Source organism: Melospiza melodia, chromosome 5, assembly GCF_035770615.1.
Source record: "Melospiza melodia melodia isolate bMelMel2 chromosome 5, bMelMel2.pri, whole genome shotgun sequence".
Taxonomy (NCBI): Eukaryota; Metazoa; Chordata; class Aves; order Passeriformes; family Passerellidae; genus Melospiza; species Melospiza melodia.
Genome location: NC_086198.1, coordinates 60,026 through 636,741, shown reverse-complemented (window position 1 = coordinate 636,741; position 576,716 = coordinate 60,026). Strand labels below are relative to the sequence as shown.

Below are 576,716 nucleotides of genomic sequence, written 5' to 3'. Positions count from 1 at the left end.
ATCTTGAAAGACATCTAAAAGGTGCAGCTTTTGCTTTACAGCTGTTTAATGCTGTCCTCCAACTGCCCAAGCTTTAGTACTATATTGAATTTTCCCTTTATGCAGGCACAATGGAAATATTAATTTTGATGTAATTCTATATGAATAAAAACTTAATAATGTGTGTAATTAAATAAGACTTTGTATAACTCCTTTCTTTAATGGTTACTATGGTATATACTGTAATTGGTTAATGATAAAATGAAAAAAAAATTATCTTTCTTACAAGGATCCTGATAGGGAAAGCTGTGCTTTTAATGGCTTACTGATCATACAAATACTTCACTAATTTTCTAAAACCAGCCCTAGAAAAGAAAAATATTTTTTTAGCTTACATCTCCAAGTATGACAAGGTAATAATTTTAATATTAATATGAAGTTAATTTCAATTATTTAGGTTGTGAGTTTATAGTTCCTCTAGCAAAATCATTATTATGTGTTCCTAGGCTGCATACCCAGAATGTCTACTGAAGGCACACAAATATCATGACATGAATCAGAGAAGTGACCCGAGCAAGGGATGCCTGGAGTGCTAAGCTCACTTCTAGATGAAGAGTAGTTTACTCATCTGGTGCATTAAGCAGACAAACTAAAACAAACCTGACCACTGCGTCCAGAAATGAGCCTTTCAACTGGAGTGTCTCGGTGACCTTGCTCTTCTGCTTCCAGACAGCATAGGCAGAGCTGTGTGCCTTCACCTGCTGGCTCATACACCCCGGGCAGGGGAGCTTTAGATCTATACAAGCTTGGAAGTGACTCATGGTCACTGTGAGGGCCAACGTGGGGATGCAGCATCAAGCAGTTAGTGCTGTAAATGACAGCCCTGAATTCTGCATACTAACACCTCTGTGCAGGCAAGCTTTGGTAAGTCTTTTAATATGACTGCCTGGGTGAAAATGTGTTCAACTCCCACCTTGTTTAAAACATCTTTATCCAGGACTTGGCACAGACCTGAGCTGTTAGTGGCAGAACACAAAAGCACACAAATATCTCCACTTTTGAGGTCAGGACATAGGTGCTCATTGACTAACATCTTTGATAACTCAAGTGAAGCTGGATGGGGAAAAGTCTTTCTTTACAAGGATAGGTTGCCAGTCTGCCAAACACCTTCTTCTGTTACATACTGTTGCCCAATAAATCCTTTACATTCTCGACGTGACATAAGAGCTTCCCTGGAGGTGACAAAGTTTCAGTCTCAAGTAGGCTTCTGTATGCTTCACCTGACTTTTATGGCAAGTTACAAAACTTTTCCAGTGAAGAGATTCCTCCTAGAGTTAAGCCCCCTTTTTTTTCTTTTTGCTTTTTTTATCTTTCTTCTGTATTTGTCCTTAGGTTTTGCATTTCTAGATAAGACAATCAGAGTTTTCTCTGCACTCCAGGTTTTGATTTTCTCACTCAGCCCTGATGACAGCATGGTGCTACCTAGGAAAGGTTTCTTCAACATTTGCAGAAATACAAACTGTGACTGTTTAATCTAAACAACCCTACTAACACAGGTTTCTAATTATATCAAATATAGAATTTTTGCTGGATATATAATACTACTTGTTCACTACTTGAAATGGCTTACTATATTGTTAAAAATAAAGTAATTATTTTTTAAACCTTTCACAGTGTTGTTCCTACTCAGTGCTGCTGTTGTCATTGTTTCTCTAGCTGTGGTTTTTTGGGTTAGCCCCCACAGGCAGCTCAGTACCCACAGCTGCTTGCTCAGCTTCCCCATCCCAGTGAGATGGAGAGAGAATCAGCTGTGCGAAAGTGAGAAAAGCTGTGGGCTGAGATAGAGACAGTTTAATAAGCAAAGCAAAAGCTGTGTGCCGAGAAAAGTAAAATAAGGAATTAATTCACTTCAGCAGGCAGATATTTATTCATTCAAAGAAAAGCAGCCCTTTATCACGTGTAACAGTCATTTGACAGTACAAATATTATAACTCCGAGTTACATCTCTCCTTCCTCCATCTTCCCCCAGCTGTTTTGTTGCTGAACATGGTATCCTGGGGTACAGGAGATCCCTTTCATCACCTGGGTTCAGCTTCTGGGGCACCCCAGCCTGCGGCCTGGCAGAGCAACATGAGAAGCAGAAAAGGCCTCGGCACTGTTCATCCCCATTCAGCAAACAACAAAATGTCCCTGTGTTACCAAAGCTGTTTGGATCACAAATGCAAAACACAGCAATGTACCAGTAACTGTGAAGAAAATTATATCAATCTCAGCCAAAACCAGCACAATCTCTACTCCTTATTCCACACCATTTAGGTCATCCATAGGCCCCACCTGTAAGTTTTCATGAACCATCAATCCCTTACCATCCTTTGATTTCTGTAGATGTCAATCACCTAATCTATAAACTACTCCTGAAACATGCCCACTGAGTTCTTTTAGCCTGTGACTTGGGTCTCCATCTATTCTGGTGGTCACTTGGGACGGGAGAGGTGATGTGCTGTGTCATGTTCCTGACACCAAAGCCAGCTCTGTCCAGTTTACTGCAGCACTTCCATTGCTCCTTGTAAGTCCTTCCCATTACTATAGTGCATGGCACCTTTAGCTGGAAGCTGGAGCGTAGGCATACCTTGAACTGTTCACAAAACCTGTGTCAGCGATCTGGCTGACATTCCTGAGCCAGTTATACAGACTGTGCAAATTTCTCATGGGTACGGAGAAAATGCCAAATTTCGTTTCTTCCATTTCTATAAAACTGGAAACAGGCCTGTAGAGAGCATTCTATGCAGATGATTGCTCACGTGAAGAATTTTTGACTAGTCTTAAATGCTCCCAACAAACCAGGTAAAAAGTAATCATGGGCTGTGATTGCAAGTGAAATGAGTATTATTTAGAAAAACACTTTCATTTTATGAAGAAACATGGAAAACTGTTGAATGTGCTCATCACTAGTAGTGAGCATTTATAAAAATACTTTAAAAGTCCATGTGGATCCCTTATACCAGGCATTACAGGAATTAAGAGAGGTGTGAGGGAAGAAAAAGGTACCAAATGTTTCATTACTATGTTTTCTTGAAAACAAGAGGTTTTATTTATCTTTACTTGGTAATACTATATGAATTGCCAATGAGGTTGCTAAATTGGATGCCAACACCCAAGGTTTGATGGAAGAGAATGGATTTGAAACTGTTAGTTAATTATTTATATACAGAAAATGTCTGATCAAGCATCCCTCTCTCTCTTCCCTACCCATTTATCCTTCTTCCCCAAAAAACAAAATTGTCTTGTAGAAAGTAGATGTTCCCTGTTATCACTGTGACCACATCTGCTTTTTTTTAAGTATAATGCTTATAAACAATTTGCACCACCTTTTTTAAAAGGCAATTTAGCTCTATTTTTTATGATTTGCATCAACATTATTTTCAGTTCTTAAATGTGCACCTTAATATAACCAGCAGTAAAATTTCTGATTCGCCAAACAACCAAATAATGATATTAAAGCAGAAATTTTGTTCACAGATTAACAATTTCTTAAAATGTATTCTACAATAGATTATTCAATTAATAATTGAATATGACTGAATTATTCCTAAAAATATCTTTGTCTTTACCAAGGCATAGTGCTGAAATTTAAGCTGCAAACCATGTTTTAAATGTTTCCTTTTTGTTGATTAATTGAATTATTTCTCCCACCAAAAAAATATTTAACAGTAATTTCATGTACAGCTAACCCTGGCATTATAGTTTGCAGGAGAAAAATGGCACTGATTGCATGTTGGTTCTGTAGTTCATGTGAGCCTTTTTTGGATGTGCATGCCAGCTAACTGCCAAGGAAAACTTCCTTATTTCTGGCTGGGACCCCTCTGAGTAGGGATGTGTACGCAGGTGCTGTGGAGCATGCATGCAGTCAGACTCATCCCTCCTGTTGGAGTCAGACCAGCTAGGCATCAACTGCAAATGTACAGAGAATTTATATCCCACTCCCACCCTGAGCAAGTCAAATCATTTGTGCAATGCCCGTGCGGCTGGTGTGACATTGGTCTCACTGTGGCTGCACTGTACGGATAAACTGGTCACACAGACATGATCAGGCATTTGCAAATTCAATAGCAGAGTGTCATTGTCCTGGCATGTGTCAGTGCTTCACATTCCCTCCTTGTTCCATACGAAAATTGCAAGTTTGAACAGTAAAATGAAAGAAATCTGCTTTAAGTTAATTTCCCTAATGACTGACTCTCACCTCTAATAATACAGCTTCAGCCTAAAAAGGTCATAAACCAAAATTAATTTGCTAGATTAATGTAAAGTGTTCTTAGTTATCAAAAAAAAAAATCACCCTTAATGTAATCTATTTTTTGTGGGCAGGGCTTCTGTAAACTCAACATACTCACACTTTGCTGAAGTCCCTTGCTCTGTGCAGTTATAAACCCAAAATGACTTCTGAGCATGATCTACAGCTTCTATAGGTTATATTTAAGTGCTTACAACTTGCAGGGAAAAACAGAATTCAGCAACAGATCAGGATATGCTGCACTAGATTTGAGGCAGAAATATTATATCCTGGATATAAATAATGGCCTGAACACTGCCTGAGATCTCAGAGGAAAAATGCCAACACCTGAACAAAGAGCGTATCTAGATGAACTAAGCTGCTGGCAAAGTTGTTTTATTTGTTCTCCTTGGAGCAGATGGCTTCAGTTGTTTTTCAACCTTTGTAAGATGGGAAGCTTTCCTAGTAGCTGGTCTCTGCTGCTTCATCTGCAAAGCCTTAAGAACAGTTCTGAGAAGGTGGAGTAAAACACAAAGCTCATGAATGTCTAAGATAAATATATGCAAATTAGACCTTGTTGTCAGACAAATGTCTACTGCATCACTTAATACAATCTGGGTTCTTGACTCTACATAAAACTAGACAATGGCTACACACAAACAACCTGCCTGACTAGTTTAAAATGAAAATTGCACACTATATTTGAAAGGCTTTAATAGATAAAAATATTATCTGCACATCATGTGAACTGGGAAGCTGCTGAGTTACAAAAGGGAAAACTATCAGTTTACACCTTCTCAAACAAGTTTAAAAACTGTTTACAGATACATGAAGTGCAGCCTGTAAGAGCTGCACCTGTATCAGCAAAAGAGAAATAAGGGCTACTGAGCCTTTCCCTGGACAGGGACATATCACAATGACTGTCAGATCATTATATATAAGCAATGAAACTTTTTTCCTGACTCTCTGGAAAAATCCAATCTTGTGAATAGCTTCTCTAACAGACAGAAGCCTCAATTTGAAGATGAAAGGTTTGTGGAAACATCCTGGCCTAAGAAGTTCCTGCCTTGGCAAGCTGTCACAGCTCGCTGTCCTCTGTTCTGTGTTTTGCTGGATTCCCCTGTGGACTAAGGGCAGCAGAAAATATAAGAGTACAGAGACAAAAAAAAAAAAAAAAAAAAAAAACCAAAAAAAAAAAGGAGGGAGGGAGGAAGACGCAGCAGTGTTTAAAGAGGATATTTTGGTCCAGCTTGAACCTGGCCACGCAGTAATTTGGTTTGAAACAGCTGACAACCTACCAAGCTGCAGGAGAAATAACAAGAGCAGGCACAGCGAGAGTTTGGAAGGTGACAGGAGCTTTTGAAATCAGCATTGCCACCAGGGCCATTCATCCAAAACTAAAAGAATTATTTTCATATCACAAGATGTGAATGATAAAATGAGAATCGAGTGTTATGGCTCAAGAGAAAAACCTCCTACCACTTAAAGATACACATATAAGGAAATGAAAGAAGGATAAATACAATTTCATTAACAGCATCTGATTTTAAAATTACCTAAAATTAAAATAGCCTCACCTTTTCATCCAAAATCAGCCATGCTCCAATTATAAGACAGACAATTAAAAGTTAGTAAAGAACGTGATTTATTTACCTGAAAGTGTAATTAATCCATTGTACAATCTTCATTTTTAAAAATAAATATAAGAATTTTGCAGGCAACTTCAGAATTTACCATAAAATCTTCTACAGTTTCTTCACATAAAATTTAAATAATCCATTGATATTTTCATGCTCCAGGACATGTGCAAGAACTGACTGAGGAGAATTGAAAAAAAAAGCTTCTAAAAATAGGTTACCACATTGTTCTTGCATTTTTCTCAAATTTACACTGATTGTTCTCAGGCAGAATACATTAGGTTAGAATGATCAGCATTCTCATCTACAGCACTACTGGAAACCAGCCCATAAATGTCATACAATGATTTTCTATGTGGCTTCTTATATGACTTATTTTGCTTAAAATATAGATGTATCTTCTTGCCTCTAAATCTAAAGAGACTATTTAAAAAAACATGAAAATCTGTGCAAGTCAGTCTGTTGCCCATCTAGGACCATAATTAAGTCAAGGAAAACAGGTACTGTAATGGTTGGGGAGCAAAAGTTGCATAATGGCAGATTCCTGAATGTATTCCTAAGAAAACTTCTATGATTTCTACCACCAGCGCTATAGGCTGCTTGTCTCGAAGGAAACTCAGCAACCCTGAGTTACTTCTGTGCAGAGATGTGTTTAAAACCTGGCATAGTCTTAAAAAGGCCAGGTGATAATAGCTGCTTTGGTAAGTAGCAAGTTTTTTGAAAAGTGCTAAAACTAAATTAAGGACATAAAGTAAATGTGTGAACAAAAATCCAAATTTGGAGCAAAATATGTTGAACAATACAGGGGACACACAAAGTAAAATATTCCAAACAACCAACAAGTAATGAAGTCTAAGTTTCAGTGCAAGATATACTGAATGTACTGCCAGACAGTATCACTTGGTTAAAGATTCAAGAAAAATCTGTGCTGTCTTTAATGAATTCCACTGATCTCATCTGACTGATGAAGGATCTTATGAAAGCCAGGAGAAAACTTACTGGCTTAGGGATTGTCTAACAAATGTTTCTTCTGGTAGTTTGTAGTGACGTAGAGTTGCACGTCAGCATATGGATATGAAAACCCGTGTGTGTGCACAGATGTTTCTCAGAAAATTGATTGCATTCTTCATCCCTGCTGCTGAAATTTCCCAACAAGTCTAGCAAAGTTAGGGAAAAACAAAACCCAAATGTTTTCTATGTAGATTAGCGATTCTGCAGATTCTGTTCTGCTTAGAGGTAGAAAAGCTTTATTTTTATACAGTACCTGAGACCTGAAACTTAAATAACTAAAACACTTTGAGAGAGATTTTTATTGGATTTCTTTAGCTCTTTTTTCTTCCCTCTGTGCACTGAACTAGACTTTCAGGACTGCTGAGTGATGTCATTTTACTTAATAAAGCTAGCTGGAGGGTCTTTGAAATTTTATGGCTTTTGCAGCATAAAAAAAATCAAAACCATGCAATTTTCCCAGTCCTTGGTAGGAGTTCCCAGAGGAAGGAATTAGTTTTCACTTAACCACAAGGGTGCTTAGGTTGTGGGCAGAAAGACACAGGGAGCATCAAACTGAAGTTTGTTTCTGAAAATGCTGAGACTCGTTTGATGTTTCCTACTTTGAAGAGAAGCTCGGCTTTGCTGAAGATGGAAGCTGTAGTGAAGGATGACAACTTGTTCAGAGGTGCTTTGAACAGAACCTTAGCACTAATTACAGCAAAGGCCAGGCAGAGACCAAGGCACTAACATTTTTGCTAAAGATGCACAGCAGGAACTAAGGATGTTTTGAAACTGAATGCCAGAGGAAAGAATTTAGTCTTCATGTTATGTAGCTTCTGTTCTTTTTTTGTTAGGATTTTTCCTTTGTTTTACTGTTCTGATGGCTTGAATGGCTTTAAATGTTTCTGCAATAATTTCAAGTAATATCCTGAAAATTATGGGAAAAAAATGAATAAAGTCTGTAAGTTGCATTTTAATACATTTAAGCTACACATCCAATTCTGATTAATTTTTTCTGCTACCAGTTTCTGCTGATTTTTCCTTTCAGTGTTTGAATAATCCATGTAGTTTTGCAAGAAAAATTATGTCTAAGATAGAAGACTCAAGTCTATCAAATTAAGGAGACAAAGGAGAACTCCACTGCATAATTCATTTTGACATTTAAACTCTGAAATATCATGGAGCAGGGAAGAATTTCTTCTTGTGTAAGAAAAAAAGATCGCAAAAAAAGGAAGTGTTGCATTACTGGAATAATCAGGAGCTAGGAGGGGTCTCTGCAGTCTAGTCCTGAGACACGACAGCTCAGTAGAGCTCTTCCCAGACTGACCTGCACCCGTTTTCATGGCTCTTTGTGCTCCGGCTGAGAGCCTCATTCGTTCAGAACACCACTCCTGCAGTACTCAAACCTCCTGATTTTAGGTGAATTTTGTTGTGATCTGTTCCACACCCTTGTCAGCCAGCAGCATCATCATTTAGTTCAAACAGTTCTCCCTCCCAGAACATACTTACTACCAAATCAGACATGTCGTTTGTTCATTATTGTCTTAGGGTTTTTTTCATTGAATTTCCTACGAGGGGTTAGTTGGTCCTCAAAATCTTGGAGGATTATTTCTAATTGAATTAGCAATGAAAATATCTCTATCCTCATTTCTTATAGTCTGGAACTCTATTCACCATTTCCCCCTGTTAGGATAAAATGAGATGAAGGTTTCATTTTGTCTTTTGGACTGTATCCATATAAACTGAACTGCTAATGACCACTTTTCCTCCATTCTGATTTTATTTTTGTGGCTTGTTTTTTCTATGTAGAGCATTTAATGTTTACTCTTGATTTTAATATTGCACAATCAGTCCTACTTTAGGCTATATTTATTTTATCTCTGCAGTTCTTGATCTGTAACATTCAACTTTTTTTCAAAAAATGAAACTTTTCATCCTCCTTTTTCTAAATTCATTCTGTAATCCTATCATGACCTGAAGAAGGATCTGGAATCTATTTAAATTTCTGATAACATTTTTACCTTGCTAAGAAATCAGATTTCTTCGATTTGAAGAAATTCTGAACCTCTTCTAAATTCAAGCTCTTAAGCTCTTAGTTCCTGTCATTTTACTAACCAGTTCTCTTCACTAATGAAATGTGAGCATCTGAAATTCAAAAATTTATCAAAGAACTCTATCATTCTCCTATTTAACAGAAATAAATTTTGATAGTTGATACCACTTTCCTCTCATCTCTCTTTCATGCCAATCACCATTTTGATCACATTTTAAGATCTTACTGAAATTACTTCTGGCATTATTTTTCATTATTGATTAGCTGATGAAAAACTTTGTCAGCTATGAGATTCCAGAATACAGAGACCTGTAACTGCATTGTCAGGTCTATCATTAGGAGATTAAGGTCTTCAGTACAAATATAATCTTCTGTATGTATTCTCCAGCTTTATTTCTGTGTATTTTCTTCCTATCCAAAGCCAATACTGTAATGAAAGGGACTTCATTACAGTACTACACAAACACAACCTGCTTTATATGCCTTAATAATCCTAAAATGATTTTTTTTGTTAAAGCAGGTTTTAGTTTATTCTTGGCTATCCTTTTATTATTTGCATCTGATACAGAACCAATTGCAGTGGTATTTATCATGTTTAGTTTCATATCTGCCTTTCCAGAGTGGTTTGTGTCAGGCAGTAGCTCTGCTATGGCACGATTGCCACATTAACAAATGCTTTCAGTAATTCTGGTGGCACTATTTGGTGTCTGAAGCCCTGAACAGGGCACAAACCCTGCAAGTACTGCTTGCTCTTTTTGTGTCCCATCCAAGCTTTCACTACTTACATTACTTACCTGCAGTTCTCACCTATACATTTTTCTGATATCTAATCCTGTGTTATTTTCTGCCATAGCTTCATTTATCAGCTCTTCTCTGCATGTTTTATGGTCATGTGTAAAGTTACATACATACCTCTCAAAATTCTTATATTTTTTAAGCTTTTTTTTGCCAGTATAGACCAAGCTCAGCCGAAATATTATTTCCTTAGGCTGTGAAGTAAGCAATACCTTCTCTAGTCACACTTGCAAGCTTTTAAGCTTTCTTCTAACTCCCTTGAAGATGAAGACATTTCTTCAACTTCTTTGTTGCTTTTCCCTTTACTCTCACAGGTCAAAAAATTCCACTGAAGATAAAAATTTTCCAGCTTTAACTATCTTCCCTGCCTTACCCAATGGACAGTTTCCATTTGATCAGGCAAGTTGTAATAAGCATTATTTTCTGAAATCTGCTAAATTATATCTTGCAACAAAAACTCTGGTGTTATGTCTTGGCTGGTGACAAACAGACGTGTGTTTTGGTAGGAATCTAGAAACTTCTCTTCCTTCACTGCTATATTCAAAGAGAGAAGTTTCTCTCCAGCTCTCAGATGAGAGAATGCAGAGCCTTATCTTGGCAGAAATAATCTCTGGTGGAACAAGGTGTGCTTTTCTCTGACTGGGCACAAATCTCTTTCATAGTCTCACCTTCAGCTTTCAAATTCATACCACAAGAGACTAAAGTTCATTAAAGCCAATGAGAAACTTTGTCATATTTTCAGTAAGGGACCACATCCATGCCATTTGTAGGGCTTAGCCTTCTCCTGCAAATGTACTTCATTTACAGTGTATTGTCTTCCAGATTCTCTTAATGTTATCTTTCTGAGTGAAGGTCTGACTATGTAATTTATATCTCCATTTTCTTGTTTTATTCAGCATACTTATTGCATGCCCTTTGGTTTACCTCTTGTCTAAAGTAACTCATCCTATGAAATAAATTCTAAAAGAAAATGTTAAAGACTGTTCATTTCTTTTCAGCTATCACAGAATAACAGGATGAAAGCAAAGCTGATGAAAGCATCTAACAGACATTTTTAACAGCTGCTATGACTGGCAGAGATGTACATATTGTTCACTACATCTTTAATCTTTCTTTTTATTCCTTCAGATTTGTCTAGCTTGATTACCAATTTGCAATAACTAGTGTCATCCTAAAATGGGCAATTCCTGAACAGACCAAATACTTCAATCATACATAGGAGTGACACAGATTTCTCATCTGGCTAGCATAAGTTTACTGACTGCAAGTACCTAATTTGCCATTTTGGTTTGCTGCTACAAAAGCAACAGCAGCAGCAGGAAAAAAAAAAAAAAAAAAAAAAAACCACCAAAAACAAAAAAAAACCCTAAATTTTTATTTCACCATCTAGACTCGCAAAATATCAAGAAATATATATGTGTAACCCACTAAGACTTGTGGTTAAGCATTAATTCATCAACACACAGTATATCAAACAAAGAGTCACAATATCTACACTACATTGGAGGTATCAGTGAGCTCTCCAGCTAAAGTTAACACGGGGTACAGAGCTCTGTATTACTAGCTCAGGGGTATTCAATGGGCATAAATTTCTCTCCTCTTTTATCCCATCTGAGTTCTCTAAAAGAGATTATATTAAGGAACTATCCTAACAGCAAAAATTCAAGTAAAATGTTTTTTTCTGTGAAGTCTGAGAACTATTGCTGAAGACAATGTCAGAAACCTTCTGTGACAGGATAGAACTCTTATTCAGTGAAACTAGACAGATTCATAGAGTCTAAGAACTGGCCCCTGAGATTGCAAATTTATCTTGCCTAAGATCAGATTCTGTCCTGCTCACCATCCTTTGTGTCATGTCTTTTGGCCAGGTATTTTTGATCTAAAGGGACAGTTAACATAGTTTTTGTGCCATCCTTGCTCCAAATTGGAAGGTATATTGGAAACTTGATATAAGTCAAAATATTTAGCTGTTCTCATCTTTAAGTAAATGACATGTCATTTCCCTAATTAAAACAAAGCCAAAACAGATTTAAAAAACAAAGCAAAGAAAACATTAAAAAAAAAACAACAAAAAAAAGCAAAACAACAACAACAACAAACTCCCAAATTTACCTTAGGTCACATCTCTAAATGTTAGCAGGGGATCAAGAAAATAAAAGGTCTTTTCTCAATGAAGCAGTTGCAAATGATTCTTATTAACCCCAGCGCTTGTTTTAGAGAGCTTAAATTTCAAGACAGAGCCTGAGGCAAGTCGGTGCCATGGGATGGGATATTGCTACCCAGCAAGCTGAGTGGGAATCCACTGAGTTAATAAGAAATACCAGGCACAAGAACTGTTCTTCAATTTCCCTCAGGCAACACTCTATCCATCACCTCAATCCCCTAAAAAAGATTCCTTATCCTTCCTCCTCCTCCCCTCCATTGATTTGACCAGAGTGATGTTTTTCACCTCCACTTCCCCAATGTGTCACTGGAGAGGCTTCTCCTCCCTCTCCTAGCAGTCCCTGGGAAGACAAAGATTAAGTCTCAGTCTCAGCGTTCGTCCGCTGCAGGGAGCAGAGCCACTTTGCCAGGAGTGCTTTAGGTACCAGAGGAAAGTCCTGTTCAGCATGCAGAAGGAAAAAAGTGTTAGCTGATCACAAGTGCTCACCACCTTTCCCGAGCTCTTTTTCAGCTGGGGACGCTGTGCTGGTTTGCAGCCCGCAGGAGCTGCCGGTGCTGCAATCCTCTGTCTCCAGCCTGGAGAGAATGGGCCACTGAGCATTTCTGCTGGGTGAGCAGGGCTCTGGTACTCACCAGGTTTTGTCTCTTGCTCTTGGTGTCCAACGGCCCCAGCTTGCTCTTTGTTTTCCTGCCAGGATCTCTCACTGGCCTCGATCTATTGTTTGGATCCATCTGTCCCTCACTTTCTGCTGCACATCTCCTTTGTTCTTTGTGTGCTGGCAGTCTTTCTTTTCTGATCTAGGTTTCTTAGAAAGCTGAATGTAGATGTATGGTAATATTCATGACCTTCTCAAAAAGATGCTATTAACGCAAGCCAATTTTATTCTTCTACCCTTCCTTCACTGCCTCCAAACCCAGACTTCCCCATCCATATCTCAACATTTTGACCTTTTTCTATCTGCTTGTGTAGACGGAACAGACATTTAACATTTGTCATTATGTTATTTTAAATGGTAATTATTTCAAAGCAGCACATTTTAAAATTGTGCTGAATTAAAAAAAAATAGTTCCAGGTTATTTGATAAAATTTTGGAACATACCTATGCATCAAAAGCTTATGCTAAACATTCACTTTAGAAAACTGGATTCTCAGCATATTTCTGTGACTAAAACTCCATTTCGTCCCCCAGGGGCTGAAGGATGAATCTGATATCCTTTAGGTCTTTCATGAAACTCAGATATTATTTTGGAATTTTGCTAGCTTTCTTTCTGTGTATGTTGATTCAGCAGAGCCCAATTTACAAGGTGGAACTTTAACAAGATCAGCTGTAAGTATAAAAGAAAACCAATGTCAGATGGCTTAGGCAAATTTTCCCCGGCCTATTCTTTCTCTATGTATCAGTCACCTTTTTTTTTTGACTCACTGAGAATTAAAAAAAAAAAAAGAAAAAAGAAAAATCTATTCTAAACTCTTCCTAATGTACATTATCACAGTCCTCAATTTTGTCTCTGAACTTACCCCACATCTAATCAGTACCACCAACTACTATCAGAAAAGAACCACAGCAATAGCAACAAACAAGGGAAAAAGACAATGAGAGATATCTTCATACATTTTCTTCAGTTCTTCATGTTTAGAAGATTGAGCTGTTTTACCAAATTCCACTCTTTGACTAGACAGGTGGCTGTGTTAACTATATATTAAAATTTTAGCAAATAGGCTTTAAAGATTATTATTCAATATATATTGATAAGTTCTCTTTGTGTATGCTATATAAAAACCCCAAAATTTTTATAATATGAATGGCTATAAGAATAATGCAATTCTGCAGAAATGATATAAGCAGAGGCATGATTATCACTTTGATAAAGTTTCAAAAGTGGTCTTGAGTGATTTAATATTTTATCAATATTTTAATAATATTTTGGCTCTTAAATGTTCATAATAACATTGTATTTGCTCATATAGCCTTCCATTATAAGTGGTTTATCTAAGAGAAATTTTCACATTAAACCTCATGTTTTTGAAGCTGAGGACTTAGAAAACACTTAAAGGCTTTGATTCAATGTCCAACCATTCAATTCAGCTATTTGCAAATGACTGCCTATCATGTTAAAACTGCAATTAAAGACAACTTGGAAAATATCATCTATTGGTATTTCAAGTCAGTTTTAGATTTTTTTCTTTCCTTCTATGAGGAAATGTTTAAAGAAATTGGTTTGATACATTTCCTAGTCATGACTAACTCTTTCAGTGCAGTAAATGCCTAATATTGTTATGGACCTGATCCTAAAAATCCATTTAAAAACCACTTTATAGTAAGATATTTAATTTTCTTTTGTAAGATATAGGAAAGAAACTTACTATGTCCATGTGCTTTACAGGCTTGACTAGAGGGAATCTTTTCCTTTATGAGTGCATGGGATGGGATCCCATGGGGGTTTTCAAGAAAATGGTTACACCTTAACACTTTCAGCATGTTAGGCATCTTCAACATGTTCTTGGGAGAATCAGGCATTATTTAAATTCAACATGAAATGCTAAAAAAATAAAGAAAACATTTTTTTTATTAGTGTTTCTATCAGACTTTTTGCCCATTGACTCTGTACAGACATTTGTATAAACGGATGAAACTGTTATGTTTCTGTTTCAGTAAGTAAAATGCTTCCAGGAAGCATCAGGCATATTGAGATTGTTTTGTACAGATGGTGTGTTCATGCACTGTAATTGGAAACCTTTGGGATATGTCAGACTTATTGTACATACAATCATAAGAAAATAAAACTAGAAGGAATATGAGGAGATCATCTAACCTAGTGTCCTTTGTAAAGCAGGATCTGTTTCCTGACAGGTGCCTGTTTAACTCGTTATCAGTTATTGCCAGTAATGAAGATTCCAGTCTCCCTCAGACGCTTTTCAGTGCCTTGCAGGACTGATACCTATGAAAACTTAACCAGTGTCTGACAGAAAACCTCCTGCTGCTGCTTAAGGCCATTCCTTTTCATCCTGTTTACCGCAGACTTGGAGAACAGTTCATTCTCTCTCCTCTGTGGTAGCTTGTACACGCCACAAATGGTTTAACCCTTCCCAGTTTTGCCAGCGCATGTCACCGCAGTTTATCTGTGGCGCAGTCAGGGCTCCAGACCGTGCTCTCACTGCACGTGTGCTGCACACCTGGGCTTGTTTCCACTCTTGCGACGCTGCTGTGTCCTGCTGTTGTGCAGGCAGTGCCCGTGCTCTGCAGAGCCTCCCTGTGCGGTGCGTGTGCCCTCTGGTGAGACACGCGTGGCGAACCGTGCAGGCTTCCATGGATCCACAGAGCTGCCTGAGCACTGAGCTAAAGGACACCTGGAAATCCCCAGCACACACTCCAAGCTCATCCAAAGCAATCCTGCACAGGAGCAGCTGCATGGGAGGGCCCAGATGTGTGGCAGTCCTCTCAATGGAGCTAACACTGCTTTTTTAAACTTCTGGTTGTTTAAATATACAGACACACACCTACAATACACAACAATAAACTTTCTGGTAAAGATGCCCTATTTTTGATGCTCCACTCTCAGTATCAAGCCAAAGCTGACAAGGGAAAATATGTCCATGTACATGATGCTGCAGAGAGATGCCAGCTCGAATATATAGACTTAGAAATTCATTTGCAGCTTTGCCAGTAACATTTAATTAATGCCCTCATTAAGGACCTATATTCAGTCCCTGGAAATTCTAGGATTTTCAGCTATATGGGTTTTATCTCTTTGATCTTAAGAGTGAAACCTCTCCTTTCTTCTGTGCTTCTTGCCCAGTAAGCTGAAATTTAAAGTGAAACACTTTTGCACTTGTAAGATGTAGGATTGAAACTTGCTATGTCCATGTGGTAGCAAACACTGTGGTAGTTTTCAGTAATATTGATTATTGTAACTTCACTGACATTTATCAGTATCTCAAACTAAAGGAGAGTAAGTGGAAATTTTTAGTTCAGCAAAGAGGCATAGATAATTAACTGAAATAATTTCAGTTTGAAATCACCATGTGTCCTGGTTTAGGGACATTCACAACTCAGTGAAGGGCAACGCTTTAAAATGTTTTTTAAAATATAAGGAGGGATGTTTTCAGTCTTGTTAGGATTTTTTTTCAGAATGATCATGTTTATGTGTGAAACTTTTGAGATGAAATGATTTTTCATTTCAGCAGGGAAAGTATATTTGGAATGCTAGAATTTGGAGCATATGGAAATGAAGCTTCCCAAGTAGACAGCTGAAAATGGCACATCCAGAGAGCAACAGAGATCTATAGGAGATGGTTAGCTGCCAGACTCTTGAGAATGTTTCAGGATAATCACTGGAGACCCAAAAATTCCTGTCAGCATTTGCTGAAAATATGAGATATGAAATAAACAAAATATTATGAAACAGCATCCTAAACAACTTATTTCACCAAAGTAAAAATTCTCCACCTAGGATTCATTGTTCTATATTAAGGATATCCTTTCTCCAAAAAAGTTATTGAAGATCTAGTTTTATGAGACAGAAATAAAATAGCAGAAATGTGATGTGTTCTCTGCAATCAATAGGCTACATCGCCACTAAACATGTGTCTAGCACTGAAATTGTGCAACAAGATAAAAAACAGTTACTCAAGGTTCCTGGCAAAGTACCACACAAATCAGTGAAGGAAGATCTATATATAGAAATCCATTTGATGCCTAGTAAAAGTATGCTGGCAGGAAAAATCACTTTGAAATGGCAAGTGAGACTTTGGAGTTTTTTGGTTGAAGTTCATCCTCTTTCTTTTCATCCACCCCCTTACTGTTTTTCTCAAACATTCCCTACTCCATTCCTTCCTGTTTTAAAGCCTTCAGTTTTACAAGGTTGTTAATAAGCATTTTTCACAAATCTTCTTCTTGGGGCTAATTTTGGTATAACATTTAGTATTTACTTAATTCTTTTTCAGTCCTCCCAAATTAAAACCAATAAAACTTATCAAACTCATCTAATATTCAGTGATGTGATGTGAGATAATATTTCTGTCTTTATCCATCGTTTATTCAGGTCATTTCAGGTCATATTTTGTTCCTCACTGAACCAAGTCTTAACTTTTTTGATTTCTCCCATAGAAATAAAGATAATGAGTGTCATCTCCAGCTTTTATTTGGTTCTGTACTGAAGCTGGCTTCACCAGGGTATTGGGCAGAGCTAGAGGATGTGGTTGCCCAGAGCTGTTGGTGTCACAGCTTGGCCAGGGTCTGTGATCAGAGGGACTGTGAAGGGTGCTGTACTGTGAGTTTAGTGTCAGTAGAGCGCAGGCTACCCCACCTTTTGCAGGGGAGGTGACCATCTTTTTCTCACACACAATGACAACAGAATCTTCTAACTCACATGGGGAAGGTTTGACCCATATAAATCCACTTGGGTGCCTAAAATAAGCAATATCTTGCCACAGTTCTTTTTCAAAGAAAAAAAGATAAATACTCTGAACATAGAAGAGCAGGAATCCAAAGGCTGGGGTACCCTGCTTCACACCACACAAACTGTGGTATTGGAGCTCTTCAGAACTGTGGTGAGTGCTAATTCCATCTTTTATCTGCCGTTTTCCAAAACAGGCAGCAACAATAGCATTTTCAGTCTATTGAGTGCCTCCAGCTGAGAGGGGGAAGTGGGGAAAGAGAGCCAGATTCTGGGAGCAGCAGGGAAATGAGGCTCTGTACAGGAGTCTGGTGAGGGAATTGGTGCTTGGCACTGCAATTGTCTGATCATTGTTCCTGCACAGCAAAGGGACTGTCAGGAAGTGAACTGATGTTCATGGATTTTATAGCACAAGAGTCCTACATGGTTCTTCAAATAGATGGAAGTCCTTGAAGGAAAGAATTGTAGAACACTTTTTCTCCCTCCTTTGCTGATTTACATTACAAAAAACCCCTCAACATTTTAATTCCTATTCACTATTAAACACCACTACCTCTCACCTGGTTCTTAGCACAGCACAATTAATATATCTCTATGTACCTCCTTTTCTAGTTACAAAGAATTAGAACACAGACTTTCCCTTCCAGGGCTGAGTTTTAAACATCTTCCTTAAATCCAAAGCTACTTATTTCTAGTGAGAACAGAGTTTGAACATGGACTGAAATTCTATACTTTGTGAATTCACATTCACATGAGTGGGATTTGAGTAAATGTGTATCCAGCACTTCTCTGTCATCACCCTGAATTAGAGACCAGCAGGGTACAATGGACACCAAATACTAAACTTTCAGAATAACTCATGGAAACTTGGATGTTCAAGTGGTATTATGGGGATAGACTTTCAGCACCTAATTTCTCCACATCTTTGGAGTTCTTATTCTTCATTATAGTAATTTAAGCATGGCTGTGGACTGATGGCTGCCACCAGTCCTGTTAGACTACATTCCCTACTACACCAAAATATCTGTTTTGTAGACCCATACAGAAATTCTTTTGGGATCCCAATCACTAACATTTGATCTTTATTAATTGGTGGTAGTGAAGGGTTAGAACTTATCTATAGGAAGAAACTGGAATAAGAATTTAACTGAAAAGAAAATCTTGAACTTTTTCACTTCATTCAGTTAATATCACTTCGTATTTGGAGATGAAAAACAAATATGAATAAAAATATGCCTATAAATACAAAAAAGCAATTCAGACCAGGCTGTGCTAACAGAAATATCAACAATTTTCCTCAAGGTCTCCAAAACTGAGAAATTAATCATGAGAAATTGATTCAGTTTGCCAGATTAAGGTACAGAATAAACAAGCAAAAGACTTTTTATAATGTGTTATTTGAGAGATTCAATAAATGTTCTGTTTTGAGAGATTCAATTCATGTTCTGTTTCAGAACATGAGATTTCCATTTTGAATTAGTTTTAATATCCATATCTATAGAAAAAACAATCTACTATTCTTCAATATCCAGCAACTTACCTCAGACTTGTACAATGTCTTATTTTCCTCTCTTATTAAACACACATTGCAAAGAGAAAAATGCCCAAGTCTTGAAATCAGTGTGTAAGAGGATTTTAAACCTTACACCTTCCACTTTAGCAAGGATAATTAGGGGGGAAAATGTAGGAAGTGGGATGAGAATTATTTGTGTAATTAACACAATAAATTGATTAGGATTCATCTTTTGTTCCTGTTCTTATTTCAAATAAGAAATTGAACATCTTTGTGCTGCAAAACAATGAAAGTTGGATAAAAAACCTTACAGTGCTTTATATATCATCTAGTCTTCCTTCTCTGATATCATAAGAGCAGTTTGATAAGTCACCTTTTGCTAGACTATTATAACTGATAGAAGCTTCTGTGAAATGTGCAGGACAGTCTCAGCACAATATATATTCTTAAACATCCAAATTTTTCAAAATTTTATGCTGAAAATATGAATATTTGTGTAAAAAATCCTTGACAAATAGTTTTATACGTGTATCTTAATTTCAATGAAAAAACATAAATTTATTCATTATGCTAAGCCTTCAATAAGACAGAGATCTGAGTTCAGGTCTTCCTGCTGAAAGCTATGTTCCTTTCAACACTTCAGTGAATATAATTGACATGGAAATATCTCTGATCATTTAGAGACAAGGTATAAAGGCTGTGTTTGCACAAGGTGTCTATACTACATTTTACTAGACACAAACACATCAAGCATATTGTCACTGATCATATTGATCAGCTCAATGACTTATTTCTTTAGAGTATCATCAAACAGCAGGATTATGCAAAGTTAGGGTAGGATCATGCCTTTGTTCCAGTTTTCTCTTTGTGTCTGCTCATCAGGTTACAGCACTCATAGCTAGGAATGTATCTCATCAGTTTAGAGTCTGGGAGGATTGCAGGCTCACAGAGCAGGTGTAAACAAGTCTTTCATCCTAAAATTTCCTGAAAGCCTCTTGTCTTCTGAAGGCTGGGCTTCTTTCATGCCTCCTTCATCTGCTCTTAGGCACTATTCCCTGAGTTTGTTCTTGATGTATGAGGGAATACTCCAAACTCCTTGTCAGCTTTCACATTTACAAAATCCCCAATCTTATAACCTTTTCCCTGAACCTGAGCTCTCTTTTCCATCCAGTCCTAAAGACTGCCTTATGTAACTTTAGTCTGAGCAGATTATCATTCTCCTTTCCTGTCTCTGATGCTAACAAACCCTTCACCTATTCCCCTTCCTCCTTTGTGCTTTTCTTAGGGAACTGCTATTATTTCTTAGTTATTTCCTAGCATTATCTGGAAGTCTCTCTGTCTAGAACAGTAAGTGAAAAATCAACAAAAGAACATGGAGTTGAGTTCTTATAAGAAGATCACAAAAAAAAGCCTGTACCAGAGATTAAAAAGTCTCAGGAAAGGGAATAAAAAAGTGAAAGTTCTATAGAAAATACTAAGCTCTGAGAGTGTTAGGATGTGTTTATTGGTATGATGAAAAAAAAAATTTGAGCTTGAACTTTCAGGGATTTAGTTATTATGTCCCTCTTAATGGACAGAAATCTTTAGCTCTTCTCTATAAATAATATTAAAATGTTAAGAATCCTATCAATTAGGCCCTTAGAATTCAAAGCATAGATAAATATTATGTGATTTTTGAAAATGACAGAAATAGCATAAGCTACAAAAAATAGCATAAGCTACTACTAGCTTACCTGTTAAATCTCATTCACTTTTATATTCGGGGGAGGAAATTTGCTAGAATAATGGAAATGTCCTAAATATTTTATGAAGCATCCTACAGAAGTCATTAATGAATTTCTTTCCTCCTGCACAATTTTTGAGCCATATAGAATATCTGAAACAGATTTGGGGGAAGGGGACTGGGTGGAAATACCTCTAATCTATACATTTTCAGACCATTGGCAATATTCTGTTACTCTTTATATGATAATCATGTTTTAATCAGGAGAAAAATCTCCAAAAGAACTGCATCACTTTATGGCACAACTTCTGTAGAATTTTGCAATAGGCCTGCAAAGTTGCTTTTGTAAATTGATGTTACGGATTAGTTCAATGTGCCACATAAAGCAATGACAAAAAGGTGCTTTACAGCACTAATTGTTTTTTTCGGGGCGGGGGGGGGTGGCATTTTTGTGGGGTTTTTAAGCATAATTAGTACTAGTAACAGCATAATACCAGCCACACTTAACTATTCATCTCCTGAAAATGTGATGATTTTGTCAGACTAATGGATGCAGTGTAGCCTATTTTCTATACTTGCTCCAGGCTAATAATTTTTTATGGCAAAAAAAAAAGAACCCAAAAAACCCCCAAAAACAACGAAAAACCCCAAAACAAATAAAAAACAAACAAACAAACAAACAAACAAACAAAAACAAACTCATAAAAAACTAACAAACCCCCCCCCAAAAAAGGAAAAAAAGGGAATCTTGTCTTCTCCACTCAATCTGTTGACTTTCAACACATTCTTAATATTCTTGTGATCTGAATCTTTCTGATATGCAAACAACACTTATGGTTACACCAGCACTACTTAATAAAAGCATCAGGTGGTGAACCTGCCATTTTAACCACTAGGCACATGCTAAACTGACACACACCCATCAGAGGTTCATAGGCACCATTAATCCAAGCTTTTTACTGCTTGAAAGCCATGCATCCAGAAAGCCCTAGGGATCCCTTATTTTAAGAAAAATTTGGAGAAATAGAGCATGATGGTGCATAATCTCCAGTGTGCATACACAGCAATGTGCAGCAAGGAAACAGTGGGCGGCCTGTTGAATAGTAACAGAGGCACAGATGAATGAGAAGAAATGTCAGCAACCCGGTGCTGCGGTTTCAGCTGGGTGAGTTTGGGCTAATACTGCCATGGCTCGCTCAGCTGGCTCTCTGCAGCTTTAATGGTGACTGATCCCTGTTGTTAGGAAGCAAAATTCAGCTGAAATGTACCACGAGACTGTGTGCCGAGCCTGTACACTGCTGGTTCGGATTTCTGCCTCCCTTTGGTCTTCATGCCCGTTTACTGGTAGTGTAACCAGCTGATTAAATGATCTCATTTAGACTTTAACAAACTCACTGTTAGATGACACAAGATGCATCCTAGATCTGAGAGTCTTTTTCACTTAGAAAAAGAGAACTTTCAAGAACATGTTGATAACGAGCTAAACAGAATCTAGCTTCTAAATTTCACCGAGTTCTTATTGCTGCAGTCTTTATTATAATGTCACAATTAAAAGCCTATCAATAGACAACCACATTCTTTGCCTCCAATGCTCAGAGTATTTCCAGCCACGGCAGGAAAAACCTACAGGACACAATTATGTCAATCATTCAGAATGTTCTAATACTGACAGAAAGTCTCTCTCCTATAAGGGTTCTACATGAAAGTTTATTTCTCTCCAGATATCAGCATTATATCCACAAATTCTGAAGTGCCCTTAAACATTTAGGTATATTATGACAAACACTCAGATAAATCCTTTAGCTCTTATGTCTAAGTATAGCCTTAGGATGTCTATGTAGTTATAGAGATCTCTATAATTATGCTTATAAAATAAACATGAATTGACCTTTGTAGTATCACCTTTGACTAATTATTGTAAGAATACTTTTCCAAGCTATTGTGTTGTATAATTATGTTGTTAAGGGAGGAAAGAGGTAAGGAAATCCCACTTAGATGCTAATATTTCCCATTTTCTCCACTTGTTGACATTTTGCTTACAGCTTGACATTCAGAAGAGCTTTTCCTTGGCTGTGGTGTGTGATTCACTTGTGAATAATTGTTTAAATACATGTCTCTTTACGTTACTCCTATGTAGTGTCTTTGACTTTTCAAATTTCAATTTTATATTTATTAAAATTCTTTTTATATTCCACATGTTGGTCTGTTCTTTGATATTTTATTGTCTTTAATTGGCTGTTTCTACATGGAATTGGTATCAATATGTATAATTTTTTCTATAAAATAAAATTGATTTTCAGGAAATAGAATAGTTCTGTTTAGTCAATGCTCCCAAATCTACACCTTTAAAAATCATGTTCTCCTACAAGTAATAATGTATGTAAATCCTTTTGAACACTTGGAGATTATATTTAAAAGGTATCTCCAGTGAGATCTTGCAGCCATAAACAGAAGTTAATAAAACGGGTTTTCTATATTTTAAGTGAATACTAGAAGTATTATAAAATCATTGAAATCCACAGTGCAGGGCTCTATGGAAAGATACAGCAACTGCATCAAAACTTTCCTGCAGTACTGTCATAGGAGCTCCATAAAATTGTTAATAACTTCACAAATATTTTCTCTAGATAACTTTTTAAGTGAAATACTCCAGCAATGTGTGATAGCAAATGATTATCCATATACTGCAGGAGTAATTTTTCCTTTTTAGGCCTGATTCAGCAGGTAGGAGTCCATTTTCAGTCTTCAAGCATCTTCAAGGAATTTCTCCTTGATAATGAAAACAGCATCACAGATTTACAGTATAGTTTCTTATTTAATGACACAGCAGTCCTTTATTTTCTATGTGAGTTTCTAAAATACACTCTTCAGACATATTTCAGGGAGGGCTACAAAATATATTCAGGCTACTGCTTTCTATTTCTTAGAAACAGCAAGTTTTATTTCACTCTCATCTAACAAGCCAATTTTGAAGTGATGATACTATAATTCAGCAAATGTAGGTTTTGAGACGTCAGCCAGGTTCATGACACATAAATTATATAACTTAAGATGGAATGCAATGTTACAACATTACACTAGAGCTAAGTCTATTTCCTGGGTTGTAGAACAGTCTTGTCTTCTGTCAGTGCATCAGCAGCACGATAGGATTTTTTTATGATTAGTGACTCAGTATCATATTTTCTCAGATTGTAGGCAAAAAATGAAAATCTTCACAGCTGCAGCCCCGCACCTGCATCTCTACCCTGAAATTTCAGACGCAATATAACCTTTAAGGCTGTCCCATATTTACTGGTAAAAAAAAAAAGATCCACAAAGCTAAAGTATCTTTGCACTTTCTCCTCTCTCTATTAGGTTGCACAGGTGTAATAGAAGGTAGAATTTTGCACCATTAATGGAATTTAGTTAACACAGCTGTTGAAGATGTATGAAATGGAAACCCCTCCCTAGCTTATTATTCAGCTATTTACGTCAGTCCTGTTACTTTTGTGTCTCGCTAAGGTAACCAGGCGTAGAGAGTAATAATGGTTTATTTTCTCCTCTGAAAAAGTATGATGGAGATCTGAAAACCTTTGAATAACAGGACTTGGAAGGAGATGTCATTGTTACACAAATGCTTTACCAGTTAAAAGAGTGGAAAACCGTGTAAACAAAACTGCTCAAAGCATCCAGATTCCATGAGCTACAATGTCCAGCTTCACACAGCACTAGGAGAAGATGATCATACAGTAATTTTGGAGCATATAAGTGTGTAGTTCATGGCAAGAAAACTGCATCTTTGCAGTTTAAAGCTTGTCCCCATGGATATACACGGAGTTCAAATTATGACTGATCACGAATTTATAGCTAAGCATCTATTTTCCCTCTTCTCCCCTGTGAAGATATTCCAGCTATAGAAAAAGATAAACTAATTTTGAATTTGCTTAGTATCTTTTCTGATGTGCTGCATGCTGAGGGAGCAGTAACAGAGGTAATTATTACGGTATTTAATCTGACAGGAAACAGGAAGTCTGTTGGTTAGGAGAATGAGGTGCCTACAGGCTGGATCTCAGATTTACAAAACTCAGTTCTGACACATCCCATTTCCAGTACTCCCATCCATAAATGGCTTTAGTAGAAATATTTAAACTCTTGGTTATTCTGGCTTGAGCCCTTGGGACTTGCCGCCAGCCCTTCAGTGGTGCCATGGGCTGCAGGTGCTCCCTCGGTGTCGGCACACGGTCCCAGGGATGTGTTCACTACCTCAGCCAGGTGCCAGACCAGGGTAATTGAGGCCTCAAGCACCTGCAACACCATTGCAAAGGATATTCTGACAACCCTTCCAATTCACCAACTGCTGCTCCAGCATGAGGTTCCTCTAGTCTGTGTGTGTTTCAGTTTTGGATATTTACCCCGTCCTTACACATACTCTCAGTGATCTGCTTAGTGTTCACAATTGAAACTTTTTTTTTTTTTGCCTGTGATACTGGGTCTGCATGGTTTAAATGAAAAGGCATTTCAAAAGCAAATAATTGGTAGATGCCAGAATCAGTAAAGTCTTCAAAATTTGGAAGATTTTATAGGGTTGTCACCCTTTATCTTGCTCTTTGGAGAACAGCCTGCAGGGACTGCTGACCCACCTACAGGAGTGCTGGAAGAAACAAGGGACTACTACAAATGAGAATGTTGTGCAGCACATACTAGGACAGAAGGAAGTACAAAATTTTTATATCCTTTCGCTGGAAAAAAATCTACAGTCAGCAGCTGCACACATAACAAACTTTTAATAAGATTATACTTATTATTGGTACAGAAATGGGCCATCAGATATTGTTGTTTTCCCCTGAAGAAGATGAATAATTGGTCCAAAGTCGTTTGATATTATGGGTTCAGAATATTTAGTGAAAGAATTTCCTAGTGAGAAAACAGTGAAGGGCTCAGATTTATCATGTCTCATCCTGTAACAGTGATGGACATAGAGGATATATGGCAAGTGGCCTATTTCTGAAGCTGCTGGAACCTCAGAAAACTGATGAAAAGTTCAGAAATATAATTTGGGATTAGTCAGCTCTTGGGTAGCATTGAGAAGTTAGATAATTAAAAGCTTTTGGAAGTGATTACTTCTATAACAGAAACACCTGAACCTGGAAGAGTTTTACAAATGACTCAGATCTTGAACAGTAATGGAATATAGTAAAAGGCAAATTATGGGAGATGCTACAGTTAGTCATTACAGCATTACATAGAGAATGCTGCAGCCTAATTACATTAGTTCCGGAACCTTATCAGCATATCTGATTTCCGTATTGATTTCTGGAAGCTAAATGCAATATCTGGTTCAGATGTACATCCAATAGCTCAGATTAATGGAATGCTACTAGGCTTGAGTAATGGCCAATATGTAACTACACTTGACTTAACAAGTGATATTTGCAGATGCTTTTAGCTTCCCAGAGCCTAGAAGACCATTTCCTTTTCTATACTCCATGAGGAGTGTTGGTTTTAAAAGTCACCTTTGTTTACAATAAGCTCCAGCAATACTGATAGAGAAAAGTAATTTTTCTTAAACAGAGAAGCACAGTTTGATGCAGTGATCTGTATCACTCACTTGTCCAGATACAGGAGGAACACCTGCCGAAGATGTAAATGTCCCTGGAACATTTTAGGATGCTCATGTTGCCCTGCTGCCATGGTTAAATGACAAAATGTGCGCACTGAGATGAAATACAAGGGAAATATATTTTTTAAAGGGAAGGAATGTGCTGGGTTTCACTGGAAATGAGTACATTTCTCTTATATCAGCCCCTATGGCACTGTGTTTTGGATATGTGATTAAAACAGTCTTAATTGTTTGGTTTATTCCTAAACAATGTTTGCACGCACTGAGAGCTTTGTCTGTTTCACACCCTGCCACCCATAGCAAGTAGGCTTGGCAAGGAGCTTGGAGGAGACACAAGCAGGACCCATCCAGACTGACCAAAGGAATGTATAAATAATACATCCAAGGACAGAATCTGAGGAGAGGGTATTCTGGGGGAGGTAGCCATCGCATGGGAGCTGGCTGGGCATCAGTGTCCTCGAGAGGCAGGGAGTGAATGCCTTTGCGTTGCCTTTTTTAAGCATTTTTTCTTCCCTCTCTTGCAGGAGGGGGAGTGAGCAGGTGACTGTGTGGTGAATAGTCACTGGCTGGGGTTAACCCATCACAGACTGATGAAGAAAGGGCTTCCACAGGGTGCCCCATTCTTACCAGTAACCAAAAGGGGTTTTTTTTATATTTATCTAAGTATTGACAAGTTATAGATGTTTTTTGCCTTGGGAAGTTTGTTCTAGAACAGTGCATTCTGGAAGGTATAATCAGCAGCTTATGTGAGTGCAGCAAGGGGAGAGAACATGAATCTTTTGCAATGCCTTCTTTTGTATGTGAAGACTTTTATTGGACCCTCAGAGCTAAAAGTGCTCCAATCCATTCCTTGATCTTCTTTCTCTTCCATGGAAGAGCTATTACATGGTGATAGGCATTGACTGTCTGCTCACACAGAGGACAATTAAGACCTTAAATACCACCTGCTTGAAGTGTGTTAAGTGACTGAGATTTACCCATTAAAATACTAGAAAGTTATCCATGCGACAAACCCCTGACTGCCTGTGTTATATCTACAGGAAAGACCCTGGCAGAGTGACATTGATTAAATGTCACATTATCAAAACCACAAAACTAAAGCCCTCCTAACGTCCTGTGGCTGTAGGTCAGTTCCTGGATGTGCATATTACTTCTATACAGCAGTCATGTTAGATAATGCAAATCAGAGCCAGTTACAAAAGTGTGACACAGCTCGGCAGCATGTGAAAAACAAACAAAAAAAAAAACAACAGTTGTATAACTGCATTATTGCAGGGCCAAGCCACAGCTAGCATTGCTTTCATAAGCCCAAAAATGGTATTGCATTTGATTCTTGCATCTCTGAGATGACACAGACTCTTGCACGTCTCTGCCAGACTTTGCAATCAATGTTGAGTCTCCATCAAGCCTTTGAACACAGTTAATCGGTGCTACACTGCACCTAAGAAACCCCTTTTATTCTAAAAATAAATAAAGTTTTTAGAACAACTCAGAACTAAACAGGTGACAAAATATGCATATTGAGTTCTGCTATGGGCAATCTCTTGGGACCACACATAAATTACACTGAGCTGGAATATATGATGGAAAGAATCTGTACACAGCAGAAGAAAAAATAGGATAGAGAAAATCAGCTTTAAAGGTGGACCTCAGCTCTTCCATTACATTTCCTGCCTTAACTGAAAGCCGTTCCATTTTATATAGATTAGTAACATGCACACATGGTGGCCACAGAACAGGGGCTGCAATCCCCTTCCTTGTCTCCTGTGTAGGAGCTTGTTTATGAGACTACAACCCCGTGGATGTAATCTAACAAATACCTTTATTTCTTAGTTGATGAGTATAAAATCTGGGACAGATCCTGTTCCCTATCACTGCTTTTGCTCTGGGGCAAATGTTTAGGCATTAAAGAAGGCAGGTCTGACTGGCTTACAAGTGGCCATGAGAGGTTAAATGAGCTCCAAGCACCTTGACCATACAACTCCTGAATGATGGAAAGGCAGAGAAAAAGAATGGAGCTGTCCCTGCTGGGGAGACAACAGAGAGACAATGGGTGACCCCACTAAGGGGCTGTCTCAAACTCATGGAAAGGAAACAGTCAATGACTGCTATTACTCTGTCCACAAGTTGCTTAGAGAAATAATATATGTATTTCTTCCTACCTCCTGGAAAAATAACTCCAGCTTTTGCATTAACCCTGAGATGAACAGGACCAAGTCATTATTGCAATATTACCATTAAGGTTTCATTGAATTTTTCTATAAGGATAAAAAAATCCTTTTGAGTTGGGAGCTCCATTGAGACACCCCTTTTTTTCCCCTGTCCAAACTTTTCCCACTTCATTTTTTTGTGAATTGTATTGAATCCATCATGATTATGAAATACACCCATTTGATCATGATCTATGTGTCCTTGAGCACACTTAGTGCTTTTCTTGGTAAAAAATACACGTCTGTTCTAAGCCCAAAGTTAATAGAAATTAAGACATTTTGAAAAGTCTTTGGTCAGATGCTTAATGGCTGCACATATGGAAGGCTTAATAGTTTACGTTCAACGTGACTGTGAGAAGTAAATAAACTCCAAGCAATTTCACATAATTTAATTCCTGAAAGAAACTTTGACCTTGATATTCCTTGTTATGTATATAAATAAAAATAAATTAAGATGCTTTGTGCTGAGCCGACTGGGGGTTCTGGAATAGCAATGAAGCTCTACATTGAATCAAGGTGTTCCATAAACCTTTAATTTCCTTGAAAAAACAGTAATTTATTTCATGGTAATCTCCTTTTTGCTGAACAAGTGGTTGCATTTTCTCAGTGGGAAAGTAAACCAGCTGGAGATTTAATGTAAGGAGTAACTCAGCGCTGCAAAATACTGTGTGTATAAAAAGATTTGCAGTTTAATTCAGAGGTCAAAAGATATGCTGCTTCCTAATGATATTGGAGAAATAGCTTGGAATAATGCCCCTTCCTTAATTCTGAGCAGTAAAGAACAGACAAATTAAAATGTCAGTGTACTGAATTGAAAACTGTTTTATGATAAGACACTTGAGCCAGCAATCAACTTTGCAAATACCACACGTGAAAGTAGACTTACAGTTCTTGATGGGAAGTTCTTGATGGGAAGACCAGTGCAAATTTCAGCATTCAACACATCAGTGAGGCAGTGCTCGAATTCAGTGCTCACTTTTATATCAGACTGGTATTTAAAACCCAAAAAATCCTAAATTAGGGTAGATATGGCACGATGATTCAGAGAGCAAAAGCTAATTCAATTGGAAAGAACTGAGTTTACTTGTTGCAGGCACTCATATCTATAGTGTTACTGTAAGATGCTGTAAATAACTTCATAATAGCTTAAAGAACTGACAGAAAAATATTGTATTTGAGACTGAATTAAATAGATAGCTATGAATTTAAAAAGAATAAATTTTTCCATGGCATAAGATGATGATGAAACAATGGTATTTTAGTAATTCTGCTGTGAGCCCATAAATTCTGAAGATATGTATGCTGAGCAGATTCCTTTGTTTAGCTCTGAGTTCAATAAGCTTTTTACTTAATAAGAGTTGATTTGGAACGCAAGTATATTTGGAGTATAAAATCCAAGAGTGATGGCTCAGTCAATATTTTCATTGGCTAAAAAAATTAGCAGTTGATTCATAGCTTTATCTTCTACTTCCCAGGATAAACTTGTTCCCCCAGGACGCCTGAATATGCCTAGATAATGGGATAAAAATACTGTTGTTAGCTGAAAAAATTTTGTATTTCCACGCTTTCTTAAGTCCTATATTGTACTAAACTCAAGCAGTTGAAGTTCCCATACTTTTTAACCACTACAACCACTCATCTTGAGAATGGTTTTATCAATTCAAATGCAAATAATGAAAGAACACAGCACATTTTTCCTCTGCAAATTTGGTTGTTCCTTTAGAACTTCTTTGTCTCCGCTCTCTCAGCAGATTATAGGCATCTAAGTGTCCATAATCTTGCATCAAAAGTTTCTAGTCTTACTGCTATCTTCAAACTCTGGTACTCTCCTCTGCACCGGGACCCAGAGGGGAAATGCGCGCGTGGCAGGAGGAGCAGCCACAGAAACAGCTGCAACAGGAGGCGACAACATGAGAGTAAGACATGGAAAAACATTTAATCTCTGATGCTCCAACCACAGCCTGCCAATTCTTCTCTCCTTAGGATAAGGGGCAGTTTCCTAGTAGATTCACCATCCCATTGTCAAAACACCATTAATTCCATTTCAGTCCCACAATTGTCTTGAACTGCCTAGGATAGAAGTGTGTCCATCACAAGAACCATGTGCTTACACTATTTAGGACTAACTAATACCAGGAGGAATGTTTGGCACTCGTCTGAAGAAAAATATCTCTTCTACAACCTGGGGTTCTTGTAGAAATATCCTAATCTCTGAACCTCCATGAATAATTTCTGTATTTTTTCTCTTATTTTTGAAAATGGTATTAGACATGTTTTTCCAAAGGATAGAGTCACAAATCAGTTGTTTATTAGCAAATCTATTTAACAGAAGTGTTCCCTTCCAAGAGAGAGGGATATTTGGGTATGAAGAGCTTGGAACAGGGTTTGCTGTCTGTTTATGTTACAGGTGGATATATCAAGAACCAACCTAACATTACACAAATGAAGACCAAAAATAAGACATGTATTTTATGAGTAAGAATAAATCATCTCTGAAAACTTTTTTCTATAGAGGACATGTACCCTCAGCTCCATGCAGAACCTAAGTCAAGATAATTTGCTATTTTTCTAAAATGTGTTAACTGATCCAGGCAATGGATTTGAGATAACAACTCCCCAGTATTCTCTGGTATTCACTAATACAGAACGAATATTCTTAGCGACCCCCTCTAGCTATAAAATCTATGGGTGAATGCAGAAAATTACATTTCCTGAGAAAGTACATTCATTTCTCCTATTTGATATGGAAATGATTTTCATTAAAAAAAACATGATGCTCCTCACCTGAGACTTTCAGTTCAGTACTTTTTATGTACTTGGCCAAGATAGAAAGAATTGGAGGGTCACCACTCTTCTGTTGTGACCATATACTTGCAGGCTTTTTGCTATCACATGACATCAGGTGACAGGCAGCTCCTGTTTTTTCTTTCCTATCACATATGAATATTTCTGTTGGGAAATTAGTCAATTTGCTGGCAGAGTAAAAGAGAATAGCATCCTCTTAGCATTAGTAAAGGGAGCATAAATAATTTCTGCTGATGACAATGTTTGAATCCACTCTTCCACAATTAGGAATTAAAGAAGTTCCTTAGGTACTTCTCTCTGTAAGCTGCTGGCAATTGCAGACTTTAACAGCAATCCCAGCACCTGGAATTAGGTCAGCTATTTGCAGTGTGCCCCAAGGGCACCTGGCCAGTCAGGTGTTCCACTGCCCACCTATCACTGCTACCCATCCAAAAAAAACCCACAAGTATATGTGTGCTATATGCTGCTGTATTATCATTTTTTCTCTACCTCAGTCATCTATTGTGCTTTTTATCAGGTACTTTTCTGCCCAGCTGGATGATAATGTAGCCTTTGGCCTCGGCTGATCACTGTTTGTGTGGAACAGCCGTGATGCCAAAGGAAGAAAGCAGCTCAGTCCTGTTTGTACACGGTAAAGTGAAGGCATGTTCCAGTGTCAGAGGTGTGAACGCCACCCCAGTTCTGCAGGGTACCCACTAAATTTCTCAATAAATATGTTCACATACAACACATCTGTAAAAAAATGGTGTTCCTGAGAGGAAATATTAATCTATGGTAAACACAATCGCTAAAGTGTATTTTCTATTAATTTGTATTCTTTTTCATTGAATGTCTATTTTCTACGTAGGTTTTTTTCCCAGGGAAAATGTTGGCTCAGCTTAGGAGGTGACTACTATCCTCTGACATTTAAAAGAAGTGACACAATCTTCTGAGATCGTGTTTCAAATCTATGCTTAGCAATACAGACATCATTTTAAGACCTTCTTATTCTCCATTTTTAAAGGTTTGGATTTTGGTCTTTGTCAAACTCCTAATCTCTTATTATGAACCCATTGGATGCATGCTTTGATTTTTAAATGTTTGCAGTGGGATGATTTTCTGCTTAAAAATAGAAAACTTTTAGAGGCCAAAATGAAGCATTTCTCTAGTACTAATCACCTTATGCCTTACTTCAGAATATTTTATCCGCATTTTTTGTTACTTATTTTTTACATTTTATCTTCCTCTTTTGTCATTAATGTAAAATAATCTCATCAGTTTACTTTCTTCAGATTTTTGTTTTGTATGATGAGTTATACACTTTTAAACAGCATCATGAAGAAATTGAGATGTAAAGTTGGGAGTCAGAGATTAATTCTATTAAAACGGATGAGTCTTTGAATCTGGTATTTTATTTCAGAGTCTTCTCAATTTTGAGCCAAATAATTTTTCTTTTTTATTTTCAAATATGGCCTCATTGAGGCATTCCTGAAAAGCAAGAAGAGTAGTGATTGGCCTCTCATTATTAGACCATGCTAGATTTGACAGCACACTGAAAGGCAAAAATACAAATAATGAAACAACAAATATAAAATTATCTTTTGGGCCTTCAAGAGAAACATTCACATTCTCTTTAATTTGCTCAACTTGTGTCTTCTTTTGGGGAAAGCATCTTGGAAAGATTCAGCTGAAAGTATTAAAAATGCTGGAAGCATGAAACTTGGATGGACAATGGTTAAACTGGTTCCCTCCTTTACTCCTCCCCTTCTAACTGCAATAAGAAATTCTTTGGGCAAGAGAGACGCACCATTAAGCCAGCTAAAAGATGTGAAAAGAAATATCTATTAAATTTCTGAGTAGGCTTTCTACAGACTGGAACTGAAGGCCATTTTACTTGCTCACAGACTAACACACGATCAATATTAATTACCAACAAAAAGAGTTAATAATACTCTTGTGATAAGATCAGTACAGAGTAATGAACTGAAGCAACATAAAAGCATTTTTCCATATAGTGAACTCATACATGACATCAGAATTTTAAAAATAGGTTAAAAAAATCTCTGAGATCAGAAAGCTAGAGACTAGGCTGCACATTTTTGTCTCTCTGAAAAGTTAGATACAGCATACTCTGTAGTTATCGCAGAGAATAAATAATAATGGCACTCTGACCGATGTTTTTTCAGCAAGCCTCTATTCAGAAAGGAGAAGCCCATTTCAGTTTTTGGCTCTAATTCTGCATGAAGTACCAAGAATCTCAGTGTTTTACAACACAGCATAATCAGTTGTTTAATCAACGTGATCTGCCAGAACATGCTGTCATAAAAGGCATTCTAAAATAAAATGAAACATCCTTCACTATGCATTGTTAAGCTCTATAATCTGATCATTTTCATCAGTTGTTATGCACTGCATAGCAATGATAATCCACTTTGCTAGGTAACAGCCTGGATTTGGTGGGAGGTGGAAAAAAAGGAAGACTTTCATTTCTCAAATTATTGTGCTTCATTTAATATTAAATGAGTGCTGATTAAACAGCTAACGAATGCAAGACAATTGAAAATTGATCACATTTGAGCTTGATTCATTCCACTGAGAGGAGTTTCCTTTTCACAGGAATTTAGGAGACTGTTTTTGTCACACACAAGTGTTGAGAATGTGGTGGAGATATATCAGTGTTTGTATTGATCTGGACTACAAAGCTGGGGAATGAATTGAGTTGCTTTTGTGTACAGACTGTGCCCACTCAGCACAACCGTGATCTGTCTGGGTAGCGTGCAGTAGTGATTCAAGGGGTCTGGGCTGTTCACACATCCTACAAAAAGTGTTCAATGCAGCTGCCAGAAATACCACCTTGAACTTCGAGTGCTTTATCTCAGACTCTATATTGTTCAGAACATTCAGTCACACCATTCTAAATCAGATTTTTATGTCAGTACTTTTATAGATTACTACCATATTGCACTCGCAGCAAAACTGACACAGTGCTGCAGATCTGAAATCTTTAGGTGGGATGAAACATGTGAATTACTGAATAGGAATGCTACTAAAAGATTATAATCTGACCAAACAAGAATACTCACCAAATAATGTTCCACTAAATCACAGCGTAATGATACAAATTTTACTTTTACAGAAGTCCTTATTCAAAACACAGCACATGTCACACAATGTAAGAGATTATATTGTGTTTATCTACCATCCCAGAAAACAACTACTTTCTTGGTTTATAGAATGGCTTGAAAGCATTTGAATAATCAAAGGGAAGAATTATACTGAAATCTTTTCAAAAATGGCACAATCTCCTCACCATTAAATGATTTTTATTTATTTGTTTTCCTAAAATATCAATTCCAGTTTTCAGATGCATGTAACTGGATCTTATTTTTTTTTTAATTTCACAAAAACAACAGAAAATTGTGGCTAGTATTACTTAGTAGAAAATATTTTGTATGCAGTTTTCGCTTTTCTTTTGGGATAGCTCTTTTATTCTTCCATAGTGTTTAAGAGAAAATTCCAAGAAGACTGTAGTTTTAGCTCTTGCACAATCGGTCTTGACTGGTAAAATTGTGGATTCTTGTATCTATCTATCTTATCAGACTGTCAGGGATGTTGACCCCTCGAGCCATAAATGCAGTAGTGCAGGACTGACTATTCTTCTGGACTGTGGATTCGCCGGGCAGTGTCCGCCTTGTGTCCTTACTTCGACAGAGCCCCTTCCCTCATTCCTGTCGGCCAGAGACCAATTCAGCACTGGAATTTCATTCTGTACAAATTGCAGAGGGATATACAGCTCCTTTAGGGCTAACCCTGCAAGATATTCCAGTCACACTGGAATCTTCGGAGAACATTGCTGCTTAGGGCGTGGAAAGTTCCAACTCCTCAGCTGCCCAAGCCCATATTTATAATAGAGTTGGTGAGAAATTGGAATACTTCCAAAGAGTGATTGTGGTCTTGGAAAACTACAACTTGTGATGGCAAAATGGGCAATAGTTTTCTAAAGTTCTAATGTGGGTCTTCCATCCAAAATAGTATCATTATTCTTTTCAAAAAGAATGTACATTTAACAGGGACACCAAATAAAGGTGTATTTTTTTTTACACAAAAAATGTTCACTTTGTTATGACTGCATTTACTCTTACCTATTTATTGTTGTGATATTGATTATATTGATTAAGACAATGTTCTTAAGACTTTCTCTCTCCACAAATTTTGCCTCATGGCCCAAGAGAGGAAAAAAAGGGTCTGCTTTCTGTTATATATATATATATATATATATATGTTCTTTCAGTATTTTGTTTCTAGAGAAATATATCCAACCAGTACGTTTCTCACTACAGAATTTTTTTTGCCCAAATAGGCACCAGAAAAAAAAGAATATTAATGCAGTTTGGGTATTCTGAGGTGTGGTGCCTGCTGTAGTTCTTGAACAAGACAGAAATTATACCCATTTACAGGATTACTAATACATATCAAACTAATATACCATGAAGAAGGTGTAAAGACTATAAATAGTAAGATAATTCTATTAGCTAATAGAAAACATTGTGGTTATTGTACAAGTTCCTGCTGAAGCTCTATCTGGAATACCATATATAAAGCCTTTCACCTATATTCAAGAAAGATTAATTTGTACCAGAACAGCTGCTGAGAACTATTGAAATGCTGAAGGGAGAACTAAGCTTCTTTAGTCTAGCAAAACATAGAGCTTGAAAAGGCATTGCATTGTTCTCAGCAAGTACCTACAAAATACAAATACATGGAGAGAAAATTCACATATAAAATTATAATAAAATTTGACAGAACAAATGCATTTTAACAAGAGAAGAGTAACTTTGGAAAAGACTTCTAATCATGTGACTGCTAAAATTGCAAAATTCTCTATGCAGGAGCCTTCAGCCTACTAATAAATGAACTCAGAACTCTAGTAGCTGCCATCCAGGTGTGCTGGCTAGACCATTGCACAGTTTTCAATTTTACCTCACAGAGCATCACTCACATTTGGGTACTGTAAAATCAAAATCCTGCGCTGCTTCAGTTTGGACCAGAGCAGGGAGCAAGGGTGCCAGGGCAGAGATTCTGACAACTCCACTTTCTGGCTATGCCCAATGTACTCAGCTGAGCAGATAAAACTATTGTGCTCCTACTTAGCCCAGGCAATAGATTTGACTAAATGCTGAGTCAAAACTGAAACACACTTCAGTAGTTCATTCTTTGCTATAGTAGCAAAACTGCAATAATTATATCATTGATGGAAAATTTTATTCACTCACCCTTAAGCTGTACAGTTCATGCAGAATTCATGCCAATAATCTTGTCATTCTGTCCTTATAAATAGTATTCATTATACCTCCCTGCGTTTCATATAAGAACTGTTCATGTGAAAAACACATGAACAATATAATTTAATTACAGAAACATAAAAGATATTAGGGATGATAAATGTATTTTATGACCTTTAGAATGAAGACAGACATCATTCATTCATTTCTGCCTTTTTATGCCTTGAATGTCTTTAGTTTCAGAAAATCCCCCAAACTATTTTGATGGAAACTGATTCTTACTCCACATCAATGGGGATTTGCATTGCTGGTGCTGTGAATGATACATCAGTTTTACAGTCACCACTCAAGGTGCTAAGACCAACTTTCTCCAGGTCCTGTCATACAAAATTATATTAGAGCACACAGAAATTATTAATTTAATGACATATTAAAATTCAGCATAGTTCCAAAATGTATTGAAATCAGTAGGTATGTTTGAAACCAAAAGGAATTAAAACTATAAAATGCTATCTGCAGGTGATACTCTAATAACTATGCATATATTTTATATAGCAATATTGAATTCTTATAGTAATTTACAATTTCACCGTCAATATAAATCTTTACAAAAAAAATATCTGCCAAACATTGAGTTCCAAAAATCACAACTATGGCTGACTAGGACTGTAAAATAAAGGTTATATCAATGCTTTCTTACATTCCAGAAGTTTATATTGTTTTTGTCGTCCTGTTGTTTCTTTTTTCTTCTAAAGAATGCAATGCATTCATTTGTTAACAAAATTGAAACTGCAATAGAGAGGACTAAATAGCATGGGCTGGCTCTATTACACCTGGCTTAGAAGTAATCTAGATTTGTATCAGAAAATACAATTTGGTGCAGAAATATTTCCATTTCTAGATGGTAGTGCTAATGTTAACATATCAATGATAAGTAATGCAACACTATTTATATAAAAATTATTTCTTATATACTTTGACTACTTCGACTTTACTAGCATTATTTCCATTTCAGAGATACTAGCAACCAGAGTTTTAGAATATATTTCATATGTTACGTTTTTCTTTTTGTCCCCCCCACAGCAAGACCACATCTTGAGACGACCTGATTACCTTAGTTCATGTATCATATGTACAGTATATGCAAGGGTAAGTAAAAATCTCTCCTGATAGCCTACAAGTTTAATTTATCACTTGGACTGTTTTGTTTCTGATCTGCTGAAATTTAAAAAAAGCATATCAGTAATGATATCTTTTTGCAGATGTTAAAATTGTAACTATGTGGTAATTATTAGCTTTGAATGTTAGGGTAAAGATATTAGGTATGTTCCAAGTAACAAGCAATACTGGATTTTCTTTATTTTTTTTCCAATTCTTTTTTCAAGCCCAAGGCAAAATTGTTGGCCCAGCACTGAAAGAAGATTAAGTACCTCTACTATTATTGCTTAGTTGTTATTGTCTGGTTGGATAACAAAAACAGGAGAGAAATGTCATGGTGAGGACTTCTAGCATGCTCAGGGATAATATACTCTGTAATTAATTTATTTTTCCTTTCTTAACTGAAATTCACCTTGAGGTCATCAGTCATCAAATGAACTTATTTTTTATTGTGTGGGAAAGGAGATACTCAGTGTATCATGCAAGTGATTCAGGTAACTGCTGGCATCCAACTGTAGTTTTGGTTATTGTGGCTATTTAATTTGATAAATAAAAGTTTAGCAAATTTCTCTTCTCTTTTGCATATATTGTGCCTGAGTCAATCCAGACTTCCTTTGGCTTTACTGTGCAAGTCTATATTTACAGCAGACAGAAACCCACGTGTTGATCACTTACTTTTATTATCTCATTTTTGTTATGGTGTAAGTATATTACCTTTTCTCTCTGTGGATAAGCACTTCACTCATGAGCTGTCTGAAGCTGTGCTGTAACTGCTTAATTCTGCTTATAACCTAGTTTGAGGCTCTAAATTCTACTTGTAAATTGATTTTCACAGTGTCAGTGAAAATCTTTCCCTGATACCTTCTACTCCGAAGTCAGGGCAAGCATACTTTTGTTTCTTAAGTCATTGCTTGTGATAACAGTTACCATCTCTCTATAGAAAGGAAAATTTCACTTACCTTGTTCATGGGATCTGGATACACATCAGTCCGACTTAGCTGTTAATTTAAAGAGCTAAACATTTTATCACCTCTTCAAAATAAAGAGGTATTCAGTTGGAATAAATATCAATATATCCTAAGGTCTGGAATACCACTTCACATGAATACACCTTTGAATATTTGATTACATGCTAAATATACCAATTACTAAGATCAGTGTGAAAAACATGATTTTCACTCCACAATTAATGTTGTGTAAATGTACACAGTAAGGGAATTAATTATCAGAATAAAAAAAATCCTTATTTCTAGAGTTGCAGAGAAGGGTATGATTTTTCTGTGTAAAGTCTACCTTACAATATCTAATATAGTTGTATACGTAGCATTAGAAAAAGGGGATTTCTGCATTAACTCTAAGTAAGATTTGATTCATTTATATCCACTGAGGTTTATTCACCCTACCAAGCAAGCTTAAAGATTCCTCTAGAACCTCAGGACCGAGTAGTTGGGTCCCTCTTCCTTGCTTCCACCCTGGAACTTGGATCCCTTTCCTTTTACTGTATAAAAGTGAAAATGATGAACAATTTCACCTATGCAAAAGGCATTCCTTAGCACCTGCATCCTCCTTTCTTGATACACTACCTTCTTGTGGAAGTCTGTGCAAATTTTGTGTCAAAGAGTAGAGGGGGCTTTTCCACCAGCTGTTGGTGCCGCACTGTAACTACAGGGGTGAACACGCACTGCAAATGCTCTGGAATCACAGCAGTGAAACAAATTGAATTATGCTGATCTCTCCTTTCCTACCATGTTCAAGATAATGATGAAGCTAGGCCCCTTCCTAGATTCTTGGAAAACATTTGAGAGCCTGTACATGGTCTGTTGTCATCTTATTGCAAAACTTCCATACCGTCTCAGTGATTTCTTATGGGCAGCTCCTCACAGCACTGACTCCTCCTCCACAGCACAACCAACAAACCCCAGCCCTTTTGTAGCACTCATCATTGTTGGACACAGCTGTGGCCTGTCAAGGGCAGGCCTGTTCCTAATGGTGATCTGTACAGCTGCAGCTCCCCAGGGGTGAGACTGCCTTCTGCACTATCTTTATTTTCTTACTTTCTATCCCTCCACAATGGTCAGCTTGAACAAATATTTCCCGGCACTTGATAAACAAGGTTCATATATTTTTGGAAAAAATAAGCCCAAAGTAACATAGTATCTATCTGAGTGTAATAAAAAGGAAGAAGAGGAATATCACTTTGGGCCAAGACTAAGAAGCTTGAGGGAAATCTTTATAACCAAAGTTTTAAAAAAATATCTTTAAATCCAAAATGGAGCAGAATAGTGAAGAAAGTCATAAGGAAATGCAAGAAATAACATCATTGAGAACAGCAGCAGCTCAAAATGGAAGTTAACAAGATAGTAACCTATCTTTCCAACTCACAGAATAATAAGACTAAAATAAATATGTCATAATCAGGATAGATTAAGACATCTATTTAGATGTATGATCATAGTAGTTGCCCCAGTTTCCTTATTTTGAAGATGTCAGCATTACTTCCCTTCAAGTTGGAATGCTGTGAATTTGTGGGGTTATTTTTTCCCCCTACCATTAGCTGTTTTTTCGATTCATGAATATCTTTCATTTTGGCACATCTTTTCTTCTCATCTTAACAACATTTTGCAGTTGTTGATACAAAAACGTACATGCTTTGAAAATGTATGAATATATGGTACCTAGGTCAATGGTCACTTAACTGGGACACTTGGGGACTAGAAGTATAAAAATAGAGGAGGAAATAGACTTATCCACAGGCAAAGCAATCCCTCAAGTGTAGATCCATCAAACTGCAAAATTTTAACTAAAATCTCTCCCTTAGCTATAAGTCATGTGTTAGTTTTCAAAATGGATAAGTCATTTGTAGGCAGGAGTTTCAGTTTTATGAAATTTTTAAAGCATGGAATTAAACACAGAGCTCAGGTTCAGAGCAGATAGGCTCATGGCATAAAATTCTGGTTTTAGTCTAGATTTACTTATTGCAGCTATTCCAAAGCATGTAAAAAAACCCCTACTCTTATTTTTAATAAATAATTCCAGTCAGTTCCTAATATTGTTAGTACAGCTCATTAATATCAGCTGTCTCCTGCACTCTCTTCCACTTTCAAAATTAATTAAGCTACTGGCACATTAACTGGAAGGAAGAGGCCATAGCTTTTTTCATGCAGAAAACAATAAGAGCATAAATCAAGAGAAGCAATCCTAATGTTTTGGAATTGACCTTATGAAGGGGTACTTTGCCAAGTGACAACAGCATCTGTTCAAATGGAAAAAAAACAAACATAGCAAGTGAAAGGAACAAATCCACTTCTCTCTCAAATATTGTGGAAATATTGCTCCTTGCTTGCAATCACCTACCACATCAAAACCCCTCTTTTGTGCCCATTATCCCATCCATTGTACCATTAGAAGTCAGCTTCCTTTTGCCTTGTAATTTTTCACCCACCAACAAACTTGGAATCTTAATTTGAGTACGAAGAGACATAATATTATTATGATAACTGATGCAGTATTTCTCATTTTGCCTGCTAATATTTTTAAAGTAAAGTTAGCCTTCTGGACCATATATAATATACATATAAATATCCATATATTTATACACGAACACTACCACTGAATCAGATTAAAACAGCTGCAGAAGGTTGACACATTAGATGCAGAAGCATGGAAAATGACTGGGGTTTTTTTCTGCAGCTGTTAAAAGAGTTGACAGCACGCATCAGAAAGAAGTGTTTGTGAAAACTGACATTTCATTGGATTTTACTCACAGGTGGAAGGTGTCCCACGGGCAGACCCGCGCTGCGGGGGCCCTGAACTCTGAGCACAACCTGAAGGGTGTTGGGACCTGAGTTTTCACCAGCCTTTCGTCCTGAAGCCGAGGATCAGGATCCCATTACCGATTTCCAAGGGTCCCTGTTGACTTTTCAGATTTATTTCTACATGCAACCTGCATCTAGTCTCCCCAGTTATCCCTCAGGAGGAACAAGATTCCTGATTTGTAATTAAAACACTTTGGATGATGTGTCAGACAGATGCTTACCAAACCTTGGGGACTGACTTTGATCACAGGTTCTGAATATACTGCTGATTGATATTTAAAGTAATAATTCAAGAGACCCTTTTCCCCAGAAGCTTACATGCCTTTGTAGATCTGTAAGAACTGATTATGTTCAGTCTGTACCCTTGTGATCTGTCTTTTGTGATTTAGTTTAAGTGAGGAGTTGACAACCTTTCTCCTCTTTCCCATGACACAGCCCTCTCTTTCTCTCCCTCTTGGCTCCATGTCACCTGCCCCATGTAAAAGCACCTGGATTTCCGCTCAGAACCAGGCCTCTCTTCAGTTCCCCCATTTCTGAAAGCACTGATGATATCCACAGAACACACTGAAAAAAAATGCCAAGCAGATGATACAATATGGACTCTTCATTAGCAGAAAGTATTTGAGAAAGTTATTGTTCTGGTAACCAAGCTATAAGACTTGTTTCAGCAGTCTGGGTGCTGGGTGTCACTGAGAGCACCCACTCCAGTGTGTGACCTTCAACAGAGTTCTCTGCAGCAATACTGCTCACACAAAGGCCTGAGTTTACACTTGGGTACAAATTTGAATTTATGTAAGAGGCTTAAGGTTGCCTTCCCCTTCCCTTAAAGGACTTCCTGCTGGAAGACTGTGGCAAAAGTTGACTGAGGCAACTAACGGAGTTTTTGCCAAACACAGCATGTTCTGTTGATTCCTCAAAGGTATCAAACATTCAGGATAAAAAAAGGCTGATTGCTGATGCACCTGTATTATTTAGACCTTTTAATGTTGCTTAGCCAGCTTGCGCTCTGAGAGAGGCCTCCCAAAGCACTTATCACTCCACTCTTCTAGCAGCCTTTCAGCCCACCATGTTCCTTCTCTTATGAAACAGTGAAGGTGTTTGGACTGTGCATGGCTCCTTGTGTGTTCTTTAATATGGCCTTGAGACTAATAAAACTGGGATGCAGCAGATAATAAGCACTTTCTTGTTCCCTTACGATGACACATTATCTTGGCACTGCTTTTAATGGATCTAATCATGCAGCCTGCCACCTCCAAAAAGCTACCAAGACTTTTAAGATTGGAATCCTGCTTTTACTTGAGCAAAACCAAACACTGTTAAAAGTATCTTTTAAAACAGAACAACCTGTGAGTAGCTAAGAGAGGCAGAATGAAGGGCGTCCCAAACACGCACCCTAAAGGGCAGCCTCTTGCAGGTTCCCCCTCAGACTGGAGGCCCTTAGGGCCCTCCTGCTCTGTGACCATGCAATCCACATGCAGCTCCACACCATGTTATCTGCTTCCAGGAACATCATGTTTTTTCCCCCATCATGTCCCAGAGTTGGCGCCACCCTTGACTTGTCTCATCATTTCTCAGTGTTTACAAAGCCCACTCTCCCCTGTGAGACACATCCTGCCCTGGGCAAGCTCCCCCTCCCAGCAAATCCAGCCAGCACCAGCAGCATGCCAGGGGAGGGAATGGGACAAACAACAAAAATTCCATTTTTATTCAGGAACTTACCCCTAATCCAAGCATTTCTTACTCAAAGATAGCAGGGACAGCAAACAGAAGAAGCAAGTGCCGTGTATCACTGTTCTAAAAATGAGAACAAAATGTTCTGAGTTTATACATACAGATGTTGATGTAAATATAGAGGCATAAATACATATATTTGGCACATATGCAAAATGAGATATATTGCTATACATACAACTTCTAAAGCAAAAGAAAATAACTGTAGACAGGACTAAATATTTTTGTGATAAGAAACAATAACTTTATTTCTATTTTGAAAATATTTTGGGGAAAAAAATTACAAAAAACCTGATTAAAGACCATTTATAGACCTGAAGGATGCATATGGTGGTGCTGATGACAGCCATTCTCTCATATATTCCAGACCCTGTGTTTTGTAAATCCCTCTGTGCCTACAACCCATGGTGCCTGACCCAAACGCAGTTACCCTCAGACTTGCCAGATTTTCTGTACCTCCAGAGTATGCTAAGTACCTTTCAATACAAAACTCTAGGGTAAGCGAGTTTCAGTTTCACCCGGTGATGCTTTTCTAATTAAATATTCAATGGCTGAGAGAGACAACAGCACATCGACTTCATTGTGGGGCATATTTAATTGAAACTCTTGTTCTGAATATGATTTTCTTGTCTCAAATCCAAACATCCATCTGAAAGATATTTAAGAGGCATCATTGGTTCAGTATCTGCAGTTAGTAGAGGCCGCTGGGCTCAGAAGGCAAAGTCTGTCATAGCTGGGGGAATGAATGAAGGCCAGGTAAAGCCGTCAGCTCCTGGAGTCAGCCCTGATGCACGTCCAACACTCACAGGGTCACAGTCAAGGGGAGGTGCTGAGTGCAACCACCCCAATATACACCACAGGGATGTGAGAAGGAGTCCTTGTTACAGCATGGGATTAATACCTTTCAAGCAGGAGAGAAATTGATTTTGTGCTTCCATCAACCAAGATGAATGCCCTAACCAGGCAGGAAGAGAAAGAAACAGATTCTGTATCACTTTCTTCCAAGCTTTATTAATCTAGTCTTTTCTCTTTTCTACCTTTTTTTTTTTTTTAGTAGAAGAAACCATGAAATTATTTAAGTAAACTGGTCTATTTTTAAATTATTATTTTATCAAGAAGGAAAACATTTCCTGTGTTACACCAAAGCTCCTGCACTGAATATAGGGAGTAAACTGATTTCTCCCTGAAAGATTTTTCAACTGTTCTAAAATTTTATGAAATAGGACACTTAAAGTCCACTTGTGCCAGATTGTTACCCTGTCTTTCAGTCCTAACAGTCTTCATAAACTCCTTTTAACAATTCAGGCAGCCTACAGCAATACACCATTGGAGCACAGTAAATCACATAGGACTCACAAAGTTAACTCAGTCTGCCAGATAATCTCAGCCATAAAATAATGATGCTACTTCATTAAGAAATAATCCATTCATTTAAAGGCTAGGTATTAATGCACTAAATGGTTTTACATAGAATTCATATTACAATGAAACCTTTGAATTTCTTGCTCTCTAATATTTAATAATAATGAAATGAGCACAAAGTATCCTTTTAAAACTTTCGGTTTGAAGTCACGCTTAAGTTGCAATGAGACATCTAGCAAGTTTCTCAAAAGTTTAATTTAATTAAGTGATGAAAAGATTATTTAAGTTTCAAGTGACATCTATCACAATTACACATAAGCACTGACTCCCCCTCACCACTAAGATCAGCACATTGTGGATGATAACTCCTCATTGAGATATACCAGTAGGAGACATTTGAGGACAAATATTTATGAACAGGCAAATTTTCGTTTAAATGAATGAAACACAATATTTACAGCAGCAAAACTTCTGACCTTCATAATTCAACTTCTTCCGTTTTTTTTTTTTTTTTGTGTTCTAATGAAAATGAGTACTTTAAAATACATCCTGTTTTGTTTGTAAACAGATTCTTGTAAAATATGGTTTTTCCCTCTAAAAAAAGCAGAACCAGCTTCAGTCAACAAAATTCTTTAGCATAACCCAAGCACAAGATCTTTGAGCCAAACAGAAGATTGGAACTTTATCATATTGGACAGGGAGCTTTAAGGCTGCAATTCAGTTGTCGCTAACAATAGCTTTCACTGTGGAAAAAACAGCAATAATAGTAAATTTCATTTATGAAGTGCTGCTCTCAGAGTTCCAGGGAGTTTTGCATCCCAAGCAAGTAAAAGCAACACAGGAAATAGATCTTTTAAATTCTTCTTTAAAAAGCCAAGTCCACAACAGCTTTCCAAATATAAATAAGAATTTCATTCCATTGTAAAACATACAGTAAAAGCTCAGACACTCACAATCTTCAAAGTATTTTTAGGACAAAGTCATGAATTTGGATATTCTTACCTAAAAATATACCAATATGAAAGTGAATAAAAGAAAAAAATTAAGAACTAGGACTCAATATTGCCAGAGTTGTTATAAAAATAGAAAACCAAATGCAAAATTTTAAAATTGAAAACATAATCAAAAGAAGGAAACCATTACTTTTTTTGTTTCTTTCATGCACTTTTCTTATTTCTATAATTCTGAAGAAAAATCTTTATAGACCATACCATATTATATATTATTATATATAATATTGATGATATCATTTTATATATTACATTATGTTATGTTATATTACATTATATTGTCATAATATATATATGTGTCACTAGTGAGTTCTGCAGGGCTCCATCTTAGGACCTGTGCTCTTCAACATCTTCCTAAATGACTTGATGCAGGACTGGAAGGGATACAGATCAAGTTTGTAGACAATACAAAACTGAGAGAGGCCCTGCAGAGGGACCTTGATAAATTAGAGGACTGGGCAGTCACCAACCAAGCAAAGTTCAACAATGAAAGTGCTGAATTCTGCATGCTTGACACTTAAAGTTATTTCCTCTTTTAAAATAATTATTTTCCTAAAATCTGCCTTCTATGAAGTCTTGAAAGAGAACAGTGTGAGATTAAAGTGAAATATATTATGCAATTAATAATTTAAAAATAAATATTAACTTTCAAAACCTTGCTTATTAAAATAAAAAAGAATAGAACTGTCTCTTTTTATTAAAAAAGTCAATTAGATTGCTTTTTAGAGCAAGGTGTTTCACAAATTGTGCCTAAAGACAGCAAGAAGTACTTGTCCCCAAAGATAAAATCAGAAATGCAGAACCTCTGCTGTGTTGTACTGTGTTAACGGTGATTTTAATTTCCCAACCAACACAGCAGTTGTTCATTTCTTCATCAGAATAATGAGCAACATGTCCACTGACCTTTCTCTGTAGTTCTCTGCCTGTAATCCTGGAGCAGATATTGCATTGTATCGTACTCTGGTTTACAGGGTGGTCAACTGTGACTGCCAATGTGGATATTCTAAACCATTTAAAAAGCATCTCTTTCAAAATGTGAGTAGTAGTGTTTTACATGAGACGAAGCTTTCTGAAGCACTGACACCAGGCTGACGAGGTGAATAAGGGGTGGTTCACGTGAGTAATGGCACCACTCCACGAGCTGCTGAACGCACGCACAAAATGTTCTCCATATCCCTCACTGACACAGACCATTGGATTGCAAATGTGCTCCCTGCTATTAATCAGTAGATTGTTAATCCTAGTATTGTCTTGTGTTGTCACTAGACACTTAAATAAATAAGCAATATAACAGGGAACTTTTTCCACAGATATGCCAGTAAATGTGCATTAGCTGTTTCTGCATGCAGTGAAAGACTGCAATAAATATAAATAGAACAGAAAAACTCATCTGGCAACATCACAAAAAATGTAGTAGTCTTGTGTACAGCTTCCAAAGTTTTTCTACATAGTTTTAAGACAGAATCCAAAGTCTGCTGAGTTTCCATAAGACCTGCATTTTTTCTTATCTTCAGGTTTTATGATAGAAGACAGAAGTGTGTCAGTAGCTCCAGTAGCTCTAGAGTGTTACATTTTTCTTTGCCACCTCTTTTATTTTAACAAGTGACTTCATGGAATAGTGAATTTTAATTTGAGAGACAACAGGTATATCACAATAAAGAAGACATACAGCTAGGATTTGGTCCCTATTTTAAAAAAAAGGTAAGTATTTTGGGAATGGTATGAATTAATTATTTACTTGTAAAGAACACATTTCTAACAAAAAGAATATAAAATGTTCTTGGCACAGAAAGACAGGATAAGCATAAAACAAACTTCCTGCATGATCTTGTTATTATTGTAAGATATAACCTTATTTTACCTCAAACCTTGTTGCTTGTCTCCACTCCACCCTTCAACCTGCTTCAGAAGGTGTGAGAGACTGGAGGGAGCTGCTGGCTTGAAGCATTTCAGGTTTGTGTGAGGGGAAGGAGAAGGCTGGGTCCTGCTCTGGCAAGGTGATGCTCACGAGCCCAGGCCTGTATCCCAGCCACGGCAGGAACTGCCAATCCCTTCATCACCTTCTGTGCCACACCTTGATACCTTCCTCTTGCACCTTTCTGTCCCCTGCAGCCTCCTTAGATTATCAGTTCTTATGAATAAAGGATCTGGAAATACTTTACATTAGCTACATTCAGTAGATGCCCATAGATCTTGCAATATAGAATCTGAGTTGCATTCCTTGCGTGTTCTTCACCATCTTTGAATCTTATCAACATCCGCAGTAGATTCCCTAGTCAATGGATCACCTCTTCCATAACACTAATTACATTATATTTCCTTTATAATCTAATTGTCTTTTACTCCTTTTCATCAAATAATCATTTTGCTTTCTTTTAGCTCTTCGTAATTTGTATTGGGTATTTTTCCCCCATCCTTTTTGTTGCACTCTTTCAACATGATCTTTTGCTTCTTCAGGCCTCCTTCTCTTTTTTTTTTTTTTTTATATAATAAAACTATGCTTGGCGTAAGTATCAAGATTAAGGGAATGAAAGTAATACATGCAATTATTTTAAATTTATTATTTTCAACAAGGAGTAATTTAAAAAAGAACCTGAATGCATTTTAGAACAGTTTAAGCAAATTGCAATTTATGCCCAGTTGACCCAATCTGTTGCAAATATTAATTCTTTCTGTTCTTGCAAAAAAAATACAAAAAGATTTTTCTAATTGTCACCGCAAAGTTAAAAGGCAATGCCACATCTGTTAGAGAGCTATCATGGCAAAAAATGAAGAGGGTTATTCCATAAGTTTATATTTCTTTGCATGAAATTATTGTCAGAAGACCCAGTGGAGGGTTCAGCTGCTGCCTGTTTGGTTTGGATCCTCTGACGTGGGTGAGGCAAAGCTGAGGCCAGTGGGGAGGACAATAATTTTTTCAGCACAATTGTTCTGAAGAATTTCAGCCTGATATTCACCAATGTCGCCATCCCAGTGCATTTTGCATCTTACCCAAAACTTCTGCCTTCAGTATAAGTTTGTTCTGTTATGCACAAGCAAAACCTTGAGGCAGGGAGGTTTTTGTGGCTGCTTAATCTGTTAGCTGTGCTTGAAAGTTAAAGCCAAGGGAAACAGAGAAACATGAACGTGTTCTTCCTTTGTAGGGCTCTTTTGCAAAATGTATTTGCAGAAGGAAAAATTTCCCACACCTTAATGAGATAGATCTTGCTTAGATTTAAGCAGCCAAAAATAGTAAATGCCATAGGTTAGCCTTATGCTTTGTGCTCCAGCTGTGGTTTAGCTCATTAACAAGTTTGCTAGAGGAAATGATGAGAATTTACTGTTAGGAAACTTCTTTTCTAAGGTGATTTTCCCAGCTTTCTCCCTATTATTAGGAGCTACCATCTATCTTACCTTAACATTTAAGCCATTGACCTATTCTTATTCTCTGTCAGAACTTCTTAATAATTTTATTTCAAATGGAAAATGAAACGAAAAGCAGAAGGAAATGAAATATCAATATTCTTTTTTCTTATAATGAAAAAGGAGATAAAATCTAAAGATAAATTAATAGACACAGTATCTAACTTATTGCAGTATCCAAATAAAAATTTTAAAACATGACAGTGTCTTCTTTCAAAAATGCTGAACCCAGTGTCTACTAAATCCTGACTCCAGAAATGAACCATTGGGGCACATATCTTTCAAGGAAATAGAAATCACTCATTTTTCATCTAGATCAACTCAAGAAATCCAAGTACACATGCATGGATTTTGTTACTGACCTAATGTTATTGCAGGAAAAGATGACATTTAGTACGATGTGACAATCAAAGAGATAAAAATTAGTGTCAGTATGAAAGCCAAAAGTGCATGTGTAACTAAATGGAATATGTCAAAATATTTGAGCATAATGACAAAATTTTAAAATTGACATCTGTATCTGTAGTGTATATAAAAGCAATTGAATGAGGACAATATATGAAATAAAATATCTGATGTCAAAGAATTAATGGTGATTACTGGGGATAGTAAATATTTCTGAAAGGGTTTAAACTCAAGTTCTGTTTATAATTGAATAGAAGTAAAAATTTCATCCATAGTTTTAAGTATCTTATGTCTACCCCAAAAGCCACAAACCAACAGGCAGCTTGTATGTCTGGGAGGGAATGGAAAAGGCAGTGATGTTTTGAAAATGGGGGAAAATAGGCAGGGCAGATGAACATCCACCAAGTTTTTTAAAAAGTCAAAATATTTCAAATAATATATGAAAGCCACAAACAATCAAAACTAGACATAGTGTCAGTGGGAAGCTTCAATGGAGAACATATTTATGTGAGAGCAAACAGCAATGCTAGCTCAGGAGAAACAGCAGTTTTAGCCACAACAGCTCAGCCAGACCAAATGTACAGACCAACTGTCTATAGAGATTACAAGTAGGAAAAATATCAGTGGGCGAAGTTTAAATGAAAGGGTGATGTATAATTCAGTGTAATATCCATAGAGGCACGTGAACAATTGCTCTTCTGAAAACTCTTCACATCTGGCACAAGAAGATTGCCTGGTCACAGAGGGGAGAGACTACACTGAGGACAAGGGGTAGGAACAATGATCACAGATAACACAGAGAGTCTATTTTGCATGGAAAATTCAGAAATACCCCCAAGGCCTGATCCTAAATTGAGCTTGGCTCTTTCATTAATTAAATTAATAGCTATGTAGTAAGCATTCCAAGTATACCAACACACAGCAGGTGATTTACTCAAGGGCAATGCAGATGTATTTGATCGTAAAGGCACTGTTCTGTTGAATATAAATCTCAGACATGAACCACCACAAATCTTTCAGTAATTCACCCCTCTCTCCTCCTTAGGCATAATTTTTACATGGGTATCTCATATGGAATGAAAATAGGAATAACAGTGAAACAAACTGTAAATTAGGAAAATATTCTATGGGAAAAGTGATGCTGTAAGAGATCAGCAGCATCAATAAACATACAGTGAAACCAGACTTTTACAGACAATAGTTGCAGTGCAACTAGTTACACTGGATTGTAGTTATTTTTTATTGCATAAGACTTTAACACTCGGTATGAAAATCAGAGATTTGTGTAAAGAGCTTTAAAAATTAGAAAGAATTGGGAGACAGGGATTTGCAGTACTGTAATTAAATATTTTGGGGTCTATATGAAAAAGTATGATACTGGGGGCCATATTATATATTACAATTGGCTTTCCAATTATTGTTGGAAAGACAATAATGTATCTTCTCTGCACCAAGTCTAGTCAGACACAGAATCACAGCTACAGGGTTCAATACCCTACTTACGTTTCACTAGAAAATACTAACCTACTTCTCTGGATATGGGAAAGGATTAATCAGGAGTGAGGTTATATTACCTCCAGTACAGGACCTGTACCCAGGTTCTGCATTTATATACCCAGGAGCAGTGTGTTTGTGTTGTTTCATACTGTAATTGTATGCATGGAGTCTTGTATCTGAAGGAGAGATTCATCCACTTAGGTTTCTGAAATGATTAAATTACATCGCCTGTGTTATCTTTTTAGCACGCTTGTAGCATAAAATCTAAGCATTCTCGTTGTTAGCATTATGAGCATTCTGGATGTCATGGATTTTTTTCCTAGTTATACAGGGCATAGACCCTTTTTTAATTTAATTAGATTATTTTTGTCATAACCAAATTTTGGCAAGGGCAGACAGAGAACTATTGGATCCTTTAGGAGCTAATTTCCTCTTATCTTGATAGTTTTCTCTCTTTCAATCTCCTTACTCCTGTGCATTTATATAATTGTTTTCATAAAGATTTTTTTAAATTCAAGCCTTGTTATTAATATTTATTTCAAGCAAGCTTCTTTCCATTTGGTCCTTCATCCTAAATCTAGAAATGTTAGAAAACAACTGTATGAATTGTCCTTGCTGAAAAATCTTGAAAGATCATGAGACAAAATTCAATTCCATCATGAACAAACTTACGTTCAGAAAAATGTTACAGTTTCTACTTTTTCAAATACGGGTTCACACTTTTGCAAACAACTTAGCTTAATTTTAACCAAGTTATATGATGAACAATATCTGGGAAAACCAGCTTAATATAAAATATTCATAAATTACATTTTTCATAAATCATGTTTGATCAACTTATTCTCTTCCACAATAATGTAATAATATAATACTAATGGTATTGGTTGAAGTGAGAAGATTGGTAATAATTATTATCATTCCCCTTCTACTCCTAACTAAAGAGGGACATATAGACCTAAGTAAATTTTGGTCTGCTTTTCAATTTCTCTTTATATGCTCTTCAGTCTCTCTTTATATAACACCAAACAGCAGAAATACACCCCTCCAACTACATCCACAAAAAAACCATAAACTATTTCTTATGAAAAAGGATTGATTCCATTAGTGCAGAATTCTGCTTAAATGATGAACTTATTGTACAAATTCACAAGTGTTACAGCTAATCTTCCCTACATCACAAAACAACCCAAACTGCACACAGATTAACCCTTAAAATATTTCTATACTTGCTGTCATCTTATTGCAAAACTTCCCATACCTTCTTGGTGATTTCACACAGCAATGACTCCTTCTCCTTCATCACAGCTCCAACTCTCCTCACCCAGCTAAGCCACCCTTTTGTAGCACTCATCATTGTTGGGCACAGCTGTGGCCTGTTTAGGGCAGGCCTGCTCCTGATCTTTGGTGATTGGCACAGCTGCAGCTCCCCAGGGGTGAGACTGCCTTCTGCACTATCTTTATTTTCTATCTCTCCTCATATGCTATCACCAGAAGAGAAAGCAGATACATATATACATATGTATATAATGTATATGTTAAAAAATTCTTCTGCTTGCTGGTTCTCTGCTCAGCAGCTTGAAGATGCTTTCTTGGAAGGCATCATGCCAGTTCAATAAGGGCATTGCCAAACAGGTGAAATGTTAACCGATGAAATTTCCCAAGACCGAACCCAAAATATTTCCTCCTTTTTTCTCTCTCTCTCTCTCCTTTTTTCTTTTTTTTTTTAAGGATCACTTCTAGGCATACTTTAGGTATTTTATCCCCTGAATCTGCTCCAGCAGTCAGCTAGAAAGCTGAAGTGATAAGATTAGCACGTGCTTCTTCCCCCTGGCTTGCAAACATTGTGCCATTTGGTTTCTGACCTCTAAAATGAAAGGTGGAAAATTTATCATAAAACCTTAGGGATTTAATTTCTCAGAGAGGTTATTTTATTTGAGGAGATAAAAGGGATAAGTATTATCTAAAATTTTTAAAAGACCTGAATAAAAAAGGCAACTGCCCTGTAATATTAATATATGACAAATAATATCTTAGAAGTCTCATACATTTTGACATTTTTGACTTACCTTATGGGTGGATCTTATTTTCATGATTGGAGAGCTTCTTTTTATGGTGATCTCAAGTTGTGAGCTGTATTTGCTGCTGTGTGTGCAATACTGCAGCTTTATTAACAGCATTGCTCTATGTCCTCGCTGGCCCACAAACACACTTGTGAAAGTTCAGGGGGTTTGGAGCCACTCTCCACAGCCAAATACAAACAGAATGAAGGGGAATGAAGGGGGGCAGCTCAAACTGTCTCCCCGGCCTGGGAGTAGGTTGCATTATATTAAAATAACACACATGAGACAAGAACATTACGTGATGTCACTACTCTGACTCCTTTAAGAACAAGTGAAGTGAGGTGTTTGTAGCTGAGAATAAAATAGAATCATTCTGACCTGCTGCAGCCATTTTTATAATGTAAATTGTCCTTAGCAAGCTCTGGAATGGTATGACTATAGGTTGGCTAACCTCCTCCTAGCTGCATCAGAATGGACTTTTCACTTGGGTGAAGATCTGACTTTTGTTTTAAATGAAACCTGAAAAAGATTAATAACAATTTCTACCTGCTATTCCCATTTCCTTTCATATATTTTACCTCCACACAACTACTAAATTATTGAATCATATTCCACCCATCATGACACAGATCTCCTCGCAAAGCATTTTCCACAGAAATTATTCCCCACTTTGCATAGGACAAGACATATTTCATTGTCTCAGAATCAGGTCTTGAAATTGCTAAAGGGAAAAGGTTCACAAGCTTTACCATAATCTTCTCAGCTGGCAATTATTTCAAAACGCCTCCAGCTCTTTAACTGTTTCATTTATAGCTACAGCAAATGTCAATAAAGTTAATATGAATGGTGGAACATTTTTTTTTAAAGCATTTAAAATTATAGCAAAGAACAGTGTTCACAGGAGTGCCTCAACAGAACTTTCATTGCCATAAAATTTTATTGTGGATTCTGTGTTATATGAGGCCACTGTATTGCCTGAAATTAGGTCCCACCTGTGCTGCTGAGTGAGCCAAGTCAGCCAGGCCCTTCCACAAACACTCTAAAATATTGTCTTTTTTCTGCACTGCCAAGACTCAGAGATGCACTGAACTAACCAAGAAAAGAATCAAGGAGACCACCAAATAAATCAGTCCTTTGGAATAAATTGTCTTTCATGTGATGACATTTTTTAGGGTTTGTATTGCATCCTATATGTATGTCACATCCTATGGGCTGTTCCATTCGGACCCTAATGGAGAATCAGGTGAAATCTGTTCCCTTTAAATAAGGATTTAAAATTTTTAAGGCCTTGAAGCTATGTTTTCTTTGTTTGTTTATACTGTTAAATATCTCTGTTGGAAACTTTTATAGAAAAAGTAAAAAGTTATAATAATAATGCAGCCTGATGGAACCTTTTGGCAGGAGCAAGTAGAGCACAGGCAGCAGCAGTGACTTAGGGTCATTATTTACATTCAAAATGTGCTTTCATCTTTTGAAAATGGTATTTCATAGGAGATATTTCCTCTCAGGAATTTCATAAAATGGATTTCCATGCTAGAAGAGACAAGCAGCAGTGAATAGGAGACTGATACTCATGGTCCCAATCAACAATTTTTGGAATAGTGATTTGTATATGGATCATTTAAGACTGCTTCGGACTAAAGGTGCACTTTCATCTTTATTACAAAGAATCATTTAAGATATAGAATGGAAACAAAAAAAAGACTCTATATAAGAAAATGGGTTTTATTATCTGAGTGTATTCCAGTGAGAAGTAAAGTATTTCCCTAAAATATTCAGGGAACTACATGTATTCCCATCATAATCAAACCAACAACTCAAATTGTTATTGCTCTTTGCTTTGTGGTCACTTCTACTCTCAGTCTCAGGTACTCCTTGCTTTCAGAAGTTTATTGGTGAAACCTATGAGTGGTATGGTCTAGAGCCAGATTTCAAAATATAGCTCTTGTCATCTAATAGGAAAAGTAATGCTTTTTCCCTCCTTGCAATGCAAGGCAAATTGTTTTAAAGAGAGCTCTAAAACTAACCACATAAAAGCAGCCCTTGCAGACAATAAAACCCACATGATGGATGTTTATTCCCAGTGCTACTAATGATAAAGATTCTTGCTTTGAATGATAAGTGGGTTCGGTACCTATCACTAGAATGTCATCAGCTTAGAGGGCAGATTTTATCTGAAAGGACATGGGTTTCTGAAGACCTTCACTCATTAGTTATTGCTTGTTCACAAGGTTAAATCCCATTATGGACTGCCATTCCCTGTTCTGTGTTAATCAAATTAATAGTTAACATCAATACTGGAAATAAAGCTTACATGCAGCTGTGACAAGCAGTTAACAGACTGAAGAGGGCATAATGGGCTGATGGTATGGGAGCAATCACTAGGAGAATGTGGAGTTCATATCCAGTGGCTGACTCTTCAGAAATAATGTGATTTGTGAAATAGCTTCAATTTTCTGTGGGGAAAAAAAAAAAAAAAAAAAAAAAAAGATATCCAGGTAGTTTTAAATTTAGAGGAATCCAAGCAAACTTATCCGATTGGGATTATACGGCTGATTCCAGCAATGATATAAATCTTCATTGCTACTCCTTTAGGACAGGGAGGATTTCCTTTCAGGAGTTTGGTTCATCAAATTTTAAATATTAGTAGCTTGAAAGACACAATAGAGGTTAAGGAAAAGTAGAAATAAGAGAAAAGTGAACTGTATGATCTCACCATGCTGCACTGCATGTGAAAGTTCTGACTCATCATTTTCTAATGACTGCTGTAACATCATGCTAAATTAATTGGCTTTAGGAATCAGCTGGGGAATAATACACAGGAATTCCAGCAACTGGCATAAGTAATGATGAGAAGTTTTGTATGAAAGCAAAAAACATATTCCAAGAAGTAAGGTCTACTATTGGTAAGAGATAACAGAAAATATGAACATCATGTTACTTGACATTTAGGAATTTGGCCTCAGTGACATTTAGTGATATGTTATAAAGTTGGCCTATTTTGAAAATACTGAATACCACAGTCTAGATACTAAGTTTTCAGCCAAAATAAATTAGCATAACACTAAGCTTTAGTGGATTGACATGGGCTCTTACTGATGACAGCTCTTTCTAGCATGCAAAAATCTGTGTAAGGCAAGACTGTAATCCTGCCCACAAGGGCGGAGATATCCTACCTTGTCATTATTTTGATAGAGGAGAATGGCCCTCACTGTGATCTCTAGAAATATTTTCTGGTTTTAGTTTTATCTTTCATGGATAGCAATAGTACTTGAATTTTAGTTTTGTTACATTTTCATACTAGAGAGCTACTGCTTTGGTCAGTTCATATATATGGAAAGAGCAAAATGAGCTTCACCTGTGTTTCGTGGCAGGAAGGAGGGGCATGTTAAACCCAAGAATTTTATACACAGCTTTTGTATCTGTAGATACAATTTACAAAATGGCTTTTACACCTTCTTTGTCATGTGGCCTCTACCAAAGTAAAATCTGCAGTTTCCTTGGAAACAAAATTTCGTGCCATTCAAGACTTGGAAGATAAAAAGGATTCTCACTCCTTAGTCACGCAGCATTTTGGTTCTGGAGTCAAACATGATCTCTTTGATATGACACAAAAAATCCAAATGGAACAGAAAACTAGATAATGAAAATGAAAGCTGACATCTGTGAGAAATCTGAATTAGGTGAAGCTTCGTGAAATTGCAAATATTTTTTTTTGTTATATGCCATATTTAACTTTTTTTTTTTTAGTTATCTGCCACATTTACTTTAATTCAGTAATCAGTGGGCAACAGATATGGACTAGGACACAGAAACCCATGCTTCATACCTATCCATACTTATATTCATGTCCCTAATAGAAATTTCACCTGTTAATTGAGCAAATTACCTTACTTCTCATAAAAAATTTTGAATCCTTCTAACCAGAAGTTTCATTTGGAGGAGGTTGAATAGTTTAAAATTTTTTGGAAACATCAAAATAGCTTGCACTGGCAACCCTGAAAACTTTTCCATGGTAATAAGAAAAAGTATAGTCTAAATTCTCTAATTCATTAGAATACAAACTCCATCATTTATTTAATACAAAATTTCCTGGAAATTAATAGAATCTCTCTCCATTCTCCCCTCATCCTGGAGGATGTTGGACTTTTCATTTTCATCCTTTAATGTTTTGCATAACATCTTGATGTGGATTGTTTTCTTTGCTTTCTGTCAAAGATATTCCATCTTACATGGAATACTTACCTATGCATTGAAAAGGAGAAATAATTACTCCAATAATGACCAGAAACAGCAGAGTTTTATGTCTTAGACTTTTATACAGAGTAGAATTTAAGTCAGCACGAAAAAAGGCAAATAATCTAATTTCACTCCCTCTTACTAGAGGGAGGGAGTACTCCACAGGCTACTGTGGAACTTGGTTGGTAAAATGGAGTGAAGATAAAAGAAAATTCACTCTAGGAGATTTCTGTGAGATAAAGTGTAGAAAGGAGCAACACCTCTTCCTTAGAATGGAGCAAGACATATTCCTTAGAAATGAAAAAATAAATTTAGTGCTTTATTCATGGCTTTCCTCAAAAATATATTTTTCATGTGTTGAACAAAGCATAGTTCTCAATATAAAAGAAATACTTTTAAATCTTTGATGAAAAAGAATTTTGTTTTCAGTCCACGCAGCTTAGGGCTTTTTTTCTTCAGTCCTTCCTTAGAAATTATTATTCACACTTCTGCTGAGTCTGCCTCAGCTGCTCATCTTTAATAAGTACTTAACAATACTTCTTTCTTCTGCTGTTTTCCATCTATTCTATTTAAATGATAACCTTCCAAGAGCAGAAGCTATTCCTTATTTAATTAGAGGCATTTATAGCATTCTAGTCTCAAAGATGGCAACTAGACCCTATTGTAGCAAATAAGGAAAGTTTATCTGGGAACAGTGGGTTCACACAGAGATTTCACTGGAACAGCTGATAACCCACAGCAACACATCAAAATTGAATGAGATGAAATGGGGAGACTGTTGGTATGCAGTGCAATCCCTGTATAGCTCCATAAGGTTTTAGTTGCTCTTCCAAATCATTAAACCTTTCAGGGAATGGAGGGAGGGGTGTTGGAAGATAATGCTGTAGCAACTATTCCAAGGTGTTGTCTTGGGAGGAGACTGTCCCAGCCAGGATAAGAGTTTTGTGATAATGAATAATAGCCAAGAATCTAAACCAAATTATTTATTAATTATCTGTTTTACTATTAAATTAATGAGAATGCTCAATCATAAGAACTCCTTTTTCCATACTTTTCAGATTTACTGTTGGCTTCTGTTTGTTACCTATTTTTTACCCTGTTAATTGTTTGTTACCTATAATGAAGATTTACTTAATTGTCATGACTATTACTCATGGTGTGTCTCAGGAGAGACACAATCAGCAACGCCTGGAAATAGGACACCTCTCACACCTGTGAGGACTTCCAGAGACAATAGACAGCTTAATTCATTTTCTGATCTTTTTAAAGGTTGTTCTACACCCATTTTCCAGCAATTTCTGAGAGTTCTCAGGCCTTTTGAAAAGAAGCATATATTCAGAAGCATTAATGAAATGTACGTAACTTTTTTGCTTGAAATTGATGCATTAAGTACATCAAAGAGGAAATGGAAATGTAGCTATTCATATTTTAACCTATTCTAAATTAAACTTAGAGCATGAAATCTTGACTTAAGTTTATGAATTATTTTGTAGTATATAATCTGAATACATATTATCACTGTTGAAGAACTCAGCACATCAAATTCTAAAATTACAGTTTCTGTGACATTAGTGGGGATAGTATTCAATCAAGGCAATAAGAACCTACGTGCATCTGTCCAAGGGTGAGCATGTCCAGAGTCATTCTCCGTGGGATGATACATGTGTCTAATCCCTAAGTGCAAATTTAAGCAACTGGGCCTGTTAATGTCATAAATGAGCAAAAAGAAATCTTCTAACAGAATTTAGGAAAAAAAGTAAATACAAAATTTAATGGAGCACCATTAACTACGATATGGGATAAAAATCATTAATATTTGTCTTAAAAGGCTAAGCAGAAATATATCTAATCATGACAAAATAATTACAATTTAGGCTGATATCTGGCTTGCTTTAATGTCCAGCTTTTAACATTACAAAAATAGAGATATTCCAGCAATTCCAGAATTATACAAACGAATGAAAAAGAACATTTGAAATAAGAGACTTCAATTTCTGCTGTGGGCTATGCATGAAAGAGTAAAATGATGGAAAGAATTTACTAGCCAAACACCTAGCACATATCTTGAAAGACTTCAAACATTAAGATTGCATTCAAGTCTGCAGTCATATACTATCTTTACAAAAGCCTTCGACCACAGAAGCTCAACTAAAAAGCATCTGGATCAAACAGGAAACTCAATCCTTCTGACAGTCCCAAAGTTGATTTCCATTACAATGAGAAAAATTGTCACAAACATACTCAGCACATTTAAAAGTCAGTGTTTCTGCCTTAATGCCATGGTGTAAGATATACGGTTTTAGAAGTCTGTATAAGACACACACTTCTTGAAACTCAGATGTTAGGAAGGACCTGAACCTGATGTTAGGAGATACTAGGAAAGAGCCTGAAATGCTAGGACTTTTATTTTTTGCTCCACTGCCTCAAGACACACATCATGATTTTGAGGTTAGGTGTGATTTTTCTCCCTCCTGCTTTGGCCAAGCTGCCTTACTTACAAACAGTTTTTAACACCTTGGTATTTCAGTCATGCCCACCAAAAGCCTGGTGTACTTTCTTAGTTGCGTTTGGAAGATATAAATAAGGTTGTGATTGATCCAAGCAGTTGTTAAAAAAAAAACCCCAAAACCTACCAGTCAGAACACAAAAGCTTCAAGGGAGAAATCCAGTTTTAAAACATATTTAATTACCACCAGTTAGATAAAGAGCAAGCTAATATGCCCCTAATTTGAAAGTTTGCCAAGAAATGAGAAATCAAAAAGGAGTGTAATTGAAACAGCACATAAGGAAATTTAATATTCACTGATCAGCCTTTCTCAGTGGATGGGGAAAACATGTTTCATTGCAACCACAGTCTTTTATAATAATCTCACAAATCATGTTGTTTATATCTAATAGGGATTACAAAATAATGAATCTGGGTTTGTATCATATTAGAGAGCTTTTGTTGAGGAATGCACTCAGTGCTGGTGGCTCCGTGAGCAGCTGCAGGGCCAGCTCCAGGCTGAGCTCTGGTGGTGAGAGCCCAACAGGAGGCCATGAGCTGGAGCCAAGCTCTGCACAGCCAAGGGCACGGGGACCTGTGGTGCCAGCCGGGCCCTGGGCACTCAGGGACACGGCAGGGGCTCAGGACCCAGCTGGAAGAGCCCAGACCTGCCTGCACTTTGTGAGGGTATAAAAGCCCAGGGGTTCCTTTGCTCAGGGCCCCTTCCCAGAGGCAGCAGCTCCAGCTGCTATTCTGTTGTTACACCATGATTAAATTACTGAATTAAATTACTCCAGAGGTCTGAGACTGTGCCATGGCAAGGCTGGGGCCAGGCTGGTAAGGAAACCCGGTGGGACCGTGTGAGGGTGGGGTGTGTGAGGGACAAGTGGGGCACCCACGGGGTCACTGCAGCCACCAGGTCACTCAGTCCCAGCTCAGGGGCTGCCAGAGGGGCTTGTGGATGGTCCAGGAAGCTTTCCCCAACACCTCCCTGGTTTCCCCTAGCAGGTACATCTCGCTCTCCTGCTCTCTTCAGTAGTGCTTATAAAAGGGGCTTGCAGACATTTCCCAAAGGTTATTGCTATGTAATATGCCCATGAGGAAGAAAAAAAGAGTGCTTTCCCATCTGACGTACCAAGATTTACCAGTATTGTATGGTTTTTTATCCTTTTCCTACAGAAGCATGTTGCATTTCATAAATATTTAATTATATGTAGCCCTCCAAGGCTTTTATGTAGATTGAGCATTTTTTCCCTTCAACATCCCTAAAACCACTATTTCCCTTGACATCGTCATTCATGTTCCCATTCAGTCTATTTTCCATCTGCCTGTGCACTGACTGATTTACCTGATACAAAATCTAAGAGGAACATGCTTGTGCAGTTGATTACCTCACTGAGATCAGAACAAAGTGAGCAAACATTTTGGACGGGAATGGTTCTAGACTAGACCTCCAAAATTTATGTGCTTTAAAACAAACTGGAAAGGATCAAGAAGGAAAAATTTAGAGTGTTTTGATTTTTGCAAGAAGTAGACCATTGGAAGAAGCAAGAAAGGGCATTTTGTGTAATTTGTTAGATGAGAGCGACCTGTAGAGGCATATCTTAGGCATGTTTAGTGTGACCTCATCTACAAAAACAAGAGTGTATATGGATTGTTTCCTGCATTTGCCTTTATCTTTAGTCAAGTACAGAATTGCCAGGTGATAGACCAATTTCTGTATCAGCTTAAAAACAGCACCAGTATGTGAATTGTTTCAGACTGTGAAATCACACTGAGTCAGAGGCTTAAATGAGCAAACTCTAGAGTACAAGCAATAGTAGACCGAACTTCAATGAGTCATTTGACCAGGCATGGAGTGCTTAAGTCCCACATTTGAACAGGAAAAGGCTTTTATGAACTTTGTGCACATTTTGAGTAGTTGAAGCAGGCTCCCAGACAGGCAATTCTCAATTTGTGCACTAAACACTTGAAATACTGCATGCCCAGTGCAAGACATGGCAAGGAGCAAGACTTTTTGCTTCGGTGCAACATTAGTCATTAATATTTACATTAATGCTTTCTTAAATCTAGAAAGTATCTGCCAAAACCAGAAAGAAATCAGATATTCTGACTGCTGAATGGGGCAAATGTATGTCCATTTGGGACAGGAGAATTCCAAGGGCTGAGGTTCTGGTGAGAACCACCAGATTCACAGCATCAGCTGGTCCAAGGGTGCCAGCTTAACCAAATTATGCCAATGCTAGGCACATGTCAGTCAGAGCCTAGCCAACTGCATCTATGCAAGAAGGCTAGAAATCAGGAATTCACTGAGAATCTTTCCTGCTATGACTGCACATCACTGTACAGGAGCATTATTTCAGAGTATGTTCTTATTCAAGATAGTTACATTTATTATTGCTGAATAAAGCAAGGTCAGAGAACAAGACAAACCATGGGAGCACTGGCTATTCTCTCTTTTTAGTTGTTAATGTACTTCCTGACTTCAAGACAGCATTTACCAAAAGAAATTATGGTGAAGATAGAAGAAGGTTCCTTTCCAGTGAGAGAATCTTCTGTGCTATCCCAGGAGATTCTGCAGCCTCAAGTCTCCCACATAACTCCCACTGTATGTCACAAAATCTATGGGGTAGGTAACTCCACTCTGTTGTGTTGCAACACAGCTGCCAAATTCATACGAGGCCCTCTGGACTGAAAATATCCACCCCAGACGCAACAGATGGTAATTCTCCTGTAGGAGCATATGAGCACAGGAGCCTGCGGAAAGACACGAAAATGTTCAATATACCATTAATTCACCCATTCAAGCTCCTTTGCACACAAGACCTGACAACAGTCCATGGTCCTCTTTTTTATTTAAAAGGGCAAATTTAGCTTAAAATTTTCAAGATTGCCTCCAGCAATGTGCCGCGGTAAAACAAATTAGGAAACAGCAATATGGAAGTATAACCTAAAAACAAAATAGAAACCAAACTCCCAATCAAAAACCAGCAAAAAATACAAATATGTAGATTGGGATCAAGAAAGAGCTAATGAATACATAAGCAAGTGAAATTAAAAAGATATAAAAAATAAAAATGGGAGGCAGGTAAAATCTAAATAGTATGAACTTAGATTAATTTAATTATCTTTTCAATAAAATAGAACAAGCAGTAAGAATTTGCTCTAAATGCAAATGAGAGCAAAGTAGGAGTCATTAGCTTAATTATTGGAATTATTTAATTGGAATAGTAATCTATCTTTTCACATGTGCTTCTTCTTCTGCATGTACAGGAAGAATAAATTCTTTGGTTCAGTTTCCAGCTAAATAACAACTTCATTCAAAGCTGTTAAGTCAAATAAGATCAGGAAGAACTTTTTTTCTCTGTTTCAGTCTGAGACTATAATAAGGCATGTGGTACTGAGATTTCAGACACGTGTGAAACCATAAAGAACTCTCAGGGACATTTGCCTTAAACTGTTTGAATCATTTTTTGGTGTGTGTGAGTGTGAGGCCAAAATATAATTTGACATGGTGTTGGGAACCTATTCCTGTCAGATATTATCCTCCTTGTGATTTTTCACTGGACGGATCAATAGTTTTCTGAAGTTTTACAGGGCCTTTTGGACTCATGCTCACTGAGTAACTGAGAATTCTTGGGTCTGATTTTACACTTGGATGGCAGCTTTGAGCAGCATTGCCAATGTAAAAAACATATAGGGAGCAGCTGCAGGGCTTTCCTGGCCAAAAGGGGCTGCCAAATTATCTTTGTTTTCTTCCAAACAACACTGGCAGGCGGTTTTATCAGGTAACAAATACTCACTGATATCACCTCAAATTGATGCCTTTTTCCATTTCCTCCTTCCCTTCTGCAACAGGGAACACTGGAGATGAGAAGCATTTGTTGCCTCAAGTTTAGAAAAGGAATCTGTCCAGAATCACCACAAAAGCTTCTGAGAATTCTTAGTTCATCTGAGAGCGTAAAGCAAAAGGAGAATGAGCAGTGTTATTATTGTGAAATACTTTAAAGCAGCAAAATTTTGAAAGAAAAAAAATCCTCCCTGACATCTATGAAACCAGAAAGATTATTAGGGAGTTTTGCATCTTGAGTTCTGGTGGCAGAATGAAGGATCATGATTGATTTTGTGTGAGCAAGTTCATTTCTTTGAAGACAAATTATAAATACATTTTACCACTTCACACAGAAAAGCTGTTGAGAATGATGATATGGGAGTGAGAGCTTCTGCATGTAGTACAACACTATTACTTTTCTGGAGCTACAACAGTATTGTGTACACCTAAGTGAGAATTCTCAGGCTGTACTCATCTTTCTCCACTCTGGTAATGATGTTATTGTGTGCTCATATGGGCAGGATGTGGCAGAGATTCCTCCTAAATCCAGACACAGCACAGGTGAGAAGAAGAGGCTGTGAAGAGGCTGTGTCTCATTTCTCACTGACTAACTTCATAATTCTGTTTCATGAAACAGATTGTTAAGGAAACGTTCCTGTCTGTCCCTTGAGGAGAGACTGTCAGTGCCTCATGCCACCTGAGCTAGGACTCCTTTGCAGTGGGAGGCTCTGTCACTGGATTCATTGGGAGGAAATTAAACCCTCTAGCACCATCTTTTATGTGTTAGTGAGCCAGGCATAACTTTATTCTGAACAGGGTCTGTAGCGAACCATTCCTGCTACACATACACCTTTTAAGATCTTTCATTTTTTTATATACTTTTAGCAAACAAAGAAATTAGTATTCATTTGTCCTAAGTTATATAATTTTCATTAATTTGTATTGTATCCCCTGTTGGTTATTGATTTCTTGCACTTCATGCTAATGTGGTCCACATTCTTCAGGGTTCTTATTGTCCTTTCTCAGATGGGGAGTATTCTACTCTCATGCTGCACTGTCTTTATTAATGTCCTCTGTATCTTCATGTTAGTCCCCGTGCCCTTGGCTGTGCAGAGCTTGGTTCCAGCTCATGGTCTCCTGTTGGGCTCTCACCACCCGAGCTCAGCCTGGAGCTGGCCCTGCAGCTGCTCACGGAGCCACCAGCACTGAGTGCATTCCTCAACACATCCTCCCTATGCTTTCCCAGAATCTGCTCTGTCTGTGCCTATTTGTGCCTATCTGGATCCAAAGGAGCCCGTTGTCACCATTTGTACCAAAGACACGTCACATAAAAAATGGAATTACGCCTGAATCTTTTAATTCTGAGGTTGTTTGTCCTGCAGGTTTGTAACGCACTGAAGCTGGAATGACCAGTCCTTTGTCAGGATTTGTATAGAGATACAGCACAACTCCTCCTGATGAGGGATTCTTTTTATAGAGTTATTTTACAGCATTTTCTGATATCTTTAATAGTAATAAGGTGCCTAGATACCAGCTGTCTAAAAATACCTAAGACAGTCTGATAGACTGAATAGGCACAAAGCGTGAAGTCATGAAGAAAGAACTGAAAAACAAAATAAAGGATTTGGAAAGCAAATCAAATATTCCAGCAACTACAGTTTGATATAAAATCTTGAGGAAAGAGCTAGAAAGGACATGGAAAAATGAAGAAAACTTATTAAAAGGGGGAAAAAACGGTGAAATAATGAAGATTTCAGAATGTAAGTAGAGATGTGGGAAAGTGTTAAAATATGAAGCAGCTGGATGTACAATCTAAGTGCAGTATGGAAACATTAAAAACATAACAACTATAACTTTTTAAGTCTGTCTTCTTTAGCAATGCTTAACTCTTTACTGAAATATAGACCCACAACTGGCTGTTTTCTGGAATTTTTGCATTCCTGCATTCGACATGCTGATGCCTGTGGATCTTATATTCATCAAAGACTGAATATCATGTGCTCTTTTTGATCAATAATAAAATAATAGCAAGAAACAGTAAAAAAAGTTTGCATACAGTTTAGATTATTTTCCATCTTCTTCAAAGAGAAGCCATTGGTAGATCAACTGGTATTTGTCATAACATGTATTGGCAGATTGAAATGTAAGACTTAATCATATTCATTTTCAAAGTGCTCAGGGGCTTTCCAGCACGCAGACTGCCTGAGATCCCTGCAGATGGTGGAACATCTCTGGTCAGCAGCTGACTGCTTCCTATCCTCGTGTGGTAAATCTGGCAGAGCCCCCTCCATCAGCAGGCAAATCTCCGAGCGCTGCTTTGCTCATTTGTTAGTTCTACATTGTGATCTTTGACCACATTGACAACATTTCTTCTTAACTCTGTATCTGGCTGAATATCTGTTTTCATTGCACTGATCCTGCTTGCAGACTCCAGAAAAAAGCCCCATTCCCTTTCATTCTTTTCCTGTGGGTTGTGCAAAGTTAAAAACTGGAGAGTAAAGGACATGAGCCATCATTTGACAGTTTAGCTAAAGGGGAAGAGAATGAGGAAGTTAAATATATAATTTTGTGCTCTACTCAGGTTTGTTCAAGGATTATATGAAAAGAAAAGAAGCAGTTCCTTGATGGAAGAAGAGATGTGATTCAATATATATAAAAATTACTTGTAAAAGACAAATAAAGCAAGTCAGTGTAATTGCACCTATTTACACGAGGAACTTGCAGGATGAGTAAATCCCTGTATATAATGAACTTCTTAGGGGTCTTGGAAGGTTATAAATCATTCAGGGACAAATTATAAGCAATGTTTCTCTAAATCAGGATGCATTTGTCAGCTAATCTGGGAAGCTCCACTCTGCTGGCAGCTCTTTAAAGTGAGACTTTTTTCGCTGTACACCCAGAGATCATCTAAGAACAGTAAAAACCTGCAGGTGCAATTTGCCATCTACAAGGCACTACAAATTTCAAGATTCCCCACAGAAACTCAATTTGGGAATGTGCTGTAAAGGTTTCTCCTAGTGAGACATTGGTATCCCACTGAACTTTAATGATTGCTTGTGGGTTAAAACTAGAGGGGTATATCAACTCTCAGAAAAAAATTGAATCAACTTATCAAGAATCCTGGAGATAAAAGGCCTCCTACTTATCTCTGATAGACCTAATTGTGCCTTATTGTTTCACAGCTTTAAATATTCCCCTCATTAATGGTAAAATAATTATCATTCCAACAACTCTGACAAAGCCACCATTTTTCAAAGTAACATTCCCTACAAGAGAATGTGGAGAAAGAAAGAAAACATTTAGACAAGACTATTAATAAGATGAACTTGCACATGAATTTTGAGAGCATGAGTCTTACTCACTTTCAGTTCTAGTTTAATTTAGCACCACTACACGTCAGCAGAAGTTTAACACATGTTAATCAGAGCAGAAAAATGGACAATTATTTTTTAAAATCCTATGTCCAGGGTATGCCTGACAGAGTGGTGGATAAGCTATAATTTGAGTAAGTATAAATGTATGTATGTACACATGTGCACACAAATACACACACATTGGGAGGTGTTTAAAAGATCTGTAGGTGTGGCACTTGGGGATATGGCTTAGTGGTGGACCTGGCAGCATTAAATTTATGTTTAGACTTGATAATTGTCAAGGTCTTTCCCAACGTAAATCATCCTATGGTTCTAAGCTATGCAGATGGCACCGTGCAGGGGACAGCAGCTGCTGTGCTCATCGTGCAGATTGTGCAGGGCTGCCGTCCAGAGGCTGGGGAACGGGGCAGTGGCGTCCTTACAGAACCCAGGGAAGGCACAGTCCTGCGCCTGCACAGAAGCCTCCCCCTGCAAGGACACAGCCAGGGCACGGCCAGGATGGGGCAGCTCCCTGGAAGGGGCTCTGGAGATGCTGGGGGCAGAGCCCAAGCAGCAGAGAGGGCCAACCCTCCTCATGGGCATCAGCAGGGGCACAGTCAGGTAAAGGAAGGCGTCATCTCCCTCTGGAGAGCACTTGGGTCACCCTCAGGACATTTCCCCCAGCTTTGCATTTACTAATGTGTAGATTAGATTATTTTTAAATCAATAAGGTTGGTATAAGATAGAATGTAAAACTTCACTGCATTTCTGGACAAATATTCTCTTTATTTTCATAGCAAAAATATATATGATATATAAAAGCACCTTTTTCTTTCTGTAAAGCAAAAACCTGTACAACAAAAGTGCAAATCCAGAGGATAGTGACCAAGCTGGGAGGGACTGGATCACTCAGCTTCTAAGCAGAGGCTGGATGACCAGAGCTTGTTCAGCCTAGAGAATTGTGTGGGAGACATTCAGGGATGTCATGGAGAAGATGGAACCAGGGTCTCCACAGTGGTGCGTGGATAAGAGACAATGGGTACAAACCAAAATGAGATGTTGAGATTGGATGTAAAGAGGAATGTTATCCCCACGAGAAAAGTCTGCCAGGTCAGCCCGAGAGCTCAGGCAGGTGTGGATTGCTTCCAGACCAGCCTGGGTAAAACACTGAGCAACCCGGACTCAGCTCTCGCCTAAGCTAGGCCATGATACTGTACTGTGCTATATATTCAAGCTCTCTATTAGTGTCTGTATTATTAATAAATTTGTTAGACAAACTAGTTGACTAGATTAGATGGATTATACTAGTAGACTATGATAAATTATACAGAGAATTTAATTACAAAGACAATGCAGGAAAAGTTCTCAAACCAGCCGTTTCCCCTAGGTTCTACAGGGGCTTGAGATTGAGAATAATTTTATATATTCATATCATTTACTGAAATCAACAGGACTACTCAAAAGGTGAAACAAGGCACTCCAGAGCATATTGCTGGGCTAGGGTCCTTTATTGTGCTCAATTCCACAGAAACTGTTTCTGAAAGGCAGGATGGAATTTAATGTTCACCTACTAAAAATCTGAGCAAAAAATACTAACAAGCACTATGAAAAGTGCTCACTTCATCAAATGGAGATATTTTAATATACAAAACCAGAATTTTTTGTACTTGGACTTTTTCATAAACTGATAAAACACATATTAACATCATTATATTTGAAATTTTATATGTGGTGTTTTAAAACATCTCTGATAGAAAATTAAAACTGATTTCCTTTGTCTGCATAAGCAAAAAATAATTTCCATTTGCTTCCAAGAACAATGTCAATAAATAGTCAGCCAAGCAATACTTAGTCAGAAATGACATAATTTTTGAAATATCCATGCAGATATGAATAGAATACATTATGTATTCTCAGATCTTATATTTCAGCTTTCATTTAAACATTATAAACAGATCTAATAAAGAAAAAAATTACTTCAGTACAAGAAAAAAAAATCAAAAACCAAAAAAACAACACCTCCAGGTAATTTCATAAAGCAGAATGCTCTTCTGTTCACCTCTGCATTTTTCATTTCATTACTTTTCTATGATCTAGTTTATATTCCTTACAGCTTATGCCCAATGGCTGAGACAATGGAGCTAGCCAGAAGATAGTTGCAAGAAGTGTTTAAATTAACACATATTGTTATGTGTATAAAATCAATTGCAAAAATTATTGTTATAAGGTATTTTAAAGCAAAAAAAGCAGAGTATACAGTAAAGCCAGATTTAGGGGGAGAACTAGCCCACTTTTTAAAATATATTTAAATAATTATGGATTTAGTCTTATGACAACAGAACAAAATCTTGCTCATGGGAATAGTGCTGCATTATTTAATTTGGGTTGCTGAGAACCAATACAAGCAAGCAGCTGATGGATTGTGCTTTAGCTTTACAAAAAGGTGTTTTTATACATAATATATTTTTTTATGAAATTAAAGAGAATATTTGTCCAGTAATGCAATGAAGTTTTACCTTCTATCTTATACCAATCTTATTGATTTAAAAATAATCTAATCTATGCATCAGCAAACACAAACAAAACTTCCTAGAGGAGAGACTATAATTAGATCATGCCTCATGAAGGCACTGCCCTCTTTGCTACAGGAATCTCTGATGACATGATAGTAAATGCTAAAACCATTGTTGGTCAGAAATCAGTCTTAAAACTGGTCCTACTCTGTTCCTATTCTGTTATCTCTGGTTCAGAGAATATATTTACCCTTGAAAATATGAACTTAGGGATCACTTTCAGAAATTATTATCTTTTTTAAAGACTTCTTCCTTCAAGCTTTTAGGTATAGCTTGACATATTTCTCTTTTTCAAAAGGGAATAGACAATCCACTTACTTGAAACAATGATTTAATCAAATTAAAGTTAGATTTGGAATGTCACCTAAACTTCTGTGTGTTATCCCTTTCAAATCATATTAAACAGCACAAATTTTAATGATTCCTGTGCTTGGGTTGTTTCATGTTAACTTGTCCCTTGGAATGTTACACCTGGGGTCTGTTTCACAGAGCACTAATACCTAACTCGTTCATTTAACTGAAGAGTAGACTCAGTGTAAATAATGTTTCTTCAACCCCACAAAACTTTGAAAAATCTGAGCATAAAAAAAATTAAACTAATACTTATTTTTCTTTTTAAGAAATCTGTCAGAGACCAGACATAAAGGCAGAAATCAAAAGGCAGGATCCAGTGAAGCCAGTAGATGAATGGTTGAAGAATGCACCAAAGACAGAAAGAATCAATCCCCCTAACTGGGATGGCAAGCAGGGATATGGTCTGTCTTGGCATAATCAGGAATTTGATTTCCCATGAAAGGAGTGAAATGTGAACTCTGAGATTACCAAAATGGAATTGCCTTGGAGAAAGGCACAGAGGAGGGGAGCAGAGCTGCTCTAGCTGAGGCAGAATCAATTCACACCATGAAATTTGGTTCTGTACTAAGAATCTGCTAAAGCTGACACAAATTGGCATCCTGAACAAACAGGTTTTGGTAGTTTTGCACATGTACTTTCTGCAATACAATGATAATTAAAGATTTTTATTTTTTTTTTTGCTATGTTACAGCACTAACTGTGCTGCTGGGAAAACAGATATCCATAAGGTATTCTCATGATGGCATGTGTTCTTTGGACCTTGCACTAACTTGGGTTTTTGGATGCCCAACATCCTTTACTCTGGTGTGCTTACTTTGTCTATAGATCACATCAGAGAGAAATCACGTTTGTGGTGACCACGGGCTGTGATGCAGCTCAACATGCAATTACAGCCAAGTGTAACTGATATATAATCCTGATGCCATAGCACCACTGATTTTTTTAATCTCCAATGGTCTCCACTGAGCGTGTACAACACGGCTTTGCAGTCAGCAGGCATGTCCCTATTCTGCTACTGAGAACAGTCAGGAAAAGGGAATGTTAGTGTGTTGTAAGCTTCTCTTTTGTTTCGAGTTCCAGTGATGTAGAGATCCCAACCATTTCTCCACCACTCTTATTACAAAGTACTTTTTAGTCTGTCTACCTTTGAATTTTCTCCAGATCTGCATGAGGACCTTTCTGCCAGTGAAACTCAACTACCAGTGGATTTTTAGAGTGTGTATAAAACAATGCATAAAGGTACCTCCAAAATCCCCATTAATTTGAAATAATATTCCTTTTTCCAGTCACCTATGTGTACTGCAAAGTGCTTGAAAGCTACCAAGTAATCATCTGTCACCTGACATGCTCCAGTGCACAGTGTAAGGCAAGAAACCACTCTCCCTCAACAGGTGCAAAAGAGCTGCCTGTATTGTTATTGATTTAAAATCTGTTTCAAATCAAGGGTGAAATTGATTCATACATTCAGTAACATATTTTGGGTATTTTTTTCCAAAGTATTTCCTGTCTCCCTGGTTAGAGACAGAACAACAAAAGACAGATTTCATTCTTCAGATGTTCATGCAGTGTTTTTAGCTAAATATTTGTCAAAAAGCACCTTTCTCATTGTTTCTTCCCTCAGCTAAATTCACTATTCCTATCTTTTTAATCCTTTACCCCTGAGACATTCCATACAGCTTGGAAATTCCTTTGTCATAGAACTTGTTATCTATTCCAGAAAAAACTTGGCTTTTCAAGAACCTTGTTTCAGCCTCTTTATGAAAGGACTGACTCTCAAAAGCTTCTATTCTTTTGGCTACCTCCAAATAGGAAAATTTAGTTGTTCCTTCATTTAACCTGAAAGAGAATTGATCTAGCATGCTATCATCTTCAGTGATAGGTGATGGTTGATAGATTGAATATGTTATTATCAAAAAACAATATCACAAAATACAGTGAGAGAAGTGTATGAAAAGCTCCAATTTTTTTTTTACTAGAAAGCAGAACAAAATGAAAATGGTTGGGGTGTTATTATTATTTTATTTTATTTTATTGTCTTAAACTGTGTAGGTAAGAAACTGGTACACTTTTGGTACATAGGGTTAAATAGGTATTTATTTTACATTTTAATAATATCAATAAATAACACTATGCAATCCAGAATCACTTGGATCATAAAATATCACTTTAATAATTAAAGAACTTATTTAATAACTGCAAGATTGATTACATTATCCAAGTGTGCTTTCTCCAGCAATGTTATCAGGAGGACAAAGAAGGAGAAGACAGATAAAAATGTAAATAATCCCATTCTCCTAGAATGAGTATTTTCTCTTGTGTGAGGATCTACACATTTGACAAGGTTGTTACTGGCAGACAAGGTTAGGTGTTCCCTGTGTGTCAGGGAGCTGGTTCACAGCAATTTCTTTGTGCTTAATAACAGGTGTCAGTTCTTGAGAAATTATTTTTCTTTGACTTTGGTATGACTGATGACCACATATTTATTCATAGTTGAATACCAACAGTTTGAAACTCAGGCCAGGTAGCTCCACTGGCCACATCCTGCTGATTCAATCAGGGGAGCATCGTGGTTCTGGCTATCAGTGCTAGCACGTAAAATAAACTTCTGGGAAAAACATTTCTCAAACAACTCAGTGTAAGCGTGCACTGAGGAGCAGCAGGACATGAACACCAGGGTTACTAATACATGTAAACCTCCTGTACATGCAATTCACACAATATGACTGCCAGAGTCTGTGTCAACACCATGTGCCATTTACTTGTCTCTCCACAAGGACTCTAAGGTATTTGGAGTGGTTAAATCTTTCACAGAATATAACAATTTCTTGGATTTTTTTCCAAGTGCAGATGAATTTCTACAGTCATTCAGAATTTTTTATCCTCATTTTTTTTTTCTGACAAAATAATTGATTTCTTTTCCTTTTTTTTTAATGTTGAGAGAGTACTTTACTTTTCAGCTAAAGTTTTTGATATTCTATGTGAAAATTTACAACAAAATGGCATTCTGAAATGTAAACAGTGTGACATTTTGAAAATGTTTTATTGGAATCAATTTTTAGAAACAAAGCATTTCACTATCTTCAGTGAACTCATTCTAGCATAATTTTTTGGCATGTCAAAATTGTTATATTTCAAGATGAATCATTTCCAAAGAATTCTTTATGGGGCATGAATCCTGTTTTTCACACTGCTCTATCTTTTCTCTTTAGAGATCTTTCTGACAAGTTAGTCCTCCTGAGAGTTTTCCATCTTTTTCTTCCCTATCTCAGTGTTTCTCCATTGAGCAGCAATTTATTAAGTTATGGTCAGAATTGTTGCTTTATTTTATGACCATAAAACCTCTAACCTCTGTGAAAATCTGAAAAATCATTCTTTTACAGGGGTAAGACTGAACATCCTCATAAAAAATATAGTTATTGATACAGACAAGTAATTTTATGCCCTGAGTGAGTTCCATCATAGTAGATTGGTTTACTTATCTCAGTAAAGTAGTTGTATGTATATTTTCAAGTCTTTAGGTGTTGCACTGTTAAAAAGTCCAGTCTTGGAGCTGAGAAATGTGAAGAACAGGAGCTATTTTAATTTTCCTTATAAAGTTTGAAATTTACCATTGTATTGTATTATCTTAGTTTATATATTTTACATATTTTTATGTTTATACACTTAATGTATTTTTATATATTTTAATTGCATTTGCATAATAGTCTACTAGCAAATGCTTCATGAAGACAGAAATAACCCAAACCAGCACCAACTCCGCCAAACATCTCACTACCAGTGGAACAAGAAGTCCTGGCCATTTTAGGACTCACTCCCACATGAGTTTAACAAGTCTTCACCCCTTATTAGACTGAAAAACATTATTCAGTCACTTCAGAGTAAGTGGGGTTGTTATTCAAGTTAATATGCTATATAATATACCTCTAACCTAGAAATGGTAAATATTTAGGCTGTGAGTTTGTCCTTACAGGGACAATGTTACAGTCAGGGTGTGACATTATTTGGAATAGAAGGAGGATGCTGCTTTAAGAACTAGCAGGGTTCAACGAACACTAAGATATATAATTTTTAAATTGATATGTAAGCAAAACCTGTTATTGAAATAACAGGATTTAGAAATTTTTCAATTATATTATGTGAAGCATTGTTAAACAGAGATTTTCCTTTAGCTCAAGATATTATTAAGCACCAAAAGAAATATATTGCACATATCAAAATAAGGGTTATAAGACTTGAAACATTTTTGTTAGTAGATCCTATGGGCATATTATTAACATAAGGCATAATATCAAAGTAAAAGAACATTTGAAAGAAAAATTGTGGCCAAAAAATGCTATTTGCCACATATTTAGATCTCTTCAGTGTTGACTGCAAAGCTTTGGATTAATTACTTCATGTAATATATTAATTTGGCTAGCATCACTATGGTATAGAGTCATGGATTTTTTCCTATTTCTTTCCTTATTTATGATTTTTAGATGTACCTTATATTATCAGGTCATTCTGATTTAGTTGTTTAAAAAAAGCAAAAGCTTAAGAGCAATCTCAAGTTTTAAACTTAGCAGATTCCAAGGTGTTCACTTAAAATTCAAACTGCCAAAGAAAACCCCCAAAAATGAACAGCAAAGTTTATTTCTATTACTCTTCTGAAAAATATTGGGGCATTCTGTAAAAACTAAGAAAGTTAGAGTTTCTTATAAATATTGATTATTTAGATAAGTAGTGATACACATCTTTGAACCCCTGATCACAAATGGCAGAGAGGCTTAAATATCTTGAATTCTAGACCAAAGTCACTTTCATAAAACCATGTTGTCTGTCACTCTAATTAGGGAAGGTAAGACAGAAAGATGTATTTTGCTGTTCACAATAATTTGCCTAATAACATTCAGTTCACTGAAGCAAGCAATAAGACAAGGGGCTTAAAGTAATAAACACTAATACCATGCTAAGATAAATGCTTCAGTGGCCTCTTCTAGCATTTAAAGTCTTCCTTAAAAAAACAAAAAAGTTTGAATGACAGTGAACTTTGAGCATATTCTGTATATTCAAGCCCACATAATTTACTTGAGTTCTCTGCGCTAGTGATTTCCTTAGGGAGGAGTTACACATGACTGTACTGATAGAGCACTATTTCAGTACATGTTGTCATCTGCCTCTTTTAAATCCAATCCTCTGGTCAAAAAAGATAAGTGAATAAAGCAAATGATAGTACAAGAGACAAAATCCCATCTGCTCTTACTGCGGAAGACAACCCCTGCTTCCAAAGTTTTGCAAGTTTTCCCACCTGGGCTGACTTAGAACTGTGAGCAGATGCATCTTTCATGGGTATCCTAGGTGATGCTGACATGAGTAGGGCTGGGAGAAAATTAAATAGATTTATAAAGCATGCTTGTTTATACTATTCTTTCTCAATGTTAATTCAACATTCTTGAAAATGCTTTGTATCCTTAGATATAAAGCAGATTCTATTTTCACACCTTGCACTGCAATCTCTTTGACACATGCTGGTTATCTGTGTCCAGAATGGGCAAAGTCAGTGACCCATACTCCTTAGTAACTGATGTTCAAGCTTTCTATTGCATTCTTAAAAATGAATGTATTTCAGTCCTGACCTCCATCACTTGTTCTGATCCCAGCCCTGAACCTTTTCCAACCAGAGACTAGCAGCGATAAATAATGTGCTACATTTTGTAGTGGCTTTTTACTGTGAAAAGAATATCACATATAAGTTGAATGAGATCACTGGCTGTATTTCTACTTGTGCTGACAGAAACATGGCTCTCAAACCTGAGAGTGGTTTACATGCTTTACACCCAGCCCACCCAGGTCAAGCACTAAATACAGCTGTTACAAATGAAGAGTCTTCATATGTTAGGAAAATGAGTAGTGGAAAAGTTAAATAATAGAACCTTTGTTAGTATAATTCATAGAGAAAAGTTCAAAAGAAAGTACCTGGGTAAGCCCTATGTATGATGAGGCTTCTCTGCATGTCTTAAAGAGACTTTGTTATCTTTATGCTGATTCTTAAGAAACTGGAATAAATTCACTGTTTTCAATGACAGCATAAGATGGTGTTGCATGTTGTGATCTTATAATCAGTCAGAAGGTTCTAAGGTTCATACTGTTCTATGTTACCCTTGATCCAAACATTCTTATACCTACAGGTATAAGAATAAAGGAATACCTTTATTCTTATACCTGTAGATATGCATAAGTATGTGCAGATTTGTAAGCATGCTCATATATGTAATGCATTTCACAAAGGTGAAATACTGAGTTAATAAGAAACACAGAGATTTTCAACAAATGAGTTTGTGTGCATTTCTCCAGTATCTACATCCGCTTCAAATTCATACTCAATTACTTTAAAAAATGTAAGAACTGTACCTTTATTCTTATTGAGGTGAGTTCAAGACATTTGCTTTGCTTTCACATCAGACTAATTAGAAACCTAGGAAATACAAACACTCTTCAGATAACATTCTGACTTTTGAATTAAGATTAAGGAAAAACAATCTTGACATTTTCTGTAGCTAAGAAAATTATGGAATGTATTGTAATCAAGTGGTCTTATCTTAAAGGAATCAATGGTGTTGGATGCACTCAAGAGTGCAGAGGTGTGTTAAAACCAACTGGATTCCACAAACTAACTGAACAGTTGAAGTCATAGAAAACCATATAATTCAGAAGAAGGTCCAGATCACAGTTTGCATAACTCAGGGCTAGTGAAGTTTCATTACTGCTGATTTATTGTGGCCTCAGGTATGCAAAACACAGGCAATGAAAGGGCTTTGCAATAGCTCCATTCATAGAGCTGAGCTCTGCCAAAGAGAGAGGTCCTGTAAATCAGCCTAACCCATTATAACCTACCTAACCCATTATAAAAACACAGGAATTAATCTAAAAATTTGATAGATTCATAAAATCATAGGATTGCTCAGGTTGGAAGGGACTTTAAAATCGTCTAGTTTCAACAGGACAGGAGGGACACCTTTCACTAGACCACTCATAATATATAAAATATTGAAGTGTATAAACTGCTATCGATAACTTTCTCTATTTTAAGGTAGATTATCTTCCTGACAAATCTTACTTTCTGGCCCAATATTCCACCGAGCCCAAGAACATCATCTTTGCTGTCACAAGCTCCAGTTTATGAACACTTCAGTACATGAGAACTATGGGCATCTATGCAGCCAATTTGTTTCCTACTTTTTTTTTTTTTTTTAATCAGCATGATTATCTTTCAAGAAACACAAATTAACTATTAACTAGAATTTGAGAGTGCAAACTTGCTGAGTAAAGAGGGGTTTATTATTTATGACACTAATTTAAATATAAAAGAAAGACCCAGCTATGTTGCATTAAATCTGAAAACACAGCTTTACAGACAGTAACTAATCCTTCAGACCACCGAGGTACTGCTGGCAACACGAGGTCCTACTCCCCAAATGGTTCTCTATGCTCCCCTCTGCATAATTTTCTGCAGACTTGCCATTTCCCCCAGAACTTCACCCTAACAATCAGTAAAAGCTAGTCACTCCTCACGTTCTGTACTTTTTTTCAGATTCTCCCTTTGTTTTTTGTTATGTCAAACAATTTCTGTTCAGTAGTTTCTCATTTTCTGTTCAGCAGACCTCAGGCCAGGATCCCCTGCCTGGGTTCTTTACCAATGTTCCCCCATGAAGAGGAAAAATTAGTAAGCCAAAGAACTGCCTGTGGTTATCTAAGCTCCCCTAGAAATTTTCCAAAGAGCAATTAAGTCTAGTATTCTTCTAAATTTAACTTGAGTTGACAACATTCCACTTAGGTATTTTGTACATGCTTTTTATTCTCCCTCAAAATCTCACTCTTATCCCTTCCTATTGTTATTGAATCTACTAGAAGAAAGTCTGACCTCAAGAAACTCCCCAGTGCCTTCATGTTTTCATCTGTCTGATGCAAAATACCTTTATTAGCAAGTGAGCAGAGGGAATTGACTAGAGGCTCCTACAAATGGTTTTCAAATTCACAAACAGTCATCACTCATGGTTTCCAGGGGTAGAATGAGAGCAGGGTCAGCCCCAAGCTCCAGCTGGTCAGGGCCAGGCCCTCCTTCCAATGTCCTTCATCACCATTAAGTAGAATTGATTCAACTAAACTCAAAAACAACTCTATTCTTCCTACCCTCATGACACACCACCTAATGGCAGATTGCAAAAATTCACAGTTTCCCAAGATAAAGCCAAATGATAACAAGTAGAGACAGCTTCAGAGAATGGAGGTAAATTATATTGGTTAATAATGGAAAAAAAGTAAATACATGAAAATACATGAAAAGCAGTGGAGAAGTAAATTCAATAAGATACTAAAAATGTATGAAACACAAAAAATGCAGAAGCGTAAAGGAGGAATAACACCATAAACCTTTCCAGTGAGAAAAGAGGAAGAGAGAGCTCATAATATGGGAAATTAAAAGAAAAATCTTGCCAAAATATGACATAATATATGGAGTGATAGTTGATCAGTAAAGGGGGAAAGATCTTGAGAGGAATTATTTTAGATGAAAAATCAAGCAAAGAGGCCTGTTTCCCTGGAGTAGAGATTATAGTTGTCCTCCTAGTCATAAAGATTTCAATAATGTTTGTTAAAATCCTAAGCAGAAAATATAGCAGGAAATTAACCTCTAATTAAGGGATGAAGGGTTGTTTTAATTTACCAGAGTATATTTTAAAAAAGCTTTCTTCTGAACTGAGAGTGTGCTCAGCAATTTTTAAGTCCAGATTATAAATTCAGTTCTTTAAGAAGAATGTTAAAATGAATCTCCATTATCAAACTTTTAGAAATCCTTTAAGACATTTTTAGCCCTCTGAATCTTAAAACTGGTTTTTCTATCAGTTAGTTTCAAGTCGGAAGTTAGGTGTCATGAGGAAGAGCACAATAATCATAGTCATGCTTAAACTTTTCTACCTCTTATAAGCCAAATGAAAATTTGTCAGTTCTAAAATAAAATAAAATATAAAGGTAGATTTGACCAGAGGAATTTAAAATAAAATATTATATTTTTTAAAGGGACTGTTGATAAATTCTATAAAGAAATGGAACAGCAAAACTTACCTTACTTTCATGTAAACTTTGTTTTGCAAGACAGCATTTTTTCTTATATGTGACCCAGCACTTTCAATACCTCTAGAATGCTGAGGGAATATTTTTTATAGGACTGTCATCATCCTAAAAAACACTATGAACTCTCTCATAATATTAGGTAGCCAGAGGTTTCATATCGAAATCTAAATGTCCAAGAATGCAACAGAGCTTTAGCTCTCACTAAAGTTAATTGAATTTAAAAATCATTAAGTAGGCAAAAATATAAAATATTATATTTATACCATTTATAAAATATTACCATTTTATATGTCCCATTAATATTATTTATAATAATAAATAAATAGTCCCATTTTAAAATCAAGAAAGTGGAGAAATAAAGAATTCCAGCTGTGTTTGCATTTCATGGATAAAGGTAGTAAGGCAATGTGGACATGGTTTACTGAGAAGGGAAATCATATTTCATTTATATCAATTCTCTGTTTCTTTAATAAATCACGATTTAAAAACACACATACACACACAAACAACTTTTATTTATATTTAGGCCTAGCTTCCAGTCTATTTTTCTCTGTCAGCAGTGCCAAATTAATCGGAAAGCCATTCTGAGGGGTTAAAACGCTGGGGGCGGAGACTGTCCAGGTTAAGCGGGCTCCTCCAGGTGGCAGCGAGTCAGTGAATCGCAGCCGCCACCACAGCTCCTCGGTATCATTGAGAACGCAGTCACAAGCACACAGGTCGTGTGTGAGAGTGCGCAAAAACAACTTTTTTTTTTTTTTTTTTTTTCTTTTTTTTTTTTTTTTTTTTTTTCCCTTGGCAGACAGCCTGCCTGCCTACTGAGCAAAGAAAGTTTAACATTCAAGGAGGGCAAATCTTTAAGGCTGACACTCTGGAAGGAGATTATGACGAGCTGTCAGTGACCCTGTTTTTATTGCTCCTAGTGAAAAAAAAAAAAAAAAAAAAATCTTAAAAAATCTTCTAATGGGTAGTTTCAGCCTCTCGCTCTGGAGCAGGGACAAGCGTGCCACGTCTCCCGCAGAGGAATTGGGGGGTGTCCGGGGCTGCACCAGCATTGCGGCTGCACCGCGGCCTGCGAGCCTGCCGGGGAACCAGCAGCTGCTGCTGATGCTGATGCTGCCTCTGCTGATGCTGATGCTGCTGCTGATGCTGATGCTGCTGCTGATGCTGCCTCTGCTGCTGCCTCTGCTGATGCTGATGCTGATGCTGCCTCAGAAAATGCTCCCTGCAGCTGAGCATCTGGGGCCCGCCACCGCCGTGCAAAGCCTTGAAATTGTTGTTTGAAATGGCGAGGGATGTGGCGCTGGGAATTGAGCACTAAAACGTTTCCCTTACAAAACACAACAAAAATGTTTAAACAAAGACAAATGGCCCTGAAAACGCTAAGCGCCGATTTGTTTGGAATAATAGAAGTTATAAAAAATTGAGCATATCAAGTGGTTTTCCTTAGCTCTTTGCAGCAGATGGGCGGTTGTTCAGTTCAATCCTGATTATTTTGGCTGTAACTTGCCAATAAACAAACAGATACTAAATCTTACCTAGTGATAAACTGAAGCAATTTCTATGATGAGATTATAAGTCCCCCCCAAAACATATTCATAGCTAAAAATAAGTTCTGAGGAAGGCTGGCCATGGCCAGATTTGGATGCCTGAAGGATTATTCTGAGTCACAAAAGTATGACATTTCCACCAACTCAAACTTTCAAACAAAACCCCCAAGATTTAGGGGGGGTCTTCATTAGGGTCTAAAATGTGAATGTAAGAACTGAAGCCTAGATTTTGTTTTAGAGGTTTTCTGCTCTTGGCTTGGAGGTGCAGCAGCACTCAGGAAATGAAGATATAAAAATAGCATTGTCTTAGTCAAGGATTTGGCCCATAAAAGTAGATACATCTTCCAGCTCATAATGATGTATTTAACTGATTAAAAAAAAAAGAAGTCTCACAAAAAGAGTCACATTTATTTCCATCATACATGTTCCAGAAAAAATGTGCTATAAGTGTTTTTATTTTGCATGAATATTTGCTAACTTAAAGCTGCCTGAAGTACTGCTTTCAGACATACTAGAAATTAGTTTTGTTCTACTGGTTTCGGAGTTATTAGCATTTTTTGCAGCAAAGCTATGCCCTGACACAGCTACTTTCCTTAGCAGCAATGAAGCTGTTAGCCATGGGAGGGAAGTCCATTGGAGCTGGAGATGCCTTCTTCAGCAGCAGCACCCAGGCTTGAAAAGTCATTACCAAGGGACACTGGGATGAACACAAACCTTCCTGGTTTCAAAGCAAAGCAAAGTAATGCACTTCCTTGGCTTATCTCTCCTGTCACTTCTCCAAATGAGAGTGAAAAAAAGGAAGAGGAGAATAAGGAAACAAAGAGAGTAACAAAAACAAAGAGAATTAAGGAACAGGGTAAAGGCAGTAAATAGTCTGCCTCTCCTTTAAAATTATCCTCACTGAAAAATTAAAACCATGAACTACACACAAACCATTATCAGCCATGAGATTCAAAACTTGCTTAAGAACATTAGAAAGTGTCCAGAATTCATAATTTTTGGCAAACTAGAGTATCCAAAGAGACAGCTTCCCCCACTTCTAACTGTAACATGACAAAGGATTATTGGGTTTCAGGACCAGAAGTAATAGACTCATATCATTTGAAGGTACACCCAGATCAGGTCCATAATTTTGATTTGATTGGCAGTGTGACCATTAGAAAGACCATTAGGAATGTATCACACACTACAATTAGATATGTGAGATCTGATGTGCTCTCATCTTCTGGGCACCTGTGATTTGGACCATTTTTGTGGTCTAGAGGGTGCACTTTTGTTTGCATTATCTGAATTTTATTTCCTGTTGGTTTTTGTCAGTTGCGCGCAGTTCAACATCTCTTACATTTTAAGTTGTTTCACAGACTTAAGCACTGCATCTTATCAAGCAGAATATTTGCAATTTTTTAAAACATGTAAGGTATTTCAAATTCTCTTTAACTTCAAGTGAATGGAGAATTATCAGATTAGTGCGTAAACAGAAAACTGCTTCTGTTTTCTAACTGTTGGATATTGCGCTTTGCTCCATTCATGGTCTGTTCATGGAGGGTTTTTCCAGATGTAAAATACAATACAAAATTAACCAGGTCCCCATCAATTTGTCTTGGTGTTACACAGATGAAATGGTAGTGTCTTCTCTCTTTTCTCTTTATATGTCCCAATTGTGATATTAATAAGATAGCCAATGAAAATATTGCATTGTTATATAATTTTTTAAATTGGCATTTCATTTAGAAGATGTTGCGAGGAGTTGTCAGGGAGGCTTTAGCTACAAGAAAAATCAGTATTTCTAATTTAGAGGACATCTGCTTCTTCATTGAACTGTACACATTCACGTAGAATAATTTGATGAGGCACTGCTTTCTTGCCATGATCTGAAAAAGGGGGTTTCTTTGAAAGTCTTAAATTCAATTGGAAGTCTCACATTTTCAATTGTTTACTTTACTGGAGAACATGACAGTATGTCTCTCACTGACTTTTATGAAGATTAAATGTTTAATCAATTGACATATACAACCATAAAATTAAACACCGTTAATGTAATATTTTGTTTTAATAATACATTTATTTAAATATTTCCATACTCTGGAGATAGGAGGTCTTGTTTTCTGATAAACAGATGTAGACACATATATTTAAATACCTACTTTTAAGGCTGGAACTGAAGACTCAGACAGGACAAACGCTTTTACCAAAAGGATTGAAATATTGAGAATGATTTTGCATGTCAGAAAGCAATCCCAGAAGTGACCTGTATTCTGTCAAGTAGTCTGTAGCAGGGAAGTTCAAAGTTTACAGTTTGCTGGCTTGGTCAGCCATGGAGACCACATACAAGCAGGATGGGATTTAGATCACATCAGTTGATGCCAAGTTACTTTCAGAAAGCAAGGCATCAAATAGGAAGAGTTCCTACCATTCCTACTTCAGCTGGGTAATTCTTTTCAAGCCAGACTCTGATCTGATCCACCTCCTCTTGCAGGAATGTAGTGGAACAGTTTGATATTATATTTTAATTATTAATACGCAACATTCTCTCCCACTTCCCACAGTAGTATGACTGTGCAAGTAATATGTGACCCAGTCCTATGAAATGCACAGTGATTAGATGTTCCAATTGCTGTATCAGAACTTCATTATTCCTATCCCCATAAAGATGCAAAAGCAGTCTGGATGGAATGTTGATTCATCAGTTAATCATCAGTTAAACCTAAGCAATAACTCACTGTATGGCAGAGAGTAAACATGGCAAAAGAACTTTTATATCTATGCTTGTGATTTTTTCAATCCATTTTTCATTGATCTGACTGTAATTAAATCAAAAAGCCATTCTGAGTGGTAGTATTTTCTTAAAGTAGAATGTTGTTGTGAATCAAGTTTTTACTTTTTTGCATCAGGGAATAGAAATATTTCTTGGATGCTGGGAGTTCACACAACAGCCCATAAGTTTAGCAGATTAACACATGTGCATCTGCCCTATTTCTTATCCATCACTTTTTTTTTTTTTCAATTTCCTCTTTAGGATTATCTATAACCTCTATTGAGTTACTTACTCTGCATATTTTATTTCAGTATTTTTCACTTAAACAGGTCAGGGCAAGTAAGTTCCATGATGAAGAAAGTGGCCTGAGAAATTTTTATCTTCTTAAAAGCACAATATAGGGATGATCATCCCACGGAATTCATCACTGGTGTAGCCTTCCCTGGAGTGCTGTGTGCAGCTCTGGACCCCACAACTTCAGAAGAACGGGAGGTTCTGGAGAAGAGCAACAGAGCAGGTGAAATGGCTGGAAGGCCTGTGCTGTGGGATTTGTCAGTTTTGGAGAACAGGAGGCTGAGAGGTGACCTCACTGCTCTCCACAGCCTCCTGAGGAAGGGGTGTGCTGGATGAGAAGGGGCTGAGCTCTTCTCTCTGGTGTCCAGTCACATCCAGTATGGGAATGGCTCAAATTGCACCGGTGGAGGTTTAGACTGGGCATAAGGAAGGATTTCTTTACCAAGAACATGTTCAAACACTGGAATGGGTTTTCTAGAGAGGTGTCCATGCCCCAACACTGTCAGTGCTTAAAAGATTTTTGGACAGCACACTTAACAATATCCTTTATCTTCTGGTCAGAACTGAAGTGGTCAAGCTGTTGGACTAGATGATCTTTGTAGATCCCTTCAAATGGAAACAACCCATCCTACTCTATTCTCTGATGAAATCACAAAGTATTTACTCTGATGTGAAGAAAGGTCTTATTAATATTTTACATTTTGCCTCTCCTAATGATGTTTTACATTTCAAAAGAGATACTCTGGATTTTAAGGAAGAGAAAATTTGAAAAAAACGCAAACTATTCTGCTGCATTGGAAATTAAGTACTACCTCCACATGTTCCTGAAAATAGTCTATACCATAGTTCTACGTATGTAAATGCTTCTTGTGATCACCCCAAGACCATTGCAACAAGTTTAACGCTAGTCTTGAACTTATTGTATTTAATAACCATCTCTCTCTTGGAGACATTATTGGAGATATTAATTCTGTTGTTTATCTGATACAAAGGGAGCTCAAACAATGCAAAACAATAGCTGACATGAAAGTCCATGAGCATGACATTTTCTGCTGGACCAGAAAGTGTTCAGAAGTAACCCACACTGCAGTTAAATTGACAATATAAAAACAGAAAAAATCCTCTTAGAAAGGAAGGGGTACTCAGATCACAGCCTCATTTGAAGTGCACTAGCCATTACTTTATAGACTGTGTGCGCACCCTTGTGCATCTCCAGTAAAATAAGTTCTCAGTTCTTCACTGTGACACTAAACAAATTCAGGTCGTGTGCAATGAGGGGCCTGGCAGCCTCCCACTATGCAGCGCAGCCGGAGATGGGAGCAATGCTGAGCACTGACATGCACAGTACTTGCTTTCCAGAATTTTATTTAATGCTAGCTGCAGCCTGGCCCTGAAGGACTGAATAGCCATCAGTAATTGGAGGGAAGAAAGGTACTCTTGGAATACATTTTCTACTTTCTTGCCACCCAAAGGGGCAAGAGGAAAAAACACTTCAGGACTTTCAAAGGAGCCAACTGGAATGACAGCGCTGTTACCATTGTCCAGAGGGCTCCATACAGAGACACAAGGAAAGGCTCTTCAAAAGCATACCCCCAGTCCAAAATCAAAAAAGTAATGAAGAAGCACCTGTAGAAGCATTATTAGATGCAGAGTTTAATCCACCCCAACAGCTGAAGGCCTTCTCGGCTTGGGTTAGTGATGTAATTAGATAAAACAGTGGTGGTATCAGTGGTGCCCTGTCTGGCTGCCATTTCGGGAGAGAAAACCCACTGTGCACCTTAATGAAGTCTTCTGTACAAACACTTTGTGTGCTGTCTGGTGCCTGCTGTACTCACACTTGGGAATACCTGCCAAATCTGGCTGTTCAGAGAATTTAGGCATATGTTTTGTGATCAGATCCTGAGAAACAGGCCCTGCAAATTTCCTGTGAAGTTGGTTTGGGAGGTTTTCCAGTTAGTGGGCAGGTTCTTCCTGTGGCCTTTAGCAAACCACTGCCCCAGGCAGACAGAAGGTGTTGTGCCACCTCCTAACCTACAGTCATGCAGCCTTTTATATGGTACATATACTCCCAGTAAAGAACAGGATGGGGAATTCATTGTTTTTTCTTTTTTTTCCCTGAAAATATTTACTTGAACCATTGCAATGGGGGTTGGAATTAGGTTACTTAGAGTATCAGGAACATGCATTGAGTCTGTCCTATACTTTCATCAAAACCTCAAAATGAGATAAGTAAGTGTGTAACAGAAACTTTTAAAGCACTTGAAGCTAAGCTTTGCTGACTGTAAATAAAAAGAGACAAGCAGGAAAAAAATGAATAAAAGTTGCATTGAAAAGGAAGTAAATCTTCTGGTTTCCTTAAGCCTGGATCTACTGGAGGTATGCAGGAGTATGCTTGTGCAACCAATACTTCAAAAACGAAACCTACAATTTCCCCATTTTTTTAATAATCTGAAACCCACAGAGAAAAAAAAAACCTCAATGTATCCAGGCAACCCAGAAATCTCATCTTTTGTTAACATTTTTAAGTCAATATTGATAAATATTCAATAAGTTAACAACATACAAAATGCAAATATTCCCTTACTTTATCTATATTGAAACATAATAGCTTCAGCCAGCTTCTTACTTTTTCACTGCTTGCTGACATTGTAATTTTATTTAAAAGTTCTTTTAAATTTTTTTTACTCAAAAATTGAGAGCGGTAATCCAAGTGTTAGCATTGCTGTTATTATTGTTATCTACATTTATGTCTAATTTGTTGTGGAAATATCCACAAAGAACCTCTAAGGCATCACACCTTCACTGTTTCAATTATTCAGGGAAAGCCTCAAAATCAGTCCTGGCAACTGCATGACACAAAGGGTCTGTCTTTAACAACTTTCATATGCTTGTGGCTTTAAAATTACATTAGTAAACATTGCAGGTCTCGGAATGAGATCTTGGTTTGTTCTTAGAATTTTATTTTTTTTAAATTTATTCAGGATAATGAGTAAAATATGATTAATTTCTAGCTATAGAAAGTCCTCTAGTCTCCTGATGTGTTATTTACTCCAGAATTTCATTTTAATTAGCGAGAGCCATGGCATGGGCACAGGGGAATAAATGAGAACAGAACTATTAGGCTGTATATAGATCAGCACACAGATCTTGGCTGCTGGTGGATCACCTTTTCCAAAAACCTAAAAAACAATAACATGAGCAAGATTCTACTGATTCTGACTCAGCATTGCTGCCCTGATGGACAGCAGAAAAGAAAATAATTTGATTTTGGAAAAGAACATGTGGCAATCCAAATCGGAGGTGACATGTTTTTAGCTTTTTTTCAACTCTTCCCTTTTATCAAACCAAGAATGTGGTTCATTTAGTACAAGCTGAGCTTGTGACTGTGAACATATACCTAAAGATGGTAATGAACAGTTTTTTCCTGCACCACAGAAGATAATCTTATGAATACCTTTATTGTCTATTTTATCTAGCTTGGCAGAATCAAATCTCAGCTTCAGCAAATAAAGCCTCAAACACACTGATGAGGTACACTTTAAGTAGCTGTGATTTATGATAAAAATCAGACATTTTATATTATATCGTCATTTTGTAGATTTGGGAATCTAAAGTGATACCAATACTTAGGGAGTTCATTTTTTTCACACAATTGGAGATTTCATATCTGGAATCTTTCATTATCCAAAGGCAATGAGGAGATGAGGGTAGTTTAGAAGATTGTAGTCAAATTGGTTGAATTGCTACGTTTGTTCCAGATCAAATTGAAATCTTTACATAGGAAAGCTGGTTTGAAGATCAGCTGAGCTCAAGCAAAAAGCAAAATAAAGGAAACATGTCTATGTCATACTTCTGGGATAGTAACAGCACACACTTCTCAATCAGCATCTGTCACTGATGAGACTCCCTCAGAGGAAAGTCTGCAGCAGAATATTTACTTCATCAATAACATTAAGTTTTAGTGATGAATGATAAGACAAAATACATAGATACTGCAGTGCAGTAGCAAAAAACCTGGAAATTAGGAAAAATTGTTTTCATGTTTTCAAATTAATGAATAATTTCTGACCCCTCCTTTTAATAGCATAAAATTACTTTTTCAATATTCTTGTTCCCAGAAACACACATATTTATGTTTCAGTAATATTTTATCATTTCATAGCATGATAAAAACAATCTAAAAAAGAAATACATATCATAAAAACAAGAGGAGATGATGTATTTCTAAGATTCTATATAAATATCCATGTCAACCCAACCTTTAGAATGATTCTATGAATATGATCTCTATAAATTATGACACATATAAATATATGTAAAGTATGAAATGACCAAAAGAAACAGGCAGGCAGCTTTGGGGTTAATTGCTACATGCCTTTTGAAATGTCCTCTCTATTGACACATCTTCAATATGATGAGTACTGTTTATTTACAGCAGTGAACTCACCAAAGAGGTATGGTTTTGGACATAAAGGTCAGTAAAAGAGAATGCAAATGCTGGGAAGAGTTTCTCGTGTTTCAAACCCAGCAAACCTCACCAGGTCTCAGCAGAGCTGTACCTGGATGATTCAAGGGAAAGGTTAAAAGGAGCCTAAGTACAAAAAAGTTGCACCTCCCTTGGTACAAGCACTGAGTGGTTGGTAACCAGCAGTTAAGGACTTCTTGATCTTGAGATTGTTCTCTGGACATTTCCTCCTACTGATGCTTGAGAAACCTATCGTATATTAATGTCCCAATTCTTCTTCTAGCCCTATTATTGTGCTTTATCAATCCATGAAAACTGCGACTACGTTGTGTTGTATTTTATTTTATGATAAGAACCCTCCCTTTGATTTGTTTTCAGCTTGTTCCCTAACAATTTTGCTACAAGTTAAACTTTACTCGGTTAGAGTATTTGTATTGTTTGAGATTTTACATCACCTTTTATCCATTCCTCCTATCAGACAACTTGTTTCCAAAGCGAAGAGTACTTTTAATCTCCAGATTTCTAATCTGATTTATCCTCTACATCTCCAACTACCGTACTTCTGCTGCTTTTTTTTTAACAAGGATGATCAGAATTACATCCACAAGATGCAGATTCACCAGACATATTGTCATAATGACAATTTCTGTTCTTTATTACTTTCCTAATACTTCCTAAATTCTATTTACCACTTTAACTGCCTCTGATCATTCAGCTGATACTTTCAAAAATCTACTTATAATGACTACAAGATCCTTCAGAGCTCATTATTGTGCATTTACAGTAGGTTATTGTGTTTCTCCTACCAAATGCATTATTTTGCATTCATTGGCATTGAATTTTATCTGCCATTTCATTCCCGTTTCCAGAGCTAATATCACAAGATATTCCTGCAGGTCTTCACAGTCAGCTGTAGATTTTAACTCACTATTCTAAACATATCTTTTACTCACACCACTGACTCTGTCAAAGGACTCCAGTAGATTTGAGAAGCAAAAATTATGTTGCAAATCACATTCCCTTTACATAAAGTACACTGACCTTTTCTAATGTATTATGGTTACTTCACCATCTAATAAGCCTGTCTTTCTCACAACATTTATTTATAGTCTCAGCTTTGAAATCAAGCACCTAGAAATATCTAGATACCTCTTGCTGCCCTTCAGAGAAGCTAATTTGACTGACAGATGGGTTACCATAGTCAGTATTTCAGCAATTTGATATTTGAATTTCCTGAGTTCTCCTAGTTAAGAAATGGTATTGATGTCTTGCTACAAGGTATTCTATTGAACTATTCTGACAACTGACCCTTCAATATGAGATGGTTGCTCCCTCCTCCTCCTTCTCATTCTTTTTGTATTAATGAAAAAAATTAATTTAAATATTATGCTATGGCCTTGTCTTTCTGAAGATCAGTCAGTATGTTTCCATAGTCTATTAAACTTTATTTCTAGTTGGATTCCTGCTTCTGATATGTTTGAATAAAACTGGGGGTTTTCATTTTTATACAAGTAACAACTTCTTCCTTGAAATCTCTTTTCACCTTTATTGCTAGGGGCTTATATTTAGAAAAATAAGTTTGTATTAATGGATTAATGTTTCTATGTTATTTCATATTTTTCTTCTTCTAGGCTTTAATTTTTGTGAAAATTCTTTTTTTTTTTCCTATGACCTTCTTTTACTTTGCTGTTTTAGTAAAATCAGTGCCTTGCTTGATTGCTTACTTCCAATTTTAAGGGAAATTTTGATAAGCAAAGTGCAGGATAATGTGTAGTGCTAAGTAGTCTTCACTCTGTCATTAGCATTTTACTCTTCTAGCTGTTCCTTCTCATATCTCTAGTTTCCAAAGAAATGGAGAAAAACCCCAAAAGAAAAGGAGTAGCATGTAGTGATACACCCCTAGACTCTAAGCATTGTGGGTCTTGGGTTTCCCAAACAAAGGTTATTGTATTTATCTTTTGATTTTCTCCACATATTTGTCAAGTACATTTTTGACTCATGTACTGCCTCCTTTTCTATGCTTCAGACCCTCAGATACCAGCTTCTACTCCAAAGCATTTCAGTAACAAGCATACAGATGTAGAAACCAAGACCTGTGTGCCTACACAGTTCTATCTTTTATGAACAGCATTTTTTTTCCAATAATCACAGAGAGAAACATCCTGAAGTTTCTGCTAAGGCAATAAGGCTGGGTGATTTGGTAGGATTAAGTTTCTATTTATTTATTTATTTGCATAATCCTGGGTAAATGACTGGTATTAAATGAAAGATGTTTGATCTAATGATTGTAGCATATTTAGTTGAGACTGCAATGTACTCACTACACGTAGATGAACAGAGTTTAAGACCATGTAAAATTGAGATAGTTTAATAGGATTGCCCCTGAAAGACCTCTTAACACATCTTTTATTAGCATCAAAATATGTGATTATTTTGACCATTGCAATTTTGGGTCCATTAGGAATGTCATAGAAAGATTATGTTAAAGAGGACTGCTTCTTAAGCTCTTGACTTCTCTCTGAGTCAGCTCAGCAGGTTTTTGAGGCTAGTGACACTCAGTCTTTTGGTCACAGCAGATACTTTTTTTGAGGAACTGAAGAAGGAAAAATGTTTCCAAATCCAGAAGTTTATGAGATTTTTTTTTCCTCACTGCAATCCTGTATGGCTTAAAAGCCAATAATTTTTCAGCTTTGAAAATCAGCTTTCTTAAATCCATGCCCCGGCACCGCGAGGCAGCGTGGGCAGCAGCCAGCAGCTGTGGCTCCCAGGGACTCCTCCCCGGTCAGAGGCTCTCTGCACCCCATTTCTGGGAAGAGGAGGCCAGAAGGAAACCAGCAGGAATTCTGTGTGTTATTCCTGCTTTGTGTTCGGGTCGTGTGAATTGTTTTGATCTGATTTATTGCTTTCTTATCTTGCAGCATTTGGTTGTTGCCAAAGCAGGGTTATTAGCAGAGCATTAGAAACTCAGACTTCCTTCTTCACCTTAGGGTTTAAAATCATACATTCTGCTGCTGGCATTCAGCTTGCATCAGGAAAAGAGGGTGTAGAGTTTCATCAGCAAAAGACAGTAAAAACAGTTCTATGGAGTCTTAACAGAATATTTGAAATGTCTAAAGAAGTTCTGTGGGGATCCACAGGCAGAATTAGAGATCCTGTGAGAGCAAGGTTTAAATATTTTATTACCAGAACTATTGTTTTATGTAAGGATGATGTGCTCAAAAACTACACAGATGTTGTTTTAATGACAGCTTAAGCAAAAGATTGCTTCCATTCTTTCCATAATGTGACTGATCCCACATCTGGGATAAATTCAGTGCTTTTTCCAAGAGAAATCCTCATGGTTGTTTCCTAATTCCAGCAAAAGCAGAGTAAGAAGGTAGGCACTGCTGCTAGGAGGCATCAGAAAGAACCAGATGGGGGAAGCATGGAGAGAGGAGAGGCTGGATTTCCACCTGTACACTTCAAGTGGCTGACTGAGCTTGATTATAACTTCTATTAGAAGGAAGGGGGGAGGGAATATATATCTTTTTGCAAAGCTTCTGGATTTATTCTCTCTTTGTGTTGACTTTGCGTTTTTTACAAGACTTTCTTTGGACTTCTGGAGCTGTCTCTGAAACTGCAGGAAAGCCAAAAATCCTCCAACAACATTTTTTGTGTTAGAGAATCAAGACATTACTTTATTCTGGCCAGGATGTGCAACAGAAATCATTTCATCCACACATAGCCCACTGTGTAGAGAAAATCATTGGAGTATGACCCATGACTCTTTACTACATTTTGTCAGATACTTATACAGTCAACCCCATAGAAATTCACTGGTTCAGTGTTTGCTCGTCCCAAATTGTACAGTTCTTAGTATCTGGTTTCCTATTGGCTATCAATCTCTTCACTTTTGATGTGAATTAGGTTCTCACTCTTGGTTCTCTTATGTTTCCTTTCCCAGGCCAGGTGTCTCTGACCATGCCAGGGGTGATATTTGGAGCTGATGGTCATTAATGGTTGTTGATGGTGGTTACCTTTTGTGTATCTGACTAAAGTTATATAAAAAAAATTAAACTTGGTATGTTTTCCAAAGGGGCCATGATGGTTTTGCTTTGCATTGGTTGGTTTGGGGTTCTTTTTGCCGATCAAAATGCTTCCTTCAAGCTGTTTGACCACTGCCAAGGGCCTCTGGTTTATTTCTCTCCACTGCAGTGGCTTCTGTTCAGCTTGCTGAATGGCAGCCTGATTCCTGGCAGCTACTTTAAATCTGCAGGACCAGAAAAGTTGGGAGGATAAGACGGAGTGAGGACCCCCATGTGCTCTTTCAGAGGTAAAATCTATTCAAGTTTTATAGATGTTTTAGGCGTGAATGGATTTTGAATATAGCTAATTCATCTATTAATATACTGCAACAAAACAAAAAGAGCTTAGTTTCTACAAGCTATCAGAGCAGTTACTACTTGTAGTCTATTTTACATAATACAGAAAAAATGTTACACTAAAAGTTTTTACAACTCTGCATTTAACACCTTTTGCATGTTTCTTTTCTTATTTTAAATGATAAAAAGTATATAAATGAAAAAAAGTGTTTAAATAACTTCCAAACTGCATTTTATAGTTTAAATGAAAGAAAAAATAATCTGTTTTTAAACTACAGAGCCTGTACTCATGGAAGCTTGTGACACTTCATGATAAAGTCACCTGATCCTTGCATCAGGTCCTTTAATACAAGCACCAAGTCTATGATGCTGCACAAATTCCTAGAGCTCTGCTTTGAAAAGAAAAACACCTTCAGAGGAAGCACAGAAGAAATGCTCTCAGCTTTTGCCCAGAACAATGAATTTGAACCCATAATATAGTGCATCCTGATGTCTGTTAGCCCTCCTCATGACAATTCCTGTTTGGCCTCGGAAAAGAGCCTGATAATTTTGCTCTTTTGAACCGGTAAGCATAACAGGTACCTAAATATCTATTAAGTACCTATTATGTACCCATTAGGTAGAATAATAGCCCATCTGAATATGGCCTTAATTGCTTCTGTGTAAATGTTCCAGAAATTTGTGTGCTAACAACAGTAAAGACTTCCACTGCTGAAAGAAAACCTATGAGCAAAGTCACAGCTTCTTGATAATGGGCCATTATCCATTAACTGTACTCACATAAAAAGACATCTCTTTCGTAAAATGCCCTTTCAATGGGACTGCAGCTGAGAGATGATACTTCCTCTAACAAGTGTTGTCTAATCAAACAGAGGCAGCAATTTGCAAAGGCTAGAAGGGCAGCACAGAAATTATTCTGAAGGTCCAAAAGGTGAGTCAGGTGCCAGGAGGATGCCTGTAAAATAAGGTAGGAAAAGATGACGGATTCTTAAGGCAGGGAAACCTGCAGGAATTGGTGAAGGCAAAGAAAAAGCCTCCTAAGAGAACACGGTCTGAAAAAAGCCTGGAGAGGAAATTGAGAAAAGAGTAGCTGTAACATAGGGAAGTGTCCATCTTCAGGCTTTTTCCTGCAATAGGGACTACATATTGTCATTCCTCTGTGTTCACTCATAACTTGCCTTCTTAGGGACATGACAAATAAGAGAAAAGTGAAGCCTTTTCACTGGCTGTGAAGGAAATGCATTTTCTTTTTATGTGACCAACACTTTTAAACCCCAAGTCCATCAAGCCCTGTCTTTACAGTATCCAAAATAACTTGCAGTATTTTGCATGCAGAAATTGAACTCTTCATTTCTGTACCAAGAGGAATGGCAGTCAGAAGATCTCAAGCACGAGTTGAAGGCAAAAGCCAAGGAAACAGATCCTAAATTTTGCACATTTTCTCCTAAACACAGATGCTGCAACTTTTCTGTACGAGTTTGACATGTACTGTGGGTAAAAGAGCTCCAAAGAGGTTTCTCTTCTCATCTCAGTTTTATTCTCAGTGATATGGGGGACCAAAGAAAAAGTGCTACTATACATGGGGAACAGAGGAGTTACCACAAGTCCTGTGGTATAGTATTCCATGGAGTCTTCATGCATTTCTGTTGTTTAGACTGAACAAAAAGCCATAAGGACATTTGAATGAGATAAAGAGCATTCTGAAGTTTCTTGTGTTCGGATGATAAGGAGTTCTCTGTATCATCATACATGTATTCTCAAGTAGTTTCCTTATCATGGCAAATCCCAGTGTTATATCTTGGCTAGGAAATGGATTGTTTTCATTTTTCACCTAGGGGCTTCAAACAACAAGAACTAATTAAGCATAAGAGTGATGTGAGACTGACAAGCAGAACAATTTCTTTTTTGCTTCTGACCATTATCTAATGAGATTTTCTTTTCTCTTACTGAAAAAAATAGATTGATCTTTAATTAAAAATGCCACCATTTGAATAACTCTTGATGACAGTGAGGTTAAAGAACATAATTTCTGGCAGCTTTAATCAGAAAGCCATGAGACCATCTTACATGAATAATACAGTCAAAATAATAGACTATGTGCTAGCAATAATGATTTAATGTTTGACACTTGTTTGCCTAATTTTGTTTGTGTTTATGCAGAAAGAACTACTACATCTATTGCTAATGCCATAAATAAATGCATTAACTTCCAGCTCTTGTTCTCATGGTATCTGCAATATAATGGAGCCATTACTGCATTGCACTACTGCTGCCCAACTCCTGGCATGCAGATTGATCTATTCCCCAGGTGATTCATCATGTTATAAAGTTTGTTTCTGGTCCATAAGCAACACACTGTAATAAAATCTGGCTATAGTTGTCAAAGAAGTTGAAGAGTCCTGTTTTATATCACCCTTAGGCTAGCTAAAAATGCAGAGTTACCTGCCATCTGAGGGATTGAGTAGAAACTCCTCAAGTAGTCAAATGGTTTTCTGAATTTTTGATTCAAACATTATTACATAAAAAGCTAAAATTGAAATTTAAAAAAAATCCTTTACCAGGAAATTCTTCTATTTTGTTAATTTAAGACTGCTGCCTCGCACAGCGCTGCATAAGGAACACACATGGGAGCTTTTCTCTTGACAACATTCCCCTAAGAGGTGAGGAATGACCAGCCAGGGTAGGTAATGGATGTATTCTATGGAGCCATCACTTCTGGTTTTTTACTAGGGGAGTAAAGACTAGAAAAATACCAAGATATTAATGCACATATTTTCATCATCAGGATCTCTTTTATATTAATTTATTCCAGCTGAATAAAGTTTGCATTAATTTATTTTAAATTCAGTTTTTATTAAAAAAAGAAAAAGAAATTGTATACCTGCCTGAAGTCTAGCACATCTTACTCCTGACTTTAAAAATAAAGTGGTGCAAAACTGAATTATTTTCTTTATTCAATAGCTCACCTAATAAAGTGCTGTACTGAAAATTAATTATACAGACAGAACTGAATGCAGCACAGTTACAAAATAATCTATGAATGAATAAAGCTTGATAACTTTAAGGAAGTTTTATCAAAGTGATGAGAAGCTAGACTTACCTCTGATGGTTATCTTGTCTTTCTACAAATGTAGAAAGACAAGATAACCATCTTCGTCTTTTGAGATAAAAACTCGTATAGATCCTTTCTGAACAGATTTTATAGGTTCTTTTTTCTCTCATATGTACTGCTACAGCTCTGAGTGAATGATGGGTGAAGCTGGTGAGCAAAGTAGTTGCAGGCAGCCGAAGATGAATTTGAAAAATTTTTAAGTCTAATTTCTATTGGGCATTTCAAACCCAGATCCTAGGTTGGGTCATGCTGTGAAAGACTGGTCAGAGGCTGAGTAATGGAAGTGGAAGCTGAGGGAAGATCTTGCATCAATAGACAAAAAAAAAAATCAGAATATCACAAACTGAGAGAGGAGAGAGGCTTAAGAGTGCCTTTTGGAAAGGAGAGTTAGGAATTCTAAGCAGACCAAATGTCTTAAGCTCTCCCTGTTCATGAAAAAAAATCATATCCATCAGCTGATGGTAATGACAATAATGGGTAAAAATATCTTACATCCAAGAAATTCCATCATCTTATTTCTTTGAGGATTTGTAACTCAGAATCAGAGATTATCTCAGGGAGTTGTTTTTTTTTCCATATACAAAACTTTATCAGAACAAACAACTTTGAGTCCTGGGAGCCACTTAGGCTCCTAGGAAGACCAAGGTGGCCAGCATTTCCCATTTCCAAGAAGCACATAGCTTGTGCTCACTCTGCCTGGTGGCCATTGCTCTGGGCAGGGCTGCAGGATGCTGAGGATGCATCCAGCCCTTGCTGCCACGGCTTGGGAATGCCTTCTGCTGCCAACTGGCTGGGGAGCTGAAGTGTATGAACAGGGAGCATCACCTGCAGGTGAAGGAAGAGGCAGCATCAACTGCACAATGGGTGCGGTGTTTGCCCCACTGGGCAGCCCTGAGCTGGAGGGGCAGCTTTGGGAAAGGGCAGCTGGATTCTGGCACAGATCCAGCCGGCCCTTGTGCGAGGAGGAGATCAAGACTGGGAGATATTTTTCTTGAATCAAAGGAAGGTTTCCATAGAAACTTCTCTTTTATTTTAAACAAATTTAAAAGAGAAATTTAGCAAACTATAAAATCAAACTTCCAGAGCCCAATTTAAGCTATTCCTTATTGATTGCAATACAAATGAACATAAAAGCCTGCAGCCTGGAACTGACAGCAAGAGACAGACTTCTGCCAGCTCCCTTGTTCCTTCCATCAGTGCATAACCTCTATTAGTTGATAGTGGCAGTGACACACACTTTCTAGCACCCTCCATTTTATAAAAGGAGCTTTCTTTAGAGTGTCTCATCTAAAGGCTCTTTGTTCGTTAATGAAAACACATTTCTTGGACTTAACATGCAATGCAGGCATCACCCTTATTCTGAACATCTCTTACTTTAAATTCAGTTATTTACAAACAAGCAGAGCAGATGCAAAGTGGCCATTTCACCACTACACAACACCTCCTGGAATACCAAAATACAGCACTGAGGCTCCAAACACCTCTACCAGCTGGAGGTATGGGAGATGGAATCCCTCTTAGCAAGTATCTGATGCAGTGGAGAGGGTATCCAGAGGAAGCAAATAAATAAGCTTCTTGAACTCAGCCACACATACGGCTTATTGCAACAAAAGCTTACTAAGGTATCCCTTTGACAACCATTAAGTATTGCACATGTCATTTTAAAGCCAGACCCAATTGCCCTCCCCCTCACAGTTTTGTTTTTTTAGCAACCTCTTTAATATCCAACTTACAGTACAAATGGAGCCCTTTTAAATATCCTTATTTTCTTAAATAAAAGTGTCAGGCTTTTAATCAGTATTTACTGCAATGAAAAGGATCCAACTTGGTTGGTCAGGTATAACTACAAAACCTTACATGTTATTTTAGAGAAGTCTTGCATGCTGGCAGTGCCTTGTGTACTCCAGTAAATGCATTGCTGCCATTCCATGCCAATCCATTCAAGTCTGTCATGAATGAGTGGCTTGGCTGCTTAAAGAAACATTGTAGAAAGTATTGGCAAAAAGAGGGTTTCACATGAATTTGTGAAAATGTGACTTTACAGAGCTTGATGGCAAGGTTCACTCTATTATGCACAACCCAGATCAAAGTATAAAAAGGATGATCAACTTAGAAGTAATTTGGAATGATTTGCACGGAAGCTTGGAATGTAAAAGGGGATAAGGGCGCAAAGAATATGGATGTAAAGATAAGGGTGCAAAAGGGTTTAGCAGCACTTAATTATTGAGTAACATTTACAAAGCAATTTGATAGGGTTTACTACAATTATAACAATGACTTAACTACAGATTTGAGATGGTAACGCTCAAATCATAACCAAATCACACTCACACAAGTTAAAGCAATATGTACACCTATTTTTTTTTTTTTTTTTTTTTTTTGTGTGCAAAGGTACTTGTAAAAATTCCCCCTCAGGTGCAATGAAATACTCATAAAAAATTCCTCTGCATTTCCCAACAGGCAATGATTGCAGCTCAAGGAGCATGAAGATGTGCCACAGGTATCAGCCCAGGGCTCATCTTTAGAGACAGTTTGTTGAATACTGCAAACTTGAGCGTTTGTGAGCTCCAAGAAGCATCCCACTCAAAGGGAGATGCTCATTCAGCCTGCTGCGGTCCAGAAAAGTTCAAAGAGCCTCTCTGCTGTTTATAGGGTTGCAAACTGATTAACTCTGGCCATCAGTAAGCTTCCATCCTGGCCATAGCCCAAGTTAATACCTACTACACGGTTTTTTTCCCAAAGTGCAGTAACAATGATATGGGTTCCTCTCAAACTGCAATTCCCAATAGTGCCACTCCATTCAGACTATGATTCAGGAAAATGGTTTACCAAAGGTACAAATGATAATTGCTTATCCTTTGTTTCCCACCTAGGCTGGGCAACTGATATTTCTGATTGTTACCACCTTTAGCATGCAAGCTCCTGGAGGATCAGGGAATGCCTCTCAGACTGACTAGTATGGTAAAGGGATGATTAACTGCTCAGCTGCTTTGGCTGAGGCTTATCAGGGAGCGTCTGTGGTCATAGAAGAGGCCTGAGGATGAAGCGGGATTCAGACACAGCGCCACAAAGGCAATGCTCTCTTTACTGGCTTCATAAAAAAATGGTTAAGTTTTCATTAAAGACATGATGGACCACTCCATTTGCCATGGCAGTCATGGTCACACAACCTTCCAGTCACCCAGCAAAAAGGTTGTTCTGCATTTCTTTTTTTTCCAGAGAAAATTAAAAAAACCTACATACTCTATAAAAGAGGGGCTGTTTTTGATCCTGGAATGACACAAATATTGGAGGTTAGCACATTTTCCCCTCGAGCACATTTTCTCCTATATATAGGAGCTGCTTTGCACCCGCTCTGACAAAAGAGGAGTCCAAACTTGCGTCTTCATGAGTGACACAGCACCCAGTAGGCTGGAAGGGCAGATGGCACAACCTCTCAGCTGCACAGAGGGAATGAAGGATGGGATTGCCAGTACAGCCAGTTCTTTGTAATTTGGCACTGCTACATTTCTGCTGCTCTCTTCCCTTCATCTTGTGAAAGGACCCTGAAAATTGGAAATATTCCCACTTTTTGCAAGGATAAAACAAGATACTGGTCGGAACATTTCTTTTTCTTTCATTTAATCGTAAAGCTTGGATTTCTACCCTAGAAGTCTGCTGCCAGGTTTCTGATGTGAGAATAGCTAGAAATAACTGAAAGATGGGGTAGCAACAGTATAAAGGGGGTTCTGGGGGTACGTGCTACTTGTGTTCAGGAGGAATCATCTTACTCATGTATCATGAAAACAGCCAAATAGATTTAACATTTCAGAAAAGAGCAGTGCAATTCAATCTGCTGCTACTCCACTTTTTGTCCTGTGTGAGTTTAAATCTTGATTCCAAGTTATAAAAGACAGAACAGGTTGGAAATCACATATGCTGACTCACTGTGAATTGTTATGAGTAACTTAATAGCTTAGTCATCAAACATAGAGATACATTTGCAAAAATATTGAAATCTGTGAAGAGGAATGAAGTGCAACAGAGCATAAATAAAATGCTCTTGTGTTTTTCTGAGATGATGGTTTTGATTTTCATCTGATATCTGACAATTGTAAGAAAAGTACTGCCTCAAATATTGAAAAATAGCAGTGATACAAAATAATCTTTTTTATTTCCACCTAGAAATGAAAAAAGAAACCCTGAAAAATAAATGTCCTCCAACATTTCAGTTATATCTCACATACCAACAATTTAAACCTATTGAAAAAGATAAACAAAAAAAATATAATAACCAGAATTTCAATATTTTTATCCATTTGTTTTAAAGTTAAGAGTCAATAGGATGGGAACATATTGTTATGAGCAAAGATCATGTTTTCATTATCAGTTTGTGCCAAGGATTCCTGGCTATATGTGAGATCATGTGTTCATAGCCATTGCCTCAGAAGACATAAGCATATTTACACATAAAACCAACTTATTTCTACATTTTTGCTCCGTCTGTATTTACATGAAAAAAATATTATAATATGATCTTCATATGGATTATCTTTAGATGATTAACATTTACTTGCAACTGGACTTACCAAATAGCATGTCCTGCTGGTGCAAACAGGAAAATTGATGTATTAGGCCACCCAGGCACTGTGGCTGGACACTGGGCAGGAAGCAGACCAAAGACAGGCTGGATGCTGCTCTTACAGCTACCTTAGAAGGTCAGTGTATCAGAGCAAACCAGCTACAACCACTGACCACCACGACAGAAACGCTTAAAGTTTCCAGCTAGCATTTCAGATGGAGGAACTCCTGAAGGTGCTATGTATTTGTGTTATATAAATATCAAAGAAGATAATTTCATATTTGTTCATAACACATTTCAGCATGTAGACTTGAATAAAGTCAGAGATATTTCAGAACACATATGTATTGCTATTACTATTATTAGATTATTTATCTGTTCCTAAAAAATGGAAAAGTATATTCCTTGGATTTAGAGCACTAAATTTAAATAGGAGGAAAAGATGAAAAGAACTAGCAAAAAAAAAAAAAAAAAAAAAGAAAAAGGGAAGAGAGTAGAGCAGGATATAAAAAATCTCTGAACAGGCCATTGGAATACATATTTTAAACAAATACATATTTTGCATTGGATTTTCTTTGGTGGTTGTCTTTTTTTTTTTAATTTTTTGTTCCTTAGCACAAAACTTTACTTTGGAAATGTCTCACAATTTTGATCCCTGAAACTCCTAACCCCTGCCAATATTCTTCATACAAGGTAGGATTAATCCCTTTGGAAAAGAAGTGAAAAAAAGTAGGCTAGGATTATGGAAAAATATTAGCAGTAGCATAGAAGCTAGTAGCACAGTTAATACTCTGTCATTTCTGGATTAACTTTCCATATCAAGTTTTGCACAGTTTCCTTTCAAAAGTGGATGACTACTACGATCAATCTTTGCTGTCAGAGATAACCCCATGCACACACTCTATATATTAGGACCTGAATGAATGACTCATAAAAATCAGATAAAAGAACAGATGTTAATAATTTATTTAAATAGAGCTTTCTTGAAAAGGTTAACTTGTCACATTTCATCTTCAGTCATAAACCCCCTATTTTTATAATCAGCAATATTGACTATCTGCTTTCCTCTTATTGGATGGGAAAGAACACACAATAAGTATTAAAAATAGCCTAAAAATTGAGCCTTTCCCCATTTGTGCAAAATGGTGTCTTGGCAATTATGGTAAAACTTCTTAACATGTACAAAAGTGCTGTAATTAAGCTCTTTCTGCCACCTCAAAATCCTTTATTTCCACCTCTTAGTTCAACCCATTCAAATACTGTGCCTCTAAAACTGCTGTGTGCTGTGAAAAAAATTCAGACTCTTAATAAGAGTTGCTGCACATGGAGTGCTCTTGAACTGTCCTGGCACCTTATTTACATTTTGTGTATCTCAAAGAAAGACTTTTTGGCCATCAAGGCTTTATATCATGAAATAAACTGTGCTACTCAATCCTAACTCGTGCATGTTGCTTTGTTGGGAGAGCATGCTCTGCTATGCCGTTAGTTTGGTACTAGTAGGTGGTCATGTTCAGTTTTGCAGCTGCTATGTGCTTATTAGTCCAGAGCTCTGTGCCACATACCTCTCTCAGCAGTCACCAACAATCATTTATAAGGACTGGGTGTGAGAAAACAGACCCCGCAGGGAACTAAAAAAACCTCTTAGAACAACTTAGCCATTTTTTGTTGCAGGTTTACTAAACATTAAGGAGATGTGTACGGCAGCCTTCATCTGCCTTAAGGCGTTCAAGAAATTCTCAGCGTGTGGATGAGCTTGGGAGGAATGGGGAGACTGCAGAGCACTTCCCCATGAAACTCAAGAGTAATGCCTCACAGAGATTAATCAAAATGGCTTCTTTCCAGACTTCATTTCTTAGAACAAAGAGTATCTCCCTCCAGCACTAAGACTTGATTATGCCCTCAGATATGCACAGCACTGAGAAGAGGAATAATTTATGCATTGAAAGGCTGGCTGCAGCCTCCATGATGAACTGTCGTTCCTTAGAGATACTGTCTTCCAAGAAGTGGTGCATTGTGCCGGTTATGCACGGCTGCTTCTGCACTTCAGTATTTCCCTAAACGCAGGATAAGTTTGACCAGATGCAATGTTATGTTTCTACATTTAATTTTTTTAAAATGTTCTCTTAGATGAATATAACACTTTTTAAAGTTGTTCTTGTGCACCTTATTTTGTACTGAAAGAGGTACAAAATATCCATGATTTCTGAGTGTAGTTCCCTCACTACACCATTTCAGCAAACTCAAAATTCGTGCACTAAGTTTCAGCAGTATGCTAGAATACACATCCAGTAGTAACTTAGACCAATAACTTAATATATTTTAAAAATAAATTATCTGTGTAGTTTTTGTATTACCTCAAAAGACATATATGGGAACTCCAGCCTGTGCCTTCTGATAGGACTACAGGACTACAGGATATGGCCAGCTGCATTCAGTCCAGCCACAGAGATTTCTTTTTTTTTTTTTTCAATAAGACACAGAACCAGATTCCAGCATTCCCTAATATAACTGACATGCTATTATTGTAACAATTCTGTAATATAAGAATATAGTAATTATAGCAATATAATATAAAAATTGTACAGCAAGAAGTTATCTGACAACTGCACCTAACAAAGCCCCTTTTTCCATGGCTTTTTCTTATACTTGACAGACATTGTAACTGAATTAGTCAAAGGCTGCAAGATGAGCTCACTCCTAACTAGATAGCAGAGAATGTAATGAGAAGATAAAGGTAACTGCAAATAAAGGGTTTTGCCAGATTGTTCCCTGTTACATATGAGAAGATCAGTAAGGGGCACCAACTTTGACTGAGTAGCATCTGCTCTCATGTCTGCATATTTATGCATAAAGCTCCTTAACTGTTTCCCCGCAGATTTCTGGACACCTACTAAAGTACACTGACTTCATCCTGCAGTTGTCCTTTTAGTGAAGGCATTAGCACAGTCTTTGTTCTGTCCTGTTTCAAGTTGTTTGCTTTTACCAACAGGTGGAGGATCTATTTACGACTTCAATGAACACAGTTTGAAGTTGGTCATTACGTTCAAAGGTTGCTAATGGGGCTCAGAGAGACGTCTGTGCACACATATAAACATGCAGCATCTCAAACTGCAGAAATCTGATTTACAAAATGTAGATTGCCAACACACAGCGCCCAGGTGTACTTGGTATTACTCTGAAATAGCTTCAGTTAACACCGTAACACTGTTATGATGACATTCAAATCTGTAAAGTAACATGGTTTTGCGAAAGTACGCTCCTCACTCAGAAATATTATTAATATTTGTGTATTAAATATTAATGTATACATATATCTTTGCATGGCACTTTTCAGATATTAAAAAGAAAAGGTCTCTGTCCTCAGGAGCTTACAGTCTAAATACCATTGTTGCAAAAAGCACTTGCCTCCCGATGAAACTGAACTACCCTGAAACAATTTCTTTCCTATGGAAATGTCCAGCTCCTCTAAGCAGTGCTCTGGAATATCAATGCATTTTTCCCACATGAAGAGGGATTTGTTTCCTGATTCACAACACTTATTTTCATTATAGCTAAAGATTTACAGGTTTTTCAACCTAATAATATATTTGCATATTTACGCATTAAAGTGCCCACTTTGCTTGCGAGAGATCAGTGAATAATTTTGCTAAGAAGTTTAGCTTTTCAGGAATCTATATGCATTAAAAATATGCACATGGATTATACATAATTAGAATATCTGAAATTATCTAAGATGCAGAAATATTGTGCTTTGTTGTTCTGGAAGTGTGAACATTCTTTTTTGAATACCCAAACTGTTGTGCTGAAATTTGGATTATTTTGTGATAATACTTTGTAGAGTCTTTAATTCATAAACTTACACAGATGGATGAATATAAATTCCTTTATCTAACAACTGTGGAAATGGATGCAATATGGAATAAGAGTTATTGAATTAGATAAAGTCACAGAGCAGGCCATTGGCAGAGCAAAAGCAGTTCTTCTAACTATGTCATCCCTCTGTTGGATTATTCTATGCATAAATTTGATCTCTTGGAGCAATTTGGTAGAAAATATGCCTTTTCATGAAAAAGATTACCTCATTTTTGTCCTTAGTAGAAAAAAAAATTCTTAATGCCACCATCTTTCATTTTCTCCAAACATCATATTGCTTATTGTGTGTTAAATAAAGTTCCCTTGTATCAGCTTATAAAAAGGCCTTATGCTGGAGTATTCTCATGTAACTGTTTAACACATGAAGTTAGTGGTGGAGGCTTTGGAAAATGAAAAAGAAAAAAAGGGATGCAGAAAAAGGGGAAGAGTTATTTGTATTGGGTGGAATGGTGAGAAAGGCAAGCAAAAAAGTTTTGGGAAGGAAACACCTGACCTTTTCCAGTCTAATTCAAGTCAAACAATTTCATCTCCTAAGGCTTTTCTATTATTAATTTGATCTAAATATTGCTTTTATTTCTCCATCTTTCCTATTTCCCTTCAGATTTCATTCACACATTTAAAAGTTCTGTAAAGTGTTGTAGTATTATGAAGGGTGGCCTTGAAAAAGTTACATAATCCTCAAGTTATAGAGCAACACGATATAATGCTGCCACTATATTCATTTGTATCCATGATCAGAATAATTCCAATTCAATGCAAACTCAGACCATCAATCACAATGTATCTTTAAACATATCATTTTTTTGATCAATATAAAAGTATTTCTGCAGTGAATGGAAGAATGGGATGAGCCTTAGACCTTTTTGTTACCAACACATTTATTTGCTCACATGATAATGCTAAACGTAACAGCTAATGGGAAATACTTATTTGTTCTCTGCTCTGTTTTATTTATTGTAGAGTTCTTCTTTACTCTTATCTCTCTTAAGCCCCAGGGCATAGCAATGGTTTACAGGCCCCTCTGCAGCCTTTTCTAGGCCAAAGAAAGTTATTCCTTCTGGCTTGAGATGGATTCTGAAGCATGGAAGACAGTTTGGTTACCTTCAGCCCAATTGTTTTATGTTACTCCAACTACTCTTCCTGAGAGGGAACTATAATGTAACATACATATACCTGTGTCAGCCTGACATCCATTATTAACAACAACAACAAAAAAACCCCAAAAACAACCAACCAAACAAAAAAAGTTACATGTTGTAGAATGGCATAAAAAAAGGCATGGTGTTTAAGAGCTATATTAATACTAATCTGTTCTCATATTTGATGCTGAATGTATATCGTTAGCCTAAAATTATGGGTTTGTGGGTTTAGCAGTTTTGGTGGGTTTTGGTTTCTATAAAATTGGAAATACCTATAAAATGTATCAAAAGAGTTGTATTAGGTTTTGAATTAGTTTTCCATTTTTACTAACAGTACATTAAGAAAATTGTTCTCTCTGTTTTAAAAGGATGAGAAATGAGAAAGACCAGCACCTGTGGTTTCACTATGAGAGATTCCATAATTTTCCATGGTTTCATAATGATTTTTTTTTCATATGCATATGTGTAACTGTGGCTTTAGTTGAACTGTACTTGTATGAAGTTACTGAGTATGTGGCTCTGGCTTCAGTCATCTAAGGAACTCCAGTGCAGTCAGAAGGGAACAGTCACTTCCCAAGATGATTCACACTTTTTTTAAAGAAGTGGTGTTTACCTGCCCACATGGGCTATCTGAGAGCTAAAAGCAACGCAGTAAGTCATCCATACCTAGAGAAGACAAACCCACGCAAGATGATCTTCTAGACGACCCTGTCTTGGAAAACCCTCTATTTGAGAAAAAGTGTCTCCCAAGGATGAGACAGATGTGCTGATGGGACATCTGTGTCATTTTGTTTGGGACATCATGGTGCTCATCTCTTCACCTCTGGAAAGAGAAAGAAATCGTGATAGCTATCTAGTACTGAAACTGGTGTGCCTGTTTAAAAAAGCGTGAGTCCTTGCTGAAAAGCTATGCTTTCTCACTGCTCCCTGCACAGATTTGAATGCACTTGCTCAGCGTTTGGATGTACCACAGGGGGAGTTGCAATCTTTACATTAGCTTGCTAACACCTTATGATTATAAAAAATGCTTTTGCATATTTAGGAAAATATGATCTCCTGTTGTTTACATGCAGTCTTAAATAACTGCAGAATTTTATTATTTTAGGTTGAGGAGAGAACTTTTCCTTATTGGATAAAATGCTGCTCTGATCTGAGTGACCATTGTGAAGTCCTCCATATGTTCTCGATCCTGCCCTTGCATTTCAGAATCAGGACAACGAAAAAAATGTACAATGCAAAACAGGAGAAAACAGGTCTTTCTAGACTAATTAAAAGAAAAAAAAATACCAGTCTAGAAGACTAACACAAAAAAAACAACCAACCTTTAACCTTAACCTAACCTTAACCTAAGTCTAGTACTCCAAAGTTAAGCACACTGTTTTTAAGGATGCTTATTCTTCAAGGACTCTCCTGCCATACACCCTTTAATTATATCCAGACAACACAATCTTTAATTATATTTGATTTATAATATTTAATTATGCTTACCAGAAATGCCTTCCTTACCAGAAAGGCTGGGGACAAGAAAGGCATAGGACTAGGCAGTGAATGACATTTTCACAACGACTTATTAGCAGGAAAAAAACCCAAAACCTAGAAAAATTATCAGATGAATGCAGGAATAGAAGTGAAATAGTAGCTAAGGTACTGGATTTACACAAAATATTGTAATTCCTTCACTAGTCTACCACAGGTTGACCTGCTGAATCAAGGATCAAAGTTACTGCTTGGTGAGCTTGCAGACTGCTGCTTTCTTTGAGTTTTTATTTCCAGACACTCATCTGCACCAGGTTCAGGTGTCATTTTCAGAGCTCAGGTTCTAATTTGCTTAAAGGTTTTCTGGCTCCTTTTTGGATCTAGCCTTTGGTTTGGTTACAGTTCTTCTCTATAATGAAGTTTGCAAAATTTTATCATGACGCTTACGCCAAAAATGGTTCTTAACAGTCCTGAATGAATGAAACAGAAAGCATTCTTTAATGAAAATAATAATTCCACACCATGTGCAACAACTAAGACACAGGGCCATGCTTGAATAAGGAGGATGAAAATGCCAGCCCTGTCTTGTGAATTAGAGCCCTGCCAAGAGGAAAGAAATGCCTTACAGATTATACACAAGATAAAAAAACTAAGATATCTGAAAGAACTAGAAGTTTGGTATTAATCAAGTTTGGCATGCCTGCCTTAGCAGCAATAAACCCGAAATTTTAAAGTCACTCGTTAGGCTATATTAACTCTGAGGAGTGAAACATATTTTAAAGTATTATTCAAGGAACTGTCAAAATCAATTTCTTTTGTCTTGTTTACTAAGGAAGTTAGGCTTATATGAGTGTCTTGTCAATTTTTCTTGTCTCTTCACTGAACTCCTGACTGGCATCAGCCAAATTCAGCAGAGGATTCTCAAATATATCACATTGCCACAGATTTTGTGCCAATATCAAAACAAATTGAAGAATTCTAGATGAAAAAAATTCCAAAATGTAGGAGCAACAAATCAGCAGAAGATCAAGGTACTGCAGGTCTTTGGCCTTCTGTTTTATAAATTTGCATTTTGTGCAGTTACTTGTTGATCGGTTAAGTGCCATGCAAACAGGCATGGATTTAGGGAGAAGCTCAGGAATCTTCTGGTTACCCAGTGACACCGGCCAGGGCACCAAGGTGCTCTCATGATGTGTCCCCCGGTCGGTTTCACACAGTGGGGCAGTCCTTTCCTCTACCCATCCCGCTTATTGGCACATTTTGAGACTTTGAAGCGTCTTCTAAGAGATCTTCTTTCTCCAGCATGGTCTCTTACACAAGTCTCTCCAGGTTTCTCATTTGGGGAATGGGGGGATATAGTGGTATTTTTCTTTCAGGTGAAAACACTCTTAAATTTATATAGGTCCTACAATGCTTCAGTGTCTACTTTGACAGTCTTTTATTTGGACATGAGCATTTTGGTTTACATGGGAATGCCAGACCAAGCGTCCAACCTTTACCAACTGCAATTCTAGATGAACGATAATAACAACACTTACAATGCATTCACAAGGAACCTAGAAGCCACGTATGATTTGTGCAAAAAGGAGAAATGTCATTTGCCTGCATCTGCCTCGCATCTGTAGTTGTCCAGAAAATGAGGGCTATATCCAGTCTTCAGAAACAGGGCTTCACCCTGGGTTTAAGCTTATACTAACCTTGAAGCGGTGGAAGCTGCAAACAAATCTATATGGAACCGGAAACTGAGTGTATACTTAGAGCTATTAAGTTACCTTACTTAAGTCAAATTATCAGGAGTATTAATCCTATTTAAAGCAGCGTATAAAGCAGGGGATAGTACTAGAAAGTGATAATTCTGAACTTGCCATGAATGGAGTTCATAAATAAGGTCCCCAAAAGACTGATAGCAGGAAGCCAAAAATCACAAAAATCTTCTCCAAAACTGCAAGTGACAGATTTATGAAAAAGGATGGTGATAAAATCTTGGCGGGGAGGAATATGAATTTTAAAATCTAAGTTTGGTTCTCTTTAGAGTGATCTGAGAACTAGAAGACAGTGAATCCGTTGGAAAAGGAGATTAGTAAAAGTAACGACCTGAGAGTCTCAGACTTAATCCACGTGCTATCAGAAAGGCTGCTCCATCACAGCTGCAGCCCATCAATGATACACTCAACAGCTGCACAAAACTGCACGCTACAAGCGAAAGACTAAGTTCCACACCACTTTATTAATTTAGACACACCTGCAGATATATATATATATATATATATATTTTTTTTTTTTTTTTTTTTTAAATACGGAACGATACCTAAGTATCACACGAAGCAATTACAAAACAGATACAAAGCAGCGCTGGTTTTTAAACTGACCATGGTGCTGCTGTTGCACCCGCCGGGGACCAGCGAGAGGAGCCCTCGGGATGGCGCGGCAGCGGCCGGGGGAGGCGGAGGGGCCGCGGGGAGGGCGGCGCTGCGAGCCGGGGCTGCTCGGGGAGGAAACGCCGCTGCTCCGGAGCTGAGAAATCCCCCGCGCCAGCCCAGAGGAGGGAGTCAGTCACCTGGCGGTGAAGGACAGTAAAACAGGGACGGAGAGGGAAATCTCTGCCTCTCTCTCCCTTCTCTTCTGCAAGAGATCCTCCTCCTGTTTTCCTCCCAACTCTTCCAGCATAACCTTCAAAGAAGACCATACCGTACAGACTTTCTTTTATTATATATATGTGTATGTGTTTATACATTACTATTATTATTACTATAGACTATCTTTAGCTGCATAACAATTTTTTAGCCTATGCAGGACTTGGGGGATTTTGTTATCTTGCCAGCGAAATTGTTCATCGCTAATGTCTTGCGCTCGCAGGGTGCTAAATTAGCTACCAGACTACTCTGGTAGCATGACGGGGAAAGGCTTTTATCATAGACTGTTCTCTTCAGTTTAAACACATTTGCTTAAAATTTGCTGCATGATGCTGTCCAGGGAAGAAGGATTTTTTCCTCGGGATACAGCGATTCGCCGGTTCCTGAGCTTATTGCAGAAGAAAAAAAATCTTTAAACTGAGTGGATTTTTTTTTTTTTTTTTTTTTTTGCTGTCTCCTTTCATTGCCAGAAGACGCCAATCTCTTTCACCAGGGAAGGATCACCTGTCGCTTTAATCCTTAAGGGAGTTATTTTTTAAAAAAGTGAAATATTTTATTTATTTATTTATTTATTTAAACCGGTGGAGGCGTGATCGCGGAGAATGAGACTGAGGGGAGCTGCCACGGTTTGGAGGACAAGGCTGAGTTTAGGCTGGAAACTGACAGACTAGATTTCCCCCCTCCTCCCCCTTTTTTACCTCCCCCCCCCCCCCCCCCCTTTGTTCCTCTTCATTTTTTGGCACAACTTCCGTAGTTTCCAGTCCGCTCCATTCAGTTTCGCTCTATGGACAGATCAGCTAACCTGGACACGGAGGAGCTCAAGGTAGGCAACCCGCCGGTGCCGTGGCTGTGGCCGGGGCTGGATCGGCCCTGCCCTCACGGCGGCGGGGCCCGCACGGGGCGCTGCGCGGGGCTCCCGCAGCCCGGGCGGGGGGCGCGCAGCCGGCGGGAGAAGCGCGGCAGGGCGGCTGCCCCAGCCGAGCGCGGCTTCCCTCCTGCCGGCGCGGCCCGCAGCACCGTCATGGCAGTATTAATAATAATAGTGGTGGCGGTGATGATGGTAGTGCTCATGGTGCTCTCGGCTTTGCATGAGCACTGGGGGCAGCGCCGGGAACAGCTGGGAGGAAGCGGCAACTGACCCGCGCCTTTCCCGGCAGAAGTTGGCTCTGGAACCATTCTGGCCTGGGCATCTCCTCTTCTTCCTCTTTCTCCTCCCCTTGCCGCCGGGAGCGACGGGGAAACCCTTCCCCACCCCTCCGCCCCCCCTCTCGGCTCGCCCCCGGCGCGGTGTCCGGTTCCCCCAGCCGAGCGAAGCTGAGGCAGCGGCGGTGGGATGCCGAGCCGCTGGGCCGCGGCCCGGGGACCGCTGGTACGATCAAACTTTGCATGAGGACGGTGCGAGCTGCGAGGATTCGGCTCCCCCCGCGCCCCCCGGCCCAGCTCTGGCTCCCTCCCCGCTGAAGGAGCATGCCTGAGAGCGCTGAGCATGCTCCTTTGCGGAGACGGAGCCTTCCTACACCTGCTGCCAACCCCCCGGCCCTGAGCGGAATTTGGCTCAAACCATCATCATCATCTCATCATCATACTAGTGATAATGATATAAATCTCTCTGTCCGTCTATACGCGGTAAAGAGGGCGGCTGGCTCAGGAAGGCAGCAGAAGGGGAGCGGGCGCATGGGGCGAGCTCCGCGGGGCCGCTGAGCCGGAGTGGATCGCGGGCCGTGCCGGAGGGGCGGGACGCACATACACCTCGCCAAGGTGGTGGCGGAGGTACCGCCAAAGAAGCGATGAGCGGGGCAGGGGAAGGTAGGCGTCCCTCACCGCCTCATGCACGGCCGTCCGCGGGACGCCCCCTCAGGGCGCCGGCTTCCTCGGGCCGCGGAGAAGGGCTTGCCTTTGGGAAGGTAAACTGGCGAGCGCTGAAGTGCTGCTTTCCTTTTCCTATAAACCAGATCTGAAAGTACTGAATATTCATCCCCCCCAGCCTTGCTTGGAGCTCCTACTAATCTCCCAGGGAAAGGCACCCCCGGACTGCAGCGCTGTTTGAGTATTTGAGGTGACGGAAGCGCAGGAGAGGAAAGCCCATAAAACGATTTGCTTGGGAATCGCTGATCCTCGCAGCGCTTCCAGGGCTTCCCCGCCGCAAACGCTGCTTGCCTGGGCTGCCCGGGAGTCCTCTCCCTGCAGCCTCAGCCTTCACAGGATTCACAGGAGACAGCTGTGAGTGCTGTGAAATTCACAGCTGCGTGGAAGGCAAAAGACGAGTGTTCCGATTAAGCGGGCGAAAAGTTTTATTGTACCGGATTATTTTTAAGGGGTCTTTAAAGAAAATGTGTTTTATGCTACAAGAGGGCAGCACTTCGCATGAATTGTCCGTAATGCCTGAGGCAGGTCCCGCTGTGAGCAGCGCATCCAGCCTAAGCTGAAGAGCAGGGGTTTCCAGTTATCCCGTAGTTATCTGCGCTGCAATTCGGACTGACTCGTGTTGCAGCCTGTATAGGCTGAGTGACCTTGAGCAAGGAAGCAGCTGAGAAGTAAGCATCGGCACTTCTCTGCTCATAAGGACGAGAGGAGCTTTCAAAGGAGGCATTTCTGTTAGGGTCTGGGCAGCTCTGGGACCAGCCGCTTTGGCACGATGCGGTTCCCGGCTTTCCCGGGTGTTTTATTGATGCGCGGGCGCTGGGAGAGATCCCGGGCGCCGGCAGGGCGCCGCCGGAGCGGGAGCGGCCCCTGCGGCCGGCAGGGGGTGGTGCGGGCCCGGCCGCCAGCGCCGCGCCGCCGGGAGCCGCTCCCCGCCGGCAGCCGTGGGCCTGCCGCGCCGCGGGGCCCGCACCTCCCTCGGCGGGCCGGGCTTTCCTCTCAGGGCGAGCCTTCCAGCCGCTCTGCCAGCGCCAGAGTACAAGGTGGGGGACAAAGCTCTTGGGGGTAAAGGAAGTTCCCAGCTGGTGACCTTGCTGCAGTTGGGCGCAGTAAAGAGCATCTCCCACACTGCTCCAAGTCGTGAAAGGTTTCATCAGTTTCTGGGTAGTTTCAGGAGGGGGGAAGTGCTCCACTCCTTTTCTCCTGGGCCGACACAGCCGCTTGCCAGGCCCAAGGGACAGTCAGGGCACACAGATAGGAGGCAGACAGAGGTGCTGAGGTGCTGAGGGAACTCTCTCCCACACCACACTGCGTGGAGGGCTCATGTCAAGAATGTCAAATATGGTAGCAGCTTGTCACAGCACAGCTTGCCAAGAATTTTGGAAACGGGCTGGACACTCTCTTGCTACTGGATTTCCTCCGCTAAGACAAATACATGCCAATAAGCCTAAAAAAATACTGACAACTTCCCTACTAATAATAAGAAATAGGTTGTCTCTAAAGAAAATAGTAATAATGACGCTGAAAACACATACTATGTTATAAATGAAGATTCCATACACCTCAAAACATTCAAAATTTCTGTGTTATTTATTGCACTGATTGTAATAGATTCTGAATTGTTTATGTCCATAATAGACATTTTGAAAGGTGATTTTGTGAAAAGCTCAACAAGTATCATGTGTGCAACACCTGCTGATGAAGATGGTTGTGCTTTCCCTTACTAGCCTGTGCATAAAACCCTGAAGAAAGTAATCAGTATGGAAAACAGACTGCTCTTCCAGAGGTTTTGAGCTGTTCTGGTTTTCCTTTGATCTCTCTCAGCTGCGTACAAGAACTTCCCTCTGACTTTTCAACTCACAAGCCTGTGGGGGTTTTGTTTTAAAGGAGTAGTACACAAACTAAACAATTATATCATAGTTGCATTGTAGTCTTGGGTTTAGTGTTGTGAAGGGCTTTCTGTTACCTAATGTATATGCAAGTCTTTACCTACATTTTGAACGTACATGAAATGGTATGGTTGTACAAGTATGAATTTTATAGGACTCTGTAGTTTGTATATGCAAAAGATGATGAATTAACTTGTTTTGCATTTAGTGTATTTAAAAACTGTGTTGAGGCATGTAATTGCTTGAAATTGAACATCATTTGCAAAGAAGAGTTAGGAGGCATTGTGTTTGCTGGACCCTGTTGACTTGTGATTTGCATTGACATTGGATGGATTATTACAGATTTTGTCCTTCACATTTGCTCATTCATTTGACATATAATTCCTCTAATGTGTATCATGACTGTTCCTCTTATGTTTGTTTAGCAACCACAATTTGTGTACAGTCTTAGAGGGAGATAGTATTCCTTGTAGTGTGTAAACCACTGATACTTCTCTGGAAGAAAGTTGCTTTGTAATTGAATGTATGTTAACAGTGAGATTATTATTATGATGGATTAAAAAACATCCTGAAAGCCATTTATTACTTGAAGGCACTGGTTCAGTGAGAGTTCTTCATTATAATCCCAAAATGTTTGATTAATAGTGTGCTTAAGTGTCTTGAAATTGCCACTTTTAATATGCAAAAGAATGAAACACTTTATTTCTGAATCATCTTGTAAATATTAGCTGATTTTTTTTTTTTTTTATTTAGCTCATGAGAGAATATTTCTAGTCTGTTTGCAGTTTTACATTTCCTAGTGATATAAAACTACTGACACAACATAGCATGAAACTGGTCACGGAAGAGGTTTTTGTGACAATAGTCTTCCAATGCAATTTATGTGATTTGTAAAATATCTGATAAAGAAATTCAAACAAGGAAACCATAAAAATTTGAGCAAGGACTACTTTTATGGTCTTAAACATGTAAATCACTTCAGTATTTAAGTTAACAGGAAAACGAATACCCTGATGAATTCTGTAATTTTTAAAATTTATTTATGTTTTAAAAGAAGGAGCCTGAGAAATTGATGTGCTTGGTGTGGTGTGGGAGGACTTTTAATGAGTTTAGGTAGGTAGTTTTATTTCTTTTTAAAGTTAGTCACTCATAACAGAAAGTGTAGTACTCTATAACACTCAACAGCCTCTTATGAAAGTCTGTTTCATTTATTTAAGTCTTCTGCTTGGGACATGGAGATATTAATGTGGATATTAAGGGATTTGTCCTTTTAATGCAAAATCTTCTCTCTCCTATCCTTCTTTAGTACGTCCCTCCAAGAAACCTTCATGGTTTACTAGGGTCCTTTCAGCAATACTCAATAAAGACAATTAACCTTTGCATTCACATTCAAAGCATTCATCCTTTAAACCATTCTTCATGGAAGGTCAAGCTGAAATGGTTTTAAAGTAATATACATGCAAATTTCTTTTCTCTGTGTTCTTATTGTGGGATTTCCTCTCCATCTCTCAGTAGGTATAAAGGCTAGACATAGTTCAGGAAACTGGAGAGAATTCTATGCATAAAATATAGTTGTTCAGCAGACATAGAAAAAAGGTCAAGACAATGGCAGTGCTCTCACTATACACTTAGAAATCATTCCTGTACTCTCACTGCAGAGAATCCATATAATCTGTGACTGAGCTTTTTGACATTGTACATTGCAGCTTTGCTAAGCTCAACACTCTTTAAAAGAAAAGTGCATAAGAATCTGAATGCTTGGGTAAAAGGAAAAAACATCTTTGTCTTCCTGTTTTTCATGGTTTTGGGAAAAATATCGTGTTTTCCTCTACCACTGTATTTTGCACTTACAAGAAATAGATGAAAGAGATTTACATAAAGGTTAGCAACACATTTCTTTCTTCCTGAACTGGAAGAGGTTACTGTGTGATGCTACTGTAAATTGGGTTGTTTCTATAGGTGTGAATGTAAGATTTGAAGTCAATGTATAACTCATGCTAGAGCCTTTCAAAGATAAATCTGTAATGTGAAGACACATTTGTGACTCCCAATCATGCTTTTGTACTACGTTCCTTAACCTTTTGGAGGTTAATACTGTTTTCCCATCTTCCTGATAAGGCCAGTAGTAAGATTGCTTACTTAAAGTGTTATGGCAAAAATGCTACAAGAGACATTTCCTGTGAAATCATTTCACCTTGTGGTATTACATATAAATTTTGTAAGTCCATATCTGACATATCTGTTCTATGTCCTCTAAAGATACAGCATTCCAAAGGACAAAGATAAGGATTCAAATAATAATAATACAAAAGGCACTCTGGGTTACAAATAGACACTTTTCTTACGTTGACATGGAAGTTCCCCATAGGGAAAGTACTGTCATTTTCTTCTCTCCTTCAAAGAAACCTGGAGAACACGGCTTAGAAGCTGTACTCTTTCCTTTATTTTGAAACACTTTGTACTTTTAAAGAGCTTACAGAAATGTTCTTAACGCCCTGTTGTACTTCTGACTGCAGCCATGTATAATGCATTGTAAAGCCAGAATTACTTAGACCAAGAAGGAAGACACATTTATCTACTAAGCCATCTGATCCTTTGTTAATTCTTAGATATTACAGGTTAACTCTTTGATCCACAACAAAACCCTTCTTTGTGAAGAAAGATGTTGTGTGGTTGCTATCCACAAGCAGTGGGTTTTGTTCCTTGTCACAGGAAGGAATGACTGTTGGCTAAGCCATAACAGTGAGAGACACAAAATGTGAGGCTTTATTCTCAGCAGTATTACTGCAGCTAATCACACAAGGCCAGATTTACAGAGGTACTGAGTAAGTCAAAGCAAGCTTCTGGTGTTCAGCAACTTCAGTTTAAAAAAAAGTGTTCTTTCTGTACCTTTCTTATACCTCTAGCTAACGCATTAAGGAGGATTGTGTGATATAAGCTCTGTGTATTTGAAATTGAAAAGTAATAAATGAGGACAGAGTATCTTTTTCTGCAATTTAAAATTAGCAGTACTTTGTGGAATCACTGCAGTTACATCAGCAGAAGCACATCAGTAATATGCCTGAAAATTGGTGCCATGAGCAGTAGAAAGCCTCAGCCATAAAAATCTGGCCTTCAGCCATATATCTCTGTTTTAGCAGTTCAGTTCATGTGGGCAGCATGGTCTGGAATTTATAGGTTCTACCTTCCTGCTCCTACAACTCTTGAACAAATTGTGTTAGTAAACAGAGGCTGCCTCTACTGAAAATCACATCCCTTCTAGTTGGTATTAAGGTAATAGTGTATGTTTAATGGTAGCACGTAAATTGAAAACAGAATGAATTTTAATTTGTGCTTTCTAAATGTATTCTTTGTACTATTATCAGGGTGGAGAGTCCAAATTGTTGGATCAGATCCACAAAGGCATTTTTGTTATTTTCGCTCTTCAAGATGGGGATTGATGATACTTCAGCTTCTCAGTTGTGTAGGTCGTCTTCTACACTAAATTGTTCATTAGTTATTTTGAGTGGGATTCAAGAAAGGGGCAAAACTTCCTTGCTTCCCGTTGAACACAAGCAGTGCAGTTGCCCAGGTATGCTGGGACCTGTAGTTGAGAAAGTAATGCTGTAAGCCACTGAAATTACAGAAAGCATTCTTTCTAAATGAAGTTAATTAGTATTACTGAATTTTATTATTTCTAGTTAAAGCTAGTCCACATGCACAAAGCACTCTGTAAAGCTCTGCCTTTTAACTGAAGACAAGTAAATGAACTTTGTTGAGGAAGGTTTCATGTTTGCTCAACTTAGGCTTCCATTTGAAAAATTTCAAGCATATGTGAAACAAAACTAAAAGTAAAGAATCAATAGAACCTTTGCTGCCATTGTAAGCTAGTAACTTTCTGAACATAGATCAACAGATGACAAAGATTGAAAGGCAGTCTAAAACTTCACGGGGTACCTATAATAAAGGGGAAAAAGGGGAAGAGAATAGTTGAATTAAGCCTCAGAATCTGGGTTTTACATCACTTTCAGTTTAAAGCCTTACATTGGAAAAGGTGTTAAACCTGAACTCAGAAGGGTGCTCAGCTGCCACAGGTCCAGCCTGCCTGCTCTGTGCGGAGGGGTCAGGGCTGGGCAGCCCCCTCTCCGATCTGTTCCTCATTGCACTTGAGGCTTGAGCAAAACACTTGGTTTGGTTGTAGGTAGCTTTGGAAGTAGTCAAGCTATTACTAGGTTCACTGTGAGAGTTCCAAGTCCTGTTTGCCAGGAACAGTCATTATTTCCCTTTGGAACTGCTGCAGGGAAGGTGCCTACAGTGCAACAGAGACTCTGTGCTGTAAAGGAATCCACAAAGACCCCACTTCACGCACAGACACGAGGAACTTTTAGTTTTCCCTGGTCACGCTGCTTTGGCCAATTACACTAATTGTGCATTTGCTTGCATATTTACGATCTGGACTGAGGAGTATTTTATGATTTTTCCTGCTTTAGTGCCATTGATATCCATCCCCCAGATATACTGAATTCTCCTGGCGTCCCCAGTGAGGGTGCTCAAAGGTGATTTCTTTGCAAACCTGAGTTTAGCACACAAAAGTGACCCCAATGGTTTTCACAGAGGTACCTGTGTCTTCCTTTTAATGTGGAATTTTTTTTTTTTTTTACTATTAACTTAAACTCCATGTATCTTAAATAATAAAAAGAGTCTGTAACTCTATTCGGAGGGGTTGTTTCTATTTTGAAGGAAAGATTGAGCCAGTTTTCTGTATTCAAAGTGATTACTTGGTCATCCCAGTCCTCTAGAACTTCTAAGGATGTGAATTGCATTCCATACAGAAAATTCTGACAAGGTTCTAAGGCTTTAGGAGATACATAAGGATTCAGTCTGTGCTTTTTTTTTTTTTTTTTTTTTTTTTTTTTTTTTTTGGTAATTTGTCTTGGCTAATTCAGGAGTCTCCCTGCTGAGCAGGCTGGCTGTTGTAAATCCCATTCACCACATAATATATGTGTGAGGAAGGAAGTTGAATAATCTATGCCTCAATAAATAGCAGAGAGAATTTCAGAATGCATTACAAACAGACTGGAAGTTTTTCCAAGAAGATTACTTAGCCTTAAAGCTGAAACTCATGGCATCATTTATTACTATAAATAGTTTTAGAATTAGCTCTGAATAAGTACAAACTAGGAGACACTCCCTATAAAAATCTATTCTTCCGAAATGACGCAAAATCTTAATCCTCTCAGAAGTTTAGAACAGTTCAGACAAAAAAAAACCAAACACCGAAAACCCAAAAAAACCCCAAAAACCACAAAAAAATCACAGAGTAAAACAAACAAAAACAAAATAAAAAACCCACACAAAAATTGGGATCAAGATCCATCTGTGTTTTTTTAGCTTGAGTCATCACCAACAGATGGTAAATAACTCTGTAGAAATCACTCAGCTGAGTTACTCCAGTTTATGGAGTTCCTAAGGCATTTACCCTTACTCCTAAACTCTAATACTCTTTGTCAGAACCTCAGTTCCCTCTGAAGGTTCTGACAAGTGCCAGCACACAGACTTGTGTGAAATTATGCATTTCGATACAGCTTGGTAATACTTGTCTTCCCTTTTATTTCTTCTGAAACAATAGGATCTAGTCTTAGCACAAGACTGCCTAGCTGTGTCAAGCTTTATAGGTCGTTGCAGAAATAGCTGGCAACAAGCTGGTATCGACTGTCACTTCCTGTAGGACTCGAGTTGACATCTACTATTTCAGATACACATCAGTTTAGAAATATTCTATGTGCCATTTCCCAATGATTCCTGCAGTTCCTGAGCAGATGTGAGATGAATGCAAAAACTGTCCATCGTATAGACTCACGTTCCCACTTAATTTTTATGCAGAGAAAATTATTCTTCTATTTCATCAATGTTTTATTAGATTTTCCTGAAAAAGCTGGCAGAAGAATATAATTCTTCAGAGACTAACAAGTTACTTTGAGTCTGCTGCTTTCCCAATACTGGAACTGACATTGTAATTTCTGTAAGTATATCTTGTTTTCAGGAGAGTGAGTTACTATTTTTAGAGTTGATCTCATACCTTTCTTCATTTCTCCCCAGCCCACTAGGTGCAAGTGAGTATGTGATTAGAAAATGATCTGCTTGTTCAGAAGAGACCTCTCTCTGGTTAAACTCCCTGTTTTGTTCAGTATTGTTTTAGATGAGGTGGATGGCATTCACTGTTCATGCAAATATGTTATCTACTCAGTCTAGTGAGACCACTTGCACTATTGCTTAATGAAATTATGAGATTGCAAGTAGTCACTGTGTCTCATGATAGAATTCCCATCATACTGCTGACAGGCATGAAACAGCCTTTGCTGAGGTCCTGTCTATCCTATTGAACTGACTTTTGCAAGCCTTGATCAATCAATGAATGTACCTAGTAGGCAGAAAATTGCAGCATGATGAGCAGAGCAGAGAGGGGGCACTAGGGGAGCTGTGCTGAAGCCTATCACTTGATATGTCAAGAGTTATAGATTATATTGAGTAAAATATATTTTGGTTTTGGGTGTAAGCTGCTGCATCACACTATAATGCTGTTATTTTGTAATAGACATGCAGAGCTTGCCAATGCAGTTTTAGGACAGCCAACTAGAATGTAAAGATTTGAAGGTGAAAGGGAAGGCTGAGGGGTGCAGTAACAAATGACAGCACAGTGACAGAGTGCTGAGGTGCTGACAAACTGGATCAAAAGGGCTGTGTAGCTCTCTGCACTGTTGCTGATGCTGATACCTCATGGACATATCCTAATTATTCACATATTATTACTGTATATTGAAATTTTTAATTCAAGCAGAACCTTGTGTTCTGTGCTAATATTACTATTTAGTAAGTAATGTGTCTGTGGCATATGCAACATTTGAAGCATGTGGAAAAAATGAGTGAAATTTATTTGTTGAGGTGCCAGAAAAATCAAACTACTTACTCAGGTGCAGAGGAGGTGATTGGGCTAGAAAAATCTCAGAACTGATGAAAACAGATGAAATTACTGTTGCAGAGGAATGTTACCACTGAATTGGTATGCAAAATGTCTTATGGTTTGCTTGCAGTTGACAAGGCATCTTTGAGCATGGACTCATTTATGTTTTAAATTATGGATTTTTAAAATAATTGATAACAATGCCAAAATATCCTGTAGCATTGATACGCACTTAATGCATCTTGTGACTCCTCCCTGATAAAGCCAGTAGCATGAAGAAGGAAACAGGAGAGATAACAAGAAGCCAGTCTACTGGAAGAAGCCAGTAGCACCATGTGAGCCAAACGAAGGTGCCTTCCATTGTCCTACCAAAGCCAGTTCAGCACAGTTCTGTGCTCTTCTCTCAGCCCTGTTTGACCTGCCAGCCAGTTGCACAGATTGTGCAATTTTTCTGGAAGAAATAAAGTGCCACAAATTTTAATTTTAGGGGATCCAAACACTTTCAAACAAAACCAAAATTAAAATACGGCTGACTCAGCAGTGGTGCAGAGGTACCGAGCTCTGTTGGGGGGCTGGCAGTAGCAGCTGGTAGCTGGAGCATCTTCAGTTGGATCATCCCTCACAAAGCAGAATGGTTGTAATAGTGTTAGCTGCTCAATCTGTGTGTGTGTGTGATATTTTACAGACTTGTGTATGCTGAGTTGCCACTATTGATATTATTTCAAAATGAGGCCCATTAATCAAGAATCAGAAATTCCCAAGAATTTGCCCCCTCATGCCATCATGAGGGCAGATGTTTGGATCACAATACACAAAGTTCCTGCTCCAGATGGTTATGATGGCAGTTTTATTTCTTGCTTTTATTTTATTATTTCCCTTAATTTTTGTTCTTCTGATCTTGAAAATAAATTGTGACAGTTCAACTATGAAAATACTGTTTTCTACATGAGTAAGTTAAATACTTATTTCCAGCTCAAATAAACCCCACTTCCCCTTACCTTGCAATGATTTGGTGCTCACTCACACATATTTTTACCCCAGTAACATACAAGTAATTGTTTTTTACAAAATGATTATCTGAAAGATATTTAAATGTAACCTTAGAGCATAAAACATGACACAAGAAAACAAAGTTAAACTTTTAAACCAATCAGTTTTATTCTGAACATAGCAATTGCTTCTGCTGTCAGCAGGAATAAAGTTTACTGCTGTTGGAAACTTGTAAAAAGTCAGATGTGTTCCTGTAAAATGCCTTGTCAACTGCAAGCCAACCAGATCACGCATGTCAAAAACCAAACATCTCCTTATTTTAGTGTCTGTAAGATTTGTGTTCTAAACACCTGCTTAGAAGTAGTTTCAACAATGTGAATTGAACAAAGAGAAGGAAATGCTGTATTTCTAAATGACAAAGCTAAATGACAAAGAAATCCTGCTTACTGACCTTCTGAACTGCCTCAGCCAGAATACACAGGATTCAGTTCTTTATCTCATGGGGAGCCAAGGCCTGCTTATATCCAATATTGAACTAAGATTAATATGAATGTCTTTGTAATTATTACATCTAAGTAAAACTAATCCTTATATCAATACAAGTTATATCACAATTAAATCTTAATGGCAGGTACAATCCCAGCTTTTTATTGGAAAAAGAAAAGTTCTGTGACCTTTCAAGGGAGTTGAAGACAGAAGATGGAACAATTATTTGTCTGCTCAATTTGTTCTATTTGAATCTAGAACCAATTAAAATAACTAATGTTTTAAAATCTTTAAAAACATTTAAAAACCTTTAAAAACATACCTTTTAAAAGAAAGGTTAAATTGTAATGCATCCCTCATGCAACAGTCTGTATTCATATCAGTTTGATGGGTAGTTTGCTTCTATTGGCACCTTCTGAAAAGACAAAACAAATGAAAACCTCAAAGCTGTGTACTTCCACAGTCCAGAGCTAAGGATGAAATAGTAGTGCTGTTTAGTGGGATAAATCAGGTGTTACTAACAAAATTTAGGTACCAAAAGTTAATAATATCATTATCAGTAGTTCTTGAAAGAGACTTGGCTGCCTAAAGGCAGCCTAATTTTAAGCACTGAGACAAGTCAATCAGTATACTCCTAAAAATATGCAGAGGGATGCAGTTTGCATACATTAGGAGCTAGCTTTTTCTTTCTAACCTGTGAGATCTTGAATTCTTTTGTTTGCTTCTTCAGGAATGTAGGCCCAGATGCATTACTCTGTAGGGTATGGGTGGTTTTTGCTGGTTATTGGGTAGAGACAGACTTTGCAGGGGAGGTACAGGATCCTGAGAAATAGCCTTCTACTCAACATTCCATGCTTTCTGTCCTAGTGTTAAAACATCTTTCTCACAAGACTGTTTGTCTGGAGATAGGGGGATGTTGATGATCTGGAAATGTAAATGTCTGCTTGGCCAGTGTCCACTGACTGCCTCCTGAGAGGTTAGGAGGTGGGCCCATTTCCCATATTTACATTTTGCAGCATCAGTATGCTGATAGCCTGTAGCATTTTAAGTGGCTGAGGGCACAATGGAAAGCAAAATACTGAGATGTCAGTAAAGCTATCTCAGTGCTTTTGGGAGCACTGTCCTGGATCATGACTAAATGGATGTTTCTGATGTTTCTGATTCTGACCAAATGGCAACAATTTTGGCAAGGGATGTATCAAGGACAAAAAAATCTATGGAATTTAACCTTTTTTTTCTTTTAATTAAAATATCTTTTATGAGCTCCAGGTGTGTTTTTGTGTTTCATGATGCAGGTAGGAACCCATTTTCACTTGACACTCTTTGTTACACCTTGTGCTTTGAATATGCTCTGATAAGATTTATTATGTAAATATCAACATAGGCTAGTAGAAAAGGATCTGTTCATGATCACAAGTGTAATGAAAAAAAGTATTATTTCCTGGAGATCTATTTTGACTGTAAACCTCAGAGAGAAAATAACTTGTCCTTTTAAGTCACATTGATGGATATGATTTATGGATGAGAGCATAGTTACCCATTGACTCCTGGAAAGAAATACAGCAAACCTGATTTTAGATGTGATTCAGAACATAGACCCCATCAAGATTCAAAGGTCTTGAAAATAATGGGCAAGGGCACCTCAGTTTTTAGCAACTGCTGTAGCCAATAATCACAGTGAGCATATTTTGATTTAATCTTTTCTCAGCCAGCATCTTCCTGAAGAGGCAGGGGGCTTGGTTAGCAGCCCACCTGCTGCTCTGCAGCATGCCAGGGACAGACTGACCCGTGCTCCGGGGGAGCTGCTGGAGGGCAGTCCTGGCTCTGCTGCAGTGCCAGTGTTTCTTCAGCTGCCTGTGCTAAGAGACGCTTCCCTTCTGCCTTGTAAAATAGCTCTGCTGCAAAGACAGTGGCATCTCAGGCCATATTAGTTTCCTTTACGATATGTGTAAAGAAAGGCAGTCCCTGTTGCTGCATTTCATTTAGCTTGAGTCCCATGAAGCATTTTCTTTCTCAGAAGACTAAGTTTCAGCTCAGCTTTAACTTGGAAGATCAAGATCAGGCATATATTTTACACCTTTACCACTGTAAATAGTTACAGTGGATGTAAGAAAATGTAGGCTAGCTATCAAAATAAGGGGCAGCGTTACAGTTTTTGCAGCCATGTAATCAAAAATATTCTTTCATTTTTTGCACGGAGACACTTGCAGTCTGTAATAGACGGAAAAGAGATTTTATGTTTCCTTTTCCTCCCTCAGTTTCCAGCAAGGAAAACAAGTGCTCTGCTTCAGCAAGTGAATCCACCCATGCTTGTGATACACATAGTGGCTGTGTGTGAGAATTATACCAATAATTACTGTTTAGAAGTGCTCTGCATGCAGATGCCACAATAGGGCATTGAGAATGCATCACATAGTTATGGGAAACACAATAGGAATCTTTCTGTGAGTGAAATAATTATATTTTACCACGTTGGAACCAGATAATCTAGCTAGCTCTAAGTCTTTATTCTCATGTAAAAAGATCATTTATGCATTGTAATGCACCCTTGTTCAAATAATTGTGCTGGAATATTCTATGAAAGTTTCTGAGCAGCTCTGTAATAGCCATACTGTTGGGTGACAGCAGTATCATTAGTAACCTACATAAGTATTTCTAACCATGTGCAAATTCATCTTTTATTCCATTGTAATTTATCACAGTGTTTTCACCTCCTATGTATTTCAAGAGAAATTATCTTCCCTTGAAATGCTTCCCCAGCCCAAGCAGCTCCATGCCTAGGTTGGAGGATGCTGTGTTGGTGCAGGAGAGAAGACACTGTTTGCTGCACAAGGTCCCACATTTGCAGGAGATGCTGAAGGCCGGGTGGTCCAGAGGAGGATTGCTGCTCAAGGTCTTTTGTCTGGACAGGCACAGTGCTGGGTAAGGCAGCCACAGGCAGCTCTCCAAGATCTCCTGCCCGTTTGAAATGCTTTTAATGAGGTCCTTTAGCAAAGGTTCTTAAAACCTTTAAGCATAAAAATCCTCTAATAAGCAATAACTGAATAAAAGAGAGGACATGTATTCTTCTGCAGAAATGGAAATAGATGGAAATATCCATCCAATGTAATAATATTTAGGGAAATACTTATCCAGTCTTTATATGGTGTCTCCAAGTAACTTCCTACAATGATCCCTTATTTGTCTGATCTGCTGCAGCTGTTCTTGTGGTCATAAATAAACAAACAACATTGCTTGTAGTGCCTGCATGAGTATCTTGAAAGAGTAACATCATCAAAAATACCTCCCCAGTGCAAATCTGAATAAGCTTGGCCTGTTTAATTTAACAAACAAACAAACAAACAAATGAGACTGGATAGAATGCAGGGCAACTTCAGCATGTTACAGGACTTCATTTTAGTGGAGAAGGAAATAATAATAGGTGCACAGGGCATGTGTACATCCCCATCAGGCAAACAAATGTGTAAAAGGGAGCATGATTAGCTGCTGGAGTAAATTTACCAAGATAGAGATGAATTGTCAGTCTGTTGATGTTTATAGCTTGAGACTGAATGCCTTTCAAGATGATATGCCTAAGGCAGTCATAAATTATGCTTTAGTCTAATTTATGTTACCAGCTTAATGTGAGTAAATAAGGTAAATGGGGGAAATAAACCTGTGACATTGAGAATACTCCAATGTTTCTTAAGAAATTAAATATCTGGAAAAATGGAGTAGTCTAAAAGTCTCTGACTAAATCATTAACAAAATGAAGCAATGTTTGTGAGTGCCATAAACACATTTTCAGATGGTCTACAGAGTTTTTAGTATGTACATGCAGAGATTAATTTTCTCACTTTTTATTTTGACCTAGGTTTTGTGGAAAAGATATACTTAATTTCTGAAGGTAGTGTAGCCATGCCAAAATGAGTTGCATGTATGTGCTGCAGCACCTTTGAGAGGTGAATATGTATAGTATCCAAATGATAGTCATGGCTTGAATTTGATTGCATATGTTGTGAGGATCAACTTCTTCCTAACTTTTTCAGAAGAATTTTAACTGTACAAAGATGTAAAAAATAGATTTGTAGGATATTACCTAGTCAAAGAGGCTTAGCATCATCTTTTGTGTGGAAAATCAACCCTTCTGTCCTTCTAGAATCTACTAGAAAGTGTTTTCAAATGGTAATAGTATTCTAGGCAGAAATCCAGACCATTATATTTGCTGCCTGAAACTATAATGTAGGAGTTGTAATATATTCCCTAATTAAAAATATCATGCACAGTAGTGATTTTATTATTCATTTATTATCTGGATCATTGAACTAATCTGAAGAAAAACAGCATTCTCAGGGGCACAAGTGAAGAGGTTCCCTTTCTGTTTTTCCAGCAAAAGGGACAATATTTTTTGCTTGAAAAATGACTTCTCATGACGTGCTACACAATTATTCTTACACTTCAGATAAATAAATGTTATATTTCTTGTCTGAAGGAACATTCAGGATTACTTTTGTGACATTTATGTTTTGTGGTATATGGGTAATACTTCATAAATATAAATAAATAGAAGATTGAGAAGCAAAAAGAAATTGGAGATTGGAAAATAATCTATAAAATGTAACAATCCTTAACTGTGAGGGTAAAGCTAATTTTCAGTCATTTAGAAGAAATTGAAGGACATAAATCCTAAAAATCAGAATCAATTGCTCTCCAGTTATTTTCTTGTTGCACCAAGCTTACAAGTATAGGCTTTTAGCTCACATAGATTGTAATTTTTTGTCCTTGTCAGTGACAAGTGGAGTCAAGCTGTTGCAGATTGAGGCTGCAGAGATTGGGCTGTGAAGCAGTAGACCCAGGTGGAGTCTGCAGGTCCCCAATCCAGTCCCAAAGTAATAAATAGACACAATCTTCTAAATAACAGAATACACCAGTGAATACTATACAGTACAGAATAGATAGTGTTTGAAATCCACTGCATACTTTGTAACGACGTGTCCTGATTTTCAGTTGCGTTATGTATGATGCATGATGTTGGTCAGTTTTTTTCTAAAGCATCTATGCCTACCAATGCTACTGCTTGTGCTCTTATGAACTTTCAGATGCCATCTATATTTCAGTGACACTAAGCTAGAAAGAACAAAGTGTTTTTTCTTCTAAATTTTATTAGACCTGCTTTACATTTTTCAGACTTCACCCTGATCATGGGTTTTGGATTTTTGTGGCTTTTTGACTACACATCTTTTAAATCTTTCCTATCTCTGCTCTCCAAAACCTTGAAATCAAGAAGGAGAAAATCACTTTACTGTAAAACATGCAGTCCATTTTTAGTTTCTTAGTAAATCTGTACAGAGTAGCACTAGAGATTCAGGACAAATAGTCTGGAAAACTAAAGCCTGAACCCTAGAACTGAGCAATGCTGCAGTGATAACTGAGTGGTCACTTTTCTTTTTTTAGATTTCCAGATGCTGAAGCTTCTTTACTGGAATTGAAATATAACATCAAGCATGTATATGTTCTCAGACCTCTTTCTTTTGGAAATTTATATTATTTGCATTGCAAAAATTTCTGCTCAGTTAATTTTACTACTTGTTTTTGTTGTACCATACATGTTTTTTGCTTTATACTACTACTTCATTGGTCTATACTACAAAAACAAATATCCTTTTTTTATAATATAACCAAATTATTAATGATGTGCATATACCTGAGTTCTTATTTTAATTTTGTCTATCTGACTAATTCATGTTCCAAACTATTTCTTCCAGAGTGTTTAACTCATGGCATGGCATTTTATTCAACAAATGCAGCATAAAATGTAAGGATTATGTAGACAAAGCTCAAAGGTGAACTCAGTGTTCCACTCTGCTGACAAAACTTCCTTATTTATCTTAAAATTCTGAGCTGTTATACTTCAATAATTCTGTTTTACACCGCAGAATAAATCTAGAGTATTACACAGCATTTCTGAATTTTCTGTTGAACACAGCACAGAAATTGTTGTGTTCAACAGAAACACAACATTGCCTTTGATTTGCTGAGTGCTGTCTCACAAAGAAGGAATATGATACAGAGAGAAGATCTGGAGCCCAGTGTATGGTTATAGCCTCTAAGCACTTCAGTTTTTCTCAGCTTGAGTTTGCTAATGCACATTGATTCATATTGATATTCAATAATTCATATTGATTGGTGTTCGCATATAATCACTTTGCCATTAGGAATCCATTACTCCATTCAAGCACAATTTTAGGAAGATTATCTCACCATACTTTCAGTTGGCACAGAGTACTTTTTATTTCCTTGGAAAAAAAAAAAAAGTAAGCCCATGCAATACTGGAATAGAAATGCTGGTTGTAAAAGGTTACACAGACACATGTGTACCAAAACTTTTTACAGTTTGTGCATTAATAAAATAAACTTATATATATATATATATATCTTAAATCCATTACTACATACAGTTTTACCCTCAGAGAAAACCAGATTAAGCCATTTACTGTTGTCTAACACCAGGTCATAAACAGCAATTTTTCCTTTCATGATAAAGCAACTTAATCTGTTAATCCTTACGAAAAACATAAATGTTTATATTAGTCAATTAGAACAAGACTTTGTTGTGCTCTTTCTCTTTCAATATATACCTGATTTATTATTCAATACATTTTTTTTCTTTTACATTTTTTATTTCTACACTATAACTTTGCTGCTTGAAAATCCAGATGTATGTTCTAATTGATACTAGGAAAAAACAGGTTTTATTTTGGCTGTAAATTTTAAGCAAGCGTTATTACTTTCAAATCTGGATTTCTCGCTATTTTGGATTTTTCTAATGGAACAGCTAATAGTTATTGATCAAAGGTTTGATGTAGTTACTTATCCTAGCTGCCAAAACACACAAAATAATTGCAATGTCAACTTCATTAAACTTCCCAAAATGCAAAACTGTGATGGAAACCAAAATCTCAGTGTGGTGAGGTGAAAAATTCTTGTAGAATTCTAATTAAACAAAGGAAAGCCAGGGAGAATCATCTTAAAATGGTTTAAGATGGTGTATTCTTTTATATCAAGTGAAAATGGAGGGAGGATGTCTGCAAGTATTTTGGAGGAGATGTTTAAGATCTAAAACAATCTTGTTAATTGGTATTTTGGTCTGTAAAGCAGGATGCAGTTCAAGCAGGACAAAAGGAAATTATTGCACTTCAGTAAAAATAATCAGCTGACGAATGAAAGGTAGAAACTGCCTAGCAAGCCAAAAAGTGAAAAAAAATTGGAGATGTTTTATTGAAGGCAACACCAGTTGTCAAATTTATATTGTTGTAAGAGGAAAAAAAACCCAACCAAACCCCGCACCTGGTATCCTGGTTTGGTTATTGCACTTCAAATAAAACACTGGTCAGCTGAAGAGATGGCAGAGAAAAGCGGAATGAACCAACAGTGAAACAAGGGATTTACAGACATTAAGACATATTTTCAAAGATCTGGGGCAGAGTGAAGACAGCTGTTGTGGAGTATTCAAGAACAGATATTTTTACTGAATGGCCTACACAAAAGCCTGTGAGGGTGGTTTTGTCACAGTTGATTCTGACTTAGGAGGAAGAAACAGAGAGAGATTTTTAGGAGATATATTTCCGGCTTGATTTTGTGTGGTTAGTAAATTTGGGTATTCCAGCATGGAGTTACATAAAAGAAAGAGTAATCTTAAAATAAAAGAAAAAAAAAAAGAAAAGAAAATCTGCTGCTTTGAATTATTTACATGTTTTTAAATTTAGGATTAATTTTTTTTTTTACTTATGACCCTCCTTGAATAGCTTCACTTCACCTTTTATGCAGTCTAATTCAGCTTATGCTTTGCCAGTCAAACTGACATAAAAAGTTATTGCACATTTTTCCTACATATTCCCTTCTGCATGATAGGAACTAACCAAAGAAATCTATAAAATATTATTTTATCTTTCCCTGCATCTCGGCTTAAAACTTATCCAGGCTCTGAAACTTACCCAGTCTTCAGTAAGTTACATCCTTGAATCTTGTTAGAAAAATTATTTTGTTGCTTCCATGGAGAGAACCCTTCTCCCCATCCCTTGCCCTTTCTGCATTTATTACTTGCAATGCACCAGTATGTCTTCAGATGCATCAAGAATCTGAAAAATCTCTCAAAGTACTCTCTCAGGCCAAATGCCAATGTTCCAGCAGGAATGCCCACTGGCTTTTATCAATATTGCTGTAAAATCCAAGTCTCAGCTTACTTGAGTTTGTGTCTGTCAGCTGATTTATGTTTCTAGTCAAAATGTATTGAAAGCATAAAGTGAAGCTGAATGGCCTTCAAAAAAGTGGCATAAAATTGAAATGCTGAACATAGGAAAAGGCTTTTAATCTTAGTCTCTTTCAGACTGCATTATTTCTACATTTTATTCTTCATTGGCCATGTTTTTAACCTTCTTAGGCTTTTTTGCCTAAGACTAGAAAGAAAACTGTTTCCTTTGCCGTTTCCTTAAACTTTAGAAAGAAAACTGTTTCTGTTGCCGTTTCCTTTGCAAGATGACCTTGGGAAACTAAATTTTCATATACTTTACTACAATTAACTCAAATAGTTCTTACATTTTAGATTGCCTATTATTTTCTGTTGAGAAAATTCTAGAGAAATGAAACCAATGAAAGGAATTTCCATTTGTCAACCTTTCTGATTCAGTACTGGCATTAAATAACCCTCTCTGGTTCTTTAGCTCACTCTGTTCTCCCAAGGTCATTGTAGTTCTTTCCTTACACTGCGCCCCAAAATCTTTGAAACAGGAATTGCAGCCCAGTTCTGTGCCTGCCGTTCAAAGTCAAACCCACGTCACATTTTCCCTATTTTGTACACCGTCCCTGTCCCCATGTGCTCAGGCAGGAACGGAGGTCCTAGAACTAAGTCCAAAAACTGCCTTTCATGCATCTCAGCATCTTCCCTGCTTGCTCTTCACAGATGTTGTCCCAGGTACAACTTCTGCTCAACTGTGATAAATCTCTAGGCAGAGGAAATACACTTATCCAGTAAGCCTATATAGAACATGAGTTTTAGAAGCACATTTCTGGAAGAAAAGGTGGAGAGGAGTAATGAAAAAATGGGTCACAGGGTTGCTGATGCAGAGTAGGACTTCTGTGTTATATCACACATGCTTAATGTCTTTAGCAACAAAAGCAAAAATGTTTTGCTTCCCAAGGCAGTGGAAGCATGATATCAAGGAAAGAAAGCGAGAGGAAACTTTTTGTAACGCAGTTCCTTTTTTATGGACGTCATGAACAAAAATATTCCATAAAACTGAATTTCTCATTCATGGCCTCTGTTTTCCACAGATGGATAAAAAGTGGATAACTATAAGTGAGGAAGACAGAAGGCCTGGTGCTGTAAGAACCATTGCTGTGAGTCATGAGCCTGGAGCACATTTCTTTATGACAACTTTGTATATCTTACTCTGCCCATGAGGTTGTTATTCCACAGTAGCTATCAGCAGCACATTGGGTCAGTGGTGTTCCAAATATATTCTTTTCTAGTACAGAAGAAGATGATGTCATCATGAACAGACCTTTCTTTGACTTTGGAGACTGCTTTAACAGATAATAAATATTGAACTTCCATTTCAGACATACAGAAAGAATAAGAGATTGGAGAATATTTCTGATATAGCATCAAGCTTTACTTACTCAGTTCCTTCTGCAAAGGGGAACTAATCAGCAGGCCCATTATCGCAAACAATCTTTCCCCTTTCACTACCTAAGTGTAATTTGCCAGCTGGTTGAAAACTTGATCATCTGTTAGAAATTTATGTGGTTTTATGTTGTTGGACTTTTTGAAACATTTTTTTAAACAGACTGACATATTTTTTTCCACAGTCACAGATATTGAACTAGATGTCTGAGGCACGTACCCAAGTTCAAAAAATACCCAATTCCCAGCCTATAAGAATATTTTTCTCCTCTACTGGGAAAGAACCTGCTGTAGGGGGATACAATATAAGAAAATAAAGGTAGTATAGTAATTAAGCTTACCCCATTAAGGTAATTTAATTGGCAGCTGAGCCAATTATTAGAGATTGGGAACAGGCCTGACTTTAACAGGCCACAGCTGTAGCCAATAAGAAGAGTGTTATAAAAGAGTGGATTGGTTGTTTGGGAGTGGCTGGAGTCAGTGGCTGCTGTGAGGACATGGCAGAAACAGGGCCTACAGGAGCTGCCTACGGGAAACACCAAGGAGGTACGAAACTCTGGTAATATGGAACCTATGCAATGTAATGGCAATAGAACTCTTGCAATATGATGACAAAAGCCTACTGCTCTTGGTTTATAATCTCTTTATAATTTTATCTCCAAGCTTGTCTGAGTCAAAAGCATCACCCAGGCTCCTGGCCCCATGTATTGGTGTGGTGTGGCAAGGCTTTGGCAGCAGGGGATCCACAGGAGTGGCTTCTGTGAGAAGCTGGTGGAAACTTCCTCTGCATCTGATGGAGCCCATTGCAGCTGGCTCCAAGATGGACCCACTGCTGGCCAAGGCCAAGATCAGCAGTCACAGCAGTAGCACCTCTGGGATAATGGATTTAAGAAGGGGGGAAAGCTGTGCAACAGCAACAGGAGGTAGAGAGGGGAGTGAGAATATGGGAGAGCAGCAACTCTGCAGACTGCAGGGTCAGTGCAGGAGAGGGAGAAGGTGCTGCAGGAGCAGAGGTTCCCCTGTGGCCGTGGTGCAGAGCATGGTGAGGCGGCTGTGGAGTGCCACAGTGGAGCAGAGACCCGTGGGCAGCCCTTGGAGGAGCCCAGCTGGAGCATGTGACGGCCTGGAGGAGGCTGTGAGCCCTTGCCAGGTCTGTGCAGGAGCAGGTTTGCTGTCAGGACTTGAGACCTCAGGGAGGGCCCACATCAGAGTAGGCCGTGTTAGAGTAGTCTGTGCCTGAAGGACTGAAGTTTGTGGAGCACTGTGTCCTGGGGAGCAGACATGTTGGAGAAGGGGGAGTGTGAGGAGCAGTGGCCATGTGCGATGAACTGACTGTAGCTCCCATTCCCTATCCCCCTGCCCTGCTGGTAAGAATGAGGTAGAAAATCCAGGAGTGAAGTTAAGCCTAGGAAGAAGGAAGGCATGGGGGAAAGCTCTTTTAAAATGTAGTTTTTATTTTTCATTCCCTACTCTTTATTTTGGTTCATGATAAATTGAACTGATTTCCCTAAGTCCAGTCTGTTTTGCCCATGGTGATGGTTGCTGAGTGATCTCCCCCTGCATTTTACCCTGACCTGTGAGCCTTTCATTGTGTCTTCTGCCCTGTCCAGCTGTGGAGAGGAGTTATGGAGCAGTGTTGATAGGCACCTGGCACGCAGGTGGCCCACCTCACTCCAAACTCGTGAATTTGTTGAGTTTGGCTGAGGCATCAGTACTGACTCTGTAGTACTAATCAGTAGAACAACATTTTTAAAGCAATAACAAGCCTTTGTTTCACTCTGTTCAATCTATTTTATTCAGTTGTGGATTCAGAAGTAACTTACAAGATATAATTGTGGTAAATCCTTTATTGAAACAATTTAAAATTCAGGACATTTGATAATGTTGCTGTTTCTGGTGACATTTTGGAACAAGATGAATCAAAACAAAGCAAACTCTAGAGTCTACTGCATTTTTCCACCAAGGACTTTTAGAATCCAAATGTAATTCCTTGCGTGCAACACACACCTTTCTCACCATGAAACTATGACGAAGTTTTAGAAATTATTTTCACAGTTTACCATATTTTTCTGTTTCTTCTTGAATATTTTCATGTAATTCAGTTGCGCTAGACAAATGACAGTGACAAAGATCACAAATGGTGCTCTTGCTATTTTCTGTTTTGCTGTTTTCCCCGATTTTAGACCCTAGACTGGTCATTGAGAAAGACACATTGAAAGAGCTACACTTTTGAAGTTATTTTTCTCTATAGAAGAGTATATAAATCTTTTTGCTAAGGCAGATGTATTGACTGACATTCACTCTTGGCTTGTTGGTATATCTGGAGCAGCAGAAGCTGCACACCACCAGGCAGCTGCAGGGCAGGCACTCTTGAGCAACAGTGAGCAGCTTGACTTCAGTGTCAAACAGTTCACTGGCTGTATAACTCAAGAAAGTGAGTGGAATGTATGCCTGAATAACCACGGAGTCAAAACTTTGTAAAAGTGTAAAATTCACATTTATTGGAATAAATGTCAAAAGACAGCAAATTTTAGAGTTCATATAACTTCCAGAAATAAAATAGCTTATAGAGATTACTCTACACATTGCACTTGAAGAAATTTATTTTGCTGAACTTAGGGAAAAAAATCAGCTTTTGTTTAATTGTATAGTCAAATAGTAATCTAATGTATAATTGATAGGAAAAAGACTGAAGAAAGGAGATAAAATTAAATCGGTTGAAATATAGACATAATATATTTCTTGTGGAAAGAAATGAAAAAAGGCTGTTTTCCCCACTATTGGTGGTAGAATAATCTTACCCAGAAGAAAAATGTAGCCAATGATATTTGCATTACAATTAGCAAAAAAATTGCAAGAAATTAAATTATTCAACCAGCTTGCTCTGCATTAGATTCTTTGATGATAAGATAAAATTAGGAAGCTACAGAGTAGTGTGAATTTCTTAGTATCCTTCTTTTCATGCTTAGCATATATTAAATAGCCAAATAATCAAAATTGTCTACTCTCCTGTGTGCTTTTAGTTCATCAGCTTATTTTAAGCCTGTAAGCATACCTGGAAAAATGACTAGAAACCTTTTAGCTAGACTACTTGCGTGTTTTACATTACTGTTGATTTGGCAATTGACTTCAATTATTATTCTTGTTACAATTTTCAGTGTAGAGTATAATCTGTTAATATTGCCTGCCTAATGTTACTGAAAGCTTGACTGTGTTTTTCAGTTTGTTCAATCACTGGTGAGACATTTCATTATGGTGTCTTTTGTTAGATTCAGAACTAAAAATGACTGACATGAAATGGCACAATTTTTTTTATAAAAGATGTTAAAAGCCTGTACTTCTGTTTTTGAAAGTGAGTCCAAAAACTTACTGGATGTTCATTTAGAACTAAAATTCTATGACTGCAGTACCCCAAGTCCTAAGGCAGAACTTCTTTCTGCGGGAGCAACGCTGATAAATTGGTGGACTCCTTTGAGCTATAGTATGTGAGGTGAAACTTGTGTAAGTTTGTATTTTACCAAGTTCTTCTTCTGTATTTTACCTAGTTCTTCTGTCACAGGGAGAAAAAAAGGGTGTTTCTCCTCCTTGTCGCTTTTATCCTAGCTGGCAATTCATTTTATATAATCAGTTGTTACATTTTAATCTAAAGAGAAGCAGCAGGAAGTGTGTTTAAAACTTCACATAAAATTTACTTTTCAGATTACAAAAGAGCTCTTCAAAAGGCTTCAACAGGAAAAGAACTTACAAATGTACTTGTTAATTGGTTGTGGTAGAAATGAGTGCCTAATTTCTAATTGTAATATGTGTCACTTTAGCTTCTAACCTTTGCTTCCTGTTTCATTTTCTCAGCTAGATTAAAGAACTCTTTACTACCTACCTTTTTTCCTCTGTGAAGATACTTTCATAGAGTAATCAAGTTATTCCTGTTATGTTCTGTTTAAGGAAACAGCTTGAGCTCATTAGCTATTTAATTGTAAAATAGATTCTTAGGTACTAAAATTTTATTTGTGTTTTTCTTTCAACATATTTCCTAATCCTTCAGAATCCATTTTGAGAAAGGAGCACTCAGCTGTTGAGATCTCTCTGATGAGCTGCAAAAATGCATTGCAAGTCTACCTCAGAGTATATATTAACATGATGTATTTTTAAAAAATATATATGTTTGTATGTAGGTGTGTTTCTGTGTTTAGTCAAAGGTTTTATTAGTCCTTTTTGTCTTGGCATTTCATGGATGACCTGACTTCCTGAGCATATTTTCATTGTTGGCCGGAGCACTAGTCCATTCTTTTCTCTATTTAGTCTGTATTTGCATCTTTAGTTCGTAGGTATGTATGTGAATTCTCTTTTAGTTAAATTGGCACAGTCCAGGGGGCTCTGTCCCTTGCCGAGGCCAGGATGACAGCTCTGGAGGTGACACCCTCCAGCTGTGTGGTGCGCTGTGCACCATTCATCCCTGGGCAGCATTATTTCCTTGCCCGTGTGGGCCGGGAGGCTGACACGGCATCTTCAGCTGCGCTACCAAGGCTTGACAACATGGAAAGTAACAGTGCCTTGACTTCTCTGATAATTAATATAAGCCTTTAGGGTTTTTCAGTTTTTACTTCCATGGGGAGCTTCTTAATACATAATCTCAGTAAATTCTGGATTTTTACTAGAAGATGATATAAAAGATCTTAGAGAACCCAAACTTTTGAGTGCTTCAGTGAAATAACATAAGCAGCAAGAAAACTTGATACTGTTCTGGAATCTGGCCCTCAGCAAAATAATGCACTAAAGCAAATGAGAACACACAGCAAATGAGTTTCAACTACTGAGTGATGCACATATCATTGATCTGTTTTTTAAAGTGCCTCTATATTTTTCATAGTATTCCTAAAGTTATGAATAAATTATGAAAACTATCACTATGCATAATGCAGTCACATCATGACTGCAAATCTTTAAACCCTAACACCACAGTTATCATCTAACTTGTCACATTTACTGTAATATATTCGCCTTCAGTTGTGATTATGTGTAGGTTCTGTACAGACCTTTTGGAATTATGAAGTGAAAATGTAGCTACTGAAATATTGTACAATATTTGAAGTTCAAATATTGAGGGTTCTCTGTTTTCTTGCCTTGTACAGATTTCAGCAGTAATATGACATATTTAATAATAGCATTTAATAACTCTACAATATACTCCCTGCAGTACTTTGTAGCTCTTTATGAGCCAAGAAAATATGGAAGGCATTAAGTGAGTGAATCCTTCCTAACTGAACACCATTGCTGTGGGGCTAACATATTAAAACACATTAAACACATTGAAATTAATGAAGTACTGTCTCTCCATGTCCAGTGGGCCCTGTATTAAGATTTTTAGGGACATATAGAGGTAGATGTACAGAAACTGTGAAAGAATAATAAACTTAGATTACTTGGATTAAATACCAGATGGATGGCTACAAGCATAATTCCTGTGCTTTTTACCATGTCAGAAGAACTCTGTGTTCCTGCTCCTTCAATTTCAGTATTGCAGTCTGCCTCCTGATTTTTGGCATAAAGCAGATAAACAGATTTCCTCCAAAGGAATTGGTCTAATTTTGTCAGGGCCACGCAGGAACTGTGGAATGTGTTGCATACTCCAGTATCTGTGCTGATGATATCTATGGCTGAGCTGTAAATGGTGTTTCCCTTCACTCCCAAGAGGACTGAAAAAAGACATGTGTTTATTTTATATCAAAGTTTTGGGAGAAATACAACAGGTGGAGGCTGTCCTCACAGTAAAAAAGTTTTTTTTAAATATCAAATTAGGTAGGCTTTAGGCATTTTGTTATTTCTCAGTGTGTGTTACTCAGTCCACATACATAAAACTGTTTTCTTTTCAGGTCTTGTTAGTCAGGAAAAGGTAGGTAAGAATACAGTTAATGTCAGAACTGAGAGTCCTGGGACTTCAGTATATAGGACAGTCTTTTGCAAATCTTTGTGGTTAAATCTCACAAGTCTGAGTGATCAGGTTTCCCCATGGCAGAAATAGCAGAAGTAAAGCCCTTAATGTGTTGTGAATAACTTTTTAAAAAAACTTTACCAGAATTTGGAAGTGGTTTTTGGCTCAAATTGGTGTGTTTAAAACATTTCTTCTTGCATGTAGAAAAGCTTGAGACAAAAATTCCCAGATCTTCTCTAATGCAATTGTCCAGATGCATTTGAGGTAGTGTCATGGGTTTGTTGTGAAAGGGCAATTGCATAGGTGAGCTTTTTTGATCACTGAACTTAAAAATTATTACTGAAGCAAGGAAGCACACAAAAGAAACTGGAGCATGGAAATATGATGGATAATTTCTAAGGATATACAAAGCAAATTCACTACAAAAACACTCAGGACATTAAAAACATTAATACATAGTAGATGACATGCACTAACTGGATGTATTTTTGTAAACTTGGGCTATCTGTTTTCTATTTTATTCAAAAAGCTACTAGCCTGGTCAGTGTGCTGTGCTGTCTTTGCAGTGCACTGTAACAGTACTTGGAACGTGGTAGGTGATAAATCTTAAATCAGACTAGGAGCTAACAAAGCGTGGTTTCCTGCAAAATGCCTGCACAGTGTGTGTGACCTGCAGTTCACTGATGGACCTCAGAAACCACGTGCAAACAATTCAGTGAGCAGGTACACTGACCATCTGATTTAAACACTGACTGATTTAATGGCTTTGCTTGTTTCAGCTTTCATAGGCCTAATTATGGGCATTATGCATAGCTGCATTTCCATCCTAGTTATATGCTGGCTCAGTGATTTCTGATGGTTTAACTGCCAAATTCTAACCAGTGGCATAGGACTGCTCATTAAATAAAGCATTCTCAAATGGCTTGTTCTTTTAACTTTTCATTTGAAATTTAGGAATTCCAGAATCAAATAGTATAATCCAAGTTTTTCTCTGTATTACCTGCTATCTGGGTCATATTTAAATCAAAAATAAAGCTAATTTCCATGGTATGGTGTGCTGGTGTGAAAGAGTGCAATTTTCAGTGTTAAGCTCAGTGACAGAACCTGTTTTTCTAGAAATGTTCTGACTCAACTTAATTTCAATTAGTATTTAATGTGTGGTTTTATGTCTGTGACACAGTGCAATTACTGCACATTAGATTTCACGACCTACAGAATTTGTCAGGATATCTGAGTGACTGAAGTAAAATCTCCTATGCACACGCAAGTAGAATTAGTGAATTTAGGGAACCACCTTCACTTAGGAATCAATGAATATTTAGTGAACATTTCTTAGTTTTAATTGCATATCAAACCACAACATTTGTGCTTTGTCCTTTTAGGCTTCCTAGACTTCTTCTCAGAGGACATAAAAACCCTTGTCTTTTTTGAATTTAGCACTCCTTCTTTGTGTACTCTTGACTTTCCAAGGGCCTGACTGCAAGAATTTTGTTTCACTAGCTCTAAAGGAGCGCTTGAGCTTGAATATTTCTACCAGACATCTGGACCTGAAACTTCTGCTAGATTTAGTACTTGGAACTAAAATAGTTTAATGAGTTTGAATATGTATAGATCCCAGTAAGTGAATAAAACTGCCAGAGAGAACACAATATCAGCCAGCAATCTGCAGGATTGGGTTCTAACAGAGTTTTCTGGTGTCCACTTTTAATGACTTCAGATGCAAACAGATAGTGAGTGATTCTGTACTCTGTAGTTCCAACAATTAAAAGCCAATGCTGCTGAAGTGGATTCAACCTAGTGTCTAAAAGTAAAAATACTTTCGAAGAGATTGAGCATCATAGATAAGTAAAAGGTTTACCATCAAATACTTAATTCTTTAATAGAGCCTTGGTGTTATTGTTCTTCTTGTTTGGTCGGTTTTTACAGAAGAACCAAAAGAGGATACCCTTAGCAAGAGGTGGGTGCTGAAAACAATAAAGGACATATTTGTGACCTGAAAAACCGGGATATATTGATGACTTGGACAAAATGTGGTTGTTTATGATTTTTTTACTCCTGATAAGAGACCAGAATTTTTATCTGAATATAATTTTCCATATTGCTCTTCACCAGGTTGGCAGTTGTTATTCCTTTGAAAATACTTATTTCTGAGAAAGCACTGCAGTTTGATATCACAAGTATAGACACAGATTCTTTCTGTTGAAAGAAAAACATTGTCAGCTTCAGTTACTTCACAGTCCTTAATATGATGTCCATAAAAGCCTGGAATAGCTGTGACTGACTTTTTGTAGGTGTATGGTTATGTCAGTAAACAGGGTGCACTCATTCCTTCAATCCTTCCAGTTTATTCAGGGAAAAATGCTTTGGAAGGTGGGGTGTTTTCTGTTAGGTTTTTATTCCTTGTAGTAAGTAAATTCTGACATTTTATGTTGAAGTGCTGTATATTATCTTAGTTAACAGACTGCCCAATAAGTATGCGTTTGCATTATTAATTATTGCATTTTCATTCTTTTAATGAAAGAATAGAATTTCTTGATAAAAGGTAAAAGAGATTACAGCATAAGAAGGCCCAGCTGAGTCACAGCAATTGACTGTCCAGCTTAATGTTCTCCAACTGAGAATAAGGAGAAGTGCTATTTGGGGAATAGCATGGGTTTTTTTGTTTCTTTTTGTCCACGAACTGCATTTTCAAAGACATTGGCAAGTTAGATCTTTCTTGTCTTTTAACTTCTTTCTCTGTACTGTGAGGGTTGGGGTTTTGGGTTTTTCTTAGTTATAGTGTTATCCATTTAGTGAATAATAGTTTTGCAGTCATTCACTAGATACAGAAAATTTTGAAGTGTAAATGTGATGTTCGTTTTGTGTCATTGTCTCCAAATCAAGGAGATTTGGCCTTAATCCTTCACTGTAGGGCAGCTGCTGCAAACTTTTTTTCTTTGTAGTTGCCCTTGTCTGAACTTCATTGAGTCCCCTGTTCTTTGGAGTGTAACTCAGCTGAGATGTGGAGTTGCATGTGCTGCTCTGGATAAGATGTTTTTAAGGGAGGTTTTTAGGGCAGTGGGGTGGTTTAAAAGATATTCTTCTGAGTTACTTTTAATGCCTTTCCTGAGGGATACTCGTGCTAAAGTTGTTTCGCTTGGAGTCCTGCTGTTTGTTGAACTGGTGGCATCAGAGAAATATCAATGATGACTCTAGGAAGTGTTTCTGATGTTGTTACTTTCAGTTCTGGACTTTTTATACGGGTGTAGATTATTGTTTCTGTGCATTCAGGAACTTGACAATTCATCTGTTGTCTTTTAGCATGCTCAATTTCACAGAATTCCTTAGCTTGTTTTTTACTTCAAGTTTTAGGTCTTTTGATGCAGTCTTTTGTTTGAAATCTTGTATCTGCGAATAGAGGTGACTGCTTTTACGTGATACTGATTTTCCTGGCCAAAACCTTATTGAGTGTGAGAAATGCTGTTAGGCTCATGATGACGCTCATAATGCTGCTCCATGTCTGTGTATAAATAAAATATGAATAGGCAGCATACAGCTTGCTTTCCAGTTTTTTAATACTTCAGTGTTGTGCAGCCAAGACATGTTTGTCAGTTTTTGAGTTAAATATTTTGGCAGATCATTGGTGGATGATAGTGAAGTGCTAATGTTGTATGGGTGAACTGATTCTGATAGAGCAGATAAGAGAAAGCTGCCTAAATTATTACTCTTGTCATTATTAGTACTTATTCTGGTAGCTCCCACAATACTCATGGCCCTGCTTGTAAAGATGGGAATACTTGTTCCCTTCTCCAAAGAGATCACAAGAAGTGCAAATAACAGATGAAAGTTGGAGGTATACTATAAACAGCTTAAAATAAAATCAGCTGCATGTCAGATTGTGATCATAAGGAAAGCAACACATGGGGAAAAAGAATTTAATATAAACAGAAAAAGAAATTTGGAAATGTAAATACATAAAACTTGTATTTCAACAATCTAATGGTAACTTCTCATTTATAAGCTTCCCTCCAGAGAAAAAGTTCTTTAATAAAAATAAGCATTCAAAGAGAATTTTTTTGATCGTTTAAAATGATCATTAAATTCAACCTAAATTTCTAAATCTATACTGGCCTCAAAGCACCCTAAAACCAGACTTCAATGCAACAATACCCAACACTTTATGCAAGTTTCTACAGACCTTCACATTGAAAATTACATTCTCACTATTTCTGCATTTGTTTTCAAACTAATGTTGAATTCATCTTCTGCTTTGCTTATATGAAGTAATATAAATGGAATTAAACGGCTTTCTCCTGTCTGTAGCCATCTAAAGTAAAGCCATCTGGTTTGATCTCACCCTCTGTTATCTGCTTCTGATACATAGAGGTCTGTTGCCATTCTCATGTGCTGAGCTCCTGGTGTGGCTCTGGACAGGGGAGTGCAGGCTTGTTTGGTGTCCCCGGGCCTGTGTGACAAGAGCTGAAAAGGCAGCTGGCATTCGGGCACCTGTCCTAATTCTCTCCACCAGACAGCTAACAATTAATTTATCTTGACCATAAAGTTAGCCAAATGAAATTATTTTGAAAATAAATCTTGTCATTTCAGGCTTTTTTTTCTTCTCTGTTTTGGTGGATTTTGCTGTATACAGGAAACAAAATATCTTTGTTCTTCTTGTCTTGTGTAGTTACAATGCATTTCACCAGTGAATCTTCTTTTTTTTGATGAACTGTTTTAAATCCTACAGTTACTAGCGTTTTATGAATTACTAAGTGCTAATTATAATCCATGAAAAGATACAAGTTTTTTGATATAATGTGAGCCAGATACCTAGACATATAAAAGACATAATTACTTTGTGAGTTTTGCCTTTCAAAGAATATTTCCTACAAATTTTCTTGCATATTATCTGATGAATCAGTTCTGTAGTGTCAGGAAGTTAATGCTATTCCCTGAAAGCTCATAAATAAAATTAGACTTGGATATAGTTAGTTTTTAATTAAGGATGTATATGATCTTTGTTGCACCAGAATTGCTTTTTCCACATACCAAAAATTTAATCACTCTGACCAATTCCTAAATAACAAATAATGCAAGCTTGGTATCAAAGTATTGGTTATCTACTTGATAATTATTACATTGCTTTTATTTAACTATCTATCTTTCCTCAGATATTCAATTTGGATTTCCTAAAAGATTTATAAAAAAGCTCTAGTTAATCAGAAACTTTTTTAGAAATGTTGATAACCTTTGTTTTACAAATGGACCTGACAAAAGCCTTCTATTCAGAGTTGTGCCACATGATTTGTGCTGGGTATCAGTGGATTTTAAAAAGATGTTCAAGCAGGCATATAAATCCAGTATTTCTTTTTTCTGTAGGAATTAAGGAAATTTATTACTATTCCTATTAAATGCAGCATAAAAACAGTGGAAAAAAAAAAGCAGAAATGAAAGGACTTTTTATATACCAGTATAAGTAAAGGCTATTGCCTTTTTGTCTAAGGAAGGTAGTAGTGAGGAAGCAAATCAGAACTGATAAAAAAATATTATGGGGATAGGACCAGAAGGTTGGGAGGAAAAGCATAGATTGGATATTCTGAGCATCCAGGATATAAAAGGGTGGTGACCACACCACCTGTAATGACTTAGAAAGTCACGGAGAACTGAGAAGCTGCCACTGAGGTGGGATAAATATATTGCTGATAGAAAGCATGAACCTAAAATGTACAGCACTGTGCAAGAGTCCTAACTTTAAGTCTTGGTAGTATATGGAAACAGATGCTGCTTTTGTAAGCTCTCACAGCTTACTGAGTGATAGAATAAGGAAAGAATGAAGAATATCAGGCAAAAGTAACTTCTAAATCATCTAGTAAATAGCTAGATGATTTAGCTATTTGTTTTTTGAGTAGTCAAAAAATAGTGATATAGGAAGCTTAATGTATGTAAAATCTAATGAAGTATTTGGGATAGTAAAAATTGCTAATAGTGATTTGCAAAGTCTCATTGAAAAATTATTGTAAATTGGCTCAAATAACACAGAGGCTGAAAACTGTCCAAAGGACTTAACGTAAATAAAAGATCATGATAAGCAGCAGTATTGAGCTGGGATGTGAAGGGCAAGAGGTGTGTACTGTGATGTCACAGAGATCAATTTTATGTCTGGTCTAATATAAAATTTTCATTAGTGATTAGCAAATTATATAGCCAGCATGTTAATGAGTTTCTTCAGATAAAGATGTGCTAAAAAGCAGCACAAGCCAATGAAGTTAGTTCAGAGATCTAGAGAGGTTAAAAAGTGAAGAAGCTCTTTGATCCAAGAGGCTGCATAATTGAATATGTTGTGAAAAGTCTTTGAGACATAGATAATTGAGGGCTTTTTTTTTCTTATTATAAGCACACCTGTAGTTGGGATAACAAGAAAATAACTGTGTGCAAGTCCTGATCAAGAGGTGCCATACATCTGCAATAGATGTGCCATCTCTGAGCCAGGCAAGAGGCAGATGGCAAATGCCTCGGTGTCCCCTCTTTAGTGTTGACTCATGAAGGAGGTTGGCATCTCCGCAGTCGCTGCCACATCCACAATGGCTGGTTCTTCTTTGCTTTCTGGCATCATCGACACTTCGTGTTTTCCAATCACCTACAGACAGCAACATTAACTGGTATAACCAACATCAGCAGATCAGAATAAAATAAAAGCATGATCTATTATTTGTATTCATTTTTGTGGACTTTTAGACTTAAGATGTTTCTCAATTTTGTTCATAACTTTCCACATGCTGCTGGTTATAGAGTAAACCCATGTCTACCACGTTCCTTTCAGTAGCTGTGTAATCACTGAATGTGTAAGTTGTGTTGTCATGCAAAGCATTCATTTTAATCTTTAATGTATGTGAATATGTATGCCTGGATTGTCAAATGCAGGAAATATAATAAATAGGAAATATATTAACTCTCTATTTAGGCACATACTGATTTATTGATGTGGCTTGGTGCATTTCAGACCTGTGAACCTCAATTCCCAGCACAGATGGGAATTGAGAGACTTTATCTACCTCACAGAGGATTGATAGCTAGGTGTAAGATATACTGATGTTTGTGTCTTGACATTGTAATGTTTTCCTTCATATATAGATTATCCTTATTGATATTATAAGACCAAAAAATAGGAAAAAAAGTCAGACTTGGAGGAAAAAGTAGGACTGTTCTTAATCTAAATGATGTTGAAAATGATAGGATTAAAGGTCCATTTTCTGTACTCAGTTAAGAAACACATTGACAGAGATGTTGCCCATAAACGATGGGGAAATAATCTTTCCTAAGTTACACAGCTAGGTATTTTCTTATTAAGCTATTTGGCTGGTGCTCTTTAGTCTGTGTAGCTTGCACCAAAAAGCTTAAGGTTCAAGGAATCTTTTCATATTCAGACAAGGGATGCAGAGTGCAGAACACTTGAGCAGAGAGTGTTTGAGGCGTGTGGTCGCGGGTCAGCGCTCATGCTGGTCCGTGGGTGAGCTGGAGCAGCACGGGCTCTCCAGAAGAGGGCGCCTGTGGCTCTCGGGTGTGTGTGCTCAGCCCGCCCACCCTGCCCGCGAACCTTGTGGCTGCGGGGGAAAGGCTGCGGAGACTCTATCTGAAATGAGCCAAAATCCGCAATTAGGGGCTTTGCACGGCATCCGTTGGCAGATTTGCTTGCAGGTTTCTGCTATCAGGGGGCATATTTATCACACAAGCTGCTATCAAAAAAGAACAACACCTTTCAAGTGCTTTCAGAGCAGCAGCTGATGGCTGCAGAAAGCCACCCTGTACCAAAATGATTAAGAGCATTTTCTGCTAAAAGCTCAGCCCAACCTATTAGACTTGATAAGTATTTAGACAGTGACACTGGGTGTTTGAGGACAAGAAAAAAATCTATTTCTATATTTGTTGTACAGGAAAGAAAAAGAATAAAAAGTTGATAGAATGTTGATGCAATATAATTCAGTATTTGAGGTTTTGCATGGAAAATAAAGATACAAAAAATTTGACTGGTAAAGTTTCAAAACTCCAGATAATTATGCCTTTGAAACCAAAATAGGTGTTTGAGCATGATAAACAGAGGTGATCACACAGCATTGAAACCATGACACCTAAGTTCTAGTATATGAACTGAGCAGTCAGATGTGCTTTTGAAGAGTCAAATCAGGAAGACTGAGATACTTCTTTGCTGAATAAATAAGACAAAAAATATGATAATTTTTAGGGGGATTTGTGTGATGTTAGAGGAATAAAACCTAATCTGAACTTTTCCCTCGTCCAAGCACACTTGGTAGCAGAACAAATATTTTGAAAGTGCCTATGTTGCAAAAAAAATCATGTTTAGTACACAAAATTAAAGTTTTTTAAAAGTAATTGCCAGTTAAACATACATTTCTTTAGTTGGGGAAATTCCCATGGGAAGTTACAACTCAACTGAATGTCTTACTGTGCAAAAGTCTGACCTCCAGTAAGCCCTTCTTCTAAGGGGCATTGAACCTTTCTAACTATATTTTCCTCCACTGTTTTCCTGGAATTACCAGGACTGACTTCTGACATATGTAAAATTGTGTCATATGTCACGTGCAGCGTTCCGAAGGCTGGAGTTTAATGGTGCCCTGGGCTTGAGAAAAACATTTTTAAAACTAATTGCAATGCCAAAAATGTGTTTGTGTGAGATACTTTATTAAACTTTAGTGGAGTGTCGTGGCAAATCTTGAGAGGTAGAAAACAATCATTCCAACATGCATTGACAGCATTTAGTTTCCAAAAAATGTGTCTTTTACAGTTATATCAGCTAAAGCTTCTCTCTTTTGCTGTTGGTGAAGGGTGCTGAGTGAAAATGTGTGTGTGTGCTCCCTCTGTTGAGTGGATGTAGAGGGATGTGTAGCAGTGGCATCTCTTTGGGTTTTTTATTAGCTACCGTTTTGCAAATTAGCCTTGCTGAATGATTAAATTGTATACATTTTTAGCAACTCTCCCTCCAGTTGCTATAGCAATGCTGCGGCTATCCTGATGTGTGAGTCTGGGCTTTTGGGAAGGGATTGCGAGGCCAGCTGATGCGGTTTGAATGAAAGGGAGAAGCTATCTCACATAATTCCTTTGACAGTAAGGTTTGTTTTTTGTATCAATCAATGTTAGTTGAGAGAAAACTATTTTTCCTATAAATCTTCCCTTGTTTATTTTTTCCACTGGGATCTCAACACATCAAACTAATTGAATAGTACTAGATACAATTTGTAAAGCAGTATCATCAAATTCATTTCAGTTCTCTCTCTATACTGTATTTCTCACCAGTGCCCTCTTGAGTTCTTATTAAGTGAAATTTGATGAGCTGTGGTGATTGCAGGATCACCTTCTTGATTCACAAAGAAGCTGCTGAGCAAAAATATTCTACAATGGATTACAAGGTAATCCTCTAATTTCTGCCCCTCCAAAGGCTGTGTTGTATATCTGTTCATGTTGGCATGAATGAAAAAAGAAAAATGGCTTTTTTTGTTAACATATCTGTACAGTACCTGTGGTTGAGATGATCCTAAATTTAGACTGTCATATTCTTACTGCTGACTGAAAAATAATGAAAAGAAAATAGCTGCATGCATTCTCAGGAAATGAGAGACCTGGAAGATATGACTGATTTAAGTGTCTACTCCATTTAAGGGGGCAGGATTGTGATGTAGTACATCAGATGAGGTTTGTCATTCCCAAATTAAAACTTGTGTATTGAAGAGTACACACCAAAATTGCAAAAAATGGCTGTGTGAAATATCACGTGTACCTCTTCTATGACACGGGAAGGATGAGGAATCAAGGAGTGTGAGGGGGTGGGAAGGATGTCTGTGCATATTGGTAATGTTTTACAGTTGCGAAAACTCATAAAGGTCTGGACTTGTACCTACTTTAAAACAAACAAACAAAAAACTAATGCCTTTAAAACTGCCAGGTAGATGCCCATTATCATGCTCTTAGTTTAATTTTCTTTTGTTAAAGCCAAGAGGGTTGCTCATGATTAGTGTCTCTAGGTCCAGTAACACATGATAAAGAATGGTCAGAGGATTATTACAATATTGGTTATGCATTCTTGCTTGTTGTAGGCAGAAAGGTATCAAATGATTCCACTACATGTCAAATAGAAAAACTCCAGTTAAAACTGGTATAAATGTTTCAAGTTCTTCTGTCATTACAAGGAAGAAAACAAGAGAAATAGAAAGTGTTAGCATATTTTGGACAGGAAATATGGTTCTAACCAAAGCATAATTTATTTTTCTCCATGTTTTCAGAGAATTAATTATTGGTGGACTCCTGACTGAATCTGGAATAAGCATGATTGTCCTTGGCCTATAATGTATATGATGAACACATCTGGTATTAATTAATATGTCCCACAGCTATATTTTCTTCAGCTTGCGAGAACTATTTTTTCTGCTAGAATGTTGTCTGAATTTTTTCCAGCACAGACACTTGTAATGGTTGTTGCTAAATACAGAAAAATTAAGTAGTTGCATTTTCTGAGGGCTCTGGATGAGCATTTTTAAAGATTGTAAGGACAGCAGAAACATACTTAATGAAGGGTCTAATACACAACACATGAGATTCATTTCAAGTCACATGTAGTACTAAGGAACACAGAAAATTACTTCAGGCTATGGGAGCCTGATGAAGGAACAGACAATTTCACTAATTAAATGCTATTATTGGTGGAAGTGAATATGTTGAGAAAGCATACCTCATGATTGTAAGGAGGGTAGACAGAGGCTGCTGTAAGCACTGATACCACACGTCTGACTTCTCTTATCCAAAACATGCCCATATAACATGTCACCTAGGTCGTTGTCATTTTCTCAAAAATATAGATTATCATTTTTTGCAATGACTTGCCTCCTTTTTTAAAGCTTTTTCAGATTCTCCTGTCAACTGATAGGCATTTAATTCTGCTAGAGGGTGCTGGGAGGTATGGGATGGCTAGAAGAATTTTTGTAGCCAGCTGAGTCATTATCTCTAAAGTATGTAGAAAATGCTTCATTCACAAAGCAAGTGTCCAGGTACTCAAAGATGCAGAGAATCAATTTTATTATACAGCTATAATAACATACTCTAACCTATTCAGTTAAGTAAATGTTTTCTTAACTGGTGCAAACTGTATCCTCTCAACTCTAACGAATTTTATTTATTCTTTAGTATCCCTTTGGCATATTGATTCAATGAATAGGATCTACAGTAGCAGCAAAACTGGTGTGCATAAGGAGGTCTTTGGTTTTATCTCTTTTGCAGTCTGTCACTATACACTGCCATCTCCAATAAATTTATTCTTCCATCACGTATGCACCTCAGGCACTCACGGTAGGTTTCCTTCTTCCACCCCTACCATACTGTTTCCTCTCTTAATTTGACTTCAGGCTCTTTCCACTAGCTTTGTTCTCTCTGCTTGTCTCTCTTAATACAAAACACATCATGATTTCCTATAATCTGAGAACTTTGAATCTTAATTACTCCATATGTCTCTCCCTATATTTATTCCCTTTCAGCGCTTCTTGCTTTGCTTCTGTGAATTTCATTATTTGCCTTTCAGTCTGGCTTTAGACTGAATTCTAACAAGAGCATAGTAGTAAGCGCTCACTAGAAATACTACTGAATAAACAGCCCAATTTACTGTCAGGACTTCTTATCTGGTGGTTCTGGTTCTGATAATAATTCGGCAATTACCTCTGAGCAACCAGTTCATTCCTCCTGTGCTTCTCTTCTCGATTCTTCAATTATTTTGTCTATCTTCTCTTAATAGAGTGATTTGGAGAGAATTACTTGCATAGAGTTAGCAGAAATGGAATCATGCAAGTGCGGAGTGTTAGAGGTTGCAAGGAGCCTCTGAAGCTCTCTTATTCCCACCCCCTGCTTAAAGCTGGCCCAGTCATCTCAGTTTGTTCACTGATTTTTGAATATATCCAAGGACACAAATTGTATATCCTCTCTGGGCAACCAGTCTCATTTTTTGGGTGTTTCTCTAGGTGTGTTTACCTCTAAGGATATTGTTACTGAGAGCTTGTGCTTTTCTATTGTCCAGGGATCTTCTTGGAATCTAATATTCTTCATTGCTAGAAAGAAACTTTATATTTGAACTGAAGTTTGCTACTCAAGAAAATTCTTTTTGTCAGAGGACAGATTAAATTAAAATTGTTCTTAGGTTTAGAAAGAAATTTCCATATGAAAAATTTCTAAGCCTCTTATTAACAAGTTAAATGTAAAATAATATTAAACTGTCCTGATTGTTTTGTCCACTGGATGAGAATTGTGTTTTTTCACAAACACACCAGTAAAGCTGAACCACATTGTTGCTTTTGTATCAAGTATGTGTATGGTTTTGAGAATTCAGCAATTGTTTTTGTTGACACAAAAGTGAACAATATGACAGCTGCATTTTCAGATGTTGAATCACAAATTCTCTGATTTCTAAATGTGCATTACAGGTAGCTCTTGAAGTCAGTACTGATTAAGGTGCCAGAATACCTCTCAGAGTAAGAATAAAATCAAGATGCCAGAAGAATATGGGAAAATATTGTATGCTTGAATATGACAGCATTTTATCATAGCTGATAAAAATGCCTGTAAATTTACCTATCATACTAAAACATGCAATCTATAACTGCAGCCATTACAATGGGATGTGCTCAGTGCAAGTGCTATGCAACTCCCAGTTCTGTAACCTGGGGAAATAGATGGACGCTGCCATTGTGTTATTACTGTTGTATGACTAAGATTCTGTTTCCTGTCTGTGCCTGTTTAAATACAGCCTTCAGAACTGAAAACTGAGTTCTATTCAAGAGTTTCTTAGGGCTGATTTGTAGACATATGCAGTTTAGAAATATGAAGGAGGAAAGATAATCTGCTTGAACAGTACAAGTATGTGGACCAGGATATCCCCATGTCTCCCTCTTTCAGTCTGAAATGGTATTAGTTTGACTTGCTTTTAAACTCAAAATAAAGCTAGAAATTTCCTTTGGATTAATTATGTTCTTCCCAGTATCTCTTAATCCTACTTAGTCTTTCTCCTTGATCAGTTTTTAAAGATTTGAGTGATTAATCCTACCTGTCCCAAGAAAGAGCCAAGAAGAGAGACTTTATTTTTCATAGTTGCCACACTTCCCAGAAGTAATGCAATTTGTGGAGAGGTAGTGGTTTTCTCCACTTCATTATTTCGGGGGTTTTTTTGTGTCTCGAGGCAAATCTGAGCATTAAGAGTTACTTCCATCCCATTTGTCTGTTCCATGCTTCCCTTTTTGATTTGAATGATGATCTTGGTGAATATTCAGAGCATTCAGCTGTATGCCTGCCATCTGCTTCATGACAGAGTTGCTTGTCTGCATCTGCCACATAGGAAGGGCTTTTCCTCAAAATCTATCACTTGATGCTGACATTTTAAATTTAAAAGAACATTACCCCACTACCTTGGTCTTTCAAATCAGTCTCAGGTTGATGTAAACAGTTTAATAAAATTTACAAAGTTATAAAACAATCCTCTCTATCTTTATTAGCCTTATCTGGAGCCACTTTTAAAACTAGGCAAGACTAATGTCACAACACAAAAAGTTTCCAACAATATAAAAGAAAACTTTGATTACAGAGATGGCAGGTGGAAAATATTGTCAACAAAAGTAATCATAAAGCAGCATAACAACTCCAAATTATATTTAACAGCAGTTCATTTTCATCTTAGCACTTCTCTTCCAAGTATCTCAAGGAAGGTTTTGGTTTTTAAAGTTACAGAAAATAACATGCCTATTCCTCTTAGACTGTCTGACACTGTTATATCAAAGTAGTATGAATATCTGGCATGTTACCCCTTTGTTTCAAGTTCTGAGTATCTTTTATCCCTTTTTGCTCCAGATAAAATGTGCTCTGCCTTTTCTTCTGAAGCTTAAGAAATGTAATTGAATTTTTATGAATGTTCTTGATTTATATACCTTTATGAAAGTTGTTTTGTTAACTCCTGTTTTCACCGGTTTTCTTCTGAGTTACTTCTGTTGACAGTAAGGGCCCTTTGCCTTTAGGAAATAGTTGTGGAATAACTGAAGACCACTGAGGTTTTATAAAGAATGAATTTGAAGTAGCACCTCAGTAAGTACTGAAATTTGGTTTTGTGTTGCCTCAGAGGAAACAATAAATTTTAATACATTTCCTTTAGGCCAAATAATTATGCTTAATAAATGAGTTCCAGGCCATACCCTGGGCTTTGGAGACCTTCCAGTCTCCTTTGACTCAGGTCCGTGTGATGTGCCCAGTCTGGTGAGGCACCGGGTCAGTGTAGCTGCAGGATGTGATAAATGCTTGAATGTGCTTATAGTAGTGGTCATGCCAATGACTATATGGCAATATGTTGTGCCATGGCTTCAGCTTTGCTGTATATTTTATACTGTGATCTTCTGTGTTCTTACTCCTTTGGAAAACAAAGGGGACCATGTTGCTGCTCAAATCCATAACAGAGCTGGAAAATCTTGAACTGTCAGTAGAGCGTTTTGGTTTTAATAGCCCATGCCTCTTCCTCTACAGAGCTTATAGGCATAAACAGTCAGAATTTCTAACCTGATTGTGTAAAGATACTTTAACTAACATAAAACCAGGAAAAAGATGAGATGCAGTTGAGCCAGGAGAAAACTTAAACCATAAAAAACCACCCTATCTCCTTCATTAAAATGATACCTGCCTCCTTAAAACAGTCTTTTGAAATGTTAACAGAAACCCTTCTACATTCACTTCCACAAGAGATGGGATGGAAGTAAAAGCAGAGTCAGGACCCCAAATCCTGCAGATTCCTGAACAAGTGATGCAATATGCAGTTGACAGTCTGGTTTATCACTGCAGAAAAAAGCAGCAAAATATAATTATTTTTTCTTATGCTCATCCTTGTCCAAGAAAGAGAGCTGGGAAAAAAGGATCCCAAAGAACATATTTCTTTGGATGTGAGCTGTATATATAATAAATTTGAAGTAGCATTTTTATGCCTTGCCTAATTACTTACTTGAGTTATGCTTCAGTAACTTTAGAACAGCTATTTAACTGTTTTTTGTTTAATTGCTGAGAGTAGCATTTAAATCTCACTCACTTCAGTACCAGCATTCATCACAGTCAAATTATATAGAATTATTATTTGTGAAAGAACAAACACATTTTTTCCCTATGCAGTTCTTTTAGGTGCCTTGGATAGCACTGATCTAGAGCTTCTTGAAAAACTGTTCATTATCGCAGTTTTATTATTCTAGTTACTATCTTAATTTTAATGCAATAAGATTTAAAAATTAGGCAGATTTAGAAATAGTCGATTGTTTCTTTGACTCTAAAGTACTGGAAGGTAGAAGTTCTGTTCTATCTGTGTGAGTACTGAGATAGCCACTGCAATAAATCTAAAAGTTTAGCTGTTACTTTGCCTCTTGGCTCTTGAATGTGTAACCATATAACTTTGAAGTTATCTTTAAGTACTTCTCGGTGGATTTGCAATGTGGGGTTGTTTGTTTTAAATGCATGGGAGAAAGGTGGCATAAAGGTGTGTGCGTATGTGTACACGTCAGCATATAGATGTGTATGTGGGAATGCAGATTAGCTGAGCACCAATGACACAGCCTCTTTCTGGAGGTCTGAGTGATAGGTTTTATCCCCAAAATTTAGAGAAAAAATGTGGGTTTGTACTCTAAGCTTTCATCCAACATTCTTGTCACCTTTTCTCAGCAATCTGTAATGGAAGAACAGGCTGAATGCTTGGATAGCTGCATCTAGTTTCAGGGGATTTTTTGGTTTGGTTTTGGGTTTTTTTTGATATGATAGTGTTTGTTTATTTTTTCTCATTTTTACTCATTTTACTTGGTTCTCAAAAACTTGAATTGATAAGTTCCAAAATAGGAAATGGATTTTTTTTTTTTTATTCTCTGGAAGATATACAAATAAATGTGCTAGCCTTTATGAAATTCACATAAAATGATGAACATATGTAAGTTAGAAGAATCATTAACCTAAAATCATATTTCTGCAACGCAGGATAAAAGGGCCTTATCTTCACAGGTGTTGCAAGTTGACATAAACATTTCTTCCAAACTTCTGGCTTCCTGGGAATCAAGAGTGCATGTGTAATGCATGATTTTTTTATTTACACATTTATATTTAAAAAAAAAAAGAGCATGGTAGTAAGCGCTCACTAGAAATACTACTAGCTTTGTAGGAAATAGGAAAAGACAATTTTGAGAAAATTAGTATAATTTTCAGATTTTCTTCCTGAAAACACAATTATTTTTGGAGCAATGTAACAGGTGTATAGCCACTGCATGTCTTAAGATATGATGGACAGAGCATTCAAGTAAATCAGTCCATTCATATACTTCTGCATATGTGTTGATTTTCAGGAGAAAAAGTTATATTTAGTAAAAAAAAAATACAGCATCAGTCTTATTTCACTCTTATTAGGCTTATAATCCAAACATTTTGGACAGTCAATTGTGTTATTTAGAATAAATGATGCAAAGCCTTACAGATGCTTGAACATATCAGTCTTCAAATTATACACATATCTAATGATATATAAAAATTCCAATCCACACTATTCCCCATGATGTAGTGAGGTGGAGATGTGAGACTTGTTCTTTCTTCATTATGAATGGTCTTAAGCATGACATTCAGGGATAACAGTGGTAACAACTTTTATCTGTAATGGACTTATTTTCCTTCATTATCTTTTGTTGGGGGCCTTGCGTGGGGAAGGAAAAACAATATTGCTGTGAGGTATGAAGGCTACCAGAGAGTGAGCAAGGAGATTGAAGTAGACAGGAAGGAAAAAATTATTAAATTGAAGGGTGGGAAAAGAGGTGGTTTTTTGTTGTTGTTTGTTTGTTGGTTTTTGTGGGTTTTACTTCTATAAGACTGAAGTGGGAGAGATCTGACAGGGACACAAAAGGAGAACCATGTTACCAGTGACAGATGTTTAAGGATGAAATTGAGCTGGAATCATAAGCTAATGCTGACCTGCTTTTTTGTGTGTGTAAATATTCTGTGTGAAAATACAGTGGCATTTTCTCTGTATGCCACTTTTAAAAACATATACTTTTTTTTTTTTTTTTTTTTTAAATAGTACCTTAGACCTGTTTCCCACATAGAAAAGCTCATAAAGTCACAACTGGTATTTTCCTCAGGCAGTTTTCAACTTTGGGAGTACCAAACATCTTAATGTGCTTCTAAGAAATACTTTCCAACCCCCCACCAAATAGTAAAATGCATTCCAGAAAGAATGAAATAGGACACCATTTCAGTGTAACTTTCTAGTGGTGTGCTCTCTAGCCAAAAGCACTTCGTGGTAAATTATTGCTTTATAGTATAGAAAACCCAAGTGAAGAGAAGATTACAGATTTCACATTAGAAGGTGCCTGACTTACTTTGGAGTCCCAGAAGTGAAACTAGCTATGAAATTTGCAAAAAACATTGACTTTCAGGTCTGATTCACCCTATGAATCTTCTGCTTTCTTTACTTTTTTTTATGCACCCGTGACTTCAGGTAACTGAGGCAGGCAAGGGCAAAGAAAAGCCTTGTGAGACAAATTTGGATGATCGCAAGAAGAAATAATATGACAGAACTAGAGACAGATGAGCTAGAGAAATGGTGGCAGTTTTCCTTACAAAAGCTGAAGTACACTGAGAGAACTGTGAGGAGATCTTGTGAACACAGAGAGCTGTGAGCTCTTGAACCCAGCCTGGGAAAAACATGAGGCTGAAATGGGAGACGGATTCCGACTGCTCTGGAGAGCACTGCCCATAGGTAGTTTGACAGCTAATACTTGTCTGTTCTTTGGAGGCTGTTTTTGAAGTCTGTGAATGAATGTTGCTTGCTCCACCTCCGGTGCTAATCTGTGATGATATCTTGCTGTTTCCAGAGAATCCTCTCTGTACTCATGCAACAGCTTTGAAATGGATTTTAATGCCTCAGTTCTGGTGCCAAGCTCAGCAGGCATCTCAGAAGATGCAATAGATGGAATGTTACTTTAATTTCTGAAATGCACACTGAGCAAATTTGGCTCTGATGTTACTTATGGTATCTTTTACCTCCTAAGCACCTGGTTATGCAGGCTTACCCTTTGTCAAAGGTTTTGTGTGCTGGCCTGTGTCAATATGAATATGTGAAACTCTTGCTTGCTTGAAGTTAATGGAAGTTTGCTGGAATTTCATTTGGATTCTCATGTTGCTCCTAATGTTTTGTGTCTTTCAAAAATAAATAGATTTTAAAAAAACCAAAAAATCAAGTAAGGCTTCATATTCACCCAGTAAGCGACTTCATGTTTTGGGTTTATTCATTGTCATAGGCTCTCACCAAAGTGACAAGTTATATTAAAATTTTAAGCTCGTAGCTCAGGAAACTTCTGTATGAGGCCTGTGGCACTGTAAGAACATGCCTGTGCATGGATCTGCCAGCATGTATCTACATTGCACATTAAAACCTCTATTTGAAGGGCAAACGGAGCCATTTAATACCATTCTAGATATTTTCCACCTGTAACAGTGGAATCACTCTGCAAGCATTTAAACTTTTTACTCATACAAAGGAGAAAATTTGTATTTTTTTTTGCTCTCTGGGTCCTTCTCTATGACAGCAATTAAAGACTTTCTATTAGCTACATGTTAGGCATCTAACGTGTTTTCTAGCTAACGGATATGGATAATAGACGAAATGTTACACTAATAGCTGCAGAAGTATTCATGTTCAGGTTTTTAGTTTTCAGGTTAAACTTTCTGCAGTTGTACTTTTTAACTAGATTTGTCTTGCTTTTTGGTACAAATATTAATGACATCTTTCCAAATTTATTTGACTTTGAAAACAAAACAAGCAATCTGACTCCCTCCCTCCAGGCTGCTAATCTAACCTAAGATTAAGATGTCTAAAGCAAATCCAGAATCATCAGAAGTTATTTTGCATTATATTTCTTTTAGCAGTTAAGCATGGCTTTAATTGCAGAAAAAAAATGCACCTGTATGTTGTATTTTCGATCTTAAATCTCAATTTGTTTACATTCAAATATATGCTCTTTGCATAGATGCATGTATAAATGAATTTATAGATTCTATCATTAGAGCGTCTTCCAAAATATTAAAGTATAAGTAAGATATTTTTCTTTAGCTTTTAATTGCAAAAAGGCTGATTTCTGAGATCAGTTAGGAGAGAGTCAGCTGGCAGCAGAATAAGTCATATTCTCCTGGGACATTGTGAGACTGTTCATTCCTATTTTCAGGTCCAAGTTTTCAAACCCAGAGACTGGAAGTTCAGTTTACTCTGTGGCTGGAAAGAAGCCCTACTCTGTTCTGTGAGTAGACAAGTGTTTCATCTTTCTGTGGGACACTTTCATTATAAGAGGGAGCTTGTATCTTTTTAAAGAGCTTTAGCAGTTATGAGGTCACTTGGTTTGTAAAGGTCATGCTCTCTCCTTTGTGTTGCACCTGCTAGAAGTGAAAAAGGAAATTTTGCAGAGACTTAAGCTCTTATCAAATTCAGTAATTTTTTTATGTGGGTCATCCCATCTTGCCCTTGCTCCCTTTTTAGTCTTCTCAGTATGTGTGTTAGCATCTTTTTTGTTGAGGGAAGAGAGTGATGAGACCATAAAGATAGCACTTAAAAGTAGCATCAGTCAGGTAAACAGAGAAACTTCATTACAGTCCTTTTTAAGAAGAGAAGTGAATAAATTATGTTTGAATGAGTTGTTTTTTGTGGTGTCTTCTAATCTATATTGTTTAAATAGGCAGAATCTGGACCCACTAAAAACCTGAAAATATTTTCTCCAATTTTTGTTCATGATATCTTCACATTTTGACATAATTGTGTGCAGGCTTCTACATGCAGGTTGAATAAATGTGACAGTTGCTGCTTCTTAAAAGAAATAATCTATCAACTTTGTATAATTGCATTTTTCACAGTTCTGTCAACTGGGAACAGTCTTTGAATAATAAGTAGTGCTCAGATTCAACTCAAGGTGCATTTACCACTAAAACTGGAAAATCTTATCTGAATAAAGAAAATAAGCAGTTTATGCAAGAAGGTGCTGTGGTGCTTTAATTCATTAATTAGTTAAAGGATAGTAGTCCTGGTTTTGGTTGGGATAGAGATAATTTCTTTGCAGTGGCTGGTACACAGTGCTGCATTTTGCATTCATTATGAGAATAATGTTGATAACACAGGGATGTTTTGGTTGTGGCTGAGGAGTATTTGCCCTAAACCAATGGCTATTTTATTTTTTTTACTCTCATGTTCGAGCACTGAGAAAGCTGAGGGGGGAGCACAGCAAGGACAGGTGGCCTGAACTGGCCAAAGGGATATTCCATAGCATACAACATCATGCCCAGTGTATAAAGAGGGGAGTTACCTGAAAGAGGGATGGGCTTTGGCATTGCTCAGTGAGTGATTAGCCAATTGTACTGTGCGTCACTTTCTTTCTTGGGTTTTATTTATTATTGTTATTACTATTACTGTTGTGTACTATTATTATAATATTTTACTTTGTTGCAACTATTAAGCTTTTTTTTTACTTACAGGCTTTGTTTCTGTTTTTCCTCCCCATTACACTTGATGGGGGGGTGAGTGAGGGGTGCCTGGTGCTTAGTTGCCATTGGGGCTTAAATCATGACATAAGCAAAAGAAGCAGTCTTTGGTTTTGCAGTGACCAGTCTGACAGCATTGCAGGAGCTTTAGATTTTAGTTCTGCTTATTACATTGTTAGTGCTGAAAGATAGCTCTGTAGTTTGCATTTTGTTGGAATAATACTCCTTTGCAGAAGAGAAAAATGAAAATACAAATTCCATCTATAAATAGACCATGAAAACTGGAAAATCTTCCCTCCAATGTGTGCCTGTGGGAAAATGAAAGATTACTCTTTTGAGAAGCTGACATTATATATATCAAAAGAATAAATGTCTCATTATCATTTTTATATGGCTGCAATATATTGATTTTTTTTCTCTAATCAAACTTGAATAATAGATGCTTCCTGGATGTTAAAGATGAAAATTTGTTTTTGTGGGACAAATACTGATACTTGCCTCTGACTGAAGCCATAGGCAAGTTCCTGGGAGTGTAAGGTCTAAATTTTGCTTTCCTGTTTTTATTTTTATCCTAAGGGTAATAATCCTAACTTCTAAAGGAGAAATTCCCTGTACACATTTAGATCACCAGTGTATAGTTATATACAGTTATATACCAGTGCGCTTGATGCTCTCTAAATTACTCCTGCTATGACTTCTGGTCAAAGAGAAGCAATGTAGTTACTGGTGATGTAGATGCCAGTTATACCCTCCTGCAGAGAGATCTGAGGAGGGGAACCACTGAAATAGTCAGATGAAGTAGAAATAGTATGCCATAATTGGCATCAAAGAATGCCATAATTGCCTAAGGAAAGACTGACAAAATGGTCAACTATTTCAGAACTAAGTGTTCTCTTTAATTGTTTTATTGAAGCTGATCAGCCTCAATAAAATATGGAAAGTATGTATGTCAAATCAAATCTGCATGGTGCTTTGATGTTTAAATAAATGGTAGTGCTGCTGTGGTTATCTTTGTCAGAGGTACAGTTATCAAAGAGGAAAATGTGTGGAAGTGTGTGCAAACTGCCTGCTGTGTCAGGGACCAGCTTCAGCATGACCAAGATTGTGTGCTGGACAGCGAATTGTACTCACTCACTACTGTTGTGTCCTAATTGCAATTGCATCTCACTCATGGCAAAACCATCAGTGGCTACTGTCATACTCCTGCAGTTGAGAGTACTCGAGATGATTCATGTGATTCTTCCAGAATTAGCTACATAAAATAGAAACGTAGGTTTTAGCTAGACATTACTTGGAGATAAATTAAGCTAGAAAAATTTTCATTGTGAGAAAAAAAATGTGACAGGAAGTTGAATTTTTCTGAAACTGTGTTGAGAAGAACAACAACTATTTATGGTAACGTAAAAAATAGGTTTTATGCTTTAGCAAATTCTCTGAACTGGTTAGGTTGTAGTATATGCGCTCATATGAGCTGATTTTGGAACTCAGAAACTCTTCTATGAAATCAGATCTCCTGAGTTTAGAATATTATGTACTGAAACTGGCTACTCCATAGATCACAAAAGCAAAAAATGTCTGGGGACTGCCTTGTCTGTTCAGATTTTAAGCAGACCTATGATACAAGTTCTTCCAGAATTATTTTTGCTTTCTAGTACTTTTGACTACTTATTTTCAATATCTTGAATATGTTGGGATTCAGAGGTCTCATTTAACTTAACCAGGTAGTGTGTGCATTCATCCTCAAATAGTGAATTAAGCCACCAAGGGGAAGAGAGGTGCTTGGACTTGTTTATTCAGAGAAATATAACATGTGTGTTTCTGAATACTCTGGCCTCAGTTACCTAATGCACAGAAATATACCATATAGTTCACAATTAAAATTATTCCATTAAATTACCACTGAAATGGAGATGATGATCATTCTCAGAAGTCTAGAAATGGACCATACATTTAAACATATGCCATTATAAGCAATTCTCTCTTTTATTTCATTTATGAAATATGTTGATTTGTTTATTGAAATCATGGAATGGATTAGATGACCTTTAAAGATTCCTTCCAATCCAAACCAATCTCCCTGCAATGAGCAGGGACATCTTGAATTAAATCAGTTGCTAAGAGTTCTGTCCAACCTGATCTTGAATGCTTCCATTCTGGGCAACGTGCTCCTGTGTCTCTCCACGTTCACAATAAGTAATTTCTTCCTTACAGTCTGATTCTACCTTCTTTTAGTTTAAAGCCATTACCCCGTGTCCTATTGCAACAAGGCCTACTAAAAAGTCTGTTTCCGTGTTTTGTCAAAGCCCCCTTTAAGTACTGAAAGGGCTCAGCAAGGTCTCCCAAGTGCCTCCTGCAGGGTGAGCAACCCCCGCTCAGCCAGGCTTTCCTCGCAGCAGAGGCGCTCCATCCCTCTGTGTTTGTGGCCCGCTCTGCGCTTGCTCCGGCAGGTCCGTGTCCGTCCCTGTGCTGGGCCTCAGGGCTGGGTGCGTTACCCCGGGCGGGGTCTCACCGGAGCAGAGGGGCAGCATCCCCTCCCTGCCTGCCTGCCTGCCCTGCTGCCCTCGGGCTCTGGGCGCAGCCGGGCCCCTCTGGCTCTCTGGGCCGGGCCATGTCCAGCCTCTCGCAGCAGCCCAAGCCCCTCTCAGCAGGGCTGCTCTGGAGCTGTTCATCCCCGGCCTGTGTTCGTGCTGGGGCTGCCCCAGCCCACGTGCAGCACCCTGTGCTTGGTCTTGTCAGACATCTGGAGATGCCCGTATCCCAGTTTTTCATGCTTGTCCAGGTCCCTCTGGATGGAATCACATTTCTTAGATGTGTCAACCCCACCACTCAGCTCAGAAATATAGAGAGATAAAAATGGGAGTTGATTCTTTTATAAATAATCTTAAGGTTCTAATAGCTTCTTTGGTGAAATAGTACAGAAAATATTTCCTGCACTTATTTCCTTTGGAATGATTTTTTCATTATTTCTGAATTTCACAGGGAAACTTTATATGTAAAATGGTTATTCCACAGCTCCCATACACTTTATTGAATACTGAAATACCTTCATTAAAAGCTCTTTAAAATGATAATTACTTCACTGTGTTCAAGTGCATGAAATTCATATCCTTTTCCAGGGTATGGGAAAATAATCCTGTTTAAAATAATGCATGGTATTACATTTCTCCAAGCATGTGCTGATACTGAATTGTATAAGCAATAAATGTTTAAACATTTGGGAACTTAACTGTCAATGTTGCTTGAAGATAGTTGCAAGTTGTTAAATTAGGATATGCCAAAGATAATGTACTTCTCCCAGCTTTATTTCCTGTCCAGAGATATTTTTTGTCCAAGTACTCTCTCCTCCATTGAGGGCAGAAACTCTTTTCTGTCTGATAATGCAGTACATATGCAAAAGGAATTCCAAAATTTTTCCAAACTGGTGGGTATTAAAGACAACACAATTATTAAAAATAAACTTTTGGAATATTTACTGCTTGATTTTCTCAGAATTACTTTTTCTTATGAAGCTGAAAGGTTATATTCAAAGCAGAGTTTTGGAGTAGACAAAGAGGAGGTTCATTTGGTTTTTTTAATATTATCCAAACTGGAGTGATGTGTTTCTGCACTCGTAACATATTCTGAACCTCTCTTTTAATGTGGAGTTTGACTAAAAAAACTTTTTTTATATGAAAATAATTTTTATTTTAAACTGTATAGTACATAAAAATGAGGGCATGTAATAAATCAATGATAATGTATAATATGTCTTGAAACTTAATCCTATTTTTTCATAGGTAGTATTTCTGCAACAATGTTGTGTCACTGGTTTAGCCCAACATGTAACTGATAGAGCTAAGGGATGATCAGGAGGAATTTATTAACTTTCTGCATTCATGTGTATGTCCTTTGGATTTTGCAACTCTGAGAAGAATATGCCCCCAAGAAAGAATAAAAACATCTTTAGCAAGCCAGAGCTAGTCTATGTCTGCCTATTGTAAACCACAAATTGCCAAAGTTGCAGATTCAATACCACTTTCATGAGCATGGACACCATAATTGTGCTGCCTGACTGAATTATTTTTAAAGCACATTACTACTTAAATGTCAGATAAGTGCAACTTTTCCCTGTTACACTAGTGAATTTCAGCAAATTTCTTTAAGTATTTTCACTTGAAAAAGCCACAGATTCATTAGGGAAGACTGAGAAAAAACATTGTTCTTTTCCATGCAACTCTTTCCTTGTGTGAAATAGTTTTTGCTCTCTTACTGAGCCCAAATGATGGTTGAAAAAGGCACAGGAGCAAATAAGCTAAAAATAGTAGGACAGACCAATGCAGGAAGAAATAAAAGGGAATAAAGAGACTGAGGGAAGAAAAAGGTAACTGAAGAAACATGAGAAGATAGGATGATACTGAAAAAAAATGTCAAGAGGAAAAGAGAAAAAAAACAACTAATACAGGAAAGAGTAAAATCAAATGATACTTTATTAGATTTCTTTAACTTCTGTTACATTTAGTTTGAAATATTTTCTTATAACATTAATTCTCTTATAGGTCTTAAATTTTTCTAATACTCAATACAAAAAAATGTAAAACATTAATCAATTAGAAAAATATTATTAAATACAGCATTTATAAAAAAATTCCACTTTTCAAGTAAAGTAATTTATTTAAACTTGATGTCTTTGTATCAATGGGATTTAGATATGTATGATTATATGTCCATAGCAAACCAAAGATTAAAATAATTGTATCAATTAAAATATAGTTCAAGGTAAATGAAAAAAACCCCACCTTTTAAAAGGAAGAGGATATGTCTAATCCGGCTGCATGTGAGGAAACAGGTATTTGCATTATGCATCAGGTGACTGGCACTGTCTTGTTCCTCAGGTCCTGATCAATTTATGTCTGCAAAATTATATTGATGAGCTACTTCTGTTTTTCATGAAATGGTGTGGGCTTAAGACCTTGTTCTTCTTGTTGGACTGAAAGTCACTTTCTGATTTCTGTGCTCAGAAATCTCTGTTTGTCTTGTATGTGTGCTGTGAAATATGCTGCAAATATTTGCTCTGCAAGTGTTTTCCTTCATTGTGAATTTATTTATGCTGTCCTGGTTTACCCCAGTCTGCAGCTGAGCACCACAGATCCACTTGCTCAATCCCCCTGATGGGATGGGGGAAGAATTAGAAGGGGAAAATAAGAAAACTGATAGGTTAAGATAAGGACAGTCTAATAGGGAAGGCGAAAGTGTTTGCACAAGCAAAGGAAAACAAGGAATTCAATTACCCTTTCCAATGGGCAGTCAGGTGTTCAGCCGTCCCCAGGGAAGCAGGGATCCGTTCCACATAAGGGTGGCTTGGGGAGACAAATGCCATGGCTCCAAGTGCCCCCCTCACCCTGGTCCTCCTTTCCCCCACATCGTGTACTCAGTGTGGCGTCACACGGTCTGAAATGTCCCCGGGGTCAGTGGGGTCAGCTGTCCTGGCTGTTTCCCCTCCCAGCTCCTTGTGCGCCCCCAGGCCCCTCAGAGGAACAGAAAAGGTGTTTACTCTGTGTCAGTGCTGCTCAGAAATAGCAGAAATGTCTGTGAATGCTCAGCACTGTTTTCAGCACAAAACCAAAACATCACTGCATACCAGCTACTGTCGAAAAAAATTAGCTCTATCCTAGCAAAGACTAGCAGAGGTGTAGAATGTAAAATCAAGAACATCAATTCAGCAGCTTTCCCTGACTGTACTGCCTGCAACAGACTATCTACTGAGGATAAACAAAATGGAAGGTCATCAGCTGATATGAAAATACACAAATGTATTTTTGAATTCTTAATTTAGGAAGATGCAATCTATGCTATAAATTCTGAAATATCTAGTAAAGCTGACAGGCTTATCAGTTGGCAAGGAAATCAGTCTGGTTGTCATTGGTTTCAGCACACTTTCTTGTGAGCTGAGTGATGAGATTTTCTCCAAGGACATGAAAGGCAAGCTTAAAAGTGGGAGAGTGCTATGGTTAAAATATGAAGAGTTGTAGATAAGAATATAAGGGTGAAAAGAAGGTTGCTAGTATCACATATTTCTACTACTCAACCTATTAATTTCTCTTCTTTTCTTTTTCCTTCTTCATTTTCAGAAAAGGAAACTTACTGGTTAAGAGCAGTAGTTTAAAAAATAGCTGATTACACAACTTGCTTAGGATTGTGTAAACTAACTAATGTTTTAACTGATTTTTCTCACAAAAGTTTTCTACTTGCTAAGTAAGTACAGTGGGAGAGCAGGATAGTCTACATAGTGATGTACATTGCCTTCATTCCGCTTACATCATACCGTGTTTTAGCATGCAATCTGCACCTGCCCTTTTGGCGTACTGTTTTAGTGTGCCTAGTTATAGGAATATGATTTTAATTCACCAGCTGTGCAGTGGACACACCAGTTGTTCCATCTGCAGCATTCCTGCTGTACCAAATGGGTAGAAGGTAAAATCCTTTCTACATTAGAAGTTGTGGGACGGTTTCCGGGCACAGCTGAAGTGGCTGCTGATTCTTTTACAAATTGTCTCCAAGAAGCTCCAGCAGCTGCCTCTGAAAGAAGTGCTTTGGTCACAGCTACACCTGACCCACAACCACCTTTCCTCCCTCTTTGATTAAACAGAACTCTTGCCTGATGCAATTTATCCTACGGGTATTGCTGAAATACCAAGTTGTCTTTGTGAGGACATGAGGAATGGAGGCTGCAGAAGGAAAGGGAATTTTCGACAAGATTAGAAGTCTATTTACATAGAGATCTCATCTTCTTTGGGCATTGAGGCTCAGGAGAATTTTGGGAAGCCTGCTTGAAGGGAAAAGTGAGAGAGGCAAATGTGGACTTCTACCCTAGCAGCTGTAAGAGCTGTACTGAACAGAGAGAACTGTGGGCTTGCTATAAGCAGCTGTAAGTCTTACTTAAAAACTAAAATGCTTCCCTTTTGCTTCCATTTCTGTTTTTTTGTTGGTTTTTTTCTTCCTTCTCTGTTTTACCTGCTTGTTTACTACTAAGAGGGCATCTTGCTCCTCTTCTAACCATGATAAAGGGGTGTGGGTCAAATAAGAAGCTGATGGAGAAGACCTAGCACAAGAGTACCCAGCGTTCTGGCCTTTGCGTGCATTAGAACAGCTTAACATTTCGATGTGTAATTGGAAAATGCTTATGCAACCATTTTGGCAGAGATGCTTAAGAGAAACAAAGATTGCTAGAACTGCACAATTTGCAGAAAATAACTTCATGCCCTTGTTATTGCCTGGAAACATGGATTTTCAAAGCAAAAGCTACAAGGATGAAAGAGAATAGAAAATGAAAGGAGCATGCATTCCTCTAGCAAAAAACATCCCTTAAATTTCTGTAGTGATTATTTACACACTTTGGCATTTGAAAACTTGAATATTTTTTACTCATGTTGTCAAAAATGGATTTTGCATTTAAATTAGGATAGAAGGCAATGATAATGTTATAAGATGAAAGCAATAAAACAAAGAAAACCATGAAAGGTTGGCTATGCTTGGCATAAAATAAGTGCCTCTAGTGGGAAGAGAAATAACATGTACAGCTAGTAGAAACCATAAAAGCTCTTGAGTACTATTGAAAAGACAGGAATTACATACAAATCAAGCTGTACCTTCTAAAAATAAAAAAATACTATGCTAGTGCTTGAGTGCTAAGTACACTACTTAGTGGTAGCTGTACAATTTTATTTAAAATAAATAATAAATATTATGCCTTTATGATTCCATATTTTTGGTGGAAAATAAAAGTAATAAATTCTTAAAAAAACCAGAAGAGTCAGTTTTATAAGGAAGGTAACGTGAACCTAAATCTTGTGAGATTTTATTACTTTTCAGAAAGTACGAATGGTATAATTGCCTTTCAAGACTTTAAGTACAATATGCCCTGTCATAACATACCTTGAAATAATTTATAGGAAATAGTCCTCACTGCTGTATTTGAATATAAAAAAATTCCTTTTTGTATTTTTTTGCTCGATCTCACAATATGGAACAATATCTGAACTGGTAGGTGAAAAAGCTTTTTTGCAAAAATGTAGTGATCAAGAAAGATGTTAGAAGTAGCTTTTCTTCCTTTCCTCCATTTTTTTCAAGTCTTGAATTAAAGGTAATGAAATAATGAAAGAAGCAAACAATTATGAGCTGAAATAATTAAACTAGAATTCTATCAATTTCATTTTCTTATATTGCCAAAAGAGATAGCTGAGGCTTTTTTTTTTTTTAAGTGTTAGAAAATGTATTATAAAAAGGTGTTTTATTATGAAACTCACACAATACAGGATCAAATTCTTCCTTAGCTTCTTTTTTTTTTTATTTAATCAATCTGGTTCTAGGTGCTTAAATTAATCTGGATTAAAGCAATGTGAGTTAATCAAAGAGCTAAAACACTTTTACTTTCAATTGCCTACAAATACTATGGAAAACGTGAATATATGTAGATTTTGGAGCTTAATCTATATTGCATTATATTGCAATTAAGAGTATGGATATGATAGTGTATGTTTAACTTTCATTTGATGCACATTATAATGACTTCTTTTCAAAATGCAACTTTGTTGTTATCCTAAGTTTACAGTTATGATTTTCCTACATGTCATTCAGTAGCATTAGGTGTACTTTCTGCTTTATTGTTTATTTGAAAATGTTGCACAGAGAGTACTTGGTGAGTAATTAAAGTTGGCCTCAAAACTTAAAACAGATCCTTTAAAATAGGCAACTTTCTGATCAGATCAGGCTGTAAGGCGTTGATTTAATTCTGATGAACTAATGTCTGAAACTGCAAAACCTAGGAAAAAACACTGATTTGCTCTCAAACTGGGTCCTTAACCTTTTTAGGCCTTTGCATCCAAGTGTTGTTTCAGTGAACAAATAAGGAAAGAAACAGTACTTGGTATATTTGGTCATCTGGCAATTTATACTTAGCAAATTTTCTGTGTGGGGTTGAGGACATCTGGTAACCAGAGGATATTTTCTTTCAATTTTGAGGACATGTAATTTTGGTAGCACTGAATGTTTATGTCTCTGGGCATATGTGATGTACCCTCTGCGTGTGCCTCTGCCCCGACCCACTGCCTGCTACTGGCACCCGTTCAGAGTTTGGGAGTTTGTCTGAGTAGTTGTAACAGGCTTTCCACTCCCCTGGCTGTGCTGAAAGCACGCAGTGGATAAATGGATGAGCAGCAGCATCCTTCCATCCCTCGAGAGGCTGTCCCTGCCGTAAGCCTTCAGGTGCTTGCACAGCAGTGCCACGGGATCTTTGGGCTGGGCACATCTCCACTCACTGCAGGGAAACAAAAGGATGAGGCATCAGATGTGGAGGTCACCTTTTCTCCCGTTCACCCTTTCAAACTAATAAAGAGTCACAGTTTTGTCTTCTAAGACATAGACTGAAGAGAGAGAGACCAATTTCTTTTATACTGTGCCAGATTTTCAAGACAATCATAGGAACAATGTTGAAAGTTTATGAAGGTTCAGGTTAGCAGTATATAAGCCTCTTCTATAAAGAAATTGATTCCATTAAAGCAAAAAAAATGAGTTTCAAAATATGGCAGAAAATGTCTAAAAATTATGTGCTGAAATTCATTGATTTTATGCATAAAAGCACTCAAATTATTTGAATTATTTTAGTTTTGACAGAAAGGTATCTATGGAACAGGTAAAGGGTGTTGCCAATTTAGAATAAAATCTTGGAGATTATGGAGCAAATATGTTCTTCAACCACAAGAAAAGAGTAACAATATCTACTGTGTTTGATATATGAAAAGTTCATCAAGGGAAACCAGGTTTTGACTCCATTGCTCTTGCTGCACTCTCTGGAGCTATTCCTGCAGCTTGCTTGCAGAAGAAAAGGAATTCCTTCCTTGAAGGACCCTGCAGACCTTTCTGCCCCTCACCTGCCTCATCCTTATTTCCTCCCCGTTTAACAAGAACAGTGTGATTGCTAACAGCAAAAACCAGGTCTTAGCTACATACAGCTCATTATTTAGAAGAAAATCTCTAGACATATGCTCTGGGCTGCAAAATGTTTAAAGACCACTCCCATATTTGGCTGTTATGCCATATTGATATGAAACGGGAGTTAATTGAAAAAAATAAATTATTTTTGCTATTATATTTCTTCAAAGATGCCATGTCCATCTTTTAGCACATTCTATAACAAGGCAGTGATACTGATATTACTGACTGGTATATCTACTTCTGTTACCAGTATTGTTGCTGTTTTCACAACAACAACAACAACATTAATAACAAAATGATGTGACAACCTGTCTTATCAGGTAATTGATTTCTATAGAGAATTAAAGAAAACAATGACATATATTATGACATATTAGCATTTCCACCAATCTATGTGGCTTTGGAGAAATAATGTGCAATATTATTAATAATTAGGATAAATGTAATGCAATTCTCACTTTGACAGTTATTGAAATTGGTCTATGCGCTTGTTGCTCAGAGATTATACGTAATCAAAAATAATTCAGGATTAGTTGCCAAATTAATAAAGGCATTAGACATACATTTACTTGAATTCTTGGAAGGAGCACAATGTGCTTTTCCTTACTGCTTTAAATAAACTGCAGAGCAGATAACTGCTGATACAAATTCTTATGTTCAGTGGAACTAACAAGCAGAACTACATTTGCACAACACTGAGAATAGTTTGATTGGTTTTTGGGTTTTTTTTTCCAACAAGAATATTTATTAACACAATATATTTATCAAATTTGTGATTGTTTCAGTAAGTCCCTTGGTTTCATATAAACTCCTCCAGAAGTCTGGGAAAAAATATTTTGGCTTCTAGATATCTTGAAATTTTTGTTGTTTGAAAGATCTGCTTCTCTGATGAGCAGTTTTAAGGGGCAAAATGAAACCAAGTGATTCAGCTTTTAAAAATATTTTTGGCCCTGCTTAATGAATCTTTTTTTCCCCAAACTTTATTTTCAACATACAATGACCATATTCTTGATTCTTTCAGTCACCAGTTTTTAAAAATCTTTTCTAAAGGCCCCCCAAGCTATTAAGAGAATATAATGCATTCCTGCATATCTCTGTGAAATTAATTAAATTTCTATTTCTTTATCAGATAGTAAATAAAGGGATATTTGGCCTTTTAATTTAACAGATATTCTTTTACATTTCAGTATGCTGATAAATTGTCCAGAATTAAGGTAAATTTCATAAGTTACAAGGAGTCTAATAACAGTAACAAAGAAAGAGTTTAGAAAGCTTGAATTAAATCTTTTGCCTTTTAATCTTCTGAGAGTTGCCTGCCTGAGCTTCATTCTGTCATAAACAAAACAAAGGTTGCTGAAAGGAGGAATGTTGTAGAGGGGGAGAAAGGAAAGAAATTAAGACTCAGAAAATCATACCATGATGTATTTTCATGGCAATCTAAAGATTTAAACCAAATACATGAACTTCTTTATGAAAAAGATGGTCTTAAAATTTAGTTTTAATTTTCTAGCTTCAGGACTTAAAAAATGCAAAATAAGGTGGTAGCTGGAAAGAGAAACAAAAAAGCTTTTTCACAGTTCAGTTTTTGTACTAACAGATAAAGTTACTATATCTATTTAAGGCTAATGCATGCTAATCAAATAAGCATACCTGTTAGAATTCTGGTCTGGTGCTGTCTTCTGCCAGGTATAAACTATTTTTACAAACATGCCAAATATAAACTGCAGTAAACATAAATCAAATGTTTTCTATTAAATTGTCTCTTAGAGTTGTTCAGTACATCTGTACAAACCAAATAACCAATTATTCATTAAGTAAGTTTCACACAATCTTAAGATATTTTAAAAATTTGAATTGCAACAGGCCTCAAATTATTATTACTTTTTTTTTTGTATGGAATGGGCAAATTTGGAAGTAACTGCCCTTTAAGTGGTAAGACAATTTGTGCTTTAGATTCTATTGTTAATGAAATTCCATTGTAATGAGGATAACATAACAACTATACTAATTGGATTGCAATCAGAAAATTTTGGCCTTGAAAGATTTTAAAGCTAATTACTGAATGCCACAGTGAAACAAATGAAACTCTTTATCTCTATTGTGGTAATATCTGAATTGCTACTAAGCATTTCTCAGCAAAGATACTTTCTAAGTGATGACAGGCCTAAATATTCCTATTTAAGCTCCAAAGAAGTTTTTGCAGCCGCCTTTATTCTCACCAGCACAGTTGCCTGGTGCACATCTGTAGAACAGCTGCCATGAGGAAAAGGTGAAGAGTTTTTTGGTCAGGATGGGTGGTGAAGAAATCAGAGCACTGATAGGAATCAGCTGGAGCCCTGCCCTGACAGAAAGCTCTCCTGAGTCGTGTCTGCCTTGTGCAGGTACAGCCTCCTGGCTGACCCTGCAGCATCATCATGGAGCTCCTGTGGGGTTCTCTCTTGATTAGGGTCGTCCCTTTTTCCCCCCACAAAACACCTTTGGGAAAGCTTTCAAGAGTAAAATCTTCATACAATAACACTTCCAAGAAGCGCATGAGCAAATTTTGGTGTTGCTGTGATATACAACACAGGAAAGAATGTGATGTGTAATTTTAATTTTTTTTAATTGACCCTCCATATTTGAATTCTATGTAAAAGGAAAAAAAAAAAAGGGAAACAAATAATAGAGTCTGAATTTTGTTTCTCCCTTAGTAATTTAAATTTTAAAAATAACCTCAAATTAGCTTCAGGGAGATTAACTCGCTAACTAAAACTCTATGTTATTTTCTCAAATCAAACAAGCAGAAGTGTTGCCAGTTAATGCATTTTGTGTTTATACCCTTCTTTAAACAGTGGGTCTAAGTATTTACCAGTATTTCAGAAGCTAGTGTATGCAGGCTTTCATTGGCATTTCAACGTAAACGATTGATGTGGAAAGCAGTGTAAAGCTCTAGAGCACACATGTCTGCTTTGGTTGTAAATGCCTTATAGCAGTTTATGATGCTGCCATTGTGTCAGGCTTCTAAATTTTGTGAAGCTGTTGGACTAACAGCACTAGAAGGAAGCATTTTATCTTCCTGGATAGAAACACACATCAGAAATTTTAGTGGAACACGGGTTTCACAGCCTCCTGAAAGAACAAACTGCAGTGCCTCAGTAATTCTAAAACCAGGATTGCAATCAGTTGAGCCACTGTCTGCTATCTCAACATGCACAGCAATGTTTTTAGGAGGGTGGCTATAGGAAGGCAATGTACACAACATCATGGCAGCAGGGTTATTGTGCAGCATGAGTTTAATTAGAGGCCAAATGCAAGTGCTATTTATTTGGATATGGCTAATTTCTTTTGAAAAAGGAAAGAAGAAAGACATCAAACACCTCCTCAAAATGTTTGAATCTTGGACTGTGTGCCTGTGAGGTATCTTCCTCGCAGTCAGGCTTTGAAGAAGACTGGCTTCCACAGAAAAGGGACATTGAGCAACACAGGGTTTCAGAGGGAAATGAACAGCAGCGCGTCTCGCTGTGTGTTCTTGGTGCAGCTCCTTTGGTCTCTTTGCACAGTGACCCACATTGCTTTATTGTTAACAATAACTCTCATCCTCAGAGACCCACAGTGACAGTCCCTCCCTTCATTGAAGGTAATGTCAAATTTGCCAGGAACCTCAATACAGACAGGAATGAATCATTTATTCTCTGCTGCTGAAACACGTGAAAGCTTGACAAATCTATGAATAGGTAGATTAACCCTCCTCTTATTTTTAGAGTCTATTTTCGAATATTCAGAATGTATCTTCAATGAGAAAACTTAACTAGACTCTTACTTAGTCTTGGCCACCATGAATTGCTCTCTCCTGAAGTAAACTGTGTTTTCAAACTACAATATTCAACAGCAATAGTAGTACAAGATGTATAATTTATATATTTCTGAAAAGACACAACTTCCCAAGATGGTCCTACTTTTAATGGATACCATGAAGTGAAAACCAGAATAACTTCAATCACATCTCATAATTTTGCAATCTAGCTGAAACATTGAACATGATTGTTTCTTGAAGTCTTTAATTTTCCTCTGGTTAAACATGCAGCTGATATTTTACCTTCTGTAATTAATACAATTGGGTTATACAGAATACAGGATATAGGAGAGAGTAGAACCTAACCACAGAAGTTCCTTGAAAGAACCCTTCAGAGGAATATTTAGGAATATTTGTATTGCAAGTTTAAATGAATTTTCACATTGGATAATCCTTGCGGAGTTGAATTTTGTGAAAGGGTAAACTTGGTTTGCAACACTCAAAGAACATTATTAGTTTAACAGCTTTATTTCATTATGTGACTGCTTATTTAATATTCCCTTACAAGCTTTAAAATAGACATGTTTTTGTCATTTCCTCTAAAATCATGCTTGTTTGACTTCTCTACCTTAAAAGGTACAAAAATACTTCAAAGAGCAGTTCTCTCTATGCAGAAACATTTTTTTTCTGGCAGCTATAAAGATTTGTTATGTTTGGAATATTTCATGTTTATTATGTTTTTGCAGACGAGTTTTTTCATAGTTAGCATGCCACATTACAGAGTTATCACAAAACATAGGAGGTTGGCCAAGACCTCATCAGATCATCTAATGGAACTTCCCCTGCTCAAAGCAGGGTCAGTTAGAATGGGTTAGGACACATGCCCAGCTAGGGCTTGAATATCCAAAAGTTCCCTGGGAAACCTGTGCTGATATTTGACCAGCTTCACGGGAAAAAATATTTTATTGTGTTTAAAATTAATTTTCTCTATTTTAATTTGTGCCTGTCGTCTCTTATCCTGTCACTGGGGAATGCTGAAAAGTGTCCAGCTTCATCTTTTTTTACCTTTATACACATGATGAGATCCTCCTGAGCCTTCTCTTCTCCAAGCTGAGCACTCTAAGCTTCCTCAACTTGAGCTTCATATGAGAGATGCTTCAGTCCCTTAATCATCTTTGTGGCTCTTTTTTGGATTTTTCTCCAGTATTTCCAATTACTTCTAGTATCAAGGGGCCCATCACTAGACCCAGCACTCCAGATGTGTCTTACCAGGGCTGAGTAGAGGGCAAGGGCCCCCACTCTGCCTTTTTAGCAGTGCTCAGCAGCCCAGAGGGCTGTTGGCCCTATTTCCCAGAGGCGCATCTTGCTGGCTCATGGCCAACTTGTTATCCAGCAGGAACATTTTTTTCCCAAGATTTTTTTTTTTATTTTCAAGCTTTCCATGATTTGGTTATATATGAGTAGAGGAAAAATTAGAGGAGATACTGGTAAGACCAAATTTTCTCTACAAATATGACTTCACTCTTACATTCTTGTGATGACAGAAACAAGCCCAAGGAGGAAATTTCAGTATCTGATTCTAATTAATCTCCTTGAATCTAATTAATTTCACCAGTTTCAAATTAAGGTGAAATAGGGAGTTGGTGTGTTATTTAAAAGCTGTTTAGGGGAGAGAGGTTCTTGGAGAGTGGTGGAGAGCAAAGCAAGGAGCTAGTTTAGTAGGTGAGATCAAATAACTTTGTTAAAAAGAGGTAAGGTTTTAATGAGTTTTTGTTCTCTGTGTTGGTTTTTTTTTTTTGTTTATTGGTTTGTTTTGGTTTTTGTTTGTTTTTTTTTTAATGAGAGGTAGCTCAACAGTTTCACAAACCATGAAATGCAAACTTCTGGTAAGCAAGTTAAACTGCTCTTAATTTGTGTATGGGGTCTAAATATGTTAAGTGATATAAGGGCTGGTAAGTAACCTGTCCTCTTTCCCAACCTAAATCTATGTTATAGTTATGCCCCTGAAATTAGAATATTTATTTGCCAACACAACCCTGGACTTTCTTGTCCTTGAGATATTTTTCTTCTCAGTATTACCTGTGCGTGTTGCCCCTTCCCCCAGGCAGCTCTGTGGCACTCAGCCACTGTAAGCCTGCTGTATGTACAACTCGTGTATAATTGAGCTATGCAGATGCAGCAGCTGAGTCTTTCTTGGAATCGCTGTCTCTGTGATTGAGCTGAAATACTGGAGTTGTAGTGATTATGCAGATGAATGATGCCTATTGATGCAGGACTCTCCAGTACAAGTGAGGTTGCAAATACCCGAAAATCTCTTTACATCCCTGTTGCGAGAAAGGTGTGGGCTGTAGACTCCCGCCCAAAGCAGCTGCAGTGATAGTTAGATCTTTCTCTCTAGTGACCTTCAGAGTACCTCACTGTACCTTGCAGCTGCCTCCAGCCATTTGAGGATTACATGGCTGGGTAAGATATGAGTATTAGACTTCTACTGAGAGCTGTGAACGACTAAGTGTTTGAAACTTCTGGTATTTTAGTGGTGCTTGAGTCTGCCTGAAGGTAAAGCTTTAGTATGGGAGGAATATCAGGTTGTTTGCTGTCAATATTAAAATGCACAAGCTTCTGTTAGAGCATCTACTGTGTATAGGCTTGTTTGGTAAGCTGTCAGCTACTGGTCTTCAAGCAAGGGAGAATTCATTATAAAGCATTGTTTTTTGCTTTTGATTTTTCCATAATTGTGTCAGCACTTGATGGTGAAGAAAATGCCAATTTTTACTAATAGTGGAGGAGGTTTGTGTTTTATCACTTGTTTTAGTTACTTTCTTTCTCTAAGGATGACTTTTCTGTGTCACTCTGAATAATTTTGTGGTTAACATTTCGTTGCTTCTAGATTTAGGTCTTAATTTTTAGGGGGAAAGTCAGGATATCAAAGAGCCTTGAACAACATAAAGAAAATGCTTAGTTCTCTCTGTTGTCTTCCTTATGTAAATGTCTGTATTTAAAGAAAGGCATGACCTGGTTTAATCTGCAAAACTCACAAAGAGATGAGTAACATCCCCAACTTCAAGTTCCTGTCTGCTGGAATGATTTCTTTGAATCCCAGGTGGTCTAGAGTGGCTGCTCAATGCTATTGATTGGAGACATTTGTTCTCTGCTGGAATATTATTCAGGCAGCTGGTATACAAACTGCTCTCATTTTTGTTTTGCCTCCACTCTGTGACCTTAGGGCGTATTAGAAAGTTGGGGGCAAAACAAAAAAATTCATTAACCTGGTAAACTGCCTTTTTCTTTAAGCTTAGGTGCTGACAAAACAGTATCAGTTTTCTCTGATGCTTTTTACTTCTGCTTTTATTCAGTGTCTTTAGGGAAAAAAAAAAAGAGCGATAGCTAGACAAGTTATATGGGAATTGCAGCAGTCAATGGAATCTAAACTCTGCCTGTTTGGGTGGATTTTCTTCCTGTGGTTTTTGAGTAAGAGGTCTGTGTGTGCGAGGTGAGCTTTTGTGTTGAAGGTTTTACTTCAGTAGCTTTAGATGCAAGCAGCCGTTTAGGAAGTCTTTTATCTTCAGGTTGTTTTAGCAGTTCAGTGAAAAGCAGACATAACTGTCAAATCAGATTTTATTTTTATTATACTACTCAAGAGTAAGTGTCTTCACCCATGAATATCCCCTCCAATTCACTGTGACCACGGGTGTTTCATTGTTATCTTGATTTGATAAGGGCTATCTGCACTCTAGTGTAGCACTTATTGGAGCAGTTGCTGAAAAGCTGATGTTTATTTTTAAGTCTTGGATCAGAGAGTGTCAGCATATTTAGGGCAAGAAACCACTTTGCTCTGACGGATGACAGGGCTTTTCTCTCACTTTCCTTGCCCACGGGACTGCCATGGCTCTGTTTGGGCCCGGCACTCCTCAGGAGTAAGAGGGGAAAGGAGTGAGGAGGAGCTGTATAGGAAAGAAGAGCAGGAGAAAGCACAAATGGCCCCTTAGTGATCAAAATGAAATCACCCTAATCCTAAAGTGCTGCAGGCACTTGCCATCCATTCAGCAATGTGAGACAGAATTTTACATACGTGTAAGCCTGTACTCTTAACAGGGAGTTTAGTGAATTGTAGCTAAATTTGTGATCTTGAAAGAAAAAACAGGGAATTTCTTTGTGTGAAATAGAAACAAAAGCTTTTTTTTTTAAAGGAAGTGACTATTTGGCAAGCATTCTTCCCTAGAATAGTAATTTCCAACATAAGGAACTGGTGACGTGACAGGAGGCACTAAATGAATTCTAAGTGCTATATTTAGAGACTGTTTTCTGGATCCAGCTAGCAGCAGTACTTGACTCCTGGCCTTCTGACTTTATGCTTTTTAGACACCCTTATGTGAAATATTAATAGTGAGACCTTGGAAACTCAGTTTTAAATACTAATTCAAATTGTGTCTTTGTCAGGAAGGTTCTTTTCCATACTTAGTGTAAGATTGCAACTTTCTGAATTGCGAAGTGTTCGTTTTTGAGACAACAGAGTACTTAACTGCTTATAGCCAAGTGGTAGGGATAAGGAAGTCATCAAGAGATGCAGTAGAGTGCAGAAAGGTTGGGATGATATTTCAGTTAAAATATGTAATGTTTCGATATAACCATTATGACCTGTATGATGTTATTAATTCCAAGCACCTAACAGGAAAAAAGAGTTTTGACTAGTCACTTTTCAAAGAGCCGTTCATGAAATGTTATATTTTTTAAAGATCCATGTATTTTATAAGAATGAGATTTTGTAATATGCTGGTAATTGTAACATGGAGTATTAGAGCTATTCAACTGCTCATTTCCCTATGAAAGCTTGATGCAAATCTGCTAAAATTTGTGGTTTCATTGGTAAACCTAGAATCAAGCAAACGTGACCAAATCCAGGGCACCAGGGCAAACCTGCCTGTAATGGCAAAGTAACAGGGGAGTCCTAAGCAATAGTTCTTTTTTGATACTTGCCTGATATATCCCCCCCAGTTATACACAGAAAAAAAAAATTCAGGCATTTGAGTCATAAAAATAGCTACTTGTTCAAATTAACCTCTTTATGAGTTTTGCAGAATAAATTGGATGATGATATTAGACCTTTGTATAAGGGCAAGCAGCTTAGCTGCTCTTTACTGAAATCTGAAAGAAAACAAAGGTTTGCAAAAAGGATCAACTTGTGCTATAGGACACTGTAATAGGAGCAGATGCTGATGGTCTGTGCAGCAGGCCATGCTTCTTGGAAGAAAATAAAAATGACACCTGATACTGTATTTGAATGGTAACAAAATATAGTAACAGTGCTTTATGCCAAACACAATGACAAGTTAGAGCACTCCACCAAGTTTTGCATGATCAATGTGCTGCAACGTGACAATTAAACATCATTTGGATCAAGCAGTAACTGTCATATCCAGCCAGTAGGGAGTGTTTGAGTACCAATTTGGCACATGAGCATATGGCTGGAGTCCATAATGGCTGATGCAGTGGTAGATCCCTCTGAATTTGCAGCTGTACCTCATCTGATGATAAAGCAATTCTAGAACTACGACCTAAAAATGTCAAAATATTTCAGGTTGCCACAACAAACTGTTTAAGCATGCAAAAGTGCTGTATTTCTTTCAATTTATATTGACACTCCATTCAGCAAAATTAGACCATGCTTTTTTGTTTCTGTAAGATTTGTACTCCTCTAAAACGAATCCCAGCCCATTTGAAAACTGCTTTTTGAATATCTGCAAGAAATTACTTCTACACATACATTACACTTGCTGGCAGGGTGTCAGTACGTTTCTATAGGCACTGATTCAGTAATGTATTTCATCACTTCTGGATTTTAATTTTTTTTTTAGAAGAAGAATCACAGATAAGCTTCTTTCATTGTGGGAATAGTGTCTTGAAGAAAGTGTACTAATATGCCATAAAAGCTTCTCTGCACAAATATTCCAAACAATTTAATTTGAAAACTATACCCTAGAATAAAATTTCGTTGGTAGAGAGTCCAGAGAATAACCTCTGTGTGCCCAAACTTGGTAAAATTATTTGGGGGATAAAGAGACTCTGTTCCAGGAAAACAAGATAATACTGATCCAGAATTTAGAGAATGACTAAATCACACAGGTTCTATTTTTACTTAAACACTGTTTCCATAGTAGGAGGGAAGGGACAGGTGAATGTTTTAGACCAGATGCACAATGTCTGCATAAAGCATGTTTACCAATATGTGTAAATGGTACCTCTAGAAAAAAAAAAGAAACCATGAGATATACTTTCACTGAAGTGTAATGTCTTCTCTGCTCAGTTAAATCAACAATTACCCCAATACTAAATACAGTTGAATGAAGATAAAATGAAGAGCTCATTCTGCTGAGAATTTTACTTAAATGCTCTACCATCTGATATATTTAATTAACTAACTCAATTTTTGAGACAACAGACATGGTTCTAAATGTTCTTGAGTCTTCCCTTAAGAAAGGCTTCATAAGAAGGAACCTTGTTTTATTTCATAAATGTTGTACTGTTTTATTTTGTCTAAAGTTTTGTCCACTGCTGAATTTCAAAAGATGCCACTTTGCTCAATTGTCTGCATTGGTCTGTCATCACTTTTTGTCTTTTGGAGGCTAAGCTATCAGAGGCCTTTGTGGTTTAGCTGGTATTTGGGCTTATGTGTTGCCATTAATTCTCTTTCATTAAGCTTTGCCACCCCTTTTAAGAGTTCAGGTATCTCCAGTTCTGACAGGTCTGCTTACAGCCTGTTCACAAGCCACAGGTTTGTTTAATGAAACATATGGGAGCAACCAATGCTATAATTATCCAAATAATTGCACTACATATTGCCAGCATCTAAGATCAGATGGCCAGTGTGTGCTTGAATAATCAAGGCTCCCTTCTCACAGGCTGTAGTTGTGTAGTTAATTTTGTCTTCCTTGGAGGTCAGTGAGTGGTTTGTACAGTTGAATTATAGCTATTCAATTGCTGTTGTATTAGTGCTATTGTAAAATTTAATCTTAAAATCTTACCTAAAACACAGCTATCTCATTGCAAAGCTCAAATGTAATTACTGTGGGGTATTAGTTTACATTTTAATGGAAAAAGGTACTTCCTTATTTTATGGATGAAGGGATCTTACAGCCGCAGCCTTTTTTCCCCCAATCATTAAAGTGAGATCTTTTTGCTAATGGGACTAAAGTCCTTTATCCTACGGCTACTAGTTTCATTGCCCACTTGAGCAAATAAATCATTCACTTCAGGGAAGAAATTTATCAGAAGAATTTTAAGAAGGTGCTTGAAAAATACTACCAAACTACTGTTTTTTAGAATCATGGGTAAATCAACATTTTGAACAAAAGATACAGATTATCTCATCATGCAATACCTTCATAGCAGGATCATCAGAGAAAGAGTGTGCACAAAATTCTCTCACAAATATTTTCTATCAAAGTATAAACTCCTATGTGCTTTTATCTATATGCATACTACACAACACATATGCTCTGTATAAACCAAGTATTTTAAATTCATGTGGCTGTCTTAGACTCTATCTACAGTGAAGGAAACCTTAGTTCTAGCTGTCAGTATAACCTTAAATCTTGTTGTGCATAGTACTACACAGTGCACATAGAAGGGAGTGCTGCTGTAGCAGGGATGTCTACTCCAGACCTGATTTGTGCAGTCGTATGTACATGGAGGTTATACTGAAGCCAGCTCTCTTTTGTTCCACTGGGTTTGTTAGATAAAATCTAGATACCGTGATGCAGTCTGGCCAGTGATTTTTCTGGTATTTCTTCTCAGATAAAGCATCTTATGCCATGAGTGAAATGTGACTTAGTATGTTGAATACAGCTGGTAATGAGCCAGTTGAGCCCGATGAGCATCATGCGTGTGAAGCATAAAATGTGTGGTGCAGGGTAATTTTTGTTTTAACCACATGTAGGGCCTCTATGTGTGACAATGCATTCAGATCAAAACATTCACCTGGCATCCAGCAGTACATGCGGAGTGCAAGCTGTTCTTGCAACCTGAAAGGCAGAATTTCCTCCCAGCAACTGCCTGGCTTTGTGCTTATACCTGTTACACACTACAGTTTTATAGTAATATTTTGAGATCTGTGAAGTTACTAATGATTGCTTTGATGCCCTGGGGCCTCGTCAGAAAGAGTCCTATAATTGCATGCAGTAGAGTATCATTGAGTGTCATTAAAATGGATGGTTCATTGTCTCAGGCTCCTGGGACTCAGGCTAACAAAACAGCCTATCTAGCTGGCAGGCAACACTTCCCATTTGGAAATGCCTTATTTGCTGATATAGCCATGTGCTAAAACTATGCACTGGCATCTCATACAAGCACTTGAGTGACTGTGTTACTAAGAAGAAAACTATGAGTAGCCTCTGAAAAGTACTTGGAAAGGCTTTCAAAACTGCAGTTTTGTTAAAGATTGATAATGGATCTATTAATATGATATTGGAAACATTACTAATTTTTTCTTCTAGGAACGGGTAGAGAAATAGCAATCTAATATGCACTTGGCTTAGAATGCATTATCAGTCATCAAACTTCTCATTTGAAAAATAAACTTTTAATGCAATAAGGCCAGCACTCTCTATGGGAGGTATCATTATTGGGGAAAAAAAACTAACAACATAAGCAGCAACAACAAATGTTCACCGCACAGAAACCCAGCCAACCACACAAAAACCAAAACCTAAACCCAAATGTGTTGACAAGGTTTCATTACATCTGCCAAACATTTGCCCAATTTCATTGTCTGTTTTGGAGATAAGAGTGAGCTAACTGGAGCATGCTGGTGAGCTTGCACTGACTCTGAGTGAGTGCACAAAATATTTTTGTTATTCCTTAGATGGGCCACTCTTGAATGTCACCATGCAAATAAGACTAAAACTCCTAAGTTAGAGTATGCAAAAACTTATAACCCTCTAGAAATGAAAGGACAAGTTACCCTTGCTCAGGATACATTAATATGTGTCTCTGTGTCCATAAATATGTATATACATACCCGTATTTATGTCTATATATATGCATCTGGAATGGATGTATGGAAATATACCACTAGGGATTGAAAGAGGAGGGGAATTTTATGATGAAGATTAACTGGTTCTTTTTTCCTAGGAATGTAATTTATAGTGGGTTAATGGAACAGATACTAGTTTCTGTCAGACTGGAGGTGACAATGTCTTCACAGTCACATGTATCCTTATGTTAATTGCCATAATTAAGTTATGTCATAATTAAATGAGTTCTAAGACTTCTGTTTTTTAGGTGTAGAAAGAGGAGTGAAGAAGACTCTCAAAAAGGTGACAGTCATCTTAGCAATTATAGGTGGGGCTGACAGCACTGTGCTTCTTCCTGATGGGTGATTTATAACTTTTTACAGTGCTTTGACATTAAACATTCAGGTTCAGAAAACACAAGATGCCACCTCCGATCAAAGAAATACTGAAAATCCATAGATTGTATCTAGTACTAATGCTCAGTCCATGTCCATTATTGATCTTCCCCAAGAAATCTGCATGTGTTCAAACGCATCACGGGGAATGCAGTTAATTATTGGGCTGGTTGTCTGTTTCTCTTTCCTTACATTACTTTCACTGTCTCATTCAGAAAGAAAATTTACATTGAATTTTGAAATGTACATTTTATAATTTCACTAGAGCCATTTAATTTTCATTTATTCAAAGTTGGTTTATATTTTAACTTAAAACTTTATTTTTCTTTACTCTTTATTTGTTCCTATTTTAATTTCCTTTCCTTGTAATAATTCCTCTCATTATGCAGTTGGCTTACAAGGAAGATGAAGAGAAATATTTCTCTGAATGTGGTACACAATAATATCTTCCCTTTAATTAGTTACTAAAAAATTAGCTGTTTGATACTGAGCAATAATTGGATTTACATCAAGCTGAAGCTCTGAGGTAATTTCCAAGGAAGTATTTAATTTTCCAGTCCTTTTCCTGCCATGCCTTCTGATCTCCCACATATCCTAAGAGATTAGTTGGTCAGGAGCTTTGAATCTTTTTAGAAATGAAGGAAGCGTAGATGTTTGTCATAGCAACCATACTTATTGAATAGTTCATAATTTTAAAAAGTGATTAAGCCAAAGACTCATTCAACATGACTTGAAGAAAACGTTTTCAAATTTGTTTCCTTGTGTTTTTTCGCACTAGGGGAAACTTTTGCTTTGTGTAACTAACTTAAAGAATAGGTAAGGTCTCTTTTCCAAAAGGTATTCACTGAAAACAAATGCAAACACTTTTAATTTGAAGTACTATTGCAACAGCTACTCTGGCTGCTTCTTTTTTTTTTTTTTTCACTTATCAAGTACTTTTTACTTTCACTTATCAAGTACTTTTATGCTACACCATGTACTTCCAGGACCATGTGCATTCAGAGGTCATGCATGTCATTAAATGTTCTTTTACTACTGGCTTTGTTCTGACTGATGCAGTCTATGGCATCATAAAATAATTAGCAAGGGAAATAAGAAAATGCTTTTTCTTCTCTAAGTTAAAAAAAAATGAAACCTTGTAACTCTTAAAAGCAGGCAGTTAGGAAGTATAAAGAAGAGCATTTTAAAAATCTGGAAGTCCTTCTAATACAAGAAATTTTCTGAATGTCTGGCTCATGAATTCTTTTTTCAGGGATGTAACTCATCATCAACCTCTGTCATGCACTATGTAGGTGTATTCCATCTCTAAGCAGTAATTGGCTTCTAAGTCATCTTTAGTCAACTCATCTATAGGCAGTTCATCTATCTAGAATTAATAAAAGAACACTTTTCTAAGCACAATCAAACTTTCAATAAAGAGCAAGTAATTTATATTTGAGTTTTATTTCTTTATGGAATAGCTTTTGCACATTCAAGTGATATGGAAATGAAAGAGGATGGGGACCACCTTTTGGTGACATCTGCACCTTTAATTGCATACTGCCATTTGAGTGTATCTCTCTGGCTGAAGAAACCTTTCTGCAGCAGTGGTTGAATTATGGGGCCTGCTAAGATGCACATTTGTTTCAACTTTTTTGTTTGTTTGTTTGTGTCAGGAGCTTTTGATCAAACCCGAGGATACCAAATAATGACATATAAACAAAAATTGTTTACCTGACATTGTTACCCTCCTGAGAGCCCCTGGAGAGCCTCTGTTGAGTGTGCTCTTTCAGGATAACAGCCTCACTGCCCTTCTCACTGAAAACCCCCTGCTGACCCTTCACATGCTGCCTGGACTGTCCAGAGCAGGACTGCCGTGACTGCAACTCCATGTGAAGGCCAAAACCAGCTCAAAAGCCTCCTCCTGAAGCACAAATGATGTATCTCAGTATGTGCAAACTGGTGGGAGCCTCAGTGGATTCCTCAAATTACATTTACTTAGTAGCTGTGTTTTCATACCATGGGGAAGTGTGCAGCAGCTGTTCACCTGCAAACAGGGTGTTTTCTTCTGAATGCTGAACTGACACTGCAGTTTTGGGAGGCTTTTCATTTCCTCACAGTTCTGAGTTTCATACCTTGCAGTTTTCTTCTATTTCAGCCTGTTTCTCAGTGTGGTGTCAGGGACATGGTTCAGCTGTTTGTGTCAATAACACTTAATACAACTACCTAGCAGAAGTGTTTTCCTGCCCACACAGCCAGGTTATGTTCGAGGGGTTCCAGTGTTCTTCTTGAGGAGGCTCATGTACTTTCTTAAATCCTCTTCACAGTCTTACGGGTACTAGCTTGTAGAGTAGATCAGATTCAGTAATCCAGCACCTTTTCCCCTTTGAGTATGTCCCTTTTCTACTATAGTTTCTGCTGCTGAATAATTTCCTGCAAGCTAAAAATATCTGTTCTATATCAGGCTGTTTTAATCCTTTTATCACGGTTGTGGACCTGTGTCATACCCTGGGCAGTCTGGCCCAGCCCAGGATCTCAGGGTATTAATGTACTTTAGCAAACAGGTCACTGATAGTTCTCAATAGGCTTTGACTTGGGTAATAAAATATGTCCAGGTTTTAATACAGCTTCAAGCCAAAGAGCAAGCAAATTTAAACTGATCTGTTATTATCATTAAAACTTGATCTTACACTTTAGTCATAAGGTATTAGCCAGAAAAAAAAAAAAGCTGAAAATAAAGGAAATCAGGCTAAGTAATTGAGATTTCCCTGTGCCTTTATTTTACTGAACATAACATGTCCACTCTACAATTTTATTTTTGATTTCCCCAAGTAGCAGTAGATATCCAAGGACAATTTCCTTAAAATTAGCTGTGGAAAGTGAATGCTATCGAGTTGCTAAGAGGTATATGTTTGTTTCTCTAATGAAAGATCACTTTGGCTACTCCATCTAAAAGGCCCTGCTTATGGATCTCTGCAGTCACATTTTTACCTACAGATAGGCTAGCAAAAGCTTTTACACAGCAGTAAAATTAATAATTCTACATATCAGTAGAATTGAACTAAAAGCAGTTCTACCAAAACAAAAAATCTAATGTTGTCATTCAGACTTGTGCATTGTTTTAGGAAAACAATGAATGGGGAATATTGAAAGAAACAAAGGAGAAAAAGGCTTCCAGTTAGAAATTCCTGTATGAGCAGGCTCATGTATCTGAAATTTGTTTACAGTTGTATGCTATGGTGCAATTTTATTGTCAAAAAGCAGTAAAATATATGTGGCAGGTTCAGGAAAAGGGAAAAAACACAGCTGAAAGAACATCTTGTTACATTTGTTCAAATGAGATCCTCTGCTGCTCATACTTGAGGACTGCTGTGAAAGTCAATTTTTGTTAAAAGTGTTTTTTTGTAATAGGCTTTAGTCTTAATTGAAAGGATGAAGAAAAAAAACCCCTGCCTAGTCTGTGGAAGACAGGATATGAATTCCCCCATCATTAGTTCACTCAGGAGCTAGAAAACTGTTTTCAAGCAACACAAATTAGTTGTATGCCACCATGTGTATATGTTTGACCTTCTCCTGATGCTGTATATTGTACAACTGCAGTAGTTCACCTGTTTGGAATGACTTGTATTCTGAAATGACAGATTTAAGTTTATCTAGCAAAAATAGTAGAGAAGTAAATTTAAAAACCACTTTTGAAATATACTTAGTACAAAAATGATCACAGTAATATCTCAACAGTTGAGAAAATAATGCAGACCTGATGTTGTTGACTACAGGTTCTCTATTATTGATGCAAGTAATTTTAACTGGAAATCTTTCAACTGGCTTCTGTACTCTCTGTATAGATGTCTGCATTGTAGAATGCCTCTTGAATCTTAATGTGCCCTGTACTTTCTCAGCAGTAGCACATTGGCCAAGATGCATGCTTGCTTTCTATAATCTTCTGATAACATAATGTAAGCAATGTTAACAGATGATTAACAGTAAAATAAACATGTTACATTTTACAGAGGTCAGTTCTGTAATATTTTGAGGCTAAGGGTTCATGCAGACCAGTGCAATGTTAAAAATATCTGAAGTAGATTGGGTTTTGTTCTTTTTTTAATCTGATATTGAATCTGAATTTTCTGAAAACAAAACTGAATAGTCTAGAACTTGGTATAGTTTCATTATATAGCCCCCTCACCTAAATGACCCATCCCATTTTGTCCCTTATTTAGTGGTCTCTTGTTGTAAAACACTAATTTTAGCAGAAAAATTCAGCTATTTAGGAGTTATGCTGCAGATTTAGGAAAAAATACTGATTGTGTATGATTTATGTTTCCCACTCCTTGGAACATAAGAGCTATAAACAGCCTTGCTTTTTATATTTTTGCAGTGTGTGCTGAAGATGTTTCTGCCAGATAGTGTCTTAGGAAGTCACTGGGACACTGTAAAAGTCAATGTGCTCCCTGAATACTGTGAGCTGTAGTTGTAACAGAAATTGTAATGGATAGAACTGCTAGCACAGTGTGTCACCATAGCCCATCTGTCAAACTCCACCCTGGAACTTCTTGGTATGTTAAAACTATTGGGTTTGGGATTGGCCCCCATTGGTCTTGATGGAGGTAATTCTGGTTTTTTCCCCTATAATTTCAAGTTGGAGTTTTTCTCAATCTTCTAGGGATAAAATGAAAAACCTTATGCTGGCAAGAATAGCACTTTGCTGTTGATGGAATATTTTAGGATGCTTTTTTCATTCTTGTGTCCTTTAAATTTTTTTTCTCCTAAGGTTTTCAAGGTGATCAAATCAATCATTGCAACATAGTACCCTTTTTCTATAGTAACATGTTTTTTGAGTTCTTATAGGGAGCATTTTAAACATGAAGAAAAGCACAGAATAGATGATGAAAATTTCAAAAAAGTAAGGGTTAGATAGAAAGGATATGTGGGAGGGGAAAATGTCATCCTACAGAGATTTTCTGAAGAAAAACTGACAGGTATAAAATATACAATTTTCTCTGAAGCTAAAATAATGAAACTATAACGTTTGATCTGTGCAGTAGATGAAAAAGAAAGTTGCCGTGTTCCTTCCCCTTCTTGCCAAGGTATCACCAAGGAATCTCCACTCCTGGAGCAGGGAGAACCCTGAATTTGTTGTGTTAACTGGTATGAAGTTCACTTGCAGTAGTCTGCTTGATGACACTAATGTTGGCCAGGCTCCTCTGTAGGTCCTGTCTTTAGTACTGGAAATCTGTGGAAGCCCAGGTGGAGGTGTTGGTTTGTGGAGGTGTTGGTTTGTACTGGCAGTGCCAAGAGCGTGCATGAGAATGGTAGGAGTGCAGTTGTGACCTACGCTTGCAGGCAAGACACCTTTGGTTGGTAGGAGCATGTTGTTAGGCTCCCATTAGTAACTGGGAAAAGTAAATGCTACTTATGTGCCTTGTTCTTCCAGCAGCTGCCGGTCTCCACTCCACTGAGGTGGCACCTAGTTCATCTGTCAATCAGAATTATGACTATTGGTATTCTAACAACTCTTTGGATTACAAAGCTGTGATAAAACAGTAGGATTATAGTTGTTGGAGATTGCCTTCTAAGGGGAACAGAGGGCCCAGTATGCCAACTGTATAGGTTTAGATTAGATATTAAGAAATTCTTTACTATGAGAGTGGTGACACACTGGAACATGTTACCTAAAGTTGTTGTAGATACCACATCTCTGGAAGTGTTCAAGGCCAGGTTGAATGGTGCTTTAAGCAGCCTGGTTGAGTGACAGCTGTCCCTGTCAACACCAGGGGAATTGGAAACAAGCTGATCTTTACAGTTCCTTCCAACCCAAGCCATTCTGTGTTAGTTTCCTACAGTTCTTTACTTGTTAGTGTCATGGACTTCAGAGTACTTCTGAGTTCCCATTGGTCATACCCATCAACAACATTGAGTTTTGAGGACTTCTCTACATTTTATTGTCATGGCAAGGATTGATTTATGATGTATGTGCATCTTTATTTTATGTAGTAGTTATTTATCAATACAAGATTTGCTGGTTCCTCTTTCTGTGCTGCTTCTGTGTTTCCTCAACACCGTCACAGTTTGGACTGCAGAATCTGCAGTCTCCTTATAGGGGTGAAAAATGAAAGTAACTTCAGGATAAAACAACTGTTTTCAGAGTAGTTTCTTATGAGATTAGTGTTGCCTTTTTATGATATAATGTATTCCAGCCTTGGCTGCATTGTCACAGCTTTCTCCTGGTGCTGCTTACTATGCCTGTCTTTATCCACAAAACTTGGGTAAAATAATGTATTTCATAAAGAGACAGCAAGATGAGCTCAAAGCTTTGGCCCAGTCCCAGAGATCTGACATCACTGGCATAAGTGAAACCTGGTGGGATGAATCCTGTACTGGAGTAGCCTGTTGGATGGTTGCAGGCTTTTTAGGAGGGTTTGGAAGGGCAGAAGAGGCAGAGGAATGGCACTGCATGCCATGAAAGAGTTAGAATGTATGGAAGTCAGTTGTCAATGGCACGGTTGAGAACCTCTGGATAAGAATCAAGGGGCAAAAAGGTACTGCAGATGTCATTTACGAGTGTGCCCTAGTCCTCCTAGCCAGGACAATGACACTGAAAAATCATCCTTTGAGGAACTAAGGGAGACCTGCAAGTCAACTGCCCTTGTCCTCATGGGGGACTGCCACTTGCCAGTAATCAGCTGGTAGCATCACACAGCTGGCAAAACTGGGGCCAGAGGGTTCCTAAAAGCCCTGGATGACAGCTTTGTGGAGCATGTCATAAGAGAGCTGACTTGAAAAGGTGTCCTTGATCTGCTGCTTGTCAGCAGAGAGGATGTGTGAGGGAAGTGGAGATGGGTGGCTGTCTTGATGATGGCAACCATGAAGTGATTGAGTTTAAAATCTATTGATGGGAAGAAAAGTGCCAGCAAAACCTCAGCTGTGAACATGAGGAGAGAAGACTTTGGGCTCCTCAGGGCACGAGTGAGTAAAGTCCCCTGGGAAAATGTTTTTGCAGATGCTGGGGTCCATCACTGCTGGTCGATTTTTAAACATCACCTTCTAACGACATAGGAGCAGGCAATTCTCAAATGTCTCAAGTCAGAGGCAGAAGGCTGACTAGGCTGAACAGGAATGTTGTCATAGAAAGGCAAAAAACAGAAGGTGTTTGATTTGTTCAGTCTGGAGGAGACTGAGGGGAGGCCTCATTCCATCTTCACATGAAGTGAGAGGGCCAGGAACCAATCTCCTCACCCTGGCCAGTGACAGGACTCACTGAAATGGCATAAGGTGAGTCAGGGGAGGTTTAGGCTGGATATAAGGGAAAGGTTTCCAGCCAGAGGGTGGCTGGGCACTGGAACAGGCTCCCTGGAGAAGTGGTCACAGCACCAAGCCTGACAGGGCTCAAGATGCATTTGGACAACAGTCTCAGGCACATGGTGTGATTCTTTGGATGTCCTGTGAAGAGCCAGGACATGGCCTCAATGATCCTGATGGGTCCCTTTCAGTTCATCACATTCTATGAAATTAATTTTTTGAAAACCCATATCAAGGCATTTGTAATCCTGAAATTCTTAAATAATGTATGATAACTATGTAATGATAATGGATATAACTGTAGTAATTTTTCAATTGCACTGGCTTTATCAACTGTAGAATGTCCTTGAGATATAGCTGATTTTTAACAAGCCACTTACAAAGACAAACAAGGCAAAGTACTGCAGCACTACTCAAATTTTATCAGTATTAATTCACGCTCTATATTTAATTTATTTTACCTGATAACTCTATACTTTAATAGTAGATTTAATTGAATTAAATTGAGATTCTGTGCAAGTAAAGCAATTCTAATTCTCAATACAAAAATTAATTAGAATAAAAATTAATATTTGCTTTCATAATTATTTATGAACATAGTCTATTTGACAAAATACTCCATGGGTGTTCTGGGTTCATTGATATCTTAATTTATTACAGCACCTTCCCTTCATTATGTTTCATTTGGAAATTTCAATGGACAAGCATAAGAAGCTGAGGCACCAGGAGATACATTTAGGTATGCTCAAAAAGGGCACTGTGGTGACATTCATCTTTGAGCAGCCATTGGACCTATAAATATTGTGTGAGCAGCTAGACTGGCCTGCCTAGAGCTGTGTAACCACCAGTGGGTAACACCACGAATTTTGTGTGTAACTGAGCAGAGGAAATCTTTCAAGATCAGACAAAAGGTACAGACTATAAAACAATGTAGGGGTGTTGTTTGTGTACACCTGCACACTTCTTTTTACTATTTCTGTGTTGGATTTCTGTCTGGGTATTTTTTGGGATGGAGTTAACTCTTCCCAAGAGACTGTATAGTGCTGTGTTTTAGATTTAGGATAAGAATGATGTTGATAACACAGAGTTTTGGGATCATAAAATCATTAAGGTCATTGAGTCCAAATTTTGGCCTTTGGCTACTGCTGAGCAGTGCTTGCCCTCAGTCGTGGACTTGGCTGGTGCTCCCCCCATCTGTGAGGAGGCTGGGTGTGCACCGGGAACTGGGGGGGACACAGCCCGGACCCCAGCTGGCCCCGTGGATGTTCCACACCGTGGGCATCGTGCTCAGCCTGTAGCAGGGAAGCTGCCTGGGAACTGCTTGGGAGCTGCCGGGGCATTGGCTGGGGTTAGCGAGCAATTGTCTTGTGCATCACTTGTTTTTTGTAATCTCGTTGCTTTATCTTTATTATTATTGTCTCCTCAGCTTCTGTCTTATTGACTGTCTTTATCTCAACCCATATATTTGAATTATTTTCCTCCAATTTCCTCCCCCATCCTGATGGGTGTGGATTGAGCAAATGGCGGTTTGGTTTTTATCTACCTAGTGGGTTAAACCACAACATTTTAGCAGGCATGTGAATTACTCTGAGAGTAACTGGATATAACTTTTTGTATGGTTTCTGTGTACCACATAGGATATTAGCATGTAGTAATTTAATATATATTATTTAGATAAAGAAAAATATTAAACAGATAGTATCGTTCAATAATATGAACCATTTCTCAAGTCTGAAGAAAAACCCTAAGGATTTAAAATATGTGATACTTTCAAGATTTTTCAGATAATATCTCTGAATTTGCATTATTCTATACTGATTGCTGCAGCAAATATTTAGGCAATTCTTCTAGACTTGTTAGCAGACTTCAGATTAAATTATCATCTTAGGTTAATGAAACTGCTGATTTTGTCAGTAAAGTGGTTTCTTAACTGATATGTTTTTATGGAGATATGACTGAGTTTGATTTACTGAACAAACTAAAAGGTTTCATGATGCTCTTCTCCCCATATAATGAGTCTATGTAAAACAGATTATTTATGCTGATTGGTACTCTTGCTGAAAAATTTGTGTCCTGTGGCTTTGCATAAAAGTGCGACAAAGGGGAGCTCAAGTTCTGCTAATGCTCTAAAATTTAATAAAAATTTCAATAGTCATCTGAAATTGAAAATAAAAAATCACTAATTCTCAGTCATTATAAGCACCAGGAACCTTTGTTTTATGCATGAACTAGTGTTATGCTATTAATATCAGTATTCCTGCTATATATTTATTTGACTTTTTACCTACTTTATTTCTCAAAATTGTCTTACAGTAATCTGAAAACCTGAATATTATGAAGGCTTGAAAAATATCCAACTAGCTAAAGTGCTTACAGCAAATAATGGAAGGACTGATTGTTTGCATTAATTTCTGTCACAATACTTCATTTGTGATTCTTTTAGACTATGAATTGTACACATCAAGTAGAGTGCTCTGATTTAATCAATGGGCACATTGAACTCTATCTCAGTGTTCATAAGTCTCATGAATTGAGGAATATAAATGTTTTTGATGTTTATAATTGAAAGACAACTAATGTACACAAAGGGAAGATAGGTGCCACTTTTTTAAAATGGAAGTGCTAGAGAATCAATTTACTGCAGACATTTGTATATACTCTGAACTTGTTGCTATAATTTCATAAATATTATAAATAACAAATGCAGTTTCTACATCTCCTGGTGGAATGTAAATAGCAACTGTTGTTTACATGCTTGCTGCCTGGAGACTCAACATGGAGCTACAGAAAGAAAAATCACTGCTGAATAATATCCATCCTATGGTGAGAGTTCTCCTTTCTAAAAAGCTTTTTGTAAGCTTTATGCACAGACTATTTATGTCTCTCAGGTTCAGAATGAATGAAAATTCTTACTATTACAGAAAGGTTGAACAGCTTGCTTTCTGGAATAAGCATTCAACAAAACAAATCTGGAAGTGTAGATCTGCTTTTCAATGAAAATGGCAACATCTTTGCTGGCTTTTGAACAGCATGAATGTTTGAATCCCATTGCACAAAACTAAATTACTGGTTTCCACCACTGCTGATATGCACACACACATATTTCCTCTCTCTGCCCCTGCTCTGATTTTATATGGTGTTGTACTATGAATATTGTGTGTACAAACAAAGCTAAAATTGATTTATTTAAAAAACATTTTATCCACAAAGGTGCTGTATCATCTGATTTGTCCAAGTTTGCACAGCTATATAGGGCTGGTAGATGTCTATAGAAGAGAGACTGGAGGTAGAGAATCTGTGAATTAGTGCCCTAAATATTGCTGTTTTATTTGAATAAATAAGAGAAAGAAGTTGGGGTGGGAGGCAGCAGATGTTCTGGGACAAGCTTTGAGTATGACCCTCCTGTTTTTCATCAAAAAGGCTTTACAATTTGGTTTTAACTGAACAAATTCCATCTACAACATAAAAATCCTGATCCCCAAAACTATAACAGAAAACCTCATGGCAAAATGAATCAAATAAAAACCCCAAGCTTTTAAAATCAGTAAACAAAAACCTTTTGGTCTATTCATGATAAATGATGTGTTCTAAGCTTGAAAAATATTGTGTACAAACTGTTAGTCTAAGACTTTTCAGTTGACAAATTTGTGCTTTTCTTAAAAAAAACCCAAAAACTAACAACCCCCAAGTAATTTTTCCAATTAGTTTTCAAAGATTGTTTGTAAATATCAAGATGATGGATTTATGTGAATGAACTCATGAATATTTCAAGTATGAAACATTCTATCCTCTACAGCATTTGAACTTGTTTGACTTGTGGATATCAATGCAGTCTATTGGGAAACCACTCTTCTGTGACATGTTTTCATAACTAGCTTTCACTGGAACTGCTTTTCATACTTTTTTTTTTGTCTATTTAAATACACCTATACAGAGGCAACCAATAAAGCTTTCAAACAGTAATGCATAAATCTTTTTTTGCATTCATTAATGTTTTAGAGAGTGCAAAATACTTAAAAGTCAGACCTTTATCTAAATCTTCCTTGCCATCAGTAGTAAAGACCTCACAGCATTTCCAGTAGGCCTGCTTGCCTTGGGTGGAAGGACTTCAACGTTTGCTCCCCCTAAGTGCATTGTGTCCTATGCTTTAGCATGGGGTGGATTCTCTTGGGGCTTTCAGATCTAGGCATAATTTCAGTCTCTCTGCACACTTCTGTGATGCTCCAATAGCATCCTCTCAATAATGCACCCTTTGTGAGGAATGCACCCTAAAAATTGTATCTGCTATGGATAAGAGATGAGATATTATCACCGTGATATTTTCTGAAAAATCCCTTCACCAGGATTTTTCTCCTGAGAAGCCTCAGAAAAGAAATGTAAACAATAATTGCCTGATTGCTTGGAATGTGCTCTGGAGGTTGCTTACCAACAGGTGCATTTTTGATCGGGTCCATGTGAATTGTTTTTAATTAATGGCCAGTCACAGCCAGCTATGTCAGACTCTGAGTCACTCATGGGTTTTTATTATCATTCTTTTCTAGCCTTCTGTCGGTATCCTTTCTCTATAGTTTATTATAGTTTTAATGTATCATTTCTTATAACACCAAACAACGCACCAGGCACCACACAGCCCATAATATTATATAATATATAGTATAATAATAAATCAGCCTTCTGAGAACTTGGAGCCAAATTCTCATCTCTCACCTCATCTTTGGGACCCTCACAACACCACAAGATATATATCTCCTATTTCCTGCTTGTTAAATTAAAAAGAGCATCTCAGTTCAGTGTGTGTGGCTGGTGTAATTGTTACAGACTTTCCATTTGTACGCCCTTAACTCAGTAGGGGAGAAGATAACAGATAGATATGCTTAGTACACCTGCCACATGCAAGTAAGCTTGTTCTTTAAGAATGAATGCTGTAAGATTGATTGTGAACTGACCATCTTCATCAATAAACACCTCCTGCTGTGAGAGGAGATGAGGAGAAAAGAGATCAACAGTAGTGGGAAGAGCGGCTCCTTGCAGCATTGTCTGCAGAAGAGGCATGGACAAAAAACTGATGAAAAGCAGACCATAGCATCTAAATTAGCTTTAGGAAAAACTTAGAATGGGAAGATCAGTCATGTTTATTTAAGATGTGATCTTTAGGAGCTAGTGGGCAGAGGGAACAACTGTTACTTGAAAGCTATTGATGTACAGATTAATGTACAAAATAAGTATTTCTTTCATGTTGTCATCTGGTGGTTATGGGAGTGGAAAGAAACAAATGCTGTGATCAAGCAATTGAAATAGTAGAGATTTTTCATTTAAGCTTGATTTTGACTCCTACTAAGATTGAGCTGACTGTTTTCTATTGCAATGCTAGGTGCATAGTTGCTCTTGTATTAAAGAGAAAAGTAACGCTGGGAGGGGATGGGAAGGGAAACTGAAAAAATGGTGACTTTATGTATTATCATTAGTGTGCTACACATAATTATTTAAAAGAGCAAAGCAGAGCAGCAGGAAGAGTGAGGGGTAGGGAGAATGTAAATATAAAGCATAATAGGAACAGATATCTACACAGTTACATTTCAAGTCTGAGTGAGAACACTAGTTAGATAAAAGATCTTCCTCAGTTTTGTTGTGCTAAACATGAAATAGAATTTTTCATTGCTGATACTGTGTACTCATCAATTCTATATTCCATCTGCAGTGTACTTCCACTAAAAAGGAACTCGTTTATTGCTTGTGTATTTACTTTCATATCTATTTGGTGGTAAATGGAAATAAAAGCTTTGACGTGTTTCACGTGTAACACTGAATAGAAAGCTCCAAAATGAAAATCCAATCATAGCTCATTAAAAAAAAAATTCACCCCCATAAAAAATCATCCAAAGAAACAAAAAACCAGCCAAAACCTAAAGAAATTGAAGGATGTTTGAGAGGCTCGGGTGAAACGCGACTGGTGAAAGCTTGTCAAAAGATGACAGTGCATTCTGGGCACTTGAACTATAGAAACTGAAAACAGGAGCTAGATGCAAAGGTTTTTCTAAACATCACTAGCCTTGGACTAGACTCTGCTGTTAAAAACTAACTTCTGCTTGGAGGAAAAGATGTGCAGAGGGAGCTTTACCTCCTATAGAAAATCGAGACAAGTAGCAGTTTCCGCATCCCTTAATTTTTTTTCAGCTTTGTAAAACTTCAGTTTGATTCTGATGTGAAGCCCTTTGAATTTTTTTGCATATAAGACACCTTAGATTATATTTTGTGAAATATCTTGTGAATAGTCAACATGCATTCATGAGTGAGGAGAAAAAAGAAAAAAAATACTTGCTAGTTTATTGAGATAAAGGACTTGGACTCAGTCTCCCCTATACTACAAATTCTTTATCATGAACAGTCTTTATTGAATGTCTGTCCATGATTTTGTAAAATTTGGTCATTATAGTAGAGGAAAGCCCAGCATGTTGCCCATTGCCCAAGGGTTAACAAGGGATGCAGGTGGTGTGGGATAACTTAGGCACAAATATGATTTTCTATGATTCCCACAGTCTCAACAAAATGGCTGCAGAAGGACATGAATATAATCAGAAATCTACTATGCAAAGAAGCAAACTTGTGCAGTAGGATTTTCACTGGACACTGTGCCTCTTCTTGGAAAGGCTTTAGAATGATGAATGGCTATTCTTGAAGTTTTTTCTACAAATTTGCTAATAAACATATGTGACACTCATGTCCAGGTCTGTCTGTAAATCCACTGGAGCACAGGCATAATGAACCCAAGACTCTATCTTTCCTTGTCTGATCATTATTTTTTATTTTATAAAATGCCTGTTACAGGAGAGGTCAGCTGTAAAGATATATGAAGAGATTCTAAAGAACAGCCAATTAATCAAATGACTATTTGGTAAAAGAGGTAAAATATGTCAAATGATCACACTGCTGTATGATAAATAGCTGTATTAGGAGTACACCTGAAATTTCCTACATCCTGAATGAAGCTGAGGAAAAGTTATTTTAGGAGAAACTATAAAGGTGACTCAATAGGGATGTTCAACAAAATTTCTTCTTTGTTAAAGATTTATTTGAGCCTTGTGATCACATATGTTCATAATTGTAATTTTGGTTTTCCTCTTAGGTTTCCAAATTGGTATGAATCAATTATTTTATAAATTATATATAATTTTTCAAATTTTATGTTTTAAAATATTTATGTGCTTTCTGAACCTGTTGTGATCTTGTTCAAAATAATTTGGAAAGTGACTAAAAAACTGGAGCTCACTATGATGGATTGGTACCTTCACATTACCCCAAGCAACTCTAGGAAGGACGTGAAAATGCTGTTCATGTACTGTAAACAACTCTGTAATGCTGCATACTCAGGAACATGATGTCAGTGTGTGGAACACCCTGTTAACTAAATAGTTTGCGCCATTACCATTTCAAAAGCACTTTGGCGTACGAAAAAGTTTAACTGATATGTTTTCTGTGGGACATGAGTGTTCTCCTCACAGTCCTTCTTTAGCACTCTTGCTGCTATGTTGTCGAAACATTTTGAAACAAAAATCAGAAACAGGATTTCTGGTAATCAAGACTTTTTCTCATATCCCCCAGCTGGGAGATGTTGAAATCATCAAATTGATGGCAAATTAATATAAAAACCTGTTGATTTTTAAGTAAAATACCACCAGGATAACTTTATCATAAAAACAAACCAACCCTACTCTATATTTATATATCACAGTATGACAAACTATGTCAGATGTGTCACACACTCATCTTCTCACTGTCACTTCAAATGCCATGTAATGTTTCTGTCCAACTACATGCAGTGGATGTAACTGACTTGTTGTTCATGGTCAAGTTAGTCTTGAGTTTTGCCTTCCACAAAAGCAGAGACAAGTCTGTTCACCTGTATGTCTCACCAGTAATTTATAACCATGGGTATGAAAGGAAGGACTTGTCCAATTTGTACTTGATGAGCTCAGTACCTAAGGACGTTTTTAATGTAGTGAAAACACACGATAACTGAGTTGTTAGGAACTCACTGGTTATTGTGATGGTACTTCATTAACATTTTTTATTAGAATGTAGTATTTCATGAGGGACAATTGTTTCTTGTTATTTTATTATATATATTCTTCTTATTGAAGATAAATAAGGTCAAGAAAAAGATAATGTACTGAAGTACTGTAGTACTAAAGACTATTGTAAAATGATACCATTCATTATAAAACACTTTCTTCCACTCTGTTCAGTATTTTTCAGCAGTGGTTAAATAGTTGCTAAATGAGATGAAAATGGAAGAAATATGCTTAGATTCTGCAAAGAATTAAGCAGCTCTTCTTGAAGCAGGATATTTTCCTCTGGTCAGAATAAAAGACAAATCACTCTCTTTTACTTGTAATTCCACACTGAATGACATTTGAGTTGATCATTAAGAGCCTCATTTCTTCTAACATATGAACAAAATAGTATTCCTGTGAAGTCCTCCAAAAATTCTCCAGTAACACACTTCACATTCTTTCCATACTTATGAGACGATGGTTTGGTGGCTCAGAATGGTAGTGTTTCAGTATATTAATTCAAGCTTCTATGAAGTTCTGGTGCTAATATGGACCTAAATGAGCCAGTGGCTTTTTTTCCCACTATGCCTGGAATGCCGGAGGTATATTTCTGTCTAACCAGTAGGATTGCAAGTATACTGAAGCATTTATCTCAGGGCAGTTTGTTGGCTCAATAGCAAATTTTGTTTATGTATGTCCATAGCAGTGGAAGTCTTCTTCCTGTGCAGCTGGGGAACTTGCAATTCAAGGCACTCTAACCTGGGGGAACCTGCCACGTGCACACCCAGTGCCACATCAGGCTGCCTGCTGATTACTGGTGGGGTTCTGCAGAGCTCCATATTCAGCCCAGGTCTCCTCAACATCTTCATGCATCTTCAAGTGCTGCATTCTGCACTGAGGACAGGGCAACCCTGGCTGTGTGTACAGATTAGGGAATAGGAGACTGGAGAGCAGAGCTGGGGAAAGAGACTGGGGAGCCGTGATCAATGGCAAGCTGAGTATGAGCCAGCAGTGCCCTGGAGCCAGGAGAGCCAGCTGTGTGCTGGGGGCATCAGGCACAGCATCACAGCTGGGCAAGGGAGGGGATTGTCCTGCTCTGCTCTGCACTGGGGCGGCCTCATCTCGAGTGCTACAGGAAATTTTGGGCACCACAGTGTCAGAAAGACATTAAGGTATTGGAGACTGTCCCAAGGAGGGCCACAGTGATGGTGGAGGTTTGGAGTGGAGGCTGTATGATGAGCAGCTGAGGTCACTTGGTCTGTTCAAACTGCAGGAGACTGAGGGGAGAACTCATTGTAGTTATGACTCCCTTGTGAGGAGAAGAGGAGGGGCAGGTACCGATCTTTGCAGTCTTGTGACCAGTGACAGGACTCATGGAAAGGGCATGAAGCCGAGTGAGGGAATGTTTAGGGTAGAACCAGGAAAAGATTCTTCACCCAGAGAGTGGTTGGGCACGGGACCAGGTTCCTCAGGGAAGTGGTCAGGGAACCTGACAGTTCCAGAAGCATTTGGACAATGCTTTGAGGCAGATGGTATGATTTCTAGGGGTGTCCTGCTCAGGGCTAGTTTTGGACACCATGATCCATATGCGTCCCTTCCAACTCAACATATTTTGTGCTATTTTGATGACTGAATTCATAGATGCATGTAGCTAATCCAAATCAGAGCTCCATAACCCAAGTTAATCAGGGTATAAGTAATCAGCATGTTACTCTTAACTGCTCAAATTTAGTATTTGGCTTCTTCTAATGTACATGCATTGTCATCCAGAAGTCTTGCTGGCGGATGGATATCTTTGGATCTGAATCAACAAATCTACACAAATTTATTTTTACATTGATTGCTGCTTAGCTAATCTTGCTTTTTATTAATACTGTTCCAACAGAAAAAAAATATATTTTTCTCAGAAAGCCCTGTTCCTCCCAAAATTACCAGATGATGAGTATAATTATGTTACCATATTCATAGGAGCAAAATAAAAGTCATTCTGGAAGTAAGAACAACTAACAACTTGAGAATATTGATGGAACTTGCTGTAAGGGAAGCAACACATCAGTGTAATTGAATCCTTTAGTGTGAGCACAGACATTAGCTTTACAGTAGAAAAAGTGTAAAGAACATCATATTTCTGTGTCAACTTCCTGAAAACACTGATAAATCATCCTCTTGAGATTCATGGCTTCATAGATAGAATAGTACACTTTCACACATGAGATGCACTTAATATTAGCCAGTGCCTTGGTAGACAGAGAACTCTAACCTGCCAGCGTTTTTCACTGTTCTTGTCTGATCTAATCTAGCAATGGATCTGTATGTGAGACGTGTTACCCAAATATTCACTGGTCTTTCTGCTGAGATTCAAAGTCTGCAGTCTGTTACCAATCAGTGTTCTGATGTGGGTAACACAGTACATTTTAACATCAAAAAGACTGCTTTGTGCTGCCCTCCAAATAACACATGGAAAACAATAGCAGTGTGCTTTGGAGAAATCTTAGGAGTACACACAGCTGCTGAGCACCACTATTCTTGGCACTAAGCAGAGGTTAATTTGCAACAGGGTAAGCTGATGTAGGTGTGCTGTCACAGCTGCAAAGGAATGCAAGATGCAGCAAAATATCTGATGTTTGAATACCCTCAAGCTTGGGGTTTTTTTCCCAAGCATTGAAGCAGGACATGTGATGTGTTGTTCTCAGAATGGCAAAACCAAAAAGCACTCTTGGCTGCACTCATACTCATCCTGTCTGGGTAGACTCCCTCTTATGGCTCCCTAATATTTGTTCTTATAGGACTGCATATAAACAGGCAGTAGAGACATGGGAACCAGGGAAAGAGGGGAATCACTTAACCACCAAAGGGCAATCATTATTTCTCAACGCTGAATATGGACAGGAGTTCTGATAAAAAATAAATTCTTTAATAAAATTATTTGTTAAATAGCTTATCTGCATGTAAGAAAATAATTTTTAAAAAAAGTGCTGAAATGACCATGTGCTCATCAGAGTGTTTATTAATATAATGAATAAAACTGTAATGTATCTCTAGCAGAGACTCCTGCAGGGTCCAGACATGAGTAATATCGTATTAAGGAGCTCCAGACAAGTTCATAAACATTTTACAGCCTGGTAACAAACTTGGTTGCTTTCTGTATGTTTTCTTGAGTTTATAGGTCTGATATTTGAACTGAGGCTGAACTTTTATAAAGTAAGGCACTGAAGCTGCAGTGTGCCTGTGATGAGGAACCACGTTTTGTAAATGATGTGGAAATGCACAAACACTGATAACAAATATTTAAGCCAAAAATACATTGAACTTCTCTCTTTCTTGATTTCCTCCAACATTCCTTTTTTGAGAAAGGCCAATTTTGAAACCTCTTGTCAGGACAGTTTCCTGGTGTAGCTCTGCATCTTCAGCTTGGAGACAAGTTTATTCTTCAGTAATCAGTGAAAGATTACTCCCAGCAAGGACAGCACCCGGGAGCAGTCACACATTCTCAGTGGTTGTCTAAACATATTTGACCAGAGATGAGAGATTAGTGAACTAGATCTCTAAGAAACTTGTAAATGTTGACTCGGAGGAAGGTGCTTGGCTGTTGCTGTTAATCAGTGCTTGCAGCTGCTGAAGGAAGCTGATCCCAGGTGGACTCCTCCTGCTCCAAGGAGGGGTGGAGTGATCAGGATTTGCCCCTGTGCCGGGCAGTCTTGGGAGGGAGCAGGGAACAGTGGGCTGGAAATACAGGACTTTGCCTCAACACATCTGAGGCCAGACTGACAACGAGCCATGCTAATAGATATAACTTCTAACATTCTTGATGTAATTCTATGCTTGATGTAATTGTATGCCTGTCTCTTGAGTCTTTAGCTGCTACTCCAGAGATATTTGCAGGGACTTTGAATGGTATGAGTTTTTATGAATTTCTTCACTCTGTAGTCCACCACTGACTTGTAATCCCTGGATAAGACAGTTTCACAATTCAAGGTATGTGTTCATTTTCTGAATAGACAAGAAGTAATCAAACAGATTTTTATTTGATAAGTAGTCTGGAGTGTGTTGTACAAGAAGAAAACTTTTCAGAAGCCTGAAGACTTGCTTACAGTTTCTATAGTGGGATTTAAGGGCTTGCAAAACTGCAATTTTTGATCTTTGTAACAAATAAAAATTAAAAGTATTGCACTTGACAAGAAATAAAATGAAATTAATCAAATTAGTGACATGAGTTCTATACATGTCAGTCTGGGTTGCCTCATGGCTACAATTTTGTTAATCAGCCAGTTGGTTATAGGCAATGTTTCCTTGAAGAAATATGGGGCAATCAATTGCTGTCCTGCTATGAGCTCCATTTTCTCCTGCCTAAAACCATTCTATTATGGAATTGTGTGCCATTCTATTATAGAATAGCAGTGCTGTGACAGAAGAAAACTTCAAAGCCCTGCTGCTAGTGGAAGGGGGTAGAAGGGAACGAGGGAGAATTGTGTTTTATGGCTGTGAAATGATAGCCTGTGTCTGAGATGAGAATGACAGGGGGAAGTGGGTGTGTGTGGAGTCTGCTGGTATGACTCAGAGTGCCCTCATGGGTATGTGCTTGTGAACTCTGTGACATTTCAGAAATTTTTGCACGTCTATGCTTTGAAAAGTAGTATCTTATAACAACTCCAGGAATTCTTTTAAAGAAATGAGGTGTTCTCTAAAACTTTACTGCATGTGTCCAATTTTGATGCTACTGCATTTAAATATCTACTTTATCTGTGTCGAGACCTTGTGCATAAGTATTACAAATAATCAAAGTTGGGTGTTAAATGCAATTCACATTTCATCATACTTTGTTTTGCATTTGCTTTAAATTTATATAAACAGCCTCAGAAAATGGCAGAAGTTACAAACTAGGCTTTGAATTCTTGTGCTTGCTAAAAGGAAGTGGTGTAATTTTGGTTATCCTCTATCAGTGAAAGCACTCTGTAGCCATTTATTCCTATGGGAAAATAAGCAAGGTATTCATTCTTTCTTATTAGAAAGTGTTTGATGAAGTGTTAATGGTGATCATTGCAGCTCTTTTACAAACTCCCACCCCATATACCACTTCCCCACTCCAAAAAAAAAAAAAAAAAATCAGGTAACATGACCATTAAAAAAAGGAAATTAAAAGAGTGCACTGACCTAAAAAAAGAGACATATAACTTCACCTTTTTTCTTTTTAAATTATACCTTCTTATTTCATGCAGCAGGGAGTGAAGAACAAATAAAGATTCCCATAAGCTGTCAACTCCTTAACTTAGAGTTAAAACCAGCATACTGCAAATGAATAAGAAATGTCTTTTGTTGTTGATCCAGGCAGGGGAGAAAAACCTCCCTTGAAACTTTAAGCTTTGTAGCTATACTCAGTTTAGATGCAGATAGTGTCTCTAATGAGCATTCTAATCATTAGAGATTTTTCTTCTTTTCATGAATATGCTTTGACTTCTAGGAGAAAACATTTGCATGACTGTATTTGTGTTTCTACAGACTGTTGTTAGTACGACAAGATGAAAGTATTCCTCATGGGAAATATTGGCAATTTTTTTTTCCTTATGAAATCATTCTCATGAGTTCTTGTTTCTCTATGAATTCTGGTAAAATGATGTATTTAGCTGTCATCTCTGTCTTCTTGAGAACATCCCTGGCAGCTGGGACAGGTCAGCCCACTGGCAATTCTAGGTTGCAGTTCTGAGTTCAGATATGACATATCATGTACCTAGACCCTTCTGATATGAGAAGTAGGCACCGGGTGACGTTTGGTATGTCAGGTACCTGCTTTTCATCATCTAGGATCTTGGAGCAGGGTTCCTGAGGAAGATGGAGCCCAGCTCAAGCTGCCTTTCCTCCCTGGAGGAGCGCACTGCTGGAGAAATCCCGGTCCCAGCCTGAAAGGTTACTGCTCCTCTTGCTTGTATTTTCTTGCCATTTGTAAGAAAATGGAGTATGTTGGAACTGTTAACAATTAGATATGTGTATTTTTTCACTTAAGTACCTCTCTAAGTCTATTCCATATACAAAAATGAATTAACTTCCATCGCCATACCTAATTTTTCTCTGGGCATTTGAAAAATTACCATCTGCACTGTTTGATACAGTCAAAACTGGACACTTTTGGTAGCATGTAACATTCTAAGGAATCCCTACTATCAAACTATGCAGAGTATAAAAATGATGCCTACCCATACTGAGAGAAGGAAAATATGTTTCTAAGGAAGCTACTGTTCTAAGCAGAAAAAGGGGACACACACAAATTGTTAATCCATCTTGCAGCTTGACAGACATTCAAGACAGTTTCTTTGCAACAGAAAATATAACAAAAAGGCAAATAAGGTTTAAATTATTCAAAATAAAGTATGAAACTGGACATTAATCTCTTAAATGTTGAAGTTTCAAATACATTTTCTGTTCTAAGGAGTAATGATGCATTTTTATATCTATTAACATTTTTTTTTAATAGGCAATGATTTTGACAGAAGTTGAAGAAACAGTATGTATTTTTTTCATATAAAGTTTGAGCAGACTCTTTAACTAGATTGATTTCTATTAGAAGATGGATTCAAGTTTAAGATTCTTACAGTCTTCCTTTCCTAAGAGGAGTAACATAAAATGGCATTCACGTATTTTACCTAAAATTACTTGAAGATCAAAGAGGTATGGAAAAGATTTTCTCATTAAGGACAAGAAACTCATTAAAGAGCTATAAGTAGATCTGGAATGGAATATAGTAAGGGAATATACTCTCATCTTGTGAGAAGGCTAATAAATACTTCTCAAGGCTACTCAACAGAATACTATTTTTTCTTGACATTTTTCAGCTTAATAAAGGCTTCTTGATCAGAAGTTTTCTAGATAGAGATGAAGTGTGTTGACCTTATTTTTCTGAGGTTTTGAGGCTCCTCACATGGGGACCTAACAGTAAATATATTTGAGGATTACAATCATATACCTTGGTCTGCATCTTGTTATTGCTCACAAGAGCAGCAGTGCTTGAGCAGATTAGAGGAGATAATTAGTTGCACAGGCGGTATTTACTTTCCAAAGTTTAGAAGTCCTCTCCCTTTTTTTTTTTTTTTTGATGAAAGATGATTTTTAAAATAATTTTCTCAGAGTATAATCAATAGACATGCCATCTCTTAGCAGGAAATGTGTACCTGAGTACTGTCAGACAATCTTGCAGCCCCAGTGGCTGTTCCAGATGTATTCTAAGTGTGACTTCAGGAACTGCTTTTTGGTTCCTAACATAAGCCGGGGAATTGTCTCTAGTATGCAAATTTTTGCTGCAGTTTTGGGTGATGCTTATCTGCCCCAGCAAACTCTGTGTGTTTCTGTGCTGGAGTGACAAGAAATTTTGCAAACAGAATGGCAGACATCTCCACACCCTATCTCCACTGTTGACTGAGGTTCAAGTTGTGGGGTTTTTTTTGTTTTTGTTTGATTTTGGTTGGTTGGTTTGGGGGGTTTTAGTCTTTCTTGGGTTTTTTGTTTTATTTCAGAGACACAAGGAACTAGCCAATTCTGTAGTGTGGGTGTAGGCTAATCTATCGCAGGTGAAGGACTTTCTGTCTTTAAGCTCAATAAAGTTCATGTTTTCTCCATTCTCTCCCTTTGCTGCCTGTCCCCGATTGCACAAGTCAGTAAGTTAAATAAGGCACAGAGAGAGAGAAAGCATTAGTGACAGCCCTGATGCTTCTCCCTCTTGTGTAGGAAAACCAGTAATGACAGAAACTTAAACCCTCTCTGTTTATCCTTTCAGAAGCTTTTCATTTATTCCCTAAAATATATCCTACTATCCAAACTCCTTTCTCTTGCCCCTTCAATGAAATGTTGCCTCCTAATCTCTACCACAAAACATTCTGTATCTCTTATGAGGTGGAGTCAGTCATTGGTAGATACAAAACTCATTTGAGAATGTCAGTGTTGTTTAATTTCACAGATAATTTGCTGTATTTGCAAAGTCAAATCAGTCTAGAACTTGGATTGCCACAGGAATACATGGATATGCCACTGGAAGCATAAACTCAGATTTTCTGCAAACTCTGTAGCTTCAATGTCTGTTGGTTTTGTTCTAAGTTTTAGAATTTTCCTAAATGAAATCCAGTCTCTTGATTTCTCTAATTGGAAACATAAGCAAGGAGAGGATCTGGCCACTATACACATTATACTTAGTTTGATTTCCTACTCAATAACAACCACTGAGTTTCTGCCACCAGCCAATATCTCTACACTTACGATAAGCAAATGGAATCCATCAATTATTATTTTCCTGTTAAAGATAAAGCAAAAGCTGCTATTTGCTTTGCACATTTGCTATTTTGCTATGGTAAAACCTTTGGATGATGCCTCACTGCTTCAGTTTATTGTCCAGAGCTACTTTCCTTTTTCTAGCAATAATGCAGTGTTTTATTCCCCTGCACACCTAAAAATTTGTTCTCCTTATGTGATTCTTCCATGCAAGATGATGCAAACAATTAATAATCTTTCAAATCACTATAAAAATTTGATAGCAGGCTCTTCACATGTGTTTGCTTCTTTATGAATGCATTATTACACATCTTTCTCTTTTCTGTAACTATCGGAGGTAGTTTCACACACAATAATATCACAAATCTATTTTCTTTGAAAATGTGTCATTCTATTACTGATTTATTCTCTTGCTACTTCAAGGTAAAATATAAATTATTGGTTTGGTTTATTTTGGAGCACATATTAGAGAGTTTTGAAGAAAATGCAACAGGTTTTCTTACCTGTCATCTTTTAATTTCTGCTTAAGTCATTTTCTGTGTCACTTTCAACCATAATCCTAGATGTAGTTTCTGTGAAGAAGACATCAAACTTTATATTCACTGAGTCTTTTTGATTATTGTTTTCTCCCTAGTTCATATCGCTTTGTTCAATATTGTCCTTTTTGCATTTACAAAGAAGTAGTTCTTAATTACATTTTGGAACGCATTTCTTTTGTCAGATTTCTCAAGTCTTAGACAATATAGAAATGTAGGTGTTTGATGTCTTTAATTGGTTTCCTAATGATTGCTATTATTGTAATCAGCTGAATGACTAATTTTCATTCCACTTTAAGACAAATCTAAACAATCCACCTAATTGCTCCAATTCTAACTGATTTCTAAACAAGGTAAGATGGATACATATTTTGTAGACAAACACTTATTGAGTGAATCAATCCGGATCATAACAACTAAACAAATTATGAAGTTTCCTACAATACCAAAGAAGATAACACAGAGCTTATCTTCTTGCATTTTCATATTTCATGCTGTTTGGAATGATGAAAAACAGGAATTAAAACAACTTTCATGGAACTTTTAACTGTTTAGTTTTTGTAGATTGAGAGAAATATTTATGATCGTGCCTACTTAAACAATGCAAGTAGCTATCATGTTATCCTTCAAAACAATGTAACAGAATTAATTGTGTAAAGATTTTCCAGTGGGTAGACAAGTATCCAGCTCATTACTTAATATTAGCTGCAAGTGCATCGATTCCTGTTTGGTTTTTTTTCATTCTGTGAAACTGATCTTACTGAGTAAAATACCCACTGCTCCACAAATACCCTGTAACTGAAAATGTGTAAATGTATTGATTTTGCTGCAGAAGGAATTAATCAAAAAATGTTACTTCAACTGGGTAACTATCTTGCAACTATTTTGAGATGTGTTGAATGACCTTGCAAATTATAATAAAAAATAAGCGAACATCAATCCCTTTACTAAGAAGGATTAATTGAATCCATAGCAAAACTGTAATTTCACAATCTCTTCTCCTACAATTTATATATATATATATATTCCATATGATTTGAAATGAGCAACTGTTCAGATAAGATGGCAGTAATTGCTGGTTATTACTGCAGTATTACCTAATTATGAGGTGAGTCATTTTGTGCTTTAGTAAAATCCTATCTTATCTGGAAGAGGATCTGTGCAAAGAATAATACTATTGTGAGAACTTGTAAAATGATCACTTTGTATGTTTGTGCTTAGTGATAGATGTTTTGAAGTTCTCCAAGAATACACTAGGGAACATGACACTTAATATACTTTGTTCTATATCAGAAGAAACAAAATACAAACTTTCTGATTCTGCCAGAAAAAGTGTCATTTAAAAATTCTTGAGTCAAACCTTTCAGGAGATTTGCTGGTATTGTAGATTATTCATTTTATTTCCTTTTTTTTAGCAACTGATGAGAAAATTCATTTTTTAAATTATTTTTTTTAATTAAGCCAAGCAGTCTTTCAATAATAATTTCCATTAAACTTTGCAAAAGAATTTTAAGAAGTAGAAATGGTACATAATGGTACGTCTTGCAACAAGGACAGGCACTGTATGTTGTCATAGGCAGGACTGTGTAAATAGTTCCATTTTTTATACAGAAGGAAGGTGGGTAAAAGAGGCTTACTAGTTTTTCATGTAGGACATGAAGTATTTTTACTAAGAAAAGCAAAACAAAAGTCTCTTAAGCATCTCCAAACAATATAGGACAATGTTTATTGCGTGGAAAATATGTCCTCAGATGTAAAGCTTGATTCAGTCTTTGATATTTCACTCTTCAAAAACGGCCCACAGAACAAATACCTATCAGTAAAAAAATATTTTTATTGTCATGTATTATTATTACTACTGCTACTCAAAAATACCAAATTCAAAGGTCTTAATTTTAATATTATCTTCCCTTAGTCTTGATTGAAATGTTTTTTGAGAATAGTGATCCTGAAATTCCTATCCTTTCACATTGATTTCTCTGTCCAAAATAAATAATTACCAGGTAGTCCAAGGAAGGGGTTCCATGTGTTCCTCCTTTCTTTTTTTTTTTTTTTGTTTTTTCTGATTTATTTTTCGAGGGCTAATGGAAAGAATTTATCATAAGTGGACACCAGGTCCATATTCTTGAAAGTTCCACAAGCGATGGAGCCGGGTGGCACAGGGAAGGAGCAAGCAGCTCAGTGTGGCGTGGCATCAGCTGGGGAGAAGGCAGGAGATGTCTCCCACGTGGAAGGGTTTGCTCAAGGAAGGATGTGGCCACCCCTTTTTGCAGATACTGGCTGGAACCAGTGCCTGGTTTCCGTGACTGATCCCCAGTACCCTTCTGTGCAGTGCTGGTCTCTCTCCTCTAATCTGCTCTGTGGCCAGAAAAACAATTACTGCACATGTGAGACAAGCTCAGCTTTATCCTGACTCTCCTGAGGTATGCAGATTATGGGTGATAATAAGCCTCATGGTACTTTAGTTTTCTTGGAGTGCTGAGTTTTATGAATTTATGATACTGCTGTTAATGAGTGCGTGTCATTCTGGTGAGCTGCTTATCACTCAGGAACAGAAGTCACACATTTGAAGATGTCTCTTTGTTTAATGTTGTATGATGCTCCTTCAGTCCCATCTGGGGAGTTTCTGGAAAGGGAAAAGCTGGAAGTGGAGGTACCAGGCACCCCTGGGGACCTGTAGCAATCAAAATGGGGGTCCCAGGTGACAGGTGTGCTGCAAACTCCACTTTTGGGGTGGTTTTCTAAATAGGAAATTTTCCTGTTAGGGTGGGGGCTCAGGAAGGCAATTTTTCTCCCCTACTTTACATTTAAGAATGAAGGTGTTAAAGCTTGATTCTCTGCACCTAGACTACTTTTAAAAACTCCAAGTGAGATATTAGAATACATCTCAATTTAAAAACTGGTCTTAAAAGCCCTCCCAATTATAACATACATATTCAGGTTAATATCAAAATGTCTTGGCACCGTACTCAGATTAGCCATTAGTAGTCAATTGAATTTTTATTTCCTGTGGAAAAACTAAATAAAAGCAAAAAACTCATCTATTTTTAGAAATAATCACTGTAAATTATTTCAATGATGGAAGAATATAAACTCTAGTTTAAAACCTCAGAGGGATGTCCTGATTTTCTCTGCCATTTAAAGTTCTATTTTTTAATTAATGCTTGTGAGGATCTATGATTTATTTTCATACCACACAGTGTTACAGCTAAAATATTCTAATTTCTAATTCTGCCCTGACATTCCTTTCTACTTGAGGAGTAGAATGCTGTCAGTAGATTCTGATTCATTCTTAGCTTTTAGTAGTTGAATTTTATTTATTATCTATTTATGCTAAACAGATAAAAGCTGACCTGAAAAGCAAGCCCAGTGATAGATTGATTGCAATGTGCAATGGAAGATGTACAAAAAGAAGGCACAAGTACCTCACAGACAGAGGTTATTATAGAATGACTTGATGAACAGAGAACGTTTGTTGCTACGCATTTTTTTAAGGTATACTCATTCCCACTAGGTTTCTACAGCCTCTGTCACTAATATCCTCAGTTATTTACTTTTTGTGTGTGGGGTTTTTTTTAATCTCTGAGATATTGCGGTCTGACAGATTTCTTCCTTGTAAGACATTGCATTTAACAGTTTAAATATTACTATTAAGCCAGCTACAGTATATTACATATTCTGAAATCCACCTTAAACTTTCCTGTTGAAACCTATGCAAAAGTTGTTTTCTCACTTCTAAAGTCCTGGTCTGTGACATTACAGTATTTAGTTTTGGTAGCTGATATTTGTGATCTCCAGTCTTGAAGCCCAGCTACTGCTGAGAACTGGGAAGGGTTTGTCTCTGCAATTTTTTAAAACGCCAAGTGGAAAGCTAGTGAGAAAAGTCTCATTCCTTATTCGCTTGTATCTGTCTGTATTGATAATCTGGAATTGGCAAAAAATCCAAATCCAAGGCTTGTGGTAATGCTCGAGTTGGAATGGAGGGTAGAAGACGAGTGTTCCCTTCTGGGGAGTGTGTGGGCAAGGATTGAGGGACTACTCTTTCATTTGTAGCTCTTCCTGCACACAGTTTAGTTGCATGCTGAAGTGCAAAATTCATAGTTGGTCTAAGTGGACACTGATTTATTCCTAGAAACTTCTTTAGGATATGTTCAAGTTGCATTTGTTATTTCTGAAAATATCATAGAAGATACACAGAACCTATATTAGAAGTTTCTTTTGATTTAATCAGTTTCTTTTTCTTTGTTCAGGACAGCATGATTAAGATAATTCTGTAAGTAATTTCTTGCTGTTTTCTAAAATGTTCTGTTCTCCTTTACCTGTACCTCAGGCTTAGTAACTCTGACCTCAGCATGAAAGACAAGAGAAAGATCTTAAAACGTGTGAACAACAATAGCTAATCAAGCACAGTAATGATGCAGAGCCTATTTTCTTGTTTATGTAATCTGTCTGTGCCAAACCAGGGTCTGATTCAACACCTAAGTTAGTGGCTGGCAGTTTAATGCAGTATCCAGCTCAAAACTTTCTTCCACAATTAAATTGATTAATTACTTAGCTTTTACTAATAACTTAGAGACAGAATTATTTAGTTCATGACTTTTTGCTCAGTTCCATTACCATGTCTGTGGAAGAATATTTGATTCTTTTAATCAAACAGCCTCCCCTCAAATAATTAGTCCTTACCAGATCTATCAGATAAGTATCTGCATATGTTTGATAGGCATTCATGAGAAAATTGTATCCTTTCCTCTCAGACAGTGTTATATGCTTGCAATAAATCCAGGTAAAACATGCATTGATATGATGTAAAAATGATTTTTTCTATAGCTGTAAGATATAAAAGTATCATTAGAGAAATAACAGAATTCATGAAAACAGTTAAAAATATTTAAAGAGCCTAGTTTTTTCTCTTGCAGAACATTGCTTTAAAAAGTGGAAGTTTAGAGAGGAGAAAGCTTTTCCCCCATCCCACTTTGCTTTGTTGAAATCAAAACCTGGCAGGGGCACTCAGGTTTGCAGTTTTGATGGATTTTTCGGCACTGTGTTGTGCATCCCTCCCTCACCACTCATCTCTTTGGCACCCCATCTTGATTTCCAGAGCTTTCATAGGCTGTACCTTTCCTGACAAGTCTCTGGCAAAGCCTGTGGAACTTATTAATCTGCTCCTGCATTCTGTGTCTGTTTCCTATATCCATAATCAGAATTATCTACTCTAACTGTAAACTTGTGGAGATAAGTGCTGTTTTTCCACGGGGCACTATCACAGTCTTGGTTTGGTCCACAGCACTGCTGCAGGGCTGTGTGATAATGATGATTAATGACTCCACAAAAATCCCATTACTACAGCTGGCTTGAAATGTTCCGGTGAACACTTCATCTCTAGATGCTGATTCACAGAGCTCAAAATGTGTCTCCAGCACCGTCTTCCAAATGGAGCCCCTGAGCTCCCGTCTGGACTCTGACACCCTGCTCCATCTCTTTCCAGCTTCCCCAGCCTCAGTTTCCTGTCCCCACCAGTCTGATGCTGCTGTGCCCTCAGCTGTTCAGCTCTTGCCAAGGCAATGTCACCTCAGGCGCTTCACTGACCAACCACTGAACCCCTGTGCTTTTGCTCAAGAGGTGATGCACTGTTTTCTCTCTGCAGTACTGAGTAGAGAGTAGGTCTTTCAGTATAAAGTATCTTCTCTGGTGCTTTCTGCTTTGTATCAGCCTGTATACAATACACATACCTGGTCCAAACTTCTGCCTGAGATAAATATGTAATGTTTATTTCCAAAGGGACAAGTGAGTTTGTGCTGATTCCAGTGTACTGTAAAATCTGGTGTTGAATCATTCATCAGCATTCATAGAAACAGGTCAAGAACTGGCTTAGGACAGACTGCAGAGCATTCCCAGGAGCCTGGGCTGGAGGTTGAATTAATCCAGACCCAAGTTCCCAGCAATTTAGTTGGGCAAAATGGAGTGGGGAAGGTAAAGAATTTCAGGGTGTGACACAATGGTTGCTAAACTAACTAAAAAGTTAGTGTATATTGAGCTCTACTTACAGGCAGTATGGTAACACTTCAATTCTAAGCAAAAAACAGAGGTACAGATGGAAGACATGGAAGTCACAGGGCTCTCCTATGAAAATTTGCTTTTGGACAGTGTTTTCACCATAAAAGGTAGTTAACATAGCCTGAGGAACTCTGGCAGACCTAAAATGACATGCTTTGAAACCCATGGCAGAAGATCTGAACTGATATGTAATATGTATATAAAAAACATGGGAAGAATTTCTGTGGCTTCCCCCGTGACTTTATTCTAGAATGAACGTCTTGAATTCTTCCAGCACCAACCTTTCTTTTGCTTGGAAAGACAGTATTTCCAGATCACAGGATATTCTGAGTTGGAAGGATAATGGAGGTAATGCAATTAAGAGTCCAACTCTTACGTGAAGGACCTGTCCAGGGGTTGAGCCAAAGACGTTGGTGTTTTCAGCACCACGTTCTAAATAACTGAGCCAAACTCAGCATCCACAAGAATTATTTTCTGATGACACTTTGTGTTGTACCTGACATCTAGCTGCTGAAAAATGCTCCACAGTCACTTGTCTTCAAAGTTAAATTTGTTCATGAAATATCTGCTATGAGTAATGAGGAGTCTCTATTGGTAAAACTGAGAGGTTTTATTTCTAGTGCTTAAAATTCTTTCTGAATTAAGGTTAGGAATCAGATTTCAAAGCTAACTTCTGCTGTGAATAGTTGTGCAATTAAATTTTAAATGTATGTTTGCTCATGTGGATTTGTCCATTCATTCAGTTACAAAGGAGAAATATTATCAAAGATTTCAACTGAATAAAATATTCCTCTAAAATCTCCTGTAGGGAATCACTAGATGAGAAACACTGCCTGCTGAATCACAAATAATTTCAGAAATATAAAAACTAATAATAGCACATTGAATCATTTTAGATTGATATGTTAAACAAAATATCTTTGATATTTAAAGAGTAGGAAAAACTCTGAATATGGCTAGTTTTTCTTATAATTTCTCCTTTGTAAATATGCTTTACCATAGATTCATTCAGAAATCAGTGCCTCTTTGATCCAGAGGATTAAATCTGTATGGACAGAATTATGCCAGAATTTGAAAAAAAACTTAGGAAGATACATAAACTATACTAGGAATGGCAGTAGCTGTACCCAGTTTAGGTTCTGATTGACCTCTGGTCAGGAAGGCATCAATACATTAAGATATTTATTATATATATAATTCATAATGATGTTAGCTGCTTAGTTAAAGGTATCTACAATTTAGATGCTGAAGGAAACCTACAGGAGAAAACCTCTTAGAAAGTGATCAGCGTGATGACTCGTTGGGTTCCATTTAATATGGAAGTGTCCTCTGTGATAAATAAACCTCTTCCAGAGTAATAGAATAGAAGATTTTCAAGGAGAGTTAGGCCCACAGGAAACTTTTATCAATACTAACCTCAATGAGGCCTTGCAAAACTTATTGAAAAAATTTGGTTCAAGCACTTCCATAAGGAATAGTAAATCAGATAAAAGATGTTAAATGCATCGGAGAGGGGAAAAGATATTTTTTTCAGGTTAGGTACTGTTTGGCTTTAACCTGCAGGCAACTGAACAGCACACAGCCATTCAGTCAGTCACTCACTTTCCTGAGGGATGGGTGAAAGACTTGGGAAAAAAGGTAAAACTTTGTGGACTGAGATAAAGGCAGTTTTAAAGGACAGAAAATAAAGAGAAAATAATAAATGATAAGTAAAGAGTATTTCAAGCAAGTGATGCACAATGCAGTTGCTTGCTCTCTGCTGGCCAATCCCCGGGCTGTCCTCAAGCGCCAGGCTCACAGCCCTGGGCCAGCTCCTCCAGTTTTGTTGTTCAGCACAATGAACAACAGTGACATTGTCAATGACAATGACACAGGGTATGGAATTTTCCTGGGGTCAGCCGTCCCAGCTGTGCACACCCAGCCTCCCCTCCAGCGGGGTGGGGCTGGCTGAGGCGCTGAAATGTCTCTTACTCAGCAGTACCTAAAACATCAGCGTGTTTTCAGCATTGTTCTCATGCTAAATCCAAAACACAGCACCAGCTAGTATAAGAATATAAGGATATTAACTCTATCCCAGACACAACCAGGAAAGACATCCAAGAAGGTGTTTTTGTTCTCAGCACTTCTGAATTTAATATTTAAAGAATGAAAATCAAAGTAATATTTTGCAGTTCAGCAATAATTCAGGCTTTTTTCCTCATTTGCAATGCTAGTGAATATGTGATCTCTTACTAGTACTGCTCCTCTCAGACATGTATGATATATTCAGAAGCAGTACCAAAAGATATCAGAGCTTCCTGGATAAAAGACAAGAATGTTTTTACTGTTATAGCTTAGATATTTAAACCAATGCACAGTTTTAGTCTAATCACTCACATATTTTCTACAACAAGTATTTCTTTATTTTTTATTCTTTATAGCAATGCTGATTTGATATTGGTTTTGTTTTTATGATATAAAGAAATCCTGTAAGAAAGCGCTTCTGCTGTTAAAGTGCAAGAATTGCAACATGCCACTGCCCAATTTAAAAACAATCTCAATCCTAAATTATTTGAAAAATCTGGTTATAATAGGGAAAAAAAGATTAAAATTGCATTTTAATTTAAAAATCTGTTGACTTAAGCAAGGACTGTAATATTTTTCTAGACCAAATCTCATTAATTACTGTGAAATTGGTCCAACTTTCTGAAAACTGTCACATTTGTTTAAAAAGATGCTATGCAAAAATCATGCTCATTTACAAGCATGGTTTAGAAATAGTCTTAATGGAGTAGGCACATCTTATTTTTATCTTCCATATGAGTAAATTTTTTCCTTATTATTTACAGATTAATATGATAACCTTTGGCACACATATTTTTCAGGTATTAACAAAACCTAAATATATTTGGCATAAAATTGCATTTCCGTTTTTGCATGGATCCCTAATACTCAGTTACCTCTTTTAGAGTCAATGCAAATGTCTTTGAGAAGCTACAACTTATTATTCAGGAAGCATCCTTAACTGTACCAAAAGGCAAAACAGATGACTACAGTATATAGAAACAAGGTAGCCGTTATTTGCAGCAGTTAGCTGGAAGCCCTTTATGAATTAAGAACTGTGCAGCCATATAGGATAAAGAATTCAGAATTAAGAATTATTGCAGGCCTCAGCAATTGCTAAGTTAGCTTAAATTGAATAATTGGAAAAAATCTATTTTTTCAATAAAAGTAAATAAAAAAAATTTCATGTTACTGTTCACTGCAGTGGTATTATAATTTTTTTGTGTAAAATGTTTAATTAAAGACAAATGTAAGCATCTATGAAAGGGGCATGTAAGAAGCATTATACCAGGCCATAAGAAACAGAACAGTTTTCTTCTGTTACATGAAATGTGTTTTGTCTGTGAAGTATGCATGCACAGGCACACCTACAAGAAACAGTTGAGAAGACAGATAAAGGAGAGGAGCTTTGGGGGCTTGGAAGTGAGACTTGGGGATTAGCTTCAGTATGAATTAGACGAAGGGACTATACACTATGATATTTGGAAAAGTAAGAAATAAATCAGGACTTTAAATGAAAATTTCTCTAGGGAGAAAAAAAATCCCTTATCTTCCTTCAATTTCCACTTTGATATAGAGTTACTGAACTTGTCCAGATTTTTACCATTTTTAATTTAGTATTCTTTGTTGTGGTCTACATCTGGCTTCAAGAAAAATAATATCTTTTAAACATACTTAGGAATATGGGACACATGTCTAAAGTGACGGCTTTATTGATCTACTAATTAATGGACTTGACAGCTGAAAATTGTAAAGGTTAAGAGATATTTGCATAGAAATCATAGGTGCAGTGCTGGTGAAAAGTACAGAGGGAAGAGAGGGAGACATGTTTTCACTGTCTGCAATACTATTATGAAAAGAGTTGCTCCCCTGTTTCTCTGGAATTATTAATTCTGATTGGACTAAAATGTAGCTATGCACATTTTATTACCAGCTATTAGCAGCAAAAGAGCACTCCTGGGAAAAGGTTTGGATCGATTTACCCATGCTAAATGCTTCAAATTATGAGCGAGAAGTACATTAGCTTTCTCTGTACAAATCATCACTGTATTTTATTCTGCCTTAAGGGACAGAATGTAGTAGTTCCTCTTGGTTGTTGCAACTGTCCTGGTGCTATGCAATCCTCTGTCTGTGACACTCTTCACAGTTTTATAGTGTTTCTTTGGGGTCTGTGTCGTTCTGCTGTTATGAGAGATGGCCTGAAATAGGAAATTTCTTCTCCATGACTGAGCCTGTACAATGCCAACTTTACTTTGCAGTATTTGATACAAACTGAACTTTTATTCTTTTTGCAAGATATGCTGTACTTAATGATGGTCTTGTCATTTTGCTGCCCAACTGTGACAACCATGGTTTAGCTATAGGCTGAATCAGAGCCCAGAGAAACACAAGGTCTTTGGCTTCAGAAATTCTCTAATCTTGCTGTGCCTGTTATTGATAGCTTAGTTGTTTCAGCAGTTTCTGGTTTCTGCCAAATCCCCAATACGTTATTGAACTTTTGAATGTGTCATATATTTGATAAAAGGAAAAAGGTCTTCTGCAGCATGTGTTGCCTTCTGGGATGTCATGGAATGGTTTTGGTCAAACTAATTGTCCACGCCTGTGAGGCTTTGGCTGCAGAATCAAAGGAGCAAAATAAAAAAGAAAAAATCATCTTCTGCTCTAAAATTTTCCCTTCATTTTCTTTTTAAGTATGTGGAGGATTTAACAGAAGTTTTAAGTAGCCTGGATTCCTTTCCATTATGATTCCGGCCACATAGTTTCTACAGTTAATAAATTGTCCACATTACAGTAGTAAAGTCTGCTGGGAAGAAAAGGCATCTGAACCACAGCATAAAATTCCAACTTTTTTGGAGTTGAACATGTAGCTAGACTAGTTAATGGAATGTTTGGTGATCTAGCTGTGATGATCTTCCTTAGGTTAAAAGATACTAGAAAATATGTAGCCTCTGTAAATGTTTAACATCAGTATGACTGAGAGTTAGAGAAAAAAGGGATGAAAAGCCTCAGGAAATAGCCTGGCTCGTATTTCTGTCTGTGATTAAGGCATACTAAAGGAAATACAAATTTGGTCCTAATGCTGGACATATCCATAGCTCAAATAAGATGATAAGATACATCTGAAGTATTGATCAGACTCCAGTTTATCTAAGCATTGTCCTTAATGCGAAAGGCATATGTTGGTTTCAAAAAAGGAATCACATATCTACTGCAAACCTCTTGGGAATATTTGTAACCAAATAAGTTGTAAACTGACTTTCTCTCAGGTCTAAATCTACAGACTGAATGCTAACTAGTTATTTATTACTCTAAGTACATACACACCTTTTGAGGACTCAGTCGTACACATCCCAGTTCTAGTAATGGATGCTAATCCTAAGAATAGGATGCCATTAAAGAATGACAAACATATTATGCTACCTTTTTTTTTTTTTTTTTTTTTTAGTAGGTGAAACTGTAACCAGTCATTATCAGTTTTACATTTTAGTACTGGGCAACAAAAGATCTCTTTTGAAAACTCCATAGTAATTACCTGTATGACTAAAAGAATTCTTTTGAGAAATTTGGTAGTCCATATTTCTTTAGAATAAATAGGGAGAGTCTTCATTCCAAGAGATTTCTCTAGCCAAAGATATGCATTATAGAGTTATATAATTAAGATTTACAAATGCTCCACAGATCTTGTCTCTTTTTGCATTTTTCATGGTGAATTTCAAGTACAGCATATCTTTTGGTTTTGTAAACATTAAATAATTGCAATTGAATAACTTAACGAATCAAATTCATGGTAGGAAGAGAATGAGTAGAGTTCACTGGAGGTTGAGTAAATTGGCATGGACCAGTTAAACTAGTTTCTCTTGCTGAATTTACAGAAGACTGGATTGCTGACACTGTTCTGTCTGCTTGTGTTCATCCATCTAAATTTCATATAGGAATCACTCCTGAAGTATCCTGCAAATTGAATTTTTAGATTTGTTTGTTCTCAAAAATCCATCAATTTTGGCTGACTTGTTTTCAGATGAAAATATCAATTAGGCTCTAAAGCACAATATTTTCTTTACAATTTTAAAATATGAAAACAACTGTTTTAATGATTACATTGCATGGGATCATACACAAAACTAATAGTCTTGGTTTATTCTGCTAAAGGGGAATATGTTGAAGGACTACCAGCCTTTTAATTTCAATGGTGTTCCCTGGTGAGGATCTGCTTATCTCTAGCTTAGCAAGTTCCCAAAAGATTGAAGCCAAGCAGAGTTCTATTTGAATTAAAGCTGGAAAAAGATTAAGAAGACTGAAGTATTTTTCTTTAGCTTGGCTTCATTTTGTAGTGACAAGCTCACTGGTAAAAGGAGACATAGAAAAACAAGCCTATAGATACAACAGTTTAGTAAATACAAATGTAAATATTAGAAAGTCACATCACACTGGCAGCATTAAGCAAAATGTGTGTTTCTGGGATGTTACTGAGTAGATTTATATGCATTCTTTAAACGGTACAACATGTTTATGTATTTTTTATAAAGACTGCTGTAAACATCCTTTACTTGGGAGGAAATTACGTGATTAGACCTTGCAGGACATAAAGAAGTCAAATGGACTAACACAGTTTTGGACATGTGTAGTTTTGTAGATTGAGTGAAGGGAGAGTCTGCTCTACTCAAGTATTTGGAATTCTGCTTTTACCTCTGATTCATCTTTCAAGACCTCTGTATCTAGGATATACACAATTTCTTGGGATATGTGCACCTTTCCACTGAAATAGAGCAGTGTTATCTCTGCAGATCAAGTTTTTGTACTTTGGGAGAGCAGAGAAAGTGGTACTTGGCAAGACAATGAGTAATCTGGAGAAAACCTAGCTTTCTGAGATAGCAATCTTTAACTTAACAATTGTTTCTCTAGAGTAAAAAAGAAAAGATAAAACCAGAATGTACTGTAAAAATAGATTATATCTTTCACACTATTTACCTGGTTTTAATCCTGACCATGAACCCAGAGAACCAGAAGTGTGGAGTATTGGTCATCAGTTTTTGGAAATTGGGTGGCCCCCTTTTGTATGCTCAAACACAGACCCTTCCTAATTTGCTACTAGGAAAAACTCATTGAAATCCAAATAGTTCTAATCACAGATGTTAACTACAAAGAAAGAATATGACTAGTTATAATGTAACAAAGATATTTTCAAGTGAAATTGCTTCTTGTAGGAAATTTTATTGTATTTAGGGTTAGTTCTAGGCTTTAATCCAAACAGACTGCGATCTGCTACAAGCTACCAGGTGTTTTATGCTCTCACCTTTCTGTGCTTAAGGTGCTTGTGTGTGTATTTAACTTTGCTTCTAAACTACCAAGATCCCCTAACTCTAATTGTCACCTATTGATGATGAAGGAAATTGAAAACCTGATAATGGCCATTTGTAAAGGGACTTGCAGAGTGAGGGAAGTGACCTACTTATACAAAAAGCAGTTGTTGTTTCTTGGTTATCTCAGTGAAATCATACCTGTCAGCAAGAATTGTACTCCAAAGATAAAACCCTCTGCTGTTTGTTTCTTGGCTGTTGCATTGCTGTAATTCTAAGATGACAGCTGGAAAATGAAGCAAACAAGTTCTCCTGCTTTCTGCTAATCCGAAAAACAGCTGATCTCCAAGATGATGTTTTAGAAACCAGAAAAATATGGTGTGTTTCTGTGAAGCCATTACCTTATTGTTAATTTTCATTTCATGTCTCTTGTCTCTTCGCTGGCTGTGGTAGATACTGTTGTTTTTTTCACCTGAGTATTAGGATGTGCACCATGCTTAGGAAACACAAATGTTGTTCTTTGACTCTTCCTTTTCCTTTTGATGTCCCTTGATTTCAAGAAACAAACCAAGAAGCCTTTGAGTTTTTCTTGGATTTTATGTAGTTTCTCCAGCTGGCTTGCTGTTTCTCAGGGTATATTTCAAGACAGATGGGTTTGGAAAAATAAAGATGTGGAAAGAAAGTTGTCAGAGATTTTGATGTTTTAATTTACAGTGATTTTTGCTTTTTTGTTTTCTATTTATAGGAATGATTTTTATATCATGTGACTAGATTATGGTAGCTGAAGTATCTAGTTGTTTTTTGTAGTTGTTACTCAAGCCTGTACAGCACATATAGAAAGAATTGTATGTAGTGATGAAGGTTCCTTAAAGTCAACAATTCAGTCAGGATCTCTCTGCTGTTTTTGTAGTGCCTGGCTGACACACCAAGAACATCTGGGGAGATCTTGGATTTGCTGTTTGTTGCTTAAGCAATTTATTCTTGTTGCTGAAGCAACTTATTCCTGTTGCTTAATCTTGAGAACCCATATGCATATTGTGTTTAAATATTTCTGTCTTAGAAAACAGATGGGTACTACTGGTGCGTTTTTTATTTGTTTAAGTTAAAATATTAGGACTTAAAGCTTCTTATAAGATGAACCTAGCAAAACCAGGTATGTTTAGAAAGTAAAACAATGTGTGATATATATATCATAATTTTTATTTTTCTGGAAAAACATCTTGACACTCCAACAGAAGTCAAACTTTGTATTTGAATGTCTTAATAATAATCTACTCATGCACTGAGGAATCTTGGATAAAAGAATACTTGTGCTTTTAACAGTATATTAATATAAGATCAGAATGAGAAAATGTTGAAGAGTATTCCTAGAAAAATGTGTTAACCTCATCTTTAGTGGCTAATATCAGCACTAAATAAATTATAACTAGTGTCATTGACTTCACTTCCAACTAGAACGGGAAAAAAGCAGCAGTCATTCTGTGCAGAGAATTCTGGTACAGAAGAACTACATTTTTTATTTAATTCTTTGTTTCCCAAAGAGAATTTCTTGTATTTTTCTTTATATATACTCCTTTCATTTTTCATCTTTCATCTCTTGCCCTGAGATAGTGTATATTAGTTACAAGTGCTCATTCTGACACAGATGCAACTGATTTTACTAGATCACTTATTTCAGCTGTCACCAGCTGTCACTATTTATGGTAAAGCTGTCAGTCATTAAAAGTAAAAAATAATGTTTTCAGTACTCTTAGTGATAAAGGTAATGAGTTACAGAAAAAGAAAATATAAAACCTCATGCAGTGGTTAGCCTCAAACTTTTGTCTTGAGATAGAACAGTTTAATTAATCCTTATCAGCAGCACATAATGTCAATGATTTTGTGGTGATGCATAAAAACCTGCTTTCCTAAGTAGTCTCAGAGCTAAGTATCGTGAATCAAAATAGAGCATGTTTTTTGGGATGAAATCACAATGATCAAAATTTAGTGTCAGCACATAGCAAAATTGCCATGACATCAAAATTGTGGTCACATAGGTCTACAATGTGTGGCCAGAACTTGGTACTTCTCTGATTCTCTGCAGCAAACACTCACAAGACACAGTGGGGGCACGGAGGCAGGCAGCAAGTTAGAGCAATTGAGATTCTAGTGACAATAAGCATGACACCACAGAGAAAGTCAGATTAGGGAAGTCAATACCTTGGGAAAGTGGACGATGACCCGTACCTCCAAACAGCAACATTGCAAACAGTTTCCAAGTGATCTTGTGTTCTAGTTTGCCTGTACATCTTTTTGCTTTTCCCATCAAGCTGATGAATGATGATTTGGAAGAAGCAAGATTTGCTTGGTAGTATTCTTGATTGGCTAATTTTTTCTGCTGTCACTCTGGAATAAACCAGCACATCTCTTAACTAATGGATCTGATAGACATTCTGACAGTCCAATCAAGGAAGATCAACTGCTAAGACAGATTTGCAATTCAGCCTAATAACTACTGGTTCAAATACCAAACTTATCAGAGAATGCTTTTTAATTTAAACTAACAAATAGTTAATAATGGTGAACTTCTGTATGAAATTATAATATAGAAATGTGGAAACTCAAGTATTTAAGTGACATACTGTTTGTTCCTTAAACTCTTCTAATTTGCTTGAGTTGGAGTTACTCAGCCACCAGCTTGTACTACTGTATCTGCAGATGATCTTGAATCAATCCAATCTTTCATGGTCTTCAGACCATGAAATTTCATAATACTATTAAAAGAGTCTGTTTTTAGAATATGGGCTAATGAGTTATCACATGTTTGTAGCACTCCTTCCAGATGATGGCAGCTCAGTCAGGCAGCCCATGCAGTCTTGGATGCTTTCAGTGTTTCTTACAACTTTTACCTCTCATGCTTTTGTCTTTCCCATCCTTTTTTCAGCAGCTCTAGCCGCCTTTCTCTTTTACTTTTCAACAAGGTCATTTTTACTGTCTGACCTGCATCAGTCTTCTTTCTGGTCTGTTCCTTCTCTCTAACCCAGCTCTGTACACCAGCGTTGCTACTTTTGGGGGTAGAGACAGATATTCTCCTAAGGGCTGTAACACCTACAAGTCTGACCTCTGGAAAGTTTATATGATGATCTGTTTCTTGCCTCCTCACACCTGTGCTGCAATATTGAATAGTTGCTTTCCTTCTGTATGCTCTCTGTAGCAAGCACAACAGTGCAGAAAAGTTGAATGATAGCCATGTATAGGTCTTGTCAGAGGTTTATTTGTTTGTAAAACTGAAAGTGTCATATATGTATATACTTTAAACAAGATATTATTTACCTATATGCAAACCTTTTTTACACTTGTATGTGTTACAATTTCATCTGATAAATATACATTTCTATGGCATTTGCACTGGTAGGAAAAAAAAAAAAGTTAAATTATGAAATATTGGGAACTGTTTGCAGAGAAATAGAGAACATGTTTGGCTGACACTGCAGCAAAGATGATTAGAAAGAAGAATAGAGGAGTTGTGTACATGTGGTCACACAAAGATTTGGTTTTCATTTAATGCGTTTTTGGCTGATTTTTTCCGTTTTTCACTCAGAAATGCTTTCTAAGTACTCCATTCAGGCATTTTTTTAGTGCAGTGTTCAGTGATTGTGCTGGCAAAAGCTTTTAAGGACTTGAACATTTAGTAATATATCTCCATAGATAAACCTTCTATTGCAAGCATTTTTGTAAAGCTTTTCCTTTAGGACTACTTCACAGCAGAAACAGGTTAAGTAGGATTTTTATCGTTCTATAGCTAGAGATAGATACTAGTATGTTGTAAGAAATACTTTTGGGGTTTTTTGGGTATGACACTGTCAATTTTAAAGGTATGCGTACTTATGGTTCTCTATTTTCCTTCATAAATGGCTGTGAAAATTGCAGTGACAAAAATGGAGAAGTAGCAACACTTTCCTGGAGATAAATATCTCATTAGTGAAGAACAATACTTTTAACTGTCCTATTCTTGGCTGGTGTAATATGTGTACAGTTTCATTCTCCAGTTTTCTCTATGGAGTTTATGAATTTCATTTTTAGTCATTTAAATTTTTTTTCATTGTAGCCAGGGAAATTTGTATTTCAGCCCCACACAACTTGGATCTCTATCTGTATGAATTTAAATACCTCCATGCAATATGTTAATCAGGATGATGTTGGTTCTTGAAGTCTCAATTATGCTGTCAGAACTAAACAGTATTTTTTGTAATATTTCAGCCTTTGCTCAAAGTATATCTAATAGGTTAGTAGAAATAAAGCCTAGTAATACAATTTTAAACAAGAGGAATTTTTTCCTTCCTAACTTGTCCTAGTTCAGCAAAATAATGCCTTTTTGTATGTAGACTTCATGTACCACCTCCAGCCCAACTTTTCTCACAATGTATGTCATTTTCCTAGATTTTTTTTCCTTAGCTTTCCTTAACAGTCTCTTTTTATAGTATATCCTTTTGCTCAGGATAGAGCTTTTCTTGTTTTCATTCCTGCTGGAAACTTGATCTTGCAGCTGACACAGTTTACAGTGAATCAAAATGCTATGTGCAAACTTGTGAATCCTAAATTCAGATTGTTTTCACTGTATTTTAGTTTGTATAATTGTAAATGCCTGAGCAGCCCAGGTATCCCACCAGGACTGAATAACTTCTGACATTCCTGTGGTGGGTATTGCTGTTTAGATTTAAAGATGGTGAAGCTGGATTTATCTGCTTTTTAGTCTGAGCTCAAAATAAATAAATGTAAAAACCACCACCCACCAAACCATTGAATCTGAACATTTCTATTTTGATTAAGAATTGGAATGCACAGGACAAGTTTTATCCTAGTTCCTATCTCAGTAACAATTGATTATTATAGCAAACAGCTTTCACATTGCAAAATATTTACAAATAGAAAAGGAGTAAAGCACTCTGTTTAAAAAAAGGAAAAAAGAAAAAAAAAGCTACGAATCAAAAATTAAATTAGCCCCCCACTTTAAATAAATTTCTGCCACTTACTCCTTTTATTTTTTTTTTTTTTTCGTTTTGTGGTCATCACAACTTTTAAAACTGATTTTCATTATCATTTGTGTTTGAAAAGCTCATAGCAGGTAAATTTGCCCCATGAGTTAAAAGGTGAAGCAAGTGAACAGGTTCCTACTTAAAGTGAAGACTGATGGTGTTTTGTGGGTATTTTTAGCAACAAAATACTCAGTTCTTCTCTTATTTTCCATTTCTCACTACTTACCGTGTCAGGTGTTTATAGAGATATCAGCTAAAACAATATTAGTTTAAAAATAAGGAAAGTTAAGACCATGAACTTTAGAATTGTGTGTGCAAATTGGGTTAAACTACCATGATAAAAGCTTCTGCCATGGTCCTAGTTTCTGAGGAGGCTAACAAAAAGTGAGAGTAGGTTTATCTTTTTTTTTTTTTTTTTTTTTTGCTGTCTATGTATGATTCATTTATTAAAATAAGAAACCACGGAGGAGCAAGTTTTCATTGTAAAAATAGTTTACTTTTGCCTTTTATACTTCATTCTTAAAAAGGTTAGGAATGGAGTTTTGACTGTTTCTAAACAAATTTCTATTAGTTAAAAGTAATTTTACTCTTTTAATACAGAAAGATATATTCAAATCCCTATCATAGTAAATTCTAAATCCATGTGCAGATTTTTTATGCAGGAATTATAAATATTCTTTTTCTTTTCCCACTGCATTCACTTGTTTGTCTAGTTCAAGTTTCCTTTTTGATGTTATATTGGTGCTCGGTTTCACCTTGCAGAGATTTCGGTAAAATAAAGAATTTGAAAAGAAAGTGCCTTAAACATCACTGAAGTACTTTCATTGCCATCACCATGGCAAATCTGCTGAATGGTTTTCAGCAAGTATGAGTTTACTCGACAGCTAGACAGTAAGGACTAGAATCTTAGTAAGAAACAATAGCATTTAAAACAGTGATGTATTAAATTAATTTCACTTACTGCAGCTTCTACCCAACATGATAACAGGATTTAAAAAAAAAATATATAAATTGAATTACCAAAGGAAAGAGCATGCTGGCTCTAACTTTTTTTATTTCTTCTCACAGCGTGGTCTTGCTTTCTGTTTGGAAAGATGCAGTCTGAAACTCCCTGTGAAACAGAACTGTCTGCCTGAGATATCTTAAATCCATTAAAAATATTCAAGCAGGCAACTGGTTTTGCTCAGCAGGATTTAAAGGGCATAGTCAAGAAAATAGAAATTTCTAAATTTATCTAATTTTCTGTTGAAGTGAAGCCATATCTCACAAAGAGGAAAGTATGCCACATTTACCAATGTCACAGCTTTTCCTTTTGACCGAGTTAGCCTTATATAGGGATATTTGTTATCCTTTATTTAAACTGGGAGCAGGATGATTTCCATAGGTACAAAATATCGACTGATGCAAATAAAGTCAGCACAAATTATAGGTGTTTCCTAGGGCTGATAATACAGCCACAACCGTTTAGGGGAAAATATATACAACCCTGTTAAAAAAATACAGCAGAAGACAATGTTGTCAGATGCTGACAGAGACAGCTAGACAAAAGTTATCTCCATCTATTATAATTCTGAAGCCCATAAAAACTGCTACGTAAATTACTTTGGTTTGCTTGCTTTGCATCTTTGCAAAAAGTATTTTAAAAATCCAGAAAAAATGCATATACCACAGCTGTGAATTTAGAAACAAATTGCTTAAGAAATTTTTCTGGCTGCTTGCCAAGAAAAAATCTTTAAGCTTTCCTATTCGATGTCTGTTGCTAGCAGATGAGGTTCAGTTCTTGTTTGAATTGTGTTCTCTGCTCTGAAATTCTTGGCACTTCTAAAAATAGTACTCAGTCTTTCCTGAGCTGTGAATCCTCTGTTGCCTGCAGTTCTGATGATGTACTTCACTCCTGGATATTTCTGTGACGGGAAATCTGACAATCCCTTTTAAAGTGAGATCATCTCTGGTTACAGACAAAGTATGTAACCTTTGCCTCCCTACCTTTGCTAGGGACGGGCAAAACCAAAGTTAGATTACATTTATCTTCTGTCTCTGTATTAAGTTGAATGCAATTATTCTGTTCCTTGTCAGCTTTGTCAGAAAGAAGGAAACAGAGCTTCATACTGGGGCCTTTTCCAAAGAGATTAATACCATTTCACAGAGTTGTGCAATACTGCGTGTGTTCAGAGGAGTAATCAATACCATTAAACAGTGACATATTTTTTTACAGTACTTTTTTAGGGACGAAAGTTGAGCATTTGAAAATCAGACAAGGAATTTAATAATATTTTGTATTTGAACACCTGCCCAAATAAGGGCCGGCTTTGTACTTATCTGAGATAGCTACCCTTTATTTAGAGAAACAGAACACCAAAAAAACAACCAAAGACAAACCCTGCAAAGACAGAGATTCCACAATCCATCTGTGCAATTTATTCTCCTAGTTCTTTATCTCTTCTTTAAAAGTATTTCCCTAATGCCTAATCTAAGTTCAAAGATGATCCCTTTCTTTTAGAGTCCTGCATTGACAAGGTTTGGTTTCTCCTAGTAGGTTTCTCTGTATTTGAAGACTCTAGTGTGATGCCTTGTCAGACTTCCCTTCCATTCCAAGCTGTCCAGACAGGGACTCTCACCACAGTGCCTGTCCTCATAGCCCAGTCAGTTCTTGATTCCTGTGAGCTGGAGCAAGGTGCAAAAGGAACACTCAATGTATGACTGTTCCATCCTCCTGGACTCCTAATGCCCTACAAGGTAGCATCTGAGCTGAATATATTAGTTCTGCTTGTAGTTTAAAAGAGCAATGGAGTGAAAACTGAAGATGAGGGTCTTGCTTTTTCTCATAAATATCAACTTCTTATTTTCCATGTATTTATTGAACCAAGAGGTTTGTACAGAAGTTCTGAGTTAGTTGCAAGCTGACAGCAAGATGTTATGGTGCATTTCTTCTACAGCACTGATCTTCTCAGATTGTTACCTAGAGACATTCTGAAAATCCTCTGTGGTTGTGCCTTAAGATGGGACAAAAATATCTTCAATTTCCTGGCATAAATCAATCTGATGGGAATGTTATTGCAAATAACCATATCATAACAGAACATGTGCTGATGTATCTGCAGAACTCATACCTTTCTATCAAGCACAGCCTCCTTAGTTTTTTGCAAGATAAATTTATATTAACAGACTTATGTATGCTGGTCAGGGTCTGCCAAAAATAATATTTGTGAATTTGCCTTAGGAGGGAATTTACCAATTTCATGGAAATACATTCTTATCATGGTAGAAAGAGTTCCTTTTAGTGGGAAGGGGAAAAGGAAAAAATACTATAGAATTTTCTGTGATATTATACTAACAGGCTTTTCTCTGTTTTCTGTTTGTAGTTATAATCTTGCAGTGCTTGAATGTTCCTTTAATGTTCCTTTTTCTTCTTATATGGGTTGAAATAATATTCTTGACACTTCTCTGGAAATCTAATTCTGTGTGCATTTGTAATTTGACTTTGTACTTGTTTGAAAAGGCCAATACATTAGTTTTATATCTGTGGGTGGTTGCTAAAAACCCACCCCCAAACAAGTGAAGAAGATGAGCTTGTGTTTGACCAGGTTATTTTGTTCCCTGCTAACTCTCTGTAAGTGCACTGATAACTGCTGCACAGCCATCCAGCAAATGCAACAACCACTTGGTTAATCAGTTGAAAGTTAACGAAGAAGCAAAGTTGTCATTTGCCATTCTCCAGAATGGACAACATACCTCTTCCTATATCTGTCTGACTTAGCAGCAGTTCTCTAAACATATATTTGTAGGAAAAACAAGGTGTTTGCCTCATGAAGATACAATTTTCCTAGTGGCTTCTTCTCCTAGGTTTTCATTGTGCTCTTGGGTATGATTTTAGTCTTCAGGATTCTGGTTGCTTCTATCTTCTGATTTGCTTATTTTTAAATAAAAATTGCACTGCTACCACAGCAATTGAAAGTAAAGTGACCTGACTAATGTATGGTATGAAAAGGAAATGCTAGAAATAAACTTGTTCTCTCTCATTTTCTGTTTCCAAAATCACATTTTCTGTTGTATCCTCTCGGGTCTGCCATGATAATCTGTTGGGGTGCTGATAAAATCCATATATTAGCAAAACAATGATCAGAAAAAGAGGAAAGTGCTGCTTTGAAGGAGTGCTCTCTGAAACTAGCCTCGTGCTCTATTACCTCACTGTGGTAGTTGAGCCTGGCTGGATGCCAGGTGCCCACCAAAGCCATTGTAAGACCCCACTCCTCAGCTGGTTATGGAGACAATACAGAACAAGAGAAAGATGGGAATGGGGATTGCTGTGTTGTTTCTTCCTCTGGGGAAGTCCTTCTCCTCTCTCCACTTGCTGCTGCTGTGAAAGTTTGTTTTATTTTTTCCCTTTTTAAGTATGTTATCCCAGAAGTGCTACCACCATTGCTGATGGGCTTGGCCTTGTTCAGTGTCAAGTCCATCTTGCAGCTTGCTGGCATTGACTCAGTTGGACATAGAGCAAACTTGTCCCAGAAGTCACCCCTGTAGTCTCTGTTCTGCCCCTGCCCATCTACAAACCTTGCCACACGAGCCAGTACCACATCCCTGGGCCTGGGTTCTCCATGGTTTTTGCAGCTGTCAGACTGGAGCAGGTTTAGCAGGCTGCCTAGGGTGGCAGCTGTGCTAATGCCAAAACACAATCAAATGCTCTTATTTCCTTCTGTATTGTTACCAGGGGCATTGGTACAGCCCCAAAGATCTTTCAAATGAGATTGAGCGGAGGCTTCTTTTTTAAGAGCAATGATATTTCTTCCATTTCCATGCAACAAATTTCCCTTTTGACTGGAACAAATTATGTAGTTCTCACAGCACAGAAAAATGAAAGAAATGTCAGGGCTATTATCCAAGGTGGAATTCAATTCTTACCTTTTCTATTACAGAAATTTGTATCAGAACTGCTGTCTCTTCTATGGAGGCACCGCTTACTGAAAATAAAGCGATACAGTTCAAATGAAATTGCTAATGATTTTATACACAAAGACTGGTTGGGAAAATATGACTTAGTAAGAGATGATTCTCCTTTAGTCAGAAGTAGTTACTCTTATTCCATACTAAAAAAAAATGCATTTCTATCCTTTTTCCTTAGAGCATTCAGTGTTATACTCAATTGTTCACATTATCTAGAAGATCTGCATCTGTTCTGTAGACTCTGTCTTGAAAAGCCAAAGCTGCATATATGTGTGAATGATTCATTCTATCACAAGGGCTTACTACAGGGAAGCCACATGTAGTTAAATGTATTTCCTATGATTTGGATTTACTCTGCTCCTAACAAGAGCAATGTAACTGCTATACACTAAAACATTCACTGTATGCACCTAAATATTAACAAGCAGGAAAAAAACCCAGACCAAATTTGTACAAAATCTACTCATTTGTATTTGTCAGGCATAATATGCAAGTTTCAAAAATGTTTCAATAAATTTTGAATGCTTACACAATTTTTCTTCTTAGGGGAGTGAGTGTGGGATGGAGAGATTTTCTAATAACCTCTTTTCCAATACTTTCCCTTTAGTTTGACATAATCTTTTCACTGGCCAGCAGAGTGATTCTGTTCTGAACTTAACTGGCAGGTTATTCTATTTAATCTACTGTCAGAAGTCATGCATTTAATTTTCTGTAAAGCTGAGTTAGTTTTTTTATATCTATCAATTAGCTCTTGTCATCTTTTTCATATCTATCTATCTATCTATGGCTAGGTAGTGAGATATATATACATATATAAATGTGTGTGTGTATATATATATGTATATATCTGTGTGCATATACATATATATATATATGTCTTTCTCTGAAAAAGTTAAAAAGCATACTAGTTCAAACAGCAATGGACATCAATTGATCCTGGAAAGCAATGGAATTATTTTGGGACAGACCCTTGTGATGGAAAACAATTAAAAAGAAATTTATATGCCCCTCCCAACACTACCTCTTCTGTTGACTACATTATTTTATAAATGCTGCTGTATCATTAATCTTCCTGTACACAATCTTCCTGTAAATAATTAAGAAACTATGCATTTTGTCTACAGCCTAAACCACATTAACAATAAATACATAAATGCACAAATAGCATGGAAGGTTAGATAACACTGGTGTACCTCATATCTGCTTTATCCTTCTCCAAATCTACCAATTGATTCATTCACGTGCACATGTGGTCCCCCAGTCTGAGCAAGCCAAGGCTCTGGGTGAGTGCACCTTCACAAATCACTACCCATTTCTTTGTGAAGCTAACTAGAAGGACAAAATCTGTTGTTTGGTTGTGGGGCGTTTTTTTCTTTTCTGTGTAAAGAAAAATGAGAATCTGATTCTTCCTTTGAGGCAACAGCATTGACAGTATTTTCTTTTCAGAATAGGAATTAGTTCGAAGAAAATGAAAGCATATACTTAAATATGTGCTTCAAAAATGTCTGATGAAAGTGAGGAGAGGAATTAACTTCACTGTAGTGGTCAATGCTTTTTTAATGAATAAACTCCTGCAGTTATTTCTCTTTGAAACTGAAGTATATCTGAACTTTTTGAGGAGTGGAGGAAGACTTGAAACAAAATCATGGGTATGTGATGAACAGTGTGAATTTCTCACATCTCCTTTTTATGAGCATGAATGGCTCCTTTCTTCTAATAACTTTGATTCTATTCATTTAGGAAATTTTCACTACCTCAAAGCGAACTTCATTCCTTTTCAAATTACTTCTCTTAAAAAAAACAAAACAAAAACAACTCAACAAACTGGTATATCCCTAACTTTGCTTCCCTTTGCAAATATTTATTTCTCTAAAATTTTAAATACATAGTAACCCCCAAATTTATTTCATATTTACCTCATGCACAGACGATGCACACTTATCCGAAGTGTTCTACTGCTCCCTGGTTTATATGAAGCTCTGCAGGATGTTACAGTCTTCACAAATACAGCACCTTAGAGATCTAGAACCAAAATAAAAAACATAGCCTGCAGTCACAGACAGTAAGCCCACAATGGGTGCAAAAATGCAGTGTTGGGTTGACTTTGGCTGAATGCCAGTGCCCACCAAGCTGCTCCATTGCTTCCCTTTTCAGCTAGACAGGGGAGAGAACATAATATGGAAAATGACAGTTTACTAAAGCAAAAGCTTGCATTTCCACAAGCAAATAGAAAAAAATAGGTTTATTCTCAATTCCCATCAGTGAGTGACATTCAGCCACTTTCCAGGAAGCAGGGCATCAGCATGCACAGTGGTTGCTCCAGAAAACATTGTGAATAAAGATGTTCATGTTTTCTCCCCTTGCAGAGATGTTCTGCCACAATGCAGCAGCCCAGATGAGTTTACCCCTGCGATGCCAATTGCTCTGCTTCCACTGCCACAGCCACCCCTATAGGGAATCAGCTACCATCCAGGAGTCAGTATAAAGTACAGGCCACTTTTCTCCTTCAGCAATCTCTGGGGCTAGTTAGTTGGCTTTCAGTTGTGCAATTGGCTTGACTCACCTTCTGCTTCAGCAGTCTCAATGACCTCTCCTGTGGGACTCCACACTGCAGCTTTCCAACGGTTTCCTACCACAGCAGGTTCCATCAGTAAATACAGCAGAGCCTCTTGCATCTTGTGATAACTCATTTCATGGTGGTGCATTTTGGCCATGAGTCACCTTCTCAGGCAAGGCTCCAAAATCGCTGCCTTTGGCCAGTCCATAATCTCTTCCAGGATTCCCGGGCAATTGGGTTTCCCTAGCCAGGCACTTACTCCATATAGCACGGGTTGAGTGATGTGTTGAGGGGATGTTTCCTGTCAACATCCGGTGTAGCACAGGCAGTTGCAGTGCCAAATTCCCTCCTTCACCTCTGTGAATCACACATTTAACAATCATCATCGAAATCCATATTCATCACACAGAGGTTCCAGTATAACACAATTTATTAATAAACCTACTAATGATAGAAAATTGTGACAGGCTAAGTTTTGAAGATTGCTAATTATAAGTGCTAAAGCAAATTTGAAGCAATCTACAGGCAAGCTCTAATCACCAATGGAAGCCAGCTTGAGTAAATCATTTAGTGCTCATGGAGGAATGTTCTTACCCAATAGATGTCCTTAGAGAAGAGAGGACAGGTTCAGCCAGTCAGCTGATCCCAGAAGGTACTGTGGAGTCTTTCCTAACTTCTCCCCATTCTTAACTCACTTTTAGACTATTTCTTTAGGTGGGGCTTGCGTGACTCTTGCCATATACACTTTTGCAGCTGATTGGTATAAAATTCTCTTGCTTTGCTCTTAAAAGAGATAGTCAATAAAATATAGAGTGCATACTTGATGAGAGGTGATCTTACCATGGGGAGATGGAGGTGTGAGTTGGTATTACAATAAGATAATAATGAACTGAGTTCATCTGAAGAGACCAACATCCCCACAGTTACTGGCTCAGCAGCAAGACATGCCCTGGGCTGACAGACACATGGAGCCATCACAGTCCCAGCCCTGCAAGGATTACAGCAGAGCCTGGCTGTGGTGTTTCTGCTCTGCTCCATCCCTCAGTGTGTGATTAAGATTGCAGGCTGTGGGGAATGTATATGGGGAATCATCACGGAATAGATTTTGTGCATGTCAACTGCATTCCATTCAGGAAGTAGCAGCTGCACTTCACCCTATCATTTGCATACTATTATAACTTCTGTTAGAATGGGGGTATAATTTCCCAATTTTCTAGTTTTACCTGCAGTCATCTTCCCACAGACACTTTGTATGCATTCAAAAAGGCTCTGTAATAATCCTTATATTGTACCATTACACAGGACCATTTTAAGTCTGTATGTACTAAAGTATGTGATTGTTTATTTGGTAATATTGAAGAGAGTATGAAAAACACCAGACCTGGAAGAAAAAAATGAAAGAGATAAAAGTAACTTATTTAAATGAAATCTAAGTATATTCAAATATTTTTCCTCTTGTTCCAAGAATGTGATTTATCTAACCTGCTTCTAATGCATGTGATCTACTGAAAATTTACTAATGGAAAGGATGTATGAGCATCAGATGGCCAGTTCACCTATGCATACCATCTTAACAATGATTTTGGGGGCTCTTAGCTTAAAGAAAAGGATTACAGAAACACGTGAGCAAATCTAGACAGAATCACTGAAAAACTCCTGATCAGTGTTTCTGCACAAACTTTTTCTTTAATTTGATAACTACTTATGCAAGGTAAACCCATGCCTGTTTGGGATAAAATATATGAAGATGAAGTGTTACCAATCTAATTTATCCTTTGCTTTAATCTTGAGTGGCAAAGCCACGTGCTTTCCTTTGCCTGCAGCACTGTAACATTTTAGTGTTGTTCCATATCTCTGTGGTGCATGTAATAGAAAAACTTAATTAAACTGCATCTGGCTTCAGGTGGTCACACAGTCTACATCTAAGAGATTTGGCATTTCAGCTTAGTTAAATATCTCCAAGTACTGATTTCTTCTTTATATTGATAGATATAAGGTAGCATGGTGTTTGAGAGCCATCTAGCACGACAGAAAAACGCATGATGTGTCTGTATGTTCAGTAGGTAGGGAGTTCATGAGGTGTGTGCATCAGATAATTTCCCTTGGCTTAAGTAATTAAATCAGGTTTGGAATTTCTCATTCAAGTACATGACTTCTCTCCTGTCAAGTATTGTTGTAGGAATTTTTAAAACCTTATGTGTTTCTGAAGAAACAGTTGAGAGAGTTGTAAATCTAATCAGCATGCCAGCTGCAAAAATATTGTCTCTATAATATGTTTCTGGCTATGTGTTCATACAGGAGATTCAACATATAAAGAATTTTCTATGTAGAAAATGTTTAGAAAGTGCGGTAGTATTATTATAATGCCAAAGCTCTGAAATTGTTCCATTTTTTTAATATAATATTTGAACTTGAAATGAAAGTCAACTACTGCATTATTCATCGCTTTTCTACTTAAAAAACATTATCCTCAAACGAATCACAGAACATTTTTATTTTCATTTAGCGTCCTGTTGTCATTACAGTGCAAGAGTTCTATTGCCGTTACCTTGCATAGGTTCCACACTGCTGGAGTTTCGTGTTCCCCGTAGGCAGCTCCTGTAGGCCCAGGCTCGGCCTTGTCCCCACAGCAGCCGCCGGCTGCAGTTCCCCTCAGCCGACCAAGCCGCTCTTTCATGACACTCCTCTGTTGGCTGCAGCTGCGGCCTGGTACCGCCAGGCCTGCTCCCAGTCCTGACTGATTGGCTCACGGCAACTCCTTAGGGGGCAACATTACTTTCTATACTACCTTCAGTTACTTATGTTCTGTCCCCCTACAGTGTCCGACTCATGTGGTGTTTTCTTCTCTAGGATTCTGCTTTGGCAAGAGTACTTTAGGTGAAAAAAAGTATATTTTGACAAGTTTGTTTGATTTTCTTTTAGTAAAAAGCAGTTTTCATAAACGAGATGTTGCTGGGTCTGTGAAGAGCCATGCAGATTCTTTTAAGTAGGTAAAATGGGCATTACAGATTAGACAGCCACATCCTAGAGGAACTTCTTTCCATTTGATTCTCCTCTTTTCCTTCTCTGTTTACTTATGGTTTTAATTTCTTTGAAGGAAACCTAGACAGATTTGATCTCTTGATTCCTTTGTACTATTCACCTAAAGGAGCAAGCAGAAGCTTACCACAGCATGTTTTGATTTGTCTAGGTTGTTCACATCACTTCTTTTAAGAATATGAAACTTCCTATGCTTTTGGTCACCATTTTTTTTCAAACTGTGTTATATTTAATTCTACCTCTGAAATAAGAGGAAATATTTGCTACTATATTACATGTGGGAGGAAGCAAGGAGAAATCTTCATTTCATCTGCAGGTTCACAGGAAGACTAGAGAAACATGAAACAAAATGAACAGTGTATTTTTTTTCCCAAAAACCCCTTTCAGTTTAAAGCATCTCTATTTGACATTACATATAAATAGGAAATCTCATCTGTCACGAGATTCACAGAAATTATTTCATTTCAAAATTTCAGTAAATCTCAATGCTTTAGTTTGTTTCCTGCTAGTATTACAAACTGTGACCTCAGTAGCTGAGGTAGCCAGGAATCCTACCATTTGACAGACACTATTCCCTTAGAGCTTACTGGGCTAGCCAGCAAAGACAACCCAGAGGCCACAGAAATATTTTAAGAATCGAGGAAGCTAATTAATTCTGACTGTATGATGCAGAACATAATATGTTTCCTGCATGTGCAGTACGCAGACATTGTGCTTCTGTACATTTCCAGCTCCCCAAGGAGACTGTGGTGAAATAGCAAAGCAAAGATTTGCACTGATTAATTGACAAGTTTCCACAAAATACTTAGTTTCAATTTTGTGTGTCTCCAACCAAACTAATAAAAGGAAATGGTAATTTTAGATACTGCTGTAAAAATGTCTTTTACAATGAACTTCTTAGCAGATATTCTACTGTTCACAGAAGTCTAGTAAGAATAAATTTTTTCTGGAGCACAAAAAATATTTATTAAGATTTAGGAGCCACAAAATATGACCATGGGGAAAAAACAAAATCATAATTTTTCTTGGGTCCATTGACATAAACAGATGAAAATACAGGAAAAACCCCAAACAGTGTGGAGCCAAAGATATGGTCAGAATTGGGTAAGAAATAACTGATCAACAGTAACAGGAAAAAGGGGTAATTGCTGAGGGAGAATATCATCATGCATTTATATGCTTGTTTCCATGTGCACAGTTTTGAGTCTAATAACAAAACCACTGGATGATGAAATAAAAGTTTCGGCACAGTCTGTCTTAAAAATTGCCATGGATTTTCAAGAACCTTTGAAATTAAGCTCTTCAGTTTTCCTCAATACCTTCAGTTCAAGAGAATCAGACTCTGAAATATATGCTACAGAAGAATATGGAATAATAAATTGTTCATGCCTTGAAAATGATAGTGTCTTGTCCTTCAGTTTTGTGTTACGAAAGTAATGTGCCATCAGTTTTATACCCTTCTGCAACAAGGACATGCAATGAGCAAATCCTTGTAAATTGCCATGTAGAGAGCCAGAATAATCTGAATATCCAAATTGGAAAGAATCTAGGTTTGTTTTTTGAGTTTTTTCATATATTACATTTATTCATAAGTTAAATATATAAAAAAATTATCATTAAAGGATATCCCATCTTTGCACCTATAAAATTACAGTGGTTTTTTTAGTCAAATCTACTGTTCAAAAACATAATCTATCTTATAAAAAATGTACTATACATATACACACATATTCATATAGATACTACAGAAGTATCAGGTACCACTTGTATGAAATTATCTATCCTCAGTAGGCAAACTTGCTGATGTTTCCATAATTTACTTCTCAAATTCTCAACTTCTGTTATGCCTGTATATTGACTCTTGTAAAGGAAGGAGTTTTTAAATTACTTTTTAAAATATTAATATCGTGTGATATTGTTCTGGATAATGTAAAATATGACATTTCCTTTGTGTTTGTGTACTTTTTGGTTTTATTCCACTTAATTGTGGGAATTCCAACTTTTCAATGCAAAAGCAGCTTAGTCTAGAAAACCTGCACTAATGAAACTTCCAAGTGCTATTATTATCATCTGTTATTTTGTTTTGGTTGGGTAAAAGCCACATTTTCATCAAGGAATTACTTAAAAATAGTCATATATTGGTAAAAATTCAGGATAAAACTTTGGCAATTCTTAGCTCATTAGCAAACCACAGTGCAGTGGTGAGCTTGTTAAATACCTTAAATGGCTTAATATGAGCTTGAGTGTTCACTCTATTAGAACTGATGTGGGCTTAGCTTGTGCTTTCTTTGTGATCTTCAACTTTCCATTGAAAAGGGGTGCTTTTAGTTATGGGGTTTTGGATTTGGTTTGGTTTTAAGAGAGATTATTGCAGTTCTGATGTATGAGGTTGTTCTAAAGCCACTTCTATATATTAATATTTTCTCTCATACCATGCTACCTATGCTGTAGTGCACCAGATCTGTTCCATCAGGATTCATTTAATCTCTTTCCCTGAATTACATTCTTGTGGAGTATTTCCTTTCTTGCTCAATACATCCAATCATAATTTCATTATTGATCTGTCCTTTGGAGAAATAAATTCTAAACAGTGAAAGATACTGGGGACAGAAGATTAGGAATATGAACAGGCACACTTGTTTTTGCCAATTATTTAATTAAATTTTTGTCCATTACTCATAGTAGAATGTGAAAAATACTTCTATGAAACCTTTCTGTTATAAGGCAAAATATATTTTGTGAGGTGGCTTCTGAACTTACAGGACCAAGTAAATCTTGGCATTCAGTTAAACAATAACATATGGCAACAGGGATACTGCTTTGAGACTGTCTCCACAGCTGGGCTGCAGAGCTATTCGTGTAGGCATTTCTATAGCAACTGATTAAAAATTCCACAGAAAACTGGTGCCAGTAAATTAAGAAAATTACCTTGAAAGTTTGAATGGCCAGGTTCCATACTTCAGCTGAAGCTTAGAGCTTTCACACTAAGCCTACCCATTACTGTTCAGAAAGCTTAGTCATATTGTGCTCATTTTTACCAATTTCTTCTCCACAGCAATTTTCTTAAATACATCAAACAATGGAATGTACATCAGACAATGCCATGACTATGTTCTACAACCAAGCACAGAAATTTGAAGGTCTTTCATATCTCTGTTTAACTCCTTTTCCCTTTTCTGATGACATGGATTTATCAATAATGAACAATTAGTGTTTCTAACTTTTTCATGACCTGCAGCTTTCAAAGAGTCAGAGTGGGATTAGGGAGAGGGATATTCCAGAGAGCAGGGAGAAAAACCAGAGCCTGGTTCCCCTGCTCCTTAAAACAGTGGGCTAACAGCTAGATTGCAATCACATTTCTCTCTTGTTTAGTGACAGGATAGTTTTTCTTTTCCCTCAAAGTAGCCTACAGGCATATTGTCACAAAAATGGGTTCTCTCTAGTATCCAAGAAGCTGAGTCACAGAAAGTGCTGAGATACTTGTTTATTATTTCATGTCTCTGCAGAGATGGATGTTAGGAGGTAAATGCACAAAGCTAACACACCTAGTTACAGCCAAGCAGCATATTTATACTTTCAAGGTACATCAGTACAGGCTTACCTAATTTCTAAATATATGACTGCTTAATAGTTATTGAACAATCTTTTGCTCACTCACTCACTTAAAGGTACAATGCATCTTAAATTTAATCTGCATGTTCACTGAATAGAGACCTTTAATTGAAGGTGGGTAGCATAAGATTTAGAGGTGTGTTTTTCACATTATAATGAGCAAAGTTCATCTAAAGGACAAGTTTTTAGCTGATTTAGCCAGCTTGAATATAACTTAGGGTGCTTTGCCAAATGCAGTGTCTAGTATCTAATTCAAGGTTCCTCTGTTCATGTTATGTCTTTACTTGTTTCAAAAGTATTCTGCCATTTCCCATTTAATTGGTTCTCTACAGTATTTATTGTTCTCTATGATTCACTCTGCAAAATCTTTTCTTAAACTCAGCTTTCATCCCCATGACTAGGGTTGTTTGAGATGAAGAAAAAGTGTACTGGAGTTTCTTCTGAAAAGCAAGGCACTGGTCTCCCAGTTACTGAATAATTTAACCACCTGGTTTCAAAGCAAAAGGGAGTAGCCACTTCTTCATTCACCCTGTATCTTCAAAAGTTGGTTGTGATGGACTTAAGACACAGTTAGATGATTAATTCATTTTATCATAGGTGTCTAACTTTTAAGTCAGGTGCATAAGCTGGGTGGAATGAATTCCAGAAACAGCAGTAGTTGTCCCAAATGGCAGGTACAGGATGTACCTACTGGGAGGCCTTCCCTCAGAGGCATGTATTTTGCTATTCAATAACAGTGAAAAAAAAAAAGTTTGAATTTGAATTTATTTAACTTCAGCAGCTAACTTTTATGCACTTCAATATCATTTGTGTCAGTATCAGTGTACTTTTGGAAACAGCGGCATGCTACTGCCATTCAAATTTTAACACTGTATAACTCAAGAGAAGGGCAATTTATATGCTACAAAAGTGATCATGGTGTAAATTCTTTTAGTGTCCAGTTCTGTATTCATTATCAGCTTGTATTTGGACAAATAAATGCTCAGTAAATTAACATTTTGCCCTGAGAAAATTTTCTCTAATTGCAATAGCAAAGGAATGGTGGTATTAAAATACTTCCCTCAGATTTATATATTTTTGATGGTGCAGATAGTATTTATTCTTTATTTAGAAATATAGTAATTAGTGGTGAATTTCTTTTTGATAGATGTCATCTCTGCCAATCTCCATTGCCTAGCCTCAGTGAAGACAGTGTGATATCATAAACTGAATCTTACTTGTTTGAATTGTTACATTGAGGGTAATATAGCAAAGGTTTGCATTCAATTAAACTTCATAATTCAACCTGAAAAAGCTAGGTTTTGAGGAAAAGTTAAAATACCCCAAAACATTAAAAAGTCCTGTTTTTAAAAAGCAGAATTATAAAGTTTGAATTGCTAGTTTATTTTTTAAGCTTTTCTGCATCTTACTTTGTTTTGATGGCTTGCTGTTATTTCAAGGGATTTTTTCCCCACAAATACTCTGTTACCATAATTATTTCCACACTTGGTAATTTTTCAGCACTTTAAATTGCTATGAAGGGATATATTGCTGTTATACATTTAATGTGATTGCACATATTTCTGCATTTCAAATTGCTACTACCCCTGAGAAATTGGCCTCCTTGTTATGTATATCAAGGACTCTGTTAATTTGGCCAGCCTCTTTATCTGATTAATTTATTATTCAGTGTTTTATTACTGGGTACATCCATGTATATATATAGATATAAATAAATATAGATATTATGATCTCAAAAAGCTGAGAAAAGGTCCTGAGCTGCCTCTGCAATCTCAACCATGCATTTCCTTTTAGTATTTTTGATCATATTTCACCACCCTAGAGGAAGAGAAATGTGTACTGATGAAAATAGTATTTAATAAATCTCAGAAGAAGGTAATTATTCTTTAGTTTGATTATATCAATCTGGAATATGATCTTACAATGTAGACTCATGAAAAAAAAAAAAAAAAACCAACCAACAGCTAAATTTATGCAGTATAAGCAGCTAAATTTATTCAGTATTTCTGTCAATATTTTTATAGCAGATACTAAACAGAGTATGGTAGTTGCTCTTTAATGATATCTATTTTTAAGCCAGTATCTCATGTCTTAGAACAGAAACAAAGCTCACATTCTTTGCTATTTTAATGTAAAGCTATTAGAAGCACATACACTGAGATGCCTGACCAAAATGTGAATTTTTGTTTGTTAACTTTATTTCAGCAGAAGGTAGTGCCTAAATGTTTGAAACAGACATTTGCACAATATCTATTTGTAGGTCTGCTCTTAGTAGCTCAGGACAGATGTTTCCTACTCTGAAGCCCAAGATTAATTTGAGCTGTTGGGCTTGGAGGCTTGGATCCCTATTAGGAAAGGAAACCAGTCCTTTACCACTGACTACAATTACTCTAAGTGTTTCTGCAGATTTATCTTTCTTATTTAGCACTGGTGGAGCAGAGATAACCTTAAAGATCCAGCACTGTCATATTATAATCCATTTATGATAGATGATGATGCATTGGACCAATTCTCAAAAGGGCAAGGTAAACTGTCTGGGTTACTGGAATCTGCTTAATCTTTTATACTCTGCCTTTTCATGACTGTCTCTGCATAGCCATCAGGATGGAAGAGAGTTGCCAAGTCACCTGCTCCTCAGATCAGAAGGTGATTGTGGCTTTGAGTAAATATTAAGCAGCCACAGCACTGCCTGGTCAGAAAGAGCAAGTGTACTAGCCTTTTACATCTTGAAGACCTTGGTGCTCATGAAGTGCTAATGTTTGACATCTAGAAGAGAATGCTGTTGCTTCCCTGTGGACACCACGCTGCAAACTGCCTTCCCACATAATCTGTATCATTTATCATAAGCTCTCTTCAGAAGAATCCTGGAGCAGAGTATTGATAATGCAGGGTAGGGATAAAATGCCAGTCTCTGTGACAGCTGGCATTGCTTGTACTTTACCCTATGACAGAAAATTATTTTCTTGAAGTTATACCTCTAATCACTTTTGCAATTAAAAGCAAAGGTGTGCTCAGTGGGGAATACTGTAATGTAGTTTCTTCTTAAATGTGAACAAATTAAGCTTTTATAGAGCTGAAATCTATTTAATTTCTCTTCCAGAAATAAAGAATTATGTGGATGCTTTGAAACACTAAGAATGAACACAGTGCTTTGGATAAGCAGTACTATAATCTCGATGGAATAAAAATGTGTACCATGTTTGCTTCAGACTGTAATTAGATCCTAAAGATCACTGTGATTGTATTGCATGAAAATACTCTATTCTTCAAGAGTATCTGAGGGCAGTAAGACTGTCAAAAAATACATTTAGGAAATTATGAAATTTTATGGCCTCCCTCAGCCATAGAGCTATTGTTTGGATCATCAGCCAACAACAGTTCAAAAAAAGTAGTCTTAATTAAATATCTCACAAAATTCTTGACCTGCCTAATCCATTGAGTTACTTTCAGGTGTGTCACTCTGCTGTCGAGCAGCAGTGAAACAGTGTGCTTTGTAAAGGAAGCAAGTTCAGTTCATCAGTAACACACTAAATATGTTCAAACCTGTTTCACTTGATGAAGCTGCATGTCTCAATACTGTGCAGCACAGACGTTCTGGAGAAAACAGAGCTCCCTCTGAATAAACAAATCTAAAAATGAACGTAGATCCCACCATGGCTAACATATTGGTTCTTCTCTGCAAGAATGATGTGATGTCCAGTAACTGTTTTCTCTCCTTTAGATTTTCCTTCAGTGGGAGCAAAAACAGGGTGATTTGAATCTGTCTTACTGCTGTCCTGATTAAATAACTGAAAATTCATTGAGTCTAAAGTTTCTTACCAATGTCAAATTTGGTTGGATATGGACAATGAATTTAAAAACTGTAGGATTTTCTTTTTTCTTGAAAACAGCCAAAGAGCAGCTTGCGAAAGGTCTTGGCATATCACTTTCTTAGGAAACCAAGCTAAGAAACATACTTGTTTGTTCTAAACACAAGCAGTAGCAAGCTTCAGGAAAAAGTGAAGACAAGTTCTTAATCAGTAATTCCTGGCTAGTATTTCTTGGAGGAAATAGAGAATATGTGCAGCATATGTGCAGCAATACACCAACGAGGAAGAGAATTTTTTTCAAATAAGTGCAGTAAAAGAGAAAATCAGAATAAAGTAAAATGTAGCCCTAAATATGCATGTACTCTATGTCTGCTCAGTTTGATTATGCACCTATGCTATGTTTACTTAAGAGTGGTAAGCTATTCTCACACACTAAGTGTAGCAAGTAGCTGAATTCTTAAATATTCAATTTCTTTTCATGTAAGAGTTTTGGAAGAGTTGTCCATGACAATGCATGGTATGAATTTATATTTAGAAAGTGTTCAGTTTAACTCAAAATACATAACCATTTGGGTTTTCTTTAAAACACAATGCAAGCAAAGAATCTATTATTTCTGCATTGCATTGCATCAATTTTTTGCTTGCTAATATTGATTTGTGCTTAGGTTCACTTTTTCTACAATATCAATCCATAATTTATACTAGATTTCTGTAGGTATAATAATAATTTTGTAGAAATCATCTTGTATATTGGACTAGGTCTACAGTACTAACTTCAATGTACTCGCATGTAAGCTAAAACTTGTTTAGCATGAAGATGTATGTGGAAATATGTGACAAAAACCTGATTCCAGAGTCATTAATTGGACAAAACAGGATTAAAAGAACTATTAGTATGTTTGATTTTTGAATACTTTTGTAATTTTTACATGCTATGACGTTGTGGATTTCAGTGGGTCTTACAAAGTCTTAGAATGCTGTAAAAAAGTATCATAAACAGTCATTAAGGTAATGTTGCAAAGATGAGAAATATTTTGTGAAAATACCTATTCAAAGTTTTGGTCAATGTGCATGAAGAATTTAGCTTATATGGCTATCAAGAGACTAAAAAGGTATGTTAATATTTGATTTAAAATATTTTAATTGGTTAGAATGATGTTTTAAATCCCCTTTTCACTAATATAAGCATATGACTTTGATACACCTATGCCTGTGACAAATACCTTCCGCTTGCTCATACAAAAGTTTAAAAGACATTTAAGAGAAATTTTAAAGAGTACAGAAATAGGAAAGACACAAAAGAATTTTCCAAACACACTTTATTATTTGAAAGTCCTTTATATGTATCTAGAAAGATGCGTAGGTGTGTTGCTTTCTTAGAAGAGAAGTAAAAAGCAAATACTGACCTACAAAATTATTCATACAGTGTTTGCAAATTCTAAATATTAGAAGAACAAAATGCCTGGGAACTACTCCTTATAACTTCCCTTTGGTTTTCATTAACATTGGCTTCACCCAAGAAAGCTGTGTAACCTCAGTCTTTTAGTCTTCAAAAAACTTCTTATTAAAACTGAGTAATCTCAAACTTCTGAAGCTGCATTTATTATGCTTTGTCCTGGTAAGGTTTGTTCCACTGTGACTCAAGCTGACACATTTTCCCATCTAATTTCTCCTCCTAAATCAAGAACTTGAAATATTTTACACAAAGTCGATATTGTGATTAATAGAAATCTCTATTTAATCCTTGTTTGGGAATACATTTGCTCTCAAGACATTACCAATGCATGTTTGCATGAGTAACCAAATCTGGTCTTGAGATGGAGGGAGACTTTTATGTCTTTGTAATTTTATTCTGAAGAATGTGGGTACATCGCTGTCCTTTTGCAGACTTGACTTTACCTAGCTCAGGTTCCACCAGTCTAATGCAATCTTAATGAAAGAGCTCTGTCTACTGAGAACTACTTTAGATTTTACAGCCCATTCTAAAATTACTGTTTGTTGCCACAGTGATCTGAGCCAAGAAATGAGAGTTAGCCTGCACGTATGTGTCAGATTCACCCCATTAGTCTTGTATTTGTCATATTTGTTTCAGCATAGCCTTGGTATCCAAGATAATTTAATTTTTACTGGTGGGATATTTTCGATAGCAGAAATCTTCAGTATCATCCTTTGTAACTACAGAATTTACTGCTGCACTCTTCCTGTTGTTTACAGAATATAGACTCCTCTTGTCTCATTTAGAGAGAACCAATATACATATTTAATTTCTGAACAAAGAAAGGGGAAGATGAGTTCTGATCACAGTGCTTTGGGGGAAAAGTGGCTGACTTATTTATGTTCTTATGCTTCAGTTTATGTAACTTGTCTTTCATTGTTTGTTAGAGTTTCTTATTCACATTATTAAATTGTACTTTTCAAAGTAGACTTTTCTGCTATGCTGTATGTTGAATGATAGCCCAATTGGCCATTTGTAGGACTTCAAAATACTTGTGTATGTCATATATTACTGGTTCTATGCATTTTCCAGTGCCAAGAATAGATTCTCTGAGACAGAGTGCCTTACAGATTTTAGAAATCTTCAGGATGTATTCAGTGACCATCTGTCACTACATGCACAGCAAGCTTGACTTCAGTGCAGTTGAGATTCTGCCCAGGAGTAGTGGAAATCGTGCTCTGGCTGTGGGACTAAACTGTCTGGCTGGTGCAGATGGTGACGTGAATGGCCCCAAACTGTTCAAGGCTCAGGCTCTGATGGCTTGTGCTGGAGACAGTTGGTGTTTTGTGCATGACTCTGACCAGATAAAAGTGTGGGGATGGTTGCGTGGTTGTTGTCCCTTCTTTTTCCTCTGACCTGCTGATATGACAAATTAAACTAACCTTCTGATGGTTTTGTGTCCAGTCTGTATGGTTCTTCATTAGCTACAACAGGGGTACATACACCCAAGACTGTTATAAGATTAAAATATAAACCTAGTCTCAAATTAAAATAAAATGCATGAATGTTCCATGTGGGACTTCTATGAAAAAAAAAAAAAACAAAACAGCTAAAATAGGGAAATATCATCTGCTAAAAATTAGTGGGTTTTTAATATTTTAATCAGCATAATAAGGACAACGTGAAGTCAGTTTTTTTATGGTGTGCAACTTTTATCTCTTCCTGAGAATTGCATTCTGAGGGGTTTTGTTTTCCTTTTCTTAAACCAAAACAGTATTGTAAGTTCAGCTGTTAGGACAAGGAAGGGAACTCTATTCTTATTTTATTCAGACCAGCTATTCACAAATAATTGATCAAATATATTTTCAAGTAATTTGATTTCACAGTTTAGAGATTAGAGTTTTATGAAAATGTAAGTCCATCAGTTTCTGTGAAATGAGGACTTTAATACAGGATGTTTAAGCAGAATTTCATTTTTAGTCAGTCCAAACAAAAATTTTGAAAAAACGGAACATTTCCTATATTGTCTGAGACAGGATGCTACAGAGACTGATGTTACTACTATTCTGATAGGTATATATGGCCCTGGAGAATGCTTCATATTGATAATCTTCTTCCTAGCTAGTTCCAACAGTAATAACTTAAGAGTAGTGATGTGACAAACTATGGGCTACATATGAAAAATATGTAAAAAGTGGTGCATCACCTTCTGGAACACAAGTGCTTTTGTGAATCAGTTGTACCTCTGATTGGAAGTGATTGTGCTTGCAAATTACACACTCATTTGATGTCTTAGTGCATTTGTATTCAGCTGAATTGTACTTGAACAGAGCCTAAAACCAAGAATGGAAGTTTAGAAAAGAAATGAGAATCCAAGGAAGGATCTCCTTCATTCCCTTCCACCAGCCTTTTAGAACTTGTTATATCTATTTCATGGCATAGGCATCAGCTGTTAAATACTATGCTTTTTCAGCCATGTAAACAAGCATAATGCTGGCTGCAGTACTTTCCATGTTCATTAGTCTGCTACTGTCATGTCTGTTTAAAGACTTTTACACTGGGATTTAAAAAGCACTGGGTTTTTTTAATAATTATTGTTTAATAGCTGTATTGTTTTAAATACTGATGTTGAATTTCCAGTTCTCTGCATAAATGTTAGTTACAGATGCAAGGGGACATAGAATGACACTATTGAATATTTAAGAAAACCAAACTTTACCTTGAGTTCATGCTATTCTGATGTTTCTGAGCAGTTTAACACTGCTCAACAGATTGTGTCTTAGGTTGAAAAAAATATTCTCTACTGCAGAATTGAAGACTATACTTTTCAAGTATTAAGAGCATGTGCATCTCCCCCATAATCAGCAAAAAATGCTGATTATGGGAGTATAGAAATGTAGATCTTAACCAGTGGGAATAAATCAAATAGAAAAAAAACAATCTCGTGACTGTTATCTATTTTCCAAGTTTCATCACTGTTTCACCAAAATTTTAAAAGAACATCTACTTAAGAGTGTAAGATACTGACTAAAAGGTATCTAGAAGGACACTCTTTTTGACACTAAGGCCATTTCTCCCTGCCAACTACAGATTACTTACAAGTTATTAAAGATAAGGAAATACACTAATGCTAAAATAAAGAAATATAGGCAGTACACTGGCTGAATCAGCAAACTGGGAAGAAAACCTAATGCCCCGAATGCCCACTATACTTAACAGGATTAAGTGTAGATCACAGGATTAATTCTAACATTAAATAAAACATTTCCGTGGATTTTTTAGGATAAAATGGAAATTCTGTACAAAATTCAGCTATGCATTTTTGGAAATGGAAACACTTAGCCACATCTAAGCATCTGGCATCAGCATTTTCTTGGAAGAGAAAGGAAACTGAATACGTCTATTGAATGTGAGAACAAACTATCTTTTTTGCCAAACCCAGTACAAATCATCAGTGCCAAAGCAAAGTGCTTTCAAAAGCTTCGCTGGAGTCCACTAAGACTTATTTTAATTGGATGTAACGAGAAAGGAACAATATGAAGCTCTTATTTCATGTTAATTTCGTTCCTGTTATCTAGAGCCCACCAAACAAAACCCCCACATACTCTAAAAAAGTTTAATTGATTAAACTGTGTTGCAATTCGTCACAGAACTGTTTAATTCCATTCTGGTTTTGAGAGGAACTCTTGGAAACCATCATTGAAACTGATTACCAAGATATAATTATTTGCACTCAGATCAATTATACTGTCTAGTACCTAAGGCTTTCACCTCTAAATAACTCTGTTTGCAATAGTTTTTAAGGTAAGCAGGAGCTAAGAGCTCTGAGAGCTTCTGAAATTTATTATGGCTGAAATGCAAGAAACCAAAATTCAACAAACTCATTTAGATATAGATAAGAGTATAAGTTTCTGATGGAAACTATTGCAGCTCTATGAAAATAATAAAATTTTGTGTGTACTTCTTCCTGCTTCCAGTGCCCTCCTCTGACCAAAACCAAGACTGAAAACAAAATTTTCATCACAATTTTTATTTCTCACCGTATTTTATTTCCCATGTTCTAAAACAGTTCTAGAAATTTCATGGGTCAGTACTGAAATAGTTCAATTACCTCCCCTGTAAACATTTATTTTAGCATTGCTTCCAAATACTTCTGAAGTTTGTTAAAGACAAACAAGCCCTCCCCCTCCCCCCAAAAGAACACAAAAATAATCAACCTACTTTGCTGTCCAAGCCCCCAGCACTTTTAATGAGTTATTGAGGTAAAAAGTTTTCCCTTTTAATTATTTTTTCTTCCAGTTCAAGGCAGTCTTCCTTTCACTCAGAAGAGTTTTCTTTCTGTATCCCATCCCTGTAGGAAAATACAGTTTTACTTTGACATGTATCTCTCAACTCTTCCCAGCCTTAAATGATGCTGGCAATTCCGTAGGCTGTAGCTCTCTTGTGAGGCTTCCCTGCTGTTGATTTGTTTTTTTTTCCCCATCTAGTGGATTTGCTGCCTTTTTAATTATAAAAGTAATGTTATCCATGAAGTATCATTTTACTTAAATAATCTTTTTTTTCTTTATTGCTTTTTCTGTAATCCCTTTAAAAATGAGTCTTTGTTAATGGATCTATAGCCTCTGAACATATTTTCTAGCCTCTCTGATAGTATTCTCTGATCACCTTCTCCCTTCAGGCATGATAAAAGGATACAATCAGAATTAGTGGGACTGGAATAAAATGTTGAGATTTCTATGATAATGAGTACTCTGGGACCATTCTCCAAAGGCTTCTCTCCTCTGGGTGTTTGGCATTTGCATAGAGACACCATCTAAGCTTCCAAAAAACTTACCTGCTCTTTAATGCAGCCCTAGGAAGAAAGCTATTAGGAGCCAAGACTGCCAGAGGAGAGCATGTCAGGCTTCTGCAAGCAGCACCAGTGCATCCCACCCAGTCAAGCATCTGACCCATGGGGCAGTCTGAAGCTTTGGAGTATGTGATGGCATGACTAATGCTGTGGTTTCCTTGTTTTTTGTTTCATCCTCTCCTTAAAAAGTGAATTACGTGCAAGGTGCCTTTGCCTGCAGTGTCTTTTTCTAACATTTTGTTTTGCCTTCATCTCACTCCACAAAAAGAAAATTGCTTCTATATTAAACAAGTCAGGAGATTTGTGACACACAGTTGTTGAGAATGTTAATGCTGTTGAATCAAACTGTTTCCCACAAAAAGTTTAACAAATAAGGTAGTTAAAATTTCTCATGTAATCTCCAGGTTATATTACTGATTACTTTTAAAGTAGGAACTGATATGAAGAGGCCTGGTGTTAACTTAAATTACATCTCAGTTTTACCCTAACCATTGTAGACAATTTGAGGGCTTGCTTACGCATAGAGAGTCCATTGGTTAGTCCATGGTTCTAAAGTGCAGATCATAATGATTTCTCTGCACCTTCATGAAAGGATGCAGGACATCCAAATGTGTGAAGGATGGCAGTGTGGCAGGATTATGGCATGTCTCCTTGGGACACATGCCTGACTTTACACTGCTGCAGTTACATGATGCACGAAAGCTCTCACCAGCAAAGAGCTGCCTTGCAGAATGGGAACAATGGGGAAAAGTGGTAAACTTGTCCTACTGTCTTTGTACATTCACAGGGGTGAGCAGGGAGACTCCCTATAGCACATCTTGCCTTTTCCTGTAACCAGCCCTGTGACTGCATAAAAATTTTTCCTTTGAGTCTTCCAAAGCTGCAGATGTGTTGAGGGAGTTCAACAGTCAGAAATATAGTCTCTCTAAATTTCTTCCCATTTCAGTTCCAAAGGGGGAACCCATTCTCAGAACCTGGGGAGCATTATGCAGCACAGGACTCAGTAGAAAAAGGCTCATAATCCATTTGTATTCATGCTGAGTAGTATCTGTAAAGTGAGACAGTGAACTAAATAGAGAAATGAACAGTGAACTTTCTAGTTCACCAGCTCCAAACACTTTGAACTGACCAATCTGATATGAAAACAGTAGCATTTGCCACAAATATTTGCACATATTTGATACTACAAAATTACTTATGGCTGAAGGAATATTGATTTTCTTTTTTCTATGCTTGTTTCGTTTCCCTAGAACAATACATTGCCCATTGTTTTGGGGCTTGTCCCTTCTGGGAGTCCATGCTTTTTCAGATCAGACTGAGTAATTTTGAAAGTTGTTGCTGCTTTATTGATTTTCTGCCCAAGCCCATTTTGCTAAGTAAACTGATACAGGAAGTAGGGCTTGTGATCATCTCACAGACACAATAGCCAAGCCCTACTCCTTTCCAAAACTCCAAGGCTTTATAATTTTTAAATCTGACTTTTATTAGACCTGGGTGACCTGTAAAATAGGAATACCTCAGATCTGCTGGGTAAGATGGAATAAAAATAAACAAGTTTGCAAACCCATTTTCCCTTGCTCCCTGTGTCCTTGCAGGGCGAGTCCTTTGCTGCGAGTTTCTACTCACCAGTGTCACTTACCACAGAATTCCTGCAGTCCCCTCATGTTTCATGAGAGCAGGCCTGTAGTCCCTTTGCAGAAAGAGCCAGCCTGCCCGTGCCTCTTCTCACGGGGCCAAGCCAGCTGCTGTCCCCTCCTGGGGCCCTGCTGCCTCTCTGGCTCTGGAAGGTCCTGCCAGGACAGGCAGCTGTGGTCTCTCGTGGCCCAGGTGCAGCCAGTGCAGCTCAGCCTCATCGGCCCCTCTAAGCCCTCCCTGCTGCTGTGCTGTCCCTCCCGCCAGGGACAGGCGCTTTCTGTGGCAGGGTGCTCAGGGAAGGAGCTGAAGGAGGAGCTGCCCTTGGCCTGCCCTGCTGACTGGCCGTGTGCGTGGCTGCCAGGGCACACCAGGCTCCCGTTTCCCAGGCTTGTTCATGCTCCTCAGCTTTTTTCTGCTGCTCTGCCTCCTGCCCTGCCTGCTGGCAGAGGTGGAGCTGCTGCTGCACAGGTGCAAAGGGGCACTAAGGCTGCACAGCCCTCTGCGGGCAGCAGGTGGGGCATCCCTGAAAGCTGGGCAGCAGCTGAGACAGGGCTCAGTAAGTGACAGCATTTAGGTGCTTTTTAAAAATGTATTTATATTTTATTTACTTTAATAACAGCGAGAGACAGCACAATTTCCATTCAGTTTGCAGGAAGTAAGGTCCCATTGCTCTGATGTCCCTGACTCCTGTTCCTTTCAGAACAGAAGCCCCTTGCAGAGTTCAGTGCTCCCTGGGGTAGCTGTTCTAGGGTCTGCCCCACTGAACCACCTTGACAGACAAGTCGTGTTCCCTTACCGAGTTGCTGCACGGTGGTGATTGAACCCCTTTTTATGCTTGTGTGGAATAGTTAAGAAAGAAAAAAAAACATTCATAGAGATTGGGGGGGGAGAAATATTAGTTAACTCAAATGAGTTTGTATGGTTTATTTCTTTAGGTTTACAGCAATAATCTGTATTTTATTTCTGTTCCAATGATGTCAGGTGCCAGTACAATACTTTAAATGTGCTGCATAATTTTAAAAATAAACTCTGTAAAACTTCTGTGTGAAAGTTTTGTAATAATGGTGGATATTGACTTCCACATTTTATACGGTCAGAATAAACATCTGTGGATGTTACAGTACTAAAAATATCCTGCACTACTGATGAATAGTGATTTGAATAGTTACTGTATTTTCCTAGCTTACTTGGTGGAGAGTAGCTTACAACGGAAAAAGAGGTTTCTGAGAACGCTGCTTGTGCTTGCTGTTTCAAAAATTCTAAGTGAAGCCATTTTTTAAGACCAGGTCCACAGTTATTAAAAAAAAAAAAAAAGACAACAAACAATTAAACTAATCTGAGAGAGTATAGTGGCTTTGTTTAAAAGATGGAGACTGGAAATATTTGATGGCACCATTACTGAGTGGTATCATCACCACAGGAGCAGGTGAATGTAAGTCACAGTCAGAAAGGGTATATTTTACTTGCTGTCATGGGTAACATCCATAGTTACAGGTATTTTGCTTTCAAATAAGTGTTTGCTCTTTCTGTAAGGTATATAGGAATAAAATGGAGACAAGAACAGATTCTGAAAGAGAAGTAATGGCAACAAGGAAAGGAGAGTGTGGATTCCTATCACTATTTTATAAGGGCAGACATAGAGAAGTGTAGAGGAATTTACTTTTGTGTGTGGTTTCAATTTACGTGATTCCATAATTTCTTAAAACAGTTCTTCAGGGAACAGCTTACCGTAGGGTGTAGGAGAGCTAGATTTTGCATTGCCATGACACTCTCCTGTAACCTGTCTGTTACATGTGGTCATAGCTGGTTTTGCCCAGCTTCAACAAAGTGGGGAGGAAGAAACCCTGATGCAGGACACAAGCAGGAAAGTTGTTTTTTCATTCACTGAACTAAAGAGTGAAATTACCCATCAATATTTTTAGCTAAAGCTTCACAGCTTCTCATTTCAGTGAAAGCCTAAGCTGAACATCAGTAGGAGGCTTCAGTCAAATGAATGACACGGGTCCTTGGTTTGATGAAAGTCTATTTGTAAAGACTGCTTTAGGGAGAAGAAAGATGGACTTGAGGTGGCCAGGTCCAGCATCAGGTGGGTTTTTCCTTAGTGTTTGGGGAAGAGAAAATGACTGTAAAGCAAGTGATTAGCTGGCACCTACTGGTTGGCCACAAGATCGTGATGTTTATTTTGATGAAGAGAAGGTAGACTGTGGTTGTTTTAACATTTAAACATTTTGATCTGTGGATTTCATAAGCCACTCACTCTTCTAATTATTACAAATGTTTCTGTCCCCTAATTTCTTTTAATATGATTATTTGAAGGAGGTATTATGGCATGACATACTTAAGGATACAGATTGCCTTTAAGTGTAATTCTTTAAGTGAAAAAGTCTAAATGTTGATGTTTCTATGACTGAAATGAATTTTTGTCATTTTTTCATACGCATGGGACTCAGATTTTTATTATTCATCTTCCTATTTCTTTGTGTCCTAGCTGGCCAGCAAACATAAAATTTCTCTCTCAGTCTTCCTCTTCTCCCACTTTAAATGCAGTGACAAAACTATTCCTCCAGTCCAGGAGCTGTGTAGAACAACCATCTGCCCATCTAGAACAGCTTTCTTTTCTATTGATTGCCGACTTCACTCTTTTGTACCACAAAGTATACCACAACATTTTCTTTTCCAGATGGAAATTGCATTATTTACTTTTTTTTCCTGTTTTCTCAAGAAGTCATGAGTACAAAGCTGTGTTATGCATTTTAACACCATTGGTAGAACTGATTTAGCCAGACCATTGCATTTCTGACATACAGCCCATGTCTTTGCATTCATTATTGCCTAATTTTGATAGAAAATATCCTAGAGAGCTAATTTTCTGCTAGTTCAGAACAGTTCATTGTGATTTACCACTGCAGCATCACAAGGATAATGAAGTTGGACCTCAAAACCAGAGTGAGCAATATATGTAAATATCCTGCTGGTGAACTACTGTCCTGTAGTGAATTACAGCCAACGTGATGACTCTTATTAAGAACTGGTGTTTATCCTGAGTTTGAGGATCCTAGTGTTTGAGGGTCATCAGTTCTGTATGTTAAAAAGAAATGGAGAGGGATAGAATGTAAGAAAATAGTCTCACACCTGAGAAGTTGCAGCTGTACCAATCACAAAGATTAGGAACAGGCCTGCCCTTAACAGGCCACAGCTGTGTCCAATAAGAGGAGTGCTACAAAAGGGCTGGAGTTTGTTGGTTGTGCTGTGAAGAAGAAGGAATCAGTGCTCTGAGGGAATGTCCATGAGAAATCACTGAGAAGGTATGGGACTTTTGAAATAAGTTAATGTCAACAGTGTTTGTCCTGAGTTGTTTGAGGATCATCAGTGCTGTATGTTAATAGGAAATTTCTGCATTTCTGATGAGAATGGCCACTAATAGCTGAATTTCCCTACATCTTAAAGATTTCATTTCTGTATTCTGTTGCAACTCTGTATGGGAAGCTAGAGGTGCCTTAATCTCAGAGCACCAGGTTGTGCCACTGCAGCCCCTGTGAGTGAAATGTGTGCTCTAGGCCAGGAGTCCAAACTCTGCCACAGTTTGGTAACCAGCAGGTTTGGCTTGGAGCACTTTTAGGTAGAAAACTGAATTTCAGGTCCTGTCATGATGCCTGTCTGCCCCTGCTGCCGGCACCGTGTCCTAGCTCTGGAAGTGTTTGAGTTCTGAAGCTGCCCTGGAACCCGAATGCTCTGAGGGCCCTGGGAGTTGGGCCCTGGGGAAAGCTTCGATTTGTGCTGCAAGGGGCTCCTCTGCTGTGCCACCAGAATCTGTACTCAGCATGTCTGTAGCCAGGCAATGCCCAGCATGTACAGAAACAGACACCAATTGGCCATGGATTGACAAAAAAAATCATTAAATGTCATTAGAAGAAAAATCAAATTTCTTTTGTCTAAAAAGCATTGTATGTATTTAGGAAAAGCTGAAGTCCCTTGGTGTACTCTTACTTAACGTTCTTATAGAGGCAATGGATAAATTCAGAAATACTTAAATCCACAAGCTGTTTTTTAACTAGCAGTTCAGATTTTTGTGAGAAATTGATTTATGAAGGTTGTAAAACAAAACAATACTGTCACCAGGGAGCTGAATTCTTGTTGTTTATATATAACAACCAAGCTGTATCAAGGCAGTGTTTTGCCAGATTTTTTATGCTTCTTAAGATTATTCGAAATTATTTCTCATAGATACAATAAAATTATATGATTAAATAAGTTTTGAATAGCTGCTAACATTTGGTTTTGAACATTGTTAGCTTGCTTTGGGAATAGCATGGCTGGCACACCCTCTGTGTTTCGTACACCTTTGGTCTCCACAAGTATGGTTAGGAGACAACTCACTCAGTTTTACGTTACAGCAGGTGTTTATCCTTCTGGTGTTTATCCTCAGTAGCTCAAACTTACATGTAGCAGTGGAAATGGCTGCAAATCACCAGGATTCAGGAAACATAAAAAGCGGCATAAAACTATGATTTTGATTGAACAGATACAGTAAATATCACTTTTAATTTGCAGTGAGTGGGAGGGTATGTACATTTCTGCATAAGCCTCAGGAATAAGTTTTGTGCAGGAAATTTAAATATGGATTTTTATCTCAAGAGCTGACATTCTGGAAATGACACCTTTTTTACTGTCCTGTCCTTATATACCAATATCAAATAAAACTATTAAGGAGAAGATGATTTTAAAAATACACCACAAAACACCCGCAGTTGCAGGTTTTAAGAATAGATTAATTAATTACATGTTAAGCATGGCACTGTTTTTAAGTGCATAAATGTGTATGATTATATTGAGGTAATTGTGAAATAAGAGTAATTGTGAATGTGAAAATAGCATAATGATGTTGCTCTTAAGGCTGACATTTAATATATAATTTAAATGAGAGTAATAATAAATCAGTTTTATTTTTTATCTCGCATGTTTCATAGTCATTATTATACTTGAAAAAATAAAAAATCTCGTGGAAGTAAGAATTTTGGGCTTCTTTACATTTATCTGTAATCAGTTACAATACCTGTCTTTTCTTCTTTTATCTACCACTTTTCTCTCTTTCCATCCTCACCAGTTTTATCAATTTCTTGGGTTTGTTTTATTCATCTTCACCATACCTCTTCTAGTCTAAGAATTTTGATTTTTGCTTGCAGGAGTTTTTGGGCTGGTGTAGCCAATAACTGAAGATATGTCACAGATTTAGCAGTTAGTAATAGTAACAAGATAAGTGTCATGTAATTCAAAACATGATAGCAACCATTTTTTTAGCTAATTAGCCAGCTGAAGGCCATATCACTGTTATATCTTTTGTACTACTATTTCTGTTAATAATGTTTCTCATGCTATAAACCTTATGTTACACATGTATGTTTTGAAAGACTGTAATCACTCTTTAAATTTCTTACATCTAAGACTGAGGACTTGTTCACTGGGGCATATCCTTTCCTTACTAAGACATAATGCACAGTGTTTAATTTATGAAATGCAGTATCCCTCATCACCTTGAGTTACTTGCAACAGCTTTTGCCAAAGACTTATTAATCCCTAGCTGATGATGTTACTAAGGAATTGCAAACAATTATTGATGATTAAAAAAAAATTAAAGGGAGTCCAGAAAAAAAATGTGTTGGAGAATTACAGCCCCGCAACCTGTTTTGTACATTCAGTTCTTAAATTTAGGATCTCATAACACTAGACTTTAGTCTCTGCTTTAGCTTTAATTCTCTCTATGCTACAAAATTTTATATTATGTATTTATGCATGAATGAATGTATGTATTTACATACTTGATGTATTTATATACTTGATTAGAATTTAGTTCACGAAAAAATTGTAATTTATATCCACCGTGAGTTTTAAGGGATTTTTGTATTTCTTATAGGCTATTAATATTGGAGTGAATGTTTTAGTAACTTAAAATATTACAAGTTGTCATTGTCACAATGGAAAAATATCCAAAAGTTGAGTAACTGTGAATAATGGAGACAAAAGAAATAATAGCAACTTAGCAGCATATTTCCCAGACATCTTTTGTCACAGATCTTAAAGAACCTGTGCATCTTGTAGTGAGCTTTATCTGGGGCAATGTTCTCTGTCTCTTGAAAGAAGCTTTAATCTTGACTTGTGAGTCTTCATGACTGGTATTTTTTGCTTTGTACTTTCCTTTGCTGCCAAGGCTATGTGCTAAATTGTTACACATGAATGTACACCTGGATTGAAAGCAAAATCTGGGGGTTTTTTTTATTTTTCCTCTTTACGTAGTTCTACCAGAAAGGTAAATGTTTATGCCTAATATTCCTCAAAAACTTTTAAAGCTTTGTTTTTATCAGTCAACAACAACTGAGTCAACTCAACTGTTCATGTTTTATCAGTTTTCTGCTAACTTGCAAAGCTGAATGTTTATTGTGAAAATCCAAGAAATCTGAGTGTGTGTTTGATTGCTGATGTACTCATCTCTAGGTTCCAGTGACATGCACGTTTGTGTGTGCTGAAATACTTACACACAAATATATCTGTATTTTTTATGTTTATAGCTGCATACCCTTCTCTACTACCTTCTCAAAATCATGTTAAAATTATATATAGTCTTTTTGATCAATCTCATGGCTCTGTTAATATTTTGTAGTTTGACAGGTACATCTGCCTTTTTGTTAATTAAAAACTTACACTGTGCATAAGGCAGAATCTTTGTCCTAACATATATTGAATAAAATAGGGCATAAAATAATGCCAATATCTTAATCAGAACTCACATAAGCATAACACAATGTGTATGTTATTGCATTAGGTTTGTTTGGTTTGATTTTTTTAAGTGTATTTCAATGTTTGTGAATTATTTCATTAATACATGTAGCTATAAATGCCTTTTGCTGTTGCGTTCATGAAATTATGGAAAAAAAATTTACTTAATTTCATCAAGTAAAGCCATCGGTTTTCAACAAATGCCAAAGTCTAGGCATTTCAGGATCAGATAATCTTCAATCTTTGTCTCTCTGAATATGTTAATGTTTTTATATATGAACTTACACATAAAAAGACTGAAACTGTTTAGTGGCAAGTTGAGGGCACATGGCAGAGTGTTTAATTTCATTTGGTAGGTTATCAATAGCTTGATTCTAAAAAAATGAAACAAAAGTAATGATATCAGATGTGATATTAAGTGTGGTATAATTTAATTAATAAAATTATATCAAAACATAAATCATGATAGAGGTATAAAACCTGTAATTTGTGTACAGTTTGGATAAAATCAAGAAATATACTCTGAATCTGACTATTTTTCTTCTTCCCTGGTTGATTTATGAAGATTTGAAATTCCTTTTCATCAGGGGATTTACTTTCACAGCTTTGTTTAGAGAATTAGAAAGGTAAATAAATTCACATTTGAGTGCACTTCATTGTTGATAATATGAGAAGTATTAAGTGACAGAACTGTATTTTTGTACTGTGATTATCTTTCAGAATCCTATCTTTTAATGTTTTATTAAATTCTGGGCTCATACATTTTTGATTTTGACTGGGATGGATTGTGTGAACTGTATACATACAGGTAACACCAAGATGGCCACGTTCCACAGCTGAAGTGTGAAGAAAAGGTTTATTGCATTATTTTGCTGGCAGAACAGGGACACAGGCACTGCTGAGCTTATGCCATCTTAGCCGGGGCAGAAAGCGCTCAGGCCGTTCCCTGGCTCACACATCAGAGGTGTCTGGCGCAGGCACAGTTCTTCACAAGGCTTATGTGTTTTATGATCTCCAAGCTTCTCATCTCCCTTGCCCCTTGCTAGGCCTCTGAACAACACTTTTTGGGTCTTTTACAGCATTCTGACTTCTCAAGATAGACAGAGACAGTGAATTTTCCCAGACTGAATATTCTTAGCACTCCCCCAGCCGCAAGGTCATCTTGAGTGAAAACAATTCTAAAAACAAGTCTTTATCCTCCCCAGTCTTCCAGTTTTAATAATTTCCTCCCCACATATGGTAACAATAACCAGAAAAATGTTGTCAAGAACTTTTTGTTGAACTGGACAGAATATATTAGTAACAAATTATTTGGTATAAGGTAGCTAAATTTAAGTATAATCTATTTGTACTTAAATGAAGAAACTGGATTCTCTATTATATTCCCTATAATACGAGCCATTCCTTTATTCCCAGAACATGTATTTTTGTATGTCAATTCTTTCTTCAAATTCAGGCTGACAATGTATAATCTTGTTATGAATAGTTTGAAAGACTGGATCTTTTCCAGCCTAAATGATTCTATGATTTGATGACTGTATCATGTTACTGAAGCAAAACTACTCAGTATTAATTTAAATGTGGGGAAACTGTATTATATATCTCAAAATCACTATTTTTTTTATTTCAGAGTTGTTGAAGTGTCGGTAACTGCGCATATAACTACACTTATGTGCTTCTATATAAGGAAAAGTCACTCTTTGGTTCCTCTGGAGAGGGATGGATTACACAAAACCATTAGGAACAACTAATGTCTTTCTCAAGATTAATATTATGAATTTGCCTTGATTTAGGACTGAAAAATATGACAATTTGATGGCTGATTTTTGACATTCACGAAACTGAGAGCCAGGAAATTGATTGAATGGAGTTGTAAACTGTGCAAGCGGAAGAACATTTAAATATAGGTAGAAGTTTGAAAACAGAAAAATATGATTGACTTTGAGTCTAGCAAGGAAAGTAGCAAGTTGTGTCATTGTTTTGAAAGCTTTTCAAACAAGGTAGGCTACTCTAATTATCAGAAAAGGTTTGTTTTGTAAGGTGGGGAAAAAACCCATCAGTGGTACTGCATACGCTACTTAGTCATTCAAACTTACATCTGAGCTTGGCTGAGCTAATCTTCAGTCAAAGAGAAGCTCATGTCATGATAAGCAAGGGCAATAATATGTATAAGAAATCTGATCTTCCATGGATTTATTTTTGTCTTGTAGAAGGGCAGTACATAATGAAATGAAGTATGAGGACTTAATGCTCAGAAATAAGTAATGAGTTCACTCTTCAGAAATGTCTGAGTCTTCAGGTATTGCTGCACTCAAATTTCTCTTGAGATTCAAAACCCATGGTGAATAACATATATAAAGAATAATGTTCCTCAGCTCTTAGCATTATACTTTCAGGGGTGAAAAATACAGCTTCTCTACTGTGTCTTTATGTAGGAGAGCTCTAGGGAGGGCACAGAAGTTACATTCATGCTTCTATTAAAACAAAAATCTTTGTAAGGGATTTCTTGTTTGTTTTTTTTTTTTATTTATTCTCTAACTGTGAGCATGGCAAGCTGGAAAGAATGACAGGAAGCTGGTTTTGGAAGGATGGGGAGGAAAAGATGTTAGGGAAAAGCAAAAAGCTTAAGATGGAATATGCCTCATGCATGAGGGGGGTACTTGTTCCTCATTCAATATATTTAGGATTTTAGAGAGGGTTTTCTTTGGGTTTTGGTGCGGTTTGTTGTTGTTTAGTTTTGTTTGTTTATTTGTTTTGGTTTTGTATTATTTTAAATCTGTTTAGATATTTTATTTCACGGTAGTCTATACAGATAGTAGAGAGAAAGATGTTTGTGTCTCCTGGTTTTTACATCTCCCTGACTTTCTTGTGTTGCAGAAATCCATTTCCTTTCTACATCTTCACTATTGCACTACTACTTCACTACTGCCTAATTTTCAGACTTCCTACTTTCAGAATATGAAAGGCATTTGTCAGCTGTGCTCCCAGCTGTTAGGGAAAATGTCTGAGGCTGAGTGGAGGGGTGTGTGGGGAGCCAAGTGGAGCCTCCCTTGCTTCCCTGGAGCTGCCCTGCTGCGGAGGATCTTCAGTCTCAGCAGCTTCAGATGTTGGGACTCCTGGAGGGTCAGACAGGAAAGGTTCCTGAACAAAATGCATTGCTGAGCCTGTTTCTCAGCTAGAGTTCTGTCGTGCTTTGCAACTCAATAAATCACAGGTAGTTAAATATTCTCATTTAGTGGCTACTTGAATTCACACTGATTATGTAATTAGATGTAATGACACAAACCATTATAGAAAAATGGTCAATAATCTAAAAATAAGGAAAAAATCAGAAATGTTTAAAAAGTAATGTATAGGCATAAGACTGTGGGATGAACAGTTCATCATTGCTCCAGCTGGCATTTTCTTGGTATTGTGTACTTTAGCAGAGAAAACCTAAACATTCCCTTAAGAACCTGTATGTCAGATGTTGTAGAAATATTCAGAAAAGCAAAAATACTATAGAAAAAGATGAAAGATTTTCCAGACAAATTCCTCATTAGGAGGAATTGTTTGAAAGTTGTTCTTTGGTAACTAATTGCAAGTGTTAACCTTGAGCTTATAAAAGCCTTTTGATCTCTGGCTGCTGGGTCACTCCTCCTCAGATTTCAGGTTATGACCATGCTTGATCGCTTACAAAGAGCCGTAGAAGATCACAGTGCCCCTGTATTGTCAGTGTCTTTCACACACTTTTATAATTGCTACAATTTGGGCTTCAGCAACAGCTTCTTATTTCATCTTTAATCCACAAGTGAGGTCTCCTACAATAGAGTGTAAATGAGCAATCATGGTAGGATCTTTGCTGGTCTTATTTGCTTATATAAAGATTATTTTAAAACTTTATGAAATGCAAGCCTTCTCTAGTCAATAAGCATTATTCATAACTTACTCTATCAACTCCTGAAGAGTATTTTCTTTGATAATTTTGCATTGGAATTGTAATGTTTTCCAGTGTATGCTGGATATATAACGTTTGTCACTTTGTCAAGTCTATCTTACATAGAATTTTTGCGTGTGGTTTAGAGTTTTTAAAATGATCAAATGTCTGAAAGATGGTCCATAGAAGATACTAATCTAGCTGGAAGAATAACCATAAAAGATAATGTGTTTTTCCCCCCTCACCCTCCTTTTCTAAAGGAGAGCCCTTTGTTGTTGCTAATGTCTAGAAGAAAGGATATTGAAATGCTATGCAACTCTTTCAGGTATCTATCCATCCTCTATCACACTCTTTCATTAATTATTTACTATATAATGCCATGTAATATTCTCCTGGTTTTGTCTCCTTTCAGTGAAGAATGAGAATTGATTGCCAGATCAGTTCTTATTGCACTGCTCTGGCTTTTGGATGAAGCCTAAAACCAAATCTTGCAGGTGTTTTCATATTAAGAGGTCATAGATTTTGCTGACAATGACATCTGCATGACAAGATGTAGTGATTTATTTCTTTTATATTGAATGTTAAATTTTACTATAGATTATATCAGACTTAAATTTAGTCAGTCTCACAGTTTAAAATAAATGTTATTTATTAGCTGAATAACCAGAGTTCAGGGGTCCAGAGTTTCTTCAAGAGATGCATGGAGTGCTGGGCAGTGAAGATAAAGCAACACTGATTGTGCTATTAAACGTGTGAAGCTTTCTACTGGGGTGTACCAAGTCAAACATAACATCAAAACAGTTATATAACAAACTTTTTTGCATAAGAATGTTTGCACAGGAAGAAGAGACATTTATCTTTAGAGAAAGATTTTTGTTTATACTATTTCAGGGTAATTTCTTGGGTTAATGTAGAATTTAGTCAAGAACTTAATGTAATTAAATATGATACTGAAATATTTTGGTTTGGATTTAGGTGCTATGATGGTAGGAAGTACTGTAAACTTATAGTGTATTGTGACAGATTATTGTTGCATAATATTTTAGATATTTAGCTCATCCCAAGATATTTTATCTTCCTAGATATGGTAAATTGTAATGTCTCTGTTTCAGCTTGTTTTATGAAATGTGAAATAAACATGGACTATAATTTTTATTTTTGTAGGGAAGTAAAGGGTTTTTTTTTTGCGTGATGCTCGTATAAAGAACATTAAATTCAATACAAGTTAATTTATTAAGATAGTTGCTGTTAGTTTCCCCTCTGTGAAAATGCACATCTAGAGAACAAAGAACCCTTTTTAGTATTGTTTTCTCTCAGGTTTGTATTCGTGATTTGATGAGGGAAATAATACTTGTAACAATACTAGGTCTCAAATGTATGCCTTAGATCTGATGTTTATATGTCCAGCAATCTGCAGAAAATATGTTTAAACTGACTTTTATTTCTGCTTCTTAGCCCATTTGAGGAACAGCTCACATAGAATAACAGTAGCAGACTTCATATTTAAGAAAAATACACTTCAATTTAGTTTATGGTGATGCTTTAGGAGAAACTCTTGTTATTAAACGAGTCAGTTTGATTTCTTTTCTGAATGCAGTTTTCAATTAATAATAAAGTGTTCTATTCATGTGTCAAAGGAGAGGGAGTTAGGGGAATAATTTTTCATTAGCAAACAATGAATTGAGTAGGCACTTACAAGAAAACAGTGTATTGTACCTATGTGCAAGGTTTTTTTCTAGATTGAAAGAAACATATCTACTATGATTAGAGATGTACTTGAAATACTACCTGTCACAAAAATTTCAAGTTATCTTTTTCTTAAATAGTTTAAAAGTGTGTCTATGATAACAAAGTACCAAAACCATTGTGACTTGACTTACACTAGTCAATAAAAGATTGACTAGTCTATATTTTATACATGTGAAGTGGCTGAATGATCTCAGCATTATTTTTCAGAAGGGTGTTTTCCTACTTTTGAATATTTTGGCCTGTTAATAGGTCACAAAATAAAAATTCATTCTAGTATTAAAGAATTAAATGGCATTGTATATGTCATAGTATCTGTATCATAGTATTTTTCCCTTTTCCATAGCTCTCCTGTGCTTTCGTAGACAGGTAGAAAGATTGTAATGTGGAAAAGCAAGAGGGGGACCTCTGTTCAGAATCCCTGGATGTGTGTATGTTTCAGTGTAATGGAAACCTGTGTGTATTCAAAGTGTGAATTTAATGAATGTAGAAGGACAGTGTAAGAACTCTCACCTCCAGACTGCAGTTTGTTGGTTTTTTGGTTGGTTGGTTTGCTTTTTATGGTTTTCTTCCTGGATCTGACTTATCATAGAGGTGAGGGGATTAAAGGTATTCTGGCTGGAATTTAGGAGCCAAGATATAGACAGAGCATCATGGGAGGAAAGGCCTAAAGAAGCAAAATTATGAAAGTAATGTATTGTCTTCTCATTTACAGTCATTTAAGTATTAAGACAGTAAAGTTCATCAAAAATCTGACTTTGAAGGACTTAGTACATCCTTAGCTGAATTGAGAGATGTATTCTCCTGCTCGTTCAGAGGGCTGAAAATTTTAGATGGATTTTTTTGCAGAATTTATGCTTTAAAAATTACTTTTTAGTTTAATCAGTGCTTCTCCCTGATGAACTATTCACTGTGACCAGCACCAGTTGAGAAAGAGCCCTTTTGCTTTCTCCCCTAAAGTGCCAGGCTGTCCAAAGAACGATTTGTAGCCGTTTAGCACTGTTTGTGATTTTCTGTTGTAAACCCTAACCAGTAAGCTGTGAATACTCCCACACAAGTTCTTCAAACTGAGAACTGAACTGCTTGCTCAGAAATGCACTGTGTCGAATGAGTAGTGGGATTCCTCTGAATAAGAATGGAAGAAAAAAAAAACTACACATAATTCATAAGGTAGCATATTATGTAATTTTAGTTACTTTTCTGCTAAGTAGGCTAGATTAACATTCTTTTTCAGAGGCTATTTTACCTCTTTTTATAAATTGCATTTGAAAAATATCTTCTACTTGATTCCTTTGAAGGCATGTTTCATGGATTTGCATCAGGCAGAGGCACCCTGCCTGTCTATCCAAACACCACAGTGTTCTACTCAAACCTCTTTGACAGCCTGCAGTGCCCTATTGTTCATTTTCTGGCTTTCAGCTCCTGTGAGGAGCAGGTTAGCGACCATCACACGGGGATGTTCTGTGGAAGCAGTCACATTGATTTAGATAATTGCAATTTATTGCTTTTAAGGCTACCATTCTGACTTCGCTGCACTTTGCTAGATCAGAAACAGCAGTGTCAAAGGCTGTAACTTCTCCTCTGATTGCAGCGCTCAAGAGCTGCCCCCAGTGAGTTTCTGCCGAGGAGCGCTGGGATGTTCCCGATGGGCTTTGCCAGGACAGTGGGCAAAACCTGAACGGATTCATTGCACAGGGCACAATCTTGTAGGCTCTATTATAGTTCAGTTCAAATGGTGCACAATAATTGAATAGAAGGAATGAAAAGTCATTAAGACTAGACATAATTTGCAAAATATTGTATTTGTAAATGGAACTTCCAGTTTAACAAAACATGGAAATTGTTGTTTGAACATGGCCTATGACCTTGTTTCAATCCTAAACAATAGCCTCCAGAAGTAGATATCAGTGGATTATTTCAGCATTCCTCTGTAAATCACATGTATGAACATGGAGTCAGAAGATTTGAGCAGGGCTGAAAATAAACTGAATCTACATCTTCTTCTTTTCAATATATATAGTAATAAAACAGTAAAAAATTGCTGAGATTTATCTTCCTCAACTACTTCATCACAATTTTGTTTGGTTGACTTGAAAATATAATTTCACAAATATTTCTTTACCAGGAAATCTTCAAAATTAAGTAAAAAAAGTTTTCAAAAAGAAAAAAAAAGAAAAATCACAGGGGTTTTTGTGTCCATTTTTCTAAATTGATTTACTCAGAAACTGCAATCATGTCTTCCCATTATATAAGTCCAAATGGAACCTGTTTCGCATGTGTGACTATAAGAAAGATTGATGTGCTTCAGTAGATAAAATAGATAAAGATGGGTCTTTTTATGTTATTAAATAGGAATTGTAAGAATATGGTCTAAACTATTATATTTGCTTAAGAGTAGAATCTATTTTAAAGATTTTTGTATTTGATGTTAAGATAAGTTGTCAATAATAGAAAATTGTACCTGCTTTATCATCTGTGGAAATTGGAATCCAGCTATTTCATTATTTCTTTTACAAGATTTTCCTTTAATTTTGAAGCCCTGTGGTCTCCTCTTTCTTCAGGCAATGCATACTAAATATTTTTCTGCAAGATTCACATAAATAGCAGATTTCATTCACTAGTTTATAAATTAACTAATTGCTTTTGTTTTTATTGAGTTCTGTGTGTTTTTGGTAAAACAAATGATCCTTTAGGAATAATTTAGTCAACTTAGTAAAGGCTTTAGATCTTTTAAAGGAAAGCTCACCACTAAGGAGAGGACCTATAAATTCAATAAGGCAAAATTCTAAAATGTTTATCTTGCCTTGTAATTTTTATTTCTCATGCATCTCTGGCCAAAAAGACTGACTTTTTGAAACCTTAATAATGAAGGCAAGACATATGTTTGTAGATATGTTTGATTCTCAAAAAACGTTTGCAACATCTAAAGATATTCTTTAGACAGATCTTTTACCTATATACTCCCTGTCTAATATTCCTCCAGTGGGAACATGTATCAGTGTTCAGACAGCTTGTTGTATCATTGCACACATAACTAATTATCATGCATGAGCTTTTGTTTTGTGCTTGGCAATCTCTGGAGTGTCAGTGCAGAGGCAGTCCTTTCCGGCCAGCCTCTCATGGCACTTTGCTTCTCATTTACTATGTTGGATGAAGAGATAGTTTAAGCTGTATTCATTTATGCTCAGTACGAACTGCACGGGAATTTTCCCCAGTCTTTACTGGTATTGCCTGCCACTTGTTTGCCACTGCCAGTACCTGTTTAGGCCATTTATTTTGCTGTCAAGTTCTGTATTTCCTGTATTTCCCCACCTTCTTCCCCCTCCCTTCCTACTACATGCTTGACCCCAGCCTTTTGGAGCCAAGATTTGAGTGGTTGAGTGTATTGTCAAATTTGAAAAACAATTCTTTTGGCTAGAACTTTAAAAAATTAATTGAAATTTGAAAAAGAAAACCTCTGAAAATAACTGGAGTTACATAAAATAAACTTTGCTGTTGGGGTAATTGTACCATTAATCTGAAGCTTACATTTGTGAGTGAATATTTGGGGGTTTGTATATAGTCAAAATGTTAACTGTATAAAAAGGAAAGCTGATATAGTTGATATAGAATTAGTAATATAGAATAAAGAGGTTTTAGAGAGGTGTCAAGCTGACTGTTAAGGAAAATTGTTATGATTAAATGAGACATTTGAATATATTTAGATGAAGTTGTAATTAAGACAGTCAAATAACCTTAATTCTGATATTTTTTTAGCACTATCCACTAGCGCCATAGTCACAGTTGTGATAATGCAGTATTTCTGCAGATTACATTAAAACAGTTTCAAAAAGTGTCTTTGCTTCCTTTTCTGCTTCTTACCTATGTGGCAGAAGTTTCCTGTATATTTTATTAATTTTCTGTACCTATGGCAGAGATATTTTGAGGCTTGCAGCCTTCTATTGCTCAACATCTTAGCATTTCTAGAGGGTTTTTTTTTTTTAAAAACAAAGTATGACAATGTCATAATCTGCTTTAGAAGAATTATATTTTTTATGAATGAAACTGTCCATAATAGATAATTCATTTTAATTTATAAGTATCTATCATAAATGTTTATTTTAGAAGCATAATATTTTGAAGCATTATTGATTGTTTTTTATAAATAGTTTATATTCTAGTGCATGTTATGGTTAATAATTTTTAAAAAATAGTTTAGAATTTAAAAGAGATTAGAGTCAAAGTAAATTATTTTTGTAAAATCAACAGTGATATTATAGAAAATATATATATATTTTGGTTAATCTAAAGGTTTTAACAAGTTGATTTAGAAAGGGAAGTCATCTATTGAAGACATCAGAATTTAAATCTATATCTAAATGCTCAATTGACCCACCTCTAGATTATTCCTCAAATGAGTTATAAGAAAAGTATATAGGAAAAAGTAAAGGATGCTGTCCTCTGTTTGCAGGTTTGTAGAAGGTATTGCAGAGGATTACTGGATTTTTCATCTGTGAGAATTGAAGGCTTTGATCTTAAATATTTGTGAATACAGTCTGTGCTAGTTTTTAATTAGTATTAATTCCAACTGTGAGGATTGAAAAGCATACAGATAATATTAGTCAGCAATAAGAAGATGAGAAGCAATATTAATATAAGTTCTGTCTACTTCCTGCATAGCAATTGTTTTGGGTTTCTCACAGTAGAAATAATCCCAGGTAGTAGAGAATCAGTGCTAAAAGTTAGGCAAAATAGGTGGTGATTAAATGTCATATTATGGAAGGTATTATTATCTAGGTAAATGGTATTAGTGAATTAAAATAGTATAATAAAACCTTTCAATCACCCTGATAACAAAATAATATAATTTAGTTTTTCTGAATTAGGAAATATCGGAAATAATTCTAGCTGTATATCATCTTATGTTGCATCTTTCTCCCTTGTGCTTAATATGTTATTCTGTATGTATGTAGTATTTATATGGGGACTTGGTAAACTTTTTTTTTTTTAATTCTCATATTATAGGATATGCAAGTTCAGAGAGTAAGTGCTATTTTATTTTTATTACTCTGTGCGTGACTGATTTCTCATTAATTTTTAAGTATTGTGTTGTGCTCTAAATATAGAATTCCGATATTGCCTTACCTTTCTTTAATAACAATTATCCTTGTGGTTCCCAAATGTTTCACAATCCTAAATTTATTTTTATGGTATCATGAAAGGTGAAATTTCCATTTCCATCCTTATTCTCATAATACACAACTAACTATGAGTGGTGGGATTTTAAGTCTAAAGTACCATCTAAAGATAAATATGCCTAAATATGGAACAGTGAATACTTACAAACAGTAATGAGTATGTAATTTCAGTATGTTCAAGCACAGCTACCTTGGCTTTAGTTCCAGGTAGAAGCTCTGAGCATTTCTATATATTAAATCCCTTGGTATAACTCAAATGCCCTTGTTTTGTTTGTAGAAACATACCAGTATTATTGTCTGATATTCCAAGAGTTTTACTTGTACATTCATTTGAGTACTTTGGTTTGTTTCTTCTGCTGAAATGCAGAAGTAAACAAAGTATAGAAACAAAAAATTCAATACTTGCCGCAGTGCAGAAAGGGTTTTAAACTGACTCTGTAGTAACTTAAGTAACCAGTTCTTCCAAGAAATTGAATTTATCTGTTTTCAGTATATGGTTTTATGTGTGTATATTTTACATATTAATTTGCAAAATTCAGTTTTAAAAATAGGCTAATGAAGAGACTTGAGCTTTTTCAATGCTTGATATAGGTGACATGACATACGCCTATCAGTCAAAGATTACTCATTTGACTTGAAAGAAAATAACCTGACACTTGGAAAGAAACAGTCACAGAACTCCTTAATATTCCTTGATCTTTGTTTTGAAGTTTTGCTTTGATGTATATTCAGGCCTGTGAGAAGTGTTGCCAGCTAATGCTTGTACTAGCTTTTCTGTAATTTGCATTGCAAATTGAATCATAGCCTTAGATTGGGAAGAAGGTCCTATTATCCAACTCCTTTCTTAGGGGTTAGTCAGTTCCAGTTAGATCTGACTCTGTAGGTCTAGCCCACATCAAATTTCAAATGTTTTAAGGATTAGAACTTAAAAATAATTCCTTATTTCTCCACTATTTGACCATTCTCATGTCATTTTTTTTCCTTATACCTGTTCAGATTTTCCTGTCTTGTATTTTACATATGTAGTCCCTTGACCTAGCTCTGTGAACATCTGAAAGCTCAGGAGCTCGACATCTGCTTGAATTCAGCCAAGGGAAACAGGGAATTTTAGAATCACAGAATCCTTTAGGATAGAAATGACACCTAAGGTCTGAGGCTCCAGCTGTCCACCATTAATCGTGTTCCTAAGTGCCATATATGCATGCTTCAGATGAACTGCTTCACATACCTACTGTAGATAAACTCTACTTCCTTTTTAATAACTTGAATGCCTTTATTTTACTGTAAGGTTAGCTTAGAGTAACTTACACATACATGTTCATGCAATAAGTCAAGTCTCATTGGCTAAAGATATCTCTTGCTCAAAGAAAGAAGATATCAAGCATTAAGAGGAGAAGCTAAAACTCTGATGAAAGTGTCCTTATGGAGAAAACCATATCTGTATAACAAGATTGGTTCATCATTATCATCATGTGACTAAGAGATAAAAGATAGCCAGCTTAAAATGGATAGAATTCAGGTCAAAAATAATTAGCAGTTGAGAGGGATAGAATGAGCACCTCTCCTATGAGGAAAGATTAATAGAGTTGGAGTTCTTCATGCTGGAGAAGAGAACTCTGCAGAAAGATGTAATTTCAATTTCTCAGTACTGAAGGGTTCTTATAAGAAAGACGGAGACCCTGTAGTAGTGAGAGCAGGGATAACGGTCTTGAAGTACGAGAGGGTTGATTTAGATTGAACTTAAGGAAGACATTTTTCATGGGAATGGTGTTGAGGCACTGGAACAGATTGTCCAGAGAAATTGTGGGTGTCCAATCTCTGAAAGTCTTCAAAGTTCAAAGTGAATGGGACTTTGATCAACCTGGTTCAGTGAAGAACACCCCAGTTTGTGGCAGGACCTGGTGGACTAGGTGATCATTAAAGGTTGCTTCCAGCCCAAACCATTCTATGAATTTTTTGGTTGTTGTTGTACTTTGCAGTATTCTTTCTATTGAAGACACCTGGTAATGATAAAGCCTCTTGTTTAGATTGAAAGCTGGAACCCCTCTTTTTGGCGCAGGGTATGAAACACCACTTGAGTATTATTCTGTTCAGAAGAGAACCTTAAGATCTGCATTTATTTGCTATCATCAAAAGAAAGATATGGTAATAAAGAGTACAGTTCTTATGACATTTATTGTTTTTTCTGAGTTAGTGAAAAAAATGGAAACCATCCTGAAGGACATGGACTGTCTTTGTTACTTTTATAGAGTACAAATATGTACATTTTTTAGGTTTATAATTGAAATCTTAAGCTTAATATTGACATAGCAGTCAGTCCCTGGAATAGATCAATGAGAAGACGGTTTTCATTCACTGCACAGCTGCTGTGGGGTTTTGTTTCAGTTTTAAAGTGGTGTGTGAATGGAGAGAGGTTCTATTTTCTGCTTTGTTTTGACTGGAATATTAGCTGGTCCTTGGATTTATTTTTCCTTTTTTTAGGCACGCCCTGTACATGTTCTGTAAAGCGACTGTTTCTGAGGTGAAAAAGTTACCTATATTAGTCATAAAATACCTCCCATGTGGTGAGAAAATGATGAAAGATGAAGTACAGCCTTGACTGCATTGCTCATCACTTCATCTTTCTGCTTAATAAAAACCAAATGGAATAGAAGAGCAAAGATGCCATAGTAAATTAGAAGTAGAGCACTGGTGGAATTCTTTGCCAAATATGCCAAACCTTTAGCTTTTTTTATAATTCCCTGTGATTGATACTAGATCCTTTTGTGCATTACCTGCCAGGTGGAATGAAGTCTGGCATACAAAAAGGGGTGGCTGGACATTAATGCCGCTTCAGAGAAATTTGATTTTCTGTAAAGTTTTAGCAGCGCTGGGGATAAATACAAAGGGTTATAAGCAGTGTAATGATCTTTGAATCTGCATCTTCATCCTATCCTGTATCCCAGGAGGCTAATGTAATTTCACAGGAAAATGTACCAAGATACATCACTTATCTTTCTCCTTCATGCATATGCTATCAACTCTGATGTAATGCATTAACATTATAATAAAATGAATTTGTCAATCAGGAAATAGATAGAAGCATGCATTTGGAGGCAGAAAGGAAGAAGGAGAAGGAGAAATGCAGTCATGTTGATGCAGAGATTTTTACAAATTCTGGCATGCATTTAATTTATTGAAATCTCTCCTTTGAAGTATAAATAAGAAGCACATATTCTGTCATTGATGCTATCATACTGATTTTGCTAGCCTTTTATTTATGCAGTACTAATGTGAAGACTTTTATGTAAAGTAATTGTGGAATTCGGAGTTAATCAAGGTATTTCAATACAAAATGTAAAAGGAAAAAGTCTCAATGGTTTTAAAAGCTGTGAATAGGTTACAGCACTGGTATGAATTAATTGAAATGTAAATTTTTCACTATGACAGAAATAAGTTCAAAGTCTCAGCAGTTCTCATCCTTTTTATTCTACCACCTTTACTGGCCATGTTTAGGTTTTTTTAAAGGAAATCTGTAGAGGTTCTACCTAGCTAAATATTATAATTAACAATTTTTTTCTCATTATTTTGTATTTTCAGGTAACATGCATTTGGAACAGGAATGAATACAGGTCAGGCAAAAAAATCTTTAATATCCCATCTAGGCAGTTTTTATGTAATTGAAAGTCTAATATCAATATGCCTATTTTCTCAATATAATACCTATTTTCTCAACAATGTATCTGATCCAGAGTCTGTTAGTTGGTTTCAGTTACTGACTGTCGTTCATATTCAGTGTTTCTTTGACTCTCTAGCTACATTGATTTTTTTTTTTTTTTTTTTTTTTGCTTTAGTGGCCAACAAAACCAAGCCCCTTACTTTTTGGGCCTAATGATAGAAATCACAGCTCAAGATCTTCCTATTCTTTTTTTTTTCTTGTGATTGTTTATAGTTTTCTGTTTTTAGTTGCATTCTGCATTATGTGAAATTCCAGTGATCACTAGCTGCATGAAACCTAGAAAGTACAGCTTGTTCTGAAGTTGCAAAAATTATAAAATTCTTAGTTTTTTTTTTTTTTTTGGCATAATTTTTTTCTTAAATTGATGATTTCTTATGGAGCTATCAGAAAGAGGTAAATTCTAGGATATTTCCTTGAATTTGGGCTGAATTCTGCCCACCCATATCAAAATTTGTTCTCTCTACAGAACTAATATTGAGAAAGTGCCAAGAATCTGTATCTTCTCAGTGACCATTAGAAATATTCAGTAAAAGAGTCTTTAAAATTGAGAAACAATTTTATTGGAAAAAGGTAATTTAATGATTTCCCTTCTGCTTCTCAGATTTTCAGTTCCATTTTGATATGAAGGCCCAAAATGAATATAGATAAACGAGTTTGATTTGTAAATTTAAAAAGGAATATAATAAAATGAATTTGTCAATCAGGAAATAGATAGAAGCATTATTTGATTTTGCATAATGGAAACAGGAGTGTTTGTGTCACATGTTGATACTAGCCACTTTATGTCCCCTCTATATTCCACTTATTTTCCTGCTGGTAAAATAAAAGTTCTGCCATAAGCATTTTTCTTTCATTTATGGAATTACAGGTACTGAAGTATATTTTAACTGTGATGAATTATTATTTTTATTATTGTTATCCCAGAGACTCTTTGGAAGCTGAAAAAACACCAGTGTTCTATGTCAGTGTTTAAAATAGACAAGAAACTTTAAGTCTACTTTAATGTATGTAAAATAGAGTCAGTACTATAGATTGTGACATTTCAAGTCAGATGTTGTTTTCAGAATAAGAAGTGTTTCTAATCCGTTATTTGTAGGATATGAGGTCAATGAGAAACTGCAGTGGTTTCATTTGTATTTGGCTCAGGCTCCCTAGGTCTTGGAAATCACTAGGAACTACTCCAGATATATTTCTAAGTAGTTGAAAGCAATATCTGTACCTAGATCTACATACACTTTGCATAAATATAAAGCTTTAACTTTGAAATTTCCCAGTTAGAATGATTAATGAATTGCAAAAATGCCTTCAGGGAAAAGATGTCCTACATTAGTGGAGAGAGAGCCAGACAAGACGTCTGTTTAGCTGAAAGCACTACCTGTCTCCAAAGGCAAGACTGTTACTTTTCAACTAATATTCTACATGTCAAAACCATTGAAGTCTAGTAACTAACTGTAGCCGAGTGACACTGTCAAATGATTTTTTTGAAATTATATTTTAAGTAAAATTATATCTAATTTTGTGCACATAAATCTTTGAAGCTGCAACTTTTAAGCAATAATGGATTACTTCTGAATATTAATTTTAAGGATCTTTTTTATCAGTCTGTGAATATACTATTTTTAAGTTTCTCTGATTCATTTTCATGCAGGTACAGTTCTGTAAATAATAGGAAACATGTAATGAAAATAATCCTCTACAGTAATTGGTTTCCATTTACCATACAACTTTTTTGTTGTATTTCTAGATTGTTTCTGTCTGTATTTGCTTATTCTTGTAATTACACAAATAACTTTGTGTTTTATTTAGAAATTATTTGGATTAACATATTTGTTTAGCAATAATTACAGAATTACTGAGGCCAATTGCATTGCTCTGAGGCCCAGTGGATTGCTTGGAAAAGTGCCAATATGAATAAACACCTTTTAAGTAAAATTTATGGAAGTTAATGAGATGAACTACCCTATTTTAATACTCTGGTCTGAATTCCTTAATGTCTTTCACAAGCCTCAGTTTCAAGACAAAGAATTTTAGAAATGTTGCAGTTATTTTAATTAATAAAACATAGTGTTGTTCCTGAGGGAATAGGTTTTGTCTTAGGTATGCTTCTGAAATGCCAACTAGTCATATGTAGCTTTAACATTTTGGAAAGCAAAGTGTTCTGTTAGTTGTGGAAGCTGTCTAAATGTTTACATGAACTGGTAGATTTTAACTTTTTTTTTTTTTAAATACAGTTTTCACTTTAAATTCATATCCTAATAAATATATCTGCAAATAATCTCAGTTTTAAAATAAAGATACTCATTACACAAGCCATATATTAGGTCTTTTGTTTTAAGAAAAGCTTACTCCTAGCAAATATTTTAATATTTGGTGGTTTTGAAAGCATTTAAACATTTTTTTCTGCTAACATCAAAGAATGTTTTTGTACTGTTTGTTAGATGGATTATACCTTTAATTTGTGCAAAATAATAAGTTCAAAACATTTAGGAACACCTTTGTAGATAGTATTATCCAAAGTGCAGTTGTGCAAGACTGCAGTACCTAATTTTGTGGGTACGCTACAAAGATAAACTATTTTTAGTCTACAAATGACTGAGTGAACTAGAATTATTTCAACAAATACAATTTCAAACCTGACCATTTAATGACTTTAATTAATATTGTAATTCAGAGACACAATGGTCATTATTTTCATGCAAACAATAATTATCTAGACAGTATTTCCTTTACAGGAATGTTTAGTGTATTATAGTTATAGAAGCATTAAGGTTTGAAAAGACCTGTAAGATCATCAAGTCCAGCTGCCACCCTAGCACCACCACCATATTTGTCACTAAAACTCATCCTCAAGTGCTATATCCACGTTATTTTAGCACTACCAGGGTTGGTGACTCTACCACTTTCCAGGGTAGTCTGGCCCAATGCTTTTAAATCCTTTCCAATTTTCTTTTTTCCTAATATCTAACCTAAATGTCCCCTGGAAGAACTTGAGTTTGTTTGCTTTCATCCTGCTGCTTGTTACCTGGGAGAAGAGACTGAAACCCTCTCACTCCAAGCTCCTATTAGGTAGCTGTAGAGAGAGATCAATCCCTCCTGATTCTCCTTTTCTCCAGACCAAGCAACCCCAGCTGATAAACAAAGCTCAGCTACTCCTCGTAGTGTAAGGTGGAAGATTTGGCATCAGTCTTAGTGTTGTTTCACTGGACAGTGATGGTTTTCATTGTGCAGGGATGATGTACAAGCACTGTTTTTAAGTTAATTTTTTCAATTTTTCATTTTAGCTACCTGGAACATTTTAAAGGTTGTGGGTTTATTAATGGTCATGTAAACTTATTGATAGCTGGGAAAACTTCATTATCACAGAGCTTTTACTGGTGTTTTGCAAATAAAAAAGATGAGTTTAATTATATTTGAGGGCTTGAAACTAAACTAGTCTTTCTGACATGGTTAGACTGATTTGGGGTTCAAAATGTTCAGCAAGACTTTCTGTGTGAACTGCCATAATATTCAGAGAGGGAGTTGTTGGTGCCTTTTTACATTCTTGTAGTTGAAACCAAATACGCAACTGCAAAATTAACAAAAGAAATTATTTTCTTCTTGGGACTTCAGCACTTAAGAATTACCATGTTTCCTTTAACTACCAGCTGTAATGTCACATCTCTGTGTATGAAAGCAATGATTTAACTGCTGCTTTGAAATATTTCCTTTTGGGACTAGGAAATCCTTAGTGCTTTCTACAGACTGTTAAGCTATAGTGTTACTCTGAAGATGTGTTGCATCATTAGACAGAATAAAAAACGTGTATCTAGTCCATGCTCTCTAGAGTAGCTGCCTCTCTGGTTTGACATATTATAGTCTTTTCTGTCACTGATGAATGGCAGTTATGCAGGAACTCCTTTTCATAGGCATTGTAAAATAAAATGTCTGCCTTTAAATTTATAGAGGCAAAAAATATCAAGGAAAAGGGGAGCAATGTAAGGTCACAAATGTGAAGATTTTTTCCTTCTGTAAATTTTCTTCTTCTAAAGGAAGGGTGCTAGCAAATGCTGTGAGGATAAGCTTTCCTTTAGACTGGCTCTCTTTCCTTTTGAGAGAGACTTTGAAACTACATTGATTAGATGATCCATTGGTACATTGGTAATTGATTAACAGAGACTAAGTACCCTTAGATTCTGTTTGGGTTTAATTGTCCATTTTTTTGCCTTTTTGTTTTTTTTGAGGGTTTTTTAAGTGGTGGTCAAAGGATGATTGTGGAATTTTGTTGGGCTGTCAGGTTGGTTAAAATATCAGCTGGTTTTAGGAATCTCTGAACATAAATAGTGGGTGACCAAATTGCTGGGGTTTGCATGTTACCATTCTTTTTTTGTCAGTTTGCCCAAGGGCTTTATTTGCTCTTTTAGGCTTCCACAGGCAAACTTAAAGTCTGTTCTATTGCTTTGAAAAGACTGTGTTACAATTTAGCAATCTAATTTTCTGATTAAATCATTAAGGAACCAAAATATAGACTTCAGCTGAAGAAATCTCAGTGCTTCTGGAGGTTTGGGAAGATGCTGTTTATTTCTCCTTTTCCATTGTAGGCTTTTTTCATGTTTGTTTGACTGCTATACTTACATCAAAATCACAATTCATCTTAGGATAATTTAATTAGGCAATTTTTTTAGTAGTGACTGGTATCCTGAGAGGGTTGATAATTACGGATTAGACTTTGTATACTCTTTAAAAATGCTGCATTAAAAAAGGACCAGTGGGGATTTTGAGCAAGCATCACTTAGGCAGATGGAACCACTAAGTAAGAAAATAAAACAAGTTAAGTGAAGAAAAAAGATAATCGTAATGTTTCTGAACTCTTGGAATTTTGTGGGTTTTGTTTTGCTTGTGATCACTTCTTGATTGTTTTTTCCTCCTGCTACTTTTCTTAATCATATGTTGACTGCTGAACCAATTCTGAAATAATCTTTGTAAATACAAGAGGGACTCTGATAAGGAAACAGTGGTGATTCTACAGAAAACTTACACAGCTGCGGTGTAGAATTTTTTTCACTGCATATTAAAAAACCAATAATAAGATTTCTTGCATCTGCTGACTTTGATCTCCTATCCTTTAATTAATATCTTTCTTTTTCTTGAAACTACAAAAAGATAATTCTTCTTTATCAATGTTATAGTCTCTGTCAATCTTTTTTAAATGTAGTCTACTTGGGCTTTTCCTCTAGTCCATGAAAACCAGGTCCTTTATAGTGTTAAAGGTAAACATCTCTTTGCAATTGCCTGTTATTTGTGATCCACCAGTGGATGGTAAACATGGGGATAAGCAGCCCCTGCACCCCACAGCAACAAAACCCTCTTCAAACCTCTTCAGTTTTCCAGAAATATTTAAGTGTTATATTTTACAACTAAAAAATTATGTAATATTTCTGGAAAATTAAAATGGTCCTTTTTGGGCTAAAATAGCATATATATGAGGAACGTGATGGGGTGGATAAAATCTGTTGACGACCTCTGACTGCAAAAAATAATGAAGTGAAATTTCTGCTAAGCAAAATATTTTTCAAGATACTCAGCACGGGTGTGCTGATCTTCCTCAATGTGTTCAGTGGTATAAAATCTTCTGTCACAAAGTTGAGGAACTTGCCTATTTTTAATGTAACAAAGCAGTGACATGTTGGATATATTTAAATAGCCTTTACAGTGCAAGAGGCTCTCTCATAGGGGAGAGACTTCTGACGAGGATGCTAATAGGAAGGTAGGTTTACTAATGTGTGAAAGAGTACCAGAAAGCTAGTAGTCTTTCCAAGGAGGAAAAAAGTGAATTTAGGCTTATAACAATTTACCAAGTGTTGACTGTGCTAATCACTCAGTGGACATTCTCAGCGAGGTATAACACAAATGGTCCTGAGTAGCAGTAGGGATAATGATTAGTGGTAAGAAAGTGGTTGGATTGAGAAATGAGTGATACCTCCTCAGAAAAGAGAAAGAGCACAGCTCTGTTTCTACTTTCTTGTTACAAAAATAAAGATTAAAAACTCCTCAAAAATATTCCAAAGAAAGATGAAAATATAACCAAGCTTTATAAGAAACAAAAAAGAAAAGCGATGAAGGATGCTCCATGTTTCACACTCAGGAGGATGCTTTATTTACTTAGGATATGGAAAGTTGGCACCTAGTATTTAAAGGAAATTGTTTGAAGACATGGGAATTTCAAACTGGCAAATTTGGAGTTAAACTGCCTGATAATGCAGCTAAAATTACATTAGGGCTACTTTTCAGCAAAGATTGAATCGATGGTGAGAACTACGACTGTAATTCATGCTGTGCATTCAAATTTAAGACCTATTTTATTAACTATAGTACAGTCGTGCAGGTGAGAAAAGAAAGACAGGAATTGCATCTAAATAACTATGGTCAGATTCTATAGAGGTCTGCCAGTCTTTCTCTGAACAGACAATGGCATTTTCGGCTAATGAAATAGGAAAGTGTGTTAGTTAATTAAGTTCACTTCACACTGCTTTTAAAAGAAATATGGAAATTGTCCTTTATCAGGATAGCAATAGAACAAAATGATATTTTTTACATGTCAAATATAGCAGGAGCCAGGTACTTTAAAAATGACTGCAATATTCAGCAGTTATCAGACTGACTTGTCTTTCTACGATTTCCTAGCTTCATACTACCTGAAGGTGAGAAAGCTAGGAGTTACAACACTGTTAGCAATGAGTTACCTAGTTTTAGTACTCTTTCATTGCAGAAAAATAGATGTTTCCTTGGCACGTTTGATAGTAGTTTTCCCCAAAACAAAAAGGTTAAAACTATATTCTTAAATTTTTTGAGTTTAATAATAAAAACTGAATTCCTTTTAGTTTTAATCTTCTCATTTTTTTGGTAATCATGTGTTGCCATGCATTCATTTGTATAAATTAGTGAGGGTCTTGTGCTGTTAGAAATGAGTAGCCACAAAAGCCAAGAGGTGTCTTGTCATCTTTAAAAATGTGCTTCAAGCTTTTCAGGTCAAAGAATGTGCTCTTCATTCTGATTTTATAGATTACACTTAACCATAAGCAAAAGAAATAGATAACACGCTTTCAGGATTTCTGCAATTCCCTTTCCTTCTCCACTTTATTTAGCTGATAATGGTGTATGTGTTTCCTGCTGCTAAAGCTGTTGAGTTTGTCTGTATTATTGTCCATGTGTGTGATTTCTGAATTCCTAATGAGAAGAAAAACCAGCTGTTGTTTGATCATGGGAAAATTTATTGGAAGTTTTGGATCCTGCTTTAGAATTGAAGGAACCACAGCTATCTTGGATGAAGGCTTTAGCCATAGATCTCCTAGAATAAAGATTTCAGTCTTGTTTTGATTTTGCATATCACCAGGCAAAGGGAGGCAGATAGCATGAAGAAATTTCAGGTGTCATTGCAGGGATTCTGGGAGAAAAGAAAGGGTAGTGAAAGGTCAACTCTTCTCTTGGATGTGATAAATGCCCTGTATGAGTAGAAGTCCTAAGAGTATCTCCTCTTTGGGTGGTGTAGAGTTGGTGTTAGTTGGTTGGTTTGTTGTTTTTTTCTTTGTCAGATGTTAACACTTCCACTAGTTCGGGTGTCGTGTTTTATCACTCGTAATGTTGTTTTCTCTGTGGTCTGTTTTCACTGATATGAGATCTAAGAGTAAAGCAATTGACACTTTTGTGCTTTTCCAACTTTTTGTATTTTTGACTAGTTGTAGATGTTCTTTTGGGGTGACAGACATACTCTTCATATTTTCTGCTTCTACTGTCATTCCTCTTTGTGTTGTTTTCAGTTGCAGAGAAACAGAGCATCATTTTGAAGTAAGAGCACTTTCCTACAGCTTAGATTGATTTTTGTCTGTGTTGGCATGTGTCTGAAAGCTCCCAGCATCATCAATGCCAGTTTTTAACATCAGAGGCATTTTCTTTTTCTTTTTTCTGTTGAAGGAAATATCAATAGGTGAAACCATGTTCTTCATTGATGCTATTCCATAATGTGAACTGCTAAATACAACTATGATTGTTGCTCTGTCAAATTACATTTTTTTTGTTCAAAACAATTCTCTAGTGTGAGCTCAACTATGGCTAAGTGACTAGTTAAAACACCTGCAGTAACATGAATGCTTGTATCCAATAATGAGTGAGTAGCTAATCTACAGCTTCTTAGGGATGTATTAGTGATTACCATGGAGCAGCTAACCCTTGAAGGACCTCCTTTCCCACACAGTCAGCATTTTCACATAGTTGCAATGTCATCCTTTATGGAAAATGTGTTGGTCTTGGAATACAATTGGTCTGTCACATGAGTCTTTGTGAAAGATCATGAACCAAGCATTACTCTGTTTTAGACATAATTAACCTTAACTGTAGTATGACTGAGATCACTTCTAGAACAAACTTTTTCTATCTGTTAAACTAAAGTTACAGTGACCAGAAAGATAGTTTGCAGAATTTAATTCTATACCTTAATGGAATTTAGGTAGTCCTCACAGTTCTACAGCACACAGGTGGAGTTCAGAGAGCTGGAAATGGGGACTTATGGTGATAAAGGCATAAAATCGGGATATTTTCTGCCAGATTGCCTCTGCAGGACCCAGTGCATTTTGGGGCTGATAGGATACAAGGAAAAGATGATTTTAAGTTCTAGTCATCTAGGATTTGTAATGCCATTTACTTCAAATTTCAGATCAAATAAGTCAGCAGCATAGATTTCCATCTGTGATGTAGACAAAGAAAAGATAGCTATGTTGATGGTGTTTGTTAAGAGGTTTTTTTTTCAGTTGGGTTTCATCATGTTTTTAATTTGACCAGTTAGCAAATTTCCAGTAACCTTTTATGTGTGTGGCCATTCTGACTTCTTTAGTGCTTCATTGTTTAAAATGCAAGAGTTGGGGTTGTTCAGCCTGGAGAAGGTTCCAGGGAGACCTTAAAGCAGCCTTCCAGTGCTTAGAGGTGACAAGGCTTTGTAGAACTTTTTGTAAGGATATGTTGTAATAGGACAATGAGGAATGGCTTTCACCTGAAAGAGGCTTGTTTTTTTAGATTAGATAGTAGGGAAAAGGTTCTGCTGTGAGGATGGTGAGTCACTGGAACAGACTGCCCAGAGAACCTGGGGATGCCACATCCCTGGAAGTGTTCAATACCAGGTGGGTTGGGCATCCTGGTCTGTGGGCATTCTGCTCAATGGAAGGAGGAGGCCTTGTCTGTTGAGAGGAATTGGAACTAGATGATTTTTAAGATCCCTTCTAAAACAAATCATTCCATGATTCTGTGACTTCAGCAGCAAATTTATTATTTAGGAGCTATATTGTAAAGTAGATTGTGACATTTGTTTCCTCATAGTCAGTTTCAAAGTCTCTCAATTGAGATTTTTGTTTAATTAAATAAGTGGGATTTTGACATAATCTGAGAGAATCTTAACTTTCTGATTAGTATCAGGGGAAATTCAGACTTGACATTAGGCAAGCAGAAAAGGCCTTGACTCTAAGAGCTGCTCAGTAATAATGGAAACATCTCTGTGTTATCAACAGCTCAAATCTGAGATGCAGCCCCCACATCAGTGAGTATGAAGCAAATTAACTCTACTCCAGGCATAAGGAGCACAATCCAGACATCAGGAGCACTGATTTGCTGCAGTTTGCTGGCAGTGCAGGTGGAAGGGCAGCTGCTTGTTTAGCCCACTTTCTTATCTATAAGAGTGAATTCTGTTAGTAGGATACAGGCATGGCATAAAACTACTGGGGTGGCAGATAAGGTAGTAAAAATTCTTATTTCCTTTAGAAGAGTATATGCAACTAAAAATAGGATGTATGTAAAAAAAATGAAGGTAATTGTCTTGCTGCCTTGATCTATGTAAAGTGCCCATCTCTGAAATAGAGGCATGTAGTGTTCATATATAACCATTCACAACATTTATCAGATATCATAATGGTTATAAGAGACATTGGAAGATTTTATTTATAGGTCTTTGGTTTAGGTTCATTTGTTTGGGGTTTTGTTGAGGTTTTTTATTATACTTTGGAGAGATTTCTATTTATGAAACAGATTTCCTGCACCTGCAAAAAGAGAATGGAATATGCTAAGGAAGCTGTCAGCACTTCTTTCTGCAGTGGCTTTCATGGCAAATTGCCTTTTTTTTAGTGTTTGTAATGAAACTGTGGGCCATTAATGTGCTTGGAAGGAAACTCTAAAGGTCAAATTTCATCCTCTGTTGTGATCAGTTACAAGTACAGTTGAGATCTGGAGTGTTTCCTCCTTTAGATGAAATTTAGCCCAAAGTATGATGGAAGATAATTTTGAATGTCATATAACCAACAGCTGAGACTCAACCTTTTCTGATTAAAATATAAAAAAACATAGATTTGGTTTTTATCAAAGCCTACTGCAATATATTTCACTCTATATCAATTCAGAGCAGCAAGAAAGCCAAATGAAAAGAATAGCCACAAAATAACTGTCACATAAAGTGACAAATGAAAAGCAGAGAACCTGTTTTTCAAAAGGTGAGTTTATTGACTGTGGATATGCTATCTGAATAAAAACATAGAAATGCTTATATGGGAGCACATTTGCCCAAGATTCTGTTTTAAGTCATGCTGTATGCTTGAACAGAGAAACTATTTCAGCCTGTTTGTCTTGCATTTACTTCAGCCTACCCTTGTCTTTAGACTAAACTTTCCAAGTGCTGTGACAGTAGAAGAGGTAACAGTGTTCAAGTAATTCTTGGAATTCTTAAAACAAATTTCAGTTTTCCCAGGCCAAAGTTGTGCCAAAATATTTTGATAAGCCACATTATTTTCCCTAATGTTAAGCTGAAAGGCAAAGAAGCAAAGGATAAAATTTAAACTGAGTAGGGATCCATGAAAAAAGCCAAATGGTGCTCGGTCTTGGGAATATGTAGTTGTTCATAGATCAATGAGAGCTCACACAGTTATAATGGTCAGGGGCAGCAAAGTCTAACACAAGAGCAGACATCATTGCTGCTGATTCAGTCATGGGGTATCAAGCTCCAGATGTAAGTCAGTGTGTCTCAATTATTTAGTGAGGTCAAAATAAATGTTTCTAGAACTCCTTACCTTTTCTGTCAGATGTTGTTTCTAGGCTTCTCCAGATTTACTTTTATTACTTTAAACATTGTAAATGGATAATTTCTTATTTACAATGATCTCAAATATCTAAACAATATTGGTTTATCCATACAAGTGTCTGCATTTTCAGTGTACATTTGACTTCAGAAGACATTGCTGTTGTATAGTGAATATTTTGTGTGTCATTTGCATAGAAATTTTTATGGGTCCTGTTTAATACACACTACAAGGAAAAAATACATGCAGTTAACCCAAAGAAATTCAGATTTCTTTTCTTTTAATATATAAATGGAAGTTAAGTGGTCATTAGACTTTATTTATGTGTCCTTTTAAAATGCCCTGTTAAAATTTGCAGAATAAATATGGGCTATGAAATACAGGTTCTTACTTCTTCATTTTAATTGTAGGTCCAGGTTATTGTAGAAGCATGTTTCTGGTATTTAGCATATAAGCTCTGAATTTACAAGTAGTAATTTTATATAAATATGTGTGTGTACATATGTGTGTGTGTATATATACATATATATATATATATACACATGTACGTATGTCTGGGGATATAGGGAATGAATTATCTTTAAATGCAAAAATTAGAAACTGATTATCATATCCTGATTTTCATAATGAGCACAAGCAAATAAAAGCAGTAATGAAAAATAAATCACATTTCCAAAGAGGCACACTAGTGATATGTGCATTTTACCCTGTAAATCCAAAGCAGGCTTTTTTTTGCATCCTCATTATTTAAGGTGTGAATAACATAAATTCACATTTCTTGGGTTGAGAGCAGTGCTATGCAGTCTGTTGTTAAGCAGTATTCTTTTTGCCCTAAATTGGTATTCCCAGTTCCTTCAATGAGCTGAGAATCCTTTTATTATTGATAAAGCAATCTTTTTGTGTGTCTTGGAAGTACCCAGCTTTGCTATTTAATTATCTTCTAATTAAAATACCCTTTAAAAGAGTTTATTTGATTACTCAGAGACAGTTAGTAAAAAGTGTATGTTGTAGATATAAAAAGTCTTTCAGATGTGAGTAGCATTTAACCTTTTTTTTTGAAAGTCACAAATCAAAAGGAAGGGCTCTGAAATGTAGCAGAACTTCAGTAATGACCGCCCAAATATGCATCAAACTTGGAAGGCAATCAATATTAATTAGCAAACCCAGGTTCTATACAATTCTGATGGACTGTCACTGGAGAATACAGCCTTATTTTTAATCACAATGTATATAAACACATTTTCAGAAGAAATGCTTTAGGGGGTTTTGTTTGTTTGTTTTGTTTGGGTTTTTTTCGTGCCTCTTTCTGGTTGCCACAAGCCAGGCAAAGACATATATCAAATTTATCCTTTATCTTAGAGAATGTTGCAGCTGCATTGCTAGTGAGATTAGTATTTTCTATATTAATTAAATGCTAGTACTTCCTAGTACATTTGGCACAAAAAAGGAATTAAATATAATATTGGATCCTTTCACTAGTTTGTTCAACTTTTTTTATACTGTGGAGTGAAAACTCCACAGTACTTTCTTGTTGTCTGTGTTGAGAAGCTGTACACATCAGGGGCATTCATTGTTTGAGAACACAAAGGAGGTAGGTGTCAGGTTTTGCCAGATACTATTATGATGTTGCACATCTTGATGAGCCCAAAAGACTAATAAATAAGGCAGGAAAGAATCTAAAAAGTTAATGTTGTTAATATATGCAAAATAGTTTTTGTTTATTAATGGAGAGTAAATAGGTTACCTGTGTCCTGGCTGAGTCTCTGCAGTAATCTAAAAATACATATTGAAAACTCTTGCGTTTTAAAAGATTTGACTGTGACATAAGATCAAGTTATAATCATGCTTTCACTTGTGGATGGAATTGGTTAGTGCTCCTTACCTGCACTAAAATGAGTAAAATGAATCTTCAGATGTGACTTCTGTGATACCACATTGATGGCTGATGTCTGAAGAGGTGGCCTATAAAATTTAACAGATCTAGTGTTTTATAATGGCATCTTTTTTCTAAGTGATACACTGGTAGATAGCTTAAAAACACTTTCATCTGACAGCATTTTTTTTTATCTTAAATTACTGTGAATGGATGTAATAATACTTGCTCTTGAATAAAAGGCAGATTTCATTCTATTAGAATTTAAGTTGGAGGTATTTTTCCTTTTTATGTTGATACACCACAAAAAAAAAATCTTTTTTCTCTACAAAATAACCCGTTTTGAAGACATGCAGCCCATCTCTGTGTGGAAAAAACAGAAATAGGAGAGATGCATGAGGTGAGCTTAGTTTATGGTTCATGTTTAGAGATGGAAGTAAGGAGAAAAGCTGATTGTATTACAGCACACTGCTACAATGTGTGCATAAGGCTTCCTTTAGGCAGCTTGTGCAAAAAGAAGCCTAATTATGGTATTTCAAAATACAGACTTACTCAAGAAGCAGAACTAGATTATATGCAGAGTTTGTTTTTATTTGTGCTATTTGGTATCACAGAGAGAATGCTTAGAGCTATTTTAGATTTATCTATGTCTGGCCTAGTCACAGTGTGATGATGAGACACATGTTTTTTGAGATTAAAACCTATTAACATGGTACAAGTGAAGAAATGGCTATCCAAAACTGATGGTATCAGCTTTAACTTATCAAAAGACAAAATCTCTTCTGTGAAGATTTTGTATCTCTGTGCTGGGGTTGGGTTAAAAATAAGGCAACATAAGTAAAAGGAAAGGCTTTTACATGCTCTTTTTCATTTTTCTGTCTTCTTTCAAAATTATATCTTTGGTTTTTCGGTCTGCTTTTATGTGCATTCTAGTGAAAATTGTGGTTGTTTAGTCATCTGTGTGTTTACTTTTCCTTCAGTTCAAATTGTAAATTGACAATAAAATTATTGTAAGCCAATTTTAAATAGGATTTATGCAGCAATTGGTGTTTGGAGATGGCAAAGAAAATTGAGCTGTAATCTTGGAGGAGACAGTGGAACGTGAAGGGAATTATGTTTAGGTGTGTCATAAGGGGAGAGCCGAGTGTGGTTGTTGCAACAGAGGTCTGTAGTACATCTGCTCATGATTGCTAAGGAACCAAATTTGAGGTAGTCCAGGTCTAAGGTCTTCCCTTTTCTCCAAGTAAGATAGAAGGACAAATACATTTTAATGATGTTTGGTACTGTGACTTACCTGTAGATTAAGGTAGTTACCAGTAGACTGTGAAATACCATATTTTAGGAAATGATAGCACAGAAAGCTTTTGAGCATGGCTCCTTGGGGAAATATTTCCTATGGGAGATTCTGGCTGCAGTGAAATGGAAATAGTGGCTCATTTGGAACTGATTTCTGTAAAACTATGGTCTCTGAAAGTATTAATTAGTAGCGACATTATCAAGTAACTTTTTTTTTCATTGGTTGTTTTCTAACTTATCTTCTAAAATTGGTCTGTCTCCACCTTTGATTAGCATTGATCCAACATGCTGCTGCACGACAGGTAAAGATAAAAGTAATACTCTTTTTAGTATATTACAAAGCCTGTTTTTTATAATTTACATTTTGGTTTTCATTGTTTTACAATAGCAGGGAATTCTACACTTGTACAGTCAGCTTTGCTATCATATTTATTAGGCTTAATAACTGGTGAAGTGAGTGGACGTTCTCCAATAGCTTGCAATATGCAGGCTATTTGAAGAAATACTGATTTGAAATCTGCATAAAATCTTAGTTAAGGAGTGGAAACATCTTTTAAAAAGTGTCATAGAAGTATAGCCTAAGTAATGAAAAATACGTCAACTAGCAATTCATACTGTCCAGGAAAATAGGAATTTTGGAATACCCTGCTTCTAATTAGAAATTAGCTGTATAGTCTAAATTAATTGTTTTTCTTACCGAAGAACTGAGCCATTTCTTCTTTTGACTGTTTTGTTTCAGAGTCTCCAGTTGAAATTTTGAGTTTAATTATTGACTTAATTCAAAAAATGAAAAATATACTGTGTGTAGTTTCAGTCAAACTCTTGAAAATCATGTATTGTGGTTTCGGCGTCTAAAGTCTGTGAATCAAAATTCTCAACTTTTTTTTTTCCTAAGAATGAAGAAACTAAATCCTATTCTTTTTTCCGTATATATATTTATATTTGAGGTTTTAAATAAATCAAGTAAAGGCATTACTTTATGATAATATAATTGAGTTACACAAATATTCAGAGAAATTTTGCACTAAAAACTGTGTCAGTCATTAGCCAGTCCTTCTTCAGGGAAAATCAGCAATAAATGTAGCATCTTTTGAAAAGATTAATGGAATTATAAATTGAAGGGTAAAGAAAGGAGGGGATTCAAAAATGACCAGAAAGTTTACAAAGGGATTGGTTACAGGAAAAAGGGAACACTGTTGCAGTTCTTGTATGCATTTGTTTTCTGTGTGAACACGTTCATGCACACCTGCGCTTGTAGTGCTGTCTTAAATTTGTGACCTCTTGCAGATTTATATCTTTCTAAATATTTTTATTTTTTCCCTTCATATTTTCCTGTGGGTAGAGGGAGCATTCCAGCATGACTAGGCAATGATAGTTGAGTGCTACTGTGATGTAAAGTGAGTTCTTAAAACTAATTGAAATATGAGCTTCATCTTAGACCATAAGTGCTAGAGGGGAAGTAAAGATGTACTTGTCAGTCTAAGTTAAGATCACCCCTGCTTAGGATAGACTAAAGAATTTCTAGAGAAGGGAAATTAGACTAGTCAGATAAGCTTCAGAAAAAACACACATTTCAAAAATGCTATTTTTATCTAATAACTTCTGATGCATTGCCCTGTGTAATGTGACTTGTCTCAATCAGTTATCTTCCAACATTTTTTATGTATTTTTTTTTCTTTAATAAAAAGTAATTGCTGATACACCTTTTGAAGTATTGCATTGTATCTACTCTTATGGCTGTTTTAGCTACTCTTTCTTTGTGTCTTCCTGAAGAGCAGTAAAGTGGATTTACACAATCTGTGTTTTCTCATTTAGCATATCCTGTTTTGGCATTCATCCCAATGTCATTAATCTTTAAAAATTCATAATTGTCTTTTTTGTAGAAAAATCACTGTTGTAAATCACTATAGTTTAATAATAATCTTAATTAAGGCATTGGAGGATTAGGAAAATTCTAAGAGGTAATGCATAGATTAGACCAATTCAAGGCAATTTATAAACCAAGTGGCACTCTGAAAGTATGAGCACAATTTTAATAAATTGGCCACTCTAACATATGAAATTCAGAGTGAGAACATAACGGTACTCATTGTCTTTGAGAGATATGAATTTTCTTACTTATTTTAATTAGTAACTTATGTCTTCATCAGAAACTTGTCATAGATCAGAGAAAGAACATTGGAAATCTAAATTAGGATGGCCATGAGATATGATTAATTAGTATTGGATCTCAAAAGATATGACTCAAATAATATATTGACATTACATTGCTTTTTCTTTGTTTGTGCTGCTGCTTTGAATGTAACATGCAGCTTACTGGAAACTAAAAGCATTAGATTTTATAAATGCACTTGTAAACTTGAAATGGCTTGCAGGTATCAGCCAACCTCAGCTCTAAGTGGACATGGATAAAAATTCCCATCATTCAGGAGGCAACCGAAATGGAACATATTTTCAAAATTCTTGTAATTCTTAAATTATCACACTTGCACAAATGAATGAACTGTGAAAGCACTTTCAGTCTTTGCTATATACTTAGAAGCCATTTCTATCAAAAAAGAGTTACGGTTTGAGTGCAAATGTTATCTGAGACACCTATGACTAAAAGTTGAGAAGTCATTAGAACTGTTCTCTTTTCCAACTTGTCTTGACAGCAACTTGTGTGTAATGTTTTATATTTTTTTATGCACTCATTTTCATTTTTCCTCACTGAAAATTACCTTCTTCTAGTCTTGCAATGCATATATGATTACCTGGCATCTGAAGCCTAGAATTCTTATTCAGAGAAAGAAAGAGAATTGATGTGAAGTAACTTAGAGGCAATGAAGTTCTTTGCATGACCAAATTTTAATTGCTCAGATTAATGTGCATCAGTAAAGGAACAACGACGGTTTTTTTAAACCTTTTTGGAAAAAATCTGCTTGGCTGAATAATAAGTTGCTGCAGCATTTCATAGGATGTTAATGTCTTGTTCAGGTGAAGTTTTGAGAGAGCTGTTTTTCCCAGTAACAGATGCCATGTGAATCAAAGTTTCTTTTTAAAGTGTAGGAGTCTTGTTTAAGTAGTGTGGAGAGCAATATGGAACAACCTTAATGAAGCTAAAGAACCAGGTATCTCTGTCCTGCAGAGATGCCTTTCTAAATTCTTCTACACTTAATATTTTTTTCTCCCATCTCTACTCCTGACCAAAACTTTGAAAAAATTTCATGTTGTGTTTTATTGTTTTAACAGCCTCATTAACAGTCATGATTTCAGACGAGTTTTGTCCTTTCTTCTGTGTAGAAACAGGCTGCTATATTTTTCTTCACAGTAAATAATTAATTTTTTGTCATTCTTCAGACTTCTCTACCCAACACTCTTTTTTTAATGTGTCTCATTTAATTGTGCAGCAAATGCATTCAAAATGAAATACTGTTTAGCTTCATCTAGTCATCAGCCTGTATACTTGTCTTCCGCCTTCACATCCTAGCAATACCAGTTTGGGTGCCTCAAATTCTGTTTGTGACTGTTTTGGTTTATTTATTAATTTTTAGAAAAAAATATTTTCTGGCATACGCAATTCTGTTTTGGTCCATTCCTATGATAGTTCTCGTTTTAAAAGTTTGCTTTTTTCATTTTTTCCAAAATGCATGAAATCATGAATTGAGTATCTTATGTGTCCCAGTAGATGGTATCTTTTTTGTTTTTGTCAGTTTGCAAGTTCTTTAAAATATACAGCTTTTATTTGTCACTGCTGTAAGTGAATTTCTAGACAGTTGTAGTTAAGACAATAATGGACACCAGTTTTCTACCATGAAATGGGACTAGAAGTAGATTGTTCTTGCAAAGAACACTAACAGATGTTTGGGAACACAAGACACAGAGATCTTGTGAAGCAAAGTGTCTATGTCCCAAATATGAATGAAAATGCCTTCCTTTTTAAACAAGGCACTGAGTGAAATAAATTATTGGAATTAGTAAATATTGTGAAATAATAAAGCTAGAAACTGAAACTAGAGTAATTAAGACAGAATTGAAGTGTCATAAGCAATGTATATTGCTTTATTGAAATGATGGAGACAGATGTTGGAGAAACATGACTTGAGCCTTAGTCAGTGCATTTTTCTAGATCTGCAAAAACTAGAAGTGTTATTTAATATGTACTTTAAGGTTTTAGTCAGTCATTGTGAAATTGGAACAAACTTTAAATTTTGTGGTTAGGATCAATATTATTCACAAAGATAACAAATACCAAACTGAGAGGACCTGATAATCTTGGTTTGGAGTGGGGGAAGAGGGAGGGTTGATATTTTTTGCCCCCCTCCCCTTATTGGCATTATGGTAATTATGGTGACAAACCCACATTCTCTTACAGAATGAGACTTTATAAGGAAACAAAAGAAAATCAGCTTTTCACTTACCTACTTTAATAGTCATATTTACTTTCATCTCCAATACATTGTCTCACTGAATGCAGTTTGATTTTTGACTCTTTTTGTAGGCAGACTGCAAGTCAGTTGGTGGATGGCAACGTTCTATATATCTTCTCTATTCCTAGGATATCATCAAACAGTAGGTTCCTTAGGACATCTATGAAAATACTGTAAAATCTCAGGAAGTCTTTGATTAGTCAATTTGATCTTTACAGACTACCATGTACATTTTTTTTTTAATCTCTGTTTGGATGCCTTTCATTCAGGATAAAAGTTTCTACAGTTTATATAGTTTTAAATTGTCATACGTTTGTCCAATTTTGTATTCCAGCTTCTACTGGATATCTGTAAAATTTTATTTCATCTGGGTGAAAACATACTCGATTCTGTAAATAATACTACAGGTTTTACTTAGCAGGTTAGAAGAAAATTTTCTAGCTTTTTTTGTTTGTTTTTAAGGAGGTAAATATTTTCTGAATGGAAAAAATTCAAAGATTGACATGAAGATATTCTTTAAATTTTTCAGCTAACCTCTTGAACCTCATTTCAGTCCAGATACCTGGACTGCAAGTCCATCTGGAAAACAAACAAGTAGTTTTGTATATCTACATGCATTTTTAATTGGATAAAGATATGCCTGATCACTTATAGTAATTTGCAACTAGATGTTGTTTGTTATTGCAATTTAGCTGGAATACTTCTCAATAATATTAAAAGTAATAAATTTTGCACAATGAGCTAAAATTTCTAAGAGATCCTTAAGTAATGAGCATGCATTAGTATTTCATCCAGCAGCAGAAAGAGTGAGATTTTCAGAATTTGAAGAAAAATTACTTTTTTTCAAGTCCTTCAAGTGCTATGTTTTTGAAATAGTGCAGTGATATAATGATAGATAGAAAAAAGAATATTTTTGCAAATTGTTAGTCCTGTTAGAATAAAGACGCAGCTCTCCACCTGTGCAAACCTTTGCATGAGCAGTGCTGAAGTTATGAACAGGAAGATACCCAATAAAATTTTCTGAAAGGAAAATTGAAAAAAAGGGGAAAAAAAGTGCAAATATGTTTTATATCCTCCAGCTCATTTATTTAACCTTACCTTATTACCCTTTTGCTCATTAGTACCAGTCTGGTAGCTTCTGATAGCCTTTTCATTTAAACAGTCACAGGTTTTAAAGCTCCAATAAAGCCAGTGGTATGTGATGATACCTTACTGTTACTGTTCCTGAATTTGTAATATGCACCTAACTTCACTGACAAGGATTATTTTTCTAAAATTTTTGATGTTTCTGAAACATGTCTTTTTGGTTTTTTACCTTAGTAGCCTGGAGTCTCAAAGAAATATTGTCAAACATTTTTATTTTTACTTTTTCAGGAATTGGAATTCAGAAATTTTTGATGCTAAGGTTTAATATTTTTTTGCTATCATTTTGTAACTAGGTTGTCTTGAAAAGGCCTTTGAAAATTTTGTGAGCAAAATTTTCTGACCAGGTCTATGTCCTCAAAACCATTTTATTTATGTCATGTAACTTATAAAAGTCTGGAATATAATCAAAAGGGGTTTTTTTGGGTTTGGATTTGGTTTTTTTTTTTGTCACTTATACAATAAAATTATTTTATAAATTAAATGCTAATAGTAGAAGAAAAAATTCAAATTATATGGAAGAGTTAGATGTTAGAGACAAATAATACCAATAATTAAACATACCAGCATGCAGCTTTTTGGTTTGTTTGTTCTTTGCTTTTGTTTTCAGCAAATAAACAAAATCCTTAAATATGTGTAGTTAAAGAAACCCCTCAGAATCTGCAACTGTCATCCCATCATATGACCACACTGTCCAGGCTTTTCAGAAAAATCTTATGATAGTGATTTTATAGGTAGTAAAAAGGAAAAAATAGACAAAATCTGTAAAAAAGCATAAGAAATTGTGTTTGTTGTTTGATCCTTCTATCTGTGAGGATGTCCAAAAAATGGCCTGAAAACAGGAAAAAACTTTATGCAAAAGATTAAAATAAAGATTTTTTCATTGATTTGTATCTTTTTCTTCCTTGTGGATTTTGGAGCAGAATTTTAGCTGAGTTCCAGGAAGATATTGTTCTTCCTGTGGTTCATACGTTTACCAGTTTCTTAAAGAGCACATGGAAAGGGCAATACTAGCTGTTTGGAAAGGGAAGTACTAGCGATTTCAAGAAATAGGTGTAAAAAGAACATGATGTTAATATCTGTGAATGATTTCTCTTTAGCTAACATTAAGCTACAACATGATACTGTCATCTACTAAAATCTTCCCTCGTTTATAAGTGAATAATGCAGTAAAAACACATTATTTAAAATAAAAATACTTGGAAGCAAGGATTTAAATTTTCCGATCAGTCAGGCTAGTAAATCCATTAGGTGTAATTTAGAAATTTTCATTAGAAGTTTTATGTGTTAATTATCTGGTGAAATATGTGGAATTATTCATTCAAAAATTAGGGGTAGTTACGAAAGTAACTTCTCAATATACCACTGCCTATTTTTCTGTAGCTTAGGCATGTTCAATTCATTTTATATTTTCACGTAATTTCATGTTTATGATACCACCTTCTTTTGGCTTAAGTCACATCAAGAATTTTAACGTCCTCTAAAAATTTTTAACCTACTAAGTAGGAGAATCCTTTTTTTCTTTTTTCTTTTTTTAATACTTACATGGATGTGTTTTAGAGTAGACTATTCAAAATCAATTCTTCTATAAAATGATAGCAGGAATTTTGTGATTGTAGCTGAGTATGTTAAGCAATGCAGACCAGACCATATAGAACATCACATTTGGTATCAAAACACCACAGGGTGTTTTCAGAGCTTGATATCAAAATAACTGTAAAAATCCCTCTGCTTGAAATCTGATAAGGCCTGTACACCAATTATAAAATTATACCCTGTACTTAAAATTGCTTAGGCTACTGAAAGTTATTGCTGATTAGTTCTGCTTTTATGATTTACCATTAAAAGCTTCATTCTCATGATTTACTATTTACTTCCACTTCTGAACTTAACTCTGATAGGACTCATTTGAGCAAAGAAAAAAATTAATCCAGGATTTGAGTTATAATTTTCTATATTGGATTTAATGTTTGGCTCATTCTAGGGTGACTTGAAGTAATATCTGGCACTGGATTCTGTAATCAAAAATCCTGCCTTTTGGAGTGGTAGGTAAGGACAAAGTGAAGCAAGGGCATTTGTGGTCAAAAAGTGGCAGAGTCTTCATTAGAGTTTCGTAACTTTGTTTTTTCATTATTAAAGTTGCAGAGATAGCCTATGTTATTACTTTTTTAAGTGTTAAACTATTTTTGTTGGGAAAACTATGCAAACACTAATATTCATGGGTATGATTAATGAAGGCTATTGAATGTTTTGCGTAGATGCAAATCTCTAGTCATAATCTTAGCTATGCTTCATAGTTTCCTCAGTACCTAATAACTAATGTTAAATAACCAATTTTAATACAATTTTGTGGATTTTAAGCTTTCCTTTCAGTTTTATCAGTTTTGAAACCTATATCTGTCCTTGGATTTATATTAAATTTTTCTTCAAAATTTTAATGTTAGAGAAGCTTTCATATTAATTAACTTTGTGCAACTCAATGTTTTGTTAGTCTAGCCCAAAAGTTGGTATCTGACACTTGGATTTCCTAATATGCAAGAGATTTTATAACAGGTTTTTTTTCTTTTTTCTCTCTGTATTTTACAAGAGCCTCATTTAATGAAGAAGTATAGGCTAATCACAGACTGAATAAAACAGATAAAATTAGGTTGCTGAATGCCACTTTAGTACTTCAGTTTTCTTGGTGGAAATCTATGTATAATTAAAAGCAGATCAATGAGACTCTTAGAATACTTTGAATAGAGAATTTTGTCATCAAAACATGGGAAAGAAAGAGAATAATTCTTATACGGAAATAGGATGCTTCATGTTGTCTCTCGATTACTCATAGAAATGTCTTATTGACGAGTTAGAGAAATTATAACAATTGGTCAGTAATTTGTCTCTATGGTTCTCAGTTTATTTCTGGGGTTGGTTGACACTGTAAATGTCTGACTGGAGTTTTGTTCATCAGAGTGTAGATTCAGCCAACTGGTTGCTCATTCTTCAGCAAATGAGCATGAAAAGCAGAACGGAAAATTGTGCTCAGTACAGGTGATGTAAATATGATGAGTACTAGCTTTGAAGTCAGCTGATCTACTGCTGGAATATACTGACTTTTAATTATTATGGCTTGTGTGACACATTTGCCCTGCAGTCAGGTGCTGTAAGGCAAATAGTGTTCCCAGGGACCTTGGGAATCAGAGCCAGGGTTCACCTCCTGTGTGCCCACAGCAAGAGGAGAGGAAGGACCTGTGGCTGGAACCAAGGTGTGGGTGATGTGAGATCTGGGGCACTGAGCACGAGGTGGGACAGTCATAAAAGCTGCATTTCTAAGTGGCTGTGGCAGTGCCAAATAAGTAGCTGTGCAATAGCCTAGATATATTTATTTTAATTGTTTAGATGATGAATTAAATTTCATCAGAATAAAATATCAGCTGTTTGTTGTAACAAGTTATGTGTTTATGTTGTATAACACTTTAATGATTTCATGATTACTGTGACAGCTGCTTTCCCACAATTAGTCCCACATTAATGTCAGTGCAATCTGCTCGTATCATTTACTCTTTTTTTCCCCTAAAATCTTTAGGCATTTCCCCTGCATTGTTTCAGAACAACCAATCTTTCAGATCTGAATTATCAGAATTACTCCAAATCTGTATTGATGTTTTGAAGTTTCTTACAATCTTTTTGATTACTGTTCCCTTAATAGTATCAATGCCCATTAAAAACTTTGTTTCACTTAACAGTGAAATGTCAATAATTTGCAATAAATTTGCAAAAACTTCTGAGATTAATATCCTTTTGCCCTGTGAATATTTATGTCATTCTATTTCTATTATGTCATGATATTTCTTAAATGCTTTGTCTCATCTACATCATAATTAATGATTTTATGCTTCCAGTGTCCTTTCAGACAAGATGGCTATAGTTTTTTTTTTTCAGTTATGTTTGTAAAGATTTTAGCTTATGTGATCAAGGTTTTTCAATTGAGTATCTGTGTGATGTTCTCTATAATGTTATATAAATATATAGATTTTTTTTCTTGGACTAGAAAATCTTTCTTCAGTTGTGCTTAAGCAAGAGATATAGGCCATGATTGCTTGCATCTAGAAAGCAGATTGCAGTATGTTTCCCTTATCAGTTCCACCTTTCCTCCATCTTTATCTAATTAGGAAAATGATAAAATAGTTACAATAGTTTGAAATTATATTCTGAATTGAATTCTGGGCAATGACATAATTTACACAAGGGAAGAAGCACAAAATAGCTCTAGGAAAGGTTATGGAAACCTTAGATGTTATAACATTATCTGACTTCTGTGAATCAGATTTCATTTTATGATTCTCTTTCATTTATTTGATGAACAGCTTATGTCTAGCTTATAATGAAAGGTATGCTTTTTTTATTTAGTTTTCTAGTTGGTTTTCTTTTGTTTGGACATTATTTTTCAGCTTTACAAAGATGAGACGGGAGGACTCCATATCAGCAGAGTAAAAAACTGCAGCTCACCCCTGCTTTTTATGATTGCAATGATATAATTCTGTTCTCATTGCTCAAAGTCTATAAACCAAGTATTTATCACTGTATCAGGAAAGCCTCATTACTTCAGATTCTTTTCAGGTGTCTAAAGATAACCTTGCAGAAGTTGATAGGAAGTCTTTTGGATAAACCTCTGTTTTAAGTGATTCATTTGCTTATGCACTTAAAGATGCTTTTGAGTAAAGTAAAATGCCTTGTCTAGAACTGGGGGTTTTTACTTTTGTTTTTTTAATCCCTTTAAGCTGCAAGAGTTGCCAGATTTCTTTTGGTAAATTACAGGGCTGCATTTCTGTCAGCTTTCACCTGGTTTTGGAAAATAGAATTGTTGACCTGGTAAAGGAATATTAATTTCTACCAGGTACACACTTGCTAGAAGAACTTGGCAAGGCTTCTTGATTTTAATCATGCTGCCAAATGTTAAGAAACAAATAAGGTCACATCACTTAAAACAGGAAAACTTACCATGTATTTAGGTAAGCTTGGAAACTTAAAGCAGTGATTGAAAATTTGCATGTAGTGAAGAAAATGAAGCTTACAGAAGGAGGAATACTCAAAATGGTATTGGAAGGGAAATGGTAGGAAGATGCCCACTACAAAGATCATTGCAGAGAAAGACCATTTGATAAAGTCTTGGAGAATAAGGATGGCTCCCTAGAGATTTCTAAAAAAGTGTGAAAATAAATAGGTCTAGATAGGTTTAGGAAAAAAATCAATATCCAAGAGCATATGGGAACCTGTTCTGGTGTCTCACTGAGTCTTGTAGCCTGCATTGATGTTAGCTGCAAAGATGTGGGACAGTGATGAGAAAGCACCCCTCTTTTATGGGTTTGCGTGAAGTTATTTTATCCTTCTATAAAAAACTTGTAAATTATGGAAATGTGAACATTTCAGATAAGATTGAAGGGAAAAGCAGATGGTAAATATGAATTCAAACTCAAAACCACATATCAGTGTTCCTTATTTATTTCTATATTCTCCATATTGTTTCTATACATTTAGTTTTTACAGTATTTTGTGTATACAGTATATTTGTATGTAAACTGTCATTTTAGTAGAAATTTTATTTGTATTTTCCTTTAGAACTGAGGAAAATCTCTTTTAATAGACATATTTTGAGGTGTATTATGGGTACTAATGTCTTTTTCTTGCTGTTTGGTTTGCTCCAGTATTCAACTTCATTAGTACAATTGTATTTGTACTTAGGCATCTGTTGCAGAATGATGATCTAAGAGAAGCTTAATGTCTTTGGAAGGTTCATGCTTTTGTTGCTGGACATTGAGTGACACTTCCAGAGTGCTAAAAATCCCACCTTAGAGCTGATTTACCATGTCCAAGTACTTCTCTTTTGCTACTGTAATAGAGAAAGCTTTCAGCATATAGGCTGCCTGTCTGAGAACTCCCTGGGATGACTGAATTGCAGTGCTGAGCTGGGTGTGAGTACAGTTGGTGTGTGTGTAGGTCTGTAGTGCTGCTTCTCCATTGGTGGAATTGGCTTTTTTTTACCCCTAGGAGAAATGCTGTAAAGGCCTTGCTCATCATGCAGTGCTCTGTTTCTGCTATATTGTACATATTGAGTATATTGTACCCAATACATATTCATATCAATGTACCACATATACATATCTGGTATATTGTACATATTGTGCATACGTTTACACTGGCTGATTAGCATAAATGAGGAGCAGAACTACTTTGCATTTGTGCCATGGAAAATATTTAACCTTTACCTCTTAGAACTTTGAACTCTGCTTGTTGTTTCTGCGCAGATGGGAACACAGCTAACTCTGCAATACAAAGTAATAGAAAATTCAGTAGTAATTTATGTATTTTCAATTAGATAGTTGGCGATTAGTATTATTTATTTAGAAGTAGTAAATTTGCCTTTTAATTATGTACACTGAGAAAACTGAATATTGCAAGGAGGTGAAGGAAATGAACACTGAATGAAGAGTGCCAGCTTTTAATTATGTAAATGAGCACGACTGCAGAAGAATTATTTAGTAATCTTTTTGTTCTTAGAATTGCGAATCTATCTCCACAATTGTGTTTAAAACAAATGAAACTGGATTTGTATAATTTCTTTTGTGTAGATATTTGTGGTTAATGAGATTGAACAGAAGTATCAGTGGTCTTAAGAGACTTTGTAATGTGCAGTGGATCAGGGTTGTAGAACTGAAATATTACGGCCAATATTATTCTTGTAGGGGATCCTATTATATAGAAATATAATACTTGAGAAACAGCAATTATCTATTTCTCCTGATTTTTTAATATTATGTTTTTATTAAATGTTTTATTAATTTTTAATGGCTGCATGTTTTTTATTCTCATTCTGCTGGAGTCCAGTTGAATATCTAAGCTGTGACTCTTCCCAGATGGTCTGCTTTTCCTTGTCTCTCTCTAGCTCTTGGAGCAGCTTTTTATTTTTTTGTCTCATGTTAATTTTACAGCCTAGTGCCACTCTTGCTGGCAAAGTGCTTAGTTCTGTGACAGTGGCTCAATGAGTAAATAGTAGTGAAAGAGTAGGCTAATTTATAGTCTCTTCCATCACCCTAAAAATGTGTTTGAGCTTCAGTAATGCTAGCAGGCAGTAAGAAGTGTATTTTTAAAATCCAGTGGGAAAAAAACGAAGGAATTAAAAGCCCTGAAAAAAATATTATGACAGAAGGATAAACGTTGAATAAAATGTGTTTAGAAGATTGTAGAGTAGCAGTGAACATCCTTTCCCAACCAGGGAAGGAGCTGGAAGTTAGGTGAAAGAACATCGTCCATCACTCCCCACCTTGGCTGAGCTTTCATTTTCTGAGTGAGAGAGAACTCTTCACTTTCTAAGTCTAAAAGTCAAATTATGGTTTACCAAACAATGCTCAGAGGCACACCTGTGTTCCCCAATACTGAAGAGCTGGTAGGTATTGATAAATAGGCCCCTCAGCACAATCCAGTAGTGAAATTCATGCTCGCATGTAGATCTGCACAAGGAAATTGAGTCTTGTGGTTGAAAAAAGGAGTTGCCTGTGCTGCTAGTTCTTGCACCCATGAAGAAATAAACATTCTTCACTGCCCAAATGCTGATCAATTTTCAATTTCAATTTTGATTTTCATTATCATTTATTCTCATAAATTCCAAGACATGAAACTCCAACAGGGTTGGAAAAAAAAAAACTAGCTGTAAAATATTTCTTCTGCCTTCAGATTTGAAACACAGCATGGGCATATTCGCACCAAATATTGAGATTTTTCCATGCTTTTGCTGTAGGATTAATCATCAGCAACATGCTTATTCTCCTGCTGCTACTTAGAGGAAGGCAAACACTGCATTGATATATTCTGCTCATTATCTTGTTGATGTATAGGATAAAGAAATATGTGTGGAAAAGGTTGTAAATATGATAGTTCTTTACTGAATTGAGAAAAAATGCTCAGTCAGAGAAATAAATTTGGGAACTATAAATGGATGTAAATCTATCTCTGCTTCATTCACTTCTAGTTGGAGATTTACTAATTTGGATACTGGCAAATGAGTGACTTTAGTCGACCTTTGCAATGTAAAAAGATTAAGATAGAAAATGTTTCTCCTAGCAATTGTGTGTTTTACATGGTAAAAGTAAAGATAGGAAACTGGGATAGTGAGAAAAAGAAAAAGTTTCGAGGTTAAAGGGGTACAATATAAGAAATAAAATATGTAATTATTTCACAGTAGAAGGGTGTCATTACAGGATATTTGGTGTGCTGCCTGTCAAAGCTATGGGTAGTTGAAGGTAGCTTAAACAGTTTGTTTGCCTCTTTTAATTTAGGATTCACAAATTTCTCCTTTCAGCAGAAATGCGTGCTTTTTATGAAAAGGAAGAGGAATAATGTCATTTTTAAAATCTCTTTGGCTCAAAGACCAAAACCAAATTAGAAGTAACTATGAATGACATAAAATAAAACCTACACAGAGAAACTACTGGAAAAAAACCCTACATTTCCCAAAACCCTACATTTCCCACGGGACTTTCAATTATGCATAATCTTATCATCAGAACTTTACTGTTTCTCTAAATATGCATATGCAGGTTGGTTTTAGGGAATTTTTTTCATATATGCAAAGTAAAAGTCACAGCTGTTTCTATAAGGGATGTTGTTTACTTAAAGTTAACTTTTCTTTTGAAAGGCTTATGGTGGAGAAATGTAAAAATTAATAAATTCTAGCTCTTGTAGTTGGTTGGTGAGAAGATTGAAAAAATCCCATTTCTCTGCTGCATAGTTTTTATGTCAAATTTTTATTTATGTACATTACAGTATGGTAAAATCTTCTTCTAGTTACCAGTTCCAGATATACAAGTGAACATATTTTCTAATTTAAAAAGCCTAGCAGTTTGTGTATGTTTTGCTCTGTTGGAGTGGGTTTTTTGGGGGTGTGGTCTCTGTTTGGTTTGCAGGGTTTTTTTGTTTGTATGTTTGGTTGGTTGGAGTTTTTTTGATAATTCCTTTAACTAGCCTGAACTATCTTGATATTTCAATATAACCCAGACCCCAGAATTCATCCTCTTTCATTGATGTTTCTCTTGCAGTTCAAGGATAAAAGTAATAGTAAGGAGTACAACTTTAAGATCAAAACTGAGTATGTGATTCATTAATGTGTCCCAGAGTGCTGATTAATTTCTCTCGAATTTCTCCCAAATTCACTGTCAGAGTAGAGCTTTATTTCATCGTTGTGGATAAATTACTTGCCACTGCTTTATAGCCAACACATTCCTGAAATTTGCCAGCACCCTTTTCCCAGTTTCATGTTCAATTCTTCATCAGGTATTTGAGAAGCCTTAAAATGTTTTCACAACTTTGGAATTGTTAAACTGCTGTTCCACTTTTTTTTTCTTCTTTTTTTAGTATCTTTGCAACATTCACCATCTAATTGGAATAAAGTTAGAATGTTATATAAAATATTGTTATTTAAACGACTGAAATAAAACAGTCACCAAATTATTTAAGTCAAAATATTTTCATACTGCATATGTTAACTACTTGTTATTTGTTATAACCACTTATGCTTTTATAACTACTTGGACACACCTCAGGTAATTGTCATTGATAAAGCTGAATCCTTTGTTCTCCATTAGTCAGCCAAGACTCATTCATGACTTAGAATCTCCATAAAGTGGTTGTGCTGTTTTGAAGAATTCAGAAACTTATGTATTATTTAGCACATTTTATTTTCATTTGGCTAAACAAGTTATAAAATACAGAGAAGCTAAAAACAGAGATTGCTTGAATTTGCTATAAATTGTTGAATTGTTGGCTTCTTCTTCCTGTATTATTTGATTTTTATTATAATTACTTCTATTTCAGCAGCTTTCACATAACAAAATGTTACATAAGATTGTGGGGTTTTTTTTCCCCACTTCATTTTGAATTTTGAAAGGCTACTAATTCCAGATATAATGTGTATTGAGGTAAAACTTGACACAGAAGAACCTACTTCAAACATAATTTTTAATATTTGAGAATTTTGTGATTTGAAGGACTGAATGTATTCTGAGTTAAGAGAAAAATAATCTTTGAACTTCCTCTTTGCCTACAAAGTAAACACGCCTGAAATATATTAAATACAATGTAAAAGAAAATTTATTTGATACCTCTCTGCATTCTGTCCAAGAAGGAGGGGAAAGTAAAGATTAAAAGAAAGTAAGCTGATACTGGTTATCATGTCTGCTGATGCAAGAGAGAAGCCCAAGATCAGCCTATGCATCAGTTAAATCCTATAGAAGTTTAATTATTGCTACACAGGACATTTAATTTCAGACCATTGTGAAAAGTTTTGTTGAAACTGGGAGATATATTGCTATTTAACTACAAGTATCTTCATATATATGCATTATTTCAGAAGTGGAGTTATATTGGGGTAGGATTCTACATATATCTTGAGTTCTGCATTGTATTTTCTGGAATATGAGAGGATGCCAGAAGAATGCTCTGGAGGTCTTAGTGCTAATAATAAACGGATAGTACAAAGACATTGCTGAAAAGCAGAGTCCAAAAAGTTATTTCCGAAATCTGGAATGTTCCAAAATCATGTTAATTCCAGGGAGACTTTACTAACTTCTTGAAAAGATACATTATTTTAAGGTCTTTCATTTGTCATATTTTATGGTGTTATTTTAGTAAATGTTGAATTTAGAAATACATTGTACATATTGTATTGGGTTTAAATATTGCTGTTATAGGGAATCTAAACTGTCATACTTTTATAGAATTTAATTTGTATACTTTGACTTTGCTAAACGGTTCAGACAAATATTGCAACATATAGAATGGGATGAAACTGCTTACACGTTGTTATGTGTCAGGCTTCATAAGGTTCTTCAGATGGTAACCTCTCACAAAATTATGTGCAGGACCAAAGGGCCATGAATTGTCTGGACTCAAGAGAGAAGGTGAGGAGCAGTTCTAGAGGATGGGAATATAGTGGGCAGATGCAGACAGACTGGTGGTGGTTGTGTGAAAATGTTCATAATACTGGATGGAATGGCAAAGCCTTAGTGTGTGCCAGGTAGGAAAGGGCAGGACTGAGAAGTTCCCATACAATAAACATTAATGTAACTTCTGAAGCTGCAGGAGCTCCTGAAGTGATGATAATCATCATCAAAAGCCAAAGGAAAGAGATTTATTTCTGAAGTAAATTGAATTAAATTATATTCAGATTAATTTTACATGGTTATTTATAGGGCTTAACAAATTCAGTAGGAAATAATAATATGAAACAACAAGAGACTGAGGATAATGTTTTAGACATTAAACCATACCCAAGTTCTCTTTCTTCTTGATAGGCAGTGACAAAATTAAACTTTGAAATGACAAGGAGCAGCCAGGAGAGTGAAAGTCCCAATCATGCTGGTGACAGAGAAAAAAGTGAGAGACAAAACTGTTTCAGTTGAATTGACAAAATCAAAGAGGGAAGAGGAATACTGTCTTTTTCTGAGGATAATGACTGAACTGATGGAAGTTTAGCAGGAGGAAGAGTGGAGAGAATTGTAATGCCAAAGTACAGAGGATATAGGAAATTTAAGTGTAGGGGAACTGGTGGTGATGATACATATTTTAGAAAGAGAAATTATGAAAGCTGATGATAAATCCTTTTAGTTTTTTAGATTGTATCAGGAGTAGAACATTTTTCAGACCCTGTAGGAGCAATGTACATTCAAGAAGGCAAAGCCTCTGAAAGGTAACACTGTACAAGAAACATACAGTGATATTTTTGCATCCATCTTCTTTGTCAATCTGCCTTTAAATCACATTGTCCTAGAAAATCTGTTGACAGGAGACAAAATCAACAAAATCAGCTGTAGCAAAAGCTTACTCTTTACTTAAGAACTCTTAAGCAACATAGCAATGGATAGAGAAGGTAGAAAGCATCACATAAAACCTCTTATTTGAAGCTGTCTTTGCATTGGGGATGAGAAAGGGACAGATGTTATGGAGAACTTTTAAATGGGTATATGTAGGGGGATAGAATATAGGGAAATAAAGATAGTGTAGACAGTAATCTCACCCCTAAGGAGTTGCAGCTGGGCCAGTTATCAAAGATGGGGAGCAGGCCTGACTTCAACAGGCCACAGCTGTGAGCAATGAGGAGAAGATGCTATAAAAGAGTGGCGTGGCTGCGTGAGAGGGGAACTGGAGTCAGTGGCTGCTTTGTGAAGGATAAAGAGTCAGTGCTCTGAGGAGGTGCCCACGAGAAAACACCACGAAGATACGAAATTTTTCTGATAAGGAGACAACAGTATGGAACTCCTGCAATAAGTTGACAATTGATATGGAGTTCTAACCCTCGGGAAGAACTGAGGTAGGAAACAGCAAAGTTATGGGAATCTGCTTACAGGAATTTCTGACTATTAGAGTAATAGATTTTAAATCACTTCCTTTAGAATGTTAAACGCATTAGGAGAAATTAGAAAAAAAGCATAGGATTAGTGGCATAATGAAAAAAATAGATCAGGGAAAATTCTGGTATTTATAAAAGGAGCTTTATGGATGCAGTCCACTACAATTTTCGAAGAATTTTCTGAATGCATGGATAAGGGAGAATTTCTTGGTAGTTCTTAGTTGACTTGGATCTCCATATTTTATGCAACAATAACTATTGTCTGACGGAGAAATGGAAATAAATTGTTACCTATAGAATGAGAAGGACCTCATACTCTGATGTATATTAAGACTATTTGAGAAACACAAAACAAAGAGATATAATATATTAATGGTAAACTTTAGAATTTAACTGATTGTGTTGATTTGAGCAATGATTCTCTACACATGCATTGAAATGAAAGTACAGAAAACAAATGCAATTTAGGACAAATCTTTGCAGGAGTCTGGTTTTTTAGATACTATTGGGTTCTTTAAAGAGTATTGGACTGTTAGAGAAGTGGTATGCTGGAATATGATAAAACTAAAGTGTCAGGTTGAGGTTATGTTAAATGATGTGAGCAATTCTTAGTTGAAGATAGAGGGGCTTAAATTTGGGTATTAACTAAAAATGTCTTCCCATAAAATATTTCAGTATTATTGTGATATTTAAGTTTGTATCTATCTATCTTAAACCTTTTTCCTTTGCAAGTTTGTCTCCTCATCATCAATTTTGTACATTAATATTTACCTCTAGAAATCTGTGTAAAATAAAATAATAGGATCACTCTAGCACAAAATTAAAGAATGTTAGTTATTCTTGTATTGGTTGTTAGTAAGAGTTGCTTTTTAGCTTCTTTCATCCAGTAATAACTAATCCACTGTACTAATCCACTATATTCAACAGTCTTATTCCATACACACTGATTTTTATCTCTTTCTCCCCAGAATAGCAGCACTCATCTCACTTATCACAATAGTACTTTCCTTAAATGACTTAGATATTTCAGAAAATTGGATAGCAGTTACGATATTTGACTTCATCTTTTTACTAAAGGAAATTATTTCTTTGGGCATATTAAATCAAGTCACAGTTATTTTCCCCTGAAGATATCTGATACTGTAATACTTGCAATTTTGTATTAGTTAAAATATCCATTATCAGAAATTGGACAATTTCCCCGCTCTTTTTTTTTTCTTTAATGTAAAACTGTGTAATATTAATAACAAGAAGAAAGTTACTTCAAAGGAAGAAGTAGAGGTATTGAGAATAACTAAGTGTTTTAGAGCTGACTTTTTTTTTTACTGCTCTGATGAATGTGGATTTTTGAATTTATAATTCCATTTCTAGAGTCAGCCTAAATAACCTAGTATGGATATATCTCATTATTTCTTTAGAACAGCTGTTGTTTTAAATTCATGCAGCAAATCCTAGGCAAACAGCAGGCTGGAGAGAAACATTAATGAAGGTTTTCTGAAGTGTTGACACTACGTTTTCAATGTCCTTCCTAAATCATTCCCATCATTTTATTGGTTTATTATGGCTGTTATTATTCATTTGGGCTGATAATTTCACAGAAATTTTACAAATGAGCCTTAGATTCCTTTCCTTCATTTTGCTGCTAAATCTGAGTTGATGGTTATGTGGGCATGGCTTGGATTGATTTCTGCAGCTGCGCTGCCTTGCACTCACAGCTCGGAAGGTGGTCGCGCTCGTTGGATTTGGCTGAGCGCACCCTGCAGGAGTGGTGCTGCTCTTTCCACCAGCCCGTCTTTGCCAGCCTTCCCACTGGCATCTCGCTGTACTGCAGAGGGGTTGCCAGGAGTGGCAGTCGGGATCCGTGGCCTGTGGTCCCTCGAATGGCTTTGCAGAGAAGTTTCTCCTCCTTGCAGATGGATGCTGCTCTGAGGGCCTGAGGCTGTCCTGCTGCCTCAGTTTTTGCAGAGGCATTGCAGAGTATTGCCAGCAGCTCCATTTGCTACCTTGGCTGAATGCTACACAGGCCAAGTGCTTTACTAGCACCCAACTTACCTATGATCTCATTATCGGCATTGACACTGTTAAGCATCTCTTTTTGGAGCAGAGGTGGTAGGCAACAGACTATTTCCCTTATTATTTTTTTACTATTTGGTTGCTAAGAGTGTGACCAATTACTGATTGGTGGTGTGCTGGTTTTTTTTTTGTTTGTTTGTTTGTTTTTGTTCTGTTCAAAATTCCAATTGCATCCTTAGATGTTTTCACACAGAAAATTAATTGAGAAAAACCAGATAAAACTGAGGACATAACATTATAAAAGCTAGAAAAGTTAAAGGAAAAGGGCTAACAATAGATAGATGCAAGACCAAGTCTTAAATATATAAAATATATGAGCTGGAAAATAATATAAATTGAATTGTGAAGAATTTTATGAGCGTGTATCCTTTGAATCTCTTTTTTTTCCACCCAAGTTTTCCTCTACATATGTGTTAAGACTACATATGCTTTATTATCTTCCAGACCATCAATTAGCATCATTAATTTGAAAATAATTCCATATGGGTTGTGTTAGGATAAAATTTGTGTGATTCTGCAAAAATATGAATATGCTAGACTTGGATTTTCTATCCACTGTTTTATGATAAGCCAAGAATTCTCCTGTAGCCAATTGTGCTCCTGTCTTATTAATCCTTTTGGCACTGGTAAACTCACATTTGTCATATGGACAATTTAGGTTGATGAAATAAGTTATTTTGAGTGGTGCTCCAGTACTCATTAGCTTCATATTGAACTACTTCTCAGGGAAATTTTTTTTGTCATATTTGACATTTTAAAGTTGTAAATAGAGCTGTTTTGTGTACTTTCCTTTTGGCTAAATGTGTCAGTCTACATATAGCTTCCTGCCTTTTTTCATAAGTAACAGGTTTGTATGTTAGCCTGTTTAATTCCTTTTTTTATTTGTGTGTTGTGTTTCTAATTCATCTAGTGAATTTCAATGAGTATTGGGTACTTGCAAAGTAGAAGAAAATGACTGATTTGTTAATAGAAAGTGCCAAGCCACTTCAGTGGTTTTAAGTGAAAATTGAACTGCAGATGTTAAATTTTAAACTTTTTTTCCTTAAAGTAGTTGTTTAATCAAGGGGGGAAAAATGCAAATAACACGATTTTTCATTGTGTTGGTTAATTCTTTGTAATTCTTCATGGCACTAAAGTTTCAAAGCTTTTTAAGATCAGTGGTTTGTAATTAGACAGTGGAAATGCTGAAATTGATAACAGAAAAAATATTAGTTGTTTAATAAGGAGGATTTTAGTCTTTGACATCTTTCAGAAGCTCTTTGAATACATACATTTTTTTCAGATATTTTAGAACTTGTGATGTGAGCCTAATGCTTAAAGGGATACCCTGCACAAGATCTGTGGTTCTGTCTATGGAAAGTGTGTGATTTTGCAAGGAGGACTAATATGTCCCTCTTCAAGCATTTAATGTGTTGCTATATGTCATAACTAGCTAGGCACTCCCATTTTTGACTAGAGTTTCATGTGACTGTGGTGGTTATTTTTTAAACTGTGGTCATAAGAACATTGTGGGGTAAAATGCTGCTCAGTACCATTTCATGTTTCTGTTTGGAGCTACAAGTTGCGTTGAGGACAAGGTGGAAGAAAAAATTTCTTCATTTTCCTTTATGCAGCACCTGGTGTATAGCATCATAAAATTTTGTGCATCTGTCTGAAGTATTAGCAGAATGAAAATGGAGCATAAATTAAAGAGTTTGTCATAACTAATGGCAGATAATTAGGCTGTCAGATACAAAGCAACACAATATATCAAGTAAAGAATTAGTAATATGGCTAGTACGAAATGCACTGGTTTTCAGGTCTCTCTTTGAAGTTTTCTTGCAGAGACTTAGATGGGAAGAAGAAACATTTGTAATGTGTAACAGGAAAATGAACGGTGCTCTTCATGAAAGTACTGCTTGAAATTCTGAAGTTCATTATTCAGACATGAAAAACAGTCTCATTCTGGATAATGTTTCAGTTGAAAATAAGCACCTATTTCTTAATCAGGTTTATTAGGTTTCCAAGTTATTATTTAAAAAAACAAAAAAAAACCCAAACCAAACAAAAAAAAAAAAAAAAAAAAACCAACCAAAAACAAAGTCAAAAACCCCAGCAATCTGTATGGCTAAAAGCTGCTCTCCATTCTTCAGTGATTCAGATACTAGGTGCCTATTTGCATATTTATTTAAGAAAATTAATTCACAATGCTGTTTAATTTAAAAGTAAACCAACTTCCTGCTTTGAATCTTAGAGTTGAACTGCAGATGCTAAATTCTTTAAAGAAGTAGTTTAATGAAGGAAAGCTGTTCCAGATATTCCAAAATGACTTTCAAAAGATGTGACAGTGTATTTCACTGAGCTTCACAGGGACGATTGTGCTGCCGTTGAAGGGTTTTCTCAAAGAACAAAAATTTGTCAACAGATTTATCCTTTGAAATAAGGAGCAGAGGTTATTGGTGCAACAGCACATATAGAATTAGTGTAAAATTCCCTTTTTTTTGTCCCCTCCCCTACTCACCCATTCACCTATTTCAGACAGCATAAAGCACTCTTGTTCCTTTTCAGAAAGGCGTTATCAAAATCTCTGTAGACTAGAATACTTCATCAACAAAAGTTGGTTTAATGAATTGCTTTTAAAAACTTGTCCACGAGTATTCAAGTTTCTATCCAGTTTTTCTGCAATTGATTGGTTGTGTATCTTTTCATATTGAAGAGTAGATAATTGTAAGTGAAAGTTATCAGAATGCTCTTGTGGTTTTTTTTTAAATGAATTTCTTTATATCCAGGATAATTCTGACATAATGCGCATTTTGGAAACAGATCAAGTAATAATGGAATCAATTTTGTCTTAGTAGAGATTTTATCAGGTTTTAGCTGTGTTTGGTGAGGTAAATGTGTTCTCTGGTGAATACATTCCTATATGATAAAAAAAAAATTAATTAACTCCTTGCTGAAACCCCTTTTTGTTGTTTGTTTTGAGTAAATGGGATTTATTAAAGCTTGTGCACACACTTTGGAGAGGCCTGGTCATTACATTTGGAAGGTTTCATGCAAAACAGGAATACTGATGTGTCTAAAATAAAGCTGCAGATGGAGATTAGATTTTCATTTCCAGACCATTTTAGACTATATTCATGGCTGGCAGACCTTGTTAGGGTTAGATATATCCTAAATCAAATGTGACAAGCAATTAACTAATTTTGGACACATTGTTCTCTCCCATTCTTCTCCTTGCCTCCTGGTTTTCATTGTGTCTTGTTTTTCTGATAATAAGTGGAAATTCTTGTCCAGATTATAAGTGATCAGAACAATTACATAAGGAGGAATTGGAGTGGGCATGATGTGTTTAGGACCTTAAGAATCTTTCTGTTCTCCTGTTAGAAATATGTATTGAGCCTGATTCTGGGCTTGTCCAACCAAATTATTTCTAATTATTCCTGGATCAGCAGGAAACTTTCAGTTTTATCTGGTAGTTGATGCAACATTCTTGAACAGTGTGGAGAATTGCAGCTTTTATCAGTGTAGGCTATACTTTCAGGTGATGCACTTAGAAACTTTAAAAAATTTATTTTAAGGTCATATATATTAAAATACAAAGCTAATTACTTCTTGCAACACTTTGGTGATATTTTAAGGTGTTATAATAATTATTGTATAAAATATTGATAATTTGTCTTCTTTTCAAATGGCAACAACTCATTAGCTCTAAGCTCAGAAAAAATGCCTACAAGGAGCAGTTTTTGAAAAGCGTAAGGTGGTGATTTGTCCAGAGTTACACTACTGTAGTCATGCTTTTGAGATACTTATGTCAATTTGGAATTTGTATAAGAGAAAAAACACATCTTTTAAGCTAATAAACTTCAGAAATTTTTATTTGAATGCACTTTTTGTTTAAACCAGCTGATCACATATGAAAAATGACTTTTATACTTATTAAAACTGTGATAACAGTTTTAACAGCTCCCTTGTGAGTACTTCTATTCATGTCATTGTCCTCCTGAATCATAAACTCAAAAAAGCTATATTTGGTAGTAAAATACTGCTATTAGAGGCTTCTGAATGTATACCATATTTCTGCTTTCTGAATGTTTATACAGGCAGGTGGATAAAAGTATATTTTACTGAAATGCAGTTACACACGGGAAAAAAAGCAGGAACACCAAAAGCACACAAACAGGTCCAAAAACAATTGTCAGTGTGTTTATAAGTACAGTATTGACTGAAGGGAATGATCTCAGAACACTCTTCTATATTGATTTCAAGTTCAGGAATTCCTTCATAATTTGCTGCTCTTGCATAGAAAGAGCTTGGTTCTTTCCTTAGTTATAGTGTTTCCTTAGGTATAGTGTTTATTTGTTGAAAATTAAGTTCCTTGGTATGCTGATATTAGATGATGGTTTTTTCCTCTTTTCTCTTTTTGTTCAGCATATGTAACTCGTTTGATGCACAATAGCTGAAATACAGCTGAAGTGTATTTTAAATTGTGGAGCGTAGAAAATGCTTTGTTGAAGATTTTCCGATGTGTGATGCTCTAGGTAGAATTAGGCAGCTTGGCAGAAACCAATGGTGGTTTCTCTCTTTTCTACTCAGAAACATTAATTTTTTTCTTTCTCTGTTTGGATTGGCAGGGACCACATAAATGCCATACAAGGGTTGTATCCACAGTGATGTCTGATCATGGAATTTCATTCTCTTCGTTGTTATTCTACATATTGCTGAACTTGCAACTTGAATAAGTAAAATATGCCTTTCGCTAGGACTGCACAGTGCCCTGGTGCTTTCACTGTTAGCTGAGTTTGTGTGCATGTTTTAGGATATAGCCTCAATACCTAATGGCATCTACACTTTTTTCCACTTGGTCTCGAAATAACTTCTAGAAAAAGGACAGGACATAAAGATATTTGTTCAAATGTAATAATAGTATGGTGAGGGACTTGATTCTTCTGTTTATTCCGAATCATCATAAGCTGTAGGTGCCTTTAATACCTTTCAGCTCTTTTCTATTGCAAGGTTCTATTAGCAGTCTTGTAAAAGTAATGGGATAAGTTATTCAAACAAATAGCATAGTGAATAATGTTGCAGCAGGAAATCTTTACCAACAAATATAAAGCAACTCTAAATATATTTTTGTAGATAATAATTTTACATCTACAAGAATCTACCTTATTATGAAAAGACTAGAAAAAATTCACACTCCAAAAAGAGAAATTCTCAGATGAAATTTTTTTCTTTATCTTTATAGAGAACTGAGTTTCCAAGGAGTCTAATACCCAGTATGCTGATACACCTGACCTAGAAATTTAAACAGCAATATTAAATTCATTCCCTTTCTAGGACAGAGGCCCCGGTTTTAGCTGTATATATGCTAGATTGCCTTAAAAACATTTTCTGTGGATCTCATGAGATGATGTCCCAGAAACTTGACTTTTAAGGCAAGAATGACTCACTCTTTATGGGCTGAATGCATAAAACACAAAGCAGAGATAGAAGTTACTTCCTAACTAATTTTGTCAGTGCTTCAGAAATAGTATTTCAGTAGTAGTTTCTAATAAGGTAAAGTAGAATTGTATTTCATTTTCTTTTGACAATAGGTGCTTCATAATCCAAGATATTCAAAATTAAAGGATGCAATAAATGTCTCCTTTAGGCACAAGATGTATAAACTTTTTTTTATTTTAAAGTTTTATCCATATTAATTCAGAGAAGTTGGTCTTGCTCAAGAAAACTGCTAATCATCATTAAATGGATTTAATCTTAAATTGCAGTACTTCCCATTCTCCTACACTAAGTATAATGCAGAGACTTCACCTCTGTCAGGGTTTAACCCCAGCCAGCAGCCAAACTCTACACAGCTTCTTGCTCAGCCTTCCACCCACTGAAGGAAGGGAGGGGGTGAGAATCAGAAGGGTAATAGAAGAAAAAATATGTTGGTTCAAATAAAAAGTTTGGTAGGTAAAGCAAAAGCTGCAGGAACGACCCAAGCAAAGCAAGGAATTCATTCACTGCCCTCTCATGGACAGGCAGGTGTCCTGCCGTCTCCACAAGCTCGGAGCGCCGTGTAATGGTAGCTTGGGAAGACAATTTCCATCGCCCTGAACATCTCTTGTTCCTGCTCCTTCTCTCTGCTCCACGTGCAGAGCACGAAGCCGCAGGGTGTGAATGTCCCTGGGGCAGCTGCAGCCGCTGCCCCGGCTGTCCCCCCTCCCGGCGCCCCCAGTCTCCTCGCTGGTGGGGCGGGATGGAAAGCACAGAAGGCATTGGCTTTCTGCAGGCGCTGCTGAGCAATGGAAAACATGCCTCTGTTATCAACACTGGTTGGGGCACGAATCTGAAACATTTGCCCATGCAACCTGCTATTGAGGAATTTAGCTCCGCTCCAGCAAAAAACAGCAAGGAATACAGAGCCAGCTGAAGGATTTTTGTATTCACTAGGTGAAATATCTTTCTGTACAGGGGGCTCGAGGGAATACAGCAGTATCCATTTTTTTGGTCTGCCTGAAATTTAAAAGCCTGTATGATAAAATGAGATGTTTTGCACATAAACACGAAGATCAATCTAAGCTCTCGAAGGGAAACTTATTATGAATTATGGTGGTTGCTCTGATTTTTTTTCCTGCTAGATTGATTTATCTATTATAAATGCTTGATTTCAATCTAGATATATCAAAATTATTCTAGCATAACATAGCATGCATAGATTTTACTTAATTTAGAAGATCATAACATCACTAAAATTTTGGGTTGAAATGTTTAGTAACTACAAAAGCTATGCCTACTGTTCTAAAACGAAGAAGTAATTCTATCCCTGAAGGGAAAAAATAAAAAAGATCTTTAGATCATGTAGACACATTAATTGCATTTTAGGACTTTTAAGTCAAAAAGGGTATGATCACCACTTTTTTTTTCTAGTATTTTTGAATAAATAAACAAAATCTCTTACCCAGTCATAGGATCCTGAAGATGATGTGGCCATTTCCATCCCTGTTGTACACATAATTTTTCACTCTTACAGTACTGTATTGCCTTTCTTACAATGAATGGCATTGTAGGCATCAGGGAAAAACAATACTTTTGGTCTCCCATTTCTCTTTGTACTGTGCATGTTTGTAGTGCTTGTTGTAAATGCTTTCTTGTGTTTTCCCAATATGACCCAGTGAAAACAGAAGGAAGCTACTGATGCTGGTGAATGTGTGCTTGGGGTACAATGTGGAGGCGGGCACAGTTTGCTCCTGAGCTCGTGCCTGGTTGCAGGGGTTGAGGTTTCAGTCTACACCGTTTTGACAGACCTCAAGGCAAGCTGTGCATACATTGGGAAGGTGTGATGAGGATCGTGCTCTGTCAGACAGCCCAGCCAGGAGCTGTGCACTGCCTTGCTACTCCAGTAGCAGTTTCTAGCGAGGAGCATTGCAGGTGAAGTCCTTCCAGGGAATTTAAAGAGAGAGTAGGGCAGTTGCTTGGAATCACTAGCTAGAATATGTGGGCATTAGTGGTTGAGTCTTAATACTCATTTAAAAAAGCCAGAGATGGCTATGTTTTTGTCTGCCCAGTAGTTTTTCTTCTTTTTTATTATTCTCTGTGAAGTACTAGAAATGCAGTGTTTGAAGTTCTGTCTTCCCTGAGGTGTAGAAATAGTGTTACTGCCCTCCTTTGCACTGTGGTGCTTCTGACCATGAATTCTGGAAATGGTCCCTGTTCCTGTCTGAGCTAGACTCTCTTGGCTGTACTTAGCTTTTTTTCCTCCTGTCCATCACCAGCCTCATGTTTCCTTGTTCCCTTGAAGATTCCTAAAATATTTTTCCCACTTGAGAACAGACTTCTTATTATCGGTTTCTTTCTGAGAATCAGCTTGCACATTTTGAAATAAAAATTGCTGTATGATTATTTTAGTATTCATAATACCAGGAATTTTAAAATTCTGTGAGTACCATTTCCTAATCTTCAGTGGTGGTTTTGTGAATAAATGATGCTGTATAGCAATTCTCTGAAGTTTTTAATGAAAATATTGAACAAAAAGAGGCTCATAATTACTGCATTCAGTCAGATAATACATTAATCAATTCAGAAAAATATCATTATGTGATATGATCGCTAATCCACTGAAAATGCGTTTTGCAAAATGTTTAGGTGCACTAGTACAAATATTTTCTGAAACAAAGTTTTTATTTTCCATTTTACATTTCATTATAAAGTATTTATTCTTTGAGACAGAGTTGAAACAGATATGTGAAGTTTTTACGTTTAACCTCATTTTCCTCTGTTAAAAAATATCTTTTGAAAGGATCCTGATTTGTTGACCGACTTCTACTAAACAATACCCCCTAAATCATTAAGTATTTAGTTGTTGCTACTTATTTTCATAGGCCTACTCCACTGGTGGTCATCAAAAGCTCAGTTTATACGACAGCCAATTCCCAATATGTGTATTTCCTGTGCTTGATCTGTATTTCCTCTATTTCAGATGACTAAGGAAAATAATTCAAGAAAACAATTTTATGCATTTAGTATTTTCAATGCAGTAATTATGTTGCAAGGAATGGAAAGCTTTGAAACTTAGGAATGCCAGGTTCCCTGTTGCTTTAGCATAAGGAATGGTAGGAATGGGTAGTCTTAGGCAATTATGAGGTCATTTTCTCTAAAGGAATATCTATATAGCTTTATAGCTATACCTCATTGATAGGCTGAAGCTAGTGAGGAATTAGCTTTACACGGAGATAGAGTTTGGCGTGAAATGGCTCTAGAATCTTAAATAAAGGTCCTAAGTCCATTGATACCTAAAAGCTGAAAGTCTGCAAAAACTGTGTCACCAGAAGTTTGTATAAAGAAAAAAATATGTACCAAGATGTAGGATATGTCCACCAAAAATTACTGTTGCTGAAGAAAAATGCATTGACGCATGAGGAATTTTCTATAAGTATTAGAAACTATTTTCAGGCTCTATTGTCATCGCTCAGTAGGTTGGTTGATCAGAAATATGAAATCTGCAGACATTTGTAGAAAAGATTCCTTAGAAGAAATATTAAGGGTAAATTTCAGTACACTGATTTGGATTTTTACGAACTCTAACTTTAGACAGGATCTAGTGTGAGCATTTCTGATCAGGTTTGATTCATTGATCCAAAAGTGAGTGGATAGTTGGTCAAATGGAACATTCTGGTTCCACCATACTTCCTGCAGCTTGTCTCTCAAAGTTGATCGTTCATTCATGTTGAGATTCTGGTGAGAGCGGATAGGAATGGTTTAATTGCTGGTGAGCCTACAGGAGCCAAATTAGTACTGAAGAATAACAAACATGGAATATTAATCTGGCAGATTTTATCTAAAGGAAACTCTTTAAAATCTGGCAGATTTTATCTAAAGGAGGGGCTCTTACTTGTTTATAAGAAAACTGTGCTATGGTGGTAAAAGCAAACTATTGAAAAAAATATTTTCCCCTCTGTTGTTTTTGTGTTGCTGAGGAGTTTTGCTGACCCTGGAAATTTCATTAATTTCCTGGATTGTTCTCAGTAAGAGTTGCTTCTTGCTTTTTGACAGTCACAGATAGTTACTAGGATATGCAAAGGTGTTTTCTGCTGATGTGGTAGCTGCCTTCCCAAAATACCCAGAGAATTAGCTTACTTTTGCCAATTTGAAGAGCGAATGTTTGGCTACTTTCCCAGTTCTTTGTTTACTGAAAAAATTGTTATTTCTTGAGCCACAGCTATGTCGCTTTTACTGAGTTGTTTTTTTCTTGGTTTTGGGGGGTTTTTTTGGTGTTTTTCTTATTTTCTTTACACTATTTTTTTTTTTTTTTACAATCATACTGATTGAATCATGTCAGTCTTTCTCATAGCTCATTTATTATGCTTTCCCCCTTATCCACAGGTATCTAACTAGTTATAAAATCTGAATCACTGAATCACTTGTAGGTTAAAATGGACTTCTGGAGGACATCTGCTAATTTTTCTGTATTTTTATAGCTGTCTTCACACTAGCATGTTCAAAGATTGTTTTCCAGTCTGTTTTTGCTTCCAGATCATTTTTCTGTCTCTCTTTTCTATACTTGATCTCCCTTGACTATCCTGTTCCCAAGAATTAGAGTGAGTACTGACTTTTGAGTAAGATTGACTCCAACCAATCAAGTGTTTGATATTTGTCAGTTTTCCATTCTGCTGACCGTGGCTTCCTCAGGGACAGGCAGCTGCACGCTGTCTATTGACAAAGCTGGCTCAGTAGAGTTCCAGTCAAGAGCAGTTATTTTTTTCTTCCGTTCTTGCAACTGTGCTTGCGTGTATCCTAGAAGATAAAATTGCATTGACAGTGGCTCCTCCCTCCTTCAGTCTCTTCTTAGTATGAAAGGAAGGCTTCATTTTTTCCGTTCCAATCAGTCTTCTCTTCATCAAGCTATATTGATTCCTTTTTCTTTTCACAGCAGGGAGAGCACATATTCTGTAGGGTGAGTCTCATTTCATTTTCGTTAATCATTTGAGGAAAGTCAGGCAAAACCTCTGCCTGCATGAGAACATCAAAGGATTTCCAGTGCAGAGCTGAAGGTAGTTGAATGCAGTAAAAATGAGATCTAGATGACCACCTGTATCTCTCTAGTTTTCCCACAGTACCTGAAAGGATTGGATATTTTTCACCTGGAAGTTGAGTTCACTCATGTTGTTTAACCCATGATGTGGTAGCATGCTATTAATTGCTCAAAGAAAAAAAGTAAAAAAACATTCTCAGTGCTGCCAACTTAGCTACTGAATATGGAAGAAATGTATGATTGAATCATTACATACTAAATGTCTTCATTATTTGTAAGTGCTTGAAACCCCTTTAAAATAAGGAAACAACTCTTGTGTGATTGAGCTTCCTTCTCAGGAAGGAAGCTCAATTTGGATTTTTTTGCTAAATGTGAGCAAGATGACTATTGGTCAATGAATGTTCTTCTGCATGCATTTTCAGGAAGAAGCAAATGCAAACAGAAGTAAAATGGAGAAAGTGAAAAGGTGGAAATTATTCTAGTAATAAAGTGTGTGATTCCATTTTTGATGAAAAATGTTGCCAGGTTGATTTAGGAGTTTAGATCTGCTTTTTGTAATTAATACTACATCTTTAACATTTTGTAATTAATACTACATCTTTAACATTTCAAATAGGTTTGGAAAATATTATTAACTTCTTTTTCATCTAGGGATCTTAAGTGATTTGGGAGCTTGCAACCAGAATGGTTATGTTTCTTTCCAAAAGATCAACTAACATCTGAAAAGAAAGTCAAAATTTTTTTGCACTTTGAAGCACAGAACTAAATTGCTTAGTTATTGAAATATAGTTTTAAAAGTGCAGTAAGAAATAATTTCAAATTTCATGTAATAAGAAATATTATTTTTCAGCTGATGTACTTTTAATGCTGCTTTTAGATCACTGATAAAGACAGTTCTGAAGGTTCCTTTCTCTTGAATGTTTTACAAGTTGCACTTCATCTTCAGCATCTCTTGGTATTGGATTTTTTTTTTTTTGGTGAGATGTCATTGGTCATGTGAGTGCTAGATAGATGAGTAGTCTTTTGTTACAATATTAGGATGCCATGAAGATGGTTTATAAAGAGTCAGGCACAGAAACAAGGCATCACAGTGAAACCACATTTATAAATTACAAAACTGCTCATCAGGGTTGCATCCATTAGTAACAAGGAAGATGAATAAGCTAATTAAAGGAAGGAAATGCTGAAGACAAAAAAGGAAACAAATTAGAGTCTTAGTCCTGTATATTATATGAAATTTAAAACATAAACTTACATTCCTCATTTCTGCACAAACTACCTAGGTGTTCTCCATAGCTTTATGGTATCATCTGAAATACAGGGTAAACTTATAGATTAATGACTTAAATCTCTATTCTGAGAGTATTTGAAGAATTGAGGTTTTTGTGTTATCTTGGTAAAAAAATCATGACCAGAATGTTAATATTTTAAACACCTGGTAAAACACCTCTCTTGTTAAATTTTAAAAATGTTATTCTTTTAGACTGGAGCAGGAACCCATATTGGTAGGTAGGTGCTAGAAAATTAGAGATTACTGTATGTGTATCTGTCTATTTATATTTAGATTATCTATTTATATTTACACACCTATATGTATTTTTAAATCTAATTCTCGTGGTGAATTCCATCGTCTTTTATTAAGATGAATTCAGCTCTTTTCTGCCTGTACTCTTATCAGGCAGACAGGCAAAATATAGCTTATACTTTTAGAGCTTTGGATGGTAGTAAGATTTGATTCATGCTTGTTACTGTAACACCAATAACACCTTTAGTTTGCATATCGATATAATTATGATTACTTATCTATATGATTGTGATTACTATTGATTAAAAAATATCCTGACGAGATGGAGAATCTATTAATATTGAATATGAGGACATTAAATTCACATTAAGGTAAAACTGATACAAAAATCAGTGTAGCTGTGCCTGTGTACATTACTGAAGAAGCTAAACCAATAAAAGTAAAACCCAAAATGTAATCAGTCTCTTTTTAAGAACATTTCCTGTTCTTCATATCATAGCACTTACTCAATGCAGCTTTTTTTGTACTCTGATATCTGGTCCATGTTATTTTTCATATGAATTTACAGAGTTATGTATTTTAGGCTGGAAGAGACAAGTATGTGGATTCAGATCTACAAGTAGTGGTTTTCTAGCCATACAATGGAGTTGTGCTACACTTAAGTGAAAATAAGAGGAAAAGGAAGAGTATTTAAAAGCTTATTTTCCATCTTTCTAGAAATTCAGGTTTTCGTTCATATTTCCTATCTTTCCTCTTCTTTCATTGTAGACTACATGATTACCCTACAAGAAATTTAGACTCCAAACTACAGGCAGAAATTAACTATTTAATGAAGGTATTTCCTCATAAAGTGTTCATTCCACCTCTACTTCCAGTCCAGCTGAGTTTGGTGAATCTGCAACTCTTAAAACATCTTTCTTGACCCTTGAAGATTACGCTTTTGCCACCATCTACTGAAACTGATGTAACAAAATGTGTAATTCACAGAGGAAAGTTAGCTTCAGTTTTTTTGTGAAGCTACAGAAGTATTGGTCCTGTCATCGTCCATTGATGTGATTGCCAAGTTTTCTCCTCATGAAATATCTTTAGCAAAGACATTATTCATCTTGTCTTCTCACTGGCCTTAAGAGAAGGAGCTGAGCAGATTTAAGGCTCTGGTCCTAGCCCTTGTGAATGCTCTCTGCCTTGCTGTGATATGCAGAGCAACAGGGATGAGAGCCCACCAGGTTTAAAAGAAAAGCGGTGGGTTTTTAAACTGGTATCCAGTGGTTTGCTGTAGTTTTCCTGACTTTGCTGCTATTTTATTAGTCTCTTAGAATTTATTCAGTAAGGCAAAATTCATCTCTTTGTCTAGCAGAAGGAGTGTTTGAGAGAAGTTCCAGAGACCTATCGCAGGTGGCGGGGCAGAATGCTGCAGTCTCTTTCAGCAGTCTGTCTCCTCAGGCATCTGCTTTTCCCTAAGACAGCTCGGCTGTGTGGAATCCTGTGTTGCTGTTACTAGACTGCAGTGATCCCACTAGTTTGATTAAGGTTATCCCTAATAGTCAGTGTAGCTAGATAGAACTCCTCAAAAAGTTATTCTCAAACACCACATGCAAAGTTAGATGACTATAAAGCTAAATAAACTGAAATAATGATTTAGTTCTTAAAGCAAAAACTTCTTTTAAAAATACACTAAAAATGTACTGAAATTAGGTTTGGTTTTGAAAATGTAGCTTAGAAAGGCATATTTTTTTGAAAAAAATGAAGCCTGAGCTGGATTTGAATCCAGATTCCTTAAAAATTCATTTTAGCAATTATTATTATTTAGAAATATTTCAAGTCACAGAACAGTGGTAAAAAGTATTATTCTATTCATTACATGATTATTTATTCTTTTAACATGCTGTGAACTTCATTGTGCAGAGAACATTACAATTAAACATGTTGAACAGACCAGCCATAAATGCTCACACTAAGTAATAATGGTAATAGTTTGTATCAGGTGACTGATATTAATTTTTGTGAAGTGATAATTTTATTGGAGAGAAAATTTCCAAGATGCAAACATTTATTGTCCTTTTATAGGCAACTGTTTCAGTAAGTGTTTAGTAAGTACAGGCATCACAGGGAGAAAATTTTGTACCTCAGCTGCTGTCCTGCCTGTGGCTATAATGAAGTCTCTGTAGTAATCTAACTGTATTGAGTTAGGAAAAATTAAATTCTAATTGTCAACATAAAACCCAGCAAATTGTCAGTAAAAACATACTGACTTAAGCCTCATTGACAACAATGACTAAGCTGTACTTTGTGGCCAAGGAAAAAGCAGATTCTTCTGAATTATTAAACTTCAAATCACATAAATTATGTAATCAACTGACTTTATGTACAGCTTGGTAGTGAAATTATTTGGTTGTGTTTTTTACTTTAAATTTTCAAGGGTGCAAAGGCATTTCCAGATGTCTTCATTAGAAAAAGCAGTTTTGGAGTGTTGTGCGCAATTCTACCTTCAAGTCTAAAAGTTACAAGAAGAAAAATCCACAACAGAACAAAAGAGCATCAAACCCTCAGATCAGAATCTTGAAAACCCTCTGATTTGACACCTTCATGACAAAAGTAGTCTATGATAAATAATTCTTTTGTTGTGAGGCACAGTTTGTTTAGTCTTCATCCTTGGGTTGGACTGGATCACCTCTTTGAACTCCATTCTGTGATTCCATGACAAAAGGAGAAGACTTAGCAGGGTTCAGGTGTAGCCTGTATAAAAATTTCAGAGGAAATTTCTCTCTCTCTCCAATATTTAATTCTCTAGCAATGTGCCTGTACTACCTTGTAAATCCCAGTCTTGATATAATCTCAACCAAATCAAGATAATACAATATTTTTCTGTTAATTTTGGAAGTATTCTAGATTACCAAACTCTTGTAAAAGAGAAGGAACAATCCATCTGCTTCAGCACATACTAGAAGAGACACCAAGAGCTTCTTGCATAGGTACTTGGCATTTTAAATGCTTTCTAAGAAAATTCATTTGTTTATGCGTCAGGCTTTTTCAAATGATACAGCTCTCTTACTTGCCATCTTCATATTTGTTTTTATAATGAGTTTCTTGATTTCATCCCAAGTCTTGATTTTAAAGCCAAGGCTGGGATGTAACATTTGTGTATTTGCTACAAAAGAAGTGCTGTGAATTTTATAGCTCTTCCTGCTCTGTGTGATGTATGTAGGGTAAGCTTTCAGCAAAAGTCTATAAAGAAACCAGTGACATTATTTTCTGCTGTAAGCTTGGTGCAACATACTGTGCGAGGGGAAGCAAAATGAATGGCCTGCTGTAGTGTCACACAAAAAGAGAGTTCTCCAAAGCATTACCTGTGGGCCAAGAGGTTGTGTTACTTTCAGAGTGAGTGGGGAGAGATAGCTGGTTCAGGTAAATAATCTCTGTGATGTTTTGAGCTATGGCTAGTCATGACCAGATTGCTTTTTTGATTTTTTTTTCCCACTAAATGATGGTATGATGAATCTTCCTTGGTGGCTCTGATTTTTCTCTATCTGAATCTCTACAGCTCATCCAATTCATTATCAATCCAAATGAATATTGAGTCTAGATGCCGTCATACTGTGAATTTATATTTTCAAGTACCTTTATGTTTTCATTCTTTCTATGAATTGAGGGAATACTGCACAGGGAATGCCTAGGCGTAGTGTTATGCTCCAGGTGGCAGATTCAGCAGAGGGTAGGGGCCCCTTGCAAGGGTTCAAGGTCCCGAGAGGCTCCTGCTCCCCATGGGCTCTCCGTGGGCTCTCCCTGGGCTCTCCCTGGGCTCTCCATGGGCTCTCCCTGGGCTCTCCGTGGGCTCCCCGTGGGCTCTCCATGGGCTCTCCATGGGCTCTCCATGGGCTCTCCCTGGGCTCTCCCTGGGCTCTCCCTGGGCTCTCCCTGGGCTCTCCCTGGGCTCTCCCTGGGCTCTCCCTGGGCTCTCCCTGGGCTCTCCCTGGGCTCCCCGTGGGCTCCCCGTGGGCTCCCCATGGGCTCTCCATGGGCTCTCCATGGGCTCTCCATGGGCTCTCCATGGGCTCCCCATGGGCTCCCCATGGGCTCTCCCTGGGCTCTCCCTGGGCTCCCCCTGGGCTCTCCCTGGGCTCTCCGTGGGCTCCCCGTGGGCTCCCCATGGGCTCTCCATGGGCTCTCCATGGGCTCTCATGGGCTCTCCATGGGCTCTCCATGGGCTCTCCATGGGCTCCCCATGGGCTCCCCATGGGCTCTCCCTGGGCTCTCCCTGGGCTCTCCCTGGGCTCTCCCTGGGCTCTCCCTGGGCTCTCCCTGGGCTCTCCCTGGGCTCTCCCTGGGCTCTCCCTGGGCTCCCCCTGGGCTCTCCCTGGGCTCTCCCTGGGCTCTCCCTGGGCTCTCCATGGGCTCTCCCTGGGCTCTCCCTGGGCTCTCCCTGGGCTCTCCATGGGCTCTCCATGGGCTCTCCATGGGCTCTCCCTGGGCTCTCCCTGGGCTCCCCGTGGGCTCTCCCTGGGCTCTCCCTGGGCTCTCCCTGGGCTCTCCCTGGGCTCTCCCTGGGCTCTCCCTGGGCTCTCCCTGGGCTCTCCCTGGGCTCTCCCTGGGCTCTCCGTGGGCTCTCCGTGGGCTCCCCGTGGGCTCCCCGTGGGCTCCCCGTGGGCTCCCCGTGGGCTCCCCCTGGGCTCTCCCTGGGCTCTCCCTGGGCTCTCCCTGGGCTCTCCCTGGGCTCTCCCTGGGCTCTCCCTGGGCTCTCCCTGGGCTCTCCCTGGGCTCTCCCTGGGCTCTCCCTGGGCTCTCCCTGGGCTCTCCCTGGGCTCTCCATGGGCTCTCCCTGGGCTCTCCCTGGGCTCTCCCTGGGCTCTCCCTGGGCTCTCCCTGGGCTCTCCCTGGGCTCCCCGTGGGCTCTCCCTGGGCTCTCCCTGGGCTCTCCCTGGGCTCTCCCTGGGCTCTCCCTGGGCTCTCCGTGGGCTCTCCGTGGGCTCCCCGTGGGCTCCCCGTGGGCTCCCCGTGGGCTCCCCGTGGGCTCCCCCTGGGCTCTCCCTGGGCTCTCCCTGGGCTCTCCCTGGGCTCTCCCTGGGCTCTCCCTGGGCTCTCCCTGGGCTCTCCCTGGGCTCTCCCTGGGCTCTCCCTGGGCTCTCCATGGGCTCCCCATGGGCTCTCCCTGGGCTCTCCCTGGGCTCTCCCTGGGCTCCCCATGGGCTCCCCATGGGCTCTCATGGGCTCTCCATGGGCTCTCCCTGGGCTCTCCCTGGGCTCCCCGTGGGCTCCCCGTGGGCTCCCCATGGGCTCTCCATGGGCTCTCCATGGGCTCTCCATGGGCTCCCCATGGGCTCCCCATGGGCTCTCCCTGGGCTCTCCCTGGGCTCCCCCTGGGCTCTCCCTGGGCTCTCCGTGGGCTCCCCGTGGGCTCCCCATGGGCTCTCCATGGGCTCTCCATGGGCTCTCATGGGCTCTCCATGGGCTCTCCATGGGCTCTCCATGGGCTCCCCATGGGCTCCCCATGGGCTCTCCCTGGGCTCTCCCTGGGCTCTCCCTGGGCTCTCCCTGGGCTCTCCCTGGGCTCTCCCTGGGCTCTCCCTGGGCTCTCCCTGGGCTCTCCCTGGGCTCTCCCTGGGCTCCCCCTGGGCTCCCCCTGGGCTCTCCCTGGGCTCTCCCTGGGCTCTCCATGGGCTCTCCCTGGGCTCTCCCTGGGCTCTCCCTGGGCTCTCCATGGGCTCTCCATGGGCTCTCCATGGGCTCTCCCTGGGCTCTCCCTGGGCTCCCCGTGGGCTCTCCCTGGGCTCTCCCTGGGCTCTCCCTGGGCTCTCCCTGGGCTCTCCCTGGGCTCTCCCTGGGCTCTCCCTGGGCTCTCCCTGGGCTCTCCGTGGGCTCTCCGTGGGCTCTCCGTGGGCTCCCCGTGGGCTCCCCGTGGGCTCCCCGTGGGCTCCCCGTGGGCTCCCCCTGGGCTCTCCCTGGGCTCTCCCTGGGCTCTCCCTGGGCTCTCCCTGGGCTCTCCCTGGGCTCTCCCTGGGCTCTCCCTGGGCTCTCCCTGGGCTCCCCGTGGGCTCTCCCTGGGCTCTCCCTGGGCTCTCCCTGGGCTCTCCCTGGGCTCTCCCTGGGCTCTCCGTGGGCTCTCCGTGGGCTCCCCGTGGGCTCCCCGTGGGCTCCCCGTGGGCTCCCCGTGGGCTCCCCCTGGGCTCTCCCTGGGCTCTCCCTGGGCTCTCCCTGGGCTCTCCCTGGGCTCTCCCTGGGCTCTCCCTGGGCTCTCCCTGGGCTCTCCCTGGGCTCTCCATGGGCTCCCCATGGGCTCTCCCTGGGCTCTCCCTGGGCTCTCCCTGGGCTCCCCATGGGCTCCCCATGGGCTCTCATGGGCTCTCCATGGGCTCTCCATGGGTTCTCATGGGCTCCCCATGGACTCTCATGGGCTCTCCCTGGGCTCCCATGGGCTCTCCAGCCCTGGCCCCTCGGGCTGTTCCAGCGTGCCATCTGCCACAGGCTGTGGTGGGGATGTCTCCTCTGCCTTCACCAGGGCCCACAGAGTGGAGCAGGGGGAGCTGAGGGATGCCTGGCTGTGCTGATGGAATAAAATGTCATTGCATTTAATGATTGTGTTGCAAAAAACGCTCCCTGTTCCATGGGGCTGTATTCATAGTTTTAGGACCAGTGCTACTTCTGACATTGTCGTGGTCTGAAAGTTGGCTTTTCAGCTGTTTCTAACAAACATAATTTTTTCATAGGTAATATATAAAGTTAAATCAAGAAAATGGAAATGGTGTAAAATTAACCCATTTAAATCTCAAAATTTAATTATACATCAATTTTTTTTTACAATGACTGGCTAAATAATGTGTAGAAACTCATTATAAGGAGAAAGTTGATTAGCTGATTTGTGTACACAGTTTCTAGATTTATAAGGCATTTTAACGCAATTAGGATGAAAACTGCCAGCGTATGATAAGAAGATGATGCAAAGTCTTAAAACCTGGCCATACTTTGCTTTGGGAGGATTGAGAAATGTCTTTGAGAGAAATTTTGTTTGTAAAATTCACTACATAAATGAACTGTGAAGCATTGCATTTCATTGAAATTGAGGGCAAAGAGAAATCATGATTGAAAAAAATAAAAATGACAAAATGCCTATTTGCTAAATTACTTAAAACCTGCTTATTAAATTCTTTATTTCTGTATTGACTTATTTCAGTGATATATATACTGTCACAATATGTGACAGTATATATAGTGTGTTCTATGACTTATGTCTCTAATTATTCACTGTGAGTTAATTTATTCCATTAATATCTCATTCACTAGAAGAATGGTAAAACCTAAAGAGTGTTGATTTGGATAAATATCCAGCAACACAGATAATTACATGAATATTTTTGAGCTTCACATTTTAAAAATCTTATAAAATCAACATTTCTTTGATCCTTCAAATGAATGTAATCTGGTTTTTATTTCTCATTGGATCAACTGACTCATTTTTGTGTACTTTCACTTTTTTTTTAGTCAAAAGAAAGGCAACTTATAAGCTCAAATTTGATTTTTATCTGGTTTATAAGTTTAATGAGTTTTTGTTTGTTTGTTTTGGATTTTTTCATTTTGTTTTGTATTGTCTTATTCCTCCTGAGCACAAAGCCTATTAAAACAACATTTCTAATGGGAATATTACAGAAAGAACTCTTACATAAACAGAATGAGAATGCTTTAATTTAATTTTTAAGTCAAAGAGAAAATTTAATACCTTCCCGTCTAAAGGCAGTGTGACAGCTGAATATGAATATAAATCTCTGTAAAAGACAGCTGTGAAGGAAAAAAATTAAACAGTTTTTTATTAAATGGCACAAATACCTTTTTTTAAAGGAAGTAATAATTGAAAGTTCTTTAAGCAGTTTGCAAATAGTTACTGCTTGTTGGTGTGTGAGAAGAATTTAAACTAGTTCGGGAATTCAACAGATTATAACTGTATCCATCTCTTGAAGGGCAAAATGTAGCTTTTGTCTTTTTTCTTTTTTGTAAAATAAGAAGGCATGTATAATAGCATCAATTGTTAATTTAATTTGCTAAGTACAATAAAAGACTGGAAACTTCATTTATGAAAGATGTATTTAGAAAGGTGAGATTTTTCTTTTGTTAGTGCAAGAGTGTACTGGCTACAAGTTTTATGAAGAAAATTGGTGTTATCTCAGCCAAAACCAGTACAAAAGAAAAGATACATGACTCTTTCTCCAGACCCAAATTTTGCTGAATGATCTCATAAAGGACAATAAAATAATATTCAGAATTAAAGTGTAAAATACATTTATAGATTACTTTTATATTTTAATAGTTTTTTGTTGATAAATTTGAAATGCAAATCCAATTTGAAACAGAAACCAAAGTTTTACATTAAAGTCATAAAATCCACCAAATTCATGCTAGATGCCTAGTACAAATAACATTGATGTGGTTAATGCTGGATGAATGTGTCTCTTCTGTGCCCATGGAAACTGATTTTCTACACCTTCTGAGATAATTGTAATGTAACGTTGCGTGTGAAAAACAGACCTCTCATCTCCGTACTTATGCTTACATCTTTCTTTTACAGATGACACGAGAGCAGTATATATTAGCAACACAGCAGAACAGCCTTCCAAGGACTGAACATCCTCAGTTTTACCCAGTGGGGATTTATGGATGGCGAAAGAGGTGCTTATACTTCTTTGTCCTTCTGCTGTTGGTTACCATGATTGTTAATTTAGCAATGACAATATGGATTTTGAAGGTTATGAATTTCACAGTGGTAAGTATTACAGTAACTTTATGTACCTCATTTCTTCAAGTACTAGCTTCTAGGCTTTTTTCTTTTTCCTTTACCATGTTATATAAAAATCTAATAATTTTGGAGGAAAAAACGCATATACTTATTTGAATGCTGGTTCAGATAGTCAAACTTTTTATATATATTCTGCAATGAGTGGACTGGTGCCCTCTCTTTCTGATGTTTTTAGTTAAAAAACATATTTTCTGAAATTATATCTGGATCTTAGACTTTTTTGTTTGCCCAGATGAAAAGTATCATGATGACTGCCCCAAGCATCTTTTAATTTCTTGTCATCACTAAATAACAAGCAAGAGCAGTTTACTGTATTTGTTATGTATAGTATCTCTCTTAGGAGGGAACTGGGTTAGTCATGTCAATGTATGGTTTTTCTTATCTTTTGTTCTTTGTATTTTTTAAAGTTTACTGGAAATTTGGACTGTGTTTCTCCCAGAACTTAGAGTAGCTGTTTTGGTGTTGGTAGGAGGGTAGGCGAGTCTAAAAGTCTCATGCTTTAATGAGTCAGTCTCTGGCTGGAATCTTTAATATCAGCAAAGTATTTCAGGTGCACACTTGAAAGAACATCTGCATTCAGTGGAAGCTGTGGTAGGAGTGTGCACTAGCTGGCAGCAGAGTAGTGACTTTTTGTACCTCAAAAGAAAAGAGAGAACTTCTACACAGTTTAAAGTAGCAGTGTTTCTGCTAGGACCAGTGCAGTCTTCCTCTCTTGATTATAACCTTCATAATCTATATTTTAGTGTATTTAGTTGTAAAATTCCAATTCCTGTGTCACAGCACATTTCTTCATTAGTTTATCAGAAATAGAAGATCAGCCAGCAAAACCAGCATAAAACCTGTGTCTAAAATCGTTCCATATCTGTTGACGATCTGTAATGCATTAGATGATCTGAAACTGTTTTCTGGTGAGACGTATTGTGCAAATACATTTATTCTTCTAAGTTTCCACTAGTGGGTGAACATGTTGAATTAATATTTTGACAACTGTATGATTTTAATATTCACGTACAGAAAAGTTTGTGATAATCTTTTGGAAGGTTACCTTTTTTCAGAGGGGGCTTTTTTTGCTCTGTTTTTTCTATTTTTCAGCACAATGTGTTTTTAAAATAGGGTACCCATATATGTTTTTGCTTATTTGAATAATTATTCATTTGTACTGGAAAATATTTAGGCATAATTCTTTAAGCAATTTTAAAATATAGCTTTTAAAAAGCACAGAATTTTTCTCTGTACAGAAGATTGCATTCCAATAGAATATTTGAAAGTACTGTTTCCATATCTAGGGATTTTTTGACCATCCACACTACAAGCTATTTTAACACTATCGAGTTTAAATCTTTTCAAATTTGATCAAGCAGTTTTTAAAACAAAAAAAAAAGATAAATTCTGAAATATTTTGCTTTCCTGCATGTCCAAGTTTTTTGGAAAGTTAAAAATTCATGGTGAATTACTAAATCAGTGCAGGATTCTAGTGCAGAAAACAAACAGATCATTGCAGCACTTATAATAAAACGCTTTCTCCTTGATCATATTAAAATACATCTTAAAAATTATGTGCTGAAGACTTAATTTACTTCTGCAGACTCATGGAATAGTAGGTAGCTGGTATTCACATTGGAATCTCTGTGTGCTAGAAGTGTCATGTTAAAAGTTGAGCAACATCTTCACGCTCATGTCCTCACATGCACTTTTGAGCAAGAGTGAGAAATTTGTATGAAGTATGAAAGAGTCACATTCTTAGGTGTAGGTTTTTGACAGTAAAATAATTTAGTCTATAAACCTAAAGTTTGTGTATATAAAAAGGCAATGACGTTGAAATACAAAGATATTTCTTCCATGTACATGTATGTATGTACAGATAGATATAAAAGATGAAATTTTATTTGTTTAACTGGAGTGTGATAGGAAATCAGAGGTGCAGCTAGAAGCCTCAAGTGTTTGCTCAAAAGAGGAATATATTAATGATAAAAGTAATTGCTGAAATTGGACTGCTTTGACATTTTGACATTATTTTAAAATATTTCCTGTTTTAGCACAAGTCAGTGTTGAGCTTTCTATGAAGACAGTAGTAATTGCCGCATTTCAAGGGGTCATGAAAAGCCAGGTCATGGTTTGTCGTTGCTGCCTGATGATTGCAACACTGTTAATTTGTATTAGCTGTTGCCTTTTCTATTTTTAACTGTAAAGCTACAGCCACTGACAGTTTGGTAATAAAAACCTTGCTGCGGTCAAGTTTCCAGCTGGAAAAGTTTTCTTGAATATACTGACCTTGCACATAAGAGTCACATTCTGAATCTGAGCAGTCATCCCATGTTCTTTTTATACTCAGAATGTAAAAAAGGGTCTTGTGTAAAGCATTCATCTCAAAGTAAGATAGGCAACTTATATGAATTTTTCTTATAGATAAATGTTGAATAGCTTATCAAATAAGTAATAATAATAAAAAAAAAAATTTCTTTGCAATCATATAAAAATATAGTACCGGCAAGGTGTGCAAGTCTCCTTTTATCAGATTATGTAATGTGACTAGGAAAAATAGAGAAATGTTCAGGGATACAATCTCTTCTTCCGGTGTCTAAGGTAAATAAACTTGAAAGGTAACAAATAATTGAAATTACCTTGAAAGTTATAAATAATTCCCCTGACATATAATATGTATCAGATGAGCAAAACAAGAAGTAATTAATATCTGTGTAGCAGGAACATTAGCAGGAGGGGTCACAGATGTAGTAATAATTTTTGAAAGATGCTTTCCCACTGGTAGCTTAATCTTAGTGTCCTGTAATATCTAGTTGAGCTTTGTTACCTCACTGTTCAATTATCTTTTTAGAAAGATGAGGCCAAGGAGGCCAACGGCATCTTGGCCTGTATCAAGAGCAGCGTGGCCAGCAGGGCCTGGGACATGGTTATGCCCCTGCACTGGGCACTGCTGAGGCCACACCCCAAGTACTGTGCTCACTTTTGGGCCCCTCACTTCCAAAAGGACATTGAGGAGCATGTCTGTAGACAGGCAACAGAATGGCAAATGGTCTGGAAAATGTCTTGTGAGAATGGCTGAGGGAGCAGGGCGTGTTTATCCGGAGAAGAAGAGGCTGAGGGGAGACCTCATCACTCTCTACAACTGCCTGAAAGGAGGATGAAGTGAGATCGGGGCTGTTTTCTTCTGCCATGTCTCAAATGAGCAAATGAGAAGAAATGGCCTTAAGCTGTGCCAGGGGAGGTTCAGATTACATATTAATTTCTTTCTCAATGAAAAAGTAGTTAGACATTGAAATAAGTTGCCCAGGCAAGGTGTGAAGTTATCATCTCTGGAAGTGTTCAAAGGGCATCTGTATGGTTCAGGGGTGGTTGTGGTGGTACTGGGGAGATGGTTAAACTGGATAATCTTTAAGGTCTGATTTTCAAAGGAGACATACAAAATATCTTGTAAAAATCAAGCCAGGAACTAAAATCTGTAAATTTTTTTTAGTATATAAAATAATAGCCTTAGGGGACTTGGGTTTCATGGAACACTTATGGTTTCCTTTCCTTGCACTAACCTTGGCATGGTTTACAGGCTCCCCCATGGAATTGTCTGTCTTTCACTTTCCATCAGGATGTAATTACCTCTCACTTAGTCTATCTTGTATGAGTTTAATGAAGCTCAGAGATGTTAGTCACTCTTTACCTGTCTATACAGTTACTATACTAGGGATTTCAGGAAGGATAGATACTCAAGTCATGACTTGGTGCCAGAGCTAAGGGGTAAAATATTAATGGTTTTGTGTTTAGAACATTCTGGTTATTTCGTATATGTAGTATATGTGAATTTTAAAGGCTTATGAAGAAAGAAATAGTTTTTACTGTGCCTGCATTCTTGTCAACCTGTATTTACATGGACTACAGCAAAAGTAATTAGCTGATTTTTTTTTTTTAAAGATCTAATCACTTTATCATTATTCTCCAATACAGCCTTTACCTTGCATCCTCTTTATGTTTTTTAACCTCAACAGAATTATAGTTTTATATCATTTATTCTTGATATAGCTGTTAATGAATAAGACATATTGACACTCAATCTGTTTAATTACTTTTTAAAAGAGACTTACTATATATTTTTGTTACTAACCAAATACCAGTGTAGCAATACATGACTGAAAGTTTTCTGCATGTATTTCAGGTTAGCTGTAAAAAAGGAAATTCAAAGTGTTCCTCTTATTGTTGGGATGTGACATTGTGAAATAACATGGAGCAATCGGCACAGAAGTGTAGGTCCAGCTCTTGGTGGAGGAAGCATTTAATAACACCTCTTTGATACATTTTCTCATATGTGCACAATTGGCATTGATATTGACACATCTAATATTATGTTTTACCTTTGCTGATTACATGACATCGATGTCTGGAGTTTACTAAAGCTAAAAAAATGGTGCTGTTAGAGAAAATGCTCATGTAGCTCTTCAATCTCTTTTTGTGTCCTGTAACAGCCACAATTTGCATTGATGGCACCAAGTTATTTTACTGGTTTTGGTTGTACATCTGGTTTTGTGTGTCTTCATTTTCTGATTACCCCTAGGAATCCATATATGAAAAGACATTTTTTGACCCCCTGTAAGAATGCAGCCACCAGCTTCAGACGTTTTCTCTTGCTGTAGCTGCAGTGTTGCAGTCAGTTTTGACTGCTGTTATGACACAATGTTGTCTGTATTGATCCATGTAAAACTCCTCTTGCCAGTCCTACCATGAGAATTACTTTTAAGGTCAGGGGCCAGACAAGTTATCTGGGTAGAGACAGTTTATTTCTCCAGGAACTTTGAGGAACGCTTTATCTTCAGACATAGGCAGAGTGTAGAGAGCAGTTTGAGTTTCCTGGCTGGAATGCTTGTGCTTCATGCTGAGCATACTCTCTTTGCTGGCTGCCTGGCTCTGGATCCACTTTGTATGGATAGCAACTATGAATTCCACCTATTCCATGTTTAACTCCTAATGCCATGTTTAAAAGCCAAGTAAACGTGATTTATTTCTTATGTGACAGAATATATATTAAGGCAGAAATTTGCAAACATTAATTCTGCCTCCCCCCGTTTGTATTGTAACAGATTATCCCTATATTCCTTTACAAGTTTCAATTTTATAATTGGAAACTTTCAGTAAACACTATTTTCCTGGGTTTTGGTTAATATGCAAGAATGTGGAAATCTTCCTAATATTTAAGTCTCTGTGTTGGGACACACACATGCTTCTGATCTTAATATCCAATATGGAGAAAACACTCATGATTTTTTTAAAAGTACAATTTCTACATTAAAGTTATAATTTGATGCCTAAGTTTTTAGCAGTACAGAACCAAATCAGTTCTGTTCAATGCTTTTATCTAGATGTAGACCAAACTGTCTTGGCATACTGAGGAAAAAAAATCTATTTGTGAAGCTATACTGTAATAGAAATTATCCATTTCTCAACAAGCATGACAGTGATATGAGTAGTTAAGTTTCTAATGTTCTTAGGCCACCCATAAGTCTTTATTTGATGGTCAGATATTGGTTACCAGTTCCGTTAGTTCTGCTGAACTATGTGATGAAGATAGCACTTTCACATAATAATTAATACCATTTCAAGTAGCACTAGGGCAAGGGTCTTTTCCTTTTCTTAGACAATCTTTGAGACATGTCCAATTTGTAGCAGGTTGGCATTTCAAAGTTATAAAGTTTTGCAAATGTGCTTATGTAAAAAATAATTTTGTCATCTGGCAAACAGAAAACCTCTTCCATCTGACAAAGGCAGCAGTTTGTTATTAGGTTTTGAGTAAATATGAATAGAAGCAGTTGATGTATATTTAATAAATATATTCTGTCACATCTGCAGGTTAAATTTACTTTAATGGCAAAAATTTATTGTCAATAATTTTTTAAAAACTGAAAATTATCTAATTTTTAAAACTTTATCTTATCACCTAGGTAGAAAATTATTTCTCTAGAACCATCATCATTTTTTCTTTCAAGAACATGATGTTCTGTTTTGGAATGAATGAGAGAAAACTCTTGTTTTCTTTTTGCTTGGTTTTTTTTTTCTTTGTTTGTGGTTTTGTTTTGTTGTTGGTTTTTTTTGCTTTGTCAGTCTGGACTGACAAAGTTCCAGTCCAGAGGAGGCAATATAATTAGCTTTTAGTGATTATGAGACTAAGTCAAGATATGATAGACCAAGGCTCAATTTATCTCTAATGTAGATCATGTTCCAGATAAGTGTTTTATGCATAGCTTATTAGTCCTTATGATTTCTGGCATTTTGTTTTAATAGATACATGACATGTCTCTTACTATTTCTTAATCTCAAATGCTACATATCAACCTTGTAACAAATTTTATTGAAGATTTCAATGAAATGGCTGTGTATTCCTCAGGAATATTTTCTGCACCGATTTATAATTCTGTTGAAATTTTGACTTTTAAATTATTTGAAATAATACTTAGAAAATCTTCAGCTAAAATGAGTGTTAGAAACTAGATGTCTGCGCATGGACATGTATACGAGTATGCACAAATTCTTATTTATATAGGCGACTATTTTCTCATATCCTTATGGTGCACTGGAAATCAGAAATGTCAGCTTCTTGAATGAACCTGTCAGCTCTGTGAATAATTCAAAAACTTACCCATAGAATGTTAGCAAATTAATCTTGCTGTGAGTTAATTTTACTTGGACTTTTTTATCCCACTTTTTAACATTCTTGGAAAAGCACAACTTGAGAGAGCTGGAGGGTATTTTGTACAACTTGTGTCCCCTTTCATTTTCAGTGCCATAGGCAAGAATGAACCGATTTATTCTTACTCTGTTTTCATATATTTGCTGTCCTGAGCACAATGAAAACTCATTTGAAATATTTCTAGTACCATTCCTCTAAATCACCTTTTTATCTCATCTTGTATGTGTACCTCCTGTGTTGTTTACCTCTTTTCCTAGTCCTTATGGGGAGGAAAAAAATCAGTGTCAGTGCAAGCATGGGGTAGGCTTACTTGACTATACAGTAATTAATATAAAATCTGTTGTGTCACAGTGAAAGGTGACTAATCTGCTGTCATATTTGTGATACATAGGACAACAGCTTGCATGAACAGTCAAGCCGCTGTTAAACATATTTTGTTAGGTATTTTATAGTACTGGACCTCTCATGGAAAGATATCTTTCAGTAAAAAGTAGGAAGGTATTGTTTAAAACAATCCAATTTAATAACACTTCTCAGCAAACATTGACTCCCTTGATTAATGTGCGGGTTACTTTATTGATTCTGTGTGGCTGAATGCAGATCTTAAATTATTTATTTTATTTCTGAGATATGTCTGTACATTTTGGGGTTTGTTTTTAACAAATGATCTCTCATGAAGAAGAAATGTGATAAAATTCTTTTCTCATTTTTATATTTGTTTGGTCATTCAGATTTAATGGCAAAGTACTTGTAGAGTTTCCAATAGAAAAAAGAAGTGAATACACTGCACCTCAGAAAGTCTTGTAAAAATATGCCAGCAACAACAGTTGAAATTAATGTAATAGGTTAGCCAAAAATGTGTATATACATATATAGATAGTTGTATATATACATATCTATTCAGTTTGCCAAGGTTTACCTTCTCTGAAACAATCATGTGTTCAAGCTGAGTGAGCAATATTTACTAGACAGCTTAATCATTCACTGTGTAAATAGGCTGGAACAAGTATCTCAGAATTTTTTCAAATATTTGCTTTCATGAAAATGGAATTAATATAATTTCCATTAAAGGCTTTTTTTTTCCTTTCTGAGTGTATTCTAGCATGACATTAGTGTTTATAGAAAATTCTTTTCAAGAGACTATTATATAAATATAATTTTGAATTCTTAAAGGTTTATCAAGTAAGAGAGTTCTGACACATATTTGTCCAAGTACATAGCTTGAATAGCAGACATTTGAAGAATGTTTTTGGTTTGGAGTTATTTTTAATGAGGGGGGAAAAGGTGGAACAAATTACTTTTGTATACCAGGTTTCATGAAAATAATCAATAGAAAGTCATAAAAAGAAAAGAAGGCTAATGCATCAGCTTGTTTGTCTCAAGTGGAGCAACTAAATCAGAGTTAATTTTATAGTTCAGGCCAAGTAGTAATATTTTATATGTTTGTTTAGCAGTGATTAGAGAGATATCAAACCACTTGAACAAAGTTTAGTTACTAAAAAGTACCAACAGTCTGTATAAATAATGAAATGTGTGATTCTTACTTCCTTTCTATTATTGGGATGACTTATCTGAGTAAAGAGTGCAATAAAAGATTGCATTCTCTGCTTGGAATGCCGCTTTTATTTGTACAAATCTTCCACCCTGAAATAAATACAAGTCCATGTATTAAGTACAAGAGCAGAATGTACTTATGTAAATCTAGCCTAAATTAGACCTAGCACATTTAGGAATTATAATACAAAAGAAACAGGAAGATAAGATAGAATATGTAGTGATAAATGTCTTACATGGCAGAGTATTTCCTCTTCTTTCTTATAAGTCAGGATATTAAATGTGTGGTTGGAATCCCAGACGGGATTAAATGATGAATTAAATGTTTCACTGATGCAGAAGAAAGGACATGTTTTAATAAAAAATGTGAATAAGGGGTTTTTTTTGTCCTGCAGCAACAAGGAGAAAAATTTTCAAGACTTTGACCCAAAAGATACAACACTGGTGCAGGTATCATTTCTATGCCTGGCAAACATATTTTACTACTGCTAGGTACAATCAAGGAATGAAAATCAAGAAATCCAGTAAAAGCAGATTATAAATGGTATTGCCAAAGACAATGTAGAAGTAGTGGAAATAGCACAAAATATAAGTCAATGTTGATACACAATCCTAAACCTCTTAATCATAATCTAAATTTGGCTGCCTTTTCTGGAAAAGCCTGGAGCACCAGAGCTGTGCAATGATCTGTTGTTGAGGCAGCGTGGTGCATACCCTGTCTGTGGCATCAGTGTCCATCAATAATGTGGGAGCTGCACTGTTTTCCTGGGACACTCAGTTAAGCACAAGTTGTGGGCAGCTTTCTGTGAAATCTTAAACGTTTTGAGCTTAAGGCATCTTACAAACAAAACCCCCAAAAACCCCAGATACATATTTTAGTGTCTCTAATCATGAAATCAGCATTTTTGTGATGTAAAATCACTATCTATAAATTGGTTTTAGTTATAGATCTTACTTTCCTCTCACTTCATTGACATCTACTTATACAGTAGAGCAACATCAAGAAATGTTTTCCCAAAGAGAAATTTCTAATTACTGTGTTTATTTTTCTTATTATCTTCAAGGCTCAGTTTTATAACAGCAAGGATGTGCAAGAGGGTAATAGATTTCTGTCCACATCAACAAAAAACAAAAATTGGAATAAGTATAATAAAAATACAATAGTAATTAATATATATTAACTTTGGTTCAAATTTTAACACATCTTTCTTCTCATATACTGGGATAGCACAAGTCAAAAAATTATAAGCAATTCTTTTTATAAAATGAAATTGCTATCATATTCTTCTCAGTTGAGATGATACTTTAATAATAAAGGTAGATGAAAGCATATGTAAAGATAGAAATTTAAAAATATAGACATAAAAATTGATCATCTTCAAATCATTCTCCCATCTTTTAGAGGTGGAGCTTTCTCATTTCCTTCATTGTGTTCAGGAATATACAATTCTTATCAGTCATCTTTTGGGTTCTGGTCATGCTACATGGAAGTAACAGAGGAGACAAATATCTATATTTGTTTTATTGGCTGAACAAACAGCTATTTAAAATGAAAGACACATTTTAAATAGTTTTTGTCACATATTCTAACGCTGTTATTTATTTACCAGAACGTGATCATCACTATTAGAAATGTGTACATTTTTTACAGTAATAAGTTGAGAATAAAAATGTATTATGCCAACAATTTGCCTGTGGGTTTGTTAGTCAGACTGATTGATATAGGCTTATCTGTATATAAACATCCAAACTTATTTTTTCTCAAGAGGGATGTAAATTATTTACATTTGAATTTCCTGATGGTTTTTACAATTTTTTTTGCTGGTTCACTAATTAAAATGTGAACTATAGAGAAGGAGGGTTGATTTTTAAGCTTAGTTCTATGTTATCTTGCTCTTACTTTCAAACTTAATTATTTGCAAAATTATTTAAATTAAATCCTATGTACAGGATGCTACTATGGAAATCCTTATGTTCTAATTGCAAAAAGGTCACATTCTTTTGTGGTACCTAAGGAGGACCTGTTGGACAGGAAAAAAGGGGCAAAGAATATGGCAACACAAAGTCTCTGGCAGGCATAAAACTTTGGGGGAATGTGATGGTGCTCACAGGGGTTCTTGGATGAGGCCAGAGATGAGAATTTTGACTCCATGTTCAGAAGGCTTGATTTATTATTTTATGATATATATATTACATTATAACTATACTAAAAAGAAATAAAGGAAATGTTTCCTCTCAGAAGCTGGCTAATAGAATAGAAAAGAATGATAACAAAAGGCAGCTCTCTCGGACTCTGTCTGAGATAGCTCTGCCTTGATTGGCCATTAATTATAAACACCCAAGATGGGCCAACAACAGATGAACCCATTGCATTCCACAGCAGCAGATAATCATTGTTTACATTTTGTTGCTGGAACTTCTCAGCTTCAGCAGGAAAAATCCTAAGAAAGGATTTTCACTAAAGATGTCTGTGACAGGGGAATGTGCTTGCTCTAAACTCTCGTGTCACTTTTTATATTAAGCAGGAGTGTTATGGTCTGCAGTTCTTAATGTGAACTGTGGAAAAATAAATATCCTGTTATGGATTGTTATCTGAGGTTTCGTCGAACTGTCAAAGGACTCTTATACTTCTGTTTTAAGGTTTAATAAACCTGTAACCTGGAGCTTGCTGAAGGTTAACACATTTACTTTCAAGAGAATAAAATTCAGTGACAGATAAGGGCATTTATTACTGCACAAATAGAAAAAATAGTTTTCATAGTCTGAAGGGAAACATTAATGGATTTTGGATTCATGGTGTGTGTGAATAAAATTACTTCAGATACCCTAAGGTTCAGGTGAAACTTTAGTCATATGTAAAGTACAATAAAACACCAGATAATTCTTACCCATTTTTAAAAATTCTGAACATACTTAAACCACTGCCTTAATAAAAATGAAAATAAGTATAGATTTTATAATAGGGTACAGTATAATCACAGGTTCTCAAAGGTATAGGCTCAACTAAAATATTCTGCAGACTACTGCTATTCGTTGACAGAAGATCTGAGGAGTCCACCTAAGCAGTCCAGTCATATAAATATTTCACATTACTCTTTGCTAGTTAACTGAATTTTATTAGTAGAGTTATACTGAATATTCAGTAAGCTTACAGTGTGTGAATTTACACACACACAAAAAGATATTCCTAAATATTTTTTTTACATCAGATAATCTTTCTGTATTACAGAGAACATTTCTGCAATCTTACTTGATAGCTTTTAGTTTACTGGTCATTAAAACCTCTCTCTTCCTAGTAGTGCACTCTATTAACTCTGATTAGAAGTATTTCTATACACTTTTTTCACACTTCTGTATGGGTTTTGTTGTATGCTTTAACACTTGGTGTTACTTTCATACACACAATCTAAAAGATTCAAGTGTCAGGTTAGGAGTTAATGGCTGGGTTTTCAAAAGTAGTTGGAAATCAACCTTGATGGCATGTATGTTATTTGAAAAATACCATCCTGCACAGCTTGATGCTTGTTGGTGTTGTAAGATGCCCTCCATCTTACATCCATTCTATGTGAAATATTTCCTTATTGAGCACAGTATTTGTTGTGTATCATACATACACGCAGTATGCTGGGTAATAACAGCTGTCTGGGAAGTAACAGCTAAATAAACAAATAGTCTGTTATAAAGGGTGTTGAAGAGCAGAATGCTCATGCAAGCTCTAAACCCTCAAAGCATGGTGCTAGAAGTATTGATTCTCGTGAGGGTGGAGCAGCAAAGTATGCAAAGAATTTCTGAGACTGGGCAGGACAGTGAAGATCAGGAATTGTACATCAGAGGTGTGTGGGGGGCATGCAAGTTTCTCTTTTTATTTACTGATGATTAGAAGTACCAATTCCAGGGTGAGTCCAGGAAAATAAGACATCAGGAAATAGTAGGAAGCCAGCTGAACATGAGCTGCAGAGGAGAGACAGCTGTTCAGGCCACAGCAGGACCGTTCTGTGCTGGGGGGCCACTGGGATGGAGAGGAGCTGTTAAAAGTTGTGGAAAAGTGTTACTCTGACAGCAGCATCTGCAGTTACTCTGTGGAGAACTTGGGGAGGACCTCATGATGTGAATATTAAAAAATTGATGGAGGTTTGTGAATTCACTGGGTAAATGCCTGGCAGGAAAATGTACCAAAAAAATCCTGAATCTGAACATCCTATTTTAATATTTGTGTGTCTGATGTTATTGGAAATGAGACATTAGGGTTAACTTTTGATCTCACCCAGAATGGCCATTCTTATGATTTTTTGAAAGCAGGGCTGAGAACATGATACTCAGTTTATGCATTATATTGACAAACCTGTGGTTTGTATTGTGTATTTCAGTGCATCACAGTGTGCAGTCAATTCAGGAAATTAAGGATCACATTAAAGTCAATAGAACTAAGTGGTTTAGTCCTAATCCCAGGAAATTAGAAGTTATTTGAAATCTTTACTTCCTCCCAAAAATAGATGAAAAAAATAAAGGGGTAGGCTGAGTAGCAGTGTTGTAGCACCACAAAACAAAACTAAACTGATTTCTTGTCAAACTAAATTCTGGGTTTGGCTCTGTGAGTTATTGCTCTCTGTCATGAAAGTGTGATTTAGTTAACTAAACTATTTTGAAGCTATGTCTGCTTTCATGTAATTTTGCAAACAGTTTAAGACAGTCTGAAGAGATGGAAAAAAGAACTGTTCAAGCTATTAGAATAACAATTTATGAATATATTTAGGATATTTTCCAAGTTAGAATTTCAAAAAGTTTTTTTCCTTCACGTTTACAAATATAACTATGTTTATATTGGTTGTATAAATTCTGAAAAAACCCCATCAGAATGTCTTGAATAGAAAACATTGATCAGTTGCTTCAGTTCTTGTCCTTGGCTGCAGGCTGTGCTGTAGGCAACACGGTGTTACACTTATATAAATTTGTCAAACAAAATATTATAGATGTTATTTTATAAATATTTTTTTCAGTTTACTAGAATGGATGAAACTGACTTCAAATTACTAAAAAAGAATCCGTATAATCCATATACCTAGATTACTTTCTGTGCTTATTCTCAGATCTGTCTCTCTGTCCCTTTGCAAAATCTACATGGAAGCAGTCACTATATGGGTAGCTGAGATAATTTAGATTTACCATTTTTTTATTTCTTAATTGCCGTTCATGACAACAATTTAAAGAAGCAGAAGCCTGTTTAAGCTATGTCTGTCTTCCTGGAGCTGATTATGGGTCTGTTCCATTCTGGTGTATGCCTTGTGTTCCCATGTGTGTGCATGAAACACGCGTGTGTACCACTACCCACGTGAATCATTGACGGCCTTTCTTATGCTGCCTGCATTTTAATATTCATCTGTTGCTTGCCCTCTGACCTTGATAAAGTCAATCTACAAGCAAGAATTGCCAGAAGCTTGTCCACATATTCAGATTTGTAGATACTGTAGGATCTAGCTACAGAAAAATCATATAATGAGTGTTTTAGTTAACTTTGCCCGTGTGATTGTGGATGATTATTCTCTTTGGAGTGCAGTACCATCAAAAAATGGTAGAATATTTTCCATTTTTAGTTTTGAAACTAAAAATATTTTAAGAAAAGTGCAGCTCCAATTATTTTTAATAGAATTGCAGTTTTTATTTGACTATCATATGAAGGAAATGAAAAATGCCATAATCTCTGATCAGCACACAGCAGGATAGAGGCATGGTGGCAGTATTACTGATATCTGAGGTGATAATTTTCCAAAATTACCTAGAAATTAAGCACACTCAGTGTAAGAGGCAAAACAACCTTTCCAACTTAAATTTAGTGTAAAGTGAAAGCAAAAAAGCCTTGCATATTTTCAGTAAGTATTTTTTTATTATTTGACAAAAAATGTCTTTATACTGAGTGCTCAAAATTTCTCCTGTTTTTCATTAAATCTCCCGGGGAAGCAAAACAAATCTGTATGCCAGTATAAAAGCAGGCTTCTTAAGTGTATAAAGTACATAAGTCAGCAAAAAAGTAATGATTTTTCAGTTAAAGATGTAATATAAAAGTATGTTTCCTTTTTTCACTTTTATAAATGAATCCTAGAATCATAGGATGGCTTGGGTTGGAAGGGGACCTCGATCGTTTAGTTGCAGCCCCACTGCCATGGGCAGGGGCACATTCTGTTCGATCAGGGGCTCACAGCCCCATCCAGGGATGAGGCATTGGCACTTTCTCTGGGCAGCCTGCTCCAGTGCCTCACAGCCCTCACAGCAGAGAGTTTTTCCCTAATGTCTGATCTAAATCTAGTCCTCTTCAATTTGAACCCATTTCCCTTTCTTCTTTTACAACACACTTTTGTAAATAATTTCTCTCCATCTTTCCTATAAGTTCCCTTCAGGTACTGGAAGGATGCACTTAGGTCATCCTGAAGTCTTCCCTTTTCCAGGCTGAACAATCCCAATTCTCTCAGCTTTTGCTCTTAGGAGAGGTGTTCCTTCCCTCTGATCAGCTTGGTGCCCCTCCTCTGGACCAAGTGCTAACTCTGTTCCTATTTTTCCCCAATCCATCAGTTCCAGTGTCTTCATCACTGTCACTTGTGGTTATCAAATCACCCCGTGCGGTTATCTGAATAGAACTGATATTACTTGCATGTTACTTTACCGTAGTCTCACCGCAGTGATGAGCATGAGGACAGAAACTCCAAGAAATAAAATGCTTTAACTACCCAAATTTTATGTGAGTGGAATTATTAATATAACCATACTTCATAATTGGTTGTGTATATCTGAATTTTCTCATGCTGCAAAGTGAAAACTTAAAGGTGTACAGGAAAGGATGTATAGGCAAGGGAAAAAGAAATAGGAGGCAGAAGGAAAGACTAATCAAAGATGGTAAAATTATGGAATTAAAAAAGAATTATAAGATGGAAAAATTGAAATAAAGAAAAAAAGCCATTTATGTTTCATATAAAAGAGGTTTCTTAGCTAACAGATGTATTAGCCACAGGCAGCAATAAGTTTTAAAAATGAAAAACAATACATAATTTGTAGATCACTAAAATTAAAATGGTGACAGCTCTAGCAGATATATATTACAAAGAAGTATTCTAGTCCTCTGAATAAATCATTGAACAAGGACTGAAAATCAGGGTTTGATTTTTAGCACTCTTTGCAGTTGCCTAGCTGAGAATGTTAATGATTATTACTTTGAAATGGAAGTTGTTAGAAAACCAACTTGAATGAGAGCAGTCCTGAGAAGGATGTGGGGATTCTGGTGGATGAGAAGCTTGACACGACCCATCAGGGTGCAGCTCAGAGAGCCAGCCGTGTCTTGAGCTGCAGGAAAAGGAGCGAGGCCACCACTCTGAGGGACGTGATTTTTCCCCTCTACTCCAATCTTGTGAAACCCCAAAACCCCACCTGGAGTACTGGTACAAGTGTCTTTTTTTTTTTTTTATAATAGATTGTTTTTAAATAAACATTTTATTAATAATAGGTTTTCTGATAGTAATCAGCCTAATTATTGAAACCAGCATTTTTAGTATATGGCTTTGGAAAGGGAAGAAAAGGAAATGAGAGTCAAGAAAAATTGTGGATAGAGGAAGCAAGAACAACAACAACAAAAAAAGATTAAAAAAAAAGACATGAAAATCAAGACAAAACCAAAAACTATACTCCTTATTTCACTTTTTTTTAGTACCTAATGCAGAACTATGCAAATTTTACAAGGACAGAGATATACTCTGAAATATACCTAAAACTAGGTTCTTAGAGTGGTTCTGGCATTTATTCATATGGAACTATACTGAATATATTTTATTACCTCTCAAGGAAATAGGAACTTGGTTTATTTTCTCTAAAAATCTATGCTAGAGGAACTATAAATTTACCCTTAAAAATTATGATTACCTTTCACATCAGTGGAAGATAAATTCTAGCATCTTTAGCAATGCCAGCAAGGTGTTATTTATGCAGGTGTGAGTTTTAACAGTGCCACTACAGATGCAGCATGTATGTGTTAGCAGAAAGGCATGAAGTACATGGCACATTCATTTATATGTGATTTATAGGTTTAAGTGTATCTTGAAATATTTAAGTATGCTGAAAGTGTTTGAAATATGTAGTTGGTACTCATTAGTTGTCTCTTTATTACTTTTTTCAATTAATGGAGGGCTATAAATTTTATGTTAATTTAGAAATGCTTTCGGCCTCTAACGGTTATGATCTTTTGTGATGTGCTAGTGACATTAAATAAGCACAATTGCTGGATGCTGGAATTCTTTTAAGAAATATTTATTACTTACAATAAAACTGTCTCTAAACTCTATAATGATACTGTAAAAATTACAGTACCAGGAGAAAAAGGTCTTTAGGAAGAAGTGGTTTCAGGCTCATACTAAGGCAGAGCAATACAGGCCAAGTCTTGAAAATGAGAGTAGAGGAAGGAAGGAGAGAGAAAGGGGAAAAAGCATCTCTTCAATGCAAATTATGTTGGCACTTTCTGGTTGTTGATCTGAGACACATTAGCTGGATATAGACAGCTAGATAAGCTCTAAGGAGTATAACTGGTGAGACAAAATACAGGTAAAAGTCGATGGATTAGCATTGCATTATTGATGCTGTCTGCCCTGTGTTTTCCAGGGAAACACTGGTGTGAAGTAAGGAACATCTGCTGAACAATACGGCACATCTGATTTCATGCTGCTTGTGCAAACTGACCCGTGACATTCTGTATGAGGTCAAAAGATCCCTTAAATTTCAGTGGACAGGCACGGTGGGCATGAGGGTTGACAGATCAAATCAGGTGTGTGTTTTGCCTTTCAGCAAGTATCTGATGATCATGGGTGAAATAAAATCTAAGGCTCAGCAAAGAGTGCCTGAAATGCTATTTGTTGTAGAATTTTGCAGCTGTTAAAGATGTGTTATATAATCTGGCATAATTGATTCCTGATCTATTTTTATTCTCTTCATTTGAAGGGTAGAAACCATTATTGAAAGTTGTTCTCACACTGAAAATTGATTTCAACAAAGCAACTTTTAATTCACAGTTTAGGAAAGGATGTGTAGAACTAAACTATTAGCTAGAATTATATTTATTACTTGATATAGTATTTTTTTAACCTTATAGGAAAAGTGATAATACATCCAAATAAAGTTCCAATTTTAATTTAAAACTTAAATAACTGTTCTCCCTGTTCCAAGAATCTACATGATGATTTTTAACATTTAAATACTGTTATTTAACCAAACCCATTGTTTAGAATCTAGCTGTTAAGAGACATTTGTCTCTAGCTACTTTCTTTCAGGCACTTTTACTACAGAATAGTCAGTAGATAATTTCAGTGTCACTTCAGTCAGTAATTATGGGAGATTATGAGAAAATGCAGGTGAATTACACTAGAGTGTGGAGTATCACAGCTTCAGATGTAATTTCATATATATAATGTGTAACAAACGTGTACAAACTGAGCTGCTCAGACTAAGCAAAAGGAGTCTTTTTGATCCTTTGAGAAATAATCAGCTGAAAGTACATCCCATCTGAGTCAATAAACATGTCTTCTGAATGTGTTTTCAATAGGAGTAAAAATGGATAAAAATAAAGATAATAATAGATTGTTGCAATCTGAATAGATAGAGATTTCATGATTGATTTTCTTGAAACAAGCTACAAGAATGCTGGACATGAGTGGAAACAAAAATTCATTCTGGACTGGGAACATCAGCATGTAGGAAATGACTGTTACCTTTTGCAAAGGATTCAGTCAGCCTCACTGTCCCAGGAAGGTTAAAAACCTGGATGTGGTGACAAACATTAATTGTTTGAGAGGTTTATTTGTTTACACAAACAGATTTTTAAATAAAAAAGCTAATTAGCTAATAAAAAGGATTCTCACAGAACAACAATAATGTTACTATTTTGTATTCAATCCAAGGCAGTAAATATAATGAAATGCCACAAAAAGCTAACTGCTGTTTGGTATTAATTTTTTATCATAGATGGCTAAATTCATGCCTGGTGATCTGGTTTATGATAATTATTTTTAAAATTGTGATGCAGTATTACTGTTTTGGCTATACATTGAGTATTTGCTAGAAAAGGTAAAAAACTACTTTCTCAAAATTTGCAATATTTATTTCAATAGCCTTCACAATGATTGAAATAAGAACTGTATGCATCCTCAAGAAAGGACTATTGCTTTTTTCTTGTGAAATTTCCAGCATGATAGGGAGAACATCTTGTTAATGGAAGTAGTTTGGCACTTTTGACTGTGTACTTCATTAATACTTTATGGGGATGCATGAGCATGGTGATGAAAAATCCTTTCTAGTTATGGGAAAATTGATGCATATTAAGCATGTTACACAAGATGGTTTTTTTTTTAACTTTTTTTTCCCCAAATGATTATGTCTGGGATTTGAGGACATGGAAAATGAGACAATTGTTGTGTGTTGTCTTTGGACCTGATTCTTGCCAGGTTACAACCAAGCAGTTGTGCTCTGGAGATTATTTACAATAACATCAAGGAAAAATCAAATTTGTAAAAAGCAGCATGAATTTTATAAGAATAGTTTTATGCTTTTTATTGGGATTTCACATCATGTCAGTCACAGAAGTTCCCCTGTGCCATTACTACTCTATCTCACTAGATGAAAAAACTTAGCCATATGTTGCATCACATAAGTGAAAGTTGTTTAATTCCCAGACTTATTATATGAAAAGTAATTCAATAAAATTAATTGTTCATTTTATATTTTTCAATTTGTGTGCATTGTTTTTCACACTGTACAGTAACTCACATGTTCTTTTGTATGCCTCAGGACTGAGACTCTGCAACTTCATTGAGCAGGCATTAACTTTAAAGAAAAAAAAAACAAATAGTAATGAGTTTACAGTAAAAGAATGGAAAGTTGAGGTTGTTACAAGACTAGAAGAGCATTTGTAAGGGGTCAGCAAGGAATGCAAGAATAAAAGTCCATTAAATTACATTATTGAATAGGAACTTCAAGTCATGGGCACATCTCCGCTGCTATGGAAACTGTTTTCTGTGTAGTCGTAGAATCAGTGTACTGAAGTGATTACAAGCAGGAAAATACATGTGAAATACAATACGAAACTTCCTTTGAAATACTGCAAATATCTAGAGAAATAAATGAATTTCAGTAAGTGAAGAAAACTGGAGGAAAATATTTTGCAATTTTATAAACTTTTCTTGTTTCCCACTGAAACAGAAATAAACTTTGCACCATTTTTAAGAACTAACCAGGAGTCTGGCACTGAAACTTCAATTATGGGATGTAGGAGACAAAATTCAAAGGAGGGAATACAGCAGCTTTATAGTGTTTGATCATGCATTCCAGTACTTCTGAAGATATCTTTCAAAATTAGAAGTCAGCACATTTCTAATATATTTTGTAGTAATCTTAAAAACTAGTATTTTCTTTTGAAACTTTATCACTTGAAAATTCTGCAGTTACCTGAATAATGACAAAAAATGTATTGAGCGATTGGGGTGTACTTCTTGGGATTGCATCAATGGAACGTATAATTCAATTTCAAAATTTTCTTTCTGAGAATTTGTCATTATTTTGTTTCATCAACAGAGAAACTTACTGTAGTGCATCCTCATATTTGAAATTATCTCTGATTTTTGATTTTTTTTTTCAATGAGATATTCTGATGTAGCATTGCTTGCAATTTTTACTTTCTGCTTTGTGAGTTGTCAATACATAGTCTATTCTGGTAGTGGCTGTGGCTCAGTTCATGAGCTGCTAATAGCTGTAGGCACTGAAAATATATCTTAATAGCTGTAGGCACCCCAAATATATCTTCAAACTCATCCCAGCTTTTCTTTCACAGTAACCAACTACAGGCAAAGTTAAAATACTTTTTCTGTTTGCTGGAAAGGCGTATCCACACTTAAAGGTGTTTGGACTGGCATATAGGTGAAGAGACTGTACTAACCACAATTATTTACTCCTGAAGTGTTTGCTTGGATATATGAACACAGTCCTGTAAAAAAAAAATCAACCACTTCACCTCTTCTCTCATACGTTCTTGAGCACTGTAATGAGTGCATTGTTGTGGTCACGGTATGTGGACAGCCCCTGCGGCTGGGATGGGACAGAGCCAGGAATGCCTTTCTGCTGCCCTGGGCTGTTCTATCAGCTGTCTCTGCTCTCAGGGCTGCAGTCTGGAACTGCTGGAGTCACAACTTCTTTGGCATTTGTCAATCTCTGTTCTCTTTATTCTGTTAAAAAGAGCCATGTATCTTCTGCAATGTACCCCGGTGCCAGGACAGGAAATATTTTTCAAGCAGCCCTTTTCCAATAATCTCTTCTTTCTCCTACACATTCCTGTTCTTTCAACACAGCAGACTAGCTGTGTTCTGTTGTTAATACTTTGTTCCCTGTTTTATTGTTTGCTGGGTGTTGTTTTAATTTGTTTTGGTTTTTTTGCATTTGGGCATTTGGGAGCAGAGTCAGGAAGAGTATGGAAATATCAGGAAATTTGAATTTATTCATTTTTTTTGTGTGTGTATAATTTTAATTTTTTTTAACTCTTCTCAGTTCATTTTCCCAATGGTAGAGGTCTGAGAGAAAAAAAATAGAAGTAGAACAGCAACTGCTGCTGCAAATTTCACTTTGTGAGAGTACATCTTGAGCCAGGGTCAATCAGTGCTGCATGCAGCCACTGTTGCCCAGGCTGGCTGCTGCTACAAATGTCTCCCAGATCTCATGCATTCCTCTTCCACTCTCTGCCATTTGACTTGGTAGAGTCTGACAGAGACCTTGGTATGTGCTCTGTGCTCCCCAATTCAAGTGAAAAATACGGAATTGTGGATAGATTACAGGGTTTGTCCAAGGCTATCACACAAAAATTCTCATTGATTACAGTCAGGGGCAATTGCAGTCACTATGGTGGGCAGTTTGTCTTTCTTTACTGGATGTATATTTTCAAAGTTGTTTCAAGATATTGCAAACTTAATAGAAGCTTTACAGCAAAGAGGAAAAAAACAATAGCTTACTGTTCTCTGCTAGGAGTAAGGTTTCAAAGCTGCCATCTTACTACACTGTAGTTTTGGGGTTTTTTTCCAGGTTATTTTGTGAAGTTAGAACAATTTGCAACTCTGAAAACTATTTTGGGATACCAGTTCTGCTTCAGAAGAAGCAGTAGTTTCTTTTATGGGTTTTGGAATGAGGAAGCCTTTTCATTCTGCTTTTTCACTAGCTTTGGGTAAATAGAATCCTTCTATCCTCCCAGAGCTAGTGATGCACTTGAGATTAACCCTTTATGAAGAGATTAGGGCTGCTCTGTATCCCTATGAACAGCAGTGGATTCTGAGAGTGCAGAGGGAGCAAACAGGGTGGATCTCTGTCTCTTCATTGGTGTTGCTTTTTAGTGTGCTTTGACACTACCCTGAAATGGAATCTCTGAAGTGGGATCTGTAATTTTGTATAAAAGATCATTATTGTATTTAAAAGTCTGTACAAGTTCAGCAGTATAAGAAATGTTTTCTGTGCAAAGTAATGGAATATGCATTTTTCGGTCAGTAATTGATAGAGACACTACACTATCAGGAAATTTCTTCAGAAGGTAAAAATAATTCAGTGCTATAGCATTGGCTGAAATTTATTTCTGGCTGAAATTAATTTGCATCATTTATTTTGATTAAACATTGCATTTCCCTGTGGCAAAGGAAATTTTTCCCCACAGACATTTATAATACTGATTAACAGAATAGCGGGGTGTTTTTATACATGGTTGTAATAGGATGTATTTATTTGAGTGCTCCAATGTAGACTTATGGAACTGTGCTCTTATGCTTTCTGTAAGCTCTACAAAAATCTACACTGAATAAATGAACAGATCCTAAAACTTCCTGTGATATCTGTAATTTACTTCAATATCTTCCATCAAAATGTTCTGCTTTTATAATATTAGAATTCAGTACTATAACTAAGTTCTAAATTTAAGTGATGTTGGAAGATCAAGGGATTAGGTTAAAGAGGGGACTTCAACCTAAATGTTTTAATAGAAGTTCTATTATGTCAAATGTCAACTTTGTTTCAGTAAACAGTTAAAAGGATGAAATTAGTTGATCCTAAAGTTTTTTAATAACTTAATATAAGGAAAGAAGATGCCCTTAGATTTGAGAGTTTCTTTTTTTTACTAATTTTGCTGTAAGTTTTTCAGCATATGCAATTTATGCAGCAATTACCCAGTAATGTTAGAGAATTGCTTCCAATTAAACTGTCATAAATAGTAATGCACCAGGCACAGTAAAACATTAAGTGTCTCACAGAGAAGTACTTCCACCCTTTCTTTGGCAATGCTGTGTGATCATTCTTTTTGAAACAGAAATATCTGCCATTATCAGTGCTTTTTCACAGCTTGACAGACCGTGTTCATATCCACTTAGAAATATTTATCTTGATGCATTGAAACCTGTACACCTAAAGTCCCTAAAATTGACATCTTATTAAATGGGAAGAATTTCCAATTAGAGTGCTATGCAGTGCCTGGACAGTAAGTGATTCAAAAATATTAAGTGTTATTTGCTAAGTGATTATGATGCATATTTGGTACAATTATTTTTCTTTACTGTGGCTGACCCTTTCTCTGCTTTCATTTAAACCCTTTTATGAAAGAATTACGTTTAAAAACTAGGAAGTGTTTGCTGTCGCTTGCAGACCACTGAAATTTCTCAAGTTTATGAACCTCTCTCTGAGCTCTTTGCAGACTTCCTCTGTCAACATCCTTGATGGTATATTGATTAATTTTTGTGAGTATTCACAGAGTGCTCAAGAATATCAATCAAACTCTAGCAGGATGTAAAATCCAGCTAGGCAAGGTGGCCACTATTATCCTTTTACAATCCAAGTATTGTTTTTATATGCTGTACATTTAAAAAGGGGGGGTTTTTTTGGTCAATGACAATTTTCATTTGTATTTTCCTTTCAGAAGTATATGTCACTATTTATATACATATGCCACTACTATATATAGACTTCAGACACTTATTTATACAGATTTAAACTACTAACATAGAAGGCTTGATTATATTGTCCAAATTAATAGTCTCCCTGCACAACTCTAAAAGCACATTAGCACAATTTAGATCTAATGGAAGAGCAAGTGCAGAATCTCCTTACAGTATTCAGACCAGTTTATTATTGACACATCATTCTGTATATGTGAAAAATAGCAGCAGATTAGATTTTCAGATTCTCAGTATAATGGCTACTAGACAAAAAGTTTGGCATTGATTGATTGATTGATTTTAATGCCCTGCAGATATGCTGCGTAGTTGTATAAGATTGCTTATCAGTGATGCTTCTCTTGAGTTTCCCATTAAATGTACTGATGCTAATGATAATTTGGCCAATTTTCCACTAATTTTACAGTTCACTAATCCAGTTCATATGTACTTTTTTGGCTACAAAGATCTAAAAGCTGTGTTAAAATCAAGATAAGTTACATCATCTACTTTCACTTCCATCTACAGAACTGTTCATTTGATTTTAGAAACAATTGCTTTAATCAAGTGTGATTTGCTAAATTGCCTCTTTATTCTGTGGTTGGAATATTAAATAGTGTTGGCTACAAATTAGTTCACCACAATATATTTATAAAATATTCATAGTAGAATCTGAGAACAGTTTGAATTGGAAGGGACCTTAAAGACCAGGTGGGATGGGGCTTTGAACAACCTGTTATAGTGGAAGATGTCCCTGCCCATCACAAGAGAGTGAGAACATAGATTTCTTTTCCAATTAGAATTGGAAAATCAAGTTGCATTTCACATTTCTAGTTAGTATTGTTACAAAAACATGACTCAGTAAAAATTTTCCTTGTAGAGTTGTCTCTCTCAAATCCCAAAAATGAAACTCAAGTTGAACTGCAGTGTTATTTGAATGACAAGTAAATCCAGCAGTAAGTGCTAGTCACCCTGACCAGCATATAGAAAGTTTGATCCACCACTAGAAGCCAAATTTGCATTTAACCCATCTGTTATAGAAGTTTTATGATAGTTACTCAGATGACATGAGTACAAATAGGTAAAGTGGGGATATAAATGGGTTATAAAACAGTGTTTTTCCTGTGGTGATGTAAGTTATTGTTATCCAGATTGGTAATCAAAGAATTTAGTAGAGATGGTGCGATACAAGTGTTGATAGTAAATTTGCTTTAGCAGGAAACAGATGGTCTGGATTTTTTCAGCTCTGCAGTTTAGATCATTAGTGTAACTGCAGTAAAAAAAAGTCTTTTTAATGCCAGTGCAATTTACCTCATTATTCCTGGGTAAGTCACTCCTGTTAAAATCATGAAAGAAATAATGTTGTGTGTGTGTGTTTTTATATTAGGAGACTATATTAGTGGCTGATGCAATTACTACATCAAACAGTAAGAGGAATATTAAAAAAAATTGCAGTAAAAGATCTGGTTTGGATTTTAGGTAGAATAAAAGCTCTTGTAGTCAGATCAGAGGAGAACAAATGAATACAAAAAATACTCAGTCTTGAGTACATGAGCCTTATGTTTTTTGCCTGTTTTTTGAATACAGCAAACAATTTGCAGTATCGCCCTACAGATTCATGTGGCTATTAAATGGTTATAAAATATAAGAGAAAATATTTGGTACCCATATAATATTAGTAATTTTCTAAAAAAAATCCAGCAAGATGACGCCATATGCAAGTTATGGCAAAAACTATTTCCTATGGCATTTTATAGAAATGAATGGAAAAAATATAAATTTTTCAGTCTGTATGCACTTAGATGGAACTAAAGATTCATGTAGGAGGAATGTTTTCTATATCCCTGCAAAATAGGCTTAGACATTAGTATCATGCAAATATATCAGTTACTTAGAAATTCTCTTTAAATGCAGACTATTCAGTATTCATAAGGAGAATATACATTCTACTGTTGCCTTAAGCAGAAATTCTCTACAGCATTTCAAGGTAGGACTGGTGTTATTCAACTGGTTGAAAAATTCTGAATGAGTCTTTCTCAGAATACTAAGTTTCTCTATCTTCTAGATTTCATCAAGTTTTTTTTTAATTTTTTTGTGTGTGTGTATGAAATGTTTTTCAAGGAATGCATTGATTCTGACAATTTCTTGCTTGAATTTCTCGCAACAATTCTGGCATGAATTTCTAAATTCCAAATTTCTAGATAGAATCAAGGGGTCCTAATTTGGCCAATTGAAATTGCTCATTAAAGCTTCAGAGAGAATGCATCTGGGATTGCTGATCCATCCTCCTGGAGTTTCCAGGTGCTAGGATGGGGAGCAGGCATCAGCAATGCTGCCGTGTCAAGCAGTGTGCAGAAATTCCTGATTATGTTGTGACATCAGATGGTGTTGCTTAATATTTTGTACTCAATGCCTGGAAAAACTATTTGCATAAAACTGACCTATATTTCACCTGAGTCTGTAACAAATTTGGTTGCTGCTTTTTGATCTCTGTGCTCTCTGTGTTGAATAGATAAAGTTCATAAAGCTTAGGTTTCTTTTTAGTCTGTTTCACAACACTTGTACATAATTCAATTTTATTCTCATGTAGAATATTTACACAACCTGCTTCTTGGTAGTTTATTACATATACAGCTGGAAATAAAAATTAATTTGGTGCGGTCTTCGATATTTGGTCATTTTAATATTGTGAATTAGAAATGTGCTGCATGCTGAGATTACTTATGCCTATTTTTATATTTCTTATCAAAATAGATGCCATAAAATAATGTAAACCCTATGAAGAAAGATATATATTTCACCTAGTCTATAAATTGCAAGGATAAGATAACACTTGAAGGATTAACAGAAAATCGTTATTTTGTCATTAACATTTTCTTTAGACTCTGCAGTCAGATTTCTAAATAAGTGAATAAAAATCTTATTTCATTAAGTGCTGGCTATTGTCTTTAAATATGACATCTTTCAAGGTAAATTATTTGAAAAAAATTGAAATTAGTTTAGGTAATGGCTAGGCAGGGAAAGGTTTAAAGAAAAAAAATCCTCAAAAGATAGTCTCCTACAGTAGTAAGAGATTTCATTGCTTGTGTTTGTTTTCTTGGGTTTTTTTTTTTGTTTTGTTTTGTTTTTATTTTTTTGCTTTTTCCCCCCATTTCTGGCAATTTTACTGCTCACGGTGTAATTGACTGATTTTAATTATTTTTAATTACATGTCGTTGCTTTCTTTTTATGTCGCCATTGATGAGTTTACACCAATGCAGGCAGTGTGGGTAACAAACGGGAGGAGCTGGAAAACACGGTGCAGTTAGAAATCCAGGACCTCACAGAAACGTGGTGGGATGAGTTACAGAGCCAGAACCCTGCCAGCGAGGGCTACAGGCTTTTCAGAAGGGCAGGCTGGGAGCAGAGGCAGAGCTATTGCTGTTCTGGAATTGTCTTAAGGAATGGATGGACTGTGAGGAGCTGCTCTGAGTAACAGCTGTGAGCAGGTTAAGGGCCTTGAGGGCTACAGGCTTTTCAGAAGGACAGGCTGGGAGCAGAGGCAGAGCTATTGCTGTTCTGGAATTGTCTTAAGGAATGGATGGACTGTGAGGAGCTGCTCTGAGTAACAGCTGTGAGCAGGTTAAGGGCCTTGAGGGCCACAGGCTTTTCAGAAGGGCAGGCTGGGAGCAGAGGCAGAGCTATTGCTGTTTTGGAATTGTGTTAAGGAATGGATGGACTGTGAGGAGCTGCTCTGAGTAACAGCTGTGAGCAGGTTAAGGGCCTGTGGGGAAATGAAGGCCTGGACCAACCAAGGACACTTCTCAGCTGGAGTCTTCTGTGGGTGCCTGACCCCATGAGGTTCTTGGAGGTTCTTGCTTCAGACACAGGAAGCATTGTGCTCATAATCTCTCATCCTTTGGGGGTTTCAGCCGCCTGGATGTCTGCTGGGAAAGCAGCACAGCAGGCTGCAAGGAATCCAGGAGGCTCCCGGAGTGTGTAGAGGCCGCCTTCCAGGGCCAGGTATTGGACAAACCAGCCAGAAGCGAGCCCTGAGGGACAGCAGTACCAGCAGGTACAAGAATGTGGGATATGACAGAATTTGAGAGATTTGAAACAGAAATTGTACAACCTATTTTAAGCTTACAACATGAAGGCATTGTGTTTTCTCAGATTTGCTGCACATAATTAATGGCATTTTGGAAAAGATTGCAGAGTAATTAATGACATCTAGAGCTAGATTTGTTGTATTCAATCCAGAACTGAAAAAGTTTATTTTAGAGCAATGCCTTTCTTGCTTTCTAAGTGGATACATAGGAGCATGGAAACTAAAATCCTTTAGTCTTGCTTCAGTCAGCTACAAAAGTCATGTTCAGCCTTACCTTCCTTTTCTTCCCTATATAAAAATGAAGACCAAGAAAGCTAACTACGACAGTGCTAGAAGAATACATCACTATCTCCTCAAATCAGACCATACAGAGCAAGAAAAACACAAAATCTTGCTCAACAATCAGAAGTTTAAGCTCAGTGCTGCTCTCCGTGCTTTTTCTGCTGCACTGATGTTATCCAACTGTGGAGAGAGCTCAGCACAGGTTAAATAAATTTTTTTTTCATTGAAGTCCTGTACACTTACACTTCTGGTATGAAAGTCCCTGAAACATCTGGATTTACTATTTTTCTCCCTATCAGAAGCTTCAACGCCACACTTCCAAACTGTAGTCTGAAACCATTATCTATCTCTTGTGGAGTTTTTTGCAAGACCTTTTTTTACATATATTTTCTTTATTAATCCTAGAGAGTCTGACAGTATGTGGGTGAATTTATTCCTTATGATGTAGTTTTGACAGAATTATACAGCAGTCCTATCTCATGTTCCTCTATAGGGAATCCCAGAAGTCCACTTGAATCAGCCAATGCATCCATTGTTTTTCAAATTATATGTGTCAAGATACATATGAAGAATGGATACGGTCAGTTCTGTTACTTTAGTGAAGTGGGAGTTTTATCAGGTTCTATGGCTACACTTACTATAATTATGTCATGAAACCCAAAATAGTTACTTTAGCTGAATGTGAATCTTAATATTAACTCACCTCAATACACCATGGCACTGATTCTGTTCCCTACTGCTACCAGGTCATTCCTTAAATTTATCATGATAAAAAGCCAAATCTAATACATGTGCTTGTCTCTGGCCATATACAACCCTTCCTAAAGGAGCTTATTTAAGAGCAAAGAATCTAAACAGAGCTGTCTATTTTATTTAAAGAGAAAATTAATTGCCTCAAAAATTCTAAGCTTTTTGCAGAAGAGCACAGCATCCTCTGCCCTTTGGTAACAAGCTGATACATGCTGCTGCCTTGCAGATTGAGTTAAAATAATTTATTTTGGCTCTTTTTTAGATATTTGCCTTTGACTTCTGAGTTGAAACCAGCATATGACCAAGAAATGTTTTAGCTGTCACCTAAATGGGAATTACTAATGACAGATCAGGAAAAAAACCCAGATATTCTGTAAGACATAATTTTTGAGTATCTTAGCATAAAGCCTATGACTCGTTTTCTGAATTTGTCCTCTTCATAATCTTCACCATCCACATGCTTACAAATTGTAAAGCTATGAAGATTTAAAAAAAAATCTTTTTAGGTCTTTTTTTTAGAGTGCTCACAAAAGCCAAGGAAAGTATGATATTCTGATTCTGGATTCACATATATGGTTGGACTTTCCTATGCTTTCTTTATAAAACTTACTAGAATTCGGGTCAGTAGAAAGCAGCCTAAGAAATGAACTATCAAAAAATTAATTTGCCCCCCAACTTGCAGTGTACAAAGTGTACTTGCAATGTGTTATAATGAGGTATGTAGCATTCATTAGAAGATCTTTTCCTGAAAAGGTACTATGTTGATTTCTACAGCTTAAAAAAAAAATATGCTTGAATAAAGTAAACCTCTCATTTTTGCATTCTTTGAAATGAATAATGATGCTTATTTTAAGAGATCTTGAAAATAACAGAAATCTTGCTCAGATTCTAGTATAATAACCTTCATATGATGCTGTGTCCTTTCCTTTCTGAGTAGCATTGGTAATTGATACTGACGTACAAGAAAAAGCTAAGTTTCGTCCTTCCTAGCACAGACAAATTTATCAAGGACTGTAATGAGCTTTGGCTTCATAGCTTTATTTGCAACAAAGCACTACCAGTCTTATTGAAATAGAGAAGTGTGTTCAAATCATTGCATGTTAATTTGATGTACAACTGTCTTTGACAGAAAGGTAGAAGATGTGAATATTCTATTTTGAAAATCATGTTATGACAGTAGAGTTTGAAAATACACATTTTCATTTAATCTGGGAGTATTGAGCATCTTAGAAAATGTTGATTACATTTTCTAAATTCACTATTAGATGTTTTGCATAATATGTTAATTCTCTAGTAGGTTACATCAGTAGTAGTATCTTACAAAGTTCTCCTCAGTGCATGCATGCTCTAGGGTCATCACTGATAGTTCTGACCCTTTGTTCTCTCATGATACATGAGAGCATCCATAAAGTTCTGAATCATTTGTACACCAGTCATATATATCCATGCTGAGTTCTGAAACAAATAAAAACAAAAACAACCAAACAAAAAACCAAACAACATACAAAAAGTTTAGATGAGATTCAAAATATAAGAAATAAAGGCTGATGAAATTTTTCCTTAATATATAGCTGATGAATCTCTTTGGTCCTCAGAAATTTTCGAAAACTTTTCAAACCAACATCCCACCTTCCTCTTCTTCAAACATTTAAATAAAATAGATAGTTATTTGTTGGGTTTTTGGGCAGAAGTTTCTTTCCATTTTGTTTCTTTACATTACAGAAATTTATACTTCAATTCTGGATAAGGTGGATAATGCTACAGCTTAGAGGAAATAGTTTTCTTAAAAATATTCTACAACCTACTATGCTACATCACTAGCGATTCACAGAATATGCACAGAAAGTTTAGTGAAGAACCATTACTGGGACGTATCTAAAGGAGAAACCTTATCAGCTAATCAGCTATTTTGGACCAGAAATATATTTCTGAATATATCTATCTATCTATCTATTTATGCATCATATATATATATATATATATATATATATATATATGAGAAAGAAAGGAGAGAGGGTCAAGCTGCAGAGTGTTAGCTGCAAGACATCTCAAATCTTCAAGACATATTAGAAACCATATTTACATGAGAAGCCATGTTGAAATATGAGAATGAAGCAAATATGATGAATTTATCATCAATGAACACAACTGTTTTAATGCTTCACAAGTTACTAAAGTATTTATTAAAATAGCACCCAAAAATATTTGAAGTGACTAAATAGCATTAATACTAATATATCAAATTAAGAGTTAAATAGTGACTTTCTGGTGCCTTATATTCAGAACATGTTTTTCCTCAGTGATTATAAAGGGGTTTGAATTTACTGGTGAAATCCAGAAATTATAGTGAGTACAGTGGTGCTCAAAATGATATTATATAGAAATAAATTACTATGGGCAGTATCAAAAGGAGAAGAAACTTGGAAACCTGGCAAACAGTTCCCATATTTAAGCTCCTTTTCTTTTGCTCTGATAGATAAAACCAGTACATTGTGACATAACATATGAAAATACTGCAAAGGTTCTTTGTGATGCAAGCTATTAAAAATAGATGTGATCATGTTGGTCTGATGCAGGCTTGTATATTTGATAGTGAAAAAATATGCTTTGACCCTGTAAGTGGAAGATTTCCCACCTACCATTGCCATCACCTTAATTTTCAGAACTTGTTCTTAAGAAGGAATCATCTCTGAAAATGAAAAGTTAAGGAGAACATTGCCATTTTGGGAGTAAAAGGTGTTGCAATGAATTCTATAGTCTAGAAAACTAAAAGCAATTTGAAATCCAAACAACTTTTGGTAAAAGAGATGTAGTTATTTTACATCACTGTTTCAGTGTGTATGCTGGAGTGGTAACTTTTGTTTAATGTGCATATTTAGCTGCCATCAAACATCAAAATCCACTACAGAAAATAACAATTTAAATACATTAGCCGTATCACACCAATGCACAAACCTGCACTGTTGGAAAGACTTTTTTGTTTGGCAAGGGCTTTACTACAGATCACCATAAATGAGAGGTATTAAAGGAATTTGAGCTGGACACTCACAAAATTATCTGTGTCTGTTTCTTTCACGAGATCAGACAGAACTGGGGAAGAGGGTGAGTGGAGGCTTGGCATTCACCCACTGACAATACCTGACAAGACATGGGGATGCACTCAGGAAGTGTGCAGGACCAGCAGAACATGGAGCAACCATGTAAAAATGGGATGTTCATGTTACACCCCATAACCTGTGCATTGCAGTCCAGATGATACTGGAGAAGTAGTCTTGATTCTTCTCAGAATCTAGCAATCAATTCCTGCCTAAATCAAAGTCTGTCTGCCCTTTGAAGGAACAAACACATACTGCCCTTTATGACAAGGATCTTGTCGTTTACAATTTAGAAAAATATTAGCAGTTTCTACTGCCAAGAACAATATTTTTTTATTTACTTACTTACTTGCCAACTAAACTCTTGTGTAGATGTGATTTTCCACGATGCCTTTCTATGAATATTCCCACAGCATGTGTGTGAATATTCATGATGCTACACTCCTCTGGATGCTCTTGGAGAAAGCCAGTGCCTGCAGTTGAGAGGATGATAAAATCAGAGACCTTTCTGAGGGAATGTTACTGCTTACTGGAGGTCAAGGGACTGACCCTTATGAGTAGGGGTATCTCTTCTAGTTGTATAATCCTGTTTTAAGTCAGCAACTAAAAAAGTATACAATGTAAGAAAAAAAAAATAGAATTGAAACAGAATCCTACTGCTTGCATGGGTCTCTCTGCAGATAATGTCTTCAGGCTTACAAAGCAGCCTTTTACAGTCCTCTGATAGTCACATATAAATTATTTTCATACTGATTATGCTTGAGAAGTCCAAGATTTTTATGAATATGATCTTGAGCTTAGTAGAATTACAACTAATGGAACAACCTGGTGACTGCATTAATTATGTAGTGTTTTAATTGCTTTTGATGATTAACTCAATTCATACAGATTAATGCTCATGTAAACTAGAATTGCAACAATGAAAGAGAATAGAATATAGACACTATGGTATAATTTTCCTCTGTTGTTTTATTTGTATGCCTTTATAGATTAAAATATTTGCATCTGGTATGTGATCAAATATCAAAGCTGTGTGTTGATAATGTACATGGAACATATTTGAAAACAAAACAAAATATTCCAGAGGAAAAACATACAAAACAATGCTGACAAAAATATTCCAGTGTTCTCTCAAATATTATTTCACTTTTTAAAAGCTTTTTCTATACCTTAAAGCTGCAATTTTGCATATGGAAAGCTCTTTTCTGACTGTTTTCTTCAGACTGGATTGACACATGTAATTTCAGTTAGTTTTTCTTGCTGGTACTAGAGAAGTATCTTTGTGTAATCCTGTGCCATCTTAGGTAATGTGCCTCAGCAATGGACTCAGTACCATTGACTACTCACAAGATGTGCTTGGCAGCAGTAGACTCCAGATGGTGAACTAAAAAACTCTGCTTTTCTGCAGCATCTGGGTATGTGGCTGCTTTCTTGTTTTCTGTTCAACCTACTTGGCTTATTTCCCTGTTTTATATCACAACATAGATAGTAGATATCAAAATACTTGTGAGAAGGGTTCTTTTTAGGATGCATTTTCTTGTTAGTGAAAAGTGATTAATCTTTCTGATCTGCTTCAGAAAGTTGGAAGTTTTGGGGTGAAAAAGGTAAAATAGGAAACACGCTTTTATTGTCCTGAATTGTATATCCCATGGACTGAATAGCCTATAGTGATTTAGGGATCATCCAGTTTCATTAGAAAGTACTCTGTTTTTCACATGTTTAGAGAATTCTGGAGATGATCTTCAGCAGATCCACACCTGAACTAAAACCATAAATTTAAATTCACTCTTGGAGTTACTTGCAAGGGTTGTGCAGGCCTTCAAGATGTTCAGAAAATGAGTGTTCTGCAGTAAAATTTGAGATGTGTGAATTTAGAATGAAGAGCACCTATCAACTTTGTCCTGCTCTATCTGGAGCTTGATCTAGATGAAAACAAAGATGTTTTTTCTGTGTTGAGAAGAGGAAGCTGTAAGTCACCTTTTCATATCGGAGTGAAAACTTGATCTGTCACTCCTTTTTTCTTATTATAGGGAACAAACACAGAATCTATTTTTGTGTATTTTACAGTGTTAAAAATAATGGAAAAACAATATTAGACGGTCCTTGCACTTGGGTTATTTTTTATTGGATATTGGTTTTGAATATGCTAAGAATATCCATTCTAGCAATCCAAGCAAAGGATGTTTACAGTTGTCTGTATGCACCATTTCAAATCTCTAAATCATGCAATAAATGCTATTTAGATACAAGTGTAGGGTGAGAATAGATGGGATACAGGTGGGTCATGCAATTTGCAGAAGTGTATGCAAGCCTATGCAAAAAGGAATGGAGATCTGTATTTTCCACCTCTGAAGATTTTCATTTCATTGAGAGACTGCACTTGCCCATGCTTGAAGGAAAATTGTCATGGGCAAAAGAGATGTCCTGTATGCAGGAAATTCAAACTTCTTTATTTATTAAAGCAAATGTGATATCTTATTATCAAGTTAAAAAATAATCCACCTTGTGTTTGCAGATGAAATTCGAAAATTATAGTGTGAGATTAAAGAATTCCTATTAACCTTAATAGAATGGCAGTTTTACTTATGATTTTTTTTCTGACAATTAAAAATGCCAAAAGGAGTTTGATGAATCAAGGCATTCAGATGCCAGCTGTAGAATTCCCAAGCCAAATACCAAATTCAACTTCAGAGTAGGATTTCTTATGCCTCCATTTCACAGAGTAGGATTTCTTATGCCTCCATTTCACAGAAAGAACTGTTTGGATGCAATAGATATTTTAGATTCTACTCTATAATAACTCATAGAAAATAGCCAAGCATAAGTATCATTATCTGTAATACATGCAAAGTGATATCAACTTTTGCAGCTTTGTTTTTCTGACAAAATCTCACATATTTTATTTATGATTGGTTTAAAAAGTACTTTTTGTTTTTATAATTGCTCTCTGAAAACCTGTAAACCTTTTCTGTTAATAAACATGACAAATAACCTTGGTCTTATCCAAATGTTTGCTTATGGTAAGTTTATGTAATTGTACATGACAGAAGAAATACAAATATAATTCATAGCAGTATTTGACTTCACAGTACATTTATTCTGTGTTTTGCACAGTACTCCAGTATTTGTTTTAAAAAAAGTTCTACTGTACTGTAGAGCAGTGGAAGTTTTCTAACTGCATTGAAAACTAATACATATGGCTTGCATACACTGATACTAAAAAAATAATAAATGCTTCATGGGCTCCAAAACTGAGAATATAATTACAGTTATGTAAAAGTATGCTAGATTGTGATTTATTGCCACTAGTATTTTTAAACATTCGCTTGCATTAAAACCTGTTTATATATTAATAGATCCATGGTTTTGAATAATGAAAGTAGGAGGATTTAAGATATTGTTCTCCAAATGACCACAACAAAGGATGTAGACTTCCACAGATAGCTCTGATCCCATTCAAATCCCATTCCTTTGGTACAGCAAGTGCTTGTCATTCCTCTGGGCTTAAGGGGATTGAGGCTAAGCTGAGGAGAACAGACTGTTTCTAAATACGCTGATTTACTCAGGCTGTAGAGAAAGGTAGGAAAATAGCAGCCATGACTCTGCACTGCTTCACCTTCTACTTTAAGATGGCTCTTCCTCAGGGATGAAACTGTTTTCTCTCATTCCACCCATATTGATTTGTTTTGTATAGTGCTTCCTTGTACAGCTTTTGTAAGCTGATAATTCAATTTGCATTCCAATTGACCAGTTTAACTGTGGTAAGGGGAGATTTGGCAAAAAGCATTGTGCAGTGCAAAAATGCAATTAGTCATGAGGTTAGTCTTAGTGCTTCATTTTTCTGGATAATGAGTAGATTATCATAAGTACCATGTTACTATTGATTTTGGTTTTCAATAGATGTTTGCAGTGTTTTGGGGGCTTTTTTGAGAGTTGAATAATGCATATCCAAACAAAACTGGACTGCTTAAAATTCTTAGTTGTTCATGGAATAATTTTCAAAGGAGTAGCCACAGCCACTGGTACTTAAAATCCCTTCTAAAGAACTTGTTTTTGTTAGTTACAGTAGGATTTCTATATACTGCTTAAAATCATCTTCACAAAAATTCAACTACAATAAGCTGTCATACTAGTTTCTGACAACATAGACTTCTCCGTTAGGACTACTAGCTTTGCCTTTTTTGGGATGCTATGCTAGCAGTTCAGAGTATCAGAGTATCTACATCTGGGATTTACAAAAGCGTGATTTGTAAAATAGCAAACTATAATAGTGTATGCATATTAGATGGGTATTGTGAATTTGTATTTTGTAAGTTTAGGTGCTGCTGGTAAATTACCTATGATGCATTTTCAGGATGCCCTGAACTTAGAGGAGAGTATGCTAACTGAACCTGATTTTCACAGAACAATAAAAAGGCTTGGGTTGGAAGGGACCTTAAAGATAATCTAATTCCAATCCCTTCACGAATGGCAAGGCTGCTGCTCATTGGATCTGTTTGCTCAGGGCCCATCCAACCTGGCTTTGAACACTTCCAGGGATGGGACATCCACAACATTTCTCCGTGAAATGTTTTCCAGGGCTTCATCATCCTCACAGTAGGATTTTTTCCCTAGCATCTAATCTAAATCTCACCTCTTTTAGTTTAAAACTGTTCCCTACTGTCCTGTCACTAACTGTATGTGTAAATTGTCACTCTCCTTCCTTCTTATAAGCTCCCTTTAAGTACTGGAAGGCTATGAGACACTTTCGCCAGAGCATCATTGCTATCGCAATGATGTTCATAAGTGTCCAGAACAAGGAGTTTCAGCTTAAGCAGTGAGCATAGGGAAAGAGTTATACATATTCCCCTTCTTTATGAATGTCATGACTCCGTTATTAAAGTCTTTAGAGAATGTGACAGTCTCTCACAATAAGTGACAAAATTACTGCATTCCTTTTACAGTGTCTTATCTGTGTTCTATTTTTAAAAGATCAGAATTTATGAGTTTAGACAATATAAAACTTACATTCTGATCAGCAAGATCTAATCAACAATGCCTCTTTTGTTCACATACTCTTCAACATATCTGTCAGAGAGGTGTAATTATACACAATATTCTGTGATTTTGGCTATGTTGTAGCACTCTTTCCATAAACCTACACGGAACGGTGTTGTTGCTAAGAAAGGTATGGTTGTGATACGTGCCCCTCAGCCACATATCTCTGTTTAACCAGTTGATAGAGAGATATTGCATTGTGATCTCTCTTTCCTGTTGTGTTAATATGCAAACATCAAAAATAGTGTCGTTTTTTATGTCTGTGTAGCAGCTATCATAATCACTCTAACGTGATTAGCTTCTCTAAGCAGTACTGCAATTTAATTTAAAAGAAAAAGAAGAGAGGAAGGAGAATTAATTTATCACATAGCTGGTAAAAGATCTACTGTGGCCAATTCATCAAACTTCCTTTGTAATATTAACAAGAAAGTCCATTCATCTGCTAGTACAGTATGTATGGTACCTTGCTTTTATATTTAGTTCCTAGGTACTCTATCAAGATTGTTATAGAATTTTTCTTTCACATAATGAGTGGGGGTTTTGATTGTAGTTCCTTAACTTTGACTGTCCATAACTTCAAAGATGCAGCTCCATGAGTCTTTCAAAATAAAGTATAAGGCTTTGCAACATTTTTCCTAGTCCTTTAATACTTTGTCTCATCCCTAAACTTTCTCCTCAATTTATCAATGTACTTCTTGATTTTCTCTTGACCTTTATACTTTGAATTTCATATAAAAATAAAAGAGCCAATATTTAAACTCCTAATACTTGACAGGTGCCTGTCTGTTCCACAGACGTTTCAGAAGAAAGTTTTCACTTTTTGATGAATTTTTTTTCAGAAGCAAGTCTCCCATCTTAAAGTATTTTTAATGCTGTGTTGGGTTTGTGTGGCATGGTTTTGATACTGGGATAGAGGAAGTGACAGTGGTTTATAGGGGTGGCTTCTCTGAAGAGATGCACATTGAAGAGAGGGTAGTAAGGGTGTGAGTATGGGGGGCAGCGACAACACGTGATGAACTGACCACAACCCCCCTTTCCTGTCCCTCTGCACCACTGCAGGGGAAAAGGGTGGAGAATTCAGGAGTAAATTCAAGTCTCAGAAGAGAGACACTTAATTTACTGTAATATTTATTGCTTCTTAGCCTGTTATTTGATGCAGCACAATAATCTGCCTAATTGTCCTAAGCTGTTAAAAGAGTAATGTTTGTAGTTAAAGGTGGATACAGAACTTAGCCTGTCTCATATTGTGCATATTTTGTATAAAGTATATATTTTTTTACTAAGTGAAGCAAGGATATTTATTTCCAGAAAACACTTCAATCATCTTTCTTTTTTTTTACTTCTTTATCTGTGAATAGATAAATTTTCAGAAGTATTTTAGTTCTGTATCATTCATCTAGTACTTTGATTATTTAATGCTCAAGACATTTTAATGACTGTAGAAATGTATACCAAATATGCAGATGAAATGGTAACATTTCATATCAAAACTGGATTTATAATATTGATTGATCAGAAAGGCCACATAAGACATTTATGTTCACTGAGTGAATGGTCCCTACACTTAACATAGGTAAAACTTAAAGGAGAAGAGGGTATGATTCATAGAAACAAAAATAGAACAGGAGAATGTGTTCATACATGGCCTGTAGAAATGTGCGAGAACTTCTCTAAAAAGGCTGCAATAAATACCTTTTAGTGTTTTTTTTTTTCTTTGTGTAATAATGAAGAGTGATATTATACCAGTTTATAGGTTTATTCTTGTAAGCGATATATAAAAGAACTTTCTTACATTTTTCAGCTCCTCAGTAGAGGGTGTCCAATGATCTTTGATCAGAGATAAATTCAACATGATTAAGCTTTTCATTAGGTAGCTTGCTCTTGGGTTAACTACTATTTATGTGAGTATGTACACAGAAAGACATATATATATCTACATACAAATTATAAACAGAAAATTTCAGAGTTAGTTCATATTTACAACTGTATCTGACTAATAATATCTCAGTGAAATGTCTGACAGCCTACCTCTTTTGACTCCTCCAAGTCATTGATAAAGACACTGAAACAAGAGGTCCCTGTGGTGTACCACGTGTCACTGGTCTCCATACAGGGAATGAGCACTAATCGCTATCCTGAGTGTCTAATTATCCAGCCCACTTTTACTCACATACTTATCCACCTGTCCACAACCTTGGATTGTCGTTTTGCCCTCTTTTGAAAGTGGGTGCAGCTGCTGTCTTCCTGCAGTCGGTGTGGACTTGCCCTGGTCTCCATGACTTTTCAGAGATGATAGTGGAGAGAGGGCCTTGCAGGACGCCAGCCAGTTTCCTCAGCACCCTCATTCTGCCCTCACTGGGTCCCACTGATTTCTGTGAGTTGAATTCTCCCAATTCCCCCTTGCTTCAGTCCTCGTGCACTGCTGGTAGCTCGCCTCCTTCTCAAACCAGAGAACTGTTTCTCAAAGCAGAGAGGCCTGGAAGGCGCAGGTGGTGAGGATGGGGTCCCCACTTCGTGCAAGTTACTTGAGGGGTTATGCCCCACCACATTATATATAGCAGTTATTATCTCATATGTAGTGTTTAATATATCTCTGTGTTTTCAGGAAAAATGAATTATCTCCTGTGGTTTTTCCCCTTCTGTCTCTGTGTTATCAGTATTTGTAAAAACCCATAAACATTCTGTTTAAAGTTTAACATTTAGTATTAAAATTAGACATTTTTCAGCTATGAGAACTCCCTTTTGATGGCTTGGGTATTTGAATTTTTCATGTAACTGACTGATAAAATAGCTCACCTAATGGAATATAAGCTAAATTGAAATTCATTACCATTGTTTGTAGGCTTAGCCTTAGATAAATAAAAGAAGAAAACAGATTTCTCTTCTTATTTTTGTTTTTGTTTGCTTATTTTTTTTTCTACTTTAACAAGTAAATCCTCATCAGAACCCTGCTGTTAGTGATTGCCAATTACCTGCAACTGCAGGAGCACTGGTAAAGCATTGCCTTAATTAGGTAGGCCTAAAAATGCTCTTGGGATCTAAGCAAGCATAAATGTAGCTGAAAGGTTCTGTTTCTCCTTGACAAGCACAAATTTTTGTGTGGAAACCACTGATAGGCATTCCTGAAAATACCTTCATTGAGCTGCTCTGAATATGCTGCTAGTCAAATAAGGTAAATTTGCCATCTTGATATTAAGTTTTTTAAAATGTATTTCCTTAAAACACTGGTTTTGCAGTCATAGGCAGGTATACAGTTCCCCTTTGTTCAGATTTATTTGCTATAAAGTATTTGCTAATTTTCATGAATGAGAAAAGAATATTTCATGTGATACATTATATAACAGGAAAACCCAGTCAACTCCCAAGTTAAAAAGAATGAAATCAGTTCAGGTAGCACACAAACCTTAAACCATTACCATTTGTGTTGGTTTTACCACGGTCACGAAAATTAAACTACAAGGAAGCCACTCCCTTTCCTCTGCCCCTTTGGGTAAGGAAGGGACAATAAATGATTTTATGAGTTGAAATAACACTTTACTAAAAACGTGCTAATAGCAGCAGTATTGATAGCGAAACTATACAGAGGGGAGTGAGGGGCTGGTGAGCAGCAGAAGCTGAGCAGGGTTTGAGGGGGCTCTGCTCTGCTCTGCTCTGCTCGGGCAGAGGTGGCGAACGCGCGGCTTCCAGCGCCCGGCGTCTCCTGCTGAAGGCACTGAATGAGCAGTGCGGTGGCCCCGCTCAGCGCCAGAAAACTCCACTGCCTCCCTCTGTAACCCGGAAAACCAGCAGGCCTAGCTGGGACGGACATCCGCTTCTCATGCTGTTATGAATCTTACGATGATTATTAAATCTTTGATATTTCTTCTTGCAATTTACTTTGCCTTTTTTTGACGGTTGGTGGTGAAGTATCATTGCATGTGACTATTAATCCTTTTAATGTTCTGTTTGCTACATTATAATTGTGTTGCAAAGTCAGCATGAAAGAAGGTTTTTAGCATAGTTGCATTTACAGATAGGAAATTTTCTTTGTTCTAGTTTATCCAGAGATTAAATTATGAAATTGGGGATTTTTTTGCCAAATTGAAAAGGCCTTTCAAATTCATCTTTCACTTTACTGTAAGATATACAGTGAAAATACATTTAATAGTGTTGGCAAGATTTTGTAATGGTCATTTGCAACAATAATGAATTTAGCTGCTCCTCAGTTATTCTCTAAGTTTAGTTTTCTGGCTGATAAAACATTTATATAAATTTGTTTCTTTCAATTGAGATGTGAACTATATTATTTTCCTATGCTCCCCTTTATAATATACAGCCCTGCTTGCATTATTTAGGTAGAATAATGATCACTTAGGTGCAACAAGAGTCTTGTGGTTGTTTTATCTTCTTTGGGTTTGATTCTTTTTATCTGTTTTTAGTTTCTTGCCTTTTTTTTTTAACTTTCAAGGCTATGTTTTCAAAAGTGTTCCCAAAGTATAAATTAAGATATTTTCAGCATAAAAAAGTCCAGATGTCGTGCCGTGTTCAGACATTAATTTCTCTTTTATGTCAACAAAATTAAGCTGGAGGTGAAGATTGTTTCAGGATGTGTGAGGATCCTGTGGCCCTAGGAGGAGCAGTGTGAACTAAATTTGGAAGGAAGGTTGTGAAGGTGGAGGATGCTAGCCTGATTCTAGAAAAAGCAATGCTTTATTCGCTAGGTCCTAAAATAAGTGTGTCTGACCCTAAATCCACAAACTAAAAAAAAAGAACAACAGAAGATAAATATATTCACAAAGTAATTGAATTTCACTAAAACGTTACCTATTACTGTAATTTTATTTGTTTAGGACTGGAAAAACTCACTACCTGCCTTCTTTTTTGAATAGTTCTGTATGAATTGTATGAACTGTAAGCTTTCCAGCCTTTTTTTTTTCTTTGTGGTTTTAGGTCTTTTTTATGTCTACTGTACTCTTTAGTTTTCAAAGCATTGAATCTGCATATTTCACAAGGACATTGTTGTGACTCAGTTCACTGGGACAGTATCTCCACGTTTCAAAAGTTCTAACTTTCTCAAAAAGGGTCTTAATTTTATTTGGCTTTCTGGAAAAATAAATTGAATTCTGGATTTAATGATACTTTTTATGGCTTCATGGCCACAATGGACAACGCTGTTGTGCAGTGGTACAAAAAATCAGTGTGTGTTGGCTTTTTTTCTTTTATATTACTTCAGTTGTGTGGAATATCAATTTATGCAATAGGCTGTGCTGTAAACAGCTGAGAGTGACAGTCTGGTGTCCCTCTGAATCAGAGGGAAATCTACCAGTGATTCTGCTAAGTCTCACTGATTTTGCAGGAGGAAGTGTTCTCATGTTCAACTGTTATTCTTTCTTATTTGTTATTTTACCCTGCAGAAGGATAGCATTTCTATATTTTATGTATTACGGTTATGAAAAATAGTAATATTTTTATAATAAAAAACGTTGAAAACTGAAACAGATGAAATAAAGGTAAAAATCAGAATACTGCTGGCACAGATTCCTCAAACAAAGAATAGATGTCTGGATTTGGCGTTAATTTTGCATAATGCAATTGAATTTAATCAGGAAATGTTCACACTGAGTATTTAATTAGACTCTAGGTGATCAATCTTGGTAGGGACTTTGCTAATTATCAAGTGGCTGAGTCACTGAAGAAAGTCAAAGTAAAACTTCAGAGGACTATACTTCACTGAGGCGTTTGGATGTATGAGCAGTTTTTAAGGTGATAAATGTTAAAGAAGGTTAATAAATAGTTTATAGTTAATAATGAAGTTGCAGGAATAATAGATGGAGGCACAGACATATGAGAGACTGGCCCTGTAGCCTACAGTAATTTGTATAAATTGTAATTGATCCTCTAAGAAGTATATAGAGGTTTAAATGCTGAGCAGAAATAGTTTAGAGAGAAACTGTATCTCTCTGAAAGGCCATGTTAGATCTAGATTACAACAGTAGGAATGATTCTGTTCTTCCTTCACATCTCTCTGATATATTAAGTGGGAATTGCATACACCTAGATATGCTTTTGCAGAACAGGCCAAGTATGTGAAGACTTTCTCCCGAAATGCGGCAAAAGTTCCACTGACTCTAAGAAAGGGTAGAAGAAAAAATGCTGAATCAGCATCTCTTCTCAAATCTGTCCCTCTTTATCTAAAGATCTGTGGCATTCCCTTAAGCTGTGCTCTGTTTCTGTATGGCTTCTGTTAATGCTTTGCATTTCCCACCATTCCAGTGTTTTCTGAAGTTTGTTGTGGTGAGCTAGAAATGGTATTCTTGAATTTAGTGTTCCCTCTAAAACTACTGGCACATTCCCCTCCCCTTCTCCAGCTGGAGGCAAAAAAGGCAAAAAACATGGGTTGAGATAAGAACAATTTACTGGAAACAGCAATGATTAAGAGAATAAACAGTAACAAAAAAAAAATTACCAATGATAAAGGGCATGAGAAAAGAAACGATTCACAAGGACAACACGTGACAATAAATAATACTGGACACCTCCCCCAGCGCATTTTCTCAACCTGCAGGAACCTTCTCCTCTGGAGCAGTCCTTTTCTTTCCATCCTCAGCCATCACCTGAAGGAGGGCGTAGAAAAACCTCTGTGTCCTGGTAGCCACAGCCTCTCCTGGCTGCTGCAAAGAAATTAACACTGTCCTGGCCCAAACCAGAACTTGTACTCTACACCATTTAAGACACACATAAAATGCTAGGGTGGAGCACATCTCATTTCTCAGACTTGGAGCTACAAGCTCTGTGCCTCTACCAAAAAGCTTCATGTCCATTGAAATCTGTAGCTGAACACTTGTGATCTTGGCATCCCACCTAGCTCATTTTGCTATTGGATCCGTTCTTCATCCATCCAATATAGAGTTCTAGTCTTTTTGTAGTCCTGAGTAAATCACCCAGCTTGTGTAAGTGCTCTCGGTTTATCACCTTGCTTCCAGTTACTGTGCCTGGCTGTCAATCTGAGAATAGTGGTAACTTGATTTTAGTGGCAGTAAAATTAGCTTTCAGGTAATTAATTTGAATTTTACTTGGAGCATTATCACGTTTTAAATGAAGTTGTACGTGAATACCTGCCAGGTATTTCAGCACTGCTAACAAAAATCTATGTGCAAACAAAAATCTATCTACTTTCCTGGGATTCTCTTCCTGCAAGACCCTGTGGCAGAGCCTGCCTTCTGCATGGAGGACAACTGGCTGATGCCAAATAGTGCAGAAATTTCAGGGATTGTTGTTAAAGTATGCTTCATAATTATGTTTGTTTATTTCCATATTTAAATTTGTATACTTTAAGCTGTGTATTAATAATTCTACTGTATATGCAAATTCAAGTTCATATTAATGCACACATAATTTTCCATTACTTGTTTCTTGCAGTCACATTCATTATTCAATGTCTATGATTTATGAGATTATGAGGTTTATGTTACAGATAGCAGCAAGTTTTATCTTCTCTTTCTACAGTGCTAAGTACAGCTGGATTTTTACCTGGTAAACTGTAACACAAGTAATAAATCAAATGTATCATATTAGTGCAGTCATGGGATAAGTAAAATTAGTTTTGAAGCATTTATGCAAATAATCTGTTTTCATCAGTCCACGCTTAGACACATACTCTCCTACTCTCAAAATACTGATATGATTACTCAAAGTGTTTTAATGGGTATTTGAAGACATATATATGTATGTATTTATTTTTAAAATCCTAAATATTAAATATTTTCTTGGGAAAAAGAACAATTTCAGTAAGAATAGCAAAAATCAATACAGTAGTAGTTTATGTGCAATGTGGAGTCTGACTTCATGGGCTCCTTTCAAACGCTCCCAGGGCGCATTTTTAGCTCTGCACAGTTGAGACAGTTGGGTGCTCTGAAGAGTGAAAGTAAATCCATAGGCCTGATGAAAATATACTCTCTGGTTTGTGTTTGAAAGAAAAATATTCTCATAAAGCCACAAGTGGGATGTTAATGTTTTTACTTTTTTTTTTTCTCTGAATTATTTCTGCATTATTTAATCTCCTTACTGTCTTGCCTCATCAGTTATCATTTTACAAGGACTATTCTAATTCTTAGTTGCTTTGGTAGCCACAGTGCAATAGAGAACACATACCCAGGAATGCTTTATGGAGAGTTATAGAGTTTTGGTTGTGAGAGATTTCACAATTCCAAAGCCAAAAAATGCAGTGTGGTTCATTTTAACTGACAGTGTAGATAAATATCTTGTGTGGATTGTAGTGTGATGGTCTGGGATTTTAGTGGATTTGGTTGTTTGGTTGGATTTTTTTGTTTGCATGTGATTTTTAGGGTTTTTTAGTTTTTGGTTTTTGTTTTTTTTTTTTTTTTTGGTTGGTTAGGTTTTTGGTTATTTGGGGATTTTGTTTGTTTTGATTTTAATTTTTTTTCTTTTATTGTAACGCATGTATTTAAGGTAGATATTTTAAAAAAACTACAAGAAATTCAGAGAAGAAAACTGCCAGGGATCATTTGCCAGAACAATATCTCCTGTAGCTCAGAAAGTGCCATTATCTCGGTGTTTGTTGTTTCACTCTCTGCCACCCAAACTGTTTTAGTAATCAGACAAATTATTCTCCTATTTGTCTGTATTTTTTATGGTTTCTGTGAAACTAATGTGAAAATAGATGATAAGTGTCATGAGGACAAAACTCTAGTTGTTTTTTTGTGAGTTTGTGTTGGATGATAGCAGTCACTATGTCTGACTGTATCTACCCGTGGCATTCAGGAGCTGAGGATATTAGCCTGGAATCAGCTGATCTTTTCTTTTTCTTTGAGATCATTTCCCCTACATACATAAACTTAACAAAAAATCACCTAAACAATGTAATTTATTTTTAAATAATGAGAAAACAGTGGTAACCTGTTTCAAGTGTTACTGGCACTCAAGAGTACACAAATACATGTCAAGGTCACACATTATTTCTTTTTTTTTTAATATGCCCTTTCAGTGTCACAGTGACTAATATTTTTTCTGAAGATTATTAGTTGAACTCAGAAATAGAAAATATTTTTTCTTTGAATTACTTTATAAATAGGAGTACCAGTCTTTGTCCCTGCCTGCAAAAACAATTTAACTGTGCTCAGCAGAGGTCTGTCCCCTGCTAGGGAAACTGTAGTTTTTAATTATTTTTAATACATTATTTAATGAGAAAATTAAACAGAGTAGGATCAATTAGTTTTGTAATTGTTAGCACAGTTAGTGATGTGAAATTGATTTTAATTTCTTAAAGTTAAGGACAGAGCATTTTATATAGGTGCACTTAAAATTTCAAGCTTATGTATTCTCTTCAACATCACTCAAAGGAAAAAATATTCAGAAGCTCCACATAAGTAGAAAAAGGGAAGGTATTTAAGACCTTCACACCTTTAAATGTTTTTCACTATATGAAGGATCTGGAAAGTATCTCAACCCATCTTAATATATCCTTAGGTTTTGGATGTTTTAACTGCAGAAATTAACATTACATCATAAAATAATCCTCCACAACCCTTCTTCCATTATTTTAGTGAATTTATTTTTGTTAAGAACAAAATGTTTTCCTCTACAGTGGATGGTCTTTTGTTGTCCACTCATTGTTATTTTGATGAAGATAGTGTACTGTCTACATCTGTAATAAGGCACATGAACTTCAGAACTTTTGAATACTTGAGACCAGTGGCTTAGTCAGACACCAAACTATGTATTTGGAATTTACCAGAGAAGTCCTGAACACCTAAAGTATGCTATTATCCTACTCCGTCCATCCATCCCTAATTTTCCACTTCAAATATACCATAAAACTCTTCTCATTGCATCTTGAAAATAAAATATTGGAGAAACAGATTATGGAATGGAAATCTATGCCCTATAAAGAATGGCTCTTACGGAAGAATAGATAAGGAACTATAAAATTAGGAGTGGAAACATTAAACACATTGCTTCAAATTAGTTCTGTGCACATTTGAACTGTGAAGATTGCAGCTGGGAAAATGTAACAATAGATTTGAAAGAAAACTCTTAGCTCAAGTAATAGAAGATACATTCATCAGTGTTCATTAAACACAGTAGTTAAGGTCTCATGTCAGAGCCTTTATAGCAAGTATCATTCTGCCCAGGTCCTGTTTTATTACTTTTCTAATCAAATGCTGCTGACATCTGTCAGGATGGGGGGGTTTGCTGGACAGACCTTGGGTCTGAGTTAGTGTGGCAGTTCTTGAGATCTTGAAGTTTCTTTTAAGAATATTAAAATGTTAATTCTATCATTATGCATTGGATTTTTTAGAGCAATGTTGGAACTCTTGGAGGGTTTGGGGTTTTTTTTTTGATGAACATATGTTTTTTAAGAAAGCCTTCTTACACTCATAACTGAATATGTTGGCTTTGATGTTTTTATTTGGAAATGTTTGTAGTTTTGGGTTGTTGGTATATTTGTTTTCACTCTTCTGGTAAAAGCTTTTTGACTCTGGTCTCTTAGGATTTGATCAGAGCAGGATTTGATCTAGCTTGTAGGGCTTGCTAGTGGCCAGTTTGTTCACAGGCATATCAGAATGAAGTGGTGAGATGGACACTTACTCTGCCTACACTTGTCTGCTCCTAATATACAATTTTGAGGGGATTTCCCCAAAACAGTGTTTAAACAATTTCTACAGCTCATTCCTCTTGGCTTCTTCAAGGGAGAAATTGGATATCCTGTTCCCTTTGAGTCTGCTGTGCTGCATGTGCACAGAACCTGTGTGATGTGAGCAGAGGAGATCTTGTGTTCACCCCTTCCCTGCACTTGTAGCACATTGTATGGGCTACTCGGGTACAAGTGTTGGAGATCAGTGGACCACACAGAGATTACATTTTTAGCTTAGCTGCTTTGAAATAATTTTATCTATTGCGGTCTGAGATCATGTTGAAAATTATCATCTAAGATATCTCATACTAAATGTTACTGATAGGTCCCTCGCATGCAAAAATACAAGATATTTAAGAATGATGTGATCTTTCATTTTAGCCCCTAGTGTGAGAAAATAATATAGTACTTATAATAATAATAATGTGCCAAAAATATTGGAAGGACCTCTAAAATATCTGAATATTTTTTTTGTAAGCGGTTGCATCCCAAAATATCACATTTCTATTCTGTTAGGTAGGTTTCCATCCAACTCTCTCTCTTCCCATCTATATATACATATATGTGTGTGAGTGTGTGTGTGTGTGTATAAATTTATGTGGTTTTATATGTATGTATGTCATACTTTTAGGAGCTTGTTCCTTCATTTTGTTATGAAATAACATACATAGAAAAAAGGATGTGTTAGAAACTTGTGTAAGTGATCACTGTTCACATTTTGCATGCTTCAGGCAAGTGACAACGATACAATATAAACAGAACATAATGTAATTGGTTTCAAGCTCAAAAATAATTCTTCTAATGTTATACAGGATATAATTTTCTCAAAAGCACTAGAATAGGGCAGCAAAATTTTTAATTAAAATTTTCTCTAGCTCAAATTCTTCCTGTGGGCAAAAACTTTTTTTTTCTTTTCCTTTTGAGAAGAAAAAATAAAAGTATACTGTGTTAGTTCCTTAAAGGTACTTTGGTACATAAATACAGACTTTTATTTTTCTTTTATATGAGGCTCATGCTATGCACGTACTCAGATATGCATTGAGAAGTTGATAATTTCTATCTTGTTAGTGTCATCCTAATGATCTCTGCACTCAGGTGAGTGAAGAATTCCTCTTTGTGGTGGTTCTGGTGCTTTCAAGACAAACCCAGAAGAGACTTGAGGAAAGCATTACTGCAGTTATTCTCAGGCCCACCCTGCAGCATTTATAACAGAGACTTTGGAAAATGCACTATTGCATACTGCTTGATAAAATACTTGTGATCAATGCACTTCAGGGCTTTTGATCTAATTCTTCATTACTCTTTGCTATTCAATATAAAAGGGAATATTAAGAGATGCATTTACCAGTTTCAAAACTGTCTAGTTAGTCTTGGAGCATAAATGGATCTCATAACCTCCTCAGTGATTTTTTTTATTACTTGTTATTATTACTGTTATTTTATTTATTATTAGATGATCTTTAGTTGATGCCAGAGATTAGTTGCATATAGGGCATATCATATATATTGGATATGTGAACATTTTTAAGGATGAAATTGCTAACAGTGCATTATAATATCATGTGCATTAAACATTCATACAAGTGCTATGTTAAAACACACAAACAGTACTCAAAACCCGGACACAGATCAAAACTTGAATAGAAGTTATTTAGCTAGGGACAAAAATCATTAATTTTGCAACAGGTTGAGGAATGTTAACCTGAAGGAAAGTCTTTAGAAAAGAATTAAAAGTCATAATGGATAATCTGATATAGCAAGAGACTCATGCTACTGTAGAATGTATTTAAAGACAAAGAAATAAAGCCCCTAAACACACCTACTCTCCAAAGCCCAATATCAACAAAAAACCCTTTAAAATTAAAAAAATTAAGAACTTTAGCACCCATTCACTCATGCCCCTGCACCCCCAGTGACTTTGAAATTAATTTGGGGTTGATGCCCCAATGGAAATACTGGGGTGTGTCTTCTCTTTTTATTCCCAGAAGAATAATAAGACAAAAAAAATTTAATGCTCAACTATGTACCTGTGCAGTGGTTTGAAAATGAGTTTTAAAATAAAATGCTTAAAGAGCTCAATTTATTTCTCATAATGAGGGGGAGCAGTTATTTTTTCTTTAGATGTACTGTCTCAACTTACTGAAGACTATGAGATAACTCACCATCTCATCAAAAAGGTGAATACCATTGGAGATCTTTATGCAGCACTTCTGTGTGTTCTTTTGGCAAGGAAAACCCTTACCTCTGTAAGTGCACTCCCTATGCAATCTCTGAAAATTTAACTTTGCACCCCAGGATGTAGCAATTCAAATTCCCTGAGCTCTCAGTACTAAGTCGAAATCTTTTCTTGTGAAAACCTTTATTGTCTTTAATTGGTTTTTATTGCCTCAATTGTCTCATAACTGTGCCTGACTGAAAAACAACCAGCCAATCAACACAAAAAACCCTCACAAAAACCTCCCACCCTTTGGCATCAGTCTGAGAAAATTTCACTCTCTGCCTTCAGGTAAAAAAGAGTTCATTTTTTCCAAACTCAACTGCTGGTGCCACTTTTAAGCTGAAATCATAGCTTCAAACTCCTTACAGTGTTGTCATCTGTTAAATGACATAATATAGGAATCTGCTTTGTATAATATATGTAAAATGCCTAATACAGAAGAATCAGACACGTTACATAAGGGAAACGTGCAGTCATCCTGTTGTGATAAATGAACAACTGAACTCTTCCACAACCCTTTCTACATCTCACTAAGTCTCTTAAATAACATTCTTGATAGGAAAAGTTAGTTCATGATCAACCTATTTACCTATATGTTTATTTCCATAAAAACTGCTGAGTTACGTTGTACAGGGCAGCCACTAGATTTTGTTAGGATTCTTGGGTACTTTTATTCACCCCTGATCTAGAGTCAACTCACATATTTTTGACTCTGTAGTTATTTCTAACCAGAAAATAAAAGGTAATTTGAAAGTTAATTTAAAAAAAATGTGGTCACCTAAATTTACAGAAGTATAATGTAATAATATCAATTATATATAAATATAAGGTAATTAAGGAATAATTTTCCAAGTCTTTGCATAAATTTAGGGTTCTTCCCTGACTTGCCTTCCCCCCTCCCCAGTTACTAGTTTTAAAAATGTTATTCTAGATTATAATTGCTGCTGAAGCTAAATATTATTGTCTAGGAAGAAATTTTTGCCTGATTATAATTCTGCTTATTTAAAGAGGGTAGCATCCTTTAGAATTATTTAAACTTTAAAAAGACACCTGGCTTAATGTGCAAGCCAGACTGATTCTCATTTTTTATAGCTTCCATCATGGTTTAGAATATCAAATACTTTATGTAACCAGTAGTTTCTAATTAAGGCAATGCCATTCCTCTATCTATGAAGAAAACTTTGATGCTCTGTCATCTTTATGGAAAAGGCTTTGTGTGTGTGTGTTTGGTGTACTTGCAAGCACAGTGTGCTCTTCCCTGCAAAAGCTTGTACCTCAGCTGGCAGCTATTGCTATCTGCTGCAAAGAGAGCTCCAAAACTCAGGGCTTGGGAGTCTGCTCATGCAAGATGCCTTCTGTGAATTGCAACCATCTGATCTTGTTGCAGAGCACGTTCTATAACCTAGTGAATAGGTGGCTTTCTGAAACTGAACAGCACAAAGCACTTCTGATATGTTCATATAACTTGATGGCTTTAAACTGGAAAAATACCAACTGGAAGATTTATGACACTTCTGTATGTCAAAGGATATACATCAAAGGAGACTTTGTATCCTTACTTTATATTTTAATAGTTGAGTTGGCTTTGCCTTATAAATAATTAATACCACTAAGAATTTAACATCTGAAATGATAAATGGCACTTGGCAGCAATAATGTATTGTTTTTATGCTAACAGGGCATAATTCTACCAGCCGGAATTCAAAAGGCATACTAGAATAAATTGTATCACCACTTGATTTATTATTATGGAAAAATGGAAAGATCAAACTTCTGGGTCTTGTCACATGGGTACTTCAGTGCTGACAACCTTTTAAAAGGTAGAGGCTGCACTGAACCTGTCATTTGTGTGTGTGAGGCTTTCCACCTTCAAAGCCTTTTCCAGGGACACCAGTGAACTGTCTTGCCCTACATTCTGGCAGTGGCCACTGCAGATTGCAGGAAATATTTCAGAAAATCTGTTAGTGAATGCTTGGTTACTGAAATCCTAACAGAATGGCTTTCTTTCCAGCTTCAAATTTCTATTACTTAAGCCTGGGATTATATTTTGAATCACAGAGCTTTAATGCTGAATTTTTGCATGGAGTTCAACAAATGAGTTACATGGCTAGGCTCTTTTTTTACCCCCAGTTTTAATTTACTTTTGTTTTTCTCTTTCATTTTCATATGACAACTCTCTGTGGCACTCACTTTTTCTCTGCTCTACCTCTTGCTGTGTTTTGTCTTTCTGCTGTGCTGCTGTGTACCACCTTCGTACCACATCTAAATTAAATAATTTCCTTTTTCAAACCTTGTTTTTTTATATGCAAAGCTTTAATTTCTTTAGTCACATTTTTTTTCCATTTCTGCATTGCTTTATCTTACAGGAAGCAGCATTTTTCAAAAGCATATACCTCTTTTATAGCAGTAAATCTGTAGAGATTCTTCCAAGTAATTATTTTGCATACAAATATTCATGGGAATATTGATAGATGGAACCTCTGTAAGTCCTCTGTCCCAACCTTCCATGTCAAGTGCCATGAACACCAGAGCAAGTTCAGCGGGTGTCCTGAAAACTTCCAAGAATGGAGTGTTGCTCACACACTGTCCTCCCCTCCTAGAAAAATGGATTTTCCTAATGTTGAGCCTCAGACTAGCAGTGTGCAATTTGTGGTGATGTACTTTTGTTATATTGTCATAACTGAGGCTCCACATCTTTGTAACTGTTCCCCATGTAGTTAAAATTTGTGTTCTGTCTCCCCGTCTTTACATTTCACGTAAACTGCTCCAGCTCCCCCAACTTGGAACTCACATTCTCTGGGATCCTCACCATCCTTGTAGCCCTGCACAGAACTTACTTTGGTTTTCAGTCACTCTTGAGCTGGGGTGAATGCAGAACTGTCCATGTATCCCAGATGTACCTCATCAGCACCAAGTAGAGGGAGATGGAAATTTTCTTCAGTCACATATTTAATTTGTCAAGTGCTGTAAGCCTTGAATGTATTTCAGCAGGATTGATACTCAGGAAATTTTTTATCAGTCTGTTTATATGCATGCCATCATTCTTCCCTTGTGTGTCTTGGTAGAAATTGCTGGATTGTTGTTGCCCTTCACTGCAGCTCTGCTATTCTGCATTATCAGCTCCTCACTTATCTTTCCCATTTAGCATCATCTATGGATTTGTTGGGGCACAGGGGGGTTGTTCCATCTCCTCATCCAAGTCTTCAATAAAATTTAACAGAGTAGGGCTAATTATAGAGTAGTTTGAGTTGGAAGGGACCTTTGAGAGTTTGTTAGTTCAACTTGACTGCAGTGACCAGGGGCATCTTCATCTAGGCAAGACCCATCATGCCTGATATCCTTGAACATTTCCAGGGATGTGGCACTCACCACCTCTCTGATTTTCAAATATCATGGAAAGTGGTTTGGCAAGTACATTAGCCAGTTCCCTCAGGACTCAGGGATGCATGTCATCAGGTCCCACAGACTTAACTGTGTTTGTGTGGTCAGAAATTGGATTTTCTGTTACAGTGGGAGGAACTTTCCTACTTCATTGCCCATGCTGCTGTTCACTCACTGGAGAATGTGGGAAGAGAAGGTGCCAGTGAAGACTGGAGGCAAAAAAATGTGTGGAGTGTCAGTTTTCTCCTCACCCATTGTTACTGGATTGCCAGTCTTGCTTGTGGGGCACGCCTTCTTTGAGCTGCCTTTCCTGGCTGACATACCTGCAGAAGCCTTTGCTCTTCACACTCCCTGCCCAGTTAAACTCCAGCAGCGCTTGGGCCCTCCGGACCACATTCCTACACAGCCAGGCAGCATTCCTCTGCTCTTCCCAGGATATCTGTCCCTGCTTCCACTGCCTTTGCATTTCCTTCTTTTCCATTAGTTTGATCACCAGGTCTCAAACCGGTTGGTCTCTTCCTTTCCCTTTTTTACCCAACTAGTGGTTTGTTCTTGCAAAGAATTTCCTCATATTCCACAGAAGAACATGGCTGGCTGTGTCAAAAGCCTTAATGTGCAGTAGTGTTTGTCATTGTCTGCGTACATATAAATTTTCAAACAGAAATCCCTTGCTGACTACGCAGTGTGGGGACATTTTACATGCAGGCTGTTGAATTTACTGAGCCATTTATTCAAGCATATATGACTCAGAAATGTCATTAGTCAGACTGGAATTATTGTCTGCATAAAGTGACTGAAGTGTTTTGAAAATTGAATATAGCTCAGTGTTCCTGTTAATTGTTATCAAATGCTGTGTAAGTTACATAATTCTGGAATGGTCTATATTTTAGGCTGCTGTTAGACATCAATCAAAAATAATCTACCTTTAACAAAATTTTGAAAGCATGCAATAATATTGAAGAAAATGTTATGATAGAGTTGATCAAGAGCTACTGTGGAATGTGTAGAGGTTTTTAATTACTATATTTGAAAGGAACATAATGTAGTACACATAGAAATAAAGGTGATTTCACACAAAAAGCCTGAAAACAAGCCAGCCAAACAAAAAACCAACCAACCGATAAACAAAAAAAAACCACCAAAAACCACACAAAAGGCCTCAAATACAGCCAAAGTCAACCTGCTGAGAGCTTTTTGAACCCAGCAAGTTTAGTCAGTACCAAGGTCATTGCCAAGGAAGAATGAGGAATGAAAAGCAGGTCAACCATGCAGTATCAAGTAGCAGGCAACGAGTTTCCTAAGCTCAGTGCCAAGAGGCTTACAGGAATGGAACAACAGGGTTAAAGGGGCAGGGAATAGCAGCAGAAAATCATAAAGATAAATGAGGTAAATAAGAGTGAGAAATAAACAATTAACACATCAAAATCCACATTTTTTGCTAGTTTTAAAGCTCTAAGGATTTATGGAGGTTTTGTTTGGTTGGAGACTTTTTATGTCAGCCATTACACTTACTATAGGGCTCTGGAGAAATATTGTATTTCAATTGGTGAAGCAATATCATTTGTACATAACATTAAACATTTGTATAAAAGTAAAATATACATTACTCATTTTAGATGTTGGCAGAGGTCTGGGAAAAACTCCTTTGGATCCCATTGTTCTAAGTATTGTTACAAATACTGACCCTTTTTCATCCCTGAATGGTTTTATCTCAATAAATTTTCACTCAAATTAAGTTTTGTAACTCCTAAAGAAAATGGCTTAAATACTTCCCTTTTTAAAATATTTTTGCCATTTTAAAAAATTGCTTCTAACTCCTTTTCTTTGTGTTTTTTAATTGGGTCCATGCAGGGGAATGTAATGTGCCTTTTCTGCTTTGCAACTATAATTTAGTAATGAACTTGTATAAAAAAGTCAATTGGATTGTGTATTTTTTATTTTTGTAGATAATTTATCATGCTGATGTGGTATTCAATCTTTTTTTCAGTTTTTATTTTCTGGGAGATATACTTTGAGAAAAGGGGAGTTAAAGAGAATACTTACAGACTTGTTATAAGCAAATATTATTTCTGTAGTTTAATGTTCTCCTCTTATTCCCAGAATGAAAGGAAGAGGAAAACGGGTTTAAGTATTCTTTCTTTTTTTTCACATGTTCTCAGTTTTATGTATAGTAATGTTGAAAAGCTTGTCATATTAATAATTTTTAAATCTAGGCCTTCACCCCTTCTCAGTACTTCTAATTAACCATTAGCATGTCATTAAAAAGCCATTAATTTTGACATATACTAATGTCAATAAAAGATCAAATTAACCTAATAAAGCAACATATAATCTATACCAGACCTCTGTGTTTTGTTTAGCCTGTGCCAAAGGGAATAACAAAACAGATGGACCTGATAATTTTTCGTTATTTAAAACTGAAATCTGTATATCATATGCAGAAGAAGAAAAAAAAAGACATATAATGTGTACCTATTAAAATTGTGTTTTATTACTCTTGATTCAATCTAATTGATTGCACGTGTAAACTTGGCCTCTAATCTCAGAATATATTTTATCTCAGAATCTGTAGAGATAAGATAACAGATTTATTTGAGAAATGTGCTAAAACTGCATGCTAGAGATTATAAGGCAAAAGAGCATTTAGGATTCTGGTACCATGTTGCTTGTTTTGCTGCAGTCCTTTATTTACCACCTGTTCATATTTGTTTTGCTGGTTAGTTTGGAGGTTTTTTCCTCTTTCTAATATCATTCAGTGGCAGCTTTAATTAATCACGAAATTGTTAAATACATTCTTGAAATATACTGTGGAGTCTTAGATTCAAGAAAACTTGTTTGTAATGTCGGATGCTTCAGCCAATGCAGTCTTGTCTTCCTAGAGTGCTATATATTACTGCATATTCTCAGCATTATGTGACCACATCTGTCAGCGTGATGCTTATGAAATAGCAATGAAATATGCAATTAAAATCTGAAAATACATTCTGGAAAAGGCGCCTTTCTGAAAATGTCTAAGTTCTTGATATTATTGATTTCTTTAAGCTCTTTATGGCATTGACAACCAGAAGTTTGGAGACAGAATGCTTTGATTGCAGGAACTGGGGTTAACAACACATTTTTCCTTCTACTTTTTCCCTTATTATGTAAATTGTTTATTGTAAAGATAGGGACTAACATGGTTCTGAGTGCTTGCAAACTTTGGATTTATAAAGGTAAGTTCAAAAATGTAGAGTTAGGATGCTTTTCAGTCTGCATATAGCATTTTTTGGACCTGTTAAGTGTACCTTCTTGAACATTTGTAGAAAAGTGTGCATGATGCAATGCAAGGTAGTACCAACCTAAATTATGACTTATCTGTAGCTTTGTGTCATGGCATCAAAAGTCAATACCTATCTGAGAGAAAAACTTCAAAGCTCTGGGCAGCCTCAGTGTAAAGATAAGTAAGTAAAACTGAGTTGCTGAAGGAATCATCTCAGGTTCCTCATGGCCTCCATTTCTGTGTGAATGTTAGGATAACTCTTGGGCTTCTATTATAAGAGTTTGAAATGAACTTCACATTTGATCAGTTTGTCATCATAGGGTTGATTTTCACTAGGGAGAACAACAAAAATACAAAGCACTAGATCTTTTCCTTTGTCACATTTATATTATTTTAAAAACTTTGCTAAGGAATTAAAACTCAGATACTGAAAATTAAGTTGACAAGAAATGGGCAGCACAAATCTCAGTGCCTTCACCTGACCCATGATTTCCCTTGCAGCAGGCACTAGGGACCTCTTCATTTCACTGTATGAGCTTCATGTTAGTTTGCCTTGACAATATGTTCTCTTCCCTTTCTCTTTTTGCAATGAAAAACGTTGAGATAAAATCCTTATCTTTCAAATTTAAGTAAAGTGCACCCAAAGCACCTGTTTTTTTCTGTAGGGTTGATCAGGCACTGAAAGAGGTTGCCCAGGGAGGCAGGGGAGTCCCAGTCCTTGGGAGCAGTCAGAGTTCAAAGCATCCTGAGCAAGCTGGTGTGGCTGCTGTGAGCACCCAGTGAGCTGGATGAGTCAAACACCAGTCAGCCCAGTTGCAATGGTTCTGTGTTTCTACTGCTGTTTTAATTGGAATACATGCACCACTACTGATGCTGCATGAAAATATGTTCTGTAATCCCAGACACACTTCTAAGTTTCCATGGTTTTTAGACCTCTTTTTCAGGTATGTATGAGGAAAGTTTATAGGTTTGCATACCAGGCAGATCAAATATTATATATTATGTCTTTGAAAGCTTGATGCCCTTTTCTCTGTTGGAGTAATTCTTGCTTTATTATTTGACAGTTGCACTTAGGTCTGACTGTGGCTTATGGATCTCTTTGTTTTACAGTGTGCACAGTGGTACACTACTCACATTTGGATTCGTGCTTTTTGGGGTTTCATTTCAGTTTTCTGTTAAAAGAACATAAACAGATTGCTCTCAATCTATTGCCCAGTTTTCAGGGCCTTTTGCCTTTTGTTTCCCATTCTGTATCTTAAAAAGGACCCTGTTCACCCTTCTCTTGAGAGTGTTGAGGAATATAAGTAAATGAAGTATGTGAATAATTTCCTGCATGTTTAATTGCACTACGGAACAACTTATGTAGGTATTCTTGAAACTGCCTTACTGTCTGCACAGTAAGAAATTATGCTGTTCCATTATTCTACTACTTCTTCCACAAAAAAACACCCCACAGATAAATATTATTTCGGTTATTTAGACTAAAAGGAGGTTCTTTGTTTTCTTGCAATCCAATAAAGCTGTCAGTTATTGGTGATCACTACAGCAATTTTATCATAATCCTGAAACAGTCAAGGCAAATGAAGTTCTTAAACCAAGTAAGTGTACACACATTTTCCTGAATATTGAAGTCAGCAATAAGTCTGGAAACTTGCATGTTAAATATGCTTCTGTTTGGATTCAAAGGCTCTATTAGAACAAATTATGATGCCTATAACAACCAAAAGGGCAATCACTGAAAATTCAGATATACTTCATTGTTCATCTCTTATGATCTTCTTTCTTTCTAGTTTTTTTTTGGGGGGGGGGGGGGGGGATTTTTTGGGGTTTTTTTTTTTGTTGTTGTTTTATTTGTTTGGTTTGGGTTTTTGGTTTTGTTTTTTTTTTTTAATATTAATGGTGTTTGGCAAAATATGCAGATATGCTGCATTTGGACATCTGTAAGATGTTGCATGGAAACAACATTCTTATTTCCATTTGTCTGTGGACTCAGCAAAATACTGTACGTACAATATGCATGATAAAAATATATTCCACAAAACATAATAAAGTAAAAATTTTAATGTATTCTACCATCTTTTGATTTTTCTTTAATTAGATATGCGTAGTGTTATAGAGTGGGCGTAAAAGAGATTGAAATGCATTTTGAAACAGTATTTCCTCAACAAAGATGAAACATCTTGTGAAGATACATACTGTGTGTAATAGTTTCTGCATGGAAATCTAAAAAGAATTATAGAGAGAATTTCTGGAAAATTTTTCCAAAAGCCAACTGCTCCACTCTTTGCTGCAACATAGCTTAAACTGTGCATCATTCTTTATGTGTCTGTCAAAAAGGTTATTTAAAATAATTTCAAATGGATCTTGCACAGCCTTGCAAGAACCTTCTGGTCCAGTTTCCATATTCTACTGACATCCACTTGATTCTCAGTTCCTTCATTGTAAATTCACTGTTTATTGCTTTATTATCAGTAGGCATGAATCAGGTGTTATCATATTTTATTATCGTGTGCTTACTTTCTCTTCACCAGTTTGCACGGCATCAATTTTAGCCCTTTGTATGTCTCTAATTTCCCGCCCCCCCTTATTATTTAATGTTTATTTGCATTGTCCCTTGTGTCATCCTTATCCTGTTTTGGTTTTTCATTGCTTTTGAATCTCATAGATCTCATGGGCATCTTCCAGCTTCGTACAAATAGCTTGTTTGATTATCTCTTCTGGTAGAGTTCATGATATTTTTCAAAGGATTCAAGGTAAGTTGATCTTTACTGCCACTCTTTTGCCTTTTAAAAGATAAATGCCAATTCTGTCTTCTAGTTTTCACCTTTACAGTTTGCTCTCATCCATCCTTAATGAGCTCTCACAGACTTTGTGCTCATAGGCTGCATAATTATGAGCCACACAGCAAAAACTACTGTGGTGCAATATGAATAGATCAGTAGAAAAGACAGTTTGTACCAAGGACCCAAAAGCTAGAGTATAGGTATGCGTATTTATTTACTTTATGATTACCCTGGAAAAAACATCCCTATTATACATGTTGCTCAAAGACAGCCAAAGGAAAGATATTTTACAGACTTTCAGCTGTCCAGGCTTCCTGGTGCTGCTTGAGCAAGTGCCAGAGGATACTCTCATCTGTTCAGTGGAGGTGACATGGGTCTTCTCATGCCCTTTGCCATCAAAGCAAGTCTTATTTTAGTTGTTCACTTAAATGCAACACTAGTGCCAGTTGCTTCCTAAGTTTGTGTTTGGGTATTGGCTAGAGTGGAAGAGATGGTGTCTTAAGTCTTGTGGTGGAGGCAAATGATTAAGTAGACACCCTGAAATAATGACTTTCATTGTCTCACTTGTTTCTTTGTATGAGCAAGAGGCAGGATAAATGGGAGAGGATTTGCAGTTTTGCATTTGGACAGATGGATGTTCAAAATCTTGGGGATAACTGACAGTAGATGCAGAACTTAGGGACACAGCTGAGACCCCTTGACTATGAACTGGTACTGGGACTGCAATGTACTGAATCTTCTGTGAGACTGAAGAAGCTGATGGGAAAGCAGGGATGGAAAAGGAAAATCATTATCAATTTAGGGGAAAAAAAAGGCAGGCAGGTAAGACAAGCAAATTAGAAAAGTGCTGAAGAGGGATACAGCAGCTGAAGCAAAAAGAAAATATATTTAACCATAGGAGGTCTTGATATAATATAAAGAAATACCTTTAGCTTGAGGGCATTTGTGTGAACTGGTTACTGACCTTGAGACCTTTAGCCTTTTAAGTGGTACAAGAAGCAGAAGGACACAGGAGGTCTCTGTGATTTGAGAGCATTCTGTTGGTGCATGTGCACTTGGTACTTACTGTGGGACTTGCTTGTGCTGCGGATCACACATTGATTCAGACCTTTCTGTTCCTTTTAGAGACTGTTGCTGCACTTTGAACAGATCTTCTGATTTAATTTCATCCAAAAGGAATCCCTTCACATGCAGAAAAACTGCCCCACAGTGTGAGCCAACATGGAGTAAGTGGGGAAATGAGGGATTGCTGCACTCTACTGCTCTGAGCTATGTCACTGTTGTAGACACCTTTTAGCTAATATTTTATCATTTGCTGATTTTGTATACCTCAAGATGAAGTTCATTTCACTCAGTGGGCTTGAAAATACCTAGGTTATGAAACTATTCATAAATGCATTCATCCTTTCCTTGCAGGATCTTAGTCCTTTATCACCGGTGCACCAATTAAAACAGAAAAACAATTTTTTTTTGACCTTTCAACTAAAGAAAAAATTTAGAAAGCAGGAAAAACATGCTTAAGAAATGCCAAAATTCTTCAGTATTTATCAGGAGCCTCTCTTCTCCTTTGGGTAAATTAGTTTGTTAAAGAGCTACTTCACTCTGATTTCTTTTTCACCTTCAGCAAGTCTCCCAGGAAATTTTAACTAAGAGTCCTTTCACTGGATTTGCCTTCTTAAAAAAGCACTGCTTTTCCTTTGATATTTTCCTTCTAATCTAATTTTCAAGAATTTTTGTCCTTTTGTGAACAATCTCAATTACATTACCACTTAATCTTCCCATTCACTCTTCATTCTCTGTTAATTGGAGCCAAATGGAAAGCCGTGCCTATCCACCGTTATTACTCCTCAAGAAAGCATTTCAGGAGCTTCCTCTTCATCCTGTCTCCTTCTGTATTCATGAAAGATGTTAGCCATTAACCTATATTATCACTGAGGTCTGTGCTCTGGTTTACTCTTCACAGATACATTATCTAATTGATCCTTCTGGTCTTCGAGGGAAATCCCAAACTGGTAATGTTGTTTGGGATTTGTTTTGTTTTTCTTCTTTAAGTTTGTACAGATCCTTTGCAGTCACTTAGCAGTTCTTTCTCTTTTTTGGTCTGAACATCAAAACAAGTGGATTCATCCATGCTCCCTTTCTGTTCTTCCTCAACAAGATGTACTATGTGAATTTGAATTCTTCAACCTCCTTCTCTCCTTAGATTGTTATATTACTAGTATTATTACAAATCAGCTGTATGAGGTAATAACCAGGTGGCTGGTGAATCTGAAATCCACTCTAACTCATGATTCTTGGTGTAAGTGACCTATAGCTTCAGTCCTGCTAGGACTGAGGTGGGTTCTACATTTGCTGTTGGGGATTGGACCATTTGCTTCCTTAATCAGCTGCTTTGGAGGGTGTCCATTTCAGCCTCCATGTCTGCCACTCCTGCACTCCTTTCCAGCTGGTCAATCACTTTTTCATTGGAATTCCTCATGCCTAATGTTACTGATATCCTTTTGTATCATATGGGCTTCTCTGCTCCATCACTTTATAGGTCTTCAGCCAGTTTCCTAAAAGGAACATGCAGGGACACTTCATTCCTGATTTCTACCTTTGGAAGATACAGGTTTCCCTGGCTTCAGCACAGAACCTGAACTGAAGAATTTCCCTCCACAGTTCCTTTGCAGGCACAACAGCAGGTAGCTGCTCTGTGTCCAGCCTGCACCCTCAGAGCTGTAGGCTGAAAATGATCTCGTGACAAAGGTGACTCTGATGCTGTGCTTTTAAGGGGGTGAACTGTGATACTGAACTTCTTTCTAAAGTCCCTTCTGCAATCTGTCTCTAAAGTTTCCCTGTTACAAAGGTCAGCAAGCCATTGAAGTGTTGATTCACAAATTCTTATCTTTCATTGTGCTTTTGTGATCAGTTTAGACACACCGTAGGAAATTTATATCTAAGAATACACTATCATCCCTCAAAATGATGCAGTACATCTCTTTGTCATGTTTTCTTGTGAAATTATCTCCTTTACAAGGCTTCTCCCATTTGCCAACATAACCGATAACTTCTCAATGGCTTTTGCCATGCTGAGCTATATGCAAAGAGATTAGGTAGGTCCTTTTTCCATTGTGATTTTAACACTCCCTAAAAAAATGAAGGTTAGTATTTTTACTCCCTTTGCGCTGCAGAGAAGGAACTGAAAGCTATCATTTAGGAGATGAGTGTTCTATTGAGCAGGCTGTTAGATAAAAGAGGAGCTATTTTTAAGCAACTTTGTGGCATTTCTTACACTTCCATTTTCTTTTCCCTGATAGCACAAGATGGATCTCTGCAGCAAGCTACTTTGCTCTTTGTCCCATTTATTTTATTGAGTGTATCAATGGAGCAAGGTTTTGTTTAGTGAAAGATATGTAGAAGTTCTTTTGAAAAACATGCAGTGTTGGTACTGTAATACTAAGTAACTGCCTAAACTTGGATAATATTAAGGCTGCAATGCTATATAGTCACACTTCTTGAATCATAAAATTGCTTGATATGACACTTTTTCCTCACATGAAAATAAACATTTTTCATTTTGACAGTAATACGTTCCTTAAACTGGACTGTTTTGAAAATTGTTTTCTTTAATGCTATTTAATGCTACAATGTGATCAAGGAAGCAATGTAATAGGTCCTACTTAATGATATCTGTTTTGTTGTAAGGAAAGCACACTTTGCTGAATACAAGTGCCAGTCCAGGGAGTTACAGAAGGATGTGCTTGGCTGTGGGTACTTCAGGGCCTCCATGGTATGGCTCATGAGGTTAAGTTTTTATAAAGGATACAGAGTCATAGTATAGCAAAATATTTAGGAAGGTGTGCATGCCTTAATATAAGAAAGTAGAAATTAAGACTCAAATTACTTTGGATGCTGAAATCTAAATCAGGGAATATTTTAAGTCCTAACTCAGATCTGCAGGTGAGAGTCCAAGCTTGTGGAACTTCTCTTAAAATGGATCTGAGTCTTTTGTGATGGAGCAGTGTGAATTTTACTATTTAAAAAGTCTTTTGGGAAAAAGAATGTTGGTATTAAGGATTTTGAAGGCAAATTCATTTTTTCCAATAAGTTTTTTATTACTTGTATGAACTGGGTGTTTATCTAAAAAAGAGCAACCATTAGAGCAATGTGGTTCTACTATGATAGCAATAGACTAGGCATCACATACTAAGGAGGTTAAAAAAATTTGCCCCTTTCATAGACAGGGCACGTACTCTAATAAGTACATAAAAGAGAAGCTACTGTCTAGCCAGTTTGTGGAATCCAATATCTAAATTCATTTGTTCTGATGACAACATCTGATCAGTAGCATATCATCAGTCAGAATCAGAATAATATTGCAGAAATACCAGACATGCTGAAATCAACAAGTGAGATAATTTTTCTCTGCTTAGCCATGGTAAGTGTTCACAAGCTGTGCTTGTTCTTTTTTTTTTTTTATTCCACTTAGAGAGATATGGGCGATAAAGGCAGACTAGGAGCAATATGAGCATTAAGATGCAAAATAACATACAAAGAAAATGATCTGTGATTATTTAGTCTAAGCAATAATGTATCTGAAGGGCAAACAAAAGTAATTGCATGATAGCACTGGAGTTTCAGGCTATGTATGAAGAAAATTCTTTTAAAGATAGTAGAGGCAATATTGTAACTTGCCTAAAGAAGACAGAGAATCTGCCTTTAAGGGAAAGAACAAGAGAAAAGCAAACCCTTACATCTATAGCAGCCAAGGTAGAGCTGACTTTGCAACATTGTAAGAGAATAATTTTCTTTACAGAACCTCTCCACTACACCCACAGCTCAATTCAAGACATGCTTTATCACTTTTCAATAGGTATAAATGCTGCCGGAATAATTACTAATGCTTGTTCAGCACTTTTTTTTTCCTGCTGCCCCACTTAGAGATTAGTGTCACAAGGGCTGAAGTTTTGGTTGTGTCAGGGCGAAGTGCAAACATGGAAAGCTCAAAACACATAATTGCATTAACACAAGCTATTTCATGCATTTGACTGACAACCCAAATAACATTTTCACTTCTCAAAACCTAGACAAAACTGCATTAGTTCAGTGTGTTTCACTGGCATACACAATAAGGGTAAGTCCTAAAACTTATTTGTAGAAGCTCTTAGAAAAATGCCAGAACCTCTTCTCTATTTTAATTGTCATATGTGTACACAACAAACCAGTGGGACTGTACATTTTTTTTTCTTATAGGTAAATATTTTTACAGGTTTATCAACAACGTTGACTGCTTCTGTATACAGCATATTTGTTTATTGTCCTCTTATATCAGTTTTTAATTTTTCTTTCTGAAGTCAGGCAATCCCTTGAAAAAAGAAAAGAATAATGTATGATTAAATTTTCAGCATGACTCATTTATCTTCAAGATTCTTTGCTGAAATTACAACCAGGACTCAAACACAGGGAAGTGGATTATATAAACTGCAATTTATGTGGACAAAGTAAACACACCCGCAGTCAATCCTGCTGGCTCCTGCACAGCTTGTTTTGCCCAAGACCCCAGGTCATTTTCCACAGAGCTGCTTTCCAGCAGGTCAGTCACAGCCTTGGGCATGGGGTCCCCTCTCCCCAGGTGCAGGACCCTGCCCTTTGCTGGATTTCCTCCCTGGCCGTGTCTGCAGCCTGGCCAGGCCCCTCTGAAGGGCTGCCCAGCACTCTGGGCTGTTGGCTGCTCCTCCCAGCTTGGTGCCATGGCCAAACCTGCTGAGGAGGCATCTGCCCCTCCAACCAAGTCATTGATGAATAAGTTAAACAACTCCCAGTATTGAATAACGAGGGACACCACAAGGGTCAGGCCTCCAACCAGAACCTGTGTCACTGATTGTGACTCTCTGGAGTCAGCCAGTTGTCAATCCATCTCACTGTCCACTCCTCCAGACCACACTTCCTGAGTTTGCCTACAAGGATATGGTGAGAGACCAGTGTGAAAAGCCTTGCTGAAGTCAAGGTAGAACAACATGCACTGCTGTCCCCTCATCCCTCCAGGTAATTTTTTCTTTGTAGAGACATCAGACAATAATTTACCCTTAGTGAATCCATGCTCCTGATCACCTTCTTTCACCTACATGGATAGAGATGGTCTCCAGCATGAGACGCTCCATCTCCTCTCCAGGCATTGAGATCAGGCTGACTGGCCATTAGTTCTTTAGGTCCTTCTTCTTGTTCTTTTTGAAGACTGGGGTGGCATTTGCATTTTTCCAGTTCTTAGGTACCTCTCCTGGCTGCCAGAACCTTTCAAAGATGATTGTGAGCAGCCTCACAATGGTGATATTAAAGGACACATCTATGTTTGAATGAAAAATAACATAACTTCCCTTACGATGGAATAAAATCAAAATTTTAAACATGAAACAGGGGTTTCATGTTATTGTCGTGATAGGTATATATTTTATATTAGTAAAGGTAGTTTATAATTGAATAACCAGGTCATACTCCACACTTTATAACCATTCTAAAGTAGCATGTATTCAAGAAATTTTAATTCCAGTTAGTTTGAATAGTAGTCTGATTTTTCTTTCTTTTTATTGGTTTTTCATCTTATTTTTTTCCTTAGTTTGTTTCTCTTTAAATATTGCTCCACTGTACTACAGTAATTTATTCCCTAGCTTTACCCTGATATCTACACACTGTCAGCATTGAAGATGCTATCTATTATTGTCAGCAGATGGATGAAGGCAGGTGTTTCCATCAATCCAGATTTTTACCATTCCAGTGAATAGCTTGCCTTCATTTTAGCTTTATTTTTGGCTGTTGAAGCTGTTATCTTTCCTAGTAATCCAGGAAAATACTCTGGTTTTCTTGCTTATACCATTACCCATTTTGTTTATGCAAGACTTTTGCTGCCTACAGTTTTTCCTTCAGTTGTACATCCATAATCATATCCAAGCACCATTTTTCTCCAACTGGAATTATTTTCCAGCTCTGTTTATTACATCCAGGTTTCTGCATGTGTGAATACAATACAAATAATTTCCTTTGTCATCTTCCTTCCAATCTTTTGTGTGCATCTTCCATTTTATCAACAACCTAGCTGCTAATATAGTTCATCTTCCTAATCATACCCATTGCTGTCCCTTTACATTACCTACTTTTTTGTGCCATCCTGTCAAGTTCAGTATTCTTTTTCCATCTTCACTATGATTCACTACTGCTACATTGGTTCATTCACCTTTCTTCTGATATCATACCCATTTTTTTAATTTGGCATGGCATGTTTGTATGCTTAGCTGTTTCATCTGTGCTTTTTCATACCTGTGCAGCCACATCATCCAAATTCCATTTCATGTATGGCTTGTGCTATGATGCCTACAAGGCAACAGACATTGAATGCTTATTAATTTATAGGATATCTGATGTAGGCACTTTCTTTAAACCCTACTTTTTTATTATTATAATGTCCCCCCTCCCTGTTTTGTGTAATGATTCCTTCAGAATGTGAGCTTTTGAAGACAGAGTTTGGGCTTAAATGTATACTCAGAAAACAGGCAGGATATCACATGAGAACTTCTGAAAACCTTGAATATTATTGATAAGAATGAATTTCCTGACCCACCAACTACTTGTTTGTTCCTGCTGTAAAGTACTGAAGCATGTATTTGGTGTATGTTGTTATTATTATGGAAGTCAGAAAAAATGCCATGCAAACTTGAAATATAAAATACTATTTAAAAATGTTTTAGTCAATTCAGAATAACCAACACTTCAGTTCACTTTTCGTTTTAACTTTTCACTGTGCTACTGCATGTAAGTTCATGATCCTAAGGAAAAAGCCTGCATTTTAGTTAGCAGAGTTCTTTACTGCCTTCTCAGTGCCCACTTCATGATGTGCATGACAAATTACTGGAGGATCTATCAGAGTGCTGTTCTCTCCCCATGTAATGAGAGTTTTCATTCCTGACCTGGAGCATCATGCCTTCCAACTTCTTTTCTCCAGACCAAGGAATTTTGAATTCTGTGGTTTTACACAGGACTTGCAGATATTTTGTCCACTTTAATGTCTTTCATATAGGAATGTTATTGATAGATTTGCAGAACTTTCTAACACTGGAGGTCTGGGTTTGATCTCATGCAAGGAGGTGTTATTTCATCTGGGTGGATGAAATATAAGATATAGTTACTGATTTCCAAAATGTTATTTCTAATTGAAATATTCCACAGCTTGGCTTCAAAACTGCCCTTTTAGTAGCTTAAAGATCTTCTAAGCCAGCTTATTGAATCCTGTCCTAGGTCTCCAGTTGTCATCTGTGTCACAGAGGATTGGCTTTATTGTGTAGAGAGCTAAGCTTGTTCTTTCATACTTCTGGTTTGTCTTCAATTTGTGTAGAACTCCTTATCCTCTTCTTTTTTCTTAGAATGTCTTAGTGCTTAAACAAATAAAAGTAAAAAAAGAAAGAAAGAAAAACAGAGAGAGAACAATAAAAGAAAGAAAGCACACCGCCACATATTTCATTAGATAGCAATATGTGTAGTTCAGGACTAGTTGTAGTAGTTTAGATTGTAGACAGGCTACTGCAGACTGTAGTTTTAGCCAACTTCCTGACTTGTTGAGAAGTATTCATTGTTCTTGAGAAGTATTCATAGCATATACTTTATATGTGTAGTTATCATAAAACATGCTGCTGTAATAGTTTATTGGGCAGAAATTATATAGGCTGTATAAGTAATGCAGCCTTGTAGAATTCTCAGCACATTGTGAAGAAATAGCTTAATCTTGTAAAAGATCATCCTGCCTGTTTAAAGATAGTGTGAATTAATCTCTGGGTTTTTTATATCCCATTTACAGGATCATCGAAGAACATAACATGTTTATAAGCAGGTCAAAGCTTGAAAAAGCTCTGAATGTCAGTATTGTTGTTTGCCTCCCAGAATATTTTTCTGGAGAGCTCTTTTATGTTCTGATTCAAATTTATACTCTCATTATCACAGATTTATAGTAAGTATAGTTTAGGACTACATTGACTTTAATGTAATGTTCAAAGTCAGTAAAACCCTTCCTTAGGTTGCTGCAGTTTTAAGACAAAGAACAGAATAAACTAAATGCTTGGTTTTCATATTTTAATAGCTTCTTATTTGAATTTCTGGTTTTAATCACTGAAACATGATGTACTCTAAGAATAACATAAAATATTGATAGTGATGTTTGATTTTTTTGTTTACAATCTCTATAAGACATGTTTATTGGTAAAGGGGTTATTTTTCTTTGTATGTGAGGGAAAAAAACAGTGTAAGTGAGGCAGGGTCACAGTTTGTTTCAGATTCTTAAATGAGAAACATGGAAAGTTGTACATGGTATAAGATGCAGAATAATAATAAATACTGAATAATAATAAAGAGGACATAAAATGATGCAAAGACAATCACTCACAACATAGCACAGACTGATGCCCACTGTGTCTTCAAGCAGTGGCCGCTTCGAAAGACAATCCTTGTTCTCTCCAGCCCCCTTCTTGCTCTACCCACCACTTTTTCTTGCTGAGCATGATGTTGCAGGTATGGAATATGTCTTTGGCCACTTGGGGTCGATTTCCTTGCCTTCTGTCTTAACTCCTTGGCCATCCCCACTCTACTTATTGGGAGCAAAGCGGGGGGAAAATGATAGAGGCTTGACACTCTGGAAGCAGAGTTCAGCAATAGCCAAAGCACTGGTGTGTTTTAGCCAAAAATGCACACTATTATGCCAGCTGCCATGATGAAAGAGAACCTCCATCCCACTCAGTCCTAGTACCAAACCTGACACATGTTTTAAGTACTGGCATAGTTCATTCAAGTCTATTTTTGCACTTGAATAAAATTAAATCACACCAAAAGGATAAATCTGAGTTTTATTTGCCTGGAAAACCTAAACTTTATGGAGTTTATTTGGGAAATAAGCCGAAAGACCTTCCTCTGATTAATTTTTTAACATTAATAACTTTTTAACCAAGTGGTGTTAGTTTTGAAGACCCTCGAATTTTTCTCTTTAACAGCATAGTTTTAACCCAATGAAACAAGAAAAGCCTCTTATTCCAATGTCTGTTTAAACTTGGTGGAGGGGTTATTGATGAAAAAAAACATACTGGGAGGTAATTCTTTAGTGGGGTCATCTTCATTAAGCATCCTGTAGTAGTACACATCTGACTACATTCTGTGTTTTACTATTCAGACTTATTTCACGTCAGTCATTACACACCTCGGGAATTATCTGGAAGATTATTGTGTTTATCAAGTAATTGAGGTTGCTGTCGCCCTATTCCAGTTTGATAGCACCTTTTGTGACTTAGGCTCCAGAATGTAGTGTCTGTCTTTTTGTGTTGAATCATGTAATTTTACTGAAGTTAGTGCTTCTGTCTGTGCAGAGCCTGTCTGCTTCCTATCTGTTGGATTCTGCTGAAGGACTAAAGAATGAGTACCTAGAAAGGGCACTGAGAGAAATGAAAGCCCTTATGGACACAGTAGGCTCTATCAATACTTTATTTCTGAGACCCTGACAGTTTAATCTTGCTGTGCGATTTAACTTCCTGCTGCTGAAAATAAGCAGAGAAAATATGATAAGTATCAAAACATAGTGAATTAATTGATTTTGTGCTTTAGGTCTCTGTCAGTAGCATAAGAACAGTACCACCATATAAAGTTACTGAAAGTATTTTGAAAATTAATTAATAGTTGTGAGGAATGATATTACTTCAGTAATAAACACTTATATGAACAGAAGTCTAGAAGAATACTGACAGTACAGTCTTCACAGCAGAGTTTTAACAGAGTACAATAAATGAGCAGCAAAAACAATAATAACGTGAAAGCAAAATAGTGAGTAGCTGCTTATTGAAGTTTGTGCCAATTCTATATGCAATAAGCTGAGATTCAGGAGGGTAAATATCACATATAAATATATAATTTTATCCTAAACATACTTGTAAGATAGAGCAGATGGAAGCTTCTTAGGTAACTTTAATTTCAACATTTCTAGTTTTCTGAAAGCTTGAATTTCCATTTTTGTGTATTTTTTGTTTATTTTTTTACTTCCTCCTTTTCCCTCCTTCCCTGTTTTTCTTGTAAATATCGTTTATGTGTGTCAGTTAGAAACATTCCACAGAAGCAGATAAAATCAAATATTGAATTTGCCTTTTCATTTAGAAAACATGTTTATATCCAAATCAATGAATCAAAAAAATACCTAATTCTTGTTGAGTATTTATTCACTGACAAAAATGACAGCATGCTTGTTGTATTTTCCCAGGTTATCCTTCACTAGTAAAATTTTACATTCCATTACTATAGGATTGATCAAATAAAGACTTAATTTTTGTTAATGCAGATTGCACATTCGATAACAAGCTCTAATTTCTTTATTTCCCTTTCAAAAACAGGTATCACGGTTTCCTTTTGCACTTTTTGTTAGAAAGCCCACAAATACCTGAAATTTTCCATGTGAAAATATTTGTATAAACATTACTGGACTTGAGATAAATACTTTAAAATCTATCCTCACTTTCTTAAGAAGCATTATTTGACAATGCAGCCGAGGGCTGTTACCCAGCTGTTTACCCAGCAGGTTTCTTGTCTCACACTTCAGCCAGCCGAGCAAAGGTGCAAGTTCTCACTGCTCCAGCAGACCAGAGTCAACACTGGCTTTGAGATATGTAATTAGCAGGTAGATTAAATGTGCTTATTTTGCACTTGAGTGGATCAAGTTAAATTCCACTGGCTCTACAGTGAAGAGTTACTCTTCTATCAGGAACAGAGTAACAAGATTCTCAGGATAAAAAATCTTGACTTTCTATTGTTGTGCAAAATAATTTTGTCTCTTGAGTATAAAGCATGTTTCATTGTTTTTTTTTCCTGTAAGAGTGCAGGTGAAGCCTTGTTATGCCACTTTTCTATGCTTATATTTTATTGAACATTGAATTTTGTGGTTTACTTGTTTCATCCAGACTTTTACAATGGCGTCTTTCCTATTTCTATTCTGATAAATAAACACAAACAATCAAAATTAGCATTTTTGAAGTTGTTAATGAGCAACATGCTTTTAGTAGTGAGGAGCAACCACTAAAATTATTTTTTTTCTTCTACATGATATTTTCCTATGTATTTTAATCACTGGGAAAAACAAAACCACTGGATTGAAGCTATAAATTGCTTTAAATGTAAAAAATGTTACATATATATAGATAAAATTAAATAGTGTTTTTTTTTATTGAGCAATTATAAAATTACATTCAGCAATTGTAATATTTTCACCCTGTGCAGGGAATAATGATGATCTACAGTTCTACCCTGGCACCAGGTTCATCCAAGAAATAAAGTATGCAGGTCACCATCAGGTTGCCCAGTTAAATACTTCAGCTCTAGGTTAAGCTCTGGCTATAAATGTGCTCATCTACCTCCTGCCCAAGATCATGAGAAGAGCTGGGGACAGTGGGAGAGCACTCATTATTTTTAGGGGTTAAGCCAACTACTGTCTTCTTTTTAGGTTGCTCTGGATAAGGTTATTTCCTAAAGTGAATATATATATATATTATTGATTGTAGGATGGAATGGGAAATTTGAGAGTCACTAAAAAAGGAATACGACTTGACGGAATATCTGAATTTCTACTTCCACTATATGTGAAAGAAATCCATTCCCGAAAGGTAGGTGTTTTTCATCTTTATTTCTTAATTTGCAGCTAATATAAATTGATCTCTTCAGTCTCAAACTACAAAGTTTAATTCTTACACCTCCTAGACTGGCAATCAGTAGAGGTTTGCTTTGAGAATATCTTAACAGTGAAAGCTCCCTTCATGTCAATTTTTTTCCTGAAACCTTGCTTGCTTCTTAAAAGAAATGTTTTATCCTAAAGAAAGGAGATTCAAAGCATGTATATTTTATACTTCAAATTACCTCAGAAATGGGAATGGAACATTTGACTCTCAGTTGATGTAAAGACCAGGAAAGAAAGAGTGGTGATAAATTCAAAATGCAGAGAAATGAGGAATGGTTTTGTTCTTTTTATCACTAGCTATCATGACTTCTTTTTCTTTTTCATTATTTTTTAATTTTTTGTTTGGGTTTATTTTGCTCATTAGGTAGAGGAAATCCTGCTATACTGTGTAATGTCTCTAGGATTTAATTTTTCAAAGCAAACCCTTTTAAATGTTACTTAAATGAAATTATCATATATCATCAGGTTATTACAGAGAAAAAAAGAAAAGGAATAAATTTTATACTATGAAATTCAGTATAGGTCATTTTAATTCTTTTGGTTTTATTCAGTTATGCTGTTTATATTAACATTGTCAATGAATTTTTAAAAATATTGGAATGCTGGAAAAATAATCTTTTTACCATGAGAATGATTACCTATGATCTGAGTAGAATGTTATCTTGGCTTTCAATCAATGATCTGAAAAGAATTTTCGTGCGCATACTGCAACATTTGACAGTAGTCACAAGTATGTTCACTCTAAATTCCTTTGCGGAATTTTTTTTCTGTTGAAATCCGTCTTCTATGTATATAAGAAAAGTCTTGAGTACATTCATAAATGACATGACAGTTTCCCATTTCTCTTAATTAGTTCACTCTTATGTTAATAAATCCTTGAGGTAGTCTCTTCATCCTCTTGTTCTCTAGAGCAAAGGTCTTTCAATCCTTGACAGAGTAGCAGTATTGTCCTAGGTAATGAAAATTTTTATAATATTTAAGTAACCTTGCAGGGAGCATACTTTTCATTCAAGGCTGCAGAACATTACTCATGATGTGGCGTTTTTATCATTTCTTTTCTGTAAGTGGACAGTATGTATTGTTGTTCCATGTCCTGCTCCTCTACATGAGAGTAATGATTTGGAATATTTTCTTGCCCAGTGCTTCATACTGCAGAACATTGGTTCTTTTAAAGAGAAGATGGAAAGTTTTGTTTCAAGTGATCATAATGAGACTTGAGTAGGGTCCTATTTTAGCTGCTAACAAATCTCAGAAAAAAATACATTTTATGCTTATTTAATGCATGGTTATTGTAAACGAGGGGATGCAGAATCTACCAGATGCCTAACATAAGGTCCCAATAGTCCTGTGAGGCTCATGAAAAAACACCACTTGTCAGTAAATATTCTCAAGCTAGCAGAAAATAGAGTTGATCATTAACTCGAAAAAAATAATTCAAGTAAAATATTTTTGGAATTCCTGGTCTACTTATCTGAATTAACTTTAAGGCACTTGTCACCTAGATAAAAAAAGTGGTATTAACACAGACTTTATTCTATCTTGCAGAACTTTTGAAATAGATTAACTTTCCAGTCTTATGCCAACTTGCTCAGTAGTTGTGCTAAAGTTCAGTAACTTCTATATGCAAAAGGAATGCCATGAGGGAATGATGAAGGAAACCTCTGGAGCTGTATCCAGCTTAGCAGTAGAGTTTTGTTACATCTCTGCAGAGTATTTCTACAGCTGCATGGCATCTGCATGTGACATGAGCTGTTTTGGTACTTACAAAGGTGGCCATAGTGCTGCTGAAATCTAAAAGTGAGCTTTCTGGGGTTTTCTGGGGTCTCATCACAGTCAGTAGTGACCTAGTCAATACTGGCAGCAGATTCTGAGCAGCCATCCTGCTCACTCACCGGCTATTAGTGTTTACTTTGGGTAATACAGACAGGAATGCTTTTGTCTGCCTTTTCCATTTAAGTAATAATGATTTAAGTTTGATGTATGCAGGAGTTAAAATATTCTGTGAAATCAACAACTTATTACTTATTTCTAGAAGGAGGGTTTGTTCTTTCAGCCTACACTCATTCCCCTATAAAAGAACACATCCATTAAAGTGGCATTGTTTGATGGGCTCCCCGATGACTTGTTCAGTAGTGACTTTGCAGGCCTGGTGTATTTCCTCTGCAGCGCAGAGCGTGGTTTGTGGAATGGCCCCTGAGGGAGCTCATGGAGGCTCTCAGGGGAGGTCAGGCACTCACTGTTGTCCCACCGCAGCTCAGGGCAGAGCCGGGCGCAGCAGTGGGTGTGCTGTGCTACGGCTGGGAGGCATTGCTGGAGTTCTTGCACATTTGCTGGTGCTATCTTTCAGTAAGCTTGATCTGAAAGTGATAAAAATGTTCATTGAGAGGACAGCATTCGCCTCTGATAGTGAACTACTGCTGATAAGAGTGCCCAGCAGTCTGTTGAGTAGGTAGGCGGAGCTGAGCTCTGTGCTGCTGCAATTTCGGTGAGAAATTTGCTAGAGTAAAGCTCACATATGCTTACTGATGACCACTTGCCTGCTGCATACCTGGATGCCCAATTAAGATCATTTATACAGTGTTAAGTGCAGACCTTAAAATGCCTTTATCAAGAGAATGGTATTGAACTTTGTATATAGGTTGAAATACTGCCTTTTATCTTGTGATTGCTTCATTGAAACCCTGAATATTCAAAGCAAGTGCTAAAATACTCAGATTTAAGACAGCTAGAAAACAAATGTATGTGAATTCTTAAAAACAAAAGAAAACTTCTAGTGACAATTACTTCTGACAGTATAAAATTTTCTTTCCAAAGGTAGTAGTGAAAAAGCCAGGTCTTGACTAAAATGAATATTTTCTCTTGTGTAGAAGTTGTGTAATTGAGAAGGCTACTCAAAGTGTGCTGTTTTCCTGGCCTTGCTACCCTTGCTCTGCCCTTTTTACCATACACAGTCAGTGGTGTCTGCAGAACTATGGGTTCCAACCCCTAATTCTGTGTTTATACAGAGGAGAAACTTCTATATTTTCATCAAATGGCTTCCCTGCGTTTCAGAATTTAAAATGATGCATCAGACTCTGAGCAGATAAGCTTTTTTGATCTTGAATTGACATCTTTATATCCCCAAAACCAGGGCATGTGTAGTCTGTGTATTGAATCTTACAGAGAATTAAATTTTGGCTATGAATGGTCTAGCTGTATACTGTTGATCAAATTGCTCACCTGAAACCAGTAAGTTTCATCCAGACCATGTTATAATTCTCACGTTTATATCATTTGCATTGTTATGATGCAAACTTTATTCTTTATAGTGTATCTTTAATGAGATGTGTGAAATCAGATTACACATAATGCAACTTCCTGAATTATTTCAGTATTTCAGTTCTTCTGCATTGTTTTTATTATCATGCTACTGTGTCCATACCACTGCACTTCAGAATGGAAACAATCAAGGTACAGTCTTATTAGCTCGTCTTATAGCAATAAAAGTTATATGGTGTTCATGGTGTTTTCTTGAGAATGTATTCCTGGGTTTATTAATCTTTTCAATTTGCACATACAGTTCTTAAGAGCTGAAAAAAATCCAGTTTTCTCTTTGTGAAATTGTTTCCATTACATAAAAGAAGTAACCCATTGTCCCTTAAAGTAGAGGGGATTACTTCGGGGTTTTTTCCACAATTAATAAGGTTAAACATGTATTCTCTGAAATTAGTGTGTGTTTTCCAGAGATATCCTTAGAGAGCACAGAATTTCCAATTCTTGGGGGAAATTTCAAGAAAACAAGAATAGTGAATATATATGAACTTACTGAACATGAGAAACTCTGAAAACTTTGTGTTTATCTTGGGTTTTAAAATGTGTGATTCTATATGAATTAAGAAATTGTAGGTGGGGTTCAAAGCAGGATTTCTTTCAGGTATTTTTTCCTCCAGATTTTTACTCAAGCGACTGAATATCTTTGTAAGTATTTAGAGAGCTTTATTTTACATTGTTTTATTTCCAAACCTGGATCTTTATTTCCAAACCTGGATCAATCTTGACAATCTAAAGCTAATCTAAAATATATTTCTTTCATCACTGTTTCTCTGAGTGTATATAATCATCAAAATAGAATTAGTTTTTGCTAATTTCAGCCAAATCATTGCATATATTTAGGTTTATGTTTGGGCTTTAGGTGCCTTTGTGATAACTTTAAATTCTTTTTCTGAGACAATGTCTTCGTTGAGCTTCTCTCTGTGATCGATTTATAAGGATGCAGCATTGGAGATCACATCAAAAACCCTTATAAAGTTGAGGAAGAGCATACGCTCTTCTTGTGCATTGAGACAGGCTTCTCTTTTTGCAAGACCACAAGTTGGTGCTCCTTGCCTTTACTAATCCCATGCTTATTTTGTCCCAGCTGACTTTTTTTCATATCTACATAGTAATAATTTTTAGGGGCCTCTCCCACATAATCTTGTAGGAGCTGATGTGAGACTGACTGGGCTGTCGTTTCTAAAGTCTTCCTTCCTTGCAAGATGCTCATACTCTCTTGTAAGGGCCTGGCAGGATTGGGGTTTTGTTGATTTCGGGGTTGGGTAGGAGGAGCATGTTCTCCCACATTCCACTCAGAAACGTTCTCCCAAAATTTCAAGGCCAGATTTGCTATATCAACCCTCTTTTCTGCTCTTTGAGATACCCTTCTGCCATGCAGTCAAAGCTAGTTCAAGAATCATGCAGTCCTACCCCTACTGAGGTATATAGGTATCAGAGGAACTCCGTTTAGGAGATGTCATCGCACATTTTTTTGTAATATCAAAAAAATCACAAAGGTACCCAAAGAATCTGCCACTGTTATTGCAGATTCTTTAGTTGATGTTCTTTAGTTGATTCTTTAGTTCTTTAGAATGAAATGCAATACTTATTTCTGTAGCTACATGTCACAATCCACTCAGATAAAACTTGAAATGCTTCCCACTTAATTTTTCTGACACCTGCTCTTCAGGCCTTGCCCTTTGGGATCACACACGTGTCACTAAAGATAAAGTCACTATTATGGCATTGTCCTGGTTTTGAGAACTAGGAGAGTCATAAAGGACTCCTTAAGTTATTTTGGCTCTCAACACCATGTCATTCAAATAGTGTCACTTTTATTGATATGAAAGAGATATAAGGTTTTCTTCATCACAAGCTTTGCCGAAGGACAAGTCACTCCTATATTTGTTGATGGTCTCTGGAGGGAGTACCACTCTGAAATTGAGTTGGCTGTGCTTGGTCTTTGCTGACAGCTGATAAGAACTTCCATGATTCATGATTTTGTTCTTGATTTGCTATACTTCAATGGAATCTGTCTGGGGATCATTCAGTTGAGCAACTTTATCTTTTGAATTTCGCTTTTTCATGTCAGCCTCTACTCCTGTTATTATTGGTGAGACTGGTTGCTCAGTCAGGGAGGATTTCTAGTTTTTACGTCAAAATCTGAGTTAATGTTACCCAAGCCTTTTTCTTTGGTTGATTATGGTTCATGGATCAAGTAATGATAGGCCTGTATGCATTCAATTTTATACCAACCTAAGGAGCTGAATTTTATCTGGGAGCCCTTCTTCAGAAGGATGTGAGAAAGTTATTGAAGTTGGAACTGTTTTTCTAGGGGTTGGGTTTTGTTGTTTTAAGCCTCAATTACATTTTCAGTTTTCCAAGTACTTCCTTCATATAATACATCTGTGTACTGCTGGGAAAAATTTCAATGAAACTATGGGACATCTCAGTGTGATGTTCATAATGTTTTGTATCTAATTCTCAGGTAAAGTGTAGATAGATTGAGCTGTTTTAACTTTATGGGCATCTTACACTGATGAATGACCTTTTATTTTCTGAACAACTTTGAAATAGTTTAGTTGCAGTTTACACAAGCTAAGCAATTAAAAAAATACTACATGTTTAAAAAATATTAATATTTCCATAGAAAATCTATTCCAACACAATAAAGTAAAAGCAGATTACTTGCAAGTGACTTGAAAAGAGGAAGAATCTCTGTCTTCATCTTTTTGTGTACGAATTTGCTTATATTTGGTTTTGGAGAACTTTTTTTCCTTTGCATGACATTTTATAATCTTGAGGAACACCTTAGTTTTGCTCCTCTGGATAAACCTTAGGATTATGGATGCACAGGTAAAACCAAGAGGCAAAAATGTGAGTCATTGTGGCAGAAAAATATCCACAGAAGATATTAAGCGCAAATGAAATACATTAACATAGTTTTATCTCCCAAAAATACTGTTAGTTTTTTAGCCCTGGCTTGAGGGCTGCTGAGATGGTTTTAAATGTATTTCTCCCAAGTGTAATATCCTCACTCTTAGGCCTTTGGTAGACAAAAGATATATATTCACAAAAAACATTGTGAATGGGAGTGTCTTAAATTAGAAGGAGATATTTCACATCCACTCAGTGTATTAAAAGTTACAAATATTAATGTAATAAAATTATAAGTCTGATGATGTTGGAAGTTGTCAGAATGGATTTCTGAACAGGAAATCACGCCTGCCCAAGCTGTCCTCTACAACAAAATGTCATGCTCGGTGGATGAGGACAATTGTTATTTTTAATCTTGCCTTTAGTCTGCCATCGCTGTTCTTGATTGATGATGTACAGTCTAAAGGAACAATGGGGTGTCCTGAAAAGTGTCTGAACTGCTGGGTTCCGAGGGCTGTGACCACTGCAGGCCAGTGCTGCAGGCATGAGGTCAGTACTGGGGACAGGGTTGTTTAACTTCTTCATTAGTGACCCGGACAATCACAGTGCAATCCTGGCAAGATTGCACGTGAGATATAACTCAGAGGACCATGTACAAACAAGTAATTTTTAGAAGCAAAAGAGAACAAGAAAAATAAGGAAAGCATTGGAGTTTTAACTGTTCAAAATTTTAATTATTCCAAACTTGTTAGTAATAACACACTTTTTTTTTTTCCTGTTTCACATCAGATGAATTTTAAAAGTACTGAGGGTAATGATCAAATCACAACTTCAAAGATAACGCTTTCTAAATGAATATAAGACAGAATCTCAGGGTATTTATTTGGAAACAGATGTGTCATAAAGTTTGAATTTTTAAATTCCAGAAATACAGGTTAAATTATAAAACTAATTTTACCCATTATATAGAGATTTCTTTTTAACTTTGAAATAAAACAGAGTTGTAACAATCTTCTTTTATTTTGTCTGTTTTGCTTTCAGAATACTTTTATCCTGCGTGGTACTTCTCACTTTAAAAACATTTGTAGTGAAATCATATAAAATAGTCAAGTCATTAATAATCTGCAAAAATAAATATCAATAAAATTCCCCAAATTCCCCAAACCTAAAGACTGCTTGTTACAGATCAGAGGTGAGAAGTTCTGAAGCAATTTTAGTTTTGATGACATCTGTGACAAAGCCATAGAAGCTTACTCCCAGAGTTTCATGAGGCAGTTTAGCAAAAATAATTCTCCTACCTATTTATATAATTTGTCAGATCTGTATTGTGTTAGAACCAGGGTTGTTGGGTGGAAGTTTTGGTTTTTTGTTCTATTAGTATTCTCAATATTTCTATACTCTATGAGGAAGAATAGAAGTCCCTTAGCAAAGAAAGAAAATTGCCTTCTAACTGGTAAAAACTACTCTACATTTTGGGACACCGCACACAATATTGTGTCTGACACCACAACAGAGAAAATTAATGAATATTTCAAAGTTTGTGATGAAAAAAAAAAAGAATGAATCTCATCTCAACTAGCTGGAGTGAAATTCAAAATACAAGTTATGGAATAATTATCATGACAGTGTCTTATTAGAACACCATTGCTCTCTTAAAGGGAAAAATCTGCTTGCTCCTCCACAGCTTCTGACAGTCACTACAAGCAAATGTAATGATTTAATTTAAAATATTGTCCCTCTCCTATTTGAAATTAGCTTCCATTTTCTTCCTTTCAGAAAGAACTAAGTTGAATTTTACTGCTTCATAATAAGCAACATTTTTCGTATGAAGATATATATATTGACCTGCTTGGTCAGTCTTAAGAGCTGGACGTTTTATCCCAGATAGCAAGCAGGCTTTTTGGTTTTGTCATAATAAATGTGTCATGTTATAACCTCTAGTTTCAGAAACAACTTGTATCCAACAATGAGATTTTCTGCTGAAACTGCCTTTACGGAGTGATTTTTGTTTGGTTTTTTTTTTTACCATTCCCTGAAGGAGTTCCCTGTCCATCTGGTGTTGTGACAGAAACTTCCCTCTCTTTTATACAGTTCTGAAATTCCGCCGTCTCAGTGACTAAAACTTCATGGGTTTTTGTACTGTCAGATCAATTTCGCAGGAGGCTGCTGAACTTCCATCAGTTTTAGGAAGCAATATGGCCACAGCATTACCTGTATTGGGGGAAGAATTAATTTAAAATAAGGTAAAGAAGGTAAAGAGAGGCAAGAAGTGCTACAAGCACTTATTTTAAAGAAATATTACAATTTATGAAAGCATTTTAGAATAAAAAATATCATTTATCATTTTTCTCTTTTCCTTTTTAGGCAATGTAAGAAATATGTGTTACTTTTATTTTTGCTTATAGATATTCAATATATGGTTAATTCAATTTGTCCTTAAAAACAGACACGTAGAACAATCATTCTCCTTCTTAGATGCAAAATAAGTACCACATTTCATCATCTTATGAATTGCATTCTTGAATCTTTGCTAACACTGTTACTGCAAAGCAGCTGGAAATTTATTTTTTGAGGAAATGAAATGGAAGCATTGATTATACTGTATCAGGGAGAGTGTTTTGACACTGGCCTCCATCCAAGAGTGATAAGTAATGCTAACATTAGTGGAAAGCCTTGTTGACTTGAAGAGCATCCTCAGGAAATATTTCCACAAAACCAAACAATTTATATTCTTTTCATTACCAAGTGCATGATGAGTCACTTCCTTTAATCTCAAGCTACTATGGTATGTTAGAATTTCAAATAAAAAAATCACCTAACTTCTCATCTTTAACAAGTTATACGAAGTTACGTTTTAAAACTCAGTTTTAATTACTCTGCTAATTCACTGAAATTGATATTTTTAAAAAGTCTTAGAATTAAATTTCAAAAAATATTTTAAGGTAGTTACTAAGCGTGTAGGATTTTCAAGGCTAAATCTCCAGACTGTGCAAAGACCTCACATTAAAGAAGGAAAGCCTTTAACCAGCAAACCAGTTCATTGCTGTGTGGTGTATTATTTCTATCTCATAGACACAAAGTAAGGGAAAGATTTCTTTCTTTTTTTTTTTTTTTTTTTTGTTAGAAATTCAGTAGGAAATAAGCACTAGCAAGAACTCCAAACTATAGATGGTGAAATTCATGGGTGAGATTAGGACAAAGAAAACTCATAAGTAGAAATCTTGTAATGGAAGCAGCAGAACAAGTTAGCATCCTGTACTGGTAATTATGGCTTCAGCATTATGATTGTACAATAACAGCTGGGGATTTACTGTAAAGTTGGCTCTTGGGCTTCAGCCAGAGGCTCATTTATATCTTTTGCTGAATTTAAATCAGTTGTTCTGCAAAGGAAGTTACTATAGTTCACAAAATTTGTTAATTTAGAGTGGCAATCTGTCATGCATAATTCTACAACAGCTACATACTCTTGCTGAGCTCTTTGCAAGTGTAATTGGAAATTGCAGTAGTTGGCTAAAGGTTGACTCTGAATTTTCTTTTGGTCTGAAGATGAAATTATTTTTAAAAATAAAAAGTTAAACATAAATGTGATTAGTAAAAGTGAAATCTGTGTGATACTAAACTTGGCACTCCAGTGGTGATTTACATGAAAGTTTCTTAACAGAAAGGAAAATTGAAGTAAGAATATAGAATGGCTAGATTTTTTTTTTTCCTCTCTTGCTAGATCAGCATATAAATTACAAGGTTTGGACAAAGGTTTCTTTTGCCTCTCAGTTTCTCCACCAGATTGGAATCTTCCTATAAATCTTTGGTCTCTCTTTCTGAGTGTAGTACAAAATCCCAGAAGGAACGTGCTCATACTTGTGTTGATATTTTGATAAAGTACAGATATTTTAGAATGTTAATTAAGTCTCCTGACAAGCTGAGCCAAAACACTGCTGCAGAAAATGCAAAAAGCAGTTTGGCTTTTTGCAGGAGAAACTACTTTACATTCTACAAGCAGCAAATTAATTTTAAAAATATTATAGTAAAAAATATTACTATGACTGTTTAGATCAGGGATACTACTCAATGCTATTTTAAGCTGTTGGTGCTGCTTTTCTTATAAAATATTCTCTACTAGGATGCAGGGTTTTTTTTGAAAGAGTGTGGATCATGTTGAATAATATACTAATTTGGAGTAGCTTTACTGGTTGTTCAGCATGAATAAGGACAACAAAATTTTGTTATTCTGAAAGTGATAAAAATTATACTTTAGCATAATAATTGATGGGACTCCTCTACTGCTCAGATAAGGCGTTAGGATTACCTGAAAGCGGTCAATGGAAGAATGCAGTGATCTCTCTCTGTCTTTTATGGATGATGGTGATTGAGTACTTGGCCAGAGAAGTGGTGGATGCCCCAGCCCTGGAATGTGCAGGGCCAGGCTGGATGGGGCTTTGAGCAACCTGGACTAGGGGAAGGTGTTCCTGCCCATGGGAGTTGGAAAACAGATGATCTTTAAGGTCCTTTCTGACAGAAACCATTTGATGATTCTTTGATTTTTAGTTCCTCAAATTTTTTCTCCTATTAGATGAGAAACGGTGTCTTGAAATGGTTTTAAAATTGTCACACAAAACCCACAGAAATTATTAGCTGAAACATTGTTGGTAGTGTATATGCAAGAAGTCAGGGTTATATTCTCCCAGCTGAAGATCACATATTTTCTTAACTCCATATTTCGTCTTTGCATTTTAAAGCATTTATCAATTTCTCTTTGGAGTCAGAAGAGCATTAAAAACTGTTTTTAACTAAAAATAGAATTGGTGTTAGGATTTCTGTATTTAGGGGTATTCTGTATCTTTCTAAGGTTTGCAGGTTTTTATTGGTCTGAGTTTTTATCTGTGGATTTCAGCAATTAGATGTAATTGCCAATCAAAATATTGGAAGAGGCATCTGATGATCATGGCACAGATGCTCCATGTGTGATTCCAGTAGAATAAATCAGTATTTGTGAGGCACTCTATAAAGAAATATGCATGTATGTATTTTTGTAAGAATAACAGGCATAAATCTCATTTTGACCTTGAGTTTGGCATTCAGAAGATAGTGTCTGTGTACATCCCTATTATTTAATCTCTCCACCCAGTTCCCAGTTCAGGAACTATGTAATTAACACAGTGCAATTAGAAACAGGTGGGCACTAATTACCCCTTTATCCACCAGGTATCTCAGTTCCTACATAGGAACCACTTAAGCACACACACAGACTGCAGATATCTGGTGTTCACTGCAGTTGGGCTGGGATTACAGGGTGTGCTGCATAGTGTAAATGAGTTACAGATGCAACCAGCATAGTACAACCTTCCTGCTTAATTCCCTTCCATTGAATAAACCAAGTTCAGTCTTGGAACGCAAGCAAGTAGAGTAAATAAACATAATTTAAACCATAACTCTGGATACTAGAATCTAATACATGCCTCGGGCTGAAATGACATCCCGGCCCTGGCAAAAGAGTTTAGTAATGAAACATTAACACAGTAATGAAATCCTTTATGAGGTACGTAGAGACACTTGCTTCACACCATCTGAGATTTTCCATATGAATTTCAGTGTGAATTGATGAGACACATTTAATTGCATGTTTGGGTCAATTTCCACTTCATGTACAAAATTTTGTTGTTGAATTACTTATCCCTTAAAACAAACTACTCTTGGATCAAATAATTAAAAATATTAAGACTAGGAGTGTTTCCCTGTAGAAAAGCCCATAAACATTTTGATGGTTATTTCAATGTTATGCAGATTTTTATTGGTTTTTAGTAATTTAATCATGATTTAAAAATTTAACCCCCCTCTAATATTTTAATTACTCGTTTAGGTTTTATTTAATAGACCAGTTTAACATTTGTTCTTGAAGATAAATTGCAGGTGAAGGACTTACTTTCCAATTGCTGGGCATAGTCCCTCAGAATTTCATCTTGTAATCCTTTTCAAATGAGAGTCTAGCTCTTTAAAACAGAATCTTCTCTGATCCATATCATAATATTTAGCCTTTTAGTTTTCATCAGAAGGGCACTTCTGTAATGCCTGTCCTAATCCTTTCCAAATACTGTGCTTTGGTATGTGTGCTGCTTTGTCTTGCAGCATGCAAACTGGATTTCTTTCTGCTATTTCCCAATGCTGTGTCCTCAGCACTGCAAATTTCATTGTGAAAGTCTGTTGTAATTAGATCACGCTGCTGTATGTATAACCACTTTCTCACTTCTGCTAATCAACCTTTTCCCTTTCTTTTGCTTCCCTTCCTTAATGATGCCAAGGGCCCTGCTCTTTTGTCAGCCTGCCTGGGGGTTTAAGCAGAAGGCTTAATTAATGTCTTCAGCTGTGATCTGGAAAGCACTCTCTCACAGACATTTTGGATAGACCCCTACGATTCAAATAAAGCAAAACTGAGAAATCTCTAAAGGCTGAAAGTTCCAAGTCAGAAATGTAACTGAGAAATCATTATCCTGAGAATGAAGAAAACTCCTTTGTTTTTAATTTTTGACCTTTAGAAGTTCATTAGTTTCTTAAATATCTTAATTATATTAGACCTTGAATATCTAGCCTTCTTGCTTGTGAACCTATTGGGCTTTCCCATACAAATAAGAAACTATTTTAACTAAGTTTTAGTCAGTAGGGAATCTATAGAATTAGAATCCACATTTCCCCATGCATCTGCATAAGGGTTTTCAGAAATTTCACAAGTACCTTGGTACTTCATCTTTTCCTTGCTAAAAGATTTTTTTTAATTAAGTCACTTTTTAATCTTCAAGTATCTACTGTACATATATGAAATGTATTTAAAAATTTATTTTACAAATTGCTGTAATGTCTTAGGATCACAGTGTCTTGAGAATTTGTTATATGTAACTACTTACATGTTTATTAGGTCTCCAGCTTTATTCAGTCTTCTTTCTGTATTTTGGAATAATCTTTGGTGATTCAATGTTTTACTTCTTTACTTTTTTTTACTTTTTTTTTTTTTTTTTACAAAAATAAATGCAATTCTAAACTGGTTGCGATGTTGTCAAAATAAAAAATGTGTTATTAAAAAACCAAATCATTTTTGTAGAAAGCTGGAAAACTGAACAACTATCTGCCTCACTTTTTATATGTTTTGGTTTTCCAAAAGAAAGAAGGATAAATTTGGTAGTACTCTCTAACAGTGAATAAATTAACCTTTTTTAAACTAAGTCTTTAAAGATAAAAGATATCTACAAATAATGTCTTGCCATCCAGTGCCTACACGTTTCATACTGTTTTTGAGAACAGAAGGCACCATTTCCAGGCAACACATGAATGCTTAGAATTTAGTTTTATGACCTTTATGCCATTCGTCTTTTGTATGATGATGGAATACAAAGCTTAGGAGAAGCAGAGCCAGGATCAGAATTTATTTCTGAAGGTCCATATCTCTCTCCAGCATTTCAGACAACATGGTTTCTGCACCTCAATTTCTTGTCTGCAAAACAGGGCTAACAGCACATCCCTACCTCACAGAAGGTCATTAGCTACATAATTTAAATGATGGTGTGTGCTGTTAGACAACATAAGCAAATAAGGACATCAGGCAATGAGGGTATTAATAAAAAGTACAGAAGTATTACTGATTCTTATTTACGTGGAGTATTCTATATCAGGCATACTGAGATCATCCATTAGTATTCAGTGCCCTCTGTTATTATTGCAAATATTACTTTGTTTTGAAGATCAGGCTTGTAGGCATCATTCTAAGCTCATCCTTCCCTTATAATTTATTTCCTTTGTGTTTTGAGACTGATGAGCTATAAATTGCTCATGAGATGTAATGGGTTTTCTAATCAGAAGCTGTAAAGAGTAGAGCCTGGCATTATTTTACTGCTTTGCTAAACAGTTTTACTAATGAGGCTACTAATACAATGTCCCCATTGAAAGATGAAACTCATGATGATATTTCTCCTGATTGGGAAGGATAAGCAGTTTTATTGTGAATTATTTCTAACAAATATCTTCATCCTTTGAGATGTTTTGTGGGCAGGACCGCTAACAGTAGAAATATGAAAGTAAGCAGTAGCTTTGTCAAAGTAAGATGGAAAAATTGGAAAGATTTAATTCATCATTCATGTCTCAAATATTTCCTTCCAAAATAATGCAAGTAAGCTCTGACTCTCAGCAAATGCATTTACAGCATCATAATATCACATTTGTTACAAAAATGCACTAGGAATGCAGCATCACATCCTATAACACTTTCACAGCAAATGCTTTTTTCTTTTGAAAAGTGAATAAAGTTTGATCATAAAGACAAGTATGCAAAGTGTACCGTGTTCAGAGGAACTGAAAGTGTCCCTGACTTTCTGGAGACAGGGAACCCTATGACTTTCCTTCCTCTCTCTATGAAAAGTTTGGTTTGGTTTTGGTTTGTTTTTTCTCTATCCTCCGTGAGAATTAATCATTATCCTCTGCAAAAATTAATCTGAATATTTCTGATTCTCTTGTGCATGTGTTTCTGCATGTGTGCAAAAGTGAAAGAAAGAGATCCTCATCACATACATAGAGTTGTATAAAGTTGATATTCAAGTCTCTGATCTAGGTCAAGGTGACTTAAGACAAGAGGACTGTGGTCCAAGGTGATGCTTTTTCCTGGTTTTAATTTAAAAAAAAATCTATTTCAAAAACTTATCTTGTTTTATGTAGCAATTACATAACTACTAATTTCCAGAATAAGTGGGAAAGTCCTACCTGGTTCTCATGCTTTTAAAGTATGGCAAGAAATGAAAAGAACTTTCCCAACCAGTTTTGATGGCTAATAAATAATGATAACAGAGTGTTGGAACTTGACAGGCTTGCCTGGCAGTGGATGCACAGTGGAAGGTTGAGGAAAAAATTCTGTACAGTGAAAAAGATTTTGATTTTTTTCCTTTTTTTAAATTGTAGAAGTTGACTAATATTACTTTCTGATGTAGCTTCAGGTCTTGATTTGAAAGATAAAGAAGTGTTAAATGAGTTAGTCCCTTTTCCTCTCATCCTTTAGAAGAATGTGGAGTGGAGAATGGACCACCACCATTAGAATTTCTTTAAGTGCTGGAAATTTTTCATGTTTTTTCAAAACGATCCAATATTTCACGCAAGTACGCATATTGTTTCTTAGCCAGAAGAGAAGGTAGGATCTGAGAAATTGTCTCTTGCTATTATTCTTCTCAGCAGAAGGCATAATTTATTGGCATGCAGGCCTGTGTGACTGAAATAATACCTGTGTCAAAACCTTAAGGTAAACAACATCTACTGCTCTTTCCCCATCCACTGAGTTAGTAACTTCATTGTAGAAGGATGTCAGTTTGGTCAGACATTTCTTATTCATAAATCCATTCTGACTAATCCTGATCTCCTTCATCAATTTGCAGTTGCTAAAATAATTTTGAGAGTGCATGTTTTCAGCACCATCTGTGTATTTGGGATGTCAGTGTTTATTCTAAGTGAACTGAATTGAAGAAAATAGTCTAAGAATTGTCTATGAACTACCAATCCTCTAAGTTTTCTATTTTGGGAGATTGCTGCATGCTATTTTTTCCCTGCAAAAAGAAAAACATAAAACATTCTGTATCAATAAAATTACACCAAACAGTAATATAACATGTATTAATGAACTTTACCACAGCAATAAAATATGTATTAATGAACTTTATCACATTATGTAATATTTCAAACTAAATAAGGTAAAAATATGACTCAAGGATGTTGACAGAATTTCCCTCCAAGCACATTTCTAATGTAACATCAGCAGGGAAGAAGGCCATCTGTCCATGTGTTTTTCTGAAAGTATATTCAGGTTTCTTTGGAAAACAACCAGACCTTGTCCTTGTAGAATTTGGCAAATCTGAAAAAAATTGAGTCATTTAACAGATTGAATGTTTTTGTGCAATTCAAGAGACTAGAATGACAGGGAAAGCAACTGCCTTAGCATTAAAAATCAGTGTATGCCCTGTCCTCATGAATTAATAATAATGGTAATACTTAGAGCTTGATAGTTCTTTAAATGTTAATACATATAGTGTAGCCTTAGCTAAGGCAATATCATCTGCTGCACATACTTTTAAAGCTCTTTATAAGTATATTCCCTGTAAGTATCTTCCCTGAGCCAGGAAAGGATATTGATTGGTTTTTGTCTCTGCGGGACTTTGGTACTTTCAGTCCTGTATTTTCAGAAGTGTGTTCTCTTCCAAAAGACGTTTAAAATTATGCTCATGTGGTACCTGCAATTAGTATATTAAAACTTGAAGTTATATCAAGAATTAATTTGAACTGTAAACACAAAGAACTTATGCACTTTCTCTGAATAGAGCAATCTTGTTAAATGCAAAACTCTCATTTGTGAATTTTACCATCAATCTGTTTATGGTAGAGATAGTCAATACCTGTGGATTCTTTCACCAAAGTTTCCCACTTCGAGTTCTCACTTATTTACAAATCCTTGAAGATGTACAAGAATGTTACATGGTGCAACTCATGTGACTAAGATTGTTTTTTATGAAGAAATCTTCTGTATTTCACTTCTGTGTGTATTTTGTTTTCCTACATTTGAAATTAGTTCTTTTATAAATCTTGGAGTGCATTGATATTTTGATACATATAATTAATTTTGATTAGTTGGGAAAGAACATGGTTTGCCTGAGGGATGTGGAAGAGAGACCATTGCAGAGGTTATTGGCTTAAGGTTCTGTGATCTAGATTGTAATGAAAGATAGATCAATTAATTGTTCTGACTTGAAAATACATGTATATAGCATTTCAATTTTTTTGTCTTTTGTCAAAGCAGTGAGATAATAATTTCATAAATTACATTGAACTCAGACTTTTGGGAGAAATTGCTTTCCCTGCTTAGTAGCTTTGGACTTACAGGTGCATTGTTGTTCTTGGATATTCTTGGTTTGATGTGCTGCTGTTGTGACATACAGGACGAGAGACTACACTATGTAATATTTCATTTTCCTCTCCAGATTATACAGAACTTCATAGGTTTACAACAATACCATTTATTGTGCTCAGAAGATGAGAGTAAACCAATTTTAAATTAATGCAATATGTTCTTCAAGGAAAAGAGTAAGGGAAGCTGCAATCTGTTCTTGTGGTTTCAGGACCCTGTGGAGTAAATTCAGTTCAGCAAGGATATCATAAATGCCAGAAATATTCTGGGAAGGTCTGAGCATGACAGGATATCTTGCAAATAATAAATTAAGAGAAAAGGAGAAAACTACATTTAGCTAGTTATATTGTAGAGATTTGAGCACCAAGAAAAAACCTAATGACCCCTCTTAAAAAGGAAAAACACAGATGAAAAATGAACAAGATTTTCCAGGTACTGAAATTTTTAGAAATTTTTTCAAATTTGGGTTTTTTTAATCTCTCTGGAACAGTCGCACACCATATTAAAAAAAAAAAGAAATGGACTACATATTAGTATTTTGTAATATTTCAGTTTATATATTTATAACTCAGGGAGAACCCAAAGAGGCATTCAAACTGTGGTACACACAAGATACATGAACATTAAACCCCCTTGAATTGGTTGTGTCATATCAGACAGTTATGACTTTTAATCTCAGTCATTCAAAAATTAAGTGACACAGTGGGCAGTGCGTATTCAATATACCCAGTGGTGCTCAGAAAGTAACGGTTTATTTATCTTAGAGGGTTTATAATCTTTTTTCAAGGGAAGAGAACTGAGGCAGGAGAATCAGGAAACAATATTTAAAATAAATTTCTGAACAGATCACCCATAGAGAAAACTGCTTGCGCTCTTCAGCTGCTAAAGAGATCAAATTTTTACATAATCTGTTGTTTATGATAATATTTCACTATATAGAAACATTAATTTTCACTCTCAAATTAGGCAAGCCTGTGTTACAGATGTGGAACATATGTATTGTTTCATTTCAGTACAGAATTAAATTAGTTTCTTGAAAGAGAACAGATATAAGTCATAGCTCATAGAATCACAGAATATTAAGGGTTGGAGGAGACCACAGATATCATCTAGTCCCAATCCCACTGCCATTTGAAGCATTCAGTATAATTTTTATTTTCTGTCTTTGACAAATAAACTCGTGTTATTCCTCTAAAAAACTCAGACTAATGATGAAATTCAAGTTTTCACACATCAAAAATTTGTAACTTTAAAGAACAGCTGCCCTTGTGACAAAGGCTGGTTTTGTTTCAAGAAAGAATGTTGAAAATTATACATTGCCTAAAGTATTTTATTCTACTGTAATATGGCAATCGGAACAAATACATTTCGCCATGCAATTTTGTCTTAACCTTTTGAAATCCATGTACAAGTAGGTGTACAGAACAGGTGGAGCAGTGTCAGCTCAGGAACACTGGTCTGAGATATAATTCTTTGTTATATCACTCTTAGTAAAGTGATTTTAATAATTCTGAGACATTTCTGCAAGCCCTGACGCTTAGCAAAATGCCAGCAGTTGTAAGCAATTTTCAGTAAGGCAGGAGTGAGACTCCCTATATTTGGCCATTACGTTTCGCACACAGCTGGACAAATGGAGGAAGAGCTTCCTCAGAGGGCTGCAAAGGGGGTCCCATGCACTGTGGCTCCTATGGGAATAGAAAGCCTATGGGAAAGAGCCTGAAACATGGACAGAATAGATGGATGCATTTATGTGCCCTTGTTGGAATGGCTCTTAAGGGCAGCGTGGATGCTGCCTAAGTGGCTGTGGTAGAACAACTCTGAATCTAGGTTTCTTCCCCCCAAATCGACCTGTGAAACAGTGATTCCCTGCTGATTTTTACTTATTATTATTTAAAACAAATATGGTTGCTTTTTTTTTTATCTCAGTAATAAACTAAAAATTGTACTGCCACTTTTCTGAACTAGTGAATGAAAACTTTTAAGGTAATTTAATGTTTTCTGGCAATAAATTATAAAGAACGCGTATCTATATTGTAAATTCTGTCTCTTTCCAAAAAAACATTTAGTGTATGGGAGAGTCACAGATATCCAGAACAGAGTTCAACTAGACAAATTTCACCAAGTTTCTCACCAGCTGTGGGAGAGCACTGGGTTGTGGTTCTTTGATCCTGTTGTGACAAAGTGGAAAAGAAAATACTGCTATTTTTTATGTTTTGCTTTACTTTGTTTCAGAAAGTTCGAAAGATTCAGATTTTACCATCTGTCTTGTAATTGCAGTTTTGCAATCAAAAAATATTTCCTCATTTTAGTTGGCAGCAAAGTATAGACAGTGCAGCTATATCATTGCCACATACAGATACTGAAATGCCATTTTGTAGTAAGCAGAGAGAATCAGAAATAGGGCACAGTGAACCCCTACATACATCCATGCAAGGTCACTGTATCTGAAGCAGCATAAAGAAGCTTATGTCAACTCTAGCACCTGTCTTTCTACAACTGTTTTTAGCTATTTACACCTCCTAGAATTCCTGTGTAATACTTGAGCACAAAAGAACCTTTGGTTGATAAAGCATCTACATCACAAAGTCAACTAGTGACTGGCTGATGTGTGTGCCTTTATTCTCTCACAGCAAAGCAAAGCCAGCATCTCTTCTTCCACTTCCAGAGATAATAAAATACATTGTGATCTAATCTATGTCAAAGAACTGAATGAAAGAGTTTCAAAAACCATTTTTGCTATTAGCAGTCTACCACTTGTGACTAGACTTGTCATTCAAACGATCTAAAATTGAAAATTAAATTAAACTTTTGTAATCCATTGTCATTAACACTAAGAAATTGATTACTTACATTTTCTGGAGGGGATCCTCAAAATTAATCACACTGTGCAGAACTTGATTTAACTTTTAAATTCTGTAAAATTTCCATTATATTTATAATTCTCCTACAACACTTGAAGAAAGTTTATTCCTAATTCAATCATTCCTCTCACTTAGGGCTTTAGAAGAGCCTGCTGATATCATGAATTACTGGTAGCATGGTACAATTGAATGACTCCAAATGAGTCTCTAACAATAAAAGAGAACTGGTAAATGTATTATGCAATACATTATGGAAAAGAACATTACATTTCAACCTTAAAGGATGGCTGTGGTATTTATTGCATCTTAGAAAGTTAAAGCAAAGTCTGAACCTGTTCATGCAAGACAGTTGAACAGAAGAAGGTAAATTGCCCAAACAGATAAATATCAGTCCTCTTCTCATGTGAAAATCTGTTTTTGAAATAATTTCAGATTCAGCCTCTTGCATTAATATATCCTAAAATCTGTGTTATGACCTGACAATGCTGGGAGTGGATTATTTTGAGTGTAGCACCTCAGATAGTGAAAAAACTTGAAAATTATGTCTGAAAGGTATAAAGCATGGGGAAAACAAAAAACTTCAGTCTTCTGTGTAAAAATCAAAAAGCCAAAAACCTGGGAAATATATTTGTGTTAGAGCTAGCATTTGAGATTTTCTACTCTGTTCAGACTCTCTTGCTGTGAACTTGATTGTGTGCATGAATTATTTTTTCTTTCGTTACCCTTAATGAAATATTAAGGGTAAAGTAACACTCTAAAGTGTTAATATTGAACTGGGAGTATTGAACATTGTTTTAAAAACTGAATGAACTAGAGAAAATCGTCTTAGAAAATAAATAATTTTTGCCTAGGTAAAAGGGGACTTCCAAGACCATGAAATACTTCCCTGTAGAAGTTCTTTGGCAAGATTTCTGTCTGCCTCATAGGAATCGGTAGCTTAGCCTCATGAAAGAAAGATTAAGGGTCTAAAAATGAACAGATTATTTGACATATGTGGTATTTTTAAAGCCCTTGTGGAAAAGGTGCCAGGTTGTATAAATCATATGCTTCCTCTAGAGTCAAACTGGGAAAAAATTCCATGGGAATCTGGAATAAATTTGAGAACCTGTCCTTGAAACGTGGTGCAAGTTCAGCTTGCAGTTGAGCTTGTCAGGAGAAAAAGCCAATGGACAAATGTGTTGTGGGACTCTGTCCCTAGGTCTTGGGTTTTGGTCTTCTCTGTTGTTGACTTCACTCTGGCATGAAAGTCAGACAAATTGCATCTGTCCCTCCTGGCCCTTCAGCAGCAGGAAATCAAGTTCCTGAGCAAGGGAAGAAGTGGCTGCTTTTAATGATTCCTTGGAAAGGGAGCCAGGGCCAGGAGGCCTGACAGGTAGAGCACCTGCCTTATTGTGCATACCTGACACAAAAAGGAGTTGCACTCCTGAAGGAATGCAAGTTTAAAAGCTGTCACTCTGTCCCTGACTGTTTGTTGAGGAATTAGCTGGGGCTTTTAAAAGGAGCATCATATCAAAGCAACATGGAAGACAATTATATGGAAGAGTGTTTTATTAGTTTGCTTTTTTGTTTATACTGCTGGGAATTCTATATTTGAAAATTTGTTTCTGTTTTGTTGGCAAAATGCTGTTTTGAAAATACAGCCTTCCTGATTTTGGAAGAGATACTCAATATTTTTGTCAATTTGGTATATAAAAATATATCCAGATAAAGATAATGAAACTGAATGTCTCCTTCCTGATTTTGTATTAAAATGAAGCTAGTATAGAACTCTGTCCCTGTGACATAGTGGGAATATCATAGATTTTGACAATCTCCATTTCTCTTTATATAAATTTGAACTAGTCTTCTTCTATTGCTATAATTCCTTTTGTATAACTTATGAGACATAAAATTATGGATGATAGTATAGGTTATGGCTACATTTTTCCTTGTCTTTTACATTCTTTTATAAAAATTTTGGCTGAGCTTTTCATGCTATAAACTAGACAGACGCTGACTCAGGGTAGAGTTTTTCCTAACTAAAATTCTTCTTTTCCCTCAGGATCTTTGACACTTGAGAAGTGCTGACCTAGAGAGAGCACACTGTTAAAATACTGTTTTATGCTAGAGTCTCAAAAAAGAAACTGATAGATGACTAGCATTCACAGCCTTTGGCTGAGAGAGGTCTATTTGCTGATGTCTGTGCAGGAAAAAAATGATGAAATTCAAGCTCAGGAAATTGGGAAATGCAACTGTGTTTCATTATGGGTTTTGTAATTTTATTAGTTAGAAAAAAATCCACTAGCTAATATTAGTGTGATGAAGTAAAACTAATTCTGTTGTGATTTTTTTCCCCCATTTGATGTATGCTTCTACTTTTTGGGGTGTTTATTACTATAGATAGATGAAAGCATTGCATTTCATAATTGTTAGCACTATTAATCACAGAATGACAGAATATGCTGAGTTGGAAGGGACCCACAAGGATCGTTGAGTCCAACTCCTGACCCTGCGCAGGACCATCCACAAGATTTGCACCATGGGCCCAAAAGTATTTTCCAGACACTTCTTGAACTCTGTCAGGCTTGATGATGTGACCACTTCCCTGGGGAGCCTTTTCCAATGCCCAAACACCCTGCAGGTAAAGAACCTTTTTCTGATATCCAATATAAACAGGTCTCTTTTCACAGTTCTGCTCTCCAGCCTCTCATTCCCCAGTACATACATCCAGGGCTACCCATCCCAGCTGCAGTTCCTTGTTGAGCTTCATGTGGTTGGTGATTGCCCAATCCTCTGATTTGTCAAGGTCACTCTGCAGGGCCTCCCTGCCCTCAAGGGAGTCAACAAATCTTCCCAGTTTTGTATTGTCTGCAAATTTACTTAGAATCCGCTCGAGCCCTGTGTCCCAGACCCTTATGAACACTGAAGGGCGCAGGGCAAACCGCTGTGCCACTCCCTTACTGATGTGCCTAAAAGTTCCTAAATTTAAAATATAATATATTTATATATAGCATTTTCAGAGGAAGAAAATTTAATAATACAGATTTTCTTATATAAAGGTTATAGGTTAGCACAAATGCATCTAAAATTAGCTTTTTTTTTTAGATTGACATTTAATCAGATAATATTTTTCTTGTATTTTTGAAATAATGCACTTAACCTTCCTCCCCCACCTCCATGACACTGACAAATGGAAGAGCAAGACTGATTAAAGGAAAAAAATGAAATACTGTGTTGAAATACTGCATAAGTTAGTTAGGATTCTCTTTAAGAGATTTTGAGTTTGCCAATGATGGCAAACCTGTTCTCACAAATTGATGTTTCATAATTTTTTTACAGGGAAGAATATTTAACAGCAGAGTGAGAATTTCTTAAAAACTTGACTTCAAATGACTTGCCACTTTTTTGGCTGCCAATCTTCTGTACTCAGTGTGCCAATCATCTACGTAATTCCCATGGCAAAATGGATAAAGTAAAAACAAAAGAAATACCCCATTTGGGAGAAGAATTGTCGCACAGTGAGTTACCAGTTAAGGGCATTTATCAATCCATTAGAGTCCCAGAGGACCCAGGCTGACTGATGGGACAGTTTGTCTTGTAAAGAATGTGCTGCAATTTAGCACAAAAGTCATTGCAATTCATAATTTAAAATTTATTTTTAAACAAAATTGGCTTTTTTAGAGTCTATAAGGACTTAACTATACATGTCAACCCTGTATGGAAGCAAGGAATTATGACTGGGGTAATTAATACTGTATGTTTTTATCTGAAGGGAAGCTGGAATTTTTCAAATAAGTTCTTGTTGGTCTCTTCAACTTTAAATACTTACTGTCTGAAAATGATTGAAATTCTTAATGAATGTGACAGCGAATGCATGGTCACATTCTGCAGAAGTTCTGATGTAGTTTCTCTCATTTGGCCATAAATCATTTGGATAGAAATTGTATAAATATTGGAAGAGTATAACACAGTTGCACATTAGGTCCTTTGGCAGAGAAATGTGTCTCTATGCTCAAACGTTGTTTAAGAAGTCTCTGCTCTTTCCTACTCCTAGCTGGTCAGTCCCATCCACTACTGCAGAACTTCCCTCTTACCTCTGTCAGTTCAATGATTTTAGTTGTCTCAGTTGAGCTGTGGTTTTAAATTGTTTTAATAAACAATCTAAATTCTGTTTTTTGCTATTGTCTGTTTACATTCTTACAAATGAACTGGTAAGCCAGTTCATTTGAGTGATAGGATTGATACTTTTTCTTAGCCAAGAAGGGAAAAACAAAACTGTATACTGAGAGAAGGTAAACCACTATTTCTTTCATTATTCTTACTTGGTCTGGAAGAATCTGAAAATCCAGGCTTACATTGTTGAAAGCACTACAAGGAGATGTTCAGTATCTGTTTTTAACTATCTTTAAACTTCTGAGGACTTTTCCAATCTTCATTATTATCTCTATTGCACTTTTATTATCTCTTTAAATATATGGTGTCCTTAAAATTCTGAAGAATGGTCACTTGCATCAGTAATCTTTGTTAAAAGTGGTCACTAAGCCACTTCCCTACACCAAATATTCTATTGAAGTCTGTTTCTCACAGCCAAGTTTTTGTCTGAGGAAGCTTGGTAAAAATAGCTCTAAAAATATAGATCAGCTGATAGTCTTGTTTGCTTGTTTTAGTGCTAAAAAGAAGTTAACATAATTAAACCTGATTATATGAAAAACTAGTAAATTATTTTTATTGCCACTTAGAATCAAATAGGAAGACATATTGATTTAATTATAATACTAAGAATAGGATTTTTATAAGTTTAATATTTATTAAAATGTTAATTAGTAGACTGAACAATATCTTAGTTCATTATAAACTAAGTTCTTATGACAAATTTTCTTAATTTTATTTGAATTGCAAGACTGAGTTTAAGGGTAAAATATTTAAGATCACAGTGGTTTTAAGTGTGTATAAAGCTCTAGAATCCTAGAAGGCCTGAAAAAATTCAGGGAAGAAAAACATTGTTAGGTGTTTAGGGTTCTCAAGAATTTATTTTAAAAGTGCACTGTTAATTAGTTTTTAAATTTATTATAAAAATGTTGTATATACAGTTTTAGAGTACATTTGGACTTTGACATAGTTTTCATACATTTAAACACTTTGACAGTTCTAAACCAAAGGCTTTATGCTTTACAGGAACCATTCTATGAGATGTACTAACCAAGTTTAAATTTTGTTCATTACCTTTGTTCAAAAGTCAGAGCTGAAAACACAAACCAGAGCTGTTTTCACTGCCTCTTAGGATAAATGTGAGGAAAAAGACATTAGCATCTCAAGGTTCACTGAAAATAACTAAGGCACACTGGAAATATTTTACAGAGTAAAATAAATTTATAAATTTATAAATTTATAGAATAATATTATAAAATTACAATGGAAAGTTAAGTATAATGGTTTATACTGACAATTAGTATAAAATTCTGATACAGAAACACCTGGAACTTTTTGATCTCTTTACGTTTAGGACAGCTTGACTAGCTGACTGAAGTACAACATAAAATATTTTAACTACTGTTGTGCCAACAATGAAGAAAAAAAAAAGCAGAAAGCATTCTCAATTTTTTGGTATGCTGTGTGCACAGCTTTGTGTATGCAGAAGCATGAAAAATAGTCAAACACTAATGCAAGCCAGAATGACATCTTTTTGGCAGTTTACCACTGTTACTGAGGAAATACAATCATTTCCAATTTCTCATATTGCTCAGCGATCTTGAATTTAAAAGGAATTCAGTCTTTGGGACTCTGTTGATTCATTCTGCAGGTTGCAGAAGTGGTCCAGGTCCATGGCATTTCTCATGTTTTTTCAGTCTAAATGTTATCTGTGAAAAAGTGCAGTCGAGAAGCTCTATTTGATGTAGACTTTGTAAGTAGAGAGATGTTTTCCTCAGTATTTTAAAATCTGCAGTGAAAAGTGTTTGGTGTGGAAAAAATTACCCAGTTACTGAAACAGAAATACATTCTGAATAGCTACAGAGTTGCAATGAAAGTCAGATTGTTAATTATATCCTTTGAAAAAGATCTGTGTTACTAAAAGGTGGCAATTATCTCAATGGTAAAGTTGACAATAGTGCAGTTCCCACTGGGAAATAATATGCTTCCCTGAAGGAGCATACGCCAGATCCTTCCCTGAACCACAATCCGTTCGAAAGGGTTTTATTTCCTCAATTTTGACCTTCAGAACAGGTCCGGTGACTTGTTTTAGCTTGTGATTGGCAAGTCTCAAGGCAAATTTCCTAACAGAAAGGCAATTTATTGAACCAGCAAGATTTGTCCTACAATAAATGTGGGGATGAATATCTCCTTTCCAAAGAGAACAAGTTTTAGAGGAGACATGAAACAAATTCTGAGCTCACATATTGGCCAACTTTGTGTCATACTAATGTCAAAGCTACTTATCAAATATTTTACAAGGTTAAAGAATACTGAATGGCAAAACCTGAGATAATGCTTTGTAAGGTCAGATTCTAGATGTTGATGTGTAAGGATTAAGGGTGAATGCATGATATGTAGGAGATATTTGGTGGTTTTAATCTTAAAATGCTCTCTTCTTGTTGTTTTCAAGATAATGTAGCATTTTCTATTGATTGTTCATACCCTATAGTGATAGAAAATGCATACTTTGTTAAAAAATAAGCAGTCAGATTAAGATCGTCTTGTGAGCCTGTCTGGAGGATCAGAAAGCAAAGACTGTTCAGATTTACTTATTAGCTGTTTGTATGCTATTCAAAACTTGAGGATGCTGTACCATCCAAGGGTATGAAACATCTTCATTCCTTTTTATGTCAGACATGTTTGTTAACAGAGAATTTTATGGTTGTCTTTCAATATCAGAAAATCACACTCTCCTCCCTAAGGTGAGAAGTTGCCAGCAGATATCATTTCCCAGGGAAATTCAGAGCAGCCTTAGCCATAGAATCAGGAATGGTGTGTAGTAAAGAAAGGAGGAGGAAAAGAGGTTTTATAGTCCATTATCACCTAGGGAAGCTTAATGAAAATGACAGGAAATCATGAGACAAATGCTTTCTTATGAAAAGATAGGAGACATTGGGAATGCAAGTACCGGTGGCCCTGAAAAGAAGACTGTGACTGTCTGCAGGGAGTATGGAAAGGTGTAAGTAATTGTTCCATCATTAAAACAGCTAAAAATTAGCTTTTGTTCTTTTACAGCCAGGCCACGTGGAAAGCTACCTGACTCTTCTAGCTGGACAGTCAAAATTGAATTTTCTCAATAATACCACAGAAGTTGCTTTCGTGAAAAAAAATTGCTGCACAGACAAGTTTGGACTGAATTTCTTTCTTAGGAGCTGGTAGAACAGATGCTGAGACCTTTGCAATTATGCTGAAGATTTCAGTCCTGGCACGTACAAGATCATCTAGTTCCAACCCCTGTGCCATGGGCAGGGGCACCTTCCATTAGATCAGGTTGCTCAGAGCCTCATTCTACATGGCCTTGGCCACTTCCAGGGCTGGGATATCCTCAACTTCTCTGGGCAGCCTGTACCAGTGCTTCACCACTCATAGTAAAGAGTTTCTTCCTACTGTGTAATCTAAAATTACACTCAGTTTGAAGCCACTCCCCTTTATTCTATCACCACATACTCCTGTAAGAAATCCGTCTCTCTCTTTCTTGTAGGCTCATTTTGTGTACTGGAAGGCCACAATTAGGTAATCCCAAAGTCACCTCTTCTCTAGGATGAACACCAAATTTTTAGCCTTTCCTCATAGAAAAGGTGCTTCATCGCTCTTGGCATCTGGGGGCCCTTCTCTGGACTCACTCCAGCAACTCCATGTCCTTCCTGTGTTGGGGACCCCAGAGCTGGATGCAAAATTCCTTCCAGTGGGGTCTCACCAGAGCAGAGGGGCAGCATCCCCTGCCTGCCTGCCTGCCTGCCCTGCTGCCCTCGGGCTCTGGGCGCAGCCGGGGCCCCTCTGGCTCTCTGGGCCGGGCCATGTCCAGCCTCTCGCAGCAGCCCAAGCCCCTCTCAGCAGGGCTGCTCTGGGTCTGTTCATCCCCAGCCTGTGTCGATACCTGGAGGTCACACAGACCCAGGTGCAGCACCTTGCGCTTGGGTGTGTTGAATTGTGTGAGATTCCCATGGGCCCACTTTTCAGGCATGTTCAGGTCCCTCTGGATGGTGTCCTATCCTCTAGATGTGTCAACCACACCACTCAGCTTGGGGTCACCTGCAAATTTGCCAAGGATGCACTCAACCACTTTGTCATTGATGAAGACATTAAAGCAGTGTTGATCCCAATACAGACCCCAAAATGACGCAACATATCACTGATATCCCTCAGGAGCTGTTCACCACCAGCCTTTGGATGTGATCGTCCAACAAATTCCTTATTCCACTCAACAGTCTACCTATCAAATCCATCTTTCTCCAATTTAGAAAGAAAAATGTTTTGAGGGACCATGTCAAAGGCTTTACAGATTTACAGATAAATGACATTTGTGGCCCTTCCCTTGTCACTCTTGACCCTTGTAATCACTCCATCAGAGAAGGCCACTAGTTTGGCCAAGCAGAACTTTCCCTTGATAAAGCTGTGCTGGTTATATCTCATCACCTCCCTGTTTTCCATGAGCCTTAGCACAGCTTCTAGGAGGGTCTGTTCCATGATCTTCCCAGGCGCAGATGTGAGTCTGACGGGTCAGAAGTTCTCAGGGTCCTCGTTTCTACGCTTTTAAAAAATAGGTACATTTCCCTTTTTATACCTGTGACTTTACCTTACTGCCTTGACTTTTTGAATGTCATTGAGAGTGGTTTGGCAACTACACAAGCCAGTTCCCTCAGGATTTCTCAGCCTTCTCCTCATCCATTGTTAGCAGTTTTCCATGTTCTTTATTAGGGGGAGTTACACCTTCTTTGACCTTCCTGTTCTGGTTAGAAAACCAGTGAATTATCTGTAATTCCTGTAATTGCCATTCTTACTCATTCCTTTTGATGCCTTGACCAAGCCTTGTTGTATCTTATGCTAATTGTCCACCTAATTGATAGTTCTTGTCTCAATGAAGTGTAATAATGCAGCCTGAAAGCACCTAACAATTGTAGCGCATGTGTGCAGAGGAAGGCCCAGCAAAGTGACAATAATAATTTCCCCTCTGTTGACTAAGGGTTTCAAAGTTCATTTGAGATGTGTTTGCTTCTGGTTATTTAACACAGGAGCAGTAGAGATAACTAGCAATGCAGAAAGCTTTGCCGAGGTAATTGGGATCCAGCAGTGAGTGATTGTGCTTGAAGGAAGGCTTATCAGGAAATATAAAGAAAATATAATATTGTAGAAACTAAGAGAGCTACATGAAGAAACAAAAAATACAGTTAACTTCTCTGATTTTTTTCTTTTAAAGCAGATGTTAATACTAGTGCTATCATTTAGTCATATAAGTTGCCACCTATAGAATAATTCTATAAAATAATAGGTTTAATATTCACCTAAAAAGCATTCTAACTAAAGATTTAATGACTCATCTTGCCATTTTTGTCTTATAATTTTATTTAATATATTCATTTTAATGTGCATTAAAGACTTTCTAATACTTTCTGTTTAACAGCAAGTCTTTATTTTCTGCTTTGAGCTATAAGCTTCATTCCAGATTTCTGCTACAGTTTATGTATTTCTAAAATTTTTCTTTGTTTCCTAAACTTTCTTTAGAATTTGTTTATTCTTCTTCAGCTTTAGAATTTGAAAAGATCTGTCAAAGAAATCCTAGTGAAATAAAAACTGCTGATGGAAATATTATTTTCATGTAGTCCTTTGTTTTAAGTCTGCAAGGCACTACAAAAGAGGAACCCAGAACCTATTGATTTGCTGAAGAGCTCATATTTTTCAGAAATTTTGTTTCAGATTTTCCATAGAAATGGGTAGATATAATGAAAAAAAACTTATTTTGACTATTTCTTTCAATTTTATCCATTTTTCCATTTATTGCCATGTAAAAATGATGTATAATTCTTGACATAGATCACGTGAACAGGTGCATCTCAGAAACAAGAAATCTTGTAAATTATTTAAAAATATCCAGGTTATCAGATCACTCACTACAGCATATTGAGGGGGTTTTGGTGTTTTTTCTTTTTCTTCTCTCAGCTACTTAATCTAAAATAATTAGAGAAATTCTCACTCAATAGGCAGTGTTGGGAAATAGCTTTCAAAAGCATGAATATACTTTGATTTATATAGATTTTCATTTGATAGCTTCATCCTCTTCCTGCTGTCAATTGTTGCTATATTTCATGTTGTAGCACTTTAAGTTAAAACAGCATGGGAAAGACAGTCCTGTGTCACTCTGATGGTACAGTGTGGTCAATACTTGCATACTTACAAGAACTGAGAGGCTGCTTTCCAAGGCTGAAAATAGAGTAATGAATTGTTGGTGACCATTGAGCATAACTTAAATGACAAAAATCCTTTCAATAAGTTATGCACCCACACCTCAAGAACTTTGGCAGGTTTGAAAGGAGTGAAGTACAGTGATTCCACCCTTAATGTTTTTGTTTCAGATTTTGAGACTTATATTGGTTTTCTACATTTGTGTCCATTAAGGTTTTGGGGGACTTTGCAGTTCAGTGATATATAGTTTTACTTTTTGTGTCACAAGTTTAATGACTAAGTCATGAGCTTTGGGCATTTAACTAGCTTCCTCCAAGTACATATGTAGTGCTGCTTTATTTTTAGTTGAGATGTTTATACCTAAATCCCATTTTAAATTTTATTTGATGTTTAAATCAATTCCATGAAAGCCATGTCTTTTGTCTGCTATTTAAATTTCTACTTCTGTTTTATAAGTATGTTTTTCTATGCTTGATTGGATTCCTCTGTAATAAAAATGTCATGGTACATTATACAAGGAAGTAAAACAAGTAGGTTATTTCTGTCTGGAGGTTATGGCTGTGATCATTGTTCATGTGGCTTCTTGGAACTCTGTGTATAATTCTTGTTGGGTACATCTCTGTTACTTTGGTAGGTTTAGCTGAGTTTGAGCTGAGATTTGGTGCCTCGGGAATTGATTTGGTGTGTCAGTCAATAACTGTGATTGCCTTTAGCATATAATATGGACACAGAGCAAAGGCTGTGAATCAAGAGAACATCCTTTGATGAAAAAGAATTATCTAGAAAGTGTGTTTCTTGAAACATTATCAATAACCTCAACTATCAGCTGGGTTGTTTAATTTGTTTGTTTCAAACTATTTGCTTGTGCTTTTCCAAACCTCCTTGGTGTTTAAATCTCATGTGAAGAAATGCAGGCTTTTAATAACATTTGGTCAAAATTTTAAGATATCTGGAATGTTTCCTTAAAGCAGAAGTCCAAATGCGTTTACTGAAAATTTTCAATCAGATTTGTGATTTTAAGTGTAATTAGTAGCAATTAAATTGGGATTTTCATGTTTGAAGGGACAATTAGACAGGAAGAACACTAAAATATCATGTGAAACTTTGTTTTGGGAAAGCGGGAATTTAAAAAATATCTATATTTTCTATGAAGAAGAGAAAAAGTATCTAATTAAATTGGACCAAAACTTATGTTAACTCTTCAGCTCAGAATTGCCCAGGAGTAACTCGGACAATAGATTATATTCATTTCTCCCTATTTGAAAAACACTTGTGTTGGGGTCCCTGCTGTCCTGACACCTTGGGAAAATTCTTGGGAATTTTTTGAGAATATTCTTGGAAATACTGAATATTGGTAAATATTGGTATAATGGAATATTGGAAATATTCTTGGAAAAAATATCACAGGACTATTCTGATGAAAAAGTTTGCTTTAGTTTGTGTTTTAACAGTTCCAAACTTGTACAAACTTCCAACAGTTTTAATGGAGCCTTCAATTTTTTACCTACTCAAGAACTCAGCAATTGCTTTAATTTTTTGGTATTTTTCTTTCATATCTTTCCTAATGCATTTTTTTTCATGTTTGTTTAGGGCTAGTAATAACCTTAATGATAGAAAGTCTGTCTCTGAGACTCCAAGCCCTACAAATGAGTGGTTTTTTTAGATCTTTCATCTTTCCCCATTTGCAAGGAATGTTGCTAAAACATGCTGATGCTCTGGTTCTGGACCGTGGATAAACTCTACAGAATGTTTTTTCCATCCCCTCATATCTTCTTTGCTCTACTTTCTACCCTTCTTGACTGACACTATGTCTTTCCTACCCTTCTTCTAAACATTTTTGCACTGAATTCCTCCAAGATGTTCTTCACATTTGTCATCTGTCATTTGCCTTAGCTGCAGTTGCCCCTGTAGTTATTGCACATCTGCTTATCTGTCCTTTGACTCCCTTGGTCTGCTGCACTGACCAGAGCACTCAGTACTTTCTATTTCTTTCAGTTCTCATTTTGTTCCTATGGAGTGGTCAAATAACTCATACATGTTTCATTCTTCTGCTGGGGTCACTGACCAGGTGCAGACAATCAATTTGCTCAGTGGCACCTACAGCACAATCTCTAAAGCAACAGACAAAATGTGGTGCTCTGCAGCAGTGAGGAAACATATTCTCTCTATTTCTTAAAATCTGATAATGGTGGATTTCTCAGCAAACCAAGGTTTAATGCTGATTTCTTTTTTCTGTAAAGGTGCCTTGGTAATGCGATGGTCATTCTGAGTGTTTCAGGGCATGTTTGAGAACATGCCTGTAAAGAAAAGTTCTGCCATAATTATTTTGTCCGCCCATATTGGGGGTAGGCTCAAATAAAAGAATATATAGCATTACACTGTTGTACAAACTGCCAGCAGATAGTGTGGAAGAGCTCATCCTGCCTGCTTATCACATTACTTTTTACATCTGTGTGACACCATGTAGAAGTCCAGAGACCTGAAGTATTACACTTGCCTAAGCACAGAAATCAAATAATGAAAGAGCCACTGCTTGCGCTATAGCAATGTGGACATATCAGTACTGTTCCTGAGTGTCAAAGTTGCTGGTATTGTCACAATTATCTGTGTTCTGAGCATAATTTGGGAATATATTTAATTATACAGTGTACCATCTTACCTAAAGTAAACCAATGTTTTATTAAACTCACTGGAATTAAATTTCTCCATTTAAAATGGTTCTAATTTAAAAGGTTCATTTTGGAAAGACTCTTCAAATCTGAGCTAATTAGCTGGGATTGCCTTTTTGAATACTGTGTAAAATTTTTCCAAAATATGTTAAAAATAATTGAACCAGCTGTCTAAAATTTAAAAAAGAGGTTTTTTATGATTGCTCATGCAAAAATGGTAAAATGAGTTTATAAATTATTTTAATCTATCAGTCTTTCATATACCTACAATTATATGCTTGTCTAATTCTAAAACCAAAAGTGGATATTTACTGCTGAACTGTGATTCTTACTCAAAAAAACCCCAAACTAAACAAACACAAACAATTAAAAACCAATCCCTTTTTCCTCAAATGTTTCATTGTATTTAGAACTGGATTAAAATTTCAGAAAGCTTTCTGAAAATATCCCCTGAATTAATTAGCTTGTTTTTACTTTTATGAATCCTAGCTGTAAACCTGTTTCAGATAATAAGTAACTATTGGAACATTTTAACCTGATTTACCTTTAATCTTGAAGTTGTATTGTTTTGGGCTTATAGAGGAGAGACAAGTAGCACAAATGAACCAGAAGGGTTCAGTTCAGGTGGGGCTGGACTGAAATGGGTCCCTCCAGGGACATTTGGTAGGGCCCTCATGGCCCTGACAGTATCCTTCTGTAATATTTTAGTTATTGGCATATTGGCATTATTAAAGCTCTGTGTAACTGTAAGAATGTTCTTACATTGTTGGGTTTTGTTATCTACAGTATAATTTTTGAATTGGCATCACAAATCATTGTAACCTGAAGTTTGCATCAAGAGAGTAACAGGTCTGGTCATGGGGAGAAAAAAATTATCCAGTGTTTTTATGCTTTATATATGTTTGTATTCCTATGAGTGATATTCATTGCACTTTATACTCATCTTACAGATCAAGAATTCCACTTATTTCAGCTAAGTCTTCTCTGAATGTCTAGCTCCTCTGAGTAGACTGTTTGTGAATTCCTTGAACCTCTGTCTTTAGGCACGTCCTGCATAAAATGAAGTGCAGGTAAACAATGTGGATGAAATGCTGGACTTCTTAAATTCATAGGAGTTTTGCCACTGCATTTTCTTTGGTCCAGTATTTAAGATTGCTGCTCTGTATCTATCATCAGAAAATGAGGAATATAGATTTAAGTTCTTAACTTCTTCAGCCCTCTTTTTTTTTCCTTTATATAAGACAAGAAAAGAAGAAGAAGGCTTGGCTCACCTAATTTTTCATTATCTTGTATTTTGGAATTTGTTATCCAAGATTCTTCTTTCAAAACGAGAACCTGGGAGGCAGATTTTAGCCTGAGGTTTGTGTTAAGTGTTTTTCTATGGCGAGAGAAAAAAACCTTCAGATCAGACTGTGATCAGTCTTTGTGAGCAGAAGTTTCCAAATCTTTGCTAAACTGGCAAAAATAGGCATGGCTGTATCCTCCCTTGCTAAGGATAAAATTATTCTAACTGAGAAGACTTTTAACAAAAAAGTGACTAAACAAAAGTGAAAAGGGCTCCTTAAAAGTCTTTGGCCTTGCTGATGCCTATTAGGACAACTGCTTTTCCCAGAGCAGCAGTTGCCTGGACTAATGATTTTCAAAAGACCATAAGGAAAGTGGAAATCAAGTGGTGAGAAAAAGGTCCTTAACAGCTGCTTTTGTTGCCAGAAGCTCCCTTGATTGCATCACATGCTCATCTCAAACTAGTAAAATTGAACCCAATGTCTCACTGATAATTATATCTTTTTATCTGGAAAAATGGGCAGGCCAAACAATCTCTTTCATCTGCCAGAATCTGTGAAGCAGAGGTAATTGGCAGGATGTTAGAGAGGTCATAGCATAGTCCAGTGAGAGATTAAATACACCTGAACTCCTTGAAATTATCTCAGAATCATTTCAGGCTTCCCAGGAAACTGATTATCATTTAAAGTTAATGATCATAGTGAAAACAACTGGGAAGAATGTTTGTTGTACAAGAAAACTCTGGATAAAAAAAAAAAAAGGTCTGTAAAGTAAAGAAAATTTTAGAGAAACTATACATCATTCAGGTAAAAATAAATCTTTATCTATGTCTCCTTATGTAATTTCTTTCTTCTTGAAAAAAACTTTCAAGAACAGCAAGAACCAATATATTAAGAGACACACATATGAGGTCTCTTTAACCTTACATGCTTAACCCAGGGATAACCAATAATGGATGCCCAGGGAAGAATCTAAGAATATAACAAGTATATAATAAATTTCTCAAATATCTTCCTAGCCTTTAGTCATTCCTACCTAAGGCACATCCCCAGCTGTTTGTCTTCCTGCTGTTGGGTAAACATACATAAGCATGCTGAGTGCTAGCAAACTGCCCGGAGCATTGCAGGACCCATGGTCTCTCTGCAAGCTCCAGGGAGTGAGCTGTGTGCTACCAGCTGATTTCAGCAAGAAAAGTGCCTTTCTGCAGCAGCAGTCACAATCCTATTTTTCTCCTTCTCTCATGCTCTCACCCCACTCCAGTGAGAGCATGATTGGTGAGCTTGCCCTTTTGTTTCGGCTGTTTCTTTGGGCTCTCTGTTGAAGCTCTGCTCCTTTCCTGCACATCTGCACTTCCCTTAAAGGAGTGCCTGTGGCTCCTCGTTCTTCTAGAAGCAAAATCCAATTCTTTTTGGGATTGTTTATGCTGGCTTTGAACACAAATGTTTGTATATGCAAACATTTTTCAAAAGCTCAAACCTAGCTGGATGCTGAGAGCCAGATAGTCATCCTGCCAAGTGACTTTAAAAATGTTAAGACTGTGGTTAGCATAAAGTGTTTGTCTCCCTGCTGTATCAGTTTGATCCCTAATAGTACCTGTAAAGTACTAATGGCAGTGGATCAGGGCTCTCTGCTACAAGATCTCACCTTCCAGTGCTCTCATTGTTTTCTTTGAGAGTAACAGTTCTCTTTATCTTCATTTCTTATCTTTGCATCTGTGTTTGTAGGGTTTTATTAAGTGCAATGCAAATATTATAGATTGTGCAGATTAATGGAATAATACAATATAGTGTTAGTTAAGTAGTTAGAAAAGTATATGCTAACAATATATGGGAAAGGCTAGTGAAACAGGTTGGAATTAAGGCTTTTTGAATTTGGAACTCTGTAATATTAACAGGAAATTAAAACCCAAATTTGGGTGTTTGGGTGTGCAAAGAAATCAAGTTCAAATCTGATTTATGAAGCAGGGATTGTATGCACAAAGATTTCAAGTTTAAATTAGAACTCTTGGTATTCTTTAATATAAAAATTTGACTTGTAAAATATTTAATGAAATTATTAAAAAGGGCTGTTATGCTTGACACAACTTCCCTCTCAGCATGCATGTTAATACTAAGTTCTAACTTAATTTTCCCTCAAATTTTTGTTCTCTCATTTATTGTCTCATACATGTTTCCCAGGATAGTCCTCTGGTCTTACAGTCTGACAGAAATGTAACAGTGAATGCAAGAAATCACATGGGACAGTTAACTGGACAACTGACAGTAGGTGAGTGTTCTTTATTGACTGTTATGTTTATCAATTTAGCTTTATTAATAGGTTTCCTTTATTATCATCACATATAAAATATTACTAAAAAGTCAGGAAAAAGAATCTCATCACCATGCTCCAAAACCATTGCATACAATGGATCATAAGAGCATGATTCAGCATTAGCTCAAGAAGAAAAACTAGAAATGCCTCAAAGTAGCTAAAATGAAAAGAGCTTAATGAAAAATTATTATTTTTGAGATCATTGTAACAAAACAAACTGAAAATGCCTCAGCAAAATATGTTTCAACAACACTTTCAGCAGGAAAATAACCATCATTTTCTTACACTTTCTGTCAGTCTTCCATTACTTCAGTGGCAATTGATTTGGCCCTGTCACTTGTGTAGGGCATTTGTATCAGAAAATATTCAAAGTGGTTGGAGTAACAGAATGTTAAAAATCAGAAAAAAACCCCCAAAAACCAAAGTGCTTTCCTAGTGACTACAAAAATTAAATGAAAAGGTAACATATTTCCAGCCATTCATTAAAACTGATATTTTACAAAGTATAAAATATAGCAGTTCCAAATGAAATGGATAGTAAAGAATCCTCTACTTATCTTTTTCACTTACCATGTATTTCCCCCTGCTTTATGAAATTTATTGTTATACTTTGTTTTTAGTATGAATCATACTTCTTGCATTAATAAATATGAAGTAATATTTTTTTATATTTTTCGAACTAGAGTAGTACTGATATTTATTTATTTTTAAGAATATTGGCCAGAAGAATCACTGAGAAATGATTTACTAGTTCTGGTACAAAACAATATATATTGACTGGGAATGGGATAAAAAATATAACAACATATATTCATAAGACCTTAGTACATCAAATTCAAGGAGACACCGCTTAGACTTCATTTGTTTTCATTTTTTTCATTTTACTTCTGGGTTAAGATGTGTTTTATTCACTGTTTTTTCCTCATGTGCTGAGGTTATGCCCACAAATAATTTTAACTTAAACTATAGTTGTAATCTATACTAAGTTTTCATAGTGACTGGAGACAGTGGCTTCTAGTTATAAAAATCTTTTCCAAGTGCACACAGTGGCACAATCTGCACTGATTTCCCTGAGCAACCACGTCGAATGAGCGTGCAAAGGTAACCAGACTTGCTAGCAGGTACAGATGAGGAAAATTAAGGTAACACCTGTTTTGGCCATATTGTGCTTGCCCAGTGCAATTACAAAATGCAGTTCTCTATCATCTGGTAACTCTACTGTTAAAACCCCTTCTTCAGCTGGTAACTGCAAAAAGGTGAGTTGTCATGGCAGACATTTACATTGGCTGAAATAGATATGATATTTTTATCACTGACACTATTCTGGCTGAGTGAATCCAGCACTGAAAATGTGTGTGAGTTTATTGAGGCTGACCTACTTAAAGGCATCACACTAGAGGTTAATATTCTAAAAACATGGATTCCTGAAAAAAACCTATGTTTTATGTTACCGTCATTAGGGCAAACTCCTTAAGCTTCTTGGTGTGCAGCTGGTGCCGTCCCTGGAGACTAGAAGCTTGTTAAATTGTAATATTGTATTTACATTACTTCTTAATCTAGCTCCCTCTTTGTTTCATATATGACCTTCGTTATTTCTTATATCTGTATAAAAATATTTTTCTGGGTTTTTTTTTGTGAATCCCTAGTACATTATTGAATGCATGTTAAAATACTCCTTATCTCTTATTAAATATTCCTTAATAAAGACAGTCACAACTGCCAGTAGAATTAGTAAACCCTGAATGCTGTACTATTAAGAAATCAAAGACATTTACAGGAATCTAAAAGTAAAAATATATTATTAAGGCACTCCCTTCTAAATTTTTTTGTTGTAAGAAACACAACAGAGACAAGTTTTTACCTTTGTTTGGGTAAAAGCATGGCCACATTTGCTGGAAGAATGGTAGGGGTCTTTTCCATACAAAGTTTGCTGACAAAAGAAAATATTTTTTTTCCTATTAGTTGTAAATGTGCCCCAGAAAGTCCCTGTCTTTAAAAATGCTCTCTGTCCATTCAGTAGTGATGTGTGCTGAAGCAGCTGTTTGTGTGGCTGCCCAGTGAAAGGAATGAAAATAAACAGTGAGGAAAAATATTTTAAACAACAACAAAAAAGCAAATTATCATGTCTTGGGGGAAAAAAAAAATCTTGTTAAAACTTTGAAATGTCATTATCTGTTCAGTTTTTAAAGAGTTGAAGAATAAGCAGTAAAAAAATAGACTACATATTTAAATGCGTGGCAGGAGCATTCTACAAAGAAAGAAGGATGCCAGTGCATTCCAAAGGATGATAATGCACTTTTTATACATGTGATATCATTGGCATTTTATCTTCATTTCACAGGACTGAAGTGATACCACAAACCAGCAAATAGACTGGTTTCATCCTGTGTTTGGCAACCACATTGCCACTCATGCCAAATTTTAGGACAACTAAAAATTCTTTCTGTGGTGTTTGAAACCATGCCATGTAAGAGTAAGACAGCCTTAAGAGCATATAATTAGAACTGTAATAGGAAGATGGATTGATGTAAAAAAGTGTTAGTATTGGGCTGGGTGGGAATATGGCTATATGTTCATTAAGGGAGATGGAAAAAAAATCCAGTGAAACTCTTAAAGGGTATTCAGTTCTGTAAGTGACAGAATATGTCATTAAAGTGCATCATTAAGACATCTTGGGAAATATCCTAATCTAGGAGGAGTGAAGACAAAGGATATTAAATAATGTATTTTTTTAAAAAAGTAACTAAGTGTATTGGATGATTGAGTGGTTGCATGTTTAAATGGTATAAATTCAAGTTATGCTTCAGGACATAAAGGACCAAGGGTACACCCATTATTGCAGTACAGCATTTTTTATACTGGCACCAAAATCTGTACAGAGAGAAAGTCACAGCTGTAGCAGTGCTTTCTGTTGGGAACTGTACCAACTGAGCAAGAGATGTTGGTTTGTACTCCAGTCTATTCATGACATATGGTCTGGAAACTGCCAAGTTTGTGTCTGCATCTCCAAGAGGACTCCACAGCCTTCAGTTTTTAGACATGCCATTTAAGTCCAATGGAGCAGATGTAGCACAAACATGAATTGTATGTGCAGAATAAAGATGAAAAGATGACAATCCATTGAATTTTGCTGGATAAATTGACAGATCTCTCCCCTCTCAGCCCTTACTTACTTATACTTCTGTAGTGTGCATTCTACAGAATTACCTTTACACAACCTTTTTTCTCTGTTTAATCAATGTTTGCACAGTTTATATGGAAAATTATTCTTTTTTTCTACCAATCTTAGAAATGCACATTAGTTGCTTCCTTTGAGCCACAAGTCTTTTGTCTCCATGCTGTCTGCACATATCTTGGCTACCTCTGCCTGCTTCTGAGTGGAGTATATTAGGCTCACAAGCACAAAAAAAATGTAATGTGAGAGGTGTTTTTTCTTACTTTTTTCTTTACTGCAATAATTGCTTCTGACAGGTATTTCTGCTACTGTTTGACCCTTTTCAATTCATAAAGAACTCTAGGGATATCTGAAATGCACAAAAAAAAAAAAGGCATTTAATTTTTGCTAAGCTTTCAGCCCTCAGACAGAATCATACACAGACATCCAGACCTGTACAAGTCACAGCTTTGGAGAGCTCCTGAACCTGTCTCTCTAGTTACTGAGATCTCCAGAGCCATGCAAATTCAGAAAAAATATTTGAATACCAAAGTTATATCACATTCTTGCAGCTACTTTTTGAAAATAGCAGGCAGATGTATGATTTCCAATTACAGCACTGCTAAAGACTGATAACACTGCTAAAAGATTTACTCAAATAACTTGTCACACTTGGAGGTCCTTTCCATACATTTACCATTACAAAACTTGTCTTGTGTATTCCGAGATCTTTGTCTTTAAAATGTGCTTGCTTACTTGTGGTGCTCCATCGAGAGTGCTTGGTGTATTGTGCAGAAACTGTTGGACATTAGAAACTGCAGGTCTGTAACTTTGTGGGAGTGGGAGTCTCCTTCATCATCCATACCTTTATGCTGTATGGCAGTTCCCTATGCTTATATCAAGTGATAAGTGATACCGTAACAGGTAACACATCCTGCTACCCCTTTGCTTCATCGCCTCAAGGCCACTCCTGGGGCTCTCTTTGCAACAATTAGATATCAATGAAGATCTGAAGCAAGATACATTTCAAGTATTCTTGCTTTTAGAATCATCTGTGGGGGTAACAAAATGTTATAATATGATCTCACTCTATCGGGTACTAACAATAACAATAAGGTACAAGTACAAAAATGTCTATACATGTTGCTCTAAATCTTTGGTATTATTGTCAAACATTTGTTTGAGATTTTTATGAACTTGAACTAAGTATCCATTAATAGCATGCTTAATGAGACAAGAAATGTTTCTGGTTTTGAATCTTGTTTGCATATACTGTAGCCTCAAATGTAAGGTCCTTTCTCCCAAGTATTGCAAGAAGAGGGTGGTTTTAGGATGATCATACACATACATTCTTTCCTTACTGTTGGAAAAGGGAAAAAATGGTCTCAGCTCTTCTCTTATCCGCATAATTGTTCTTGTATCATCTGTAGTAGAGTGATGGGAGGAAAGGGATGAGTTGGTTTATGATCCCTCATCAGTTTCTGCCTTTCAACTGGGCAAACATGGATTAGAACTTGTCAGGAGTATGTGAAAGAAAGGCTTTCTCCTTCTGCTTACAAAGAGGTTTGCCTACCTGTCATTCCAACTACAGTGAGATTTCCAAAATCTGAAATGCATTAAACATTCTGCTAGTCTAATTTCCATATTAAGGCAATTGCTCTTGTAACTGCTGTGGTACAGTAGGATAATTATTATTGCTAAGAAGATATGGGAAAACAAAGCCAGATAAATGAATTATCCATTTCTCAGCCTTCTCTCAATTTCTATTCCTTAACTGAAATACAGACTGAATAAACACAAGTTTTGGTCTCTAATACCACTTTAATGTATGCAAATAAGCAGTGTAGGCAATTCATTTTACCGCACTTAGATGAATTAGTAGTCCAGTTTTTGCAGTTATATACAAAGAGGGCAATTTCACATTGAAATTCAGAATGAATATGTAATAGCTTAAAATCTTCTTTTGGGACATTTTTTCATTTATCAAGTTATTGTGGTGAAGGTTTTCAACTTATAGTTACTTCACTTCCTCTTAATTTTCTAATACAGAAAAAAATGAACACAGAGTCCCTAATTTCTGGACTAAATTACTTGCATTGCTTACATATTTTCAGGTTTTTTGCACCTTAAATGGAATTTTCTGTTGACAATCATTAGTTGGTATTTTCCGTGTTACTTTTAGATTAGGTAGTTGTCATTCAGAGAGTATTTGGATAATTTACACAGCAAAATCCTATACATTCTGAGTGTGCTAATTTTAAAGTATAATATTTCTTTAACTTTTTAGCCAGTTAAGCACTCTTCCCAAAGGTAGGAATAGAACAAATTTGTCAGGAGGTGAAAATGCATCTTGTGTGCTAGTTTGTGGTACAAATCCATTGTAAGATCTTTTAAATGGAGGTAGATGGGAGATACCTAGATAGCTTATTCGTTTTTATACAGGTTAGTTTACCTTGCACATAAGTGCAGAGTTAAAGGGTTTCTTTCATCTTCCGAAGGAATGATGGAGCAGTGCCTGGAAGGCCATATGGCTTCATGTCTCCTCCTGGTGAGCATGTGGGATGAGCCGAGAGGAGTCAGAAAGTGAGCCGTGTTCCTCAGAGCAGTTGAAATGTCCAGCTGGAATCTGAGTCTCATCCCTCCTCATCATTTACAGCGCAACATGATGTTGCCTCCATTTCTGTCTGTCTAGTCATAGAAAAGTCTTTTTACAAAGCATCTGTGCTGTAACAGGTTTTGTGATAGGACTTTACCTAATATATACTTTTAATGACTTTGGCTAAACTATCATGATAATCCACTCCCATTAATTAATTATCCTGAAGTGAGATATTAGGAAAATGTGAAGGTCTCTGAAAACTGGTCCAAACTTTGACCTGCTTGCCAGCACTTTGATGGGTCTGCCAAACTTATCCTGAAAAAATTAACATCATAATTTATTTGTAATTCATCCATATTTCTCTTGCAATTCTCTGTTTAAGTAATTTACAAATAATAGAAAGCTTTTTTTTTTTTGTTTTGATTCAGCATCAAGAGAAAGGCAACTCCTTTCTAATTTTTGTTTCTATTTCACTTGTAAATTAGTTGCATCATTTTTCTGTGTTAATCTTCATGTATGCATTTGAAATTCAGCTATGGCAAATATCGCTTTGTGGCAAGCCCTTGCATTAACTGGATTGAAAAGTAATACTTTTTTACACATCCATTACACAATTAATTCATAAAAATATTAAATGTACTACATCAATCATTTTCTCTCCAGTTTGTGCTTGGTTAACAAGATCTCTTTGGAAGAAAGAGATGCTTTACACTTACTTCTGAATCCATTTGATAAATTAGGCATATTTTCAGTTTTTTAGCAATATCTTTCATATCATTATGATGATCTTATTGTATGTTATGTGCAGACATAACACTTCATTGCTGTTTAATATTTGAAATACCATATGGTATTAAATATATCCTAAGTTTCCTTCATTGCCACATGAATTGCTACAGGAAAACTATGCTGTAAAAATAGAGTAATAAGATATCCCTCTGTCAGTTTTTAGGACCAAGTAGTAATTCTATCTTGTAGGTATTGCCATTATTTAGCCTGATGCCTCCTTCCTGAGATACAAGAGCATATCACATCAGTTGGGATATCAAGAATTAAAAATTCTCTATGAATAAACACAACTGCAAGCAGCAGTAGAACAGTAACTGAATTCTGTGCAATTTAAGCATGGTTGTTTCAAGGGAGAGAGTGCTTATGCATTATTGATAATGAACACCTTATCCAAAATGTCTATGGAGTGGATATGATTCTTTGCTTTAAGTTTTATCATCCTCAGTGGTGTGTTATACAGAATCTTCTTTGAATCTTAAAACAAATAACTCCAGTACTTCCAGAGCTGAGGTCTTAAGACCTCTTCCCCATTCCCTTATTTCTGCATTCAGTATATTTTCTTTCTTCTTTCTACCTTCTTCAGACTCTAAAAGTTTTTGTCATTTGAGTCTTGATCCAACTTTTCTTCTCTTTTTCTTTCCCTCAGTCTGAGCTCAGGAAGACTATTTCTACCTCGGATACAAGGTACAGCTCGTGTTAGTTCATATCTGAAGTTGTATTGATCTAACGTGAAAAGCATCTTTTTTGTCTGTAATGGCAGACAAAGAGAAAAAACACACTTTGTACTTTTATAAATAGTCTGATCATTTTCTTTTTGTACCATAGACAAAATAAATGCAGCTTATTTCCTTTCCTTGTTTGTCCATGATCTAAATTCAGAGGGAATTTTAAGGTCCAGTGCCTTATTTTTGATGTGGTGCTGGCAGGAGAGCCTGGCGTGCTAAGGACGGGTGAGGTGCTGGCTTCCTGCAGGGCAGCCTTCAGAAAGAAGCCACCACAAGCCTCTTTTTCTCATGCAAGCACAATGGTCTATCCCACTGTCACTTTAGAGGTGATGTGAAAATGATGAAAGGGAGCACTAAATCAGTGTTTTCCAGGCAGGAGTCATGGAGGGGAGCAGGAGTACAGCAGTGACTGTGCAGAGAGGTGTCCAGTCTGCTTGGTATGAGCTTCAGCTCACTGCCTTAGTGTTTCATATCAGCGCTAACTTTGACCCCAGAGCACCTGTAGTGAGCCTGGACACATACTGAAGTAGATTTTAATTATCAATAGCTATCTGGCAGTGGTACTTCAGTCCAGTTTACTTTGGTGCTTTACAGGCTTTTTATTTTACCTTATTGTATTTTAAATACAAATCTGGACCTTTCCACTGTTTCTAGAAAATTGGCACTGAAAGAGAGAAAAAGGTGCTCTGTTGTAATTCTCAAATACTTTATCCTCTTCCCATCCCACCCAACCCAACCCTATAACAAATCAGAGGACCTGGAACTATGAGCAGTTGATTGATTTAACTGTAGAAGTAGAGTCTGAGTGGGAAGAGGTAATTAGTGTTTTCATGGCGCTGAAGAAGTGTCAGTGTTTAAACATTAATCCCTTGCCATCTGTCCTGCTGCTGTTACCCACATGCTGGTGGCCAGGACAGAGAGCCTAACTGCTGCCCAAATGTTCAGAGCAGGGAAGGAGAAGTGGTTTCCTTTTGTAGGAGAGACATCTCAAGAGTCAAAGAAATGGGGTTGTTTAGAGGAAATAAGTAGGTTTTAGAGGTATAGGAGTGGGTTTGAAGGAGGCAGCATACATCTTCCAAAGATGGTCCTAATTCTTTGTCTTTAGCTTTATCTGAAGCTAATACTTCATTTAACTTCAAAAACAGCTGCTGTGCATGCCTTGTGACATTCACAAGGCTGCTGCTGGGTGCTAAGCATTATTAAATTACCTACAACATCTGGACCTTTAACAAGTCTCTGACAGGACATTAAGATTTTATTTTTACCCCTTTTTTTCCCTGATGTTCAGACAGCTCACTAATATTGTCAGGAATATATTATTCTAAGAGGTGAAGGACAAAATAGGGGTAAAAATTGAGAAGACTATTTTAAGTTAATTAAATACAAAGACATAATTAAAAAGAAAGAAGGGCAGTGAGGTCTTTCTGGTGTTCTTTATTTTCATATTTATTTCAGAGAACACTTGGAGGTAGAAATTCAACAGCCTGCTGATCGTGTTAGAGGTGTTGAAATAACAGCAAAGAGATTTTTCAAACATAGGGGTGAGAAGTAATTTGATTGTGGACTTAGATTCTTTCTTCAGCTAAATCATCTTTAAAAAGTCTGAGTTCTATCAGTTTTATTACTGAAGCATTTATGGGAAATTTGCCTGTTTCTATTTGTAAAAGAGATTCTTGCCAGTGAACAGTCAGGCTTGGAAACATTTGTGTTTGCCCATGAAAACTATTTGTCCATGTGAGATTGTGAACCTCTTAGAGAGAAAGTTCTGGTTCATATAAATTAGATGACTAATATTAAAAAATAAATAATAAAAATATTTCTGTTTCATGGAAATTCCCCTGACATATCTTTAGACTATTAGAAATTTCATATCAGTTTTATGTTGAAATTATTATTGTTTTATAAAAACATCAGTATTGAAGTTTAATTTCTATTCATTCACTTGGAGCACTGCTCCAAGTCCCATAAGAAATATAATTCCAAAATGAACTTCAATGTAACACTGAAACATTAAAATACATTTTAAAATAGCAATTGATAACCACAGCTAGAACATTGCTGCTTATTTGTGCTTATTTATAAATGAAGTTGTTTATTTGCCTTTCTTTTGCCTCCATTTAGTACAGGATTAAGTTTCAAGTTCCAAATTATGCCAACACTAGACATGTTTAATTGTGCCATTTGTAGATGGGCAGAGCTGTCTTGATATAATTTATCTCAAGCATGTACAGCATTGTTAAAGATATATTTATTATGGATTTTGAAAATTTCTTTAATACATAAATATATCTCTGAAAATAACTTCTTTTTCCTTAGGCTATTCTTAGAGTGATAAATATTGTAGTTGTAACTGAATTATGAACAGATGGCATTGAATTAATGATTAGTTGAATATTTTTAAACTTGACTAGATTTCTTCCTGTGAAGAAAGCATTCCATAAATCTAAAATTAATTAGTCTGTGGGAACAGTTATCATTCACTGTATCGCTAGCATGTGTTAGAGATCAAAATAATACAGAGTGAACTTTTTTTTCCAACTTAAAATTAAGGGCTACCTTGCATTTAAAATAAGTTATTGCAACATTAGGGTTCCAAAACTTCATGATTTTACTTGTGTGTTATTTTGCACAGATATTTTGGTTGCAGAAGTTGTTTTGCTACTCCTTTATCATATGTATTACCCGTAGCATCTGGATGTGTTATGACCTCAAAGTTTTCACACACTTGAAGATTTCTACCTATTTTGCTTCTGGTGTGGAAGAAGAAGCCAGGTGTTAATTTAGCACATTTATTTTTCTCTCGTTGAGTGATTCTGGTTGGCTTACCATACTTGTGATGGGAAAGCTTTCAGCTAGTCCAGACAAAAACTCCACTTATGCTGCAGGTCTTGTCTCTGAATTTGCACATCCATCTGCATCTAGGTTATATTTCTTTCCAGACACAGGATCGTACACTCTTTCAAGGACACTTCAGATTTCCCAAGGGTATCAGTGTAGCCTCCACAAGTGGGGTGTTTCAAAGGTAGACAATCTGGCAGTGGTTCAAATCACAAAGATGCAGAATTTCAGTGTCAGCAGGGTTACTGGCTGAGGTAGATGTCTTCATTGGTGAATTGAATTGCATCTTATGTGTTACAAGTCAACAATGAGCTCCACTGAGAACATTAATCAAAAGAGGCACTTCCAGAAGCTAAGAGACCAAATATGCTTTTATCCTGCTTCTACAGCTTTCTGGCTCTTGTCCCACTGTCAAGGGCAAGGAGACAAGTAATTTCCTAAATGGGTAATGCAGAAATCCTGAGAGCTGGGTTAAGACCTCTCATTGTCTTGTGCCTTCATCATAGCGGATGCAACTTGCTCAGAAATCTGAAAATGCATTTCACTGATCTGCAAAGTAGCAGAAGGGTTTAAAATTATCATTTTCTGGTAATCAGGCTATATTTTTTTCTCTTGTTTTACTACTCAGTAGTAACCAGTGGTAGCCTTTTTGTGGATGAGTCATGTGTATCTTTTAGTATTTTGTACATTCTTTCATTAAATCTTTCTCAGATAAAGTGTGATTATATGAAATGCTAAGACCTTTTGCGTAGATAGCTTCAGGATATTTGAGCTCCCTAGCTAAAGCAGATAATTGGAGAAATAGTCAGTTTGTAAAAAGTAGACTTTTATAATCTTTCTTACATAATAACTATCAGTATTGAATTAATATTATAAAAATGTGAAATAGGGATTTTTTGACATTTCTTTTTTCAAGAAAGTTTCTGAGTGCTCTGGTAGCTTGTGTCCTTTGTTTAGGTCTTCTCTCTCCAAGTGTGATTAATTCAATTCTTTATCTCAAAAAGGTTTGATTTGCATTCAGAAACATTATAATGGTCTAATTCACTACATTGTGAGTAATATTATACTTTTGAGTCACAACAGAGTTTATTTAAAGTCTATGGAAAACTGCCAAAAGCATCTGGAAGAACAATTTGTATCTTTTTAATCACGTCAGGGGAAAAAAAAAGGAAGATGCAAAGCCAATCTCTTAATAACAAGGGTACATTAAGAATATATTGACAAGGTGGAGATAGGTCAAATGTTGGATTCCATGATTTTGGAGGTCTTTCCAACCTGAATGATTCTGTGATTCTGTGAATATGGGCAAAAATATTTGCTAGCTTTTAATTTTTATTTAAAAAACACCAAAAAATGTCCAAAATGCCTTCCAGGTAGAAAAAAGTCTCAGAATAACCGTCTAATGCTTACAGAGAATATTGCCAGTAAGAAAGACAGAAGTGAAATGCTTTTCTTTTTAAATCTTTACAAAGTAAGATCCATAACAGTTATTTTAAAAGGTCAGAGGATAAATGAGTAAGAGGAAAGGTAAAGAACCATTGGGTTACATGAATGTATTTCACTTCATCCAGTTTCATTTTCAGTCCAGTTACCTCAGAGTGATAAAGCAGGATGCATAAAGGCCCTTGCAGGCATTTTAGGCAGCTTGCAGATGAGCGATTAGGCATCAAAAGATGCAAATAAGTAAAACATCAGATTTATTTTTAAGAAAAGAATAAAGTAGAGATGTAGAGATTTACACATCACTGAATTTTCAGTAGAATTTCTGGTAAATTGGTAGAACATTCAATAGGGAAGTCTGGCTATAATTGTGACCTAAAGGAAATATATAATGATAAACAGTAACAGGTTTAGCAAGGAATGATTTACATTATCTGCAAGATGTTATATTTCCCAAGGAGAAATTCAACAGTCCTGTTTTGTCTTTGAGTTTCATCTGTCTAATGAGGACATTTCATAACTCCCCGTACTATTTATGTGTGTTCTTGCTATTTGATTTGAATGTGGTGTTCATCAAGTACAGCAGGTAGTCAGGTACCTCACAATTAATTGTTCTGTCTATTTTTAACTCTCATTTCTCTTCAGTGGAATGTGCAGCTACTTAGAAACAACTCAGTATTTTCATAAAACCGAGTGACCAAACAGCATAATTACAGCCTTACAGTCTAGCTTAGCTAACAGAGAGAATGGAAATAGTCCCACTAATTTTGTATGGAAAAGTAGTGCCCAGACTGCTTCAGTAAGCCTCAGCTACCAAAAGGTGTATGTTCAGTTTTGTAAATAATTTATGTTGTAAAAACTAATCCCATCACAAAAAGCTAATATTTACAGGGTTAAGGATAAGACTGAAGACTTGGACAATTCTCTTAGGATTTAGTAATATTCAGGTTGCATTCATCATGAGTAAGAAAAACTGATTAGCTTTCTACTCCCATTTACATTTTGCATTGCACAAAATATGTTAGATTTATAAATAATACAGTTGCATGTGCTGGTCTTTTATGCTTGTCAATGTAAGCTAAGTTGATAAATGCAACTGTAAAAAGAAGTTAACATATTGTGGTTATTTATTGATGTCACAAAGAAACATTCCTGGACAATAAAGGAAAACATGTAGGAAAGAGAATGTCATAAAACTGGTAATAAAAAATAATATATATATTTATTTAAAATGTAACCTATTTATTTTATACTTTAGATACTTTATTTAATAATCTAATTTAAAATTTATCCATTTACAGAAACCATGTATATTTATTTATTATTAATATATGTTTATTATATTTTTGTATGTTTATAACACATCTCTAGTATTGTGAGAAAAATCAGTCTGATACAAAAGTCATTTTACTTGCTGCAAGACTCAGTTCATGAATCTAGATCATGCTTTGAGTAAATTAACCTTAATGGGATTATAAAAGGAGCAAAACATACAGTGTGAGGTCCTACAGATAAATTTTGGTGCCTGACATATCTTCCTGTGTCTTGCATGGCTTTCTTATCTAAGGAGCCATATAAGCAATTAAGATACTATAGCTAAAATTACAGACAATGCACATCCTTTTAACCATTACAGAAGCAAAATAAATGTGTTGACTTAAAGCTCAAACAACCTTCAAGACGCAGAGAATCACATTTTGCTTTCATTCCCCCATGAGTATAGCTCATAGCTGATGAAATTATGAACAGCTGTATCTGATCTGTTCAGCCATGTAATTTCTGAGTCTCATGGAAATTACCATATGTTAGGGGTAGTAGACAGAAAAGGACAGAATTGCTCTTGAGTTGTTGTGGCCTCATCTAGAAGTGGGATGGAGAGTGCTGTCTGCTGCTGCTGGTATGCTGCTCCCACATACTATTTCCATATCTGAAACATAGCTGAACATAGGTTCCAATGTCAAGATCCACCAGGAAGACAGATTGCAGGAAGGATGTATTCTATCTGTTGTAGTGGTGACAGACAATATTTCAGATGTGTTTTGCAGTGAAACTGATATACCATATCAACAGTGGACTTGACAGTGCCGGGTTAATGTTCTACCTTTGAGGTCTTTTACAACCATAATGATTCCAGGATTCCACAAAGTTCCTAGAAGTAAAACCAGCTTGGGAGAGCAGAACTTTTCTGTCAGATGTCATTTGACCAATATCACTAATCTTTCATGGATATTACTGGGTCTGTAGGTCACAGTGGAGGAAGTGTCCCACCTGATTCAGATGGTCCTACTGAGTTAACTCTTATAATAATGTTTGCCTTGTTCCTATTCTAATAATTTATGTTGACAGATGTTATTGTTCACTTCCACAAAAGGTAAGAAGTGTGTGCTTTGTTTCTTCTCACCCAGCTTTGCTCCAGCTTCCCTTGCCTGAGTAGATGATAATTAGAATAGGAAACCTTGAAGGTAGGAAACCTAGGAACCTCTCCTAGAAACAGCAGCTTTCTGACATCTCTACATACAGAACCAACTATTGAGAGAGAGCTAAGCGATCTTTTATCTTCTCCTTTCACACTTTTTAGATATAATGGATATGATCCCTTCCCTTCCTCAGCAAACTGAACAGAGAATATATTCTGATTGTTGAGAATCTTTGCTTGTGTAGAAGTTTTGCTCCCAGCTGAAAGTTCTCTTTTTCTTTTCCAAACTCCTCAATGCTTCTGTTCTGTTCAGCTGGTATGAATCCTTCATTTGCACAATTGCTCTTGCATTCACTGAAAATTTTTTAAGATCTCTGCTGTCCAAAATACCATAATATTTATAATTCCTATGAATATTTAAAAAAATTATCTAGGTGTATACTTGTCAAAAATTGATCTTAGACCCAGATGAGTTTTGAATCTTTATTAAAAATAATTTATCTATTTAATCGCCAATCTCAGAAGCATCAACACATTCTCATAAAAGTAACTTTCTTTGTCATTGAGACTCTCCATAAAACTCTGCATTTAATAAATGTTTAAATAACCCATTTTTCATTGAAGAACCAGAAGAAACTTTATCATATTTCCTATTTACAAGGATCAGTTTGTGGTAATTCCATTTGAATTCTAATCCCTATATTCAATTTAAGGTTGTTGATTTTTTATCTTTTTCTGTGTCTTAATTTGCTGTGTGCCAGATGGACATGGAAGGTGATTGAGAAATCAGACACTGCTAGTGTTTGTAATCATATCTAAACCTTGTAAGCCTGGAGAGTTCTTATTTCTATTTATTATCACAGCAAACAATGGTTCTAATTATTATTGCTGAATAATAATAATGAAGTACTGTAAGTAATCATTGACTTTAAAATGAAAAATATTAGAACATTCATTTTTCATATTATTATATTTCTTAATTAGTAAGTCAAACTCTCTTCAAATTCAAAATAGTTTTTATTTTGAAATTTAGTCTCTATTACTGTTAATCTGGATTACAGAACCATAATTTTCTGTATTTTTACAGTACATACTGCCCAAAATTTTCATTTAATGTGTCTTCACTACAGTTAAAATGTACAATTTTAGGCTCTGTACCATTTTAAATGTAGCTGGTTTGATTATAATTTCAATTATACAACTGCTGTGCACAAAGCATGTGTTATAAACCATCATTACATACCATGTATGTATGAATATGATACACATATTTTTCATCTATATAATTTAAATGAAAGGAATTTCACAGAAACATAATAATTTAATTGAGCATTATACATCTGAATTTACAAGTTAATAGCTTTCCTGAACACAAGATGAGAAAGGAGTTTTTCACAGACATCTCTTGAACCTGATTAAAGCTGTTATGTAGCCAATTCCATGTCTAGAATGAAGTAGAATAACAATACAGTAAGAAGTAGCAAAGCTAAACAGCTTTTCTGGTAGCCATGTGTTTGATAGAAATTACCTTTCCAAACAGAATTTGGAAGATAGATTTTCATACGTGATTCTCTGGACTGAAGTATGCATTATTCAAGCAGGTATGAATTGCTGAAAATAGTGATGGCTCTACAAGTTTGAGATTAGAATTTCAAAATACTTCCTTTGTTCATGCATAATATTCAAAGCCTTGACATTGTTTTTATTAGTAGCACTATTAAAAATTCAGACATTTTATAAAACGTGTATGTTGGTAGAGTGGTTTTGGAACACAGCAATTTGCTTTACAGCTAAGAAGATAATACCTTAATACATTGCAAATGCAACTGCTTGCTCTTATTTCAACTGGGAAGTGAAAATGAAACGAAACAGAATTCCATTTTGATAGCACTGAGTACTCTGTAGGCAGTTCAGCTTTTCTAAACCAGTTTTATTACATTCACACCTGGTTCTATGTCAAAGAGACAGATATAACATGTATTATGTTTTTCAGTAATCTCTAAAGTGCCTTGAACACGCTAACTACCATTTCAGGAATAAGGAATACCGAGTAGTACACTATTAAGTCCTGAGTGAAACATAAAAACCCATTTATTTTAGCATTAAAATTTATTTACTTCCTGTAATGGTATTTTGGACTAGCTGAATTCTAGGTGTATTTTTATGCTATGTGATTCTGAAGCAGCACAAATCGCATCTAAAATATATGCAGTCCTTAGTCAAAGTTCCAGACCATTGTTATTTAAGTCATTTTTAATGAAAACCTATATTATCCTAAATGCATCTCAAGTTTTTAAAAGCCGTTTTTGAAACATAGGCTGTCACTTAGAGTGATATATAATGACTAAGAATGTGGCAGGTCTTTTCTCTTTTTTATTTCTGACACATTTTTTGTTAATTTCTTTTCCTTACACAGCTAACAACTTTGATGGGTGTAAAGTAGTAATGTCACAGTACTTATAATGCCACTTTTTTTTAGGTGGCTAAGCTATCATCAGCTCTTAAATAAAGATGAAACTGTTTACTATTAAGTTATTTGTAATTATCCTTTGGTTTCCTGAACCATAACTATGGTTGCAGGACAAGGGCATGCCCAAACATCTGCATCTGAAACCTGAAATCTGCCTCTGCTCTTACAAAGATTTTATATTTTTTTAAAACAAAGCCAACAACCTGATTAACACATTTTAAAAAACTTCAGTGGGGGAGGGGAGTGGGGAAAAAAATACCATTTTGCACATTTACAGAATAAACATATCTAAATTCAACAAAATGCATCATCACAAGTATTTTATTTTTTCATTTTCTTTTTCCATTGTGAATCAAAAATAGCCAATTATTTTTTACAGTACAAACATATGTTCATCTGAAAGTAAGAGGAATTGTTTTGATCCCATAGCTGATTCTGTAAATTATGAACTGCTAAGGCGATTCCTTGACCAAAATTCATTATCACAGTTTTTATATTCTTTAATACACATTTTGATACTATGCATTTGCATATTAAAATAAATACATATTATGCAGGAAGAGTTTTTTTTCCAAAGTTTTTAACCAGATTATTAAACTGAGATAACATATATAAATTTATTTGTTCATAATGCCCTCCACACAATTTTTGCGCATGTAGATTTATGCCAGGAACGCATTACAAGTATAATTAGGGATCATAGAGAAAATTTCAGATTATTATTCCCTGAAATAATGTATCTTGCTTTATGTCTTGTTGTGCCATATGCAGTTGGTTGCTTTTCAACACCATTTTCAGAAATGATGTTTGATTTCACTTATTAATAAAAAAAATTTTTAGAAACAATTTAGTACACAAATCACTGGAGAGTAAGAATAAGACCTGTAAATTGAAAAGCATAGTGAATTTAAAGTCTTAGTACCTGCAAACTGTCTTCATTGCAGTTAGATCAATCCATATATCTGTCCAATTCCACAATTATTTTAAGATTTTTGAAGTTGGAGACATTTGGGAATGTTGTTTCATAAAATGTGACATAAATTTTGATATCTTAGTCCATGTTTTTTTGTTTTGTTGGGTTGTTTTTGTTATTTTACTCTCTAAGTTTTTCAGTAGAACTGAATGAAAAATACCATTTTCTGCTGTGTTGAGTTGTGTGTCTTGATAGAATAAGGTCATGTGTTATCTTTATTTGTTCATTGGCAGGAAACTGCAATTTAGACTGAACAAACCCCAGAAAGCTCTGTCTGAATTGGCATTTCAAGATCTCAGTGTTTAAGTACATTCTAAATATTAGTGTTGATTTCCACATAATGCTGAAATAGATGTTTTCATAGTTATTTCTGTAAACTATTTTAACAGTATTTTATAATGCAAGTTTTCTATCAGGCTTACAGAAAGCCAAATATTTTCATAAATCATCATGTATTCAATAGGTTTTGGATATTCAATTTGTGCCAATGATTAATTCTTCAAAATATCTTGGATGTAATGATCCCTTCCTTGATTTCAGGGGCTGATGCTGTGGAAGCTCAGTGTAAGAGATTTGAAGTGAGGGCAAGTGACAGTGGAAGAGTGTTGTTTTCTGCAGATGAAGAGGAGATTGTCATTGGAGCTGACAGACTGAAAGTAACAGGTAAGGTAATGATACAGATTCTAAATGCATGTAAACATATATTTTTAAATACCTTTAGTAGTAGTTAAACTATCAATCTTCTACACAGTTTTAGTCCACTGGAGAAGAAAACATCTTCTTATTATCAGAGATTGTTTGACCAACCAGAAGATATTGCATAATCTAAATATCAGTTCCTCTAAAGGCAGATTTAAATCTTTCTTCAGGATCAACTGTGGTACAAATCACACTTACCACTGTGTTTTGGCTTTATATGTTACCATTATATGTATTGCTTTGTGGTGTGTGTGCCATTTGTTTAGGTAAAATGTTAAAAATATTATATATATGGCAGCCTTTGTTTTTTCCTGTATACAAAGTATCAAGTCTAACTTCCACTTCCATATGAATTAAGATTTCATGAGTCTCAGCTGAAAAACCTTGCCTTGACTTGGGTGTATTAGTTTATAATGAAATTAAGGTTACTGTTATTTATAATGTTATTTATTTATAATGAAATTAAGGTTACTGTTATAGTTTCACCACAGCCTGCAATTTAACCTTGCATTCACTCCTCCACTGGTGTGGGTGGGGGAGAGAACTGGAAGGGCGACAATTGAAAAGAAAACTAATGTGTGGAGATAAAGGCAGTTCATAGGTAAAGCAAAAGTCACACACACAAGCAAAGCAAAATAAGGAATTAAAATTAATTCACTGCTTTCTGTGGGCAGTGAGGTGTTCAGCAATCTGCAGAAAGGCCCCATCAGGCATAACGTGGAAAAAGAGAGTCATGCTGAATCCTGCTAAGGCTCAAACTTGGTCATAATACTAAATGCTGAGAGAATTAATCTTAAATGTACAATTGACACAGGAGACTTCAAAGTGTCTCTCATATGTTAAAAAAATAAAACAACTTATAAATGGCACTAAGAATTAGATCCCCACCACTGAGAAATGCATTCATAAGTTTTTTATGTCATGATCATTATTTTTTAATCAAATATTTGGCACCATAAGAATTAATTTTATCCAAAGATTGTGTGATACCTTTAAATTCTTCAGCAAACACATGAAAGGTGATGAGTCCCTGTGAGCAACATCAATCAGACTGTATTACTCCACATGGCATGATGTGACTGATGAAACCTGGCAGGAAATCATAATGTCAAACATCAACCACAATTTTTTTCTTTAGTTTATTTTTCTCAAGCTTGTGTTTTTTATTATCATGGTGCCTTGGGGTGAATATAGGAAAGGAATTATGGAAGAAGAAATAAAACAAAAGTTGAATATAAAAAAGAGAAAATAAGATGTGCTTATTTGGAGAAAAATCTCTCACATGTATTTATTTAAGGGTAGTACTGCAATGAAATTGTTTTCTTTTCTTCTGTAGCAATCAATAGTGTCTCTTTGAAAACACTTCACTGTGAATGTGTCCAATAAATTATTTATTTTGGTCATTAATTTTGAAAGTATGCTTATGGGCATTTGTAAACTACCATGGCAATGTAGGATTTTTTGTATATTTTTCCTGCATTCAGAAGAGTGTTTGTTAATGGTCAGCTTTTAAAAGCAGTCTATTATATGTCAGTCTAAGAAATTCTTGATTAGAACAATCTGAAAATTAAGTTGACAGCTTCTCACTGATTATTTTTTGTAAAATTTTTATTTGTAAATTTTTATGTAGGTAGAAAGGTATAGTAGAAACAGAGTAGGAATCCAGATATCAATTTATTTCCCAGATAAGAAAAATATAGTATCAGAAGTAGTACTTTTGGTTTAGAGATATTGCAGTTATATATTTATATAAGAGTCTCTCACTTTAAAATTAGGCAATTGGCTGTTTTACTTTAAATTCTTATTCTTCCTTACATTGTTAGTTTTGCTTTTTCTTTTAACTGCATAAGCTCTTTTCTGCTTTATTACTCAAAGAAAGAAGAAAAAGGATTCAAATTTTTATTGTTGTTGTTAGAGAGAGCAGTTAGAATTGCAACTGTCTATTTTCCTTTTGCACAGAGATGCCTCCTGCCTACAAGTTGAGGATGTATCATGGGGATTTGGAGGGAGGAAAGAGAAAGGCTTGGAGAAGTGAACATTTTGTTAAAGAACTGGGGAAACAAGTAGTAATAAGAAGCTCATTTTCTGGCGGGCTCATGGGTTTCTTTCTGCACATGGGTAAATCTTTCTCCATTTTTTTATATTCACCCTGCTGTTCCAAGCATCTATAGCACCACAGGGTCTTCTTCTGTCTCTCTGCAGCTATGGAACAAGAATATCCGTTTGATTTTTACTTCTATTATTTGAATCTTAGTTCAAAATTTTCTTCCCTTTGCTTTTATTTAATTTTTCTTTTACCTGGAATAAGATCTCTGTAAGATACTCTTGTAACAGAACTGTACTGGTGAACCTTGTTCCTGAGAGTGCAAGCACACATCATGAGGCAGCTTTATCCTGCCAGAGCACTTTTGAGAAAGATTAAAAATCCCTTAGGTCAGCGTACCTTTTCCTGAGACAGTGCTGTGAAATAAACTCATATAAAAGCCTTCACTGGAGGGCTCTGTTAGTATAGTTTGTTTGGGTTTTTTCTCTTTTTCCTTGAAGCAAACTTGTAGTTAGCAGCTGTATAAGAAGGATGAAGGAACCTGGAATTCACCTAGTTTTAGTCAAACTGCGCCTACTTGTTTTGACAATGTAAATGAGGTTTTTTTCTGTTTTGTCTTCCAAGATGGGTTTCTTAGTTAAGGCTAAATGCACACTAACAGAAATTCTCTTTTTTCCCATTCAACTCATACTTTTCTATCCAAATTTTACAAACATTTTGCTTTTTAAAAAGGGTATTTCTCTATGATTTCAAAGGAGAAGAGACAGTGATGTAACTCTCATGTTGTCTCCTACAAGTTCTTTTGATCTATGTAATTCCTTCATTTTTCCATATTGTTCTTTATTTAAACATGATTTTACTCTGACCCTTCTTCTGAGACCCATAAAAACTATAGTATAATTTCTTTTGTTCCAGGTCTACATAGCTTCTATGCCAGTCATTCTTGCACATGTGGCTTTTTATGTTTATTAATTATCCTTTAAAAAGGCAAAGCAAAAATAGATTTGCAATTTAAATTGGATAGGTCGTCATTCAGAAGCCATTGCTGTTCTGCAGTCAAATCCAATTATGTTTTCTAGATGTTGCAAATCAGCTACATAATTTTTTCTAAATAACCCAGTCTAAATTGTTTGGAAAATACTACTTACCTTTAAATAAATTGAATTATTCTTGTTTACTACTACTTAATTTCTGGATTATTTTTGTTCTTACTGCTGCATATCTGGGTGGTGTAGTCTCTTTTAGCCCAGGACTTGGATAGAACTGAATTTTTTTTATTATGATAATTAACATGACAACAGTAATACTTTTTCTCTAAAAAGAAATAAGGACCTACTTAGAAATTTTTTAGTTATAGTTTTACCAAGATTTTAGTTCTGTAGAGTTCAACCTCTCCATAATTTTTGGAAACACAAATTTCTCAGATACATGAAGCTCCACGTCTGTATTGTATGACCTGATCTAATTGGTTGAAGATCACTTTTTTCCCACATTTCAAACATAGAAATAGTTCTCACTGGGGGAATTGCAGTTGTACAAAGGTCTGCACATTATTGCTTGCAGTGCTAGGAGAAACAAAAGAGGCATAAAAAAATTGCAGGTCATTATGACTTCCTAAGACCCTTCTTCCTTGTCAAAGAGCACGATCATGTGGGAAAATGGAAGTTGGAAAAGGACAGTAGAGCACATACGGTGGTAGCTTTGTCAGATTAATAGCAGGATGTATATAGGGCAAATATACTTTTACATCAAAACACTGTCAGGAAAAAGTATGTGAAGGGCTGCAAGTATCTTTTTCGTTACACTGAAGTATATGCTTACAGTGGTTTCAGTCTGGCTTTTGATCAGTCATGGACTTCACTAGATGAAAGATGAGAGCCTTGATGTGTCAAGCAAGCTTCAGAAGGTTCCAGCATACCTATACTCCAATAATATTCTGATAATAATCAGAATTAATATGCAGAGGAGTGCATCAATACTTCAGTTTTTATTTTAAGACTATGCTGCAGGACTGGGAGTCTGCAGGTAATTGAAATATGGAAAGGTCTTCCAGGGTAGTTAAAAGGAAATGATAAAGTAGAAATACGGCTTATGGCTATAAAAAGGAAATATGACAGAATTATGAGGAAATATATGTGAATTGCAAATTAGGTTGGAGAAGTAGAAATAAAATATTTATAACAAGTACTGAAATGTAGAAAAATAACTTATTATTTGATATATGTGGTTATTACAGTAGACTTATATCTAGTGCATTGAGAGACTGAATAGGAATTTCAGTGTGAATGGGATAGAAGGTCTTGGATTTTCCAGGTTCAGTGGGTGGATTGCTGTTCAGGACAGATGGAGTTTGGAGAGTGAAGTGGCATAAGATGAAGGGAAGCATTTAATCATTTTAAGGTGGCTTATGGAGCCCTATTATCTGACCACAGTAATACAGTATTTGATGCGGTACTAAAATTTAATCCTTTAAGCAGATATGACAAATTCTTGGTATCCTGAACACTGAGTGAACCTGAAATCTTTTGTCGTCATCTGTCAGTAACAAAAATGCATCACATATATAGGATTTCTTTGTTTCCTGAGTAATGAATACATTAATATGTACTCCAGTGATGAATAAGGTTTCTGATGAGTTATTTAGCACTTAATGTCTATTCTTGCCTTTAAGGGAGCTCTGACTGAAAGATATTATTGTGGTAGTCTAACCACTTGACAAAACAACCTGTCAGGGCATGACTCTGGAGGTACAGCTGCAGAGCTGATTACAATCACATTTATATATCTGACTCAAACCTCTCTATGAAATGAAAGCTTTATGGGCAGACTAAAAATGGTGAGAATAAATAAATGAATAAATAATTTTTTTTTATCCAGGACATTGCTTAAATAAATTTATATCTTCTATTTAAGGGTAGAATGCACCTAGCCAGCTCAAACTCCAAGCAGTGTGTACTTACACCAGCCTGGAGGTGACTGTGTAGACTGTTGGAAGAATACATTAACCTAAGGATAGTAACAGTTTATTGGCAAAATAAAGATTTTGATTTTTGGCACTTAAAATTGTAGGGAAGCAAAAGAAGAATTGGTCTCAGAAACGTATGTAAAGTGAAATAAGTCTTGGTAAAAGGAATTTTTCTGAAAAGGTAATAAACCAAAAAAGCAGGCAAATGTGCAGAGAGTTCTGTCAGAGCAAGAAAACATAGTCAGTTCCTCTACAGCCATTTCAGTGAAAAATACTTATCTTGCCTGTTCTGTAGACTGAGAAATAGAAGAAGCTAGCATATAGTCAGGCAAAAAAAAGGAAAAGAAAAAAGCCCCGTCAAATAACACTCTTTCACAATAAAGGTAGAAGAAAATCATCTCCTAGCTAGAGAGTCAACCTTTCTGTAATCCATAGCTTTTTTAATAACTCTCCTTAAGTAATCAACTTATTTTTTTCCCTTTTTTTCATGATAATATCAGTTACAAGAGAAGACAGATTTTAATCCTTTCTTCTCATTCTGGGCTGTTATCCATTTAATTCTGTTAAATAGGGTTTATTTTTTTAAAGCTGATTCTGTTCTTGTCTGAGCTGTTGCTTTGCAGAATGCAGCCAGCAGTTTTTCAAGGTTAGTGAATGAACATTTTCCTTGCTCTGGTACAGAGCAGCATCAATCCAGAGGCTGGTTCAAACTTACCAAGTGAATCTGATTTTCAGGTTAAACAGTTAACACCAAGATTAACACCAATATCCACTATTGGATATTTGTGGCCAATGTAAGAATTAATGCTTTTAGGAAAAACTTCCAATTTCTGCATCATATGCCTAATCATATTCTGTGTTTCCTGCTGAAGGACTGTGTAAAGTCTACAGATGCAATTTAAAATACTTCTAGTTTGAGGTATCGGAATTACACCAGGCAAATCCACATGAGCTAGAGAAGCACCAAAGCTCAGTGGAAAATTGCCCCACTCTTAGTAAGCTAACTTTTAAATCAAAACAAAAAGAGCATTTGGTTCCAAATACTCACACTATAATGGTGACACTACAGGTCAAAGAATTTTTGCTTTGTCCTGGAGCAGTATTCTCATTGGGTGCTAGAAGATGAAATAATTTGGATTTCAATTTTTAAAGCTTTCAGAATAGGAGAAATACTGTTACTTTTTCAGGAGATATTGTTGGCATCTGACTTTTCACTAAGAATAAACTGATGTACCTCTTACTGTAAGACATGTAATGCATGTCAGAAGTGCGCTGCATTTTCTCTGACTTATGTTAGAAAGCCCTGCTAAAATGGCATTTTTCTTTTTATTGAACCTTAAGCAAATTTTTATCCCAACTTTCCGCACAAGCTAATTTATTTAGTAATCACAAACTGCATGGTGAGATTATAGAAGCATTTGCCATGACATACATCATCCTTTACAAACTTACATGAATCAACTCTAAATTTAGGTGGAAAGTAGCAGAAAGCCTCACATGAAGGTTTGAGGGCTGTTTGTGGCAGTCACAGTTTGATTCAAAGCCTTACTCAGAGGAAAAGTTAGCTCACCACCAGTAACACCTTGCACTTCACTGTTTTCCCTAGTTTAGTTTATAAAGCAGGTATGCGGGTAAAGCTGTGAAAAACATTGATTCCAATAATGTCTCCTCTGCAATACATTTCAAATCTTATTCATAGCAGACTCCTATAAGCTAGGAATAATTTTGCACACAAAAAGCAACTCCAGAAAAAAAATATTTAAACAAAAAAAAAAAAAAAAAAAGAAATGGCCTGCAGCTTTCAGCCTACATTGTGAATTTAAATTCCTATCCTCATTGTGGCTAATGATGAGTTTAAATTTCACAGTGTCTGCCAGCATTAAATTCAGCACACCAAGACACAAACATAGTAAGCCATTATTCTGGCTGTAGAAAAGTAAGAGGTGGTAAAAATCAACACATAATCTATGAAAGACATGAAATTATCTGTGGTAAAAATTATCTCACAGAAATAGAATGAAGAAAAATACCTCAATATCCAGGCAGAGATGGATGCATCTAAAAGCTATATAACTACTCTGAGATACAAAATAAATTATTATTTGTACTTCATGGGTATTGAAGAAAGGGCAAATAACCTATGTGGTAATGTTGACCACCGAACAAAAAAAAATAAACAAATTAGGTTTTTGATAAAGAAAATGAATTATCTAATGCATAGGGCCTGGTGACAACATTTTGGAATATTTGGGGCCCTCTTGTTTCTTTTAACTTCAAAAGACTTTTAACTTCGGAGACCAACATCCATTAAGGAAAAAAAAAGAAAATATCAAGATTGTACAAAAAAAATATACAGATTTTAAGGATGACACAGTGTTGAAAAAGTAATGTGAGAAGTGTTGCTGAGAACGTGAAGCTGAAAAGAAGTCTTAAAATTATTTCAAACTAAAACATCCCCTGCTCCAAAGTTATAGGGAAAGACAACAGCAAAACAAAATCAAATTGACTTCTAGCGGTCAATTTTCAAACCTCAAAATAATCCTAAGTAATACTTAAAGGTACCCCCAAAAAAAGATTTAGAAAGCATTTTGATCAAAGGTCAAAATCAAATATGAAGCTAGAATGTGTAAACAGGAGTAGGCCCTGAAGATCTTCTCACCTTTTTCACACTGGCACGGTCCTCTTCAAAGAGTTTAGTCCTGTTTGGTGCACCATTGTTCAGTAAACTGGATAGAACCAACAGCCATGGGACTGATTAGTTGTCCAGAAAAATTATTTCTGAGGAAGCAAGAAGTTGGTGCTGTGCAGCTTCAAGAAAAAACATCTCAAAGACAATTTCATATCAGTCTTGAGGCCCTGAGAAACAGTGTGTTGTAAAACAAGGGATGCTATCTCTCAGTTAAAAACCCAAATCCAAAAATAACACCCAAACAAAACAAAACAACCACCCCCAACCAACAAAATAAAACCGCCAAAAGCCCCACAAAATACCTCACGCCAATTAATCAACCAAATATACACAAATCTTTTAAATGAAAGAATAGAGGATTAGGGAAATAATTTGTCTATATGGAATGTGGAATTTCCTTCATTTTTTACTTTAGAGCTTATTATATCATCTGCTGAAGATTAACTGGTTTTTGAACTTGATTTGGTTTTGAACTTAATGATCAGAGAGGAATAAGCCTTAGCAGACCTCAAATAGTTCCTTTTTATGTCTAGTCACAAGTCATCCAAGATAAATTCAGTAAATTTTTTTCTTTATAATTTTAGTTTTTACTAACATATTAGATACAGTCCTCTTCATTGTAGTTTTATTTATATTCCTTAGGGTTTTTTTTTTAAGCTATAACACATTGGTTAGAATGAAATGTGGGTAGCATGACAAAAAAGCCAGAGATCACTACATACATTTGCATGTAGGTTAATTGCTTTTGGGATGTATTGTCAACTTCACTTTTGACTGAAATTTGCTACAGTGAGGGGAAGGTGAGAAAGCTGCTTAAATAAGCACACTTTATTATGAGAAAGGATAGAATGAATGAGCTTAGCAAGGTAAAGCAGTCAGAGGAAGGATCCTCTCTTTTTAGAAACTCATCATGCTTTTCAGAAACTCACACTAAACCTGCGTGTCCATGCTTCCTGATGTCATATGTTACAGTCATTGTTAAACTGAACTGAATATAAAGAGCTGAATATAAATTTTACTGGTTTAGTACCTGAAGAGCACTTGTGCTGATCCTGACAATACTAATATCGTAATGGGTATAGTGGGATATGATTATCTACCTCTTCATACTTAGGAAGCATTAGAATTCAGTTTTATGGTAACTGTTCTTTAGCATATACCTTGATTTTTATTGAAGCGGTCAGATTTGTAAAACATTTGAACCTTATTTTGTGAGTATGCTAGAAAAGCACTGCTAGAGAGTAGATTAGAGCACACATATTCACAGACACACATGCATAATCATGTACAAACAAATGCCTTCCAGTCCTTACAGGCAGACTTATCACTTTACAAATGTCAAAATGTCATTTGGGTCAAGTAGAGAACTTTCCCTTAAGTATCATCATTCTAAAGCAATTTGATTCATAAAGTGTGATAGAAATGACAGCAAGTTACACTACTTATGATGTAAAAGGGTATTTTCCTGTCCTTTATCTATATCACTGTCTGCAAAGTGTGTTGCGTTGATCAGAGATCTAGATAACAGCAGCATGGAAAATTTTAAAAGTACTTGAATATTGTACTATGACCCCAGATGCTTCCAAGTTCATCAAAGCAAGATGCTGGAAGTAGACAAATGCTAGGTTCAGTTGAAAAATTCCTGTCCCAATTTCTGGTTGAAAGCATGAGGTGAGATTGGTAGTTGGATCTGAAAGTCTCTTCTCATCAGACATCAAAGGGAGATAGTTTTTTAAAAAGTATTTATTTTCATATCAAGCAAGCCAATTGTATTATTTTTGGTATTTTTATCCTAGCAGCATTACCAATTGATGGACTACTTTTTAAATCTGTTTTTACACTCTCGGTGTAGAGCAGGGAAAATAGATAAAGCATATTGTGCAGAAAGAGTATCTATCAACAAGTTTGTTTCATGTTTTAGCTGTCAGAACTGTTTTCAGGCTTTTTAGAGTTGCAATTTTTTTACTTGTCACTGTCATTCTTGGCCTTTTCTCCCTGGTTTATATTTAGATTTACAAAGAAAGGAAAAGACAATTAGAATTTCTGAATTTGAAGTTTTAATGAAAACACCCTCTTTTTTTTTCTTCTTGACAGTAAATCTAACACTAACTCAGAACAATTCCATTTAGACAAAAAATTAATGCAAAAAATTATATAGATACTAAATGGAATTTTAATGTAAAACAGGAAAAGGAGCAGAGGGAATATTGTGCTGGAAAAACCAGAATATTTTACTTACAGTGATATCTAGAGGCCAGAGGGAGTCTAAAGGACAAGGAAGATTAAATCTAAAAGTATATTCCTTTGGAAGGTGTGAGAATAAAAGAATAGAGGTTTTCCCAGTCACGTTCTCTTCAGTGTAAGCTGAAAGGCTGGAGTGGTAAGCATCATGACAGTTTATTAAGTGGATAACATAGAGAAATACCTCTTACAGTTTATCTGAAGAAAAGACAAAATAAAAAAGATTTTCTTATTGTCTCTGAAACTGTCTCTGAAACTAGTATGAGCTTTTGTTGATAGTTGGAGAAAGGAAATATATTTTTCTGTGTTTTTAACTTACAAATGATAAAGCAAAATAACTAATTTCATGATGACTTTCAAATTGTATGACAGTTTGTTTCCTAGGCATGACTGCCATGGTGCCCAAGATTTAGTTTTCTGTTCTGAAAATGCCTGAATGTAATGTATATAATCCTGAAGAGGATGTGAATAACAGATTTCTCTGGCAGCTGACCGCACTGAATTTTGATGCAGCACTAAACCCTGCTTTGTTAGTTTGAGCTAGACATGCATTGTTATGTAGCAAGGCAGTGGAAAGAGCTTAAATCTTAAAAGTCTGAATTTATGATAGGCATGTGAAAGATGAATTTATGGTAGTTGTATTGCAGCAGTGATGAGAGTGTGATTTTTGAGTCTCTCCTGACTCACAAACAGTAAAAGAGCAAAGACAAGATGAAGGTTTTGCCACAAGACTCACAGCAGAGCTGGACTGTTGCAACATTTGCCAAGTAATCTGAATTGTGGTCATAGTCTGAGTCCTGCATGCTGCTCCTTGGTGATGCAGAAGGAACTGCTGAGACTGGCACTGATAAATTGCTCTGTGACCCGCTCAGTCCCACCTTGAAAATGGAGTGGTAGATCTAGCAGTAAATTACTGCCATAAACCCTCTTCCTACAGCATCTGCAAGGTATGTGGCACATCTCTTGTGGTTCTTGCCTGAAAAAAGCATCTGAGTCTTTGGCAAAAGACGCATATTTCAGCCAACTTTCCCATATTACTCTATGCTTTAGTATCTCATCCTTTCCTGCAGAAAAGGCTGTCTTTGCCGTGGTTAGTTCACATAACAAATAGGCTCATGTTTGCTAACCCAGCCATTGGTGGCTTGCAGTCACTGCAGTTAATTGGTTTGAAATACACCTGCTTCCATTTTGTTGCTAAATTAAAAGCATAGCTTCACAGCTATGCGGACTTGAAGGTGAGAATATTAAGTGACAAAATTACTGTTCCACATTCACACTTCCACTCACAGCTGCAGAATTTCCATTTAAAACTGCAATAAAACTTACCTAATTCCAGGTTCAAATATATTCATCTATGTAATTTACTTTTTTGAGAGAAAACCAGAACATTAATAAAAAGCAGGAACAGGAACTCATAATAGGTTATAATCACTAGTGCTAATATCAAATAGAAACCTTTTAACAACCTCATAAGGAATTAATATTATAGCTTCATTTTATTTCTAGTATCTGAAAAATAAAAAAACTTTCAATAATTTGAGTTGCTAGTATTTTTGTTGCATTTTGGTCTAATAGGCACCAAAATTTATTACATCCACATATCCCTGTTTTGGCGTTGTGGAAATACACATAAGGATTCGTCACGGATTTTAATTTTTGCACGTATTCAGAAATATTTGGAAGAATTTGAAAACTTTATAAATACATACTATGTACTTGCATATGATGAACTTCTACAGGGTGCACAAAAACACTTATCTAAATATCTGATTATAATTTATCAATTGCATGCTAATTCCAATACAGTAAAAATACTATAGTACAGATATTTAAAAAATCTGGTTGATTGTCCTGCTGCTTTGTGGCCTCCTTAGCATAAATAAAACAACACACTGAAATGTATGAATGCAGCAGTAATTCTAACACACTCATAACAATTCATCAGTATGTTACAGTAATGGCAAAGAGAACAGAAATAAAAGCAGAAATCCAGAGCTTCACAGGATGTTGGTTCAGATTTTTATATAGAAATGAAAATGTAAATATGAAGAAAAATTTAAAATTATTAATAAAGTTCACTATTAAAATTTTATCAGATATTTTTTCCTAATAGTGTAAATTTGTGGTTATATATTTCAATGTGTTTTTATTTTCCAAAGTAATTTTACTTTATTTTATTTATGTATTTTAGGCACGGAAGGGGCAGTGTTTGGGCACTCTGTGGAGACACCCCATATCAGAGCAGAACCTTCCCAAGACCTCAAGTAGGTGTTGTTCAAAAAGTTGCTTTAAAATCAAATATTCTCCAAAAAAATTAAGTCTGGATTAAAAGAACAGTATCTGTATAGTAATATATATATTGCCTATTTAATGACTCATAGATACAAAAACCCTATAGACTCCATTTTGTTAACTAGTCAAAAGACCCCCACAAACTCCCATTGCATGAAATGTAAAATATAGTGCTTTTTATATATGACCTGCCTCCCATAGTGGCATTCATGAGAAATATATTTTCCCTAGAGATGGGAATTTTCAGGTGCTTGTAAGGTCCAGTGTGTGTAGCATTGTTCAATAGCATCAGACCAGTTTGATTTTTTATAAGCTGTTACAGAATATGTAGGCCAAGTTAAGTAAACTGTCCACAAATTTTTCCATTTAGCAATGTTTCTGGGTTGTTGGACATTTTAATACCAACACATACACTTTTTAAAAATTCATTACCAAGTGAGGCTACATTTCTAAATGTAAAATTTTTCTGTATATAGTCAAAGTGGAGAAATAAGTAGATAGTAAAAGATTAAATTTAAAATTTACTAGGGAATCTGTAGAAAAGAAAACTTGGAAAAGTGTAAAATGAAAGCTTTGTTTTTGAAGTGCATGTATGTGCACTGCTAAGTACTAATCTGTGATTTATATAGATGCGATTCATAATGACAATCACAGAAAATCAAAGGTCCTTCCTCATGTTCCTCCCAGCAGAACTGGTGAGAAACAGTATAGGCTTTGACCAAATCCTACTGATTTTTGAACATTATATAAGTATCTCTTTACCTGCCCAGAAGTGTTTCTGATTGATTGCTGCAGAAAGGAATGGTTAAATGCTCAGCCTTACATTTGCAAAGGCACTGACCAATATCAATATTGCAGAAATCATTGGCGAGATTTGACCATTATACATGGAGTGTGTGAAGTAAATGATTGTTTTTGACCATTTACACCAAACATTTTAAAGTAATGTATAGCTTTGGGTTCTTTCAGAGGATACCACTCTCTGGATTTCTGTCTTAAAAATCTTGTCCCCTTCCATGGCTCCCGTCAGTCCTTTGTGGAAAATGATGGTAAAGGCATTTATTAGTGACAATCACCAAGGTGATATGATCTCTAATCAGAGGAAGTTCAGCAGAAATCAAAGGAACATAAGAAGCTTTTTTTTTTCAGGGGACCAGTAATTTTGCTTCCTCTACTTCTTTCTAATCATTAAATAATGAGTGAAAATGTATGGTAAAACAGATAGTCCTCTGTCTTCAGGATTAATTTAAGTAAGGTTAAAATCACCTCATATTGCTTCTGAAATTCACGCATGGGTCATTCACCCCTCCTGTCTTTTGTCTTTATTCATTGCCATGATTTCTATTGTTACTTAATGATTTCAACTCTGCTGTAACTTCAGTTCATTTTTCCAAGACGGACTTAAATTAGTAAGCATTTGGCATTCAGATTTCTGACCTCTCATTAATAATTATTTTAACCCATACCTCTTATTCAAAAAAGTGAAGAAACAGACACCCTTGGAGTTGGGTCAGGTAACTTTAACTTACTTGTAAGTGATTTATTCTTAATATATTCAGTTCATATTATGTTCTGCAAGTTTTTGTACACATGTGCTCCTCTATATTAGTTGGATTCTTGTCATATTCCTTTTTAAAACTCTCAAGTCAATTTAGTAATTTAAAAATTATGAGAATTACTATTAGGACATTTCATAGGGCTGGTCCTATTACTTTTTAATGTTTTAGAATAAACTTACCTAAGGTGTCCAATAATGGCAGTCCTAAAATCACCTAAAGTATTGTTCCAGGTGCTGCATCTCTGTGTCTTTGGTTAAACTTAATAATAAGGAATGGGAGTGTAGAAAGTTTGCTGAATAAAAATTATTCATTTTTTTCAATGGACAAAAGTGAATGCAATTTGACAGCAAATTGCAGTGCATTGGTGCAAATATAGTAGACTATGAGAATTATTGTATACAGGGCTGAAAGATAATGGAATGTATATTAGATCATTAATTAAAGTATAAATCACCCCATATTTTTCATGTTGGAATATGCATTTGTGGTCAATTAACAAACCTCAGACTTTTTTTCTCTTTTCTCCCAAATAAAAGAGGAAATATGCTGGAAAGCTACTCATAGACTTGTGTATGTAAAATGATTGATTTAAAAAAATGGAAGAATGACCACCTTGATTATTCTGAATGAAGGATAAATAGAAAATTTCATCTAAGAATTTGATACCCACAAGGACCATAGTAATTCCTGGGATTTCAGTTTAATCCATCATGGGCAGGTAGACAAAAATATTGTCAGATTCACATTAGCTCCACATATCTGAACCTTGCCTCAGACACTCTTAGCCCTATAGCCAGATTTTAAGGTCTTCATACAGAGAAGATCCCTTAATATTTACTATTAAAAGTGTGTTGTGTGAAAATAAACTTGAGTACTAATGTAATTAATTCCTATGTGTCCAACCATTTGAGTCACATCTTTCTCCTTTCTTGCATTTTCAAATAATTGCTAGAAAGGTTTTGCTTTCAGGCAGTGCTGTTATACAATCCTTTGTGAGAGCTTTTGTGTCAAATCCCAAAAACTAATTAAAGATGACTTTCATTAGTTGGGATAAGTAGCATAAAAGAATCATGCATTAGAATCTGGAAAATGAATTATATCTTAATAATTTAATCTTCTTGTTTCTCTCACTACTGTTTTTCACAGGAACACAGTTAGGAAAACTAAACTGCCAATATATTCCCCAAATACTGGTTTTAGGCAAATAGTGCATTAAAATAGGGTGCACTAATAGGCAATATCCATGCACAAAATAGACTGACAGTAGTTAAATGCAGATAACTTTGCCCTCAGTATCATCCTTAATAAGTGGATGAATTATTTTTTGTTGTCCTCTGGAGATAACTACAAGTTCAAATTTAAAAAAAAAATTTCTATTCTATGTCATGCCTCGCACATCCCAATCAGTTAATCCTGCAAGCTAATGCTGGGAATAATGAGATGAAAATTGATCAAGTGGCAAGGAACCGTGCAAGATAGTTGGATTCTACTTTACCTCTGCTAAGAATTAAAAATATTCCTGTCTTGCAGAGGAGGTCTGGTTCATTCAGAGTTGTCTGATGGTTTGTAAGAGACGCCTTTTGTGACATTTAAGCGATGGTTTACTAATAGGTCAGAATATTATATTTTGTAAAAGCCTGGAGCCAGAAAACACATCAAATTTTGACCTTAACTTTTTAGTCATCTGAGCATGTTGAGAGTGACAAAATCTCCATTACTCTGTCATCTCTTTTGAGCCAAAAATCAAATAGTAAACAAAACCTAATAAAAAACTAGATGCAGCAGAGTAAAAGGACCCATCTCCCTTCCTATGCTGTTTTAATGATGCCAAATTCTAGTTACTTTCAGTACCCTTTTTTAACAAAATAGAAATAATGACTATTTTATTTTTCATAGTTTGTATTAGTTATTTCATTGTTTGGGCATGGATATTGACATGGATATTGTTTGCTTAGTCTTATCAGTAGCTGTTGAAAATATGATTTTTTTTTAACATACATGTTCATACAAAAATAGGTATGGATGTAGTAAAATTTGAAAAACTTCCAACATTTAAGCTTCTCTTTTAAAAACACGTGCTCTTCTCTTATATATATACATATATATATATATGTATATAATGCATACTTTTTAAATATGCATTATATACATTTATATATGTGTGTGTTTGTGTACATATGTGTGTATATATATAATTTTTTTTAAATATTGAAGTAAACAGAGAAGAAAGCCAGTAATGAAAGGTTCTAATTACTATGTAGACAGGACAGAGTAGAAACAAATGAATCTGGGTATGGCTCTTAAATTGAAAGAATAATTTGCTTTAGTGTTCAGTGATGATGATTATATTTGACAATGGAAAGGGAAGCGGCTCTAGCAGGAACCAAGATATGAAGGATAAAAATATTACTATCACAAGAGATAGAAAAATCCATTGAGTTTCATATGCTTAATTAAGGATACTGGAGCCTCCTTTTGTCCAGGCTGAAGTAGCCCAGCTCCCTCAGCACTCCCCTGTCTCACACTGTAGACCCTTCCCCAGCTCCATTGTCTTTCCTGGACTCGCTCCAGCCCCTCAATGTCCTTCTTGTAGTGAGGGGCCCAGAACTGGACACAGAATTCAAACTGTGGCCTCGCCAGTGCTGAGCACAGGGGGACGGACAATCCCTGCCCTGCTCCTGCTGGCCACACTATTGCTGACACGGGCCAGGATCCACTGGCTTTCCTGGCCACGTGAGCACAGCTGGCTCATGTTCAGCTGCTGTCACCAGCACCTACAGGCCCGTTTCTGCTGGGCTTTTGATTATATTTGCTTTATGATTATGCCATCTCATGCCTTCAGGAACCCACAGATGGGCTCCAAGCACAGCTGTCTCGGCCTACACAGGGTTATGAGAGTAAATATATTACCCAATCAGTCTCATTTGAAAAGCCATCTAAAGCTTGTAGCAGTAGAAAGCATTTGCCCAGTGCTGGGTTAATGAAACACATGGCAACTTCACGCTGCAGTTATTGTGAAGGCAGACGAGGATCTTTGTTTACATGGAGCTGCATCGCATCTAACAGCAGGCAGAGCCAGTGAGTGCTCAGAGTGTCAGAGGGAGATGGGGAAGGTTTCAGTAGGTGCCCTCCTCTGTGCCCTTGCCTCCTGCAAGGCTTGTTTCAACTGTGCTTGCTTTTGCGCTGCTTCCAGATCCAAGCTGCCGCTTAATTAATTTGAATTTAACATAGGTCCATCTTAGGGCTAGGCACAACAGCCCACAGTTTGTTCAAGTTTTTCATTCTCACAGACACTATGGATAGAAATTTTTACTGCCTTTTTAAATGGAGCAACTATGCTCCATGCCTAGGCGATATTAGAGATACCAGAACTCATTTCTGACATGCTTTGGACTCTAAATACCGTCTTGTTTCACCATACCATCATACCTGCATTTTGCTGTAGTTTTTCTGATGAAATATGATTTGTTAAACGACTTATAGTCCATAAAAGTTGTACAATATGTCATGAAGTAATGCTTCTCTAATATACATAACATTTTCATTTCATATCTTTCTTTTGATTCTAAGTGAACAGTCTTATTAATGCATTACTAAGATGGACTACTTTTTTTTTTTTCCATTTGAGCAATCTTTAGTTTCCCCATTCTGTCCTTATACTAAATTTCTCCACGGAGATTTTTTCCTCACTCCAGCTGTTCCTTTTCCCTTCTGGGAATATCTCCATTTTCAGTGATACTGTTTAACCACTTTCACAAGAAAACAAGGCTTCTTAAATTTGAGAGTTCCTGAAGCAGTTAGGCAGTTTCATACAAGGTGGAAGACCTTTAGGTTTCTCTGTGTCTTCTGAAAGCTGGTGCCCATCTAAGATCAGCTCACACTACTAGTAATTCCTGCTTTACCCATTTGAATACACATGGCTCCAGAATACCCAAACTCACCAAACCTTTTCTGATTTTTTTTGTGATTGACCGATTTTTTTTATTTTCTTGGAATTTTTGAATATAATCCAAAAATGGGCCATTGGAAAATCTGTTCCAAGGTATCTGCTATGCTTAATCTGCAGAGTTTGAAGCAGATCTGTCAGGATTTTCAGCAGAATAATTTTCCATGAGATGCTGTTTTCTCAAAATGTGGAACAAGCCGTGTCACAGTTTGCCTCAGCTAAAATAGATCTGTTTATATCAGTTTAAGACCCCTTAGAGAAACAATATAGAAAATATAATTAGACAATTACAAGTGGTCTGGACTGTTACTTCCTAATCATAGGAAACTAATGGTTTTCAAAAGTGAGACTCTTCGGACTCTTCCAAGCACTTTATCTTCAGATCTAACTCTTGACAAGCACTTGAGCATTTTCTGTGGGCATGTTGCTTCAATCTCTTTCTGACAAGAAGGATTTCTGTTTTAAGGAAATATATTCTGAAAGACAACTCAGGTAATGCAGCTATTTCTGTAAAGACAAACTTCATGTAAGAATGTTTAGCAGAAAGGCAGGGCATGTAAGGAAAGGGATTCAAGCCAGAATAAAAATAAGGAAGATAATGCAAAGGGAAACATTTAGGGTAGAATGGGTTAGCTCTAAGTTGTCAGGACTATGAAAAATCCTTTTCTCATACCTTTCCTTAAGCAACTATTTTGGATTGTCTCATATCCAGAACTTTTTCTCACAGCCTGGAAATGTTTTGGTATTTCTCTGAGAAATAAAAGCTCATGTTCTAAACCTTACATTTCTACTAATTTCAAAGGTTTGCATTTTAGTTGACTTATGACTGCAGGATTTTTTACTACCTGAGATGCCACTTATGTTTTTGGTTTGTTTTCATCTTAATATTACATGTGATTTGGATAGCTTTCTTGTCTTTAGCTATTCTGGCTATGCCTTCATCCTTGCTAGCAAAAAATCATGCATTAAGTTCTCTTTAACCTTAGTCTTATCACCTGCTTATTTAGTCAAACTTTTGTAAATATTTGCTTTTTCCAGCCTTTCTCACTTTTCCTTGATACTTCTTCTAGAACTCTTTCTATTCCTTTAACACCACTTCTGAAAAACTCCTCAATGACCTTTTGTTTCTTTTTATTTCTCCTCAGTAAGAAATATATATTTTTTTATACTCTCAGAAGAGATTCTTTACTTCCCTATGTGGGGAATTGTTTTTCTGAATTATCATCTATGCCAAATAACATTAAAATATTCAGTGGTTTCAGGTGTTGCTATGACAATGCAGACCTACTGAATTTAAATCTCTGGCATGTACAGGGCAATTAGAACTCATCTTTGAGCCCAGTGAATTTGTAGGTTAGTGAGAATTTTAGAAGCTATAATAAGGGCATGCTGACACATGCCAAAGTCAGTGACATGCAGAGCATGGATATAACACATGGAAATGCGGTACTGAATGCCATTCTATTTTGATTTAGGTCATGAAAGTTTCCTCTTTGTTTAATTTTATCATCCATGAGTTGCACAATTGGAAATTGGGAGAAAAAAAGGCTAATATTTATTGGTTCAGGCCAAAACTAATTTCAGGAAACACTTATCTAACTCTCTGTTACTTAAGAGTGGTGTGTGTTGTCAAAAAACTAGAGACAAATCATGCCCAAGATTAGGTTTTAACATATATAAAAGTAAGTTTCCCATGAAAGTATGAGAATTTTGCTTCTTAACAAAGAAAATATGATGATCAGTAAAATATATTAAGAATGTTGAGGCCTTCAAATCTACCCGTGCTACATTATTACTATTATTATTATTATTATTATTATTATTATTATTATTATTATTAATAATAATAATAATAATAATAATAATAATAATAATAATAATAATAATAATAATAATTTTAAAGCATCAGAATACAACAGCTTCAAGAAATATAAATATTATGGCAATGATTCATATGCATCTTGAAGTGCATCTTTTGATACATGTAAATGTATAAAAATATTTTTAGTTACTTTTATATATATATATATATTGTAAAAGGTGCATGTATAACCTTGTAAATAGTATAAGCAATAAGGTATGGGTAGAGGTTTATATCAGTTGTTTTACTAAGTAGCATGGGTTGGATATAGGGGTTAAATAGACAGAAAGCAAATAAATTATTTGCTTCTGCACAGGGGAATCTTCTGTTTCCTTCTATTTTAAGAAATACTTTCCATGAGCCAACAGAAAAAAAAATAACATAGATAAATTATATCCCATGTGAGTATGAGGGATATGCAAGAAATAAATCTAAAATATTGCTTAAAACCCAGAAAGAAACCTTTTATTTTGGTTCTTATTTTAAATTATTTTTGTCTAATACAATCTAGGTCAGCTTGTAAACAGAAAATACAAAATGAAGAAAAAATATTTCTGCATTTCTGATGAGAAATATTTTAATACCTTCAAAGGAACATATTCAAGATATTTTAAAAGTTTCCCTTTTCTAGCAATAGTTCTTTCATTATTTCAGCTCAAATTCCTATGGCTTTGATCTTATGAAATTTATCATTTTTCACAAATTAACCACTGGTAATTAAGAAGAAAAAGCCCTTATCTGCTATGGATAGATCATCTTGCTTCATCACATATAGCAAATTGACCAATTATACTATTTAAAAACTCTTTTAAAAAGCCTTTTTGTATTTCCTACAGTTCTGTAGTTTCTGTCTAATAATAGCAGTAGTTACCTTCTCCATCAGACCAGTTTGTTGTTTGGGAAAGAAAACTTAATTTTATGAATATGATTCACTCATAGACGTAAATGCCACTGTACCAGGCCATCAGTAAATCTGAAAGGAAGCAAATTCTCCATATGCTACTATAATAATACACTTTTTCTTGGAGGGATGAGCATTACAATGTGGAGTGTTACAATGAGTTTATAGTTGATGTTAAAAGTATCAGAAATATGGCAAAGAAAAATTATTATAAAGAAGCTGCATATCAAACCTAATTTATCTCAAAACATTGAGGAAATAATCTACGTGTATAGACTTTTGCATTTGCAGCAGCATACTGCAGTCTCTTTTCAGATGCAGATCAGGCAGAGAATAACAATAAGAAAAGTAAATAAGAACTGTAAAACAGATTTAGGCATTCAGTTTTACTAATGGATGGGTGTTGGTTTAAAATCTGTCTTGATGATCATTAGTAACTCCTTGACATTTCTACCAGATTATTTGATTTCCAAAGACCGCTAAGAATCTCTATTGTCTAAAAATTTTCTTCTATGTGGTGTGGAGAAGGTTGTAATTATCAGCTTTTCAAGTTGAGAAAATAATAATCCAAATATATTCTTTTTAGACAAACATGAAGTTATTTATGCTAATGTACTTCATGAAAAACTGCGATGAAACTAGACAAAACAACTCTAAGCTATACACTGACAAAAGTTTATTCTTCAAAGAAAGCCATAGTTTCTTGATGGATGTTCCAAAACAGATTTTAATTGTCCTCCTGCTGAAAAGTTTTAGTTAGGTCTGAGGGATTTGGGTGTCATGAAACTGGAAATATTTTTGGCCTGGCTAAGACACATGAATTCAATGCAATAAATGTAGCTAAAAACACTTTTGTCTTTATGATTATGAAATGTCATGTGAAACCATGGAGAAATAAATGTTAATATTCCTGTAAAGTAGATTATAAATCACAATGATAAGCTGCTGTACAATATGGAATCGAAGAATAAAATCATTTAACATTTATACCATTCAGTTTCCTTTTAAGTTCAAGGTAAAACTTCATTAAGGCAATGGAGTACTTTCAGAAACCTAATTGCTAAACTTCATAATTTACATAATTTAAAAAATATTTTGGAAGTACTTTTTCTGCCATGCTGTAGCCATCAGAAGTTCACAAATCAGCACCTGAAAAGCACTTGTGTATGTCATAAAATAATTCATGATATTTAGATTCTTCCCCAGTACAAAGAACTGCAGAACCTTCTATCAACTTCTCCCTACAAAGCATCAAAAAAAAGAAAGAAAACACCCTAGCAGTAGCAGACATTGATATTTTTCTATTATGCATCCCATGTAATTTTTTTTTTTCATATCACTATCTAAACTTGTGTTTTTCTCTATCTGGATACCTGCTTTTAATAGGTCCATTTTGTTTGCTGAATAAATTTTTTTCTCTCTTTTTTTTTTGTTTTTATTTTCTTTTCCTTTTGTTTTTTTTTTTCCATTTCTTTTTTTTTCCTTTTCCTGTTCAGTCAGTGACATGCAACAAACAGAAATGTTTCACAGGCACTATCTCAGCGACTTTCTTTGCATCTAAATGTGGCACCTTGGTTTTAAAATGGTAATACGGTGCTGTTCTCTGTACTTAAAAAATGCAATAGTTAAAATACTTTGAAATTCTCTTGTTCCATTGCTTGACAAAATTTATCTGGCTTTTCTGCGCCAAATTCATTATATATCTAATACTTCATTATATTCTTGGATAGCTATGACCACTTTGCTGAAGAGGAAAATACAGCATTTTCTTCAAGCTACTCAGTCTAGACGTTCTTATTATTAACATATTTCATCTTACAAAAAGCCTTTGTTCAGGTAAAGTGGAACTGGGTCCTGTCATTATATTACTACGTTATAAACAGATTAAAAATTTTGTCTCCCTCCCTTATGTGCTATACAATAATTCTACAACTGAACACAATCAGAATCTGAATTGTTTCCTAGTTCAGTACAGTTTTCATCCTGTCATTTTCCCTATTCAGCATGTGAGCATGTTTTCTACAAAATCCTTGCATTAGTACTTCCCTTTCAAGAGCAATCTCTGCAATACTGTGAGAAAGCACAGCTAGGAAAGTACCATAGCCCTGCATTAAGGTTGATGGAGGATCTTGAGCATAGAGGAGTGAGAAGCAGAAAGACTGACAGTAGAACAAGAATCGCTTTGAGTAAAGATACCAAGTTATGTGTCTTTACCCTATTATAACGGGGTTATATGAACATATTGAGTATTTTGGACTACAGAAAAGCCATACAATACCCCCCCAAATAATAGCAACATAACAGATTTTCTTTTCTTCTCTCCGTACATGAAGCTGCTAAACATACCCAATACATGAATGAGTCTGTCAAGGCAAAGTAATTTTAACCAGTTTCACATCATTTAAAATATTTAAAGGTTTTGTTTTCTTTTATTTCGTTAAACATTTGTCATCAGTCACTAAGAAGATTTTCATATTAAACTCTCATTACAGAAGCATTAACAGAGATGTGCAGATTCTCAAGTACCTATATTTCAGTATTAGTACAGTTGGATGCATTAAGTGCTAGTGTCAGAAAGCATCACTAAGCAGTTAAGTTTATATTAGTATATTCTTAAATGCTTAACATTTTTCGTTCTCTGTGTCATAAAAGGCAGTCATAGAATCACACATATAATCTGGTGTTCCTTTGTTACCTTTAAAAATATGTTAATATCTACGTGCATGGTGGGTTTTGAGGCTGGGGAGTTTTTGGTGGTCAAATTCAGTGCATTTTTTTCTCAGTGATTGTTTTTGTCCTTTAGACTTGAATCTCCTACTAGATCTTTGGTGATGGAAGCACCCAGAGGAGTGCAAGTCAACGCAGCTGCAGGAGACTTAAAGGCAACCTGTAGGAAAGAGCTGCACTTGCAGTCCACAGAAGGGGAGGTAAGTTCAGCCAGCAGGGAAATGTTCTACAGCTCTGCCCAGCATAACACAAACAATGTGAGGAGGGTTTATCCAGCAGCAAGGTAAACGACATGTAAAGTATTCTGCATTTGCCTTTGTTAAAGTAATTTTGGTTTAGCTTGTTCAACTATCAGTACTTATCTCCTATTTTACAAATATTTGAATCTGTAAGTTTCATTCACACTGAAAATAAACTTAGTTGATACAGATCAGAATTACTTGTAAATTAAGAATCAAAGAAAAATCTTCCACGGAAACAGAGTTGGTTACATGATACTGGTAAAAAATAACTTGGATTAATCTGTCAAAATAAAACAGAGAAGTTTGGATTAATTTAGATTAATGCATCATTAAACCATGAATAAGAGGTTTATCAAATTGGCTCTACCTGTGGTTTAACTCCTTCATCTTTTACTACCTCTGTAAGAGACACAGAGTACTTCCATGCAAATGATTCAAAATTGGGTCACTTGTTGGGACTGTAATCTATACATTTCAGAAATGCATGAAAGATTGCTGGTATGGGAGTCCTTTCATCTTTAGACCATAAAATGATATAACATTAAAAAAAAAAAAAAAAGCAAAGATCTTGTTGAAGGCTATCGAGAGCTCTCAGATTTCTTCTAAGCACTTTGGAGAAATTGATAGATTTTCAAATTGTTCTCAGAGGGGTTTGCTACAGTACAGCACTTTTGGAAGTTCATAATGTAAATATTTCACTGTGAATGAAGCTCTTTAGAAATTTTTTGCCTTTTGTGTTTGTGTTTTGTATTCTCTACCAAATGTTTCTACACATTTTACATACTATCCAACATAGACAAAACCAAACAAAACCAACATTCACATCTGTGGCAGATAGTTCCCTGGAATGCACACGCTGCATTACAGTGCAGACAGGAACATTTTGGCCAATATGGCATCAAAATCATATTTTGGTAACATTTTTTTATTGATGCAAGTATCTGTACAGCATAATTAAAGCATTATGTTTTCCTAATTCAGAGTCTCAAATATTTACATACCACATGCCCCACCTTATTTTTGAGTTTCTCCAAAATCAGCTCTTTCCCCAGTCTCTCCTCTTTACTTACCGCCTCTCTTACTGTTTCCTAACATTGCTGAGATAGAAGTAAAAAAATCGAATCCTCTTTTAATAGCAAATATTGTCCTACCTCATCATTGTCCCTTCTGTCAGTTTTTTTGAGTCTAGAGCTTCCTGTAACCTGTCTTGTTTCCCTTTCATGAGTCCCTACCTGGCCAAATCTACTGTGTTTCCTAAATTTATTAGCATAAATTTTACAAATAGAATGTATTTCTTTGTTCTTTCCCTTTGTGATATTGCCAGAGGGGAAAAGTAAAACTTCAATTAAAATTAAAGTTAAAAAAAGAGAAGCCAACAGAAAGACTGTTACCATTCCTTACTCTCCCATTATTCTTTAGGCAATGCTTGTTTCTATATTCTCTTTGTTTTGCATCCTACACCTCTTCATGCAAATATTTTATCTATGGATCCGTCAGATTTTTTTTTCTAGATTAACATTGCGATTTAATTGCATGACTTCTCATTTTTCTTAAGTATTTACTATATCTTATTGGAAAAGTAGTTTTGGAAACAATGTCCTATGACCTCAGTTGTACTTTGACAATGGAAATCCAAGAAAAAATATAATGCCTATATTATGTTTTATTCAGAACTGGAATTCAATTCAGTATTAAATGTTTTGTAGTAAAAAAATGCTAGTGAAAAGCTGACTTTTCTGACCTTCTTATTGAAAATTACTATTTTCTCTGTGATAAGACTATGCACATCTGTGATTTCCTACAAAGATGTTAGATTGAAAATTATCAGAAAACAAATTACCAACCTTTATCCAATCTTCCCAATGAAGTGTTTAATAAATATACATCTGACAAAGTTCAAAGTCTTTCAATAAGATCTGAAATGAACTGTAGCAAAAATCCACAGAGAAATTCTATTCTGCAGTCTGACCAATGCCTCTACAATCCACTGTTTAAGCTCTTCCACTGGAGTGGTTTAGAGGAAAATGCAGAAACACTTAGGAAGGCATACGCCAGGCACCAGAGCATTAGCTGTTGTGCAAAGTTACTATGGCCCCGTTAGGGAATTGCTGGACTAATTGCAGCCTGGTGTGAGGAACCGGGGTAAACATCTGATGGATTAAATATCTACACAACAAAATATTGGTTGCTTTTCCTGCTTACAGCCCAACAGATAAACCACATTAGCAGACAGTACAAAAAAATGCTTAAAGGTTTTATCATTATTCATTTTTAAGAAACCACATTCTAAAATGACAAAGTATCTAGATTAAAAATAATCATTTTAGCTTAAGAATTGAATGCCTTATAAGTCAGGTTTCCTCCACAAATAAAGTGTAGTCTTTGTGAATTAGATCTGTGAACCATTTTCACAATAAGACAATTTGTACTAGAAAGACATGCAAAGGTTTTTGTACCATTTTTATTCTAGTTAGTGACATTTAATTTTTTAATGTTTGAAAGCTTTTTCAAAAACTCATCAAAGATATGTGAATTCAAATTTTCTTTCTCTAGCAAAGTTATTGCCCTATTATGACAGAAAATGTGGCACCTGAAATCAACTAGTTATAGCCATGTTACAGAGCATTATGCATTTACTGACTATGAAAAATAGATTTTCCTTTTATTTAATAACTTCAGAATATTTTTAAGAACATAAATGTGTTTATGAAATACTTTTCCTCTAGCTTTATTTCTATGCAGTATAATCTTTAGCCTCCCACATCACAAACTGAATGCCTCTGCAAGCATCCTGAATTCTGCTGTTTGATACATTTTCCTTTTATTTACTGCAGTCTTATAATAATCCTTTTAGCCCTATTACGCATCATAGTGTGTGATCCCAGACTGAATACTGGCGGCTGTAATTTAGATTCAGATTCTGCTGCCCTTTCTAAAGCTCTTGAGCTGCACCCTTGTGAGCCAAGGCATCAGCAGAATCCTTTGATTCAATTATAACTTGGCATTTAGTTGTGAACTATGTATTATTCTATAAATAAACCATAACCAATGATTTAAAGCAGCAATCATTTACAAGGAACGTGAAATGTGAAGCTCCAGGCTACAGCTGAATCCACTGGTTCACAGAAGAAGAAAAAGATCATTTCTTGTCTGGAAATTTAACACAATGACTGCTAGTTCACTACAGCTTTTTCAAATAAGAGTGTAATGCAAAAGTACAAATCAATTTTGAATTCTGTAGATACTTTATTTTACTAGACATAAAAATGTTCAAGTTGGACCTGAAACACATAACTGTGTAAAGACAGCAAACTGAAAGGTCTGTTTGATGGTGTCCACACATCAGCCTAACAACTAACTGTAATAGTTTTGACCATCCAGAATCACATAATGGGTCAAGTTGGAAGAGGACCACAATGGGCCATCTGGTTCCTCTTCCCTGCTCCAGCAGGATCATTCTAGAGCACATGGGATTGTGTCCAGATGGTTCCTGAGTATCTCCAGTGAGGGAGAATCCACAACTTTTCTGTGCAGTCTGCTACGGTGTTCATTCACCCACACAGTAAGGTTCCTTCTGATATTTAGGTGTAATTTTCTGTGAAAGAGTTTCTGCCCATTGCCTCTTAACCTGTTGCTTGGCACCACAAAGAAGATCCTGGATCCATTCTCTGAGACCCTTTGTGCAGATATCATAGATATTGATGAGGTCCCCTCCCAGATGTCTGTCATTGAAGTTGAACAGGCCCAGCTCCCTCAGCCTTTCCTCACAAGAGAGATGCTCCAATGCCTCACTCATCTTTGTTGCCCTCCACTGGACCTGCTCCAGGAGCTCCATGTCTCTCTTGCCCTGAGGAGCCCAGAGCTGGGCACAGCACTCCTGATGTGGCCTCACCAGGGCTGAGTAGAGGGGCAGGGTCACCTCCCTCAGCCTGCTGGCAATGTCCTCCCTAATTGCCCCCAGGACACCTTTGGCCTTCTCATCCCCATGGGCACACCGCTGGCTCGTGGACAGTTTGTTGTCCACCAGAACCCCAGGTCCTTCCCTTTGCAGCTGCTTTCCAGCAGGTCAATCCCAGCCTTGTGCATGGGGTCACTCCTCCCCAGGTGCAGGACCCTGCGCTTTGCTGGATTTCAGAGCGTTTCTCTCGGTCATCACTCCAGCCTGCCAAGGCCCCTCTGCAGGCTGCCCAGCACTCTGGGCCATTGGCCGCAGCAGTCTCTGAAGCAGAAGGCTGCTGAGGAGGCTCAGCTCTTAGGAATCTTGAGCAGCTGCTATATGTCTGTCCAAGGAGCTTCTATGCAAGTTATGCTTTGCACTTTCATTGCATCCTGTTGACTGCCAAGGATTGAGTCAATAAAAGGAGAAAGATGTACAGAGGTTTCTCATTTTTAGAAATGTATTCATATTAATCACCTTGTCTATGACCTTTTTCCTATTTACCTCTTTATGCCCTTGTATTTCCCTGTCAAATCGGACTCTATCATAGTATCATTTTAGAGTATATTTTGTTGTGTCTGGCATAATGAGGCTGATCCTTCATTATAGTAAGGCTTATAGCTGTCATATTAAAAATGAGCTATATTCTTTAACAGACAAAGTTTACTCTAAAATCAGTGTGGCAGACAAGAGGCCAAGTTTATATTTACTGTTTTAGCACAGCACATTTAATGAAACACACAGACAATATTATTTTGTAGAGCCTAACAAATGCATATAGAGCTAACATTTGAACTATAATCCTATCCAGTTCTAAATCCAGGAGATGCATTTAACACAGAGATTAATAATTAAGATTTATTAACATATAATAAAACTGTAATAATCTTCACTTGTAAGCTCAAGTAACTATACCATTTTAAAGTATTTGGTGGCATTGTTGTGGATGTTTTTTGTGTTCTGAAACAGAAAATAAAAAAGAAATGGGACTTTTTAAATTAAGTAGATACACTGAAATTGAATTACCTTGTTGTACATGCTGCTTGCCATAACTATGGAGGAATGGTTGATCAAAGAATAAAAATATTTCATACATGAGTTAAATTCAACCAAGTTATGTTTGTCTGAGATTAAATGTATGCAAAAAAAGTTAAATGTTTGTATGCATGAAATGAGTTCATTAGACAATAAGCAATGGCAGGCTCTAGACATCAAAGAGTTACTCTTTATTCACCAAAAATTATCTGATACATGTGTTGCATATTGTTTTCAAAGCCTTTTTCGTGGTATTAAGCACTTGACTTCTTAGTGTTTTCTGTGAAGAAAGAGAGTAGTGAAAATGAAAGGAATTTTTTCTGTATTTTTTTAATTATAGGCTTAAAAATTCTATTAGGGTGTTTTGACAGATACTTAAAATCAAATGCATGTTATTTTTAAAAAAGCACTTTCCTTTTTCAACCAGTTATTCATGTGTAATTTATTTCTAGAAAAAAACCACTGTTCTCTACCATTTTACAATCAAAAATACAAAAGCAAAGCAATTTAACTGAAAACACTCATATTTAATGTGTTTTTTCATGGCTAAATTTTCAAGATTCACATCATAGGAAATTTTATTAAAAAGGCAAAAATGACCATGAATAATTTACTATATATTTTTAATATAATGTACCTTCTAATGATTATTTAAATGGTAATTAAGTTTTTGTACTCTGTAAATTAAGCACAAATATTTCAAGTACATTTTCTTTTCTGGATTGTGCACATAAACCACAAAGAAGTCACATCTATCAAAGATTGAATGAATTTACAAAGACTGAAAATTATTTCTGTAACAAAAAGAATAAATACGCCAGAGAGCGTTTTTCTTCAGTAGGCACCTATATATTGTAATGGGGTTATAACTCAGAAGTACCAATATATACTTTTGTGTATTAAATTTACAAAAATTTGTACTTAAAATGAAATCTTACAATCACAAACAACTCTTTGGTACTGATGAGTGAAAACACAAATTCTTCCATTCAAGAATGAACTGTACATTTCACTGATGTACAGTGTTATTTTTCATGTATGGATATGTTATTTTTCAAATCCCTTCCAGTTGTCAGTGGTTGTAGTCATAACATGGAGATGGGAATGGGAGCAATGCTGCCAGGGTGGCTGTGCTCAGGTGTACCAGAAATAATCTTTAGAAAGAGAATATTCACCACATCAGGCCATTGAAGGTCCCATTTGTCTTGTGGTCAACTGATCCTAGCACTGTAGAGAATACATTTTAATACACATTTTGTACTAGATGTTTTGGTCACTTCTGAATGCTTAGTATATTCAGTTTTATTTCAGCCATTACATTAATTTCACTGTTTAACCGTTCCTCAACACTATTAATCATTATGACCAGTATGGTTCCAGATATTGAGCCACCATGTGCTTAAATTTTCCAGTATATATGCTATCAAGTTAATATTTTAATTTTTCATTATGACTTTTTGTTCCTTTTCTCAGAACTATAATTTAGATTTAATGAAAGCCACAGATAAGTGTTAGAATAAATGGTCCATGCAAACTAAAGTGCTTCAATTTATGCTATAGTTCATCTTAACCTTGAATATTGAAACATATCAACATATGAAAATTATATAGTTGAACCTAGTGACCTAATCTGTATAATCTTCTTTGTAGGATGCTTCTGAGAATACCAAAAAGACTAAGAGCAAACCTTGCATTCCTGTAATTCAGAATAATTGAATATTTAAAGGAATCCAAAAAGTTTATTTAGTGAGACATCATTACAGTGTCTACTCATACTGGGTGATTAATACCCACCTATCAGATTTCCTTCTTTTCTTTCACACTTCCTCCAGTTTCCTGCCATTTCTTATCTGAATTAGACCTGAAATACGCCTTTGCAGCCCTAGAGAGTAGCCTGTTTAGTCAAGAGTTCATGGATACAGAAAATTCCTCATTGTCCATAAATCCTAAATTTTTAATTTGACGGTGTCAACTTAAACTGTCATTTGCTGTCTTAGAGAATTAGACCCATTAGAGAATTTTATACATGACAGGTTCATATCTCTTTATTGAAGAGTATTGTACAAGTATTTGATTTTTTTACCTCATGCCTACATATTTCCCACTGAAAGTTTGCTCCTTCAGTTTAGTTCTTTTTTTGTAGATAATCTATGTTTTCTGGCTTTCCCTACTCTCCCTTTCCTTCTCGATGTTCAGATTAACAATACATTGTGATGAGCAGGAGAATGGCAGATCTTCATTAGCAAAAAGTGTATATAAAAAGTGTACCATTTTTCCATTCTTATCACATACACTAGGCTGATTCAGTTTGATTCTTTAATTAGTCAGAAATCAGATATACTTTTAAACAATATAGTACTAATATATTTTTCTCTGTACTAAAATGCACATGACAAAGCAAGGATCTGGGATTTCTAAACCTTAAGTATTTGGAGACCATGATGCTGCTAGCATTCTGCTCTCCATGAAATAACATTTCTCGGAGTAGCAGCTGCCTTTTCCATCTTGCAATCTGTCCATCAGTCTCCTTCAATGTTTCAGGAATGAATTAAGGCTTTGGTTTTATTTGTGCCTATTTATCTGCTGAGGAGTGAGACCCTCAGAAAGACTATGACTGGCCTACATTGCCTTGATGCATGTGAGGTATTAAGGGGCTTATCTCATACCTCTCACAGCAAAACAGATTAGAGAAAGACCATGTACACATTATCTGGCAGCAGTGTTCCCTAGAAACATCATACTGTTTAATTTTTTCTCTTGCCACTTCTTCCCTTCTCTTTAAACACCTGATAACATCAGATGTAAAACAGTAAGTAGTTTAAGTTTTGCTGGTGTTGGAGGAGTTTTCAGCCATGAATTTCTGTTTTAGCAGATCAGAGGACAGAAAACAATATATCCTCAAATATGTACACTGAAATTCCTAATGTGTTGGGTTACTCTGGCAGTATATTTGGATTCCTACTTAACTAATAGATAGCAATGTTGCATCTCTAAATTTTGTCTCTCATTTACAACCCAACAGCATATGTACAAGGTAGATTTTAACACTGGCTTTAAACCATCTTTATTAATCCTCTTCAACACAGGCTTCACCAGGGTATAGCTACAGGGATGGGATTAAATTGGACTCACTGCAGCAGATATCACCCTCTCAAGAAGCCAGTTCTGTTTTTCTCAGACACCATATCCTAATACCCACATTGCTCACCAGATGCTCTAGGATGCATGCTGGGACAGGCCTGGATAGCTATCATGCTGGATTATGATACCAGATAAACCTGGACTGTTGTACATCACAGATTGAAATTTGTAAATACCAGTGGAAAAGCCTGCACAGCTATGCTTATTAAAGATAATTTCATTTAATGAGCAAAATAACTGAGCTACTTTGTAATGCACACCAGAGTAAAGTGCTCTAGATTAAAGTCTTGGAGCAGTACTCTACAGAACACCTGCAGTGGTAGATTGTAGAAGAGTAGCTGTACTGATGTAAACAAAAAGAAAAATTATTGAGCTCATAGCAAATAATAGAATAAATTTCAAGAGATTTACCTCCAGCCAGATCTCTGCCACATAGGCTCTCTGATTTTTTGAGTTAATTTTTGTTTGAATCAAGACATGTCTTTTAGAAACCATTTAATTTTGTATTACAGATTTCTCATGAACCTTCCCCATCATGACTGCAGCTAAGCTGTTAAAATGGTCAGTCACACAATCTGCCAAAAGTATGAAGAGCTCATACTGTATTTTGATGTGTTGCCTTACACGCTTGTCTTCTATATTGGAGTGCTTTTTATTATTGCATGTATGATATTCTAATGTCTCCAGCTTCCATAGAAATAGTATTTTTCTTTTCTTCTTCAATATTCCAAGTATACCAAGGTGTGCTGGTTTTGGCTGGGAGAGTGTTTATTCACAGTAGCTGGTACGGGGCTGTGCTTTGTGTTCTGGTTTTGTGTTGTGGGACAGTGTTTATTTCCTTCACAGTAGCTGGTATGGAGCTCTGTTTTGGATTTCTGCTGAACACGAGGTTCATAATGTAGAAGTGTTTTTGTTATTGGTGAGCAGGGCTTACACAGACCCAAGGACTTTTCTGATTTTCATCCTGCCGTGCTGGGGAGGGGACTGGGGGTGCATGGGAAGCTGGGAGGTGACACAGTCAGGCAGGGCAGGTGACCTCAACTGACTAAAGGGACATTCTGTACTCTGGAGGAAGAAGGAATAAGGGGAAGGGCCTTTGGAGTGCTGATGTTTGTGTTCCCAAGTCACCATTATGCATGATGGGGCCCTTCTCTCCTGAAGATGGCTGAACACCTGCCTGCCCACGGGAAGCAGTGAATTCATTCCTTATTTTGCTTTGCTCGTGTGCATAGCTTTCACTGTTAAACTGCCTTTATCTCAACCCAGGAGTTTTCCGGCTTCTACCCTTCCAACCTCTTCCTGATCTTTCTGGTGGGCAGTGAATGAGTGAATGGCTGTGTGGCACACGGCTGCTGGCTGGGGTTAAACCATGGCACAAGGCTTACTGAAAGTCAGTATTAAAAGTCCAAAAGGCCCCTCAGATTTTTTTAGCTCTATTTGTTCAAAGTTATCAAGAACTGCTGATTAAAAGTTTGTGACATTACTGGCTCCAGTTTAATATCCTGCTGAATTACTGTTGAAATTGAAAGTATTTTATCACAGTCATGTTCTGACATCAAGTTTTGATCTTTCTCCAAGCACAGAACTATGCTAAGCATTATTTAATACAAAAGATATACTTACACAGACCTTGCATTGTTAAATGCTACTGGATTTTTATGCAATGCTATTGATAACTCTATTGTTACTACTTTAATAATAGACCTGTTACCATTTGTTTTTGCTTGATATGAGAAGTGAAAGAGTACTTTTAATTATTTGTCACTCCATTCATTATTTTGTCCTTTGTTTCCTTCCCACATTTTACCAGTTCCTAGTTACTAGTTTGTTGTTAAACTCTTTTTCCCCCATCTGTTATTTTGTTTTCATATTATATTTGCCGTAGTTACTTTCACATTTACTCTTAGCTGATATGAATGTTTCAACATGTGTAATCTTTTTTTTTTTTCAGTTGTAATCTAGCAAAACATTATTAAAGTGTTGCCAACACCATCCACATTTCTTACATAAAAGTTATTTCTTCATGGGTTGTGACTACTAATTGTCTCAGGTCTATAATACTGGAATTTCCAGGCAACATTGTGTGTCTAAATACATCATTCCTTTGTTATGTGAATTACAGAACAAAGGTAATAGTTTGCTACATTTTAGTTTTGTGATCACTTCCTCTGTCAGTCACAACGTGAATTAAAGCAGGCATTGTGACATGCAGATGTCTCTGAGATTCTCTCTTTCTGTCCCTTTTGGTGAATATTTCCTTCCACGACAGACAGTATGATTACTGTGGGAGCTAGAGAACTTACAGTGATGGGGAGTTGTAGTGTTTGGGGCTACTTTCAGACTATATTACCTTCAATAATTCCAGTCATTTACAGTGGATGGAAACATGAATATGAATCAATCCCTGTATGGAATTTTATACAGACACTTTATTTTTTTCCCAGCCTGCTATTCCTGACTTCTCTATGGCAGGACCTCAGTAGTGCTTCTGCACTGCTTTGCTGCCATATACTCTTATTTTATTATAAAATAATGCTTGTCTCCTATAGAATAAAAAAAAGCAATATTTTCCATATTTCTTTTGGTTCTTTACATGTACTGTGAACCTTGTGGTACAATGATGTCAAGTTGGCTTCATTGATTTTAGATAACATATAAAGAACATTAGCAAGTGTTTAAGGAGCTCAGGTTTTCCTAAGCTTCAAGTGTCACCTCCAGAGCTTAATGTCATTTTGTTACCTTTCTTCTAGAAGTTCTTAGTCTTCTCCTGAGATAATGACTGGTTTTACTTTAGCTCTTATTTACTCTTTCCATAGATTAAAATAAAATAAAATAAAATTTAAAAAATTTTGAGCAGCTGGACACTCATCTGTTTGAATCAGTAGAAGACATGCAGTTTTCTGCAAATGTAAGTATAAGTATTGGAGAACTCAACAGAGATTCATTAATGTTACTGGTATCTACAGTTTCATACTGACTCATGTTATTTCCAAGACATATTGAAAAAACCACAATATTTTTTAATCATACTCGATGTTCAAAACCAAATGGGAATATCTTGATGGCCTTCTTAATAAGACTAACCTGAAATCTTTGCTCCTCTTAATTTAGGTCAAAAAAGCTCTTTATTTTGTGCATATGTCTTTGTAACCTCATTTAATTATTCTCTGGAAGTAGCTATTGTTAAGCCCCTACAATTTAGCACAGTGCAGCACATATTTTCAACTGCTTACAGGAGCACACTGGGGAATGTGCTTTAGTATCACTTCACACTTATTAAAATACAAATTCTGCCAGAGCAAGTATATGCTGCTGCCATGAATGAATAGATGTTAATCATAAAATGTTCAAGTGAAAATTCAACCTACTCAAGAATCTTGTCTAAATGTTTTTGAATAATAATATTTGTACCTGAATAAACATGTTGATGAAGTAATTGCATATATTGTCATAATGACTATTAATGCAGAAATGACTACACAGAGATGAAAAACAATAAATGCCTACAGCTTTTTTACTTCTAAAAAGAGAAATTTCTAATATATCTTTATAATACTTCTAATAAAATATTTCTAAAATTTAAAATATATTTCTAGAAAATCACAGCTGCCTCAAAGCACTTCTTTAAAATATGTCTCACTGCTGATAGAAATTTATGTATTCTTTTTTTTCTCCCTCTTTTTAGATATTTTTAGACGCAGATACAATCCGCCTGGGAAATCTACCAGTGGGGTCCTTTTCATCCTCCTCCTCCTTCTCCTCCTCCTCCTCCTCCTCACCCGGCTCTTCAGCTCCTCGCCAGACTATCTATGAGCTCTGCGCCTGTCCCAATGGTAAACTCTACCTGTCCCCAGCAGGAGCAGGCTCCACATGTCAATCCAGTAGCAACATCTGCTTGTGGAGCTAGAAGGACTCCGTTTTATCCTCACACCAGAATAGCCTTTGGTTACTATCCCTCAGCTTCACAGTTCGGTTCGGTTTCCCTCGTGAGCAGCCCGACGCTCCGAGCGCCTGCAGAGCAGCTTCTTGCACTGCAAGCAGGAGTTCAGGCTGCCTTCTGCTGGGGCTTGTGCTGCCGCCCAGCGCAGAGACGGCAGAGAGCGATCCACTCAACAATGTATTCTTCATCAGGAAACCTACAACATAAGATCACCTTATTTTCCAAAAGGGACAATAACACAGGTGCCTTTGCTACTTGAAGTGAAGCACATAGTTTTAGATTTTTGCAGGACCTGGATATGAACTGCACATATATATATATATATCTAGAGAGACAGAGAGAGAGTACATTGATTTACCCAGAATCTGATGGTGAGATGAATTGGTTCCCCCTGTATGATAAATAACTTATCTGTCTGAAAGCACAATTTTCCATTCATCTTTTTGGAAGTAAACTTTTATCCCTGAATTTTAAAATTTTAAAGCATTGTGTGATGCTTGCTTTACTAAACAAATTCAGTAAATGGTTTTTAATACAAAAAGAGACAGAATTCCTCCCTGAGTTTGATTTCTTTAAAAATGTGTTGTTACTATTTGTCTACTAAGTCTAGGATTTTGTACACTAAGTAAATTTTGGAGATGCTCAGCAATATTCCTTTAAAAGTTTAAAAGAAATGCTCCTGTTTGTCAGATCTGAATGACCTTATGTAATATTTTCGAGGCCATTGCATGTGAAGCAATTGCTTTAAGTATAACACACAGTTTCTGGAAAAGAAGAACAGGGTAAAGAAGGAAATTCTGGTGATATGTTTGTTGATCAGTGTATTGCTCTTCAAAAGGTTCTTATAATTGGCAAATACAAAACCAAGGGAGAAATCTTCAAAGGTACATCTTGCCCATTTTCTGACTATGTCTATCCGCTACCACTTGAACACGTTACAAACATTGGTAGTAATGTAACGTGGTGCTGAGAAGCAGTGCACTAACAACTTGTATGACATTCACATTTATTATTCTCTTTTGTTTACCATCTGTTGCTGAGGTTTCAAAGTAATAGTAGTATATATAAAACCACATATTAAACAACATTCAGTATTAAAAAGTACATTGATATTACATTGCCTTTACCAGGTCTCTGTTTAAATTATGCAGCCAGATTTGCACTCAGATCTCACTACTGACTTTCTTTTTTGACAAGTTTCATGTGGGATTTCTTTCTTGTATCAATGTTCATACTTATTTGGGTTCATTGTTAATTGAAATCTTATAAAAAATACTTTGGTATGCTGCTGGTAAATTTGTCACAGCATTGATTAACAAGAGTATCTCGAAACTTGCAGAACCCAGGAAAGTAAAACAATATAAAAATGTTTCCTATTGCGGAAGATGGCTTGATTGTGTGAGGTAAGTGTGCTCTTTAATTCTACTATTTAAATTACATCACCTTGCTTGTATTTTTAGAGGCTTCTGAATCTAAGGTCACCAATGAAATGAGAGCTTTTGCAAAGTAATTCTGAAGCCAGGGGAGATGGTGCAAGGTGGGTATTTCTACACACTTTAAAAAAATATATATTTTTAGGGGAAAAAAAATGAAAATGAGCAAACTAGCATGGTGATTGTCATGGCATCTTATTACCACCTAATAAGATTGACTTTGTTTTCACTTCAGGGGAAATTCACTCTTCTGCAGAAGACCAGCACAAGACATTTCAATGGCTTGACTGGTGCTTGCCTTACCATTGGCCCTCTTCAGAGGTGTGAATTTTACCCCATGGCAAGAAGTCTGTATTTGCTGGTTTTAACAGTTAAATGAAGATTTTGAATTGATTATTCTATGTCTTCAAAAGAAGGCTGTTAACAGCTGAGTTGTTGTCTATTTGAGAGTTTTCTTCTTTGGAGGAAATTATACTAGAAAATATTGCAAGGAAATATATTAGAACATGAGGATTTTTCAGATAGTAAGAGGGGCAAAAAGAGTTACAGATGAAAAAGAAGGTGACAGTAGAACATGAAAAAGTGTAGCCATGAAATGCACTCATAACTGTAGGGATATGGATGTCTTTTTCTTATGCACACAAGTAAAAGAATGGTGGAGAGACAGTCATGAATTTCAGGAGGAAAAATAAAAAGATATGTATAGGGACACATCTATGTGTATTCATTATCTGTGCACATCTACATACACCTGTTGCTTAAAAGATGAACAAATATAGTGACTAATCTATTAGGTGACTTAAAGTGGGGCTTCCTACAAATTGTATACAGGTAAGCTAAGGAGGTTTTTTCTCATCAAATAAACCTGTAGGATGACTTGCAGATACTTTGTCATGAATTTTCCACTGAATAATTTCTATTTGTTCTTCACCTTCGGAGATTATTTACCTGCTATTTGTTCACTGGATGGAAGGAACCAACCTTAATAAATTTTGCACCAACTTGGTTGGGAATGGGCAGGGAGGAAGAAAACCCTTTTGTTACTAGATTAATTGTAACAGCAAGACTGAAATAATTTGCCACTTTGTGTGAAGAGAACTCAGAAGAGATATGTGGGTAGTACACAGGACTCCAAAGAAACCAACCCAGTAAGTCCACGTGGCTCTGCACTGTCAGGATATTCTTTATTGGAGTCTCATCAGTATGAACTAGAGCATATTTAAGAGCTTCAACAACCTATGAGATGGAATAACAAGTTCTCATAAAGTCTTAATATTCTGATGAATTTCATAATATTGATGTCTTTCTTTAAATCCATTGAAAACTGTAAGAAAGTAAGAAAAAAGTTTGTATTTTAAAAAGTATTTCTAGCCCACATGATTTCAAGGAGTATTCCTAAAGTGATTTCAATGCATTAACCATAGTAAAAAATTAGGGTGCCATCCTGATGACAGCAACAAAATATCTGCAAAGAACTTATTGGCTACATGTGTTTAATATATACAATGGATTTATCTCCTGTTAAAAAACCATTTGTGTCATATTATAGGATGCTGTCTCTTTCTTGTTAAAAAAAAAACAGAAGAAAAAAGAAGAGAAAAGTAAAAGCATTAGCCAACCTCTCTGAGCACTGTCAGCTGTATGGTTTGTATTGCAGTTCATTCATTGGTTAAGTGTTAAGACCAAAGACAGACACTTCTATTATATCCAACATTATGACACTGCTGTTTCTACTAATTCTGTTGGAATGAAGAGATGAAAAGTTGTAATTACAACATGAAATGTAACATAGTTTAGATTTGTGCAGCATTTTGAGCTGTAGTTTTTCACTTTTTTCCAGGGTTTAAATTTTTTGTCGGTGTTTTGCAATTACATTACTATTCATGCATATGGAGGGTCTTTTGGTGTTCCTAAGAAAACATACCAAGACATTGCTTCTTTGAAATGGAGTTATACTGATTTGCTTTCAAAATTAGCTTGACTGGATAAAATAATTCACTTTCAAGCATATTAGATGCAGAGGGTTATTAAGTCTGGAAGACAGAGCCATAAATGTCTAGAAGGATTTAATGAAGGATGTTTGAAATATTTGGTTGCTAACATAATGTATCTTTTAGGGGGATTTTGTTTTATTTGTTTGTTTTACTTTGTTTTTAGATTCTAAATAAGTGCTAAATAAAAAACAAATTAAAAACCCACAAACTTTGGACTATGGACTTGTTATCAGCTGATTCACTGTAATGCACATGAAAGTTGGATCAAAATTTGTGTTGTGTTGTATTGTTCCAAACACTACTCAGTAAAGGTCTGCTAACCATTTTTGCTTTGTAACCTTCATGTTAATGGTTTTCTTGTATATAGAAGTATATATAAAAAGATGGGAACTATTTTCTTACACATACTATGCAATATGTTTGTAGAACTGCAATATTACCAAAATTACAAAAGCTGTGCTTTTGTACTCTCTTGCTTCATGTAAATCAAATCTTTTTTCTATTTAATGGACTGTCTGTCTTAAAATTGTGGATAACATTATTCAAAAGCAGTACTCTGAATATTTTAAGATTTTTATTTTATTTACCTTTGATTTTTTAAATGAAAATAATAGCAAGGTTTTGGAAGTTGGAAATTGTTTTTTGTTGGAAAGCTAGAACTTTTTCAGCATGTAATTAACACTCAGTTTAAAACGTCTCCTGTACTTCTTTCATTTGGTCCTAGCATTTCCATCTGGTGCTACCATTTAACTATAAATAAATCTGATACATTAAATAGGAAACATACCAGAACTAATTTCAAGAATAATCAAACAGGAATCCTGCTAAGGATGAGAAGAACATGTAGAATGGCTGATGAGAAACTTAGATTTTCTGGGGTTTTTTGATAGATTTTGTTTTTGTTAGTTTGTGTTGCCTTACCTCCATCTACATTGGCAGCATGGTAATAGCTTTAATTTGTTTTTCAATTGTTTTGTCCTCATGCACAGACTATAGTACAGTTTTATTTCAAACATTTTTTTGAAAACAACAGACACTGCATTTAAATGCAGTACTTATGTTAAGAAAACCCAATTTTAAAGAAGTGTAGGCTTTGTTTCTACAGCAGCATTAGTAAAGTTTAAATTACGGTGCTGCTATATCATCTACCATAAAAGCATATTACACTTCTCAAGTTCCTTTGTATCTTGCCAGAATAAACTTAAACTGCATATTCATGTTTAAACTGCACTTGTTTACAAGCCAATTGAGAATTACAGAGTTATGTAAAAGGTTTTGTGGTGGTGTCATCAATGCAGACAAATGTTCTCTGTGCTTGCCCTGGGCAGTGTCAGTGCTGGTAACAGCACAGCCCTGCACAGGGCTCGGACTAAAACCGAGGTGAGCATTTAGTGGGTCTGTTTACACTGAGCTCCTTGATGCCATATTATGATTTCATCAATATCCAGACAGCAACTAGCTTCACAATGCCTAAAAAATCAGCAATTTCTGTACACAGCAACAGTTGTATAGAACTGTCAGTAATATAGACTGATAAGACTCAAGTGACTAAAACATGATAGCTGATACAGTAAGAAAAAATATTCTGAGGCATTTTACTCAGGGTTGGAGTAGTCCAGCCTGGGGAAACTACTGCCAGTAAAAGAGAAATAGAAAATAAGTGAAACAAAAATCCACCATATGCATTGTGCTGATTCAACACAGCCCACACTGGGACTAGAATTTAATACAAGCTCTCTATTTAAAATATAGCTATGTCTCCTCTGAAACACTGAACTGAGCTTCAGATTATGTTGTTTGAATTTGAAAGTACTATTTGATCTTTCAGCAATACAAGCCAGGACAGGAATAGTTTCAGAAGACTGAGGTAAAATCTTATACTGTATATCCAGTCTGATCAGACTCCATAAACCACAATAAAATCTAGCCTACTTAACTAAGGAAAAAAACCTAAAAATTGAAATTTGAAAGTTTTGCTGAGTTTTAGGAAAACTTTAAGTGGATTTCACCTTTTTAAGGAGTGTCCAGCTCTAGAAGTGTCTTCAATTCTGACATGTTTAAGCAGTGACAGCAATTTATATTAAAAAATTTGGCCTTGGGGCTAACCAGCTTCATTTAATGCATGACTTGATCTGAGAAGTAAAAGTTGCTTTTAGTCCCATGTGTGGCTCCTGACTGTTTGAGAGACCCACAAGGGAGAAGTTGAGCTTTCAGCATCACCCAGAGCACAGTGCAAAGTAGGACTTAAGCATAAGAGATGCATTACTGAAGGCAAGAAGTATTGTTTTCTGTGCTTTATGATATTTTGAGAGCTTGCATACAGTCATTTTTTTATCACTGAGAGATCTGCATTCTAGCAAAGCAACTTATTTCTAAGTGTATATTTCAGAACATAAATTGTTTTCTTTCTAGGGGATGCTTACTCAGTTCTCTTGTCTCAGACACTGCAACATAGTAAGTTAAATCCTCCTTCTTAAGTCCCACCCACTCTTAACTCTTCAGCTGAGCTTCAGTTGTCCCCTTAAGCATCCTTCTTTCTTCACAAATAACAAAAATATAGGCAACAAAAATAATTTTGCTGTCTCTTTATCAGGATGCTTCCTGTGTGACTTACTTAAACTGTGTCAAGGGGAAGGTTATTTGCTTTGTGACAGCAGAAGTTATATAAGAAGGAAAACACACATAGGTAAATATCATTTTTAGTCTATCTGACTAGAATGAAACTTCCAGATTGAATGATTTTAGATTATAGTCTCCTTAACAACTTTTGATTTCTCAGATGTCTTGTCATTCAGTTAATGTATTTAAAATACCACAAAATAAAAATGCAAATTATCCAATCCTGTTACATCTTTTTTTAAATAGAAAAGGAATCCCTGCACTCATTATTTGTCTCTCTCTACCAATGAGCTTATTTATTTTTACAAATCCGAAAGGAAAAAACAGAGCTAAAATATGAAATAGTATAAAGATAACTATTTGAAACCCCTATTAACAACAAAATATTGTTCCTTTTAGTTCATGACTGACATTCTCATTCACACTTGGCAAATTAATGCTCTGATTTCTTATACAGTGGCAAGCCTTTCTGTTGTTTTGTGTGATCTCTGGAAGGTAAGAAACCCTTGATGATAACAGAAATAGAATAACCACACAATATAACGTAAATAGAATAACTACAGAAACATCTGTAAGAATATTCCCCATGTTACCATGGAACCCAACAAGATATAGGGCATTTACTCATGTTGGGGAAAAGGGTCATCTAACGTATTTAAATGTTGTGAAGAAAAGAGTCAGGATGCTTTCCAGCTCCATGGTCCCCAGGATAACTGAGACACGGTGTTGCAAAGAGAGACAGACAGAGGGAGTGCTTTCCTTGATCTGCACAGGGATGGGTAGGACAGTGATGCACAGGCAGGAAATCTAAATTGTGTCCCAACAGTAAAAACAGTCAGAAGACTTCTCCCTAAGCCTCAGAGAAACGGAAAGAAACTCAGGTGAAGATGTATCATAGATTCCTAGAATGGTTTTGGCTGAAAGGAACCTTAAAAAGCGTCTAGATTCAGCTCCGCTGCCCTGGGCACCACCACCTTCCACTGAATAGCTTTCTCAAAGCCCCATATCCAACCTGACCTTGAACATTTCCAGGGACATCCACAACTTCTCTGAGAAATCTGTGTCAGTGCCTCACCAATCTAAACCTAACCTCATTAAATTTAAAGCCAGTAACCCTTGTGCTGGCACTTCATGCCCTTGTAAAAGGTCTGTCTCCAGTTTTCTTGTGGGCCACCTTTAGGGACTGCACTATGGTCTCCCTGGAGCCTTCTCTTCTCCAGGCTGTACAGCCCCAGTTCTCTCAGCCTTTTCTCATAGAAGAGATATTCCATCCCTGTAATAATCTTTGTGGCCCTCCTTTGGAACTCACCCCAACAGGTCTGCGAATCATTTTTGTATCTTTATATCCTTGAAATTTTCTTTGTCCTTTATTTTCTTTGCTCTTTTAAAAACCAGCATCAGGAAGGAGAAAAGCAGTGTAACCTAGGTATAAATTTTGTGCTTCTCAAAGAGAAGGTGACAATGAACTCTCTGTCTGAATATGTACCTCTGTTTATGGGAGAAAGAGGTGAAAATGGGCCAGTACAGTAGGGTGGATTCAAACCCCAGTAAAGTCAATAGGAAATAATGACAAACTCTGTGTCTCTGGGTTAAGTTTCAAATTTTCATTAAAGCTTTGTACCAAAAAAATAAAAAAGGTCATAGTCCATGACTTTTTATAGTGCATTTCTAAAATGCATCATTAACATTATTGTAATTTTTCCTCTGCAAATTGTTCCGGCTTCTACCTGCAAGTATCACTTTGACTACCCCACAAGGAATCTCTAAATAATTGTTCAGTCTTCAGTCATTTGTCAAGCCAAATTTAAAAATTACTAGATGTCCAAAATGAATCATAAAAAACTGGTAAAAAAATCTACTGCTGCTGCCTTTTCATATTTTGGCTCAGTGTTTTCGTTGCAGTGGAGGAGTTGCCCTGTTTCTGGAAGAAATAGATTTGATATTCCCACTCACTTTTAAAGAGTGACCATGCTGCTTCCCTTCCCTTTTGCACAGGAGAGGAAATAGAAAAATTAATTCTTTCCATTGGGTTTTGGCTTGATTTTTGTTGCGTGGTCTATCTTTACACTTACCTTAATCCCTGTTTTTAGGTATAAAGGGAAGAGAAACATATGATGGCATCTACCAAGGTTGAAATATTAATTGCAGCATAGGGCTGGTTATTGATCAAGATAATAATTACTGCTATGGTAGAGCAGAAGGCAGGAGGAGAAGAGGAGCACACAAAGAAAGAGCTTGGAAGGAGAATAAAGGCATGGGAAAAGAGACAAAGAGTGGTATTAGAACAGGTTTACTGTTTAAAGGGGAAGAAAACCCTAAATAAATGTTAAAATTTCTCTTTACCTCTCTGACCTTGTCAAATATATCTTGCCAAAGTGCAGAAAGCAGAGGAAAGCTCCAGGATAGCATTGATTCACAAGTCCTTCTCAAGACCAGAAATGTACTATTCATAGCAACAGGGCAGTAAGAACAAAATCAGAAAATTTCTGTTGCTTCTCTGGCCTCTCTGTGAAGATAGGCACATATGTGGAAGCTGTAAGCCATGGAAACTGTATAGAAGACAGAAAGTTTTATGTACAAAAATACAGTTCTGGAAGAAGTCACTGAGGCTTACATTAGGCTACAGCAGTGTAAATGGAAAATAGCTGGAACAAGAATTAAAAAATGGAGAATAGTCTATAGGTTGATGAGGTTCTGTTTGTTTCTTTGATTTGAGGTTTTTTTAGAGGAGGGAATCTGGACTGTAAGGTGTTTTCTTATTTCCTTATTTCTCTTTCCTTTTTTTCTATTTAGTTTTCCAAGCAGCATCTGAAAACAAAGAGACTTGTGCTGTGATCTCACAGCAGTCAACACGTGTGTACACACACAGACACACATGCATACACACACACACAGGCACACACACACACATATATGTATATGAATGAAAGAATAATTAAGAAAGCAGTTCTACTTACAAGCATTTTGGAAACAGCAGTTTTCTTGTTTCGTGAAAGGTTGATCCATCAGCCAAAGAATGGGACTGATGAAAGCACACATTTGTGTTCAGTTTTTTTAAGCACATTTATCTCTACTCACATCACATTACACAATTTTCAAGCCCAGATGTGTCTTCTTAAATTACCATCTAAAGAAATATTTTATGTCTCTACCTATGAATTAATTCACATGCAGGGCAAATTTTTCATAAAGGCATTTATTCTCTATGATGACTATTGCCACCTCATCTTCAAATTTCCTAGCATAAACTACTGGACTCTAGTAGACCTCCTAAAATTCTGATCTTAAACTCTTGGTACTTCAGTTATTACTTTGGGAAAGTCTAGGACACCATGCCAGTCCATTTTATGGTGCTGTGATAATGAACATCTCTTCTCATGCACGTTTAGCATACATTCGTGAGCGAGTCACCACAGGCTTAAGCAGATTCCTGGAGCTGCTTCTAAAATTATTTGTTTATTTACCTCCAGTTTCCAAAATCTTGCATGGCATTAATATAATGTGGTTTTTTACCTTTTTCTTTAATTATAGTACATAATGTACTTTTAAGAGATTTAAATTATATACCTAAACCACAAAACTTTATTAGTGGCCATATGTTCCTGAGAACTGAAAGGGAAAAATACATTTAAATCATATTATCTCACATTTTACAGAACAGTGGAATTTCTGTTGTTTTAGGTGATTTTCCTATCTATTTTTATCAAATCTAGCAAGCAAACATTTAATTAAATTTGACACTGTACAGTTTGCCTAAGAAATATCAGTTCAGTTAGACTATTGTGTGACAAAGTATTAACATTCCAAAAAAAAAATTCTAAATGGTGTATTATTCCCTTTTAGAAGTAAACGATGTATTATCATGTTGTGAGATACCACAAATTAAATTATACTAATTTTTAAATAAATGTAAATAAAGTTCTTTAGTAGAAAATTCTGTGAAATGTGCACCTTCAATTTATTGACCTTTTCTGCTAGTATAATTAATTTGGAAATTATATTAACCTATATGCTAATCCTTTTCATATTTTATGGCATTTTGCATTATCACACGTCTTTTGTCTAAGTGGGATATATTTTTCTATGGTTTTTTGTGGAGAATTCATATATATTTAGTTCTATAGTTTAATTAATATCAACTTATCCTTTGGATTTATTTATCTTTAATACAGTTTTGTCACTACACTTAACATCTAGGTCAAGCTCTTCCAAAGCTCTGAATATGTATTTAGCTTTAAGTATGTGAATCATTCCAGTAAATTTAATGGAACTTCTAAATTTCTGAAGTTAGAAGCATGATAAAATATTTTGCTGGATCAGTCTTCATAAATCCAGCAAAGTAAGGCAATACCTTTCCAGTCTAAAGGTTATTTACCCTAAAATAATGAAGGTTAAAGACTATTCTGACTATTCCACAGTGCTTCAATTTTGCTTATTTTAGTTGAGTAAAGCTGCTCTTGAGAAGATACATTAATCACTATTTTCCTTTTCAGATCTATGTGTGACTTCTATGCACCACTGGCCCTCTGCATCACAACTATTTTTACTCTTGATTTGAATTATATCAGAATCTATTATGTTGAAGTGTTTTGAGCAATTCCTAAAAAGTCCTGCTGACTATAAGAACATACTGTTTTTTGTCTTTGAGGTTAAATGCCATCAATCAGCAAAGTGAATCAGTGGCATTGGGTATATTTCACATATACGCCTCTAGAAATTATCTAAATTTGAAGCCTTGAAACATGGATAAAACCTTCACCCTGCACACGAAAGGTGAAAGCAACTTGATTCCAAACTTCATCTGCCATGGCACAGTTTCTCATTCTGATGTTCTCTTACTGACAATGTCTTCCCAGATGCATTGGATGGTGTGAACAGACATTATCAGTCATGAATTCCACAGGACATAGAAAATAAATTTCAATTGTCAATAAATGAAGGTGGTGCAGATGGTCAGTGTATATTGCTAGTTGTTCTGCAACTCTGGAGTCTTTGAGAGGGATTTAAAAAACAAACAAGAAATCAGTTTGTAAATTGTAAAAATCTTCTGAGCTTCATGACTGCCCTATTTATTACTACAGGACGCTGAGGAGCTGGAACAAAAGAAGAATGAAACTTTCTTCACACCTGCAATAATCATTGTATAGAGGAAAAGAGAAAAGGAAGAAAATTACAGTTTTTAGTTTTGCCCACATGAAAATAACAGCTCTGTAATAGCAGATTTTGTATTGGTAGATCTGGCTGTTAGCTGTATAAGAATTGACTGCTCTGTCAGCTTTATTCTGTGGAGAAGAATCATTAGCAAAAATGTTTAGTTATGCATTTTCTTCAATCATGATAATTCTGCTTGTGCTCTCTCTTTTCCTTATCCATTAACTTTATAACTACTTAGGACTCTTTCTGTAAGAATATGTAGCAAATAGTATTGGGAAAGATCTCTGGGTGAACATCGTTACCTTCTCAAGATTAAAAGAATAACACATGGAAGTAATGCTTCATTTTATAAGACAAGTTTAAAAATCTGGTCATAATTACAAATTTAATTATCCTAATATCCCTCTGAATAAAACACCTTAGATATCACTCTGCACAGTTTTCCTGTTACATTCCCCTTGGACTTCTGTGAACTCTGGAAAAAATACCCTGTCAATGCACTTAGCCCAACCAAAGTCCAAGTCTAGGTCAGACTGGCAGTGGCAGCAGAGGATGGCATTTAAGGACAGCATGGGTGTCTGGCCAATTTACACAGTCCCTTCCCCAGAGACTCCCCCAGTACCTACAGTTGCATTCCCAGCCTCATACCTTTGGTATTGGATTATGAAGCTTTTGTGAGTGAGTTTTTCCCACGTAATCCTTTTTTAAAACTGCTGACAGTTACTTTCTGTGGCAGCAAGTTCACAAGAACATTCTTCTATCTAATTTAAACACATCTTCAAGTAATTTCACTGACTGCCTTTAGTTATTTTATTGTGGGATTTAGAATATAACAGAATAGACTGTTTCAGTTGGAATGGGCATACAGAGCTCATCTAGTCCAACTTCTTGACCACTTCATTGCTGACCAAAATACTCTTAAACACTGACAGGCTTCAGGTATCAACCACCTTTCTAGGAAATCTATTCTAGTGTTTGACCACCCTTTTCATAAAGAAATGTTTCCTAATGGCCTGTCTGAACTTCCCCTAACTGAATGAATAATAGCTCTGCAACCACTTTATCCACTCCCATAAAAGTTAAACATGTCTCCTTCAGCCTTCAAGAGACCCCATCCTCTCTGCAGTTTCTTCTTACAATACTTGAGAACTCTCAGATAAATCCCACTCAGTCCTGGTCACTAACTAGCGCCTGATTTTCTTATTTTGTTCTGCATATATTCTCTAGTGTTTTAGCTCTTCTGCTCTGTCTGATACACAGAATACATTGAGTGTGAGAATATCCTCAGTACCATCAGCATCCTCTGCATTAGGCTTGTAGTTCTGGCACAGAAAATAAATTTTAGCTTTGCTTTATTTTGATTCCAAAGAAGGGATTATTTTCTCCGCAGAAAGAGTGATTAGATGCTGCATTGAACTGCCAAAGGAGGTGGTGGGTCACCATCCTTGGACATTTTTAAGGAACAACTGGGTGTGGCACTTAGTGCCATGGTCTAGCTGTCATGGTGGTGTTGAGTCATAGGCTGGACTTGAAGAACTCAAAGGTCTTTATTTCTGGCCTGATTATTTCTGTGTGATTCTGTGATTCTGCATTTGTTGACGTTGCACATGCCAGTCAGACAGCCTGGCTAGCAGTCTGGTTCATCCACACTATTTTTATATTTATTCCCTCCTGGCCTTTCAGAGATACATGAATATTAACCACATCCTCTCAGGGGATTCCTCATTCTGAACCAGGTGCTCTTGTGTGCCTGTTGGCTTTCACCTATCCCCTAGCATCAATACTCCTCTACAACCCTTTTAATATTCAGTGCCACTAGACTGAAGGTTCCATTTCTATTAAAGTGCAGTCTTAACAGGATGACTGAGGATTTAAATCTACAATTCTGAAAGTGTCCCTGCGGAGGTTACGTGTGTTCCTCTGGTGTAATTCACATCTCTAACAAGAGTCATACACACTCCTGAATTTGAAAAACAGTGAAATTACAGAGACCTGTAATCAACCTTCCCTATGCACGTGAATTAGGCTACGCTAGAAAGCTTGGACCTTTAGTTCTCATTTCCCAAATATGTATTAAAAACATACCACAGAGGCAGCATTTTTAGGTTTTTTGACTATTTTATTGTTCAGCGAAATAGCCTTTGAATAACTTTTGGTCATATTTCTTCCTTTCCTAGTAATACTTTTCTTCCTGGTAATTTGCTTATTGTCATATTCTCAAAATGTTTATTGCAATAAAATTCATCCCACATATTAATCTCATCCTTGTCTGAGCATAGAGCAAGACAAAATGAGGTTTTTGGCTGAGGGGAAAATGGGATTTTAAAAAATTATCTAAGTAAGACTCCAGGTGGGCCTGCTGGGTGTTTGCTTGGTAATCAGTGCTTGGAGTTGTTGCAGCTGGTGTCTTCATCGTCCTGCAAGGCTTCAGCCTTCCCAAGTACATTTGGCTTTAGCTCCTGGTCAAATCCCAATTCCTGCTTACTTGTGCTGTATTTACTGCTGACTTCTGAGGTACTTGTCATTTTCTTCATCCTCTAGCACTTCGTGCCCTCAGTCTGATGCGTGAAGCAGCGTGGTAAGTACTGTTGGAGGGAAAGGAATTGTCTGCTAGTGAGTGCACTCTGGCCGGTGCCTTCTCAGGCTCAGAGCTCTCCAGACATCTAAATAATCATCACAATATGTTGTTTAGTGTTTTCTGCATGGAAAAAACTAACTTAGCTATTTTCAAATGTTGGATTTTTCTCCATTATCAGAGAATATTCTAAGAGCTTTGCCCTCTCTTAGCCTGTTGCTATGCTTCCAGTCTTACAGACAAGAACGTAAGGCTTCAGCTGCTGGTGGGCTCCGTTCTTCAGTAAGTTTTATCAGGCTGCTCTCAGGGTTAGCAGCTAAGTTATCAGTATGTACATCGGTAAATGACTTTGTACCTCATGCTCCTTGGGCTTTACCCAAAATCAGAGAATAAAATAATATGCAGTGATTTAAGATCAGATTCTTTTTAATGCTTTAGATCCAGTTTAAGGACTATTCAGGATTAAAAATTTAAAAAAAAATTAAGTAAAAAAATCAAGAAAACTAGATGAAGCTAAGAAACAAATCTTCAGCAATATAACAAGCTTTAAAGGAAAAAATATTTTTTCTAGTGATGTTAACTTGATGCTTCCCACTGTGCTTTAAAAAAAAAGTGATAATAGATTTGCAGTTAGCAAATTAACATCTCTAACAGTTATTAGAATAAGGCATTACATGTTTATAATGTCTTGAGAACCATATTTTTAATATTCTATTTAATTAGATTTCATACAAAATCTCTTCTTACTCATTCACTCTTTTTTTTTTTAAACATCTGCAGCAGTCCATATTTCTTGTAGATATATTCCACAATTTAATAAACCTCTGGATTATTTCCTTACTACAAGAAAAATGTCATCCAGAGAAAGTCAGAAGGATAATCAAAATTATCACCTAATCTAGTGATATGAAGAAAAATTCAGAACTGGTAAAAAAAATATAAATCCAATAAAAATCTCAGCTCACTGCCTGTGCAAATATTTATGCCAATGGCAATGATTTATGCTCAGTTTCTTTAGAACCTTACATACAGAGATTTTTTTTTCTCTGATTCTCCTGTTCACATAGTTAATTCTTCTGCAGTATTACTTATTACTACTTCACTAATAACATATAAAAAATTAGACTGCAGCACATACTAAACTACATGTCAATAAATTTGGTACTTGGCATTTATGACTTTGCTAAGAAGCTTATAATTTTAATAAGCCTGACCATTTGTGAACTATTTAAAGAGCTTTTCCAAAAGTCCGAATATACTTGAAGTGGTGCTGTCATGCTCACTGTTATTTATGAAATCTCTTGTCTTTAGATATCCCAAATTGTATTTTCAGTAATTATCATGGATAGATGTCTAAACTGTAGGGATTACAGCTTAACAGGTGTCAGTTAATACCATGCTTGAGTGCTGCAGATAGCCCAAGGAGTATATTCATGTCTAATTGTCTACACTCGAGAGCACAGCAGCTGCCACTTGTAGCAGATGCCTCATCTGACTGATGATATTCTGCAATGTGTCGACAGGGATTTCTGGTGCAGCTGATTATATATGATTGTATTTGGCATAGCTGCACACCCTTAATAGACACTGTTATCATTGTTCACTGAACATTGGAACACTTTAGTCAGCTGTTTGTTATGCCAGCTACAAGGAAATATCAGCCAAAAATTTTCATTAAGTTGGCTGTTTACTGGACCATATAAAATGAATCGTTGACCTTAATGAACTAGTGTCCTCATGTCAAAAATACACTACAGTGGGTGGAAACAACAACCTTGGCAAGAAGTCTTTATAATGGAGGCTCTTCTAATTTTGATGGGTAATTTCACTAGCATTGGACTAGCAAATAATTAGGTAATAGTTCTAGGAATCTGCACTACTGCTACCTGTGTGGGTTTTTATATAAAGGTCTCATTCCTACAACAATCTTTGCAGCATGACTGTGGTTGACAGGCTCTCATTTCCCAAGTGTTTTGCATTACATTATTCAGAGAGAGGGATGGAGAAAAGAAAGAAGGGGGGAAAAAGAGAAAAAAATTATCTTTAGCATCAACAATAACTTGGTTATACACTTTATAATTTTTAATACACTTTGACATTATATCCTATACCCAAGGAAACAAAGGCACCTTGAAGGTACATAAAGCATTGACTGATTTTTAAAAAACCAAAAAAAATAGACTGATAGGTAGAATCCAATGTTTTCTAGACTATAAGTTTCAAGGAAGCTTGGGAAAAGCAGGAGAAAAAAGTAAAATTATTAACAGCTTTCAGATTTGTGAGAGAGTAAACTCATATTTTTCTCATATGTCTTCATCCAGATTCTTGATTTTTTTAATCAAAACTTAATCACCAACCATTTCCTGGAAGAATGATTAGAAAATGTATAACTGACCCAAAATTAGTCTGACTTTTTTTTCCCCCTCTCCTCTTCCCCCCACTCTGTTTTATTTATTTTTTCAAATCAGTGGCTTCACTTGGAACTAATACAAGCATTTCATAAACAAGGTTTTCTTCATTTCTCCTTCTTTTTGCAGCAGAACTCCATCTTTAAAACAAATATACAGGAGAGGGTCTACAATATTAACCTTTACTAACTGTAAAAGGAAGGCATTCCATTCATAGAAGCTGTTTTAAAAGAAAATTCTCATAGTGGTCTGGGAAGTTAGATGAACCACTCAAATTATTCAATACCTCTCTTACAGTTTTCAGGAAGGAGATTTCAGAAATTATTATTCTTCACCACACGTAAACTCTTTGGATTTATTTCTATTAAGTTAATGAGTGGATGAAAAAAATACAATTAATGTAGGGCATTTTTTTTTCCTGTAAAATTATTGCAGTAAAAATTTTGGAAAAGAAAATGTCAAATCATTTTTAGCTGATGAGGTCAAAACAGTCTGAATTAAGAAATAACTGAATTATCATATTTGATACCTCAGTAAATTGGGGATAATTGATTTTGAAAACCATGGTAGATAAGAATAAGGGAATTGTTGGCAGCTTTTACTGATAGGTATCCTGGATAGATCTCATGCCATGCAGAGTCTGATTTTCTGATCCCCAGAGACAGATTGAGACAATGTCTTAAAATAAATAAAAATTATTGTTATGGAACTTGTAATATCAGCTACTAAGAACATAAAAATAGTGGTGGATTTTAGAAGCAAGATACTGAAGACTGATAGGGAGCATTTCAAATGAAAGAGTGATTAGTTCTAGGATTACGGCCTCTACTGTGTGAATTCTCAGACGACCTCAGTTAATAAAGTTGAATTCTGATTAAGTCATAGATCTCTACTTCTGGTTCATCATGAAAGGCAGGAAGTCCTCTGTAGAACAGATGTAACTCTAAGCCATCAAAATTATGCTGGCATCTGGAGCACATGATGCTGCATTACAACATGATGTTTTATTAGAATTAGTTAGGGAAGGCTACTTTATACACAAAAAAGTTTGATAAGTTATAGAAAGATATCATTAAAAAAGGACACCCTTTGCATCTGTTGCAGTTAGTGATGCAAACCAAGCATGTTTAGTACTTCAGATTACAGTAATCCGTTCTTCTGGAGGCATGAAAAACTCTCAAAATTATGCAAATGTCATTTTCTTACAAAGATGGTCAATTTTTAACAAGGCTAGAAAGAAGGCCTTGGAGGAGTCATTGACAAAGCCCATATCTGTATGAATTTTGCCTAAAATCTGAACGGAAGAAAAGTTTACATGCAGAAGATGAGTCTGTCATCAGGGAAGTACTGGCTGGTAATTTACAGGGAATTCCCTGGTTTAGGTGGAACAAGACAAACCAGAATTTTCTCTTTCAGGAGGAGTTTAATTATGTTGGCTTTTCAAAAATTTCAAAAATCCTGCATTTTAATAAGCACTGAAATAATCAAAAATGAGCCAAGCACACATGCTTACATTACAATTCATAGGCATTGCAGCAACACATGGAGTACAGAAGTGTGTGTGCATGTATATATTTGTGTGTGTGCATACATATACACATATATATATATCCCAAATCTCAAAAATCTGTCCATGATATATCAGATCCCAAGTAGTCAAAAAGGTGAACTGTCAATTTCTTGTCTTAAACTTATTCTTATCTTTCTACCCTAAGTAAAATTTTACAGATTGTTCTTCATGCTTAATAAAAGTTTCCTCAGCACACAGAAATTAAGTTGGAACTGCATTGTTCTTAGACAGTTTTCTTTGATCTCATTGTGTTTTCTCTTAACAATGACAAGCATGTGAAAAATTCAGATTCAATGTTCTAATTATTATGTCATAGAATAAACCCTTCAGTTTTAACTTAACAGAGCTGAATAGAATTAACTGCTGTGTACAGAGCTGGCTGCAGTTTGACACTCTTAGCTGTAACGGGACTTCAAGACATATCAATCAAATCAACCTGTCACTCAGAGCCGTAGACAAAAGAGTGTGTGATATCTGACATGACTGGGTATCTTCAATTCCCATAGCTGGAAACACTTATGTTTTAATAGCCTTTTCAGCCTGAACTGATAACTCTGAGCAGGGTAGTCTATTGAAAAGAAGAGTTGGTTTTTAAGGTCAGACTCAACTACTAAAAAAATATGCTGGATGCAATGCCAGTCACAGTCAAAGTCTGCCTGCCTTGTTTGTCGTTTGCTCTGCCAGGAAGGCTTTGCAGTGGTGTGTCTAACACGGTGGATAAGAGAGAGTGAACATTGATCCTGCCCACTGTGACTCCGTATTTGGCTTTTCTCCCAGAGTCAGTGTAAATACTGTGTAAATACTCAGAGCAAATACAAGTTAGCTCTGCATCCAAATGTGTGGGGTTCAAGTTCTTCGTGAATATGCACATTTTGGTGATACAAATCTATCCTGGGCGTTGCTTAACAATGAGCAGCACTGAAACACTCTTTTTTTAATGGACCAGTGTTCTTTTATACTGTTTATATTGTCTTCTATGAAAGTTTTGATGACAAACTGTTTATTACTGATTCCTCCAGTTTTTAGTGAAAAGTCCAGTTTTGCCTCAGGCATTTCCCATGTTTGTAGAGTTAAAGGATTTATCTATCCATCTATTTGCCAATGATAACTCAACTTTGGGAAACAGAACTTCTTATCATGAGCATTGACTTTACTATTTGTCTTTTCCTGACATCATTTAGCATTACCTTCCTAACTGTGAATACATTCCAGATGTATATTGTAGGGAAAAAAAACAGAGCTGTCTAATTTTTCATTCTAGTATCTAGCTTCCTGCTTAATCTTTTGTATCAAAAGGAAAAAAAAAAAAAAAGAAACAAAAAACTATCTAAAATATGTTTTTTTCTTATTTTCTTATGAGTGTCTTCCTCAAGATCCTTTCTCATTTCTTCACTAACACTACCTAATTTCTGAAAATTCTTTTTAGAGCTCTTTGCCTCTGAAGGTCTTGGGATTTTCCCCTTCCATCTCATATCTTATTGTGTCCCTGCTGTTGTAACGTTTGAGCATTCCCAAAGGCAGTAATCACAGTCATCAGAGACTGGTAACCAACTTCTGTTATTACTTCTCCCAAGGGAATTTCAGATGCAGTTCTGACATGCTGTGCAAGGATTGTATGCTGCTTAACTTCAGTCAGATTCTTGAGCAGTACTGTTTTTATCACACACTCCTCCTCTAATTCTGAAATATAATTTTCAAGGAAAAAGTTAAATGTTTAGTAAGGGCATTTAACAAGGAGAATGGAAATATGTGTAAACAGATATATATTTTTTTACAATTCTCATTCTTCATGCAGTGAATGGGTATTTCAGAGTCTTTTAGGATGTATTTTTGATTTTTATTTTCTCTGAAGCTTAGTACAGGACACTTAGCACTAAGTATTATAAAGAGATAAAAATGTAGATTTTTCAATTGAAGTTTCAATTTAACATTTGCCACGTACATAGGGAGAAGAAATAGCCATTGTCTGCTGAAGGGTACCTGACTAGATTTTGCCCGAGTTGTTTCTTATTCCAGCAGGCTATGGTCTTTTGGGGAAAAAGCCACTCTGATTTCAGTTTCCATTGCCATCAGCATACCTAGCAAATTTCACAAGTTTGCAATTAATGTTTCCATTCAGTATGACTTTTATACATTCTGAATTTAAGTGTAATAAATTTTATTTAAATCTTGACTGCTAATAATAATAATTTTTCAATCTGGTTAAATTTTCAATAAATAGGATTCACATTGTGCTTGGTAATTGCTTCCCTTACTTTTTTTGTCCAATGTAAGTTCATTGAGACTTTTCTTTTTTCCCCACCAATCCTAGATTTATACCTGTCTTTCTTCTCTAAAGGTCCTTCTGTCATTTCATTTTGGAAACTTGATGTTCTCTCACAAACAGAAAGGTGACGGAAGATTCTGGGTTTTCACACAGGATGGTTAAGGCGCCTTTAGGCCTCGCCTCAGGAGATGTGTGTGTACCTAGATTCTTTATAAAACAGCACTACAGCTTTTTTTTTTTTGCTGTATTTGGCACCTCTCTGGTTTTTACAGCTAAGGATATTCTCTGTTACAATTATACAAGCTAATTTCCATATCCTGTTCAGATTCAATACTCCTTTCCCCCTTTTTTGGCCTTAAAGGTTTTACTTTGCATTATATGAATAAAACATATGTAGTGGTTGCCTGGCTCTACATTACTGAATTATTTGGGTAGCACTGCAATTGACTCCTGAGGTCTGAGAGAAAGCTTCAGATGGCAGAGCTGTGCTCTCATATGTTCAGAGACAAATTTCTTCTTCAGCTTTTAGACGTGTCCCCATAAGGGACAAGTTTAGAATCATTTGCACAGAATAAGCGTTGAAGGCAAATTATTCCACCTCTCTCCCTTGTGCATATTTTTATTTTATTCTGCAAATACCTTAACTTTATTTACATGACAGTAAAGGAAAGAATCAAGACTATACTATGGCAAAGAAGTAAATCTTCTATATCCTATGGAAAAAATACTTTTTGCCTCTCTTAGTGTATTTTTGTCTCTCTTAGTGTATGTATTGTTGCCTTTGCAAGCCACACTCCACACTCATGCTTCTTGCACAACTGTCTCTTGAACAAGTATTTTTTTCAAACCTGCTTTGTAGAATTGCAATTGTTCTGGTTTCTGGTTTACAGAAATGTATAATAGAGACTGAGCCATAATCCTCTTAGACAACAATTCTGAATTTGTCCTTTACTGTTTCTTAAATTATGTATTTTTATATCCCACCTGCTTTACAGACAGTGCAGGTATCTCAATATATTCAGGCTGTAAATAACACAAAGTATTTATAACTCAATTCAGAATGGCTCAGATCTGTCACAGCATGCAGACAAACCTTTTCTCAGAGGGAGATGCTGTCACCAGCATGATTTCCTTTTGAGATAACCAGGTCAGGCAACAGGCATACTTGTGTAGAACCATCATTACTAAGTTATTTTTTACTTACAGTCCATTTTATGTGCTTACCTCCAGTCTTTGTACCCAGCCTTTATTCTTGGCCTAGTATATTTATAAAAATTAATGCCCTGTTTGAATGCATGCTTTCAAAGAGAAGATTATATTTTAATTTCTTTAATATTTTAATTAAAGGCAGCCTTAGGCTTGCCTTTAATATTGTATAAATAATAAAGGGGTGTAAGATTTACCTTAAATTATTAGTTCTTAGGGTAATATTTTCCTCTATGCTTGAGATATGCCAAGTTGTAAGGGCAGACATAAAGGAAATTAAAGGCTTTTCTGTGGCAGCCAGCAAACTTCAATTTATGGAGGATTTTAGCTAAACTGACAACCCCCTGTTACATTGAGGGGAAAACCAGTAAAATGTCTCTTGAAAGCTACCAGGGAGCTTGTCTGGTGTATTCAAAATGTCCATTTTCTGTGAACGGGGACATTTGGAATAAAATAATCAGACTATATTACCCCACATTTTCCTTTCATAGTGCATGGACAATGACAGAGAAAATGCCTACTAGACACAACAAGTGGTAGATATACTTGTTAAGGATCAGCAAAGATGGAAAACTTCTGGCTCTAGCAAATTTGTGTTTATACGCTGATTAGACTTTTAAAGGTAACCAAAATAAATTAGAAGGTTCAGAAAAGGAGTTGTGATTAGGCCAAATTGATTGAAATATGAAGAAGGCTGCGTTCAGCTCTTCTGGGAATGATGAAGTTAGAAAACTGCCAGGTGAACTTGCAGAATATGCCAAGTAGGTCATTATAATAGTTTGGATATTTTTTAAGGGAAGGCACAGGAATGCAATACAATCTTTGGCATCTGTTGCAGTCATTTTTCTAGATGCAAGCCTTTGAGACTTGGTGTTCACTTCTGTTTTGTCACAAAACAAAAATGGACAGCAAGCAGTACTTAGAGAGTATCATATTCTATGCTTTGGCAATTTAGCTTTTTGAACATGGTGTTGAAGGGGTTTTTTGCATTTGATAATATATCTACCTTCAATATCTACACCACATGCAACCATCCCCACAGTGCTTGTGAATACTTTGGTCACTTTTCTACATGTGGGAGCTTGGGGATCACTAGAATTGGAAATCAACTTGGTTTTAAATCCTGTTTTCACCTCTACAAGTAAGCTCTATCAACCTAAAGTAAGATCTCAAGCTGTGGTATTATTCAGGGAAAAAGTTCTAGCTTTCCTTGAAATAGTCTCCTACATGTGAAGAATGGAGAAGTCTCTGAAGAAGTGCACCACATACTTTCAAAGATCAGGAAAGATCAGATGTTGGCAAGACGAGTACATGTGTGAAGCAGAAAGAAAGGTTTGCTGCAGGCTACCAGAAATAAAATAGAACAAACTCTAACCCCAGATCTCTCAGTAGGTTTAACTCCAAGCCATGGTTAATTAGGTGCCCATCACTATCTTGAAAGTAACATAGAGGATGTTTTTTTAAAAACAAGTGATAACTGAGAATAAGATCCTGTTTTTAGTGAACCATAAAAAAGCCAAGGCTGTAAAGACCTACCCAGTCAAAGTATCAGTACACAAGGGAATGCCACAATTAAATGGATGTCATAAAAAAAAGAATTTCTAAAATACTGGGTTTGAACAATTTTCTGTTATGTACACAAAAAGAGGAGAATTTGTGGGCTCTCACAGAGACAATTGTCTGCAGAAGGGTATCTGACTAAATATCTGGAAGACATTGGTGTTGTGTTTATGAATTTAGAGAAGCATCTTTTAGTATTATAAAGAAAGATGTTAGACTTATGTAGAATCATAGAATAGCAAGATGTGAAACTTGGGCATATGATTTGAGATCCTAGAACAGAATAAATGACTTAGCTTTTCGTTGGAAGTCAGAAAAACTGTGTGTTTTGAATATCTGAAATAATGAACAAGAAATTATTGACTGAAGCACCCACCACAGAAAGAATCATTTTTCTGCCTTGAAATGCTCAATTCACTTTTAAACAGGAACTAGTGTGGGCTACTTATATTTGCATCAAAGACAACTATAACAAAACAGCAGAGCAGATCTACAGAGCAGTAGCACCTCTTTGTGGAAGTTATGAATTGGCTTGCTGCAGAATATTGACTTTTAAAATTTCCATTAGTGGTGCACTGCCTGCACTAGCTTTATGCAGGATATTCGAAAACATCCCATCCATCTTATCAAGGAAAGAACATCCATTTCAGCAGAATTTTCATTGCACATTCCATTGCATGTAGTAGTATCCACAAAAACTTTTTCCCTGCTGAGAGCATGAGCATTCACTTCACACTGCTCAACCAACCAATTCTCCGCTGTCGGACCAGCTTACATCTCAGGGAATACCTGCTGAGTAGCTGGAGGGAGTTTGTCATGCAACTCCAGGAAAGAGTTTAAGATTCTGAAGCAATGGCTACATGTCACAGATTGACATTGCAGATCTGTGCTCATAGAGAGGCATTAAGCTACTGGCTCACTGTGACGAGTTTCTTGGAAATCATTTACAGGACTGTTGATCTTCACACACACTCATCCTGCTGTTTCCTGTCCCCAGTTATTTGTCTTGCTGTTAGAGTGGGCCTTCAAAATGCCAAGTATTTTGTGTGAGCATGCTGAGGGGCACTGAAGCCTTTTTTCTCCGGAGTCCAGTGTTTCAAAAGTAAGCTTAGGACATAAGAAAAAATCCCCAAAGAGATTGGGATGGAGAAAAAGGAATATGGCACCCCAATTCTTCTGTTAGAGATGCCCCACATATGGAAAGTTACCACTCTGTGCTGACCAGTGCAAATGGACCACTGGGCCTTTGCTGAGCTGGTCACAGTATCTCACATAGCACTGAAATTTTAGGGAACAATGTTTAGGCACAAGCATATGGATGTGGATGCAGACTAGATTGTTAAATCTCCTTCAGGGCAGTTTGCCAACATTGTATTTTGTCATAGAGGTTTGTGGCTGTTTTAATCTTGCTATCTTCCAGTCTCATATCCCTTGCCTTGGTCTGCCCAAACTTTGTGTATATTTTTATCTGTGCAGAATTCCAAGAATAATTGTAAGTCAAGGGCCTCTTTTCTGACCTTGCCAATTTGCTAAAGGATTAATTTTCTTCTCATTATCAGTGATGTGAGTTGCTACCCATCTCTCTTCCAAAGCAGACACTGATGGTATCATCAGAGTGATATATGAGTGGCTCTGGGATGCCTGGCTTCTCAGCTGCTAGAAGTACTGGTAACCATCTGATGGGATCACTGGCGTGGAATCTCTGCTCCCTGTGCAGCCCACGTGATGAGTTCTGTAAAGTGTCCCCGCTGCCTCAGGCTCTGTGCTGGCTGGCTCACTCAGTTTTGGGAAGGTTGGGGCAGTTTCCCAGCTGCTGGGATCCCAGTCCTCATTGCCAGGGCTGGGTGATGGACTGTCTTTGCTGGCTCCATTGGTGGCAACTTCCCTGGGGCTGCCCTGGAAGCCAGGCAGCACCGCCGGTGGCCACACAGCTGCTGGGCTTGATGCCCAAACTGCTGGTGTCGAGGGCCTGGCTGAAGATCTCGAGTTTAAATACCAAAGGCAGTGTCTGCTTAGTGCATGAGGTCTCTGGGAATGCTACTCTTGGGTTTCAAGGATATTTTTCTGGGCTTATTCTCTTGCATATCATGAGGAAAGATTCAAATTACTTCTGCTATCTGTTAATCTGATAAAATGATAATTGATTTTCTGGGGTATCTTATTAAGTTCTATAACCTTTGTATTTCAAGAGTGGTACAAATAACTTTGGAAGTGATACTGAAGGCTGTGTGTTTTAGCTTTGCCCTTCACTGCCAGTTGCAGATGAAGGAAAGGACCACAGTGCTGATGGAAAACAGGTTCTGCTCATGGCAAAATTATGGAAGCCAACTAGGCTGATCTTGTTAAAAGGAGAAATCTTTTTTCTATCAGCAAAAATGATACAAAGATATCTTTTACTTGTTTCAACCTATTCTGATTAATCCTGTGAGTAATATTATTATTATTATTATTATTATCTGATTGATTCTGTGAGTGATATTATTTGTTATTTCTCTGTGTTTATGATGAGCAAAAAAAATGATTATAAAATTGTTCTTACTTGTTGATAATAATAAATCTTAAATTATTTGAAGCAAATGCACTTTCTATTTACTTCTAATTTCATCCATACCATGACTTTGTCTCTAAAGTCATATTCAGGAAAATAAGTTATTAAATTAAGAAGCTGATGTGACTCTGATTTTCTAAATATCTGAACATAGATAATGCAGAGACATGCAGTGTAAATATGCACAAATATTCAGATTTTCAGCTGCTACAAGTCACATAGCACATGATTTAAAATTAAAAGCTCTCTAGTATACACAGATATCTATGTTGACTAAATAGAGGTGAAAGCCTTGGGAGTTTTGTCTGCTATTTGATAGTTTCTTCATTACTTCTAACCTGATGTTTTAATCTACAATATTTTGGGCAATTTAATTTTAGGGGAAAAAACTATCAACACATGGCTACCAAATATTCTTGGGCTATGACCAATAAACTGTGGATGAAGTTTGTTTTTTTTTTCTAATGATAAGGATTTAATGGCTTTTTTTTTTCTCCTGTTCTAACTACACACAAAATGTCAGAGTAGAAAATATCAGGTTCTGAGTAAAAAATATGCTGCTGCATGCTAGAGGATCACAGTTTTAATATGTTCTGGATGCAAATGAATAATGAAAGTCTGATGGCAAATCTCATCAATATTTTTTAGCCACCTCTGTTCCAAGTTGGCAGCAGGAATATGGAGACCCTGAACCCTAAAAAGCAGATTTGTGCAGCACTGACTAAGAAGTGCTTGAGTACTTCAGTAATAGCGGTCTTTTTAAAAAGCTTTCTTTTAAACTGTTGCCTTGTACCTTCCTTTCCCTGGTTTTTCTGTTCATTAAATAGGAGTAAAAGCTGCTCAATGACTGCCTATAGTTATGACCATTCCTTCTTAAATGAATAATGCACCGCAATGACCTATTTTTCACTTATTTCTATTTGCAGGGTTAGCTAAGTATCCTGAGTGAGACTGGAACCTCTTTTCTCAAAATAGGAAACTGGTATGAGGGATTTGGGGCCACACCTGCAGAATTCCTAAATCATAAGGTCTGGACTTGCTTATGCCCTATTATTAGGGAGATCCAATACTTCTTCAGCTTCTAATTAAAACAAATAATAAAAGGTAGAGCAAAAATATAGCTAATTTAAAATTAGCAATATTTCTTCAAATGACCTAATTTTCTGCTTTCAACATTTGCCAGGTAACTTTTCTGCCTGAATAAAGGAAATGCATCTAAACACCTGACTTTAAACATAGTTAACTTTACATTTTGTCTGAGTGTCAAAAAATGCCTTACCCACCAAGTCATTCTTTTTCCACATTAACTCTGTACTATTATCTTGCAAATTACTTTTGAATTGCTGACATTTTGATTTACTTTTATTAGAATGTGTAGATTTTTTTATTCTGCATAGTCCTTAAACTGTATGTGTCACAAAAGAGAAACAAAAACATTGAAGTATCAAATGCTATTACTCTATAATACAGAATTTGACACTATTGCATGATTACCAAATACTTTAATTACATATTAAACCTATCCATGAGGTTGTCACTTCATTTACCCTCAGAATCAATTAACTGAACTGTGTGTAAAGAGTGATTATTTGGGTCACGGGTGATTCAAACTAAATGGTTTATTAAATATTTTAAACTACATTGCTCAGACTGTTTTTCAGTATTTTCTTGCCTCTGATTTGTTGGTTGGACCCTTTTTATACATATATTCATCACTGACAAAGCATCAGTATTCAGCATTTTGTGTTACTTGTAAAGAAAAAATAGTACTGGGAATGAATCAACAAGAGTGTGAGAATCAACAAGAGGCAGAGAGCTACAATACAGCACTCATGAGGATATTATGGAAGCTTTTTTGATATGTAATCTACACAAGTTATGGAGTCTCTATAGCTGGTGATGTTTCAAACAATTTCCTCAACAGGGCTTAGACTGAGTAATTTCTTTTGTTTCCCTTCAGGTCAATGATCCTGTATTAGGTGTTAAAAAAATAAAATGTCATTGGTTTCTTAGTTTGTGATAAAAAATTATTAAATCAGGCATTTTTTTAAAGTTCAAGTAATAGTATTATTGAAAGATTTCTCAGAGACACAATGGATTCTTAGAAATGCTTCTCAACAAGATCTCATGTGTGAATTTTCCCTTATCCAGTTGGAACAGTTCAGCATCCTTTACTATTAGTCATCCAATTTGTGAGTATTTGTCTAGAGAGCTATTACCAGCAGTGGTTATTTGTTTCCTGGAGGAAAATGGCACTACACTATCTAATCAGCATTTGGAAGAGTAGTTTTTTGAGGCAGAAATGGGGAAAACTCAGAGGCATGAAGCCATCTGAGCAGCTCCTGTGAAGAGCTTACCTTCCTGCTGCTAGTCTAAGAAGCATAATACAAAGTGATGTGACAAACAGGATATAACATGTGGCACTTCAAAGACTCTGTCAGGAGATTGGGTGTTGAGATGCTGAGAATGAAGGAAAAGGCAGGTAACATTCATACACCCCCACACACACCTCCCTTGAGTTGTCCCATTCTCTTCATGCACAGCTGAGGACCTGAGATTGCAGTTAAGCTACAACAAAAGAGAGTAAATGCTTTTGGCTCACTGCCTGCACTCCCCCAGGGTTTGGGAAATGGAACCTGGATCTTGGCCCCACAGGTATGCAAAAGAATATTGACTCCAAAGTTCCTAAGCAAAGACTATATAACATGGAAGTATGTGCATTCATAACATAACAGGTCCAGTTTCAGTGCATATCTTGCAGAATTATTAGAGATCAGTGACCAACAAAAATCCCTGCAACCTTTCTTTATGGGTATATTCAGATCAGTCTTTGATTATTGTGTTAATACATATGTAAACATGCTCTCGTTGAATCCAGTCCATAGATCTTCTGGATTGAAATATCCTCAAAGACAATCTTGAGAGCTAATCCCAGCATAGCTGAGCAGCTATTTATTCCTGGCAAACAATAAAAAATTGTGTTGTTATCAGAATTCTGTATGCAGCCTAGAGAAACTAAAAGGGAAAAGAACAAAACACTGCAAAATTTTAAAACATTTAGGGAAAGTTAGCTATCCACAGGGAAGTAGATTTTTCTGTGCAAGACTTGCTTTAGTAGGATTTTTCAAATTAGACAGCTTAGCTCAGTGCAGTGAACCTAAAACAGTAATATTTGACAGCTCATCTCTTCAGGTACATTAGCCCTTTAGAAGCCTACCATAACACTTCTGGTCCCTCTGGATTAATGAAAAAAATATTTAGAACAAGAGACATATCTTTTTTATTTGCCCTGTTCCTTTGCAAACTAACGTTGTTAAAACTTCAGGAAATAAAAAAGGTTAGGGTTGGTTCAGCAGTTCCAATTAATTCATTGTTTAATCAACTGTTTAAAGGTGACACAGAAATAGCTTCAGCTGTTCTTGGATATTTGTTTGCCTATTTCTACAGGGCCCAAAAGGCTGTGCTTGAAATGGGTAAATCTTTATATTGAATTCACCTGGCAAAGTTTTGGTAGCAGATAGGCCAAAGTGATTTCTATGAGAAGCCACCAGAAGCTCCCCTCATGTTTGACACAGGCAGTGCCAGAGGGCTCCCAGAGAGTCCCACAGCGGCCAAGGCTGAGCCCAGCAGCGATGGTGCTGGCACCTCTGGGATGATGTACTTGAGATGGGATCTCAAGAAAGCCTGTGCAACTGCAGCCAGAGAAGATGGGTGAGAATAGGAGAGGAAAAGCCCTGCAGACAACAAGGTCAGTGAATCAGGATTGGAGAAGGTGCTCCAGGTGCTGGAGCAGGGATTCCCCTGCAGCCCCTGGTGCAGACCATGGTGAGGGAGCTGTGCCCCTGAGCACCAGGAGATGGAGCATCAGGGACAATCCGTGAGGAGCTGACCAAAGCTCCCATTCCCCACCCCCTGCACCTGTGGGCAGCAGGAGACAGAGAATGTGGGAGTGAAAGTTAGCCTGTGAAGAGGGAAGGAGTGGGGGTAAGGTGTTCTAAGATTTGGTTTTATTTCTCATTATCTTTCTCTGATTTTGACTAGTAATAAATTCATTATTTCTCCAGGTTGATTCTATTTTGTCTGTGACAGTGACTGCTGAGTGATCTTTTCTTGCCTTTGTCTCAACTCTTGAGCCTTTGGTTGACATTTCTTTCCCCAAACCAGCTGAGGGGAGTGACGGAATGGCTTTGGTGGGCACCTGGTATTCAGACAAGGTCAATCCATCACAGTCTAAATTTGTTTCTTAGATTGAATAAAAGTGTCATACATCTTGAATTTTTCTGCTAAATATTAAAATATTGTTTCATTAATAATATAATAGTAATCACATTTTCATTAAATGCGCATGCCCTTTGTATATGATTGAAACAAATTTTGTCATGGAGTCACTTGCACCTATCTTGGCCATTTGTTAGATAACCACAAAAAGTGTCTATACTATGGAGATAATTTTAAAAAAGGAAAAAAAAAAAAAACAAAAAAAAAAAAACCAGAAAGCCAAACAACAATTTTTCTAACTGGAGTATTCTGTTACTGGTTGCTTACAAGAGCTGGGGTGCTTCTATATGGTTGTTCCCATCTTTTATTACTGCAAATATGGAAGAAAAATAATATTATCTTATTTGTTTTGAATGGGGATTACTACTTAGTTTCAATATTTTTTAAGTAAAGCACAAGTGTGGCTGCAACCTACAAGTACTTTTTTTTGGTTTTTTTCTTCAGCTACCTCCAGGCTCTCTGTTTCTTTGAAAACTAAAATGTTGGTGATGCAGGTCTTCTCTGAAAAGAGAGGCAATATTAAAGTTCATTTTTTAGACAACAAACATTGTGGAAAATCTTTGTCAAGAAGAACTGTTGATCTTAACCTTAATGGCTATTTTTAATAAAGTGTGATGAAATCCAACCAAAATTATAATTTATTTAAATTAAATTTCATTATATTTTCTAAAATTATAATTTTGGCTAATTTTTAAAATAGCATTGTATTTATAAATATCTACCTGAAGGGCTAAGGTGACAAAAAGTTATCTGAAAAGGAACCCTGTGTGTCCTCTAATGTCCTAAAATGCCCTTCAGTTCAGTAAATTTCCAGAGATTATAAACTGGAGCAGCAAAATCTGTGTTTAATCAGAGAATTTTCAACATTTCTCTTACATTTTTGAATGTTCGCAGATAAAAGAGTGAAAACAATATATGGTATTATCTTCACTTTTTGGCCTTTCATCACTGCATGTGTAACTGATGAATGCAATTTGTTTCGAAAATCCTGAAGCAGTTAAAAAAATACTTAACAGCAGAATTGATCTCTACTTAATATTTCATATTCTATTACAATTGCTAACAGCTGATCCACACCTCTATGGTATAGTTTTTTTAAACCTTTTCAGCATCCATAAGGAATATAGGCAGCATGTTTTGGCATAAAATCCTGGATAAGGATAGAGTAGGAAATACCTGTAGAATGTTGGTTGAGGATTCCTTGCCACTGCCTTCAACCTGAAGCAGTATTTTTAATAGGGATTGTCATTGTGGACGCATTAATCTACCTGTGTAGAGTCAGCTGTGCTCTGCCCCAGCCTGGTCTCTTGGCCTCCCTCCAGCTTTTCCTCCTCAGCTGTTCAGCTGTCAAGCCGTTTATCAGTGCTGCCTGATAAACCAGTGCTCAGATTGGCTGGCAATGCAAGCAAGTCTTGGCCTTTGAAACAAGTGAATATTGTCTGCCAAGAGGATCAGGCCCCCAGGATTGCTGCCCTGTGCTCTGTCCATTTCCAGTTGGTTTTGCAGAAGAAACTAGGTCTGGATTAAGGCTCACAATTTTAGGCAGCAATAAATCTTCTGACTGCATTTTTGAGGCATTTATAGAGAAACACAAGAGCTCCCAGTATGTGACAGCTTTTTGTTTCTATGTGGATGTATTTGTCTGGCCTTGGCATCAATTAGAGCAGGGGTACTTTTACAGTAGACTGTTGTCAGATGGTAAATTTTATTTGAATGTGACACTGCATCCTGCCCTTTAGTTTTTATATTTCTGCATGTCTGCCACAGCTCATTGAAAGGAAGGGAGCATGTAGCATCTGGTAGGCTAAGGACCACTGAAACAAAACACTAAATAATAAATGCCTCTTCCTGGTTACTGAATGTTACTAAATTGTCTGGCTTCAAAAAAGTTTGCCAAATGAATTTGTGGAGTAACCTTATTCTGAAGACTATAATCTTTGAGTGAATGTGGTACATAAAAATATATATTGATAAAAAATTCTTGGCTACATTTATTTTATTCTGGCAGAATTGCAACCCTTTAATTGAAAAAAAAAAAAAAAACAAAAAAACAAAAGCAAAACAAAAACAAAGCAAGTAAATTTTATTAAGTTCTTTTTGCCAAAAGAAGGAAGAAAGCCAAACCTCTTTCCTGTGTGACAGTAAAGAGAAAGACAGGAACAGAAGGCATCACTAGTCACTTCACACTCTCCTGTAGAATTATACTGAAGGGAAAATACTGAACAGCAGGGAAAGTATAGAATTCATGGGCAAAGGAATATTCGTTAAAACCTTTTCTTCCTAGTAAAATTCTCAAGGCAGAAATCATTATGTGCTCCATTATGACTGTAGAGACTTAAAGAAGAAAATATCTGAAGTGCATTAACACTTTCTAGTCTCTGTCATTTCCATTCCTATGCAAGCATCAGTTCTTTTCTGATAGTGCAGCAACTCATGAGAATAAAATGGAAAATCAAAACTGGTTTAAGGTGGCCCTGCAGTTGGTCAGGGTTGCTTTCCTTATACGTACAGATATTCAAGTAATATGGTTCTGAAAAACAACTCCTTAGTTAGAGTCAGTGTGACTTGTCATTTGCTGCTAAATCACCTCATATATAGTAATATTGGCTCTGATCCACAGGCATTACTGTGATTACAAAATAAATTAATTCCCTGAAAATATTTTTTTCAAGCTTTCCCTGGCCCTTAGGCTTCCTTTTATTTTTCTGGTTAATTAAAATTCTGTCAGCGTCTTTCTTATTTTGTTCAACAAGTAAAAACAGGGAGCATCTTGCGCCTCCTTCCACTGACCACAGTGCACTCACTTTCTGAGCAGCTTTGGTTCAGCTCTACAACAGTGAGTATGAATTGCACAAAAGGCTGTTGATCTGGCTTTGATTTTACAAATTTTTCATTATTTTACAAAACAAAATGTTTGTGTTGTTCTCAACATAAACACTGGTAGACTTTTTTAATACTGCTCTAGGTGGTGTGCTGGAACAGTTCAGTACAACTACAGTTTTTGCTGCTACACAAGTGGCAAGTCCGTGCATTTTGTTAATGATTGCCATTTGAAGGAGAAATTATGCTATTCTTTTTCATTGACTAGCTATCTTTAACTTCTCGAGCTATCTTTAACAACTCTTCTCTGCTTTTGCAAGGCAAGAAGTTTTCTTCCTCTATGGCAGTGCTCTGGATAATATGGGCTTTCCTACATTTAGTGCTTATCTCAAATGCCTTTTATAACACTTGCTGATACTTCCTAAAGTTTGGGTATATCTGTGCATCTCTAAAATACCCAAACATATATACATAGCTGATATACACCAGAGCTTTTTTTACATGATGATGGATATTGGATTTCCACTTCTCTTCAACTGCTAAACTTTTGAAGGTAAATATTAGCTAAGCAAGGAAAGAGAGAGCAACCTTTAGAAGAACTCATGCATTTGTCCTTACCATAAAGATCATGAAGTGACCTAATTTCCCAGCCTACATAGCCTGAACTCTAACACTGTACTGAATCTGAGAAGCCTATAGGACAGATATGTCTGTAATAAGAAAAGAAAAACTGTTCTGTAAGGATTAGTTTTTACAGGAGAGGAAAAATAGGCCAAGCTGATCTGGCTCTTCTGCCAGAGGAAATTTTCACAGGAAATGGATGCAAAAAATTCGAGCCACATTAGGGGAAGGAGTTAGGGTGAAAATAGCTGGCAGGAAATGGGACTCCAATGGGAAATAAACAGCCACAACAAAAATGTATGCAAATGGGAAACAACAAAGTCAGTTGCAATTGATGTAGAGTAGATACCTTGATTCTATTCTGCCTGTTTGCTGCTGCCTATGAAGCACACAGAGCATGCCAACCTACTCAGGTTTATTCCCAACTTAGTATTGCTGATTTCAGAGATTGCATATAGTCTGTCAAATATGGGTAAATACCTTTTTTTTAATGTGCAAGTCAATATTCAGTATGTTTCAGATAACATGCATTTAAATTGTTGTGAAAATGCTTGGGGACAGGAAGTGTCATTTAAAATTTTCCTTGTTTGCAATTAGAGTGCAGTAGTTAATCATTCTTGGTAACACTTTATTTTAAACAAGTGTTATGTGACATGACCTCGAAGCATTATAGCAATTTCTTCTTTACTTTACTAATATGTCAGCTATATGCACCATAAGCATTTACTACGGCTGGACCTAATCTACGGAAGCTTGATTTGTTCATATCAAGGAAAAAAATGCATTAAAACAATCAGTTTAATTGTGTGGTAATATAAGTGTAAGCACCTGATGAACACGGTCTTTTTGCACTGCTTTTTTATATTGTTTTATTTATGTAAGAATAATTGTGGTATGGAAATTACTATAAATAATGCATTGCTTTTCTGCTTATAGAGAAGAGAAAACTGAATCTGCCAGGTGAGGTGTTTGAAGCAGCATATTTGCTAGAGTTTTTTTGGCTGTTGGAATTTCATCTTGTTTTATCTCACTTGCCACTCAGCTAGGGAAACAGACAAACAGAATCTGACATATTAAAGAGGAATCTAAGAAGAGAAATAAAGTGTCAAGGTTAATGAGTGAGAATATTGGACTAATGTGTTGTGAGCTGAGAAGAATAAGACAAAGAAGGTTATATCACTACTTCTAGTGTCACTATTAAAGGTACACATGACAAATTCATCTGAACCTGATGTGATTAATATGATCCGCATGTGATATTAAGAAATACTGTAATCTATTACTCATTTAATAAAAATTGTCTTCATCCACTATAGTGGAAAATATTATAAAATCCAGAGCATATAAGCAATCTAATCTAGCACTCCAGAGTATCTCATTTTGTAACTGCTAAGATTATTTTGAAATATGACTGACATAAACTAAAAAGCTGCAAAGTAGGTAACTCTTAACAGAAAGACACTGCCATGGCTAAATTTAACATTCTTTTTGGGAGAGAAAAATTTCTAGGGTGTTAGTCATGCTAGTATAAATCATAAGGCAAACACTTCCTTAATTAGGCACATATCCCAAAACAGAGATACACAGAGATTTTATATAATTGAGCTATTGAGTAACTCTGCCTTTCAATCTGAAACATTTACTCATTTTAGCTTGGGTCAGCAATTGTCTGTCAAACCTTTCAACACTTCTCTGCAGGAAAGGTCTGTATCTTTCTAATTCTGGGAAGATTCAATTTAGCTATTGGCAGAAGTTTTCAGTATTACTTGAAATTCATCCAATTAAATGAATTCCACATTTCTGGGTGTGAATGCAGACAGCCAAGAGCAGTGCCAACATTAATTTACCATTATATATGAGCATAATGTCACAGAAGGCCAATTTACTCAGTCTGTCTCCCAGACAGCACACAGTTGTTACTGTATTTCTGGCAGAATCTTTTCCTAGCCTAGTGTGAGATTATATTCTACTTTATGTGAGTATGTGATAGGAAGGGGAAGGAAGGGCAGGCACATATCTAAGAGTTTCCTTAATTTACTTTATTTTGAATCAGCAACAACATAGCAGGTTAATTGATGCTTTATTTGCATAGAACTTCTCTGTTACTACTGAAGCAACTGAATGTAAATCCCAGATTTGAAAGGAAACTTGGCAAAACTGTGCCCTACAAATGGCTCAGAAGAAAATGTTTGAACTAAAAATCCTTGCTTGCCATCATTGTTCCTATGCTCTTGAGGTCTTATCAACACTTTCTCAGAGAACAAAATAGAAGATTTAAGAGTTCTAAAGAGCAAGCCAAAACAACTCAGTATGTTCAGCCTGTAGCAGCATTAAATGGATTTATTTTTTCCCTTTCCTAATTTTTTATTCTTCTTTCAGTCAGGTCCACTAGGTTGCTTGGAACACTCCAAATTACAGTGTTTGGATTTTTTTTTTAATGAATGGGTTTTTATATTTAGCCCATTTTTCATTGCCTGTCTTTCTTAGTCAGACTGCATATACCCTTTTTAAAATTAATTTGCTGTGTACTAGAATATGAAGTTACACAGGGTTAGAAATACAAATACTGTAGTAATTGCAAGATTTTCATTATAAGTAGCCCTTAAAGGGCTATCACCAAAATCTTTAAATTACTATGAAGAGTATCTACTCCCAGTAAATACCTCAATGAGAAATTATGTATTCAGCTAGTTATTTTTATTTAAGTGGATAAAAGAGGGAGATGTACCACATTAAATACATTAAGAAATAAAAAAAGGTGATGTCAAGTGCCTATTAAAATGATTTTTTATTGAATAAAGACTTGGTATTTTTATACGGAATCACGTTGGAAATATTTTGTTGTTAAAATTAGATTTTAAAGATAATTATTATATTGTTAAGTAATAGACAAATAATATGGTTTTAGCACTGCATATGTATTTGTCATCTGGACTATTTTCCAACTGAGATTATGTTGGAATCCATAAGGTTAGAGGATTTTAAAGAAATGGCCTTAGATTGGAGTTTTGTTAGCATTGCAGAAAAGTTTCCCATGCAAGCAGAAAAGTTTCCCAAGCAGTAGATGTGACAAATAACAATAGGCTTTTGTAGAATTGGCTTTAGGATGGCAACAAGGTTATTTAATGTATATCTTTAGAAGGCTAGCATGAATAGAACTTTGGTCTTTGTCTCTTATGAACTAGTCTTTGTTTTAACTATCATTGCGTGTGCTTTGTGGGATTGGATAGAATGCTTGTCAATACGTGTTTTCTGTGTCTGATTGGCTGAATTCTAGTCTGAGATGATTTTATGTATTCCTGTACCAGCGCTGCTGGAGGAGACATTTTTTGGTGTGGATCAGTGAGCTGTCATGTCTCCATTTTGTATTTTGAGACTGATGGGCTGGAAATAAAAGCAAAAATCTCTTCACTGGTCTGGTTACAATGTTATCCATATTTGGATATTTTGCCGCAGCCTAGTGGGTTCCTTTTTTAAGACGTGGGTTCCTGACACAATTGGACTTATACCTATCCCGTCCCCCGCGAGATTAGAAACATCCTGGTGAAGTTTCTAGGCATCAGTAATACAGGACAGCTTTTTTGTACTTTGTCAGTGTTAAGAGTGGCAAGATAACATAACTGAACGTTGTTTTATATCATATTAAGAAAACTACCTGAGATGCCAAAAGCATCAAATCTGAAAAAAGTATATTAGACAAGCATAAAGCCTCATGTGTTCCCACTTAAAAATGCAGGAAATGATACTGTGGTAATGCAGTTGTTGTAATTGCAGGCTGATATTGAAGATACTTCATGTCAGTACTGTCCCTGTGGGCCTTATGTTGGGCTTTCTGCTCCTCTCCTGCCTTTCTTCCCTTGCTGCTCACATCTCCTCCCATTCCCCGCTCTCCTCCTGTACCCACTTTGGTAGAGTTGGAGTGGTGTTACTAGCACGGCTTCTCAGCTCAGGAGCAAAGACGTGCTGAGCACCTCTCACTCCCTGTCCACACATTGCTGTGCTCCCCTTGCTTTGCAGAATAAGCTGCTCACATATTCAGGCAGTAGGTCTGGGTTTCAGCCCCTAATTACAGCACTTGAACTATCATGTCTGCAAATCAGGATCTGGGCTGTTCCCACTACTGTCAGCAGCAATCTACAGTCCATGGAGGTCGGAATGCTGTGGCTAGGATTTCCCTAAAGGACATCCTTACTTCCTGCTGAGGAAAATTGACCAATAGTGAATTCTGGACTCCATTGGTTGCACTGTCTATATCACCATTGCCTGTATTGACCACAGCTTCCTTGACAAGTACAGGAAATTAGATATGCTTAAATGCCTAAATCTGTTTCTAACAGACTTTGATACCAGAACAATGGTTAAGGAATAATAAGGAAGGAGGTGATGTGCAAGGGTTTTGATATCAAAAGACTGAGAAACACAGCAGGGACGCCAGAACTTTTGTGAACTATTGCCTCTTCATGCAGTAAATTTTCTAAGAGAGATCCCATTAAAGCAGCTGCATTAGATTTGGTGTGTATTTGGGAGATTCACAGATACTTCCAGACACTTCCCCTGCCATGCAGGAAATTATAATGATTCTTTCAAATAATCTTGAGAAGAGTAAAACATGTAATAACATCTGCTGGGAGGGAAGGGTCAAAGCTGGAAGATTTGTCAAGGAGGGAATAGTTCTGCTCAAAGTGGCCTTGCAGCTGGGAATGCTGAGATTATCAGTGCGGGTAACTCCATTTATTATGCATAGTGTTGTTTATCCTCTGCCTGTTTTGAAAAGTAGAATTCCTGTGTAGGGATAGCACACTCTTACAGACATGCTTGAGCCTCCTGCTGGGAGAGAGAGAGATCATAAATTCCCAGACTGTGCCTCTCTATCCCCCAGAATTGATAGCATGCTAACTAAATAAAGCTACTCTCTGCATTTCAGCTGTGGTTTGATGTTTGACCTGCTTGTCAGGCCAGTATGTCCATTCACACACTATCACAACTTGTGCTCTATGACATTGTGGGATACAGAGCATGGCAGATTCAAAGAATGCATCTTACAAACAGTTCAACAATTCCATGAGTGAACCACATGGCTGGGGAGTAGGCCACAGGGGATTTAGTTTAAACCAGTGCTTCACAGGTTTGCTTGGTTATCATTTAGGTTGGAAAGGATCTCTGGAAATGCACTTTAATCAGAACAAAACCAGCTTCAAAGACAAAATTGATCTGTAAACTGTCAACAGCAAACTTGGGCTTGCAGGGTCATATTGCCTGTATTTAGCCCAAGCTAGCTCAAGTTATATTTCTTGTAGACAGTTAAAAGCAAAGTCAGGAACAGTAAAGTACTAACTGCTTGTCTTCAACAACTTCTTGCTGAGTTCCTTTGAGAAATTCTGCAAGGAAGCAGATCTCTGGCTGTTAGAAGAATTCCCAGTTTGCTTTGCACTTGCATCCTGGGGCTATAAGTTTCTGTTATGAAATGAGTGCAATACTCTTGAGCTTTTAAAAAAAATTTAACAGGATCTGATTTATATAACTTGTTTCCAGAGGAAAAATATAAGTGCTCAAAACAATAATGATGAAAAGGTAAGGTATATGTGTGTGTGTGTGTATATACATACCACATATATGAGGAATAAATGTAAGACCTGATTATTTATCATAATAGCTATTACAATTTTTTTACAAATTTTTCACACAATTCATGTATTGCATTTTAAAGGAAAATAGTGTTTCAAAGTTCTAGATTAGAAAAATGGTAAACATTTTCCCCCCTTTATTTTTGCCATTGTGTATTTTGGTGTTCTAAGACAGAAAATTTTCTGTCCTATTTCCTGTCTTTCCTCCAGCTCTGTCATTGATTTACTATTCCATACTATTTTAAATAATAAAGTTGATAAAAATCTTATAAAGCAGTATATATAAGTCTAAAGCTTGGATTCATTTTGTAATAAATATAGAGAAGCAATAGAAATTCTACCTATATTATTGTAAGACAGCCCATATAAAAAAAAGCTTTAATATTTTGGAAGAAATTTAGACTTCTTAATTTCTGTAACCAAAGAATCAAAATCTTTCTTTTCAACTAACCAAAAACTACTCACGTTTCCTGTGTAATTAGTCAAATTCACTGAAATTTGGCAATTATTACAAGCAGTATTTGACATCACAAAATACCATTGTGTTGCTTTGTTCCTAGAGTTTCATATCACTTTGCTATATAATCTTCATTGTTTTATACTCCTTTCAGTTTTGATCAGTTTCAGCAAATACTTTTCTAAGAAATAAACCTTGACTGCTTTATATATCTCCACTTACATATAATCTCTCAATTAAAACTTCATTGAGTCTTCTTTCACAGCACATAATGCTTTTATATCCTCTATAATCTAGTATATGCTGTTTGGCCAGGCTGGGAAACAGTTTAAAGTTGCATGTCTTTTTCAGTCATTAATTTCTTGACCTTTTTAATTTGTTTAAAAATTTGCTCAGTCTTTTGTTGCATGATTCTCTCAGTAGGAATAGAATAACTTAATTACAGGCTCTTGACCTAAAGCAGTTAAGAGGAAACTAGTATTACAGTCCTGTGCATAAATGTCTAGAGCTGTCATTTTCATGTTTTAAGAACTCTCCTTTCCTCCTAATGAGCAATTCCAGCACACTACATATTGCCACATTTTTAAGACATGCAGCTTGCCATTGGGATCGGGGTACCACATTGTATCTGGAATTTGTGATTTTGAATAGCTTTGTTAATCTGTTCTCCCATAAAGAGTAGTAGTTGGAATTTCTAAAATATGCATAAATTCCATCCTGCCCACAGTAAAAAAAAGCAAAACATAAAAACATACAAACAAAAACAAAACAAAAAACCCTCCCCATCATAAGAAAAAACCCAAAACAACCAAAGAAAACCACCTCAGCATAACAACCAACTCCAAGGTTCAATTAATTCTGGCTTGAAACATGTTCTGATGCAGACAGGGGCATCCCAATTAATTGATCATGTACAAGTTTCTGTTCTCTAAGATATTCTTCCTTAGTAGATTTATATTGACTTTATTCAGCTGTCACGTGTATATATATCTTAGGATCCTGGAAAACTTACTTCATTACTGATGGACAAATTACATTCTTAGTTGTGAAGAGGAGAGTTTGCAGAGTTCCCAATACTTTGCTGGTCATGAAGGTGTTGCTAAGAAACAATGGTGATTTTACTTTCATGAATGTATTTTTCATGAAGTCTGAGCAAGAAGCCTGATAACTTTGGATTTATCTAATGTTTTTGAAACGAATTTAAAATGTCATTCCTTCATGGTGGTGTTCTACTCACTTCAGAACCATAATGGATTAAAAAATAAATATTATTTCATTAAAATGGTATTCCTACATTCCATATGGGGCAATTGGATACACTGAATGCTTCAAAAATTTGATGGGAACAAAGAAAACCCAACAGGAGGTATATTTAAAGGATGCATATACTTTTAATTAAATGGTATTCTATTTTTTATTACCATCAGTCTCAATTAGAAACCAATTGATAAGTCTTTTCACTTATTCTTCTTGTATAGAAAACCTCTGACACAGCTAATCTCTCCTTTGTTTTATTGCTCTTGAAAGTCTAATTTCCCTTGATAATAATCAGTTTTGTCAAGTTACAGAAAAAATAATTGAAGATGTTTGTAGCTAACTAATCCCTCTGCCAACAAACTGAATAGCTAAACTGTTTAGGAATGCAAACAAAAACTAGCCTGTATGAATAATGGAAAACTGGTCTTATTTATGCTGGTAGACATAATGGTGGTGGAGGGATTGATTTCCACACAATCAAAGTGCAATGATTCGAATTATAGCTATTATTCTATTGAATACTGATAAAATCATAAATATAGCCATCAGTTTTACAAGATTGCACCATCTTCCTGGTGAATTCGTGAAAGTGAAGAATTCACTGGACTGAAAGTGAAGAATTAATTCAGGCAGTCATAAGGTATGCTGATTTTAGGAAAAACCTTGTTTGTTGACCTTATTTTTTAAAAAGTAAACGAGTACCAGTTTCTTTCTTGTGAATAAAAGACACCGAGGTCTATACAGATTTCATGATTCCTCTAGATGGATGTACAAAGCTAAGATGACAGATTTCTTGATCTCAAACCTTAATCGTTGGCCCAGCCTCTCTTTTGATTACTGTGTTTCAGAGATGATACTTAGCAAAAATTATTATGAATAATATTTTCTAATATCATTAGGGAATTCAATGCAGTCTAAATAAAATTAAAATATTAGTCATTCTCAAGACTAGATGAGAACAAATATGTTAAAGAACGAATGTTGCTTTACATTTTAAAGTACACACTATTAGTAGAAATATTTTAGATTTGCAACCATCGTAGCAAACAAAACTTTTAAGTGTTAAATATTTTTATTATATATGTTATGAAAAAAAGAGACATAAATGTAGTCTTAAAATCTTGACATATACCAATGTAGTTGTACTTACCATGTCAGCTGAAGTTGGAGTCTCCATGAATTACTTTTCTCAAAACTCTCAAAATATTTGCTCAAAAATTCAATGGAATTTGGCAGATCTAATTTTTTCCTACAATGCTATGAGAATCTCTATGTGTACAAAACAAAACAGCATATCTTCAATTTGTTGGTTTCCAAAACCAGTCCCAAATGTATCAATGAGCACTTGTTATTCTCTCTCAAAATTTATTTACTTGTCCTTACCAAATGTTCATTTGATTTTGTTTTGTCCTCAGCAAGTGTGCTTTCCTAGGACTAATTTCTGCCTGAACTCACTGACGTTATCTATATGTGCAATTACAGATACATATATGATATATGTACACACACACAACACACATGTTGAGTGTGGCCACTGGGGTGGAATAGATGTACTGTGAGCTGGTTAAGCAAATCAAGTAAAATGTTTTCTATCCCCAAAATCTGAAGGAAGATGACATAATATAGCAAAAAAAAAAAAAAAAAAAAAAAAAAAAGAAAGAAGAGGAGTGGGAAAAAGTTACTTTCTTAGTAACTGCTATACCTACTACAAGTTTTTCTTACGTACTAACCTAGCTTTTAATCTGCTGGAAGGTGAGGACTTGAGGACAGCTGAACAGTCACAGGAAGATGTTAATTGCACTTTGTGTCTTTCTAAAGCCATATATATTTTTGTAGAATCTTCTGTGCAATCAGTTTTGAAGTATGTGTTGCACGCCTATATAGTAATAAACAAAACAAATTAAATGAGAGAACCTCTGCCAGAGCACCATACTTTATAGGAGATTAGATAGAGGGCATTGCTTCGTGCCCTCTGTGTGAAGACAGATTGTATATTAGAATACAAGAAGAAGCTAATAGAGAAATTTTGAAAGAAAATTATGTAGTCAGAAAAGGTGTTCTTTACTTTCCCCTTTATTCTTTCTTCAGTTTCAAACCTCAGCAAAGTTAATGTCAAAGCTCTGGAATACAACAGAGGGGGAATTTTTTTTTTTTATATTTCTGGAGTATTCTATAACTAAGACTATAGAAGGTTCATGTAAAAGAGAAGAAATGCTGAAAAAGGTAAAAGTACAGAGTGTTACACTGAAGATCTGCCTTGACTGGAGAACTTCATTATACCATCCTCTTAAAAAAAATTAAAAACCAGTACAGACTTTTTGTGGGGTTTACAATTTTTCTAATTCTTCTAACTCTCAACTTGCTGTTTCAGTTTTCTTTCCAGACTTTATTTCCTCCTCCCTGGCAAGTCAGTGCTATGGTTGACAGACCTCAGTGGATCTGAAACTCTGCACACATTCTACTGATGGTTTCTGACACTGGTTTAAAAGCACCCAAATTAGATTATTGTCTCCCACGTTTAGGTGCTACCTACCTCAGGAAAGACTTCTTCAAGCTAAGAATATTTTGGAAGAGAGTGTTTTTCACTAAAATAATTGGAGTATATTTCATAACGAAGTAGCAGGTCACAGATGAAGTCTTTTTATACCAAAAAATTGTCTGACAGAACATCTTGCATGGGTAAAGTAGATCTCACAGAGGGAAATCTCTAGACAAACACCTCTTTGTTTTTGTTTGGTTGGGTTGGGTTTGGGTTTTAAATTATGAATCTGATATATCTGTTGGGACAGGTTTCAGAAGTTCTAATTTTTTTTTTAAATAAAGAAATTTTTTAACAAGCAATGGAGAGTCTCAGGAAGGTGTTAAAAGGAGAACACATCAGAGTCCTGTGTTTGTCACACAATCTATGGCCTCTCCATAGAATAAATCATGGTTTGTAATAAGTATTGTATTTTTTAGAATGTTAAATAGTATGCAAGGGTGTAGTTTATCCCATATCATCTTTTCCATCCCCCTGCTAATATATTCCAAAATATTTCATAGCCTCTGGTATAATCTGAATTCAAACGTAATAATATTTTACTGCAACAATTCTGAAACAAAAAAGCTGTCTTTTCCTTCCTCGCTTTTGAAAAAGTGAATGTGTTATTAATGTAATACACAAATGTGGACGTCAGTTTCTGCTAAAAATAAGAAGATCTAACTCCTTTGCTGGGCAGAAAATTCTGCTTTCTCAGATTTCTCAGACTGTTCCGAATTTCTTCTTGAAAGTCTTGTCTCATATTACTGTGCTGTGTAATATTTCTTCTGCAAGTTTGGTGTGATAAGTTCAAGGATCAGCAATGTTGTATCTGGGATTCCAATGAATTAATGCCACAAAAAAAAGATAAAAGGACCTCTGGTAATATTATTTTTCAGTATTTGTTGAAATAAAGAGAATATACAAGATGTATGAAGCAGGAGATGGTTAAAAGCATAGGACAGAAGTAGAAGTAAATAGAATTTTGAGTTATGAAAAAAATTAGTGCAACTCAGCAATGGGGAGTGAAATTCACATAGGATTATGGCAATTAAATTTCTAGTATGCAAAAGGCTTAAAGAAATAAGGTTATTCAGTCTACAAGGTTTTGTTTAAGAATGAGGGGGGAGCAAATAACAGCCCCAATGAAAATCATCTAAAGATGGATGGACGGATGGATGGATGGATGGATGGATGGATGGATAGATAGATAGATAGATAGATAGATAGATAGATAGATAGATAGATAGATAGATAGATAGATAGATAGATAATTTTCTCTGCCCTTTGTGGAAAAGTTCAGTAAGGATAGGTTACCCACTTAGACAATCCACCTAGGAAGGTTGGTAAGTCTAGAAATAGACTAAGTGGGTATATTGTCAACCTAGTTATTGGAACTGCTAAAAAAGAAGTTAAACAAACAAAGTAGAAGATAAATTGGTATAGATGCATGCAGTTGTTTATATTTGACAGATTTCTTTTAAAAGACATATGGTGGGGTAGATAAATTTACTCTGTGGGCCAGGTTTTAACCAATTTTGTTTTCATGTTTGATCCTTCCTATTGCTGGTCTGAGTTTGCCTGCTGTTAATGCTGAAGTATTGCAATACACATGAAACAGATGCTCTGACCTTCCAGCGAGCTACAGAATGTTCCAACAAGGTGTGGTTTTTACCACTATGTAAGTAGGAAAGAAACTGCACTACAGTCAGTAAAGCAGACTGAAAATCAGTTTTGTGTAGCGCCCAAAGGGCTTAGCCTTTGACAGTATATCTTGGAAAAAAAATTGTCTGGTTCTTTTCTTTTATTTCAAAACATAGGGGGAAATTGCTTCTTTTTCAGTGGAACACAAGGAAAATAATATCAGCTGGCAATACCCAACCTTTTGCACCTTCGTTTCTCTACATAATGTTGAACACTCAAAAAAAAAAAAAAAGGCAAAGCTCTTGAAATTTTATTTCTTTGGTTTATTGAAAAAGTATGTTATTCACAGCAGCAGGTCAAATGATATAAGAGTTTGAACGTTGCAGCTAGAGAAGTTGTGTTGTACCCACTGTTGTGTTATTTATGAATAGTTTGTAATTTAAACATAGCTGGAGAAGCTTACCGGAACAAAACGTGCATAAAACCAACAAATTTTTATAGAGTTCTTTCTTTTCCCTCTGCCATCAGTCCAAATAGTCCTTACCTGCTGACAGTTTTATAAGGAGAGGGACAGGAACTTTACTGAAGGAAGTATCTGTATCCAAATAATTAGACCTTTGTGCTGTTACATAAACCAATGTAAAACTTTCCAAGAATTGACCTCTAAATCATTATTCTCCCCCTTTGCTCTCCACCCCAACTTCCATTACACCATTTACCTACCTTGGCATAGCACTGCTCTCTGTTGGTTCTTGAAGTTCACTTGATCTTTGTATGCAACCATTTGGTTATCAACATGTAGAAAAGATTTTCATTATCTAAGGGAGTAAATTATTCTGCGTGATACACAAAAATGTGTAGAAAAAAATCTTTTCTGTTTTTCTCAAGCAGAATTATTGAGACTTCATAGATGTCGCCATGGAGACTTTCAATTCCGTATATATTATGACTAATTTATGATCAAACAGTGAAATAGTTGACTACATATTAAGACAAACCCCAATCACTGAGTTTTATTTCAGTTTTGCCTGATGTGTCTTTCAGAAAATGGAGCTTAAATTCCAAGCACTTCAGTATACAATGAAAAATACAGCTTTTTATTGTTCTGTTTTTATAAGAAATTGGTTATCTATTTATCCAGTAAACTCTTCCTCATTATGTAGAAAGGTGACTTTTGCATTATCTAACATTTTCTTTTAAAGTCAATCCATGTGTTATCTCTAACAGTGACAGATTCAGTCAATTCATCAGTTATGCTGGACTAGCTTTTCAAGACTAGAAAATTAGCCAGTCTACCATTCACCTGATATGGCTATGAACAGAAGGTGAATTTCCTCAGTAAGTATTGATATTAGGCTTAGTGAAATCTGCTTTGAGAACCCAATTATACACCTGGCTTTCTTGGATCTGCACAATACAAGATTGATCATATTAATGAGTGGTATGAATCACAAAATATGCTATGTACTTTATGGGATAATGATTTTTTTCATTCCCTTTATCTTAGCTAATCCTTGTTCCTCTGTGCGCCTTGTGGGAACACCTTCCACTGCTTCCTATATTAGAAGGAACTTCTGTGGACAGCAGGGGAGAGGTTTTTACAAATCCTACCAAGAACTAAGCTATGCAGCACAGAGGTCCCTGAGGCTTGTGTAAGAAATCTTTGTGTTTCAGCTTGATTCAAGATTTTGAGATACATACTTGTTTAAAGCCTCCTGGAGACTGACAGCATCATGTTTTTAATGAAGAGGTATTGAGAAAATTCAGAAATTTGAATAGTTATTAAAATTTCCTATTAAGATATCACAGTGTTTTATGCTAGAAAAAGTACCTTCCAAAAGAAGAAACTTCTTGATTTTTGTCATAAGCCTGTGAGTAAGTCCAATGTTCATGGCCAGAATAGAATCAATAGCATTTTCTGAAGTCAAAAATTGCAGCCTTGTTCTCAGGTTAAATTATATATATGCATAGGTTTACTTGGGTTTTTTGGTAGGTTGTCATAAACATGGGAATGCAAAATTCAAGTATCTGCATTTTTTGTTTATTTCAGCCTTGTCAAAATGTAGGTTGCTGCTTTGGTTCAGTTCAACTCAAATAATTTCAGTTACAACTTCCTTTAAATCAAAGGAATATTTTTAGGAACTGGGAGGGAAGGGGCATAAAGTATATTAATTATTTAAACTATTTGTGGGTGTGTTAATCCAGTCTCTTTATTTATTTATTTTTAATTTATTTATTTATGAAAAAGAGCCAGCTTTTTCTCCTTCATGAGACAACCTTGCTGTTTGGTTTCTGTTTCATTGTGAGGGGTGCGTTATTGCTAGTCTGCACTAATGTCCCATAACTTTTTATGGTGATCAGTACTTATTCACGAGGGAAAGGGCTGAAAGACAGCACTCTCAAAACATTTGTCATCAGCTCTTTCCAGGAGATTATTTTGGCTGAGGTTATCAGGCATACCTGCCAGGGCCTGGGTAGCAAGGCTGGTGGCGCAGCCTGCTCTGAAATGAAGCCCTGAAGGTGACAGGCCAAGGCAGAGGCACCCTGGGACACGGCAAGTGACCTCAGGCATGGCAAGAACACAAAGAATCATAAAGCAGTGGATAAAATACAGCTAGAAGGATGATGGAAAAGCAGAAAGAAACCAATCCACACAGGTCCCTGACCTCCTGCACTACCCCTCGCCTCCTTGGAGAGACTGAGACAGTTTGAATGTGACCACAGCAAAATCAGTGCTTGTGGAGAGTAGAAGAGAGGGAGATGATTCTTTTGTATGATGCAGGACATCATGAGGTTTTGCCTGTGACAATGGGTAAAAAATTTTTTATTTCACTTCAGTGTACCTTGCTGAGACACCCATGAGACATCCATTTCATTTTTTACCTCATCTTGTTTGATTATGCCGATCCTTATTTGAATCCATACAAGTGTGAGTTTTCCCTAGGGGTGTTTTTACAAAAGCTTTTTCTTTCTTCAAATGATGTACATAAAATACTCAGTGTGCACTTTGATTTGCTGCTTCTTATGTGACAATGAACCATCAAACCAGCATTTTTATGATTAAAATTATTATACAAAAAATACATTTAATTGCGGTGACTTATAAATTTGAGAATATTTTACCTGAAGATGTTGTTTATATAAAAAAGACATTGTTCATAGGCTAAAGGTTTTAAATGTACTTAAAGGTACTTAAAGTAGCAAATCTGACAGTAGTTATCTAAACTTAGTTGAATTTTTTTCTCAGCCAGTTCCAGTAACTTAATGGATTATGCTACTAAAATGCAAACATTCCAGTTAAGCTAGAAATCTCACAAGAATTTTGAAAATTTTGTTTCATTATGCTATACTATAGCAGATAAAAAAAGATTGAACTATTTGAAGTATTGAGGAATTCCATATTTTTCATCTATATTTCCCCTCATTTTGGAAACTTGCAAGGGAAAAAAATTGCTTCTGTTATTGTCATTAGTAATAGCATTCTAATAATTTCTGTTTGCTTATCTTTGTTTGATTCTCCACTCCTTTTCTATTTCAATAAAAGGAGCACATACTCACAATATCATTTTACAGGACCCTATATTGAGGATTTGATTTTAATTATTATTGTAGCAGATTCTGTTCTTGAAAATATGTTTGAACTTTCTAGCTGCATACTAGAAAGTTTGCCATTCCTTTCAAACAAATTTTCTTTTCTAGCTGATAAGCTCTGTTTGTGGTTGACTTTTAACATTTGATTATACCCTGAGCAAAGTCTGAACACTTCTTACCTAATTAAGGAGGCAGGCTGTCTTGTTTCATGAGGAGTATAAGTGCATCTGACTTGCATAAAATAGCTAATTGTTTCTGCCCTAAAATTTAATACTCAGGTGTTATTCATATAAACTACAAGTGGAAAGCCATGCTGTTTTGATGTCAGTGCCAATGCTATCTAGAACAGCTAGAGCTATCTTTTTGCTAGATTTTAAAAGAAACCATTACAGATTAGGTAGACCTGGCAGAAAAAGATAGACACTGGGAGAACTGAGATGAAAGGATGTAACTTTATTGGTTCCATGGTAGAAAAATAGCTGTGAGGAAGGCTCTATGTTGATATACATTTAGCCTACCACTATATAACCAGCACCTTGGGCAAGCTTCCCTTCAGTCTAAACTTCAGTGCATTTTATGGGGAAGTTCTTGTGAGCTTACCCCCTTCCCTGCTGTCGGGAGGGAGCATGCTAGCATTGCCACTAGGCAAGCCAAGCTGAGAGAGTGCTACTAGCCACATCACCAAGACAATTAACTCTCAGGGGTGGCACATCTCCACTGTGCTTCAGCCAACAGCTGCCAAGAGTTTGCAACTTCTCACTAGCACAGAAGTCCTGAGTTTACTCCTTTTATCTACACCTCAGCAGTAAAGTCAGAAAAATTAACATCCATCCTTACTCAAACATTCACTCTCAAATATCTGAAATCATTGGAGAGTGAGTGCTATTTCTGGAGCAGATCACTACAATCAGATATTTACCATATGAGTCTTTTAGACATCCTTATAATTGCTATATAAGCAGGATGAATCGGTTTAAAAATTGAATGTGTTAGAGCAAGTAGTGAAACCTAAGCACAAGAGAGACATGGCATAATCTCTTAGATTACAGCACAAACATATGAGTTGGAGTGTGCCCTAGGGTTGCTAAACTAACCATGCTTGTCAAAGCTCCTAATTCTGATTGAGGATATGAGTAACTTGAACAGGAATGTTTACCTTAATATTAATGCAGGACATTAAAAAGTGTGCCTTGGTGCTATTACAGCCCGTGGTGGAACTGATGACATCCACTTAGGAAGAACACTAAGCGTTCTTACTTAAGTAAGACATGTCAGCATAATCTAGGCTAAAATAAATATGTATAAAATTAATTTCTTTTAAAAACATGGTATGTAGCTTTCATTAACAAATTCCTTCTTTTCCCTCTAATTCTCTGATTCCTGATGTTTGAATGATCTGGCAAGCATAATCTCACTAGCAGTGCCTTCCATCCTCAAACACAGCCATGCATCCCAGCTCATTTGACAGTAACTTTCTTTTCCAGGAGTTTAATTCCAATCCACAATCAACAAACTGTATATTGTACGCTCATGGTTGTTTGTGATGCTACCATGTTTTCCTCATAATCTTTGTTTTATCAAGTAAAACTGAGTACTGCAGGATTATTCTTCACAGACTGTTATTTCTGGTACTAGGATCTTGAGTTAGTGACTACATATAGTGCAGATCAATTTTTCTACACCTGAGGAAGAAGATGTTACTATATGTTGCCTTACTAGAGATGGAAATCATCATCATACATCAGGTATGTGCCAAACTTTTTTAAAATATAAAAATAGCGTAACTTAAAATCTGCCCATAATGAAATAGGAATTTCCCCGGGCGCACAACCTGCTCCTGTGACTTCTCTGACTTTTGACAGAGCTTCTGTAGTCTTCAGGGGATGGTAATCTGGGGCAAGGAACCTTTCATTCACAGTTATTAAAATCCAGTTTATTTTAATCACAGGAGGTTTCTGTCCATCTTCAACTTTTAATTTTATAGGTTTTTTTAAGGATCATCTCCTTAGCCATTTATCCATCACCAGCTGGATACTACTTCTTGTCATGCAAATTTTGTTATGTAGAAAACTGTGAAATTCACTGTTGTGATGAACATACATAAGCCAGACAAAAATTAAGATGGTAAAATGTTAAAGGGGAATAAAATATACTTTTTCATCAATAAAAACCCTCAAATTTAATTCTTCCCCTGGTGAAGTAAGCCTGCATCAACCCTCGTAATCAAGTCCAGATTCATTAGACATTTTCAATAAATGTTTTCTGTGGGATCCTTTGCATACCAGTGGTTGCTGTGACAACCATAGTTTGCCCATTCAGGTTATTTTCCCAAAAGACATAACAAAATTATCTTTTGCTTCCAAAATTCCACAATATGTTCAGCTCTGAAAGCTAGTATATCTCCTTAATCTTAAGATATTTTCTTTCTCTTTACTCTGTTTTGCCTCTGATATCCTACCAACCTGCCAGACATGCTAGGTCTAACACATATTTAATGCAGTTCTACAGGTCTCTTTGATAGTCAATTCACCACAGGTAGCCCTTGCTAAAAAAGTTTCCTTTCCTAATTTTGGATGTCATTAAATTTGCCAGTTCCAGTAGAGCAGAAACACCCTAACTACCTGGAAAACATGCTTGTTTCTTTGTTCCATTATTTCTTTACAAAGAAGGAATTCAATTTGCTTATTTCTCCCTCTGAAATTCACAAAATATTTCAGTATCAGTTGAATTGTCTCCTAATAGGTCTGGTATTTGATGCTTAAATTGATTTGAAAGTTTTTATTCAAACATGAGAATAGCGCCACTGTATCATAATAGGCAGCTTTCCAGAAAAGTGTAAGTTTTGGCATGTTTCCCTGAATTGTTTTTCACATTTCAAATATGCTTAAATAAGACATGTCAGCATAATCTAGGCTAAAATAAATGTGTGCAAAACTATTTTCTTTTAAATACAGGGTATGAAGCTCTCATGAACAAAGCTTCTAATAAAATATGAAATGTCAATACCCAGATTTCCACACTGCTGAACCTAAAAATATTGTCATTTTAGGTTATTCAAGTTTATGACCTTCTGAATTTCCCTTGCCCCATCCCACCCCCAAACGAACACCAACATTTCAAAAGCCCAGGGTTTTATAGGTTTCCTGTTCAGATGAACTTAATATAAATCACCTATACCCACTTGTCTTTTACTAGTAGGGAATATAACCTGAATTATGCAACACTATCAGTGTCTGAGGGGGTCAATTACATCCTTTGCTTTTGACCATGCAATGAATGTACTTGCTATTTCAAGTTTTATCAAATAAATCTCTTCTAATCTGCCTTGCCATTAAATGTGTCTATTCTCTTAAAAGCCTCTAGTGGTGCCAGTTAACCTTCCTACCCTAAAAGGGGTATGGACCTTTTCCAGTCCAAGATTCCCCACAGCTCTTTGAACAGAGCTGGTGCAAGGTGACAGCTCTCCATGTGTTTGCCCCTTCCAGTGGCACAGCTCTGCACAGTGCTTGTCTCAGCACCTCCTGCTTGCTGTCCCTGCAGCCGCCCTTCCCTTGGACCTACATGTGCAGCGTGCCTGTGGCAGCTGTTTGCTTTAATCTGCACTGGCACAGGTTCAATACAACAGTATCCCATAAATCTAGTGCAAGAGTGGCATTATTACCAGGGGGGCTGGAGGAGTCAGATGAGATAAACCAACAGATGTTACTGAAAGCAGAACCCTTTCACACAAAGTGCCCATCCTTACACAGCTGTACGGAGAAAGCCTTGCATAAAACACTTCCACTTCCCACGTTGTTTTTATTCTTGCCTTGGAGCAATCAGAGGCATGTCATGCAGAAGCTTTTTTTTTTAAATGTTGCATGATAAATAGCATAACTGCGATGCTTCCAGATGATATGAATTTTTTTGAAATGCTTGCTTTACAAAATAACATCAAATGATTATGAACCTTCTTATCATGCTCTGTGTTTAGTTTGAAACAGGAAAAATATTCTAAATATTTTACCACCTTTGTGTGTATATGATCGACCCTTTCTGTTGGCATTAAAATACATTGTTTTTCCTATGAATGTAAGTCAGAGCTTCTGCTATGAAACATCTATTCATCTATACATGTTCTGGAAATGCAGTGTCTTTATTTGGGATTGGACTAGATGGTCTTTAAAGGTCCTTTTTAACTCCAAACCTTCAATGATAGTTATTACTTTATTTCTTTTCGGGTTAGACAAGATGCTAAGAGTTTCTTTTCACTTTTAACATCATCTTTTATCCTGGGATATCTTTATCATAATTAGAAAGTTATTTTGCATTCTTCCCCCATCTAGCACCTCATAATAGCATAATCCTTCATTGTTCTGGTTAGTAAAAATCTGCTGTTAACTAGGGCAGCATACATCTGACTTCTCTGCTCTAATACGTAGAAAACCTTTCATGTGATATGTAACTTTTTCTTGTCTGTATTTATTCTAACAAGGTTCATTTTTTATCCTTATGAATCATGACATATTAGCACATATTTTCTCACTGAATTAGAGTTATTACACTGCAGAGCTCCCAGTCTGAAAACCATTATAGATTCTACATCAAATCCTACCAGTTACTATGGCTGTAATACTACCACTGTGTATTTCTTGCTGTTACCAGGTATTTTGGGAAAAGCTCTACAAATTTTTAGTGGTTGTTAATAAACTAATCAAATATACTCTTCAAATGCACCATTACATACAAATACCTGTGTTTTATGTATTATAGCTCACTTGTGTTCTCCCCTGTCTAATCTAAATCCTTGTTGTATATTGCAAATTGTACTCATGGGGGGCTGCAGTTTCAGTTATGCTGCAGCACACAGCAACAAAAGACTGAAAAAGTCAGCTGAAAAATAGCTATTCACTAATTGCTGTACAGTTAAACTACAAAGAGCTGGAGCCCGTTATTAAAATTATTTTTAAAGTGATCATTCTGCTAGTTTAAAACCTCTAATGAACAACCACAGGCAGATGAGTCCTTCCCAGCTGGATTCCCAGATAATAAGAGGTAATTGCGTTTTCCTGACCCAGAATTTTACTTTCTATTTCTTTTTTCTCACTACTATTGGCAAATAAGTTGGAAGGACTCCAAGAATATGTTGATCTTTTAGATTTTCTAGTTAATAATGTTTGCCAATGTTTATTTTTAAATGATAATGTATCATCCATTTTTTGCTTATTTTTTTCTGGCATGCTTCTCAACAAATGAGGAACTTTGAAAAGAGAACACATGAAACAACTGTCTTCAAAAAGCTGAGGTCTTAAAACACAAGATATGAGCAAATATGTATGTAAATTCTAAATTGAAGATTTAATATAGGATGTAGTTACTCACCTAGATGTGTTGTCTACGTTCTCATGCAATAGTGTGTCTAATGTTTATTGATTACAGGCTATCTCTTCACTTCAAAATCCAAGACAAAATGGAGAGATTAACAGATAATTTAGGGTACATACATGTAGTATGAGAAGTCTCTGGATCTCAAATTTAAGTCCTAGTGAAACAGAAGTGGCTGAACCTGTGACCTTTGAAACCCACTGGACCTTCTGAAGTGAGAGTGGGTAAGTGAATTCAACATTATTAGTGCTGCAATGTGTTTGATTAGCCTATCTTAAGGCTACACTCCTTCAAATTCCCTGCCAATCATATTATTTTATCCTAATATTTCGCTACTGCACATTTCCATTAAGATGTCTGATTAGCCTGCTTAGTACTCAACTATCAGTTTAAAAATTGTCATCATTACAAAAATGGTTCTCCACAGCTATAAAATATTTTAAATTAGCCTACTAGTACAGGTGCAAATACCACAATTTGTTGTTAAATACATTTGCAACATTATACAACAAACTGTCAAGAGTAATAATTAAAAAAATAAATGTAGTGTATTTTTAACTATCATTAGTATTCTTTGAGTATGGAAAGCCTGAGTTTTATCTCCATTTCCAATCAAATTACTAAACCCAGAATATATATGGTAGCGCAAACAACTTCACAGAATCGTAACTGAACCATAAGAGGAATTTCTCCAGTTTCCAGGAGTCATGGGATCAAGAGTGGCATGGGTATTTTTCTGATGAAAGTTTGCTAAACATACCCATAAATTCTCACCTCCTTTCCACTGAGTAATTTTTTACATCTACGACTGAATTATTTTGCTTACTGCCTAAAGCAAAATTCATGACTGAACATGATCACATTAACTTCACATTTTTAACTCCTTTTTATAGTTTTGAAATATTTAATTGTTTAAAACACTTTGAATTACCAGAGGTACTCCACTGACTAGTTTTATCAGTAACTAAAGTCTAGCATGAGATAGCACACTTCGTTGGCTCCTCTTGACTCTGCAATGGAATTTGACAGGAAAGACAAGTAAAGGATCTCCTCTGAGATTTGTGCCACTACATAAGGCAGCCTTTCTGAAATGTGCAAAGGAAAAAACCAAACAAACTTCCTTTAAGACTATTAAATCTGTCAGAAATTTGGTGGGTTGGTTTGAGAGTGACTAAATTGTAACCTTTTTTTTCAGTTTATATAATCTCACTCTATTCCTCTTCATTTTCTTTGTCAGTTTTAATGCAGATGAAAATAAATTCAGCCAAAACAAATGTTTTCAGCGTTCTCAGAGTGACATCTTGAATCTATGAATAGAACTAGAGGTTAAAAGTCGCCATCATGATTTTCTTTGTGCCTTCTGTTAATAATTTCAATTCCTTAATTATATTTATTCTTTATTTAAAGATTTCTGAAGCTATAAAGTGACTACAGGCCTAATATTTTTCTTTACATACTACCACACCTTTAAAAATATTTATTCATTTAAATTAGTTTAGCTCTGGCCTGAAATGTATATAGTTAGAATAGTTAGCTTTTTGCTTAATTTTTGTGGTATCAGTATTTTATTGTTTAAAAAATTGCTTCAAAATAACTTCGGTGGTTGGTGTTGGCCACCAGTACCTTGTTCAGATTTGCCTATTTGCTTGTAGCTGAAATGTTCACATCTTGTTTATCATTCTATTTAAGAAACTGCTGCCCAGCCAACTAATAACTGAATATCTATCTGTCTGGGACACGGGGAGAGGATTTAGGTAATGTCTTTGTTTCCAGAAAGAAGTTCCAGTGTAGTTTCTAAATAGAGGAGAAGGGGGTGAAGACTCGGGGCTCTGATGCCATTGGGGCACCCCAAGGTCCCCAGGAGAGGGAGCCCCACTGCGGTGCAGGAGCAGGTGTGTTCTCATCTAATATTGAACAAATTATAAATATAAATATGACAATTATAAGCATGAAAATATTTTTTAAATACTTAAATAAAGCGGGTTTTCTTTATTGGTCAATAGGCAGGGTTTTGATTGTAAGAATTATAAATACAAATAATATAAAGGTAGAAATCTAAGTTTAGAAATATATAATAAATACATACAGATAAATATAAAAATTAAAAATATAAGAAAAAATTAGTTGTAGCAGTAGATATTATACATAATTTAAATTTTAAAAAAATTTATATATATATATATCTTTATTAATGTAATACATCCAAAGAAACGATAAATTAAAATATGAATATATAATTATACAAAGTATAAATAAAAAATATTTCAATATCTTTTAAAAGAAGGGGGTTTTTCATTTATTTGGTTAGAGACGGGGTTTTTATTTGGAATAATGGAAGTATTATAGAAGTATAAAACTAAATATAGAAATATACAAACAATATGGAAAGATATTTGTAAAAACACGAGCGAACGACGCCTCCTTCGGCCGAATGGAACGAGCTCAGCCGAACCAAGGCGAGACCGGCCGAACCTGACGGCCTCGGACGAACCGAGGCCAGGCTTGCGAGGCTGCCTGAACCGAGCCGAGCTCAGCCGAACCGAGCCCGCTGCTCTCGTGCGCGCTAATTAGCGCGAGTGCGGTCACAGCCCAATGAGCTCCTGTGGCACGCCGCGCTCCCGATCGTGTCCGTGCGATGGCCGGGCCGCCCGCGGGACGCGGCAGCAGGAGAGCCCCGAGCCGGGCGAGTTTAACGTGAGGCGCCGCCGCTTGCCCGCCCTCAGGGAGCCGAGCCGAGCCGAGCTCAACCGAACGCGCAGAGAGCGGCTCCGAGTTGGGCCGAAGCGAGCCGGGCCGCGCCGAGCGCAGAGAGCGGCTCCGAGTTGGGCCGAAGCGAGCCGAGGCGCGCCGAGCGCAGAGAGCGGCTCCGAGTTCGGCCGAAGCGAGGCGAGCCGCGCCGAGCGCAGAGAGCGGCTCCGAGTGCGGCCGAAGCGAGCCGGGCCGCGCCGAGCGCACGGAGAGCGGCTCCGAGTTGGGCCGAAGCGAGCCGAGCCGCGCCGAGCGCACGGAGAGGCTCCGAGTTCGGCCGAATGAAGCCGAGCCGCGCCGAGCGCACTGAACGGCTCCGAGTTCGGCCGAAGCGAGCCGAGCCGAGCCGAAGAGGCGAGTACAGCCGAATGCAGCCGACAATACCCGAGTTTAGCCGATTACAGCCGAGTTTAGCCGAGCAGCTGTGAGCCTTGCGCGCTTGAGGTGAGCGTGCATCGTTGCCGGCCTGGGATTGAGTGAAATGCGCTAAGGAAACCAGCTCTGGGGAGGGAGGCAGGGAAATCCTCTCTTAACGTTTACCAGTTCTTCCGACAAACTCATCACGGCAGGACAGCGTGAAGACTGAAAGTGTAAGAAGATGTGGAGGGAAACAGAGAATCTGACAGGAGCATCGAACGCACAAGTGCACGAATTTTGCTTTTTGCTTGGATGTAAACTCAGAAGTTGTAAGGAATTTGGGAATGAGAAGGGACATTTTAGAAGGAGAAGAAGGAGAAGAAGTTGTTGTTACAGTCCTGGCAAAAGCTTTTGTTCTAGATAATAAAAGAAGTTAGTTTAAATTAAAAAAAAAGTGGTTTCTTTTTTCTTCACTATTATATTCATTGGTGGTATATGGTGTGTTGTTTTATATCTTGGTGTTATTAGCTCTGTGTAAATTGTTTTCTGAGTGAAGCTAACTTTGGATGGGTTGTTTTGTATTTGAGGTAGGATTAATTTCAATAGGTTTCTTTCATAGACTTCTGATAGGTATTACTGGGATTTTGGTTTTGTTTACTGTATGCATAAACATAGAGATTTGGTAGGGCCAGCTGGGCTGCTGGAGTTTTGGGTGTGAATTTATTAGATGGCTTTTGTTAAACACAGAATAATTATGTAAGGCAACAGCAAATTACCCAATTACCCAACTGATCTAGCTATGTAACCTTACCACAAAGTTTTATATCTTGCCAGTTTTCTGTTCTTCTGCTCCAAGTAGTTGTTGTAAAAAAGAAAGCACTGTTACTTTTCTGAAGAACTTGCTTCTATAACAAGCCCTTTACTGCCCTTGAATGTGAGTCAGAGGAGCCAAACAGCTGCAGCTGCTCTGAGGGCTTGGTGGGATTCGCCCCCTCCCTTTTCCTGGGTGCCATGGGAACGAGAGGCGGGGCACAATCAGGGGTATATTAACCCCAGCCGCGGCCGAGGGCCTTCATTCCCTCTCTGGGATGTGCCGGCCTAGGAGCTCTCCTCTCATTTCAGGGAAGAGGCTTTTTCAGCCCATCTCAGCTTCTTTTCAGCAGGTGTTTCTGGGCATCTAAAGCACAGAGGCTTGGAAGATTCTGTGAAGAAAACAGCATGGAATACAGGGAGTATTTAGGTTTGTGGTTTTGGGTTTTGTGTTTAGGAGTGGTAAGGAGCTTCTGTAATTTTTAGTTTTGCTCTGGTTGTTTTTTTTGCTTGGATTGGTTTTGGTGGAATTTTTGAGTTTTTTGGGGTTTCTGGTTGGTTTTCGTGGGTTTTTTTGGATTTTGTTATGGTTTCTGTGGTTTTTTTGTTTCTGTGGGGAGTTAGGTGTTTTGGGTTTTATTGTTTTTGTGGGTTTTTGTTTGTTTCTTTTTTTTTTCTTTGCTTATTTTTGGGATTGTTTTTGGGGGTTTTTTTGTTTGTTTTTTTTTGTTTTTTTGTTGTTTTTTTTTTAATAGAGGAGTGCAACTCCCTTAAATTCCAAGCTGTGTCAAGCACAACATTTTTTTCAGCAGATTGATCATGTCACAAGAGGGATCTGCCCAGTGTCAAGGATGATGTTTGAGATTGAGGCTTCAGGTGAGTTGAGGATTGTGACTGGGAGAGGGAGGGTGAGTAGGTATCCAGTTTAGGAGTTCTTGGGAGGGGGTTTACAGGCAGCAGGGCGAGAAAGGGTGTTTATTTGAGGGCCCCCCCACACAAGGCTGTTCAGAAGCCTAGCAGAGGCATTCCCATGTCTTACAGCACACAAGGCCATCCAGTGCACTCACAGGAATGCCGTTTAACTTTGCCTTTCTCTAACCCAGGTGCCACCCCTAATGAAGGCCACAGCCTTGGAATCAGGATGAAGCTGGAGCCTGAGGGAGCCAGGCACGCTCAGGAAAGGGCAAGTTGCTGCCTTGGTGGGATTTGGCCCGCATAACTCTGGACTCACACTTTGGTTTTGGTTTTCTTTATTGCAGCTGACCGAGAGGCTCACAGGCCATCACAGAGCCCTCTGAGGCAGACTCATTTCAGGTGCAGCGTGGATTCCCATCACCGATCATCCAAAAGATAAGTCGGGGGCCTTGGCCTGGGGATGAGAGAATAGTGGTTTTGGAGTTCTTGGGGCAGATTTAAAAATTGGCAGTGGGAAAAGCAGTCTTCTCCAAGGGCCTCTTAGGACAGCTGAAGGGAGAGGCTCTGCTTTTGATGGCAGCTTTCAGGCGGGCAGTGCAGAACAGCTCTGGTCTGTGTCGTGTTGTCCGGTGTGCCGTGTTCCCTAGTGTGTCTTTGGGGTCCCTTTTGCCTTCTCCCCTCGAGGCCCTCACGACAAGCATGATGTGTCGTGTTTCATGTCCCCCTGTTTGTCACGTTCTGTGTCACGGGTGTGTGCTCACATTTGTGCCGGAGCTGTTCTGCCCTGCTGCATGGCCTGCTGCAGTAGGACAAGCCTGGGGAGTTGGAATTTGTAATGTGGTCTGTACTTGGGCTCTAGATGCTGTTCCTAGATTGACATAAGGTGTTTGCAGCTTGTGAGTTACCTTGGTGGTGGTTGACATATGTTCTAACTTTCTTTCAGGTGCAGATGCATTCCAGGTGTGGCAGAGGGTCAGGGTTAGGAGGTGCCGGGCCTTCTTAGGAGCGCGGTGAGTAGCAGAGTGGTGGGGTTTTGGCCGATGCGGTGCCAAGGTCAGGCACTGATGTTTGGTTCTCTTTAATGTAGCTGTCTGAGAGACCCCAGCCCCGGTGCCAGTAGGACCTTCCCAGCTGACGAGGTGGCCTTTCTATGCACCTGACAGGGACCAGCATCTCCAGATGTCTGAGAGATAAGTAGAGGGCTGTGACCCACAGTGGGGATGAAGGCATGGTGCTGGTTTGGGAATTACTGGGAGGGGTTTTTGATTCAGCTTTGGAGGTGGGGTGTGTTCATGAGGTGGCCCCTTAGGCCCCATATAAGCAAAGTCTCACTTTTGATCACAGTGCTGAGGTGCGCAGGGCAGAGCAGTCCCGGTGTTTCTCGTGTCACTTGTCTGTTGTGCATTATGTGTTGTTTGTGTATGCCATGTCTTTTACCTTAGGGGGGGCCTGTCAGAAACCCTGGCATCATTGTTAGCATCTGTGATCTCTGCATTCCCTGGCCTGGCACCCAGGCCTTAGATGCGATTCTGATACCTGTCTGAGCTCCCCAGTCAAAAGTTCTCTCTTTGGAAGCATCCAGTCAGGTGTCTTGTCAGGTCTTCTTCTGAGCTGTACGGACAGCTATGCCCCACCTGTATCCATTATGGTGGATTAGGACTTGTAATAATATGAGGTTAGGTACAGCATTCTGACAGTAGGATTCCTAGGCATCCATCTTTGCTGTTCTTGGAATAAATCATTCCGTTAGCATCTTCTTCCCCCAGGGTTCTCTGAGCCTCATCACCTCACCATCGGTCTCAGCTCGGTCATCTCCTTTTGCATTCTCTCAGTCCTTGCAGCCATTTTCCTTGCCAAGAGATTTCTGTTCCTGTTGTGTCCCCGTTGTCTGTCCTATCTGTCCTGTGTCACGGCTCTCAGCACACGTATGTGCCGGAGCTGCTCTGCCCTGCCGCACAGCCTGGTGCGATAGGAGAGGGCCCGGGGACTTGGAATGTGTAATGTGGGGTGTAGTTGGACTCCAGATGGGATCTGTAGATGCCACAGTTGATCTGGAGCTCATCACTTATCCTGCAACAGTGTGACTCTTGTCCTAACTTTTTTTCCAGATTCAGATGGGTTAAATCTGTGCCAGAGGGCCCCATCCCAGGTGAGGGGATTGCCCCGAGCAGGTGAGGCCCCATTTGTCTCTGCAGCAGAAGTGTGTATGGTGACTGTGTTACAGCACTGTTCTTTGTCTTTCTTTTTAGGAAGTAACTCTGGATACCAGCAGCCAAGGTGAGCAGTGGAGAGAAGTGGTTGTTATTGCTCAGCTCTCAAGCACAACAATTTTTCAGCAGATTCATTGTGTCACAAGAGGGATCTTCCCAGTGTCAAGGATGATGTTTGAGATTGAGGCTTCAGGTGAGTTGAGGATTGTGACTGGGAGAGGGAGGGTGATCACGTATCCAGTTAGGAGTTCTTGGGAGGGGGTTTGCAGGCAGCAGGGTGAGAAAGGGTGTTTATTTGAAGACGCTCCCCAAGGTTTCAGAACCCTAGCAGAGGCATTCCCATGTCTTACACCATACAGTCATCCAGTGCACTCACAGGAATGCCATTTAACTTTGCCTTTCTCTAACCCAGGTGCCACCCCTAATGAAGGCCACAGCCTTGGAATCAGGATGAAGCTGGAGCCTGAGGGAGCCAGGCACGCTCAGGAAAGGGCAAGTTGCTGCCTTGGTGGGATTTGGCCCGCATAACTCTGGACTCACACTTTGGTTTTGGTTTTCTTTATTGCAGCTGACCGAGAGGCTCACAGGCCATCACAGAGCCCTCCGAGGCAGACTCATTTCAGGTGCAGCGTGGATTCCCATCACCGATCATCCAAAAGATAAGTCGGGGGCCTTGGCCTGGGGATGAGAGAGTAGTGGTTTTGGAGTTCTTGGGGCAGATTTAAAAATTGGCAGTGGGAAAAGCAATCTTCTGCAAGGACCTCTTAGGACAGCTGAAGGGAGAGGCTCTGCTTTTGATGGCAGCTTTCAGGCGGGCAGTGCAGAACAGCTCTGGTCTGTGTCGTGTTGTCCGGTGTGCCGTGTTCCCTAGTGTGTCTTTGGGGTCCCTTTTGCCCTCTTCCCTCGATGCCCTCACCACAAGCATGATGTGTCGTGTTTCACGTCCCCCTGTTGGTCACGTTCTGTGTCACGGGTGTCTGCAGGTATTTGTGCCGGAGCTGTTCTGCCCTGCTGCATGGCGTGCTTCAGTAAGACAAACCATGGGGAGTTGGAATTTGTAATGTGGGCTGTACTTGGGCTCTAGATGCTCTTCCTAGATTGACATAAGGTGTTTGCAGCTTGTGAGTTACCCTGGTGGTGTTTGACATATGTTCTAACTTTCTTTCAGGTGCAGATGCGTTCCAGGTGTGGCAGAGGGTCAGGGTTAGGAGGTGCCGGGCCTTCTTAGGAGCGCGGTGAGTAGCAGAGTGGTGGGGTTTTGGCCGATGCGGTGCCAAGGTCAGGCTCTGATGTTTGGTTCTCTTTAATCTAGCTGTCTGAGAGACACCAGCCCGGTGCCAGCAGGACCTTCCCAGCTGACGAGGTGGCCTTGCTATGCACCTGAGACGGAATGGCATCCCCAGATGTCTGAGAGATAAGTAGAGGGCTGTGACCCACAGAGGGGATGAAGGCATGGTGCTGGTTTGGGAATTACTGGGAGGGGTTTTTGAGTCCGATTTGGAGGTGGGGGGTGTTCATGAAGTGGCCCCTTAGGCCCCATAGAAGCCACGTCTCACTTTTGATCCCAGTGCTGCGGTGTGCAGGGCAGAGCAGTCCCGGTGTGTCTCGTGTCACTTGTCTGTTGTGCATTAAGTGTTGTTTGTGTATCCCATGTCTTTTACCTTAGGGGGGCCTGTCAGAAACCCTGGCATCCTTGTTAGCATCTGTGATCTCTGCATTCCCTGGCCTGGCAGCCTGGCCACAGAACTTTGCACTGGGGAGCTCAGACAGGCATCAGACTCTCTTCTCTCTTTGGAAGCATCCAGTCAGGTGTCTTGTCAGGTCTTGTTCTGAGCTGTCCGGACAGCTGTGCCCCACCTGGATCCATTATGGTGGATTAGGACTTGTAAGAATGTGAGGGCAGGCAGAGGATTCCGACCATAGGATTCTTAGGCATCCGGTTTTGCTGTTCTTGGAATAAATCCTTCAGTTACCTTCTTCCTCCAGGGTTCTCTGAGCTTCATCAGCTCACCATCAGTTTCAACTCGGTCATGTCCTTTTGCATTCTATCAGTCCTTGCGACCATTTTCTTTGCCGGTAGATTTCTGTCTGTGTGTTGTGTGCTTTGTTTGTCATGTCCTGCCTGTCCTGTGTCACGGGTGTCAGGACACGTATGTGCCGGAGCTGCTCTGCCCTGCCGCACAGCCTGGTGCGATAGGAGAGGGCCCGGGGACTTGGAATGTGTAATGTGGGGTGTAGTTGGACTCTAGGTGGGATTTGTAGATGGACGCAGGATATCTGGAGCTCCTCAGTTATCCTGCAACAGTTTGACTCTTGTGCTACCTTTTTTTCCAGATTGAGATGGATTAAATCTGTGCCAGAGGGCCCCATCCCGTTGAGGGGGTTGCCCCGAGCAGGTGAGGCCCCATTTGTCTCTGCAGCAGAAGTGTGTATGGTGTGTGTGTTACCGCACTGTTCTTTGTCTTTCTTTTTAGGAAGTCACTCTGGATACCAGCAGCCAAGGTGAGCAGCGGAGAGAAGTGGTTCTTATTGCTCAGCTCTCAAGAACAACAATTTTTCAGCAGATGGATCATGTCGCAAGAGAGATCTGCCCAGTGTCAAGGATGATGTTTGAGATTGAGGCTTCAGGTGAGTTGAGGGTTGTGACTGGGAGAGAGAGGGTGATCAGGTATCCAGTTAGGAGTTCTTGGGAGGGGGTTTGCAGGCAGCAGGGTGAGAAAGGGTGTTTATTTGAGGGCCCCCCCACACAAGGCTGTTCAGAAGCCTAGCAGAGGCATTCCCATGTCTTACAGCACACAAGGTCATCCACTGCACTCACAGGAATGCCATTTAACTTTGCCTTTCTCTAACCCAGGTGCCACTCCTAATAAAGGCCACAGCCTTGGAATCAGGATGAAGCTGGAGCCTGAGGGAGCCAGGCACGCTCAGGAAAGGGCATGTAGCTGACTTGCAGGGATTTGGCCCACATAACTCTGGACTCTTACTTTGGATTTGGTTTTCTTTATTGCAGCTGACCAAGAGGCTCATAGGCCATCACGAGGCCCTCCAAGGCAGACTCATTTCAGGTGCAGCGTGGATTCTCATGACTGATCATCCAAAAGATAAGTCGGGGGCCACGGCCTGGAGATGGCGGAGTAGCAGGTTGGGAATCCCTGGGACAGATTTACAAATGAGCAGAGGGGAAAGCAATCTTCTGCAAGGGCCTCTTAGGACAGCTGAAGGGAGAGGCTCTGCTTTTGATGGCAGCTTTCAGGCGGGCAGTGCAGAACAGCTCCGGTGTGCGTCGTGTTGTCCGGTGTGCCGTGTTCCCTAGTGTGTCTTTGGGGTCCCTTTTGCCCTCTTCCCTCGATGCCCTCACCACAAGCATGATGTGTCGTGTTTCACGTCCCCCTGTTGGTCACGTTCTGTGTCACGGGTGTCTGCAGGTATTTGTGCCGGAGCTGTTCTGCCCTGCTGCATGGCGTGCTTCAGTAGGACAAACCATGGGGAGTTGGAATTTGTAATGTGGTCTGTACTTGGGCTCTAGATACTGTTCCTAGATTGACATAGGGCGTTTGAAGCTTGTGAGTTATTGTGGAGGTGTTTGACATAATGTTCTAACTTTCTTTCAGGTGTGCATGCAGAGGGTCAGGGTTAGGAGGTGCCGGACCTTCTTAGGAGCACTGTGAGTAGCAGAGTGGTGGGGTTTTGACCGATGCGGTGCCAAGGTCAGGCACTGATGTTTGGTTCTCTTTAATCCAGCTGTCTGAGAGACACCAGCCCGGTGCCAGCAGGACCTTCCCAGGTGACGAGGTGGCCTTCCTTCACACCTGACAGGGACCAGCATCCCCAGATGTCTGAGAGATAAGTAGAGGGCTGTGACCCACAGAGGAGATGAACGTGGGGTGCTTGGTCAGGACTCCCTGAGGTGGGGGTCTGAGTTGGCTCTGGCAATGAGGGTAGCCAGGATGTTGCCCCTTAGGCCCTATAAAAGCAAAGTCTCCCTTTTGATCACAGTGCTGAGGTGCACAGCAGGGCAGAGCAGTCCCGGTGTGTCTCATGTCACTTGTCTTTTGTGTATTGTGTGTTGTCTGGATATCTCATGTCTCTTATCTTAGCCCTGTGAGGGGCCTCTCAGAAACCTTTCCTAGTATCCGTGATCTCAGTGTTCCTCGCCCTGGCACCCATGCCATAGAACTTTTGACTGGGGAGCTCACACAGGCATCAGAAATACATCTCTCTTTAGAAGCATCCAGTCAGATGTCTTGTCAGGTCTTGTTCTGAGCTGTATGGACAGCCATGCTGTGCAATGATCCATTATAGCAGACTGGGACTTGTAAGGATGTGAGGTTAGGGAGAGGATTCTGACTGTAGGATTCTCGAGCATCCAGGTTTGCAGTTTTTGGAATAAATCATTCCGTTTGCATCTTCTTCCTCCAGGGTTCTCTGAGCCTCATCAGCTCGCCATCATCTTCAACTCTTCTTCTTTTGCCTTCTCTCAGTCCTTGCAGCCATTTTCCTTGCCAAGAGATTTCTGTTCCTGTTGTGTCCCCAGTGTTTGTCATGTCTTGTGTGTCCTGTGTCACGGGTGTCTGCACGCATTTGGGACGGGGCTGCTCTGCCCTGCTGCACAGCCTGGTGCAATAGGAGAAGTCCCAGGGACTTGGAATGTGTAATGTGGGGTGTAGTTGGACTCCAGATGGAATTTGTAGATGGACACAGGATATCTGGAGCTCTTAAATTATCCTGCCACATTTTGACTCTTGTCCTAACTTTTTTTTTCAGATTGAGATGGATTAAATCTGTGCCAGAGGGCCCCATCCCGGGTGAGGGGGTTGCCCCGAGCAGGTGAGGCCCCGTTTGTCTCTGCAGCAGAAGTGTGTATGGTGACTGTGTTACAGCACTGTTCTTTGTCTTTCTTTTTAGGAAGTAACTCTGGATACCAGCAGCCTAGGTGAGCAGCGGAGAGAAGTGGTTGTTATTGCTCAGCTCTCAAGCACAACAATTTTTCAGCAGATTCATTGTGTCACAAGAGGGATCTTCCCAGTGTCAAGGATGATGTTTGAGATTGAGGCTTCAGGTGAGTTGAGGATTGTGACTGGGAGAGGGAGGGTGATCACGTATCCAGTTAGGAGTTCTTGGGAGGGGGTTTGCAGGCAGCAGGGTGAGAAAGGGTGTTTATTTGAAGACGCTCCCCAAGGTTTCAGAACCCTAGCAGAGGCATTCCCATGTCTTACACCATACAGTCATCCAGTGCACTCACAGGAATGCCATTTAACTTTGCCTTTCTCTAACCCAGGTGCCACCCCTAATGAAGGCCACAGCCTTGGAATCAGGATGAAGCTGGAGCCTGAAGGAGCCAGGCACGCTCAGGAGAGGGCAAGTTGCTGCCTTGGTGGGATTTGGCCCAGATAACTCTGGACTCACACTTTGGTTTTGGTTTTCTTTATTGCAGCTGACCGAGAGGCTCACAGGCCATCACAGAGCCCTCCGAGGCAGACTCATTTCAGGTGCAGCGTGGATTCCCATCACCGATCATCCAAAAGATAAGTCGGGGGCCTTGGCCTGGGGATAAGAGAATAGTGGTTTTGGAGTTCTTGGGGCAGATTTAAAAATTGGCAGTGGGAAAAGCAATCTTCTGCAAGGACCTCTTAGGACAGCTGAAGGGAGAGGCTCTGCTTTTGATGGCAGCTTTCAGGCGGGCAGTGCAGAACAGCTCTGGTCTGTGTCGTGTTGTCCGGTGTGCCGTGTTCCCTAGTGTGTCTTTGGGGTCCCTTTTGCCCTCTCCCCTCGAGGCCCTCACGACAAGCATGATGTGTCGTGTTTCATGTCCCCCTGTTGGTCACGTTCTGTGTCACGGGTGTCTGCAGGTATTTGTGCCGGAGCTGTTCTGCCCTGCTGCATGGCCTGCTGCAGTAGGACAAGCCTGGGGAGTTGGAATTTGTAATGTGGTCTGTACTTGGGCTCTAGATGCTCTTCCTAGATTGACATAAGGTGTTTGCAGCTTGTGAGTTACCCTGGTGGTGTTTGACATATGTTCTAACTTTCTTTCAGGTGCAGATGCGTTCCAGGTGTGGCAGAGGGTCAGGGTTAGGAGGTGCCGGGCCTTCTTAGGAGCGCGGTGAGTAGCAGAGTGGTGGGGTTTTGGCCGATGCGGTGCCAAGGTCAGGCACTGATGTTTGGTTCTCTTTAATGTAGCTGTCTGAGAGACCCCAGCCCCGGTGCCAGTAGGACCTTCCCAGCTGACGAGGTGGCCTTTCTACGCACCTGACAGGGACCAGCATCTCCAGGTGTCTGAGAGATGAGTAGAGGGCTGTGACCCACAGAGGGGATGAATGTGGGTTGCTGGTTTGGGAATTACTGGGAGGGGTTTTTGAGTCCAATTTGGAGGTGGGGGGTGTCCATGAAGTGGCCCCTTAGGCCCCATAAAAGCCATGTCTCACTTTTGATCACAGTGCTGAGGTGTGCAGGGCAGAGCAGTCCCGGTGTGTCTCATGTCACTTGTCTATTGTGCATTGTGTGTTGTTTGTGTATCCTGTTTCTTTTACGTTAGCCTTTGAGGGGCCTGTCAGACACCCAGGCATCATTGTTGGCATCTGTGATCACTGCATTCCCTGGCCTGGCACCCAGGCCATAGATGCGATTCTGACACCTGTCTGAGCTCTCCAGTCAGAAGTTCTCTCTTTGGAAGCATCCAGTCAGGTGTCTTGTCAGGTCTTGTTCTGAGCTGTAGGGACAGCCATGCCCCACCTGGATCCATTTTGGTGGATTAGGACTTGTAAGAATGTGAGGGCAGGCAGAGGATTCTGACCATAGGATTCCTGGGCATCGATCTTTGCTGTTCTTGGAATAAATCCTTCAGTTAGCATCTTCTTCCTTCAGGGTTCTCTGAGCCTCATCAGCTGACCGTCAGTTTGAACTCAGTCATCTCCTTTTGCATTCTCTCAGTCCTTGCAGCCATTTTCCTTGCCAAGAGATTTCTGTTCCTGTTGTGTCCCCGTTGTCTGTCCTGTCCTGCCTGTCCTGTGTCACGGGTGTCAGGACACGTATGTGCCGGAGCTGCTCTGCCCTGCCGCATAGCCTGGTGCGATAGGAGAGGGCCCGGGGACCTAGAATGTGTAATGTGGGGTGTAGTTGGACTCTAGGTGGGATTTGTAGATGGACTCATCATATCTGGAGCTCATCAGTTATCCTGCAACAGTTTGACTCTTGTCCTAACTTTCTTTTCAGATTGCCATGGATTAAATCTGTGCCAGAGGGCCCCATCCCGGGTGAGGGGATTGCCCCGAGCAGGTGAGGCCCCATTTGTCTCTGCAGGAGAAGTGTGTATGGTGTCTGTGTTACAGCACTGTTCTTTGTCTTTCTTTTAGGAAGTCAATCTGGATACCAGCAGCCAAGGTGAGCAGCGGAGAGAAGTGGTTGCTATTGCTCAGCTCTCAAGCACAACAATTTTTCAGCAGATTCATTGTGTCACAAGAGGGATCTTCCCAGTGTCAAGGATGATGTTTGAGATTGAGGCTTCAGGTGAGTTGGGGTTTGTGACTGGGAGAGGGAGGGTGAGCAGGTATCCAGTTAGGAGTTCTTGGGAGGGGGTTTGCAGGCAGCAGGGCGAGAAAGGGTGTTTATTTGAGGGCCCCCCCACACAAGGCTGTTCAGAAGCCTAGCAGAGGCATTCCCATGTCTTACAGCACACAAGGTCATCCAGTGCACTCACAGGAATGCCATTTAACTTTGCCTTTCTCTAACCCAGGTGCCACTCCTAATAAAGGCCACAGCCTTGGAATCAGGATGAAGCTGGAGCCTGAGGGAGCCAGGCACGCTCAGGAAAGGGCAAGTAGCTGACTTGCAGGGATTTGGCCCACATAACTCTGGACTCATACTTTGGATTTGGTTTTCTTTATTGCAGCTGACCGAGAGGCTCATAGGCCATCACGAGGCCCTCCAAGGCAGACTCATTTCAGGTGCAGCGTGGATTCTCATGACTGATCATCCAAAAGATAAGTCGGGGGCCACGGCCTGGAGATGGCGGAGTAGCAGGTTGGGAATCCCTGGGACAGATTTACAAATGAGCAGAGGGGAAAGCAATCTTCTGCAAGGGCCTCTTAGGACAGCTGAAGGGAGAGGCTCTGCTTTTGATGGCAGCTTTCAGGCGGGCAGTGCAGAACAGCTCCGGTGTGTGTCGTGTTCCCTGGTGTGTCTTTGGGATCCCTTTTGCCTTTTCCCCTCGAGGCCCTCACCACAAGCATGATGTGTCGTGTTTCATGTCCCCCTGTTTGTCACGTTCTGTGTCACGGGTGTCTGCAGGTATTTGTGCCGGAGCTGTTCTGCCCTGCTGCATGGCCTGCTGCCGTAGTAAAAATTCCAGAAGTAAAAATCTTGACGCAGAAATATTTAATCAAATATAAAAAAAATATGAATAAAAAGATATAAAAAATATGAAAAACTACTCGCATCAGATCTAATGTAGAATATAAATTTAGTTTTAAATTGACATTGGTAAAGATAAATGTGTAAGTAAGCAATATACATTAAATATACATTATAAATACAAATATGAATATAAAAATTGAACGTTAGGATAAAACCTATTTAAATTTTGTTTAAAATAAAGGGTTGGGGTTTTTTTTAGTCGTATTGTGTTAGAGGCAGGGTTTTTATTTTAAATAATATGAGTGTAGATATTATTGTCATATATTTCTAAATATTGAGATATACAAACAAGATGTAAATATATATAAACACAAAATACAAAGAAACACAAATAACAGGAAGAGATGTAATGAAGAATACAAATAACAGTATACATAAGTATACATTTTAAATGTACATGTGAATATGAACCTGAAAAATAGAATTTTAAAAAATATTTAAATACACTTTAGAAAAAAGGGGTTCTTTTTGGCTTTAATTTGGATGGAGGTAAAGGTTTTATTTTAAATAATCCAAGTGTTACGGAAGTAAAAATAGTAACAGAAATACATACTTACTATGCAAAAATAATTATAAAAATATACAAATAAATTAAAGTTTTAGGGATATATGCAATATGGAATAGAAATGTATTTATAAAAATAAATGTATAAATGGACAGTGTACATCAATATACATTGTAAATAGAAATGTGAATATTAATATGGAAAAATACTTTAAAAAAAACTTAAATATTTTTAAAATAAATTGATGTCTTTTTGGTTTGGTTTTTTTTTTTTTTGTGTAGTGTTTTTGTTTTGTCTTTTATCCTAATAGATTAGAGGCAGACGGTTTTTTTTCCCTCTTCCCGGTTGTTTTGGGGCATTTATTTCAGAGCAGTTTTCGGCGGGGTTCGCCCCTGTTCTTTTTTTGCCGCCTTCCCTGCCGCAGCCCCGAGGCGCCCTGCGCCCCCGGCTGGGGCGGGCGGCAGTGCTGCCGCCTTGTGGGCAGAGCGCGGTACTGCAGCCATGCACCGAGAGGCCGCCAGCTTGGGCGTGGCGCGTGGCTGATGTCGCGGACTTTTGGTTGACCTTCTCAAGATGGCGGCGAAAAGGGCAGGGAAGTGGAGGACCGGGTGGGTGTAACTGGACTGCCTGCACGGAATACCGATGTCATTGCGGCCCCGACAGATTTTTCTGTGGCGTTTCATGTGTACTCAAGACATGCTGTGGGCTCAGGGGCGCCGCGGGCAAGCGTATTTTGGCGGGTTTGTTACAGGCATCTGGGTAAACGCCTCGCTGTGCCGGGGTCCTCTCGCGTCCACTTTCCCGCCCTGAGGGAGCCGAGCCGGGCTGAATTGTTCCGAAGAGCCGAGTGTGGCCAGAAACAGCCTACTTGAACCGAAGAGCCGAGCGTGGCCGGAAACAGCCTACTTGAACCGAAGAGCCGAGCGTGGCCGGAAACAGCCTACTTGAACCGAAGAGCCGAGCGCGGCCGGAAACAGCCTACTTGAACCGAAGAGCCGAGCGCGGCCGGAAACAGCCTACTTGAACCGAAGAGCCGAGCGCGGCCGGAAACAGCCTACTTGAACCGAAGAGCCGAGCGTGGCCGGAAACAGCCTACTTGAACCGAAGAGCCGAGCGCGGCCGGAAACAGCCTACTTGAACCGAAGAGCCGAGCGCGGCCGCAAATAGCCGAGTTTACACCAAGAGCCGATGATAGACGACTGGAACCGATAGCCGACTGTAGCCGACTTGAGCCGCATTTAGACAACGTGCCGAATACGACTGAGTTTAGCCGAAGAGCTGAACTGAAACGAGTTTAGACCAAGAGCCAAACCAAGCCGAATTCAGCCGAGTTTAAACAGAACCGAATGACGCCGCAGCGCTCTGCAGGCAGTGCGCCTGTGCAGACGACAGGGGGCGCTGTGCCTGCAGTGCGCGGGTGCAGACGGCAGGGGGCGCTGTATAAAGTATAAAATATCAACTATCTATAAGAAGGGATAAAAGCTCTCTGTCAAGTGCAGCAGTAGAAAATTTCAGGCTCCCAGGGAATGAATAGTTTTCTTTAAATCATTTTCGTTTTGGAGGGTTTTTTTACTCCCAGGTAGCCTGAAAGTTACTACTGCTGCTTTTTTATTCTAAAGCTAGAAAGGAAAACCAAGATTAGAAATGCAGAGAGAGAGAAAGAGAGAGAAAGGGAGGGAGAGAGAGAGAGAGAGAAAGAAAGAAAGAAAGACAGACAAAAAAGCGCAAAAACTAGAAGGGCAAGGAGAAACCTAGGAAAATGAAAAAGAAAAACAAAGAAAAAAAAACCAAAAAAAAACCCATAGAAAAAAACCTCGGGATGGGCGAGGAAACCCTCCCCCCCCCCCCAAAAAATCCAAGATGGGCAAGAAAAGTCCCAGAAATACCACAGAAAAAAAAACAGGAAAAAAACAAAATAAAGACAAAACCAAAAATACCCATAAAACAACATCAAGGGCAAGAAAAAAACGCAGAAGAAAACCCCAAGATGGGCATGAAAAAGCCCAGAAAAAAAAAAAAAAAAAAAACCACAGAAAAAAAACCAAGATGGGCAAGAAAAATCCCTGAAAACAGACCAGAGAAAAATCCCAAGATGGGTAAGAAAAAAAATCACAACAAAAAACCAAGATGGGGAAGAAAAAATCCAGAAAAGAAAAACCCAGGAAAAAAAAAAAAACCTGAAAAAAAAACCCAAGGGGGCAAGGAAAAACCAGAAAAAACACCAAGATGGGCAAGAAGAATCCCAGAAAAAAAAATGCTAAATGGACCAGAAAAAACCCCGGGAAAACCAGGAAAAAAAAAACCAGGGAAAAAAACAAGAAAAAAAAACCCAAGATGGGCAAGGAGAAAATCTACAACAAACCCAGAAAATCACAGAAAAAACCCCCAAGAAGCGCAAGAAAAAACCCAGAAAACACCCCCACAGAAAACCAAGGAAAAAACCCCAAGATGGGCGAGAAAACTCCCAGGAACAAAAAACAAGATGGACCAGAGAAAAACCTTAAAAAACCAAGAAAAAAAAAAAAAAAAAACAGGAAAAAAAACTGGAAAAAAAACCCCAAGGATGGGCAAGAGCAATCCAGGAAAAAACTCAGAAAAAATCCCCCAAGATGGGCAAGAAAAAACACAGAAAAAAACACAGAAAAAAACGCCTAGATGGGCAAGAAAAAACTGTCGTAAAAGGTGCCATAAAGCGCAACTGTCGTAAAGACTGCCGTAAAGCGCGACTGTCGTAAAAGGTGCCGTAAAGCGCGACTGTCGTAAAAGGTGCCGTAAAGCGCGACTGTCGTAAAAGGTGCCGTAAAGCGCGACCGTCGTAAAAGGTGCCGTAAAGCGCGACCGTCGTAAAAGGTGCCGTAAAGCGCGACCGTCGTAAAAGGTGCCGTAAAGCGCGACCGTCGTAAAAGGTGCCGTAAAGCGCGACTGTCGTAAAAGGTGCCGTAAAGCGCGACTGTCGTAAAGACTGCCGTAAAGCGCGACTGTCGTAAAAGGTGCCGTAAAGCGCGACTGTCGTAAAGACTGCCGTAAAGCGCGACTGTCGTAAAAGGTGTCGTAAAGCGCGACTGTCGTAAAAGGTGTCGTAAAGCGCGGCTGTCGTAAAAGGTGCCGTAAAGCGCGGCTGTCGTAAAAGGTGCCGTAAAGCGCGGCTGTCGTAAAAGGTGCCGTAAAGCGCGACTGTCGTAAAAGGTGCCGTAAAGCGCGGCTGTCGTAAAAGGTGCCGTAAAGCGCGACTGTCGTAAAAGGTGCCGTAAAGCGCGACTGTCGTAAAAGGTGCCGTAAAGCGCGACTGTCGTAAAAGGTGTCGTAAAGCGCGACTGTCGTAAAGACTGCCGTAAAGCGCGACTGTCGTAAAAGGTGCCGTAAAGCGCGACTGTCGTAAAAGGGTGCCGTAAAGCGCGACTGTCGTAAAAAGGTGCCGTAAAGCGCGACTGTCGTAAAAGGTGCCGTAAAGCGCGACTGTCGTAAAAGGTGTCGTAAAGCGCGACTGTCGTAAAGACAGCCGTAAAGCGCGACTGTCGTAAAAGGTGCCGTAAAGCGCGGCTGTCGTAAAAGGTGCCGTAAAGCGCGGCTGTCGTAAAAGGTGCCGTAAAGCGCGACCGTCGTAAAAATGAGCCGTAAAGCGCGACCGTCGTAAAAGGTGCCGTAAAGCGCGACCGTCGTAAATGGTGCCGTAAAGCGCGACCGTCGTAAATGGTGCCGTAAAGCGCGACTGTCGTAAAAATGAGCCGTAAAGCGCGACTGTCGTAAAAGGTGCCGTAAAGCGCGGCCGTCGTAAAAGGTGCCGTAAAGCGCGACCGTCGTAAATGGTGCCGTAAAGCGCGACCGTCGTAAAAGGTGTCGTAAAGCAGCACGGTCGTAAAAGGTGCCGTAAAGCAGCACGGTCGTAAAAGGTGGCGCAAAGCGTGACTGTCGTAAAGACTGCCGTAAAGTGCGACCGTCGTAAAAGGTGTCGTAAAGCGCGACCGTCGTAAAAGGTGTCGTAAAGCGCGACCGTCGTAAAAGGTGCCGTAAAGCGCGACCGTCGTAAAAGGTGCCGTAAAGCGCGACCGTCGTAAATGGTGCCGTAAAGCGCGACCGTCGTAAATGGTGCCGTAAAGCGCGACCGTCGTAAAAGGTGCCGTAAAGCGCGACCGTCGTAAATGGTGCCGTAAAGCGCGACCGTCGTAAAAGGTGCCGTAAAGCGCGACCGTCGTAAATGGTGCCGTAAAGCGCGACCGTCGTAAATGGTGCCGTAAAGCGCGACCGTCGTAAAAGGTGCCGTAAAGCGCGACCGTCGTAAATGGTGCCGTAAAGCGCGACCGTCGTAAAAGGTGTCGTAAAGCGCGACTGTCGTAAAAGGTGCCGTAAAGCGCGACTGTCGTAAAGACTGCCGTAAAGCGCGACTGTCGTAAAAGGTGCCGTAAAGCGCGACTGTCGTAAAAGATGCCGTAAAGCGCGACTGTCGTAAAAAGGTGCCGTAAAGCGCGACTGTCGTAAAAGGTGCCGTAAAGCGCGACTGTCGTAAAAGGTGTCGTAAAGCGCGACTGTCGTAAAGACTGCCGTAAAGCGCGACTGTCGTAAAAGGTGCCGTAAAGCGCGACTGTCGTAAAAGGTGTCGTAAAGCGCGGCTGTCGTAAAAGGTGCCGTAAAGCGCGGCTGTCGTAAAAGGTGCCGTAAAGCGCGACTGTCGTAAAAATGAGCCGTAAAGCGCGACTGTCGTAAAAGGTGCCGTAAAGCGCGACTGTCGTAAAAGGTGCCGTAAAGCGCGACTGTCGTAAAAATGAGCCGTAAAGCGCGACTGTCGTAAAAGGTGCCGTAAAGCGCGACTGTCGTAAAAGGTGCCGTAAAGCGCGACTGTCGTAAAGACTGCCGTAAAGCGCGACTGTCGTAAAAATGAGCCGTAAAGCGCGACCGTCGTAAAAGGTGCCGTAAAGCGCGACCGTCGTAAAAGGTGCCGTAAAGCGCGACCGTCGTAAAAGGTGCCGTAAAGCGCGACCGTCGTAAATGGTGCCGTAAAGCGCGACCGTCGTAAATGGTGCCGTAAAGCGCGACCGTCGTAAAAGGTGCCGTAAAGCGCGACCGTCGTAAATGGTGCCGTAAAGCGCGACCGTCGTAAAAGGTGTCGTAAAGCAGCACGGTCGTAAAAGGTGCCGTAAAGCAGCACGGTCGTAAAAGGTGGCGCAAAGCGTGACTGTCGTAAAGACTGCCGTAAAGTGCGACCGTCGTAAAAGGTGTCGTAAAGCGCGACCGTCGTAAAAGGTGCCGTAAAGCGCGACCGTCGTAAAAGGTGCCGTAAAGCGCGACCGTCGTAAATGGTGCCGTAAAGCGCGACCGTCGTAAAAGGTGCCGTAAAGCGCGACCGTCGTAAATGGTGCCGTAAAGCGCGACCGTCGTAAAAGGTGTCGTAAAGCAGCACGGTCGTAAAAGGTGCCGTAAAGCAGCACGGTCGTAAAAGGTGGCGCAAAGCGTGACTGTCGTAAAGACTGCCGTAAAGTGCGACTGTCGTAAAAGGTGCCATAAAGCGTGACTGTCGTAAAAGGCGACGCCGCAGCGCTGTGCCTGCAGTGCGCCTGTGCAGACGGCAGGGATCGCTGTGCCTGCAGTGCGCCGGTGCACACGGCAGGGGGCGCTGTATAAAGTATAAAATATTAACTATCTATAAGGAGGAATAAAAGCTCTATATCATGTGCAGCAGTAGAAAATTTCAGGCTCCCAGGGAATAACTCGTTTTCTTTAAATCATTTTCGTTTTGGAGTTTTTTTAATCCCAGGTAGCCTGAAAGTTACTACTGCTGCTCTTTTATTCTAAAGCTAGAAAGGAAAACCAAGATTAGAAGTGCAGGGAAAGAAAGAAAGAAAAAGAATAAAAGAAAATAAGGAAAGGAAATGAAAGGAAGAAAGAAGGAAGGACAGGAAGGGAGGAAGGAAGTCAGACAAAAAACCCAAAAACCAGGAGGGCAAGGAGAAACCTAGGGGGAAAAAAAAACAAAACAAAAAAGAAAAAGAAAAAGAAAAGAAAAAAAAAAAAAAACAACAAAAAACAAACCCACATAAAAAAAAAAAACTCGAGATGGGTGAGAAACCCCCCCTTCCCGAAAAATCCAAGATGGGCAAGAAAAATCCCAGAAATACCACAGAAAAAAAAAACAGGAAAAAAACAAAATAAAGGAAAAAAAAAAAAAAAACGAAAAACAAGAACAAGATGGGCAAGAAAAAAACGCAGAAGAAAACCCCAAGATGGGCATGAAAAAGTCCAGAATAAACCCCCAAGATGGGGGAGAAAAATCCCAGGAAAAAAAAAAAAAGAAACAGAAAAAACCGTAAGAAAGGCAGAGGAAAAAAAAAAAAAATCCAGAAAAGAACCCAAGATGGGCAAGAAAAATCCCTGAAAACAGACCAGAGAAAAACCCCAAAATGGGCAAGAAATAAAATCAGAACAAAAAACCAAGATGGGGAAGAAAAAATCCAGAAAAGAAAAAAAAAAAGGCCAAGAAAAACCCAGGGGAAAAAAAAAAAAAAAAACACCTGAAAAAAAAAAACCCAAGGGGGGCAAGGAAAAACCAAAAAAAAACCCAACAAGATGGGCAAGAAGAAACGAAGAAAAAACCCCAAGAAATGCCAGAAAAAAATCAAGGAAAAAGGGAGTAAAAGCCCCAAGAAACAAGGCAAGAAAGAGAGGCAATAAAGGCCACAAAAACTCAAGACAAAAAAAACCAAAAACAAGACATGCCAGAAAAAGGTACGAAAATGGTTCTGCCAGGTGCGATCAAGGTGAGCGGGTTCAGTTTCAGGTCCAGGAGATGAACAAGTGTCAGATTAGTTTGGGGCACTGCTGTGCAATGCAGCCGTGACAGGATTTATGTTTAAATATAGTTTAAATAAATTGGGGATTGTTTGGCTTTTGTTGGGGTATGGGCTGGAGATTTCATAAAAAATATAAAACTAGAAATCCAAATATACGATATATGTATGTCGATATCAATAAATATTTAATACATATAAATATAAGTAAAAGAAATCTATTGTGTCAAAAGAATATACCTATTATTATATAAAAAGGTATTCTCTCCAATATATATAATATCTATAAATATAACAAATGAAAATTACAAATATAGATGTGAATAGAATTATGACAAACAAAATTATTTTTAAACTTTCAAATGTGTTTTAAATAAAGGGGTGTCTTTGCTTTTTATTTTGTTAGAGGCAGGGGTTTTATTTTAAATAATATAAGTACTATAGAAATGTAAATCGACATACAGAAATATATCATAAATATATAGAGATATAAAGATATAATACCAAACTATGAATAGAAATAGAAATCTATGCAAGTAACATGAAGAGATGCAATATATAATATAATTTTTATTATACAGTAATATAAATTCTAAATATAAATGCGAATATAAATATGAAAAATATATGATGGGGGCTCGGAGCAGCCCAGGTGTGAGTGTGAGGGTGATGGGGGCTCGGAGCAGCCCTGGTGTGAGTGTGAGGATGATGGGGACTCGGAGCAGCCCAGGTGTGAGTGTGAGGATGATGGGGGCTCAGAGCAGCCCAGGTGTGAGTGTGAGGATGATGAGGGGCCGGCTCCTGCCGGGGCGAGGCTGTTTTAGGGGGAGGCTTTGCCTCAGCTCCCTTTTGCATGGAGCTGCTGAGTGGAGGGGTTTATGGGGCGCTCCCGGCGCTGTCTCATGGAAGGACTGCGAGAGCTTCCCACAGGGTCGGGGGCAACACCTGGATCCGCGCTTGGGTACGTGGAGCATCGCTTAAAGGAGGCGCCGAGGGACGAATCTTTGTGCCGGGGAGCAGCAGCCCAACAGGTGAGCCCGTGTGGGTTCGGAGCGGGGAATTTTCTCCTTCCCCTTTGCAATTTCATCTTGCCAGTCCCTCCCCGGTTCCCCAGGAACAAAAATGGAGCTTATGAAGACAAAAGGAATTAAGGAGAAGGAAGCAGCTCCTCTTCTTTTATTGTCTGCGTTTGACCTGAGGGGATCCCTCTTGACTTGTGGTCTTAAGGGTGTTGATTGCAGGAAAAGCTGCCTTTTCCAGGCTGTTAGGGGTATCCCGGAGGTGACAGGGAATCCCTGCGTTCTATTCTAAGGGGAATGGGAAAAGTATTCTTGTGGTATTCTGGGTTTGATTTGAAGGCAGCCACCCCATTTTCACCACCCTCGGGTTTAAATGGAGGGGGCAGCCCTTGTGTCCCTCCTTTTGAAGGGTTTGAATGGAGAAATTGCCCTTCGAAATCGCCCTTTCCCATCAGTCGAAGGCTTTCATTTGGGGAGCGCCCCTTCTTTTCTGCTCTCCTAGGGGGTGAAATTGGAGGGGAGAACACATTTCTTTGCCCTTGTTGAAGTGAGGTGAACCCGCCTGCGGCGTAGGTTTCGGGGCTGGCTTGCGGGAAGCCGCAGCTCCGGCAGCGTTTGCAGGGCTGCAATGGGGCTGTGCCGCTGCATTGGAGGGCGCTGCCCGTGCCCGCGGCCCGGCCCGGAACGTTCCCGCTCGGGAGCGCTGCTGGCACGGCCCGGGCAGCTGCCGGGGCGCACGGGGGATTCGGCGCGGCCGGGCCGGCCGAGGGCGGCAGTGGCGGAGCCGCGCCGGTGCGAGCCGTGCGGAGCCGAGCGGAGCCGGGCCGGGCCGGCCAAGGGCGGCAGAGGCGGCGCGGGCGCTGCTGCGCCGGCCCGGGCGGTGCCGGCCGCTCCGTCCGCTCCGGGCGCGGGGCTCGGGCGCCGCCGGTAGCCCCGGGCCCGGTGCCGGCCCCGCCGGGCAGGGGCAGCGGGCGGGGCTCCCCGGGACGGCGCCGGCCCCGCGTGCCGGAGCAGCCGCCGCAGGAGCCGCTTTCCTGCCGGGAGCCGCGCTCCGTCCGGGGCCGGCAGCGAGCGCGGGGTTCGGCCGCTCCAAGTTCGGCGGTGCCGTGGCTCGGAGGCGCTTTGGAGGCGTTGATGGCATCGCTGGGTTCGGTTTGCAGCGGGTGTCCGCTAAGGGATACGGTGTTCTTCCTGAGTGGGCACGGTTCTCGGTGCCGGTAGGGATGATAATGGTTTGTTTTGGATTGAGTTTTGTAGTCGGATTTTATTTTTTTTTTTTCCGGGTATTATGTTTAGAAGGGCGCGCAATGGTTTTTACGGGTCGTAGCGCGAAGCAGCGGTTCAGATTTTAATTCTCTAGCGGTGGCTTTTATTAGCGTGAGTGTGTAGTGTTTGTTTTGGGGGGCTTGAGGTAGCGTCCTGTCGTTCATAACAGCGGGTTTTTAATCTTGATAATTGCATGTGTGTTTATCGTCTTCCAGGGCTTTTATTTGTTTGGTTTATTTGATTGTAGTGTATGTTTTATGGTTACGGGTAATTTGGGGGACATTGTTTGTGGTTACGTTTGTCTTTAGTCTTTGTGTTTGTTTCTAGGTGGTATTTTTATTTTGATAGCTTGAGGCACTATGGGTTTATTCAGTTGGGAATAATTTTTTGGTTGCAGATTTAAGTTTATCTCGTTTTTGGTATTATTCTTGTTGTTGGTTTCTTTATTTTCTTGTTGTTGTTGTTGTTGTTGTCTTTTAATGTATTTGAGTATTGTTTATCAGGGGTTTTTTTGGGAACATGGGTATTTATATGGTGGGTTTTTAAAGTATTTATTTATTTGGGTAGTTAATTTCTTAGCTTTTAGTGGTTGAGATGTTTTTCCATTTTGTTAATTAGTTCAGGTTTTAAAGTTATTTTTACAGAGGATTGTTTATTCCTTGAGTTAGTGTAGAGGTAGAATTTTGTTGGGTTTTTTTTTAGTAACGTCGTTCAGGGTGAGTGGCACTGGCTTGAGTTTAGTAGATTGGTTTGACTTTTTTTTAGTACTTTTTGTAATTTGCTGTGTGTGTTTCTAGAGGATTTCCTTTTATTTTGGTTCCATTTTTCTGTCCTGATGAGAATTGTTATTGAAAAGAGTGTTCTTTGTTTTTTCGCTGACACTTGTTTGGCTGTTGGAGGTATCTTGATGTTTTTGGAAGACGTTGGTGGGAATTTGATGCTGTTTGTTTCGTCATTTCATTTAGGAATTGGATTTTAAATATGCAATTATGACTCTAACTATATTGAAACAAAAGAAATAGATGTGTAGCAATGGGAATGAGCCAATTTTATTTTTATATATTCGGTCAATTTTTAAAATTTAACATGTAACATAAGTCATGATATGTTACAATAAGTTATTCTAATTTTAGTAGAGTATTGTGTATGTTTTTAGATATATGAATAGAGAATATAAATGTAAATACAACCCAAACAAAAATACAAATATATAAATGTATTGCAACTATATGCAGACAGATTAAAAATTAATATTAAATTGTAAATGTAAAATAACATAAATTGATACAATATATAATACAAGTAATACTGCATATATTTTATGAAAAATATTATAGGAAATGGATATAAAATAGATATAAATACGGATGTGATCTATCTATCTATCTATCTATATCTATCATTTGTTGTATATTATGATAAATATAAATATAAAAAACCATTTAGGTAGTTTAAAATAATGGATGGTTTTGTTTTTTCTTTGCCAAAGCAGGGGTTTTCGTGTAAAAATTACAAATACAAATAATATAAAGGTAGAAATATAAGTATAGAAATATATCATAAACACATTAAAGATTTATATAAAAATTAGAAATATAAGGAAAAATAAGTTGTAGCAGTAGATGTGGTAAATAATTTGAAAAATATTTCCCGTATATTTTTTGAATAAGGTGCATATTATATATAGTTATTAATATAATACATCAATATAAACGATAAATATATATAAAATATCAACTATCTATAAGAAGGAATAAAAGCTCTATGTCACGTGCAGCAGTAGAAAATTTCAGGCTCCCAGGGAATAAATAGTTTTCTTTAAATCATTTTCGTTTTGGAGTTTTTTTTTTTTACTCTCGGGTAGCCTGAAAGTTTCTACTGCTGCTTTTTTATTCTAAAGGTGGAAAGGTAAACCAAGATTAGAAATACAAGAAAGGGGAAGGGAAGGGAAGGGAAGGGAAGGGAAGGAAAAGGAAAAGGAAAAGGGAAGGGAAGTGGTGAAAAACAGAGTGAAAAAAGTAAAAAGAGTTGGAGGGAAAAAGAGAGGGCATTCGGGAGGAGCGGTGCTGCCTCAGGTCCTTCCCCGCCCTGGGGCGAAGGACCCGTTTGATGCCCAGGAGGGACTGCAGCTCCCGGTGGCGGGGGACGGAGCCGTGGCTGTCAGCCCGAGACTCCAACTCCCGGCAGGCCGTGCTGCCGGCGCGGCGTGTGACGCAACGGCCGACGCGGCACATGAGTGGCTGGCGTGCCAGGCGGCCGCGCGGGGCTGTGCGCGCGCAGCTGCCGGCGCCTCTCCCGCGCGGGACGGCGACGCTGGAGGGGCGCAGCCTCCGTCTGGCCGCCCGCACGGAGCTGAGCAGCGCGGAAGGAGCGTCCGCCCGGTTCCTCGGCCTCCCTCAGCGGTGCCGGGGGCGCGGGCGCTGCCGCCCGCCGATGGCGGAGGGCGCGGCGGTGCTTTGCTGCCGCGGGCCGGGAGCTGCAGGAGCCGCCCCGGGCGAGCGGCGCCGGGCGCTGCCGCGGTCCCGGTGGGGCGGCTGCCCTCGGGCTGGCGGAGGCGCCGGAGGAGCCCCCGAGCTGCAGCCGTCTCCCTCGGGCTGCTGCCGGTGCTGCGGGCGGAGGCGGCTCCGCCGCGTGTTGGGCGCTGCGAGCAGGGAGCGCTGCGGTATCGCCGGCATGACGGGGCTGCTGCCTGCGTTAGTGCTCGTGGCTCTTTGTGCCGTGACAGCGGATGGAGCGGCGCTGGGCGGTAAAGCCAGAGATGGCCGGGAGAATGCCCAGCGCAGGGAGCGGGCGGGCTGTGTGCTTCGGATGGCACAGGTGCGAGCTGCAAAGCCACCCCCCCTTCCGCCCCTGCCCTCCCGAGCCCTGGGGAAAATGTTTTCCAGCATTGTCGAGCTTCTGAAAGACAAAACTTGTGATTTGACACTTGCATCCAGAAAAGGTTTCTGTCTAAATTAGCAAATGCCTAAATTGTTCTTGGTTACATCCCATGACCGGTTTCAGGCAGCGACTTTATAATGCTTTTAGGATTTTCTTGTACAATGGTGAGAAAACAGGCAGGTCTGATAGTGGTTTCACTTTTTTTTCTACTTCACGTTCCATAAGATTCTTTTATGCAAGCGCTTGTTTTAAAATTCTACTGTAAGCGTTTATGGTTCACTTTTTTTTTCTTTGCAGCACCCGTGACTTTTTTTTCCCCTCTAAATCGGGAGTAAATATAGCTGAGTAAAATTACCTTGATTTTCTTCCTTCTTTTTTAACTGAATTGTTTTTATTAAAAATCCTATTTGAATATGTAGAAAAAGTGGGGATGTCTTGTAATATATCGTAGCTTTTCTTGTTTACAGGATACTCAGAAAATATGTCTCCCTTAGAGTCCCACAGAAACGTTCTCAGTGCGATCTCTATCAAGGTATGTATTTAAAAGTAAGTGATCCCTTTAGATATTTGCCTGTGAATTACCTTTTCCTGTAATTCAGAGCTTGCGTTCTGTGGGTTTTATGATGAAGCTGTAAAACATGTCAAAATGGTTTTGCAAGTCTTAATCGTTGAAGGCAGCAATAAGTGGATTTAGAGCCTGTTCTTGAGCAGACAAAGGGAAAAAGTGTGACTTTGATGCTGAACTTGTCATTTTTCATTTGACTTGTCTTGCATTATTTAAGAGTAGAGAGAACTAGAAAAAGAGAGAAATCGAATTGGTTCTTGAGCACTCCTCAAATGCTCACCATGATCCAGTGTAGAGCCGAAGGGAAGGGTGATGGAACAGAGCTCTGTGCTTTAGAAGGAAATAAATTTAAAGCTGACCTCCGCACAGAGTCTCACTAACTTCTGTGGTTTTAAAATACAAGATAAGTTTAGGAAGTGTTGGAAGTTAGTGTTTTGGGAAAGAAATGGCAGTTCCACAGAACATTCCATTGAACAGAGGCTCTGGGAACGATTCACGTTGTAAGTGCTGTCACTGCAGTCAGTTGGTGGTTCAGCCTTGAAACGTGCACTTGGCCTTCTGTAAAGCACTGTTTTGTTTGCCTTTCAGTGCTATGAGTCTTGATCAATTGGAGAAGAGCCCAAGAGAAATTTTTCATCCCTTGATATAAAAGGTAGGAAGTGACTTTTTTTGGTTTGGTTCTTTTTCTTTATTATTTTCTGGAAATAAAAGTAATTAAGTATAGGTACTACTGGTTTGTTTCTTCCAGTAGCAGGTGATAATAATAGCAGTAGTACTAGTAAAAATCATAATAGAAATAATAACAATAGTAATGTAATACTACTTAAACTGTCTTTATCCATTGGACTGGCCATTTCAAATCAAAACTTCTAAACACAAATCAAACCATCATCCTTGTAGAATCTTTCACAGCAGTGGGCTAAAGATCCTGGTTTTGTTGACAGCATTTATTGGTTCTGGAAGAACAAGAGGGAAGTACAAGCCTAACTACTTCTAGCTCACAGACCCGTCCAGTGAACCCAGCTTTGTGTTTTGGTGGGCTTGTGATGACTTTGAAATCAATTGCTCATTCCAGTAAAAAAAATTCATGTTTTTTTGAACGTGACAGCAGAAATAACTTTAGGCACCAACTGAATAATAATAGATCACCAGTTTAAGTTAAAAATTCATGCTATACTATCAAAATTTAAAGGTAAATTATTATGTATTAGGTGATGGTATAAAGTGTATGTTCTAATGTGTAATGCAAAGATACATACGTCCCTGAAAGTCCTTAGAGGAAACAAATTTTTATGTCTGCTGTTTGATTGTTTACCATACGATATTTGGTTTCATTTCCCAGGGATCGGTGAATTTTAACTTTGGAGTCCCCTATGCTAAGGATGCTCAGCTTACAGGTGATGAAATGTTCAGTAATGGTGAGTTTTTCACCTTCTCTTTAATTGCTATGCTGATCTGAATAAGAAAAAAAAAACAAAAGCAAGAGAAAAAAAAGGATGGTTTATTATTTTTTACGCTGTTATGTTTGTTTCCTCAGTATTTGCTGCAGCTCTGCTTACCCAAGCTTTGGGTTCCTTCTGTCCCACTGGGAGTTGCCCAATTTGGTTGCATCTGGTGAAATTCACCCTGAGACCTTACAGAACCAGCTCCAACTACGTGAGAGCCATTTGCAGTTCTCTCCAGACGCCTGGAGAATGGGCGACGTTTCTGAGGATCCGGCGAGCGTGCTTCTGTCAAAACTCAGTCTGTGAAATTCCTGGGGAAAACCCTTCTGTGTCCTGAAGGGTTCAAACTCTGGTGAGGATCCAGTTATCAGGTGCTCACCTGGATGGTTCCAGCTCCCAAAGGTAACACTTGTACTCTTGCCCTGTAGTTTACATCTATTGTATTTTTGTTATTTTGCAAGATTTTTTGTCTTTGCAAAATATTGTGCATTTCACTCTTTGGAACCTCTCAGATGGTTCTTTGGTGCAGCACCACCCCAGGGGACACTTGGCTGCTGTCCTGAAGGGGTTGGTGGCTAGAATTGTAAATCCTGGAGAGTTTGTGAGTCTTCTGTCCCCAGGGAGGTGTCATGCTTGGTTTACTTTTGTTCTGTTGGTTAGGCGCTGCTTCTCGTTGCAAGTATGAATTTCAAACTGCCCTGTTCTTATTTTAACTGTTTTCCTGGTTCTCTCCGCCCGGCAGGGAAAGACTCTCGTGTCCTTGTCGTCGGGCTCGGTGCTGTCCAAGAAGATACGGGGACTAAAAAAATCATAAGAAGCAAAATACGACTGCAGGGAAAAGAAGCTGGAGAGAACAGAAGGTGATATTGTTATCCTTACCCTGTATTAGAGACATCCGCTGTGCTTTGATGCTGGCAGCTGCCAGGGGCTTGTTAGCTCTTTGTAGGCAGGTGTAGGTGTTCACTTGTAGTTTTTTTCTCTGGACAAGTCAATTCAAACTTTGCTAAGCTTATATTTGCAGATTACTCTCTAGCACAGTCCAGCATGACATTTTTGAATGTTGTAAAAATACCATGTTACTTGGAAATTGCTAATGAAGAGAAGCTTTAGGGGAAAATAAGATTTCAGGGTTGGAAGTTGTGAGAAGAATTTTGTGGGGATGTTAGACTGAAGTAAAGCACACTTGGTGCTGGACTGGCACGCTGGCAGGTCCCCTATTAAACAGTAGTGCTGAGATTAGCCTGGGGGTTGCCCGTTGTTTCTGTAGAAATCAATGTTTCCTGGTCTTCAGAGGGAAGCTGCTTTGAAAAGCTGGAAGGTGCAGCATGCTGACAATCCCCGTGCTTTGGATTAAAAGTAGATTTCAGAAGGGTCCTAAGCTTTTGTCTTTTCCTAGAAGTCGATGTAATCCTATCGAGGAGTTTTTAATTCTGTGTTGCCATGTCATCCATCAGAGCCCTGTTGTACTAATCTTCATACAAGTACAAAACAAAAAATCAGACCCTGTCCCAAGCACTTAGAGGCCAGAACACGATTTCCTCGGGCTGCCATTTGTGTGCCATCGGTACTCACCATGGAAGCGAGCTGGGGATTGTTGCAGCTGTTGGGAACAAACCGCTTCTCGTCACACAGAAATGGAATTGGGACGACGCCTCGGCCAGCCCCTTTCTGCCATCGTCTCCTGAATCTGCAGCAGAGCAGTTCCAGTCCATCCCGGCACGTGTAATCCAGTTCCTGATGATCTGAGCACACGGAGCAGCGCTCAGCTGCTGTGGGGGGCTCAGGGAAGGCAGAGTGTGCATTGTCATCTTCCTGAACCTACAGACAAATCAAAGTGAGAAGCCACAGCGTGGAAATCAGTCCCATATATGCTAAATAAAACTTGCAGATTTTTTTAAGAATTGTTGTTGCTTGTTCTTTGTTGTGCTTCAGTGCTTAGAAAACCTCCCTTTAAAATCAGTTCAGTTCATCAGTTGAACCTTTGTTTGCAGACCTTCACTGAGCAGAATTCATTGCTGACTCAGTGCACGCTGTGCTGGCCTCTCGGGAGTGTGAGGAGCTCATGTAGCTGTGTGCTACTTTTTGCTTTAGGATGCTCTAAGGTATTTATTCCTTTTGGGATACGTGATGAGAATTCCCAAGAGAGGTAGTTATAAAGTATGACATCGGGAAAAAGCCTGTGTAGTTGGAATGTTGTTGCTGTCAAAAGTTAATTTTTTCTTAGCCAGTAGTTAGCTTTTTGCTTTATTTTTGTGGTATCAGTATTTTATTGTTTAAAAAATTGCTTCAAAATAACTTCAGTGGCTGGCCATCAGTACCTTGTTCAGATTTGCCTATTTGCTTGTAGCTAAAATGTTCACGTCTTGTTTATCATTCTATTTAAGAAACTGCTGCCCAGCCAACTAATAACTGAATATCTATCTGTCTGGGACATGGGGAGAGGATTTAGGTAATGTCTTTGTTTCCAGAATAGAGTTGTAGTGTAGTTTCTAAATAGAGGAGAAGGGGGTGAAGACTCGCGGCTCTGATGCCGTTGGGGCACCCCAAGGTCCCCAGGAGAGGGAGCCCCACTGGGGTGCAGGAGCAGGTGTGTTCTCATGTAATATAGAATAAATTATAAATATAAATATGAAAATTATAAATATGAAAATATTTTTTAAAATCGTTACATAAAGCAGGCTTTTTTTATTTGTCAATAGGCAGGGTTTTGATTATAAAAATTATAAATACAAATAATATGAAGGTAGAAATGTAAGTATAGGAATATATCATAAATAAATACAGATATATATATATGTATATAAAAAGTTTAAAAACAAGGAAAAATTAGTTGTAGCAGTAGATATGATACATAAATAATAATTTAAATCCATTTCTAGAATTTTATGTATATTATATGTAATTAATAATACGCTGCATCAAAAGAAACTATAACTATAAATGTGCATATAATTATACTAAGTATAAAAATATTTCAATATCGTTTGAAAGAAGGTGGTTTTTTGTATTTATTTGGCTAGAGATGGGGGTTTTATTTTGAATAAAAGAAGTATTATAGAAATATAAATCTAAATATAGAAATATACAGTCAATATAGAAAGATATTTATAAAAACACGAACGAACGACGCCGCCTTCGGCCGAATGGAACGAGCTCAGCCGAACCAAGGCGAGACCGGCCGAACCTGACGGCCTCGGACGAACCGAGGCCAGGCTTGCGAGGCTGCCTGAACGGAGCCGAGCTCAGCCGAACCGAGCCCGCTGCTCTCGTGCGCGCTAATTAGCGCGAGTGCGGTCACAGCCCAAAGAGCTCCTGTGCCACCCCGCGCTCCCGATCGTGTCCGTGCGATGGCCGGGCCGCCCGCGGGACGCGGCAGCAGGAGAGCCCCGAGCCGGGCGAGTTTAACGTGAGGCGGCGCCGCTTGCACGCCGTCAGGGAGCCGAGCGGAGTCGCGTCGAGCGCACTGAGAGGCTCCGAGTTCGGCCGAAGCGAGGCGAGCCGAGCCGCGCCGAACGTACAGAGCGGCTCCGAGTTCGGCCGAAACGAGGCGAGCCGAGCCGCGCCGAGTGCACTGAGCGGCTCCGAGTTCTGCCGAAGCGAGCCGAGCCGCGCAGAGAGCGGCTCCGAGTTCGGCCGAAGCGAGCCGAGCCGCGCCGAGTGCACTGAGCGGCTCCGAGTTCGGCCGAAGCGAGCCGAGCCGAGCCGAAGAGGCGAGTACAGCCGAATGCAGCCGACAATACCCGAGTTTAGCCGATTACAGCCGAGTTTAGCCGAGCAGCTGTGAGCCTTGAGGTGAGCGTGCATCGTTGCCGGCTTGGGATTGAGTGAAATGCACTAAGGAAACCAGCTTTGGGGAGGGAGGCAGGGAAATCCTCTCTTAACGTTTACCAATTCTTCCGTCAAACTCATCAAGGCAGGACAGCGTGAAGACTGAAAGTGTAAGAAGATGTGGAGGGAAACAGAGAATCTGACAGGAGCATCGAATGCACAAGTGCACGAATTTTGCTTTTTGCTTGGATGTAAATTCAGAAGTTTTAAGGAATTTGGGAAGAAGAAGGGACATTTCAGAAGAAGAAGTTGTTGTTGTTACAGTCCTGGCAAAATCTTTTGTTCTAGCTAATAAAAGAAGTTAGTTTAAAAAACAAAACAAAAAAAAAAAAGTGGTTTTTTTTTTCTTCACTGTTATATTCATTGGTGGTATATGGTGTGTTGTTTTATTTCTTGGTGTTATTATCTCTGTGTAAATTGTTTTTTGAGTGAAGCTAACTTTGGATGGGTTGTTTTGTATTTGAGGTAGGATTAATTTCAATAGGTTTCTTTCATAGACTTCTGATAGGTATTACTGGGATTTTGGTTTTGTTTACTGTATGCATAAACATAGAGATTTGGTAGGGCCAGCTGGGCTGCTGGAGTTTTGGGTGTGAATTTATTAGATGGCTTTTGTTAAACACAGAATAATTATATAAGGTAACAGCAAATTACTCAATTACCCAATTTATCCAGCTAAGTAACCTTACCACGAAGTTTTATATCTTGCCAGTTTTCTGTTCTTCTGCTCCAATAATTGTAGCAAAAAATAAAGTACTGCTATTTTTCTGAAGAACTTGCTTCTATAACAAGCCCTTTACTCCCCTTGAATCTGAGTCAGAGCCAAACAGCTGCAGCTGCTCTGAGGGCTTGGTGGGATTCGCCCCCTCCCTTTTCCTGGGTGCCATGGGAACGAGAGGCGGGGCACCATCAGGGGCTATTAACCCCAGCCGTGGCCGAGGGCCTTCATTCCCTCTCTGGGATGTGCTGGGGTAAGAGCTCTCCTCCCATTTCAGCGAAGAGGCTCTTTCAGCTCGTCTCAGTTTGTTTTCAGCAGGTGTTTCTGGCCATCTAAAGGACAGAGGCTTGGAAGATTCTGTGAAGAAAACAGCATAGAACACAGGGAATATTTAGGTTTGTGATTTTGGGTTTTGTGTCTAGGGGTGGTAAGGTGCCTTTGTAATTTTTGGTTTTGCTCTGGTTTTTTTTTTTTTTTTTTTTTTTTTTTTTTTTTTTTTTTTTTTTTTTTAATTGAGGAGTGAGACTCCCTGAAATACCAAGCTGTGTCAAGCACAACAAATTTTCAGCAGATTCATGATGTCTTAAGAGGGATCTGCCCAGTGTGCAAGATGATGTTTGAGACTGAGGCTTCTGATGAGTTGAGGATTGTGATGGGGAGAGGGAGGGTGAGCAGGTGTCCAGTTAGGAGTTATTGTGGATGGAGGGAGGTTTGCAGGCAGCAGGGTGAGAAAGGGTGTTTATTTGTTTATTTGAGGGCCCCCCCACACAAGGCTGTTCAGAAGCCTAGCAGAGGCATTCCCGTGTCTTACAGCACACAAGGTCATCCACTGCACTCACAGCAATGCCATTTAACTTTGCCTTTCTCTTACCCAGGTGCCACCCCTAATGCAGGCCACAGCCTTGGAATCAGGATGAAGCTGGAGCCTGAGGGAGCCAGGCACGCTCAGGAAAGGGCAAGTAGCTGCCTTGCTGGGATTTGGCCCGCATAACTCTGGACTCACACTTTGGTTTTGGTTTTCTTTATTGTAGCTGACACCTGAGAGACACCAGCCCCGGTGCCAGCAGGACCTTCCCAGCTGATGAGGTGGCCTTTCTTTGCACCTGACACAGACTGGCATCCCCAGATGTCTGAGAGATAAGTAGAGGGCTATGACCCACAGAGGGGATGAAGGCATGGTGCTGGTTTGGGAATTACTGGGAGGGGTTTTTGAGTCCGATTTGGAGGTGGGGGGTGTTCATGAAGTGGCCCCTTAGGCCCCATAAAAGCCAAGTCTCATTTTTGATCCCAGTGCTGAGGAGCGCAGGGCAGAGCAGTCCCGGTGTGTCTCGTGTCCTTTCTCTGATGTGCATTATGTGTTGTTTGTGTATGTCGTCTTTTACCTTAGAGGGGCCTGTCAGAAACCCTGGCATCCTTGTTAGCATCTGTGATTTCTGCATTCCTTGGCCTGGCACCCGGGCCATAGATGCGATTCTGATACATGTCTGAGCTCCCCGGTCAAATGTTCTCTCTTTGGAAGCATCCAGTCAGGTGTCTTGTCAGGTCTTGTTCTGAGCTGTCCGGACAGCTATGCCCCACCTGGCTCCATTTTGGTGGATTAGGACTTGTAAGAATGTGAGGGCAGGCAGAGGATTCTGAGCATAGGATTCCTAGGCATCGATCTTTGCTGTTCTTGGAATAAATCCTTCAGTTAGCATCTTCTTCCTCCAGGGTTCTCTGAGCCTCATCAGCTGACCGTCAGTTTGAACTCAGTCATCTCCTTTTGCATTCACTCAGTCCCTGCAGCCATTTTCCTTGCCAAGAGATTTCTGTTCCTGTTGTGTCCCCGTTGTCTGTCCTGTCCTGTCCTGCCTGTCCTGTGTCACGGGTGTCAGGACACGTATGTGCCGGA

The 576,716-nt window shown here is 36.9% G+C and overlaps 1 protein-coding gene and 3 long non-coding RNA genes across 10 annotated transcripts; all 4 read left to right on the top strand.

Annotated features, from left to right (window-relative positions):
• Window positions 1-109,716: 109,716 nt before the first annotated feature.
• On the top strand, window positions 109,717-487,053 carry SGCZ (sarcoglycan zeta). Of its 2 annotated transcripts, none has more exons than XM_063155945.1 (8): window positions 109,717-109,818; window positions 324,993-325,187; window positions 396,505-396,606; window positions 433,108-433,195; window positions 451,185-451,307; window positions 463,474-463,546; window positions 474,645-474,768; window positions 486,609-487,053. In XM_063155945.1, exons 1-8 carry the CDS (start codon window positions 109,780-109,782, stop codon window positions 486,828-486,830), a joined length of 966 nt encoding a protein of 321 aa, XP_063012015.1. In that variant the 5' UTR covers window positions 109,717-109,779; the 3' UTR covers window positions 486,831-487,053. The 2 variants fall into 2 exon arrangements, with proteins under 2 accessions (XP_063012015.1, XP_063012016.1); XM_063155946.1 differs by lacking the exon at window positions 109,717-109,818 and adding an exon at window positions 110,683-110,801.
• Window positions 487,054-551,434: 64,381 nt separating this feature from the next.
• Window positions 551,435-552,752, top strand: LOC134418956 (uncharacterized). The gene is made up of 4 exons (XR_010027899.1): window positions 551,435-552,237; window positions 552,316-552,343; window positions 552,423-552,469; window positions 552,689-552,752. It is a non-coding gene; the product is annotated as an uncharacterized LOC134418956 (long non-coding RNA).
• A 686-nt stretch (window positions 552,753-553,438) lies between these two features.
• LOC134418955 (uncharacterized) lies at window positions 553,439-555,263 on the top strand. 2 transcript variants are annotated; one of them, XR_010027897.1, is made up of 5 exons: window positions 553,439-553,510; window positions 553,588-553,679; window positions 554,620-554,682; window positions 554,760-554,913; window positions 555,140-555,263. It is a non-coding gene; the product is annotated as an uncharacterized LOC134418955 (long non-coding RNA). The 2 variants fall into 2 exon arrangements; XR_010027898.1 differs by having other exon boundaries at window positions 553,588-553,726.
• An 8,731-nt stretch (window positions 555,264-563,994) lies between these two features.
• LOC134418139 (uncharacterized) lies at window positions 563,995-572,180 on the top strand. Of its 5 annotated transcripts, none has more exons than XR_010027724.1 (7): window positions 563,995-564,135; window positions 568,737-568,801; window positions 569,423-569,486; window positions 570,177-570,252; window positions 570,372-570,681; window positions 571,022-571,139; window positions 571,734-572,180. It is a non-coding gene; the product is annotated as an uncharacterized LOC134418139 (long non-coding RNA). The 5 variants fall into 5 exon arrangements; XR_010027723.1 differs by lacking the exon at window positions 563,995-564,135 and adding an exon at window positions 565,224-565,340; XR_010027725.1 differs by lacking the exon at window positions 563,995-564,135 and adding an exon at window positions 567,915-568,206 and having other exon boundaries at window positions 570,372-570,631.
• Window positions 572,181-576,716: the final 4,536 nt, after the last annotated feature.

Excerpts from the sequence above, each read along its gene's own strand:
- SGCZ (XM_063155945.1), top strand. The coding sequence starts at position 109,780 with ATGGACAGATCAGCTAACCTGGACACGGAGGAGCTCAAG. Across the intron at positions 325,188-396,504 it reads AGGTTATGAATTTCACAGTG|GATGGAATGGGAAATTTGAG; the intron begins GTAAGTATTACA and ends TATTGATTGTAG. Across the intron at positions 463,547-474,644 it reads GAACCTTCCCAAGACCTCAA|ACTTGAATCTCCTACTAGAT; the intron begins GTAGGTGTTGTT and ends TTTGTCCTTTAG.